This window comes from Scyliorhinus torazame, chromosome 1 (assembly GCF_047496885.1).
Source record: "Scyliorhinus torazame isolate Kashiwa2021f chromosome 1, sScyTor2.1, whole genome shotgun sequence".
Lineage (NCBI taxonomy): Eukaryota > Metazoa > Chordata > Chondrichthyes > Carcharhiniformes > Scyliorhinidae > Scyliorhinus > Scyliorhinus torazame.
In genome coordinates, this window is record NC_092707.1 from 333,186,531 (window position 1) to 333,595,257 (window position 408,727).

A 408,727-nucleotide genomic window follows, 5' to 3' on the forward strand; every position below is an offset into this window, starting at 1 on the left:
CACTCGGCCCATCGAGTCTGCTCCGCCATTCAGTCATGGCTGATATTTTTCTCATCCCCATTCTCCTGCCTTCTCCCCATAACCCCTGATCCCCTTATTAATCAAGAACCTATCTATCTCTGTCTTAAAGACACTCAGTGATTTGGCCTCCACAGCCTTCTGCGGCAAAGAGTTCCACAGATTCAGCACCCTCTGGCTGAAGAAATTCCACCTCCTCTCTGTTTTAAAGGAATGTCCCTTTAGTCTGCCATTGTGTCCTCATCTCTGTTTTAAAGGATCGTCCCTTTAGTCTGCCATTGTGTCCTCTGCTTCTAGTTTTTCCTGTAGGTGGAAACATCCTCTCCACATCCACTCTATCCAGGCCTTGCAGTATCCTGTAACTTTCAATAAGATCCCCCCCCCTCCCCTCATCCTTCTGGAAATCTAAATAAATCACATCCACTGGTTCTCCTTTGTCTAACTTCCTTGTTACAGATTTGTCAGACATAACCTCCCCTTGACGAAGCCATGCTAACTCAGTCCTAATTTATCATGCACTTCCAAGTACTCCGTGATCTCATCTTCAATAATGGACTCTAAAATCTTTGAAGTCAGGCTAATAATCTGTTTTTCCTAAATATCTAGTTGTAATTATTTTTTTCTATTTTCTTTTTCAAATTTATCAGATTCCCAATCAGGTCACAGCTTTACTGTGATGTCGCTTCAGTTTTTCCCCCCCAATATTTAAAAAGGTCTGTATATCCCTTATCTTCCCAGGATGCTCTCTGGATCTCTCCCTGCAGGTTAACAGTTACAAAGCCAGAAGAAAGGAAACAAAACAAAAAGGGAAAAAGCACCTCCTCCCACTCTGCACTGAATTACCACACTGCTCCAAATTACCAAATTTCAATCCTTACTTGGACTCACTCACTCAGGCTGTTTCTACTTCACGTGTGCAAAGCTTACTTAGTGTGCGCTTTATGCCTCTTTTTTGGAACCCAGGTAATCTTAAATGACTGACACTAGTTAAGCTTCAAACTGAAGAATGCAATTTACACCTTTGCCTCTAATCAGGCTAGTGAGAACCTATTGTGATGTTGAAAACATTTAAATCAGGCCATCAAAGAGCTAGGTGGGAAGGGGGAGGAGTGTTTGTGTGTGTGTGTGGGGGGGGGGGGGGAGAGCTGTCAGAGTGGGGACATCGGGGTAGGTGGGGGAGGAATATTATTGCAGCTCTGATGGAAGCCATGTTGGGGCCTTGGAGCTCACCCTCTTAGGCCACACCCACTAAACCACAGCAAGAGAAATAAATTGTGCATGCAGATTTCATGGGGACCGTGAGCTGATCCCAGGGCTGACCTACCAGAGCCTTTCATAGTTGCCAAGGAGGAGGAGAAATTTGCAATCCCAATTACTGGTTGCGTTGCGACCCACACTTTGGGATCCCTGGCTTTGGCTGTCAGTTCATTGTCATGATGCAATAAAAGAAATGATTCAGGATAACATTGTAAGAGCCGCCACAGGAGAGATGCATTCATGCAATGCAGTGAATACCAATTGTAGACAATGGAAACCCTATTAGTTTGATGTCCAGGTCAATACTCTATTCAATGGCTTAAGCTGATGCGATGTGAATGGATGTGATGCCACCAGGAATGGCTCTCAGGCTGATTGTCTGACTTGGTTGGTCACAGTCACAATTTGAGTTGTTCCTCATGACCACTTGCTCCACAAGTGGAATATTGCATCCACAGGGTGGTTGAGGATTGTCCAGTTTTTCTACAAAAGTTTGAAACGTGGGACTTCACCACTCGGGTTGCGGTTGATGTTTGCAGTCAGCCAGGAGGTGTGCCATCGAGAGGTGAGGCTGTCGTCATTTGTCAGAGTGTGCAGAGAAGATATCAGAAAGTGTGGATAAACGTATCAGGAAAGGATTGACAGACTGAGTCTCTGTTCTCATGAAAAAAGGCTGAGGGGTGACCTAAATTATGAAGGGTATAGATGAAGTGGATTTTGAGAGTGCTAAATCACACCAAGTCCTGTTCCCTTATCACCCATGTTCTTGCTCCCCTACATTGACTCCTGGTCAAGCGATGTCTTGATTTAAAATTCTCATTGTTTTCAAATCATTTCAGAGCGTTGTAACTCCTATCTCTGTAGTCTCCTCCAGCCCCACTGCGCTCCAGTAATTCTGGCCTCTTGCACATTACCAATGCTCTAGCATTGATGGCCTTGTCTTAAGTTGCCTCAGCCCCAACCTCTGGAATTCCCTCAATACCTTTTGTTGTTTTCTTAAATGATTAAATGCTTGGTCATGGAGGTGATCGTACCTAGCATCTCCTTGGGCTGGAGTCAACACTCTCTTGCCAGTGGGTTTGAAGATGGGAGAGGGGTGGAATGTTATATCCAGTGGTTCACTTGCCCACCATTGATCTGACTGCCCTTCCCCCAGTCCAATTGCACCAGGGGTGTAGACTGGGGCAGGGGAAGAGATGTCAGCCAGCCAGCCTGCCAGCAGGCCAATTGAGGCGATGAAATGGCAACTCAATTCTGTGATTTAAATGGCAGCAGGAGAGACCTATGCCAAGCAGCCAGCTTGGCAGGTTTCCATATGTGGAATGATGGGGATGAGATCCCTCTTTAATAGGCTCCCCAGCCCCCACTGACATCACATCCTCACCCCCTCCCCCACCATGTTCTTGCCCCACTTGAAGAATAAACTTCTTCACCCAAAGTTACTGCAGGAAGTGGTTGAAGAAAATTGTAATTTGTATCAGTGCATTTAAGAGGAAGCTAGACGAGGAGCATTAGGGTGATGAATTTAAGGGGAGGAAAAATGGGAGAAACCTCCAGCGGAGTTTAAGCACCAACATCGATTGGCTGAACGGAATGGTCGGTTTCTGTGATGTACATCCCATGTGATCCAATGATTTTTCAGTTCTGTGCAAATCCTGGATTAATGAAGTATATTGGCTTTCCCCCATTCCATCAACATGTGTTCAATTGCCAGAAAGGCATTATAAGTCGCTTTGAAGTATTGAAGACTTTCCTAACTTTTTGCACTGCAAGTAAGGAACTATCCTCAATCCAGGTGCTTTGAAATGTGAAAGCTGGTTTATTAGGACACATTTTATTAATGGCATTGATATTAAATATTGCATTTTTAAATTGGGCTTTATTCATTACCTTGACCTCCACAAATATTTTGTAGGATAAATCCCTTGAAGTTCAAAAATTAAATATATTTTAAGACTTGTTGCCATAGCAACTATGCAGTTTTTTTCTGCAGTTTTATTTTTTTCTGCAGTTTTATTTGAGGAATTTTAGAAATAAGGATCTATTTGCCTCATGGTTATTTTGTACAACGATGACCATGTGTAAAATATAAGCATTTCAATCTAGTCCCAGCATGATCATAGGCCTTTTTCAATGCGTTCACAGCACATTAAGGAGTTAAAAGCTAAGGCTACCCCAGCCTAAAATCAATACAAAGTTTGGCCCTGGTAGTGTCTGTGGCCTGGACACTGCTTGGGGACCGAAATGATGTCTGAGCACACGTGCTCACTCTGCCGTGAATTGCCCTGGACTACAGATTACATGTAACAAACGTCTGCCAGAGCAGGCAGAACCTGCTGTCAGTCAGCAATGCTGATTTGAGGACTCCCGGGTGCGGCGATGACCAGCTAAGTCGCACGTTTCGGCAGCTCCCGGTGGAACGGACTTTTGGGCTCTTAATAAGAGCCCCAACGGCAATTTTAACGGCTAAAAGTACTGTGCGGTAAACCAGAAGGGAATCCCCCCTGGATATGGATGGAAAAAGGAGAGGAAAGTGGCCGGATTGCGGTGGATCCTTTAGAGCAGTGGCAAGGAAGGCAAGCAAAAACCAAGATGGCGTCAGAAAGTGGCAGTTTAATATGGGGCCCTGAACAACACGAGTTTTTGAAACGCTGCGTGGAAGAGCTTAAAAAGGAGATGAAGAAGGAGCTGTTGGCCCCGATATTACAGGCGATTGAAGGGCTAAAAGATGAACAAAAGACCCAGGAGCGGGAGCTTCGGGTCGTGAAGGCAAAGGCTGCCGAGAACGAGGACGATATACAGGGCCTGGTGGTGAAGTCGGAGATGCACGAGGCACACCATAAACGATGTGTGGAAAGGCTGGAGGTGCTGGAGAATAATGCGAGGAGGAAGAATTTAAGGATTCTTGGTCTTCCTGAAGGGGCGGACGTCAGGGCATATGTGAGCACGATGCTGCACTCGTTAATGGGAGCGGAGGCCCCCACGGGTCCGTTGGAGGTGGAGGGAGCACACCGAGTGATGGCGCGAGGACCGAGAGCAGGAGAAATTCCCAGAGCCATAGTGGTGAGATTCCTCCGTTTTAAGGACAGAGAGATGGTCCTCAGATGGGCAAAGAAAACTCGGAGCAGTAGGTGGGAGAACGCGGTGATCCGCGTATATCAAGACTGGAGTGCGGAGGTGGCGAGAAGGAGGGCGGGCTTTAATCGGGCCAAGGCGGTGCTTCATAAAAAGATTAAATTTGGAATGCTGCAGCCGGCAAGACTGTGGGTCACATATCAAGGGAAGCACCACTACTTTGAAATGGCGGATGAGGCGTGGACATTTATTGTTGAAGAGAAATTGGAATAAGCGGGTTATTAAAAAAGAACGTTTGAGACAAAGTGGTGGGGCGAATATGGGGGGCGAAGAGGGGGGAAAAAGGGGGGAGAGATGATTTTTATGTTGTTAATCCTGCGACCCGGTAACTTTTCTCTCTTCCACAGGTTGTGGGGGAGGGAGGAAGGGAGGTGGAGGAGCTGGGGGCGTTGGCCATTGGGGGCGGGGCCAAAAGGGAAGCGCGGGTTTTGTTCCCGCGCTATGATAATTATGGCGGGAATAGGGAAGCAGGAAGGAGGGGGCGTTGCACGGTGCGAGCCGAGGTCACGGGGGGAAGCCGAGGTCGGCCAGAGTTTGCTGACTTCTGGGAGCAACATGGGGGGTGTAACTACGCTAGTGGGGGATCTAGCGGGGGTGGTGGGAGGGGGGATTTACTGGGTTGCTGCTGCTGGAGAGAAGGGGGAGCTGGTATGGGGTGGGCTGGGCGGGGCGGGAGGGCACCGCCTGGGGGGGACACAGCTGCGTGGGAACCGGGTGAGGAGCTGGATAAAAGGGGATGGCTAATCGACAAGGGGGGGGGGGGGGGGGGGTGGTAAAGAGCCCCCCAACCCGGCTGATCACGTGGAATGTGAGAGGGCTGAACGGGCCGATAAAGAGGGCACGGGTACTTGCACACCTTAAGAAACTTAAGGCAGATGTGGTTATGTTACAGGAGACGCATTTGAAACTGATAGACCAGGTTAGACTACGCAAAGGATGGGTGGGGCAGGTGTTTCATTCGGGGCTAGATGCGAAAAACAGGGGGGTGGCTATACTAGTGGGGAAGCGGGTAATGTTTGAGGCAAAGACCATAGTGGCGGATAGAGGGGGCAGATACGTGATGGTGAGTGGCAAATTACAGGGGGAGGCGGTGGTCTTGGTGAACGTTTATGCCCCGAACTGGGATGATGCCAACTTTATGAGGCGCATGTTAGGACGTATCCCGGACCTAGAGGTGGGGAAGTTGGTAATGGGTGGAGATTTTAACACGGTGCTGGAACCAGGGCTGGACAGATCGAGGTCCAGGACTGGAAGGAGGCTGGCAGCAGCCAAGGTGCTTAAAGACTTTATGGAGCAGATGGGAGGAGTAGACCCATGGAGATTTAGCAGACCTAGGAGCAAGGAGTTTTCGTTTTTCTCCTATGTCCACAAAGTTTATTCGCGAATAGACTTTTTTGTTTTGGGAAGGGCGTTAATCCTGAAGGTGAGGGGGACGGAGTATACGGCGATAGCTATTTCGGATCACGCTCCACACTGGGTGGACTTGGAGATAGGGGAGGAAAAAGAATGGCGTCCACCCTGGAGAATGGACATGGGACTAATGGCGAATGAGGGTGTGTGTCTAAGGGTGAGGGGGTGTATTGAAAAGTACTTGGAACTTAATGATAATGGGGAGGTCCAGGTGGGAGTGGTCTGGGAGGCGCTGAAGGCAGTGGTTAGAGGGGAGCTGATATCAATCAGGGCACATAAAGGAAAGCAGGAGAGTAGGGAACGGGAGCGGTTGCTGCCAGAACTTCTGAGGGTGGACAGGCAGTATGCGGAGGCACCGGAGGAGGGACTGTACAGGGAAAGGCAAAGGTTACACGTAGAATTTGATTTGCTGACAACGGGTACTGCAGAGGCACAGTGGAGGAAGGCACAGGGTGTACAGTACGAATATGGGGAGAAGGCGAGCAGGTTGCTGGCCCACCAATTGAGGAAAAGGGGAGCAGCGAGGGAAATAGGGGGAGTGAGGGATGAGGAGGGAGAGATGGAGCGGGGAGCGGAGAGAGTGAATGGAGTGTTCAAGGCATTCTATGAAAGATTATATGAAGCTCAGCCCCCGGATGGGAAAGAGAGAATGATGTGTTTTCTGGACCAGCTGGAATTTCCTAAGGTGGAGGAGCAGGAGAGGGTGGGACTGGGAGCACAGATCGAAATGGAGGAAGTAGTGAAAGGAATTAGGAGCATGCAGGCGGGGAAGGCTCCGGGACCGGATGGATTCCCAGTTGAATTTTACAGGAAATATGTGGACTTGCTCGCCCCGCTACTGATGAGAATCATTAATGAGGCGAGGGAAAGGGGACAGCTGCCCCCGACTATGTCAGAGGCAACGATATCGCTTCTCCTAAAGAAGGAAAAAGACCCGCTGCAATGCGGGTCCTATAGGCCTATTTCCCTCCTGAACGTAGACGCTAAAATTCTGGCCAAGGTAATGGCAATGAGGATAGAGGATTGTGTCCCGGGGGTGGTCCATGAGGACCAAACTGGGTTTGTGAAGGGGAGACAGCTGAATACGAATATACGGAGGCTGCTAGGGGTAATGATGATGCCCCCACCAGAGGGCGAAGCGGAGATAGTGGTGGCGATGGATGCCGAGAAAGCATTTGATAGAGTGGAGTGGGATTATTTGTGGGAGGTGTTGAGGAGATTTGGCTTTGGAGATGAGTATATTAGATGGGTACAGCTGCTGTATAGGGCCCCGATGGCGAGCGTGGTCACGAATGGACGGGGTCTGCGTATTTTCGGCTCCATAGAGGGACGAGGCAGGGATGTCCTCTGCCCCCATTATTGTTTGCACTGGCGATAGAGCCCCTGGCAATAGCATTGAGGGGTTCCAGGAAGTGGAGGGGAGTACTCAGGGGAGGAGAAGAACACCGGGTATCTCTGTATGCGGACGATTTGTTGTTGTATGTGGCGGACCCGGCGGAGGGGATGCCAGAGATAATGCGGATACTTGGGGAGTTTGGAGAATTTTCAGGATATAAACTGAACATGGGGAAAAGTGAGTTGTTTGTGGTGCATCCAGGGGAGCAGAGCAGAGAAATAGAGGACTTACCGCTGAGGAAGGTAACAAGGGACTTTCGCTACTTGGGGATCCAGATAGCCAAGAATTGGGGTACATTACATAGGTTAAATTTAACGCGGTTGGTGGAACAGATGGAGGAGGACTTCAAGAGATGGGACATGGTATCCCTGTCACTGACAGGGAGGGTGCAGGCGGTTAAAATGGTGGTCCTCCCGACATTCCTCTTTGTGTTTCAGTGCCTCCCGGTGGTGATCACGAAGGCTTTTTTCAAAAGGATTGAGAAGAGTATCATGAGTTTTGTGTGGGCCGGGAAGACCCTGAGAGTGAGGAAGGGATTTTTGCAGCATAGTAGGGATGGGGGGGGCTGGCACTACCGAGCCTAAGTGAGTATTACTGGGCCGCCAATATCTCAATGGTATGTAAGTGGATGGGAGAAGAGGAGGGAGCGGCGTGGAAGAGATTGGAGATGGCGTCCTGCAGGGGGACTAGCTTACAAGCTATGGTGACGGCGCCGTTGCCGTTCTCACCGAAGAAATACACCACAAGCCCGGTGGTGGTGGCTACTCTGAAAATTTGGGGGCAGTGGAGACGGCATAGGGGAAAGATGGGAGCCTCGGTGTGGTCCCCGATAAGAAATAACCATAGGTTTGCTCCGGGGAGAATGGATGGGGGATTTGGAACATGGCAAAGAGCAGGAGTAACACAATTGAGAGATCTGTTTGTAGATGGGACGTTTGCAAGTCTGGGAGCGCTGACCGAAAAATATGGGTTGCCCCAGGGGAATGCATTCCGGTATATGCAACTGAGGGCTTTTGCGAGGCAACAGGTGAGGGAATTCCCGCAGCTCCCGACGCAGGAGGTGCAGGACAGAGTGATCTCAAAGACATGGGTGGGGGACGGTAAGGTATCAGACATATATAGGGAAATGAGGGACGAGGGGGAGATTATGGTAGATGAGCTAAAAGGGAAATGGGAAGAGCTGGGGGAGGAGATTGAGGAGGGGCTGTGGGCTGATGCCCTAAGTAGGGTAAACACATCGTCCTCGTGTGCCAGGCTAAGCCTGATACAATTTAAGATGTTACACAGGGCGCATATGACTGGAGCACGGCTCAGTAAATTTTTTGGAGTAGAGGATAGGTGTGCGAGATGCTCGAGAAGCCCAGCGAATCACACCCACATGTTCTGGTCATGTCCGGCACTACAGGGGTTTTGGGTGGGGGTGACAAAGGTGCTTTCGAAGGTGGTGGGGGTCCAGGTCGAACCAAGCTGGGGGTTGGCTATATTCGGGGTTGCAGAAGAGCCGGGAGTGCAGGAGGTGAAAGAGGCTGATGTTTTGGCCTTTGCGTCCCTAGTAGCCCGGCGCAGGATACTGTTGATGTGGAAGGAAGCCAAGCCCCCGGGTGTGGAGACCTGGATAAATGACATGGCAGGGTTTATAAAGCTGGAACGGATTAAGTTCGTCCTAAGGGGATCGGCTCAAGGGTTTACCAGGCGGTGGCAACCGTTCGTCGAATACCTCACAGAAAGATAGAGGGAATGGAAAAGAAGAAGACAGCAGCAGCAACCCGGGGGGGGGGGGGGGGGGGGGGGGGAGGAACCAGAAGGACTCTCAGGGATGTTAGTGTATAAGTATAATATGTATAGGTTGTTGTTATAGGTAATTGTATACTGGACTGCTGAATTGTATTTTTGGAGGGTATTTATTTGGGACAAGGCAGTTGCCATTTAGTTTTGTTTTTTAATTTTGATGTTGTTTATATATTATTTATTTCTTGTTTAAAAAACTGGCCATTGTTATTTATATTGTTATATTACTGTGTAAAAGATACACAATGTACTGTTATGGTTGGCCAAAAATTTTGAATAAAATATATATTTTTTTAAAAAGCAATGCTGATTTGACACCAGTGATGATATTTTGAAGCTCAATGCTCCAGCTGACACCCACACTCAATCTCACACAGCTGAATATGTTACACAGCAGTTGGGGCCCCATCCCTCCACTAGTGCTGTTCAAAGGGATCATTAACAAGTTATTTACTGGTTGATTTTCTTCTGGTTGGTGGCAGGATTCTACAGGTGTTTAGTCTTTAAACAACTTGTGGAAGTTGTTTAAAAGTTGTAAAGGTTTATAGGGAGTGGTATGGCAGCTGCAGAAGGATTCTTTGCTGATTTCAAGGCTTCTGCACAAGTCATTTGCTGCCAGACATGGATGCACTAGTTAGCACTCCCTTTGGAATACAGATGACATTTAGTGGAAGAAATGGCAGATTACGTTAGTGGAGCTCTGGGCCTTGCAGGCCAGTCTTTGGATGACATCACCTTTGCATGGGTGTTGGCAGACAACTAATGCTAGACATGGATTGGCAGTTTTGGGAAGATGAATGCTGTCACGCTGAGAGAGGACAGCAGGTTTGTGCTCCATGGGTGTGAGTTCTCAAATCAACCAGGGAGCAGGCTATTTAGTGGGAAAGTTAATTATTTGCCTCATTGTAAAGGATCCTTGAGGCAAGAGTGATGGTAACATGATGTAATTTCACATTCAATTTGAGGCTGAGAAACTTGGGACTGGAACAAGTTTTTTTAAATGCTGTCAAGTCTCCTGGAGCTGATGGACTGCATCCTAGGGCCTTACAATAACTCGTTGCAGAGATAGTAGATACATTGATTATAATCTTCCAAAATTCCTGAGAATTTGGCAAGACCCCTTTAGATTGCAAAACCACAAATGTAGAATTACTACTCATGAAAGGAGGGTGAATTAAACCAGGGAACTATAGGCCAGTTAACCTAACATCTGTCATTGAGAAAATGCTGGAATCCATGTTGAAGGAAGCAGTAGCAATACTCTTAGAAAATGATAATGAAACCATATTGACTTTGCCTGCTTGTATGTAAGAAATCGGGCTGGTTTCTCTGTCCGGCCTACCAGATTTCTGGTTCAGCATGCCAGTGGGATTTTCCGTTTCACCAGCTGGTCAATGGGGTTTCCCATTGTGAGGCAGCCCCACGCAGTCAGGAAACCCCTGGGCTACCGGCAAAATGGAGCATCCCAATGGAAGCGAATCCAACCCATCGTGTTTAACAAATTTATTAGAGCTCTTTGAGGATGTAAGAAACAGGGTGGATAAAGGGGAACCAGTAGATATAATATACTTGGATTTCTAAAAGGCACTTGATCAGGTGCCACATAAAAGATAAAAGCTCATGGCAATGTAGGTAATATATTAGCATGATTAGAGGATTAGTTAACAGAAAACCGAGTCTGGAAATATTGGGTCATTTTCAGGTTGGAATGCTGCGCCCCCCCCAACTATTTACAATATATATTAATGACATGAATGAAGGGACCAAATATCTTGTGGCTAAATTGGATGACGCTATAAACATAGGTGGGAAAGCTGGTTGTGAGGCGAACAAAAAGAGTCTAAATGGATATGGCTAAGTTAAGTGAGCGGACACACGCTTAGCAGATGGCATTTAATGTGGCAAACTGGGGTTCACCACTCAGGTGGGAAGATGGCAAGGGACTGCAGAATTCTGCTGTAGAGGAATCTGGATATCTTTGTACATGAATTGCAGAAAATGAAGATGCATACAGTAAGTAATTAGGAAAGCAAATGGAATGTTTCGTCTTTATTGCAAGAGGGATAGAGTATAAAAGTAGGAAACCGTGCTACAATGCTACAGGGCATTGGTGACACTGCACCCAGAGTACTTTCAAGTTTTGGTCTCCCTGATTAAGGAAGGATATTTGGTACTTGCATTGGAAGCAGTTCAAATAAAATTCCCTTGGCTAATTCCTGGCATGATGGGGTTGTCTTATAAGGACATACTGAGCAGGTTGTGCCTATATTCATTGGAGTTTAAAAGGAGGATAGGTGATCTTATTGAAACATAAAAGATTCTGAGGGGGCTTAACAGGGTAAATACTCTGAGAATATTTCCCTTCACGGGGGAATCCAGAACTTTAATAATATGGGATCTCATATTTTTATATGCAAATGTTGATTGACGAGGAAGTTAAAAGTTATCTGGGACAGGCAGGAAAGAGTTACGGCCACAATCAGAGCAGCCATAATCATATTGAATGGTGGAGCAGGCTTGTTAGGCTGAATGGCCATTTCCTGCTCCTTTTTTGTGAACTTCTTTCTGCATTATATTGAGGTCCTTGGGAATTGACTCCTGGCATCGATCTCCACAGTTATCTGCTTGCAATGTCTGGAGTGTGTCCAGGACCCCTGTGGATACAGATCTTTCCTATATCTACCTCCACCATGACCTCCAGTACAATACATGAAAATCTTAGAGCCCAATTTCTACAATGTTGTGTCATTTTTTACAGTGTGTGTTTCACAGCACCCCAGCTCCAGCAACAATGCACATACCCTTTAACAGGGGCAGGACAATTTTGAGAGCATTCCCTGTAGATTCCCTACAATACAGAAGGAGACCATTCAGCCCATCGAGTCTGCACCGACCCTCCAAAAGAGCACCTTATCGAGGCCCACGCCCCCGTTATCCCCGTGATACTTTATCTAAGGGGCAATTTAGCATAGCCAATCCACCTAACCTGTACAACCTTGGACTGTGGGGAGGAAACTAGAGCACCCGGAAGAAATCCATGGAGACACAGGGAAAACATGCAAATTCCACACAGTCATCCAAAGTCAGAATCGAACCCGGATCCCTGGCACTGTAAGGCCACAGTGCTAACCACTGTACCGCCTTATGATGATTTTGGACCCCGTGTTGATTGTGCTGTTCATTGACTGCATCTATTAGCACTGGTTGCATGCAGACATCCTGCTAATTTGAAGGCGGCATGATGGTTGCATGCTACATTTCAAACAATGAGCATAGTCGAATCGCACATTATAACAGTAGCAGCCATGTGTACCATTGATAAGATGCATTGCAGGAATTCATTCAGGCTCCTTAGGCAGCACTTTCCAAACCCATGACCACTACCATCAAGAAGGATAAGGGTATCAGACCCGTCGGAACACCACCACCACCAGGAAGCTCCCCTCCAAGCCACTCACCACCCTGTCTTGGTAATATAATCGCTGTTTCTACACTGTCGCAGGGTCAATACCCTGAAACTCCCACCAACAGCATTGTGGGTGTACTTACATGACACGGACTTCAAGAATGCAGCTCACCACCACCTTCTCAAGGTCAACCAGGGATGGGCAATACATGATTGCCGAACCAGCAACGCCCACATACCGTAAATTAATTTTATGGGGTGCCACTCAATTTAACCTTCAAAATAATTCCTAATCGGGACATTTTTCTGGGTCCATGTCCAGGTGGTTGAGATCTGGTTGTAGCAAATAACAGGAATTAGTGTTGGTCAAGCACACACCAGTAAGGGAACCAGCCCAGTTCTTAATTTTAATCCCATAAAATTGGTTGGGTTTGTTGTACAAACATGCACTTTGCTGTCTGATTCACTGATACTTGCAGCATCCAGCAATCTAGCATACAGAAAATCTTCCCTAATGTACGATTGTTTTGAATGTGGAGCATAAATGTCAGCATGGACTACTTCAGCCCAATTGGCCTGATATTCTTCTCTAGACTTTATGCAATTCCATCTAATATGTCTGACTGGTAGCTTCAATTACTCAAATCCCCACCACCTAATCCAGTGATGGGCAACCTAGACTAGTGAGTGGGCCGCATGAGGGGCCCTCCCACATCTGTGGGCAATTTTAAAATCTGGCTTCTTCACTAACTATGACCCCATGATTAAGATTAAATACATTTAGTACATGTAGGAACTTCATAGAGTTATAGAAAATGCTTAATTTTTTGCATATTAATAGAACTATCAAAGTCAAATTATAAAAACAAAATAAATATTTACACTTTGGATGCCGGAGGAGCACCTGGCTCTCAGTCAATGTTGTGTGCAATCAGCACGTACCTGACTTCACTTGCCCTTGCTTTACGTGTGTCTCACTTCAGTCATACCGGTAGGAAAAAAAAAACACGCAGGCAGAAATCAGCGGAATGTGGCAACCCTGTGCGTGGGCAACAGTCAACAAAACACCGCACCCAGAACTCAGATGGGCTGAATGTGGTCCCTGGGCCACATTCTGATCTAATATTTAGGAAAAATGTATTATTAGCTAGTACTGGTCAACACAGAAAAAACAACTAGAATTTACAGTGCAGAAGGAGGCCATTCGGCCCATCGAGTCTGCACTGGCTCTTGGAAAGAGCACCCTACCCAAGGTCAACACCTCCACCCTATCCCCATAACCCAGTAACCCCAGCCAACACGAAGGGCAATTTTGGACACTAAGGGCAATTTATCATGGCCAATCCACCTAACCGGCACATCTTTGGACTGTGGGAGGAAACCGGAGCACCCGGAGGAAACCCACGCACACACGGGGAGGATGTGCAGACTCCGCACAGACAGTGACCCAAGCCGGAATCGAACCTGGGACCGTGGAGCTGTGAAGCAATTGTGCTATCCACAATGCTACCGTGGTTCCAGTGAATCTGACGCTAACTGAGGAAATAAGAGCATTTGGATTTTAACGAAAGACTCAGGGCAGGATCTACTGGTCGTGTTGTATCTCAAAAGCAGCGGGGTGCAACACGACTGGTAGGGGCCGGGAGATCCCAATTCCGGGATCTGCCCGGCTCGCTATGCCTCACGAGATCTAACACAATCGTGCGAGACGTCGCAATGTGAATCCCGTCCTGACAAATCTGCATATTAGAGTGAGACAGCTAGTCTCACTCTTAATATGTGTTCCTGGGATCTAACCAAGGCGTGGGATCTAACTCCAGGGATGGTCTCCACAAGTGGGAACCAGACGGATCGGCACTCGTGGGGTGTCTCCCCGGAGAATGGAGGCCCACAGATACAAACTAATAGCAATGAAATTGCTGAAGATGTAGATCTGCACGTTGATCTCATTTCTACCCTAACCACCCAAACAGATACAAAACCACAAGTTATCAAGAAGCTAAAAGAGCCTGCCAATGGTGTTAATTCCATGGTAGGTGTAAAACAAAAAAATGGTGATGCTCGTATAGGCATGGGTCCCAAAGATCTGAACAAAAAAGTGTACATATTGTAAAACAGACATTACAGAAAGCAATGGACTGCCAATCTGATCCATATCTCGCAAAATCATGTTACAAAGCATTACCATTGTCACATGGTAGATCTCCAGCAGAGTTACTCATGATGCGTACCACACTTCCATACTTGGCAAAGGAGGAGAATGCAATATTACGGCAGGAAATGCAAAACATTAAAGCAAAACAAAAGCAGTTCTATGACAGGGTATCTAGAATTTTACCACCTCTGAGTAGTGATGACATTGTGAGAGTAGAAGATTCAGGCAATTGGTCGAGAAAAGCCATTGTACCTGAATAAGTAGCACCTCGTTCCTACAATGTACAGACAGAGGAAGGGTTGGTTTTAAGAAAAGTTGTCGCATGCTCTTGAAAACCAGAGAAGACTTTCACAAAATGTGATGGATGACAAATCTATGTCAGAATCAACGTCAGCCGCAGTGTCAGATAGTTCTGCAGTTCGTGAGCATGAGAATGTCATGGAAAACATTGAATCTACAAGTTCTGAGCAGCAAGGTCAAACTTTGAGAAGATCAACCAGAGTCAGCAGAAAACCTGATAGACGCAAGTTGTAGACTTGTACTATTTGTACATACTATACTTGCTGTTCTTGTGTATATATATTATATATATATATATATATATATCTTTGGTAAACCAATTTTTTTTTAAATAAGAAAAAAATGTAATACTGTTAGACTCACAGGCTGATGATATCACATGTAAATATACTGATGATAACGTATTAATTTATTCCTTCAAAGGAAAGGGAATGTAGTTATATCATGGTTGTGTTGAAATTCACCGACTGACCACAGGAGTTTCATTAGTATATAAGTGAATGTTAAGAGTCAGGTGACTTCAGACTGATAAGGGAGCTGCGAGAGGTTGCTTGTGCATGGTCATACTATTATTCAGCTGTTGTTTGTACATATTTGACCCACAGTTAATGTTAATACATAGTTTATAGTTCTAGCTACAAGTGTTCTTGTAATATACATCAGGCCATCCAACAAGAACATTACAATATTTACATGTCATTCGTGTTCCCCATCACATGATCCCTCTCACTGATTATTCGTACCTCTCCAACTTAACGTCGGCAAGGTTTACAACAGCTATTTAAAGGCACAAATCACACAAGGAGATCCCCCAGGAGTGCAAAGGTAAGTATGGCCCCTGGGGGAAGGAGGGAGAGGGACGTACCTGAGCAGTATCCTGGCGCTGCCTGTGGTAAAGTTTGTCACTGCCATCGTGTGCCAGGGGGTGGGCAACCCATGGGACGGTTTCCTCTTATGTGTGTGGGGGAGGGCCAATGCCAGTGAGGAGGGAGACTGCACCCGAGACTGTGGTGCTGGGGAGAAGGGGGAGACTGCCTCCGAGGCCGAGGTGCTGGGGGCAGGGGAAGGTGCCACAATGTTAGCGTTGGGTGGAGGTGCCCTGATGTTGAGGGGTGGGGGCACTGCTGGTGCTGTGGTGGGGAGGGGATCCCCGATGCTTGTGCCTGGGGGAGGAGGGGGAGGGGAGAGAGTGGGGCTAGGGGCCATTTACTTTTTGGGCAGACTGGGTACCCTTTAAAGATGGTGCCCCAGGCGACAAGATGGTGCAGTGGTTAGCACTGCTGCCTCATGGCGGGGAGGACCCGGGTTCAATCCCGACCCTGGGTCACTGTCCGTGTGGAGTTTGCACATTCTCCCTGTGTCTTTGTGTGTCTCACCCTCACAACCCAAAAGATGTGCAGGGTAGGTGAATTGGCCACGCTAAACTGCCCCTTAATTGGAAAAAAGATGCTGCCCTGATCTCCCTGGCTGTCTGTATTAGGCCCCACCCTACCCGTCTGATGGTTTAACCCCACCCACTCATTTTTTCTCTCCGAATGTCTGTAACAAAAGCTCGGCTGTGCAGCTGGAGAGCTGCACGCTGGTTTTCGATCAAAACCTGACACACTGAAAAAATATGGGAAAATCCTGCCCTGTGGAACCAAATAAGATTCAATTAATTAAATCACCTCAGGTGGGATTCCCTATAATGTAACTTGAAGTTTGTCTTTATTCACCTGAACGATGGTGTGAGGTTTTGTCTTGGTCCAAAGACACTCATGTGCAAAGTCCTAACAGAATAAGTTTTAAACACAGAAAAAAAAACCCTCTATTATCTTGCAATGCCATAGCTTTATAAATAAATAAATAATTAGTGTTGGTGATACATCAGTGTCTGGTCTGCTCTCTGACAAGTAAGAGTAATGTTGCACTTTGTTCTATTGCACTGTAGTTCTGTTATTGTCTGATATGGGTTGGTCAATAAATTATAGGCTACAGACTGGAAGCTGTCAACACAATTTCTGATGCTTGGGGGTTATTGTTCTTGCTTTTCTACATTACCTCAAAGCAAGATAGGCAACAGTGGGATTTTTGGAAAAAAAATGCTTTATTGCGTATATGAATGATAGACAATTATCTTTTACAAAACGTTCAGTACATTCATGAATAAGGAAAAATTGTCGCTGAAAAGCATATACAAAATAATTATTTACACAAGACAGAGAAAGGAACAAATAATAAATTTGTTCTGACCAGGCATGTGAAGCAATGCTGAATGGTATCAGTATCCACAGAAAGACAGGCAGCAAGGTCAAACGCAAAATACTGTCATGTAGTATCACAGTTTTATACCCGAAAACTGGAAAAGAAAGCTTATACACTGTACATACACCTGATGTAATAAGCATGCATGGTTAAGTTTTAAGCAGAGGAAAATTTTAACAGAACATTTTAAACCAATGTTTTTAAACAGACTATTTCATTCATTGTAGCTAAAACCATTACTGTTCTGTTATAAGTCAAATAAGGTGTGGACTTAAACTTGCTGTTACAAAATTAGACTTTTCCCCAGACATATAAACACTAAAGGGTACAAGCCCTTTCACTGAGTTAGTATAACACATATTTGTAGGCTTTTTTTTTGTTGTTTCTTAAGGCTTTTTAAAAATGAGATGCAGAGCAGTGGTTTTCAACAAGTACAAATACCAATTGAATCCAGTAACAGCACATTGATGCCAAAAATATATAATGGCAGATATTGAACTACCAAACTGTCCAGTTTGAATCTGGGGAACCCATAAGAAATAAGCAATAATCTTTTTATTAGAAAGGCACTTGCATGTTGGCATAAGAGGTCACAAATGCATTACAAAATAATTGTTTATTGTATGCTTTTGAACTTTAATATTTTAAAACACAATTTTTCAATAGAAACAGGGAACCAGTAGCTTTATCAGATATCAATCATACCGCATTGTTTGGTGTCCAAATAAATGTGCATCTCATGGTTTCATTAGTTATGAGTGAGATTGAATGTGTAATCAACTGAATTTGGCAATTCTACTTTTTGTTAAAGATAGGGACCAACATGTTTAACACAGAATCAATGCTTGCTCTCTTTAACCGTGGTTTATGTAACTATTGACATGTATCTAAGAATATTATGAATTGTTTTCTACATGCAGCATATTTTTATTCATTAATTGGCCTCCTAATAAATCAAAACATGTGGAGCACAGGATTAGAAAATGAAATGAGTAAAGTTATTAGATACAGCCAAGAGAGCAGAGTGATGAAAATCATCGGTCAATGTTTAAGTGAAATAAGTTTGGGCAGTTTCAAAACAATTTTCTGGCGGACTCAAATATCCAGCAAAAAGACCGCTTTCCATTTTTACACACAGAAAAGAATTTCTTGGTACATTAAAGCTAACACATAAACAAGGTGAGGCATAATTACAAGAAGCCAAAGACATTTCAGCAAGACGTTCACCACTTCTTTCCCATAGCTTTGTTCTTGCTTCATGGCAAAGCAGCAAAGTTGTTGCCGTGGCTTTAAGAGAAATTTACTCACAACTAATGAGTAATTAGGAATCACTAATGGTGATTGAATGTTGGTCTTGCATGGCATCCTTTTTTACAAGTTGCTTTAAAGAAAACTAATTCCACAGTTTCTTTGTTGTAGGTATCCTGACATTTTGGCAATTGTACATGGCTAACTGTGAAGAACATGGTTTCCAATTGGGCTCATGTAACCTTGAATATGATTGGCTGGTTAAAGTTCTAGCCAACTATCTGAATGCACAATTGGAAAGGATTCTGTTTGCACCTCAAGTCTACAGTGATAAATGCATTTATATATATATAATATATATATATATATATATATATATATATATATATATTTTAAAAAACTTATATGGCACCTTTAACATAATAATAAAAAGTCCTAAGGCGCATTGTAGAGGCATACAAAACAATGTGTACATTCAAAAGCATTTTAACAAAAAAAAAAAAGGGTTGTGGTACTTGATTACTGAACAGATATTAAATCAGGAATCAGAACAACGTTAAAAATTGGTCAACAACCAACCATTCAGCATTTCCAAACATCAAATACAATGTCGTGATAGGCATTGCAATTTCAGATAGGTCAATCATTTGGCAATCAATATAGAACATTGTTCAACAGCACATTTGTTACCCAACAGTTCATACTTTAGCAATATTGAAAAGCCAAACAAATACTGTGAGACAATACAGATATTAGCATATTAAAAACTCAGATTGGACTTTTATCGCAACCTGTTAAATTATATAAATACACAAATTAAGATCAGTCAACAGTATTAGTCAGTGGAAGGAGCTTGCAAAGTCAAGGAAGTTTTAAACAAGGGTTTTATTAACTCCGAGAAGTGTGAAGTTATCAACGTTATTATTTACTTTTCATTGAACTGTTGACTGCTGTGAGCATCTAAACCAGCCAAAGGTCTGCCTTTTCCCCTCATTTTGGTCTCCCACCATACAGCATAGTCGGTGATATCGTCAGGCTGGGAAGCAGTCTTGCAGATTTGTTTATATCTGTTGATTACTGGCAACTAATGCACAATTTGTGCTGATATAAAACAACTCTGCAGAGAGCTCCAGCCCTGGATTTCCTTGGGGATTCTGTCCATTTCCTGTCATTACTCCAGTGAGGCACCATTGCAATTGGCAGTTTCCAAAGCAAGCCTTGTAAGGGGCGGAATCTTACAAGACAAATTATCAGTGAGCTGAGTCTGTACCAGGCCTCCTAATGCATGGTAATTTTGGCTCAATCGGGACCCTAAATATTTGCAGAAGTTAGTGCACTAAGTGTCTGATGGCAGAGGCTTTTCGATGAATGAAAGTGATCACCACTATTGGCATACAGGGCAGCGAAAGATTTTTCAACAATCTGCTTACACAGAACGTAAAGTGGTCAATAGCTGGATGAGGAGTTGAGGGGGGGGGGGGTGGAAAGCAGGGCTGGATAGACTATCCCTTCCCTATGGCAGGCACCAGAGATGTGTTCCTAGTGGTACTGGTGCCCACCTAGAAGTTATTCATGAAGGACCGCCTTCTCAACCTTGCCCCTTGCCGGAGGTGTGGTGATCCTTAGGTTAAATCACCACCAGTCAGCTCTCCCCCTCACAGGGGAAAGCAGCCTATGGTCATCAGGGACTATGACAACATTACTTTTTACTTTACCCCATACAAATTAGGAGTCTTCCTGCTGAACCAACAAATCCAGGCAGAGACAGAGTTGAAAGGTATCAGTGTAACTTCCAGCATGGTAACCAAATGAATTTCAGAGCCTAAATGTTTATGTCTATTGGGTTTACAGCACACTTGACTAAAAACTAAAAAGCATGGTCCAGACTTGTAACTTGATTAATGTCTGACTACAGCTTTGCTGAAACCTAATGTTTAATTCACCAGTGAACGGATTATAAAGCCTACACTTTTCGTCAGCTTTTTGTACTTGATCATTTTTGCATCCAGTGACATTGTTTGTACAGTTTTGGTCTCCATATTTAAGCAAACACATAATTGCAATAGAAGCAATTAAGAGAAGGTTCACGTGACTGATTCCTGGGATCCTGGGGTTATCTTATGAGGAAAAGGTTGGGCAGGTTGGTCCTGACTATCTGAATTTAGGAGACCCAGTTTGGGGTGGGGCGTGTAGGGAAAGGGTTGGACCCAGTGTGTGTGTGTGTGGGGGGGGGGGGGGGGGAAAGAGAAGGGGCAGGGGGAGTTGGTCTGGGAGGGAGGGTGATGGATCCAGAGAGGGGGGCAGTCCATGATGGTCTCAGTCGGGGAATAAGGGAGCTCCGTCCGGAAGGAGGTTCAGCTTGGGAGGGAAATCGGATTGGGTCACACAGGGATTTTGGGCGGGGGGGGGCGGTGCAGAAATGCAGGTCAGGGTTCAGATTAAATTGGGGAGGGGGTCGATTCGGGTGGTTGATCCCCTGGGGCTTGCATTTGGCCGGAGTGTCCTGTGCAAATCTGGGTACTTAAGTAGTCACTCGGGAGTTAGAAGTGTTTTTCATCCAACTCTTTCAGAGTAACGACAATGGTAAAACTGTCAGAACCATCCAAAGTTAGCGATTTAAATCACTTGGTTTACAGCCCAGCGCAATTGTCCAGAGGAAGTCAGGTCTTCTGGGTAATTGCCAGGTAAACCCTTATGTGGGAACTTCTGAGAGGAATTCCCCAGTGCATCATTGGGGTACTCCCTAAATGATGCACTGGGGAACCCGGAAGTTATGGACCGATGTTTCCAATTGTGGGAGAGATTAGATTAGGGGGCACAGTTTAAAATTAAGAGGCCTCCTGTTTAAGACAGAGATGAGAAGAATGTTTTTCTCAGAGGGTTATGAGTCTAATAGACTTATGCAGAGAGTGTTGGAGGTAGGTTCATTAAATATTTTTAAGGCAGAGGTAGATAGATTCTTGACTAATAAGGGAGTCCCAAGATTATCGTGGGTAGCTGGAACGTGGAGCTGAGGCCACAATCAGATAAGCCAAGACCTTATTGAATGGCGGAGCAGGCTTGAGGGGCTGAATGGTCTACTCCTGCTCCTAATTTGTATGTTGGTATCAGTTTTTTGTTGCTTTTGCCCATGGGCTATGTAATAGGCAGCTTTTTAATTCACATAACAATTAAACAAAAATATTTACTTAAGTCATCTGCCATCTATAGCGTTCATTTCTGTTTACTAAGAAAGTTCTGAATAAATATGGATTAATAAGTTTTATTTGGATCGCACCGACTATTTCCAGTTCATGAATCAGTTAAATAAAAGTTATTCCCACAACTGATCAAACTATAACAAGCTCAGAATAAAACCAATCCATTTGAAACAATCAATTAAAAGGAGACCCATCACTCTGTAAAGTTCCTTGCTTTGTGTCCCCACTATCCCATACCAGCCTCCCCGATCAGGCGCCGGAATGTGGCAACGAGGAGCTTTTCACAGTAACTTCATTTAAAGCCTACTTGTGACAATAAGCGATTTATTTCTTTTTTTTCATCATGGTTTAAAATAGCAAACACCAGGATATCATTTGCATGTTAAAATGTCTTAACTTGTGTCTGATAGTCATGCTGGAATAATGCACAGCCATCTACATGGTAAGCAAAGCTGGTGATCCATTCCATAAACAGGAAGACATGAATATCTGGTCACTCATACCACAGAGTCCACAAAGAAGCACATGAAGAGTTACTTTGACCTGTCTGCCTGGCTTTACTCAATCTCCCATCCTCTGCTAATGCCATCTTTATTATCCTCGAAGGCTGGTGCCATTCTTTTCCCACTGACATAAAAATTAAATAAAAATATATCTATTCTAGGAATCTTTTGACTTGAGAAGTGAGATGCTTCAGTACATTTTTCTAAATCGATCTTGGAACACTTATTTTATTGATGTGCAAGAAATAATTTGCATAATTACTGTTTGTGAAAGAGCAGATGAAACGTTTACTAAAGAGGTACAACATAGGTGGAAAAAGCAAGCAATTTACATATTCCCCAGACAATTTAAAAATATCTACCCGGAGATTAAAATAACTTGTAATATTTGTAGGGGTGACCACGTTAAAAATTAAGACAAAGACCAATTTTGAAATGGAACTTAACCTGCAGCTATATAAACATCTTTTTTTCAGCAGTAATCAGAGTTGTGTCGTTGACGCAAAAAGAACAATTCAAACCTAAAAAGGAGAACAATGACAAATGTTCTTCCAACATCTTACACTTGGCACTCTTTCTTTGCATAAAGATAATGGCTCATAAATAAAATTGAACATTTAATGTCATCTCTTAATATAGTTTTCAGAAATGTGTGGTAACTTAAATTATTTAACTGGACAAATAGAAAAAATAAATTAAAATGACACTTTACTGCTCCATTTTGAAGGGCATGTTTTGCTCATTTACATTGGCGCCGACTAAAATTCTATTCATATACAACTTGCTCTAACTTACACTGTCAATCAGATAGAATTATTGAAGAGAGAAATACAGCAATAATGAAGGACCAGCAACATATTTCCAAATCAGGATGGTGTGTGAATTGGAGGGGAACTTGCAAAGTTCCATTGCAACTTAGATTGGCAGTGTTTCCATTCATCTGTTGCCCCTATTCTATAAGGGTAGAGGTTGTGGGTTTGGAAGGTGCTTGGCAAGTTGCTGCATGTATGTATATCCCTTGTGTATGGTACACATCGCTGCCATTGTGCGCCGGTAGTGGATGGTATGAAAATGTAATGCAGTTGATGGTGTGCCAATTAAGTCTGCTTTATCGTGGATGGTGTCAAGCTTCTTGAGCATCTACACTCATCCAGGCACGTGCCGAAAATTCCATCACACCCACGACTTGTGCGTCGTAGATAGTGAATAGGCTTTGGAGAGTCTGGGGATTAGTTACTCACTCACTGCAGTATTTACAGTCTCAGAGCTTAGTTTAGTTTAGTTTTTTGTAGTTTTTAAAAATAAATTTAGAGTACCCACTTACTTTTTCCAATGAAGGGGCAATTTAGTGTGGCCAATCCAACTAACCTGCACATCTTTGTGTTGTGGGGGTGAGACCCACAGGGAGACTGTGCAAACTCAACACAGACAATGACCCGGGGTCAGGATTGAACATGGGTCCTCAATGTCGTCGGCAGCAGTGCTAACCACTGCACCACCATGCCGGCAAACCAGTCTCAGAGCTACAGTATTTAAATAGCTCATCCAATTAAACTGCTGGTCAACGATAATCCCCTGGATATTAATGATGGGGTATTCAGTGATCATAACGCTGTTGAACATCAAAGGGAGATGCTAGATTCACTTGTTGGCCATGGTCATTTCCTGCCAAATTTCTAGGGTGCAAATTCTACTCGCAACTTACAAGTCCAAGCCTGAAAATTGTTCAGGTCTTGCTGCATGCAGGCATAGACTGCTTAAATAACTGCGGGATCACGAATGGTACAGAACACTGTGCAATCAGGGAACAATGCACTTTTGACCTATTGTTGGAGGGAAGGTGATTGATGAAACAGCTGAAGATGGTTGGGTCTGGCTCATTATGCTGAACTGCTAAGTATTTCCAAAATTTTCTGTAGTCAGCAAAGAGTTGCCAGTTACTCGATTCTTAAAGCCTGTGTAGCACACCATTTAACATGAATTCTGCTGCTTGGAGGTGGCATAAGACTACAAATCAGTTTAGGTAGAAATACAAAACTAATTAAACACAATAGCCTAGCATCCTGGTCATAGAATAAAAATACTGCACTCAAAATTAGGGGACCAAACCATTATTGCCAGTTTCAACTGAATCTATAGACAAAAAAATATATCTTTTTAGGATCAAACTGTTTTTTCTTTAAAGTTATTTTTCTGTTCTTGCAGTATCATGAGACCTCACACTACTGGGAAAATAGTAACGTGGCTCGAGGCCGCTATTCTGGTTTGGTATGTGAATGCACCCTTGAATGACCCTAATTTTTCTCCACTCCTGTAAGAGTACTCCAACATTCCTATTAATAGACAAGGTTAAAATTGGTAACTCACTGGAGATTCACAGGAATAAACCTATGCCATCCTATTTAGAATTTTTTAATCTTATATTGTTATATCAATCAATATCAGTGTTTCTAATGCTTTGCTTCACATCTCTGTGGCTTCAGGTTCCTCTCTGGGTCTCTGGACAATTAATACCTCAGGTAGAGCAAAACCCGTCAATGTCTTTCCTGGCAAGGAATCAAAATGTCAATTACTGTACTGGAAACGATTGCCAACAATAATCGTGCTCTAAGCATCCTCCAGGATTAATTTGCCAATTCAGTCATTGAAAGTCCTAGTCTCAGATTTGGACAAGTTAACAGAGTTTCACCTCTTGCCCCTGATAGCAATGTGCACGGTCTCTACTGAGTGGCTGACCTAGATGATTATAAAGCTAAATAGTATGAGCCAAATATTTCTCACCTGATTACCTCTCAATACACAAACACTTCTCTTCCTCAGCTACATATCTCATTCCCACAAATCACCCCCAAGCTGCTGAATGTCTAACTCTCTAAGCATTCCCAACATATTGTGATACGGAAGATTCTGGCATCCTTAAAAACATTGAAGTGACATTTCACTTCAATCAATGTTAATACTGTGCTGAGGGAGTCACCGTCAGATGTCGCAACCCGTGTCCTCAATTGTTCTACTCAGTGTCTTGCTGTTTATGGGAAAATATATCTCTCTTCCAATTCTGTCAATAATCACCCGTGAAACCGCTAGAATACTCGAGAATATCCATACAGCTTCTATTCGTTCACAACAAAGTCTGATGTGAGTCTTTCTGGATATAAAATTGTCCTGTACTCATACAAACTATACTAGTGGTATATGACTGTATCCAAGAGGTCTGAAATCATGCTGAGAAGCACAAAGTCTCAAGGAGAACAGATGGTCAAAAAGATAAAGGTATCGGTTGTCGTTAGTTTAATTATTTAATATAAAAATGATGTGTACAGACCATCAAGTGCGTTTTTATCGTCTATTTTTAACAGCGTAATAATTAGCTCATCTTTGCTGATATGACCATCCAGGCCAGACTTCTTCAGTTACACAAAAAACATTCTAATCATCATTAGATGTTTATGAACTCATTGGATCACCTGCAAATTGCTATCAAATGGATCAGTCCCCCTGATACCTTTTGGTCTTCTAATGATGAGAATGAAGGCAATGATAACAAATTTTGTGCTCAAGACGTAATAGAGCTGCATTTCCAACATATTTTTAGCTCATGGCTGTTAGTCTTCTTTACAAATCTGCAAGATTGGACAGTGCTCCATTTTGTTTAGCTGAAAAACATAATTCTGGCACATTACTGTGCCATCAAAAGCACAGCAAGTGCAAAAGAACACCCACCATTCACTCATGCTAAGTGTGCGTGCAGAATGTTCTCTTTCTTGCCACTATGCACAAGTCCTTCAGAATTCTATGGAAGGATTCAACAGCAGCCTTTAAAGCCAACAAGACTCACAGCAGTGTAAAGGGCATAGTTCCAAAAATCAAAGCATCACTCGACAAATTGCTCGCTGTACTGAGCTACACTCTTGTGAAAAAGCTAGCTCCATTTCCACTGCTAAAAAGGTGGTTCAAATACCAAGTTTACGAATTCACATCTAAATCAACCGAGAGTTCTTCAGGAACTGAATGAGGACCTGGTAGACAAACTTGTATTGGGCTATTGTCTGGACCATTAACATCCGCTGTTGTCGGAGAAATCCCAGCATAACCGGCACTTCCAGCTTCTGAAACAGAACAGTGAAGATACGTCAATACACAAATTATACAATGGACTTTTCATACAATCTAGTGTGTGAAAACAAAATCTAAAAAAACTAAAATGCTTTGATGTAATACTCTACAATATGTTTTCCAAGAAGTCCCATTAATCCATATTATGTGACTACTCCTAAGTTGAAAAGCAATTTGATTCTCTCTTGCCTGATTGAAGCTCCCCTCTCTGATTTCAAGGCCGAACTCTGACATTGGATATTTAGCACCGATGTTCAGAAATAATGGTTTCAATCAAATATTTCAAATCAAATGTTTAATTATTTAAAATAAATTCTGGGGACACAGTGGTGAATAAGGTCACTTTTACAACTTATTTACAAATGTTCCTATCAAGTGACTCAGATGGTTCAGGTGTTCTCAATTCAAGAGGATGGTTTGAGCCATGAATATTACCAGTCTGCATGCACCTCAAAATCTGCAGCCAATCTGATTGATATAATAGAAAGCAATACTGTACTCCAGGAAGGCTGTGGAGGGAAGACCAGGATCATAAACTGAGCTCGAAGGCATGAGGAGTTTTCGCTAAACTTCAAAATACCCGCTACAACAGGGGCTTCAGAGGAATTAAAACCTTGCTTTGAGCCATTGATAAATAGCCCTTATTAGTGTCAGAAGTAGGCTTACATTACACTGTAATGAAATTACTATGAAAATCCCCATGTCGTCTGTTCAGGTACACTGAGGGAGAATTCAGAATGTCCAATTCACCTAACAAGCACATCTTTGTGGGAGGAAACCGGAGCACCCGAAGGAAACCCACGCAGACACGGGGAGACCGTGCAGACTCCGCTCAAACAGTGACCCAAGCTGGGAATTGAACCCGGGTCTCTATCGTTGAGAAGCAACAGTGCTAACCACTGTGCTACTGTGCCACCAGGGAAAATGAAATGAGGAGGAGGAAAGTACTCAGCACCACATCTTTACTGCCTGCTTATATCATGAAGCCAGAAAAATGAAAGCCCCATAGAAATGTTCTCAGGCGCATTCACAGTGACTCAACAGCCACTTTTGAAAAAGTTTACCTTTTTCTGGTGGAGAGTCATGTCACCTGTTTAAACACAGCAACTGATGACCATCTTCACCCACCTTCTCCAGTTGGCTTCACTAAATATGCATTTGTTATTTTATGCTGGGTTTTTGGCTTTAGCCCCATCCTCACAAGGGTCTGACAACAATGACAATTCTGGAATACTCTTTCCCAGAGTGCAATGGAGGCTGGGTCATTGACTCTATTCAAGGCACAGTTAGACAGAGTTTTGATGGAGAATGGAGTCAAGGGGGATGCAGACAGGAAAGTGCAGTTGAGGCCACAGCCAGGCCGGTCATGATCTTAATGAATGGCAGAGCATGTTTGAAGGGCTAAATGGCCTACTCCTGCTCCGAAGACGATACTCTTATGATAAAGCTACAGACTGAAAGCTGTCTAACTTGCGGTGCGATGATCCTTTGTAGGAGCTATGGATTTAAAAGACGGATTACAAAGTTATTTAAAGATCTGAATGTCTCCAATTTCAGTCATTTGTCCCTGATTTTCTAAGTTACTGGTTAGTTGGTTCAGAAGCTGAGAAAGGTGTACTGGAACGATAAACACCAGAATAAACAAATAGCTTCATCCAAACATGTCTGTTGCTAGTCCTTAATCCAAATTGCCCATAATGACCCAATAGCTTTGATAACAAATGGAGCTGAAACAATTATTTCAATATTAGGTAATTATTTTAATATTAATGCCACACCATTGTGACAATGCTTTGGTAGCACAGGAAACTGATATGCAAGATATGTTGAAAGTGGACTTCCGGTGGCGGCTATGAGGGAGTAAGTCACACATTTGGTGGCTCCCACTCTGGCCGGACTTTTGGACCTTTTCCCCCGACATTTTCGTGGTTTTGAGTTTTGGCTTTGAAGGCGCAGACGATTAGGCTCTGGATCCACACAGTGGTGCATGAAACGGAGAACCCCAAGGGGCCGTAAAGGAGGAAATAAAAGGATAAGCAAGGGCTGGGTGGAGGTGGCAGCTGAAGACAACATGGCTGATGTTCGGACCCCTGCTGCGACGGTCCAGCCATCGACGGAGGAGCTGATGCAGGTCATCCAGGAGGGCTTTGCCAGACAGAAACGGGACTGTCTTGACCCGATAAAGGAGTCAATCTATCGGCTGGAGAGCAGGCTGGATGCCCAGGATCGGACGATTCAGAAGTTGGAGAGAATGCTGGCAGTCCAGGAGGAGCACCAAATGGTGGTCGAACTAGAGGTGGGGATGTTTTTTTTTTTTATAAATATATTTTATTGAAATTTTTTTCCCCAAACAACAATTTTTCCCCTCTTACAAAGCAAACGCAACAATAAAAATACAGAAATTTTTAACAATACACAAGTAACAAAACCCCATTATCTTTTGACCTAAACTAAACTAAAACCCCCACCCCCCCTCCCCCCCCACTTCCCCCTGGGTTGCTGCTGCTGGTCATCTGTCTTCCTTCTAACGTTCCCCTAGGTAGTCGAGAAATGGCTGCCACCGCCTGGTGAACCCTTGAGCCGATCCTTTCAGGGCAAACTTTATCTGCTCCAGTTTAATGAACCCCGCCATATCGTTTACCCAGGCCTCCAGTCCGGGGGGTTTCGCCTCCTTCCACATGAGTAGGATCCTGCGCCGGGCTACTAGGGACGCAAAGGCCACAACGTCAGCCTCTTTCGCCTCCTGCACTCCCGGCTCTTCCGCAACTCCAAATAGAGCTAACCCCCAGCCTGGTTTGACCCGGGCCTTCACCACCTGCGAAATCACTCCCGTCACTCCCTTCCAATACCCTTCCAGTGCCGGGCACGCCCAAAACATCTGTGCATGGTTTGCCGGGCTCCCGCCACACCTCCCACATTTGTCCTCCACTCCAAAGAACCTGCTCAATCTTGCTCCCGTTATGTGTGCTCTATGTAGCACCTTAAATTGAATCAGGCTAAGCCTGGCGCATGAGGAAGAGGAATTTACCCTGCTTAGGGCATCAGCCCACATACCCTCCTCTATCTCCTCCCCTAGTTCTTCTTCCCACTTTCCTTTTAGTTCACCCACCGACTCCTCCCCTTCTTCCCTCATCTCTCGGTAAATCTCTGACACCTTGCCCTCTCCGACCCACACCCCTGAAAGCACCCTGTCCTGTATCCCCTGTGTCGGGAGCAACGGAAATTCCCTCACCTGTTGTCTAGTAAACGCCCTCACCTGCATATATCTCAAGAAATTTCCCCGGGGCAACTTATACTTTTCCTCCAATACTCCCAAGCTCGCAAAAGTCCCATCTATAAATAAATCTCCCACCCTCCTAATTCCCAACTGGTACCAGCTCTGAAATCCTCCATCCATTCTTCCTGGGGCGAACCTATGGTTGTTCCTGATTGGGGACCCCACCAGGGCTCCCCGCACCCCTCTCTGTCGCCTCCACTGTCCCAAGATATTCAATGTTGCCACCACCACCGGGTTCGTGGTAAACTTTTTAGGTGAGAACGGTAGCGGCGCCGTCACCAGTGCCTCTAAACTCGTCCCTTTACAGGACTTTCTCTCCAATCTTTTCCACGCCGCTCCCTCACCCTCCATCATCCATTTACGTATCATTACTATTGGGCCGCCAATGTGGCAATCGTCCAAGTTCGGTAATGCCAATCCTCCTCTGTTCCTACTACGCTGAAGGAACCCCCTCCTTACTCTCGGAACTTTCCCTGCCCACACGAAGCTCGTGATGCTCCTGTCTATTTTATTAAAAAAGGTCTTGGTGATTAGTATAGGGAGACATTGAAATACAAATAAGAACCTCGGGAGGACCATCATCTTAATTGCTTGCACCCTGCCCGCCAGCGATAAAGGCTGCATGTCCCACCTCTTAAAGTCCTCCTCCATTTGTTCTACCAGCCGTGTCAGATTAAGTCTGTGCAAGGTTCCCCAGCTCCTAGCGATCTGAATCCCCAGGTATCGGAAGTTTCTTTCCACTTTCCTTTGAGGCAAGCCTTCTATCTCTCTACTCTGGTCCCCTGGAAGTATCACAAATAATTCACTCTTCCCCATGTTTAGCCTATACCCCGAGAAATCCCCGAACCCCCTCAAAATTCGCATAACCTCTATCATCCCCCCCGCTGGGTCCGACATGTATAACAATAGGTCATCCGCGTATAACGAGACTCGGTGTTCTTCTCCCCCTCTAATCACCCCTCTCCATTTCCTGGAGTCTCTCAACGCCATGGCCAGAGGCTCAATTGCCAACACGAACAACAATGGAGACAGCGGGCATCCCTGTCTTGTTCCCCTATATAGTCGGAAATACTCCGATCTATGTCGACCTGTAACTACGCTTGCCGTTGGAGCCCCATAAAGAAGTCTAACCCAGCTAATAAACCAGTTCCCAAACCCAAACCTCCTTAACACTTCCCATAAATACTCCCACTCCACCCTATCAAATGCCTTCTCTGCGTCCATTGCCGCCACTATCTCTGCCTCCCCCTCCACTGAGGGCATCATTATCACCCCTAATAGTCGTCGCACGTTAACATTCAGTTGTCTCCCTTTTACGAACCCTGTCTGGTCTTCGTGCACCACCCCAGGGACACAGCCCTCTATCCTCGATGCCAGTACCTTTGCCAACAATTTGGCATCCACGTTCAATAATGAAATGGGTCTATAGGACCCGCACTGCAACGGATCTTTATCCCTCTTCAAAATTAACGATATCGTCGCCTCCGACATCGTCGGGGGTAGAGTCCCCCCTTCCCTGGCCTCATTGAACGTCCTCACCATCAACGGGGCCAACAAGTCCACATATTTTCTGTAATATTCCACCGGGAACCCGTCTGGTCCCGGGGCCTTCCCTGCTTCCCAGTCCCTTAATAACCTCGTCCACCCCAATCGGTGCCCCCAGGCCTACCACCTCCTGCTCCTCCACTTTCGGGAACCTCAATTGGTCCAGGAACTGCCGCATCCCCTCCTCTCCCTCTGGGGGTTGAGACCTATACAGTTCCTCATAGAAGGTCTTGAACACCTCATTTATCTTTCCTGCCCTTCGCACCGTGTCTCCCCTTTCGTCTCTAATTCCTCCTATCTCCCTCGCTGCTGCCCTCTTTCGCAATTGATGAGCCAACAGGCGACTAGCCTTTTCCCCATATTCATACCTCCTCCCCTGTACCTTCCTCCACAGTGCCTCCGCCTTTCTGGTGGTCAGAAGGTCAAACTCCGTCTGGAGTCGTCTCCTGTCCCTGTACAATTCCTCCTCCGGGGTCTCTGCAAATTCCCTATCCACCCTTAAAATCTCCCCCAGTAATCTTTCCCTTTCCTTGGCCTCTGTTTTCCTTTTGTGGGCCCCAATGGAGATCAGCTCTCCTCCGACCACCACTTTTAGTGCTTCCCATACCACTCCCACAGGGACCTCGCCGTCGTCATTGACCTCCAGGTATCTCTCAATACACCCCCGCACTCTTGCACACACTCCCTCATCCGCCATCAGTCCCACATCTAATCGCCAGAGTGTTCTCTGCTCCCTTTCCTCTCCTAATTCCAGGTCCACCCAATGTGGGGCATGATCCGAAACCGCTATGGCTGAGTACTCAGCTTCTTCCACCCTAGAGATCAACGACCTTCCCAAAACAAAAAAATCTATCCGGGAGTACACTTTATGGACATGGGAGAAGAAGGAAAACTCCCTAGCCCTAGGTCTAAGAAATTGCCATGGATCCACTCCCCCCATTTGGTCCATAAACCCCTTAAGTACCTTGGCCGCTGCCGGCCTTCTTCCGGTCCTTGAGCTGGATCTATCTAGCCCCGGGTCCAGCACCGTATTAAAGTCCCCTCCTAAATCAAGTTTCCTACCTCCAGGTCCGGTATATGCCCCAGCATCCGTCTCATAAATCCCGCATCGTCCCAGTTTGGGGCATACACATTAACCAACACGATCTCCATTCCCTCCAGCCTGCCACTCACCATTACATATCTACCTTCGCTATCTGCTACGATGTTCTTTGCTTCAAATGCTACCCGTTTCCCCACCAAAATGGCCACCCCTCTATTCTTTGCGTCCAGTCCTGAGTGGAATACCTGTCCCACCCATCCTTTCCTTAACCTAACTTGATCCGCCACCTTTAGGTGCGTCTCTTGGAGCATAACCACGTCTGCCCTTAGTCCTTTCAAATGCGCGAGCACTCGAGCCCTTTGTATCGGTCTGTTCAGGCCTCACGTTCCACGTGATCAGCCTCACTAGGGGGCTACCTGCCCCCCTCCCGTGTCGACTAGCCATTACCTTCTCTAGGCCAGTCCCATATCCCGCCTCCGCGCCCCCGCTCGCTCCCCCAGCGTCGCACACCATCCCCGCCCACCCACTCTTTAGCCATTTCCTTTTGGATTTCCGCAGCAGCAACCCAGTTGTGTCCCCCCCCCCCCCCCCCCCCCCCGCGAGATCTCTTTCTAGCATGATTGCTCCCCCCATATTACTTCCGTAAGTCAGCTGACTTCAACTGACCCCGGCTACTCCTGCTCACTCCTCGACCCCCCCGTGTGGGGAACTCCCATCCGCCTTGCGCCTGTCTTCCCGCCTTATTCTTTCTGGCGCGGGAACATCCCTTTACCTGACCCGCCTCTTATGGCGCAGCTCCCTTTCCCCTCCCCCTCTCCTTCCCCATTCTCCAACTATGTCCCGTCTTTCCCTCCTCACGGGCGCCCACATTTCCCCAATGTCTCCCCCCTTCCCAATTTACTTCTCAATTAACTTCAACCATAACATTAACAATAACATTTCCTGCAGCATCAGTCCCTCAGTTCCGATCCAATTTCTCTTCTTTGATGAAGGTCCATGCTTCCTCCGCCGTCTCGAAATACTGGTGTCTCTCCTGATACGTGACCCATAGTCTTGCCGGCTGCAGCATCCCGAACTTCACCTTCCTTTTAGGCAACACCTCTTTGGCTCGGTTGAAGCTCGCCCTCCTTCTCGCCACCTCCACACTCCAATCCTGGTATACCCGTACCACTGCATTCTCCCATCTGCTACTCCGCACCTTTTTAGCCCATCTCAGGACCTCTTCTCTATCCTTAAGGCGGTAAAATCGCACGATTATCGCCCTGGGTGGTTCTCCCGCTTTTGGTCTTCTCGCCGGAATCCGATTTGCCCACTCCACCTCCAAGGGGCCCGTAGGGGCCTCAGCACCAACATGAGTGAGCTCAGCATCGTACTTGCGTACGCTCCACAGTCCACTCCTTCCACACCCTCAGGGAGACCCAGTATCCGAAGGTTTTTCCTTCGCGCTCCGTTTTCTAGGGCCTCGATCCTTTCAGTACACTTTTTATGAAGTGCCTCGTGCGTCTGTGTCTTAACCGCCAGGCCCAGGATCTCGTCCTCAATATCTGTCACCTGCTCCACCACACGGAGCTCTGTCTCCTGGGTCTTTATGTCTCCTTGAGCCCCTCAATTGCCTGTAGCATCGGGGTCAGCACCTCCCTCTTCAGCAGCTCCACGCACCGTCTCACAATTTCATCCTGCTCAGGCCCCCATGTCGCCTGCGCTTTCTCCGCCGCCATCTTGTACTTCTCTCTTTCTGACCCTTTGGTCGACGATTCCTCGCGCTGCAGCCGCCGCTTTTTTCCTCCTTCGTTTGGGGGGGGACTCCCTTCTCACACACCCCACACCGGGTTGCGTCGTCAAACAATTCCCCGTTGGGGCTCTTAAAAGAGCCCGAAGGTCCGTCGGAGCTGGAGCCGCCGAAACGTGTGGCTAGCTAGGCATCACCGCAACCGGAAGTCTAGAGGTGGGGCTGTTGAAGAATCAGCAAAAGAGGAGAAGGTGGAGGATCTGGAGAACAGAGCGTGCCGGCAGAGCTTCAGAATTGTCGGTCTCCCTGAAGGGGCTGATGCTGGCGCGTTTGTGGTGAGTATGTTCCAGAAGCTACTTGGGGAGGGGGCTTTTCCACAAACGTTGGAGGTGGACAGGGCGTACAGGGCGATGGCGAGGCAGCCACGGCTGGGGGACCTCCCAGGGGTGATGGTGGTCCGGTTCCACAGATTTTTGGATAAGGAGTGTGATCTCCAGTGGGCTACGCGTACTAGGAGCTGCAAATGGGACAATAGCATATTGCGTGTCTATCAGGACCTGAGTGTGGAGGTGGCCAGAAGGAGGGCAGGCTTCAAGCAAGTGAAGGGGATCCTGTTTAAGAAGAAGGCGAAATTTGTGCTGCTTTACCCGGCACGTCTGTGGGTTACGCACGAGGACCAGCACCATTATTTCGAGTCGCCCGAAGACGCAATGGACTTTGCCAAGAAGGAAGGGCTGGTGCTGAACTGTGAACTTTTTATTTGAAGTTGTAACTTTTCCGAGTGATGTTTATACATTTTGATTGTCATTTTTCTTCTGCTTTTAAGTTTGGGTGAAGATGGGGAAGTAAAAGTTATTCGGTTTCTATGGGTTTTCGGTGTTTTGGTGGGGCTGGCTGGTGGGGGCTTTTTACTTTTTTATTACTTTGATTTGCACTATTGGGGGGGTTCTTTGTCGGTTTTTCGTTTTGGGTTGTCTCCTATGATAATTGGGTGAATGTTCGGTCTTGGTTTGAGGAGGGAAGTGGTTTTGATGAGCGGGGTGGAGGGGAGTAGGGAACAATAGATGGGAGACTTCTTGGCACCGGAGGCAAGGGTCACCAGGCTAGCTGGGTGAGGCGGGCCGATGGGCTGCCAAGAGACGGGCCGATGGAGGCGCGATGCATGGGCTGGGGGCAGGCCCAGGAAAGGGGATGGCTGATCGGTAGAGTGGGGGGGGCGTGGTGCCCCCCAACTAGGCTGATCACCTGGAATGTTAGAGGGCTGAATGGGCTGGTCAAGAGGGCACGTGTGTTCGCGCACCTGAGAGCTCTGAAGGCGGACGTGGTGATGTTGCAGGAGACACTCCTGAAAGTGGCGGATCAAGTCAGGCTAAGGAAGGGTTGGGTCAGTCAGGTCTTTCATTTGGGGCTGGACACTAAGGCTAGAGGGGTGGCGATTTTAATCAATAAGCAGGTGCAATTCCAGGTGGGCAGTATAGTCCCAGACCGGGGGGGGGGGGGGGGGGGGGGGCCATTATGTCATAGTGAGCGGCTAGCTGGAGGGGAGGAAGGTAGTCTTGGTTAACGTATACGCGCCAAACTGGGACGATGTAGAATTCATAAAGAGGGTACTGGGGAGGATACAAGTTGGTTATGGGAGGGGATTTTAACACGGTCATCGACCCCAGCCTGGACCGGTCGTGTTCGAAAACGGGGAGGGTGCCAGCAATGGCAAAGGAACTGAGAGGGTTCATGGAGCGGATGGGGGGGGGGGGGGGGTCAACCCATGAAGGTTTAGGCAGCCAACAGGGAGGGAGTTTTCTTTTTATTCGCATGTGCAGAAGGTTTACTCCTGGATTGATTTTGTCATTCTGAGCAGGGATTTGCTGGCGGGGTGGTGGATTCGGGGTACTCGGCTATCACTATTTTGGATCATGCCCCACACTGGGTGGAACTCCAGGTCAGTGAGGAGAGCTTCCAGCGGACGCAATGGAGGTTGGACCTGGGCTTGTTGGCAGGCGAGGCGGTGTGCGACAGGTTGAGGAAGTGCATGCAGAACTGCCTGCAGGTCAATGACACGGGGGAAGTCTCAGCAGCGGTGGTCTGGGAGGCGTTAGAGGCAGTGGTGAGAGGGAGCTGATTTCGATCCGGGCTCAAAGGGACAGGACGGATAGTACAGAGACGGACCGACTGGCTGAGGAGATCCCACAGATAGAGAGGAGGTATGTGGCGACCCCGGGGGTGGAGCTGTTAAGGGAACGTCGGAGGCTGCAGGCTGAGTTCGGGGTGTTGTCCACAGGCAAGGCAGTGGAGCAGCTTAAAAAGGCGAGGGGGGCATTTTATGAACATGGGGAGAAGGCCAGCAGAATGCTGACACAGCAGCTTAGTAAGAGGGAGGCGGCCAGGGAAATAGAAAAGGTGGTCGATGAGGATGGGAATTTGGTTGGGGACTTGGCTGGGCTAACAGGGCGTTCAGGGACTTTTACAGCAAACTCTATCGCTCGGAACCCCCCACAGGGCGCGAGGGGATGTTGCGCTTTTTGGACGGACTGACCTTCCCAAGGGTAGGTAGGGAGCTGGTGGATGGGCTGGGGGCCACGATCAGGGCCAAAGAAATAGCTGAGGGCTTGAAGGCAATGCAGCTGGGTAAGGCCCCGATGTAATCCGGTGTAATTCTACAAAAAAATTCTCAGGGATATTACGGCCGTTGTTGGTCAAGGTTTTCAATGAAGTGAGGGATAGAGCCCCCCGACGATGTCATAGGACACTATTTCATTAATATTGAAGCGGGACAAGAACCCGGAGCTATGCAGGTCATATAGGCCGATCTCCCTGCTTAATGTGGATGCCAAGTTGCTGGCCAAAGTTTTGGCCTCCAGGATTGAAGATTGTGTGCCGGATGTGATAATGGAGGATCAAACCGGGTTTGTGAAGGGCAGGCAGTTGGTGGCCAATATAAGAAGGCTGCTCAACGTGATTATGATACCCCCGGAGAGGAGGGAGGTTAAGGTAGTTGTGGCAATGGATGCGGAAAAGGCGTTCGACCGGGTGGAGTGGGACTATTTATGGGAGGTGCTGGGACAGTTTGGGTTCGGTAGGGGCTTTATTGACTGGGTTAAGCTGTTGTACCAGGCCACGGAGGCTAGTGCAAGGACAAATAGGATGACCTCGGACTATTTTAGACTGCACCGGGGAACAAGTCAGGGATGCCCCCTGTCCCCACTGCTGTTTGCATTGGCTATAAAGCCGCTGGCAATTGCTCGGAGAGCTTCAAGGGGCTGGAAGGGGCTGGTTCGAGGGGGGGTGGAACATAGGGTCTCGCTGTATGCGGACGACCTGCTCTTATATGTAGCAGATCCAGGGGCAGGGATGGGTGAGATCATGGCGACGTTGGGGGAATTTGGCCGGTTTTCGGGATGTAAACTGAACATGACAAAGAGCGAGATGTTTGTAGTCCAGGCAAGAGGTCAGGAGGGTTGGCTGGGGGAGCTACCGTTTAGGTAAGTGAGGGACAGTTTTAGGTACCTAGGAACACAAATGGCGTGTGACTGGGGCCGGTTACACAAGCTGAACTTGTCCCGGTTGATCGAGCAGATGAGGGGGGAATTTCAGAGATGGGATGCGCTACAGCTGTCGCTGGCTGGGAGGGTGCAGACAGACGTTAAGATGACGGTCCTACCGAGATTTGTATTTGTATTCCAATGCCTCCCAATGTTCATCCCACAGTACTTTTTTTAAGAGGGTTACTAAATCATCCTGGGCTTTGTGTGGGTGGGTAAGTCCCCGCGGGTGAACAAGGTGATGCTTGAGAGGAATCGCCAAACTCTGCCAAACTTCAGTAATTACTACTGGGCAGCCAATATTGCTATGATAAGGAAGTGGGTGGTGAGGGCAGGGTCGGTTTGGGAGCAGATGGAGGCAGCTTCATGTAGGGGCACCAGCTTGGGGGCGTTGATAACGGCACTTCCGCCGTTCCCAATGGCGAGATATTCCACCAGTCCCATGGTGGTGGCGGCCTTGAGGATCTGGGGTCAGTGGAGGAGGTATGTTGGAGCAGTGGGAGCATCGGTTTGGTCCCCAATATGTGACACCCACCGGTTTGCCCCAGGGAGCCTGGATGGGGGGTTTCGAGTATGGCGAAGGGCGTGAATTGAGAGGATGGGGGACCTGTTCCTGGAAGGAAGTCCCGAGCTTGAGGGTGCTGGAGGAGAAGCTTGGGTTGGCAAGAGGGAACGACTTCAGATATTTATAGTTGCGGGACCTTCTGCGCAGGCAGGTATCATCCTTCCCACTCCTGCCACTAAGGGGGATCCAGGATAGGGTAGTGTCTAGGGGATGGGTGGGAGACGGGAGCATCTCGGACATCTACAAAGAACTAATGGGGGCGGAGGAGACGCAGACCGAGGAGCTGAAGCGTAAGTGGGAGGAGGAGCTTGGTGGTGAGATGGAGGATGCCTTATGGGTGGACGCATTGAGCAGAGTCAACGCGACCGCTACATGCGCAAGGCTCAGCTTGATCCAATTCAAGGTGGTCCACCGGGCCCACATGACAGTGCCCCAGACGAGTAGATTCTTTGGGGTGGAGGACAGGTGTGTAAATGTGCGGGAGGACCAGCGGACCATGTTCACATGTTCTGGGCGTGTCCAAAACTTTGGTGATATTGGCAGGGGTTTGCGGACGTTATGTCCAGAATATTGAAAACAAGAGTGGCAATGAGTCCACAGGTGGCGATTTTTGGGGTGTCGGAAGATCCAGGAGGAGAAAGAGGCAGATGTTCTGGCCTTTGCCTCCCTGGTAGACAGATATTATTAGCTTGGAGGGACTCAAAGCCCCCGAAGTCGGAGGCCTGGCTAACGGACATGGCGAGCTTTCTCGGCCTGGAGAAGATTCGCCTTGAGAGGGTCAGTGTTAGGGTTCGCCCGGAGGTGGCAATCATTCATCGACTTCTTTGCGGAGAATTCATCGTCAGCAGGGGGGTGGAGGGGGGGGGGCTAGGGTCGGTCAGAATAGGGGGTTAAGTTGGCGGGTCTTGGAGGGCCGGGTGTCGGTGTTTGCACTATGTTTATTGTTCTTTGTACACTGTTTTTATACTGTTGTTTGTAATGCCAAAAATTACCTCATTAAAATTGTTTGTTAAAAAAAAAGATATGTTGAAAGCGGAGAGATTTTCTTATTCGTTCATGGGGCATGAGCAACACCAGCGAGGCCAGTGTCATAATATGCACCCATGCACGTCATGAGGTAAAAGCAGGCAGTGACAGACACCCAGGTGAGCTAATCAACATAAGAACTAGGAGCAGGAGTAGGCCATCTGGCCCCTCGAGCCTGCTCCGCCATTCAATGAGATCATGGCTGATCTTTTGTGGACTCAGCTCCACTTTCCGGCCCGAACACCATAACCCTTAATCCCTTTATTCTTCAAGAAACTATCTATCTTTATCTTAAAAACATTTAATGAAGGAGCCTCAACTGCTTCACTGGGCAAGGAATTCCATAGATTCACAACCCTTTGGGTGAAGAAGTTCCTCCTAAACTCAGTCCTAAATCTACTTTCCCTTATTTTGATGCTATGCCCCCTAGTTCTGCTTTCACCCGCCAGTGGAAACAACCTGCCTGCATCTATCCTATCTATTCCCTTCACAATTTTATATGTTCCTATAAGATTCCCCCTCATCCTTCCAAATTCCAACGAGTGCAGTCCCAGTCTACTCAACCTCTCCTCGTAATCCAACCCCTTCAACTCTGGGATTAACCAAGTGAATCTCCTCTGCACACCCTCCAGCGCCAGTATGTCCTTTCTCAGGTAAGGAGACCAAAACTGAACACAATACTCCAGGTATGGCCTCACTAACACCTTATACAATTGCAGCATAACCTCCCTAGTCTTAAACTCCATCCCTCTAGCAATGAAGGACAAAATTCCATTTGCCTTCTTAATCACCTGTTGCACCTGTAAACCAATGTTTTGCGACTCATGCACTAGCACACCCAGGTCTCTCTGCACAGCAGCATGTTTTAATATTTTATCATTTAAATAATAATCCCTTTTGCTGTTATTCCTACCAAAATGTATAACCTCACATTTGTCAACATTGTATTCCATCTGCCTGACCCTAGCCCATTCACTTAACCTATCCAAATCCCTCTGCAGACTTCCGGTATCCTCTGCACTTTTTGCTTTACCACTCATCTTCGTGTCGTCTGCAAACTTGGACACATTGCCCTTGGTCCCCAACTCCAAATCATCTGTGTAAATTGTGAACAATTATGGGCCCAACACTGATCCCTGAGGGACACCACTAGCTACTGATTGCCAACCAGAGAAACACCCATTAATCCCCATTCTTTGCTTTCTATGAATTAACCAATCCTCTATCCATGCTACTACTTTCCCCTTAATGCCATGCATCTTTATCTTATGCAGCAACCTTTTGTGTGGCACTTTGTCGAAGGCTTTCTGGCAATCCAGATATACCACATCCATTGGCTCCCCATTATCTACCGCTCTGGTAATGTCCTCAAAAAATTCCACGAAATTAGTTAGGCACGACCTGCCCTTTATGAACCCATGCTGCGTCTGCCCAATGGGACAATTTCCATCCAGATGCCCCGCTATTTCTTCCTTGATGGTAGATTCCAGCATCTTCCCGACTAACATACAGAACAGAACACGACCAATCACCAGACAGAACACCAGAGGGGGCTACCAACGATAAAACACACGAGGCATCAGCACTCTGCCTCTTTCCACTGGTGACAACTGTAGTGACAGTCAGGGTGTACAAATCATTCAACATCTTCTACACGTGGATCAGAGCTAGCCTGGTCTAGATAGTTAAGGTTAGTTTACTTAGAGTAGTAGAGAGTCAACCCACAGGCAGCTGTGTGCTTCGTTACTGAAGTTCAATAAATCTTATTGAACCAACGCCTACGTTTGGTGTATGCTTGATCATTTCACTGCATCGTGTTGCAGTCCATGTTACCCCAGGGTGAATAACACGACATGATACCAGGAGTGGCTACTGCTTCTAAGTAATTTAACTTTGAAAATTCACTGATGACTAGCAACTGCCTTCCAGCGGCATGGAAAAGATCCAGGCACCTCCACACCTCCGGATTCCCAGGAACCTTGGCGTCAACTGGCGGGTCTTCAAGCAGAAATTCAGTCTATACCTTGAGGCCTCGGGCCTTAAAAGTGCGTCCGATGCCCGAAAAATCGCGCTGCTTCTGTCGACTGCGGGGGACCAGGCCATCCAAATCTTCAATTCGCTCACTTTTGCCGACGGTGAGGACAAGACCAAGTTCCAGACCGCCTTAGCCAAATTCGACAGTCACTGTGAGGTCGAGACGAACGAAGGCTTTGAGCGTTATGTCTTCCAGCATCGCCGTCAGAGCAAGGAAGAGCTTTTCCAGTCTTTTCTCACTTATCTTCGCATTCTAGTGCAATCCTGCAACTACGGTGACACCGCTGACTCCCTCATCAGGGATCAGATCGTGTTTGGCGTCTACTCCGATGCCCTGCGGGAGCAGCTCCTAAAAATAAAAAAAACTACCCTGCCAGTGGCCATCAAGATGTGCAAAGTCCACGAACAGGCGAAAAGTCGCTATTCCCACCTTAAGTCGGCAGAGCAGGACCAACTTGCCTCCCACGAAGCTGAGAGTGTACAGGCCATCGCCCGAATGCGGAGCCTGAGCATCGATGAAGGCGGCCATTTCACGCACTTTTTCAGGGGTCCCACGCATGCGCACCACGGTCGGGAGAACGAAGCGGCCCAAGAGTACACTGTACGGGTGCGAGCGGTGGCTGACCGCACTGCACATGTGCGACAACGCACAGAGTGTCATGACGTCGACGTGATGACGTGCCCCAACTGTGGCACCGCCCATTTAAAGTGGCAATGCCCTGCAAGAGGCAGGCGATGTCTCAACTGCAAGAAGCTTGGCCATTATGCGGCTTTGTGCAGGTCTGCACCTCCAATAGGGGGCCAGCGATTCCAGTTCCAACGCAGACGTGTTCAAAGTGTGCAGCAAGGGCTGCTGGATTTGGGACCTGATCCCGTCACGGATCCAGAGGACGACTACCCGGAGTCCCCATATCAAATGGGCATCATCACCATGCATGACAAGGCCTCCTCGCATTCAGCAACGCACACACCCATCCTCAACGTGGATTATGCGGACGGGTGGCGTGCCACAGTACAAGTCAACGATTGTAGCATCCGGTTCAAGCTGGACACCGGTGCTTCGGCCAATCTAATATCCCAAGCAGATCTTGCTCGTATCCAAAGGCAGCCAACAATTCTTCTGCCGGCCTGCCAGTTGCTCGACTACAATGGAAACGCCATCACTGCGTTAGGATCCTGTCACCTGCATGTATCCAACAAGGCCATTAAGGCCACTTTGTGGTTTGAGATCGTCAAGCCCAGCAAGGCTTCTCTGCTTGGTGCCCATACATGCAAGCTACTCCATCTCGTCCAGCGTGTACATGCCATGTCCTCTGCCAACAGCTCTCTTCAGGCCGACATTGAGGAGCTACTATTGCCATACCCGGATGTGTTCAGTGGGATGGGTACGCTGCCCTACCACTATAAAATTCTGCGCAGGCCTGATGCCTGTTATCCATGCGCCACGCCGGGTGCCGGCGCCCCTAAAAGACTGTCTAAAGGCGCAGCTGCAGGAGCTCCAAGATCAGGGTATAATATCCAAGGTGACGGAACCAACTGACCGGGTCAGCTCGATGGTCTGTGTCAAGACGCCCTCTGGAGAACTGCGCATTTGTATCGATCCCAAGGGTCTGAACCGCAACATTATGAGGGAACACTACCCGATCCCGAAGCGGGAGGAGCTGACGAGTGAGATGGCACATGCCAAATTCTTTACAAAGCTGGATGCATCACGTGGCATCTGGCAGATACAACTGGAAGAGTCCAGCAGGAAGCTCTGCACATTTAATACACCCTTTGGAAGATATTGCTACAACCGCATGCCGTTTGGTATTGTTCCGGCCTCCAAAATCTTTCAGCGAATAATGAAGCAAATGCGAGAGGGCATTGACAGTGTGCGGGTTTATGTTGACGACGTCATCATATGGTCCACGACCCCGGAGGAACATATTTCTCGTCTGCAACAAGTCTTTAGACGCATACATGCCAACGGCCTGAAATTAAATAAAACCAAATGCTCCTTTGGCATGTCGTCAATTAAGTTTCTGGCTGATCAGATCTCCCAGCAGGGCATACAACCAGACTCGGACAATGTCAAGGCCATCAACACAATGAAGACCCCAGAGAACAAGAAGGCGGTCCTCCGCTTCCTGGGGATGGTAAATGTTTTGGGGAAGTTCATTCCCAACCTCGCGTCACACACCACGGCCCTCAGGCACCTGGTGAAGAAGTCCACCACGTTCCAATGGCTACCCATACATCAAGCAGAGTGGCTTGAGTTGAAAGCGAAGCTAACCACCGCTCCTGTTCTACTTTTGTTTTGACCCAGCGACAGACTAAAATCTCCACAGGCGGCAGCCAGGACGGCATTGGGGCGGTGCTCCTCCAGAAGGATGACACCCCGTCCTGGGCTCCAGTGGCATACGCATCAAGAGCCATGACACCCACTGAGCAACGATATGCTCAAATAGAGAAAGAATGCCTGGGCCTTCTCACTGGCATCGTGAAATTCCACGATTATGTCTATGGTCTCCCGACCTTTACAGTAGAGATGGACCACAGACCCCTAGTGCACATTATACACAAGGACTTAAATGACATGACACCCAGGCTCCAGCACATTCTCCTTCGACTCCGCAGGTATGATTTTGAACTGGTTTATAACCTGGAAAGGAGCTAATCATCGCGGATACCCTGTCGCGTGCCATCACCTCGCCATGTGAGCAGGTAGACTTCATACACGACATTGAGGCACAGGTGTCAGCACCCTCCCGACATCCGACGAACGCCTAGTCATCATTCGAGAAGAGACCACCAAGGACCCTCTTCTGCAGCGGGTCATACATCACCTCACGAATGGCTGGCAGAAAGGGCAATGCCCCCAATATCATAATGTAAAGGATGACCTAACTGTTGTCGAGGGGATCCTCCTGAAATTGGATTGCATCGTCATTCCGCGCAGCCTCCAGAGCTTGGTGCTCACACAGATACACAAGGAACACCTCGTTATTGAGCAGTGAAGGCGCATGGCCCAGCAGGCTGTCTATTGGCCTGGCATCAATGAGGACATATCAAACATGGTTCTCAATTGCACGACCTGCCAGCGCAGCGCTTCCAACCTGCTCAGCCCAAAAAAACGCTCCAGCAGCACGAGATCGTGACCTCTCCGTGGTCTAAGGTCGGCGTTGACCTTTTTCACGCCAATGGGCGTGACTACGTCCTGATAATGGATTACTTCTCCAGTTACCCTGAGGTAGTGAAACTGTCAGACCTAACATCCAGGACTGTCAGAAAGGCCTGCAAGGAGGCATTTGCCAGGCATAGAATCCCGCTCACGGTTATGAGCGACAACGGTCCCTGTTTCTATAGTCAAGAATGGTCCAACTTCACAAAGCAATACCACTTCCAGCACATCACCTCGAGCCCGCATTACCCGCAATCTAATGGGAAGGTCGAAAAAGGGGTCCATATCTTGAAGCAGATGTTCTGTAAGGCTGCGGACTCAGCTTCAGAAATTAATCTTGCTCTTCTGGCATACAGGGCAACCCCTCCGTCCAACGGTATGTCTCCGCCACAACTCCTTATGAATCGTAACCTGCGGACGACTGTTCCGGCCATTCATGTACCTGACCTGGATCACCTTCCAGTGCTGCAAAAGATGCAGCAGATCAGAACCCGGCAAAAGATAACATATGATGCTCATGCTACTGATCTGCCCGTGCTCTCTCCGAAGGACGCTGTCCGCATCAAGTTGCCTGGTGGAGGCTGGTCAGCTCCAGCTGTCGTTGTTCGACAGGCTGCTCCCAGGTCATTTGTGGTTCACATGCTGATGGATCTATTGTCAGGCGCAACAGAAGGGCACTACGCAAACTTGCCTGCCCATCACCGGATCTCACGTTCCCAGATGTCGTTCTGCCTTATCTGGACACCTCGCTCCACGAGGCCACCAATCTGGCTGCATGCCATCTTGTCAAGACACCATCATCCGCGGCTCCATCTCTCAGGCGGTCCACAAGAATCCGACGACAGCCCCAACGACTGGACTTATAAATAGTTCCTTTGTATATATACTGTCATGTTTCTGCATGCCAGACACCTTACATGTACATATCCATTCACTCACCAATTGCTGGATATAGTTACTTTTGTAAATATGTCGTATGTGCTCTAAGCAACTGACAATTTTTTTTAAAAAGGGAGGATGTCATAATATGCACCCATGCACATCATGAGGTAAAAGCAGGCAGTGACAGACATCCAGGTGAGCCAATCAACATGTAGCACAGAACACGACCAATCACCAGACAGAACACCAGAGGGGGGCTACCAACGATAAAACACACGAGGCATCAGCACTCTGCCTCTTTCCACTGGTGACAACTGTAGTGACAGTCAGGGTGTACAAATCATTCAACATCTTCTACACGTGGATCAGAGCTAGCCTGGTCTAGATAGTTAAGGTTAGTTTACTTAGAGTAGTAGAGAGTCAACCCACAGGCAGCTGTGTGCTTCGTTACTGAAGTTCAATAAATCTTATTGAACCAACGCCTACGTTTGGTGTATGCTTGATCATTTCACTGCATCGTGTTGCAGTCCATGTTACCCCAGGGTGAATAACACGACAGCCAGTATTTACTGCCTGGCCGTAACTGATCTTCAGAAGGAGCACTCATTGAAATACTAACTTTAAAATTCAATGAATACTTGTGTTCATCAGAAAAGAACATCAGCGCTCAGGAATGTGGGCAAACAAAATAACTAATAAAACAGCACAAATTGCCAAGGCCAGCAAGAAACAAGATTGTTTGACATTCTTCGCTCCTCCGGTCTTCAGGCTATTTCAGTTTGGCGGCTGTTTAATTATAAATAGAAGCCGATAACATAATGCTCATTGGACAGATAATTGGGGACTGCCGTTTTAAATTTGGTGAAGACCTTTGCAGTTTCCATCTGACAAACTGAACTTCCAGCTAACGCACCATGGATTAAAAGTCCATTTTTTTTAAAAACAGGTTATGGTGCACTCACCTCGTTATGCTCCAAGCAACCGACCATGACTTCTGTTAGAATCACCACCCCTGTTCTTCCAGCTCCTGCGCTACAATGCACAACTATCGGTGGGTTGCAGCTCTTGGTGGAGTCCAGCATGCTGTTGGTGTGACGACGAACTGACTGAATTTCTTCTAGATAAGCTGAGGAATTCAATAGAAAATATGGGTGATAATAAAACAAACTAGGAGCTGGTGGTTGCAGCATCTTTCTTGCTCACAGTCAGCATGGCTAAACGTATCATCCTAGCAGGATGAGCAAGCTGGTCGCGATTTAGATTCCAAAACGCTGAATATGATTTCATTAGCTTCTTTCCCTGTCTAAACCCCATCCCTGAACCACCCTCCTCCCAACCCCTTTAAAGAGCTATCTTTCCAGTAACTGAAAGGAGCTTGTGAAGGCAAAGGATTAGTGTCTATTACTGGCAGAAAGCTCTTGTCCTTAGTAATAGAATTCAATAAAATAAGGATGAGCTCAGATAGTTGTAATCCAACAGTTATTTTCATCCTAACAAATTGATCCTGCCATGAAAAAGGAAACACTTTTAAAAAGAAACACTTCTACTCTGGTTAGGATATATATTTTTTAATTCTATTGTTATAAATACTTCATGGTTCATATTCATATTATAGAGGTAATTTTGAGCCCTGGGATGATTAAAGTTAATTGTAGAAAATGGTAAAAATGCAACTGAAGGAGCTTGACGATAATTACACTTAAAAGGTCGGGGCCATGTTAACTTCGAGGGTTAACAGCTAGAAAGATACAATTGTAAAACAGCAGAGGGCTTGCTTAGCTGAAGTGCTGCTTGCAAAGAAATGCATCCCACAGAGGGGGCAACTTTGTCCCCGTTAGCCGTCATTCCCGTTGGCGCGATTGCATTTTCCGATTTTCCAGGCCCCTCACCAATGGTGGAAAGAGACAAACGCCACAGAAGGCCAGGGACCTCATTTTAATACATTCTAATATCATTAACGAGCGTTCACACTGGGAATTCACCCCACCTCACTGAATATTCATCAGTCACCAGCGGGGCAATTTGCAACAGCTACATGAAAATGTGAACCTGGCGACCTCACCTCTGAAGGGGATATTGGAGGGGAGCGCTCAGGCCACCATTACCATTTAGGGTGGCAGTCGCAGAGGAGGCAGTGAAGAGGATGCCAGAGGTCCGGGTAAGTTCAACTGGGGGGGGGGGTTTACTATCTGACTTTTTGGGGGTGGGGTCGCTCGCAGGCCTTAGCAGCCCTTCATGCCTATGAGCCTCTAGGTGCAAAGGGACACAGCAGCTGGTTTGCAGGCAGCACTTCCCGTATCCTCCTTGCTGGGATTGTCCTTCCAGATTAGCAGCTGGAAAGTGGATGGGAGGAAGTTAATCCACAGGGTCAGCCATAGGGGTGACCGTGAGGTTCTTGGGTGTGGTCCCATCAGAGACTAAGCAGAATGGACGGAGTCATTGACTCTGAAAAGAGGGGTTTTCCAGCCTCATGAGGTCTGAAGACGAATGCAATGAGAATCAACCCCCACACTCAGGTGAAGCCAGAGGGCAGCAGCTGTATGGAAGTTCAAGTCCACTAGTTATGGAGGCCAAGCTGTCATGGATTAGTGCCTGCGTGGCTGGCTGTTCAAGTTGGAAGGCCCATTTAATCCACAATCCATGAGAGCTGGGGGAATGAGGGTGCGCTCTAAGGATAAAGTTGACATACTAATTTGTAGCCTTCTCACGCATCATGTGTACCTCACCTGCCAGAAGGGGAGCTGATTGCCTAATTAGTTCCCTGACCCTTCCTTGATGAGTCAATTGTGCCAATTCAATCAATATTGCAATGCATAAGTGTGCCACTGATTGGCACACAACTTTTAACCCTTTGGAAGCCCCCCTCAGTTCATTTCATTTTGTTTACTTAGTTATTTGTGTTGAACAAAACAGTTGGAGGCCTAGACCCCAAGGATTGAACTCCAAGGCTCATATTCCCGTCTATATAACAGAGAGGTGCCACAGATGTGGTCACCAATGCATGGCATTATGGTGAGATGAATAAAAGCTTTTTGTCATTGATTCTATGTATGGCTGCGATTGATTAACAATTTTTTGAAGATGTAATATCTTCAAAAACTAGAATAGTTTTCTTTTCAGAGTAGCTTTTCAAATCCTTTTTGCTTGTTGTGTCAGTTTCATGAGCATTTCAAAGACTTGCCAAAGGCTCAATGGTTCTGCACATAGTGGATTCTGGAAGTGGATGTGAAGGATGCATGGGGGGTATTGAAGGAACATGGAAGATACTGAGGCATGGAAGATATGAGGGGGCATGGAGGATGGGTGGGTGTTATTGACAAGAGTCTGAGGGTGGTATGGAGGCATAACACTCATGATTACAATTGGGCCCATGTCCCAGTAAACAGGGCTGGTCTTCTAAGCCTGTCAGTCTTGCCATACCCCCACATCTGTTGCCACCTTGGGCCGACCTCTAGAGGCAGTGAGCCTGATTATATCCACCTTCCTGGAATGAAAATTGGAGGCCAGGACCTCCTTAATAGAGATGTGTTTGTGGAGTCAGGAACATTCCGCGACAAAAATCCAGTCCAATATGTCTGCAGGGAAGGTGAAACTAATAGGATGATGCACATGAAACTTGCAGAGAAGAAAAATAAATTCAGCAGTCATACAAGATGATTATAAGGAAGAGAAGAGTAATCAACAGAATACTTTAGCTTTGGGTTGCAGTCATTACTTTTCCTTAACAAGTGGGTGACACAGGCGAGGGCAGTATTTATTGGCCACTTTCAGTTATCCTAAGACATTGTCGTTTAGTTTGTAAATACTCCCTTGTACTATGATCTGAAAATAGACTTTGAAAACCACAAATGAAGCATCAAAATGTACCTAATAACATGTATCCATTTCTACTGCTGGTTTAAATGCACTGTACAATTAGACAAGCAGTAATGCCACTCGCAATTAAAACCACCTGTTTCACATTCTTGGCACAGAATTGCACCAAACCATCTTTCCTCACTGCATGGCCTCTAATTTTAAAACATTTTAATGCAGCTTTTCAATTATGTAATTCCCATATAAAAGGAATTGCCATTTTTAAAACAACTGGTGGTCTATCATTTTAAGCATATTCTTTGAAAAGTCATTGTGGCAGTACACGCAACACACTGGAATGAAGCCGAGTGAGAATCCTCAGCGATAAAGTATCAGCTTCAGCTGCTTTACTCTGGAGCTTTGTGGAGTCCTGACTCCAGAGTGACACCAATTTGAGCCAGCACCAAGCAAAGCTGCTACGCACCGTGGATGCAGTCAAAATAAGTGCAGCCTTTGACTTCGCAGGTTCTCGAATTACCATCTAAAAACCATGAACTTCACAGGGCGCTTAACAAGAGGTACACAAAATTAGAAGGATCAACCTATCCCTGTACAGCAAGAGATTGTAACTCAGTATAACCTGGCTGCATCTTGAATTTTAAAGCATGGGTGTTGCAAGTCTTTTTTTGTCTTTGTAACCACAGAGGTGCTTAGTATAGAGCTTAAAGGGCTACATATACAGTTTAGAACCATGTTCCTATTAATTAACATGCATCTTGTATACTTTAGCTCAGTGGTCTCAGAATTCTGATTTTGACTTTATCCACCAATAAGATAACTCTAATACCACCCTGTTCCAAAGGTCATGCCATATAAAACGTAAGTGGCTAACCAGCAATAAGCAATATAAAAGTCAAAGGGCATTGTGACAGCTTCATGGATCAGATTACCATCTGCATGTGTTCTTGGCCACAGTTTAACACTGCTGCTTTATAGGAAACAATGGTGTTTAATGTATGAATGCTTCACACTAGCCTTGATTCAAGGCTTTTATTTAAAAAAATAATTGATTGTAATGATAAAATCTATCTTTCATTCGGATTGGCACATTGTGCAAAATATTATGATGGGTACCATGGTACTTACATAAAAAACCCTGAACATCCTCTGGACAGCCATGGTCTGGCCAGTCTGTGTATTGCAAGTGCCACACGGTTCTCTCCTGTCCAGACAAAAGATGCTTGACCTTTAAACCCGTAGTTGCATAGCAACCAGAATCTGTGCGGAATTTGGTTGTCACCTTAAACTTTCCATAAGTTGCCGAACTGTGCTTCGAGCCCAGTTTGGGCCAGTATCGATGGGTCTTTGGTTTTCCTCCCTCCTACATGATAAAGAATAAATTCATGAATGTTTGAAAGGTATAATTGATGATAATTAACTTCAAGCATGGTTCTCACACATGTCACAAATCAATAGCCATGTAGGAAGAATAAATTAATGGGAATATTAATTGGTAGAATTATGGAGGAATCATTGAAGGTACGAGCATAAAGTGGTAGGAAATCCTTTCAATGTATTGTTCACACTCACATTTCTTCACAAGTTTTATCAGTTACGTCTTTCATTCAGGAAATCAGAGTTCTTTATACATTGACTTATTTGAACTACCTGGTTTGCATGACACTTTTCCTCTTACTAAACAATTACAGGAAAATTATATGTATCAGCCTTCAAAAATTTGGTTTCCTATGGTGGTTTTACTTTTTAAATGCCACAGCGGTGTTATCATGTTATTCATTGGAGGAATGAGCTCATGAGACATGCTGAATGATAAGTAGAAGCAAAACAATGTGGCAATATAGGTGGCCTGTATGATGAATCTTACAAATAAAATTTAAAAACCAACAGAAGAGCAGCTTCAGCATTGAGATGTGTCATTAACACACCAAAATACATCATTTTACCATCTGTTTCCTGCTTTTTCAGAACTCGTATGGTGTTGTTATTGGCCATGTGCATTTGTGGAGAATTTAACGTGGTTCGGATTAATGGAGATTTTAACAGGAAGAGAACCTAATTCTAATCAGTCCATTGTTGTTACAATCTTCATAATTTCCCCCCGAGTCTTCTCTACAAAATTTCATGGCCAAAAGCAACATTCTATGATAAAGGATACTATGCAGGTCCTGGCTTAAAACTACAGTTACGCACTGAGTGGATCAGGTTTCGGAATGTTGCATTATGTCATTGAATCAGGGCGGCATGTGGCGCAGCGGTTAGCACTGGGACTGTGGCGCTGAGAACCGGGGTTCGAATCCCAGCCCTGGATCACTGTCTATGTGGAGTTTGCACATTCTCCCCATGTCTGCGTGGATTTCACCCCCACAACCCGAAAGATGTGCAGGTTAGGTGGATGGGCCACGCTAAATTGCCCCTTAATTGAAAAAAATAATTGGCTACTCTGAATTTTTTTTTTTAAATTATGTCATAGAATCATAGAATTTACAGTGCAGAAGGAGGCCATTCGTCCCATGTCCTTTGGGCTCAAGTTATTTTGGACCCTATGATGGTATGTACCTTTATTCACATGTGTTCCTGAGTAGAAGTACAGAAGAGAGGTACCATCATTATCTAATTTACCTCAACCTTATACTGGAGATTAGTTTTGAATCTGGCTTGTTTTCCCCTTTCTTTTTAAGTACTTTGAGCAGGTTATTTTCACATGTTCACATGGGCTTAATCATCTCAGTTTTGGTGACTTCTTTCCCCAAAATAAAATAATTTTCTTTATCTTAATCCTGAATTTGAACAAAGATAATGGAATGCCATTGAGAGGGGAATTGATTACAAAAGTAGCGAGGTTATGCTTCAGTTGTACAGGGCACACGTGAGACCACATTTAGAGTATTGTGAACAGTACTAGTCTCCTTATCGAAGGAAATATATAATGCGCTAGAAACAGTTCAGAGAAGGTTTACGAGACTAATATCAGGAATGAAAGGGTTGTCTTATGAGAACACAAGAAATAGAATAGGCCACCAGGCCCTTCAAGCCTGCTCCGCTATTTAATATGATCATGGCTGATCTATGCTGGCCTCAATTCCTTTTCTGCGCCCTTTCCCCATAGCTCTCTATTCCTTGATCAATAAAATATTTATCCACCTCCACTTGAAATACTTCTAATTATCCAACCACTCCAGGGCAGAGAATTCCAGAGATTCGCCATGCTCTGCGAGAAGAAATTTATTCGCACCTCAGTTTTAAACAATCGGCCCTTTGTCTTGTAGCTATGTCCCCTTGTTCGAGACTCTCCGATAAGTGAAAACATCTCACCATCTACCCTGTCAAGACCCCTTAGGATCTTAATGTTGGCATAAGGTCACCCCTCTCTCTTCTAAACTCAAAGGAATACAATTTGGACAACCTTCTCACCTCAGAAATTCGCCTGGTGAATCTTCTTTTGGCTACCTCCAATGTTACTATATCCTTTTTGAGGAAAGGGGAGCAAAACTGTACGTAATAGTCCAGGTGAGGCCTCACCAACATCCTGTACAATTGCAACAAAACCTCCCTATTTTTAAACTCCAACCCCTTTGCAATAAAGGCCAAAATGCCATTTTTGCCTTCTTTACTATTTGTTGGACCTGCCTGCTAGCTTTTTATGATTCATGCACTAGAACACCTGGATCCGTCTGAACTTCACTCACCTGCAGTCTTTCTCCATTTAGATAATAATCTACTTTTTGATTCCACCTACTGAAGTGCATGGCCTCACGCTGTCCCACATCAAACTCCATTTGCCAGGTTTTCACCCAGTCACCCAACCTGTCTATATCCCGTTGCAGAATATATCCCATTGGACATCTTACATTCTGTTCCTTCCTCCAGGTCATTAATGTAAATAGTGAACAATTGTGGGCCAAGAACTGATCCCTGCGGTACTCCACTAGTTACATCTTTCCACTCTGAAAAGGACCCATTTATTCCAACTCTCCCAGTCAGTTTTCAATCCATGCTAATACAATTCCCCAATTCCATGGACTTTCAATTTATGTACCAGCCTATTTTGTGGCACCTTGTCAAATGCCTTTTGGAACTCTAAATACATTACGTCTACAGGTTCCCCTCTGTCTAATCTCCCTGTTACATCCTCAAAGAAATTGAACAAATTTGTCAAACATGATTTATCTTTCATAAAACCATGTTGACTAGGTTTGATTATGTTCAGCTTTCCTAAATGATTAGCTATTTCATCTTTGATTCCAGCATCTTGCCAATAATAGATATCAAACTAACTGGCATACAGTTCCCTGCCTTCCGCCTTTCTCCCATTTTGAACAAATGAGTCACATTGGCAGTTCTCCAATCTTCTGGTACCCTTCCAGATTTTGGCGAGTTACGAAATATTTCAACCAATGCGTCCTCTATCTCTGCTGCCACTTCCATTAAAACCCTAGTGTGCAGTTCATGCGTCCTGGCGACTTGTCCACCTTTAGCTCCTTGAGTTTCACTAGTGCTCTATTCCTTGTGATTCGGATTTTTGAAAGTTCTACCATGTTATTTGAAACCAGGCATTTGATATCTTGGGGCTATTTGCAATGTCTTCCATGGTGAAGACTGATGCAAAATATGTATTTAGCATATCTGCCATTTCTTTGTTTGCTGTTATTAATTTGCCAGCCTCATTCAGTAGAGATCCCACATTTACCTTAGCTGCCGGTTTCCTATTTATATATATATATATATATATATATATATATATATGTAGGAACTCTTACTGTTTGTCTTTATACTGCATGCAAGTTTCCTTAAAATTAAAAAAAACCCTATCTATCTCTGTCTTAAGGACACTCAGTGATTTGGCCTCCACAGCCTTCTGCGGCAAAGAGTTCCACAGATTCACCACCCTCTGGCTGAAAACATTCCTCCTCATCTCTGTTTTAAAGGATCGTCCCTTTAGTCTGAAATTGTGTCCTCTGCTTCTAGTTTTTCACACAAGTGGAAACATCCTCTCCACATCCACTCTATCCAGGCCACGCAGTATCCTGTAAGCTTCAATAAGATCCCCCCTCATCCTTCTAAACTCCAACGAGTACAGACCCAGAGTCTTCAACCGTTCATCATACGACAAGCTCTTCATTCCAGGGATCATTCTTGTGAACCTCCTCTGGACTCTTTCCAAGGCCAGCACATCCTTCCTTAGATACGGGGCCCAAAACTCACAACACTCCAAATGGGGTCTGACCAGAGCCTTATATAGCCTCAGAAATACATCCCTGGTCTTGTATTATAGCCCTCTCGACATGAATGCTAACATTGCATTTGCCTTCCTAACTGCCGACTGAACCTGCACGTTAACCTTAAGAGAATCGTGAACAAGGACACCCAAGTCCCTTTGTGATTCTGATTTCCTAAGCATCTTCCCATTTAGAAAATAGTCTATGCCTCCATTTCTCCTTCCAAAGTGCATAATCTCACATTTTTCCACATTGTATTCCATCTGCCACTTTTTTGCTCAGTCTCCTAGCCTGTCCAAGTCCGCCTGTTTCCTCAATACTACCTGCCCCTCTACAGATCTTTGCATCATCTGCAAACTTAGCAACAGTGCCTTAAGTTCCTTCCTCCAAATAATTAATGTATATTGTGAATAATTTGTAGTCCCAGCACCGACACCTGTGGCTCACCACTAGTCACCATTTGCCATCCTGAAAAAGACCCCTTTATCCCCACTCTCTACCTTCTGCCAGTCAGCCAATCGTCTATCATGCCAGGGTCTTATCCTTAACACCATGGGCTCTTAGCTTATATAACAGTCTCCTATGCGGCACCTTGTCAAAGGCCTTCTGAAAATTTAAATAAATCACGTCCACTGGTTCTCCTTTGTCTAACTTCCTTGTTATTTCCTCAAAGAACTCTAACAGATTTGTCAGACATGACCTCTCCTTGATGAAGCCATGCTGACTCAGTCCTATTTTATCATGCACTTCCAAGTACTTCGCGATCTCATCTTTAATAATGGACTCTAAAATCTTACCAATGACCGAAGTCAGGCTAACCGGCCTATAATTCCCCGTCTTCTGCCTCCCTCCCTTCTTAAACAGTGGTGTTACATTAGCCACCTTCCAGTCCTCTGGGACCCTTCCTGCCTCCAGTGATTCCTGAAAGATCATCATTAATGCCTCCACAATATCCTCAGCTATCTCTTTTAGAACCCTGGGTTGTAGTCCATCCAGTCCAGGTGATTTATCCGCCTTCAGACCTTTCCGTTTCCCCAGAAACCTCTCCTTAGTAATGGTCACTGCACTCACCTCAGCCCCCTGGTTCTCCTGGAGCTCTGGCATCCCACTGGTGTCTTCCACCGTGAAGACTGATGCAAAGTAACTATTCAGTTCATCTGCCATTTCTTTGTTTCCTATTATTACTTCTCCAGCCACATTTTCCAGTGGTCCAATGTCTATTACCTTTTATATATTGAAAAAAAACTCTTCCCATCTTCCTTTATATTACTAGCTAGCTTGCACTCATACTTCATCTTGTCCCCCTTATTGCTTTTTTAGTTGTCCTCTGCTCGCTTTTAAAGGCTTCCCAATCCTCTGGCTTCCCACTAAATCTCGCCACTTTGTATGCCTTTTCTTTAGCTTTTATGTTGCTCTTGACTTCCCTCATCAGCCATGGATGCCTTGTCCTCCCCTTAGCATGTTTCCTCCTCCTTGGGATGAATTTCTGTTGTGCCTCCCGAATAACCCCCCAAAACTCCTGCCATTGCTATTCCATTGTCTTCCCTGCTAGGTTCCTTTTCCAATCAACTCAACAGGCAATGGAAGCAGAATCATGAATGCTTAAGGCAAGCTAGATAGATTCTTGATTAAAAAGGGGTGAAAGGTTATTGGGAGTAGGCAGGAATGTGGGGGTGAGGCGCAAACAGATCAGCCATGATCTTATTGAATGGCGGAGCAGGCTCGAGGGGCTGAGTGGCCTACTCCTGCTCCTAATTTGTATGTTCATATGACAGCAGCAGTGTGATACCAGGCCATATGGTCCCAGTAGAAGTTTGATATTGCACCACTCCTGTGGCCACAAAAAGTTCTGCAGTCCATCCGATCCATTAGTTATCTTAATTATGTGAGATAAGGAATTCATTTCCTGTACTCGAGATAATGCAACAAGAAATTCATGCTTGTGAACCAAGGAAAATTCAAACCATTATGTGTTTACATCCATCAACAGGAAGTACACTGGTGTTAACAGCAGAAATGAGTAACAGTCTCCTGTACAGAGTTACATAGAACATAGAACAATACAGCGCAGTACAGGCCCTTCGGCCCACGATGTTGCACCGAAACAAAAGCCATCTAACCTACACTATGCCATTATCATCCATATGTTTATCCAATAAACTTTTAAATGCCCTCAATGTTGGCGAGTTCACTACTGTAGCAGGTAGGGCATTCCACGGCCTCACTACTCTTTGCGTAAAGAACCTACCTCTGACCTCTGTCCTATATCTATTACCCCTCAGTTTAAAGTTATGTCCCCTCGTGCCAGCCATATCCATCCGCGGGAGAAGGCTCTCACTGTCCACCCTATCCAACCCCCTGATCATTTTGTATGCCTCTATTAAGTCTCCTCTTAACCTTCTTCTCTCCAACGAAAACAACCTCAAGTCCGTCAGCCTTTCCTCATAAGATTTTCCCTCCATACCAGGCAACATCCTGGTAAATCTCCTCTGCACCCGCTCCAAAGCCTCCACGTCCTTCCTATAATGCGGTGACCAGAACTGTACGCAATACTCCAAATGCGGCCAGACCAGAGTTCTGTACAGCTGCAACATGACCTCCCGACTCCGGAACTCAATCCCTCTACCAATAAAGGCCAACACTCCATAGGCCTTCTTCACAACCCTATCAACCTGGGTGGCAACTTTCAGGGATCTATGTACATGGACACCTAGATCCCTCTGCTCAGCCACACTTTCAAGAACTTTACCATTAGCCAAATATTCCGCATTCCTGTTATTCCTTCCAAAGTGAATCACCTCACACTTCTCTACATTAAACTCCATTTGCCACCTCTCAGCCCAGCTCTGCAGCTTCTCTCTTATGTTGAAACATCACAAAGTTTAATTCAGTATAAAAATGAGAACACTCACCTCTTCTGCTGTAACCATGACAATAACATTCACTCCTTGCTCCCACACCATCTGCCAGAAGTCATGGCAAGTATGTGGCAGGGGTCCCTGTGTGGCAATATAATGCCAGTCCTCTCCAGCAACTGTAACCTGCCAATTGGATGCAACATCGTAAGTGAACAGACGGCATTAATAAGTGCTCGGCATTATGTGCTTCAAAGATATCACCTCATTTCAACCGTAAAAAACTCAAGTTTTAAAAGTCTTGTTAGCACATCGGTTCATTGGATCCACGTGCAGAAGTTAGTTCCGGCTGAATAAATAAATGTTCTCAAGTTTGTTGGCTGCACTGGTCCTTTGTGTGGATCGAGTTTTGGTCATTAAGTCCTCTTCTAGCAACTGTAACCTTAGCATAAAGTTTCGGCAATTGTGCTCAGAAAGGTCACATGGTGAACGATATTGAAACATAACACTGATGCAAGAAGCAGTGGTTCTTGTGACGCTGGCATTGAGCCATGTTGTTGGCTGTGGGACAGCGGGTCTTGCTCTGCATCTCACATCCAAATGGACAGAGTAGGCAGAATTTAGTGTTGTCAACGAGTTGGCCTGCCCACCACCTGGGATGGGGGTCATTAAAATCCACTCTATTTCTGTTGTAACGGATTAGTTTTGTCAAGCTGGTGTAACACTGCAGTATAACAATTCCCTGTTTAAAGTGGGAAATAATCTGGATTTATTCAACATTAAGTATTAATATAGCAGACATTTAAAATGAAGCAAAATCTGCTTTTGCAATATCAATTTCTCAAGCAGCACATCACACATTGCCAGTCACTTTGTGCTAGAGGGATATCACAATATCCATTGATGCGGTGTACTTACAGGGTGCCATGCATATATATGTGGCAAAGTCTGCCATGCTGCAATGCTGGCTTGACATAGTATAAACACAAACAACTCTGTTTTTACCAAAAGGTACAGGAGAGATTTTGGGTGCTTAGTAGTAAAGACTGATGCACATTCTTGACTGAAGCCATTCCTGTGTGAGTAGTTTCTTAACTAAAAACAGCAGCTGACGTTCCACTTCAAGCATTACAGGTCAAACAGCATAAACCAATCTACAAATTGAATGAAGTTGAGAACACGAGGAAAGGTTTTTGATTTACTCTGCATGTTCTATTTGTCAACTGTCAGTGTGGCAAACATGAAATTAAGACTTTTCAGTGGCAATATGAGCCACTGCACCCCTCTTGAACAAAGGGCGCGATCTAACCAAATTGGAACAGAGTCCCGTGTCGAGCGCATTTAGCTGGGTGTTTCCCCGGCGCTCGCATCACCGAGAAAGAGCACGCTATCGAACAGGACTCTGTTGCAATCCAAGGCATCAGCAGGAACACCCCACCAAGGCTGCACTTAGTCACATTTCATGCACTGAGGAGCTCCGCTTGTCAGAACTCCTCAGTGCCGAAGGAGATCGGGACACCAGGGTGCCAGTGCCAAGGTGCCCAGGTGGCACCAGCAGTGCCAGGGGGCTACCCTGCCTGGAGGCAAACCAATAGAGAGTAAACACTTCCGCACATATAGAGAAGATGAGGGAAGCAGGAACACCCTGTTGTCTGTTGTGCTTGGGGTCATCAAAATTCATTTGACAAACCACATCCTCTCTGATTTCAGGTCACAGATCTACCCCTGGAGAATGTGGCCATTCCAAAAGGCTAAGATTTTTAAAGTTTACTTTTAAAGAGATATCTCTAATAGTGAAGGCATTTATCATTGTTGAAGAATCAAAACTTTTGCCAGAAATAAAAACCTCAAGGGAGTACTCAACACAAAAAAAACAGCCTGAGGGAATGTAATTCCAATCAATCCATAAAATAAAACAATAAGAAAACATTATTGGAGCTGCCCGACTATTTAACAGAGCATTATGCATTCAGGATGCATAAGCAAAAGAGTCTCTGTTGAAACTTAAAAGACCCTAACGCATAAAATTTGGAAACCATTCTCAGTATGAGGTAGTGAGATAATGATGATTTATATAATCATAGAATTTATAGTGCAGAAGGAGGCCATTCGCCCCATCAAGTCTGCACCAGCTCTTGGAAAGAGTACCCTACTTAAGCCCACGCCTCCACCCATTTCCACGTAGCCCAGTAACCCAACCTAACCTTTTGGACACCAAGGGGCAATTTAGCATAGCCAATCTACCTGGCCTACACATCTTTGGACTGTGGGACGAAACCGGAGCACCCGGAGGAAACCCACGCAGACATGGGGAGAAAGTGCAAACTCCACACAGACAGCAACCGAGGCCGGAATTGAACCCAGGACCCTGGAGCTGTTAGGCAGCTGTGCTGACCACTGTGCCACCCTACTTTAACTCTACCTTAAAACAATTTAATAAGTGTGATTATTAAATATCATACTATACGCCACTTCAAAATTATTTTCAAAAACTTGCTCGAGTTGCAATGGGGTAAACATCTGAAAATATCCTGCCCAACTTGAGGCTTTTGTGTGATCTGAATATATGGGAGCTCTCATGTAATATTTATAATAATGTATGAAATCATACAATGGAACAGCTAATAATTGGCAAAGTTTTAATGTGGGAAAGAATTCTCACCTTAATGTGAGAGGCATTGACATAGCCAGTGTTGTTTTCTTTGGTTGGCACAAGCTCCACCCTGTTCTCCTCATATGGAACTACATCCCTGAAACGATTCCGCTCCGCATTTTCTGGAAGAGTCGCTGTGGTGAAAACGCCATCGACCATCTTCTTTGGGATCTGCTCATATTCTGTAAACACCATATCTTCTTCCAGTTTTCTTTCCAGCATCTTACACTGAATTTTCAGGGAAATGAAGGTGATATTATTAGTTTAATTCAGTGTCTTGGAATAAAATAACAATTGCATAAACTGCAGTCTATTTGGTATTAACTGACATCATGGGGAGGTAATAGAATAGAGACAGTGATATTAGAAGCTGCAAGGTTGGTTCTACACACCTTCCGAGGTAATTTGGCACAGCACAGTGCTATTCATTGGGAAAAGCTGTGATACTATGTGAAAGTTGCTGCCGTTTACTTTTCATTGCTCTCATATTATTCGATTAGATTTGGGTTTTTTTGATGAGGACATTTTCCTGTTGGTGTTGTCCTTGGTTATATTTTCTATCTTGCCTTCATTTTTTAGGTGCACTATGGAACACCAAAGTGGGTTACAATGCTGACTTTAATCATGTCCATTTTGACATCCATTAACTTCAGTAAGGATGGGGCCATGGATTGTGCAGATGGGCGGCCTCGCTAATTTACATTATATATTCTATTCACTACAAATGATGCAAATGTAAGTTTAAAAAAGTACTTTTGACACAAATTCATAACAAAGCATTCATATTTGTATTGTTGAAACGTTAAAGGATTTGGGGGGTGAATCAGCAGTGTGAAATGGGTTCCTATCTAATCAGCAGCTGACCTTTTTACCAAGCCTGATACCTTTCCACTGACGTTCACAGAGCATAGAGCAATCTGTTTATGGAGACCCATTTCATGGTCTCACTGTTGCTTTTATTTGCTTTAAAATTAAAATTCTTCACTATTTTCCAAGCTGATGGGATATGGAAACTGGTGCAGCCTTTAACAGGCTGCTGACTCACACTGCTGGGTAGGCAGGCGGATTTCAGCCCTCCGTGTCTGACTCTGGTGGAAAAATACAAAGACCCACCAGATGGTGCCAGGAGACACATTTATCAGTTCACAAACCAATGTTTCACTCCAGTTTTCCATTAATATTGAAAACCAATAACTGAAACTGGCGGATACCAAGTATTCATTGATATGGTTTGCTTACACTCACACTTTAATGTCTTACTTCATTCTACCAAGTACATTGCTCAAACCCTTAAATAACCCTTTTCAAATCTGTTATTTTTAATTCCTTTCATGAATCACAATGCAAAATAAAGAAAGGTAAGCCGGTCCTCTGTTGCTTATTCTTCAATGCAATGTCCAGTGTAATAAATTTGAATAATGGGTTGCTTTATTTTTTGTTGCACAGTAAGAAGTCTTACCACACAGGTTTGTTTCGAATCACTAGCTTTCGGAGCACAGCTCTTTACTCAGGTGAAAAAAAATATTTTTTGTTGTAACATCTCATTTGATATTATTGCCTGTCAGAGAGTTAGGGTCTGATCTAACCAAATGAGTACAGAGTCCCATAGCGATCGCTTTAGCCGCATGTTACCCAGGGCTTGCAACGCTGAGAAACAGAATGGTATCTAACATGACTCCGGTTAAATACGGAGCCTCAGCGGGGAACGTGTGGCCAGGCTGCACTTAGTCCCGTTTCCTGCACTGAGGAGCCGTGTTCGTCAGAACTCCTCAGTGCAGGGAGAGAACAGGATGCCATTTTTAAATGGCATCCCGATCTCGCGAGCACTGACGTGTCCCCTGAAGCCCCCAAAAGCCCAAGTCATCTATAAGGGGTCCTTGGCCCCAGTCACACCCCACCTCATGTGCACATAGTAGTCCTGGGCCAGATCCATGTCAGTAAAAAAGTGCTAGCTTGGCACTATGGTAGTGCCAGCCTGGTAGCACCCCTACCAGCTGGCAGTGCCACCTGGACACCTTGGAAATGACAGTTTGGCAATCAGGTGGCACTGCCAATGTGCCAGGCTGGCACCTGCAGAGTCATGGTGCCATCCAGCCCAGTGAACAAGCACCAAGAGGCCTCCGATCCCCAGGGAGAACCCTACAAATGCCATTCAAACTGATCCCCATTTGTGGGGATCAATACTGAATGGCACTCGCCCAAGGTCTCTGAGGCAAAGGGATAGATACCGATGCCTCAGTTACCTCAGTGAACTGCATATTAGAGTGAGACTAGGATGGGAATAGAGGGATGTGGACCCCGGAAGTGCAGAAGATTTTAGTTTAGACGGGCAGCATGGTTGGCACAGGCTTGGAGGGCCGAAGGGCCTGTTCCTGTGCTGTACTTTTCTTTGTTCTTTGTCTCGCTCTAATATGCAGATTTGCCAAAACATGAACCCACCCATTCTGGGTGGGTTTCACATCTCGACATCTCGCAAGATCTCATTAGATCTCACGAGGCATAGCGAGCCGGGTAGATCCTGGGAGCGAGGTCTCCCAGCATCTACCAGTCAAGTTGCGTTACAGTGTGCTGACATTCAGGTGCAATATAGCTGGTAGATCCAGCCCGTAAAAGCTTAAGGGCAACACAAAAGGATGGGATTATTCAATATAACATCTGTAAAGAGTGGTAATGCGAGAATACCACTCTTTACAATAACACAGATGCACACAATGATGTTTGATGGTGTCCACTAGGCAAAGAATGAATGTCTTGAGTTTTGTAACTTTACTTATAGCTATAACTTGTTCCTTATACATACATCAGTGCTTAGTCCAGCAACAGAAGTATATTAATAATTTATGCATCTTCCAAGTATAAATAAGTTGATCAAATGCAACACCAGGCATCAAACTATTGAAATCTTTTAATACTTTGCTCACCGTTGAAGCTCTGCCAAATCATTCACTATCAATTTGCATTCTGAATAAAAATATACATAAAGGGCAGCATGGTGGCACAGTGGTTAGCACTGCTGCCTCAAGGCACTGCGGGCCCGGGTTCGATCCTAGCCCTGGGTCACTGTCCATGTGGAATTTGCACATTCTCCCCATGTCTGTGTGGGTCTCATCCCCACAACCCAAAAAAGATGTGCAGGTTAGGTGAATTGGCCACGCTAAATTGCCCCTTAATTGGGTACTCTAATTAAAATATATATATACATCTTTATTAATTATCTATAGTGATATGAACTAAACATATGACAAGGGGCCATGGGCTTAGAACTGACCACATATCCTAAAAATGGCCAAGTTGAAAGCAAGTTATCTGGTCAGACATTAACATTTAAACAATAAATTCAATTAACTGTGAATTTTTCCAGATGGAAGCACATGCACTGCCTACCAATAAGTTATCATTTTGATAAGATTGATGTGTGATATGCCAATGAAGTACAACAAAGTGTACAACACTGTTAAATATTTATTATCCAAGCACAGAATTGGTCAACATTTCACAACAAAATACATCGCTAGCCACATTCTCCCAGTATCTGCGTGGGTCTCACCCCCACAGCCCAAAGATGTGCAGGGTAGGTGGTTTGGCCATGCTAAATTGCCCCTGAATTGGAAAAAAATAATTGGGGACTCTTTAAAAATTCAGTATCCGCAACCAACCCCCCCCCCCCCCACCCCCCCCCCCCCCCCCCCCACCCCCCCACCCCATGCAATCATCCAATTCTACAGCTCTGAAGATCCGTGCTTTCACGGTTATTTTACATTACATTTTTTCAATTACAAGTATTCATATCTGATCTGATCAACATGGAGATAAAATAAGTAGCAATGGTGGTTGCCAAAGTTAGAAGAAAAGAGGATCCCCTCACATCATTCCATCCTGTCTCCGGTGTTCAACAAATCCAAAGATCTTCAAAGCTCTATTGCCACAGTCCTGTTTGCCCCAGCTGAAGAGAAATCCTACTTGTCCTGGAGTAGCTGTAGTTCATTGTCACATGACAAACAAGCACAAGGAAGTGCCTACTTCATGTTAATTGTATCGTCTATAGCCACAGAGCTGAACCTGGTCTGTGAAATTCCTCAGTTATCCTGATACAATACTGCCATAAAATCTGCTAGCACAAACCATCTACTGTAATAACCTGCATGTGATACATCCAATTAAGGATGGTTGTTTCCCTGTGCTCATTGTGAGTACAAGTTCCCCCACCCCTTGTGCGGTGGAGCAGCTTACTAGCACTGGGATAAAAGGTCAGCCAGTGTGAGGTGACTAGAAAGGAGGGCACGGTAAGTTGTAGTCGGGCCTCATGAATATAAAGTGTTAATAAATGTCTCTACCACTTGCCTTGGACTCCCTGTGCCTTTATTACATCTGCATTATTTCTGCCAGGGATACAAGGGTTGCAGAAGTTGCACCTCAAAGTACTACATTAATCTCACAATTTTCTTTTACCTGTGGAGCTCTTCCCAATAATATTTCTTGTATGTATAAGTTTGCTGGTAGAGTGAGCCTTCACTTGCTAAATCAGGCTTGAACATCAGTTGCTTCAGGTCCCTACCTCAGCCCTTTTGCCATTGAAAGTCTCACCCATGCCTCGTCACCTCCAGACTCGACTATTCCACTGTTCCTGGTTGGCCCCCCCCCATTCTACACCATGTATAAACATCAACTCAACCAAACATTATGCTGCCTATAACCTATAGAGTCAATGTTAAACACCCTTTCCCTACAGTGAACAGTTGAGTGAAGAATGAGAAAATGAAATGACGCTAAGCAGAGCATCACCAACTTCTGATGGAAAGAGGGCAACGTGGACTTCATCTACCTCTGAACCGCACTCAGCCAGACCTCCAGTTCCACACGAGAGACTCTTTCGGCTGGTGGCTCAGCCATCCTGAAACCTGTCACAGTACATCAGGCAGCACATTCCACACTTTCAGTGGAAGTCAATGAGTGGAGCCCATATAACTGCTCCCTGAACAGTTGGGTCTACTCAAGGCTAGAGTGCTAAACCTGTCTTTGTTTAAACACCTCCAGGTAAATTCAAATTATGGGTAATTAGAACTAAAATTGCAAGCTGAAACAGTCTTTCAAATAGGAGTGTCGTGTTAGAACAGCATCTATTTAGCACCCGTTTTGATCTTTTCACCAAAATAACATCCTGTTGTCATTCATCTATACACAAAATAACAGGATAAGGGGCGGGCTTCTCCGCAATCGGCGCGATGTCCGCCGACCGGCGCCAAAAACGGCGCAAATCAGTCTGGCATCGCGCCGCCCCAAAGGTGCGGAATTCTCCGCATCTTGGGGGGCCGAGCCCTCACCTTGAGGGGCTAGGCCCACGCCGGACTGATTTCCGCCCCGCCAGCTGGCGGGAAAGGCCTTTGGTGCCCCGCCAGCTGGCGCGGAAATGACTTTGCCGTGCGGCGCATGCGCGGGAGTGTCAGCGGCCGCTCACGGCATCCCCACGCATGCGCAGTGGAGGGGGTCTCTTCCGCCTCCGCCATAGTGGAGACCATGGCGAAGGCGGAAGGAAAAGAGTGCCCCCACAGCAATGGCCCGCCCGCGGATCGGTGGGCCCCGATCGCGGGCCAGGCCACCGTGGGGGCACCCCCCGGGGCCAGATCGCCCCGCGCCCCCCCCCCCAGGACCCTGGAGCCCACCCGCGCCGCCTTGTCCCGCCATTCGAAAGGTGGTTCAATCCACGCCGGCTGGCGTGGGTTGACAGCGGCAGGACTTCGGCCCATCACGGACCGGAGAATCGCCGAGGGATTTCCGCCGACTGGCGCGGCGCGATTCCCGCCCCCGCCGACTCTCCGATGGCGGAGGATTCGGGACACGGTGGGGGCGGGATTCACTCCGGCCCCCGGCGATTCTCCGACCCGGTGGGGGGTCGGAGAATCGTGCCCAAGATGTAGATCACATTATATGTGGTTCCAAAACTAATGGCCCTCTATTTTAGGTAACTGGTGAGCCTATCTTTTATAGGTGTGAGGAGTTTTGCCAGTAATTAACTTTGTACAGGCCAAATACTTTGAGACAACATGGCTGGGATTCTCCAAAATCCTGGCTAATTGTTGTCGCCAGCGTAAACACCAGAGTGTTTCACGCCGGCGTAAATGGGCCTCTTGGCCCAATGCTTCAGTGGCCCACAGGGGGCCAGCACATAACGCCATGTTACGCGGCCCTGCACTGCCGGCATGGGTCCTCACATGCACGTGCCGGCCGTCTCCTCGCCGGCGCTGCACAACATGGCATAGCGACACAACGGGCCCGCGCAGAGGAAGATAGAACCCCCCCAGATCACGCGCGCCCGCCGATCGGTAACCCCCGATCGCGGGCCTGGCCATCGTGGTGGCGCCCCCCCACCCCAAGAGTCTGATCCCCCTGCTCCCCCACCAGGACGGCCACCGCAGCCGCAGGTCCGAGCTCCTGTTGGGTGGTACCATATGTGAACCACGCCTGTGGAACTCGGCCGGTCGACTGCGGAGAATCGCCGTGGGGGCCTCATTCAAAGGCCCCCGACCAGTGCCTCGTCAACTGCGCGCGCGCACGACTGCCAGAGAATTGCGTCCCGGCGTGGCGGGAATTTTCAGCGTCAACGGCGATTCTCCGACCTGGGCTCGAAGGATCCCGGCCTACATTGTTCAAATCTAGAGTAGGAATTCTTCTTTTGCCCATCATGGTCAGGTATGAATACACCTCCTTTAGGCCATGCTTGCACCAGAGTTGCAAAAATTTCTGAAGTAGCTAAATCTTGAACCATTTCATCTCCCTCTTTCCCCAATATACCGAGAGCAGACCTTGGCAGAAAAGAATGAGCTGAATTTTATCAGTCCTTTGTTGAGGAGTTGGGAAACAGGAGGCCTGTACCTATGGCAGCGAAGGGTGGGGGTGGGGGGAGGGGCGAATTCTTTCCAATGCCATGGTGTATTATCAGCAGCAGGAATATCAGCAGTGCTGCTGCCCATCGGGTAGCCAATTGAGTCATGTAAATGCCCACTTAAGCACCAGTTCTCACACCCACCAGCATTTCACCCATAACGTCAGGCCTGCCACCACTAGAACACGATCGCAACCGCACTCCTCACTCTCATTGGGGCCTGCTTCCTGGCCCCACTTGACGGAAACAAACTGAACTAGTTAACTGGACTTCAAAGATGCCTCTCCTTTTCATCTTGCATCGCCAGTAGCCACAGCTAGTAGTGGTGCTGCAGACGAGCTGTTGGCCTATTGATTGGGCCAATATCACTGGAAGGCAGGTGCCATCGCCAGTTGGACGTCAATCCTGGTGCCAGCCTGTGAATTGGCCACCCATTGGCAAAAATCCTGCCCCCAGGGCCTGCCGCAAGCCAGCACAGGATTCCCTCTTTCCGTGATGCCAGTGGGGCTCCCCAAAATCAAATTCATCTTGATCAGTGTAAAACTGGGAAAAGGAGAACGCAGATAATGGGTTAACACGCATCTTGTGCCCAAGAACGTTCATTTGTGTTACATCTTTGCTTATACGGAACTATCAGCAATTCACACATTTTTTTGCTGTATTCCATTTGGAAGCAAGCAGCGCACAGCAGACAGAGTTTAGCTCAGGTGCAGTTGCTAACTATTTTCCACCAGCACTTGGTCTATAGTAAAAATACTTCATATTTTTAAAGTCGCATTGTGTCTGAACAAGCCTGGACTAATTTTACTTGCAGATCAAATGGTACAGGGAGAGAAGACATAGCAATTACTTTCATTAATAGATAATAATAATAATAATAATTGCTTATTGTCACAAGTAGGCTTCAATGAAGTTACTGTGAAAAGCCCTTAGTCGCCACATTCTAGCGCCTGTTCGGGGAGTCCGGTACGGGAATTGAACCCGCGCTGCTGGCATTGTTCTGCATTGCAAGCCAGCTATTTAGCCCACTATGCTAAACCAACACGTAGATATATCTTTTTGAGCAAAGGACCCCGGCTGTTACAGATCTGAAACACTGCCTAAAAAGGAATTGAAAGAAAAACATGTTTTGAAGTACTTGAGTTGGCTTTGGCATGACATGTCTCTCATACCAACACTTATCCAAAAGATAATTTTTTAAAAAAAAGTAATTTGTTCAAGGCTACAAAATACTCCTTCGGACCAAGCTTTCAATTGCCAATGTTTTCATAAGGATTCAAAATAAATAAAGATAAAATAGAATGCCAGCCATTCGATGCACAATACATTTGGCATTTGTTACCTAGTAAGTGTCCATTATTCAAAATGATATCCAAAGTAACTACAATTCAAACCCATGTTCTGTAATATTTTTGGACATGTCATCTATTTTTGCAGAAACAAAGGATTTACAAGATATGAACAATGCAACTACCGTAAACGTTAGCTGTATCATGGGGTTAGTGGTTTGGAAAAAGGGAGAAGGATAGAAAATACAAACTTGCAACACTAGTTGGATCTCTTTGGCCCTTTAGCCTAATACACCCCTCTGAAGAAACAGGTCTACCAGTGATTCAAACTCTACAGCTGGGAAATTGAAACTTCAGGCAGAAAAGGGCTTAACAGCAGTTTTCTTAAAGAACTTGCGCTTTAATAGAACCCACAAATGTAATAAAATACCCCAAAGCACTTCACGCAGGCAAACAAATAAACGAATGTCAAGCAGTGTAGGCAAAGTGCGATCTAGGGAGTAACCGAAGTAGTAGCATACAAGAAGGCTTTTGAAAAATTGGAGAGAGGTTGCAATAGGAGTGGGTCAGATATAGGTTCCAATGGGTGGGTCCAGTGATGGCTAAAAGCACTACTAGAAAGCACAGGAGGCGGCTATTTGGCCATCATGTCTGCACCGACCCTCTGAAAGAGCTGCCTACTTAGGCCCCGCCATACCCCGCAACCACACCTAACCTGCACACGAAGGGGCAATTTATCAAGGCTATTCCACCTAACCTGCACTTCTTTGTACTGTGGGAGGAAACCAGAGCACCCGGAGGAAACCCACAAAGACATGGGGAGACGTGCAAAGTTCACATGCAAACTCAGCACAGTCACCCAAGGCCGGAATTGAACCTAGCATCATGAGGCAGCAGTGCTAACTTCTGTGCAACCATGTCGCCCAATGGTACAGAGAAGCTGGGGAGGCACTAAGGAGACAAGAATCAGAAGAGTTAAAGGAAGATGCTGGAACATACAACTGGAGTTAGGGAGGAATATATAAATTAGACCAAAGATTTTGAAACTAATGTCTTGGGAGGATGAATAGTTAATGAAGGTTAGTGAGGGCACAGATGATTGGGCAGTAGGGCTTAATATAGGATAGGAGGCAGGTAGCAAAATGTTAAATGAATTACAATTAATAAATGGTGCAAATTAGGAGTTTGGTAAGAAAAACACCCAAGTAACCAAACCTTGTGGCGACAAATGCACAGCGTAAGTCTTTCGGTGTCAATAGCATTCATACAAAATGGATTTAGGTTATGTTTTGGAGGTGAAAGTAGGATGTCTTGATAGCTTGAAGGTGGACCTTGAAGCTGAACTTCGAAGGAAACAGCATAATAAAATTGTACATTAGCAGACTCATTTTAAGTGATGTGGAGATGCCGGCGTTGGACTGGGGTGAGCACAGTAAGAAGTCTTACAACACCAGATTAAAGTCCAACAGGTCTGTTTCAAACACTAGCTTTCGGAGCATTGCTCCTTCCTTAGGTGAATGAAGAGATTAGCAGGGAGAGATAGATATAGTACAGCTGGGGGTTAATGGCTGGAATCTTCCCAAAAATGCACAAGAGTGTTGGTTCAGGCGAGAAAACCAGAGGCAGCTTTTCTCGCTGCATTGAGCAGCACTGTGTGAATCCTGCCTCCCCTTTGAAATTGCAGTCTGCTGGAGGGGCGGAGCCTAAGAAAGCCAGAAATGCCAAGAATACCGAAATTGGGTTGCCTTTTTATAAGGGCACCCTAATCTCGGATTTAAATAAAAAGCACCCCTCCCACGGATACTGAACAGTCTTCCCTCCCACCCCACAGAGAACTTCCACCCCCCCTTCCACAGATGTCGAGATCCTCACACGCAAAAGGGCAATCCAACCCACATGGATAAGGGGAACACCCACCCAAAACACAGAAAGACAATCACCCCCCTCTCCCCACTGGATAAGAGAAGCCCCTGCAGTGAAGCTCCCAAAAGACCCGCTGCAGTGCCAGGGGGCAGTGCCAGGCAGAAATGCCCAGACATGTCCCTTACCATCCAGGGGCTACACTTACCTGTTTGTTCATCTCACTGGTTTGCGTTTTGAAAGCGAGTAATGATTTGCGCCGGCGTGGGCTGGATGGGTAGTTATGATGATGCGGAGGTAGCAGCTTCAAATCCACTAATGTAAGGTATATTTATGTAAATCAGGCTCCTGCCCTTCCTCTGAATCTGATTACGCCATTGGCGGGGGACGAGGAAAATCGTATTCTGAGATCTCGCCAGTGCAAATCCTGTTTTTGGCATCTCGCAATATTTAGCGGCCATTACGGGATTTGCGCCCACGGTAAATGGGGCTGTTAAAACGCGGCCATGTGCACTGTAGACCTTTGTCACTGGCACACCGTTCCCGATGGTGGAACCCGAAGTGGGTGCCACTCCTGCTCTCATTCATTTGCCCGCTTACCGCATGATTACGATTAAAATTTACAGTGCTGGAGAGCACAGGAAATAGATGCAATTCCATGGTGGGCGATGCTTTTCAGTGGTGAATCCCGCTGTCAGTCAACAATGTGCTGCTACAGGTCAGCTATAATGAGCCCCCTGACTAAACAGGGAGGTTCTGCATCATGGCCAACACTCCCCTGTTCAACTCCATTGCCATTAACATGAGACTTATAGAGAGTATAAATGTTTTTTTTCAAATTTAAATTGTAAATAATTCACATTACTTTGGTTTCACTTTGTTCATGTGTGCATCATTGTTATTTGTTGAGACTAGCTTTATCAGAGGGCTAACTGCACTAGCACACCTCTTGGTTGGCACACATTGATAGTTACAGGGGAGTTCAAAACATTTCCTTTGTTTCCTGGAATTAATTACCTTTTTAAAAAAAAAATCAACATTGATCAACCCGAGGTTTGGACTTTAATGTCCTGTCTATCCCAAATCCCTTTGCTCATCCATAGCACCCAGCCTACTTACATTTGGGGCAAAATAAGTTTTGCTTTCAGTTGAAGTATTGCAAAGTAAAATTTTTCAATCTATTTAGGGATTTTATTTTTGCTGACAGTCAGTGTGCCTCATGCTGTTACTGTTCATAGATCATAGAATTTACAGTGCAGAAGGAGGCCATTTGGCCCATCGAGTCTGCACCGGCTCTTGGAAAGAGCACCCTACCCAAGGTCCACACCTCCACCCTATCCCCATAACCCAATAACCCCACCCAACGCTAAGGACAATTTTGGACACTATGGGCAATTTAGCATGGCCAATCCACCTAACCTGCACATCTTTGGATTGTGGGAGGAAACCGGAGCACCCGGATGACACCCACGCACACACGGGGAGAATGTGCAGACTCCGCACAGACGGTGACCCAAGCCGGGAATCGAACCTGGGACCCTGGAGCTGTGAAGCAATTGTGCTATCCACAATGCTACTGTGCTGCACTGGTACTGCTGATGATCTTGTACTGAAGGATTGATGGTTGACTGACAACCATCTAAATGTTTATCAAGTGACAAGCGAGTTGATTCCGAGGAGCATAATTCATTTGAATGATTGGATGTTATCATTTCTACCTCTGTCTTGAGAAATATGTAAATAATGTCCACTCCTGAGTACATGAATTATCAAATATTTTGAACCAGGGGACATAAATAATGTGGCAAAGTGGAAGGTGTGTACTCTACACATTGGAGATTTCTTTAACTGCTTGATATATTGCTTACCCTTTCATCCATTGGGACCTTTGAAGTGTCATCTTGGCTGTCCTCGAGCACAGGAATCCTGGCCATCGATAGGCCATTAAGTGCTGCCCACTTCAGTGGCCCTATCTTTTGGGCTTCTGCTGCTGCTAGTTTCTGCTTTTCTAAATTCTTGGGGTAGAGGAAAGACACTCACATCACTGGGTCTGATATTCAAAGGGAAACACATTCCTGAGGTTTTACTTTCTAACCAGAATCATTAAAACTAGCATTCTTTTGAATACACAGTTTTGTAAAATACTGCTCAACTACAAACTTTAGCTTACTTTCTCAGGAAATAAATACAACAGTATTAGGAACAATGTAGATTTCAGAGTTAGCTAGTGGTTTGGTTTATCTGGATTAAAACAAATAATTGACCTAAATCATTTATGGGAGCATTGAAATACCTATGAGCAATTCAGCGGCCTCGTCGTGCCTGACTTGGTGTCGGAACGAGACCGATGAATCTTGCAAGAAGCCTGAATCTGGAATCGAAATGCTCAAAAAGTCTTGAGAGATTCAGCGGAATCTCGTGAGGCTTCGCCATCTGGATTGCGCTCTCTGGGCGTGATCCAGACTGCATATTTAAATTAACTCATTTAAATGTGTTCACCGAATTCACCTGGGGCCCAGGATTTACCAGCCTCCCCAGCGATGCCTCACTCAGGCGCTATAGACATAGTCATGAACCAGTCGCGATGGCACCTTGGGCCGCCCTGCTGGGGAACTGAGGCCCCTAGGTGGTCAGGCACTGGGCTGGGTGGCACCCAGCCACTCCCTTATCACCTGAGCACCTTGGCACTGTCACGCAGGCATCCTTACATTGCCACCCTGCTGTCAGGTTGGCACTGACAGGAGTTAGTCCAGGAGTGGAACTTGTCCTTAAGAGTTAAGTTGGGTGAAGTACGGGCGTCCAGAGACTGCTGAGGCGGTCGAAAGATCAGGGCTGCCTTTAAAAATGGTGCTGCAGGCACCGAGAATCGCCCCGCTAAGTGTGTTGTTTAGTGGGCTTTAAATTGAATCCACTGAATCGCACCCTATGAATATAAAAGAATGGAAGGCAAAGGAACGTTTTAATATTGGTTGGATTCAAACTCAAGAACACAACCATCCTCAAACAAGAAGTGGATTTTATTCCAATTTCTTTTAGGCTATGTCATTTTCAGGTGGGTTTGGCTGTGTCGGTGAGTTCCACACTGCTATCTAACCCTACTGAGTCACTTTATTGGGCCTTGTGGAGCCCCGCCTAGCCCACACTAAGAATTTTTCCTATCAGTGGGGAGCTGAATCCGCTGGCCAGACCGGCTCCTTAGAGATCAGGCTATCATTTTGGAAGGGTGCCCCAATCGCTAAGCGAGCGCGAGGGTCCCCCACACCCAAATCCACAGGCAATGTCAACGCCCCCCCCCCCCCCCCCCCATGGGCATTACCCCATAACCCCCAAATGAGGACACCCTGCTATGGGGTCAATGAAGCCCGCCTCTTTTCAGGCCTGCCCATCCATCCAAAGGCCCCTTAATACCTACCCTTCACCCCCCCCACCACCACCACCCCCCCCCCCCCCCACCCTTCATAACCCCCCACACCACTCCTTTCATGTGCATGGCCCCCTTCAGGACTTGACCCTTGGCAGTGGCACCCAGGCACTGCCACCCTGACAGTGCTCCTGCTAGCCTGTGCCAAGGTTCCGGGGGAGAACCAAGGTACCACCCTGCCCTGTCCCTGACCACTCAGCGGCCTCCAATGGCCTAGGAGATTCCCCAATCCCCCACCGCTGCCGTTCCGCCTGCTCCACATTTGTGTGAAGCAGTGCTAAGCAGCACCCGGCTAGAGTTTCCTTGAGGAGGCTGATAGATGCCAGGAGGCGGTTAGATCCAGTGGCTGCATAGTTAAGTGGGTTCGTTGTGGGTGGGACCCAGATCGCAATATCTCACGAGATCTAATCAGATCTCGCAAGATGTTGCAGCCGTTGGGGATCCCAGGCAAGGCCTCTCCCGGCATTTACTGTCCGAGTCACGATCCGATTTCAGCGGGACATGGCCGGTGGATCACGTCCTCTGTTTCGCTTCTGGTAAAGTCCAACACATTAATTATTTCTGTGAATAGAGATTTTAATCAAATATCTCTACATATATCAAAAAAATTGTAATTGTTAACTACCTAGGCTATTCAATATAGATACAAGTCAACGATTCTTTTACCCTTTGTTAATCAAATGTAAATTTTATATTCTATCAATTTTCGAAGCCATCTTTTTTCTAGTTGTGTAAATATATATTGGTGATACAAAAAAAAAAAAATGAGAATTACCCTTAACATGATTTCCCTTTCCACAATGCTGTCTTCAGTGGAGAACAGTTCAGATACAGGTCTTTCTTTGACTGGTTCCTTTTTAACACGCTCTTTCACACTGGTGAGATCAGGCTCTGAAATCGATGGCCCAAGTGAGGACCCATTAAGTGTCATTTGTTCATTTCGTGAGAAGGCATCTAGTTCAGGACCCGGCAGTTTGGTTCTGACAATAGACTCTGACATTCTTGCTTGTTCTTGTCTTAATGCTCCATTGCTTATGCTCTTTTTGTTTCCTGGATATTCAGGAGGGGGTTTGTTTGGTATTTTTGCCAATGCTGCCTGCAGCTGGGCTCTATAGTCCATATTGTTATTAAATGTTGGTATTTGAACATCATAGTCAGGGGTCTCCTCTTCATCTTCGCTTTCACTGCTGTGAATTAGCATTGTGGCATCTGACAACGTCTTCTTGTGATGATATGAAGGTTGCTGTCGAACCTCATGGACCTGCTCCTCTTGGCGCCGTTGATCGCGCATGGTGTTCCTACGTTGGGGGACTGAAGCACTTAACGTTTTCAGTGCCATGGCCTCCATGCCACGTACCATGCTGCTGATTACCTCTAGGCTATGACGTTTGTTAACAGCTGCATGATGCTTGGCTGTTGTGAGGGGCTCACTGACCTCCTGCAAAGACTGGTGCACTACAGGTGAACTGTCCTCTTGGAATGTCTTCACAAAGAGTTGGACCCTCCGACTGACTAAATCAGGGCTGCTGCCACTGACATACTTGTGGCGATGACTGGCAAGATCTGGTGTACTAGTGGCAGGCCGAGGACGTGGATATGGAGGGGGTGGTCTACAAAAGTGATTCCTCAACATATGGGTAGTACTGTAATTTTGAGTACCCTGTAATTGCATATTGGCAAGTTCTGGTGTGCTCACTGTGTGTGAGATTGCACTATTTGCTGTTCGGGTAGGTGCAGGATGGCTGGCATTTTGCTGGGCAGAAGTGGCGACTGGTTTGTTGTAACTGTGCTTTGACCCATAACGAGAGGGATATTGGGATCGGTCCCTGATCTCTGGCTGACTGTAAACCATTGGTTCCGGCTGGTTGTATGCATGAGTGTTTCCAATATTAAGATTTCTCAATGACTGGCTTTGACAATCTATATGAATGATGCCTCGCTTCATTTGCCTCATTACAGTCTCATAGTCAGGTGTAGGCCTATATGAGGGCACAATGATAGCGCTGTGCCTGTGGCTGGGGATGTAATCTGCACGCATGATGTCACTTCCAGGGATGCTGAGATTAGAGGACACCGGAGAGGCCTGGATGAAGTTTTGTGAATGATTCAATGAGTTCATGCTGGAAGCACTATACACACTGCCATTTGGCACAGTTCCATTCATGTAATTATACTCCATTGGACATCTGTCCAAGCTAGACTGAGATCTGCAATAGAACCCTTCCTCATTGCCATGGTAAATACTATCTGTATAAAACAAGGAATGGGCAATTAAAATGATGATTAAAAGAGAGTAATTTAAAACTTTACAGAGTTGACATCTCAATCTGCATTGAAATGGCGAGGTTTATATGCTCAAAATATTCACCGATTTCTGCTAGAAATAACGTATGGGATGACTTGTGCCTGTACAGATGGTGTGAAGAAAGCACAGTCTCAACATACTCTATGCCAAATGAATTTGCTCAATGCATTTGTTGTATAATCCCATTGAATCAATAGTATACGTTTAGAACTCAGATAAATGAATACAAAACTCCCACCAGCAGCCACTGCCATAATGAACAAGGAGACCAGCCTTTCCCATTCACCCAATTGAATCCAGAGAGAATTTGTTCCTCCCTCTTCCACCTTTTCTCCTCCAACTGTTTGAATTTATTGTACATTGGACAATGACTCACAAACATGATGACCATTGCTGTGATTATTTTGGGAGCAAGTCTTGGTAGGTCATTCATTTGCGAGGGTATCATAACAGACTTCATTTGGGTCATGACCCGCCATCCACATAAGCATTCTTGCAGCAGAAATGCTGCCACTAAATATACCATAAACAAAATAAGAGAAATACCTTGTGAGGTGCTTGTTTCAGTATAATGCTCTCCATACTGAATGTGCATTGGTGGCATTATAAATGGCTGTTGCCTTGGCTAAAATCAAAGAATAAGAATTGTATGAATATGAGAAGCAGCACTACTTGAATTCAAGTAAATTAGTACAGCTATTAGTTTCATACTGCAACATCTCTTTCAGGAGCGACTCCAAATATTGCAAGTATTTACCACCGCTTTTGAAGATTAAGTCTATTATATAATCACAATTTCAGAGGGTTCTTTAACCTGCCTCTCTTTTTCATCTTGACCAGATGCCATTAATGCTTCATATTTCGTTGACATGTTGCTCGTGTAGTTCAATAAATTATTAGGCAGGTTTCTTTATTCTTCAAGCACACAAAACAAATAGTCTGCTTAAGCGGATGCATGGAACTGACCAGAAACTGAGAGATTTGTAGGTTATTTACTCCAATGTTGCTGATTTCAGGAGCATTTGTTGTAAGCAGGCAAATTGATTTGAATTGTCACGTGGTAAATTCCTCAGGAGATTCTTTCACTCCATCACCATAATTTTGGCAGAAACCCCATTCACTTTTCGAAGTGTAGTTTCCATCATACATCTACCAAAGTTACAGTGGTGGAATGGGAGAAGCTACAAGGAAATTCTGGCTTTTATATTTAAGATAGGCATCCTTCTTAAAATGAAAAATTGGTCAACCCAATGGCATATTTTGATGGGACTGCAGTTATAGATTTTATCATGGTGAATTATACCTGTAAAAGCTTTTCTGTGTGTAAGTGTTCACAGCAGATGCACTATTCTAAAGCAGTGACCCAATAATAGTTTCATAAAGAGTTATATCCTTACTGAGTATACAGCAACTTTAAAATTTGTACAGCTGGGACTAAATGTTGACATTTCCTAAATAATATCATAGAAACACTGTCAACACAGTAAATGACTGCGGTCTATCACTATCTCAAATCAATTGGTGATGGACACAAAATGAACCAGTCAGTCACCACATCCGGAGGATTCATTTGGACAGGTGCTGAACTGTTATGCTATTAATACCAAAAACTATATTAATACTGGCTAGGTTGATGAATTAACACCAATACTTGTTTGAAAATTGAATGCCACCGTTGTTCTTTGGTTATGATAAGACCAGCTGTTAAAATTCAAAGATGCATCTTTAAATGTTATCCAGTCATACGCCATTGGTGGAAATTTCCAGTAATGCATATCACCACAAACTTTTAAAACCAGAATTCATTTTTGTGAATAATCTCGAGCGGATTGTGACACAAGAATAGAAGATGCAAAAACTCATCTTGTTAAAAGTCTTTGCAGAATTTCTTTGGTGGTTCATTCGGTAAAGACTGCATTTCATTCAGTCAAACAAACCAGGAGCTCCTACATCAGGAGTCCCAATGCCAATTCATACCCACTCATGCTTATTGAAGCCAGTGGCAGGACCATGGTTCAGCCAACTTATTTGTTTATTAATGGTGAATTGCAGACATCAGCCACAGTCCAAGAGGCAACTCAATAGCTTTGGAAGGTACCAAGAGCAGACGGCCAAGAGTCCATGGGAGGTGGGGTGGTGTTAGTATTTGGACGTGGGGGTGGGAGGAAAAGGAGGTAGGAGCCCAAATTAGAGGGAAGCAGGCATTGGCTCAAGAATTTATCACGGAGCCTGGATTGAGTAAGAAATAAGGAACTATCTAGAGGCAGCCTCGGTTCAGCTGCCAGGTGCCCGAGACCGTGGATTGCACGGTGCATGCTGAAGCTAATCACAAGTGGATTTTGCAAAGTGGGGCCTCGGGCAGATATGATAATCAGCCCCTCTCCTCTTCACTTGCACATTCATAGGGCCTGTTTCAGGCACGGACCTTGGACTCCAATGCAGCTATGCCAGGCAGCACACCTCCAGTGTGGAATGAGCACATGCAGTCACCTCCCAATATTAGACTCCTGGTTGACGGTTTTATGCCGGTAAAACAAACGCGAGATCCAATTTCTAGGCCTTATGATATATTGACTTAATTGATCTCAGCTGAAGTGGCAGCCATAAGGATACAACAATTGGCTTCAGCAGCCCCTGGGTAAGCAAGGGCAAAAACAGCCACTGTCCATGCTCCTGACTTTCTACCCAGTTACTTGGGCTACAAAGTACATGTTTATGGACTTGAGCGAGAATAGGATCGCCCTGACCTGTGATGCCATTGTCAATCCTGCCAGCCCTTATTCAGACACTGGGAAAAAAGACTGCTAGGGCGGGTTACCAGGACCAGAATTCTCCAGCCGTTCGCCCCAGCAGGATTTTCTAGTCCTGCCGACAGTGCACTCCCTGTTGCAGGTTTCCTGGCAGCATGGGGTGGCTTCAATAGGAATTCCCACTGCAGCGGTGCAAGCAGAGAATTGCGCCACCAGCGAATGGCGCACCGCCTCCCGACATCGAGAAACCCGCAGCTGGGAGGCCGGAGAATCCCGCCCCTGAAGACACTCTGTATTCCGAGAACCATATCCCAGAAATATTTTGCTCCTTTTTTCCCTCAACTTTTGCATTCAGGAGTGGAAAATGGATAAAAGGGTGGGATGGGGGCGATCAATATCAGAAAATATTAGCTGAAACTGCAGTTACACAAATAAAAGTACAAATCAAGTGTCCTAAACAAGTTTCGACTCTATCGCTTCAAGCAATTATAGCAAATAATGTGCCATATTTCAACAAATCATGGTAATCACTGCACCAATTTTAAATCTATTTCACTTCTGAGTGACACAAAAATCATTGATGGAATAGATCCTGTCTGTTATAGTGAACTATATTCACAATGGGTCAGGAGGCAAACCAGCTGCAACATAAAGCAATTTGAGAGACAGCCTTTTAATATAGTAAAAGGAAAAACATTTCTGAACACATTTGGAAAGTATTTATGTTCAGAGAAAAAGAAAAAAAAGTCAATACAACTTGATGACATCAAGACTAAAGTGATGACTAAAAATAAGAATTATCTACAGGATTGTTATTCACAGAAAAGGGTTGATAAAATAAGATGTAATTTAGAAGGTTATTGCAATTGCCAATGTAAATAAGTCCCTGTTTTTATTAATTACTGCTATCCAATGCCACATATAGCACTGGTGACAAGAAGCATACCAAAGATGATCTGCTCCATGTGGGTCGTCTCCTGATTGGCGTCGGGGAACATGTCTGTGTTTGTCTGTGAGAGAATACAGCAAAACGTTAGTAATTCAAGAATGTGACTTGAATAATCCTCCTGTTTGAGGAGCCCACTGCTCTATTAACTTACAAACACATGCTTCATAGATTGCAAACCCTCCAGGGAAAGAAGGCACTTCTTCACACACACATGTTCCTGCGTCCAAAATACGTGGAAGCGCTTGCAGAAGGTAGCTTTGCTATGTAACAGTTAAAACGAGTTTTCAAAATTTATCCACAAGCTGTGAGCATCAGTGGTAGTTATTGTCCATCCCTAGTTACACCACTGAGTGGCTTGCTAGACTATTTCAGAGGGTAGTTGAGAGTCAATCACATTGCTGTGGGCCCAGAATCGCACACTGGCCAGACGGCTAAGGATGGCAGATTTCCTTCCTTAAAAAGCGCATTGGTGAACTAGGTGGGTTTTTATGACATTCGAGTAGTTTCACAAACACCATTCCTGAAATTAGTTTTTTTTAAATTCCAGATTTGTTTAATCAATTGAATTTAAATTTTCCAGCTGTCTTTGTAAGCATCTGAACTCATGGCTCCGGTTCATTAGAGCAGGCCTCTGGATTAGTGGCCTAGTAACTTAATCGCTATACTACTGTACCCTTGTAGTAAAGTATATTAAGTATACCCTTTAGACATTAATGTTCCAATGTCCTTCCTCAACCAACTTGTGCAGAGTACCGTTGTATTGGTGAAAACACTTCTTTTTTAAGCAACAAAATAGCCACTATGGACAAATAATTGTTCCTATCCTACAGATCCTTTCCTTCAAACATCTTGAAAGATTAATGGGGAATTGCTTTAACAGGTCACGGCAAATGTTATAAATGAGATCAAACAGCTTTAAAAATACCAAAAATGTGTTGTTATCAAGTTCCAGGATAGGCTATTTGAGTAAGCTGCACTAAAAGCCCTAAAAGCTTTCATTCAAGGATTTTACAAAAATGATTAAGTTACAATCCATATGACCCAAGCAACCCTGCAAGTGCCACTGGGTAACCTTGTACCAAAACCAAGGCATTGAACCATTATCACTCATCGATAAAAGAGGAATGCAAAAAATTAATGCACTGAGCTAGAATCAGGGAAGTTTAGTGCAATAGGGACTGCTTGGAATCTCAAAATGTATGTTTATATGATGTAGGACCAGTTAATCCTCCCCTTGCTTCAGTGCTCTAAAATGCTGAGGGTGCTGACTGAATCCAGAATCTGAAGCTCCAATTTTAACCAAAGCTGCCCCGAAAGAGGAAATAGATTTAGATTGGGCACCAGATTTACAGCCCACCTGACTTTACACTACATTTGGTTGGAATCTAGCGCTCTTCTGGCTTTTTAGGCTCTCACTTACTAATATATATTGTATACATCAATCCAAGAAAAAAGCTCTGAAATAAAAACATGCTTTTAGTGGTGTTAAGCCTGAACACAAGGAACGGTTAAATGAAGGGGATGTTAGGAATGTGAAAGGAATGCTTACATGTAGGCAGAGAGAGTGGGAAATTTCTTCTCATCATCATATTGAATATTAGAACCAGAACTGAAAGCAAGAATACTTTCTGATTAAATGTGTCCTTATGTGGGTTCTTTCTCAGTAACCAAAAATAATTAAGATATAGGCGTGGAAAGGATATAACAGCAATGAATCGAGTGACAGGTGCATGCAAACATACAAATCCTGGCTTGTGATATCAGGCTCAAACATAAAATCCATGCTAGTCAGCTGGAATAGATATCTAAATCATCTGTCCAATGAAAATGATTGGTTGAAGAATTAAATTCACAGGTAACATATAGACGTTTTAACAATGTGTGAGATATTCATAGAAGTCTTCATCATCAGGGTAGAGGCTACTGGCTTGATTACTATCCTTGTGGTGGGTAGCAGGATCGGGAAAATTACCAGCTCGGCCGACCCCTGGGGAAAATACCCTCAAATGGAGAAAGTGCCCTCAAAGATGTTTTTTTCCCTTTCCGGTGGGGAGGCGCCACGGATGCAGGCTGCTGACCCTGGGAACCGTTTGGATGCAGCCACAGGGGCTGCCAGGTGCAGAGGCAGGCTGATTAAAAGACTCACTCTGCTTTGGGACTTAGTCCCAGTTAGAGTGAAGAGAGACTCTTCAGCCCTCATCCCTCCCACACTACCAATCGCAGCTCATGCTCTCCCCAATGGCCGCTCATGAGCTCCATGCCAAGGTATGCCATCCCACCTACTCCTCTGGTCTTTCCTGCCCCCATGTCAAGATATGCCACTTCCATGTCCACTCACTCACTTAACACTGTACAGAGCCAATGAATCCAATAGTGACAATCCCATGTGTAAAAAAAAAAAGAGTTTTAATAAATCATTAATACTTTCCACTTCCTTAAAAAAGCTCCTTTTTGCTACAGGCCAAAATAAGAATCAATCAACAAGACCATTTAAAGTATCAATTGCAGAAACTGCAAGCACTTGAACCCTCTAACTTGTGTATACATTGGGCAATTTGCAACATAAATCAAAAGGCCAGAGCTGTCAATCAAGTTTAATTTTCCCTGTGGCTCTGGTTTTTCGGTACTAATGGATATTGAGGCTCTCAGACAGTACTGAGATGCCTCAGCTCCAGGGAAAATGATGATTGATTGACAGCTCTGGCTCTCTGATCTGTGCTATCACTTATGCAATGCTTATTTAAACAAGGCAGAGGTTTCAAGTGCTGCTATTTCTACTATTGATACTTTAAAGAGTCGGAATGATCGACACTTTCATTTGCCTACAATAAAAAGGAGCTTGTTTTTTTATGTGGAAAATTATCAATGAATGATGTTTTTAAAAAGATTTTTTCAACCAATCCCTTGTCACTATTGGATTTATCAGTTCTATACAGTACACATTTGGTGAATGGGCATGCAAGTGCCATACCTTGGCATGGGAAGCATGAGGGACCATTAGGGATTGATGGAGCACAAATTTTGGCATAGGGGGCATGAGAAAGGCTTTTTGAATTTACCATCTAAAAGGTCCCCTCATGCAAATTACGGTTCACGGCACTACATGAGGTGCCATGAACCATTACTTTTTGTAAAGCTAGCCTAGATCCACTAAAATTGCAGAGAACTAGGAGATCCCCATCTCCGCAATGGAGCCAACCAGGTCGGGAGTGCAGGGTACGGGCTCGCAATCCAAACCAGCCCCTCAAAAGGCACTGTTGAAAATCGAAAGCCCAGGAATGGGATTGGGAATTCATGAATCTGGTCCCACTCATCATTCTTAAGGTCTGCAGAAACCACCCACCAAATTGGCAAAAATCCAGCTCTATCTGTCAGCTCGTTCCTTGACCATGCACCCCTAACTCAAACCCCTGACCTAATCTAGTTTCTTACTCATCTCCTCTCATCCCCTCTCCCAGGTCATTCTATCTGTGACACCCACCTCTTATTTCCTTGGCCGACATTGTCTCCTAGTTTATCAAAGCCTGAAAATTAAAATTCCAATCCTCGCCCTTCCCTATCTCTGTAACTTCCTTCAGCCCCTACAAATATTCCCCCTTGTTCCTCTAACTTTGGCCTCATGTGCTTCTTTCACCCTCCCTTTGCCCAACCATTGTGATTCCTTCCTAAACTACTGCGCCTTCACTTCTCTTAAAACCCCACCACTTAGAACTTTCTTTACCTTGGCATCCACTTTTTGTGAAATGCTCTTGAATGTTCTTTCCATATTACAAAGAGGTATTTACACACATGTATCAACTCAAATGGTAAATAGGTTATTGAGATTCCAACATATATGAGCTACTGAGCCATATTGTGGAAAGGAGCTAAATATCGAAATATCATGGATACAAGAACTGGCTCACAAGTGCTTTTGCAATCAAATTACTTTGCTCAGCTTGGCCATGTCATGCTGCTCTAAGGTACTAATATGAAGTGCAGGGGTGCAGGACAATTATCAGCTCAAAATTCCGGACTTAACAAAATCAGTAGAGAAATCTCCATCAAGTTTTCAAAGTAACTTTTTTTTCCAAAATATTTTTATTCTCCTTTTTCACATTTTCTCCCGCATTTACACCCATCAACAATAAACAATAATCAGCAAGATATGTCAATCCCCATAACAATAACAACGATCCCATAATAAATAGTGCCCATGATTTGTAGAACCCCTCCGAGCTTCCCCTCAATTCGAACTTAACCTTCTCAAGGGTCAAGTATTCCAACAGGTCCCCCCGCCATGCCAGGGCACTGGCTGGAGAGGCTGCTCTCCATCCCAGCAGGATCCGCCTTTGGGCGATCAACGAGGCAAAGGCTATGACATCTGCCTCCGCACCCGTTTCCAACCCTGGCTCGTCCGACACCCCAAATATGGCCTCCCGGGGACCCGGGTCCAGTTTCACACGCACCACCTTTGAAATTATCCTAAACACCTCCTTCCAGTACTCCCCTAGCTTTGGACAGGACCAAAACATATGAACCTGATTAGCGCCCCCCCCCCCCCCCCCCGCAACGTTCACACACATCCTCTACTCCTTCAAAAAATCGGCTCATCCTCGCCCTCATGAGGTGCGCTCTATATACCACCTTCAGCTGTATCAGCCCCAACCTCGCACATGAGGTGGAGGCATTCACTCTCCGGAGCACCTCACACCAGACCCCCTCCTCTATAACCTCTCCCAGCTCTTCCTCCCACTTTGCTTTGATCCCTTCCAGTGGTGCCTTATCCTCTTCCAAAATAGCTCTGTACACAGCTGACACTGCCCCCTTCTCTTTCAAAGTATCTCTTGATATTGTGTTTCCTGAGGCATACTTCTCAACTGTCATATTTTAATCAGGATGCCAAATCCAAAACATTCCTTCTGTGAAAAATAGCAGTTCAGTACAAGGTATCCAGGCTTGCAAAATCAATTGATGTTTTTTCCCTTTATCAGAGAAGCTACGGAGAGGAAATGTATTCCTGCAACAAGTGCCAAGACAAATTAAATTCTTTGATCAGATTGCAGATTCAATTCCGTCGGGGAAAGGAAGGGCCGTTTCGCCTCTCAGTCTGCCAAGTTCCAGAATGTCACGTTGCAGCTAATTTTCCCCAAAAGTATTTATTATTTCAAGAATAACAGTCAAAATCCACAGAATGTACAACAAAGTAGGTAAATTGTTATCTGCTTTAACAGTTGAACTATTAAATAAGTGCACGAATCCTGATCAATAAGAGTGGTTAATATGTAATTTGCCAAAATTAACCTAGTGCTTGGTCTCTAAAATGCAAGTCCATGCATTTCAATAATAACTTAACATCTGTTGTGTCACTTATTTGAGATACAGCTTGGCTGTTATAATTTTTTAATAATCCTGTTTCCTTCAGTTTACTGTACTCAAAAACACAGAACCAAATTTTCACCTCCACATGGTGATGGGTGGCCTCAAAATTTCAGTTTGCCTTCACTATCTCACCTGAGGGTGGGATCGGGGCTGGAAGATTACCCACCAATGGATGGTGGGCAGCCAATCTATTGTCAGACTTTGCCTGAAACTTTCAGTTGGCTGCAGACTCCAAAGGCTTCAGGGACCATGCAATCCAGTTGAAGGTGGCCTGGCCTTCCAGTCACAGCCTGGGAGTGGCGAGAGCTCCAAGTCAGATTTTAAGTCTCTTCATGCCAGCCTGGCCACAGCTATTCCTCCCCCACAATGGTGGCCCAGCTGTTGAAGCTATTTTTTAAATCAAAAAGAACCAGCTTAATCAAAGCACAGGGCGAAATCGCTGGCTTTGAAAGCAGACCAAGGCAGGCCAGCAGTACGGTTCAATTCCCATAACAGCCTCCCCGAACAGGCGCCGGAATGTGGCGTCTAGGGGCTTTTCATTTGAAGCCTACTTGTGACAATAAGCGATTTTCATTCATTTCATTTCAAAAGGTGCATGATGGGATCATCAAGAAGGAGGTGCTGTCTCTCTCTCATACACGAATTGCGGGCTCTGGCTTCTTCCAGGCTGGAGGGCCAATAGCCGGCCCCCCAGCTTCGAGAGCCTGCCCACTGTCATAATATACACCAGTATATCATGGTGCAGATACACACACACTGATGGACACACAGTGGGACCAATCAACACACACAACACCGCAGCCAATCACCAGTTAGAGCACACGCACTATAAAGAAAGACAGGGGGCATCAGAGTTCCCGCTCATTCGAGCTGCAGCTTCCTAGTAGGACAGAGCTCACAGCCTGCAGCACAGATCTTCACCATGTGCTGAATGCATCGACTGGTTAGGACAAGGCATAGGTCTTTAGTTCAATATAATATTGCCACCACTCCGCATCGCCGGTAACCTAGGGGCCAACTGGAAGATATTCAAACAACGCTTCCAGCTCTCCCTTGAGGCCACAGATTGGGAGGATGCCTCGGATACCAGGAAGATTGCTCTCTTCCTGTCCACGGCCGGGGACCATGCCATCCACATTTTCAATTCTCTCACCTTTGCTGATGATGAAGATAAAACAAAGTTTATGACGGTCCTCCTCAAGTTTGACATTCACTGCAGCGTAGAGGTGAATGAAAGTTTTGAGCGCTATGTGTTCCAACAGCGTTTGCACGGTAAGGATGAATCTTTCCAGTCCTTTCTCACTCACCTCCGCATCTTTGCACAGTCCTGGAGCTACGGGCCCACCCCGACTCCATAATACGCGACCAGATTGTTTTCAGTGTTCAGTCGGACCCCCTACGACAGCAGCTCCTCAAGTTAAAGCAGCTCACCCTAACGACCGCCATCAAGACCTGCGTGCTAAACGAAAACGCCACGAGTCGGTATTCCCACATCCAAGCGGGTGAAACGGCGCGGCAAGGTCCCTACGAGGCGGAACGGGTCCAAGCAATCGAGCAACTCCAGGGCCTCAGCACTGGATGAGGACGGCCATTTTGCGTGCTTTTCGCGGACTCCCGCGCTTGTGCGCACCTAACGAGGGGACGGCGACTTCGACAAACGTAATGCTCAGGCGCGCACCACGTACGACCTCACTGTGCATGCGCGGTGGCGCAGCGAACGTAATGAAGCTACGACGTGCGGCAACTGTGGCTCCGCCCATTTAAATGGGCAATGCCCTGCCAAATCCCGACGATGCCTGAGATGTGGCAAATTTGGCCACTATGCTGCCTTATGCCAAGCAGCTCAGCCTGCCAACTCATATTGCTTCAGCCAGCCTCGCAGGAATGTCCGGGCCGTTCAACCCACGGTCACCGAGTCCGATGCGGACCTATCACACAACATTGACACCAAGGACCCGAAGGCGCCGCTTCGAGTCGGTATTGTGACAAAAAACAGGGTGTCCCCGAATCAAAGACACCAGCCGCTGTCGGTATACAGCATCGATCCAGACGATGAGTGGTGTGCCACCCTGACGGTCAACCGGTCCCAAATACGATTCCGCCTGGACACTGGTGCTTCCGCCAATCTCATTGCGCGATCTGACTTCCAAAGCCTTAGTGTCAAACCAGCCATCCTTCCATCAGCCTGCCAGCTATTGGATTACAATGGCAATGTCATTGCTGCCAGCGGCTCAAGCCAACTTGAAGTGACGCACAGGTCACGCAAAGCCATTCTTCCTTTTGAAATAGTGGGCTCCTCGAAAGCCTCCCTGCTTGGCACACAGGCATGCAAGCTGTTGAACCTAGTTCAGAGAGTTCACTCTCTCTCTCCTGCTGACGCGTCTGCCTTTCAGGACACTGATCTCAGGGCGCAGCTCGACGTCATCATCAACCAGCACCACGACATCTTCGAGGGCATGGGCACGCTCCCGTACACCTACAAGATTTTATTCAAACCGAATGCCATGCCTGTGGTGCATGCACCTCGCAGGGTCCCAGCACCCCTTAAGGACCGCCTCAAGCAGCAGCTGCAGGACCTCCAGGACAAAGGAGTGATTTCCAGAGTCACGGAACCGACCGACTGGGTCAGTTCCATGGTATTTGTAAAAAAGCCTTCCGGCGAATTGAGAATTTGCATTGATCCCAAGGATCTAAATCGCAATATCATGAGGGAGCATTATCCAATTCCCAAGCGCGAAGAGCTCACATGTGAGATGGCTCGCGCCAAGCTCGTCACCAAACTCGATGCCTCAAAAGGATTCTGGCAAATCCAGCTCGACAAATCCAGCAGGAAACTGTGCACATTTAATACCCACTTTGGCAGGTATTGTTACAACAGGATGCCGTTTGGCATCATATCTCCATCAGAAGTGTTCCATAGGATTATGGAACAAATGATGGAAGGCATTGAAGGTGTTCGTGTCTATGTCGACGACATAATCATTTGGTCCACCACCCCGCAGGAGCATGTCAGTCGCCTCCAGCGCATATTCAAACGCATACGTGAGCATGGCCTCCGCCTCAACAGGACCAAATGCTCTTTTGGTCAGACGGAACTCAAGTTCCTCGGGGACCACATCTCCCAGTTGGGTGTGCAGCCGGATGCGGACAAGGTAGCTGCTATAACAGCTATGAAAATGCCAGAGGACAAGAAGGCAGTCCTCCGATTTCTGGGCATGGTCACTTTTTCAGGGAAGTTCATCCCTAACCCGGCATTAATGAAGATATAGCCAACACAGTGCTCAACTGCCCCACTTGTCAGCGCTTCCAGCCGGCCCAACCACGTGAGACCCTGCAGCCCCATGAGTTGGTCACGTCACCATCGACCTGTTCCACCCGTTGGGTAGAGACTATGTCCTGATCGTGGACTACTTTGCAAATTACTCGGAGATGATACAGTTGCACGATATCACCTCGTCTGCAGTCATTCGCGCCTGTAAGGAAACCTTTGCTCGACACGGCATCCCACTCAAGGTTATGTCGGACAATGGCCCCTGCTTCGCCAGCCAGGAATGGTCCAACTTTTCCAGGCGGTACAATTCTGCCCATGTGACATCCAGTCCCCTGTACCCCCAATCCAACGGCAAAGCGGAGAAGGAAGTACATATAGTCAAACGGCTCCTCTGCAAGGCTGCCGATGCTGGGTCCAATTTCTACCTCGCCTTGCTGGCCTATCACTCCGCCCCACTGTCCACTGGACTGTCGCCAGCCCAGTTGCTCATGGGTCGTACCCTGAGGATGACAGTGCCGTCCATTAATGTCCCAGACCTCAACCACGTTCCGGTCCTTCGCCGGATGCAGCTGTCTCGTGCACAGCACAAGGCGGCTCATGACTCCCGTGCTGCTGATCTCCCTGCTCTGGCTCCAGATGACAACGTCCGCATCCATCTTCCGGATGATGGCTGGTCTGCAACTGCTGTTGTCCTTCGGCAGGTAGCCCCCCGCTCGTTCCTGGTTAGTCTACCGGATGGCTCTATTCTGCGCCGCAATCGACGCGCCCTTCGTCTCGTTCCACACTCGCTACGTGATCCTCCACTGTCGCCTCACCCTCCTGCTGACCCTGCCATGGACTATGCAGAGATCCCTGTCACTCTGCATCCCCCTGACTCTGATGCAGTCCAGCCCGCTCCTGAACTGGCGGCTCCCAACCCACCCTTGAGGCGGTCAACCAGAATTTGTCGCCCACCTCAGAGACTTAATTTATGAACTTTGAGGACTTATAGACTTTCTGAATTGTTTTGTTGCTTTGTTTGATCGTTTACCTGGTTTGTATATAGTGTTCATCTCGTTATTCTTGTTGCATACTGCTTCTCTGCACCAGGCACCTTCCCATGTAAATAGCTTAGTTCTCATGTACATAGTCCTGTAAATATGTCTTTCACGCCCAACACGTTGTTAGGAACATTTTATAAAAGAATGTCATGTCATAATATACACCAGTATATCATGGTGCAGATACACACACTGATGGACACACAGTGGGACCAATCAACACACACAACACCGCAGCCAATCACCAGTTAGAGCACACGCATTATAAAGACAGGGGGCATCGGAGTTCCCGCTCATTCGAGCTGCAGTTTCCTCGTAGGACAGAGCTCACAGCCTGCAGCACAGATCTTAACCATGTGCTGAGTGCATCGACTGGTTAGGACAAGGCATAGGTCTTCACTTCAATCTAATATCGTGTTAACCCACAGTGAAAGTATGTTAAACAGTTTCTGACTTAATAAAATAGTGTTGCATGATTTTAAGTGTTGTGGCCTGTATGTGTTCCGCGGATCCAGAGCGCCCAACATAACACCCACCATTTTCATTGGTCAGCGAGTCTGGCCTTCAGCTACTAATTGGCCAATTCAGTGTAAATCATTGCCAGGTGACTGCTTCCTACACAAGCCATTTCCCAACCCCAAATCCTGCCCCAGGATATCCCACTTAGCTGTACCTCCGAATCCACCAGTCAATTATGAGGAAGGTATATAACTCAGGAAATTTTGAAACCCTTCCAGTATTCTTTACATTATCATCTAATTGCTTTAATCCAGACCACCCCATCTTTCTATGGCTATATTTTTTAGGGCATAATAATAGTTCTCGTTGAGGTCATGGAAAAGGCAGTCAAGTTCAATCCTGGTGGCAGCAAGGAACTTAAAAGTTGGATCGAGAGATTCTTCTGAATCAAGGATACGGTTTGATTTTCGCAAAAACAATGGTCGTAATCACAGATATTGCATAGCTACTCCGATATGCACCCCCGGGGGGGGGGGGGGGGGGGGGGGGGGTGAACCAGACACCAGCAGCACCTACATGAGCCCGTGTGCTATTTTACAGCCTCTACCCTGACCTTATTTAATAAACACATTTCAGAACCCTATAAACTACCAGCATTTGAGATGGTCTGGAAATTTCTAACCTTCAGAGTTCAGTTAGCTTACATTTTAAAAATGTAGGGCTGAATTCTCCACCGTCGGGATTCTCCGTTTTGCCGGCCGACCGGGGGTTTCCCAATGGCATGGGGCTGCCCCACAATGGGAAACCCCATTGACCAGCTGGCGAAACAAAGAATCCCGACGACGTGCTGAACCAAAAATCTGGGGGCTGGATTCTCTGCACCCCCATGCCAAAATCACGTTCGGCAACGGGTGGAGAATCCGTTTTCGTGCACGAAATCAGGACTGGCGCTGGTTTCGCTATTCGCTGCCCCCCCCCCCCGAAAATTGGCATACTCCGCCGAGTATCCACCACCTCAGGCCATTGCCTGAGGCCCGCCACGCTATTCTCCGCCCCCAACCGGCCGAATTCCTGACGGCGTGGTTCTAACATGGTCCTGCCGTTCGGGAACTTCACATGGCGGCTGTGGACTCTGTCCGGGAGTGCCACAGTCGGGGGAGGGCCGATTGGAGGGCAGGGGGGCTTCACTCGGGACTGGGGGTTATATGCGGGGGAGGTCTGGGGCGGGCGAGCGGCCGATGCGGGGCACTATTTCGGCAGTCCAGGTCCGCAGGCCAAGTCCGCCATGGAGCACGGCGCTGTCGCTGGAGGCCGCCACCGTGCGCATGCACGGCCTCTGACCCGGAAGTGCAGGGAGCCGTATCGGCAGCTAGAGGTGCGAACTCTATGTCAGCTGCCTGCCAGCCCCCTGCAAGACGGTGAATCTGTGGCCTTTTGACACCAGTTTTCCTGTAATTCCCTGAAACTCACAGTTCTGCCTCAAAACACATGGGGCTGGATTCTCCATTACTGAGGCTAATTGCCAATGCCAACGGAGGATCTGTGGTGTTTCACAACGGGAAAGTCAGCGCAAAACCTACACCGATTCCACTACTGGTGAAGGGCTAGCACCAACACTGCGTGAAACACTCACGGAACCCGCGGAAAATCGTTGGGGAATCGCCGGATCCGTGCTGCTCATGCGCAGGGCTGACTAGCTGCAACCACGCATACATCTACACCCCCCATACATGCACTGATTGCACCGGCAACCCCACCCCTGGCACAAGTCACCCCCACAACCAGTGGCACAGACCTTCGATGAGTATGGCGGTGCTGGACACTGTTCGCATACCGTCTCTCTCTCTCTCTGTAACCACCATGTCGGGCTCACGACCGCTGAGACCACACTTGGCCCGCGCCATCGGGTACTTGGCCCATCGGAGGCAGAGCATCATGGGTGGGCCCGCTAATGACATTCCAACAGGGTTGCGACTGCGAGCTGCGCGTGTCTCGATGATGCTGATTTGGAGGGGGTGGAACATCGGCAGGCGCCGTTTTGACGCCTGGTCGCGTGATTTCGGCGTCAGGAGCCATTCTCCACCCAATTCCCGTTCCCGATTTCATCGTCAGGCAATGGAGAATCCCGCCCATGATTCCTGAAATCAGACATTTTTGCAACAGCATTCCCCGTCCAGTTTCAGCATGTTGCTGAATTGCTCAAATACTGCCCAGGTCTTGTAACAAATAGAGAATAAATTCTTCCCTTAGTAGCTCCTCAATTCTGCTTATTCAAAAATATCCACGGACCAACACGAGGCCCTCTTACACAAGTAAAGAGCCTGGATATGAACATACGAACAAGAAAGGGGAGTACGCCACTTGGTAGAGTATGCCAGTAGAGTGTGCTCACCATTTATTAAGATCATGGCTGATCTGTTAACAACCTCAAATCTGCATCCTTCCTACCACCTACCCACCAGTAACCTATCACCCCCTTGCATAGCACAAATCTATCCACTTCTGGTAGTACTTTGTTACAGATTTTTTTTTTAAATTACATAATTCAACAACTCAAATTTGTGTGAAGTAATGAAAATTTGAAAGACAATAGTAAAACATAACAAGTGGGGCAATGTATTTTTTTTGAAAGAAAAGCAATATGAAAATATCCTTTGTTGGTGAGTGCAAAATAACATGTTTTACAATTTGGAATTACAATCAGGCACAATGTGAACACAAATATATCTTTCTTAACCATACTCAGAAATAGAGTAGGTAAACCCAGGGACCCGCGTTCAATTCCGGCCTTGGGTGACTGCCTGTGTGGTGTCTGCACTGTCTCCTCGTGTCTGCGTCGGTATCCTCCGCTGCTCCAGTTTCCTGCCACAGTCCAAAGATGAGCGGGTTAGGTGGATTGGTCGTAATCAATTGCCTCTTCATGAATAGGGATGTGCAGGTTAGGTTGCGGGGCTAGGGCGGGGTGGACAGGAGCAGGCCTGGGTGGAGCGTGCTTTTGGAGGGCCGGTGCAGACTCAATGGGCCGAATGGCCTCCTTCTGCACTGTAGGCTGAGAGGAAAATGTAAAAAATCCTCCTTGGTTTTTCTGACATCTTTTCCAGAGAACAGCCTGGCTAAAAGCAATTCCACCTTCAAGACAAATAATTTGTGGGTAGTTTTGGTGCATATGGAATAAAGTGCTTAAAATACTCACTCTGTGCAGATTTTATTCTGTTTATAAAACTTGTGTCTTGCTGTGAATAACCGTGAAATGTATTTTGCCATTTCGATATCGTCCTAAGGAAGAGTAAAACAAAATCACATGTACATATACTGTATAATACCTGTAAAAATAGATTTCATAACTGAAATGAACATTAGTACTTTTATATCATTAAGTTTTTGTGCATATATCACTAAAGATCACTGTAAAAATCGCAGTGAGCTGTTGGCAGAGTGGTTTTGCACACTCTTAAGTGTTGCATTTTTCCTAAAACTGAGAAAACAGCAGGTTTTACAATCTACTACCAAACATCTGTCCATAGAACAACTTCTCTCCCCCTCTCTCAGCAGGGGTTTTGGCCAACCAACCTTTAAAGGACTTCCTGGATAGACTTGGGAATCCACAGTTTCCCTGACTCCCTGCTGTGTACCATTGATCCCAAATACAGTCAGAAAAGGGATAGTGGTACCTATTCAGTGGGGGAGGCGGAATGGAAAGGGCTATAGGAATCTTGCTGCTGACCATGCTGGCTGGAGAGGACATCAAAGTGGCCACCTCTGCCTCTCTTCTGCCCCAGAGCTGCATGGACAGTGCCAGCAGTTAATTCAGAGCAATCTTAGAAAGTTTAAATAAAACCTTTTGTTGCATCTCTGCTCCCTCTTTTATGCCTCCCCGTCCTCTTTCTGGCAATGTTGACAGAATTTCCTTGCTGGCAATGGCAAATACCTTACTATGTGGCAGAGATCCTGTTGAGTATCTGTCCTGCATCACAATGAGATCCGATGCACGCACATTGATACTTGACTCCGGAAAGTGGATGGGGTTCATGGCAAACTGAAGCTGATGGGTGCAACTGCCCTGGAAGGAAATTTCAGCCCTCAAGGTGCTATAACACCTGTCTGTGGAGTCGCACATTCTCCCTGTGTATGCGTGGGGTTCCTCCGGGTGCTCTGGTTTCCTCCCACAGTCCAAAGATGTGCAGATTAGGTGGATTGACCGTGCTAAATTGCCCCTTAGTGTCCAGGGATGCGCAGGTTAGGTTGGGGGGGGGGGCAGGTGAATGGACCTCGGAAGAGTGTTTGGAGGATCAGTACAGACTCGATGGGCCGAATGGTATCCTTCTGCACTGTAGGGATTCTATGGGATTCTAAGAACACAGCTCAGAGAAGACTCGGTACACAATTCTCCACAGGGCAGGCGTTTTGGTCCAAGGTATGCACAAATAACTGTTGAAAACTATGGCGGGAATGCGCAAGATAGAGCCTGTGCTAATGGATACCTGGGCTCTGTATAACCAGTAAAAAAGCATATGGGATTCTTGACTTTATAAACAGGTATAGAATACAGAGCACGGATGCTACTGCTAAGCTTTTATGAATCACTGGTTAGACACCAGCTGGAGTAGTGTGTCCAGTTCTGGACATCACGTTTTAGGGAGGATGCCAAGACCCAAGAGAGAATGCAGAGGAGGTTTTGCTTTTCACTGAGCACTGACCTTGGTTCTCCTCTTAACACATCCCTCTATCTTACCTTAATGCCATTATCAGCACCTTCATTAGTCCTTAATGTTACCATTAGCACTCCCTTTCTCGTGTTCATGACATCTTTATAAATTTCCCCTTAGCCCCGACCTATCACTAATCTTTAATTTTTCTCCACCTTCTTCACCCTCCCCCCTACCATATAATCCTTCACATGCATACCCCCCCCTTCAGCTCCGATGAAGAGTCATATGGATTCAAAATGTTAACTTTGCTTCTCTCTACACGATAATGCCGGACCTGTTGAGTTTATCCAGCATTTCTTTTTCATTGCAGAGGAGGCTTATTTGAATGATACCAGGGATGTCGAGAAACTAGAGAAATTGGGTTTGTTTCCCAAAATGCGGAGAAAAGAGGATGTTTAACGGTAGTGTTGAAAATCATGAAGGGTTGTGATGCAGTAAATAAAGAGAAACTATTTTCAGTGTCAGGAGGACACAGATTTAAGGTAATTGGCCAAAGAACTTGAGCCGTGGCCAAGAGAATGTTTTACACAGTGAGGTGTCATTATTTGGAATACGGCTTAGAGAAGAATGGTGCAAGCAGATTCAATAATAGCATAATACTTGAAGGAGAAATGTTGCAAGACCATGCAGGAAGGACAGGGAATTCTGATTAATTGGATCGCTCTTTTTAACAGCTGGCCCAGACACTCCAGACGAACTGACCATCTAAATGCTATCATTCTTTGAGGTTACACATTTCAAAGGTGTTTTGAAATTAGCTGTGGAGAGTTGCTGCAGTTGCTTTTTATAGATGGCAGACACTGTTGTTAAGTTGCAAGGCGGTGGAGAGAATGACTATTTAAGGAATGTCAGTTATGCAGGTTGCTTTGAGCTGTATGGTTTTCAAGCTTCTTGAGGATTGTCGAAGCTGCGCTCATCCAAGAAGGTGCAGACTGTTCCTTTGCACACTTGACATATGCTTTGTATATGGTGGAAAGGCTTTGGGGATTAAGGAGGCGAGTTACTTGTCTCAAAATACCTAACCTCCGACTTGCTCTTGAAGTCAGGACATTTTTGTCGCTGAGTTTCTGGTCAATGTTATCAATGCGGGGGGAGGGTTGTTGTTGTTGATGGTGGCGGATTCAGCGCTTGGAATGCTGGTGAACATCAAGGGGAGATGGTTAGATTCTCACTGATGGTCATGACCTGGCCCTTTTGGCACAAAGGTTATTTGCCAATTACTAGTCCAGGCCTGACGGTTCTCCAGGTCTTGCTGCATGCAGGTACAGGGTGCTTCTGTATCTGAAGAGTTGCAAATGTAATGGAAAACTGTACAATCATCAGGAAACATCCCAGCTGTGACTGGCATTCTTTAGCAAATAAATTAATCAAGTTAATCAAACACAATTTGCTTATTTGGCTATCAATTATTAACCAACAATTTCCAAGCTAGCAGAAATTTTGCTTTTGACTATTTTAAAATTCTCTTCACAATCAACATTAGACTGAGTGGCCTTTTAATTGCCGTGTTTATTCCTCTGCACTTACAGAAGAGTGATTAACATTTGTAGTCCTCTATTCCCGAGAAGGATTGCGATTTCCACCCTTACTTTCTTTCTTTTTTTAAAAAAAAATATTTTATTGAAAATTTTTTCCCTGAACAACATTTTTCCCGCTTACAAAACAAACGAAACGATAACAATAACAAAACAGAAATTTTTAACTTTTTAACAATAATAATAATAATACACAAGTAACAAAACCTCATTCTCAATTGACCTATATTCAACTAAACCTCCTTCCCCCCCTCTCCCCCCCCCCCCCCCCCCCCCCCCAGGGTTGCTGCTGCTGGTCATCTGTCTTCCCTCTTAACGTTCCCCTAGGAGGTAGTCGAGAAATGGCTGCCACCGCCTGGTGAACCCTTGAGCCGATCCTCTCAGGGCAAACTTTATCTGCTCCAGTTTAATGAACCCCGCCATATCGTTTACCCAGGGCTCCAGTCCGGGGGGTTTTGCCTCCTTCCACATGAGTAGGATCCTGCGCCGGGCTATGAGGGACGCAAAGGCCACGACATCGGCCTCTTTCGCCTCCTGCACTCCCGGCTCTTCCGCAACTCCAAATATAGCTAACCCCCAGCTAGGTTTGGCCCGGGCATTCACCACCTGCGAGATCACTCCCGTCATTCCCTTCCAAAATGCTTCCAGTGCCGGGCACGCCCAAAACATATGTGCGTGGTTTGCCGGGCTCCCGCCACACCTCCCACATCTGTTCTCCACTCCAAAAAACCTGCTCAATCTTGCCTCCGTTATGTGTGCTCTATGTAGCACCTTAAATTGAATCAGGCTAAGCCTGGCGCATGAGGAAGAGGAGTTTACCCTGCTTAGGGCATCAGCCCACATACCCTCCTCTATCTCCTCCCCTAATTCTTCTTCCCACTTTCCTTTTAGTTCGCCCACCGACTCCTCCCCCTCTTCCCTCATCTCTCTGTAAATCTCTGACACCTTGCCCTCGCCGACCCACACCCCTGAAAGCACCCTGTCCTGTATCCCCTGTGTCGGGAGCCGCGGAAATTCCCTCACCTGTTGTCTAGTAAACGCCCTCACCTGCATATATCTCAAGAAATTTCCCCGGGGTAACTTATACTTTTCCTCCAATGCTCCCAAACTCGCAAAAGTCCCATCTATGAATAAATCTCCCACCTTCCTAATTCCCAACTGGTACCAACTCTGAAATCCTCCATTCATTCTTCCTGGGGCGAACCTATGGTTGTTCCTGATAGGGCATCCCACCAGGGCTCCCCGCACCCCTCTCTGTCGCCTCCACTGTCCCCATATGTTCAGTGTTGCCGCCACCACCGGGTTCGTGGTGTACTTTTTAGGCGAGAGCGGTAGCGGTGCAGTCACCAGAGCCTCTAGACTCGTCCCTTTACAGGACCTTCTCTCCAGCCTTTTCCACGCCGCTCCCTCACCGTCCATCATCCATCTACGTATCATTGCCACATTGGCGGCCCAATAATAATCTCCCAAGTTCGGTAGTGCCAGTCCTCCTCTGTCCCTACTGCGCTGAAGGAACCCTCTCCTTACTCTCGGAACTTTCCCTGCCCACACAAAGCTCGTAATGCTCCTGTCTATTTTATTAAAAAAGGTCCTGGTGATTAAAATAGGGAGACATTGGAATACAAATAAGAACCTCGGGAGGACCATCATCTTAATTGCTTGCACCCTGCCCGCCAGCGATAAAGGCTGCATGTCCCACCTCTTAAAGTCCTCCTCCATTTGTTCTACCAGCCGTGTCAGATTAAGTCTGTGCAAGGTTCCCCAGCTCCTAGCGATCTGAATCCCCAGGTATCGGAAGTTTCTTTCCACTTTCCTCAGCGGTAAGCCTTCTATCTCTCTACTCTGGTCCCCTGGATGTATCACAAATAATTCACTCTTCCCCATGTTTAACCTATACCCCGAGAAATTCCCCGAACCTCCTCAGAATTCGCATAACCTCTATCATCCCCCCCGCTGGGTCCGACACGTATAACAATAGGTCATCCGCGTATAGAGACACGGTGTTCTTCTCCCCCTCTAGTCACCCCTCTCCATTTCCTGGAGTCTCTCAACGCCATGGCCAGAGGTTCGATTGCCAATGCAAACAACAATGGAGACAGCGGCCATCCCTGTCTTGTTCCCCTATATAATCGGAAATATTCCGATCTATGTCGACCTGTAACTACGCTTGCCGTTGGTGCCCCATAAAGTAGCCTGACCCAGCGAATAAACCCGTTCCCAAACCCAAACCTCCTTAACACGTCCCATAAATACTCCCACTCCACCCTATCAAATGCCTTCTCTGCGTCCATTGCCGCCACTATCTCTGCCTCCCCCTCCACTGAGGGCATCATTATCACCCCTAATAGTCGTCGCACGTTAACATTCAGTTGTCTCCCTTTTACGAACCCAGTCTGGTCTTCGTGCACCACCCCCGGGACACAGTCCTCTATCCTCGATGCCAGCACCTTTGCCAGCAATTTGGCGTCCACGTTCAATAGTGAAATAGGTATATAGGACCCGCACTGCAACGGATCTTTGTCCCTCTTCAAAATTAGCGATATCGTCGCCTCCGACATCGTCGGGGGGGAGAGTCATGGCCTCATTGAACGTCCTCGCCAACAACGGGGCCAACAAGTCCACATATTTTCTGTAGTATTCCACCGGGAACCCGTCCGGCCCCGGGGCCTTCCCTGCTTCCCAGTCCCTTAATAACCTCATCCACCTCAATCGGTGCCCCCAGGCCTTCCACCTCCTGCTCCTCCACTTTCGGGAACCTCAATTGGTCCAGGAACTGCCGCATCCCCTCCTCTCCCTCTGGGGGCTGAGACCTATACAGTTCCTCATAAAAGGTCTTAAACACCTCGTTTATCTTTCCTGCCCTTCGCTCAGTGTCTCCCCTTTCATCTCTAATTCCTCCTATCTCCCTCGCTGCTGCCCTCTTTCACAGTTGGTGCGCCAACAGGCGACTAGCCTTTTCCCCATATTCATACCTCCTCCCCTGTGCCTTCCTCCACAGTACCTCCGCCTTTCTGGTGGTCAGAAGGTCAAACTCGGTCTGGAGTCGTCTCCTCTCCCTGTACAGCTCCTCCTCCGGGGTCTCTGCAAATTCCCTGTCCACCCTTAAAATCTCCCCCAGTAGTCTATCCCTTTCCTTGGCCTCTGTTTTCCTTTTGTAGGCCCCAATAGTAATCAGCTCTCCTCTGACCACCGCTTTTAGTGCTTCCCAGACCATTCCCACAGGGACCTCGCCGTCGTCATTGACCTCCAGGTATCTCTCAATACACCCCCTCACTCTTGCACACACTCCCTCATCCGCCATCAGTCCCACATCTAATCGCCAGAGTGTTCTCTGCTCCCTGTCCTCTCCTACTTCCAGGTCCACCCAATGTGGGGCATGGTCCGAAACCGCTATGGCTGAGTATTCAGCTTCTTCCACCCTAGAGATCAACGACCTTCCTAAAACAAAAAAATCTATCCGGGAGTACACTTTATGGACATGGGAGAAGAAGGAATACTCCCTAGCCCTGGGTCTAAGAAATCGCCATGGATCCACTCCCCCCATTTGGTCCATAAACCCCTTAAGTACCTTGGCCGCTGCCGGCCTTCTTCCGGTCCTTGAGCTGGATCTATCGAGCCCCGGGTCCAGCACCGTGTTGAAGTCCCCTCCTAAAATCAAATTTCCTGCCTCCAGGTCCGGAATACGCCCCAGCATCCGTCTCATAAATCCCGCATCGTCCCAGTTTGGGGCATACACGTTAACCAACACGACCTCCATTCCCTCCAGCCTGCCACTCACCATTACATATCTACCTCCGCTATCTGCTACGATGTTCTTTGCTTCAAATGCTACCCGTTTCCCCACCAAAATGGCCACCCCTCTGTTCTTTGCGTCCAGTCCTGAGTGGAACACCTGTCCCACCCATCCTTTCCTTAGCCTAACTTGGTCCGCCACCTTTAGGTGCGTCTCTTGGAGCATAGCCACGTCTGCCCTTAGTCCTTTCAAATGTGCGAGCGCTCGGGCCCTTTTTAATCGGTCCATTCAGGCCTCTCACGTTCCACGTGATCAGCCTCACTGGGGGGCTACCTGCCCCCCTCCCGTGTCGACTAGCCATTACCTTCTCTAGGCCAGTCCCATATCCCGCCTCCGCGCTCCCGCTCGCTCCCCCAGCGTCGCACTCCGCTCCCGACCACCCACTCTTTAGCCATTTCCTTTTGGATTTCCGCAGCAGCAACCCAGTTGTCCCCTTTCCCCCCCCCCCCGCCCCCCGCTAGATCCCTATCTAGCTTGATTGCTCCCCCCATATCACTTCCGTAAGTCAGCTGACTTCAACTGACCCCGGCTACTCCTGCTCACTCCTCGACCCCCCCGTGTGGGGAACTCCCATCCGCCTTGCGCCTGTTTTCCCGCCTTATTCTTTCTGGCGCGGGAACATCCCTTTACTTAACCCGCCTCTTATGGCGCAGCTCCCTTTCCCCTCCCCCTCCCCTTCCCTATTCTTCGACTATGTCCCGCCTTTCCCCCCTCACCGGCGCCCACATTTCCCCAGTGTCCCCCCCCTTCCCTGTTTACTTCTCGATTCACTTTCACCATAACATTAACAAAAACAATAACAATAACAATACCCTGCAGCATCAGTCCCTCAGTTCCGGTCCAGTTTCTCTTCATTGATGAAGGACCATGCTTCCTCTGCCGTCTAAAAATAATAGTGTCTCTCCTGATACGTGACCCATAGTCTTGCCGGCTGCAGCATCCCAAACTTCACCTTCCTTTTGTGCAAAACCTCTTTGGCTCGGTTAAAGCTCGTCCTCCTTCTCGCCACCTCCGCACTCCAGTCCTGGTATATCCTTACCACAGCACTCTCCCATCTGCTACTCCGCGCCTTTTTAGCCCATCTCAGGACCTCTTCTCTGTCCTTAAGGCAGTAGAATCGCACGATTATCGCCCTCGGTGGTTCTCCCGCTTTTGGTCTTCTCGCCGGGATCCGATTTGCCCATTCCACCTCCATGGGGCCCGCAGGGGCCTCAGCACCCATCAGTGAGCTCAGCATCTTACTTGCGTACGCTCCACAGTCCACTCCTTCCACGCCCTCAGCTAGACCTAGTATCCCAAGGTTCTTCCTTCGCGCTCCATTTTCAAGGGCCTCAATCCTGTCAGCACACTTTTTATGAAGTGCCTCATGCGTCTGAGTCTTAACCGCCAGGCCCAGGACCTCGTCCTCAATACCTGATACCTTCTGCCCCATCACGCGAAGCTCAGTCTCCTGGGTCTTTAAAGTCTCTTTAAGCCCCTCAATTGCCTGTAACATCGGGGTCATTACCTCCTTCTTCAGCAGATCCACGCACCGTCTCACAACCTCGTCCTGCTCAGGCCCCCATGTCACCTGCGATCCCTCCGCCACCATTTTGTTCCACTCCCTCTGACCTTCTGGTTGCAGATTCTTCGGGCTGAAGCCGCCGCCACCGGTTTTTCCTCCGTCGTTCGGGGGGGGACTCCCTTCCCACGCACCTCCCACCAGGTTTTTTGGCCGGCAAAGTCCCCGTTGGGGCTCTTAAAAGAGCCCGAAGGTCCGTCGGAGCTGGAGCCGCCGAAACGTGCGGCTAGCTCATCTTTGCCGCAACCGGAAGTCCCCCCACCCTTACTTTCTTCAGCAATCAAGGACATGTCCCATCTGGACCAGGTGACATTTCTACTTTGCAGTAGTGCCAACCTTTTTAAGTACTTTCTCTCTTTATCTTTAACCAATCCAATTTCTCTACTTTCTCCTCTTCTACTATGCCAATGATGGCTCAGTGCAAAGTACTCATTTGGTATAAATAAACACATAAAATGCTGGAAACTCTCAGCAGGTCTGGCAGCATTTGTGGAGAGAAATAGAGCTAACGTATCGAGTCTTCTTTGGAACACTGCAACTAAGGTGCAATGTTGGCGGAGGGAGTGAGCATTTAAGGTGGTTGATGGGAGTTCTGAAGAGTGACACTGGACTCAAAATGTTAACTCAGTTTCTCTTTTCACAAATGCTACAAGACCTGCTGAGTTTTTCCAGGTCTTTCCGTTTATTATTTTATATCCCCAACATTCGTATTATTTTGCTTTTTATTTTGGTATTCATTTACTATGTCCACATGCACGGCATGGATGAAGAAGGGGACATTCAGATTTGTACAGTTCAACTCAGTAGCACTTTTGCGACTGAGTCCTGGGAAACGTTAATAAGGATGGAGATGATTGAGCAGATTTTCTGAAGTAATGCTCTAAACCCTGATAAGCTCAATAAGTTCAAAGAAAGGTTTTGCCTTAGGTTTCAGAAGGAGGTGGCGGCATGGCGATGCGGTGGTTAGCACTGCTCCCTCATGGCGCTGAGGATCCGGGTTCAATCCCCAGCCCGGGTCACTGTCCATCTGGAGTTTGCACATTCCCCCCCCCCAGGTTTGCGTGGGTCACACCCCCACAACCCAAAGATGTGCAGGCTAGATGGATTGGCCACACTAAATTGCCCCTTAATTGAAAAAAATTGGGTACTCTAAATTTATCTCAAAAAAAAATTTTCAGAAGAAGGAGAAATTTGAAGAGTGATGAAGTTTGTAGAGAGAGGTAATGTCAATTGATTATTAGTGTATGCTTAAATTTAATTAAGAGGTGAATTTAATAGTTGATATTATGGTTTCTGTTAATATCTGCATAAGTACAATCCAACAGAGAAATCAATCATTGCAGTTGGGAAAAGTGCAAAAAATGCACGAAGCAAGGGCAAGAAGATCGCCAAATATTCACTGAGGTATATTGTAGACAATTTGTTGAAGATATAGCACAGAGACCATCTCCAATATACCACTGAGGGTAAAAGAACAATTTCCAAATAACTGTTAAATTACTACAAAGCCAAAGAGGTTTGTAGTGCCAGCCCCACAATACTTACTGTGTGAAATGGAACAGTTTCTTCTTTGCTTATTAGCTCCACGTTAATTGAAGATCTATTGTGCGTAATATTTCCAATTTCGTTCCATCTGTAGGTTGAAAGGTACCTTGTATTATTGATCATGTTTAGATTTTATTCTTTCGAGTCACAGTTTGTCAGCTCTGTAAATACTTGGGTTGACAAACCAAGGAAAACATTCACACAAATGTGTTGAGTGATCCATCGTAATGAAGTGATGGATTCCCTCCTGGGGCAAGGAAGAACCAAAAACTATGACTTAATCTGAAAATCAATTGATTTGTGGGGTGTGCGGGAGGGGCCACTGTACATAGGAGTGTGACTCAGTGTGGGCTGTTCTTGCATATACTTTTCAGTTTTCAGGAAGAATTAATGATAATTCACTCACCCTACTTCCAGAGTAAGGAGCGACATTGTACTGGGATATCAAGAAAATGGAAGCAATAATGTCTTTAGGAAGGAGGACATTGAAGGGTGCAAAAGGTCTAATATCACTTCAGAACTCAATAAATTAATACAGATAATCAATCGTCTTGGTCCAATGCAGTTTAGTTGCTTACCTGTATGTTATGGTCGGTCGTCCATTCCTGTGCTTTACGAATATTCCCATAAAAGAAATGCCAATAAGAGCGTCATTTCCAAGATTATCCTGTTAAAGGGGATAAAGAGCTCATTTACAAGGAGAAACTTACAGAACACCCTGGGCATAAGTATTGACTAAGTTACTTTAGCATGCCTCCCAAGACGGCACGGTAGCACAGTTGCTTCATCGCTCCAGGATCCCAGGTTTGATTCCCTGCTTCGGTCACTGTCTGTGTCCGTGGAGTCTGTACAGTCTCCCTGTGTCTGCCTGGGTTTCCTCCGGGTGCTCCTGTTTCCTCCCACAGTCCAAAGATGTGCAGGTTAGGTGGATTGGCCATGCTAAATTACCCTTAGTGTCCAAAAAGGGTAGGTGGGGTTACTGGGATAGGGTGGAGGTCTGGGCTTAGGTAGGGTGCTCTTTCCAAGGGCTGGTGCAGAATCGATGGGGCGAATGGCCTCCTTCTGCACTGTAAATTCTATGAAATCTATGAAAGGCTGCCATTAACTGTCTTTATCCAATCATTTGTTTACTAAAATCAATATATATGTTACTAATTTAGGTAAGCCTTAGATATTCTCTTGGGTACAATATTCCTAGTCCCACCTGTAAGCGGCCTGTCTGTCTTATATTTAGGAGTCTGCTCTGACTGCAAACCAACCCTATGATTTTGCAACAATGTCTCCCACTTCATTACATCATTGTGATCAGAATTGGATTTTCTAGTCTTTTGCATGTGCCCCTACCTGTATCATTCCAATTTTTCTAGGAGTGGACTGAGAAAACACAATATTATGAAATCGGGGTGGATTCTCCAGCCTCCCAGCCATGTGTTTCTCGGCAGCGGGAGGCGGCGCGCCATGTTGATTGTGAGGGTTGCACAGCTAGTGGGGGTAGGTAGTCTTGGACTTTGCTTGTGGGACCTGGTGGAATGTATGCCATGACCCCAATTTGTAGTTATTAATGAAGCTCTTACGAGAAGCTGGCCTCCACCTCAACTCCAGCCAAAACCAATGGTGGGAGAATGGGGAATCAGCAAAACCAGGCGAGAAATCCCCTCCATTTGACTGTTGCATTCCTGCCGATCAGGCAGAATTAAATTCCCCTTAAAGATTCCATCACACCACTACCCCTCAGCAGCCCATTCCAACCCATCTTCCACTTTCCTTCCTCAAGGTATGGCTGAAGAATCAGTTAGCATTTTACAACACATTCTCTACCTTCTCTTTTTTTTTTTTTTGAGGGGGTGACCAAGAAGGTAGATGAGGGCAGTGCAGTAGACGTTGTCTACATGGACTTTAGCAAAGCCTTTGACAAGGTACCGCATGGTAGGTTGTTGCAGAAGGTTAAAGCTCACGGGATCCAGGGTGAGGTTGCCAATTGGATTCAAAATTGGCTGGACGACAGAAGGCGGTTGTAGAGGGTTGTTTTTCAAACTGGAGGCCTGTGACCAGTGGTGTGCCTCAGGGATCGGTGCTGGGTCCACTGTTATTTGTGATTTATATTAATGATTTGGATGAGAATTTAAGAGGCATAGTTAGTAAGTTTGCAGATGACACCAAGATTGGTGGCACAGTGGATAGTGAAGAAGGTTATCTAGGATTGCAACGGGATCTTGATCAATTAGGCCAGTGGGCCGACGAATGGCAGATGGAGTTTAATTTAGGTAAATGTGAGGTGATGCATTTTGGCAGATCGAATCAGGCCAGGACCTACTCAGTTAATGGTATGGCGTTGGGGAGAGTTATAGAACAAAGAGATCTAGGAGTATAGGTTCATAGCTCCTTGAAGGTGGAGTCGCAGGTGGACAGGGTGGTGAAGAAGGCATTCGGCATGCTTGGTTTCATTGGTCAGAACATTGAATACAGGAGTTGGGACGTCTTGTTGAAGTTGTACAAGACATTGGTACGGCCACACTTGGAATACTGTGTGCAGTTCTGGTCACCCTATTATAGAAAGGATATTATTAAACTGGAAAGAGTGCAGAAAAGATTTACTAGGATGTTGCCGGGACTTGATGGTTTGAGTTATAAGGAGAGGCTGGAGCGTAGGAGGCTTAGGGGTGATCTTATAGAGGTCTATAAAATAATGAGGGGCATAGATAAGGTAGATAGTCAACATCTTTTCCCAAAAGTAGGGGAGTCTAAAACTAGAGGGCATAGGTTTAAGGTGAGAGGGGAGAGATTCAGAAGGGCCCAGAGGGGCAATTTCTTCACTCAGAGGGTAGTGAGTGTCTGGAATGGGCTGCCAGAGGTAGTAGTAGAGGCGGGTACAATTGTGTCTTTTAAAAAGCATTTAGATAGTTACATGGGTAAGATGGGTATAGAGGGTTATGGGCCAAGTGCGGGCAACTGGGACTAGCTTAATGGTAAAAACTGGGCGGCATGGACTGGTTGGGACAAAGGGCCTGTTTCCATGCTGTAAACTTCTATGATTCTATGATTCTCGGTACCAGAAAAGGGGTTTAGAAAGTGCGTCAGGGAGCAGTGCACTTGTTGAGGCACAGAGCAAAAGTGAGGAAGAGAGTTGAGGCCGTAACACGAGGAGGAAGGTTAAAAATATCAATAGATAAATTTGGGCAGGGCGGTTGAGCAAATGAAAGTGGACTTCCGCAGGTGGGACATGCTCCCGTTGTCATTGGCGGGGAGGGTACAGACTGTGAAGATGACAGTCCTCCTGAGATTGCCATTCGTGTTTCAACATCTTCCAATTTTTATCCCCAAGGCATTTTTCAGGAAGATGAATGCGGTCATCTCAGGTTGTCACCGATCTGTGACAATCACCGGTTCGCCCCCGGGGGGCTGGACGGGGGCTTTAGGAGGTGACAGCGGCAGGGATTGAGAGATTTGGTGATCTCTTCATTGAAGAGGGTTTTCCGCTAAGGATCTGGGACCAGTGGAGACGGCACCGGGGTGCAATGGGAGCATCGGTGTGGTCCCCAATCAGGGGTAACCACCGGTTTGTCTCGGGGAAGATGGACGGGGGGGTTCCAGAGCTGGCATCGGGCGGGGATTGGAAGAATGGAGGACCTGTTCATCGACGGGACGTTTGCGAGCCTAGGGGCACTGGAGGAGAAGTTCGAGTTACCCCCGGGAAATGCCTTTAGATATATGCAGGTGAGGGCTTTTGTGAGGCGACAGGTGAGGGAATTCCCGTTGCTCCCGGCACAAGAAGTTCAAGATAGAGTGATCTCGGGTGTATGGGTCGGGGAGGGCAAGGTGTTGGAAATACACCAGGAGTTGAAAGAGGGGGAAGCGCTGGTAGAAGAGTTGAAGGGTAAATGGGAGGAGGAGTTAGGGGAGGAGATCGAGGAAGGTCTTTGGGCTGATGCCCTAGGTAGGGTTAATTCCTCCTCCTCGTGTGCCAGGCTCAGCCTGATACAGTTGAAGGTGGTCCACAGAGCGCACTTGACGGGGGCGAGGTTGAGTAGGTTCTTTGGGGTAGAGGACAGATTTGGAAGGTGCTCAGGGAGCCCGGCGAACCATGTCCATATGTTTTGGTCATGCCAGGCACTGGAGGGGTTCTGGAGAGGAGTGGCGGGAGCAATATCTCAGGTGGTGAAAGTCCGGGTCAAGCCAAGCTTGGGGCTAGCAATATTTGGAGTAGTGGACGAACCGGGCGTGCAGGAGGCGAAAGAGGCCGGCATTCTGGCCTTTGCGTCCCTAGTAGCCCGGCGAAGGATCTTGCTAATGTGGAAGGAGGCGAAGCCCCCCAGCCTGGAGGCCTGGATAAATGATATGGCTGGGTTCATAAAGTTGGAGAGGATTAAGTTCGCCTTGAGAGGGTCTGCGCAGGGGTTCTACAGGCGGTGGCAACCGTTCCTAGACTATCTCGCGGAGCGTTAGAGGAAGGTCGGTCAGCAGCAGCAGCAGCAGCAACCTGGGGGCGGGGTCGTCCTGGGAGGGGGTGGGGGGGGGGGGGGGGGGACTGCCTGGGAGAGTGGATGAGCAAGAGATAACATGAAGGGTTGGGGAAACTGGCACGTACGGATGAGGGCCAGTGTACAAAGCTGTGTAAATATATCATTTTGCCATGTATATATCTTGCTCTGCGTGATTTCTCGTTTTTTTTTGTTACGGTGGGGGGGGGGGGGGGGGGGGGCGGCGGTTATTGTTTGTAAGGGAGAAAAATTATGTTAAAAAACTTTAATAAATATTTTTTTTTTAAAAAGAAGAGGGTTTTCCGAGTCTGGAGAGATTAGAGGAGGAGTTTCTGTTACCGGGTGGGAATGGATTTCGGTACCTGCAGGTACGGGGCTTTGTCCAGTGGCAGGTTCCAAGCTTCCCTCGCCTCCCTCTGAGGGGACTGCAGGATAAGGTGATGTCAAACACATTGGTTGGGGAGGGGAGGGTCTCGGAAATATTTGAGGAATTGATGGAGTGGGGAGGGGTTCCAATCGGGAAGGTGAAGAGGAAGAGTTGGGATGGGAGTTGGAAGTCGGACTATGGGAAAAGGCCTTGTGGAGAGTCAATTTATCCTCGCCGTGTGCCAGGCTTAGCCTGATCCAGTTCAAGGTAGTCATAGGGCTCATATGACTATGGCCCGGATGAGTAAGTTTTTTGAGGAGGTGGAGGACAGGTATGGGTGGTGTGGGGAAGCCTGGCGAATCACATACACACGTTTTGGGTGTGTCCGAAGTGGAGGGGATACTGGCAGGGATTTGTGTACGTCATCTCAGAGGTCCTGGAAGGGAGGGTTACTCTGAGTCCGGGGCCCCAGGAGGGGAGAGAGGCCGACGTTTTGGCCTTTGCCTCCCTGGTGGCCCAGAGATGGATTTTGCTGGGATGGAGGGACTCAGAGCCTCCAAAGTCATGGATGTGGGTCAGTGACACGGCAGGGTGTCTCAGGCTGGAGAAGATTAAGTTCGCCTTGAGAGGTTCAATTCAGGGGTTTGCTCGGAGGTGGCAGCCGTTCATTGACTTCTTTAAGGAAAACTGACCATCAGCAGGAGGGGGAGGGAGGTGTGGTGGGGAGAAAAAGGGAGGCATGGTATTGCAGAATAAGGATAGGGAATCTAAAATAAGGACAGTCAGGAGGTAGGGCGGGGTGGAAGTTGGGTATGTTATTGTGATGTTGTTGCGTGTGTCAGTCCGCTCTGCTGTTTAGAATGTTTAAATGTTAAAATTATAAATGCTTCAATAAAATGTTTTCTTAAAAAACAGATATCAATAGATGCTAATCATGAGATGTCATCCCTCAACCGAGGATCCCGATTTTCAAAGAAGGATGCTTTCAGAAGAATAAGCGTAGGCATTGGGGTTTGCATCTTCTGACACAATGCAGCAGATAATAGTTTGACCATAACGCACACATACTGTACCCTGATAAGAGTGCTTTATGGCATTCTAGTCTTTTGGCAATAGTGAAGAGCCCCATTTCAGAAACCATCAGTGCTTCATCCATTGACACTTAAAACCTCTCTCATTGGGACTGTCAAAGATGCCAAATTGAAAAAGACTTTTCTTCCAACCTCAAAGTGATTGGGATTGAGTTGTTGATAGCATCACAAGTGGTTTCATGATCTTTTAGCAGATCAGTGTCTTTGGTAGCCAGTACTTAGTGCTAGAGTTATGATGGTGATGAATCTCTCGCTTTGAGATTTGGACCACCTCAGTCCTACAGATAGACACAAGCCTCATGCATTTCTGCCACTCGGGTACCATTTGGAGCACAAGATTACATCTAAGAAGGACAATATCATAGCGAAAGCGATTACAAAAATCTTCAGGTTGCATTGAGTGGCGTTCAGTCATTGTTCTTTCCAAGCTTTGAGAGCTGCATGATCTGTGGCTATGATGTGAGTTGCCGGCGTTGGACTCGGATGGGCATAGTAAGAAATTTTACACCACCAGGTTAAAGTCCAACAGGTTTGTTTGGAATCACTAGTTTTCGGAGCGCAGCTCCTTCATCAGGTGATCTGTGGTTCACAGAGAAGGTTCTATCGGTGATTGTATGTTAGTGGGGAGATGAGAAAATGTATGCATGATACTCAATCATACAGTGGGCAGATTTGGTAGTTAAATAGAAATCTTCTGCACCATTTGAAATGAAATGAAATGAAAAGAAAATCGCTTAATTGTCACAAGTAGGCTTCAAATGAAGTTACTGTGAAAAGCCCCTAGTCGCCACATTCCGGCGCCTGTTCGGGGAGGCTGTTACGGGAATTGAACCGTGCTGCTGGCCTGCCTTGGTCTGCTTTCAAAGCCAGCGATTTAGCCCTGTGCTAAACCCCATTTAGTACTAACATGGCTTGAAGCCAGAAAAGGGGTTGCAATCTCTTCAATCTGCTGTACCTGTTTCTCAGGCAAACATGAGTAAGAGCATCTCTGCTTGTATCCTCCAGTGTAGAGATACCAGAACTTGATGTCATGCATCTCTGTTACAGTTTAAACAGCCAGGCCTCCCTTAATTGCCCCTTACCCTACTCTTTTAAGAGGTAGCTGCCAGGGGGAATTCCCACTAGGTAGCCAACTACAGCCTGTCTTAAGGGAGGAGGCAGAAAGACAGTTGGTAAGGTAATGAGGATCCAAAATAAAATTCTAAAGTTGGTAATGAAATGAGAAGCAAAAAATATCTCAAGTAGGTACTAATAATAACCTTTTATTGTCACAAGTATGAATTTACTGTGAAAAGGCCCCCGTCGCCACATTCCGGCGCCTGTTCGGGTAAGCTGGTACGGGAATTGAACCCGCGCTGCTGCCCTTGTTCTGCATCACAAACCAGCTGTCTAGCCCACTGAGCTAAACCAGCCCGGCTAGAGAAATAAAAAGTCTAAAAGCTATAAGCCTTCTGTGCCCGGCTCTTTATATTTGCTTCCATTTTTTCCCCCTAGCATCTAGCTGCCCTGGATGCCTGTTGTATGTGGCATGATAAAAGTTGAACTTAACTGAGGCAGTAATGACTGACCAGCACATCACTATGCCCTTATTGCTTCAAATACATTGTTCATTTCAGAATGAATAATACCAGTGTCCAAAAGAAATTACGGCAGAAAATCCGCCATGCTCTAAAGTTCGGGAAAATCAGTGTAATAAAGGGTTCTGGTATAATCCAGGCTATTGTAAGTAACCACACCCAACCTAATAAACAAGTGCAGCATTTGAAATCGCAGACAGTGGCCAGAACTTTCCGGCATTCACGTCGGTGGGATCTTCCTGTCCTACCAATGGTGCACCCCCGCCATGGGTTTCCAATGGCGAGAGGTGTAACCAACGGGAAACCCTGACGACAATGGCGGGATCAGAAGTTCCCACCGTTGGCCAATGGCGGGGCGTCTCTGCGTGTTTGCCTAGAAAATCCCACCCAGTGTTTATTATTCACTTTCTTTTTTAACAAAATACTGATTAGAACAACGGACTCCTGGGGAGGAGAAAAGGACCTAAAAGACCATAAGACTAAGCGCAGAAGTAGGTCATTCGGCCTGCGGAATCTGCTCCGCCATTCAATGAGATCATGACTGACCTGATGTGATAATCTTCAACTCCACATTCCCACCTTACCCCAAAGCCTGTTACATTTTTCAATATTAGTAGCCACAAAATAAGTTGAACCATAATGCTAAATATCCTGAAACAACCTTGTAGTACAAGGTCATCAAGTGCCTGCCCATGATTCTTCAACTCATGTGACTGGTTCAAAAAATATATATTTTGAGGCTGTTGTGAGTTTATAATTTGACTTCTGACTTTTGTTTCCGTTATCACACTGAAAAAAATAAGTATTAGGTAGGTTGGCTGGGGGTTGAGACTAAGCGTGATGGATTGCTGGAATTCCTGCAACCTGAAAAATAATATAGTGGATCACAGGGGGTTCTCTAAAGGTTTACATGTGAAAATTGTCAGCATTGTCCCCTTTGCAGCAGTGAGGTCACATCATAATGCACCCACATCAGTCTTTCGTGTAAAAAAAAAATCATCACCTCATTTAAATTATAATTCTGCTTTGTTTAAAAACAACCTGCATTCAGGCACATCAGTCCCACTACAATGTTGAATGAAAATCTAAAATATCTGAAAAGATATCTTTCAAACTTAAGGTATCATTTCTAATATACCTTGGCAGGAAAGCTTTCTTGTCCAAAGCCTTCAAGCTGTTCCACCTCTTTTATATACAGTAACTCAGCTTCTGCAGGTGGCATCCCACTGGGTAGAGAGAAGAAAAATCATACACTCGCACTGCTTAAAAGTAACATTTCCCCATCCAAATGCAACACCGCATGCATTTCTTTGTTATTCATTGAAGGGATGTGGGTGTCACTGGCTGGGCCAACATTTATTGCCCATCCCTAATTGCCCTTGAACTGAGTGGCTTGCGAGGCCAGTTAAGAGTCAACCATATTGCCCTGGATCTGGAGTCACATGGAGCCAAGACCAGATAAAGGTGGCTAATTTCCTTCCTTGAAGGACATTAGTGTCCGAAGTGGGTTATTACGACAGTTGACAATGGTTTCATGGCCGTCATCGGACTTTTAATTCCAGATTTTTATTGGATTAAAATTTTACCTATTCAAGATAGGATTCAATCCCGGATACCCAGGGCATTTCCTCTAGTCTCTGGATTACTAGTCCAGTGACAACATCACTACGTCATCACCTCCTTATAAGTGACATAATTCCTATAAAGCAAATGCTGCGGTGGAACCCAATTAGGTTAATCGTGGAGAAGCTCAAATCCATAAATTCTCTGGCAAGCCGCCAAGGCATGCTCTCCCACGTCCTAGGTTTGATGCTATTTGGGAAAAGGATTGCAGACTTCTCTGTCAACCAATCGCTCTCAGACACGGAATGGGAAGGGGGAAATGGGAAAAAGCAGGAAAAACAAAATCGGAATTCAGTTAGAAGAACAAACCATTGGCAGAACAAATGTGATTAACATTTGGGCACAGATACAGAAAAGAACAAACTTGCCATTATGCAGCATGTCATTGTGTCTTTTAGGACATACCAAAGTGCTTCAAATTCCATGCATTATTTTTGAGTTGCAGTCACTATGGTTATTGGGGCAATGTGCCAGCTGACCTACACACAGCAATGTCCCATTAACAGCAACTGAGGTGCTTGACCAGTTATTTTATTTTGGGCGGTATTGATTGAGGGAGCGATGTTAGATAAAGCTTTGGAAAAATGGGAACTTTCGGTGGCAGCCATTGAGGGGTAGGTTGCACATTTGATAGCTCCCACCTATAACGGACTTTTGGACCTTTTTCCTCAGTTTTTTCGGATTTTATGGGATAAAGCAGCGAAGAGTGAGACAATAAGGAGAAACCCCCCTCAAGTGTATGGAGAATTGGACCAGAAGTGGCTGTGTGAGACAACAAATATCCTATAAGGGGGACGCAAGCAGAGCTGGTAACACGGGACAGCATGGCGGAGGGCAAGGGCCGTGGGGAGACGGCATAGTGGTCGACGGAGCAGCTGGTGAAGTTTTTCGAGGATTGCTTCGCCAAACTGAAGAAGGACACACTGGGCCCGATTAAGGCTTCGATTGATCAAGTGGTTCAGAATCAGGAAACCCACGGAAGAACGATCCAGGGGGTCGAACAAAAGTGGTCAGAGGATGAGGAGTATATATCCGTGCTGGAAAGCAAGGTGGGATGATGAACGACCGCCAGAAAAGAATGCAGGAGAAGCTGGAGGACCTGGAGAATACGTCCAGGAGGCAGAATCTCAGAATTGTTGGCCTCCCTGAAGGCAGTGAGGGATCGGATGCGAGGGCCTATGTGACAGATATGTTGGAGAAGTTGATGGGGGCTGGGGTGTTCCCTCGGCCTTTGGAATTGGACAGAGCGCACAGAGCCCTCACGAGGAAGCCCAGAGCGAACGAACCACCGAGGGCCATGGTGGTACGTTTTCACCGTTTCATGGACAAGGAACACGTTTTGCGGTGGGCCAAGAAAGAATGGAGCAGCAAGTGGGAGAACTGTGAGTTGCGCATTTATCAGGACCTGGGAGCGGATTTGGCCAAGAGGCGAGCTGGGTTCAATCGGGCAAAAACGACCCTCTTTAAGAAGGGGATGAAGTTCGGGATGCTGTACCCAGCCCGCCTGTGGGTCACACATGAGGAACGGGACTTCTACTTTGAAACCCCAGACGAAGTGTGGACCTTTATTAAAGAAATGAAGCTGGAGGCGAATTAAAAGACACTTAAGCCTTGGAGAAGTACTGTGGCAGCAATTTGTGGTGCTGGATTGTAAAAATTTAAGTAACTATATGTGAAATAATGGGCCGTGTGGACGGTTAAAGGTTGATCTGTCTAGTAGGGAGCTTGTTAGGGGGGGGCGGGGGGGGGGGGGCTTTGAATTTAGTTCTGCTTTTTGGGTGACTATTTTTCTAAAGTGATTGTTTCTTCACTGTTTTTTTTCAGGTGTTTGTTTGCTGGGGAATGTGATGCTTTCAAAATGTTTATTCATGTGGGGGGGGGGAAAGAGAGGAGAGTACAATAGGGAGACAGACTGCTTGGTGCCAGGGGCAGGAGCTATCGAGTCAGCATGGGTCAGCTGATTCTCGGAAGCGCAGTGGGGGGTGGACAGGTGTTAAGCTGGAGCTTGACTTGGGGGATTGGGTTTTTAGAGTTGTCGCTAGGGGGGAGGAGGGAGGGGGGGGAGCTGCTTTGTTGACAGGGGAGGAACCGTTACTGGGGGACAAATGGGAGGTCGGGAACGGCGACAGCCCGAGTGGGGACTCGAGGAAGAACGGCGAGCTCGAGGCTGGCCTGAAAAGATGATGGCTAGTCGGCAGGGGGGGGGGGGGGGGGGTTGGAAGCCCCCCATCCAGGCTGATCACATGGAAAGTGAGAGGACTGAATGGGCCAGTCAAGAGGGCTCGCGTGTTCGAGCATTTGAGGGAACTGAAGGTAGACATTTCAGTGCCTTCCCATCTTCATCCCTAAGGACTTTTTCAAGCGGGTGAATAAGATTATTTAGGGCTTTGTGTGGGCACGTAAAACGCCGCGAGGGAAGAAAGTGTTGCTGGAGCGCAGTTGGGGGGAGGGGGGGTTGGCGCTGCCGAACTTCTGCAATTACTACTGGGCGGCTAATATAGCCATGATTAGGAAGTGGGTAGTGGGGGAGGGGTCGGCATGGGAGCAGACGGAGGCGGTGTCATGTAAAGACACCAGTCTGAGAGCATTGGTAACAGCACCTCTGCCGTTTTCGCCGGCCCGATACTCCACAAGTCCGGTGGTAGTGGCGGCTCTGAGGATCTGGTACAGTGGAGGAGTGGAGGAGATATAAGAGAGGGAGTGGAGGGAGCTTCGATTTGGACCCCGATTTATAACAACCACAGGTTTGTACTGGGTAGGCTAGATGGCGGGTTCCGGAGTTGGCTGAGGGCAGGAATTGGAAGAATGGGGGATCTATTTATAGACGGAAGCTTTCCCAGCTTGAAAGCTTTGGAGGATAAATTTGAATTGCCAACAGGGAACGGTTTTAGGTATTTGCAGGTGCGAGACTCCCTGAGAAAACAGGTGCCGGCCTTTCCTCTGCTGCCGCCATGGGGGGTACAGGATAGAGTAGTTTCCAGTACCTGGGTGGGAGAGGGGATGGTGTTGGATATTTACCAGGAGCTTTTGAAGGCGGAGGAGCCTAAGGGCAAGTGGGAGGACGAGCTAGGAGGAGAGATAGAGACGGGTCTATGGGTGAATGCCCTTAGCAGGGTTAATACCTTCTCATCATGCGCCAGGCTTAGCCTGATACAATTTAAGGTAGTCCACCAGGCACACATGACAGTGGCTACCTAGGATGAGCAAGTTTTTCGGGGTTGAGGATAGGTGTGCGAGGTGCGCGGGAAGCCCAGCAAATCATGTCCACATGTTTTGGGCATGCCCGAAGCTTAGAGGGTTTTGACAGGATTTTGCTGAGGCAACGTCCACGGAGCTAAAAACATGGGTGCTGCCGAGTCAGGAGGTAGCGATCTTTGGAGTGTCGGAACATCCGGGATTTAAGAGGGCGAAAGAGGCCGATGTCCTGGCCTTTGCCACCCTGGTAGCCCGGAGGCGGATCTTATTAATGTGGAGCGACTCGAAGCCCCCGAGTGTAGTGACCTGGGTTAGTGAGATGGCTGGGTTTCTCTATCTTGAGAAGATAACGTTTGCCTTAAGACGGTCAATGTTGGGGTTCTCTCGGAGGTGGGAGCCGTTCGTCGACTTTCTCGGGGGAAATTAAAATGTCGGCAGATACAGTTTTCCGGGGGGCGGTGGCAGGGAGGATGGTAGGGGGCTTCCTTCCCAGACCACCCGTGTCCACCTTCCTTCCCAGACCACCTGCGTCAATCGGAGGCACCCCACCATGCCTCCATAGTTTTTCATCAGAGTTCATCCTGCCCCCTTGCCCACTCCAACATGCACCTCCCTCACCCCCACCCCTACCCACCCCCTGCTCCTCTCATCAGTGTCTGATAGCCTAGCCATGGCATGATCCTGGACAGCTGGGTTTGAAGATGGCTTTTTTTTCATGGTTCCTCTTTCTCCCGGGTTTCCTACAATACCAGCAGTGGCCACTTGTCCTGATGTGGCACTGGGATTCTGGCCCGATTAGCCAGCAGCTCTATCAGTTGGAACCTCCTCCTGGAGATGGACAGAAATCCCACGTCACACTAATTATAGGGCCGTCGCCCAAAAAATTAAAGCGGGACAAGTTAGCCAAGTGTAGTTGCACCCCCCCCCCCCCTCTCCCTGACATTTATGCGAGGGCTCAGCATATGATTACAATTCCAGACCAGACCCCAATAGTGACTAGGATACTGACCAAAACCCCAATATTTTAGTTTATTTGTAAGACTGTGCGGAAAGATTGATTCGCTCCAGGAGTGATTGCATGAAGAGATAGGGATTTGGTATTTTTAAAACAAAACTTTATTGTGAATATTAAACTCTTTAACTTTGCACCCAAACGAACAGCTTACAATTACCCTTTAAACACTATTACTCAATTTCCAATGAAATAACAATTACCCCTTAACCACTACTACTCAATTTCCCATTAAACAACAAGAAAAGAAACATACAGCTCTCAATCTATCATAAAATTAATACATGTGTCACAAAACATATTTGGTTTCTGTTAGAGTCCCTCAGACTCTGTCTGAATATTTTCAAAAAGCTGGTTCATCTGGCTTGTTTGAGCTTCTTCCTTGTCCTCAGACAAGACTGCACTGCTTTAAATATTATTGCTCTTTTTATAACTATCCTACTGTGAGAGAATTGTGGACTAAGTATCAGACAGATCAGACTTCACCTTTCTCTGAGGTTTTCTCCAAAAAGCTCTATAAATCTCTTTCAAAATGTCTCTCTGCATCCCTTGGCTCGTCCCACAAATGACTTAATCTCCCTAAAACTGAAAAACAAATGGACTCTGCAGACTGAAACTATATTAACTCCCCAGGGACATTTCCCAGTCAAACCACAGTGCATTAACCCAGACTAAAAAAAACACATTCCTTTGGTCAATTTTACCTTCTGGCTCCTAAAATCTCTCAGGCCATTACAAAACAAAATAATTTTTAAAAAGATGACGACAGGCAGACACTCTATAATCCCAGGCTTTTAACCGTTAAATTGTCCCAATATTTAGTAGCCAATATTCCTAAAATCCTCCACTCATCACAATACAATCCAACCCATGGAGTTGACACACTAAGCAACATAAAGAGGACCAAACATTTCAATTGACTACACTCAAACTCCTTGTATGCTCCATAATTCACCACTTACACTTAAGCACAACAAAACTTTCAAAATTCTAACCCAGTAGATGGTGCCACAATCTAGGCTTATGGGTCTGTAAAATGCTGAGGACAGTTGGAGGAGCTGTCTCAGTCACATAGAAGGCATGTGTTATAATTTGGATTGTGTACATGGAACTATGGAGGTCAGAATAGTGGGGGTCCTTCCTATAAATTGGGATCTCGATGAGAAAAAACAATTTAGATTGTGCCACCTCATTCAATATGATGTGTCGGTGGCCCATGATACGGGTGTGATACCAACCATCCAGGTATATTTGCTGTATATGAGCATTTGGGTGAGCCAGCTGACACATCGGAGGCCAGCTTAGCTGGACTATTGTTAACTTGAGAGACCATCTGCTCTATGAGGTAAAGCCAGAATGTGCTCCCGTATTTCAGTCAGAGTTCTACTACACTGGAGGCCTTACTTACCTGTAGGCCTGGTGTTGCATTGCTACCTTGTGTGTCATTTCTTCCAGCATCCGTTCATCTTGAGCCCAGTCCTATAATCAGATCACAAAAACTACAATTAGCTGGCAAATTTGAATGATGGTTTCTAAAACTATAAATCATCCACCAATCAATCACTACACCTTTATTATCCTAACAGAAATTTGCTGTGGGTAAAATTACTGCACCAACATCATAATTGAAGAATAGAATAAAGAGAGGGGAAAATAGAGAGAGTGTTAGAGCCTTAAATCTTCCTTCCAAGGGCAGAAATCGAGAGGTTTCAAAGCTGGTTTGGGCGTGATTTTATTAGGCGCAAATTCACGGTTCCCAATGCCTATGCCGAGTGAGGATTCATGCTGCAAAAACAATTCTGTACACAATAAACCCATTAGTTCCTCTACACTGCGGGCGGGGGTGGAAACTAAATCATCTAACATTTCCACCTGATTCTTATTCTGGGAGTCTTATTAGATAAGGCACTGCACAAATACAACTCGTCGTTGTGTGCTCTATTGGAAACTCGGGCAGGATTGTATCTGAATTTAACTGAGATTTCTGCCACTGTTCGCCCACACTTCAGCTTCTCTCTCTGCAACTCTTACCACCTCCACAGTGCTTAACAATCCCACAAAACAAAGTATTTCTGTTGTGAAAAAATTAGTTCTGCAATTAAGCGTTATTTATCTATAGATATAATATAATCACACACACATACACTATGGGCTGGATTCTCCATCCCTGAGGCTAAGTGCCGACCCCAATGGAGGATCCATGGTGTTTCACGATGGGAAAATCGGCGCAAAACCCTCACCGATTCCGCTAACACCAACGGAATGCGCAGAAACGGTTGGAGAATCGCCGGGTCCCAGCTGCACATGTGCAGGTCTGACAAGCTGCAGCAACGCGTACGCCAACACCCCCCCCCCCCCCCCCCCCACACACTTACACCGATTGCACCGGAAAAGATGCCCCCAGCCATGCTGGACCGCGTACTCACCCACCCCAACCTCACAGCCCACCTCCTGGCCATCCCCCACCACTCCCCCAGCCCTGGCAGAAGCCCCCCAGCCAGCAACACAGGTCTCGGCCGAGTGTGGCGGCGCTGGACACGGTCTCTCCGCAACCGGCACACCAGGCTCACAACCGCTGCGACCACACGTGGCTTGTGCCATCAGGAACTCGGCCCATCGGAGGCGGAGCATCGCAGGTGGGCCTGCTAATGACATTCCAATGGGGTTGCAATTACTCGCGGCACGATGACGCTGATTTGGAGGGGCGGAGCATCGCAACCGCCGTCAAACTGCCACCTGCCCTGATTTCGGCATTGGGAGCCATTCTCTGCCTAATCGCCATTCCAGATTTTGGGGTCAGGCAACGGAGAATCCTGCCCTATATAAGTATATGTGTGCCAAGCAACTTTTCTCAATTCTCATATAAAAACCTAATTTCACATGAGTTGCTTCCCCAATTAAAGGCACTTTCAAAAACGTTTAAAAATATGTTACAAATTCTGATACTGAATTAACATTTCACATTCTGGTTATAACTTTTACCAAATAGAAATATTAAATTCTTCCGAATAAAGCTCCTCTGTACACCAGGCTGTCACCTTGGGGCAGAGGCAGCTCTATGTGAGATGATTGATGCTCACACAGCGACACCTTCACTTTCCTCACTCCAGCTGATTGGTCTGGTGCTGGTGCTGATCTCCAGCCAGCTGAACTTGTGTCAATATCTTTAACAATATTAAATGCCTTTTCATATTGCCCAGGCTCCTGAATCATTATCAGAATGTAGTATACCTAGATAGGCAAACTCATGTCGACAAACGTAAACTTCCTTCCGAGTAGTAAGCAGTTAATTTATTGGTACAAGTTGTATGGAGATCCCCATTTGAGAACCCCAGCTTCAGGGCTGCCCACGCACAAGGAACTGTATGTTGATTAAAAACAGCACCTTCTGGATATCGGGGAAGTAAGTAGGAGAATAATTTTTTTAAAATGCATTATCGAAGGGGAGGCACAGTGGTTAGCACTGCTGCCCCAGAGCTCCAGAGACCTGGGTTAAATTCCGACCTCGGGTGACTGTGAAGTTTGCACCTTCTCCCCATGTCTGCGAGGGTTTCCTCTGGGTGCTCCGGTTTCCTCCCACAGTCAAAGATGTGGAGGTTAGGTGGATTGACCATGCTAAGTTGCCTCTTAGTGTCCAAAGGTTAAGTGGGGTTACGGGAATAGGACAGGGGATTGGGCCTAGGTATGGGGATCTTTTGGTGGGTCGGGTGCAGACTCGGTAGGCCGAATGGTCTCCTTTTGCACTGTAAGCATTCTATGATCCTACTCAAATGCCGAATCAATATCAAATATTATCCATTGTTTCCCTGTAGCACAGCTACAGTAACAAATGTGTGACAACAGATTAGGAACTGAAGCAGAAACTAATACCATACTTCATCCTTCTAATATAAAAGAATGATGATAAAGTAATAAGCTGAATTGATACACGGAACAAAACCAAACAAGTGCTCAATCTCCATCAAACTGCTTTCTGCATCAGGGACGACACTGCTTCAGTGCGAATAAGTTTGTGACAAATAGGGGCTGGTTTAGCACAGGGCTAAAGAGCTGGCTTTTAAAGCAGACCAAGGCAGGCCAGCAGCACGGTTCAATTCCCCGACCAGCCTCCCCGAACAGGTGCCGGAATGTGGCGACTAGGGACTTTTCACAGTAACTTAATTTGAAGCCTACTTGTGACAATAAGCGATTTTCAATTCATTTTCATTTCATTTTTTTCAAATAGTGGTCTGGATTCTCCATCCGTGGGATCCTCCGCTTCACCAGCAGCGCACTCACGCCCACGGATATCCCCAAGGCATGTAGGTGCCCACAATGGGAAACCCCACTGGCTGGCTGCCAGGACGGAGGATCCTGCTGCCGGTGGGGGTGCGCCACACCAGAAAACAGGTGCGGCGGGTCGGAGAATCCCACCCATTGTCTTTTGATATTTTATTCTGTTAAACCATCGTAAAAAGGCCTCTGCTGCATGAAGCTAGTTCTGTAACACAATGAACTCTCATATTCTCACCTTCATAACCTTTACATGACAGTGGTTCATGGATTTAAGTCACAACTAACAGTTAACTATGGTACTGAATTGGAACTGCTAGCTTTCCTCAAAGGCATAGAACATCAATGGAAAGCTCACGATTCAGCTTTATAAATAACTTTGGAATTCTCCTCCAAAATTTAAATACAGGCAGTACTTGAAGCTGAATTTGGTCTGCTGGTAGATGTGAGGAAAATTACCTAATGAACTAATCTGAGACGTGGCTTCGGGTTGTTTAGATCAAGTGCACCTGCAAAGTCAAAAAGATTTTCTCAAAAAAAAAAGCCCTGAAAGGTATTGAGTGTGTTTGATCTTCACACACAAAAATAGCTTCAAATGAGCAGTCCTGCCTTGGCATGGAAATCAGAAACAAAAGAAAGCGCCCTACAGGTGTGGGGCTGCCTGCAGGCATAATGTGTTGCTTTGTCTCATCATTTCCAATCAAGTTCTTGCATATTTCACTGACAGAAACAAGTATCAAAAGAGAGGATTTCGGGTGTGAGGGTTGGGGAAATCAGCTGCACGGTTTGTGAGCTTTTGCTGGCCTACGAGAAACTTTTGCAGGCTTCCCACAGAGATTTTGGCTGATTGCAATTAAAGCACTGTTGCATCTCTTCAAGCACAAGATGATCAGCAGCTTTTAATCTAATATTGAAGTTATAGTACTTGGGGAATGAATTAATGTGACTGAAAGTTGATAAATCCACTAGACCTGACAGCTTTCATCCTAGGATTTACGAGGTAGCTTTATACATAGTGGATGCATTCATTTTGATCTTCCAGAATTCCATAGATTTAAATTAGTCCCTCTATGTTGTAAGGTAGTAAAAATAACACTGATAATCAAGGGTCCAATTTTGCCATCCTGACAAGAGACAAACTTGGGGTGGGGGTGGCTCCTGGAAATCCAAAATTCCTTCCTCATTCCCTCCATTTTCACTTGCACAGGAAATGTGGCGGGTTGTGTTTTGTGTGCATGCAAAGTGATGCGGTGCTGCCATATTGCGGCCCCCCTCTATTTTGTATTTGATTGATATTCAGTGAAGCAGATGGGCTACTGAAGCCTGTGTGGACCACATCAGGTCAATGGGGTAATGAATCATGGAGGAAGCGGACTCTGGAATCAGGAACCTTTTGACAGATAAGTTTAAAAGCTGTTGCCAACTTGACATGCCCTAAATTATCATGCAGCATCTAATTAAGTATGTTTTAAATGCTATGATTGATGACATGGCCATGTTCTTAAAATATAACGGCCATTAAATTAACTAACGTTGTGAAGATATTCAAATGTATTAAAAGTACTTTTTGTTCAAACAGTAAACAGCTCTTCTGTATTCAACCGTATTTGACATTCAAATCTTAATGTGTCAATTGGACCCTGGGCTTTGATCTTTACATTCATTGACGGATTAGCCATATAATGCGCCTTTGAACTGATGGAACAGATGATCGAGTTCTTCGATTGATAGCTCAGCTACCTGTTCAGCCTTTGAAGCAGATAACTAGCCATTATTCCATGAACGCGGAGAAAGCTTTTGATCGGGTGGAGTGGCGGTACTTGTTCGAAGTTTTGGGAAGGTTTGGGCCGAGATTTGTGGCATGGGTGCAGTTGCTGTATGTGGTGCCAAGAGCGAGAGTGAGGATGAATGATATGAGCTCACAAAGCTTTGACTTACACAGGGGTACGAGGCAGGGGTGCCCGCTGTCGCTGCTGCTGTTTGTGCTGGCCATAGAGCCAATGGCAATGGCTCTTAGGGGGTCGGCAGAGTGGCAGGGGATAATGAGGGACAGAGGGAGCATTGCGTGTCGCTCTTTGCCGATGACCTCTTGTTTCGGATCCGTTGGAGAGTATGGGAAGGATTATGGGCCTGTTGGGGAGGTTTGGAGGGTTCTCGGGATAGAAGCTGAATGTAGGGAAAAGCAAGGTATTCCCGGTGAATGAGCTGGCACAGCGGGCTAACTTATGGGGGATGCCATTTATGGTAGCGAGGGACAGGTTTAGGTACTTGCGGATTCAGGTAGCAAGGGAATGGACGGGGCTCCATAAGTGGAACTTAACAAAGCTGATGGAGGAGGCCAGGGATGATCTTAAGAGGTTGGATACACTGCACTTAACATTGGCAGGGAGGGTCCAAGTAGTGAAAATGAATATTCTGCCGATGTTCTGGTTTATCTTTCAGGCTCTCCCGATCTTTATATCAAAGGCCTTTTTTCGGAAACACAATCATCTCTGACTTTGTATGGGCGGGGAAGGTGCCGAGGTTGGGGAAGACCCTGCTACAGAGGCAGAGGCAGCAGGGGGGGGTTGGCATTGCCAAACTTGCTTCATTATTATTGGGCGGTGAATGTGGACAAGGTGTGGCGGTGGAGGGAAGGAGAAGGGGTAGAGTGGGTTAGGGTGGAGGAGGAATCTTGTAAGGGGTCTAGGTTGAGGGCTATGGTGACGGCAACATTGCCAATGGTTCTGAGTAGGTATTCAGGGAGCCCAGTGGTGCAGTCCACGGTGAAGATATGGAATCAGCTGAGGAGGCATTTTAAGGTGGAAGGGATGTCGGTGCTAACGTCGCTGTGCGAGAATCATGGGTTTGAGATAGGGGGGATGGATAGTGTACACAGGAGGTGGAGGGAAGTGGGGCTGGTCAAGGTGATGGATTTGTATTTGGAGGAAGGGATCGCCAATCTGGAGGAGCTAAGGGAGAGGGTAGAGCTGCCGAGGGGTAGTGAGTTTAGGTATCCACAAATTAGGGACTTTGCACGAAAGGTCTAGAAGGGTACATTTAGAGATGCGTACGCCTCTTCAGAGCTCATAAAACAGTCACTCAAACTGTACTGTTGACAGCTATATAAACAACCCAATTCAGCTGAATGCATTAGTGGGTCTTGGAGCTCAGCCAAACATTCATAATGAGATCTGCACAAAAGGGTCAAGAACAGAGCTTGATACATTAAAGCTTTTGAAGTAGTGTAACGGCTGGTTATCGTTTTTTTAAAACGCATTTTATTAAAACTTGTATCAAAGTAGGTGACAGCAAATAAACACCCTGGGAATCATTCCTCCCAACAATCAACTATGCAGTTTGTACAGATTTTTCTCCTTTTTCACCCCATCACCCCCCCCCCCCCCCCCCAAAATCCCCCTGCGACAAACAGCTCCTCAACCACGGTCACAAACATTCCCCAGCTTTTCTCAAACTCCCCTGCTGAGCCCCTTAACTTGGCGTTTTCGCAGTGTAGGTTGCTGGGGGCCCACTTCCAGAGGCCCGCCAGCGATCCTCCGCTTCCAAGCGCCCGGGTTTCCGACGGCGTGGTTCTAACCACCTATCGCCGCTCAGGAACCTCGCATGGCGGCTGCGGACTCAGTGGGGGGGGCGAGGGGATCGGACACCAGGGGGCCCCTTACAGGTTGCAGGGGGACAGATCGGGCCGGTCAGATCTTCAGGCGTGCGGCCGATCAGGGGGGGGTCTACATCTTGCAGCTGCCTCTGCGGTCTGAGACCGCCATGGCGCTTGGCGCTGCCGCTGGAGGCCGGAACTGTGCGCATGCGCAGACTCGAAACCAGAAATGCAGGGGCCCGTATCAATAGCTAAAGCTGTGTGAATTACTCTGGGTCCCTGCTAGCCCCCTGCAAGACATTGAATTGGCTCAAACTTTCTTCCGGAATCTTTGGAGTGAAACTCCAGCGTTTTGACGCCAGCACGGGGACATAGCCCCATTTTGGGAGAATCCAGCCCAAGGTCATTTGAAGAAGATATTGAATGGCTCTTTGTTCATTAATAGTTTTATGACCATTTCGAAGACGTATATGGCTCATTAGTTCTGGCATAGTTGATGATGGGTTAATGGCCATGGGAGGTTTGGAGAAGGTATGGTGGTGGCGAAGTGGTGGAGAGTGAAGCCGAGGAAAACTTGGCTTTGGGAAAGGAGGGAGAATGGAAATGGGGAACAACAGGCCAAGTCGCCCGACATCAGTCATAGGCCAAATGCTAAGAATTTATTATGAGGGATGTAGCAACAAGGAAATTATAATCTGACTGGTCAGAGATAAAATGAAATAATGAAAGGGAAATAGTGTTTGCCAGGGCTGTTAGAATTTTTTCAAGATTGTAACTACCAGGCTAGACAGAAGGAAACCAGTGGACATATTTGGATTTTCAAAAAGCATTTGGTAAGAGAGGAGATACTGACTTAGCTTTGCTAGTTACAACAATCAGATGGGGGTGCGAGTTGGTGCCTAGTAGAGGAGATGAATCCTGCAGCCATCAATGATTTCAAGAGATTCATCCTGGCATGGCCAGGGGGAAGAAGAATCACATTGGAACCGGCTTGACCGCAGGTGGATTGAAAGAACTCAGAAAGCGGCTGGAGACAATCACTTGCAGTTACTACATGACAAAACGGAAACCCATTGGAAGCTGGGAGCAACGGAAGACTGTTTGCTAAAAGGACTGTAATTCCATGGGGAATGTGATGGGTGAGAAGTATAAACGGGTAGAATATGGGGGATCAGCCAGGAGTCCATTGCCATAGTCGAAACAAGAACTAGCAGGGGAATGAATGACAGCTTCAGCTGCCTGACCAGTGATGCCCACATCCCACAAATAAATAAAAAGGATAAGCTGAGGAAGGCACAAAATAGGGAAGGTCACGGAGATAGAAATAGGCAGTTTTAGCAATGGCCCAAATGTGTGTTTGGAAACTCATCTCGTGGTCAAATGTGACGCCAAGGCTGCATACAAGGTAGCACGATAGCACAGCGGTTAGCACAGTTGCTTCACAGCTCCAGGGTCCCAGGTTCGATTCCCATCTTGGGTCACTGTCTGTGTGGAGTCTGCACGTTCTCCCCGTGTGTGCGTGGGTTTCCTCCGGGTGCTCCGGTTTCCTCCCACAGTCCAAAGATGTGCAGGTTAGGTGGATTGGCCATGCTAAATTGTCCTTCATGTCCAAAAAGGTTAGATGGGGTTACTGGGATACGGGGATAGGTTGGAGATGTGGGCCTAGATAGGGTGATCTTTCCATGGGCAGAATGGTTTCTTTCTGCACTGTAAATTCTACGATCTATACAGTCTGGTTTAGTCTCGAGGTTTGTCACAGAGAGAGATGGAGTGGGTGTTGGGAACAACAGTTTCAGTCCTTCCAATATTTAATTGGGGGACATTTCTGCTCCTCCAATACTGCATAATTAATGTTAATTTATTAGTCGTGGAGAAGTCGAGAGAGATGGTGATGAGATGGAGTTAGATGGCGTGTTTCTGAAAATAAATGCTGTGCTTTTGGATGATGTCGCTGGACAGCTGAGAAATAGGAGGGGGCTGAGATAGATAGTTGGGGGAATAATAGTGATAATGATGTGGGAGCAGGAAGAGTGGCCATCTCAATACAATTATATAGCTAAGAGTAGAGCCAGACGAGAGCAGTCCCACCCAACTGAACAACAGTGGAGAGGCGCTGGAGGAGGGTGATGTGGTCAACTATGTAAATGGTTGCACGCTGGTCAAGGAGGATGAGGGGAGCAGCATGAAGTAGTGGCCGCATCTTGGGTGGCTTCTACCCAGGCTCCCGTACTTGGCTTATCCGGCCCATCGCAATCATTTTTTAAAAAACATAAGTGAAATTGACCAGAAAGTGTGCAATGTCAAAATTTACATTGAAGAGGGGCAGAGGGGTGAAATTACAAACATCGAGCCCGAGCAACGAGGCATCAATGCTAATGCAGGAGGCGGGCATGTCCATCACCCTCGACATAATGGCAGGGGTGGTAGCCAGAGAATTAATGAACTTTGGTGCACAAATGGATAAGCGCTTCAGGAATTGAAGGTTTATTTAAAGCCATGGTGGAGGAAACTTTAAACCTAATAAGGGAGCAACAGAGCAAAATAATTAATGTGGCAGGTGCGCATGCGGAGAAACTGAAAAATGTGGAGGAGGCCTTATCCCAGCATGAAGGCAGACCCTGTCCTTGGATGGCGATCGTCAGAGACAGGAACAAGGGCTTAAAGCGAAGCTGGATGATTTCAAAAATAGCTCCAGGCACATGATTCCTGAGGCTGGTGGGTCTACCCGAGGTAGTCAAGGGCGCAAAGCTGACCGAATACTTTGCTGCAAAGTTTTCCCAATAGGTGAGTGGCAATGAGGCATTTGCTGCGCTGGAGTTCAACAGGACACACTGGGCCTTATGAGCAACCTCGAGCGGTGATCATTCAGTTTCATAGTTTTCAGAGAAAGGAGCAGGTCCTGAAATGGGCCAAGAAAGTCCGGAACATCAACTGGGACGGCCGGCAACATGGTAAGGATTTACTACGACATTAGTGCAGATCTGGCGAAACAACGGGCGGCCTTTAATAAGGTGAAGACAGTCTTGTTTAATCGAAGAGTGTGATTTGGGGTTGTGTACCCAGCGATATTAAGGGTCACATTTGATTCTTATGATTTCTGTTTTGAAACACCCAAGCAGGCGGAGGACTTTATCAAAGATCCTGGTCTGGACACGGCTTGAAGGATGCAGGCGGGCAGTTGGTCATTTGGGATGTTGATATTTTACTGTTTTTATTGTTCACGCTCATGTTATTAAGGTATGCTCTGGTTCGGAGGTGGCCAGGATGTCGGGTATATATCAGCAGATGATTGGGGAGGGGACAGGCTCTGTTGAGAGTATGAAGGCAAAGTGGACGGAGGAGCTGGGTCTGCTCTTGGAGGAAGAGGTTTGGAGTGAGGCGCTGAGGAGAGTGAACTTGACTTTGTCCTGTGCAAGGCTAAGTCTCATTCAGCTGAAAGTGGTTTTCCGAGCACAACTTACAAAGGCTAGAATGAGTCGTTTTTTTGTGGGGGTGGAGGATAGATGCGATCGGTGTCTGGGAGGGCTCGGCACATCATGCGCACATGATCTTCTCGTGCTCAAAGCTCGCGGACTTCTGGAGGTCCTTTTTTGAGACTATGTCGACAATCCTGAACATTGGGTTGGAGCCTGCCCATTTGTGGCGAAATTTAGGGTTTTGGTTGTGCCGGAACTCCGGATGGGGGGCGTGGCAGAATCCTGGTCTTTGCCTCACTGGTGGCAAGGAGGCGGACCCTCATGTCCTGGAGGTCGATTACACGGCCAAGTGCCTCAGCATGGCTGGGTGACTTGATGGGAGTTTTAACACCTCGAGAAGGTTAACTTTACCGTGAGAGGGTCAGTAGAATGGTTTTACCGCAGTTGGCAGCCATTTATGTTGTACTTGAAAGAGCTGGTCACTGTCAGCTGTTATGGGGGATGGGGGGGAGCAGTACTTAGTAGCTAAATTTTACTGTTGTAAAGGAATTGGGAGGTGGGGGAGGGGACTTTTATTGTTTAATTGTTATTGTCTTTTTGTAGGTTTTGCATTAAAATTGTTTAACACTTTTAAGAAAAATATTTCCAAAAAAAAGGATGAGGAGGTGCAGTTTACCATTGTCACAGTCACATAATGGGCGGGATTCTCCGAGCCCCCAGTCGCGTGTTTCTCGGCAGTGTGCCATTCGCTGGCGGCGGGATTCTCTCTACCCACCGCTTGTCAATGGCATTTCCTATTGAAGCCACCCCACGCCATCGGGAAACCTGCGGGCAGGGGTGCCCTGCCAACAGGAAAAGGGAATAGCAATGCTCGGAGAATTCCAGCAAATATGTCTATAGGATATTGTTTACCACTTCCACCCTCCTCACAGCCCTCTTTCAGCCACTTAACTATTTGCAACCCTGGTCTCATATTTGTCCCAACCACATATCTAGGACTTCACTAAGATCACTTAATTCCACCTCCATCACATCAGCCTACTCCTCCCTACCCCAGCTAATCTGCTGGTGAAAACCTCATTCATGCTTCTAGTACTTCAAGACTTGACTATTAAATATAATGAAGGGAGGGCAGCACGGTGGCGCAGTGGGTTAGCCCTGCAGCCTCATGGCACTGAGGTCCCAGGTTCGATCCGGGCTCTGGGTCACTGTCCGTGTGGAGTTTGCACATTCTCCCCGTGTTTGCGTGGTTTCGCCCCCACAATCCAAAGATGTGCAGGCTAGGTGGATTGGCCTTGCTAAATCGCCCCTGAATTGGAAAAAATGAATTGAGTACTCTAAATTTATAAAAAGAAAACTATAATGATGGGGAGGCAGCACAGTGGCGCAGTGGTTAGCACTGCTGCCTCACGCCGCTGAGGTCCCAGGTTCAATCCCGGCTCTGGGTCACCATCCGTGTGGAGTTTGCACATTCTCCCCGTGTTTCACTTGGGTTTCGGCCCCACAACCCAAAGATGTGCAGGGTAGGTGGATTGAACACGCTAAATTGCCCCTTAATTTGAAATAATGAGTTGGGTACACTAATTTTTTTTTTTAAACTATAATGATGCGGCTATAATTCTGACAAAAGTTTAGGGTTGCTAGCATATCAGGATTACCCTGGAGCAAGGTCTTTTGGAATTAAAAATTAATCTCCTGGACAGTGCAGCAAGCCTCCCAGCAGAATGCTTTTTTCCCCCCCAGATCCTGCGAGAACCTTTCATTTACGAGTCATAACAATACTGATAATGGGGATAAAAAGACTGTTTGACTGGGCAAAGTGGTTGGAGATCACGTGATGAAACTCTTGGAGAATGTCCAATCAGAAGTGAGTCTTTATGGGCCCATATTGCATGGTCCAATTTTATAAGCATTCAGGAAAGGTTACAAACTGTAGACTTAAAAATATTTTTGTTACAGAATCCAGAATTTTTGAGCTATACAATCTGCCACCAATCTCTTTCAAATGACTTATCATTTCACTTACCATTGGGAACAAAACATATTCTCTGAGGAAATCCTGGGACTCATACTGTCCATAATCTCCAAAATCAGCTGCGAAGAAAGAGAACAGGTTGGCCATAATTATTCTCATTGAATTAAACCTTAAAACATAGCACAACCAAGTTATGGTGTACGTAGGCACAACTAATAAAACATTGTAAATATTAAAAAGGATTTGAAAGTGCAAGCCATTTTGTCATAGACAATGGTAAGCTTTGACCTAACTGTCCCTGGGCTCAGGAAAATTAACAATTTAAAAAGTCAGTAGGGATCACAATTCAGTTTCTCTCTAAACCGCATGTGTGTAGATGTCTTACTCATTTAAGAATAGTAAGAAGTCTTACAACACCAGGTTAAAGTCCAACAGGTTTGTTTCGATATCACTAGCTTTGCTCCAAAAGCTAGTGATATCGAAACAAACCCGTTGGACTTTAACCTGGTGTTGTAAGACTTCTTACTGTGCTCACCCCAGTCCAACGCCGGCATCTCCACATCACATTTAAGAATGACCAGTGTAAGGTGCTAAAGTGCAACCCTGGATTTTCAGCACTTGGACTCCAAACTGGCACCCTGGTGAGCATGTTTGGGGTTAGCTGTGCCAGACAGCATTCTGGTTAGAGCATTAGCATGTGTGAAGGGAGCGTCTGCCAGAAATATGCAGAGTAGGGTAATTGTGATGACAATCAGCATGTAAGGCTGATTTGGCGCCAGTACAATAAATTTGAAGTTAATGCTCTGGCTAACACACTATCTTAACCTCACACTGTCAGCAGCAGGAACGCATTCCAATCTGCACTAGTTAAAAAGATCTAGAACTGCTTTAATTTGAGTTGCTGATTGTGCTCTTGCAGAAGTGTCTGATGGTTTTCACAGTCAATTTTCTGTTTTCGGTTTGCAGGGAGTGGTGTGGGATATGCTACAGGACTTTATTCCGATGTCAAGAGTTCTGCATAAACTATTTGCTTCCAGACTTGGGTGCAGTGGTATGCTTTTATATTGTTGAAGTAGTATGCATCTCCCTTGGGGCAGCATGACAGTGAAAATGAGTAAGGGCGACACAGAACCACGACAAGCTGCTGGACGGAGGAGGAGGAGAAGGGGAGACAGTGGCAAAGATTTCTCAGCAGGACGCCACAAGTCCAAGGTATTCAGGGAGCAATTGTCCTACCTGAACCCTTATTAGGAATAATGAGCTGTATTCTCCAATTCTGAGGTTATGTCCTCAAGCCGGCTTGGGAACTATGGTGTTTTATGACTGAAAATTCAGCGTAAAACGGCCACCGATCCTCCGTTTGCCTGGGGGCTAGCAGCAACGCAACATGGCGCCGGTTGTTCGCGGACCCGGCCTGCAAAATAGTACCGCCCCTTGGGTCGGCCCGCGCACCCTGGACCACACCCCAACAGTGACCCCAGCTCTGACAAAGTCCCCCCTGCCCGCGGATCAGGCCTCCCCCGATTGTGGCAGCGCTGGACTGAGTCCGCAGCCGCCACGCCAAATTCCTGAAAGATGATAGCACACGCGACCGCGCCGTCGGGAACTCGGCCGGTTGGGGGCGGAGTATCGGGAGGTGCCTGAGGCCGTCGGTACGGCATGCGGCGTACTCACAGAGTACGCCGCTACGGATGGGGCGGAGCATCGTGAAAGTGGCACCACCCCCGATTTGGTCAGAATCAGCCATTCTCCGGTGGATCGCCAAATGCGTTTTCGGCGTCGGCGACCGGAGAATCCCGCCCAGGGTATTAAATGGCTCTGCTTCACTAAAGGTGTCTACACTGAAACTTGTCACTTGCCGCAGCCACTGCCTCAGAGCAGGGTTAAAATGGCACTGTCAGTGGCTGTGAAGGTAACGATGGCCATGAACCTTTGAGTCCGGCTCCTTCCAGGTTATAGCTGATGACACTTTTTTTTAAATAATTTATTTAATGGGATGTGGGTTGTCACTGGCTAGGCCAGCATTTATTGCTGTTCCCCAAGTGCCTTTGAGAATGTGGTGGTGAGCTGTCCTCTTGAACCGCAGCAACTCGGGTTTCATAAGAGAGGTCAAGGGGACTCTATATTCTAAGACAGCTGAATATATTTCATTTGTTATTGCCAGAATGCAGCAAGGGGAGTGAGCACATGGTTTTCTGCAGGTTGAAAGCTTCTGCAAAGGATGGCTACTGGACTATATTTTGACCATGTGGCTCGAGATAGGGGTGTACACATATGGGCAGCATGCATGGAATGAAAGCCATGCTGCCAGATAAAATTTAATAAAGCAGACCAATAGTTATGAACTACCAGCTTTTAAACTAATGCTTCTGTTGGATGGACTGTTTGTGTCTTAAGATCCACAGTGGTTTCCTGTATGCTGCACTACTATTCTTTGTCACCAGCTGAGGAGGAAAAGGAGGAAATGGAGAACAAGGAATGGAGGAAGAAGGAAGCAGAGGAAGACGGTGGCGAGGATGCAAGCATCCAAAACACCTCTTTCTGGCTGGACTGGGCTATCTATGATTGACTTAGAGTGAAATGCCAGTAAACACTACCGCAGCTCTGCGTTCCCAGTCTCACACCCTCCTTTCTCTCTATCACTGCATCCAACGAGCCATAAAACAAAGGTAAACCCATCACAAAATAAACAGTCCAAACCAAACATATAAATCACACCATGATGTTTTTATGCAATATGGCAATTGATCGCCCACGTGCATCCCCATAATGCCCGTCTTCGCGGTGTCTTTTTCTGCTCTAGTGCAGTGACTGCAGCATGGCTGGTGCAAGGATGTGGACTTTCAGTGGCGGAGACTGCAGATGAGGTCTTGGAGGATGACCAGAGCAGCTCTGGACCCAGAAAACTTGTCTTCAGACTGCACCATTGCAGCAGCAGAGTGGGCTAGCTGATAGACAATAGAAACAGTATTGGTAGTGCGACAGTGATGGGAGGATGAGGACACCAAGTTTGCACCCACCCCACCCCCAACCCCGGTTGCAGCCTCAGTTTACCGATCCGTTGGGGACTGGATTGATGATCTGCTGTTGCATCAATGGTATCAGCTGCTGTAATGCAGCAGAAAATGACTTATTTTAGACAAGCTGAGCTTCCATAGCAGAAGCCTAACTTTACATGACTGCCATCTGAGCTTTCACAGCAACACCCAGATTTTGATGGTTTATGGCAGCGTTGCACTGAAAGCTGAGGCATTGGACCGCAGCTAGTCTGCAAGTGGTCTAATGGGGTTGGTCACCACGTTTCACACTGGAAAGGATGAACCAGAAGCTCTGTGCAAAGCCCTGCACCAAATTGCTTCTAGACTCTACTATGTACCTTGACACTGACCATCGGGTTTTGGGCATAGGCTGGACCGAGTATTACCTTGTGTATACGCAACAAACTTCTTCTGTGACCAGTCCTATCAAACACCGCACCTGCGTCCCCTGCAGCAACATTTGCATGTGACCTTGCCCTCCAACAAACTGGCACTCATGCAACCCTTGTTCCCTGCCCTACCTGAAGGCCATTCATACCAGTGTCGCACCATGTGAAGGTCCTGGCCCTACGTCATCCTCGAAAGCATGGGCAATATTAATGTCTGAGTGATGGCTGAAAGTGTAAGGAATGATAGTGCTTCTTCGCCATTCCCTTCTTCCACCATTGCCTGGCTAGGTTGCAGTCAAATATGTCCGCGTGGCTGAGAGCTCAGACATCTGTTTGAATAAGAAAACACCTGCTTTCCATGGAAACATTGTTTGATTGACAGCTCAGGATCTCTGACCTCTGCCAATTTCACAATGGTTAGTGATGCAAGTCATGTGGATTCAAGTGCCTGTGGCTTTTGATTTTTGAAACTTCAAAGGGCCTGGATGATTGACACTTCTATTAGCTTTCAGCCCCAACCTTTACTTAACTGAGAAATTTATCAATGGAGTACATTTTATCAAAGCTGTTTTTTTACACATTCCATTTCACATTGTGGTGTTCATTACTTCTAAAACGTGTACAGTGGTCAATTGGTATGTTTATACATCCCACATTACACTGTGATGTTCAATGCTTCCGGTACAGTGAGTCAATGTGCATGCAAGTGCCAAAGGTCAACCTAGGTATGAGGGGACATGGAGGTGGATGGAAGGGCAGAGCCTGCTATAGGCGGCATGAGATAACATGCATGGAGAGTGTTTGCTGGTTGCAGGGGGTGTGAGGGGTAAGGGCTAGAGGGGCTTTGTGTTACTTTTTCCACTGGGCTAAAGCTCCAAGATGCTGAGGCAGGGCTTTTAAACAGCCCACCCTTGCACCTAACAGCCACTGTGGCTGCTTCTGCACTTCCTTCTGGGCCTGGCTGCAGCCTGCACCCAGTCTCTTGCAATGAAGATCTTGCCTTGGCGGTCACTTTCTTCTAAGGTGAGTGGGCCAAGCTGCGAATTTACCCCGACTTCCCTATCCGCGTCAAGGATGAAAATCCTGGCCTCTATGACTGGGAAATTTCTGAGCAGGAAAATGGGGAGGAAAGTCTCTTGATGAATTTCCCCAACTTTCATCATAATATTATAAATAACAAAAAGTTGTATGTTTTCAATGAACAGCAAAGTGTATAAAAATGAATCAATAAAACACACCTTATACTAATGTACAAAGAAACCAGTAAATGCTAGAAATTCTGAAACTGAAAAAAATTGGAAAGTCTATAGGAAGCTAAATAATACTTGTAAAGTGAAAAAGCAGGTTCATGTTCTGCATTTCATTGTGTTTTATTGATTCATTTTTATACATCTTGCAGTTCATTGAAAACATACAACTTTGTGTTATTTATGATATTATGATGAAAGTTGGGGCAATTCATCAAGAGACTTTCCTCCCCTTATTCTGCATTTGTCACTTTATCAGGGCCCAATTGTAGAAGTTCAATTTTAGCATGGGTTATTGATACTGCAAACTAACGCTGCCCAATATGCCAGGCACGAGGTAACACATGGTTAACTGGAAATGCAAATATGACAAATTGCATTTTTGCCTAACAAATGAAAAATGAGTAATACACATGGTCATGAGGCATATGATATCCATAATTGTATTTGCACAGCCTGTGCACTGTGTTTTTGTGTATTTGTCAACGAGTGGCAAGATGAGCATTGTGCGAGCCATATTTCCTGTTTATTGGTGGTCTGCTAAAATGCTGTGCAAGACAATTGAAAACACACCATGGAAATACCTGCAACACCGATTAGAATGGGGCGCAGTCACCGGGATCAGCTCAGCCAATTGGAATAATCATGCTAGGCAGCAGTGGAAAGCAAATCCTGCTGATAATGAGCAAAAATCAAGGCAAAGGATTTCAGCACATGCAACTGCATTCTATATGAAGGAACACGAAGCTGGTGTGGTTCATGCAAGTCAACATGCTTAGCACTCGCTCTGATTAAGTCAAAGTACTGCTCACAACTGCTGGACAAAAACGTAGAAGCTTGATTAAGATGTACTGTGCCTCATAAATTCATGTTAGAATTCCAAACTTTGGTGCAAAAGACTGCAACGGTTTGCACTGAATGTTGGTAGATGTTTGTAAAGTAATTATATGCCCGAAGTACATTTACCCACCTTAAGTTGTCTTCTATTAAGATTTGTGCTTTCTACCAAGGTTAATGCACATGGCGAAAATGCTGTCATTTTCCAGCAGCTTGTCCATCAACTTTATACGACAACACTGTTGTAAACTTTAAATGTTTAAACATATTGAAGCTAAAACTGGTTTATTACTGCTCGCCAACATTACAACTTAACACATCTCCAAATCAATCCTGTAAAATAGTCTCATATAAACCATCTTAACAAATACAGCTCTTGTTCCACAACCAATAAACCAAATCCTTAAATTCTGAGACTTAACACAGCTGCAGTACACATTCCTGAGTCTGTTCACACCTATATAACAGCTTCACACTTGTAAGTGCCAGGAATCCCTTTCACTGCAATTGGATCTCATGCCACAAAATGTAGGGTACTTATAAATACAAAAGGTTCAACTTCTTTGCTGTGATCAAGATAAAAATATGCAAATGTATAAACACTGTTCTGCTTATTCACATGCCCCATCTCATGAGCTTGGAATAACAAGTCGTTGCTTTAGCCGAATGTAATTCCAATTTGTTTCTCGTCAATGGTAACCCCCTCCCTGGATGGTGATAGTGAGTAAAGTTGGTATGTCATGGGATGATGGTTATATTACTTCTTGTTGAAAATGTTCATTGCCTAGCATGTGTGGCACAAATGTTACTTGTCCCCACTTGGCGTCCCAGGTCAGGTCCAACAAGACATGGACTGCTTCAGTATCTGAGGAGTCACAAATGGTGCTGAACAGTGTGCAATCATCAGCGAACGTTCCCACTTCTGACCTTATGATCGAAAAAGTCATTGATGAAGCATCTACCCTGAGGAACTCCTGCAGTGAACCTTGAGGAACTCCTGCAGTGATGTCCTGTGCTGCGATGGCGGAACACCAACAAACACAACTATTTTCTTTTTGTGCTATGTATGACTCCAACCAGCGAAGATTTTCCCCCTGATTCCCATTGACTCCAGTTTAGCTAATGCCACTCAGTCAAATGCTGCCTTGATGTCAATCACTCTCACCTCAACTCTGGAATTCAACAGTTTGGTCCATGTTTGAACCAAGGCTGCAGAGGTTTGGAGCTGAGTGACCCTGGCGGAACCCAAACTGAGCAGGTCATCGCTAAGCAAGTGCTGTTTGATATCACGGTCAATGACTCCTTCCATCACCTTACAGTAGATTGATGGGGTGGCAATGGGGTGGCAATTGGCTGAGTTGGATTTGTACTGCATTTCTTTTGTGTGCAAAGCCTATCTGGGCAATTTTCCACATTGTTGGGTAGAGGTCAGTGTTGGTGGTCTACTGGAACAGCTTGGCTAGAGGCATGGAAAGTTGGGAGCACAAATCTTCAGGACTAATGCCGGAATATTGTCAGGGTCCATAGCCTTTGCAGTATTTACAGCCATTTATTGATATCACGTGCAGTGAATCGTATTGGCTGAAGACAGACATCTGTGATGCTGGGGACCTCGGAGGAGACCGAGATGTATCATCCACTCGGCATTTCTAGCTGAATATTGTTGCGAATGCTTCATCCTTATCTTTTGCACTGATGTGCTGGGCTCTTCCATCATTGAGGATGGGGATATTTATGGAGACTCCTCCTCCAGTGAGTTGTTTAATTGTCCACTATCATTCACAGCTGGACGTGGCAGGACTGCAAGAGCTTGGTTCTGATCTATTTGTTGTGGAATCGCTTAGCTGTCTATTACTTGCTGCTTATGCTAATTGGCATGTAATTAGTCCTGTGTTGCGTCACCAAGTAGACATCTTTTTTTTAAGGAATGCCTGGTATTGCTCCTGGCATGCCCTCCTGCACTCTTCACTGAACCAAGGTTGATTTACTGGCTTGGTGGTAATGGTAGAGAGGGGATATTCTGGACCTATAGGTTACTGATTTTGGTTGAGTTCAATTGTGCTGCTGCTGATAACCCACAGCGCTTCCTTGATGCCCAGTCTTGAGTTACTAGATCTGTTCGAAATCTAGGACAATCACCGCAGGTCTGATAGCATCTGTGGAGAGAAGGGAGCTAACGTTTCGAATCTGGATGACTCTTTATCAAAGTTCCGACCTGCTGCGATTGTCTAGGATTTTTTGTTTTGTTTCAGGCATCCACAGAAATTTGCTTTTATCTTTTGTTTGAAATCTATCCCTCCCATTAAGCATTGTATTAGTGCCACACAACACCATGCAGGGTATCTTCAATGTGAAGACAGGACTTCCACCTCCACAACGACTGTGTGGTGATCCCTACAACTAACAAGGTCATAGACATACGCATCTGTGGCAGGCCAACTGGTGAGGAGGAGGTCAAGTATGTTTTTCCTGCGGCAGCACGGAGGCACAGTGGTTAGCACTGCTGCCTCACGGCGCCAAATCACAGAGCAGTGTTGCTTCCATTTTCCAGTTGCTGACAAGCAAGACACGAGGACTGTGAAGATGAATGGTTTTCCTAAAAATAAGAGATGGCCAGAGACTCAAATAGTTAGTTTACCTATTCGATAGCATCTTACAACAGAATCTGTTGGAGAGAGCTGCTCAGGGGAGCCCGGGGAAAGACAGAGCAGTGCTAGTGTTAGCTCTGTACAGAACTCCAGGGCCTCTGGTTAACAGCCTGCAAAGAAGAAACTTGACTCGAGAACAAAGCAGCATAAAGATGATTTCTTGAGTTATGGTTTTGTCAATTGTGCCAATGCAAGTAAGGTTGCCAAGCCCATGTGTGTTGTGTGCAGGGAAGTACTGGCAAATGAGAGGAGAAGTTTCAGGTTTTGAAAGAGAAACGGTGGGTGAAACATTCCTTTTGAGGTTGAGACACCAGAGTCCGTTATTAACTTAAGAGCTGGCTCCAAGTTATACTGGTGTAGCTGACCTGTAATGCAACATTAAAAACATGCCAAAAGCCCATGTGGCTCACAGCATTTTGGTGTAGCATCTCCCAGGAGTATCCAGTGCTGAGTAAAACATGCATTTTGCCCTTCACGACAACCTACATGTGTGAGGTTGGATTTTCCGTTTTCGGAAAAATTAAGATGGCACAAAGGAACAGGCCAAGTCCGAACTTTATATGCGCATTGCCCTCTCCTCCTTTGAACCTGATTAAAGTGAGATTGTGAGGACCAAGCAAACGTGGCGTCTGTCGAGAAGGTCGGTCGACGCGGATCCTAAAGGTTGGCTGGTTGGCAAAAGTGGGTCCCGAGAAAAGAGTTTGAAAAAAACACAGGGGTGGGGTGGACACAGGGGTGGGGACCCCACCCTAAGCATATACTCCAGCCTATGCAGTTAGTAATATCCTGTTACTGGTTATGTGCCCAGGGATTGATCTCATACAAATAAATGGGAACAGAAAAATTGATTGGGTATATAATGACGAGCACTAAATTCTACACATTGTGTCAGTTCCAGCTTTTATAAGGGAGCACGTACTATTCTACTGGCTGATCATCACCTCAATTTCAGAGACGATGCAGCTGAATCATAAGAGGATTCAGCGGCTACATTCCAAGACATTCAAGTCAAATTTATGTTGCTGCATGTGTAAAATCTAGGGTAAAAACAAGGGCAATAGCTTCTGAGAGCAGAACAAACTTAAGGACAAAGATTCTGCAATTATACCCTTACCTTGCACAGCTAAACCAGCTAGCCTGATGCCTTGCTCCAATGTACAAGGAAGCCGTCCATCGAGCACATCTTTCTTTACTTGAAGGTAATACTGATACCTGAAATGAGTACAGAACAGCATTGTCAAGTGGTTCTGATCCATCTGATTTAAGAAATTGAATAAGTACATTTTTCTAAATACGAATAACCCAAGAATGTGTACATTGCCCTGGACAAAAATTAATTGTATAGACTAACAGGTCAGTAATAAAAAGGCAAAGTGACAGCAAAGAATGAACTGTTAGTATTTAAGACTTTCCCTGTGGTTCAGTGCAAGGAAATGGAACCACAAAGATACTTTCGATCTCAGAGTTATTCTGCGAAACGGGCCTCATCTTGTTTGCCAGTACAATTGGCCAGTGCCACTGGACTTGGAAAGGAGGGCAAAGAAAAGCTCCTGAACTCTTCAGACGTTGTAGGAACATATATGTGTTATATAAATGGATGGCAAGGGGAAGATGTGGCTCAGAGTTAACGTTCAACCTCATTCCATGCAACTAAATGGTATTTCTTAATGAAAAACCTCATCTGTGGAGCGGGAAACCGAGTTAACATTGAGTCCAATATGGTTCTTCTTCAGAACTGAAGGGGGTAGAAATGAGATGGATTGTATGCCATTGATAAAGGGGAAGGATCAGGTGGATCAAAGGGGATGGTCAGGGGCAAGTTAGAGGGTGGGGAGACTAAATGACACAGTTGCCATGGAACAAAAGGCAAATAGAGTACTTATTGCAGTAATAAAGAAACAAGACATAGGTCCAGAGCAGGTGTTAATAGCAGAATAAAGGTCAGCTCTGTCTGAAAGCAATTACATGGGAACAAGGCACAGACTGGCACATGGGTGAGGAGGAGAAATCAAAATGTAGGACAGGTTTCATGGTCTGAAGTTGTTGAACTGAATGTTGAGTCCAGGAGGCTGAAGAGCGCCTTTCACAAAGCGGAGTTTCCCCACACTTTTGGTTTTTATTGGAGATCTCCAGAAGTTGCAGTAGTGATTGTATTCCCTGTCTGGTCTAATGCCTGAGGAACTGTCACTTGGTTGAGATAGCAGATAATTACTCGTCTCACCACTGGTCTTCTGAAGAATATGGCATAAAATGGAAGAAACACTAAGGAAAAAGGTGTAAGTGGTGCTTTTGGAACATTAATGTAAAATGGTCATTGCCCAAGCTGAATAAACAAATGGGACCCAGCTGTCAATAAATATTTACTAGTAAATAGATCTTAAAACAAGAGCAAAGAAGACATTTTTTTCCAAGAGGTGATGTAAATATCTGAAGTATAACCGTAGGTCAAGTTTTACAGTGAGACCATTTGCACACATATGTGGATGTTGACAGTTGCTTGCCTAGGCCATGCATTGTGCCACCACTTTGCTACAACATGTTTACCACGTTGTAGCTGAACAATACCTCTGCTGTGCTTACATAGATTGTTGTCACAAAGAGTTACCCTACATACTACAATCTGCCACTGCTGCATTAACTTTTCCAACAATAACTGTATAAATGCTGCTAAGTCGCAGAATTGTCAGTCCATGTGATGCAAACACAAGACTGCTTTTCACTTTCTGAAATCAATGTCGTGATTATGCAGGTTCAGTTTCTTCGCAGTTAATGAAAATACTCTTTTGCAGTTTGTAGTCAACCTTGAACTGTATTGTCAGTACAATCAGAAATTAATGGAAAATAAACAGTTTGTCCTCTCATGTTAACCTTACAACAGGATATTTATTATATTACAGCTGGAAATGTCATGCATCAGTCCCCAATTTATTATAAAAAAGTTAAACAAAACATCATGACCTCATCCTGTCCAAAGCCACTGTGGAAGAGATTGTTTTTTAAGGGGGTGTTTTCATTTGTGAGGAAATGCAGTAAGGTAAAGAGGTTTCGGGAAAAAGTTACAGAATGTGGGGTCAGAATGCCTGAAGACACTTCCACTGATGCCAAGAGTGGGGGACTCACTGCAAAGCAGATTTGTAAGAACGGAACATGCAAGCAGGAAGGGCTGAGAAGTAAAGAATGGCATGGCAATGCAGTGCGTTGAGGATGCGAATGAGGGGTTTGAATCACAATGTGTTAATAGACATTGCAAAGGATAACTCGGAAATGACCAGTTTTCTGCGGCAGGGATGAAAATATGAGTTTCAGTGTACTTTGCTTCTAGATCATTTAGCTACAAAACTGCTTTTGAAATGAAATGAAAATTGCTTATTGTCACAAGTAGGCTTCAAATGAAGTTAGTGTGAAAAGCCCCTAGTCGCCACATTACTCACACTTTCAAAAGCAATTCGGTGACTAAAGGAGACAACTTCCAAGAAGTAACAAAGGGTGTAAGTCAGCATACACAAAGCAGCTGTTCGCATAGAGTTTAATGTCGACAATTCTGTTGTGAAGATATATTATGGTTTGGAATTTCTCACAATTCAAATGGGTATTTTTGAGGAGTTATTTATTCACTACTGAACAAACATTGTATCATTGAACCTTCGGATCTTACAGAAAGAGACTTGTGCACCTCCATTGTTGGACCTTTTTTCGACTAGTAAACAGAGCATTTCTTACATTTTTCAGATTGAATAGCAATTTGACCTTTCGACAAAGTCAAGCAAACAACCCTTTCACCAGAATTGGAGGCTGGTCTGTTAAAATGAAATGCTCAGATATAGGAGGCTCATTTAAGGATGCATTTTTAATTTACACATCCTGAACATAATCATTTCTTTGCGACTGTACACTGCAACAATTAGAGGACAATGGAAATGTCAACATGGAGAGGAACACTCCAGAATTAAAGTCCACAATTACGAGGGTGCAGCAGGATCAGCTGAATGAAAGCAAAACACTGTGGATGTTAGAAATCTAAACTAAAAACTAAAAATGTTGGAAGCACTCAGCACCTGTGGAGAGAAATAAGAGTTAACATTTCAAGTTGAGATGGCATTTCATCAGGATTGGCTGATCTGAATAATCATATTTTTGATGTTTATTTAATTCCCATTCTTTTACGGGATGTGGGCATTGCTAGCTAGGACGGAATTTCTGTTGCCCGTCCTGAATTGTCCTGGGAAAATGGTGGTGAGCTGCCTTCTTGAACTGAAGCAGTCCATGTGGTACAGGTGTACCCACAGTGCTGTGAAGGAGACAGGGCCAGGAGTTTGGACCCAGCAATCAAATTCCAAATTCACATAATTAATTACATTATTCACATGATAATTACAGATAAGGAAGCCATTAGTCCCATCTTGGGTCATCCATCCAATGTAAATTGATAATCCCCTCCTTGAGGCAACTGTTTAAATAATCTGAGGTTTTCACTTCAATTGTTCCACCTAGAGTTTATTCCATGTATGAAGAACTACTGGACATTAGGCCCAAATTTGTGTTTTATCAGTTTGAATAAATGCTTCATTATCCTTCTTTCTGATGTAAGTAATTTTCTGGTTCAACTTTTTCCATGCTGTTTACCATCCTAAATGCCTCCATAAAATCATCTCTCAGTCACCTGCTTTCTCTGCTGACAGGCAAATTTTCCCACTTTTCTTCTCATCCTAAGACATTAGGAATCAGACTTGAGGTTCTCTGGACTGTCTCCAGTCTAAGAATGTCTATTTCTTGCCTTGAAGACCAGAGCTGAATGGTATAATTAGAGGATTAGCCAGTTTGAAAATCATCTACTCTGATGAGTATCTTTGTTTTGCTTACAGACTTCAATATTATATTTGCTTTATTGATTGCTGCTCTGTGGCAATTTTGAGGGTTGAGTCTAAGACGCCTAGATCATTTTTTAAGATCACCATTCATGGAGCACTTATGCCTTAGGTATGACACAGCTCCATTTCCTTGTTTATTCATTGAATCCTCTGAGAAATGTGACATTTGTACCTAATTATAGTTTAGTGTATAAATTATTGATAATCTCAACTGGTTCCTTCAAACAGCAATACTCCCCAAATAAAAAGGAAGTCTATGAACCGGGCGTTGCTATCATTGGCAAAGTGACAGTGTTTGTCATTGACCTTGAAGAAAGGTGCCCACAAGATCTAGCAATCTTCGGGTGTGAAATTCACCTTTCCCAATGTCAACTTTGTTCCAATGGGATCTTCAATGTCCAGAAAAAGTGATATCATCAAGCACAGCATGGCACGATATAGACGGCGCGATGGCACAGTGGTCAGCACTGCTTCTTCACAGCACCAGGGATCCGGTTCAATTCCAGCCGATGGTCTGTGTGGAGCTTTCACATTCTCAGTGTCTGCTTCGGTTCCCTCCCGGTGCTCCGGTTTCCTCCCATAGTCCAAAGATGTGCAGGCTAGATGGATTGGCCATTCTAAAATTGGCCCTTAATGTCCAAAAGGTTAGGATGGGTTACTGAATTATGGGGATAGGGTGGGGGCATGGGCCTAGGTAGGGTGCTCTTTCAGAGGATCAGTGCAGACTCGATAGGCCGAATAGCCTCCTTCTACACAGCTCTGATTCTATGATTCTAAGTTAAGTAGCTAATCATGTTGAAGAATTCTGAGAGATTAAACGTGGAAGCACTGAATTCACTTTTAAATCATTTTACAAACAAGGTAAACATTGGGATATATACATGATATTAAGATATAAGCCAACGTATACACTTAAAAATAATTTTTTGCATTTAAAAAATCTACAGACGTTTTTAAAAATCAGAATGGAGGAATTTGACATTCCTCAAATATAAAATTAGTTTTCAGGGCCAGAGAGGTTGTTGAGCAGTAATTATGACTTAGTGCGCCATTAAAATCCCAGTTGCACCTGTTTCAACAACATGTAACTTTTTCCATGGTTTTTGCAGCGAGACAAACAACATAGAAAGTTAAAGTTCTTGTCAAATCAAGTGATTTCTAAGATTTCCATCCACAAGCACCCCAAGGAATCACTTCTGGATTTCTAAGATTTTACTGCACAGGTGTGTATGCCATAAAGTTGCTGGGAGTTCCACAGAGTAAGATGGCAAACATTGACAATTTTGCCACCAACAAAGAACAAAGAAAAAAACAAAGAAAATTACAGCACAGGAACAGGCCCTTCGGCCCTCCAAGCCTGCGCCAGCCATGCTGCCCGTCTAAACTAAAATCTTCTACACTTCCAGGGTCTGTATCCCTCTATTCCTATCCTATTCATGTATTTGTCAAGATGTCTCTTAAACGTCACAATCGTCCCTGCTTCCACTGCCTCCTCTGGCAGTGAGTTCCAGGCACCCAATACCCCCTGTGTAAAAAACCTGCCTCGTACATCTCCTCTAAACCTTGCCCCTTGCACCTTAAACCAATGCCCTCTAGTAATTGACCCCTTTACCCTTGGAAAAAGTCTCTGACTATCCACTCTGTCTATGCCCCTCATAATTTTGTAGACCTCTATCAGGTCGTTCCAGTGAGAACAAACTGAGTTTATTCAACATTTCCTCATAGCTAATGCCCTCCTCCACATCAGGCAACATCCTGGTAAATGTCTTCTCTAAAGCCTCCATATCCTTCTGGTAGTGTGGCGACCAGAATTGAACACTATACTCCAAGTGTGGCCTAAGTAAGGTTCTAGACAGCATTATAACTACAAAATCTGGGCCTATAAACTTAGCAAGGATAATTCCTTTAAACACAAAGTTAGAAAGACCTCATAAAAGTGGGAAGGAGCCGTCACAACATACTGAATGTAAAGTATTCAAAAAGTACACAAGACATTCCTCAAACAAAGCTCTGCTGTTTTAGCTGCTAATCAAAAACCTGGTTTAAGGACGATGTCCTTGGTTAATGTTTACATACATGACTGACAGGGTTCTGATAACATGCCTGAACAAAGCTGTAATTACTCAGCTCTCAACCTCCTCCTCATATGGCAAACAGAGGGGGTGAGGTCCATAGCTGGGAGGCTTCTCCGCTCTTACACTGCAGGATAACATGCTTTTCAGCTTTCATTAGTCTACTGATAGCAGCTCTTTAACTTAACAACTTTATAGTCACATTAAACTGTTTATTGGATATAAATAAACCTTCAAAAGAACGCAACCATTTAAGTTACTTTTGCACAAGTACTTCCTTCAATTATATGACTTTCTTTTTTAAGTTTGAGTGAGAAGCTGCAATAAAGTACTTTTTTAAAAGTTATAATGCTGTATGTTAGAGAAGGAAAAACAGAAGTTGCATCGTTGGCTTACACATGCTTATCTCTAAGTGACTGGATCAGAGCAGTAATAATTAGGAGCACTGGCAAGAGGTATGGGGGAGCAGGTTAGCTTGCAATAACAAGATCTGGCATGCATTGTAGCACTCAGATCAGAATCCAGAAGAAAGATAGCCGGTGATCCTACTGTTGTCAGTGGTAGTCACCTGGAGAGGGAGTCAACTGAAAGGAAATTTCTATACTCTACAAGAAATGCAAACATGCTTACTAAAGAAAGTGAACATAGCATATTGGTCATTCTACCTAAAGAAGCTACTTTCTTCTCCAATCACCTTCGGGTGGAGGAAGGTAAAGGCGGCACTTCAAAACACTCCTCTGTTATGACTGTCCACTACTGGTAGCATGTTATGTTCGTTGTATTGTTTTCCAAGACAGCAAAAGTCATAATGTTGACAAAGAACATAAAGTTATATGTTTAAATCAAAACTAGTTTATTTATACTACTTAAATCGGTTTGCACACTCTACTGAGTAACAGTTAACAAAACAGTATTGAATCTATGATACAGTAATTAATTATCTCTCTAATATATAACCTACACTAACTCAACTTCACACTATCCTTCTACATCAACTTCTCCAACAGCTTCTCCCAGAATGCCAGAGATGCAGCCTTTTGTAAGACTACTCAGTGATGCCTTCTAGTGTTGATATACATGAACATCATCTTGTTAATCCTTTACTCTCCTTATCGATTATACATATCATTACATCCTCTACAACCATCTTACCCTTCACTATATCATACAGTGCCATATACATTCAAGGTAAACAGTCGATATTTTCTATTATTCTAGGTAATGCTGCCCTGCTCAGCAGGATTGCCATGTAAAAATAAACATTAAATGCCAATTCAAGGCATTGATTCTATAAACATTCGAAATAGATTACATTTTGGTCTTATAGTTTATAATGCCTTCAAGAGCAATGGTAAAATGGCAGCACTGTGACAATTGGTTATCCAATATTCTCTATTAAATTTGACTTGACACCATGGTTTTAACCAGGACAGAATAGAATATATATTACATAGTGGGGCCCAATTGTTTTTTCAGTGAGGCCCAATTTTAACTAAGGAAATTAGTTTTGAGTGAGTTAAAATTTGCATTCCTCATGTTAAGAAGCTTCCTCCTGGGAGTGTAAATTCATAATGTGTCCTCTTGTATTATTTTCCTGTCCAAACTATGTATGGCAGAGCATTCCCTCCCCCACACTGCCTTCTAGTGCTTTGAATGATTATGGCATCAATATTAATTTCACTAACTGAAATTGGCAATGCTAATTTGGAGAATATAATGGACAGAGGAGCTCAAAATATGACCCTACATATCATGAAAATGTATCTCTTATTATTATTCTATTGCTGGGTGCCAATTCTTATATCTTAAAGTTGAGAAGTTTTCAAAACGAAATTTGGGAAAACTCAATTTGCTTTAAATGCTTTTGATACGTCATAATTTAGCCAATGTGGAGAAGGGAATATTGAGCCACACACATTTTGGACAGGAAATTAATACAAGAAGAAAGTTTATGAACTTATGCTCCCAACAGGAAGCTTCCGGACGCCAGGAAAGCACACTTGGAAGTTTCATTTCCTGCCCTCTAACCCAAGCTATTCCATCCATTAAAAAGCATTTTCACGGCAAAGTACTGTACCAAGACTGAAGTAGTGCTGTCTTAAAATTTCTTTCTAACCCGCTTCAGGATCCTTAGTGTCTGGGTTGGCTTTCAACATCTTTTGTGTTGTTCAACTATGTTCTGGGCAGGTAGAGAGGGCAATGTCACTGCTTCTTTGCTCTGGTACACCTGGCTAATCAACATTCCGTCCATTTGTTTTTGATGTCCACTCTCAGCCCTTCCCGAGTCCAGTTTGCATGCATCAAAAAGTGTTGCTTTCTGCTGCCTTTGGCCCTCTCTCAAGATTATTCCAGAATGTCTTGCAACATGTGGAGGGGTGGCACTGTAGCACAGTGGTCAGCACTACCACCTCATGGGGCCGAGGCCCTGGGTTCGATCCCGGCCCCAGGTCACTGTCAGTCTGGAGTTTGCAATCTCCCAGTATTTGAATGGGTCTGTCATGAGAATGTCGCTTTAAGAAATGTTTGGCTGCTCATATTACTACACGGATGTCAGAGTGTGGGTAGAGCTGGGCTGTGTCAGCTTTTTACTTTCGTTTTAGGCTGTTTGCTGCAGGGTGTGTTTTCGTTTCGTTTTCAGAGCTGGATAGCTGCAGTCACAGCCAGAAGGTGTATTAGAGTCTCTCTCTGTAATCGAAAGACTGTAAATCGATCCTGGTGATTTCAAACTAATAACATTAGTGACTTTAACCTGATGTGCTTCTGGTAAAAGATGTTTTAAGTCTTATGGATGTTAAAAGGAAAGCTTACGGATTACTTAGTGTTGTATTCTTTGGGGGTTGTATTTAAATTAATGGTTGCTAAGGTGTTCACTGTATGTTTTAAAAAGGTGAACTTGAGTTCATAGAATAAACATTGTTTTGCTTTAAAGAATATCTTCCATTTCTGCTGTACCACAACTATAGAGTGGGCCGTGTGCTCCCCATACCACAATCTAGTAAAAGTAGTGGGTCAGGTGAACTCCATGATGCGCTTTGGGGTTCTCTAAACCCTGGCCCATAACAAATTGGGGGCTCATCCGGGATAAAAGTCTATCTATTGGATTGGCTTTGTGACTTAAAGACAGTGAGGGGTGAGCATATTACCGGTGCTTTTCAGGTGTGGCATTTTAGTTTAAGTAGGGAGTGTTTTGTGGACAATGGCTATTTCAGAGGCTCTGAAGTTTTTGGGGGTGGCGACGGTCACACTCAGTACCTTACGGACAGAGACTAAAAGCAGACTGTAAGATTTGGCAAAAACATTGCAGTTAACATTACCTGACAAAATGCGAAAAGATGACGTAATTGTGGCGGTGGCTAAGCATTTAAAGTTGCCTGAGATACAGTTTGACTCACTGGAAATGGCAAAAATTCAGTTACAAATTAAACAAATGAAACATGAGAAAGAATTAAAGCAGCTTGAATACCAAAGAGAGAGAGGAAAAAGAGAGAGAAGAAAGGAAAACCGAAAGAATAGCCCTAGCAGAACAAAAAGAGAAAGGGAGATACAGATCAGGGAAAAAGATAAAGAGAGAGAGTTTCAATTTCAGAAAATGGCCATGAAACATGACAGTCAGTTAAAATTGGTAGACATAAAGGGAAACGTACAGTTGGTTGATGGTGATGAGGATAGTGAGAAAGAGCGTCAAAGTCGAAGGCTTGGTGGGAATCTATTTAAATATGTCCAAACATTGCCAAGGTTTGACGAGAAGGAGGTAGAAGCTATTTTCATTCATTTGAGAAGGTGGCTAAACAAATGAAATGACCACAGGACATGTGTGTATTACTGATTCAAACAAAGCTGGTAGGTAGGGCTGGTGAAGTGTTTGCATCATTACTGGAGGAGGTATTTGAGAAGTATGAGGAGGTGAAAAAATCCATCTTCGGTGCATATGAACTCGTGCCTGAAGCCTACAGACAAAAGTTTAGAAATTTAAGGAAAGAATTTTGTCAAACATACATGGAGTTTGAAAGGATCAAACAGAGTAATTTTGATAGGTGGATAAGGGCTTTGAAAATAGACCAAACGTATGAAGCTCTCAGAGAAATTATACTTTTGGAGGAGTTTAAAAATTCAATTCCTGATGTACGGAGAATTCATGTGGAAGAGCAGAGGGTTAAAACTGCGAGATTAGCAGCAGAAATGGCAGAAGATTATGAATTAGTTCATAAATCAAAGCTTGGTTTCGGACATCAGTTTCAGCCTGTGAGGGATAGAAACTGGGGACATGAGAAATACTCAAGTGGTAAAGGTGATCTGATGGGAGATAACAAGGAGAGTGTACCTCAGATTAAAAAATAAATCCAGGAGGGTGGAAAAGAAATGAAAATTTTCAAATGTTTTCACTGTAATAAACAAAGCCATGTAAAGTCAGTGTTAGTGGTTGAAGAAAAGCACTGGGAAGGCTGATGTGGTAAAACAGGATAAGACAGTGGGGTTTGTGAAAGTGGTAAAGGAAAGCCCAAGTGAAGCGAAGGAGGTGCAAAAGATTGTACAGCCTGATCAAGAGGTGATTGATAAGAAGGTGTCTGATCGCTTTAAAGAATTTACTTGTGTGGGTAAAGTTTGGTCGTGTATCAGGAGGAGCAGGTAAAGAAGTCACAATTTTAAGAGATACGGGAGCTAGTCAATCTTTTATAGTAAGAGATGAGGAGTTACGTAGTTTGGGAAGAATGTTGCCAGAAAAGGTGGTAATATGTGGAATTCAGGGTGAGAGGGGGAGTGTTCAATTATATAAGGTAAGGTTGGAACATCCAGTGAAGAGTGGTGAAGTGGAAGTAGGAGTAATAGAGAAACTATCTTGTCCAGGAATAGTTTATCTTGGGTAATGGTATAGCTGGATCGCAGGTGGGAGTGATGCCTACTGTGGTTGATAAGCCAGTGGAAAATCAGACAACTGAAATGTTGAAGGACGAATATCCTGGGATTTTTCCGGATTGTGTAGTAACAAGGTCGCAAAGTCACAGGTTAAGACAAGAGGAGAAATCAAAGAGTGAAGGTGACGTTGAAGTGCAATTATCAGAAACGATTTTTGATCAGATGGTTGAAAAAGAACAAGAACAGGTGGAGGATGACGTGGATATTTTTAGCTCAGGAAAATTGGCGGAGTTACAACAAAAAGATGTAGAAATAAAATGGATGTATCAGAAAGCATACACGGAAGAGGAATCTGCGTGTATACCAGAGTGTTATTACCGTAAACGTGATGTTTTGATGAGAAAATGGAGACCTTTACATATGCAGGCGGATGAAAAGTGGGCAGAGGTTCATCAAGTAGTATTGCCAGTAGGGTATAGAAAGGTGGTTTTTGCGAGTTGCACATGAGGTACCAGTGGGAGGTCATTTGGGAATAAGGAAAACTCAAGCTAAAATCCCAAAACATTTTTATTGGCCTGGACTACATAAAAATGTAGTTACATTTTGTCAATCATGTCACACATGTCAAGTGATAGGGAAACCTCAAGAAGTGATAAAACCAGTGCCCTTAATACCCATTCCAGCATTTGAGGAACCTTTTACAAGGGTCCTAATTGATTGCGTAGGGCCAGTACCTAAAACAAAAAGTGGGAATCAATATCTTTTGACTATAATGGATGTGTCTACTAGATTTCCAGAGGCCATTCCAGCATGTAATATTACAGCTAAAAAGATTGTGATGGAGTTACTTAAATTCTTTACTAGATATGGACTACCCATAGAAATACAATCGGATCAAGGTTCAAATTTTACCTCAAAGCTATTCAAAGAAGTTATGGATAGCTTAGGAATAAAACAATTTGAATGAACTGCGTCCCATCCAGAATCGCAGGGAGCGTTAGAAAGGTGGCATCAGACATTAAAGACAATGTTGAGGGCTTATTATCAAGATTATCCAGAGGATTGGGATAAAGGAATTCCATTCGTACTGTTTGCAATTAGGGATGCACCTAATGAATCAACCAAATTTAGTCCTTTTGAACTCATTTTTGGTCATGAGGTAAGAGGACCACTTAAATTGATTAAGGAAAAATTGGTGAGTGAGAAATCAGAACTTACATTCTTGGATAACGTGTTAAATTTTAGGGAACGATTAAATAGAGCAGGTGAATTGGCTAGACAACATTTAAAAGTTGCACAAATCGTGATGAAACGGGTAGCGGACAAGAACTCCAAAGTTCGTAGTTTTGCCAGTGGAGATAAAGTTTTAGTGTTGTTACCAGTGATAGGTGAACCTTTAAAAGCAAGGTTTTGTGGACCTTATCAGATTGAAAGTAAATTAAGTGAGGTGAATTATATGGTTAAAAACACCAGATAGAAGGAAGACTCACCGAGTGTGTCATGTGAATATGTGTAAAAGGTACTTTGAAAGGAAAGGAGAGATAAAGGAGGAGGTTTTAATGATTCTAACTCAAAGTGACAAACCAAATCCAGATGACTGTGAATTTGACATACCTCAAATTAAATTGGAAAACGAAGATGTTCTTAAAAATTGGGATAAATTGTTGAGTTACCTTCCGGAGGAAAAACGGATTGACCTGAAAGAGTTATTTATATCACATGGGCAAGTTTGTAGAGATAAATTGGAAAGTACTAAAATGGCTATAGATGATGTAGATGTGGGAAATGCTGTTCCAATCAAACAACATCCATACAGACTTAACGCTTTAAAATTGGCACAGGTTAACAAAGAGATTGAGAGTATGCTTACAAATGGCATAATTGAAGTGGGTTGCAGCCAATGGAGCTCACCCATAGTGATGGTACCTAAACCAGAAGGTACCCAACGGTTGTGTGTGGACTATAGAAAGGTTAATGCAGTTACAAGAACGGACTCTTATCGTATCCCACGTTTGGAGAATTGCATTAAGAAAGTGGGACAATCAGCTTTATTTCCAAACTAGATTTACTTAAAGGTTACTGGCAGGTACCTTTATCCGAAAGGGCGAAGGAGATTTCAGCTTTTGTAACTCCAGATCGTATATACCAATTCAAAGTTATGCCATTTAGCATGAAAAACGCCCCAGCCACATTTCAACGGTTAACTAACAAAGTTGTTTCAGGATTACCCAATTGTGCGGTATACATCAACGATCTGGTAATTTTCAGCCAGACACGGAAAGAACATTTGAAACATCTGATGGAGTTATTTGATCGACTTCAGGAGGCGGGTTTGGTGATAAACCTAGCCAAAAGTGAATTTGGAAAAGCCAAGTCACTTTCCTTGGCCATACAATGGACAGGGTCGAATGATCACACTGGATGTGAAACCAACAGTTATTGAGCAGTATCCGGTACCCTCGACACGACGGGAAATAATGCGATTTCTTGGCATGAGTGGACTTGATCGAACATTGGTGAAAAATATTTGGAGCATGGTTGCTCCACTGATGGACTTGCTGAAGAAACGTCAAAAATTTCAGTGGACAGCGGAGTTTCAACATGCATTTGACTGCCTGAAAGCTGTGATAACCAATGGTCCTGTGTTGGAGAATTACAAGGGACTCTGTGATCAGAGTGAACTAAAGTATCTGACTTTAAAGAGAAAGGCCGAGGCGTAGAGAAATGGACGGATTGTGCAGAGACCTTCTTGTTCAAAGAGACGGTCAATCGAGAAGGATTCCAGTTGGAGGAAAATCAAAAAATGGACTATATTGTTGTACTTGTTTGCGTGTGTTGTTTTTTGAAATGAAAAGTATATTTACTGTGTGCATTTCTTAAAGGATAGTGAAAAGGTGAAAAATGAAACCATCTTTAAGTTGATGGGGTTTTTTTTCTTGGGGGGAGGCATCATGAATGTCGCTTTAAGAAATGTTTGGCTGCTCATATTACTGCAGTGATATCAGAGTGTGGGTGGAGCTGGGCTGTCTGTCAGCTTTTTACTTTGGTTTTAGGCTGTTTGCTGCAAGGCGTGTTTTAGTTTCATTTTCAGAGCTGGATAGCTGCAGTCACAGCCAGAAGATGTACTAGAGTCTCTCTCTGTAATCTAAAGACTGTAAATCGATCCTGGTGATTTAATACTAATAACAGTAGTGACTTTAACCTGATGTGCTCCTGGTAAAAGGTGTTTTAAGTCTTATGGATGTTAAAAGGAAGGCTTACGGATTACTTGGTGTTGTATTCTTTGGGGATTGTATTTGAATTAATGGTTGCTAAGATGTTCATTGTATGTTTTAAAAAGGTTGACTTGAGTTCATAGAATAAACATTGTTTTGCTTTAAAAAATACTTTTCCATTTCTGCTGTACCATACCTGTAGAATGGGCCGTGTGCTCCCCATACCACATCTATTAAATGTTGTGGGTCAGGTGAACTCCATACACTTTGGGGTTCTCTAAACCCTGGCCCATAACAGGTCTCACCTCACAACCCAAAGATGTGCAGTGTAGGTGAATTGGCCATACTAAATTGCCCCTGAATTGGAATGTTGTTTTTTTAAAAAGTGAGGCAAACCCCATTAAAAAAAAATTGTAACTTGTGGAGTTTTGTACTTGGCGGAAAATCAGAATGTGGGCTTACGCGTGAACACATGGGTTTTGTACTGGTTCAGAATTGACACCCAACAATAAAAAATGAAATGATGAATTCTTCATGGCGTGTAGAGTAATTTTCAGCTCCCCTACCCACACTATTCCACAAGCACAACACAAGGGCCTATAGGGGAACATATGACAACGATGGACATTAAAAGGCCAGCTGGTCTATTGAGATGTCCCCACACATTCCTGATGCCATAAGTAACCCCCACTCACAAACGGTTTGATATCTGTAAATTATTCACTAAATTATACAATAAAAGGAGCCCAGTACATTGACCATAATTTAGATAACTTTGTATTCTGCCTACTATGAAATTTTGTATGCTGTTGTCTCTGCCCTAGCTGGGAACTGGTCAGCACTCTTTTGCAGATATTGTAGCCAGTTAAAATGGCTAACTCCCGATTAGAATGGCCAAATCCTGATTTAAAATGGCAAACGGAAGAGGCTGATGGGAAAATCAATCAACAGGACTCAAGCAGGCAGCTGCAGGCAAAACTGTATATTCGCCTCTGGGGAGGCCAGACAGAATCGATACCTGCAGCCATCAACATAACAACACACCTGCCATCTGAATATAAATTAGCAATCCCCGGGAACAATGTGCAACAAATTAGACACACAAAGCCAACCCAGACTTTTTGGCGCCAGCAGGAGCCTACACAAAGAGAGGTGAACAACCACCCCAAAACCTTCCATCGATCAAGGAATCGCTCCAGCATTGGAGAATATCGAACCAAGTGATTGGGACGAAGTCCAATCACTTGGAACCAGGTACAGGGTCCGCCCCGAAAGGCGGGAAGCCCCTGGGGACTATAAGAATAGAGTCCAAGTTCAAATCGATCCTTCTTCTCCTCTCCGCACCCTTCGCGGCCCTTCTGCTGACCTTCTGCAATAGCCGCTAGAATCGGAAGTCTTACTCCAACGCTCGCTACGAGATAGGCACTCCTGGCTATCGACCTGTACCAGCTTTGAATCCCGCAGGCTCAGAACCCATACGAAAGGCCATTGGTTTCCCTGACCTGGGGGACCATTTCCAAAGTTAAGTATTGGCCTGTTAGTTGTAGGAAGTAGCTTAGAAGTAGAATTAATGTACAAGTACTGATTACTGTATATAATAAATGTGCATTGATTTAACTCTTGCGAAGCGGTGTGTTGGATTACTGAGCATTACTCGGACTTGAACCACGTGGCGGTATCAGAAAGATACCTGGCGACTCAAGAGCAAAGGTGATAGAACAAGAGCAATTAAACTAAGGCTAAAACGAGCAACAATATGGTGTGACATTTGGAGGATTTTAGGAATAATGACTTCTAAATATTGGGACGTGAAGAATTAAAAGCCTGGGGGTATTGTGTATGTTGGCTGCAACGGCCATATGTTTAAAAAGGATTGTGTTTTGTTTCAGGTCCCTGGGGAAATAATGTGATTTTGCAGCTTGCAGAGATAATTTGTTTTTTAGCTTGGGGAAATGAGATAATTGCTGGGTGGAACCCAGAAAGGCAGGGAGGCAGTGAGTTTGGAGAAGCTTTGAGAACAAAAAAAGCAGAGTTCTGATCTGCCTGACTCCGAGCCCACAATTCTTCAAGTAGGTAGTTCAAAGAAAAGAGTAATATTTTAAAGCAGAGCAGTCTTGTCTGAAGACAAGGAAGAGGCAGAAACAACCCAGTTGAAGCAACTATTGAAAATATTCAGCCAGAGTCTGTAGGGGTTCCATCGGAGCAAAATCTGTTTTATAAAGCAAGTATTACTCTATGCTGTGTTAATTTTAAAATGGATTCAGAGCTGTATGTTTCTTTGTTTAATGGGAAATTGTTTAGTTGTTTTAAGGGGCAATTGTAAACTGTTGTTTTCTGGTGTGACGTTAAAAGTTTAATATTGCATTTATAATGAAGTTTTGTTTTAAAAATACCAAAGCCCTATTTTTTCATGCGATCACTCCTGGAGAGAATCATTCTTTTTATACAGCCTTAAAATAAAATAAATTAAATAAACTTGAGAACGGTTTGTGGAGGGAATTGACGATGAAGTATGGGCTTTCGGGGCCGAACTCGTTCATGTACTTCCAGATAAGGAATTTTGTATGAGGGGCCATCCCTACATTTCCTGTGGCACCACCGATGTCTCTGACGGAGAGGATCCTTTCACTAGCAGGGTCGGAGGAGGGTAACATATCCAGCATTTACCCAGTGAATGAGGTGAAGGCAAAGTGGGAGCAGGAGTTGGGACCTACAGTAGATGATGAGACGTGGAGCGAAGCCCTTTGTAGGGTGAACGCCACATCTTCTTGTGTGCGGCTTGGTCTGATCCAGCTTAAGGCGGCGCATAGAGCGCATCTGACCCAACCTAACACGAATGGCTTCTTTCCGGACGTAGAGTACATGTGTGAGCGGTGTTCTGCGTCCTTGCTTTAGTTTGTTGATTGCCTGGAGGCAAGTTCTGCTGGTGTGGATGTCCTCTAACCACCCAGCGCCTCGGTATAGTTGGGTGACCTAATAAAATTCTTTTACCTGGAGAAAGTCAAGTACAGAGTAAAGGGGTTCTACCAGAGATGGCAGCCATTCATTGCCTACTTTATGGAATAAGTCACCACAAGTTGCTAGGGGTGGTGGGCGCGGGAGGGGAGCGGTTTGGGTTTTGTTATTTTTTTCCTCTCCTCTTTGTGGGTGAGGTGTGTACGGTTGGTACATTTAAGTTATGTTGGTTTTGTGTAATCTGTTTAGTTATAAAATTTATTGTAAATGGAAAATCTATAAGAAAAATATACATTTTTAAAAGAGCAGAAGACTCGACTGACCACAATGTCAGAAAGAAACCAGGGTGGCAGCAGCGCAAGGTTCCTTTTTGCCCTACACATTTTCAGATATGTCTGTGGAGGCCCTTTTGATAGAAATGTGGACTAGAAGAATGATCACTGGAGACTGATGACAAGGAAACTCATAATATACGTTTGGACAGTATAGAGGGAGCTGAGAGCAGTATAATCTCCACTGCCTGAAGAACTGCTGAAGTGTAGTAGCAGCATCACAGTGGTTGGCACTGCTGCCTCACAGCGTCAGGGACCAGGTTTGATTCCGCCCTTGGGTCACTGTCTGTGTGGAGTTTGTACATTCTGCCAATGTCTGCGTGGGTCTCCTCCAGGTGCTCCGGTTTCTTCCCACAGTCCGAAGATGTGCGGGTTAGGTGGATTGGCCGTTATGAATTGCCCCTTGATGTCCAGGGATGTGCTGGTTGGGCTATGGGGTTACAGAAATGGGGAGAGTGGAGTGTTCTTTCGAGGGGCTAGTGCAGACATGATGGGCCAAATGGCCTCCTGTACTGTAGGGATTCCATGATTCTATGAAAGCACTAACGTGTGTGAGGATTTTGGAACAGAAGAGGACAAGAGTGACATTCCTCTACGAAGGATTGAAAAATGACTGTTTCCAACGAAGTGGCTTGGGTCCCAGGATTCTAGACTTCAGAAGGAACAATGATAAGGGCTCCATCAGTATCATGGCGATAGTGGCAAAGAGCTTCCATGCATAGGATTGAGAATATAGGCTCAGAGGAGAAATCAACCAGTTACATCTGCAGCACAAAGTCTATCATTTGCTGATAAGCCTGGAGGTGTCAACAGCCTGGAGAATGTTGCAGGATCAAGAAACCAGAAGTAGCCTCGATAGTGGTAACTTAGAGTGGCAGAGCAACATTAGTTGCTTTGAATGGGACGCGTTCACAATATAGCCATGACTGGTACTTGAAAGCCTGTGCCCAGCACCAGCAAACTGTCACGCATGATCACAGATTTTGCTCCAGAGTGCATGCTTCCCTTTCTTATGGCCCCTTTCGATTCCTATGCAGAACTGAGCTTAAACATTTGTTTGCCAGCCCTTGCTGATGCAGAAGCAGGTTCCCATCGGGGTCAGTTGCTTAACTTAATAACAAGCCTCCTCAAGTTTGAAAGCTCCAAAAGAACATTTCAGCCACCTCCCAATTAATCTCATCTCACTCACAGAGTACATTGTAGCAGTAGTGGACTAACATCTTACAGAAGTAGTTTATCAGACACAAAAAGGGAGACATAGCTAGGTCGTGATTTTGCTATTGTGAACAATTTTGATGGTACCTTTTGTCTAATAATTTCATGCATAGCAAACACAGGTTAACCACACAGACCACAATTTATTTTTGTGTATGCTCATTAACTTTTTGGATCTTGGTGTAAGTAGCAGGAATATTCTGTATTAAGAAGGGAAATGATTGCAATCTTTGACAGTAAAGAGCTTTATTTGATGTGTCAATTTTATTCACAGACATCACTGGCCAATAAACTGTTGCCTTCCTAGGGCAGCACAGTGGCGCAGTGGGCTAGCACTGCTGTCTCAAGGTCCCCGGTTCGATCCCTGCTCTGGGTCACTGTCCATGTGGAGTTTGCACATTCTCCCCGTGTTTGCGTGGGTTTAGTCCCCACACCCAAAGATGTGCAGGCTAGGTGGATTGGCCACGCTAAATTGCTCCTTAATTGGAAAAAATGAATTGGGTACACTGGTTGTTTTTTAAAAACTGTTGCCTTCCTTCCATAAATGCTGGCTTTTTTATTCCATGCCCACTTTGTAGTACAGAACTTGAACCAAAAAGCTTCCACCTTCTGAAAGGAATAAGTCTTTCTCTCCTTTCCAATTATATACAAGAGCGCAACAAGTTACAGTGATCCTGCAAACTCTAGCAATGTTGTCATTCATCGCAAGAGGCTTGGAATATAAAAGCAGGGATGTACTTCTGAAGCTTCATAAAGCATTAGTTAGGCCCCATTTAGAATTCTGTGAGCAATTTTGGGCCCCACACCTCAGGAAGGACATACTGGCACTGGAGCGGGTCCAGCGGAGATTCACACGGATGATCCCAGGAATGGTAGGCCTAACATACGATGAACGTCTGAGGATCCTGGGATTATATTCATTGGAGTTTAGGAGATTGAGGGGAGATCTAATAGAAACTTACAAGATAATGAATGGCTTAGATAGGGTGGATGTAGGGAAGTTGTTTCCATTAACAGGGGAGACTAGGACCCAGGGGCACAGCCTTAGAAGAAAAGGGAGTCACTTTAGAACAGAGATGAGGAGAAATTTCTTCAGCCAGAGAGTGGTGGGTCTGTGGAATTCATTGCCACAGAGGGCGGTGGAGGCCGGGACGTTGAGTGTCTTTCAGACAGAAGTTGATAAATTCTTGATTTCTCAAGGAATTAAGGGCTATGGAGAGAGAGGGTAAATGGAGTTGAAATCAGCCATGATTGAATGGTGGAGTGGACTCGATGGGCCGAATGGCCTTACTTCCACTCCTATGTCTTATGGTCTTATTGTCTAGCTGCACTGTATCACAAGAGCTCCAGCGGATATGTCCAACCCCTTGGAACAAACCTTCAGGCAGCCCAACAATCCCCTCCATCATACTTCTTATAGTCGCATGGTTCTTCTTGTACCTGTTCCCCCACGCTGTCAACAAAAGACTTCCTGGAATCTTGAACTATTATTTTTTTTTTAAAAATATATTTTATTCCAAACACAATCAACAAATCTTAGAGTCAACAAAAGATAAAACTAAATTCCGAACAGTTTGCCATTTTTCCCTTTTCCTCCCCTGAATCAACACAACACCCCCCCCCCCCCCCCCGCGATAAACAAATCCTTGAAGAAAGACAGAAACAGCCTACATCTTACATGAAATCCCTCTTCTGACACTTTTTTTTTTAAAATATGTTTTATTAAAAAAAAATTCCCAAACAACAATTTTTCCCCTCTTACAAAGCAAACGCAACAATAACAATACAGACATTTTTAACAATACACAAGTAACAAAACCTCTTTATCTTTGACCTAAACTAAACTAACCCCCCCCCCCCTCCCCCCGGGTTGCTGCTGCTGGTCATCTGTCTTCCCTCTAACGTTCCCCTAGGTAGTCGAGAAATGGCTGCCACCGCCTGGTGAACCCTTGGGCCGATCCTCTCAGGGCAAACTTTATCTGCTCCAGTTTAATGAACCCCGCCATATCATTTACCCAGGCCTCCAGTCCGGGGGGTTTCGCCTCCTTCCACATGAGTAGGATCCTGCGCCGGGCTACTAGGGACGCAAAGGCCACAACGTCGGCCTCTTTCGCCTCCTGCATTCCCGGCTCTTCCGCAACTCCAAATAGAGCTAACCCCCAGCCTGGTTTGACCTGGGCCTTCACCACCCGCGAAATCACTCCCGTCACTCCCTTCCAATACCCTTCCAGTGCCGGGCACGCCCAAAACATATGTGCGTGGTTTGCCGGGCTCCCACCACACCTCCCACATTTGTCCTCCACTCCAAAGAACCCGCTCAATCTTGCTCCCGTTATGTGTGCTCTATGTAGCACCTTAAATTGAATCAGGCTAAGCCTGGCGCATGAGGAAGAGGAATTTACCCTGCTTAGGGCATCAGCCCACATACCCTTCTCTATCTCCTCCCCTAGTTCTTCTTCCCACTTTCCTTTTAGTTCGCCCACTGACTCCTCCCCCTCTTCCCTCAACTCTCGGTAAATCTCTGACACCTTGCCCTCTCCGACCCACACCCCTGAAAGCACCCTGTCCTGTATCCCCTGTGTCGGGAGCAACGGAAATTCCCTCACCTGTTGTCTAGTAAACGCCCTCACCTGCATATATCTCAAGAAATTTCCCCGGGGCAACTTATACTTTTCCTCCAATGCTCCCAAGCTCGCAAAAGTCCCATCTATAAATAAATCTCCCACCCTCCTAATTCCCAACTGGTACCAGCTCTGAAATCCTCCATCCATTCTTCCTGGGGCAAACCTATGGTTGTTCCTGATTGGGGACCCCACCAGGGCTCCCCGCACCCCTCTCTGTCGCCTCCACTGTCCCCAGATATTCAATGTTGCCACCACCACCGGGTTCGTGGTAAACTTTTCAGGTGAGATCGGTAGCGGCGCCGTCACCAGCGCCTCTAAACTCGTCCCTTTACAGGACTTTCTCTCCAGTCTTTTCCACGCCGCTCCCTCACCCTCCATCAACCATTTACGTATCATTGCCACATTGGCGGTCCAATGGAGATCAGCTCTCCTCTGATCACCGCTTTTAGTGCTTCCCATACCACTCCCACAGGGACCTCGCCGTCGTCATTGACCTCCAGGTATCTCTCAATACACCCCCGCACTCTTGCACACACTCCCTCATCCGCCATCAGTCCCACATCTAATCGCCAGAGTGTTCTCTGCTCCCTTTCCTCTCCTAATTCCAGGTCCACCCAATGTGGGGCATGATCCGAAACCGCTATGGCAGAGTATTCAGCTTCTTCCACCCTAGAGATCAACGACCTTCCCAAAACAAAAAAATCTATCCGGGAGTACACTTTATGGACATGGAGAAGAAGGAAAACTCCCTAGCCCTAGGTCTAAGAAATCGCCATGGATCCACTCCCCCCATTTGGTCCATAAACCCCTTAAGTACCTTGGCCGCTGCCGGCCTTCTTCCGGTCCTTGAGCTGGATCTATCTAGCCCCGGGTCCAGCACCGTATTAAAGTCCCCTCCTAAAATCAAGTTTCCTACCTCCAGGTCCGGTATACGCCCCAGCATCCGTCTCATAAATCCCGCATCTTCCCAGTTTGGGGCATACACATTAACCAACACGACCTCCATTCCCTCCAGCCTGCCACTCACCATTACATATCTACCTCCGCTATCTGCTACGATGTACTTTGCTTCAAATGCTACCCGTTTCCCCACCAAAATGGCCACCCCTCTATTCTTTGCGTCCAGTCCTGAGTGGAACACCTGTCCCACCCATCCTTTCCTTAACCTAACTTGGTCCGCCACCTTTAGGTGAGTCTCTTGGAGCATAACCACGTCTGCCCTTAGTCCTTTCAAATGCGCGAGCACTCGGGCCCTTTTTATCGGTCCGTTCAGGCCTCTCACGTTCCACGTGATCAGCTTCACTAGGGGGCTACCTGCCCCCCTCCCGTGTCGACTAGCCATTACCTTCTCTAGGCCAGTCCCATATCCCGCCTCCGCGCTCACGCTCGCTCCCCCAGCGTCGCACGCCATCCCCGCCCACCCACTCTTTAGCCATTTCCTTTTGGATTTCCGCAGCAGCAACCCAGTTGTCCGTCCCCCCCCCCCCCCGCTAGATCTCTTTCTAGCATGATTGCTCCCCCCATATTACTTCCGTAAGTCAGCTGACTTCAACTGACCCCGGCTACTCCTGCTCACTCCTCGACCCCCCCATGTGGGGAACTCCCATCCGCCTTGCGCCTGTCTTCCCGCCTTATTCTTTCTGGCGCGGGAACATCCCTTTACCTGACCCGCCTCTTATGGCGCAGCTCCCTTTCCCCTCCCCCTCCCCTTCCCCATTCTCCAACTATGTCCCGTCTTTCCCCCCTCACCGGCGCCCACATTTCCCCAATGTCTCCCCCCTTCCCAATTTACTTCTCAATTAACTTCAACCATAACATTAACAATAACATTTCCTGCAGCATCAGTCCCTCAGTTCCGATCCAATTTCTCTTCTTTGATGAATGCTTCCTCCGCCGTCTCGAAATAATGGTGTCTCTCCTGATACGTGACCCATAGTCTTGCCGGCTGCAGCATCCCGAACTTCACCTTCCTTTTATGCAACACCTCTTTGGCTCGGTTGAAGCTCGCCCTCCTTCTCGCCACCTCCGCACTCCAATCCTGGTATACCCGTACCACTGCATTCTCCCATCTGCTACTCCGCACCTTTTTAGCCCATCTCAGGACCTCTTCTCTATCTTTAAGGCGGTAAAATCGCACGATTATCGCCCTGGGTGGTTCTCCCGCTTTTGGTCTTCTCGCCGGAATCCGATTTGCCCTCTCCACCTCCAAGGGGCCCGTAGGGGCCTCAGCACCCATCAGTGAGCTCAGCATCGTACTTGCGTACACTCCACAGTCCACTCCTTCCACACCCTCAGGGAGACCCAGTATCCGAAGGTTCTTCCTTCGCGCTCCATTTTCTAGGGCCGCGATCCTTTCAGTACACTTTTTATTAAGTGCCTCGTGCGTCTGTGTCTTAACCGCCAGGCCCAGGATCTCGTCCTCAATATCTGTCACCTTCTGCTCCACCACGCGGAGCTCTGTCTCCTGGGTCTTTAGTGTCTCCTTGAGCCCCTCAATTGCCTGTAGCAACGGGGTCAGCACCTCCCTCTTCAGCAGCTCCACGCACCGTCTCACAATTTCATCCTGCTCAGGCCCCCATGTCGCCTGCGCTTTCTCCACCGCCATCTTGTACTTCTCTCTTTCTGACCCTTTGGTCGACGATTCCTCACGCTGCAGCCGCCGCCGCCGGTTTTTTCCTCCTTCGTTTGGGGGGGACTCCCTTCTCACACACCCCACACCGGGTTGCGTCGTCGAAAAATTCCCCGTTGGGGCTCTTAAAAGAGCCCGAAGGTCCGTCGGAGCTGGAGCCGCCGAAACGTGCAGCTAGCTAGGCATCACCGCAACCGGAAGTCCCTTCAGTGGCCTTGATGAGATCTTTTCACAGTTGTTCCCTCTGCTGCTAGAATTCACCTTTGATACAGGCCCTCAGGTCAGCTTGCAGCTTTAAGCTTGCCCTTCCCCCGCCTGCATGCTGGAAGGGGCCCTGTTTATGCTGCAGTTGCAGCCAAATCTTTTACTGTTTCTGCCGTGTCTGGCACCCAAGGGACATACCCTTCCTGGGGGACACTGTCGGGGGAATATTGCAGCCTTCTTCCCACACCGGGAAATGTCAAACAAATGCAGTGGGGGCCCTGCAAAAGAGCCCAAAAGTCCGTTCCAAGCAGGAGCTACCGAATATGCGACCTAGCTCTGCATAGACGCACCCGGAAGTCCCTCTTCTGACACTCTTAAGAATAAATTTAATTTTCTCCAATTGTAAGAACTCCGCCATATCCCCGAACCATGCCGACACCTTTGGTGGCACCGCGACCTCCACGCCAATAGAACTTGCCGGGTGTTCAGAGTGCCAAAGGCCAAGACATCGGCCTCCCTCCCTCCTGTAGCTTTGGCAGTTCTGAAACTCCGAAGGGCACTGCCAATGGACACGGCGCTTCCCTCACCCCCATAATCTCCAACAGCGTCTCAAAGATCAAGGTCCAGAGTCCCCTTGGCTTCAGGCAAGACCAAAACATATTTCCTGGCTGGATCACTGTCTGTGCGGAGTCTGCATGTTCTCCCCGTGTGCGCGTGAGTTTCCTCCGGGGGCTCCGGTTTCCTCCCACAGTCCAAAGATGTGCAGGTTAGGTGGATTGGCCTTGCTAAATTGCCCTTAGTGTCGAAAATTGCCCTTAGTGTTTAACCAACAGTAGGTTATGGGGATGTGGGGATAACTGGGTTATGGGGATAGGATGATGTGGGCTTGGGTAGGGTGCTCTTTCCAAGAACCGGTGCAGACTCGATGGGCCGAATGGCCTCCTTCTGCACTGTAAATTTTATATGGACATGATTCCCAGGCCCCCTTGTACACCTCATATTTGTCCTCAACTTGCTCATGTAGGGTCATATGGACCCTATACATCACCTTAAATTATATCAGGCTCATCCTGGCATCGGACGATGTCAAACACATCGGTGCATAATTTCCTTCGGCTCGCCTCACCCCCCCCACCCCCCCCCTCTTTGCGCACAAAGTCCTGAAATCCTGCATGTACCTGAAATCACTCCCCCTCAGCAGCTGGCACTTCTCCTGCAACTCTTCCAGCCTCGCAAACCTCCCTTCCACGAACAGATCCTTTACGTGCTCTACCCCCTAGGCGAACTCCTGCACGTCGTGACTGTCTCTGTTTGTATGAACCTATGAATCCCACGTACTGGGGCCAGTACAGACATTCCCCCCAATCCAAAGTGCTGCCTCAGCTGGTTCTATACCTTGAGGGATGATACCACGACAAGGCAATTGGTGTACCTAAGCGGGGAGAACGGGAGAGGGGCCGTTAACAGGGCCCACAAGCATGCCCTCACACAGGAGGCCTCCTCCACCTATACCCATTCCGACCACCGCACCCCTCACCACTGTCACATCTTCTCCACATTTGCCACTCAATAATAATATAGCAGGTTTGGGAGCACCAAAGCCGCCTCCTCCCCTCCCCCTGCACCCGCTGTCCTCTCTGCAAAAAAGCCCTCCGAATCCTGGGCACCTTGCCTGCCTATATAAATTCCGAGATTAACTTATTTACCCTCTGAAAGAATGCCTTCAGAAGGAATATCGGAAGGGACTGGAAAACAAATAAAACCCACGGGAGAATATTCATCTTTATGGTCTGCACCCTCCCCCTAGCAATAGAGCATCCCACCTCTTCAGATCCCCTTTTAGCCCCTTCCACCAACCTGGCCAAATTCCAACTATGCGTCACGGCCCAGTCATGGGCCACTTGAATTCTCAAATACCGAAATGTTGTTTTGGCCAGCTTGAATGACAGGACTCCCAAGTTAGCATTCCTCCCCTGGGCATTCTTTGGGAATACCTCACTCTGCCACATTCAATTTATACCCAGAAATGGTGCCAAACATCCCTAATAGGTCCATCATTTTCTCCATACACTCCAGGAGGTTCGAGACATGTAACAACACATCCCCCCACCAACTCCCAATCCCCTCCTTCCTCTCCCCATAGCACCATCCCTCCTACCTAACCACTCCCCCCCCCCCCCCCAAACTCTCTGGTTACCTGCTGCAGCCCCCTCCCCCACACTGCTTATGTTTATTAGCATCCCTGCTAGCATGGCAACTCCCACCTGGAGATTTACATACAGAACACCACCCAGAATGTCAACCCACCCCTCCCCCCCCCCTCTCTGCCGCCCCACCATCTCCATTCAGAAAGCCCCCACCCAGGTCCCCTGCCTGAATACCCACCCTCCCCCTCTCCAGCAGGAGGGGAAAACCCCGGACTCTGAACCATCACCCCCTCGACCATAACAAAAGGCCAACATATGTAAAAACAGAACATTTACAACATTTGTGCATACATATTAAAACCAAAAACTTCCCATCATTAGCCCTCCTACAGCCCATGCTCCTTGACAAAGTAATTCGCCTCCTCTGGCATTTGTCCTTGAAAGACACCCAGAGTTTGGCCGGGTACAACATCCCGAACTGAACCTTGCTCCGAAAGAGTGCCGCCTTGACCCTGTTAACACCCGCCCACCGCTTGGCTGGGTCATAGATCATAGAACTTACAGTGCAGAAGGAGGCCAATCGGCCCATCATATCTGCACCGGCCCTTGGAAAGAGCACCCTATTTAAGCCCACACCTCCACCCTATCTCCGTAACCCCACCTAACCATTTGGACACTAACGGGCAATTTAGCATGGCCAATCCACCTAACCTGCACATCTTTGGACTGTGGGAGGAAACCGGAGCACCCGGGAGCGCACGTAGACATGGGGGGAAAGTGCAAACTCCACACAGACAGTCACTCAAGGATGGAATTGAACCCGGGTCCCTGGAGCTGTGAGGCAGCAGTGCTAGCCACTGTGCTGCCATTCCGCTCTCTATGGTCTGGTAGATCCGAATCCGCTGACCCGCCATCTCAGAATCCTCACCTTTTCTTGAAACTTACACATCCGTACGATTACCGCAACTCCCTTGCTCTCAGCCTCTGTCGCAGCAACTGGTGGGCCCAATCCACCTCCGGGGGTTCTTCGAAGACCCCCACCTCGACCAGCTTTGTGAACATCCTCGACACAGTCTGTGGCACTCCTTCCCTCCACCAGTCCCACGATTCTTACGTTCTGCCGCCTAGACTGATTCTCCTTGATCGTCCACCTTCACCACTTTGCAGATCTCTCCCAGCATCCTCACCTCTTGCCTCCAATTACATGATCCGGTCGCTGTGGTCAGATACCACGCTTTCTATCTCACAGATCGTCACACGTTGCAACTCCAAACGTTTCTCTACCCGTTACAAAGTCCCACGAAGAGCGGCTACTGCTCCCTCAATTGCCTTGGACAAGTCCCCTTGCATCTCTTGCCGATGGTGTCGAAATCCCCCCTTGATGAACTCCATCAACTGCTCCACAGGCAGTGGGCAATGATGACGCTCCTGACTCCGCCGTGCTCTCAGTTACTGCACCACATGGATTCTCCAGCTCTTGAGCCAAGGCTTTACTAGACTTTTGCTTGATGTAAAAAGAGCAAAATAATTGGAGGGAGTTGGTTTACAAAGCGCCCATTAACCGGGTAGAAAGGGCCAAAACCTAAGCCTCCAAGCAGGAACCACCTTCTGTGTGACCGATCAGCTCATGGCCACCACCGAAAGTCATCTTGAACTATTATTGTGATCAGCGGGAGATGGCCGTGTTGACTAATCAACCATTCTGATGCATGACTTTGAGCATTGGGGGCTAGTATGGTGGACTGATTCTGGCGGGAATTCCTTGGCCTATTTTTTTGCAGAGCTGAACAAAAACAGCAACAACCCTCTAGAATGTTCAACACACAGGCAAAGTCCGACCAACTCTCAACTGTACTGAACAAAATGGCCATTTCAATGCAATACCACCTTAGTGATGCCAGAATTCAACATACTGTCTGACTGTCACAGTATTAATCAGGGTAAGTTTGGACTAGAAATCGGGGCGGAGAGGGGTTGGAGGGATGAGTCATGTCCAGGAGTTTAAAAGCAACAAGGTGGATTCTTGATGAGTCTCAAGAGGACAGCTAATTTTTCTGGATAACGCCAATACAAACGTAAGCCGGTGTTTTTTTATGGTGGTAGGCCCATTTTATTTCATTTACTACCCTTAATGGCCAGAAAATGTAAACCCCCAACTGCTGAAAATTCAGTGGAGAATCCAGCCCATTAAATGGTTCTTCTTATGGTTCAAGAAGCAAGGACTGTATTCTCCGCCCTGCCGCGCCACATTTCTGTCTCGACCCGCCGGCGGGATTCTCCGTTACAGTGGCCAGTCAATGTGGTTTCCCATTGTGGAGCAACCCCACGCCGTCGGGAAACTTCCGGGCGCCGGCAAAATGGAGAATCCCGCCGGCGGGGAACCCCACTTCAAAAGTTTACCTTAACTTGTAACAGGCACTTCCAAGATAGATTATTTTTCACTGCAGAGGAAGCTCAGTTACTGTACCAAATAACATGAAAAATAAAAAAATTGGGAGGTGGGGGATCATTCCCCCAAACCTCCAGGAAATATACTTTGTATCCTCAGTTCTCACAGTCACCTCCCTCGGAAACGTTTACGTTTTCCACTGTGAAAAACATTTTTGTTTTTCACTGTAATGCAGTTGATGGATGAATTTTGGTACGCGTACAATTAAGTCAAAGTAAGTTCATGTCCCGCTCCATTCACTGTGTCAGTACTTGCTTTTGCATGCCATAAATATGCCTTTGGGTTTGGGATTTCAACTTCAAATAATACCAAAGTTAATTTTAAGGTGCAGCAAACACTTTTTTAAAAAACATATCATTTTTTTTTCTGCTCATTCGTGGGTTGTGGTGTTGTTGACAAGGCCACCCACCATTTATTGCCCAAACCCACTTGCCCTTGAGAAGACGAGATGCCTTCTAAAATCGCTGCAGTCCATGTAGATTATAGTATTTGGTAGCAATTTTGTTACAACTGAGTAACTTGCTAGATTACTTCGGAGAGCAGCTAAGAGTCAACCCACACAGCTGTAGGTCAGGAGTTGCAGATAGATCAGACTAATAAGGGCGCTAGGTTTCCTTCCCTGATATTAGTGCCCCAATTGGGTTTTTATGAAAATCAGTTATTTCATGTTCACTGTCATTGATATTGCCTTTTTATTCCAGATTCTCTGAAGTAAATTTAAATTCTCCAACTGCTCTGTTGGAATTCAAACCTAGGCCCCTGGATTATTAACCCAGGCCTGTGGGTTACTAGTCCACTATACAAACATTTCCATGAAATATGATCTCCAAAATACTAGTTAAAAATCTTGGAATTCCATGTAATAAAAGTAGAATTGAACTCGATCAGCCACCTGTAAAGCCGTGACCTTGGTCATTGGCCTGTGTTCATGTTTATTTTTTGAACTTTTCTTTTGGGAAAGTCACTAGCTTGTTTCTGTAGGCATTATGCCAGCTTCTTTGAAGCTGTTTTTCAGCCTTTACGAATTTTCCATGCACATTCTTACTGACGTACTGGTGATTCTGGGGATAACTGGTAAAGCCCCTTTCGGCAAAGACATTTTAGCTCCTATTAATAAATAATTATAATTAACACGACAATGTAGTTACTGTGAAAATCCCCTAGTCGCCACACTCCGGCGCCTGTTCGGGTACACAGAGGGAGAATTCAGAATGGTGGGTTTTGCCCCCACAACCCAAAGATGTGCAGGGTAAGTGGATTGACCACGCTAAATTGCCCCTTAATTGGAAAAAATAAATTGGGCACTCTTAAATTTATGGAGAAAAAAAATTCAGAATGTCCAATTCCACTAATAAGCACACCTATCGGGACCTCGTGGGAGGAAACCGGAGCACCCGGAGGAAACCCACGCAGACACAGGGAGAACGTGCAGACTCCACACAGACAGAGACCCAAAGCGGGAATCGAACCTGGGACCCTGGAGCTGTGAAACAACAGTGCTAACCACTGTGCTACCGCGCCACTTTGATCAGCTGAAATGCCCAAGGTCCATACACGCTTCAGCTCCTGCAGCATCAGCACCTTGAAAAATAGAAAATGGAGACATCTATCATGGTGGGCGCCTTCTTAAATTAGAATAATGATGAGGCTTTCTTCACAACGTGGCCAGCAGTGATAATCACGCTACATATGCCTTACGCCAGATTGGGACACTGAACTGAAAATAAACTATACATAATGCAAGTATAAATTCTTTAGTGTTTGGTACTTAAGTGTTTCGTATATTTTTCAAATTATACTTGAAAATATCTGACCTCCAGATCGTCGGGAACCAGACGAGATGTGCCCATGGACGGTGTTGATGTGCTGACCTATGTGGGAATTGCCTGGGAAGTATCAACGTTCGATGGGCCATTCCTCTACTTCCCACGATCCTCTGCAAATGGCTCCAGTTTGGAGATAGAATTGGAGACGTTGGACAGTTCCACAGTTATTAACCGAATAGTTACCCAGGAAATGTTAGACAGATTAAAACCTAGTGTAATATCTGGTTAACTACAAAACAGATGCCACAACCAGCCCTTCATTCCACCAACCATCCAAATACTTCCCGACCACCTGAATACCTCCCAATCTGACCACCCTCCTGATCAGACACTTATCCCCTTCACCCATTTACCCCACTTATCCTACCCAACTCACTTACTTCACTCACTCGGCCATTCACCCACCCACTAACTTTCAAACTGGACATTTAAACATACCATAAAACAGCTAGTGAACAAAGAACAAAGAAAATTACAGCACAGGAATAGGCCCTCCGGCCCTCCCAGCCTGCGCCAATCCAGATCCTTTAACTAAACCTGTTGTCTATTTTCCAAGGATCTACTTCCCTCTGTTCCCCGCCCGTTCATATATCTGTCTAGATGCATCTTGAATGATGCTATCGGCCCGCCTCTACCACCTCTGCTGGCAAAGCGTTCCAGGCATCCACCACCCTCTGCGTAAAAAACTTTCCACACACATCTCCCTTAAACTTTCCCCCTCTCACCTTGAAATCGTGACCCCTTGTAATTGACACCCCCACTCTTGGAAAAAGCTTCTTGCTATCCACCCTGTCCATACCTCTCATAATTTTGTAGACCTCAATCAGGTCCCCCCTCAACCTCCGTCTTTCCAATGAAAACAATCCTAATCTACTCAACCTTTCTTCATAGCTAGCACGCTCCATACCAGGCAACATCCTGGTGAACCTCCTCTGCAGCCTCTCTAAAGCATCCATATCCTTCTGGTAATGTGGCGACCAGAACTGCACGCAATATTCCAAATGTGGCCTAACCAAAGTCCTATACAACTGTAACATGACCTGCCGACTCTTGTACTCAATACCCTGTCCGATGAAGGCAAGCATGCTGTACGCCTTCTTGACCACTCTATCGACCTGCGTTGCCACCTTCAGGGTACAATGGACCTGAACTCCCAGATCTCTCTGTACATCAATTTTCCCCAGGACTCTTCCATTGACCGCATAGTCCGCTCTTGAATTAGATCTTCCAAAATGCATCACCTCGCATTTGCCTGGATTGAACTCCATCTGCATTTCTCTGCCCAACTCTCCAATCTATCTGTATTTTGCTGTATTCTCTGACAGTCCTCCTCGCTATCTGCAACTCCACCAATCTTAGTATCATCTGCAAACTTGCTAATCAGACCACCTATACCTTCGTCCAGATCATTTATGTATATCACAAACAACAGTGGTCTGAGCAAGGATCCCTGTGGAACACCACTAGTCACCTTCCTCCATTTTGAGACACTCCCTTCCACCACTACTCTGTCTCCTGTTGTCCAGCCAGTTCTTTATCCATCTAGCTAGTACACCCTGAACCCCATATGACTTCACTTTTTCCATCAACCTGCCGTGGAAAACTTTATCAAACGCCTTACTGAAGTCCATGTATATGACATCTACAGCCCTTCCCTCATCAATTATCTTTGTCACTTCCTCAAAGAATTCTATTAGGTTTGTAAGACATGACCTTCCCTGCACAAAACCATGCTGCCTATCACTGATAAGTCTATTTTCTTCCAAATGTGAATAGATCCTATCCCTCAGTAAGGGGCTGGTTTAGCACACAGGGCTAAATCGCTGGCTTTGAAAGCAGACCAAGGCAGGCCAGCAGCATGGTTCAATTCCCGTACCAGCCTCCCCGAACAGGCGCCGGAATGTGGCGACTAGGGTCTTTTCACAGTAACTTCATTTCAAGCCTACTTGTGACAATAAGCGATTTTCATTTCATTTTCATTTCAGTATCTTCTCCAACAGTTTGCCTACCACTGACGTCAAGCTCACAGTTCTATAATTCCCTGGATTATCCCTGCTACCCTTCTTAAACAAAGGGACAACATTAGTAATTCTCCAGTCCTCCGGGACCTCACCCGTGCTCAAGAATGCTGCAAAGATATCTGTTAAGGCCCCAGCTATTTCGTCCCTCGCTTCCCTCAGTAACCTGGGATAGATTCCATCCGGACCTGGGGACTTGTCCACCTTAATGCCTTTTAGAATACCCAAAACTTCCCCCGTCCTTATGCTGACTTCACCTAGAGTATTTAAACATCCATCCCTCGCCTCAACATCCGTCATTTCCCTCTCCTTGGTGAATACCGACGCAAAGTACTCATTAAGAATCTCACCCATTTCCTCTGACTCCACGCATAAATTCCCTCTTTTGTCTTTGAGTGGGCCAATTCTTTCGCTAGTTACCCTCTTGCTCCTTATATATGAATAAAAGGCTTTGGGATCTTCCTTAACCCTGTTAGCCAAAGGTATTTCATGAACCCTTTTAGCCCTCTTTATTGCATGTTTGAGATTTGTCCTACTTTCCCGATATTCCTCCAAAGCTTCGTCAGTTTTAAGTGGCCTAGATCTTATGTATGTTTTCTTTTTCATCTTAGCTAGTCTCACAATTCCACCCGTCATCCATGGTTCCCTAATCTTGCCATTTTCTATCCCTCATTTTCACAGGGACACGTCTGTCCTGCACTCTAATCAACCTCTCCTTAAAAGACTCCCACATTTCAATTGTGGATTTACCCTTAAACAGCTGCTCCCAATCCACATTCCCTAGCTCCTGCTGAATTTTGTTATACTTGGCCTTTCCCCAATTTAGCACTCTTCCTTTAGGACCACTCTAGTCTTTGTCCATGAGTATTCTAAAACTTACGGAATTGTGATCGCTGTTCCCAAAGTAATCACCGACTGAAACTCCAACCACCTGGCCGGGATCATTCCCTAATACCAGGTCCAGTATGGCCCCTTCCCGAGTTGGACTATTTACATACTGCTCTAAAAAACTCTCCTGGATGCTCCTTACAAATTCTGCTCCATCTACACCTCCAACACTACACGAGTCCCATTCAATGATGGGGAAGTTAAAATCTCCCATCACGACCACCCTATTGCTCCTACATTTTTCTATAATCTGTCTACATATTTGTACCTCTACTTCACGCTCGCTTTTGGGAGGCCTGTAGTAAAGTCCCAACAATGTTACTGCACCCTTCCTATTTCTTATCTCTACACATATTGCCTCAGTGCTCGAATCCTCCATCGTGCCCTCCTTAATCACAGCTGTGATATAATCTCTGACCAGTAACGCAACTCCTCCACCCCTTTTACCTCCCTCTCTATCCCTCCTGAAGCATCTATACCTTGGGATATTTAGTTGCCAGTCTTGCCCTTCGCTCAACCAAGTCTCAGTAATACCAATAACATCATATTCCCAGGTACTAATCCAAGCCCTAAATTCATCTGCCTTACCTGCTATTAAAACAAATGCACCTGGAGTCTCGTTTTCGACCACAGAAACGCCTGTCTACTCCCCTTACGATTGAATCCCCTATGACTATTGCCCTGCCAGTCTTTACCACCCTTCTGTGTAGCAGAGCCAGCCACGGTGCCATGAGCCTGGCTACTACTGCCTTCCCCTGGTGAGTCATCTCCCCCAACAGTATCCAAAACGGTATACCTGGAGGGACACCTGCACTGCCTTCCTGCTCTTTCTCTGCCTTTTGGTCACACAGTGCCATTAGAAACGGGTGTGTCTTCTGCAATAATCCTCCTCACAGGTCTCTGCGCTCGGAGTTCTTCAGGATGCTGTGTCGGAAGTTGGATCCTTTCAAATATAACCAGGTAAGTGGGGCACTGTACTGACGTGGGTGGCATGGTGGCACAGTGGTTATCACTGCTGCCTCACACTCCAGGGTCCCATCTTCAACTCTGGCCTCGAGTGACTGTCTTTCTCCCAGTGTCTGCGTGGGTTTCCTCCCAGTGCTCCGGTTTCCTCCCTGTGGCAGTCTGTGTGAAGGTAATACGGTACCTGGTAATGCTGGAACACCATTGGTAGATATTGTATGCTTCCTATTAGTCAAGCTGTATGGTTGCTCCGCCCTGCTAGGCGGGTATAAGAGCCCGTGCCGCCCCCGCAGCCTTCATTCTGTACCTGAGCTGCTGGGAGAATCATCTAGCTTATTAAAGCCTTCAGTTGGACTACAACCTCGCTTTAGTGGTCATTGATCGTGCATCACTCCCACAGTCCAAAGATTTGCAGGTTAGGCGGATTGGCCATGTTAAGTTGCCCCTTACTGTCCAGAAGGTTAGGCCGGGTTACTGGGTTTGTGGGGATAGGGTGGAGGTGTGTGCTTAAGTAGGCTGCTCTTTCCAAGGGCCGGTGAAGGCCGAATGGGCCGAATGGCCTCCTTCTGGACTGTAAATTCTATGATTCAAATTAGTGTCAGAAGCAACAGTTCTAACCCGGATAAGACGATTTGGAGCAGTATTCTTGAGAATGTTCCTTTAGAAATATACTATGATGGTAACAATGTGAGTAGCATGAAAGCTGAACAGATTTTTCTCTAATGAAAACTTTGAATCAGCAGAGTGTAACAAGTTATATGAGCTTCTTGTTTAATGGATTAGGCCATCTTGCTCGCTTAGCATGATTCAGAGTGTTCACTGGCAAAGTATTTTAACCTCCAATTCTAGAGACCAAAGAAATGTGAAAACAAAGTAGCCCTTTCTCTGACAGAAACCCTCGACCATGTGTTTCTGCACACCTGTCTCTCCCTCACTCCAGTGCAAGTTAGTACTAGTGTCAGACCCTTGCTGAGGCCTGTCCAAAACACAGCATTCCTTCCACAAAGGGAGCCCTAGAGATTCTATCTTCACTTCCCCATCAGTCATTCTAAATAAATGAACCTCTTGTACTCAAACACAGAACATCTGCTGCCGTCTCACTTAAGTTTCTAACGGATGAAGGGGAACGGTGGGGAGGGGGGGTGGATGTGGTGAAGATTTTTTTTAAAAAAACATGCAAGAGATCCACATAAAATTAAAAGGATTGCTTTTCCTTAAACTATCCCAATTGTAATGCAGTCCCTGCATACTTCTGAGTGCCAGCAGTAGCACATTCTGTGGGATAGGTTAACCTTAACCTGATGCTTTTTTGTGTTAACTTTTGAGTAAGATCAACTTGCACAACATACATGTTATTAACAACTACAACATAGCGAGATTTTCCTGCCCCATCTACCACTGGGATCTTCCAGTCCCGCCGAAAGGCAATGGACCTTTTGTTGGCGTGCCACATCCCTGCGGCATGTGCCGTTATGGCTGAAAAATCCAGGTCATAGGCCAAAATGTTCCGGCCATTGCCGCCGGTGGGATCTTCCGGTCCCATGGTGGCGATCCCCTACCATGGCTTCCCCAACGGCAGAGGATGTAAGCAACAAGAAAACCCATTGAAAGTGGCGGAACTGGAAGATCGCGCAGCCGGCCAATGGCGGGTCACTGCCGCAAAGCATGCCGCAGGGAACGCGAAATATTGACAATGTTGCGTGTACTGAGAAAAAAGAGCAATATTCCGTTTCGCTCACAAACTGAACTTTAAATCAGAACAACACACCTATTGCCAAACCTATGGGTTGCACTCTGCTACAGCAAGGACCGATAAATACTCTGAGTAATTGGCTGGAACTTTATCACGAAAAAAATTCTACTAGCCAAAACACAACATGTTTTCAGCAATAATTTCAACACTAACCTCAACAGTAGTAGCAAGAACAATGCTCTTCTGATCAACACTGTACATGCAATGCCAAACTAGTCCAAATATTTAGATATGTATATACAAACTCCTGGCAGAATGAGACAAAAATACATAGTTTCATCTGCTTACATAATATTTTGAAACCGATCCCTTCAACCAACATACTTTCATCTGCTTAGCTCACAAGAAAGCGGCAGCTGTTTTTAATTAATATAATGTGCAAAATCCCTATTCCTGTACATTCATTAGTTTGGTATGCTGAAGAGGGGGAGACAAAGGACTGGGTGTTGTCATGAGTGTCAAGGCCCGACGTTGGGACAATTTCCTGGTCCCAACATCACATGTTTCATTAACATGTCTGTTCGTTTTAATTTTATGGGTGCAGACTTTCACATTATCCATCCAATTCAGGACAGTGGGCAGGCTGTGAAAGCAAGAAGGCCAAAGTGCCTTAAGGGAAGAACAGCAGCGGCCCTAATATGAAGACTGTGGTCTGTGGATCTGGATGCAGCAGGAGAGGGCAATACAAGATGGAGGTGCAATAATGATGTTGAGACTGGCAGACAATCCCTCTGGCCTGGTACTACCCAGCGATCTAAGAGCAAGTATGGTGCATCCATTTGCAAGGATCGCTAATTTGGTTGTTCAAAGTTCAAATTATGGGGGGAAAATTTGCGGGCCCATTCGATGCGGGTGAAAAACCTGTTACGGCTGCTAACTCTCGCAAGAGGGCCATAACGGGATTTGCGCCGGTGAGAATTCAGAACATAATGTTTCCGGGCCCTCCTGCTGACGTAATCAGGTTCATGTCCTCAGAGGTAAGTGTAACCCCCAGATGGTGAAGGACATGGCTGGGCAGTGGCCCAACATACAGATGGCAGTGCAAACCTGGCAGTACCAACCTGGCAGTCAGTGCTAGGTTGGCGGGGTCTCCAGGGAACCCCATGTTGGGGCGGTTCCCACTATGTGGGGATACCAGCAATTCGGTAAAAGGAGGAGCACTGAAGCCCCGATGCCGGCAATGGTGGGGGAGGTGTATCGCTTTACTTTGGGACCTTTTTAAAGGGCACCCCAATCTCTGTAGAGTCGGACTTATCGGCTCTTGGCCCCTCCTCGCCAGAATGGCGGCACAAAACACACACCCTGCTTCTTTTTGACAAAAATGTCAGAAGATTTGGAGAGAAGACCTGGCTATTTCTCTGGGGAGAAAACATGCTGGTTTTCAGTCAGAATCTGACACTTTGCCAGTTTTGGGGACGATTCTGCCCTATATTAATCTCATTGTGCTCCGACCTCTCACTCACCTCTCATCTTCTGTGTGCCTTTGACCAAATAGAGCTGATTTGAGAAATGCCATCAAATTTATTACATCAATAATTACCATAACTATCTGCTGGTGCCAGGTGCTTTGTATTATTGCTGAGTTCCCACTTCTGGGAAAGGTGCAAAGAGGCAGGATCACAACAGGGAGCTGGCCCGAGGCTCTTTGTTCTAAGTTTCCCAATCACCCCTTCTCCAGAACTGTCTCCACAAGACTAGGAAAATTCTGCCCAAAGAGTCAAACTGTCCCCAACATTATAGAGTCACTAATCAGAAATCACCTCAGAATTTGGTATGACACTAGGATGGATTCTGATCTGCAGCATGACATTTGCAAAGCGTTTTGTACTTTCATCTTTCCATTGGGGCATGATGACAAATTAACCCAAATGGGGAACAGGGCTTGGGTGCTTGCGGGAGTTAAAACACCGAAATGTGGTTGGGGTCCTGACACCAGGTCACCCTCTTCAAGGTTTGAAGGAGATTGGGGAACCTCTATTCAAATGTTGTGTAAAGAACTTAAAACATTCAAATAACTCATTTACTTCTATTTCAATCAAGTATTCTGGTTTAACAGCCAACAGATTGATTTCCTGTCAGCAACTTATCTAGGGTTGCCAAGGCAGATGCACAGTGGCAGCGCTACTTCAAATGAAACTGGCAGGTTGGGAAGCCTTTGTTCAATTAAACTGAAGAGCTGCAGCCACAGCCAGCTGAGAGACTGCTGCTCACAGTATTCCTTCTGTTTTCTCTGCTTGGCAGGCCATTGCCGACTTCTTGGTGAAAGCCCCTTCACTGGTTCTGCACTTCAGCTGCACTTCTCTGCTGTCAGCCTTCGGCATGGCTCAGGACCAGTTAATGCAGCTCTACCTTCCTCTGATGAAGGGAAAAAGGAGCAGCAACACTGACAGCTTCAGAAGCAGCAAGAGCAACACCAGCAGCGAGCCAGCTGCCTTCCACTCAGTCACAGGCCACTCCACTACGGATGGACAGTAAGATCCAGCCCTTGGGAGGCGAGGTCCCAAATATGGGATCTCCAGGCAGAGTATCAGCCCTCTCAACATGTCTCAGCATCAGTGTCTCAGGAGACATAGATTTTCACGCAGTCCTTTGCCAACATCTGCAGCCTCATGGAATCAGGAGGCTTTCTTCCCAGTGGGCCAAGTGGGTACACATTGCCAGTGCCTGTCACAGGAGGGACACATGCACTCCTCCGACCACCCATTTGCCCCCACTCAAGGTCCATTTCTCCTGCGAGGAGGGAAAGCAGAGAATTATGAGCATTAGTAATGACTTATATGGATAGAAGGATATGGATAGAAGGGAAGGTTTCCCCCCCCCATAAATATTGAATAATGCAACCAAGGTACTACTTTACCATTACATTTCCTAAACTCTGCTACAATAGCTTTGAGGGGAAGGGAAGCGTTCTGTGTAGAATTTAAATCTCAAATAGACAATGGGCCATAACTTCCTGGGAGTTGCAATCAGAATCGGATTCCCAATCTGTCCCCACTTACCTGCCTGTCTCTCCTGAACTTCCCGAGTCAGGCCGGGCGAGAGCCAGGCAGTGCAGTTTTCACCAAGGCACAGCATTGAAGTCTAAGAGTCAGAGAAAAGGAGGACACATACCCTTTTTTTCTACTGCAGTAGCTGCCATAAAGCAGCTAAGTTTAAAAGTCCGATTGAAAATGACAGGTAAGTGGATAGGATTTGGGGGGTAGGGGGTCGGGTCAGCGGGAGTATACCCCCCCAAAATCAGATATTTGGGATCCCGGAAGTCAGGACCCAATATTTACGAGGAGCATTAAAAGTGAAAGAAGCATGTTTAACACTTCTTTTCCCCTGAAATTAGTAAATGTAGTCTATTTAGGATTTAAATACTGCTCTCATATTTATACATTCTTTAATAGCACCCTTATTGTACTTCTGGACAGGATACAAAAAATGTTTCTCATTTGATACATGATCATCCTCCCCTTATCCTTACATTGCAATGATTATTTTATTCCTATGACAGTTAGTTGGCAGGATCTCCATTTGGGAGACTATGGGCTGGATTCTCCGTTCCTGAGAATAAGTGTTGATGCCGGAGCAGGATTCATGGACTTTCACGACAGCAAAACTGGCGCAGAATCTGGACCGATTCAGCGATTGTGGAGGGCTAGCACTGCGCCACGTGGAACATAATTATAATAATAATCTTTATTGTCACAAGTAGGCTTACATTAACACTGTAATCAAGTTACTGTGAAAAGCCCCTCGGCTCCGCATTCCAGCGCCTGTTCAGGTACACAGAGGGAGAATTCAGAATGTCCATTTGCCAAACTGCATGTCTTTCTGGACTTGTGGGAGGAAACCGGAGCACCCGGAGGAAACCCACACAGACACGGAGAACGTGCAGACTTCACACAGACAGTGACCCAAGCTGGAATCGAACCTGGGCCCCTGGAGCTGTGAAGCAACAGTGCTACCGTGTAATTCCATGGAAAAGCGGTGCCAGATTCACCGGGTCCGTGATTGACACTCGGGAAACTGACAAGCTGCAACCGCAAATACAATCCCCACACACACTCAGCCCAGCCAAAAAGGTGGCACTGGTTGTGCTGGAGCGTGCCCATCCCACTGATGGGTCGGCTGGGGCCAGAGGGTACCTAGTAGAGTGCCCTGGGGGGAACACCTATACGACCCGTGAACCTAAGTTCACAGTGGGCTGGCAGTGGCATGTGGAGCTGCATGGCCGCATTTCCGGCTGCGGCAATGGTGTGTCCATCCACCCCAACCCCACAGCCCACCTTCTGGCAACTCCCTCTACTCCCCCCGGCCCTGGCATAAGCCCCCGGCCAGCTGTACAACTGTCAGCAAACTATGGTGAAGCTGGACACTTTCCGTACCCCCTCTCTCTCCCACAGTAGCCACGACACCGGTTTCACGATTTTCAAAAGCACAGGTGAACCGCGCCGTCGGAAACTCGGCCCATTGGAGGCGGAAAATCGTGGAGGACCCGGAAAATACTGGGTCGGCCCGCTAATGATATCTAAACGGTTTTTACTGTACGTGCGTTCTGGAATGCATTGACAAAGCTGTCACGGTGACGGAGAATTTCGATTTGGCTTCAAATTGGCTCCCGCTGCGATTTTAGTGTCGGAACCTATTCTCCGCCCAATCGCGTTTTCCGATTTTGGCATCAGCCAATGGAGAATCCTGCCCTATGTTTCTCCCACCAGAGATGAATGGCCTCTGATTTGCGCTCGCGTTGGAAGTGGGAATCCAGAGGCTATTCACTGTCCGTTGCCATGCAAATTTAAACACGGTGAGTTAGCAAGGGGTTTCCTTGCGAATCCCGCTATCAGGACTCCATTTTGAGTGGACAGCCCAATAGAGAGGTCTGGCATCTGGCCCCCTGTCCTCCACAATGCAATTCTCCCTCCCCCACCACCACAGTATGTGCTGGGTTACCACCCCACAGTATAATGGTAACACGACCTTCTCCCCGACCAGACATCCCTATAAGACGGATGCCCACCAGAAACCCCACCCCAATTTAGACCCCCACCAGTGGCCCCCAAATACAGAGACCCCACATAAGAGTCATCCCTATCAGAAACCCTGCCTGGAAGCTAGAGAGCAGTCCAGATGGAGACAGTGATAAAAGTATCACTGCTGTGCCCCTACACATGCACCTGCAGAGAAAGCAACAGCTGTCAATTCCTAGAAACCAAAAAATCACTTATTTGATCTGCAAGGTTTTCATTCTCATCAATGGGACTTTACTTGCATGAGGCTATGACTGACAGCTTGCCCACAGCCAGCTGTCTATATTGCTTTCCCTTCATACTTGAATTGATCTCAAGTACCCTGCTGTGTAACTAACCGCAATGTTTAGAAACATCCAGCTATGATTGACAGCTCTTGGATCACACCAAAGACAGTTTAGTGCTCTCACTTACTCTTTTTCTTTGCAGAAAACACTCCCAAGGGGCAGCACTTCTGCCTCACGGCGCCGAGGAACCAGATTTGATTCTGGCACCGGGTCACTGTATGCAAAGATTACTTTGGTGGAGGATGAGGACAACATGAAATTGAACACTCGGTTAAGAGTCCTGAGTTGTAATAATAATAATCTTTATTAGTGTCACAAGTAGGCTTACATTGACACTGCAATAAATTTACTGTGAAAATCGCCTAGTCGCCACACGATGGCACCTGTTCGGGTACACGGAGGGAGAATTCATAATGTCCAATTCAGCTAACAAGCACGTCTTTCGGAACTTGTGGGGGGAAACCGGAGCACCCGGAGGAAACCCACGCAGACACGTGAAGAATGTGCAGACTCCGCACAGACAGTGACCCAAGTTTTAAATCGAACTCAGGTCCCTGGCGCTGTGAAGCAACAGTGCTAACCACTGTGCTACCGTGCTGCCCATCGGTGCCATGCCTCATGGGTGGGTACATTTTACTTTTACCTGCTACAAACATAAGAAATATCTCCATCACTCAATAGAATCATGGCTACTCAACTCCACCTTCCCACCCAATCGCCATATCCCTTGATTGCAGCCCAGTCCCAAATGGTCAACCCCTTGTCGCAAGTCTGTGATCTTTCGTTCGAGACCACAGCCAGAATAATCAGGCTCCTAGAACCAATCTAGTGTCCCTTTGTTGTAACCCCACCAAGGCAAGTATATCCTCCTTTGATAAGGAGATTAAAGCTATACACAGTACTCCAGATGCAATCTCACAAAGTCCTTTATCTATATGGAGAATAATGAATATTTCTTAAAATGATAACCAATGCTCATTCACTTTGATATATTTAGATTTAATTTCCCAATCTACCATAGCTAAGTCACCGTTCTTATCGACATAATTTGTTCTGTCCAAAATCAAGATTGTAGTTTGATATTTGATCACATCATTCTTAAACTTAATATGAAAATACATGTTATGACCACTCGTCCTTCGAGAATCCTTTACCATGAAATCTCTAAATAACTCAGTCACATATAGACCTAAAGTAGTTTGTTACCTAGTTGGTTTTGCAACATATTGTTCTAGAAATTTGTCTCAAATGCATTTGATGAACCTCTCCTCCAAACTACATTTGTAAAAAGAACTGCAATTATAATGAGACAAGCAAAATTATATCACTTTTAAAGAGATGATATTTAAAAATAGGTATTTATCACTGATGCAATGTATTAATAATCCAACATGTTGCACCCCAGAGTGCGAAGGCATGAATTTGTGTGCTGAGCTCTCCTGTTTATGAGGTTCTAATCTTGGTGATGCTGTTTCAGCAAAAGGAAATGGACAGTATAAATTAGATCCATCAGCATTAAAGTATCATCGTGAATAGACAAGTAAGAGAGCAGAAATGTGGCAACGCAAAAATGTTGGCAGGTATCGGAGGAACTTCTGGCATTCGGGCAGAAGGAAATTTAACCCAAGCCAATAAAATTTAGGATATTTGGGGGTGAGGGTAGAACAAAGGGATAAAAATCTAATTTGTCCATTCCACTGCCCATATCTGGAGAAGGAAGGGCAGAAGTCAGCCTCCTCCCGATTGAGAATAATAGGATAAAATAGTTCCCTTGACATATGCAAGGAAAGAGAAACTGGTTTCAAATAGTCACTATTTAGATTAGATAGTGGAAAGGCATTATCCAATAAACTCTTCTTGCAAGAACTAGTAATAACCAGCTTTAGCAGTGGTCTTGAATACTACAGAACTGGAAATATCTTCAAAGTTTGCATGATGGTTTTGTAGATTTTACTGTAGACAGTCTGAACCAGACTTCTAACATTCAAATATGGAAACGTGTCATTTAGTAAGATGACTGTGGTGGATTATCAGTGACAGACTATTCAAATGAGGAACGATAGCCAATCCAGATTTCATCTCATGACCATGTCATCAGCTCCACTTGGCCGGTAGTATTCAAGAAACATACTTTTAACGGTTTTCATCCGATTACCCCAAAACCATGACTGGCTATCTCTGCACAGACACTTTCCTAGTCTGTATGGCTCACTTATTCAATGAATAAACTCAATGAGTCTATTTTAATAAAAAAGCTTTCTGCGTCATTCCTCTCACCAAAATTATTGAATTATTCCCTGTCAAAGAACTCTTTAAACCACTCAAATTAGTTTATGTTAAGGCCACCATCGGCTCACATAAAGGCCGACATCCAACGGCCACGATGTGCCGGAAAAGCAGCTCACCGCAGCACTGCGTGGCCGATAAAGCCGAGAGACCCCGCTCCCAGGATCTACCCGGCTCAATCCAATATGACCTCGCGTGACGTTGCAATAGGAATCCTGCCCATTGTGGACAGGATCACTCTTTGGCAGAGTTAGCCTCACTCGACTGTGCAGATTCTCTAGATACCAGAGGCTTTTGGATTCATCCCCTTCGCCTCATAGATCTGAGATGAACGCTGTTCAGCACAGGTCCCCACTAACGGGGACCAGAAGGAACGGTACTCCTGTGAGTCTCCCAGGGGATGAGGCCCCCAGCTGCATGCCCTTTGGGCAGGGTGGCGCCCTGGCACTGCTGGTGCCCCTAGGAACTCTGGCAGTGCTGGCTTGGCACCCTTGGAGAGTATGCCATGGTGCCAAGTTGGCACTGTGAAGATGCCAAGCTGACATTTTGTACGTGTGCACGATTGGGCCATGGTTGTCCGGTGTGGGTGTTCGGGGGGGTGGGCAGGGAGAGGGCAAGGGCCCTCCCATTGTGCATTTGGGCTGGGGGAGGGGGGATCATTTCAGGGGCCTTGGAGATCACCAGTCTCTTGCTACACTGGGGATTTCCGCCGAGCGGAGCTCCTCACTGTACAAAATGGGGCTATGTGCGGCCTCGGTCACGTGTTCCCCACTGAGGCCCCTTCTACAAAGCGAGTCACGTTGAACAGCAGTGTGTTTCTCAGCACTGGTTCAATGCGCTCGCTAGGGGACACTTCCTTTACATATTATACATTAATAAATATAACAGACTAATAACAAAATGTAGTAGGCCTACGACTACAACCAAAGAATCATAGAATCCCTAGAGTGCAGAAGGAGGCCATTTGGCCCATCGAGTCTACACCGACCCTCCAAAAGACCACCCTACCTAGGCCAACTCCCCCACCCTATCCCCATAACTGCACCTATCCTACACATCTTTAGACACTATGGGGCATTTTTTATTATGGTCAATCATCTAAATTGCGCATCTTTGGATTGTGGGAGGAAACCAGAGCACCCGGAGGAAACTCACACAGACACTGGGAGAAAGTGCAAACTCCACACAGACAGTGAACCAAGGCCGGAATTGAGCCTGGGTCACTGGCGCTGTGAAGCAGCAATGATAACCACTGTGCTACCATGAGATAAGATTTCTTCTAACTACTTGATCAATGGTCCTTGAGCCCTTTACAGTGCTGTCCAATAGAAATTGCTGATTAGACATGTGTGGCCATATCAATTTAGCTGCATGCACTAATTATAGTAGAAACTGTCATACATACACTCATGCAATGAGCCATATCTAGATTTCCAATTAGCCACTTGATGGTCACGGATGACGTATGGAACCACACGGATCTAACTGACAAATAACTAAAATGAATTTGAAATGAAAATGAAATGAAAATCGCTTGTCACAAGTAAGCTTCAAATGAAGCGTATTATTATAACCATACAACAATATTATAATCATCCTATTTAATCATATATTCTGGTGGAACAATCACATTGTTAATTGATTGGCTGGGAACAGGAGAATTGAACATTATTTGCCACAGATGAAAATCTGGTAGTCAGGTGGATATTAATAATCCACTAGACCAAACAGGTCTTCCCCAAGCGATGCTCATCATAAATCAGAATTTCTCCACCAAGCAATACTACCCAGTAGATGAATTAGTTATTAATTTGGTGATCACGTGTGGGACTTCTGCAAAATGGTAATTGCAATTACCAATTTAGCAGATGTAAATAATTTAATGTGAAGTGATTCAGAAAATGGTGATGATACATACAAGTGTCAACATTTGGGGCCATTTTCAGATTTAGGCCCTATCTAAAAACGATAGGAGGTATAGGTGCCAAACTCTACTTTTGCTGAGCATTCTTGTTCCTTTGGTTCAACCAAATTCTCTTCAATTGTATTTTGAATAGCCACCTCAAAGGCCATTGGTTAAACTTTTAAATGCTTCATGCAATTGGGCATAATCAAGCCATATCCTATGGGAGAGATGGGCCTGCTGGCTGCACATTTACAAGCCACCTCAAAAATGACATTAGAGGTGCCTTGGACATCAACAGGACAGCCAACCCCAATCCCACCCAATTGTTAAATTCCACTCACCTATTTGTCTGGTGAAAATTGTGTGTCAGCAGTTGGAAATCACCCCCATGGCAAGGCAGAATTTACAGTGCAGAAGGAGGCCATTCGGCCCATCGAATCTGCACCGGCTCTTGGAAAGAGCACCCTTCCTAACCGCACACCTCCACCCTATCCCCATAACCCAGTTACCCCACCCAACACTAAGGGCAGTTTTGGACACTAAGGGCAATTTAGCATGGCCAGTCCACCTAAACTGCACATCTTTGGACTGGAGCTGTGAAGCAATTGTGCTAATCACTATGCTACCGTGCTGCCCACTAACAAATTAATAACACAGCTGTATATTCAGAACACGGTAGCACAGTGGTTAGCACAGCTCCAAGTTCCCAGGTTCGATTCCCGGCTTGGGTCACAGTCTGTGTGGAGTCTGCATGTTCTCCCCGTGTCTGCGTGAGTTTCTTCCGGGTGCTCCGGTTTCCTCCCACAGTCCAAAGATGTGCAGGTTAGGTGGATTGGCCATGCTAAATTGCCCTTAGGTTAGGTGGGGTTACTGGGTTATGGAGATGGGTGGAGGTGTTGGCTTAAGTGGATGCTCTTTCCAAGAGCCGGTGCAGACTCAATGGGCTGAATGGCCTCCTTCTGCACTGTAAATTCTATGATTCTATGAGTATAACGCATTCTTTTCACTTTTATGAAAAGTACAAAATGAGTAACAACCATGGGGGACGGCATAGCAAAAAGAGTAAATGCCAACATCAACAGCATTGCCGTCAACACTACCTAATTCTGGCGGACTTGCCAACCAAGGAGACAATTCTCCTACGGCCTAATTGAAGAATAAACTTACGAAGCGATTAAAAACCTGAAGAAAAGAATAGTGTTTCAATAGATTGATGCACTGGAATAAGTAGTTATCTCAGGACTTTAGCTGAAGGTGCAGAATAACATTCAGCTAGTTCTAGTGAAGATTGTTTGAGGCTCATAAAAGTGAGATGGGGGGATTAATAGGGATATGTTGGAATAGAGTTTCCAGATGATTAGGCTGGTTTATATAGTGCAGTTCTTCCAAAATCAGTGCAAAAAACACTATATAAATGCAAGTTGAATTTCTAAATAAAGTCTATTAAAATTTGAAGTTTATTCCTCATCTCCTGTCAATTATAAAGATGCTGGTGCTTAGTGTGGCACCAGTAGGATTATAAATACCCTGATGAAACTCTGCTGTAAAGACTCACAGATTGTCTCTCCCATGCCTGTGACTTGTTCTCCCTTTCTACAGGAATCAAGAAAACCACGGTTTTGTGTCAGGTGTCACATTTCTGCCCTTCGTCACTCAGCACCCTGCTGGAAGTGACCAGAAAGTTCTGCTACATTGGGTCCACGATGACAGACAATCTGTCTCTTGACGTAGACTTGATACACATGTAGAGGTAGCAGCTACCACCTTTGGCTGACTCTTGAAAATTTAATGGAATAACATCAGGCTGACTCTCAGGACCAAGATGTGGTTTGGGAGGCGTGTGCTGTATGACTGTGAAACATGGACGACTTTACTACTATTAACACCTTTCATCTGCACAGTTTGTGATGCATTCTGGTCATCCCATGGAAAGAAAAAGGGCACGGGTTTTCCACCCTGTTGCACCCTGCCAGGTGCATAGGGGGAAGAGGCCGAAAATAGGCTTCGTGCCATGCTCCGAGCTGCGCGCGAGTCACCTGACCCGCGGCGCCCGGCACAATCCTGGTCACGTCCCATAGTCATATTTAAATGATACATTAGGCTCATCTAAATATGCGCAGTTGGTTTGAGGCCGCTTCTCCTGGCTCCCGCGAGTCACTTGCCGCACTGGTGAGGCCTCACCTAGGCACCGATTAGTACTGGTCTCTGCTTATCATGGCCACTTCGGGCGTCTGAGGCCATTGGAGCCCTCGGCTGGTCGGGCAAAGGGCAGGGCCCTGGCATTCCCCTTGGCAGTGCCAACCTGGCAAGGGGCAGGGCCTGAGGGGGGCTCACGCTAACTTTTATTGATGGAGGGGGGGGTCGGGGAGGTTGCCCTTCGGGGGTAGAGGATGTGCCCCTTATCTGCCGGGGGGACGACTGTCTGTGGATGGGGAGTGTGAGGGACCCTCAATCTCACTTTCAGGCCAGGGCACCCTTACACAAGGGTTCCCCGATTTCGGAGCAGCCGGTCTGGCCAGTGAATTTAGTTCCCCACTGCAGAAAAAACTTCTAATTGCAGAATTTGCCAGTGTGGGTGAATACAGGTCTGGATCTCACCCCAAAAGCCAGAAGGAAATGCCCAGTCAAACCTGCCCAAAATACACTTCGGGCACGATCCAACGGCCACGCTGCACTGGAAAAGCAGCTCTCCGCAGTGCGGCGTGGCCATTGAAAGCCAGGAGACCCCGCTCCCGATATTTACCCGCTCATCACGCCTCGCGAGATCCAATGCGAGGTCACAAGATGTTGCGATGTAAATCCTGCCCACAATGGGCGTGATCACTTTTTACAAATCTGCATATTAGAATGAGGCAGTAAGCCTCACTCAAATGTGCAGATTCCCGAGATAACGGAGGCTTTGGGATTCAACCCCTTACCCTAATGTGCAGATTCCAGAGATACCGGAGCCTTTCGGATTCAACCCCTTACCCTAATGTGCAGATTCCCGAGATACCAGAGGCTTTCGGATTCAACCCCTTCGCTTTGGACCAGACAGAATGGCACTCATGGGGGTCTCTCAGGGGATCAGAAGCCTGCTGCTGCATGCCCTTGGGCAGGGTAGTGCCCTTGCACTGCTCTTGCTACCTGGGTACCCTGGCAGTGCCAGCCTGGCACCTTAGAAGTGCCACCTGGGTGCCAGCCTGGCTCTGCCATGGTGCCCAGGTGGCACTGCTAGCTGACATGGGCACTGCCAAGGTGTCAAACTGGCATTTTCTGCACGCCACAATCGAGCTGGGGATTTCCGGGGGCCTCAAAGATTGTGACGCCATTTAGAAATGGCATCCCAATCTCGCGTTGTACTGGCCAGCTCCAGCGAGCGGAGCTCTGTGCAGCCGCGGTGGTCACGCATTCCCTGTTCAGGTCACGTTCGGGTCACTATTCAATGCGAGTCGCGTCGAGTAGCGCTGGGAAACACGTGTCTAAACGCGCTCGTTATGGTACTATGTTCCCCGTTAGTGAATTGCACCCAAAATCATAAAGGTCTTCTGAAAGGCAAATCTTCCAAGTATATTGGTATCAATCAGAGGTAACTTGCTGACTGGCACATGTTCAAAGCATTGAAGAATGATGAATACCCAAGGATTTTCTGTATGGCGAAGTAGCCAGAGCCAGAAAATCAGTAGGGCACCCAAACCTCCACTAAGGATGATTGCAAGCACCGCATGAGCATTCTAAACATTGACTTTTGCACACAGAAGGAAATGACAACATCACCTATGGGCTCAAATGCAGTACTGGGACAATCCGTGGCAAAGGCAGCTTGACATCAGGCACCAGCACTAAAAAGAACAACCCTCAGTGGCACCTGATAAACCATTTCACATGAGGAATTGGATGTCAAAGCATAAATGCTGCTACCTACAATGAATCCTAATGTATGTATGACTGACGGTCTCCACAAACCAATGCAGCTACCAACAATGAATCACAATTTATGTATGACTGATGGTCTTAAACAATCTCGATTTAACATTTTGAGATGGGCATTTCAGAGATTAATTATTTGTGCAGTTCTGAAAATTAGAATGGGTGGAAAAGTATCTTCTGTTCCTCCCACAGGCACAACTGAATGTTAGTTTCTTCAGAAGGAGCGTAATGAATGTATTAGAAAGTGAAGAGTGCGTGGTTTTAAGTTAAGGCTCCATGTTTTGAGAAAATTGAAAATTAGGAATGTGTTCCCGACAGGAGTGAAACAGATTACAATTGGACTTGGGAGCACCTCTTTTAAAATATGTTGTGATGTTATTAAATCCCAGCTCCATGAATGAGAGGGCGGAATGGATCACTGCACTCGCCACAAGATGTGCAGACTGCTTCTGAACCTCCCTCCTGATATTTTCTTTCCTTTACTGATTTTTTCCCTTGCAGGTTCTTTAATAATAATAATTTGTATTATTGTCACAAGTAGGCGCACATTAACACTGCAATGACGTTACTGTGAAAATCCCCTCGTCGCCACACTCCGGCGCCTTTTTGGGTACACAGAGGGAGAATTCAGAAATGTCCAATTCACCGAACAAGCACGTCTTTCAGGACTTGTGGGAGGAAACCGGAGCACCCGGAGGAAATCCATACAGACACTGTGAGAACATGCAGACTCCGCACAGATAGTGACCCAAGCCAGGAATCTAACCTGGGACCCTGGCGCTGTGAAGCAACAGTGCTACCCACTATGCTACCGTGCAACACCGTATTGTGGATCAGAGTAAAGCAGCAATTATATTGGTATGACCAAAGCAAAATAGTGCAGATACTGGAAAGCTCAAACAATCGCAGAAAATGCCGGAAGTGCTCAGTGGTCAGGGAGCAACTGTGGTGAGAGAAAGGAAAAGAGTGACGCTGTACTCTGATGCCATTGTAAAATGTAAAGCCGGTCGGCCAACTGCATTGTTCATGTTAAGCCAGGAGGATGTGAAAAAGGGTAGAGATTTTTATATTGTGTGCATGTGAGGCAGTGTTACAATGGTATAATTATAAAGATTTTATGCTTAATTGTCTCAAAATTTATTAATATAATTGTTTTTTTTCTTGAGCATTTGTGGCCAGTACCCCATGCAATTTTCGTATCCAAATGTGACCCTCTGACCAAAAGGTTTACCCATCCCTACATGTTTATCATCTGCATTGCAAATAGCTAATAAACCAAATCAAAATTTAACTGCCCATATATATTCAAACATTTCCACAAACATGTCCAACAAACTAGTTCCACTCCAGTTGGATTTTCCTGCTTTAGTATCTGGGTGCTCTGGTTTCCTCCCACAGTACAAACATGTGCAGGTCAGGTGGACTGGCCATGCTAAATTGCCCTTTAGTGTCCAAAAGGATAGGTGGGGTTACTGGGTTACGGGGATAGGGTGGAGGCATGGACTTAAGTAGGGTGCTCTTTCCAAGGGCCGATGCAGACTCGATGGGCTGAATGGCCTCCTTCAGCACTGTAACTTCTATGATTCTATGAACATTATTTGATAATACAATTTGACATCTGCAGAAGTACTGAATGTGTTAACTCAGTGGAAATGTGGAGAAGAGATAAGACTAGAGCAGTAACAACTCATAACCCAAGAATTTCACATACCGCTCTGCTAAACTTAATGCCAAATTCTCCCAAGATTTTCAACCACATAAGGGCCTCCACACAAATGCTTCTTTTAAACTCTTGCACAGCACTCATGATTGTGTTGACATCCAGCTATAGCTTTTAAGTTTACAGTCTGGCAGCAGGAGAAATTCTTGAGATGTTTAGCTATCTTTAAATGGAGTCCTTCTTGGTTTTCCCTCATCATACAAAGAACAGTGTATTGGATAAGAGGGCCTAGAGAAAGGACTAAGAAAGAACAGAAGTAATTTTGTTTCTTACGAAGCAGCTCAGACTATGTCTATAATGCTTTTGCCTACAATGCTTTTGCGTCGGTCATACAATTTTGTGTAAACTTCGTTGCCAGTAAAAGTTAACTTGTTAGGGCAACACGGTAGCCTTGTGGATAGCACAATTGCTTCACAGCTCCAGGGTCCCAGGTTCGATTCCGGCTTGGGTCACTGTCTGTGCGGAGTCTGCACATCCTCCCCGTGTGTGCGTGGGTTTCCTCCGGGTGCTCCGGTTTCCTCCCACAGTCCAAAGATGTGCGGGTTAGGTGGATTGGCCATGATAAATTGCCCTTAGTGTTCAAAATTGCCCTTAGTGTTGGGTGGGGTTACTGGGTTATGGGGATAGGGTGGAGGTGTTGACCTTGGGTATGGTGCTCTTTCCAGGAGCCGATGCAGACTCGATGGGCCGAATGGCCTCCTTCTGCACTGTAAATTCTATCTAAACTGTAATTTTTGTATGGATATGCATACAACTTTCCAATCAAAACGTATCTCACATCACTACTATGAAAAGTAAGAGAATTTACAGGCATCACTAGTGAAAAGGAGATTTTGTATTCAACATGCATAGCTGGCTAACTGCAGACATGGGCACGATTTTTTTTTTAAAAAGTCCAGTTTTGGGCACATACAGTGGGGTATTTCTCGACGCTGCAGGTCCCACAATCTAATTGGTCTCTGCTGGGGGGTTTTGGCCTCTGCGGGTAATGCCCCACTAAGGCCGCACTTAACCCATTTTGTGCACTGGGGAGCTCAGCTCGCCAATGCAGGAAGTTGGCTTGCGGATCAAGACGCCATTTTTAAATGGTGCCCCGATCTTTCAATCCCCCTTGGCAATCCTCCGCATCCCCACCAAGGCCTCCGGAACCCTCACCAGTGCCCCAACTTATCTCTGGCGGGGTCCTTGAGCCCCCCCCCCCTTCACCCCACTTCTTAAGGGCAGGACACCCCCAAGCCCTATCCCTGGTATAGTCATCCTGGCACTGCCAGCCTGGAACCCTGGTAGTGTCCTTGCCAGCCTGGCAGTGCCAGGGAATTCCAATGGCCTGGGAGAATCCCCCAGGTGCTGTTATGCCTGGTCCATGTTTGTGCGGACCAGTGCTAAACAACACCATGGCAAGGTCTCCCAGGCAAGGGGAGAATTCGGTGTATGGCTAATTTAAATGAGATCTTGCAACACGTGATGATCTGGATCCAGATCCATCACGTCTTGCAAGATCTCGTTCGATCTCGTGAGGCATTCCAGGCATCGCAAAACTCACAAGATTAAAAGTCCTCATCGCGTAACGAAGTAGGGGCACATCAAGGCCATTAAATTGCGCCCATGATAAATGTGACAGAGTTCAGGTAAAGTTCACAATCTTCAAAACTCATTTTTTGGCTACACCCTTTAATTAATCGATGGGCTGATTTACCCAAAAGGGCATTCAATGCCTTGACCTTTAATTCGAGCTGGCATTGAACGTCAAGTTGTCCTTCCACCACAGTTAGCTGAACAGAAAGCTGGAAGCGCCATCTACATTAAAGGCTGAATAAGAGATTGTTAATCTCTGGGTGGAAATTTCCCAAATTTCTCTCCAGAATAAGCTCGTCCGACTAACCCAGGGTCAAGGGGTTTCAATCAGAAGTACTTTTGAGTTTAGAAGAATTTACATTCTCAGTGGGAATAACTTTGGTCCACCCACCAGCAAATTTCCCCTCCACCCACATTATAATGTCATGTATGGAAGGTTCACCTCAGGAAAAGAATTAAAAAGGAATAGTCTGAGAGGATCAGGAAACATGGTTCATTCATTCCAGATATGGTTGGCTTTTTAATTGAGTGTGCTTTCCACAACACATTAATTATCTTGAATTAATGGTAATTGCAAGATGTGAAGAATAATGCGGACTAGGATTAATTATCAATAAAGTTCCATGGAATGTATTACTTTAGTAGAAAAGTACACAGTTGTGAATTAGTGTAGCCTTCCTGTTGTAGAATCCATCCTCGAGTGCTGCATTACACACTCCAGCGGAGCAGAAATCCACTGTGTCTTGTGGGCGGAATTCAAAATAGGCACGAAAAATATACAATGCTTGCACTCCTGCCTGAAAATAATTATTCTGGGTTCATCAGAATTCTGCCTTTATACCTCCAAAACTGAAACATGTTAACTGTTCTGATGCCTCCAGGCATTGTTGTGCTTCTTCGTACATGCACCCTTTAGTCAATCGGTAGCACGGTAACTAGATGCAAGTTGGTGACTACAGGAGAGCAAGATTAAGACCATACTTCCTTTTGTTTTCAGCTGAAAAAACAGGTCCTCTTGTTTCGGAATTCAGAATTCCTGTAGATTAGAAATTTTACTCAACTGTTGCTTTTGAACAATTAAAAAATGTACAATATTTAACTATTTTTTCTGGAGCTGGTTGAAAACAGTTTTCGTTGGAAGCAAATTCCCTTTTGAAATATTTTCTACCACGGTTAATAATCTAGAACTGGCAAGGGACACACTTGAGATTGGAAGGACATAGTGGGAAGGAATGATTATGGTACGTTTAAATGCTATGTTGGAGGAGAGAATGTACATTCCATGTAAAATATTCCTGCACGTAAGAGAGATTAAAAATTGCTTCTTGGGTCTCTTTGCCAAGGGGACATATCCGGACTTGTGCCCATAGAAAGGCTGTCTCTTGGAACATGGTTATTCTGGTCCTCCTAACTGGATGAAATGCTTTGCAAATTAATTTTGAGGGTGTTGACAACTGTATAACCTATTAAAATCTGCATCTCCTTTAAAGATTGGAGAAATTAACTCATTGTATTGAAGTAACATTTTTAAAGGAAACCATTTTCTTCAACGGACGTAAGTTAATGTTGGAGAATGGAATATCTTCAGTTTAAAGCCACCAGTGTCAGCAGAATGCAGGTTAATGCAAAGCTCCATCTGCTCTCGCCACACTGTGCCTCATTCTCAGAGCAGCACCCATCACTGGCATAGCGTGACATTTTTCTGTTTTCCATCAGTCAGCAGCACAGTTCTCTTGGGCTTCCCGTATGGAAAGCACTGTATTCATAGAATCCCTACAGTGTATAAAGAGACCATTCAGCCCATCAAGTCTGCACCGACCTTCCAAGAGTAGCCCATCCAGGCCCAATTCCCCATCCCATCCTTGGGGCAATTTAACATGGCCAATTCACCTAACCTGCACATCTTTGGACTGTGGGAGGAAACCGGACCACCCGGAGGAATCCCACGCAGACACAGGGAGAATGTGCAAACCCCACACAAACACACGGTCGGAATCAAACCCGGGTTGCTTGGGCTGTGAGACAGCAACGTTTACCACTGTGTCACCCTTTATTTATTATTTATTTAGCAAATGCAAATCCCTGAAGAGAACTGATAGCCTCCTCATTTGCTCAGCATAGCGTGATCAGTACCCAATTAGACTACAGAGGGGACATGTCTTAGTAATATGCAGCATAGATTGTTTCCTTCCACATGTGCATAAGAAGTTTGCACTGGCCTGTCCTGAACCTGTTTAGCAGGGGCACTCTCATTATGGTGGTTAAGAGTCTTCCAATTTACAGATGGCATGATTAAGTTGTGGACACACAACGCAACTTCCCTTTCCCACTGAAACTTTGAGTCGATGGCTAAGTTTAGATAGGAGCATGTGGATGTCCTGGATGAGTCTGTACCTCTTGGTGATTGCCTACTATAATAATAATAGTAATCTTTGTTCATGTCATAAGTAGGCTTACATTAACACTGCAATAAAGTTACTGTGAAAATCCCCTAGTCGCCACACTAGCGCCTGTTCGAGTACACCGAGGGAGAATTCAGAATGTCCAATTCATCCAACAGTGACGTCTTTCGGGACTTGCAGGAGGAAACTGGAGCATCCGGAGGAAACCCACGCAGACACAGGGAGAACATGCAGACTCTGCACAGACAGTGACCCAAGCCAGGAATCGAACTCGGGTCCCTGGCGCTGTGAAGCAACAGTGTAAACCACTGTGCTACCGTGCTGCACAATGTCTATGGTCTCTGACCTGTTGGGCAACCTCAGTTCTTCCTCTTAATCTTCCCCCTCAAGATGATGGAATATGACAAAAAAGGTCCATCTTTTCCGCGAAACAAAGCTGCCAGATTCCAAAATTAAAGGCAGCAACCCTCGCACAATGCTTCAGCTTTCTGCTGGCTTTGAATTTGATGAAGTTACAGATCTAATAATTTAATCAGAAATACTTCTCAGAATTTTGCCAAAATGGCCACTTTACAGCACTTCCATTTTCCTACCCTCACTAGCAACATTATTTCTTTATTGCACATTGCTTTTGATAGGAAACAGTGTTTCAGATCAGACACTCATAACATTACTATTCACACACTCAAGAATTGTTTACAGCAGGACACCAATGTCAGGAGGAAGGGTAAAATGCAAGGCCTCTCCACCAGATTTACCTCAATTTACTGCCCCACCCTCCAAGTGTCTGAAGGAAAACCCAACACAATCTGCCTGAGTTGCAATGATTCAGCAAAGCATAGGCATATGATGACTAATACATGAATGCAGCATTGCAATAATTAGCAGCCAAGTGAACTGGCTCACAAACCAAAACGACGTTCTGGTAGCGGTCTCTACACTAACTTTGGAAAGAATCTGTTTTAAGCTAAAAACGTTAACCTTTTGACACGAGAGACACAAAAGGAACATTGTGGGTCTTTCATTGAAAGACACTGCAGACCGTGTTCTGATAAGGTTTTCTTTCCATGAAAACCTCTTTCGAAGTTATTGAACAACGGACATTCAATTCAGCTGTACAATTCAATAAACAGTCAAACTTTTTTTTTTATTCAGAACAAATTGCATTGTTCTGATGAGAACCATTTATGAACTTTTTGAATTTACTGTTTCTACATACCTCCATCAGACATCCCAAAATATATTTTGGAAAGCTTTGATAGAACGGAAACTTTTAAGTAAATTTGTCTGTGGTATTGTAAAATCTCCCATCTATAGTCTGAAAATGTCCTGGATACTGAAACACTGGGATGGTATAACTATGTGTAAAATGAGGACAGTCCAGAAACAGTCAGTGAAACAAGCAGTGTGACTTTAATAAAGCCACTAAGTATCCTGCCAGAAACCTAGCTGTTTTATGACTCATTGCTCTAGGGACCAGTTTAATTTGAAACTCCTGACCAACTTCCAAATAATCGTTAGGTTTGATGGTATGGTTAAGCTTGAAACTCGCATTATGTTAATACCACTCTGGCATTCTCATTGCAGAATCCAGTTTAGATTTGGGGTGGTAAAAGGACATTATAATCATTTCTTGTTCCAAATGGGAAGTGGGGAAACAATCTATCCAGCAGGAAACCTGGTTGTGTCTGAAAATGAAACCAATTGGGATGCTTTTCTACGTTAATGCTGTGATACAAATTTAAATTGTTGTTGGCGCTGTTGGGTCCCAATTAGGAAAACCCATTAGGATTTCATGCTCAAACAAATATCCAGAGGAAACTGGCTGACTGTTCATAGATGGTCCCACATGGCAGCTGAGAGAAAAGTCTTCTTCTGCAGGAGAATCACAGGTTGCAAGGCAGTGTGTGTTTACCAGAATCATTTTCATTCCACTTGCTCTGATTCTGTAGCTTCTCCCAAGGTTAGGGGAATTGGAGGAAGGAAAAATAAATGCCTCCAGAAGAGGGGGAAACTTTCCAGCTTTTCTACAGCCCCTGAGCAGAAATACAAAATCACAATGATGTCTATCCAGAGGATAATCTGAACCACACTTGAAGGGCTTTACCTGCCAATTATGGCACTACCCATAGACAACTTGGCTCCATGGTCACACGCCTGCATTCTTAGTCAGCAGATGAATGGGTTCAAGCCCAACTTCAGCATTTCAATACATAATGGACCTAGTTTTATCCACTGATGTTGAAACATAAGAACATAAGAACTAGGAACAGGAGTAGGCCATCTGGCCCCTCGAGCCTGCTCCACCATTTAATGAGATCATGGCTGATCTTTGTGGACTCAGCTCCACTCTCCGGCCCGTACACCACCGCAGCGAAACGGAGGTTGTTTCTCCATTTTGGTTCAAACATCCCAGGCAGTCAACTGGAGCAATTAATACTGCCTTAGTTCAAACTTTCAAACCAAACATGAAGTCACTGAAACAAGTAAAAGAGGTCTTGGTTTAAAGTTGGATATCAAATGCTCCCGTGGCATGTTGGAGTGAAGAGCAGGGAGCTCTCCCTGTGTCCCTGCAACATTCCCCCTTCATCGAATATCAGCAAAAACTGATTAAACTATCATCCATCTCATTACTGTATTGGGAGATGTTGCTTTCCACAAGATAGCTGCTTTCTTTACCAATACAATAGTCAGTGTATGTCAATTAATTTATCCATGACCTGTTTTGACGCATTTAAATGGACTATTTAACTGCAAGTCGTTCTCTTCTTTTATCACATCTGTTTCGATTTTCCTACTGAAGTTGGGATGGTTTCTAGGGCACCTTCCTGCAGTGGAACCATGAGGATAATAAGGAGCATGGCAGCGACACTCACTGCAAGATGGCAGGTAGAGGAAATGATTAGAAATCTATTCAAAGTTTCCTATAAATCTAGTGGGGGCACCAAAAGGAGCAGTGACTTTCCTAAGGATTCAATATGCAAGTGCCTCAAGTGAAGGAGGCGCCACCTATAGCACGCTGGATAGAAACTGGGACTACTCCTGAATAATCCTACTCATGTTGATGAATTTCACAAGGGAATAACATCCATAATGATATTCTCAGAACATGATCAATGCATGGTTCATCTCCAGCTCTGTGCAGAGAATACTGGAAGAATAAGTGAAACGTTGCCATGCATGGTCTCATCATGAAAAAAATAACTGTAAAAGATAAGAACTACCAGATTGAAATAAATAAAGTTAAAAGAATGGCCAGAATTTACTAGTTCCCTGGAGAAAAGCTGGGAGGCAGGAGGTCCTGTAAATTGCTGGTGGGAGAGGGGGGTGGATTGGCTGTCATTTTTCCGTTGCCATGGAATATTTCAAGCAGGAATGGTAGCAGTGCAGTTGTCTGCCAACAGAGGTGGATGGCCAATTAATTCAATAAGTGGAAAACTAGCTGCACTTTAAGCCCCACCGGCACGTTACCTGCATTGACAGGGTTCCTAGCTGTGTGGTCATACCAGGCAGCAATGGCCATCTCCACAGCATTGATATCCCTACTGAATGCAACTCCCAATTACTGGGGCTTGCCTACCTAGTGCTAAAACATTTTTTTTAAATCTCACAGTCCCTTTAAGAGCATATTATCATGCAGGTGCCCTGTCAAAGAACAAAGAACAAAGAAAAGTACAGCACAGGAACAGGCCCTTCGGCCCTCCAAGCCCGTGTCGACCATGCTGCCAGTCTGAACCAAAATCTTCTGCACTTCCGGGGTCAGTATCCCTCTATTCCCATCCTATTCATGTATTTGTCAAGATGTCCCTTAAACGTCACTATTGTCCCTGCTTCCACCACCTCCTCCGGCAGCGAGTTCCAGGCACCCACTACCCTCTCTAGCCTCCTTCAGTATTCTGGGGTAGATCCCATCAGGCCCTGGGGACTTATCTTCCTTAAATATTTTTCAATATTTTGTCTTTTTGGATCTCAATGTGACCCAGGCTATCTACAAACCCGTCTCCAGACTCGACATCCACCAATTCATTCTCTTTGGTGAATACTGATGCAATGTATTCATTTAGTACCTTGCCCATTTCCTCTGGCTCCACACATAGATTCCCTCGCCTGTCCCACCCTTTCCCTGGCTACCCTCTTGCTTTTTATGTACGTGTAAAAAGCCTTGGGATTTTCCTTAACCCTATTTACCAATGACTTTTCGTGACCCCTTTTAGCCCGCCTGACTCCTTGCTTAAGTTCCTTCCTACTTTCCTTATATTCCACACAGGCTTAGTCTGTTCTCAGCCTTCTAGCCCTGACAAATGCCTCCTTTTTCTTTTTGACGAGGCCTACAATGTCTCTCGCTATCTAATGTTCCCGAAATTTGACGTATTTATCCATCTTCTGCACAGGAACATGCCGGTCCCGAATTCCTTTCAAATGACATTTAAAAGCCTCCCACATGTCAGATGTTGATTTACTCTCAAACATCCGCCCCCAATCTAGGTTCTTCAGTTCCTGCCTAATATTGTTATAATTAGCCTTCCCCCAATTTAGCACATTCTCCCTAGGACCACTCTTATCCTTCTCCACCAGCACTTTAAAACTTACTGAATTGTGGTTACGGTTCCCGAAATGCTCCCCTACTGAAACTTCTACCACATGGCCGGGCTCATTCCCCAATACCAGATCCCGTATAGCCCCTTCCCTAGTTGGACTATCTACATATTGTTTTAAGAAGCCCTCCTGGATGTTCCTTACAAACTCTGCCCCATCCAAGCCCCGAGCACTAAGTGAGTCCCAGTCAATATTGAGGAAGTTAACGTCTCCCATCACAACAACCCTGTTGCTTTTACTCCTTTCCAAAATCTGTCTACCTATCTGCTCCTCTATCTCCCGCTGGCTGTTGGGTGGCCTGTAGTAAACCCCCAACATTGTGACTGCACCCTTCTTATTCCTGATCTCTACCATATAGCCTCGCCGCCCTCTGAGGTGTCCTCCTGCAGTACAGCTGTGATAGTCTCCCTAACCAGTAGCGCAACTCCTCCACCCCTTTTACATCCCCCTCTATCCCGCCTGAAACATCGAAATTCTGGAACGTTTAGCTGCCAATCCTGTCCTTCCCTGAACTAGGTCTCTATAATGGCAACAACATCATAGTTCCAAGTACTAATCCAAGCTCTAAGTTCATCTGCCTTACTTCTTATACTTCTTGCATTAAAACATATGCACTTCAGGCCACCAGTCCCGCTGTTTTCAGCAGCATCTTCCTGTCTGCTCTTCCTCAGAGCCATACTGGCCTTATTCCCTAGTTCTCCCTCAGTTTTTTCACCTTCTGACCTATTGCTCCCGTACCCACCCCCCTGCTATAGTTTAAACCCTCCCGTAGCAAACCTCGTGGCCAGGATATTTATGCCTCTCCAGTTTAGATGCAACCCGTCCTTCTTATACAGGTCACACCTCCCCGGAAGAGCTCCCAGTGGTCTAGATAACGGAAACCCTCCCTCCTACACCAGCTGTTTAGCCACATGTTTAGCTACTTTATCTTCCTATATCTAGCCTCACTGGCACGTGGCACAGGGAGTAATCCCGAGATTACAACCCTAGAGGTCCTGTCTTTTAACTTTCTGCCTAGCTCCCTGAACTCCTGCTGCAGGACCTCATCCCCTTCCTGCCAATGTCGTTAGTACCAATATGTACAATGACCTCTGCCTTTTTGCCCTCCCCCTTCAGGATGCCCGCTATCCGTTCGGAGACATCCTGGACCCTGGCACCAGTGAGGCAACAAACCATCCTGGAGTCTCTTTCACGTCCACAGAAGCACCTATCTGTGCCCCTGACTATAGAGTCCCCTATGACTATTGCTCTTCTACACTTTGACCCTCCCTGCTGAACATTAGAGCCAGCCGTGGTGCCACTGCTTTGGCTGTTGCTGTTTTACCCTGATAAGCTATTCTCCCCAACAGTATCCAAAGTGGTATACCTGTTCGAGAGGGGGACAACCACAGGGGATTCCTGCACTGGCTGCCTGCCCCTTCTGGTGGTCACCCATCTCTCTGCCTGCACCTTGGGTGTGACCATATCTCTATAACTCCTATCTATGACACTTTCTGCCACCTGCATGCTCCTAAGTGCATCGTATTGCTGCTCCAACCGAACCACGCGGTCTGTGAGGAGCTGACACTGGTTACACTTACTGCAGATGTAGTCAACCGGAACGCTGGAAGCGTCACAGATCTGCCACATCTCGCAGTTGGAGCACTGCACCCCGCTGCGTGACATTTAAGCACTAGTTAACTGTCCTACTCCCTGCAGCCTCAGCTGCGACCATCTTTATCATGGCATTGCAGAGGCTGAAGATATGCCAGCCTTATGATCGGGCCTCAGCTTGGAGAGGCAAGGATAGCAGCCCTGTCGCAAAACTTTAATTGGCTGCTACTGGTATATTTGGCCCAGGGGAGTCCTGCTGTCCACCTGGATGGGCTTGAGATTCACCATTGGTCCCGGAAACTTGATTCTCGTAAACTTCCAGTCACTATAACACAATAGCTATAAATGAACCTGTAATGTCGATGGAATATGTCTCAAACTTCAAAGTCCAATCGTGAGATTCAGAATCAGTCCTAATCTCCTTGCTGGCCTATTAAGGAGTCTGCAGACAACTGTCACATCAAAATGTTAAAACATTCCACTCAAATCAGCACTTCTGATCAGTGACACAGAACAGTAGTCTGTATCTGAAGAATTACCCAAGGCTAGTTCAAAATCAAATCTCGTGTTCATTATTTTGGGCTTTTAAGTGAGTTTCCTCTCATTATTCTGCCTGCTAAAGACATTAAATTAAATCACTATGACAAGTGCCTTAGGTACTAACTTTAAAGGCAGTCAGGGTTGGTAATTAAAATATAAGCAGTGACGGGATTGCATTTCATTATAATGAAGAGTTCAGCTGGCAAGTGATTTAAGTTAGTCATGCCAATCACTGCAATCTTAAAACTCATGGAGCACTTTTAAGACTAGACTACAAGCTAATTTTTAGTGGCATTGCAGAAGGTCCCAGAAGAGGAGTGACAAACTATCAGGAAAAACCGAGCTATCCAGGGATCCTTTCTTCAGAAAATAGAAGGCTGAGGAACAACCTCATGGATGTCTAAAATTGTGGCAGGATCTGGGAGGGTAAACACAGCAAAGTGTTGCGCCAATAGGGAAGTCCAAAACTAGGAGCCCTAAATAAAAGATAGTCACTCAAGTCCAATAAGAAATTTAGAAGAAACCTCTTTATTCAGCGGGTGATTAAAATATAGAATTTGCTACCTTATGGTGTAGGTGAGACAGATATTATCAAAGTACTCAAGGAAAGTTAAATGAAACACGTGGGGAAAAGGAATTGGAAGTTATGACCCATGATCCAAAAGGCTCGGTGAAGTAAAGTGGAAGGAGGCTTATATGAACCATAAACATTGGCAGCTGGGCCAAAAGGTCGATTTCAATGTTGTAAATGCCAGATAATCTACGTAGCCTAATGGAATTTAACAAATTATCGAAATTACATGCAGGCACTTGAATTTCTAGTGAATCTGTAAAAACATTACGCATATACACATAAAATGTTTTAAAATTAGAATTGGTGTCCTGCTTTTCAGCAACACGTTTGAAATGCCTCTACACTAGCGGTTTTAATGCGGTGTTAGATGAAAAGAGGCAGCAATAGCAATGGGTAAATACACCATAGATGCGCAAGAATTATGCACCCAAGTGCTTTTTGTCACATACATCACAAATAGAAACATCACAAACTTAACCTAATTTCCTCGACACCTTCACCCATTACCTTACCCCCTCCTTGCATTCAATAACAACCTTCACCTTTCTCTTCAGGTCACACCTTTGTCCTCTCTTTTCCTAACCCCCTTGGCTGCATAATACCCATTCTTTCTTGTCCAACACCTGTGTGCAACAGTACTATAAAAATAGATACAGGTGATAGTTGAAATGTACGGCAAATTATTCAACATTAAAAAACAAGAGAGAAAAATAGTTACCCATTCAGATGAGACCCTGCAGCAGAACTGCTAAAAGATTCTGATCCAAAATGGCAATCATTTGCTTTTACAGGCTACAAGCATTTGCACGTTAATATTTCAGACTTTCTGCTTTCACCATTTTCCTTTTACCGCAACAATTGCATATGTGTGCCAAGTGAAAAGGAGATCAGAGTTCTCCTTCTGAAGCCTATTTTCATGACAATTTACTGGACAGTTAAAGAGAAAATGCTTGTTGGCTTTCTGTACCTTGTGACCTCTTGCTGTAGTTTGGATACACAGGGTACGTAGAACATCACTCCAAAGAAAAGAAGAGGCTCATTCGCAAATTTGTCCAGTTGTTTTTTCAGAGCTTTTTCTAGTTCCACCCATCGTCCCTGTTGAGTCTTGCTCAGGAACCAAAGTCCAAAATAACATGTCTGGTGGAAGAAACGAGGCAGAGTTATTTGACAGACAAGTACATTCTCATATTCCTACAGCTGCAAGTATCAATAAACAGGAAATTAAAACTTCACAGCATACATTTTACTTCTGATAAAGCAAAGTCATTAGTGAATGGAACAGGAATACTGTAATTTGAATTAAATATGCAACAACACAAGAGGGCAAATTTGTTGCTGAAAAAAAATCTTTGGATCATTAAAGGGATTTTGAATTAAGAGTAGATTGCATTCAAGATTCCCTTTGCAATCCAAGAAACAGAATGATTTCCAAGAAACTGAATGATTTCCAAGAAACAGAATGATTTCCAATGCGTGAGTACTATGGGATTAATTATTTCTGCAATGTTATTCAAACATCAGCAACACTAGAACTTCCTTCAGAAGTGTATAACTCTCAAAATTCTACACAGTATTACACAAAAATATCTCAGTTATCTCATTTTATTGAATTGTTGAGCAGAATGTCAAAAGAAACTTTTGTGGCATTCCTGTAACATTCTTTTGCATTTTCATATACTTTATAACCATATCCACATTGTGCCAAGTCTTGATAAGATTTTGGCTGAGAAGTGAATTAATATTCAGCGTGACCTGGAGAACTTGTGTGACTTTATTAACTTGTAGCGGGAGCAGCTTTCTATCCCCAAGTTACCCTGACATTGTAAAAATGACAGAGTCATATTCAACAATATTTCAGGTTTTTTTAAAAGATGGATTTACTAATTGCACTGGTGCAATGATACCTGAGCATCAAATGACAGGTTAATCAAAAGTTTTCCTTCTCTTTGCACAGTAAAGAAAATCCAGTGATTAACTTTCAATTTACTGTAAGTACATCCAGCCTGAATTTGCAGTTCCAGTTCTAGAGAACAATGACCTGCATGGATAAGATACAAATTAGAAGCTGTTGCAGAGATTAACTAGAATTCAAAAACAGCAGTAATCGTTAAAAAAAACCCTGCCTTGTTTTGATAGAGATTTCAATAGAGACACCACCAAAATAGCCATGGTTAAGGTCAGAGAAATTTTTAAAAATCAAAGCGCGGAATTTTCCTTTTTTCTGCGGAATGCCAGCTGAGGAGAGAAAACCAACGTACAACCCGTCAGCTGCTCAGCCGGCTTTTCCCGCCACATTGTGCGGCACTCTGGCAGACGTGGCTCACTTCATCACATTGGCGGGTGGGAAAAAGCCGGCAGTGCCGGGATCCCAATATCAGGTTGCCCTTTTTAAAGGGTGCCCGATCTCTGATACAAAATGAAGAACTCCCCCTCCTGACATACACGGAGACCCCCCCCCCTTCATACAGATAAGGGGGACCCCACAATGGACCTCCGTAAAGGTCCTGCCAAGGCATGTCCCCCTTCCCCCTGGGGGGATATACTTACCTCTGTGCCTCCGATGACTTCCCTTCGACTAGTTCACCTTTTACAAAACCTGCTGTAAATCTCGCCAATGTGACGTCACACTAGCAAAGGGGGGGGGGGAATTCCTTTTTATCTATTTTTAAAACTAAATTTAGAGTACCCAATTCATTTTTTTCCAATTAAGGGGCAATTTAGCGTGGCTAATCCACCCACTCTGCACATCTTTGGGTTGTGGGGGCAAAACCCACGCAAACACGGGGAGAATGTGCAAACTCCACACGGACAGTGACCCAGAACCGGGATCGAACCTGGGACCTCGGCGCCATGAGCTAACCCACTGCGCCACCGTGCTGCCCAAGGGGAGGAATTCCTAACATGGGGGGGAAAATATGGCAGGGAAGCTTTTTAATGAGGTGTTAATTTATTAAACTTAGGTTCTCAACCATCCTGGGTGGGAACTTTGTTACGTTACTGCCGAGCGGCGGGGAAAAGCAGAAAAGGAGAACATGCCGGCGATATTCTCGTTTTCTGACTCTCGTGATATTTTAGGCCCATGTTTGCGCTTTTGGCGAACACAGGCACAAAATTGCAGCCACGAAATTGATGAATAAACTAACTATACAAAAGCTACTATTTTAAACTGAGCAATAAAATCAGGTTTGAAATTAAAGCCCAAGACACAAGCTCCCATGAGTCATTTTAACTTTGTAATAAAACCTTTCAGCAAGTAGTGAAAATGCTGATTTAACTGTCCAAAATTAATAAACCAATATCACTGCCTACTTGTATTTTTTTTAAATAAACGGAACAAATACAAAAAATTGCAATTGTACAGCACCACTAAACAAAGAAACAAAACCCAAACGTATTTCACAAGAGCGTAATCAGACAAAGATGTTCACTAAGTGAAAGGTGGGCAACCACAGGCTTGGTCAAAGAGATGACCAAGTAAAGTTTTCATCTCTCCAAAAGACAGACTGGGTTAACACTAAATGAGCTGAAGAAAAGTTCTAGTCATAAATGGATTTATTCTCCAGGAAGATGAAACAGAGCAACAGGTATGATTAGAATTACTTGATTCAATGGCTACAACTTACATTCCTCTAAAAAGTAAAGTAAAGTAAAGAATATGCACTGCGACCCTCCCCAACCAGTGGGTCATCTTACTTAATTTAAATATAACACTTCCTCTACATTCTATCCTGCAGTCCTAACACAGAACACTTCCACTTCACAGCTCAATGTGCAGCTTTTCTGAGAAACAAATACTTTAAAAGCGTCTTTAACCCAAAGCATATTTTAACCCGATTTATATTTAAGCGTTTTTAAAGGCCATGCATCCTGAGACCGGTCATTATTGGTCAGGCCTTTTAGCCTGGATAGACATGCTTGGATAACAGTGTGTGTGTGAATAAGGCAGTGGTTCCAGATCTGCAGAACCACGGAAGTGTTGGATGGTTGCCCTCGACTGGATCATTGCCTATGGTAGAGATTCAGTCTTGGGCCTCCCCACGTTCTGGATGGATGTGATGAGATGCTCCTGACTGAGGATGACTGAGTCAAATAGCTCTTTTAGAATGGGTCCTAAGATTTCCACAAATCTAGTTGTAGACATTTCAGACTGGCCTATATTTTGCTGGGCTTCAATTCCACAATTTATCAATATTTAAAATATGCCCTCATTACAAGGTTTCTTAAAGGAGACTGGGGTATCCCAGTCACTCTGCTTAATGAAAGGCCTGTCATCACTTGGCACCTTTAATCACACTCCAGTATATCCCAGTAATGTTTTTTCCTCCTTACAGGAATGAGCTATGCAAGAATATAGGCACATAAAAACTACTTTTATATTGGAAGTTAGTGTTACCACCTCCTGGTGGTCAGACATAATGCCATTAACGTCAAGTCAAAGGTAAACACAACACAACCACAGAAGTAAATCTTCTGAAGCTAAAAAATGGTGATGCAAAATATCTAAATAGTTTTGTAAAAAACAAACTATCTGCGCACATATCAAGTCTACATGACTCAACCTCCTGTTGTCACTTCTTTGTGCCAACGTTTTCTCATTATATATCCCTAAATCAGATTTAACATGGCTCTTCATATTGTTGCCAAACTTTCCCACTGTTATGTCCCTGCAGCTCGTCTCCTCTCCAGTCACCAAGTGGTGGCGCTGTCGGGGCTGTGTTCTGTATTTGGCTGCTGAATCTGTAGCTCCCCTGCTTTTCTTCTGCATTTGTCTGTGCTCCTGCTCGGCCAAAATCCAAAATCAGTCCACTTGAAACAAAGCTGCTTTTATTTTAATGATCTGCTTTTCCTGATACAGGAAGGGAAGAACATGAGCGAGTGTTACCAGAAATTGCAGAGAAAGAAACAAAAAGACCAGCATAAATCCAATCTTTAAAAAAAACATTCCTGTCTTTTTTTTCTCTGGGGGAAGGAGAGCAGCCCCACAGAATTGTTACAGCACAGGAGGATATTGTGTCTGCACTTGCTCTCCAAATGAGCATTATGACTTAGTGCCATTCTCCTGCCTTTTCCCAATACCCTTACATGGTGTTTCTATTCAAATAATCATCTAATGCCCTATTGATAGCCTCAATTGAACCTGCCTTCACCACACTTCCAGGGAGTGCATTCTGTCGTGTTGTTCACCCTGGGGTAACACGGACTACACACGATTCAGTTGACTGAACAAGTATACACCAAACGTGGGCATTGGTTCAATATTAGATTTATTGAACTTCAGTAATGAAGCACACAGCTGCCTGTGGGTTGACTCTCTACTACTCTAAGTAAACTAACATTAACTATCTAGACCAGGCTAGCTCTGATCCAAGTGTAGAGGGTGTTGAATGATTTGTACACCCCGACTGTCACTACAGTTGTCACTAGTGGAAAGAGGCAGAGTGCTGATGCCTCGTGTGTTTTATATTTGGAAGCTCCCCTCTGGTGTCCTCTCTTGTGATTGGTCGTGTTCTGTTCTGTACATTGATTGGCTCATCTGGGTGTCTGTCACTGCCTGCTTTTACCTCATGATGTGCATGGGTGCATATTATGACACATTCATGACCCAAACCACTCGCTTTTTTCTCATATCACATTTGCTTTTTGTGCAAATCGCTTCAAATGTATGCCCCCTCCTTCTTGATCCTTTCCAAGTGGGAACAGATTCCCCCATCTACTCTATCCAGCCCCGTCATGATTTTGAGCATCTCTATCAAATCTCCACTTAGCCACCTTCTCTCCAAGGAGAATAGTCCCAACCTCTCCAATCTATCCTCATAACCAAAGTTTCTCATCCCTGGGACCATTCTGTAAAACCTCAATGCAAGCATATCTTTCCTTCAATATGGTGACCAAAACGGAGCACAGTATTCTAGATGTGGTTTCACCACGGCATAACTAAGTTTTACACTCAAATGCTATTTCACCATTACAAATTACATACCAGAATATGATGATGAGCAAGGAGCTAATAGGGGTGAGGAACATAAAGGAGCAAATATAAGCAAAGGAGAAAGGTAAAGTACAAGAGAAACTGAAAGGACTTAAACTCCAACAGCCTCGCAGGACCTGATGGTCTAATACGTGCGAGGGCTCTCAAAGAGGTTGCTGCAGAAATAATGGATGCACTGGTTTTGCAAAATTCCCTAGATCCTAGAATGGTCCTAGCGGATTGGAAGTTAGCAAATGTAACAGTTACTCGAGAAAGGAGGAAGAGAGAAAAGCCAGTCTGGCATCAGTTATCACGAAATGCTGTAATCCATTATAAAAGGACTTTTCAAATGCACACTTTGTCTGATCATGCAATGATTTCCAACGTCAACATGGTTTTATGAAATGGAAATCATGTTTGACAAATTTATTAAAGTTATTGTACATGCAACTATCAAAGTAGATAAAGGGGAACCTGTAGATGTATTATACTTGGATTTCCAAAAGGCATTCATGAAGATGTCACACAGAAGGCTAATATGCAAGACAAGGGCTCATGAAGTGGAGGTAATTTATTAGCTTGGATAAAGGATTATTTAACGGACAGAAAGCAAACAGTAGGGATTATCAGGCCATGTTCAATTTGTTAGGCTGCGACTACTGGAGTCCCACAAAGGTCAGTGCTTGGGCCTCAGCTATTTACAATCCACATTAATGACTTAGACGGGAGACCAAAACTGCTATATATAGGTTGCCTGACAATACAAAGCTAGATGAGATGTACGTTGTGGGGAGGGCATAAAAAGGCTGCAACGACTAAATTCCCTTCGTGTCCAAAAGGTGGGGTTACTGGGTTACGGAGATAGGGTGGAGGCGTGGGCTTAAGTTGGGTGCTCTTTCCAAGGGCCAGTGCAGACTCGATAGGCTGAATGGCCTCCTTTCTGCACTGTAAATTCTATGATTCTATGAAAAGCAGATAGAGTTCCTTAAGTTCTTCATCTTTATTAGTCCCTTGCTCATCCTCTTATTCTGGCATGCAATTTTAAGTGGCGAACTACAATTTGTGGTTTGTAAAAGTTAATTCATTTCTTTGAAGCTAATTTAAGATGTTTGTTTTAATCTGGGAACTTCTATCTGCAATAAAATAATAGCCTTGTGAAGCAGATTCTGACCCTAAATTGTTAACTTTTCTATTCCCTCCACAGATGCTGTCTGGCCTTCTATGTATTTTGAACATCAGAATGTTTCCGTTTCCGACCTTCACCATCTGTACCATTTTTCTTTTTAGCCTTTAACTGGAGTTGGTGAATTATAGTCTATAATTCATTGCATAGTTCTTTTGTGCCAGGTTGGGGGAGGCAGGGTCCCTCAAAAAGGAATGCAATTGAACTCATGTAATGGGCAACCTCTATTACAAATTACTTACCGCTTACAAAGACAGAAAATACTGGACCATCTCAGCAGAAAAGGGAGCTAACGTTTCAAGTCTGGATGAGTCTTTGTCAAAGCATATAGACTCAAAATGTTAGCTCCGTTCTCTCTCCACAGATGCTGTCAGACCTGCTGAGGCTGCCCAGTATTTTCTGTTTTTGTTGCAGATTCCAGCATCAGCTGCAATTTGCTTTTTACTTGCTGCTTATTTGCTTTTTTGGGAAGAGGAACTGGGACTGGTACACTTTGCTCATCCAATCTTTAGCAGACCTTTTCTAATAGGCAACAGTACCTATCAGATAGATTGCATTCAAAACCGAGCCCTGCTCCTCCAGTGAGAGATTGGTGAACCGCTATGGTGAAAATTTAAAGAAAAATTGAATTAGGCCCTTTGAACGCTCCTATTATTCTAGGCTCAGCCTCCCTTTAAAGATATCCCCAACTTTGAGATAGACCAGCTCAGTGTTGTAACAAAGTGTTATTATTACTGGTGTTGTAACTTCCTATCCTCCACCACCCCTCCCTGGTTTACCCAGCTCTCCCTCACTGGTCCAAAAACCAGCCCTGCTTCTTTGCAGACAATGTTTCTCTTTCAGCTGCCAGTTCTTCCCACCCATTTCCTGTTGCCACCTCCTCAGGCCTCTGGTAGAAAAATTAGCATCATTGCTCTTTCATCAGCCTTCCCACTTATTTTGGCCACACTCAAATAGAAATGCTGTCTCGAAAAGCCAATGACCCTACTTCTTCTGGACATCTTGCCCAGTGAAAATCAGACTAAATAGTTAGAAATAACCATGTTAAAATATCAGTTTTACAGTCAGTTGTCTCACACAAACAACGAGACAAAATAAAATTAGCTCAGGATAAGTGAGTCATTGGAAACCTGGCGAATTCATTTTATGAGGCATTACAAATCCACTTCAAGACACTGGAAATTACTTTCGTCAAAATCTACTATTAGGCTTAGTAAATCTCCTGGTGGACCACATTTACCTAACGTGGAAATAAAGCCAATCAGGAGTCTGGCAAAGCCAATTAATGAGTATACACATTTTTCCACTCAGCCAACATTTTATCTGCACCCATGCAAGATCAGTTTTAAAAAAAATAAGTTTAATGGATCATGTGATAATCAACTCCTGAATGCCGAAAAACATTTTCCTTCTGGTCAAATACCAGAGATCAGGGCAGCACAGTGGCGCAGTGGTTAGCATTGCTGCCTCATGGCGCCAAGCTCCCAGGTTCGATCCTAGCTCTGTCCATGTAGAGTTTGCACATTCTCCCCGTGTCTGCGTGGGTCTCACCTCCACAACCCGAAGGTGTGTAGGGTAGGTGGATTGGCCATGCTAAATTGCCTCTTATTTGGAAAAATGAACTCTAAATTTATATTTTTTTTAAAAAGAAAACAAAAACGATGTGGCGTTCGGAATGGGGAGATTTCGTCCTCCACGCTCTGGGAAGCCTGAAGGTGGTGGTCGGGGTGGAGGGGTAATATATAAGGTCCACAGGGATAAGGTTGGGAGGGTGGAAAGGCAGACGTTGGTTAATGCTATCTTGGAAGTGGACCAGCGGTATTTGGCAGCCCTGAAAAAAAGAGCTGTTAGCCGAGAAGAAGGTTGCGGGTGGAGTTCGACCTGGTATCGATTGGGAAGACGGTGAGCCAATTGTGTCAATCGCGGGTGTGTTCTAGGAATATGGGGAGAAGGCTAGCCGTCTGTTAGCTCACCAGTTGAGATGACAGGTGGCTGGCTACACGAGAGATGGCTCAGGTCAGAGATGAGGGGGAGAGGGCTGGTGAAGGCTCCAAATAAAACCCATGGAGCATTTGAGGCAATGGGTACTCTAAATTTATTTTTAAAATATCACAAATCAGAGCTGGACAGACTGGTGGAGGCTTCGATGCAGCGCAAGTGTACTTTTTCATTAGGTAGTAAGTGCAGGCAAGAAGTTGGCTGTGCGAAAAAAGTCAGGGGCTACCGTCATTTTTTGCCAGAGTGCTGGTAGAACATAATTTCCTTCAGATACAAATGGTATCATCAGATTAGGGGCATCAGTCAGCCTACCTTGACTTTGCTTTCCTCATTCTGAGTAAAGCTAACATAATGCCACAGGACATGATTGTGAGCAAAATGTTGTCGGATTCAAAATGTTACTTTCTGTGATTTATTAAGAGATACATTAAAATATTTCTTACTCACTCTCAAGGAATTCTTAATTTAATCTTCCTCCATTATCCAAATGCATCAGCAGGTAGCAAAGTCATGCCCTTCTGATTTCTTTTCATAGAATGCAGATTATCAGCCTGAGATTGTTTTTAATTGGGGCAAGAACAGTTGAAAGCAGCAAATGTCTTTATACTTAAAAGGGTGAAGTATTTTATGTCATGCTCGGCCAATTTTCAGCTGGATGTAAATAGACACTAAAGCCCACCTATGTACAGTCAACTACACTCCTGTTGTTTAGCGGCTAATGCTTGGGCTACATTTTAACGTGTGATTTAAGTATTTCATCAATGACCACCAGTCTTTTACATGAATCGATGTTTACATCTCCACAATATCTTCTTTTTTTCTCACTCCTAGGGTCCGATCTACCCGACTGGGAACAGAGTCCCATAGAGCGCGATTAGCCGGGTGTTCCTGGTGCTCGCTGCACCGAGAAACTCCATGCTATCGAACGGCCATTCTGGTAGATTAGGGGCATCAGCGAGGAACATGCAAACAAGACTGCACTGAGTAATTCTGGCCAGCAGCAGTGCCACCTGAGTACCCTGGCAGTGCCAAGCTGCACCACAAGGGTGCCAGTGTGCCAGACTGGCAGTGGCGGGGTGCCACCCTGCCTAGCAGGCAAGCACCTGGGGTGCCTATGATCCCCTGGGAGACCCTCACAAGTGCTGCTCCGTCTGATCCACGTTTGTGGAGACCAACACTGATTGGTGCTCATCCAAGGTCTCCACGTCAAGAGGGTTAAATCCACGCCCTGGGTAGATCTCGGGGTTTGCATGAAAGTGATCCCGTGCACAATAGGCGGGATTCACATTGCAAAGTCTCATAAGATCACATTAGGTATTGCAAGGTGTGGCGAGCCAGGAAGATCCCCAGACGAGAGATCACGCAACATCTAGCGGCCGCACCGCGCTGCTTTTCTGGCACCACACGATAGGTTAGTCTCGCGCCTAATCTTTATTTTTTTTCTTACTTTGGCTCCATAGTAGTTATATATTTTCTTATTCTTGACATATGTATTCTCCCAGCTCAACTATTGCTGCTTGAAAACCTGAAACTCTGACAAAGTTCTAATGTTTCCTTCTAACTCCTGCATTCAATATTCCCATTTTTAACTACAGCTGTTATTCATTTCTCACCCTCGTGTTTGTTTTCTTACAGAGCCAATCCAGTTTTTTCTCCCCCAAACGTATTTTTCAAATATTACTCAACCCCTGAATTACTCAGGTGTGTCACGTCATGCCGCTTGTTTAATGTTCAGTTTTAGATGGGGAGAGATTTTCTCCAATTAATTATGGAGAAAGTGGAAGCTACAAACCCTGGGCGGGATCCACTGCTTCACCGGCCGAGCACGCACAGTTGTGGATTTCTCGACTGCGAGGGGATGGCCACAATGGGAAACCCCATGTCCGGCTGTCGGGACGGAGGATCCCGCTGCCTGCGGGGGCGTCCTGTGCCAGAAAATGGGTCTGGCGGGACAGAGAATCCGCCCCTATTCCCTAACATCTGACTCCAATGCTCTAATGGCTGATCTCCAATCTTCCATAAATATGAAGACTAATTTAAAACTGCTTCTGTGTCCTCGCTTTCTCCAAGTCCCATTCACCGCTGGACCTCTGCAATGCCTCGATGTAAAAATTTGGATTCTTGTGTTCAAATTTCACCCCCCTCAATCTACATCTCTGCCCTTTGTGTACATCGCTCTACCATTGGCTGCTGTGCTTTCCCAGCTGCCGACCCTACCCTTTAGAATTCTCTCTGCAAACATCTGCACCACATCCTCCTCCTATAAATCTCTCCTTAAAGTCTACCTCTTAAACCAAGCTTTTTTGTCACCTCACTTAATGTCTGCTGATACTCCTGTGATGTCTCCAGAGACATTTTGTGCCACTAAAGGTACAATATAAATGCAAGTTGCTCTGTCAATTTTAGCCCAATTTCAATTGTTTTACTTTCAACTGCCAAGCATTTGTTTCCTCTCCATTGCTGGGCTGGGTTTCTCTCTGGGAGTGGGAAACAGAGGTGAGGGCTGTTTCCCTAGGGTAAACTCTCATTGGGATTTTTGAAGGGGTGCCCAGTCAATTGGCATGCAGACAGATTTTCTTTCCAATTAAGGATGGTGGGTAGGCTCCCAAAGCTGGAGGGCCAATCCAGAGAAGCAGCAGGATTTAATGGAAGATAAGTAATTGAGGGGGTGTGTCAAAACGGCAAAATGGATAGAGGGTATAGAGGAATACAGCACAAGGAAGTGCTGAGGGGGTTTTGCCGAAGATTGGTATCATGACCGGTACGGGCTAGGGCAGCATGGTGGCGCAGTGGGTTAGCCCTGCTGCCTCATGGCGCCAAGGTCCCAGGTTCGATCCTGGCTCTGGATCACTGTATGTGTGGAGTTTATACATTCTCCCCGTGTTTCGTTGGGTTCGCCCCCACAACCCAAAAATGTGCAGGCTAGGTGGATTGGCCACGCTAAATTGCCCCTTAATTGGAATAAATTAATTGGGTACTCTAAATTTTAAAAAATAATAATTTTAAATGCCCAGTACAGGCTTGGAGGGCCAAAGGGCCTGTTCCTGTGCTGTATTGTTCTTTGTAAAATGGAGGCAGTCTCTCTCCACCATTTAAAAAATGTTAATTGATAATAAATCCAGCAGCCAAGTCATCACTGTGGCATTGGGGCGAGTTGGCGCTCCATTAAGTGCTTCTAGGCTTGCTTGAATCTCTGGCCCTATCACCAGCCTGCTGCGGCACCTAAAACTGGCAACAACCGGTTCAGGGGCTGGAAAGCCGGCTAGAACATTCTAGTTGACCTCCTTTAATTGGCCGCAATTAGCCCTGTTGTTCTCAATTCTCGCTCTGCAGAAATGACCTGAAGGTGAGATGGGGCTAGGAAACCAGCATGCCGAGCAGTAGAGTTTATTTTCGACCCAAGCGGTGATGAAAAATCCATCCTTACTGTTTGATTTTAAGAACTCCCTCTTATTTTAAATCACTTTTCTTCTGCTTGGTTTCCTCCTACTCCTGCCTTTTTAAAAAGGAAAACAAGACATGCTTTTATTTTCTGCTTTTTTGTAAGGACAGGATGTCCCTAAGCACTTCACAGCCAATTAAAAAGTTTTGAAGAGGAATCACTATTGTGATATAGAAAACACGGTTGCCAATTTGGACACAGCAAATTTATAGGAACAGAAATTTGATTGTGACCAGATAGTCTGTTTTTTGTAATGCTGACTGAAGGATAAATAATGGCAAGGACACCAGGGATAACAACCCTGCAACAGAGCCACTGGAATCTTTCCATTCACTTTAGAAGGCTGACAGACTCTCAAGCTGAAGTCTCCTCTGAAAGAAAAGGCCTCCAACAGTGCAGTACTCAGTGCTGCATTAGAGTCAACTTTAACTTTTGTGCTCAACTGGTGGGGTGGAATTTAATACAGGTATTGGAGTCTTGCCCACCAGCTGGAGAGTTGGTGAGAACCCCACGTCATCTCTTTACATGAAGACCCTCTGCATTAAGTGCTAATCAGGCACTTAACTGGGCCTTCTCTGAAATTAAGGATCCCAGGAGTTGAAGTCCAACTCACAAAGAGCTGCTGGCCAGAGGCTGATAGCTCTTCATTGCTCAACAGTGCCACCAGGGAATAAATGGCTGCTGTTGGTAATGCAAGTCACCTGCCTGCTGCTGGGTGAATACCAGTAGCAGGGGGAGGAGTTCCTTAAGTGGGCATTAATTGCCCATTTAAGGACCTCAACTGGAGGCGGGGTGTGAAGACCCACAAGCCTCCCTGCCCCAGACTTAATCGGGAAGGAGGGGATTCCCCACCCTATCACCTTCCTGCCAGATTAAATTCTACCTCCCCAACCCCACCACGAAGGACAGCATCAATTTCGACCCCTGAAGTGGGACTTGAATCCGTAACATTCTAACTCAGAGGCAAGACTGCCCCCAACTGAGCCACAGCTGAAACCTGGCATGGTGTCAAACCTTCCCAGATCCCCACACCATTGTTATAACTATATGTGATTTTTAAACTTCTCTCACAAAAAAATTGCTCACCATTCTCTTCAGCGTAATGGCCAAAACTCCATCTTTCACACTTTAGTCTCATTCCAGTATCTTCTTTGCAGAGAACTTGCTAGAGCAAAAATTTCTGTTTGCTGCCAAATCCTCTCAACATTTCGGCTCAATGACCCCGTCCAGTCGCCATAACCCATTTCCTCCGCTCAGTACCATCACCTTCTCCAGAGTTCAATTGTTTCCACTCTTCATGTTTCCTACCTCAACACACAAACATTATTTTCCAACTTAGCCTTGTGAAGTCCAATTTCACACAAACAACGGGCCTCCTGCTGCGTGTTCACGACAGGAGAGGGGGGCACACTGTTTGCTGGTGTGGGATTCTCTGCTCCCACCGCTATCAATGGGACTTCCCATTGAAGCCACCACATGCTGCCAGGAAAACTGTGGGCGGGGCTGTGCTGCCAGAGAGTCCTACCACCAGCGAACAGCTGGATAATTCTGTGTACTAAACATGTTTCTGTCCTTTCACTCCATCGCAATTTTTTATCAATGGTTTATTTCCTTTATTTTTCCCAAAATGCACCATGTTACATGTATCAACAAGTGAATTGTTTTTCCTATATAACTGCCTACTCCTCTGTCAGGCCTTCACACAATCTCCCATATCCTTCCTCAGTTTGTCATGTTCAGCAATTTGGTCTCCTCAGCAAATGTTAATGCTATTCTCTCTAAGCCCAGGTAAAAATCATTCATGGGCGAGCTAATTTCTTGCGACAATACTGACAGGTAGTCCAAGGTCTGCAGCCTGACTGGAAGATCTAAACTCAAGATACAGCAGTGTTTCAACTTAACTTGCATAAAGTCAACGCTTAGGTGCCCTAGTCAGGGTAGTGCCTCAAATGAACAGTCAATGCTGCAGTCAATTAAAGGAAACGGCTTGTAAATCTCGGGATCCTGCCCGTGGGCAGAGGCCAGACTATCAAGATCACTTTGAAGTGTGACATTTGAAGTGTGACGGATGCCGACTACATGTGAAATATAAGATATAGAGGACAGGGATGGCCCAACACAGATCCCCCACGCCATGAACTACCAATTGGAGAAAGAACCATTAAGTCCTACTCTCCAGCAATCCACCTATACCATCTGCTACTTTAACACGATGTTCTTGAAAGGAAGATTACAATTACTAGTCCTTTTCAAGACCACCAGCCACCTCTGACAGCCTACTTTTGAAGTTTAGTCACAGTTATAATGTGGGAAGCACGGCATCCAATTTGCATTCAGCAAACATCCACAAACAGCACTGTGATAATTGTGATGTTAACTGAGAAATAAAGACTTTTTGCAACACTAAAGGTACGATATAAATGCAAGTTACTTTTTCAATTTTAACCCAATTTCAACTGTTTTACTTTCAACTGCCAAGCATTTTTTCCTCTCTTAGGCTTTTAAATGATATTACTATCCCCTCTACCGTAAAACCAGTGTCCCCTTATATTCACAAGATCCATCTGTCTTACTCACAAAACTACTCACAAGATCCATCTGTCTTACTCACAAAACAAAGGCAGACCTCTTCATTCACCTGAGGAAGGAGCAGCGCTCCGAAAGCTAGTGACATCGAAACAAACCTGTTGGACTTTAACCTGGTGTTGTAAGACTTCGTACTGTGCTCACAAAACTAAGTGACAGATGGGGTTCATTCTCAAGCCACATTATGCCAGGAGTAAATCCCGTTCTTTTGGGAGAATAGAGCGAGAGGGCTGAAAGGGATCTGCGCTGGGCGCCAAGTACATAATGCTGCTGGCCCACTCCAGCTGACATGATGTAGTTCATGACATTGTTGGGCATGAGTCAGATTAGCATTTTAAAATGAGCATTTACACGTCCAAAGTTGGCTTTAAGCCAAATTCTCCCAGCTCCTGCTATTCTCCCACCCGCCAGCTCAACGTAAAGCCAACGCGAATCACTATTGGTATCCATCACCGGAGATCAGAAGTGATGATCACACAGGGGGCTCTGAGGGGTCGCGGACATGGCAGGGCAGCCGATGGTGGTGTGGGGTAGGGGGCGTGCTCTGAAGCCTGATGCCAGGGACAAGGTGGGAAAGTCCTTTATTGTCACTTGAGATTGGGTAGCCCTTTAAAAATAGCGCCTCATCTGTGAAGTCAGGCTTGATGCCGTGTTTAGGCCCCGCCCTTCTCAGTGTCAGTGCAAAACTCGCTCCTCTCCAAAAGAATTTCAAGTGTGGGTCGATTGCGACCTTGATCACGTCAACCCACCTGCTGCATTCCCCGTAAGAGACCACAATTTGAATTTTGGGGGGTAAATTGCGCACAGTGCACCTTAGTTCTGTATATTTTCAAACTCATCAGCAGAAATTGTGCTTTAATCACTCCCAAGATGGTCACCACCCCCATCCCACCCCCCTCCCCCCCCCTCTCTCTCTCTCTCCATCGTGGCGACAACAGGGTCTTTTTTTCTCCATTGCTCTCCTCATTCTACCCATGTTACTGTGTGTAATTTTCTGTGATTGCTCTTTTCTCCTAGCCTACCGCTGTGCCTCGCTATCTGTAACAGACATCACTTCTCCCTCGTCTCTGTTACTCCCCTTCTTTGGCTGTGCTGATTGAAGCATTCCTCGCACTGCACACTCGGTCCTAACACCAGTTAAAGTGGCATTGCAGTCCGAACTGCAGCCTGACCTTTTTGAAATTCTTGGTCTATGATTCTAAAGAATGGTGTTTTGGGTGAGGCACCGGGGTGAGAAAGCATAGGAAGAACCAAAAGAAGAAAATAACATTCATTTAAAAGTGAATCAGGAGACACTTTTAGCAATATTTTAACATAAAAGATGGCAGTCCATAAGACGTCGACCTACACGTAAAGCAGTTGTGTAACAACTATATTTTGAAATTGCTGAGACACTGTCAGCACTGCAGAGGATGTCACACAGACAGCATCACTATAGCAACAATTTAAGCAGCTGTAAACACCCACAAGCATTGTGCTGTCCCTCCTTCCCCAAAATGATCTTCAGCAATACATGTTTTAAATGAAATAGATCACGTTTGAACTGCCCAATTTTCTTCAAAGCAGAGGTTTCAACCCTTACGAAAGAGGTTTCTGGTATTGGTTCAAAGAGCAATTTTGGAGTTATATTTTTATTACAATGACAGTTGTTCAATGCATTGACGTGGAGGTCAACTTCAGACAGGAATGTGGTGATGATAGGTTGTCTACACTGAAAGAACCTGTGCAATCTCTGCCCATGATGCAGCAAAGCTTTCAAACGATTAATTAGTAGCATTTCAGACTGGCTGTTTACATCTTCTCAAGGGAAGCTGAATTAGTTGCACGTTGCGACTTGTATCTGTTGGACAGCATTGTGTGGAGTGCGAAGGTACAGCAAATACACACTTCAAACATGTTGGAAGCAGGATTAGGTAAGCAATTAGCTTTGGTTCACAAAAGGACCATAAGCGTCCCTCTCCATTGGGCAAGGCAAGGAGGCAGGCCTCCATGAACTATCACAGCCAATATGGGGATTGAACCTGTGCTATTGACGTCATTCTCATCACATACGAGCCATCCAGCTCACTGATTGCACAGCATTTTGTGGTGATAATTAACCAAAGCTTCTCTCTCTCTCTATGTGGTAAAGTGGCATTTGGCCTATGGGACCAAGCTTAAAATTAACCATTCAAATAAACCTTTGGAGACGCTCAGGATTGGAAGCGTCCTGAAAAGCAGATCAGCAATTAACAATCTATTGGTCAGTGCCAGTTAATTCACTGGCACACTGATGAATCAAGGCGGCAAAAAGAGACAAGAGGAAAGATGCTCAAAACATCTTCCAGCTTTAACACCTACTGCAAAATATGTAAAGCTTACTTTCTCTGAAAAGATGTCATCACTACTCTATCACCAAATGAAATGGGTGACATGCAGAGACCTACCTTGCAGAGGCAAGTCTTTTTTTAAAACATCCCAGCAATGATCTGCTGTTAATACCTACATTTTCATTTCCCTTTCCATAACAGTGAATTGACTTATTAACAATTGAAAACATGTTATTGAAAACACAGCAAATAAAAAATCTTGCAGGTCCAGTGCTAAGTACCAATAACATAATTATGGAGTCCTATCATATGTGTTTCACAACTTAATGAGGTTGCAATTAAAACACAGTGCTTTAGGGCATGATCTAATGGCTGCGTTGCACCCGACCCAGGAAGTGGCCAATAAATTACCCAGCTCGTGTGCAAAACGACTGACATATTCCCGGCCCTGGTTTGTCCTTCTCAGGCGGTTGCATTCTCCAGAGAAGTTACAAAGCATGGTATCCCATGTGCAGGGTAGACTTGGTGGAGCGACTGATCTTTCTTAGCCCATCATTTTTTCATAACTTTGCAGGAGTACGATCATTATATGTCACACTTCACCATAAGCACAGTCAGGAGGTGAGGCATTTTTCATAATCAAATCCAGTCTCCTGTGAGCTACAACCAGCTACTTTAAATGTACCATGAATCACAGAATCGCAGAATAATACAGGGCAGAACAGGTCCTTTGGCCCATCAAGTCTGCACAGATGCATGAAAACCACCTGACTCGTCTACCTAATCCCATTTGCCAGCCCATAGCCTTGAATGTTATGACATGCCAAGTGCTCATCTAGGTACTTTTTAAAGGATGCGAGGCAACCTGCCTCTACCACTCTGCCAGGCAATAGGAGAACATGCCATGGAGCTAACTGATAACTTCCATTTACGGTCTGGAGCACTGAGATTGTGTGGGATGCTCGCCATACATATCTGTCCTCTCGAAAAGGCAGCAAATACCACAATGTATCACAGTTGCATTCAGACCAGAATGAATTGCCATGAAGCTAAAACAACTGCAACAGTTTTGGGTGAAACAATATTTTATAAACTTCCTCCTGCACTGTCATATGCCAAATGATACAAAGTTGGGTGAGAGGTTGGGCCGTGAGGAGGCTGCAGAGATGCTTCAGTGGGATGTGGACAGGCTGAGTAAGTGGGCACAAGCATGGCAGATGCTGTATAATATGGATAAATGTGAGGTTATCCACTTTGGTAGCAAAAGTAGGAAGGCAGATTATTATTTGCATGGGTGTAATTTGAGAGAGGTGGATATTCAGGGAGATCTTGGTGTCCTCGTGCACCAGTTACTGAGTGACTGAAAGTAAGCATGCAGGTACAGCTTACAGTAAAGAAGGCAAATGGTATGTTGGCCTTCATAGCGAGAGGATTTGAGTATAAGAATAGAGATGTTTTACTGCAATTTTCTAGGATATTGGCGAGGCCACACCTGGAGTTGGGTGCGCAGATTTGGCATCCTTATCTGAGGAAGGATATTCTTGCTATGGAGTTAGTGCAGTGAAGTTTTACCAGGCTGATTGCTGGGATGGCAGGACTGTCATATGGGGAGAGACTAAGTCGGTTAGGATTATATTCATTGGAGCTTAGAAGAGTGGGAGGGGATCTCATAGAAACGTACAAAATTCTAACAAGATTAGGCAGGGTAGATTCAGAAAGAATGTTCCCGATGGTGGGGGAGTCCAAGTCTAGGAGTCATAGTTTGAGGATAAGGGGTAAACCTTTCAAGACTGAGGTGAGGAGAAATTTCTTCACCCAGAGAGTGGTGAATCTGTGGAATTCGCTACCACAGAAAATAGCTGAGGCCAAAATGTATGTCATTTCAAGAAGGAGTTAGATACAGCTCTTGGGGCTAAAGGGACCAAGGGATATGGGGGGGAGGGGGGGGGGGGGGGGGGGAAAGAGGCTGGATCAGGGTATTGAACTTGATGATCAGCCATTCATTATCATGAACGCTGGAGCAGATTCGAATGGCCTCCTCCTGCTTCTATTTTCTATGTTTGTATCTATGTATGACATGATTCCTATGTTGACTCCATGAAGTTAAACTTCGCAAGCTAAAGACGAGAAAAATATTTCAGCATTTATCCAAATCTGGAAGAGTGGGCTGTCAATCAGTGAAGATTACTGTGGCAAGAATGTCTCGACAAGCAAATGTTTCTGCCTGGTCTAAATTTCTATTAATGCTTCGGCCGGACAGATATATAGTTCTGACATAGAATAAAGCTTATTTTATCTTTTTTTTAAAATATATTTTATTAAAGTTTTCAAACACAATTTTTCCTCTTTACAAATCAACAAAAACGGTAACACGATAACTAATAGATAACATTGTTTAAATAAAGTAGTGAACTAACAAAGTAACACGAAATAGTGCTCCCCCCCCGCCCCTCCACCCCATCTAGAACAAAAACAATTTACCCACCCCCCTCCTTTCCTCCCTCCCCCCCCCCTTCACCCCATCTAGAACAAAAACAATTTACCCCCCCCCCCAACGCCCTCTCTTTCTGGGCTGCTGCTGCTGGCTATCTATTTTCCCCCTAACGTTCCGCTAGATAGTCGAGGAGCGGTTGCCACCGCCTGGAGAACCCCTGAGCCGATCCTCTCAGCGCAAACTTCATCCGTTCCAGTTTTATGAACCCTGCCATATCGTTTATCCAAGACTCCATGCCGGGGGGCTTCACTTCCTTCCACATAAGTAAAATCCTTCGCCGGGCTACCAGGGACACAAAGGCCACAATATCGGCCTCTTTCGCCTCCTGCACTCCCGGCTCATCCGCTACCCCAAATATAGCTAACCCCCAGCTTGGCGTGACCCGGACCTTCACCACCTTAGAGATCACTCTTGCCACTCCCCTCCAGTACTCCTCCAATGCTGGACACGACCAAAACATATGTGTGTGGTTCGCCGGGCTTCCCCCGCACCTCCCGCACCTGTCCTCCACTCCGAAGAACCTGCTCAACCTAGCTCCCGTTGTGTGTGCTCTATGTAGCACCTTAAATTGGATCAGGCTAAGCCTGGCACACGAGGAAGAGGAATTTACCCTACTTAGGGCATCAGCCCACAAACCCTCCTCAATCTCCTCCCCGAGCTCTTCTTCCCATTTTCCTCTTCTACCAGCTCCTCCCCCTCTTCTCTCATCTCCCGGTATATTTCGGACACTTTGCCCCTGCCCCCCCCCCCCCCCAAAATCATTCTATCCTGGATCCCGTGTGTCGGGAGCAGCGGAAATTCCCTCACCTGTTGTCTCGTGAATGCCCTCACCTGCATATATCTAAACATATTCCCCGGAGGCAGCTCATACTTTTCCTCTAGCGCTCCCAAGCTCGCAAACGTCCCATCTATAAATAAGTCGCCCACTCTCCTAATTCCTGCCCGGTGCCAGCTCTGGGACCCTCCATCCAGCCTTCCTGGGACAAACCTATGGTTGTTCCTGATCGGGGACCACACCGAGGCTCCCAATACACCCTTCTGTCGCCTCCATTGCCCCCAGATACTTAATGTTGCCGCCATCACTGGGTTCATGGTATACCTTTTCGGGGAGAGCGGTAGTGGCGCCGTCACCAGCGCTTTTAAGCTTGTTCCTTTACCTTATTTTATCTTAACTAACATATATATCACCCAATCTGCAATTTGTCTCACATCACCAGGTCTCAACCATGGGAAAGGAAAAGAACAAAAGTCAGCTATACCACATGGTATGAAATACAGAAATGTTATCTTTTGACACAGGATAAAAACACACAAAAAAGTTGCTATGTGCTGGTGAGTAAACTGTTCCTTTTTTAAAGGCACAGTCGAGCTCTATTAGAAAGTCAGTCATAAGTTACATGGATGAAGGAAATTCCCTTTCATATTATCAGCATCCATGCTATATTGACAGAATCACTGCAGTCATCTTTCTTTCAAGGTAAATCATGCTCCTTTTGATAAACATCACAGAAAATTCATCAAACACCTAAAGTAGGTTAGAGATCAAAGTTTTTAAGGCAGCAACTTGCCAAATCACTTACATGAATGTTTTCCGACCATTCTTGGCTACTCTCCCATCCGAATATTTGCTTTTATGATGAAAGTTACTCTTGTATCCATACTATCGCCTTTGGTCAGAATGGTAGGGGCATTGTTGCCAATCTCTTCCCCAGAGAGAGCACTGATGTTCCTCACTCATCAAGCCGCTTAGCAAAGATAGATGAGCAGCTCCCTCTACTAAAGATGACCAAGTTGGGAATGGAAGTCTTGACAATGCAAGTGTTTTTTAAACACATTGGGTACGAATTAACCAAAACGTTTCGAAGTGTAGCAGCGAGCGGGAACTGCCGCAAGCTTCCCAACGCTCCGACCGGTGCGATCGTCACCACTATAAAACATTGCTTGCTCCATTTAACGAGGTCCCATGGACTTCATGCCGCAAATGATGGTCCCACTGGCTGATTCGACGGGACTGCACTCGCCAGCCCCCTGCTAGCAAGTGAGAGCAGCACTTAAAACACGCCTGCACAGCCAACGCCACACAACTCGCAGCCATGCTGTCGAGACAGCCAGTCCCATGATTCAGGGATGCCGACCTGTGCAGATTGTCAGGCGAGGTAGAGGCCAGATGAGGTACGCTGTTCCTCAGAGAGTCCTAGAAGGTCAGCCACAGGGCAGCCAGTGCCGCCTGGGAGGAAGGGGAAGTGGCAGCAACTTCGGGGAGCATCAGCAGGAGGACTGGCACCCAGTGCCGTGAGAAGATCAACGACCTCCATCAGACCGCACAGGTGGGTTGGCACCAGACCCCTGCTCCCGGCCCCTCTATCCTGAGAATGCACCTGGCACCGCCCCCACCCAGTACTGCTCTGTGCTCCAGCCCACCTATGTCCAGCAGTGTCACCCACGCCACCCACCCCCATACCCCTCCCATTCCCCCTACGTCCCATCTCCGCCCCCCCCCCCCCCCCGCCCCCGCCCCCGCCACGCCCCACCCCACAATGAATGACGCATGTGGTTCACGATGCCCCCTCAGGTGCAGCCGGCCCAGACAGGTGGCGGGATGCTGGACAACCAGAGTCCTCACCCCTATGAGGAACGGGTGCTGGAATTCACTGGGGTAGCAGAGGAAAGACCTATCACCGAAGTAGAGGTTGGTGTTTGGGGCATAGGTGAGGATCCACCCAGTTGAGCTGTCACACATGAGTTGTTAATGCCATGCAGACTGACCCATCCCTCCCACTGATCATGTGTCCATTCCCCCACAGAACCCTCATCCAACGGTGCCAGCCCATGGGAAAAGTCCTCTTCATACTTTCTTCCCGTTCACAGCTTCCCTCTCCCAAACCCCTTGCTCCCTCCTGCTCGCCACTTCCCACTCTCACCCCTTCCTGCTCGCCACTTCCCACTCCCTCCCCTTCCAGCTCGTCGTTTCCTGTTCGCCACTTCCCACTCTCACCCCTTCCAGCTCGTCGTTTCCTGTTCGCCACTTCCCACTCTCACCCCTTCCTGCTCGCCACTTCCCACTCCCACCCCTTCCAGCTCGTTGTTTCCTGTTCGCCACTTCCCACTCCCTCCCCTTCCAGCTCGTCGTTTCCTGTTCGCCACTTCCCACTCCCTCCCCTTCCAGCTCGTCGTTTCCTGTTCGCCACTTCCCACTCTCACCCCTTCCAGCTCGTCGTTTCCTGCTCGCCACTTCCCACTCTCACCCCTTCCTGCTCGTTGTTTCCTGCTCGCCACTTCCCACTCCCACCCCTTCCAGCTCGTCGTTTCCTGTTCGCCACTTACCACTTCCATCCCTTCCTGCTCGTCGTTTCCTGTTCGCCACTTCACACTTCCATCCCTTCCTCTCTTAGTTTCCCTCTCCCTCCCCACTCATTCTCCTGGCCATTTTTCACTCGCTCCTCCCACTTGCCTCTTCCTTCTCCCTCCCCCTCAATCTCTCCTGCTTGTCACGGCCCACTCCTGAATGCTGGGTATTTATGTGTGGCAATTGATGGATTGATGAGTTTCCCCAAGAAGTGACATACCACACAGAAAGGTGGGATTTTCCACGCCTGACACTGGTGGGCACCATCGTGGGCAGAATGGAAAATTTAGAGTGCCATTGACTTTTAATGGCATTGGTTCAAAGAGCAATTTTGGAGTTATATTATGATGACAGTTGTTCAATACATTGATGTAGAAGTCAACTTCAGACAGGAATGTGGTGATGATAGAGAACCCACTGGTTCAACCTTCGAATGATTCACATTCTTATATACTTAAATAGAGTGGACGTTCAGAGACTATTTCCTCGGATGGATGTAACTGTTACAAGGGGGCATAACTATAAGATACAGGGTGGGAGATTTAGGAGGGATGTCCGAGGTAGGTTCTTTATTCAGAGAGTGGTTAGGGTGTGGAATGGACTGCCTGTTGTGATAGTGGAGTTCAACACTTTAGGAACTTTCAAGCGGTTATTGGATAGGCACATGGAGCACACCAGAATGACAGGGAGTGGGACAGCTTGATCTTGGTTTCGGACAATGCTCGGCACATCGAGGGCCGAAGGGCCTGTTCTGTGCTGTACTGTTCTATTCTATATACCTGGTGTAAACCTGACCAACGTGACTTCACAGCAGCAAGGTACAAGTATTCAGTAAGGGTGGGAATCATGGGCGGAATTCTCTGATAACGGGGCTATGTCCCCAAGCCTGCGAGAAAACGGGTGTGAATCACTCTGGACTTTCATGGAGAAGGTCCAGAGTGATTTTCCGTTTTGAAGGGGGCTAGCAGGGCCCCGGATTAGTCCTCGCTGCTCTGGCTGCCGATATGGGGCCCTGCACTTCCGGCCGTGGGTCCGCGCATGCTTGCGGTGGCCACCTGTGCCGGCAGCCCCACACAACATGGCGGACCCACACAGCGGACCGGCCCCGACATTATAGCCCCCCCCCCCCCCCCCCCCCCCGCCCCCGGATGACGAATCCCCCTGCCCCCCACCAGGGCGGCCGAAGAATGGGTCCGCAGCCGCCATGCGAGCACCCGCCGGGTGGAACCATGAATGAATCACGGCGGCAGGAATTCGGCGGAGAATCGCCATGGGGGCCTCTTTCAATGGCCCCTGACCGGCGCCGCATCGACCGCACAATCCCGGCTCCCGGCGATTCTCCGGTCCCCGGCCCCATTCTCCGCCCCCACGCCGAGCGCTATTTTGCCACCGAGGCTCGGAGAATCACCCCAGTGTGCCTGGAAAGCCCTCTAATAAGATTGAAATTTATTAAAATATATGGAAATGGGGTTCCCACGTTACGTCACCAGGGAAGGGTCGCGAAATAAGGAAATTATATCTTGCCACCGAAAATCTAGTTTCCGGACACTTGCTAGATTTTGGGCCCACATCGCCAGTTGCGCTCACGTCAAATGCAGATGTAAAATCCCGCCATGTATTTATAGCAGAGCTGCTTTGACAACGACAATGGGCCCTATTTTCATCTCTTTCTCTACTGCCTGAAGGCAAGCCAACAGCAAATAGTTCAAATGCCACAAGATGGAATCTGAGGAGGGAAATAACCGCTAACCAGAATGATTGCTACAATTTAATCATTGCAAAAAAGACCATGGCCGGGATTCTCCCCTACCCAGCGGGGCGGGGGGTCCCGGCGGGATGGAGTGGCGGGAACCACTCCGGCGTCGGGCCACCCCAAAGGTGCAGATTTCTCTACACCTTTAGGGGCCAAGCCCTCACCGTGAGGGGCTAGGCCCACGCCGGAGTGGTTTCCGCTCCACCGGCTGGCGTGGAAGGTCTTTGGCGCCACGCCAGCCTGGGCCGAAAGGGCTTCGCCGGCCGGCAGACGTCCGCGCATGCGCGGGAGCATCAGCTGATGTGCTCTCGGCGCATGCGCGGGGGGGGGGGGGATCTCTTCCGTGTCGGCCATGGTGAAGGCTATGGCCGAGGCGGAGGGAAAAGAGTGCCCCCACGTCACAGGCCCGCCCGCGGATCGGTGGCCCCGATCGTGGGCCTGGCCACCTTGGGGACACCCCCTGGGGCCAGATCGCCCCACGCCCCCCCCCAGGACCCAGGAGCCCCGCCCGCGCCGCCAGTCCTGCCGGTAAGGTAGGTGGTTTGATTCACGCCGGCAGGACCGGCATTACAGGAGCGGGACTTCGGCCCATCGCCGACAGGCGCAGCGCGATTCCCGCCCCCGCCAAATAGTGGCCGGCGGGGGACGGATTCACGCCAGCCCCCGGCGATTCTCCGACCCGGCAGGGGGGGTCGGAGAGACCCGGCAGGGGGGGTCGGAGAATCCCGCCCCATTATTTAGACACTGGATAGCTCATTCAGCTAAGTATTTAAAGGCCCATGGCAAGAATCAGTGTTTGCTCAATAAATAAGAAAGTGGTGAAGAAAAATTTCAGCAACTCCTTTGGGGAACATATAGATGTTTATAGGCTGAAAATAGATCCTGACATAGATGCAATTTTACACGCTACTTAAGTTATCTTTTGGCAATCGCTGTGAATGAATCACTGAGTTTATAATTGCATATCTCCCAATTCTAATCTTTCATAACCAGTCGGCAACCACATGGAGGGCACAATTTAATGGAAAAGTTTCTTAGTATGGTAACAAGCGGTAACTGCCACGAGTATCCTGACACTCGGACAAGCGAGGCCGTCACCGCTATAAAACGTTAATTGGTCCACTTAACAAGGCCCCACGGACTCCACGCCACAAATGACTGTCCCGCCGGCTGATTCTCCAGGACCGCGCGCTCACCAACCCCCCACTAACAAAGGAGAGCAGCACTAAAATGTCTGCTGCACAGCCAACCCCACACAGCTCGCAGTCATGCCTCTGAGAAGACCAGCCCCACAATTCGGAGATGGCGATCTGGACAGATTACTGGACGCGGTCTAGGCCAGACGGGATGCCCTGGGCGGGATACTCCCAGCTCTGGGCCGGGCCGGAGAATCCCCGCGAACGGGCCACGCCGCCTCGCGATTCTCTCCAGAGCGGAGAATCGGAGTCATTGTCGCCGGCGGGGTTGGTGAGGCGCCGGTCGCGGGCTACTCTCCGTGGCCGGCCCGCCAATTCTCCGGCCCGGATGGGCCGAGGAGCTGTAAGAAAAGAGAACCAAGTGCCGCCGGCGCCGTTCTAACCTGCTCTGAGCCGGCGGGACCTCGGCGTTGAAGGGTCGGGTGACGGCCTGTGGGGGGGAGCCTCCGATGTGGCCTGGCCCATGATCGGGGCCCACCGATCGGCGGGCCGGCCCCTGAAGTCCTGCGCCATTTTGCGTCAGGGCTAGCGCGTTGAAGGAGGCCACTGCGCATGCGCGCGCTGGCGCAACTGCGCATGCCCGGATCCCGCGGCGCACAGGCTGGCCTCCTGTACGGGCCAGAATTTGTCCTGGGAGCGGCCCGACGGCGTTTACGACGGCGTGGACACTCTGCCGCGGGATTGGAGAATCCCACCCCCTATTCGCCAGAGGGTCTCAGAGGGTCAGCCACAGAGCAGCCAGTGCCACCTGGGAAGTCACCTCGGGGAGCTTCACCAGGAAGTTGGGCACCCAGTGCCGCAAGAAGACTTCTACCAGACTTCAACCCACGGGTGGGTTGGCACCGGAGCCCTGACACTCCCCCATGGGAATGCACCTGGCATCGCCATGTCGAGCACGTTCCATGCTCTGGCCCACCCATGTTCAGGAATTCCCCCAAGCAGATACCCCCAAACCCCCATACTCCCTATCTCACCCCCCATATGGTCCATCCCCCTAACCGCCCCCCAGCCCCAGGGCCTCTCTGCCCCCATGATTAATGATGCGTGCGACTAATGATGCCTCCTCTGTGTCCCCGCAGGAAATGTTAACCCACAACAGAAGGGAGAGGGCTCAGGCAAGTAGCGGGGTTCGGGACATCAGAGTCTTCACTTCCTACAAGGAATGGGCCCTGGATGTCGTGGGATGGCCAAGGCCATATCTGTCACCAACATAAGAGGTCAGCGTATGATGAAGAGGTAAAGGTCCACCAGCCCCCACCCAGATGAAGGTTACACGAGTTGTTAATGCAATGCAGAATGACCCCTCCCTCCTTCTGACCACATGTCCATTCTCCCGCAGAGGATTCTCATCCAATAGTGCCGGTCCACCTGCGGTGGTCCCCCCACTGCCTCTGGAGAGCTTCGGAGAAGAGCTCCGAATGTGCCACTGTTGATGTGTTACTGCCGTCATCTCCACACTCCGCCAGTGCAGAGATACACAACTCGGTGGGAAACATTAGTGGACAGGCGTCTGGGGCACTTTCTGGCGAGCACCACACAGTTGCTGATACACATCAGGTAGGCAGGAACATCCAGGCGAGACAGCAGTTGGAGATCTGCTGGATCCCAGGACTCAAATGGGTTCCAGTCAACTGCTGAGCCTCTGGACCAGGTTTACCCAGAGCTGATGTAGCCGATAGCCTGCGGCCGGGACATTCAGAGGGGAATGTCAGCGACACTCCAGCAGGTCCATTGCCGATTGGAGGAGATCCAGGAGGTTACGGGTGCAGGAGGTGGCGCCGGCAATGCGTGACACCGAGGACAACATTGCTAGGGTGGCGACAACAGTGGAGAGCCTGCTGCACAATGTCGGCAGCACGAGTGGAGGTGTACAAGGCATAGCTCAGTCGGTGTTGACCATGTCTGAGCGCCTCAACAGCGTGTTCCAGTCACTGGACCCTGTACCAGGCAGACCTTGATGAGGTGCAGCGGGGCATTGCTGAGGCCCTCCAGAGTATGTCCCAGTCACTAGGGGAGGTCTCCCAGTCCCATGTGGGCATAGCCGAGGCACTGCGGGACATGTCCCAGTCTCAGGTGGACATTGTTGCAGTGCTCCAGGGCATGTCCCAGTCACTGAGGAGCATCGGCAAGGGTGTCAACACTGTGCCACAGACATTTGGGAGCCGCCAGGGCTGGCAGAGCAAGATGACGGAGGGGCTGCCGGGGCTCTATCCAGCTGCAGCTCAGTCCCCTATCCAGCTGCAGCTCAGTCCCGAGGTAAACCCCAGGGCCCTATGGGCACCAACCGGGAGGACGGGACATTGTGTGCCAGCCCAGAGCCATCCAATGGATTGGCAACAGTGGCCACGCAGCCACCCATTTCTCCGAGAGCCACCCCAGTGACAACCAGAAGGTCTTCAAGTCAGCACCCGGAACAGGGTGGCATAGCAGGGCATGTGCCACCGGAAAGTGCACTGGGGTCCTCCGGCTGCAGAGCCCCTATAGGACTCCCACAAAGGGCATCAAAGGCCACGGGACGCGATAGGCAGCAGCCTGTCTCCACCTCTGATGTGCATCCTAGGGACACACCTAGATGCAGCGACAGAGTACGGAAGAGTTGGGGACAAGTGTAAATTATTAAAAATCGTTGACCTCGACCAAGATAACGCCTCTGGCGCATTCATCCACATTCTGGGCCGAGGGCCAGTCCCATGCCCCACCTTCCCACAGGTCCTGGATGCCACCTCCCCCTCCTCCCTGTTCCCTTCCTTGGTGTACACACCCACCCTCTGGTCACCGAAATGTCTCTGTTGCTGGGCCCAACCCCTGGCAGTTCAGAATTTGACTGCTGCGTCTGTGGTGTTGCCTCCCACAGTGTTCAGACAGTGTCCGGGCATCACGCTCTCTTGGAATGCTGGCAATCACCACCACATGCTACACGGCACACCAATGCACGGGGATCCACCTGGGTTGTGTGAAGTGCCCACTTAACTACGATTGCCAATTCCCGATCAGCAATAGCCTTCAGCCACTGGCCAGAGGCCTACGCAGCGAGTGGGAGTTATGTGTGGAATTATGGGTGTTCGGTGTGGCAAGTTGTTGGGGTTGCCCCTGGGACGGGTCCACAAGGTCCAGGTGTTGGCATGGTGGACCCGCAGGCGCTGAGACACCCATCTCCCACCCCCACTCCCCAGCTCAGCTAGCCCATTGTCGGCCACCCCTTGCTCCTCAACACCCCGCCCCACCAATGGCGGCCCACCCCTGACTGAAGCTGGCCCCCCCTGGTGGCTCCTCCACACCCCTCCGAGCACCAGGGCAGCAACCCCAGTGCCCCTGGGCTCATTGCAAAGATGGCTACTGACCTCCTCGGGTCCCCACAGCGGCACTTCCACCAGCTAAGGAGTATTAATCAACTGCAGCATGACCACTTGCTGGGGAGGCCGTTAGACCACCTGTGGGGGGTGGGGGCCGTGTTAGATAGTGAGTTGCCCCGTTAATTGTATGCCGATTGAGCTTAAATGTTGGTTTCTCACCATGCTACGGCGAGAACCTGATTTCGGCAACGGGAGTGGGCCGGTTAGTTCACAAACAGATCGGCATCCAGCGCGGTTCTCGATTTTGGCCTCTCCCATGATTTAAAGGCCTCGCAACGCTCTCGCTTATGCACAATGTGGCCATTAAATCGTGCCCGGAGTGTCTGGCTATCACTGTCCACCATTAGCAAATGATGAGTGAACTCAATTAAAGCTAGCTCACCAATTTCAAAGTCCACATTTTTAAATTGACAAAATTACGAGGTTACGGGTGCAGGAGGTGGCGCCGGCAATGCGTGACACAGAGGACAATATTGCTAGGGTGGCGACAACAGTGGAGAGCCTGCTGCACAATGTCGGATGTTCCTGCCTACCTGATGTGTATCAAAATCAAAATCTCAAAGTATTAATCTCATCATACGGTTCAAATGATACAAGTTCATCCTGCTGCTTATGACGATTATTTGACACCATTGATTGTGTGACAATTACTATTAGGTACCTGGGGTATTCTGTTCAGTTGCTGGGGTGTGGGAAGAAGGGAAGCAGAAGTTGGAAATGGGAGTTTTATTGAAACTTTTCACGTGTTAAACAGATGCTGTCATCATGATCCAATGGGATCATAAACAGTTCTCGATGAAAATACAGGAAACTCCCACCATTCTTGGGATTTACAAGGCTACTTCTATACATATAAAAAAAACTCACCAAACTATTTATATTCATGCTGTATACAGCATCGCAACTTGAACGTAATTGATTTTTTTTCCCTGTTGTGCAAAACAAAAAAATGCTACCCAAACTAAAGCAAATAATATCGACATCAGGTGGCTTGTAACCTTGGCGCTAATAAGTGCTGGCAGTAAAAGATCTTTGGAACTTGTAGTGAATTTAACTCCATGGATAATGCCCATGAGCCAACACATTAAAGAGAAAGGCTGGTGTTTAGCATTTAACGCTACTTAAAAGATACAGGTAGAAACATATGAGCATACATTAAACAAAAAGAGCTGCAGCTGATAAGAAGATAAGAAACAGGACGTGGTATGGGACTACTGTGTAACAGAGCTTAGCATACAATTACTAACCATATTTGTTGCGTCATGGATGATAGAAAGCGAACAAGCTGAACCATGACCTTTTTTATCTAGTAATTCTTACGTTCCATTTATAACAATGAGGCCCTGCGGCTGGAGGTGTTTAATATTAAAAGATGAAATTTCCAGTGTGTTGTGCAAAAAAAAAATGCTACCCAAACTAAAGCAAATAACATCAACATTCCAGTGTGCTTTTGCCCCACAGATACATGTAACCCGTGAATACAGGTGGGCGTGGTTTGATTAAAGGAAATATTTGGTTTAAATGAGCAATCAAATTCAGGCGCAAATGTGTCATACATCTAATTAAATTTTACTCCATTTTTTCCTTGATCGATGATCCGTGACCATCCACGCCTGAACACATCTCAGTTCAATAAGATAGTTTCATCCCATGCGTGGAGTTGTACATGTGAATGTCCTCCAACAGTGCGGGTTCAACGAGAAAGTGGAATTAACTCCAGAATTTTAGACACAACAAAAAACAAACTCATTTTCCTGGTGTTACAAATAAGTTCTCACCAAGAGCTGCACTGTATTTTGTATTTCTTTTAGTGTTTAGTTATGGCTTCCGTATGAATCAAATTTAAATAAAACAAGCTTCCATGTACGTGAAGGATGGCTGGATGACGTCAAACTTTTCTAATTTAGAAAAGAAACATATGGTGCGACCTAAAAGCTTTCCTCCGGCTTCAGTTGTTTATGCTGAAAATTATGTGCCAGTGTGTGCTACGATGATTGGCAGGCAATTTAAGAGTAAACTGACATTGACAAAATAGAGACTCGAGTAGCATAATTTCAGGTGTATTTTTCCCCAATAACTTCCCCACAGGAAATTTCATCGTGAAGGTTAGCTATCAGTTTGACTTTCTCTTTTAGCAGTCTGCTAAAAAAGCTGGATCGAGCATATCATGCATAGACAAATGCATCCTACGATTGCAACAGGAAAAAGAAAAGAAACTGCTCCTCTGACTTGCTTACCCTTCCCCGTCCCCTGCTGCTCTCCAGCTGTCCTTACCCTTCCCCATCCTCTGTTGCTCACCAGCTGTGCTTACTGGTCACTAGCCTTCACTGATCCGTGGGCCAAATTACTGATCCCCAATTCTCACTGCTCACCAGTGTCTTTTACTGGGTACCCTGTCTCACTGCTCCACTAGTGTCATTTACAGGGCCCTGGCTCCCAGCTCTGGTTGCTGCCCCTCGACGTTTCTGGGCCCTTGGTGATGATGGGTGGTGCAGGCAAGGAATGGCTTGCGAGGGTCGGAACAGCATGGGGAGAGGGGTAGGGCAGGTCAGCTTGGCAGGGAATGGCATGGGTGGGAGGGAAAAGCCTGGGAACGTGGAAGGTATGATGGGGATGGAATTAATATGGGCGCATGGGGCATGGTGGCACAGTGGTTAGCATTGTTGCTTCACAGCGCCAGGTTCCCAGGTTCGATTCCCGGCTTGGGTCACGATCTGTGCGGAGTCTGCATGGTCTCCCAGTGTCTGCGTGTGTTTCCTCCGGGTGCTCCGGTTTCTTCCCACAAATCCTGAAATACGTGCTGTTCGGGGAATTGGACATTTTGAATTCTCCCTCTGTGTACCCGAACAGGCGCCCGAGTGTGGGGACTAGGGGACAGTAACTTCATTGCAGTGTTAATGTAAGCCTACTTGTGACAATAATAAAGATTAGATGAGATATGGGAAGAAGGGATGGGATTTTCAGTAGTGCTATTGCACTAAAGATACTAATTTCATCACAAATATTTTGCAAGTCATGTTAGTTAAACATTAAATCAGACAGCAACTTCCATACCCACACAATCATAGTTAAACGCAGACCTGAGGAATTTGCTGTCTGATTTGCCCTGTTTCCCATGAAACTGTACAACACTGACAATGTTTCTTTGACTCAGATGATCATGGATTCAATCCATTCTTGGACTTGAGCAGATATGGACACTTTAGTGTAAGGTGGGGGTGGGGGTGGGGAATGCCGCTTTGTCAGAAGTTTCACCTTTCAAATCACATATTAAACCAAGACTTTGCCTCACTGCTCACTTGGATGTAAAACCCACCATGGCATAATTCAATAGAAGAAGGAAATCTCCCTCTTTGCTGGCTACCATTCTTCCCTGAATTAACACCACTACAATTAAATTAGTGGATTACTTATTCTTTTATTCTTTGTGGTGTACACAAATTGGCTGCTGCATTCGCCGACAAAACAGTGATACACTCCAGAAAGTAACTCAATATATGTGAAATGCTTTCCTATGTCTCGAGGCCATGACGGAGCAGTAAAACAGATGCAAGTTATTTATTTCTCAGCACCAAAGATGAGATCCAAGTTCCACTGCTGAAACATTGTTATATTAAATGAGCTAGGGTATCATTAGTAGGAGACAATTTAATTGCAGGTTTAAAGCAACCTATTAGTTGCATTTGTTCCCTCCCATCTTTTCCTGAAGCTACAGAATTCAACAGATTCTAGCAACCCCCACTGCTCCCCACCCACCACTATACCCAATAGCTATTCTGCATCTATTAAATGGAGTAGCTGGAGCCCATTCCATCTCTGTGGGCATCACAGCCAAATCAACCCCGACATCCACATCGGCCCTTGCCAGCATGTACCATTCACTAGTGGTCATTGGGATCTTGTTGGATTTGCTCCTTTCCTTTGTTACTGTACTGCAACCAGGCAGCAGGCAGCTAACTCAGCACAACCAGGACTTAATTATGGGCATTTCCTAATCGGGTACAGGCCCCGCACATGCAGTGCACTTACCAACTGATATGCTCAATCAATGAACCACTGGGGAATCCACTGACTAAACTTTGACGAGTGATGGGATATTCCACCCACCCAGCCTCAGCAGAGACCCGCCGATGTCTGCAGCATTTTGAGTGCCTCGCCCGTCCCGCCACTGGGGATCCCGTGGCGGGGTCACCATTGGCAGGATCGGAAGATCCCGAGGAGTTTAGAAAAATACTAGATGCACGCTGAGAAAAGCAACAGCAAAGAATTCTCCCAGCATGCAAAGGATCATAATCATGCATAAGCCAAACTGATTGCATATACTAATTCTATTAGGGGGGTGGGGGTGGGGGTGGGGGTGGGGGCGGGGGGGGGGGGGGGGGGGGGGGGAGAGAGAGAGGAGAAGAGTAGATCCAACACATTGGAATAAAAACTAGAAAGTAAAAGGTAATGGCTTGTGTTTGATGGTAAAAATCACAGTGAGATTATTGGCACTCGTTGTTGTTAAAGTGTAAATCAGACAACACCTTCTGGCAGCCACATATGCATAACTAAATGCACAGAAATTGGGCAGTTGCTATCTTGAGTTTCCTTGCTTCTCCAAAAGCTTTTCTACACTGGTAACTCAAAGAGAGACTTGGCACTGAATCAGTGTGAAATTGCAGTATTTACCCACTAAACTTGCCAGAAAAGTTACGACTTATCCATTCCAGCCATAAGTAAATTTCTAACAGCATACGAAGACTTTGTTTCTGCCAAACAATCTCCCCAGCACCGAAACATTTATACTTTTGGAGCCTCACAACCACAAAATTGGTTCCTGAAAACTACATTGCAAGTCGAAACATCATAAGTTGGAACTGATTATCCCATACGAACAATGTTATAAATGGGGGATTGGTTCTTGAACCAAGGCTGGAAATCACCCATGGGCACCCAGCGGTGTTAACAGCTCTCAACTCTTGCCCTGTCAAGTCGCTGAAGCCTGCACGCCTCAGCACAAGTTTCTCGGTTCGTGTGGGAGCTTTAATGAAACGATCGAGCACCGTCAGTTGCCTGTTTAACATTGAACATCTGCAAAGCTGAGCACATATTAAATATAACGTAAGTGTATAAATGCATTATAATCGCAACAGTTGTACCACGTAATTCAACAGAATGAACCATTCACTTCTAACCTAATAACGACAGTTCAACCTGTCCAGTCACACAGATGGACAGCACAGATCGTCAGTGCGTGCATATTAACGTGTTGGCATGGCATTGTAAAGTTGAAACTGATGTTGTAAAGCCGAAATAGGGTGTCAAAAATCATGAAGTCGAGGACTGACTGTACCATTTCAATTATTGCTGGAGATTTTAAAAGTTCATAAATTTAAGGAAACTTTCTTTGAAAAAACCCTCACAGTTCCATCTCTTTATTTCATAGCTTCATAGTCCTAACTGCATGCATCTGTAAGGATTCACCAATCTGACTTGATCAGGAGTCACAAGTTGCTTGTCCTGTTTGTACAGGTACCAGATTCAAAATGGTGTCAAAATGGCTTTTAATTCACAGCAGGTTCCAGTCAAAAACAAAGCCCATAGAAAGTCTGAGCAAGTGTGATAACGAATGGCTGACATAATTTGTTTGCTCGGTTGGTTAATAGTGGTACTACTGAGCCACTCTTGGTGATAGGCATTGAAGGCTCCCACCCAAAGTACATTCTGTGCCCTTGTCACCCTCCGTACTTCTTCCAATTGCTGTTCAACATGCAGGAATACTGATTCAGGAGTTGCGGAGGAGAGTGGGGGGAAATGGCTGTAAGGGGAGTGGTCGGGGGAAGTGGCGATAAGGAGTAGGAGGTTTCCTTACCCATGTTCATGGGGTCCACAGTCGATTTTGTGTACTCCCAGGGCAACTCCCTCCTGACTGTATTCCATTGTCTAGCCACCTCAGGTGGGTCTGTCCTGCCATTGGGACCAGACATTCCCAGGGACAGTGATGGTGATGACTGGGACAATGTCTGTATGGTATGATTCCAGGAGTATGACTATGGTTTGTGGCTTGACTCGTCTGTGAGATAGCTCTCCCAATGTTGGCACAAGCTCCGGAGTCGACAGGGTCGGTTTTGCAGTTTTCAATCAATGCCATTTGGTCTGTTCGGTTCCATTCCTTTTACACTTCGTAGCAGTTGGATACAACAGTGTGATTTGCTGGCACATTTCAGAGGACGTTTAAGAATCAGCCACATTGCTGTGGGTCTGGAATCATATGTAGGCCAGACTAAGCAAGGCAACAGATTTCCTTCACTATAAGTGAAAGAGATGGGTTTTTACGACAATCACCATTAATAATAATAATCTTTATTGTCATAAATAGGCTTACATTAACACTGCAATGAAGTTACTGTGAAAAGCCCCTAGCCGCCACATTCTGGCACCTGTTCAGGTACACAGAGGGAAAATTCAGAATGTCCAAATTACCTAACAGCACGTCTTTCAGGACTTGTGGGAGGAAACCAGAGCACCCGGAGGAAACCCACACAGACACGGGGAGAATGTGCAGACTCCGCACAGTGACCCAAGCCGGGAATTGAACCTGGGACCCTGGCGCTGTGAAGCAACAGTGCGAACCACTGTGCTACAGAAATGATTTACATTCCAGATTTAGTTATTGAATTTCAATTTCACTAGCTGCCAAGGTGGGATCTGCACCCATTTCACTAGGCTATTAGCATCTGTTATAAACCACAAGAAATCGATTTTCTACAAAATGTGGTTTATGTATAAAATTTCAAAAAGTCATCTTCACTACAGTACATAATATTTCCACCAAAGTAGCAATATGAATGTAGCAATGATAATATCACTCATTGCCAATTGGCATCTTTAATACTTGCATCATTGTAATGACATTAAATCCCGACACCATAGTTAGCGATGTTGCATTAGGCAGATTGAATTGAAGTTGTCGAGCCCCAGAAAATCTCTCTTTAAGAGTGATTTTATGTCTATGATAACCCTCAATAGACAATGGAATGGTGACCACAGAGATGTAAAAAGACAGCTTTAAGAAAAGGAAATCATTATCACTCTCAAGCCACTGAACAGTTGCAAAATATTACAACCTGGTGATAGTTTAACAGTTTTTGCGCAGTAGACATCAATGTTGATACTACGCACTTGTGGTGAATGCACAAGATACTGAATATGCACAATTGCTCATTGCATAAAGTAAACGCTCCTGATTAGAGGGAAAACATAAATAAAAACATGCAATGAGATTGATTTCTTAAAAACTATTCAAGAAGATTAGACTAGAACGTTTAGGCATGGCAATGTAAACAGGAAATCTTATATGTTCTGCGACGCGGCAGGGGGTGAGAGATAACATGGTCAAGGGCGAAGAAAGGGGCCATCTGGGATGGGCTACGTACAGAGTGGAATTAAAGGGGCAGGTGTTAAGTGGGGAAGACGACGGACGGTAGAGAGGATTGAAGGCTCAAGCCTCCGGTAAGGTTGGTAACGTGGAACATCCAGGGACTGAATGGGCCGGTTAAAAGGTCGCGGGTGTTCGCGCACCTCAGGAACTTGAAAGCGGGGGGTTGTCTTTTTGCAGGAGACACACCTCCGTGTGAAGGACCAGGTTAGGTTAAGGAAGGGGTGGGTCGGGCAGGTTTTTCACTCGGGGTTTGATTTGAAATCGAGGGATGCGGCGATTTTAATGAGCAAAAAAATGGTATTCGTGAGTGCGAAGGAGGTGAGGGATCCAGGAGGGAGATATGTGATTGTGTGTGGGGTATTGGAAGGGGCACCGGTAGTGTTGGTAAATGTGTATGCCCCAAATTGGGATGATGTGGGTTTTATGAGGGGATTACTGGCAGCAATCCCGGATTTGGCCACATACCAGTCGATCATGGGAGGAGATTTTAACTGTGTCCTGGAGCCGAGGGTGGATGGATCGAGCCCCAGGTCGATGGATAGGGTACGAATGGCTGGGGGGGGGGGGGGGGGGTTTAATGGAGAGAATGGGCATGGTGGATCCATGGCGCTTTCAGAACCATGGGGGAGGGAGTCTTCCTTCTTTTCACACGTCTATAAGGTGTATTCGAGGATTGATTACTTTGTACTGAGTCGTGAGATTTTGGTTGGGGTGGAGGGGGCAGAGTATGCAGGGATAGTTATCTCGGACCATGCACCCCACTGGCTGGATATTCGGTTCAGTACGGGACGAGAGCAGAAACCGGGGTGGAGGTTTGACTCAGGGTTGTTGGCGGATGGAGGTTTTTGTGATAAGGTGCGGTTGGCGATTAGAGATTATGTGGCGTTCAATCAGAATGGGGAGGTGTCGGCGGGCATTTTTTGGGAAGCACTGAAAGCAGTGGTCCGGGGAGAAATTATCTCATTTACGGTTCATGCGAATAAGGAAAGGAGGGCGGAACATGACCGTCTAGTGAGCGAGATAGTGGAGGTGGACAGGGAATATTCTAGGGTGCCCACCGTGGAGGGATTGGCGAGAAGGAAAAAGTTGCAGGGGCAATTTGACAGGCTGACAACGGGGAGGGCGGTAGAGCAACTGCGTAGGGCAAGAGGGGTGCAGTACGAGTATGGGGAGAAGGCGAGCCGCATGCTGGCGCACCAGCTGCGGAGACAGGTTGCGTCCAGGGAAATATTGAAGATCCGGACTGGGGCTGGGGATGTGGTGTCAGAGCCAGGGAAGATAAATGACGCATTTAGAAAGTATTACCAGGGACTTTATGAGGCAGACCCAGGAGGAGAGGCGGGGACATGTGGTGGTTTCTGGACGAGCTGGAATTTCCCCAGGTGGAGCAAGCAAAGAGGCAGGCGTTGGAGGAGCCCCTGGGGCTGAGGAAGGTGCTGGATAGTATCAGGGGTATGAAGTCGGGGAAGGCTCCTGGGCCGGATGGGTACCCGGCAGTATTTTATAAGGAATTTGCGGCAGACCTGGCACCACATCTGATGGGAGTGTTTAATGAAGCACTGGAGAAGGGGGAGTTGCCGGAGACGATGAAGCAGGCAGTATTCACACTAATCCCCAAAAAAGGAAGGATCCGGTGGAATGTGGGTCGTATAGACCCATATCACTACTGAACACGGATGTGAAAGTATTGGCTAAATTGTTGGCAGGGAGGATGGAGGATTGTGTCCCAGGAGTGGTTGCAGAAGATCAAACAGGCTTCGTGAAGGGCAGGCAGCGCGCGACTAATATAAGACGGCTGTTGAATGTGGTGATGAATCCGTCGAGAGCTCTGGTACCGGAGGTGGTGGTGTCCATGGACGCGGAGAAAGCATTTGATCGGGTGGAGTGGCAGTACTTGTTCGAAGTTTTGGGAAGGTTTGGATTTGGGCTGAGATTTGTGGCATGGGTGCAGTTGCTGTATGTGGCGCCAAGAGCGAGAGTGAGGACGAATGATATGAGCTCACGAAGCTTTGACTTACACAGGGGTACAAGGCAAGGGTGCCCGCTATCGCCGCTGCTGTTTGCGCTGGCCATAGAGCCATTGGCGATGGCTCTCAGGAGGTCGGCAGGGGACAGAGGGAGCATTGGGTGTCGCTCTATGCCAATGACCTCTTGCTGTATGTTTTGGATCCGTTGGAAAGTATGGGAAGGATTATGGGCCTGTTGGGGAGGTTTGGAGGGTTCTCGGGATACAGGCTGATTGTAGGGAAAAGCGAGGTATTCCCTGTGAATTTGCTGGCACAGCGGGCTAATTTAGGGGCGATGCCATTTACGGTAGCGAGGGATAGGTTTAGGTACTTGGGGATTCAGGTAGCGAGGGAATGGACGGGGCTCCATAAGTGGAACTTAACGAAGCTGGTGGAGGAGGCCAGGGGGGGATCTTAAGAGGTGGGATACACTGCACTTAACGTTGGCGGGGAGGGTCCAAGTGGTGAAAATGAATATTCTGCCGAGGTTCTTGTTTATCTTTCAGGCTCTCCTGGTCTTTATACCAAAGCTTTTTTTCGGAAAGTGGACACAATCATCTCTGACTTTGTATGGGCGGGGAAGGAGCCAAGGGTGGGGAGGACCCTGATACAGAGGCAGAGGTAGCAGGGGGAGTTGGCGTTACCAAACTTGCTTCATTATCATTGGGCAGCGAATGTGGACATGGTGCGGCGGTGGACAGAAGGAGAAGGGGTAGAGTGGGTCAGGATGGAGGAGGAATCTTGTAAGGGGTCTAGTTTGAGGGTTATGGTGACAGCAGCATTGCCAATGACTCCGAGTAGGTATTCAGGGAGCCCAGTGGTGCAGTCCACGGTGAAGATATGGAATCAGCTGAGGAGGCATTTTAGGGTGGAAGGGATGTCGGTGCTAACGCCGCTGTGCGAGAATCATGGGTTTGAGCCGGAGGTGTTGGATAGTGTATACAGAAAGTGGAGGGAAGTGGGGCTGGTCAAGCTGAGGGATTTGTATTTGGAGGAAGGGTTCGTCAGTCTGGAGGAGCTAAGGGAGAGGGTAGAGCTGCCGAGGGGTAGTGAGTTCAGGTAGCTACAGGTTAGGGACTTTGCACGATTGCCGGGATATACCCTGCTGGAGCGACTGCTGCTTCCGGATGTGGAAGGGGAGGGAAGAATTGGGGATATATACAAGTGGCTGGGGGAGCAGGGAGACGAGCGGGTGGTGAAGATTAGGGAGAAATGGGAAGCGAAGTTGGGAATGGAGATCAATTGGGGAGTATGGAGTGAGGCACTGCAAAGGGTAAACGGGACCTCCTCTTGTGCAAGGATGAGCCTGATACAGTTTAAGGTGGTGTACAGGGTGCATATTACTCGGGCGAGAATGAGTGAGTTCTTTCAGGGGGTAGCAGATGAGTGTGAGAGGTGTGGGCGGGGGCCAGCGAATCATACGCTCATGGTTTGGGGTTGTGAAAAATTGGGAAGATTCTGGGCGGAAGGTTTCACGGTCTTAGCCAGGATAGTGGAGGAGGGAGTGGACCCGGACCCTTTGGTGGTGATATTTGGGGTTTCAGAGAAGCCGGAGCTCATGGAGAGGAGGAAGGCCGATGTTTGGCCTTCGCCTCTCTGATTGCACAGCGACAAATTTTGCTGGAGTGGTGGTCGGCATTGCCACCGGGGGTAGCAGCATGGTTGGGTGACCTGTATGACTTCCTGCGGTTAGAGAAGATAAAGTATAAGTTAAGGGGCTCAGCAGGGGAGTTTGAGAAAAGGTGGGGAATGTTTGTGACCGTGTTTGAGGAGCTGTTCATCGTGGGGGGTGGGGTGAAAAAGGAGAAAAATCTGTACAAACTGTATAGTTGATTGTTAGGAAGAATGTTTCCCGGGGTGTTTATTTGCTGTAACCTACTTTGATACAAGTTTGAATAAAATGCATTTTTTTAAAAAGAAAGAAAATCTTATATGTTGATATGAAAATCAACACAAACCAAAAGTCAAACATATAGAGCATTGATGTGGAGATGCCGGCGTTGGACTGGGGTGGGCACAGTAAGATGTCTTACAACACCAAGTTAAAGTCCAACAGCTTTGTTTGGAATCACTAGCTTTGGACAGCTCCTTCAACAGGTGAGTCATAGAAAGCATCAGTAGCGAGCTGTGAGAAAAGCCCTATTCAAGGTTTGCCAGCATTGCTGATTTAGTATAGAAAATTAGCTTTTTAAGTTGGAACAATATTTGCATTTATGCTCTCACCATTTGTGGTTTTAAATCCCCCAGTATTTTACCCTGCCCTCCATGCCAAAACTGCAACGGTAAGTCACGAACAACATCTTGCATAGCAAAGAATGTAGCTCGCTGATGCTTCGCAGCCTCTCCACTGTCTACAACGTAGACAACAACTTGTATTCATAGAGCATCTTTGATCCATTAATGTAATAAACTGTCCTAAGACACTTCACAGAAGACCCACCTAAGATGTTAGGACGACGGACCAAAGGCTTGTAAAAGATGTGTGCTTTAAAGAGTGTAGTGAAGCAGGGAAGCAAGGTAGAGAGCTGGAAAGAATTAGGGAGGAGGTTCCAAAGATTAAGGCCGGGTGGCCACCAATAAGGCACTTTGAGATGGTTCTTTACAAGTGAGAGCAAGATGGAATTGAGAGTTTTTGCCGTTCAATGTGAAATAGTTTAACAACCTTGCTTTCAGAAAGAATACAATTGTCCTCGAAAATGGTAGTAAATTAGCATCCAGCACAAATCTAGCAAATCAGCAGTAATTTCATAATTTGACAACATGAAACCTGCTAACCTGGGAATTTTTCGATAATGCAAAGCAAACAAAATCATTCCTGCATGGAAAAGTGAATAAAAAAGCAGATGCGAGTGTATAAATATTATAACGCACTCTGATACTTACCTGGAGTTTGCGTGTTACAGTTCAGGAACAATTCCCGGCAAGCCACGCGATTCCTGCACATGCACCAGCTGGGAGTGGCCGCACATGAGCAGTTGGTGCCTTTAACCGTGTTTGGGTTGGGAACCAGAATCTCCTGCGCATGCGCCAGCCAAGAAGTGGCTCTGCACACATACACAGGAGAAAAGAAGTGAAAGGGTGCAAACCTGCAGGTCAGGTGACCTGGAACTGGAGCGCCATTAGAGAGATGTCCCCATAATAATAATCTTTATTGTCACAAGTAGACATACATTAACACTGCAATGAAGTTACTGTGAAAAGCATATACAAAATACAAAAAGTACAAAACATTCCGGCGCCTGTTCGCGTACACAGAGGGAGCATTCAGAATGTTCAAATTTTTTTTTTTTTATAAATATATTTTATTCAAGTTTTTTGGCCAAATATAACAATACATAGTGTTTCTTTTACACAACAATAAAGCAATATCAATAACCGTGGCCAGTTTTAAACAAATAAATAAGTAATATATAAACAAAAACAAAAAAACAAAACTAAATGGCAACTGCCTTGTCCAAAATAAATACTCTCCAAAAATACAATCCAATATACAATTACATATACCAAATACCTATACATATACAATAACATCCCGGAGAGTCCGTCGGATTCCTCCCCCCCGCCCCCTGGGTTGCTGCTGTTGTCTACTTCTTTTCCATTCCCTCTAACTTTCTGTGAGGTAGTCGACGAACAGTTGCCACGGCCTGGTGAACCCCTGAGCCGAACCCCTTAACACAAACTTAATCCGTTCTAACTTTATAAACCCTGCCATATCGTTTATCCAGGTCTCCACACCCGGGGGTTTGGCTTCCTTCCACATTAACAATATCCTGCGCCGGGCTACAAGGGACGCAAAGGCCAACACGTCAGCCTCTCTCGCCTCCTGCACTCCCGGCTCTTCTGCAACCCCAAATATAGCCAACCCCCAGCTTGGTTCAACCCGGACCCCCACCACCTTCGAAAGCACCCTTGCCACCCCCACCCAGAACCCCTGTAGTGCCGGGCATGACCAGAACATGTGGGTGTGATTCGCTGGGCCTCTCGAGCATCTCGCACACCTATCCTCTACCCAAAAAAATTTACTAAGCCGTGCTCCAGTCATATGCGCCCTGTGTAGCACCTTAAATTGTATCAGGCTTAGCCTGGCACACGAGGACGATGAGTTTACCCTACGTAGGGCATCAGCCCACAGCCCCTCCTCAATCTCCTCCCCCAGTTCTTCTTCCCATTTCCCTTTCAGCTCATCTACCATGATCTCCCCCTCGTCCCTCATCTCCCTGTATATGTCCGCCACCTTACCGTCCCCCACCCATGTCTCTGAGATCACTCTATCCTGCACTTCCTGCGTCGGGAGCTGCGGGAATTCCCTCACCTGTTGCCTCGCAAAAGCCCTCAATTGCATATACCGAAATGCATTCCCTTGGGGCAACCCATATTTCTCAGTCAGCGCTCCCAGACTCGCAAACGTCCCACCTACAAATAGATCTCTTAGTTGTACTACCTCAGCTCTTTGACATGCTCCAAATCCCCCATCCATTCTCCCCGGAACGAACCTATGATTGTTTCTTATCGGGGACCGCACCGAAGCTCCCGTCCCTCCCCTATGCCGTCTCCACTGCCCCCAAATTTTCAATGTAGCCACCACCACCGGGCTGGTGGTGTATTTCTTTGGTGAGAACGGCAACGGCGCCGTCACCATTGCTTGCAGGCTAGTCCCCCTGCAGGACGCCCTCTCCAATCTCTTCCACGCCGCTCCCTCCCCTTCTCCCATCCACTTATACACCATTGAAACATTGGCGGCCCAGTAGTACTCACTTAGGCTCGGTAGTGCCCCCCCCCCCCCCCCCCCCCCTCCCCCCCCCCCCCCCTGTCCCTACTACGCTGCAAGAATCCCCGCCTCACTCTCGGGGTCTTCCCAGCCCACACAAAACTCATAATGCTCTTCTCAATTCTTTTGAAAAAAGCCTTCGTGATCACCCCCGGGAGGCACTGGAACACAAAAAGGAATCTCGGGAGGACCACCATTTTAACCGCCTGCACCCTACCTGCCAATGACAGGGACACCATGTCCCATCTCTTGAAATCCTCCTCCATCTGTTCCACCAACCGTGTTAAATGGAGCCTATGTAATGTACCCCAATTCTTGGCTATCTGGATCCCCAGGTACCGGAAGTCCCTTGTTACCTTCCTCAACGGTAAATCCTCTATCTCTCTGCTCTGCTCCCCCGGATGCACCACAAATAACTCACTTTTCCCCATGTTCAGTTTATACCCTGAAAAATCCCCTAACTCCCCAAGTATCCGCATTATCTCTGGCATCCCCTCCGCCGGGTCCGCCACATATAGCAACAAATCATCCGCATACAGAGATACCCGGTGTTCTTCTCCCCCCCCCCCTAAGTACTCCCCTCCACTTCCTGGAACCCCTCAGTGCTATGGCCAGGGGTTCAATCGCCAATGCAAACAATAACGGGGACAGAGGACATCCTTGCCTCGTCCCTCGATGGAGCCGAAAATAGTCAGACCCCCGTCCATTCGTGACCACGCTCGCCATCGGGGCCCTATACAGCAACTGTACCCACCTGATATACCCGTCCCCAAAGCCAAATCTCCTCAACACCTCCCACAAATAATCCCACTCCACTCTATCAAATGCTTTCTCGGCATCCATCGCCACCACTATCTCCGCTTCCCCCTCTGGTGGGGGCATCATCGTTACCCCTAGCAGCCTCCGTATATTCGTATTTAGCGGTCTCCCCTTCACAAACCCAGTTTGGTCCTCATGGACCACCCCGGGACACAATCCTCTATCCTCATTGCCATTACCTTGGCCAGAATCTTAGCATCCACATTCAGGAGGGAAATGGGCCTGTATGACCCGCATTGCAGCGGGTCTTTTTCCTTCTTTAGGAGGAGCAACATCGTTGCCTCTGACATAGTCGGGGGCAGCTGCCCCCTTTCCCTCGCCTCATTAAAGGTTCTCATCAGTAGCGGGGCCAGCAAGTCCAAATATTTCTTATAGAATTCAACTGGGAATCCGTCTGGTCCCGGGGCCTTCCCCGCCTGCATGCTCCCAATCCCTTTCACTACTTCCTCCGTCTCAATCTGTGCTCCCAGCCCCACTCTCTCCTGCTCCTCCACCTTAGGAAATTCCAGCTGATCCAGAAAGCACATCATTCTCTCCTTCCCGTCCGGGGGCTGCGCTTCATATAATCTTTCATAAAATGCCTTGAACACTCCATTCACTCTCTCCGCTCCCCGCTCCATCTCTCCCTCCTCATCTCTCACCCCCCCTATCTCCCGCGCTGCTCCCCTTTTCCTCAGTTGGTGGGCCAACAACCTACTCGCCTTCTCCCCATATTCGTACTGTACACCCTGTGCCTTCCTCCATTGTGCCTCTGCATTACCCGTAGTCAACAAGTCAAATTCTACATGTAGCCTTTGCCTTTCCCTGTACAGTCCCTCCTCCGGTGCCTCCGCGTATTGTCTGTCCACCCTCAGAAGTTCTTTCAACAACCGCTCCCTTTCCCTACCCTCCTGCTTTCCTTTATGTGCCCTAATAGATATCAGCTCCCCTCTAACCACTGCCTTCAGTGCCTCCCAGACCACTCCCACCTGTACCTCCCCATTATCATTAAGTTCCAAGTACCTTTCAATACACCCCCTCACCCTTAAACACCCCCCCTCATCTGCCAATAATCCCATGTCCATTCTCCAGGGTGGAAGCTGTTGTTTTTCCTCCCCTATCTCCAGGTCCACCCAGTGTGGAGCATGATCCGAGATGGCTATAGCCGTGTACTCCGTCCCCGTCACCTTTGGGATCAGTGCCCTTCCCAAAACAAAAAAACTATTCGTGAAAATACTTTGCGTGCATAGGAGAAAAACGAAAACTCCTTACTCCTAGGTCTACTAAATCTCCAGGGATCTACTCCTCCCATCTGCTCCATAAAATCCTTAAGCACCCTAGCTGCAGCCGGCCTCCTTCCGGTCCTGGACCTCAATCTGTCCAGCCCTGGGTCCAGCACCGTATTAAAGTCTCCACCCATTGCCAACTTCCCCACTTCTAGGTCCGGGATTTGTCCTAACATACGCCTCATAAAATTGGCATCATCCCAGTTCGGGGCATACACGTTCACTAATACCACCGCCTCCCCTTGCAGTTTGCCACTCACCATCACGTATCTGCCCCCACTATCCGCCACTATAGTCTTTGCCTCAAACATTACCCGCTTCCCCACTAGTATGGCCACCCCCCTGTTTTTTGCATCTAGCCCCAAATGAAACACCTGCCCCACCCATCCTTTGCGTAGTCTGACCTGGTCTATCAGCTTCAGATGCGTCTCCTGAAGCATAACCACGTCTGCCTTAAGTTTCTTTAGGTGTGCGAGTACTCGTGCCCTCTTTATCGGCCCGTTCAGCCCTCTCACATTCCACGTGATCAACCGGGTTGGGGGGCTCTTTACCCACCCCCCCACCCCCCTTGACGACTAGCCATTTCCTTTTTCAATCCAGCTCCTCACCCGGTTCCCACGTAGCTGTATCCCCCCCAGGCGGCGCCCCCCCGCCCCAACCCCCCCCCTCCCATACCAGCTCCCCCTTCTCCCCAACAGCAGCAACCCAGTTAACCCCCCCCCCCAGATCCCAAGGTAGCGTAATTGCACCCCCCATGTTGCTCCCAGAAGTCAGCAAACTCTGGCCGACCTCGGCTTCCCCCCGTGACCTCGGCTCACACTGTGCAAGGGCCCCTCCTGCCTGCTTCCCTGTTCCCGCCATTATTACCATAGCGCGGGAACCAAGCCCGCGCTTCCCTTTTGGCCCCGCCCCCAATGGCCGGCGCCCTCAGCTCCTCATCCTCCCTCACCCCCTCCCCCACGACATGGGGAAGAGAGAGAAGTTACAGGGTCGCAGGTTTAACAATCTGGGAAGTCCTCTCTTCCCCCTTTTCCCCCCTTCATCCCACAAATTCACCCCCCCACTTTTGTCCCAAACGTTCTTTTTCTGGCCCGCTCACTCCAGCTTCTCCTCGACAATAAATGTCCACGCCTCATCTGCCGTTTCGAAGTAGTGGTGTTTCCCTAGATGTGTGACCCACAGTCTTGCCGGTTGCAGCATTCCGAATTTGACCTTCCTTTTATGCAACAGCGCCTTGGCCCGATTAAAGCATGCCCTCCTTCTCGCCACCTCCGCACTCCAATCTTGATATACGCGGATCACCGCATTCTCCCACCTACTGCTCCGAGTTTTCTTTGCCCATCTGAGGACCACCTCTCTGTCCTTATATCGGAGAAACCTCACCACTATTGCTCGAGGAATTTCTCCAGCCCTCGGTCTTCGCGCCATAACCCGATAGGCTCCCTCCACCTCCAGCGGACCCATCGGGGCCTCCGATCCCATTAACGAGTGCAGCATCGTGCTCACATATGCCCCGACGTCCGCCCCTTCGGGAAGACCAAGAATCCTTAGGTTCTTCCTCCTCGCATTATTCTCCAGCACCTCCAGCCTTTCCACACATCTTTTGTGTTGTGCCTCGTGGATCTCCGTTTTCACCACCAGGCCCTGTATGTCGTCCTCATTCTCAGCAGCCTTTGCCTTCACGACCCGAAGCTCCTGTTCCTGGGTCTTTTGCTCCTCCTTTAGCCCCTCAATCGCTTGTAATATCGGGGCCAACAGCTCCTTCTTCATCCCCTTTTTGGGTTCATCTACGCAACACCGCAGGAACTCTTGTTGGTCAGGGCCCCAGATTAAACTGCCTCCTTCCGACGCCATCTTGCTTTGTGCCTGCCTTCCTGGCCGCTGCTCTAGAGGATCCACCGCAATCCGGCTACTTTCCTCTCTTTTTTCCATCCGTGTCCAGGGCAGATTCCCTTCTGGATTACCGCACAGTGTTATTTGCCGTTAAAATTGCCGATGGGGCTCCTATAAAGAGCCCAAAAGTCCGTTCCACCGGGAGCTGCCGAAACGTGCGACTCAGCTGGTCATCGCCTCACCCGGAACCAGAATGTCCAAATTACCTAACAGCACATCTTTCGGGACTTGTGGGAGGAAACCGTAGCACCCGGAGGAAACCCACGCAGACACGGGGAGAACGTGCAGACTGTGCACAGACAGTGACCCAAGCCAGGAATCGAACCTGTGACCCTGGAGCTGTGAAGCAACAGTGCTAACCACTGTGCTACCATGCTCACCAAGGGGAAGAACATGGGGAGTGGGCAAGGGAGAAGGCCCCAAACCAATACCAAGATCAGGTGAGTGGAATAGAAATAGGTCCCAGAAGAAGGTTCCAGGCAGGGTCAAAGGCAGGGATTAGAAGTAGGTCTCACGGAATCAATAAACAATGGGAGCAGAGATAAAGGCTCCAAGTTAAAGGAAGAGCTTGGGTAACAGACTTTCAGCAAAGTGAACTCGAGATAAGCCCATAAGATTGGAGAGCACAGTCGAAGTTCAGTGACTCTGTGCTACAGGCCATAAGAGGGAACAGTATTGTAGCAGTATTGTTCTGCGTGGTATGGACAAAGATCTGAGACTGTGCTTGGAAGGTGAAACTTGAGGGTACTCGGAGATCCAGAGGAAAGGACGCTCAGAAGATGAGATTGAAATGCTGGAGGTACATCCTGATTGAAGCCATCAATGGAACGACATTTTGGAGAGCATTCCCAGGTGGGTTTTTCAAATGCGGAGAGCAGAAACCTTTGCGAGAAAGACTGTGTTTCAATGAGACTGGTTGACTCACGTGTGACAAGCATCTAGGTGGATTGTTGAGAAATCCCCAGAATTTGCTTTGGTCACATCTGGCATTTAATTTGGAGTGTGGCATGTCTGACCACAGTTTGTGAATTGGTTTACATGTACCACATATTTACCCTGAATATTAAGAGTTTAAGATAGATATTGTAAACTGTTTTATCTTTCTTAATTTGTACGTCCGTGTGAAGATATAGCTGGGGTGAAGGAATAGTGAATATATGAATCATATTCTTTTATTTGTATTGAGATTTTTCTAAAACCATTTTGTCTGGTGCAATATAATTCATGTTTTTTGATTCATAAATGCTTTATTCAGTGCATTAAAAATTCATCAGCAGACTCATGTGAATTTGTTCAGCAATTGTTTTGGAAACCATGAAAGAAAAAAGTTAGGACCCATCAAGCCAGGTATAACTCTGAGATTCGACTTGTCCAGTAGAAATATCAGCTGGGATGGTAACAATATCAAGACTTCTAATGATCAGATTCACTCGGCATCGCTCTCTCCCAACTCTTTCACTCAATTATCACTTGGCATCGGTCTCTCCCAACTCTTTCATTCAAATATTTACAACCTTAAAAAGCGAATTCTCTTCTTGCAAATATATCAATATTGAGAAATGACTGCGCTATCGTCTTTCCAGAACAACCCTATGTACATTGCGATACACTACATACGATAGACATTTAGCTCACATTTAATCAGGATAAACATCTGGGCAGGATTCTCCGATCCCAAGTGTTGACGCCGTCGTAAACAACGTCGCGTTTCACGATGGCGTCAACAGGCCCCCAGGAGCAGCGATTCTGAGCCCCTCAGTAGGCCAACACGGCACTGGAGCGACCCACGCCGTTCCAGCTCCCGATACCAGCGTCAAATGGACACAGCGGGTCTGCGCATGCGCGCAGCGACCGGCGTGACTGCACGCATGCGCGGTGGCTTCCTTGTCTGCGGCAGCCCCGACGCAACATGGCGTAGGGCTACAGGGGCCGATGCGGAGCAAAAGAGGCCGAGAGGCCCACCGATCAGTAGGCCCCAAGGGTCAGGCCACAGCGGAGGCCCCCCCTGGGGTCGGACCCCGCCTCCCCCCCCAACAGGCCTCCCCGGAAGGATGCATGCCGAGGTCCCGCTGGGTAAGACCACACGTGGATGCCGTTGGTGGGACTCGGATTGTTTTTGCAGCCACTCGGCCCATCCCGGGTGGAGAACGCTGGGGGGCGGGGGGGGGGGGGGCTGCTCCGGCACCCTGCCGGTGCCAATGGCACCGATTCTCCACTCTCCGGAGAATCGGCGGACCGGCGCCGGGGCGGCGTCGCGGCGCCTGGCCCGGCGATTCTCCGGCCCGGCGTGGGCCGAGAGAATCCCGCCCTTGATCTGTAATTCCGAGATTTTCGTTCACTTGTTGAAAACAAAGTCGAGTCCTACTTTACTATTTAAGAGATCACATTAGGTTTGCATACCTCACGCAGCTCCAGCCGCTGAGCCACGGCCTCCAGGCATTCCTGTCCTGTGCTCTCCACCGACAGAGTGCACTCGATGACATTGTTATCCAGCAATCGGATGCGTGTCACAAAGCAGTTCTTGCTCAGAACGTTGTACCGTCTGGTCCTCCTCAGTTTCAGTCTGAAAGGCATGGCTCACTAGCCTTGAAAGCAACCTCTTTCAGAACTGAATCCTTCAAGCAGTTTGCTTGTTGTCTTACAACGCCTTTTTCTGCTGAGGGTGAAACCAGCTATCCTTTTCCTGGTGACATTTAAGTACTTGAGACTTCCTATGAACAATGAGATTGAAATTAGTTAGAAATATTTTTGAAAGAAACACCTGGTGAGTTTGTATCAATGTTTTGAACATAAAATTAAGGCTCGAGGCACTAGTAGGCTTATCTTAATAGAGAGCAGTTAGATACTTGCAATGGAAATGTGTAATTCTTTGCATGCAAAAAGTAACATTTTTCCTAAATTCATTTACTCGTAAATATCACCCTTTGATGTTTTCAGAAAAGGTCATCAATTTCTGAGGGTCTGTTGTTTAAGCATTTTTTGAACCATGTGTTTGTAGTTAGTGATGTAAAGCCAAAAACTGGTTTAATGAGATGTCACAGCATTTTAGCACTTTCAAGATCTTTTTGTCTCACCCCAACCTCTCTCATAATTTAGTACAAATTGTCACTATCAATCAGGGAAATCATTAAAGGACAGCCTTTGAGAGAAATAAAAATGTCACCAATATTGTAGTTCGCGTCATGGAGTCATACAGTAAAGAGGCCCTTCAGCCCATCGACTCTGCACCAACAGAGCTACCCCTAAATCTACTCTAATCTCTCTTTCCAGCACTTGGCCCATACCCTTGAATGTTATGAAATTTCAAGTGCTCATCCATGTACATTATAAAGGTTGTGGGGTTTCCAGCCTCTACTGCCCTCTCAGGCAGCACATTCCAGACTCCCACCACCCTATGGGTGAAAATTATTTTTCACACATCCCCTCAGAACCTCCTGCTCCTTATGTTAAATTATGCCCCTTTGGTACTGTCCCTTCAACTAAGGGAGCAGCTGCTTCATACCCACCCTGTCCATACTCCTCAATCTTATATACTCGATCAGTTCCCCCCTCAGCCTTCTCTGCTCTAAAGAAAACAACCCAAGTATATCCAGCCTCTCTTTATAGCTCAAATGCTCCATCCCAGGCAACCTCCTGGTGAATCTCCATTGCACCCTCTCCAAGTGCAATCACATCCTTCCTATAGTGAGGCCACCAAAACTGCACACACTACTCCAGCTGTGGCCTAGTTTTCTAAAGCCCCAACATAACATCGCTGCTCTTGAGTACCCAGTTATTATTTTCCAATTAAGAAGCAATTTAGTGTGGCCAATCCACCGGCTAGGCACATCTTTAGGTTGTGGGGGTGAAACCCACACAGACACAGGGAGAATGTGCAAACTCCACATGGACAGTGACCCAGGGCTGGGATTGAACCTGGGTCCTCAGCGCCGTAGGCAGCAGTGCTAACCACTGTATCACCCTGCTCTTATAATCTATGCCATGACCGATAAAGGCTAATGTCCTGTATGCCTTCTTAATTACTGTGTTTTAAACTGTCCTGCCGCCTTCAGGGACCTCTGGACAAGCACCCCAAAATTCCGCTGTTCCTCTGAGCTTCCTAGTGTCCTGCCAGTCATTGAGAACTCCCTTGTCTTGTTACGCCTTCCATAGTGCATCACCTTGCACTTTTCAGGGTTCAATTCCATCTGCCACTGATTTGCCCATCTGACCAACCCATCTACATCTTCCTGCTACCCAAGAACTTCATCCTCACTATTAACCACCCTGCCAATCTTTTGGACCTAACACTGATCCCTGTGGTACGTCACTGGACACCAGCCTCCAGTCACACAAAGACCACCAACCCTCGTCTCCTATCATTAAGCCAGTTTTGGATCCAATTTGCCAAGTTACCCTGGATCCCTTGTGCTTTTACCCTGGATCCCATGTGCCTTCTTTATTAGTATCCCATGTGGGACCTTGTCAAAGGCTCTGCTGAAATCCATCTAAACAATATAAACTGCACCACCCTCATCTACATACCTGATCACCTCCTTGAAAAATTCAATCAAATTCGTTCGGCACTTTAAAATGTTGGGGGCTGATTATACGAAGCTCGGCCCCCGGATGGGAAGGAGAGAATGATGTGCTTCCTGGACCGGCTGGAATTTCCTAAGGTGGAGGAGCAGGAGAGGGTGGGACTGGGAGCACAGATCGAGATAGAGGAAGTAGTGAAAGGAATTAGGAGTATGCAGGCGGGGAAGGCTCCGGGACCGGATGGATTTCCAGTCGAATTTTATAGGAAATATGTGGACTTGCTTGCCCCGATACTGATGAGAACCTTTAATGAGGCGAAGGAAAGGGGACAGCTGCCCCAGACTATGTCGGAGGCAACGATAACGCTTCTCCTAAAGAAGGAAAAAGACCCGCTGCAATGCGGGTCCTATAGACCTATTTCCCTCCTAAATGTAGACGCTAAGATTCTGGCCAAGGTAATGGCAATGAGGATAGAGGATTGTGTCCCGGGGGTAGTCCATGAGGACCAAACTGGGTTTGTGAAGGGGAGACAGCTGAAAACGAATATACGGAGGCTGCTAGGGGTAATGATGATGCCCTCACCAGAGGGGGAAGCGGAGATAGTGGTGGCGATGGACACCGAGAAAGCATTTGATAGAGTGGAGTGGGATTATTTGTGGGAGGTGTTGAGGAGATTTGGCTTTGGAGATGAGTATATTAGATGGGTACAGCTGCTGTATGGGGCCCCGATGGCGAGCGTGGTCATGAATGGACGGGGGTCTGCGTATTTTCGGCTCCATAGAGGGACGAGGCAGGGATGTCCTCTGTCCCCATTATTGTTTGCACTGGCGATTGAGCCCCTGGCAATAGCATTGAGGGGTTCCAGGAAGTGGAGGGGAGTACTCAGGGGAGGAGAGGAACACCGGGTATCTCTTTACGCGGACGATTTATTGGTGTATGTGGCGGACCCGGCGGAGGGGATGCCAGAGATAATGCGGATACTTGGGGAGTTTGGAGAATTTTCAGGATATAAGCTGAACATGGGGAAAAGTGAGTTGTTTGTGGTGCATCCAGGGGAACAGAGCAGAGAAATAGAGGACTTACCGCTGAGAAAGGTAACAAGGGACTTTCGCTACTTGGGGATCCAGATAGCCAAGAATTGGGGTACATTGCATAGATTAAACTTAACGCGGTTGGTGGAACAGATGGAGGAGGACTTCAAGAGATGGGACATGGTATCCCTGTCACTGGCAGGGAGGGTACAAGCGGTTAAAATGGTGGTCCTCCCGAGATTCCTCTTTGTGTTTCAGTGCCTCCCGGTGGTGATCACGAAGGCTTTTTTCAAAAGGATTGAGAAGAGTATCATGAGTTTTGTGTGGGCCGGGAAGACCCCGAGAGTGAGGAAGGGATTTTTGCAGCATAGTAGGGATAGGGGGGGGCTGGCGCTACCGAGCCTGAGTGAGTACTACTGGGCCGCCAACATCTCAATGGTATGTAAGTGGATGGGAGAAGAGGAGGGAGCGGCGTGGAAGAGATTGGAGAAGGCGTCCTGTAGGGGGACTTGCCTACAAGCCATGGTGACGGCGCCGTTGCCACCGAAGAAATACACCACAAGCCCGGTGGTGGTGGCTACTCTGAAAATTTGGGGGCAATGGAGACGGCATAGGGGAAAGACGGGAGCCTCGGTGTGGTCCCCGATAAGAAATAATCATAGGTTTGCTCCGGGGAGAATGGATGGGGGATTTGGAACATGGCAAAGAGCAGGAGTAACACAATTGAGAGATCTGTTTGTAGATGGAACGTTTGCAAGTCTGGGAGCACTGGCCGAAAAATATGGGTTACCCCAAGGGAATGCATTCCGGTATATGCAACTGAGGGCTTTTGCGAGGCAACAGGTGAGGGAATTCCCGCAGCTCCCGACGCAGGAGGTGCAGGACAGAGTGATCGCAAAGACATGGGTGGGGGACGGTAAGGTATCAGACATATATAGGGAAATGAGGGACGAGGGGGAGATTATGGTAGATGATCTGAAAGGGAAATGGGAAGAAGAGCTGGGGGAGGAGATTGAGGAGGGGCTGTGGGCTGATGCCCTAAGTAGGGTAAACTCATCGTCCTCATGTGCCAGGCTAAGCCTGATACAATTTAAGGTGTTACACAGGGCGCATATGACTGGAGCACGGCTCAGTAAATTTTTTGGAGTAGAGGATAGGTGTGCGAGATGCTCGAGAAGCCCAGCGAATCACACCCACATGTTCTGGTCATGTCCGGCACTACAGGGATTTTGGGTGGGGGTGACAATGGTGCTTTCGAAGGTGGTGGGGGTCCAGGTCGAACCAAGCAGGGGGTTGGCTATATTTGGGGTTGCAGAAGAGCCGGGAGTGCAGGAGGCGAAAGAGGCTGATATTTTGGCCCTTGCGTCCCTAGTAGCCCGGCGCAGGATACTGTTGATGTGGAAGGAAGCCAAGCCCCCGGGTGTGGAGACCTGGATAAATGACATGGCAGGGTTTATAAAGCTGGAACGGATTAAGTTCGTCCTAAAGGGACCGGCTCAAGGGTTCACCAGGCGGTGGCAACCGTTCGTCGAATACCTCACAGAAAGATAGAGGGAATGGAAAAGAAGAAGACAGCAGCAGCAACGCGGGGGGGGGGGAGGAACCATAGGGATTCTCAGGGATGTTAATATATAAGTATAATATGTATAGGTTGTTGTTATAGATAATTGTATATTGGACTGTTAAAACATATTTTTGGAGAATATTTATCTGGGACAAGGCAGTTAGTTTTGTTTTTGTTTATATATTATTTATTTCTTGTTTATAAAACTGGCCATTGTTATTTATATTGTGATATTACTGTGTAAAGGATACACAATGTACTGTGATGGTTGGCCAAAAATTTTCAATTAAATATTTTTTTTAAATAAAAAAAATGTTGGGGGCTGTTTGGGGGTTGGTGGGAGGAAGGGATTGTTGACAGTGTATTTGTTATTGTTGATTGTTTGTTGGTGGGTTTAAATTTGGATGAAAATGTGAAACAGAATTTATTTTTAAAAAATCGTTAGGTATGACATCGCTCTGACAAAATCAAGCTTACTATTCCTGATCAAACCTGGCCTCTCCCTATCCCTGATCAAACCTGGCCTCTCCCTATCCCTGATCAAACTTGGCCTCTCCCTATCCCTGATCAAACCTGGCCTCTTCCTATCCCTGATCAAACCTGGCCTCTCCCTATCCCTGATCAAACCTGGCCTCTCCCTATCCCTGATCAAACCTGGCCTCTTCCTATCCCTGATCAAACCTGGCCTCTCCCTATCCCTGATCAAACCTGGCCTCTTCCTATCCCTGATCAAACCTGGCCTCTCCCTATCCCTGATCAAACCTGGCCTCTCCCTATCCCTGATCAAACCTGGCCTCTCCCTATCCCTGATCAAACCTGGCCTCTCCCTATCCCTGATCAAACCTGGCCTCTCCCTATCCCTGATCAAACCTGGCCTCTCTCAGTAGAGATTAATTATCATCTCCTTCAGAATTTTCACCAAACGTTCCCTACCACTGATGAGAGACTCACTGGTCTGTAATTCCCTGGTTTATCTCGACCACCCTTCTTGAAAAGTGGAACCACATTAGCTGTATGTACATTATTGAGGAGACAGTTAAGACACAACCTTGGCACAGAACAAAAAGATTTGCAATACCCTCCCTATACAGGTTCAATATTGATATTAATACTGGGGGTGACATTTTTGCGCTGTTCATGCGCAAAATACTCCAGTCCGGCCGACGGCACACGGAAATCCCGTAGACAACAGCAGGTCCAGAAAATCCCGCTGGCAGGCCGCCTTCGCTACCGAAAAACACGCGGTGGGTTGGTCAGTAAATCTCTCCCGTTAACTCATTAAAACCCACCCAATTCCACAAGGTTAAAAATCAGACCCCAGGTGTAGAACCAACAACTTTCACTTTGAATATAACCAAAACAAATAATTATCTTTATTATTGTCACAAGTAGGCTTACATTAACACGGCAATGAAGTTACTGTGAAAATCCCCTAGTCGCCACACTCCGGCACATGTTCGGGTACACTGAGGGAGAATTCAGAATGTCCAAATTACCTAATAGCCCGTCTTTCGGGACTTGTGGAAGGAAACCAGAGCACCCGGTGGAAACCCATGCAGACACAGGGAGAACGTGCAGAATCCACACAGACAGTGACCCAAGCTGGGAATCGAACCTGGGACCCTGACGCTGTGAAGCAACAGTGCTAACCACTGTGCTACCGTGCCACCGCATCAACGGCATTTCACAAAGCTATAAATCACTTTAGATTCTGAGACAATTTTGCAATCCTTTGATAATGTACTTTTGCGTAATCTATTCAACACAGGCTAGTAACTTAGTAAATGATTTGCCATAAATTTGTTTCCACATGTAAAACTTTAATTGCTATTCAATAATGATCTGATACTGGCTGATTTACTCGAGATTGAATTGGCTAGTCCTTGCCAAGAGATGGATAGGAGCATGAAAACAAACAAACAATAAATTCTTTGCCTTCTTTTGGCCTCACAAATGAGCACCAGTCCTCTAGAAGATCAAGAAAAGCACCGCACTTATCAATGGCAGAGCAAAAGTGAGGGTATGACTAGAGAGAAGGACCGGTAAATATGTGACAACAACAGTGAAAATCTGCTCACTATTCAACATGCAGGAAGATTTCTGGTCAGTCTTCCCATAAACCACTTTAAGAACGGAATGAAAGAAACATTCCATTTAAGTTGGCAGAATATTGAAGGACCAGTCACTTAGTTTCTAGTCTGGAGATTTTCATTTGATCAGCGTTCATTGTTGTGCACTTAACAAACATTAAATGCAGGCGATTACAGTCGAAGCAGGTTTCGCACAGACAAAAAAAAACGGTTTGGAAACAACGCTATTTGCTCAGAACATCTTTGTTCATGGTTTAGTGATGAGTTTTTCTTTTAAATTTATTGAAAACTGAAAATATATTTTTCTACGGTCCATAATAAAAGAGGCGATATTACTGATAATTGGTGGATGGCAATATCTATGTATCGTTTTACTAAAGCATCCCTAACTACAATTGAGATTGTGGGACAAGTCAAGTCAGTAATAGACTTACTGCCTTCAAATTCTGCACAAAGGGACAAGCAGGCCTGTTACATTTTTGTTTTCACAGCTTTCCCTGGCTGCATCACTGCAGTGTTGAACGAGGCACATTTAAAACATTTGTGTCATTGCAAACTGAGGGCAAAAAAAGCTTGACGAAATATTATGTGATGCTGCCAATTGTTTCTACAACTACAACTAGTGGCAAACTTGTAACTATCCATGATTTACCCTAATGTTAAACAGTTCAAATATATCCTTATCCAGATAGATTCCACAATGGGTAGAATCTATATGCTGCTAGTTGTTTTTCAACATTTTTACAGAAGACAGTAAAGAAAATTATACCGGGCGGCATGTGGCGCAGTGGTTAGCACTGGGATTGCAGCGCTGTGGGCCCAGGTTCGAATCCCGGCCCTGGGTCACTGTCCGTGTGGAGTTTGCACATTCTCCCCATGTTTGCGTGGGTTTCACCACCACAACCCAAAGGTATGCTGGTTAGGTGGATTGGCCATGCTAAATTGCCCCTTAATTGGGAAAAAAAATAATTGGTGCCACTAAATTATTTTTTTTTTTTTAAATTATACCCATACCATTTCTGAATGTTTTAACTGTGATTATATCACTTTTGTAAAGTAATTCTGGGTTTATTAAAGTAGCAGTATGACTCCGGAACCAGGCGCTAATCAGATTTGTGAACACACTGAAACCAGATTATGCACGACGGTCTCCTGAAGAACATACCAATAGTTTCTTTATCCATTCATGGGATGTGAACAATACAGACAAGGCCAGCATTTATTGCTCATGCCTACTTGCCCTTGAGTAGGTGGTGGTGAGCCAGGCTCTTGAATTGCTGCAGTCCATCTGGAGCAGATGCATGCTCACTGCTGTTAGTTCGGGAGTTCTCCAAGAACATTTAGAAAGAACAATTATATATTTGCAAATCAAGATGTTGTGATGACTTGCTGTTCCTGTGCACCAATTTTGTCCTTGTTCATTTAGGTAGTAGAGATTGCAGGTTTTGAAGATGTTTCTCAAAAACAGTGTTGATGTGTTGTTGCAGTGCACCTTGTACGTGGTACACATTGCAGCCACCTTGTGCTGGTGGTGTAGGGGTGAATTTTGATGGTAGTGGGTGGAATGTCAATCAGGCAGGTTGCTTTGTCTTGCGTGGTGTTGAGCTTCTGGAGTGTTGTTGGAGTAACGCACTATTTCATCATAATAATAATATAATAATAACAATCTTTATTATGTTCACGAGACTGGAATTAGAGGAGTGCAGATAAAGGGGTTTATAGGGCACGAGGAGATTACAGATATAGGGAGGGGCCAGGCCAAGAAAGGATTTGAAAGCAAAGATGAAAATTATAGAAATCGAGGCATTGCTGAACCTGGAGCTAGTGTATGTCATGGAGCACAGGGGTGATGGGTGAATGGATGCTGAATGAGTTTTGGATTACCTCAATGTTTAATGAGGTAGAATGTGGAAGGCCGGCCAGGAGCATGTTAAAGTCATCAACTCTGGAGGTAACACGGGCATGGATGAGGGTTTCAGTAGATGAGCTACAACTAGTGAAATTGGGGGATGCTATGAAGGTGGAAGCAGGTAGTCTTTGTGATGGCACAGACATGTGGTTGAAAGTTAAGCTTGGGGTCAAATATGTCACAGTTTGCAAACAGCCTAGTTCAGCCTCAGACAGTTGTTAGAGAGAGGGATGAAGTTAGTGTTGAGGAAACCATGGGCAGGATTCTCCGCCGGCAGGATGCTCCGTTTTGCCACCTCCGGAGGTTTCCCGACAGCATGGGGCTGCCCCACAATGGGAAATCTCATTGACCGACCAACGTAACGAAGCATCCCGCCAAGTGGTGAGGCAGAAATGTGGCGCGGCGGGGTGGAGCGTCCCGCTAATAATTTTCTTGGGGACCAAAGACAAAGGGCACGATTCTCCCAAACAATGTCTACGTTAATTTGTTTCTGATTTTTCAGGGAGTTCTGGCGAGTCCCCACCGCTACTCAATGACATTTAGTCACTTTGATGGGCCCTGGGGTGTTTCTCACCAGTTTAGCCCACGCTTAGAATTTTGTTCTAGCACAGGGGAGCTGAACTCAGAGATCGGGCCGCCATTTTGAAAGGGTGCTCCGATCTCTCAGTGAGCTTGTGGGGTTCTCACCCATGGGCAATGTCACCCCCCCCACACACATGGACACTACCAATACCTCCCCCCCCCCCCCGCTTTGGGGTCCCTCCTCTTCAGGCTCCCAAGCCCTCTTTCGGCACTCCCTCCCTTCCAGGACCACCACTCATCACCCCCAACCACCCAGAGGCCCCTACTTACCTGCCCTGCACCTCCCCACCATTCAAACTCCCCACTCCACCCTCATTCCATGGCCGCCTTCACCCCATGGCCCTGGACAGTGCCACCCTGGCACTCAACACCCTTGCACTGGCACCCAGGCAGTGTTCCTGCCAGGGTGGCAATGCCAAGTGTCAAGTTGTCCGAGTTCCAGTGGGGAGGGCCAGGGAGACATCCTGCACTTATCCTGACCACCCAGGGGTCTCAGATGACCTCTGAGATCCCCTGGGTGATGTTCCGCCTGTTCCACGTTTATGTGGACCAGCACTGATCGGCGCCCGGCTGCAGCCTCCCTGGAGAGGTCGGAGAATCGCCGGAGGCTGGTGGGTCCCACGTAGGTAGGTTGTAAGTAGGTTTATGACCTACTTCCACAAGCGGCGTTTGGTCACGCCCATTTGGGGTGGAGTACGCCCATTTGGGCCGGAGTTCCAACATCTTGCGGGTCTTCAATAAATTTCACGAGGCGCGGAGGCTGTTGGGAGGCTTGCTGGGGGGCTCTCCCGGGATTCTCCGGCCACATTGGGCTCTCATTCGAGAGCACGCGGCCAGATTATTGTGCCCAAAAGTGTCAATATTTAATTGGAGTAAATTTCAGAACTGGATGTTGGATTAACAGTCTGATAACATTTTGAAGCAAAGGAGGGGTTGGGATGCATGATGGTGAGGTAAAGCTGACTTTTGTCAGTGGATACTAGTGTATTTTGAACGATGTTGCCAAGGGACTCTATGTAGATGGAAATAGGAGGGGGGGCCAAGGATTGATCCTCAGAGTGGTAGGGGGACACGTTAATGGTAAGAGAAACCACGGATGACAATTTTCTGGTTACAAGTGCATAGAAAAGAATGGAACAAGGCAAGTGCAGTACCACTCCACTGGACAACTGTGGAAAGTGTTTGAAGGAGGATGGTGTGATCGAGTGCCCCAAAGTGTGCACAAAGGCTGAGACGGGGTAGTTTGCCTTTGTCACAGTCACACGAGGTGTTATTTGTATCTTTGAAAAGAGCTGTTTTGGTACAGTGGCAGGGAAATAATCTGATTGAAAGAATTCAAACACAGGAGTTCCAGGAAAAATAAGCATGAATTTGGGAAGAGACAGCATGTTTAAAGACTTTGGGGAGGAAATTGCAGGAGAGTTGGAGATGAGGTGGGAGGATTTGCAAGGTGGTGGGGAGGGGGTGTCACAGGTTGTTTGCTTGAGGAGTCGGATGATGATGACAGACTTTGAAAGGAACACAACCTGGAGAGAGAACTGTTTACAATGTCAGCCAACATAGGGGCCATGAGACATGTGCCTTGAAGATGTTGGAAAGACTCTGGGGAGTTAAGTGAAGAGTTCTTTTTAGAAAGCCCAGTCTTGGATCGGCTCGAAGTCACAACATTCATCTGACTTGTCAGTTAAGTTTCAGGTCAATGGTAACCCCCGGAATGATGATGGTGGGGGAATTCAATGATGGTAATGCCATTGAAAGTTAAGACAAGATGGTTAGATTCTCTCTTGTTGGAGATAGTCATTGACTGGCACTTGTGTGGCTTGAATGTTACTCATCACTTAACAGTCCAAATCAGATTGTTCTTCAAGTCTTGCTGAATTTAATTGCAGACTGCTTCAATATCTGAGGAGTAACTTAACGAAAATCCCCACTTCTGACCTTATGATGGAGAGAAGATCATTGGTGAAGCAGCTGAAGATGGTGCGCTTCAGACACCACCAATGATCTCCTACAAGATGTCCTGGCACTGAGATGATTCATCAACAACAACCACAGCTATCATCCTTGGAGTGAGTTATGACTCCAACCAGTGGAAACATTTTCCCCCGACTGGTTCCCTTTGACTTCAATTTTACAAGGTCTCCTTGATGCTACTCTTACTTCACCTATGAATTCAGTTCTTTTGGCAATGTTTGAACAAAAGCTGTATCAAGGTCTTTAGCCTAGAGCCTAAAATGAGCATCGGTGAGCAAGTTATTAATGTGCAAGTGCTACTTAATTGGACTGTCTGATCCATTTGATCTGGCAGGTTAATTGTGCGATTGCTTAGCCCTGTCTGTAGCATGCTGCTTTTGATGTTTAAAATGCACGTGGTTCAGCCTTGTTATCTCATCAGGTTGCACCACATTTTTAGTTATGTCTGGTGCGGTTGAGTCAGAGAGTTGGCCCTCTAACTTGATGGAAGTAGTAGAGTGATACGTATGCCAGGCCAGGAGGTTACAGGTTGCAGTTGAATATATTTCTGCTGCTGATGGTCCACAGCACCTCATAAATGCACCATTTTGTGCTGCTAGATCTGTTCCAAGTCTATCCCACTGATAGTGTCATACAACACAATGGAGCGGTCCTCAGGTGTGAAGATGGAACTCATCTGGTCCCAGGCCACTGGTCAGACTATGAAATCTACTTTCCAGAGTGCATTTTAAGCCCTTCCTATCCTCTGCACTTCTTTCAACTTCAACATAGAAGAAGAAGAATTCATCAGTCGCGGGAAGGTTCCCTTGCTGATGTTGTGCAATTTTCTACGCTTGAGAGTCAATGTTGAGGACACCCATCAAACTACCACTTCAGCACCACCTCCATCGGATCAATTCTGCTGGCAGGGAGCTCATACCCAGTGAACATGCTGGAGGGGTCCAGGACATTGACAACTCTCCCAATGTTGGCACAAGATCCCAGACTTTACTGAGGAGGACTTTGCAAGGTGAACTGGGCTCAGTGTGTGTCATTGCCTTGCGCAGTGCTTAGATCCATATCAGACAGCCGTTCAGGCTTCTTATGTTTTAGCTGTTTGGAAAAAACTCAGATTTTACCATCTGTGCTTTGCACCCAAGAGTCTCACGTTAGCAGTTTTGTATAAAAACATCTATTTATATTTTAATACGTTAAAGTAAGAGAGAATTTTGAGGAATCTAACTTCATGGAGAACAACTTGGTAACAGATGAAAACAATTTTAAGATATTAGACACAACCTGAAACTGCCAAGTCCATTTCAAACTGCAAAAACTGTTTGACCAGACAACAAGAAATTAACCTAACCTCAGGCTATGTTTACTTCCAGCAATTAAATTTACTAAAAAGGCCATCAGAGACACTGCTTCAGACTCGTAGCATTGTGCATTACATAAATCTTCATATGCAGCACTACCCAAGATGCCAGCTACATTTAAAGATATGTCAATCAACACATTTTGGCACACTTCCTGTTTCACATTTCAGTGTCACAATTTTATGTTGTGGAGATGCCGGTGTTGGACTGGGGTGAGCACAGTAAGAAGTCTTACAACACCAGGTTAAAGTCCAACAGGTTTGTTTCGATGTCACTAGCTTTCGGAGCGCTGCTCCTTCCTCAGGTGAATGAAGAGGTATGTTCCAGAAACATATATATAGACAGATTCAAAGGTGCCAGACAATGCTTGGAATGCGAGCATTCCAAGTCGGAATTCCAGTCGGGGAACACTTCAGCAGTCAAGGGCATTCAGCCTCTGATCTCCGGGTAAGCGTTCTCCAAGGCGGCCTTCAGGACCCGCGACAACGCAGAATCACCGAGCAGAAGCTTATAGCCAAGTTCCGCACACATGAGTGCGGCCTCAACCGGGACCTGGGATTCATGTCGCATTACATTCATCCCCCACCATCTGGCCTGCAAAATCCTACCAACTGTCCTGGCTTGACACAATTCACACCTCTTTAACCTGGGGTTACCCCATCTCTGGATCTGTAAAGATTTAATCACCTGCTAATGCTCGCATTCCAAGCATTGTCTGGCATCTTTGAATTTGTCTCTGTGTGTTTCTGGAACATACCTCTTCATTCACCTGAGGAAGGAGCAGCGCTCCGAAAGCTAGTGACATCGAAACAAACCTGTTGGACTTTAACCTGGTGTTGTAAGACTTCTTACAATTTTGTGTGTAATCTTTGCAGTGATTATCTTTCACAAAGCAGCAACAAATCACAGCCGGAGATGCAGGTAGTACATCAAGTAGTAAAGAACGAAAACTCACAAAATTTAAAACAAATGCAAAATGGCAGTCAGCAGGTGAACTAACCTTTACAAAAAATGTGTTGCAAATATTTCCCCCCCCCAGCTTTGCTCCCTCCAGACTGTCATAATATATACCAGTATATCATGGTGCAGACACACACTGATGGACACACAGTGGGACCAATCAACATACACACCGCAGCCAATCACCAGTGAGAGCACACGCACTATAAAGACAGGGGACATCAGAGTTTCCGCTCATTTGAGTAGCAGCTAGCTAGGAGCACAGAGCTCACAACCTGCAACACAGACATTCACCATGTGCTGAGTGCATCAACTGGCAAGGACAAGGCAAAGGTCTTTAGTTAAAGCTGGTATCGTATTTACCCACAGTTCAAGTATGTTTAAACAGTTAACCTTTTAATAAAATAGTGTTGCACTACTTCAAGTGTTGGTGACCTGTACGTGATCCAGAACACCCAACACATCATGCAACCACTCCTGGTACCATGGTGTGTTGGGTGTTCTGCCCGAAAAGCTGTTGGGTGTTCTGCCCGAAAAGCTGCATGGCCAGTAGACGTCTCTTCCGGATCTACCTAGCTCAGCACGCCTCACAAGATAACGATGTGAATCCCACCCATTGTGGGCACAATCACTTTCTGGCAAATCTGCATATTAGGGTGAAACAGCAAGTGTCACTCTCGTATGCATTCCCGAGATCTAACCAAGGCGTGGGATCGAACCCCCTCGCCTTGGGGGACCACGAGCAAGTGCCGTTCAGTGCTGGTCTCCACAAACAGGGACCAGATGGAACTGCACTTGTGGGGGTCTCCCAGAGGATCGGAGGAGAATCCCCTTATAGGCAAGCTAGCTGCGATCTACACAAATGGCCATTCAATAGTGCGATATGTCTCGGCACTCCAAGCACTGGGAAACACCCGGCTAATCGCACGGGCTATGGAACTCCAATGGGATTCCGTTTCCATTCGGGTAGATCGCGCCCCTAGTTTTGGGCTGAGATTCTTCTCATTTCTCGATGCAAAGAGTTACAACTACACCTGCCCAATATGAGCACATGCACTATACTCAATGTTCCAGGGTGTATTGGTAAAATTGTGTAAGGCCACTTGTGCAATAACTTTGAAGCATATCTTTATTTGGGCTAGGTTTGGAATCTATGCATTTGTCAACAACTAGAAAACTCTACCTTCATTATTTCAACCATCCCATAAAGCATTACAATTTTTCCAGCAAAACTTATGACAGCAAATCCTTAACTCAATAATGTTATCATTTCTCCAAGGAACAAATTCCCCTCCTCCCTCCCCAAAATGTCAGTAACTTGATTGAATATACATACTTTAACAAAAAATGCATAGCCAACCCCAAGGAACACCGCAAAATGCTACCATTTCAAAAGGTTCTTGTTAATAGAATGCTCATTAGTTGACATGTAACTCATTACTGTTCATTCCAACAAGAGCTCTAATAAGCATCGGTACACATTATATGATATAACCAACACATTTAACTAAGGCAGCACGGTAGCATTGTGGATAGCACAATTGCTTCACAGCTCCAGGGTCCCAGGTTCGATTCCGGCTTGGGTCACTGTCTGTGCGGAGTATGCACATCCTCCCAGTGTGTGCGTGGGTTTTCTCCGGGTGCTCCGGCTTCCTCCCACAGCCCAAAGAGGTGCAGGTTAGGTGGATTGTCCATGATAAATTGCCCATAGTGTCCAAAATTGCCCTTAGTGTTGGGTGGGGTCAATGGGTTATGGGGATAGGGTGGAGGTGTTGTCCTTGGGTAGGATGCTCTTTCCAAGAGCGGGTGCAGACTCGACGGGCTGAATGGCCTCCTTCGGCACTGTAAATTCTATATAATTCTATGATGTGACAAATATCAAGATGCATTTTGCAGAGTTGCTCCAGAATTCAAATCAGTACGGCAAGAAAAGATTTTTTCATTCAATGCCAGGAAAACATATTTTGTTTGTCTAAGATTTGTTCAAATATGAGGCAAGGTTTGGTTTTTACATGCCCAGAACAGGTTTTCTTTTTCATTGCCGTTGGCAGATTGAACTAGGAATTCCAAACTTGGAACCAAGCATTTTGCAACGCATTATGCAAAACTGTGTTATCAACTGATCAGGGCTGAAGCTCCACAAACACAAGCGCCTGCATTTACTGTAAATACTTAATGGAGAAATGGGACCTGTCAAATGAAATATGGATAGGGAAGAGAGGGTGACACTGGGTGGATACCAATCATACTCTTCAAAGAGATGGCAAAGAGATAAATATTTAGCCGTTCTATTTTCCTCATCATTGACTTGGAGAGATGCACAGAATCTCATGTCACATCTCCCCTGAGATTTCAACTTTGAGTGGACGGACGGATGAGGTGAATTCTCCCAGAACATGAGTGTGTCCAGAACCAGGGGTCACAGTCTGAGGATTCAGGGTAAACCATTACGGACAGATATAAGGAGACATTTCTTCACCCAAAGAGTGGTGAGCCTGTGGAATTCATTACCGCAGGGAGTAGTTGATGCTAAAACATTGAATATATTCAAGAGCGGCTAGATATAGCACTTGGGGAGAATGGGATCAATGGTTATGGGGAGAAAGCAGGATTAGGCTATTGAGTTGGATGATCAGCCATGATCGTGATAAATGACGGAGCAGGCTCGAAGCGCCGCATGATCTCCTCCTGCTCCTATCTTCTATGTATCAACGTGAAGTCCAGGCAACTATTTGAGTAAGCTTGACAGGATTCTGGGGTACCGCAGGGTTCAGTGCTGGGGCTCCAGCTACTCACAATATACATTAATGATTTGGACAAAGGAATTGCATGCAATATCTCCAAATTTGCAGATGACACTAAGCTGGGTAGCAGTGTGTGTTGTAAGGAAGATGCAAAGAGGCTGCAGGGTGACTTGGTCAGGCTGGCTGAGTGGGCAAATACTTGGCAAATGCAATGTAATGTGGGTAAATGTGAGGTTATTGGTGGCAAAAACAGAAAGGCAGATTATCTGAATGGTGACATTTTAGGAAAAGGGGAAGTGCAACAAGACCTGGGTGTCATGATGGAACAGTCACTGAAGGTTGACATGCAGGTACAGCAGCTGGTGAGGAAAGCTAATGGCACGCTGGCCTTCATAGCGAGAGAATCTGAGTATAGGAGTAGGGTTGTCTTGCTGCAATTATACAGGGCTTTGCGAGGCCACACCTGGAATATTGTGTGCAGTTTTAGTCTCCTAGTTTGAGGAAGGGCATTCTTGCTAATGAGGGTGTCCAGCAAAGTTTCACTAGACTAATTCCTGGGATGGCAGGACTGACATGACAGGATCGATGGGCTTGTATTCACTGGTGATTAGAAGAATGAGACGGGATCTCATAGAAACATGATCCTGATGGGATTGGACAGGTTCCAGGTTCCGTGTGGAGTTTGCACATTCTCCCTGTGTTTGTGTGGGTCTCGCCTCCACAACTCAAAGATGTGCACGGTAGGTTGATTGGCCATGCTTAATTGCCCCCTAATTGAAAAAAAATAATTGGGTACTCCAAAAAAATCTCGAGAAGGGGCTAGGATGGTTAGATGCGGGAAGCATGTTCCCGATGTTGGGGTCATACAGTACTAGGGGTCACAGCCTGAGAATAAGGGATATACCATTCAGGACTGAGATTAGGAAGAACTTTTTCTCTCTCAGAGTTGTGAACTTGTGGAATTCTCCACCACAGAAAGCTGTTGGTGCCAGTTTGTTGGATATATCCAAGAGGGAACTGAACGTGACCCTTGTGGCTAAAAGGATGAAGGGGTATGGAGAGAAAGTGGCAGTGGGATACTGAATTTGCATGATCAGCCATGATCATGTTAAATGGTGGTGCAGGCTCGAAGGGCCGAATGGCCTACTCCTGCACCTGTTTTCAATGATTCTATGTTAAACAGGCCAGAGGCTTGGACTAATAATCTGGAAAATATGAACAAGTTCCAACGTGGCAGTTTTAGAATTGCATTCAGTTAAAAAAATTGTGGAATTAAAAAGCTACAGTAAAAGCCGTCAGATTATTGGGAAAACCCAGTTAACTAATGTCCTTTCAGAGAAGAAACCTAACACACGTACCCAGTTTGGATTATCTATGACTTCAGTCCCACGACAATGCCCTCTCGTGACATCGCAAGAATTCAAAGTTAACCCAGCAAATTGGGCATTAGATTTATCAAGGGGCAGAACTATGAACATCAAATTCTTACTGTTTCAACATGATTCACGGAAGAGCAATACAGAGGGTGCCATGAAATGTTGCTGTTGTGTAAATAATGATCTGAATACCTGCACTAACCATTTCTTGAAATATCTGTGCTGTACAGTTGATGCACCATTACTGTACGGCAGGCATTAAATGCAAATTCAGAGCCAATGCATCTTTAAAATGATAGTATCCCTACAGTGCAGGAGGCTATTCGGCCCATCGAGTCTGCACCGACCCTTGGACACTAAGGGCAATTTAGCATGGCCAATACACGTAACCTGCACATCTTTCGACTGTGGGAGGAAACCGGAGCACCCGGAGGAAACCCACGCAGACATGGGGAGAACGTTCAAACTCCACACAGTCACCCAAGGCTGGAATTAAACCCGGGTCCTGGCACTGAGGCAGCAGTGCTAACCACTGTGCAATCGTGCCGCCCTTAAAAAATAGCAAGCTCCACAGCATCAAAAAGGAATATTCAACATGGTATCTGCTATAATTCACATCAACTTCTATAAACAAATGTATAGATTTGACTGGAATCTGTAAGTTATTTTAGGACTTATTGCCATACAGTTTATCGTGAATCGTTTTGACTAACACAAGGAAGATGCCCTACCACTTTGACAAAGGTTTTACATTTTAGCAAGACTTTGGGACAGTGAGTATATGTAACGTGCACAACATATATGATTCCCTCTATTTGAAATAGGCCTTTTTGTTACAGTACTCAAATTCCTATCAGTTGCACAAAGCGTTTGTGTCGTTACTTCAAAAGAAATTCTGTTCATATACGAAGCATAAATCAGAGGTAAAATGGGTGCCATGCCAAATAAATCAACAATTTAGTTCATGCACTTGGACCTCACATGATGTAGCAGATCAGAAATGCTAGAACCTGATGCCAAGACAGAGACCTGTAGCAAACAATATCAATACCTTTGTGGGGTGTGGACTGGCAATCCCTTGTCTAGTGAACGACTGCCTGAGCAATGCAATTATGTTATTCCACAGCAGGAACCTCCTCAGCAAGCTTCAGCACGGCTGGTTCCTTGAAACCCGAGCAGTGGTGTGCAGTGCTTTAGCCAGAAAGAGGCCGTCTAACCAACCAATGCCAGTGCCTCGCTTTTTTTCCTTGGCCAACTGCAGTTTACCCTCAGCTTGTGACTGCATTTCTTTGCAAGGAACAGTTTCTCTTTCCTAGGGGGGGAAACACAATTCAGCTTCAGATATCATGTCTGTTCTTGTTATTCCTTCTGTGAATGGAATGTTGCTCTGGATACAGTCCAGCATTCCACTTAAGGCAAAACAAACAGAACAGCCACGGAAGGTAATGTGTAATCCTGAACCAGACAATTTAGAAAGGCAACCTGCGAGACCAAATGTAAACAGTCGGAGCAATATTTGGGCTGCGTGCTTTTTTCATTCGCGTGACACCGTAACGAGCATGAACACCATTTGTCAGATACTCTAGTCATCTGGAGGAAGAGCAGTTTCTGGAGGTTCAGCAAGATGGAAGGCATTTCAAGTTCCTATCCTTCCCAATATATTTCATAAGTTACATTCTCCAAGTGTTATCCCACTCCAAAATGAACATTCCTCACACATTTGTCCTCCCAGAACTACGACTCCCCTGCCTAGACACTGAATCACTACCACGGCATGGCACTTGACAATTATAGTAACAAATAAAAATACAATATTACCCCCTCTCTCTTCTTCATCATATCAACAGGTAATGAAACCTATTTCATGTCATAGGTTAAGCACCAACAATGCAATTGATTTCCCTGCCACACTACATCTTTCAAATTAGGTGTCACTAAAGCCCTGTCAATGATGATTTCATGGAAAACATTTTCGAAGGAATGGGACAAAACACAAGGCATGACCTTTTTGGAAAAAGGGAATGCAAAGAATAATTGCTGAAAAGTTAGACATGCTTTTTGTGTTGCTCTCATCAGGACAGATGCAAGAATGCCGAATTTCAAAGGAAACAATTTATATTGTGTGAGAAAAGAGGTGCTGATTGATTGGCAAACTGGCTCTGGCTAATTGAGACGTTGCCACATTGTGAGGGTACAGTCCCCAATGCTTTGTTCATGCAAAAGAGGTGCAATGTCTGGCCATATTCCTTTTGCCTGCAGAGTACAGTTCAAGTGAGCTATATTGTCATAAAATCTTAAATTGTTGTTAGTGTAATTCTGAGCGCACTTAGAATTGTTCAGCAAATGCAGAAGTGTAATTGTGGAATCAGATCGGTGACCGGGGGGGGATTTTTCCGGCCATGTTGCACTCGCCGTAAATCCCATTATGTCGTGAAAATACTGGGAGAGCCCTGAAACAGGGTTTGCGCCAGGCGCCAAACAGTTCACGATCTTCCCAGCCCCTCCCAGCAAAGTCAATCAGGTTCATGCCCAGCGAGGGCATGAACCTGATTACCATGCATTTATACAGATTGTAATCTGCAAAATCGGTTTGATGCCAACTCTTCTAGGAACATGCTATTTTCCCACCCGTTGGCGTGACATGGTGCCGGCGTGATGTGGCTCCGGCAGTAGTCACTACTGGGCTCCACAAATGGAGACCAGATGTGATGACCACGCTGAGGGGCCCAGAGGCGTTTGTAGCCCCCAGGTGGTCGGGGACATGGCAGGGCAGTGCCCGGGCATTGCCAGGCACTACCAAGGGAGAGCTTGACCGGGTCAGGTTATTTGGCACCCCATAGCGGATTGTCATTCACTTGGGGAGGAGCCGATGCCGGCGAGGTTGGGGTTAGGTCACCCTGATGCTTGCGTGGTGTGTGTGTGGGGGGCGGGGGAGGGGGGGGGGGGGAAGGAGAGGTTGCCCTCTGTAGTCAAGTGGTGGGGGTTTTCCCCTCATCTGTGGGAGGCTTCAATGTCCATGGTGGGGGTTAGGAAGGGGGCCTGTCACTTAACTTTGAGATCAGGTTGCCATTTAAAAAAGGGCTTCAGGCAGTGAACTCTCTCCTGCACCTTCACCCCATTTTTATTTCTGTAAATTTAATTTCATTTCTTCCATCGATCTGTTTTTCGGCTCGCCATTGTTTCCCCCCTCCCACCCCACCCAGACCATCTGTCCCTTGTTCCTAGTTGCCCTTGGACACACTGCTTACCTTTGTTCGACCATTTAACATTCTAATCTCTTTATGTGGCAGGATCAGTACCCTGCTTAGTCTTAATCACCCCCATTTACATTCCCTATGTCTTTCTGTCCACAACTGATTTGTCAATCTCCACCTATCACTGGCCCCCTATTCAGCCCCACTGTCCTGTTGCCCCCCCCCCCCCACCCCCTCCGCCACGCAACAACATAAATTTGGCCCCATTTTCAGTTCTCTCCAGCTTTGATAAAAAGTCATCCAGGCTCAAAACGTTTAGCTTCCTTCTCTCTCCACAGATCCTGTCAGACCTGCTGAGATTTTCTACTTTTGTGTTATATTATTATGGTCATTACTCTGCCTACAGAGAACAGCTGAAGGGACATGCTGTTTGGTTTGATCTGATCTACCAGTCATAGGGATGTACGGTCCTACATACCCGTCATCGCACCAGCACAGAAATTCATATACCAAATTACTCACTTACATAATACAGAACATGTTTTGGCTTGATGGCAGCTTCCTGGTAAAGGAAAACACCGCTTGTGTTGCCACTGCTTAATAACAGCGTGAAACAGCAAGCTTCACCTGTTGTGGAGTTACTTCACCCTTCCAGGGTCATTGAGGTAAACTGGACACTTTTCAGGTCTGAAAAAGGTGGCCTTAGATTCATTTGTGAATATGCGCGATACACTGAGCAAGGATCTGAATGGGGTAGCCATTATCCTGCAGGATAGCTCTGATGCACCCCTATTTCGGCATAAAGCTTACAGTGTGCAAATGGCTCAGGCCCTATTTAAGATATTGCCAATAAGGCCAATCCGTAGGGTGTGGAGCAGTAGGAATCATAGAATCTATGGCACGGAGACAGGCCCTTCAGTTCAAACTGGTCCATTGCAACCAAAAAGCCCATTTAAGCTAACCCCATTTACCTGCATTTGGCCGCTAAATCTTTCCTATCCATGTATCTGTCCAAATGCCTTTTAAATGTTGCCAATGTCCCTGCCTCAACCACTTCCTCCGGCAGCTCATTCCACATATGTATATCTTTTGTGTAAAAAAAGTTGCTCCTCAGGTTCCCATTAATTCTTTCCCCTCTTAACTTAAACCTATGCCCTCTAGTTCTCAATTCCCCAACCCTGGGAAAAAGACTGAGTGCGTTCACCCTATCCATGCCTCTCATGATCTTAGACACTTCTATAAGTTCGCCCCTTAGTGTCCTACGCTCCAAAGAAAAAAGTCCCAGCCTGTCCAATCTCTCCCTATAACTCAGTCCCTTGAGTCCTGGCAGCATCCTTGTAAATCTCTTCTGCACTCTCTCCAGTTTAATAGCACCTTTCCTATAGCAAGGCCACTAAAACTGAACACCATACACCAGGTGCGGACTGTACACTTGCAACATAACTTCCCAACTTCTACACTCCATGTCCTGACTGATGAAGGCCAGCATGCCAAAAGCCTTCTTCACTGCCCTGTGACCCCACCTTTAGAGAGCCTTGCACCTGAACTCCAAGTTCCCTCTGTTCCACGATACTCCCTAAACTCCTACCATTCACTGTGAAAGTCCTACCTTGATTTAACTTTCCAAAATGCAGCACCTCACTTATCTGTATTGAACTCCATTTGCCATTTCTTGGCCCACTTCCCCAGCTGATCAAGATCCTCCTGCAATTTTTGCTAACCTTCCTCACCGTCTACAATACCACCTATTTTAGTGTCATCTGCAAACTTAGTGATCATGCCTTGTGCATTCTCATCCAAATCGTTGATATAGATAACAAACAGCAATGGGCCCAGGACTGGTCCCTGATGCACACCACTAGTCACAGGCCTCCAGTCTGACGAGCATTCTTCCATCATTACCCTCTGCTTCCTACCAGCTAGCCAATTGTATATCCAATTTGCCAGCTCTCCCTGGATTACATGTGATCTAACCTCCAGAACAGTCTACCATGTGGAACTTTAACAAAGGCCTTACTGAAGTTCATATAGATTACGTCTACTGACCTGCCCTCATCAACCTTCCTGGTCACTCCCTCAAAGAACTTTAACAAATTTGGACGGCATGATGTCTCATGCACAAAGCCATGCTGCCTACTCCTAATCAAACCCAGTCTTTCCAAATGCCAGTATATATTTTCACTCAGAATCCTCTCTGGTAACTTATCGACCACAGATGTAAAGCTTACCAATGCAAATATTGACAAGCGTAGGTAGGCTTCCAGTAGACAGTGGTAGAGGACACATTAGCATATTTCTCAACTAGCACGTCAAGTAAACGGAGCTTCTCAGACTGCTCCATTTCAAAGGTGAGTTTAAGCATGGGAAATAGAGTTCATGATGATGTGTAGGGAAATTCATACATACAGCTGCAGATTCAAATATAGCAAATGTATCATCTGTGCACAAGAAATATGCAAAGGGGTAGGACGTTTTATGGAAGCCAACGAAAAGAGTAGTGAGAGCTGGCCCTACCGGAGAACCCATCCATTTGGGCATACATAGTATCATTAAAGCTGAATTCAATGGACTTCCAGTGATGGCTATGAAGGAGCAAGTCGCACATTTGGTGGCTCCCGCTCTGGTCGGACTTTTGGACCTTTCCCCCGTTTTTCTACCGGACTTGAATTGTAAAACGGATGTTAGTGGCAATTGTTTACTAAATTCCCACTTCGGTGCATGGAGGGAAGGACTAGAAGTGTTAGTAAGGGCAGAAACAAAAAGATAGAAAAGGCTTGGGCTGTAGCTGCAACAGAAGACAGCATGGCAGAGGTTCGGACCTCTGGCTTGTCGACCCAGCAGTCTATGGAGCAGCTGTGCAAGTCATTCAGGAAGGCTTTGCTACGCAGAAATGCGACTGCTTGGACCCGATAAAAGAGTCGATTGAGCGGTTGGAGCATAGATTGGACGCCCAGGATCGGGCGATCCAGAAGGTGGAGAAGGCGTTGGCTGAGCAGGAGGAACATCAGACTGCAGTGGAGCTGGAGGTGGGGATGCTGAGGGACCAGCAGAAGAAGCTCCTAGAGAAGATGGAGGACCTAGAAAATAGGTCTCGCCGGCAGAACGCAAGAATCGTCGGGCTCCCGGAGGGGTCCGAAGGAACGGATGCTGGGGCATACATCGCAGGCATGTTTGTGAAGCTGCTGGGGGATGGGACATTCTCCCGGCCCTTGGAGGTGGATAGGGCTCACAGAGCACTGGCGAGGAAGCCGCGAATGGGAGACCCCCGAGGGCAATGGCGGTGAGATTCCACAGGTTCTCGGATAAGGAGCGCATTCTACAGTGGGCCAAGCAGACACGGAACTGTAAATGGGACAATAGCATCCTGCGGGTTTACCAGGACCGGAGTGTAGAGGTGGCCAGGAGGAGAGCAGGCTTCAACCAGATCAGGTCGATCTTTTTTAAGAAAAAGGTGAAGTTTGGACTGTTATACCCAGCCCGTCTCTGGGTCACGCATGAGAATCAGCACTTCTACTTCGAGTCGCCCGAGGACGCGTTGGACTTTGCGAAAAAGGGCTGGTGGTGGACTGAGAACTTTTGAACTTGGCTGCAACATTCATGTTTTTGTTTTTTCTTTTTGTTTCTCTGCTTTTGTAAAAAGTTTCCCGTTTTGCGTTTCATGGAAGATGTTTGTGATGCCGTTTGCATTGATTTGGAACCAGTGGTAGAGCTGAGTGAGTTAAGGTTTTCATTTGCACTGTTGTGGGATGGAGGGGTGCTTGTTTTGATCTTGGTGTTTTTCTGTTGGGCAATTGTGTGGGGATTGTTTGATGTTGGCGTTTGTTTGTATGAGGGGGGGGGGGGAACAATAGGTAGGAGACTATCTGGTGCCGGGGATGGGGGCCACCAAGCTAGCTGGGCGAGCTGGCTCTCGGAAGCGCAGTGGGGGGGGGGGGGTGCATATGTTTGGTTTAGTAAAGGGGTTGGGTTACAGGGTGTTGTTACTAGGGAGGGTTGGGGGGGGGGGGTGAATGTTCTGCTGATGAGGGAGGGACTTGGGCTGAGGGACGGAGAGGAGGTTGGGGGCGGGGGCTGCCTGGGGATGGACCGGTGGAGGAGCGGAACACGGGCTGGAGGCAGGCCTAAAAAAGGGGATGGCTGATCGGTGGAGGGGCAAAGAGCTCCCCCAACTAGGCTGATCACCTGGAATGTCTGAGGGTTAAATGGGCCGGTCAAAAGGGCACGTGTGTTCGCGCATCTTAGGGGATTGAAGACGGACGTGGTAATGTTGCAGGAGACGCACCTTAGAGTTACGGACCAGGTTTGACTGAGGAAAGGCTGGGTCAGTCAGGTCTTTCACTTGGGACTAGATTCAAAGACTAGAGGGGTCGCGATACAAAGAACAAAGAACAAAGAAATGTACAGCACAGGAACAGGCCCTTCGGCCCTCCAAGCCCGTGCCGACCATACTGCCCGACTAAACTACAATCTTCTACACTTCCTGGGTCCGTATCCTTCTATTCCCATCCTATTCATATATTTGTCAAGATGCCCCTTAAATGTCCCTATCGTCCCTGCCTCCACTACCTCCTCCGGTAGTGAGTTCCAGGCACCCACTACCCTCTGCGTAAAAAACTTGCCTCGTACATCTACTCTAAACTTTGCCCCTCTCACCTTAAACCTATGCCCCCTAGTAATTGACCCCTCTACCCTGGGGAAAAGCCTCTGACTATCCACTCTGTCTATGCCCCTCATAATTTTGTATACCTCTATCAGGTCGCCCCTCAACCTCCTTCGTTCCAGTGAGAACAAACCGAGTTTATTCAATCGCTCCTCATAGCTTATGCCCTCCATACCAGGCAACATTCTGGTAAATCTCTTCTGCACCCTCTCTAAAGCCTCCACATCCTTCTGGTAGTGTGGCGACCAGAATTGAACACTATACTCCAAGTGTGGCCTAACTAAGGTTCTATACAGCTGCAACATGACTTGCCAATTCTTATACTCAATGCCCCGGCCAATGAAGGCAAGCATGCCGTATGCCTTCTTGACTACCTTCTCCACCTGTGTAGCCCCTTTCAGTGATCTGTGGACCTGTACTCCTAGATCTCTTTGACTTTCAATACTCTTGAGGGTTCTACCATTCACTGTATATTCCCTACCTGCATTAGCCCTTCCAAAATGCATTACCTCACATTTGTCCAGGTTAAACTCCATCTGCCATCTCTCCGCCCAAGTCTCCAGACAATCTAAATCCTGCTGTATCCTCAGACAGTCCTCATCGCTATCCGCAATTCCACCAACCTTTGTGTCGTCTGCAAACTTACTAATCAGACCAGTTACATTTTCCTCCAAATCATTTATATATACTACAAAGAGCAAAGGTCCCAGCACTGATCCCTGTGGAACACCACTGGTCACAGCCCTCCAATTAGAAAAGCATCCCTCCATTGCTACCCTCTGCCTTCTATGGCCTAGCCAGTTCTGTATCCACCTTGCCAGTTCACCCCTGATCCCGTGTGACTTCACCTTTTGTACTAGTCTACCATGAGGGACCTTGTCAAAGGCCTTACTGAAGTCCATATAGACAACATCTACTGCCCTACCTGCATCAATCATCTTAGTGACCTCCTCGAAAAACTCTATCAAGTTAGTGAGACACGACCTCCCCTTCACAAAACCGTGCTGCCTCTCACTAATACGTCCATTTGCTTCCAAATGGGAGTAGATCCTGTCTCGAAGAATTCTCTCCAGTAATTTCCCTACCACTGAAGTAAGGCTCACCGGCCTGTAGTTCCCGGGATTATCCCTGCCACCCTTCTTAAACAGAGGAACAACATTGGCTATTCTCCAGTCCTCCGGGACATCCCCTGAAGACAGCGAGGATCCAAAGATTTCTGTCAAGGCCTCAGCAATTTCCTCTCCAGCCTCCTTCAGTATTCTGGGGTAGATCCCATCCGGCCCTGGGGACTTATCTACCTTAATATTTTTTAAGACACCCAACACCTCGTCTTTTTGGATCACAATGTGACCCAGGCTATCTACACCCCCTTCTCCAGACTCAACATCTACCAATTCCTTCTCTTTGGTGAATACTGATGCAAAGTATTCATTTAGTACCTCGCCCATTTCCTCTGGCTCCACACATAGATTCCCTTGCCTATCCTTCAGTGGGCCAACCCTTTCCCTGGCTACCCTCTTGCTTTTTATGTAAGTGTAAAAAGCCTTGGGATTTTCCTTAACCCTATTTGCCAATGACTTTTCATGACCCCTTCTAGCCCTCCTGACTCCCTGCTTAAGTTCCTTCCTACTTTCCTTATATGCCACACAGGCTTCGTCTGTTCCCAGCCTTTTAGCCCTGACAAATGCCTCCTTTTTCTTTTTGACGAGGCCTACAATATCATTCGTCATCCAAGGTTCCCGAAAATTGCCGTATTTGTCTTTCTTCCTCACAGGAACATGCCTGTCCTGTATTCCTATCAACTGACACTTGAAAGCCTCCCACATGTCAGATGTTGATTTGCCCTCAAACATCCGCCCCCAATCTATGCTCTTCAGTTCCCGCCTAATATTGTTATAATTAGCCTTCCCCCAATTTAGCACATTCATCCTCGGACCACTCTTATCCTTGTCCACCAGTACTTTAAAACTTACTGAATTGTGGTCACTGTTACCGAAATGCTCCCCTACTGAAACATCTACCACCTGGCCGGGCTCATTCCCCAATACCAGGTCCAGTACCGCCTCTTCCCTAGTTGGACTGTTTACATATTGTTTTAAGAAGCCCTCCTGGATGCTCCTTACAAACTCTGCCCCGTCTAAGCCTCTGGCACTAAGTGAGTCCCAGTCAATATTGGGGAAGTTGAAGTCTCCCATCACCACAACCCTGTTGTTTTTACTCTTTTCCAAAATCTGTCTACCTATCTGCTCCTCTATCTCCCGCTGGCTGTTGGGAGGCCTGTAGTATACCCCCAACATTGTGACTGCACCCTTCTTATTCCTGATCTCTACCCATATAGCCTCACTGCCCTCTGAGGTGTCCTCTCGCTGTATAGCTGTGATACTCTCCTGAACAAGTAGCGCAACTCCGCCTCCCCTTTTACATCCCCCTCTATCCCGCCTGAAACATCTAAATCCTGGAACGTTTAGCTGCCAATCCTGCCCTTCCCTCAACCAGGTCTCTGTAATGGCAACAACATCATAGTTCCAAGTAGTAATCCAAGCTCTAAGTTCATCTGCCTTACCCGTAATGCTCCTTGCATTAAAACATATGCACTTCAGGCCACCAGACCCGCTGTGTTCAGCAACTTCTCCCCGTCTGCTCTGCCTCAGAGCCACACTGTCCATATTCCCTAGTTCTCCCTCAACGCTCTCACCTTCTGACCTATTGCTCCCGTGCCTGATCAATAAGTGGGTGGTGTTTGAGGCGGGTAGAATAGTCTCGGACGTGGGAGGTCGGTACATTATGGTCAGTGGGAAGCTAGAGGGGGTGCAGGTGGTATTAGTAAATGTGTATGCACCAAATTGGGATGATGTGGAGTTTATAAAGAGGATGCTGGGGAAGATACCGGACCTGGACTCGCACAGGTTGGTCATGGGAGGGGACTTCAACACAGTTATGGACCCTGGCTTGGACCGGTCAAGCTCGAAAACGGGCAGGGTGCCAGCAATGACAAAGGAACTAAGAGGGTTCATGGCGATGATGGGGGGGTGGATCCATGGAGATTTGGGCAGCCGAGGGTGAAGGAGTTCTCCTTCTACTCACACGTGCATAAAGTGTATTCCCAGATTGATTTCTTTATTTTGAGCAAGGCCTTGCTGGCTGGGGTGGTGGACACGGGTTACTCCGTGATCACAATCTCAGACCATGCTCCGCACTGGGTTGACCTGCAGGTTAGTAAAGACACTAACCAGCGCCTGCACTGGAGGTTGGATGTGGGATTTTTGGCGGATGAAGAGGTGTGCGAGCGGCTGAAGAAATGTATTCAGAGCTACCTGCAGGTCAATGCCACGGGGGAAATTTCAGCAGCGGTGGTGTGGGAAGCACTGAAGGTGGTGGTCAGGGAGGAGCTGATCTCGATCTGGGCCCATAGGGAGAAGGTAGACAGGGCAGAGACGGACCGACTGATAAAGGAGTTACTACAGATTGAAAGGAGTTATGCGGAGATCCCAGAGGCAGGGCTTTTAAGGGAACGGTGGAGGTTACAGGCGGAGTTTAGCTTGCTGACCACAGGGAGGGCGGTGGAGCAGCTAAGAAAGGCAAGGGGGGTGATCTATGAACGTGGAGAGAAGGCCAGCAGAATGCTTGTACAGTAGCTTAGGAAGAGGGAGGCAGCTAGGGAGATAGGGAAAGTAAAGGACGGAGATGGGAACCTGGTTGGTGATTCAGTAGGGGTGAATAAGGCGTTTAGGGATTTCTACAGCAGGCTGTGTCGTGTTGGGTGTTCCGATACACAAACGAACCAACACGGTTGTAGATGGTACAACTCTGTTTTATTCTTCTGTACAATAATAACTATTAACTTCTGGCTGTGGACCCAGCCCTAGCACTATCTTAGTGAGGCACTCAGCACATGGTGTATGTCTGAGTGGCACGCTGTGATCTCTATGCTCTGAGCTATCTCCTGGTAGAATGAGCGGGAACTGTGGTGTTCCCTGTTTTATAGTGCGTGTGCTCTCACTGGTGATTGGCTGTGATGTTGTGTGTGTGTTGATTGGTCCATCTACCTGTCCATCAGTGTGTGTGTGTGTGATTGCACCATGATATGTTAATATGGATATCATGACAGGCTGTACAGATCGGAACCCCCCCTACGGGGCCGGAGGGGATGAGGCACTTCTTGGAGGGGCTGAATTTCCCAAAGGTGGACGGGGAGCGGGTAGAAGGACTGGGGGCCCCAATCAGGCTGGAGGAGATAGTGGAGGGCTTGAAGGCCATGCAGGCGGGTAAGGCCCTGGATCCGGACGGGTACCCAGTGCAGTTTTATAAAAAGTTCTCGGGGATATTGGGGCCGGTGTTGTTGAGGATGTTCAATGAGGCAAGGGAAAGAGGGGTGTTGCCCCCGACGATGTCACAGGCAACGATTTCGCTGATTCTCAAGCGGGACAAGAACCCAGAGCTGTGTGGGTCCAACAGGCCGATCTCCCTGTTGAATGTAGATGCCAAGTTGCTGGACAATATCTTGTCCTCCAGGATCGAGGATTGTGTTCCGGACGTTATTGGGGAGGACCAGACGGGGTTTGTTGAGGGCAGGCAGTTGGTGGCCAATGTAAGAAGGCTGTTAAATGTGATCGTGATGCCCGCGGAAGGTCGGGAGCTGGAGGTCGTGATCGCAATGGATGCAGAAAAGTCTTTTGATCGGGTAGAATGGGACTGTGGGAGATACTGGGATGGTTTGGATTCGGGCGGGGCTTTATTGATTGGGTCAGGTTACTGTGTCAGGCTCCTGTGGCATGTGTACAGACAAATAGGACAACATCGGACTATTTTAGACTAGAGTGGGGACGAGACAGGGATGCCCCCTCTCCCCACTGTAGTTTGCGCTGGCTATAGAGCCGTTGGCAATTGCTCTGAGAGTCTTGAAGGGTTGGAGACGACTGGTCCGGTGGGGGGGGAGCACAGGTTTTCGCTCTATGCGGATGGCCTGCTTCTGTACGTTTCAGACCCAATAGAGGGGATGGAAGATATGAGGGCTCTAGGGCAGTGTTCTTCAAACTCGGGGGAGCGACCTACGGGTGTCGGGAGGGTCGCGGAGCCGTTGCCCGCGGCGCTCTCGATCGCGCAAATCCCCGCGCAGCAGCCGGCTTTTCATAACGTCGGCTGCAAGCGGCCGTTAAAATGACAGTGAACATGTTAAAAACATTTGGCCGCATTGCGCATGCACGTCCGATCATTGGCGTGCATGTGCAGTGCGGTTGCTATTTTTTTTTAATGGTCTCAGCTTAATCGCTCACTTGTGCATGCACAATTTATCATTTCACTTCATTGTTCCTTGATTACCTGGAGTAATTTTAAAAGGTGAAATGAAGTAAGTAGTTAATGTGTGTAATGTTCCTGTCTCCATCTATATGAGAATAAAAGGAATGCAAATCATGATTAGTCATACTCATTCTTGCATTACCTTTTTCACAATGGTATTTCCATGCTCATCTGTGTACTTTTCCTTTGTAACCGTTTTTTATTCACTTATTTTATTCATTTAATTTTTTTTTTCATTTATTTTATTTATTTATTTTTTTACATGTTCGGGGGGGGGGGGGGTTTATTTAATAAAATTTTACAGAAGAAATGCAGAACTTTGGACAGATGGAGACTGCATACTTTCCGACAGCGGAAGGCTTCACCTTCATCCAACAGGTTCCATTGGAGGAGCGTGTACGAGGGCCAAAGGCACCCAAAACCATTTCCTCCATTTTTATCAGCAGCAAACAAGGTAAGAGAAAATGGCGGGTCGCTCAGGTCGGCCGGCGTGGGTCATGAAGGTCAGCCGGCGTGGGTCGAGAAGGTCGGCCGGGTTGGTTCCCGAAGGTCGGCCGGGTTGGGTCCCGAAGGTTGGCCGGTTGGTAAAAATGGGTCCCTGGAAAAAAAGTTTGAAGAAAACTGCTCTAGGGGAATTTGGCCGGTTGTCGGGGTATAAGCTTAATATGGGAAAGAGTGAGATGTTTGTGGTCCAGGCGAGGGGACAGGAGAAGCGACTGGGAGAGCTGCCGTTTAGGTTAGTAAAGGGAAGCTTTAGGTACCTAGGCATCCAAGTGGCGCGGGAATGGGATCGGCTGCATAAATTGAATCTGGCCCGGCTGGTGGACCAAATGAAGGACGATTTTCGGAAATGGGACGCGCTTCCGTTGTCTCTGGCTGGGAGGGTGCAAACAGTGAAGGTGACGGTCCTCCCGAGATTCCTATTTGTATTTCAGTGTCTCCCCATCTTTATTCCGCGGTCCTTTTTTAAGCGTCAACAGAGTGATCACGGGCTTCGTCTGGGCTGGCAGGACCCCACGAGTAAGGAAGGTAATGCTTGAGCGGAGTCGGGGAGAGGGTGGGCTGGCGCTGCCAAGTTTTAGCAACTATTACTGGGCGGCCAATATAGCCATGATCAGGAAGTGGGTGGTAGGGGAGGGGTCGGCATGGGTGCATATGGATGCAGCTTCATGTAAGGGCACCAGTTTGCGGGCGTTGGTAACTGCGCCTCTGCCGTTCCTGCCGGCACGGTACTCCACCAGTCCAGTGGTGGTGACGGCCCTGAGAGTTTGGGGCCAGTGGAGGTGGTATGTGGGAGCATCGGTCTGGGCCCCAATCTGTGATACTCACCTGTTTGCCCCAGGAAGTATGGACGGGGGATTCCGGTTATGGCAGAGAGCAGGAATTGAGAGGATGGGGGATATGTTCTTGGAGGGGAACTTTCCGAGTATGAGGGCATTGGAGGAAAAGTTTGGGTTGGCGAGGGGAAACAAATTCAGGTATCTGCAGGCGCGGGACTTCCTTCGTAAACAGGTGTCAACCTACCCGCTCCTACCACTAAGAGGGATTCAGGACAGGGTAGTTTTCAGAGGGTGGGTAGGATAAGGGAGCATCTCGGACATTTATAAGGAGCTTATGGGGTTGGAGGAGACGCAGACCGAGGGGCTGAAGCGCAAGTGGGAGGAGGAGCTGGGACGTGAGGTAGAGGATGGTCTATGGGCAGACGCATGGAGTAGAGTCAATACGTCTGCAACATGTGGCAGGCTCAGCCTGATACAATTTAAGGTTGTTCACCAGGCTCACATGACAGTGGCCCGGATGAGCAGATTCTTTGGGGTAGAGGACAGGTGCACAAAATGCGCGGGAGGACCAGCAAACCATGTCCACATGTTTTGGACATGTCCAAAGCTGAGGGGATTTTGGCAGGGGTTTGCGGACGTCATGTCCACGGTGTTAAAAACAAGGGTGGCGCTGAGTCCAGAGGTGGCGATTTTCGGGGTGTCAGAAGACCCGGGAATCCAGGAGGCGAAAAAGGCAGATGTTCTGGCCTTTGCTTCCCTGGTAGCCCGGAGACGGATATTATCAGCATGAAGGGACTCAAAGCCCCCGAAGTCGGAGACATGGCTATTGGACATGGCTAGCTTTCTCGGTTTAGAGGAAAATCAAGTTCGCCTTGAGAGGGTCACTGTTAGGGTTCACCCGGAGGTGGCAACCGTTTGTCGACTTCTTTAATCATCAGCAGATGGGGGGGGGGGGGGGGGGGGTACTTTAGATTAGAGTAGGGGGTCAATAAGGGTGGGACCGTACCAGAGGTAAATGGCTGTTGCACTATGTTTATGGTTTCATGTATATTGTTTATTTTGTTGTTGTCACTGTACCAAAAATACCTCAATAAAACGTTTAGTTTAAAAAAAGCTGAATTCAACTGTGCGAGTTGCAAAGTACAGAAATTTAATGAATGCAGATTCAGAATATGGTGGCGTGTGAAGATTGCCATGGTATAATGAAGTGCATCAAATTTGTGAACAGGTTTCACGCTGCTACCATGCAGTAGTAACACAAGTGATGTTTTATACTAACAAGATGCTGCTGTCAAACTAAAAAGACATTCTGCCTGCAACATAAATGAGTAATGAGCTAATGAGGTACCTGCGATGCCAGGTACATAGGCTGTACACCCCAACAACTGGCAGATCATTTCAAACAGCATGTCCCTTCTGCTGCTTGCAATAAGCAGAGTACAGTCTATACTCAGAACATAATGTTGCTTATGTGGTTCCGCAAATAGGCAGAATTTGCTGAACAATCCCGAACGTGCGAAGAATTACTTTAGCAGCCAATGTATAATTATCAGTAAGGCTCCCAATGCAGCTCACCTACACTTGCTGGAAACTACATATATTTACATGCAGGGATCGGTCTACCTGAAATGAAAATGCAGACAAAAATGATTTGTCCAGACATTGCATCATTTTTGGATAAACAAAAATATGGGAGACAATGGCTCCCTGAAGTTGCCATGGCAACATCTCAACCAATCAGAATCAACATACCAACCAATTAGCGCCCTTTTTTAATGAAGCATAAATTATTGTTCCCTTTGAAATTTGACATTCTTTCATCTGTCCTGATGAGTGCAAGACGAAAAACTTTGCTAGCATGTCTAATTTTTCAATAATACTCAAAGAACAATTCCTCTATGGAATGCAACCAAGCAAATCAATACAGGTAGTATAACTTTCAAGTTAAAATCCGCCATGTTAATAGGATCCTGAAAAAAAAGGTTTCCAATTATTTTCCTCTCCTCTTGAAGAAACTGACTCCACTTCCAAGATAATTCGAGAAACAACAGTTTACCCATGAGTAATTTATTCACAACTCACCCACTTACTCTATAATTTCCATCCTTCTGTGTAAGCTCTCTTTTACTGAATCAGAGTCTGGGGAGTGTTTTGGAATTTTTAGTACTGAGCTGAGTTTAGGATGATGTGTTCTGTGCTAAATACCCCAAACACCAATTCCACTGTACAATCTCTGTTTGCTCCAGTTTGGCCAGTATTTACATGTCAAGGCAAAATATAGGCTTGACTAAGGCTCCAAGTTCAGAGTTCCTGAATCTGAACCAGAGTCCAAAGGCAAAGCGAGAGAGATTGGTCCCATTAAATATGTGGCATTGATGAACAAGCCTGCGTGTGTTTTTTGTAAACCCGAGGGATTTGGCAGGAGTTACAGGGTAAATATTAGTAGGTTACAGTATTACAAGTTACAGGTAGAACATTGTAGTGTTGCACCTATTGCTATCAGTTACATTTGACGATCCTCAAGTTGTTTTGTTACTGTCAGGGAAATGTGAGCGCTACCAATCTTACTATTAGTTAGCAGTTGAATTTTGGTGGGTAATTATTAATTTTATTTGTTCATCAGAATATGGACATTGCCAGGGCGGCACGGTGATGCAGTGGTTAGCACTGCTGCCTATGGCGCCAAGGACCCGGGTTTGATCCCGGCGTGGAGTTTGCACATTCTCCAGTTTCTGCATGGGTTTCACCCCCACAACCCAAAGATGAGCAGGGTAGGTGGATTGGCCATGCTAAATTGTCCCTTAATTGGGAAGAAATTATTGGGTAGTCTAAATTTATTTTTATAAAAACCAAAAAAGTGAATATGGGCATTGCTGAAAATGCCGATAATTATGACCCATCCCGAACCACCTTCTTCAAACTGCTGCTGATTGTGCAGTGTAGCTACACCCAATGTAAAGGAGTTCAGGATTTTGATTCAGTAACATTGAAAGAACGGTATGTTCCAAGTCACAATGGTGTGCGGCCTGGAGGGAAATATGGTGTCCCCAAACACACGCTGCCCTTATTCTTCACAGTGCTAGAGGTTGCAGGTTCAGAGGCTACTATTTAAAAAATGCTTCATAGATTCAAAGTTCCTCTCATCTCTGGTTCTGCCCTGAGAATTCATCCATCATTTTGCCTGCTTCTTGGAGTTTCTCACACAAGAGATAATAGTGCAAAACCACAAGCAAAAGTATTCAACCATAAAATATTTTCATAGATATTCATAGAATTTACAGTCCATTCAGCCCATCGAATCTGCAGCGGCCCTTGGAAAGCCCACACTTCCAACCTATCCCAGTAACCCCACCTACCTTTTTGGACACCAAGGGAATTTAGCATAGCAAATCCACCTAACCTGCACATCTTTGGACTGTAGGAGGAAACCGGAGCACCCGGAGGAAACCCACGCAGACACGGGGAGAACGTGCAGACACCGCACAGACAGTGACCCAAGCCGGGAATCGAACCTGGGACCCTGGAGCTGAGGGGAGTGGAAGGAACTCCATGGTACGTTTATACCTTCTCATGGCTCAATAGAGGTGATATAGACACAGGACAGCCACTTGACCATACTTCTGTTACATGGATGATGAAAATAGGAGGTGGCAAAAAAAATGTTACCACTTTAAACAACACTGACAAAGCTTCACAACTGATCATACCACACTCAGGAAAAAATAATGAAAGGGTTCTACTTTTACAGCTATCCCTTGCAAAACACCACACATTCATGTCATTTCAACAGACTCACATAACTCGAAGTCGATCAATGGCTCACGCGGCAGGGACACTTCAAGTTAAATAATACTTTCCTAAATAAAGGCACCACATACGTTTCCGTGTCATTCATTAGTTAGCACAGACTGCAATTACGGCTCAGTTTTAATGCTAGCAAAATTCAGACGCAGTCACAATATCAGGGCAATGAAATCTGATGGTGATACATAACCACTTAACTGCAGCCAGCTAATGAAACAAATCTTTAGGAAAATCATATCACAATGTATTTTGATACATTTAAAATTTGGGAAGATTTGCATTTCTTATCACCTCTTCCACACCTGGATTCCTGTGAATGTAATAGACATCATTGTCAATTGTTTATGGCACTGAGCATACCGCATAGAACACAGAACATAGAACGATACAGCGCAGTACAGGCCCTTCGGCCCACGATGTTGCACCGAAACAAAAAGCCATCTAACCTACACTATGCCATTATCATCCATATGCTTATCCAATAAACTTTTAAAAGGCCTCAATGTTGGCGGGTTCACTACTGTTGCAGGTAGGGCATTCCACGGCCTCACCACTCTTTGCGTAAAGAACCTACCTCTGACCTCTGTCCTATATCTATTACCCCTCAGTTTAAAGCTATGTCCCCTCGTGCTAGCCATTTCCATCCGCGGGAGAAGACTCTCACTGTCCACCCTATCTAACCCCCTGATCCTTTTGTATGCCTCCATTAAGTCTCCTCTTAACCTTCTTCTCTCCAACGAAAACAACCTCAAGTCCATCAGCCTTTCCTCATAAGATTTTCCCTCCATACCAGGCAACATCCTTGTAAATCTCCTCTGCACCCGCTCCAAAGCTCCCACGTCCTTCCTATAATGCGGTGACCAGAACTGTACGCAATACTCCAAATGCGGCCGTACAGCTGCAACATGACCTCATGACTCCGGAACTCAATCCCACTACCAATAAAGGCCAACATTCCATAGGCCTTCTTCACAACCCTATCAACCTGGGTGGCAACTTTCAGGGATCTATGTACATGGACACCTAGATCCCTCTGCTCATCCACACTTTCAAGAACTTTACCATTAGCCAAATATTCCGCATTCCTGTTATTCCTTCCAAAGTGAATCACCTCACACTTCTCTACATTAAACTCCATTTGCCACCTCTCAGCCCAGCTCTGCAGCTTATCTATGTCCCTCTGTAACCTGCTACATCCCTCCACACTGTCGACAACACCACTGAAACCAAATAGCTGCAGATGCTAATGAGTCATTATCAGACTATTTAATCACTTTACATTACCATCAGATTAGCCTTTGCATTTCACTGTGTTATTCTGGTATAGATATTTATGACACATGACTTTGGGAATAGTTAAGAATAGGGTAATGCAAGAAACCAAAAGAGCGGCACAGTGGTTAGCACTGCTGCCTCACAGCTCCTGGGTCCCAGGTTCAATTCCAGCCTCGGGTGACTATCTGTGTGGAGTTTGCACTTTCTCCTCGTGTTTGCAGGGGTTTCCTCCGGGTGTTCCAGTTTCATCTCTCAGTCCAAAGATGTGCAGGGTAGGTGGTTTGGCCATGCTAAATTGCCCTTAGTGTGCAAAAAGGTGACCTGGGGTTATTGAGTTATGGGGATAGGGTGGAGGTGTGGGCTTAAGTAGGGTGCTCTTTCCAAGGGCTGGTGCAGATTCGATGGGCCAAATGGCCTCCTTCTGCACTGTAAATTCTATGATTCTATGAGCCTAGTTTATAAATAAACTAGCAATCTTTTTAAGTTCCTAATCCCTGCAAAGGTCAAGCATGGCACACCCTATTAACATTAAAAGTGAGTGCTAACCTGCGCAAAATTGAATATGAACTTTTTAAAACAATGCACATTTAAAAAGGACATTCCTCCAGAACTCGTGATTTCTATGTGTCAGTCGAGGTTCCATTGGCTCAAGAATGATGCTGTAACTGAACAGAGAATCTGGCATAATTTCACACTGGAATTACGCTTTTTACCATATCGGAGTTATTACTCTATGCACAAGTCCTCTTGGTTTGAAACTCAGTGACAGGGAACCTTAAACATTATTCGGATGACAACAGTAACGATCAGATTGCACAGAATAACTAAAGTTATTAATATAGGTGACCCACTCTGGAACAGTTTTGGGAAAGAAGTGCAGAAGCGACGCGAGGAAAAAGCTTTTTCGCCGAGAGAGTGGCCAGAGTCTGGAACAAATTCCCTGAAAGGGTGGTGGAAATGGTTCAATCAAGGTATTCAAAGGGGTATTGGATTGCTATCTGAAAATAAATAATGTGGAAAGATACAGGGATAAGACAGGTGAGTGGAATTAGGTAGAATGCTCTTTGAAAGAGTCATTGCAAACTCGATGGGCCGAATGGCCTCCTTCTGCACTGTAAAGATGCTGTGGCAAAGGAAGAATTTCAAACAAAAAGCGCATTTTCTCATGAGGCGGGCATTAGATCTTATTGGGCCTCACAATTATTATCATCATCATGAGATATATAGAGCCTGGTCCTATAATCTACAGTCAGTATATGCCAACCATGCTTATTTAAAGGGATTGTTAAATGAAGACAAAAAGATAAGACTTAGGATAAGACTTAAAGCATAACAAACCAAGAGAAACAAAATGTAAACAGATAAAAACTATTTTACCAGCAAACACGGTTACAAAAAATCATCAACCCAACTATAAGAGGTCACTTTGCTTATCCATTAACAGTTTCTTCATGCTAATGTTCTTCTAAATGGATTTCTACCCGTTATCTGGGGCCAAATATTTCAAAAATTGCACAGATTGCTGGACCAGGTGAGAAAAGCAGTGTTAAACTCGCTGGTTTCACAGCTGCCTTTCCTAGCCAGATCAAACAGCCCTGTATGCAATTTCAAAGTGCTGGCAAGGATTAATAAGCAGGCAAGAGTGCTATACTCACGAGCAAAGCAGGGATTTTGAAATCGGGACACCATTTTTAAAAGATTTCAAAGTAAAGGTAAAGGCCTCCAACCCAACCCGTCCCCCCAGACATCTGGACCCCCAGCAGACAAGGGGAACATCCCCAACCCTCCAACAAGAGGTCCAATCTCCACCCGCCCCACCCCGCCCCCCTGCCCCCCAAATGGTCAGGTCACTTCATTCCCCCCACAATGTAGGCATCAAGGTGGCCTAACCACTCTTCCCCCCCCCCCTCCCGGAATTGGGGCAACCTCCCCATTCAAAGTCTCCACTAAAGTCATGCAGGCACAACCCACTCCCTCCAGTAGCTCCCCCCCCCCCCCCTCAACGGGGTTCCCTAGAGATCCCCCCCCTGGCCCTACCCCCGGTTCTGCCAACCTGACATTGTCTGGTCATGTCCCATGTTTCTCCCCTGGCATTTCCTGGAGTTTAGAAGGTGGAAGATAGATTTGGTAGGTCAGATACAGATAAAATATTTCCTCTGGTAGAAGAAGGCAGAAGAAGGGGAACAATCTTAAAATTAAGCTACCCCATTTAGGAATGAAATCAGGAATCACTTTTTAACACAAAGGATAGTATAAATCTGAAAGTAACTTCTCCCCAGGAGACTATACATGCTGAGTCTATTGAATTTTCAAGACTGCAATCGATATACTTTTGTTAGGTAAGGATATCAAAGGACATGGACCAAAGAGAGATAAATAGATTCAATGTTCAAACAGGCTCAAGGCCTGATCCTGTTCCACTCCATATTATTGGCTGTTCTTCAATTACGTGGACAGGCATATGTGATGCAAAGACTTTACAAATTGCCATAAATGATCAGTTCAGAAGGTTCAGTTCAGAAGGCAAATCTCTTCTGAATAAGGATATAATAAAAAGCTGAGCTAAATCAGTCTAGGGAGTGCACTGCTTTGATTCCTGTGCTATTCTAATTTGGCTGATTTAATTCAGCCAGGGTTTGTGGGTTCACGCGGGAAGGTATGAAAAATTACCCAGTAGGATTATCAATCCCGATTATTACTTCTTGAAGCTTGATGGAATTACAAAATAGGTATGCCAAACTTGGCTGTACCCTGTCTCCTCCCGTTATCTTCTCAAATGATCTGATGCCATTCAGTAAAGACCATGGGCGGGATTCTCCGACCCCCCCGCCGGGCCGGAGAATCGCCAGGGGGCGGCGTGAATCCCGCCCCGACGCCGGATGCCGAATTCTCCGGCGTCGTTTTTATTGGCAGGGGCAGGAATCGGATGCGCCAGTCAGGGGCCGTTGGCAGCGGCAATTCTCCGCTCCGCGATAGGCCGAGTGGCCGCCCATTTTCGGCCTGTCCCGCCGGCGTAAATTACACAAGGTTTGTACCTGAGGGACCCTGGCTCTGCGGACGGCCTGCGGAATCCTCGGGGGGGGGGGGGGGGGGGGGGAGAGATCTGGCCCCAGGGAGGCCCCCATGTTGGCCTGGCCCGCGATCAGGGCCTGTGCCGTGTGGGCACTTTTTCCCTCTGCGCTGGCCGCTGTAAAGCTCCTCCATGGCTGGCGCGGAGAAGAAACCCCTGCACATGTGCAGGAAACACGGCAGCGGTTCTGGGAACACGCTGGCACTCCTGCGCATGCTCCAACTCGCGCCGGCCGGCGGACGCCCTTCGGCGCGGTGCCAATCACTCCAGCGTCGGCCTAGCCCCCGAAGGTGCGGAGGATTCCACACCTTCCGGGCGGGCCAACGCTGGAGTGGTTCACGCCACTCTTTGGCGCCGGTACGGCCTGCCCGCCGGATCCCGGAGAATCCCGGCCCAGATCCCAACAAAAGAAGTGAAGAAAATTGTAAGATGAAAATGAAGACTTAAGAACCAAGTAGGAAAAAAGAAATGTAGGAAAACCGTTGTTGAAATAATTCACCACATTGGGAGAATAATTTTAGATCATTGCGTGTTTGTTATGAGCAGATCAAAGAACACTTTTTAAAGAACTATAACATGAAGCCTTTTAAGCAAATAAAGACTAAAATTATTTGTCTCAAACTTGATTTAAAAGACTGGCTAGAATTCTCCGATTGTTGCAATTCACCTTTCCTGTCAGCAGCGCAATCCCGCCAGCGGGTTTCCCGCCAGGGTGGGATGGTTGCAATGGGAATCCCATTGACAAACGGCGGGAAGAAAGAATCCCGCCGACAGAGAACGGAACACAGGTGAGAAACACGCGACTGGGGGACCGGAGAATCCAGCCCATATTATTTAAACAACACAATATATACTGGGGTGAAAGTGAAAATGACAGGGCCACAAAACAGGCAGTAGTCTGCTCGATGTTCAGTCGGTTCCATTGACGTTGATACAAAAGAATAACGGGTATGTTGTATGATGGTCCTTAATTGCAGTTCTGCAGACTGTGTGTTTTGGCCCACGTTCAATTTCACCCCATTCTCTTCTGATTGCAATCGGTTTTCAGCTCGGTCTTCTGGATCTAATTTTCACAGGACATTGCAGTCCTTTTTACTGGATAAAACATCATTGCTGAGCCCAACTACCACCCTGATGGCTGCCCTACCTCAATTCACTGCTGAGAGCTGCGATAACTGCTTTAAGGCGCGATCTCAGGATGATGTTCCACCTTAGAGAGCTTCTGAGCTATGGGGTGGTAGTGCCTGCAGCACCAGTGGGAGTGCTTGCCACTGCTGGGACTCAGGCAGTCCCAACACATCAGAGCGCCCAGGTAATTCTGGGGTCTATATAAAGGGGTTGGGGGCTGGGTTCAGGAACGCACGAGGGAGGTTTAAAGGAAGGTCAAATTACTTTTGGAGAGATGCCTCTGATGAACCATGGGCGCGCAAGGAAGACCCCGCCATGACCCACCCCCACTCTCACCCAACATTAGCCCATGCAGCTAAAGCTACTGGGCTTCCCATATGACTTGACCTTCCCAAGCACCTCAACAGGTCCAAGGGAGGTGCAGCCCAGCCGAAGCCTCCTGTAAAATTTCAGACTGGTCTAGGATGGGTGGGAATCCACCTGCTGGATTTGGTGTATTCAACCACCATCAAACTCACCGGCTGGGGAGCATAACATCCAGCCTCTAATTGATAGAAAGGAATATTCAGTGAGAAACTGTCAAGTTTCCTTTTGAACCACAAGAACGATTTAAATGAAAGACAGCAACACAATGAAAATCAGGTTGAAATTAAGCTAAGTACTAAAAGAGTTCACCAGTATGTACTTTTGAAAGTTTTAGGTTTTTATAATAATTGAAAAAATGATTCAAACGTGTTGAGATTTAGGCATGCCATTTTGCCTCCCGTCCATGACAAAACATTAATCAGATTGAAGCAATCAGGATTCATTAAAAGCCAGAGATGTAACTGGTTCAAAAACTGTTGAAATCGATCCATTTGTTTGTTTTCTCGTACCCTTTTTAAAAATAAATTTAGAGTACCCAATTCATTTTTTCCAATTAAGGGGCAATTTAGCGTGGCCAATCCACCTACCCTGCACATCTTTGGGTTGTGGGGGTGAAACCCACGCAAACACGGGGAGAAGTGCAAACTCCACACGGACAGTGACCCAGAGCTGGGATCGCACATGGGACCTCAGCGGCGTGAGGCAGCAGTGCTAACACTGCACCACCGTGCTGCCCATTTTCACGTACCCATAACGGGGCCAGTGACATTGTCCTACCTCTTTTCTGGCGTTGGTCAAGCCTTCACCTGTCCATGTGTCAATGTTATCCACTCATCAGACCTTGCCACAGCCTACGACACCCCACCCTCTTGGAATTTATCATCTTTGTTTTCCTTTCATTCTTTTAAAATCATTTTCCTTAAATTTGGTGTCTTGCGCTTGTTTCCCGGTCTTTCCTTCTTTGGATCAATGTTCATATTTTCATGTGCTTCTCTGCTACATAATTGCATATTTTGCAGCAGTGGCTGTCAGTACCATTTTTGAAAAGGAACTTGGAGTGGGGCAGGATTTTGACTGGGAGTATTTCACACAAAGTAACAAATGTGTACATACCAGCTGACAATAAGGTGTTACATGCATCTGTGTCAACCAGTCATAGGCATCAGCATGTCTAAAAATCTTTTAAGTCTAAAAGCATCAATTTGAGGCTGAAAAAAAATTTGTTCGGTCACTAATGTGGATTGCGCCCCCCCCCCCCCCCCTCCAAACTGACTAAGTGTGGGGAAGATCGCTACAGGAATTCGCACCTATTTTCTCACCTGAAATGACACCTCAAATGTTTTGGGAGAATTCCACCCTATATGTATTCTGAAGAAATCGATGTTAATAAAGTGATTTGTTAATTTGGAATTATACAATATTGGGATTATCGACAAAAACATTCTAAATTGTTTCAGTTTATTAACTGTCGAGTCCAAAAGAGGAATCTCTGGGAAATATGAACACAAAATTTCCACAGGAAACTTGTGCTAAATGTAAACCACACTGAACTACTGAGGCACTTTATTACAAAAATATGGAAAACTTGAGTCCCATTTCTTAACTTGGGAAAGAGCCAATTTAAAACAAAACAAGGCCATGCTGCATTATCCTCCCACATATTCTTCCTCAACAAATATTGTTCTCTCTCTCCTCAGGTGTACCACCCAAACTCAAGGTCACAACAGCATTCCTTGCATTGACAGGCTCCATTTTGCTCCCCAATGCAGTAAATGCCCTCTGGCTGCTACTTTTACAAGCTGCATCCTCAATTTCCCCCATATTGTATCTGCAGACAACTGAAGGCAGACAGGGAGACTTGCACTTACATTTATGGGGCGGGATTCTCCCCTACCCGGTGGGGCGGGGGGTCCCGGCGTGCTGGAGTGGCGGGAACCACTCCGACATCGGGCCGCCCCAAAGGTTTAGGGGCCAAACCCTCACCTTGAGGGGCTAGGCCTGCGCTGGAGCGGTTTCCGCTCCACCGGCTGGCGGGAAAGGCCTTTGGCACCACGCCAGCCGGGGCCGAAAGGTCTTCGCCGGGCGATGTGGGTCCGCGCATGAGCAGGAGCGTCAGCGGCAGCTGACGTCATCCCCGCGCATGCGCAGGGGAGGGGGTCTCTTCTGCCTCCGCCATAGTGAAGACCATGGCGAAGGCGGAAGAAAAAGAGTGCCCCCACGGCACAGGCTCGCCCGCGGATCAGTGGGCCCCGATCGCGCGCCAGGCCACCGTGGGGACACCCCCCGGGGCCAGATCGCCCCGCGCCCCCCCACCCCCAGTACCCCGGAGCCCGCCCGCGCCGCCTTGTCCCGCCGTTCAAAAGGTGGTTTAATCCACGCTGGCGGGACAGGATTCCAGTAGCGGGACTTCGGCCCATCCCGGGCCGGAGAATCAGCGGTGGTGGGCCCGCCAACCGGCGCGGCGCGATTCCTGCCCCCGCCGACCGGCACGCCATGATTCTCGCCCCGCCGAATCTCTGGTGGCGGAGACTTCGGGACACGGCGGCGGTCGGAGAATCCCGCCCATGTTGTTTATGATGGCCGGATGTCTCAAAGCACTTTATAGCCAACAAAGTACTTTTAGAGGACAGTCACTGTTGTGACAAAGAAAAAGTAGCGGCCAAACATTGCACACTGCCAACTCCCACAGACATCAACGTGGTGACGATCAGATAATCTGTTTTTGTAGCGTTGATTTTGGGGCAAATATTGGCTGGGACACCAGGGTAACATGCCTATTCTTAGAAATAGTGCGGTGGGAAAGTTTACATCCATATGCATACAATTATTCTGGTTGACACCAGTACTTAAAGTGCTGCACCTCCTCCTTTTGGACAGAGCACATCTGATATAAAAATATATTACACATGTACCCTTTGTAGTCACTGGATTTTCAGAAATAAATAGTGTACATTATTTAGTATTTTAGTTCAAATGATTAATCAGGACCAAAGGTGGTAATGCAAGATAATGGACAAACACTGCTAGGTCGATGGACTGCTGAATCAACTGTCCACTGACTTTCTCATGCCAAAAATAATGGTGGCGATCAGGGAAGGAACATAATATTTTAAAAAGCTATTCTTGATCATATGAGGTTTGAGAACATTCTGAATTTCATACGAACATGTGACTTAGGAGTAGGAGTTGGCCATTTGGCTTAGTGAACCTGCTCCTCTCAATCTTCTCAACTCCAATTAATACAGGCCATCAGCCTGTCCAACCTTTTCTCCATCCCAGGTATCGCTTGAATTAACCTTCCTTTGAACTGCTTCTAATGCATTTATATCCTTTCCCAAACAGGCAGAACAAAATTACAGTGTTCTAGATGTGGGGCGTGATTCTCCCAAAATATTTCTAAGTTAATTTGTGGTTGGTTTTGCAGGGAGCTTCCTGTCGGCTCTGCCGGCAAGTTCCCCACCGCTATTCAATGGCATTTAGTCACATTTTTGAGCCCTGGGGAGATGCTCACCAGTTTAGGCCACACTTCGAATTTTATTTAGCGCTAGGGAGCTGAACTCAAGAGATCGGGCCGCCATTTTAAAAGGGTGCCCCGATCTCTAAGTGAGCTTGTGGCTCCCCCACATCCCCCACCCATGGGCAATGTCACCCCTCATGGACACGACCCCACACGTGAGGATATCCCACTATGGGGTCCCTGGGGGTCCCCTCTCTTGAGCCCCCCCCCCCAAACCCCCTTATAGCAACCCGCTCCCTTCTAGGACCCCCACCCAAACTCCCAGAGACCCCAAATTACCTGCCTGCACGCCCCCACCTTTCAAAACCGCCCTCCACCCTCATTTCATGGGAATGTCACCCTTGTCCTTGGCAGTGCCATCCTGGCACCTGGGCACCCTTGCACTGCTACCCAGGCAATGCTCCTGCTGGCTTGGCAGTGCCAAGGTGCAAGCTGGGCAGTGCCAAGTTGCCCACGTTCCAGGGAGCCAGCATGCACTTATTCTGACCAGTGGCCAGGGAGACCCCCCCCCCCCCCGCCGCCGGGTGACATTTTGCCTGGTCCACACAAGCATGGACCAGCACATCAGCATCCGGCTGCAGCCTCCCCGGGGAGGCCAAAGAATCGAGGGAGGCCGCTAGATCCCGTGCAGGTAGGTCGAAAGTAGGTTTACAATCGACTTCTGCGGGCATCATTCGGGACGGCGTTCCGACTCTGACATCTCACGGGACCTTGGAGAATCCTGGGAGGCGGGGAGCCAGTCGCGAGGTTTGCTGCATGCCTTTCCATGTGTTCTCCAGCAGTCGGAGCATTGTGCCCACTGTCTCACCAGGGCCCTATACAACTGTAGCAAAACGTTCCATTTTCCTCGAAGTAAACAACAACATTCAATTTGTCTTCCTATAATAACAGAACGTAGAAGATACAGTGCAGAAGGAGGCCATTCGGCCCATCGAGTCTGCACCGACCCACTTAAGCCCTCACTTCCACCCTATCCCGGTAACCCAATAACCCCTCCTAACCTTTTTGGATACTAAGGGCAATTTATAGAACATAGAACAGTACAGCACAGTACAGGCCCTTCAGCCCACGATGTTGTGTCGACCATTTATCCTAATCTAAGATCAACCTAACCTACACCCCTTCAATTTACTGCTGTCCATGTGCTTGTCTATGGTCGATTAAATGTCCCTAATGACTGACTCCACCACCTCTGCTGGCAGTGCATTCCACACACCCACCACTCTCTGTGTAAAGAACCTACCTCTGACAGCTCCCCTGGGCGCGATTCTTTGAAATGGAGACAAAGTCCCAACGCGGAGTGAAAACCGGAGTGTTTCACCCCAGCATCGGAGCCCGCTCCCAGCCTCCTATTCTCCTGCCCCCAGGGGGCTATGAGCGGCGTTGCGTATTTTACGCACGCTGGGCCTTGGCGCCACGTAAAAAGCGGCGCCGCGTCAATGACGCAGTCGACGTTGTGTAAATGAAGTCACCCGCGCATGCGCGGTTGTGATCCTCCCCGAGGCCGCCCCGCAAGAAGATGGCGGATGGATCTTGCGGGGCGGCGGAGGAAAGGAGGCCCTCCTTTCGAGAGGCCAGCCCGCCAATCGGTGGGCACCGATTGTGGGCCAGGCCCCATCGGAGGGCACCCCCGATGCAGGAACCCCCCTCCCCCTCACAGGCCGCACCCCCAGCGTTCCCGCGCAATTCCCACCGGCAGCGATCAAGTGTGGACCAGGCGCCGGCAGGAACCTGTCGTGTTGGGGCACCCGCTCGGCCCATCCGGGGCGGAGAATCGCCGCTCGCCTTCTGCAAACGGCGATTCTCCGAGCGGCCAGGCGTGATTCTCGCGGCGCTGGTTTGGGGGGGGGGGAGATGGGAGAATCGCGTGCGGGTGTCGGGGTGGCATGGCGGGACTCGCGCATCGCCCCGGCGATTCTCCTACCCGGCGTGGGGGGGGGGGGGGGGAAGAGAGAATTCCGTCCCCTATACCTTCCTCCAATCATCTTAAAATTATGTCCCCTCGTGACAGCCATTTCCACCCTGGGGAAATGTCTCTTGCTATCCCCTCTATCCATGCCTCTCATCACCTTTAGTATGGCTAATTTAGCATGGCCAATCCACCCAACCTGCATGTCTTTGGACTGTGGGAGGAAACCGGCGCACCCGGAGGAAACCCACGCAGACACGGGGAGAAAGTGCAGACTCCGCACAGACAGTGACCCAGCAGGGACTCGAACCTGGGACCCTGGCGTTGTGAAGCCACAGTGCTAGCCACTTGTGCTACCGTGCTGCAATAATCTTTATTTATTGGACAAAGAACAACTAAGAATACAGCACAGGAACAGGCTCTTTGGCCCTCCAAGCGGCGAGCTCGATTCAGGCGTAAAAGTGGATTCTCCGCCTCCGCGCCAAATGCGATTTCGGCGCAGAGCTGCGGAGAATCCAGCCCACGTCTTTCGGGACTTGTGGGAGGAAACCGGAGTGCCCGGGGGAAACCCATGCAGATACGGGGAGAACAGACAAAGACCAAAGCCAGGAATCGAACCCGAGACCCTGGTGCTGTGAAGCAACAGTGCTAGCCACTGTGCTGTATCTGCACTAACATTTCAAGATTCATGTACCAAGACACCCAACCTCTCTATGCTGCAGAGTTCTGCAACCTTTCTCGCTATTTCAATATTATGTTGCTTTTCTATTCGTCCTGCTAAAATGGGCAAGTTCACATTTTCCCACATGATATTCCATCGGCCATATTTTTGCCCACTCACTGAATATATCCATGAGCCTTTACAGACTCCTTGGGAGAAATTCTCCGGCCTCCCAGCCACGCATTCTCATCAGCGGGAGGGGGCGTGCTGTTCTCGCCAGCAGGAGGGGGCAGGTTTCGGGGGGGGGGGGGGAAATAGACCACAGAATCCCGCTTCCAGAGAACAGCCGGAAAATTCTGTTCCTTCTGTCCACTTCTCAATTTACTTTCCTATCCATCTTTGAGTCATCAGCAAATTTAGCAACCATTCATTTGGGCCATTGATACTAATTGTAAATAGTTGAGACCCCAGCACTAATCCCTCTACCACTCCACTCATCGCATCTTGCCAACCTTAAAAATGTCCAAGGTGGACATTTATCCCTCTTGTTAGCTAGCTAATCCTATATCCATGCTAATATGTTATGCCCTCACCATGAGCTATAATTGTGCATAGCAACCTTTGATATTGGACCTTATCAAATGCCTTCTGGAAATGTAGGGCAGTATACAACAGAAATGAAATAGATTGTGAGGTAAGTGTGGGGGGGCCTCCAAGGACCCCCTCATAGGTGATTTGAGGTTTTTGTGTTTGGAAGGGGGGGGGGGGGGGGAAAGAGATCGGGACTCCATTTAAAAATGCCATTTCGATCTCTTCCAGCACCGAGGAGCTCTGCTATGTGCAGCCTGGGGGTGGTCATTATCCCACCCCGAACAACTGATTTTTACATCGTACCTATTTGCACCAAAAGTTGCTCTGTGATTAACTGCACAACAGTAATGAATCCTGCTGCTAACTATGCTACTCTGCTCAATGTAAAACATAGATTTGTATAGGTTAACAAAACAAAAGAGACCATTTCACTCTTTCTATCAACACCAGCTCTGTGCTAGTGTGATCACAAACAAATCACTTTGTCCTGTTCTCGCCCCGTGGCATTGTATCTATTTCTGCTTTAACGATTTCGTAAATTTTCCTTCTAAAGACTCAACCGTCTCATTGTTGAAAGAGCTCCCTGGTCCAATAGTGCTCAGCAGAAAATAATTTCTCCTAATCGGTCGCCCAAATTTACAATGACCATTTTAAAATGGATGACGCCCCTCATCTGACTCTCTACCCAGAGAAAATGGTCTTGCCTGATTTTTTCTCTTGAACGTGGCCATAATTTTATCAACCTGTATTTTAAAATATATATATATTTTTTAGCCTATTCTGCTTCACTGAAAATTGTTCAAAAACAAAGCTCAAGATTTTCCTGTTCCATTCCTGGCATCATTCTGCTGAATGTGTGCTGTGCACTCTACTACAACAACAACAAAAATAATGGGATATTAAAAACTGAACATGGCATTCAAACTGTACAGGAACCAGTATTTTGCATAAATTCAGAATTGATTTTTAAAAAAAGATTCAAGTACTCTCTGTTTCTATTTCCAAAAGTCGACGTCCTCCTGGCCATTTTTTAATGACTTTACTCACCAGGACTCGCATTTCAAGGAATAAGGTTGCAGGTCACTTTTCCAGTCATGCAAAGCAGCAATTTTAACTCTGGTGTCAAATCCTATCCAACACCTCAGCATGCTGAAGGCAAATGTTCTGCCACATCTGCAAAAAGCCATCCCACGGCAGTTGATGTTAGATGTTTTAGTTGCTGTGATATGAAGAGTCTAAAGTTCTGTTCCTTTTTCACAAACACACATTTATTTTCTTCCAACAGCCTTTGCACAAAACTCTCACTATACATCACCTGACAGAGGCCACCTGAAGCCCCTTTACATATCAGTGTCAATTAATGGATACTTAACATAAATGAGACAACTAATTGCAATGTCTCTTAACCCATTACTTAACAGTCTCCCGTTCCTTGGAGAGAGAAAAAATTAGGTGAAAACAAAATTTCAAGAAACTCAAAAACACACACATGATTTGCCCCCCTTTTTTTTTTATTTGGACGAGGAAGAAAAAAAAGTCACAGAAACAAGCACCCTTCCTTAACAATATCCAAAAGTTTCTGTGAACTCGCCCCTCTTTTTGTAAACAGTCTGACAGTTGATAGCTCCTGTCGACCCATTTAATTTTTGTTATTTCCCCTCTGTCCAACATCTGCTTCAAACTTGCGATGTCTATCCGTAACCTCTTTTATTGACACTTTTTGTAGAGTGCCCATTTTCCCACAGGGATTTATTGTCAATCTGACAGTCAATAGGTATATTACCCAAATCCCCTAATCCCAAAATTTCTGTCAATATCATACTTATATAAAAGGCCATATCCACCGCCTCTACAAGGCTTAACGTCTCAGCAGCCAAAGTGCTTTTTACCACTCTCCTTATTTTCTTTGTTTTCCACACAAGCGGGCAACATTTACCATTGTTCCCCAAAAGGAAAATTACAAAACCTCCTGCGCTTGAAACCCCATCACATAAATTTGCATAGGACGCATCACTATAAACTATGAGTTTCAAGTGCCTACGGTCACTTAAAACCGGGAACTTCAAAACACACTCCTGCATTTTTAGTTTGGCCAACACTTTATTTGCTCTTATTATGTCTTCCACTTTGGGATCATTCATTTTTGTACTCAACTCTAAGACATCAAAACTCACGTCCGGTCTAGTCTGTCTACCTAACCAGTTCAGTTGCCCAATTAAACTTCGCAGTTGCTCTTTTTCTATCTTTGAACCATTGCGTCTTTTTGTGAAACTCGGCCACGACTAATTGCTGACGTAAAGTTACCCCTAACTCAGTCTGTCCAATTTCCAGTCCAATATATTTAAATGCACCGGAAGCCTGACTTCCAACCCTGAATTCTTTCCTCAAACCAGAGATTACAATAGCTTCAAAATCACTAATCCCACCCCACAAAAAAGCATCGACATGCATCATAAAAATGCCAGAAAGATTTCCTTTATAGTGCCAGTAAAACATTGCAGGATCTGCTTTCAACTGGCAACAGCCTAACTTTAACAAAACTGACCTTACCGAAAAATACCAGACTCTAGATGCATCATTTAATCCATATACACATTTGTTCAACTTCCAGAGTACCCCTTCTGTGGTTAGCTGCTTGAGGAGGATGGAGAAAAATGTCTCTCTGGATCTGATGCCCCTGCAAAAAAGCAGCTTTTATATCTATAGATTTGCATTCCCATGCCTTTGTAGCTAATAGAGCCAAGAAGATCTTTAAAATAACCTTTCCTGCTGTAGGTGAATCTACCCTTAAATCCTGATCTTCTAAGTTTTCTTCAAATCCCCTTGCCACAAGCTTGGCCTTTGCCTTATAAGTTCCATCCAGAAGAACCTTTTCCGTGCAAATCCATCTGTGGGATAGAGCTCTTTGTCCCCTATCTGGTACTTCCGTGTATACCCCAAATTCACTCCAACCATGCAATTCTTGCTGTTTAGCTTCTTTGATAACTTTTTCATCTAATTTATTTGAAGCCACCAAAATCTCACGTGCATGTGGGCTTCTACTCCTATTAGTATTCGTAGTCTTACTCATGTTCCGAGATCTTGATAAACTACGTCCCCTATCCTGCCTGGTATCTCGTTCTGTACTGCTACTGCTTGATCTTTCCCTTCTGCTGTGGGATGTCCTTTCAATAGTTCTCGATCATTTTCTGCGGACCTGTTCACTATCCGATGTACTATCTGAACCGGCACTGCGTTTCTGTGCCCTCCATTTTTGAACTTTGTTTTCCCAATCCATTGTCTTGACTCCTTCCCCTGAAGGCTGTACATTTAACCAATGTTTATACTTTACAGTGGCCTTCCCTGCTCTAGTAATAACAGTTGCATCCTTCCATTGACTAGACCGTTCAGGCAAGTATGTCACTTTTGAACCAACTTTTGGCAGTTGCCCTTTCGGAAAAATGGCCTGTTCTAATTCATCAGAAGTGTTGTATTCCTCCACATAAACCCTGTCTATATCAGTTAATTGGTCCTCATAGTTCTGTAACACATGTGTACCAGATGACTCTGGTTCCTCGTCATGTCTGTCTGCTCTGTCTAAGTTTGAAAATTTGTAATCTGTACCCATTATCCTTGATGAATGTACCCTAACAGTTTGATTACCATGTTGCAAAATAATTGTTTTGCCACCTATGCCTATGATCTTCCTTGGGCCTTTCCATTCATTAGAATTGTCTCTCTTATAGTATACCATTCCTCCTTGCTGAAAAACAGCATCTGATGGCCGTACGTTATGTCTTAAAGCTCTGCGAATTCTTTCAGAGACTTCTGCTTCCAAAAAAGCTTTTCTACTGCAATGTAATGCATTTAAATGTTCAGCAAAACCAGAGCTAATTGTAGTCCCCTCCCAAGTTGGAGGCTGGTCATCCAAAATGGACGGAATTTTAGGATTTCTACCAAACACTAATTGATAAGGACTATAGCCCCCAACCATCTGCAATGAATTCTTTTGCATGTACTGCCCATGCTAATATTAGGCTGAATAACAATGCCATGGCCCCAGCACATCGCCGCAATTCCAACTCAATGATTAAACAGGTACGGTAAAAAGTAAAGTCCCAGACAACAAACAAAGAACAAAGAACAAAGAAATGTACAGCACAGGAACAGGCCCTTCGGCCCTCCAAGCCCGTGCCGACCATGCTGCCCGACTAAACTACAATCTTCTACACTTCCTGGGTCCGTATCCCTCTATTCCCATCCTATTCATATATTTGTCAAGATGCCCCTTAAATGTCACTATCGTCCCTGCTTCCACTACCTCCTCCGGTAGTGAGTTCCAGGCACCCACTACCCTCTTGCGTAAAAAAATTTGCCTCGTACATCTACTCTAAACCTTGCCCCTCTCACCTTAAACCTATGCCCCCTAGTAATTGACCCCACGACCCTGGGGAAAAGCCTCTGACTATCCACTCTGTCTATGCCCCTCATAATTTTGTATACCTCTATCAGGTCTCCCCTCAACCTCCTTCGTTCCAGTGAGAACAAACCGAGTTTATTCAACCGCTCCTCATAGCTAATGCCCTCCATACCAGGCAACATTCTGGTAAATCTCTTCTGCACCCTCTCTAAAGCCTCCACATCCTTCTGGTAGTGTGGCGACCAGAATTGAACACTATACTCCCAAGTGTGGCCCAACTAAGGTTCTATACAGCTGCAACATGACTTGCCTATTCTTATACTCAATGCCCCGGCCAATGAAGGCAAGCATGCCGTATGCCTTCTTGACTACCTTCTCCACCTGTGTTGCCCCTTTCAATGACCTGTGGACCTGTACTCCTAGATCTCTCTGACTTTCAATACTCTTGAGGGTTCTACAATTCACTGTATATTCCCTACCTGCATTAGACCTTCCAAAATGCATTACCTCACATTTGTCCGGATTAAACTCCATCTGCCATCTCTCTGCCCAAGTCTCCAAACAATCTAAATCCTGCTGTATCCTCTGACAGTCCTCATCGCTATCCGCAATTCCACCAACCTTTGTGTCGTCTGCAAACTTACTAATCAGACCAGTTACATTTTCCTCCAAATCGTTTATATATACTACAAAGAGCAAAGGTCCCAGCACTGATCCCTGTGGAACACCACTGGTCACAGCCCTCCAATTAGAAAAGCATCCTTCCATTGCTACTCTCTGCCTTCTATGACCTAGCTAGTTCTGTATCCACCTTGCCAGCTCACCCCTGATCCCGTGTGACTTCACCTTTTGTACTAGTCTACCATGAGGGACCTTGTCAAAGGCCTTACTGAAGTCCATATAGACAACATCCACTGCCCTACCTGCATCAATCATCTTAGTGACCTCCTCGAAAAACTCTATCAAGTTAGTGAGACACGACCTCCCCTTCACAAAACCATGCTGCCTCTCACTAATACGTCCATTTGCTTCCAAATGGGAGTAGATCCTGTCTCGAAGAATTCTCTCCAGTAATTTCCCTACCACTGAAGTAAGGCTCACTGGCCTGTAGTTCCCTGGATTATCCTTGCTACCCTTCTTAAACAGAGGAACAACATTGACTATTCTCCAGTCCTCCGGGACATCCCCTGAAGACAGTGAGGATCCAAAGATTTCTGTCAAGGCCTCAGCAATTTCCTCTCCAGCCTCCTTCAGTATTCTGGGGTAGATCCCATCAGGCCCTGGGGACTTATCTACCTTAATATTTTTTAAGACACCCAACACCTCGTCTTTTTGGATCTCAATGTGACCCAGGCTATCTACACACCCTTCTCCAGATTCAACATCTCCCAATTTCTTCTCTTTGGTGAATACTGATGCAAAGCATTCATTTAGTACCTCGCCCATTTCCTCTGGCTCCACACATAGATTCTCTTGCCTATCCTTCAGTGGGCCAACCCTTTCCCTGGCTACCCTCTTGCTTTTTATGTACGTGTAAAAAGCCTTGGGAATTTCCTTAACCCTATTTGCCAATGACTTTTCGTGACCCCTTCTAGCCCTCCTTACTCCTTGCTTAAGTTCCTTCCTACTTTCCTTATATTCCACGCAGGCTTAGTCTGTTCCCAGCCTTTTAGCCCTGACAAATGCCTCCTTTTTCTTTTTGGCGAGGCCTACAATATCTCTCGTTATCCAAGGTTCCCGAAAATTGCCGTATTTATCCTTCTTCCTCACAGGAACATGCCGGTCCTGAATTCCTTTCAACTGACACTTGAAAGCCTCCCACATGTCAGATGTTGATTTGCCCTTAAACATCGCCCCCAATCTATGTTCTTCAGTTCCCGCCTAATATTGTTATAATTAGCCTTCCCCCAATTTAGCACATTCATCCTAGGACCACTCTTATCCTTGTCCACCAGTACTTTAAAACTTACTGAATTGTGGTCACTGTTACCGAAATGCTCCCCTACTGAAACATCTACCACCTGGCCCGGCTCATTCCCCAATACCAGGTCCAGTACCGCCCCTTCCCTAGTTGGACTGTCTACATATTGTTTTAAGAAGCCCTCCTGGATGCTCCTTACAAACTCCGCCCCGTCTAAGCCCCTGGCACTAAGTGAGTCCCAGTCAATATTGTGGAAGTTGAAGTCTCCCATCAGCACAACCCTGTTGTTTTTACTCTTTTCCAAAATCTATCTACCTATCTGCTCCTCTATCTCCCGCTGGCTGTTGGGAGGCCTGTAGTAAACCCCCAACATTGTGACTGCACCCTTCTTATTCCTGATCTCTACCCATATAGCCTCACTGGCCTCTGAGGTGTCCTCCCGCAGTACAGCTGTGATATTCTCCCGAACCAGTAGCGCAACTCCGCCTCCCCTTTTACATCCCCCTCTATCCCGCCTGAAACATCTAAATCCTGGAACGTTTAGCTGCCAATCTTGCCCTTCCCTCAACCAGGTCTCTGTAATGGCAACAACATCATAGTTCCAAGTACTAATCCAAGCTCTAAGTTCATCTGCCTTACCCGTAATACTTCTTGCATTAAAACATATGCACTTCAGGCCACCAGACCCGCTGTGTTCAGCAACCTCTCCCTGTCTGCTCTGCCTCAGAGCCCCACTGTCCCTATTCCCTAGTTCTCCCTCAATGCTCTCACCTTCTGACCTATTGCTCCCGTGCCCACCTCCCTGCCGTGCCCACGACCATAGGCTGCTTTCCCCCTTTGAGGGGGAGAGCTGATTGGTGGTGGGTTAACCAGAGGATCACCACACCTCAGGCGAGGAGCAAGGTTGAGAAGGCGGACCTTCATGAATAACCTCGTTATGATTACAAAATAGCACAGGTCAGTCTATACGACACTGGTCACTAACTTGGAGCACTCGTTCCTACTTTAACTCTTATCAAGTTCTCATATGTCCCTGTATTTTCTTTTTCCCCCCACTCCTTACCTCCTGTCATGAACCAAATACTAGCCCAGTTCCTGCAAAACAATGCGTGCCTCTTGCATTTTAGCTGCCATTGGAATGATCTGAATAATAGGCTTATACCAGGATCATCCCAATTAACAGCTTTCAAGTGTATCTATTATTATCCTAACAGGTGTTCTGCAATGTGTGTGGCTGGATACATTAATGGTTTTTACAAGCCTCAGCAAATCCTACCAAGTTACCTGCTGCAATTAGTACAGGTTTCAAGAAAGCCAAGAACTTATTTAAACTTGCATTGCACATAAAAGAGTACATTTACATTGTGGGAGTGGCACAAACCTGCAAATGGAAATGCTACCTCCTTAGGCAACCAGTCTGTGGAAAGCATGTGCAAAATGGGTCTCCCCCCCCCCCCCAAACCAGACAATAATTTTTATTTACCATGTATAAGTTGAATTATGGAGACAAATTTTTCAGGAAAATCGTTACGGGTCAATTGTTACAACCAGGTGAGAAGGGGTGAACTGCCTCCCCTCACGGTTGGTCACAACAAAGGTTTAGTTTCTTTTTTTTTACAAGGATATACCTTTTCCAAATCAGAATGTATTCAACTATTTAAGATGTGATCAATAAGGAGCCAATCAAATAAGATTTCCTGAGTCAAAGGGGAAAATTTATTAACCACTAAAACCAGGAAAAATAATTAAAACGTGACATCAAGAATTAATCTCTCATGCAGTCATTGCCCTGCGCATATACACAGTCACATGCGCGCATAGCAGAAATAAGGGAGTTAGAGTCCAATTTAAGAAAAGGTAAAAGAATGAAGCATAGATTTTAAACATTGGGGTGGATTTAAATTAGCTGGTTTGTTGGACGTGGTCAGATGTAGAAGATGATGCAATTCCGAGCATTCAGTTCACTGTCTTCTCGAACCAAGTGACACACTTATTCCAATAGAGAGAGGGAGAGAGAGCAACCCTCAGCTTGTTTCCTCGGCTGAAGACTTTTTGGACACTTTCTTGTCAGTTGCAATCTCGGTCTAGTGGCTAGCAACCTTGATTTGAAATACTGGTGTAATTTCCAAGCGGTTTTGGATGAGTCTGGCAGCCATTGTTTCAATATCCTGTACTTTGCATTTTTCATATCTCTTCCTTAGACAGCTATGAATTTCAATGGGTGCCTAGATCACGGAGATGTCTCTCTCTTCACACTCCAACGGGTGACTTGTTGGCCTCTAATTTCACCTTTGAACGTGGCCTTGCATTTTTAAGCAGTTTGTTCCGTCTCAGCTCAAACTGCCAGTTCCAATCAGTTACACGTTGACAAATCTGGGGCTGGATTCTCCATTTTGGAAACTAAGTCCCATGCCAGCGTGAAAACAGAGGTCTTTTACGCCAGGAAATCTGGCATCAAAAGGCCACCGATACCCGGTTTTGCTGGGGGGTAGCAGGGAGGCAGCGTAGAGCACACAGCACTAGCTACTGATACGGCCCCTAGCATTTCCGGTTCAGAGGCCACGTATGTGCACGGAGGCGGCCTGTATTCAATGAAATTTAGGAGAATGAAAGAGGATCTAATTGAAACGTAGGGCGCGATCTAACCATAAGTGTCATTTCAGGCAGGTTTGACTGGGAGTTTCTCCCTGGCTATGTCAGCGGGTTCCCCACCGCTATCTAACCATACTTAGTCACTTTTTTGGGCCCTGAAGAGTTTCGCTCCGGGCTAGCACACACTTGGAGCCAGCATCACTTGCTGGCCAGACTAGCACCTCAGAGATCGGGCCACCATTTTGAAATAGTGCCCCGATCTCGAATAAGGCTTGAGGCCCCCACAACCCCCCACCCATGGGCAATGTCACCCCCACACACATGGGCAGTCCCCCACATCACACAGCGAGAGGGCACCCCGCTATGGGGTTGCTGAGGGCCCCCCTTTTCAGGTCTTCCCACACCCTCTTTCAGACCCCCCCCCCCACCTTCTATGACGCCCACCCTCTTGGCAGTGCCACCCCGAAATTGCCAACCTGGCAGTGCCATCCAGTTAGATCCAGCGTCAGCATGATTAAGTGGGTTCTTGAACCCAATTAGCCATGCAAGACAGGGTCCCACCCATTGTGGGTGGGATCCTGATCACGACGTCTCGCGAGATCGAATTAGATATCACGAGGCACGGGCAGCACGGTGGTGCAGTGGTTAGCACTGCTGCCTCACGGTGCCGGGGTCCCAGGTTCGATCCCGGCTCTGAGTCACTGTCCGTGTGGAGTTTGCACATTCTCCCCGTGTCTGCGTGGGTTTCGCCCCCACAACCCAAAAGGTAGGTGGACTGGCCACGCTAAATTGCCCCTTAATTAGAAAAAATTGGGTACTCTAATATTTATTTGAAAAAAAGATGATATCACAAGGCACAACGGCTGTCGGGAAGCCTGGGGGAGGCTTCTCCCAGTTTCTACCATCCGCATTGCGCCCCAAATTCGGCAGGTCACGGCTGGTAGATCATGCACATATAAAATTCTGACAAGACTGGACAGATTGGATGCACGGATGTTGTTTCCTCTGAATGGATGGTCTAGAACAAGGGATCACAGGCTCAAGATAGGGGGTAGGCCATCTAGGACAGAGATGCGGAGAAAAGTCTTCACAGAGAGTGGTGAACATGTGGAATTCTCTACCACAGAAGGCTGTGGAGGCCAAGGCCCTGAATATATTTAAGACGGAAACAGATCGATTTCTAAACTCTAAAGATGTCATGGGGTATGGGGAGAGCGTGGGCGTACGGTGTTCAGATTGAGGATCAGCCGTGATCACAGTAAATGGTGGAGCAGGCCGAAAGAACCGACTGGCTTACCCCTGCTCCTATTTTCTATGTTTCTATAGACTATTGTTTAATGCTGCAGTACATTCTACAGCTGTGACAGAAGGTCATGCACCTCAAAATCTGGGTGAATAACTGGTCAATGTACATGTGCTGTTCAGTTTCTCTGAGCTTATTGTTCTTTCCGAGCTATAAATATGCTACTCTACGCACATTCCTTCCACTTGCCCACTTGCGGAAATCAAGAACCAACAGTCTCAAGTTTAACTCATTCTTTCCCAGGACCTCAGAACTGTGGAACATTTAGCCCCCTCAGTCTTCCCTTTCTCCTCTAATTTAAAGGGATTTAAAACCAACTAGAGTAATTTCCTGATTCATAAAATTCACAATGCAGAAAGAGGCCATTTGGCCCAACGAGTCTGCACTGGCCCTTGGAAAGAGCACCCTACTATTCTTTTCAATCTTGGTGATAACCAGCGATATGGTTATTACCTTTTCTTCAGATTTCTCAATGAAATAAATTCATTGGAGTATTAAGTACCCTTGTGCCACAGAACATTTCCTAAACCAGTTGCGATTTGATTTTAGACCTCTGCCAATATTATGATTGGTTTAAGCAGAGTGAAAGCAATCAAGACTATAATCCTGGCCGCAGTTTAGAAATGCTGACATACTCTGTATAAAAAGAGTTAAGTAAATACCTTTGTTGGTTTGCAGAAACTAACTCGGAAATCACAGCATTGCTCATTTTTAGTAGATTTTAATTTTATCATAAGTAATACAAATAATTTCAGAGCAACAGCCACAATTGTAGGGATGAGTGAACAGTTTGGGTCTGGCCTGCAAGTCTTTTGAAGGTCTTTCTTTGATGTTGTTGGCCCTCCTTTTAACGGCGTGCACTAACTTCACTGAGACACCACCATTTTTGGTTTCCAAAGAAAACCATTGAAAACATCAAAAGGGAAAACATCAAAAGAATAACACCCTTGAAGGAGCAATGTACCTTGCAATGTACCTTGGGGCCTTAAGGGAAGATGAAGATTGCCAATTTGAATTGGTTGATATATATTCTTAAAAATTGCAATTTACACTGTAAATCGCGCCACGCCGCCCCGACGCCAGCACGCGATTCTCTGCAGTGTGGGGAATCAGTGCCAGTGTGGTTGGCACGGCGCCGGTCGCGGGCTGCTCTACGCGGCCGGCCCACTGATTCTCTGGCCCAGGTGGGCTGAGCAGCCGTAGGAAAAGAGCCGAATCCCGAAGGTGCCGTTCTAACCTGCTCTGGGCCGGCGGGGCCTCGGCGTGTAAGGGTCGGGTGGCGGCCTGTGGGGGGGGTGGGGGGGAAAGAGTCCGACGCCGGGGGGCCCTCTGATGTGGCCTGGCCTGCAATCGGGACCCACCGATCGGTGGGCCGGCCTCTGTGGCTGGGGGCCTCCTTTCCTACGCGCCGGCCCTTGTAGCCCTGCGCCATGTTGTGCCGGAGCCGGCGCGTTGAAGGAGGCCATTGTGCATGTGCGCGTTTGTGCCGGCGCCACTGCGCATGTCCTCGTTGGCACCGGCGCAACTGCGCATGCACGGATCCCGCGGCGCCCATTTCGCGCCGGGATCTGCAGCTGGAACGGCGCGAACCGCTCCAGTGCCATGCTGGCCCCCCTGTAGGTGCCAGAATTAGACGTGGGAGCGGCCCGTTCACGCCGTCGTAGAACGCGACGGCGTTTGCGACGGCGTGGACACTCTGCCGTGGGATTGGAGAATCCCGCTCCATGCCAGAGGTCAATGGACCTTTACATGGTCCGCATCCCACCTGTGGCGATCGTGCGGCAAGCGGGGCAGAAGAATCCAGCCCCATGGATTTTCAATGCAATTCAAGGAAAGATCGAGATAACCATCCATCGACTATACAATGTTCGATCTTGTCTGCTCTTCCTTTACTTCAAAACCTTTATACCAATGTAGGGACTGCAGAATTAAAGATACTCAGTTCTAAACTATTTTTGTAGCGACGGCCAAAAAGTCTAAATAAATTCCTATTTTTCAAGTGACTATAGTAATTCCTGATGGCTACCAAACTATGCCTGCTTTTTAAAGCTGTATTCATGCCTGCTTTCTAATGTTGTATTCAGGACATTGATATAAAAGCAGTTTTGTCAACCTAGTAATTTTAGCATTTTACATCTGAAAATTAAAATCATAAATGCTGCACATGAAGAGGGAAAGCAACACCTTGGCCGGGATTCTCCAATCCCGCGGCCAAGTTCTGACGCCACGTGAAAAGCGGGGTGAACCACACGGGCGTCAACGGTCCTCAATTGTCCGGCATGCTCTCCTTCCTAGGGGGCTAGGTCGGTGCTGGCGTGGTCCCCGCAGCTCCAGCCAGCGCGCTCCAGCCGGCGGGAGTTCGCGAATGCGCATGACGGCCGGCGTGATTCCACGCATTTGCGTGTTCCCATCTCTGCGCTGGGCCCTGGGCAATATGGCGGAGCCCTACAGGGGCCCGGCGTGGAGGAATATAGGCCCCCACGGAATCAGCCCACCTGCTGATCGGTAGGCCCCGATTGCAGGCCAGGCCACCGTGGTCGGATCCCCCTGGCCCCCACCAGGACGGCTCCCGCACACAGAACTTCCAGGTCCCGCCATGTGGGACCATACGTGACCCACGCCAGCGGGTCTTGGTAGAACTCGGCAGCCATTCGGCCCATCAGGACCCGGAGAATCGCCGGGGGGGGGATCGCTTTCAACAGCCCCGACCGGCGCAGCGGCGATCCCACGGGCGCCCGAGAATCGGCGCCGGAGAATCGGCGAGCCGGCATCGGGGCCGGCGGAATCCTTGCCCTGGTGTCTGCATTTTCCATAAATGGTGAAGTTTTAATGCCATTAATGCAAGATTATCAAAGAGAGTTAAATGCTGTCAATTTCCAGCTGACCACTTCAAAAATCACATGGAGATGATTGGAAAGCACTTAATTCTGTTTGAAGTGGTCCAGGACCGGTCAATCAAAGCTTGATGATTGGCGCACTTCACAGTTACCCAACTGTGAAGGGAGATGAATGGAACAATGCTGACAGCTGTGTGTATGTGGAAGCTGTCAATCACATTCTATTAAAATCAAGAACAAAGAAAAATGAATGAATGACTTGTAGCTCAAGGATCCGAGGGGGTTTAAACACAGCTGACTTGTTTTTTCTTTCCAGGAATTGCCAGGTGCTGCTTCCGGTGTCTGAGTGAGCAGGCGTATTGCCCATGTGAGTATTAATGCAGTAATTATTTTCACTGCCTCTGTCTGGGCTGCTCTCTAGTTTCCAGACAGGGGTCTCTCTTCTGATGGGCTTCCCGAGAGGGTCTCTCTTCTAGGGGACCTTCCTGAGAGGGGTCACTTTTTGGAGGGGGGGGGGGGGGGGTCTTCCTGACAGAGGTCTTTTCTGGAGGGAGGGCTTCCTTTTATTGGGAAGGGGCACTTTCTAACAGGAGTCCCTTTCTTTGGAGGGGGGTCTCGTTATTTAGGGGGTCTTTGTGGGGGGGGGGGGGGAGGGGGGGGGGCTGAGTTGTTCTGGAGGGGGTGGGGGGTTGAATTGAGATGCGGGGGTGGCGGTGGCCAGCCGTGGGACCTCACTATTGGGCCACAAAGAGGCAGTCCTAGGAAAATAATTGTGAATTGCTTCCTCATTCGTGCTCCCGGTGCAATTCAGCTCCGGCGGGAGAACACAGTAATTCGCAGAATGTTAATAATCCATCACAAATGCTATAGCATGGCAAAATGCATCGTGTTGTGACTTGAAGAGTACTCCAGATGCCTGGGTTACTCATTCAGCGAATGAGTGTTCAAATCCCAACACAGTACGTGTTTAAAATAACAGAAAGAAGGAAAAAGCTGAAGAAATTGTTGGATTGTCACAAAAACCCAATTGACTCATTAAATGTCCTCTAGAGAAAGGAACCTTACCCTGCCTGACATATTTGTGACCCCAGTGCCATAGCATTGTACCCCTGAAATGGCAGAGCATACCAAGGCCATTTGGGATGGGCTTTGCATGTTAGATATTTCCACATCCAAGGAATATGTTTTTAGAAATTGCACACTTGCAATACCAGACAGAAAGAAATTCTGTTCTTGAGCACCCTGCCAGGAATGGTTCAGAAAAAAAAAAAAGGCTGCTTTGATGAGTCCAAAAACACATCAGCCTGGCTACCCTGGCTTGCCAGATGCCTGAACCAGAAGATTGAAAGGAAAGGGAAAATATTGTTTTTTAAAAAAGCAAATGGATTCACATTTTATTGTTTAACAGCCACATTCACAAACAGATGATCATAATTTAATTCAGAATTAGTTACGCAAAATCTAGGCACAGCATTTGGAGAGAAGAAAATACTGGGTAATCTCAGCACAACTGAAAAATAATGACCACCTGTGGGCTATGAATGAGAGGTGCTTGTATGCTTTAAACATGAAAGGTCATTCTGGATAGAACACAGTTACAATGGACCACAACACTAGTCAACTGTAGGTGAAGGAGGGCCGAACTTACAACCTCAGTAAGGAAGAACAGTCTTCTTTGATGTGACAGAGCTGTCTTTCATTGCGCTAGACACCCATTTCAAACAGCACTCATCTGTCAACTTCTCTTTATTTCCTTTCTTTTTTCTAACATATTGTGGTTTGAAAATTGGACAAAGTATCTTTTATCAGACATTTTTACAGCAGAGATTTACACCGGACTACATTTTGTGTTCCCAGCCCCTCACCCACCTAATGTTTGGCCTATCGATTCCTGGAGCCTTCGTAAATTCTGCAAACCATTTCCCTGTGGACAAAATACCTTGGTTACATACGGTCCTATTTACTGAGTAGACACATAAAAACTAAAGTCGCCATAGTCCCAGATGACCAGAGGCTGCTTTCCCCTTTGAGGGGAGAGAGCTCACTGGTGGTGATTTAACCTGAAGATCACCACACCTCAGGCAAGGGACGAGGTTGAGAAGGCGGGCCTTCACAAATAACCTCAAAAATCATCAATAGACAAATAAGTGCACAGTGGTATACAATCGTCTGAGCTTGATCCTGAAAGTGTTCAACATCAACATTGGACCCCATGAAGTTTCATGGCTTGGCAAGCAAAGTCAAGAAACCACCTGGTGATCTTATCTACTGTTTAGCTGTGTTCCATTTATTGGAAGCATTGTGGAAATTAGGATGAATAGGGGAATGAATCAGGGACTTCAACGTCCACCATCAAGAGTGGTGTACCAGCTCTAATGAAATTAGCCCAAGCCTTAAAGCTCCAAGCCTGCTGGACTGGACTGGATCTGTAACAGGTTGAGTAGGAACCAACACAAGAGAATGCCTACTTTTAAAAAAATTCTCTTCCTTTTTCACATTTTCTCCCAAATTTACACCCACCATCACAATAATCAGTAACAAATATGTCAATCCCCATATCAATAACAATGACCCCACCCTCCCACCAAATCCCAAACATTAGCCCGCATGTTCACACAAACAAATGACAAAACGGAATTAGGGATCACCCATAGTTGCCATTAACACACACAGCCCCCCTTCCCCCAACCCTCCCACTGACACGCCCCAACTAATGTTCGATGTTATCCAGTTCTTGAAAGTGCAAAATGAATAATGCCCATGAATTGTAGAACCCCTCCATCCTTCCCCTCAATTCAAACTTAACCTTCTCAATAGTCAAGAATTCCAACAGGTCCCTCCGCCACGCCAGGGCACAGGGTGGAGAGGTTGCTCTCCAAGCTATCAGGATCCGCCTTCGGGCGGTCAACAAGGCGGAGGCTACAACATCTGCCTCCGCACCCGTTTCCAACCCTGGCTGGTCCGACACCTCGAATATGGCCTCCAGGGGGCCCGGGTCCAGTTTCACGTGCACCATTTTAGAAATTACCCTAAAAACCTCCTTCCAGTAATCCTCCAGCTTTGGACAGGACCAAGACATATGAACATGATTAGCGGGGCCCCCGCCGCAACGTTCACAAACATCTTCTACTCCTTCAAAGAATCGGCTCATCCTCGCCCTCGTGAGGTGTGCTCTGTATACCACCTTCAGCTGTATCAGCCCCAACCTCGCGCACGAGGTGGAGGCATTCACTCTCCAGAGCACCTCACACCAGAACCCCTATTCCATATCCTCTCCCAACTCTTCCTCCCACTTTGCTTTGATCCCTTCCAGTGGTGCCTTCTCCTCTTCCAAAATAACTCCGTAAACCGCTGACACAACCCCCTTCCCCAGTCCCCCGGTCGTCAGCACCTCCTCCAGCAATGTGGAGGCCGGCTCCTCCGGGAAGTTCTGTATCCCCTTTCTGGCAAAATCTCAAACCTGCATGTATCTAACCATTTCCCCCTGCTCCAGCCCATACTTCGCTTCCAGCTCCTTCAATCCTGCAAACCGGCCCCTCAGAAACAAATCTTTTAGTATCTTAATCCCTTTCTCCTCCCATTTCCGAAAATTTCTATCCCACCTCCCTGGCTCAAATCGGAGGTTCCCCCGAATCAGAATTTTCCTTGACTCTGCCCCCAACACGAGGTGTTGGCGAAACTGCCTCCAAATTCTCAATGAAGCTATTATTACCGGACTCCCTGAGTATTTCCCCGGTGCTATCGGGAGCGGCACTGTTGCTAGTGCTTTCAATCCTGACCCCCTGCACAAATTCTCCTCCATTCTGACCCACTGGGAATCAACCCCTCTGACCCAGCTCCGCACCTTCTCCACATTCGCCGCCCAGTAGTAATACATCAGGTTCGGAAGACCCAAACCCCCTGCCTGCCTTCCCCTCTGTAGCAGCACCTTTCTTACTCTGGCCACCTTCCCTCCCCATATGAACGAAGTAATCCTTCCCTCAATCTCTTTGAAAAAAGCCTTTGGCACGAAAATCGTCAGGCATTGAAAAATAAACAGATATCGCGGCAGCACGTTCATTTTAACCACCTGTACCCGACCTGCCAGTGACAGAGGGAGACCATCCCACTGTGCCAGATCTGCGGAGCCCCCCCTCCCACTCCCGGGCAACCTGCACCCCCAGGTACCTAAAGTGAGTCCCTGCCCTACGGAATGGCAGCCCCCCCAACCCTGCCCCCACCCCCGGCCGAGACACCACAAAATACTCACTCTTGTCCAGGTTCAGCTTGTACCCAGAGAAAGACCCAAACACTCTAAGCAGCTCCAATATTCCCCCTATCAACACACTCGGTCCCGACACGTATAACAGCAAGTCATCGGCATATAAGGACACCCTATGCTCTATCACCCCCCGCACTATTCCTTTCCATACCCCCAAACTTCTTAATGCGATGGCCAACAGCTCAATCGCGAGTGCAAACAGCAGGGGGGACATAGGACATCCTGCCTATTCCCACGGTGGAGAGAAAAGTATCTCGAGCTGATGTTGTTTCTGCGGACACTCGCCCTCGGCTCCTTATATAGCAGCTTGACCCAGTTCACAAATCCTGGTCCAATCCCAAACCGCTCCAGAACTGCCATCAAGTACCCCCATTCTACCCAGTCGAACGCCTTCTCAGCGTCCAATGCCACAACCACCTCTGTTTCCTTCCCCTCTGCCGGTGCCATAACGACGTTCAATACCCTTCTAATGTTTGAAAAGAGCTGCCTCCCTCTCACGAACCCCGTCTGATCGTCACCTATCACCTTCGGGAGGCACTCCCCCAGCCTACCCGCCAGTACCTTCGCCAATACTTTTGCGTCCACATTCAGAAGTGATATGGGCCGATACGACCCACACTCCGTCGGATCCTTGTCTTTTTTTAGCAACAGGGAAATTGATGCCTGCCCCAATGTTTGTGGCAACACCCCCTTCCCTATCGCCTCTTCAAACATCCCCGCCATCAGGGGTGCCAGCTTATCCTTGAATTTGTTATAATATTCCACTGGAAACCCATCCGGCCCTGCCACCTTCCCCGACTGCATCCTCCCAATCGCATCCTTTATCTCCTACTCCACTATCGCTCCTTCTAATGTAGCCCTGTCCCCCTCCCCTAGCCTCGGGTACTCCAACCCATCTAAAAATTCCTGCATCTCACGGTCTCTCCAGGCGGCTCTGACCTGTACAACCTCTCATGAAATTCCTCAAAAAACTTGTTAATCAGATCCGGAGCTATCCCTCACCTGAACAACTTCCCTTACCGCTGCCTCCTTCCGAAGCTGACCTGCTAACATATCCCGCCCCGCTTTATCTCCGTGTTAGTTAGCTGCACCCCTTGCTCGTCTCACCTTGCTCGCACCGCCTTCCTGGTAGGTAGTCGGTCAAAGCTCGCCTGCAGTTCCTTCCTCTTTTCCAGCTTCGCTGGGTCCCCATCTTCTGCGTAACTCTTATCTACCCCCAACATCTCATCTACTACCCTCTGCCGCTCCAACCTCTCCTCTTTGTCCACCCTGGCCTTAAACGAAATCACCTCACCCCTCATCACTGCCTTTAGAGCCTCCCAGTCAACTGCCTTCGACACCTCACCCGTACAGTTAAAACCTACATATTCCTCAATTACGTCACAGAACCCTTGGTACAAGAGAATGCCTACTTGACCTCATCCTCATAATTTTCTTACTTGGAGACTCTTTTGTCTACAATAACATGAGCAGCTGTGATAACATTCCAAAATGTATTTTGCATCATGTTATCAGTAATAACTTTAAACAAGGTACAAGAACCATCCACCACCACATAAATGAAAGTACAGCCACAGAAAAGGTCTACAAGAATATTGCATGATACAAATAAATGTTAAAAATTGATCATGTACAGGGAATTTCTGGATGTCAAACTTAAACAAAGTTAAGACAATGCCAAATTAAGACACTAGAAACTGTAGCTTCTTGTTCATGCCCGTGATGATTGGGAGATGATAGGAAATTGGATTGACGATGTAATAGACAATTTAGGGATTTACAGCCTGACGGTAAAACTGCTAGCACTGGGTCAGAGGTATATGCCCTCACCTGGCCTGAGTTAATTTGTGCCATTCAGACATAAAGTCGTTAATGGGAATAAACAGGACACCCCTGTTCAGCTGGGGTGATTCACTCAAGATCCATTGGCCTCCGGTACATTCAGCCATTAGCCCATTATGGAGTCTGATGACCTCTTTTGTCTGTATGTTGGAGATTAGTTGCATATTCATATCATGGCCCTGTTCTTCTGTATCAGCGGGAGTGGGTAATCAAAAGTCCAGATAGCGATGATACCTTTGTCTGGACATATATGGACAGAACCACCTTTGAGTGGCTGGGCAGAGCTAAAGGGTTACAAGAATACTGTTTGAACAGTTGGGGGCAGAGAATTTGGAGAACAATCAGGAGAGGTCATGATAAAACTGCCACAGAGACAGGCTTTCGGACAGGGTCTGAAAGAGCGTCACCACCAGCAGGAAGCTGTTCTGTAATGCAAGTATCATTTTTGCCTGTCTGTGTAAGTGGAGTTGAGGGCTGTATGTTAATTTTATGCGCTGTTTAATGGTAAATTGTGGGTTAGAGATACATGCAAGCTATTTTTGTCAGGTTCGCAGTTTAGAAGTTTAAATATTGTTTTTCTTTTGTTAAAATAAGGTTTTGTTTGTAAATAAATAACCAAGCCATATTTCTCATGCTATCACTCCTGAAGAGAATTGGTCTTTCACAGAGTCCTAAAGAAAAGGTTGCAGTTCTGATCTAGTATCTTAGCCGCTGTTGGGATCTGGCCTAGTGTCTGTAACAATGCCAGGAGATCACAGTGTCAACCATGATATCTTAATTTACACTGAAATTATCTTCTCTGCTCTCTCCAATAATCCCACTTGTTTGATGGTCACACCAGAGTGAACCAACCCTTTGTTGGGTTAGCTAACCTCAGCAGGGACACTACGAATTTGATTCAAATTGATATGGGGAAAGGAGGAAAAGATGAAGAAATCCATCATCATTTTAAACTGCCAATCAACGGCTCCAGTTTGCATGTGTTGTCATCAGGGGAGGACCGATTTGGACTTGGCTGTTACCTTTCACAGTGAATAGTCTGTCAATGCTCTCCTCTAGAATCACACATGAAGAACGGCCATTTGGGCACCATTGACTGCCTAGAGTGCTTGAGGAGCTACACACACGCACATGAACCAATGCCTGCAGGTGATGAAAGCAAAGAGTTGAATGTATTCTGGCACAGTAACTCCAAATGTCTTTATTCCTTGGTCATATGACATTTAACTGTTCAAACGTCAGAGTCAGAGACGTAACAGTAGTTTGCGCATATATCCATCATGCGTATTCTATTTAATGAATTGGCAATGCAGCCAGCACTTATGCTAACATTTATGTTTGCGTTACTCTGGTTTGTGAGACAGTCCCATCACAAAAGGAAATACCAAAAACCCTTATAAATAAAATTAGTCTCTGATTTCAGTATACCAGGCAGCCTCCTAAAACTAAATATCATTTATGCTGGCAAGCAATTGAATAGTGAGGTGTTAATCTAATCCATTTGTAGATACAAGGAGCACTCTTGGCTTTTCGGTATGTTTGATGGGGATCTGTAAGAAGAGTTCAGCTGCTATACTGTGCATTGTTTTTGTCCTACACTCCTGGCTACTGCATAGATAAACAATTTTTTTTTTTTTTTTTTTTTATAAATTGGTTTTGCAGCCATTGTAGTAGGCACTAGTCTCCTAGAGGCAGGTCACACACAGCATCTGGGATCAATTCCAAAATAAATTAAGGCTATCTGCTGTGAAAATGGAGCTTTCAAGAAAATAGTTCCTCCCAGCTTCAGGTTCAGTGAACCCAACGAGCTGGTCGTCACTGAATGTACTCGACTCGTGTTGTAATCTGGCACTAGCACATCACAACACTCAATACAAAAGCAGCTCAACAGGAAAAGGGTTTGGGAGCATGGAAAAAAAGATAATTTTGTTTTTTTAGGAAACACCATACTCTATAAACACCAATGACCAAATGTAAATATTTAATAGAGTACATTATGATTTCAGTATTCTAGAATTGTTGAATACCAGTAAATAAATGATCCCAATGTTACATGTAGAGGAATGAAGGGAAAAGCAAGGACCAGAGGCAAGATTCAATCTGGGGAGGATGGCACGGTGGCGCAGTGGTTAGCATTTCTGCCTCACGACGCCGAGGACCTGGGTTCGATCCCAGCGGAGTTTGCACATTCTCCCCGTGTTTGCGTGGGTCTCACCCCACAACCCAAAGATGTGCAGAGTAGGTGGATTGGCCACTCTAAATTGCCCCTTAATTGGAACAAAAATGAATTGGGTACTTCAGGGGGAGCAGAAGCAGCGAGTCTGGAATAGTGACACTGGCCGGGAGGTTTGTTAGTGTCACACGGGAGGGTTTAAACTAGTATGGCAGGGGGGTCAGTAGGTCAGAAGGTGAAAAAATTGAGGGAGAACTAGGGAATAGGGCCAGTATGGCTCTGAGGAAGAGCAGACAGGGAGATGTTGCTGAAAACAGTGGGACTGGTGGCCTGAAGTGCATATGTTTTAATGCAAGAAGTATAACAGGTAAGGCAGATGAACTTAGAGCTTGGATTAGTACTTGGAACTATGATGTTGTTGCCATTACAGAGACCTAGTTGAGGGAAGGACAGGATTGGCAGCTAAACGTTCCAGGATTTAGATGTTTCAGGCGGGATAGAGGGGGATGTAAAAGGGGTGGAGGGGTTGCGCTACTGGTTAGGGAGAATATCACAGCTGTACTGCGGGAGGACACCTCCAAGGGCAGCGAGGCTATATGGGTAGAGATCAGGAATAAGAAGGGTGCAGTCACAATGTTGGGGGTTTACTACAGGCCACCCAACAGCCAGCGGGAGATAGAGGAGCAGATAGGTAGACAGATTTTGGAAAGGAGTAAAAGCAACAGGGTTGTTGTGATGGGAGACGTTAACTTCCTCAATATTGACTGGGACTCACTCAGTGCTAGGGGCTTGGACGGGGCAGAGTTTGTAAGGAGCTGCCAGGAGGGCTTCTTAAAACAATATGTAGATAGTCCAACTAGGGAATGGGCTATACTGGACCTGGTCTTTGGGAATGAGCCTGGCCAGGTGGCAGAAGTTTCAGTAGGGGAGCATTTCGGGAACAGTGACCACAATGCAGTAAGTTTTAAAATGCTGGTGGACAAGGATAAGAGTGGTCCAAGGGTGAATGTGCTAAATTGGGGGAAGGCTAATTATAACAATATTAGGCAGGAACTGAAGAACCTAGATTGGGGGTGGATGTTTGAGGGTAAATCAACATCTGACATGTGGGAGGCTTTTAAATGTCAGTTGAAAGGAATTCAGGACCGGCATGTTCCTGTGCGGAAGAAGGATAAATACGGCAGATTTTGGGAACCTTGGACAACGAGGGCTTCGAAAAACAATATGTAGATAGTCCAACTAGGGAATGGGCTATACTGGACCTGGTATTTGGGAATGAGCCCGGCCAGGTGGCACAAGTTTCAGTAGGGGAGCATTTCAGGAACAGTGACCACAATGCAGTAAGTTTTAAAATGATAAGGACAAGGAGAAGAGTGGTCCTAGGGTGAATGTGCTAAATTGGGGGAAGGCTAATTATAACAATATTAGGCAAGAACTGAAGAACCTAGATTTCGTCAAAAAGAAAAAGGAGGCATTTGTCAGGGCTACGGCAAATTTCGGGAACCTTGGACAACGAGAGCAATTGTAGGCCTCGTCAAAAAGAAAAAGGAGGCATTTGTCAGGGCTAGAAGGCTGGGAACAGACGAAGCCTGTGTGGAATATAAGGAAAGTAGGAAGGAACTTAAGCAAAGAGTCAGGAAGGCCAAAAGGGGTCACGAAAAGTCATTGGCAAAGAGGGTTAAGGAAAATCCCAAGGCTTTTTACATGTACAGAAAAAGCAAGAGGGTAGCCAGTGAAAGGTGGGCCCACTGAAGGACAGGCGAGGGAATCTATGTGTGGAGCCAGAGGAAATGGGCGAGGTACTAAATGAATACTTTGCATCAGTATTCACCAAAGTGAAGGAATTGGTGGATGTTGAGGCAGGAGAAGTTGTGTGTAGATAGCCTGGGTCACATTGAGATCCAAAAAGACGAGGTGTTAGGAGTCTTAAAAAATATTAAGGTAGATAATGCCCAGGGCCTGATGAGATCAGAATACTGAAGGAGGCTAGAGAGGAAATTGCTGAGACCTTGACAGAAATCTTTGGATCCTCACTGTCTTCAGGTGATGTCCCGGAAGACTGGAGAATAGCCAATGTTGTTCCTTTGTTTAAGAAGGGTAGAAAGGATAATCCAGGGAACTACAGGCCGGTGAGCCTTACGTCAGTGGTAGGGAAATTACTGGAGAGAATGCTTCGAGACAGGATCTACGCCCATTTGGAAGCAAATGGACGTCAGAGGCAGCATGGTTTTGTGAAGGGGAGATCGTGTCTCACTAACTTGATAGAGTTTTTCGAGGAGGTCACAAAGATGATTGATGCAGGTAGGGCAGAGGATGTTGTCTATATGGACTTCAGCAAGGCCTTTGACAAGGTCCCTCATGGCAGACTGGTACAAAAGGTGAAGTCACACGGGATCAGGGGTGAGCTGGCAAGATGGATACAGAACTGGCTAGGTCATAGAAGGCAGAGAGTAACAATGGAAGGGTGCTTTTCTGATTGGAGGGCTGTGACCAGTGGTGTTCCGCAGGGATCAGTGCTGGGACCTTTGCTGTTCGTGGTATACGTAAATGATTTGGAGGAAAATGTAACTGGTCTGATTAGTAAGTTTGCAGACGACACAAAGGTTGGTGGAATTGCGGATAGCGATGAGGACTGTCAGAGGATACAGCAGGATTTAGATCGTTTGGAGACTTGGGCGGAGAGATGGCAGATGGAGTTTAATCCGGACAAATGTGAGGTAATGCATTTTGGAAGGTCTAATGCAGGTAGGGAATATACAGTGAATGGTAGAACCCTCAAGGGTATTGATAGTCAGAATGATCTCGGTGTACAGGTCCACAGGTCAGTGAAAGGGTCAAAACAGGTGGAGAAGGTAGTCAAGAAGGCATATGGCATGCTTGCCTTCATTGGCCGGGGCATTGAGTATAAGAATTGGCAAGTCATGTTGCAGCTGTATAGAACCTTAGTTGGGCCACACTTGGGAGTATAGTGTTCAATTCTGGTCCACACACTACCAGAAGGATGTGGAGGCTTTAGAGAGGGTGCAGAAGAGATTTACCAGGATGTTGCCTGGTATGGAGGGCATTAGCTCTGAGGAGAGGTTGAATAAACTTGGTTTGTTCTCACTGGAACGAAGGAGGTTGAGGGGAGACCTGATCGAGGTATACAAAATTATGAGGGGCATAGACAGAGTGGATAGTCAGAGGCTTTTCCCCGGGGTAGAGGGGTCAATTACTAGGGGGCATAGGTTTAAGGTGCGAGGGGCAAGGTTTAGAGTAGATGTACGAGGCAAGTTTTTTTACACAGAAGGTAGTGGGTGCCTGGAACTCGTTACCGGAGGAGATGGTGGAAGCAGGGACAATAGTGACATTTAAGGGACATCTTGACAAATACATGAATAGGATGGGAATAGAGGGATACGGACCCCGGAAGTGGAGAAGATTTTACTTTAGACGGGCAGCATGATCGGCACAGGCTTAGAGGGTCGAAGGGCCTGTTCCTGTGCTGTAATTTTCTTTGTTCTTTGTGACAAGAGCTAATCAGCAGGGAAACCCAAAGCTGGCAGGATGCAGTGCAAGGCTGGAGAGAAAGGAAACAGTGGCCTGGCTATTGGTGGGGGCAGGTTTTGGGGGGCGGGGGTGTGGGGAGGAAAGAACAAAAGTAGTTCAATGCCAACAATTTGGAGGCAAGAGCTTGGAAGCATTCAGTAATCGGTCGATCTTATTTTTTTTTGCAGGATACATAAGACAGCCAGTTAAAAGGAGGAATAAAAGAAGTCTGTCACCCACAACATTTCTTAGTCAGGCCCATGCCATAAACTAAGAGTAAATGGTGTGAGAGCTCAGAGAACAGTACAGATTTCACTCTTAATGCACATGAATATTTCAGTGCACATTCCCCACTAAGTACTCTCCTCACACAGATTATGTTTTGTTCATATAGATGTTTTCCCTCATGAAATAAACTTACAGATGACAATTATTGAGCTATGCTGATGCATGAAACCTTTCTTCACACGATATTTATCATATTTTACGACATGTAAAATAGAGGTTACAGGGAGGGATAGAATACAGCTTCCTATTATTTCAGGTGAAAGCATGCTGGCAAGATGAATTACAGTGTGAAAGACTACTGGAAGCCAGTCAGGAATTGCTGGCTGATGAATCAACAAAAATAAAACCATTAGAATCTAGTACATCAAAATAATTTGGCAAACCTGTACCCAGATAGGAGGCAGAAAAAAAATGCAGGGGCGCTTTCTGGTTGATTCAAGCCTACTCATGACTTCGACAGCTAAGCACAGGGCAGCACGGTGGCACAGTGGTTAGCACTGCTGCCTCATGGCGCCGAGGGCCCAGGTTCGATCCTGGCTCTGGGTCACTGTCCGTCTGGAATTTGCACATTCTCCCCGTGTTTGCTTGGGTTTCGCCCCCACAACCCAAAGATGTACAGGCTACGTGGATTGGCCACACTAAATTGCCCCTCAATTGGAAAAAATGAATTGGGTACACTAAATTTATTAAAAAAGAAAATATAGAACATAAGATGTGAAAGCAAATTGTAAAACTTGCAGACCTGACCATTCAGAGTCAATCAGGATGAGGTCTAATTGCTGCAGACACAATTTCAGGTTTAAAAATTGGGACATTGAAAATTTAAACTGGCAGTACAGCCAAGAGATGATACTCCAGTAGATGAAAAAGCCAGTCACCATTCTTCTAGTGGAACAGTGAACAAATGCACTGCATGGTGAAGTATGAACTGTGTCCTCAGGTTCAATCCCTGATCGGTTAGCTGATGTTAACCAAGTTCTAAAATGTAATTGGCCTCAATGTCCATCGGCTTGGTGGGGGCGGGGAGAAATCACCCGGGTTCTTGTCCTGAGGAGTCCTACATAATATTTACTATGTCTGCAGATCAAAAGGAATTCATCTGTAATTAAGTATTTGGAAAATATGGAAGCATGCTATCCTTTCTTCTTTTGAGACTTAGAATGTAGCAAAAAGCTCTTGTGGCAATTGAGCTATCAAATGGGTGCTGGCATTTTTCTCTGCGAGTCATCTAATCTCGTTCCATTATCCTACTTACTTTTCCCAAGCAGCTATCTAACACAATTTTGGAAGTGCTCTATTTGAATGAAGTTGTGGTAGAGAAACCTACACAATAACCACTTTAAATGCAAAGAATCTTGCATAACTACCTCCTTCATACCTTTTGTGATCAATATAAAATTTGCATCCGGTTGCCCATCCACCTCACTACCCAATGGGGACAATTTCTCAACACCCACACCGGGCAACTACGACCCGATAGCGCACGTGCAAAAAAAAAAATGCCAGCTTGGCAGTATCAACCTGGCATCTTGGCAGTACCCCTGCCAGTTGGCAGTGTCACCTGAGCACCTTGGTAATGCCAGGAAGCACTGCCAGGGTGCCAGGCTGGCACTGCCAGGGCATCTAGCTGGCACCAGTACCAGGACACCACCTTGTCCAAAGGGAATGCCGTTGGTGGCCTCCGATCCCCTTGGAGACCTCCAGACTCCCGTCTGGTTCCCATTTGTGGGGACCAGTACCAAAACAACATTCGCCCGAGGACCCCGAGGTGAAGGGATTAAGCCCAAAGTCTCAGGTACGTCGGAAATCTGCACATTAAGGTAAGGCGAACTGCCTCATTCTAATATGCAGATTTTCTACAAAGTGATCCCGCCCATTGTGGCCGGGATTCTCCTTGCAACATCTCGCAAGATTGCGTTGAATCTTGCGAGGCGTTATGAGCCGGGTAGATCCTTGGAGCGGGTTCTCCCGGCTTTCACCGGCCACGCTGCGCCGTGGCAAGGTGTTCTTCCCGCGCAGCATTGCCGGAGGATCGCGCCCATAATCCCGGTCTCTGGGCCGCACGGTGGCACAGTGAGGCACTGCTGCCTTGCAGCGCCGGGGATCCAGGTTCAATCCCGGCCCCGGGTCACTGTCCGTGTGGAGTTTGCACATTCTTCCTGGGGGTCCCATCCCCACAACCCAATGATGTGCAGGGTAGGTGGATTGGTCATGTTAAATTGCCCCTTAACTGGAACAAAATTTTAAAAATAAATAAACACAAAATCTTTGCCTCCGTCCTGTTTTGTGTGGGGGATTTTCTGCTTTAAAACTGGCTTGCTTCTTTATCCCTTCATCTTGCGTAATGATGGACAATATGTAGCCATTCACATCTCATCTAGACATGACCATTTGTTTCTTGACATATTACCTCTCTTTGGCTTGCCGTTGACGCAGATATTAACTGTTTCTCTCCACAGACGCTGCCTGACCTGCTGAGTATTTCTAGCATTTCATGATTTCAGATTTCCAGCAATTGCCATATTTTTATTTTGTGTTGTGTGAAGGAATAGAAGGATATTGTTGACAGACATAGATTAAAGGGGTGGGAGGAGGCTCACGTGGGTTATAGACAGCTGCATAGACCGGATAGTCTGAAAGCTGTTTCTGTGCTGAATGATACAATTCCACTGCCGATACACTACTTTTTTTTTTTTTAATTTAAGGTACCCAATTCACTTTTACCAATTAAGGGGCAATTTAGCGTGACCAATCCACCTAGCTTGCACATCTTTGTGTTGTGGGGGCAAAACCCACGCAAACACGGGGAGAATGTACAAACTCCACAGCCGATGCACTACTTCACCACTTCCTCTTACTTCCGAAATGACATTTCTCTTCATTGAACTGTAATTACCAACCACCTGTCCATCCCCCTAGACTACCCTTCCTGCATTTTTCCACCTTTGTTGCACTGCCATATGCCCTGAAAGTTGGCGTCATCAGTACATTTTGATATGGTTCTTCAACTCTTGTCTAGATTACTGCATACTTAAATATTTTACCAGCAAATTAGAATAGATCCAACTTAACATTTCTGTGGAACATCACTCACCAAAGTTTTTTTTACCTCCACCTTTTTCTTCCTTTTCCAACAATCTTTTTGTTCACGTGGTCACGTTTACTTTACTCCCATATTTAATTATTTTTGCAAAGTTCTTGTGTGCGGTAGCTTATCAAATGTGTTTTAAAAAGCCATATTCAACAACCAATGTATTTCTTTTATCAACCCTCTCTTGCTTCTTCAAATAATTCTATTTGGTTGGTCACACATTGTCTGCTTTTTAGAAATCAGTGTTGATTGACCCCAAGTACTTAGTAATCACACTCAAAACAGTTTTAGTGACAAACTGAAGCAAGGCTAATGGCTCGAGCTATCTCAATCTCCTTTTTTATCCATTATGTTGGAAAATGTGAGAATGTGGCAGAGAATGACTGGTTTATCTATTATGTTGGAAAATATTAGTATGTATGTGTGAGTGAGTGAGAGAGAATGTGGCTGAGGATGAGTGGTTTCACCATGATGACGATGATCATGGTTGAAGAGTCTGCCAATAGTTGCCACTCCGCCTTAATCATAAAGATTGGCCTAAGTTATCTTGGGGGAATTTGACAGTTTTTCAGGGTATAAATTGAACATGGGTTAGAGCGACATGTTTGTGATCCAGGCAAGAGGGCAGGAGAAGAGACTAGGAGAGCTGCCGCTCAGAATGGTAGGGAAGAGCTTTTGATATCTGGGAATCCAGGTGGTCCGGAAATGGGAGGTACTACACAAGTTAAACCTATCCCGGTTGGTCGGTCAAATGGAAGGGGGCTTTAAGAGATGGGATATGCTCCCGCTATCACTGGCGGGGAGGGTACAGACCATGAAGATGACGGTTCTCCCCAGATTTCTATTTGTCTTTCAGTGCCTCCCCATCTTCATCCCCAAGGCCTTTTTCAAGCGGGTGAATAAGATTATTTCGGGCTTTGTGTGGACGAGTAAAACCCCGCCAGTGAAGAAAGTGTAGCTAGAGCGAAGTCAGGGGGAGGGTGGATTGGCGCTGCCATTCTGCAATTACTACTGGGCGGCTAATATAGCCATGATTCGGAAGGGAGTAGTGGGGGAAAGGTCGGCAAGGGAGGATGGAGGCGGCGTCATGTAAAGACACCAGTCTGGGAGCATTGGTAATGGCACTTTTGCCGTTCTCGCCGGCCCGATACTCCACAAGTCCGGTGGTATTGGCGGCTCTGAAGATCTGAGGGCAATGGAAGAGATATGAGAGTGGAGGGAGCATCGACTTGGACCCCGATTTATAACAACCACAGGTTTGTACCAGGTAGGCTAGATGGCGGGTTCCGGAGTTGGCAAAGGGCGGGAATTAGAAAGATGGGGGATCAGTTTAGAGATGGGAGCTTTCCCAGCTTGAAAGCTTTGGAGGATAAATTTAAATTGCCACCAGGGAATGGTTCAAGGTATTTGCAGGTGCACGACTTCCTGAGAAAACAGGTGCCGGCCTTTCTGCTGCTGCCACCATGGGGGATACAGGATAGAGTAGTTTCCATTACCTGGATGGGAGAGAGGAAGGTTTCAGGTATTTACCAGGAGCTTTCGGAGGCGGAGGAGCTGAAGGGCAAGTGGGAGGACGAGCTAGGTGGAGAGATAGAGGCGTGTCTATGGGTGGATGCCCTAAGCAGCATTAATACCTCCTCATCGTGCGCCAGGCTTAGCCTGATAAAATTTAAGGTAGTCCACCGGGCACACATGACAGTGCGTAGGAAGAGCAAGTTTTTCAGGGTAGAGGATAGGTGTGCGAGGTGCGCGGGAAGCCCAGCAAATCATGTTCACATGTTTTGGGCATGCCCGAAGCTTAGAGGGTCCTGGCAGGGTTTTGCTAAGGCAATGTCCACGGTGCTAAAAGCACGGGTGGTGCTGAGTCCGGAGGTAGCAATCTTTGGAGTGTCGGAAGATCCAGGCGTTCAGGGGGCGAAAGTGGCCGACGTTCTGGCCTTTGTCTCCCGGGTAGCCCAGAGACGGATCTTATTAATGTTGAGGGACTCAAAGCCCCCAGGTGTAGAGACCTGGGTTAGTGACATGGCTGGGTTTCTCAGTCTCGAGAAAATAAAATTTGCCTTAAGAGGGTAAATGTTAGGGTTCTCCCGGAGGTGGCAGCCGTTTGTCGACTTTCTCAGGGAAACTTAAAATGTCAGCAGATGCAGTATTCCGGGGGGGGGGGGGGGGGGGGGGGGGGGGGTGTTGTTGTTTGGTTGAGGTGTGTGAAGATTGGGCTGTGGGGGGGGAAATGTTCATTTTCCCATGTGAATGTTATTGTTTTTGTTAATGTTATAAAAAATTTCAAATCCCTCAATAAAAATATCATTAAAAAAAGATTGGCGACTTCCGGTGGCTTGGGCGAGCAGGGCGGGCGCAACAACAAGGGCTCCCGCCGGTGGCCACGATTCGCGGCGATTTCAGGGAAATCCCCGAGTCCTCACGCACTCCCCGACTATCGTCAGCCTTGGGGGCCGTCGCGAGCAGCCAGCAGGGCCGGTTTAAAAACCGGCGAAGAACCCCGCGCGGGTGTCGGGCGGCGGGGGCTGAGGCGCTGGGCCCGGCGCGGCAGGTTAGAGCAGCGGGGTCGGAGCTACGAGGAGGCTGAGGCGGCAGGCCCGAGGCCAGGGCACCATGTAGGGAGGGTGCTCCACGTCGGATGGCTCCCACCTAGGAAGAAGAAAGAAGGTTGAAGCCTGGTCCCAGGGGAGCTCTGGGTGAATGCAGAGGAAAAAGAAAGAAGGTTTAAGCAAGTTTGGTGAAAGTTTTTTTTTTCCTCTCCCCCCTTTTTTTTTTCCAAAAAAAGAATGTCAGATTGATGAAGGACAGGAGGGTGAAGGGGGAGAAAAGAAAGAAGATAAAAAATAATAAGCCGCTAAAGGATGCGAAGAGCAGCGTCGAAGAAAGGAGGAAAAGCGGGTTCGCCGCCGAAGGAGAAGACGAGCAAAAGTGTTGACAGGATGGTGGAAGCCGAATTGCAAGGCGGGGCCGCACTATTTATGGTGGAGAAGATGACCGAGGTGATGGCGGTGGAGCTGGAAAAATAGTTTGTGAGGCACATGGAGGCCTCGAGGAAAGAGACGGCGGTCGTGTTGAGGTCATTGGTGGAGGAAGCAATCGGCCCGATGAGGGTGGAGGTGGCAACGGCATCGACCGAGGTGAGAGAGCAGGGCGAGAAGATAAAGGCGGTGGAGGAGGCCGTGACATGACACAGCGACCAGGTCACCTCGATGGGGGACGAGCTGCGGAGGGTGGTGGAGGTTAACAGAGGACTCCGAGCAAAGCTGGAAGACTTGGAAAACCGCTCAAGACGGCACAATTTGAGAATTGTGGGCTTGCCCGAAGGGACAGAGGGCCCAAGGCCAACGCAATACTTCGCTAAGAAGTTGGCGGAGCTGATGGGGGAGGGCGAGAGCCCCACCCTGTACAAGCTAGACCGAGCTCATCGGTCATTAAGGCCGAAGCCCAAAGTGAACGAGCCGCCAAGGGCAGGAATTATCTGCTTCCATAGGTTTTGCATGAAGGAGAAGGTATTAAGCTGGGCGAAGCAGGAGCGTGAGGTGCTGTGGGATGGTACTGCGGTTCGGATCTACCAGGACCTGATGGTGGAGTTGGCAAAAAGACGAGCGGCTTTTGGGCGAGTGAAGGCGGCTTTGTACAAGGGGGTGCAATTTGGTGTGGTGTACCCAGCGAAGTTAAGAGTAACATATAACGCCAAAGACTTTTATTTTGAGACAGCGGAGGCGGCTGAGGCGTTTGTGAGGGCAGAAGGCTTGGGACAGACGTGAAGAGCGGAACTGGAAGAGAGACTGTGGACTGTGTTTGAGCGGCTGGAAAATGTCCAAATGTTACAACTTTCTTTTCACTGATTTGTATTGAAATTTACTTCTCTTTGCATTGTTACAAAGTTCAACTTAATGGTGTTCTGTGTTGTTACGGTTAAATGTTATGTTAGTGAATTGTAGGGGTTGGATTGTTGGGTTTGTTTTGGAGTTTCTTTCTCTGGGACTGGGTGGAAGGGGGCGAGAGGTCTTGGCAGGGGGAGCCACCCACGCTAGCTAACTAAAGTCAGTTAGTGAACGGGGGTGAGGTGAGAGGAGGGCTGCGGACGTTGGAGCCTGGATAGCAGGCTTCAATGGGCCTACGAGGCGAGCAAGAGGGGGCGGAAGGGATGGATGTTGGGGGATGTTTTTGTGGGGGGGGGTTCTTGGGAGGGGGGGGGGTGGAGAAGGGGTTCGATGTTAACAATGGACAGGGACGGGTCAGGCTTATGGGGCAGGGCCCGGGGGTATGGTATTGGTGGAAAAGAAAGGTGGGGGGTGGGGGGTGAGAGACCCCCAGTAAGGATAATCACGTGGAATGCGAGAGGGTTAGGAGGTCCGGTCAAGAGATCAAGGGTGCTTGCACATCTTAAAAGTTTGAAAGCCGATGTAGCAATGCTGCAGGAGATTCACTTGAGGGTAAAGGACCAGGTGAGTCTTAAAAAGGGCTGGGTTAGCAAAGTGTTTCACTCCGTATTTGATGGAAGGGCTCGAGGGGTAGCGGTGTTGGTCAGCAGAAAGGTACGCTTCCAGATGGAGAAGGTGGTGGCAGATCAGGGGGGTAGATATGTGATTGTGGCAGAGGTGCTGGAGGGGAGATTAGTGGCGCTGTTAAGTGTATACGGTCCCAATTCGGACGTTGTGGGATTCGCGAGGAAGGTGTTTGGGGCTATTCCCGACTTGGACACGCATGAGCTGATTGTGGGGGGGGACTGGAACTTGGTGCAGGAGCCAAGGTTGGACAGATCACGGCCGCGCTCGCTGGTCCCATCTGGGGGGGGGGGGGGGGGGGGGGGGGGGGGGGGGGCGAAGGCGCTGGCTGGGCTAATGGTGGAAATGGGAGGGGTGGACCCTTGGAGGTTCCTGCACCCAAGGGAATGGGAGTATTCGATTTTCTCAGCGGTCCATAAGGTATACTCGCGGATCGACATTTTTGTGGTGGGGAAGGCTTTGCTGGCTGGAGTCAAGGGGTCGGAATACTCTGCAATTGCAGTGTCAGATCACGCTCCACATTGGGTGGATATGGTGCTGGAGAAGGGGGCAGCGCAGAGACCGGGGTGGAAACTGGATGTGGGGCTTTTGGGGAACCAAGTGTTCTGTGAGAAAATTGAAAAGGTAATTAAGGAGTATGTAGGTTTCAATTGTACGGGTGAGGTGTCGAAGGCAGTCATCTCGGAGGCTCTAAAGGCGGTGGTGAGGGGGGGAGGAAATTTTGTTTAAGGCCAGGGTGGACAAAGAGGAGAGGTTGGAGCGGCAGAGGGTAATAGATGAGATGTTGGAGGTAGATAGGAGGTATGCAGAGGATGGGGACCCGGCGAAGCAGGAAAAGAGGAAGGAACTACAGGCGAGCTTCAACAGACTGTCCACCAGGAAGGCGGTGCGCCAACTGAAACTAGCAAGGGGTGCAGTTTATGAACATGGAGATAAGGCAGGTCAGCTCCGGAGGGAGGCAGCAGCAAGGGAAATTCTTCAGGTGAAGGATAGGGCAGGGAAGTTGGTGGTGGCTCCAGTGCTGATTAACAAGGTTTGTGACGAGTTTTATGAGAGGTTGTACAAGTCAGAGCCACCCAGGGGAGACCGTGAGATGCAGGAATGTCTAGATGGGTTGGAGCACCCGAGGCTAGGGGAGGGGGGCAGGCTACATTAGAAGGAGCGATAATGGAGCAGGAGATAAAGGATGCGATTGGGAGGATGCAGTCGGGGAAGGTGGCAGGGCCGGATGGGTTTCCGGTGGAATATTATAAAAAAATTTGAGGATAGGTTGGCACCCCTGATGGTGGGGATGTTTGAGGAGGCGATAGGGAAGGGGGTGTTGCCGCAATCCTTGGGACAGGCATCAATTTCACTGTTGCTAAAAAAAGATAAGGATCCGACGGAGTGTGGGTCGTATCGGCCCATATCACTTCTGAATGTGGACGCAAAAGTGTTGCCGAAGGTACTGGCGGGTAGGCTGGAGGAGTGCCTTCCGAAGGTGATAGGGGGGGGTCAGACGGGGTTCGTGAAAGGGAGGCAGCTGTTTTCGAACATTAGGAGGGTTTTGAACGTTGTTATGGCACCGGCGGAAGGGAAGGAAACAGAGGTAGTTGTGGCATTGGACGCCGAGAAGGCGTTTGATCGGGTAGAATGGGGGTACCTGATGGCAGTGCTGGAGCAGTTTGGGATTGGACAAAGGTTTGTGAACTGAGTAAAGCTATTTTATAAGGAGCCGAAGGCGAGTGTCCGCACAAATAATATCAGTTCGAGATACTTTTCTCTCCACCATGGGACTAGGCAGGGATGACCTGTATCCCCCCTGCTGTTTGCACTCGCGATTGAGCCGCTGGCCATCGCATAGAGATGTTCGGGAGCATGGAAAGGAATAGTGCGGGGGGGGATAGAGCATAGGGTGTCCTTATATGCCGATGACTTGCTGCTCTATGTGTCGGAACAGAGTGCGTCGATAGGAGGAATATTGGAGCTGCTGTGGTCTTTCTCAGGGTACAAGCTGAACCTGGACAAGAGTGAGTATTTTGTGGTGTCTCGGCCGGGGGTGGGGGCAGGGGAGGGCGAGGCTGCCATTCCGAAGAGCAGGGACTCATTTTAGGTATCTAGGGGTGCAGGTTGCCCGGGAGTGGGGGAGGCTTCGCAGGTACAACATCACTAGTTTGGTGGGGAGAGTGAAAGCTGATCTGGCAAGGTGGGATGGCCTTCCTCTGTCACTGGCAGGTCGGGTACAGGCGGTTAAAATGAATGCGTTGCCACGATTCCTGTTTATTTTTCAATGCCTACCGATTTTCCTGCCAAAGTCTTTTTTCAGGGAGATTGAGGGAAGGATTACCTCATTCATATGGGGAGGGAAGGTGGCCAGAGTGAGAAAGGTGCTGCTACAGAGGGGAAGGCAGGCAGGGGGTTTGGGTCTCCCAGTTGTACTACTACTGGGCGGCGAATATGGAGAAGGTGCAGAGCTGGGTCAGAGGGGTTGATTCCCAGTGGGTCAGAATGGAGGCGAGTTTGTGCAGGGGGTCGGGGCTGAAGGAACTAGCAACAGCGCCGCTCCCGATAGCTCCGGGGAAATATTCAGGGAGTCCGGTAATAATAGCTTCATTGAAAATTTGGAGGCAGTTTCGCCAACACTTCGGGTTGGGTTTAGGGTCAAGGGAAATGCCGATTCGGGGGAACCACAGATTTGAGCCAGGGGGGTGGGATGGAAGTTTTCGGAAATGGGAAGAGAAGCGGATTAAGACGTTAAGGGATTTGTTTCTTCGGGGTCGGTTTGCAGGATTGAGGGAGCTGTAAGCGAAGTATGGGCTAGAGCAGGGAGAAGTGTTTAGGTACATGCAGGTTCGGGATTTTGCCAGGAAGGAGATACAGAGTTTCCCAGAGGAATCGGCCTCCACATTGCTGGAAGAGGTGTTGACGACAAGGGGACTGGAGAAGGGGGCAGTGTCAGCGGTGTACGGAGCTATTTTGGAAGAGGATAAGGCACCACTGGAAGGGATCAAAGCAAAGTGGGAGGAAGAGCTGGGAGAGGTTATAAAGGAGGGGGTCTGGTGTGAGGTGCTCTGTAGAGTGAATGCCACCACCTCATGTGCAAGGTTGGGGTTGATACAGCTGAAGGTGGTATATAGAGCGCATCTCACGAGGGCGAGGATGAGCCGATTTTTTGAAGGAGTAGAGGATGTGTGTGAGCATGGCGGGGGGGAGGGCCCGCTAATCACGTTCATCTGTTTTGGTCCTGTCCAAAGCTAGGGGGGTACTGGAAGGAGGTGTTTAGGGTAATTTCCAAGGTGGTGCCTGTGAAACTGGACCCGGGTCCCCAGGAGGCCATATTCGGGGTATCGGACATGCCAGGGTTGGAAACGGGAAATAGGGCGCAGGCAACTAGGGCCATTATTTTTTTAGGGTTTTTTTTTTTTTTTTTTAAATGAAATTTTTTTTTTAAAGATTTCCCAATGATTTTTTTCCAATTAAGGGGCAATTTAGTGTGGCCAATCCACCTACTCTGCACATATTTGGGTTGTGGGGGCGGAACCCACGCAGACACGGGGAGAATGTGCAAACTCCACACGGACAGTGACCCAGAGCTGGGATCGAACCTGGGACCTCGGCACCGTGAGGCTGCAATGCTAATCACTGCGCCACTGTGCTGTCCTGATTCATTGAAAGTCTTGACTAACTAGCCCCCAAATTTTTAAATAAAATTCCACGGGGAATCAGTCAGGTCCCGGCGCCTTACCCGATTGCATTGCCCCCAATCCATCTATCACTTTACCGAGCCCAATTGGGCCCACCCCCCCACCAAAGACTTCCATCAGCTCCTCATCTACCTTCGGGAACTCTAGCCTCTCCAGGAATTGGTTCATTCCCTCCTCCCCCGCAAAGGGTTCCGATTCATACAAACGGCTATAGAATTCACGGAACAAGTTATTAACCGCCCCCGGTCCCTCACTACATTCCCCCTCACATCCTTAAATTTTCCCCATCTCTCTCGCCGCCTCCTGCTTCCTCAGTTGATGTGCCAACATCCTGCTAGCTTTCTCCCCATGTTCGTACATTGCTCCTTTTACCCTCCTCAGGTGTCCCTCCGCCTTTTTTGTGGAAAGGAGCCCAAAATCCATTTGAAGTCTCTGACGCTCCTTCAGGAGCTCCTCATTCGGAGACTCCGCACACCTCCTATCCACACCCAAGATTTCTCCTACTAGCCTGTCGAGCTCCGCCCGTTCAACCCTCTCCCTATGGGGCCGAATCAAAATATATTCCCCTTGGATGACCACTTTCAATGCCTCCCACACCACCCCAGCTGCGGTCTCCCCTGTGTCGTGGGTTTTTATATACCCCCGAATGGCCTCCCTCACATATCTTGTCGTCTGCTAACAGCCCTGCATCTCGCCTCCATTGTGGGTGCTAAGAATTTCCCGCGTTCACCTGTAGGTCTAGCCAATGTGGCGCATGGTCCGATACTATGATTGCTGAATACTCTGTGTCCACCACCCCTGCTAACAATGTTTTGCCCAATATTTTTTTATTTTTAAATCGATCCTGGAGTACACCTTGTACACATGAGAGTAGAATGAATATTCCTTGCTCCTTGGCTTCTCAAATCTCCACGGATAAACACCTCCCATGTGCTCCATGAACCCCCGCAGCTCTTTTGCCATTGCTGATACTTTCCCCGACGTGGAACTCGACCGGTCCATCCTAGGATCCAAGTCAGTATTAAAATCACCCCCCGTAATCAACGGTGTGAGTCGAGGTCCAGGAGTTTTCCCAGCATCTTCCTAACAAACACAACGTCATCCCAGTTTGGGGCATATATATTTACCAGCACCACTGCCATTCCCTCCAGTTTCCCACTCACCATAATAAATCTGCCTCCTGGGTCTGTCTCCATTTTCTCCACCTCAAACGCCACCCTTTTGTTAATCAGGATGGCCACCCCCCTTGTTTTAAAGTCCAATCCTGTCCAGCCCATCCCTTTTTCAGTCTAAATTGATCTCCCAGCTTCAAGTGTGTCTCCTATAACATGACCGTGTCCGCCTTTAACTGTCTCAAGTGTGCGAACACATAGGTTCTCTTGACCTGCCCATTCAGGCCACAAACATTCCATGTAGCCAGTCTGGTCGGGGGAGGGTGGGTCTCTTGCCCCCCTCCCCTATCGATCAGCCATGACCTCTCCTAGGCCAGCCCTTAGCCCATGGCCCGCACCTCCCCAGATCTGTCCCTCAGCAGCAACCACCATCTAGTCTCCATCTCCTGCCTCCTGGAAGTCCCCTAATCGTCAGCAGTACCCCCCCACCCCACTAACGGGTACAATTAAAAGGGGGCTGCAGGAACACCTCGCAGGTACATGTGCACAAATTGTTGAAGGTGGCAGGGCATGTTGAGAAAGTGGTTAAAAAGAGCACAGGAGATGCAGGGCTCTATAAACAGAGGTATAGAATACAGAAGCTAGCAAGTTACTCGAACCTTTGTCTATCATCACCACTGAAGAGTAGCGTCCCCAATTCTGGGCACCACTCTTTAGGAAGGATGTGAAGGTTTCAGAAAAGGTGCAGTAAAGATTTATGAGACAGTTTCCAGGGATGAGTGAATTCAGTTACAAGGATAGATTGGCAAAGCTTGGTTTTTCTCCTCAAAGATGAAAAGATTAAGAGCAGATTTGATACAAGAGTTCAAAATCATGGGGAGTCTAGACAGAGTCAGGGCAGAAATATCCCCATTGGTGGAAGGGTCAAAGATTTAAAGCGAAAAACCAACATGAGGAAAAATATTTTCACAGTGTGTGGTTACAATCAAGAACGTAATGCCTTATTGGATGCTGGAGGCAGGTACAATCATAGCCTTCAAAGGGAATTGGGTAGGTAGTACCTGAAGGGAAAAAAATTTCAAGGCTAGGAGAAAAGGGTGAGGGATTAGAGGCAGCTAAATTGATGTTGTAAAGAGCTGGCACAGGTTCAAAGGGCTAAATGGCTTCCTTCTGTGCTGTAACAATTCTATAATTTTAATACTGAAAGGTCACTGCCCAGTATCACTTCCCCCTGTCCACCATAGTGGATGATTTGGTGGCATCCGGAGAGTTACAGGAATGATTCTTGGCTTAAAGAAACTCTGCTACTCAGATTGACTCATGGATCATTGTCTATTTACTTTAGAGCTGTGCAGACTTGGAGGTGATCTGATAAAGTCTATCAAATAATTAAAGGTTGGAGAGCATCCCTATTGATAGATTATTCTAATTTATTAGATTGGATAGGATCAGGTTAAACGAGTTTAAACAATGCAAGAGTAGAACAGGCAGGATAGTAGGTGATCTTTCTTTTCCAAGTGAATGGAGAGCATTTGGAATACATTGCCAATTGGTGCAGTCAATACCTTCAAAAAGAGAGAGCACTGTATTGGCTCCTGACCGAGGCAGAAAGCACATCACACAGAAGGCAAGTTTCTTTATAGCTAATATCTGGCCCAAGTGATCTACTGGACTGGTGGTTTCATTGTCAAATTCCTTTCCAACCTCTTCAGACAGAGTTTTTTTTCCCATTATTGGCCTCGACCTTTTCCTGTGTTTTTGCCTTTCTGTAGAGATTACACGGCTGAGAGTGTGGGCAGGAGGTTGTGGGGCAGGGATGAAGAATTTAGCCAGGATGATCCATACATCATGGTGTGGGCAGGCTTGATGTGCCAGTTGATCTTTGCCTTCAAGTCATTTTTGTAGGTTTGAGAAATATTTGATGATTTTGGTGATGAGATTTGGCTCGATTAAAATGCTCTCCAGAGTTTAGTGATCAGCTGGTGTTCTCCAAGTAAACTCACACAAAGAACTAACATCTGAACAAGGTGCTGGAAGATATGGAGTTATGCCTCACCGATGATCACTGCACTTAGGAATAAGGGGTTAAAGTACAAGGCTCATCTTTGACACCCCAACTTTTCCAACCAGTGTTGTGCTGACAAATGTTGATACCAGTGTAGAACATGTACTGTTATGGCATGGCGCCTACACAATACGGTACTTCACCAGAAGCCCTACCCCTAGGAAGCTAAACAAAAACTTGCAGAACTAGCCCGATTTTAGAAAATAGACTGCAATAGATTTGGAAACAGACTCATTCTTTAAGCATAAGAGAAACATGAGGCTTGTCGCCATGTTAAACTGATCGGTACTAGCATTTTGTTCTACTCAAATAGTCACCTGATTTCCAAACACACACTGCTTATTTTCACTCTTGACCAAAATTCTTGGTTTTAAATCCTTTGAATCAAAACAGATGATGCATATTCAGCCTCTTTCCAAAGGTTTCTACACAGACATGTCTTCATAGTTTTTTAATGATGGGATATATACTGCCAACAATCAAAACATGGCTGCTTAAATGAAGCTACTTAAACCGTCCATATGAAGTAGCTAAAAGCAATCTGTGAGTAAACTTAAAAATGGCCACATTCACACAAGTTGAATATGAACAGCAATCAAGAAGTTTACTGCATTTGGATTTTATGTATATTTTATGCATAAAGCAATGCAGTACAGGCCATGATTGGCATCTAGACATTTATTCCACAAAGGTTATTGTTAGTATGTTCACCATATGATCCAGTTTAAGCGACAGGATAAGGGTCAATAGTCTGGGCACTACATTTATTTGTCACAACCTGCTGGGCAAGAGAATTTTCCCAGCCTAGGGTTTAGGAAACCCTGCATTATAACTACTTTAACTATGTCTTTAATTGGTGATGTCTAGCCAGTTACATAAACCAGACATGGGTTTGATTTTGATTTGTTTCACTTGGTAAATCATGCCTAACCACACAATATAGCTATTCAGTCTCCAAATGCATTATACAATTCTTAAAACACACAGATAAGACAGCCCCTGTGATTCCCTGCAGATTAGTATTGTGCAGAAGCAGCACATTAATAATATTAATGTGCTAAGCAGTGCAACTCATTCTTCCATCTCTGTCAACAGGGAATAGCCTGCTACCAAGTGAAGTTGCACTTGCTGCAATTTTTGTATGCACAAACATTATACTTTAAGACAGCAAAAATCTTAATTCTGACTCTGCAGTCCAGATATAGAAGCACACAGCACTTTTCCTTGATTGCTAAATAGGAGTGCTATCTCCTTTAAAAGTATAGTTTGGAGCAACAGGGTGCAATTCCCCCGTTTTGAGTCCAAGTGCTCCCACCAGCGGTGAATCCGGGCTGTTTCCCGCTGATGCTGGGAGTAATGCTGATGTGCCATTCAATGGCAATACAAAATTTATTTTCACAGGATTGGGTTTTACGTTGGACTCGAGAGGAGAGAGGCCTACACTCGCTTACAGGTCTTGCTGCTCGAGATTGGCGCACGCATTAATGTTGCAGCCCCATTAATTGGTGGAAATGGCTCCTCCCCTCCCAAATCTCTAGCAAGGATGCCCCCAAACGAGTGATTCCCCGTTATAGGCTCGCCAAAGGCTCCCCCCCCCGCCCATGTCAGTCCTCTCCCTTCAGGCCCCACCCCTTGACAGTGCCAATCTAGCATCTTGCACTCCAAGGGGTGGCAGGGGTGTGAGTACCCTCCCTGCACTTGCCACCAGGGTGCAGAGGGAAGTTCTTTAGGGAAGGTGAGAGTCGGATGGGGGGGGGGGGGGGGGGGGGGGCTTGGACTGGGCTGGAGGGGCTCAGGTTGTGGGTCTGTCCCAGGATGGGGGTCTCCTGACTGGTCTTCCCATGAGTAGCTTTGAAAATCATATACTGTCTTTCAGCATGTCAAGTGTCCGTTTAAAGTGATATGTTGGAATATCCGAGCATAGGAGATTCCAAGAAGAACGTGAAAAGTATTCCCTCTGCAGCCTTACAACCTTTAAACTCTCTCCCAGGGGCAGCACGGTGGCACAGTGGTTAGCATTGTTGCCTCACGGCGCCGAGGTCCCAGGTTAGATCCCAGCTCTGCCGCCACACCTGGGGGGCGATTCTCCGAGCCCTGCGCCTGGCCGGAGAATGGCCGCAATCGCGCCACGGCACCCTGCCGCGCGATTCTCCGAGGTGCGGAGAATCGGCGCCATTTGCGCCGCCGCGTTTGGCACGGCACTGGCCATGGGCCGCTGGAATCAGCAGGGCCGCCGATTCTCCGGCCCGGATGGGGCGAGTGGCCGTCCCGATACAACAGAGTCCCGCTGCCGCCGTTCACCCCTGTTCGCTGCCGCCGGGAATTCTGCAGGAACGCTCAGGAGTGGAGGGCGGGGGGGGGGGGCTCCGATGGGGTCTGGCCCGCGATTGGGGCCCACCAATTGGCGGGCCAGCGTCTCCCCCTCCGGGCCTACTTTCCGGCGCGGCCGGCCCCTGAACACCGACCCCATTATGGGTCTGGGCCGGCGCACCTAAGAAGTTCCCCGCGCATGTGCAGGATGGCGCGGCCCAACTGGCCCAACGGCGTGAACCGCTCCAGTGCCGTGTTGGCCCCCTGTGGGGGCGAGAATAGGTCGTGCCCGGGCCCTGTTCATGCTGTCGTGAAACGCGACGGCGTTCACGACGATGCAAACACTTGGCCTCCATGTCGGAGATTCGCCCCCCTGGTCTGTTACCATCTACAAGGACAATTGCAGCAGATGCATGGAAACCCCACCATCTACAAGTTCCTCACCAAGTCACTCACCGTCCTGACTTAGAAATATGCCACCAAAAGTCCAAGAGAATCACCTCATTTTCTTCAAATCATCCCTTGGATTCTCTTGCATCCAAAAGAGACGACACATTGGTCTTTGCTTTAACCGCTTATCTGAAAAACAGCACCTCCAATGGTGCAGCACTTCCTGAAATGCTAGTTTAGATTATGAACTCAAGTCTCTAGAGTTGGGCTTAAAGCCACAACATGCTTAATTGGGGGTGAAAGTAGTACTATTCAGCCAAAGGTAACACTATTGGGGGGGTGACCGGATTGTCCAGCTGTTCTCGTCAGCAGGATCTTCCGGGTCCGCTGTTAGCACACCCTTGCCGCAGATTTCTTTTTCTTTTTTAAAAATATATTTATTAAAGTTTTTTAACACAATTTTTCTCCCTTACAAACAATAACCCCCCCCCCCGTAACAAAAAAAACAAAACGAGAAATCGCGCAGAGCAAGATATATACATGGCAAAATGATATATTTACACAGCTTTGTACACTGGCCCTCACCCGTACGTGCCAGTTTCCCCAACCCTTCATGTTATCTCTTGCTCATCCACCCTCCCAGGCAGTCCCCCCTTTCCCCCCCCCCGCTCCCCCCTCCTCCCAGGACATCCCCTCCATCTCCCCCCCCCCCCCCCCCCCCCCCCCAAGGTTGCAGCTGCTGCTGACCGACCTTCCTCTAACGCTCCGCGAGATAGTCTAGAAACGGTTGCCATCGCCTGTACAACCCCTGCACAGACCCTCTCAAGGCAAACTTAATCCTCTCCAACTTTATGAACCCCAGCCATATCATTTATCCAGGCCTCCAGGCTGGCGGGCTTCGCCTCCTTCCACATTAGCAAGATTCTTCGCCGGGCTACTAGGGACGCAAAGGCCAGAATGCCGGCCTCTTTCGCCTCCTGCACTCCCGGTTCGTCCACTACTCCAAATATTGCTAGCCCCCAGCTTGGCTTGACCCGGACTTTCACCACCTGAGATATTGCTCCTGCCACGCCTCTCCAGAACCCCTCCAGTGCCGGGCATGACCAAAACATATGGACATGGTTCGCCGGGCTCCCTGAGCACCTTCCACATCTGTCCTCTACCCCAAAGAACCTACTCAACCTCGCCCCCGTCAAGTGCGCTCTGTGGACCACCTTAAATTGTATCAGGCTGAGCCTGGCACACGAGGAGGAGGAATTAACCCTACCTGGGGCATCAGCCCACAGACCTTCCTCGATCTCCTCCCCCAGCTCCTCCTCCCATTTACCCTTCAACTTTTCTACCAGCGCTTCCCCCTCTTCTTTCAACTCCTGGTGTATTTCCGACACCTTGCCCTCCCCGACCCATACACCCGAGATCACCCTATCTTGAACTTCTTGTGCCGGGAGCAACGGGAATTCCCTCACCTGTCGCCTCACAAAAGCCCTCACCTGCATATATCTAAAGGCATTTCCCGGAGGTAACTCGAACTTCTCCTCCAGTGCCCCTAGGCTCGCAAACGTCCCGTTAATGAACAAGTTCCCCCATTCTTCCAATCCCCGCCCGAAGCCAGCTCTGGAACCCTCCGTCCATCTTCCCCGGGACAAACCAGTGGTTACCCCTGATCGGGGACTACACTGATGCTCCCATTGCACCCCGGTGCCGTCTCCACTGGCCCCAGATCCTTAGCGTTGCCGCCACCACCGGGCTCGTGGTATACTTTGTTGGCGAGAGCGGCAGCGGTGCCGTCACCAACGCCCCCAGGCTCGTTCCTTTACAGGACGCCATCTCCATCCTCTTCCATGCCGCCCCCTCTCCCTCCATAACCCACTTGCGGATCATCGCCACATTTGCTGCCCAGTAGTAGCTCCCCAGGTTTGGCAGCGCCAACCCTCCTCGGTCCCTACTGCGTTCCAGGAGCCCTCTCCTTACTCTCGGGGTCTTATTCGCCCACACAAACCGCATAATACTCCTGCCTACTCCCTTAAAAAAGGCCTTAGTGATCACGATGGGAAGGCACTGAAACACAAACAGAAACCTCGGAAGGACCACCATTTTGACCGACTGCACTCTACCCGCCAGCGAGAGCGGTAACATGTCCCATCTTTTGAAATCCTCCTCCATTTGCTCCACCAACCTCGTCAGATTCAGTTTATGTAGGGTCCCCCAACTCCTGGCTATCTGGATCCCCAGATACCGAAAGCTCCCCTCCGCCCTCCTCAGCGGTAGGTCCCCTATCCCCTCTTTCTTGGTCCCCCGCCTGTAATACAAAGAGCTCACTCTTCCCTACATTGAGCTTATAGCCCGAAAACTCCCCAAACTCCCTTAGAGTCTGCATGACCTCCACCATCCCCTCCATTGGATCCGCCAGGTACAGCAACAGGTCATCCGCATATAGCGACACCCGATGCCTTGCCGCAGATTTCCTGACGTCCTATTGACAGCGGCGGGACCAGAAGATCCTGCAACCGGCCAACGCTGAGCCGCCACTCATTGCCGAGAAACAGGCCGCGGGGAGGCCAGAGAATCCATCCATATCATATCGCCGCACTCTCACTTCAATATGGGCAAGCGTTTGCCAAAAATCAACCTGCAAAAAAACAAAACACTGGAAATCAAAAGCACAATAGCTTTTGCTGGTAGCCAAGAGACCTCCATCTGCAGAAGAATGGCTTAGCTCTTTAAAGTGGTCACACTGATCCCACACAAGCTCCATAAATTCAATCCCGCTTTCCCCAGGAATGCGGAATGGATTGTTGCCTCCATTTTATATTTTTTGTGATTTTTGTCCTTGCTGTTAGCCGCACTCGAGCAGAGATTCAACAAGCCAAAGGGTTGATGATGAAATGACTGTCAATCAGAATTGCATCTTGTGTCTACCAGATTTTGATTCGGGGTGCACTACCATCTGCTTCCCTTACACAAGTTATTACTGTTCTGTAGCAAGAGGGGAACAACCTTATTGAACTGCAGAACCAAGCCCCACCTCCTTGAGCTTTCACATATTGTCTGAATCACGACAAAATACAGATGTTACCAGAATATCTTAATCATTGTACCAATCAGTTCAGAATCCACTTTCATGAGACTTTTTTTTTTTAAATAGGTTGAAAGATCAACATACTGTACACCACTAAGAAACAGTAAGAAGTCTTACAACACCAGGTTAAAGTCCAACAGGTTTGTTTCGAATCACTAGCATTTGGAGCGCAGCTCCTTCCTCAGGTGAATGACGAGGTGGGTTCCAGAAACATTTATATAGACAAAGCCAAAGATGTAATATGATACTTTGAATGAGAGTCTTTGCAGGTAATTAAGTCTACAGGTCCAGACGGAGCAACTGGAGAGAGTGATAATGACAGGTTAACGAGATGTGAATTGTTTCAAGAGAGTTGGTAGGATCTTCAGGTAAGCGTTCTCCAAGGCAGCCTTCAGGACGTGCGATAACGCAGAATCGCCGAGCAGAAACTTATAGCCAAGTTCCGCACACATTGGGCAGTACGGTAGCACAAGTGGATAGCACTGAGGCTTCATAGCGCCAGGGTCCAAGGTTTGATTCCCCGCTGGGTCACTGTCTGTGAGGCGTCTGCACGTTCTCCCCGGGTTTCACCGGGTGCTTTGGTTTCCTCCCACAGTCCAAAAACATGCAGGTTAGGTGGATTGGCCATTATAAATTGCCCTTAGTGTCCAAAACGGTTAGGAGGGGTTATTAGGTTACGGGGATAGGGCGGAAGTGAGGACTTAAAGTGGGTCGGTGCAGACTCGATAGGCCGAACGGCCTCCGAACGGCCTCCTTCTGCACTATATGTTCTATATAAATGTTTCTGGAACCCACCTCTTCATTCACCAGAGGAAGGAGCAGTGCTCCGAAAGCTAGTGATTAGAAACAAACCTGTTGGATTTTAACCTGGTGTTGTAAGACTTCTTACTGTGCTCACCCCAGTCCAACGCCGGCATCGCCACATCATGACCACTAAGAAAGAGTGAGAAACAGTATCAAGTGCTGAGATGCAACCACTCACGTTTAGAGCCCGTAGAATGTATCAAACAAAAGCTTATCGCTTTGTCAAAGGCATGAGCCTCCATAAATCCTACAGGCTGTTCAACAACAACTTGAATTTGTGTTGTGCCTCTGAAAAGTTTGATTATGGCTTTCTCGGACTTGTATTCTACTGTTTTTACTATGTAGTAGAATATGCTTATTGATTTTGCTGATTTTCTGCTCGACTTTGTTTAGATCCAAGGAAGCGGCAGTTACAATATTGCTATGAAACTGAAATCCTAAACAAAGGCTTTGGCATGGAACAAGATTGGTAGTTCAGAAGCTATTTCTTTCCAATGACAGATGCCAAAATTATAACTGATTTCAAGGAAATATGGCTGGATTCTTCCGCCCCGCCCGCCGCAAGGTCGCCACAGGCGAGATGCGGACAATGGAAATGTTTTCAATTAGACTTTCATATTCTAGAATGAGAAACAGGTTAGGAGACCAGGCTCTTGACAGAATTTGTAGTTATAGTCCTGGGCCTGTTTTTACACATGGAAAGCCTTAGGTAGATTTTAATCCCATTAATGTCTCTGGTGAAAGGCTAACTGGGAATCCTGCATTTTGTTACAACGGCCTGGGCGAGTGTGCGGAGTCCCAACATAAGCGAATTAACCAATAATTTGTGTATTTTCCTGAGATCTTTAACTCTTTTTTTAAAAAAAATTATAAATTTAGTGTACCCAATTAATTGGTGATTTTAAAACCAGCCAGCAGGATAGGGATTAAATGAAACAGACAACGATTTTAGCTATTTAAAGACGTACTGTTGCAATGAAGATCTTAATTTGGCCACAAATGTTTTGTGAATCTCCACAAGTTTGTCATTGATGATTTTATCTGAAGTGTGTGTAGCTTTTCATGCAGCTAAAAGCACTCCATAGAGGAAAACAGGATATTATTTCTGTGACCACTATAGTATGTTAATATAATGTTGCTTATAACTTGTACACTTAAAAAGAAAGAAAACGGTTTCTAAACGCTTCAGCTGGTTTAAATAAGAATGCTATTACTGCACCCATATGCAATCTGAACTTAAAAGCTTGACAAGAAATGAGCACAGTAACCAATCTGAGCAGTGTTATAAAGAAACTCTTTTTGGGATCCCATCAGGAACCCATTTTCGAAGCAAAAAAATGAATCCATTACATTTTTTTTTTTAATACCCTTGGAGAAAATGGCCAAGACTAGCATAGTAAAGCAATCTTGCCAGGCAATACTTACTGTTCCTTTGAACTATTTAATGTGACAAATGAAAAACAAGGAGCAAGGGCAGATATGTCAGGTCATGAACTGCTGATGTAATTTAAAGTACCTCCCAGCTATGCTTTTAGAAGATGAAATACTGTAACTTGAAGATACCAATGAAATGGATATTGATCTGGTTTTTAAAATAACCGTAGCGTAACAAAGTGTTAGAGTTGAGTATACTAAATAACGAGAAAGAAACAGCTGTGAAGGAGTCAAGGAAAGTGAGAAAAATAGGGAATAAAACAGAGGAATGACCAAGAGGAAAATTAGCCAAATACTTACATGTTTTAGGGAAGTTTGCACTGTGCTGTTAAAAGGTCAGTTTCATAGTTATGACACAGACGAGATCATCTGTCAGACATACATTAACCCAAAACAATCTGTCCTATAAAGTTTGGACACTACCTTTTTCCTCATAAATCACAAAAAAAGACAAGACGTAGTAATTTGGTAAATTCAAATGGTTAAAATTGTCCAATAATAGTGCACGGTCATTAATCCGACTTCTTTCACCTGTCCCAATGTCTCCTTCTTTGACTTGGTGTCAATTTTTGTACACTTATGCTCCCGTGAAGCAATTTAGGACTTCCACCGTGCTAAAGATTCAAGCTGTAATTGTTGTTCCACATCACTACTCGGCTATGTAAATAATGCCATGCATGCACCACTCAGTCGTGGTTTGAAATAGTCCTGTGCAATAGTTGAGTCAGCTGTAGTTCATCCCTAACATGCGATAAGAGTATTTTCTCAAACAGCTTGCCACCCGTCACGAAACTGAAATGCTGTAAATAGTCTCTCACGCAAGTATATATATCAAAATGCACCTTCGTGGAAATGCTGCGAATCTATCGTCTAAACATAGGCAATTACAAAGTGCAGCCCAACCCTCATTTTTGATGTTGGTAAGGTAAGACATAGAGCCATTACGGTTTACTACTTCAAGCTAACTGTGCATGCATGCAGCTACATAAACCTATCTCAGGTCACAATAATCTGTCAATTTTCAGGAATAAACAGAGGGTGGAATTTTGAGCTCACATTAGCAGTCAGCGTATGGTGAATCCGGAGTGTGTTGGGACGCACGATTCTTGCCAGCGAGATCCCATTTGGCGATTTTCCATGTTTGTCCCCGGTAATGTAATGCGATTCCCTCACAAGATGATATGCTCACAAACCTTCGCGGGGCCTTCCTTGTTGCTGGCTGTAGGTCTCCCAGGGGCCTGGTGCCTCCAGGGGCCTGGTGCCTGATGTGCAGTTAGCACTTCTCAGGTCCCTTGCCGTGGTTAAAGAGATCTTCCCTCGGAGGGCGTGCACAGGGGACGCAGTGAGGTCCCTGGATGGGGTCCAGTGAGAAGCCAGGCTGCGTGGGTGTGTGGGAGACTCTGACATGGGGTGGTGTCTGACACCATGAGGACAAACAGAGCCTCACACAGGGAGGATTAGCCCCCATCCTCAGGGCACTAAGTGTGTGGATGTGAAATGCCATTGGTCATGAAGGCCAAGCTATCAGGGGTGTCATCATGTGTGGGCAGCTGCTCAAATTTGGAGGCTTGTTTGATCCGCAACACATGAAAGCTGGGGGAAGAAAGTGGAAATCGAAGAATGAAGCTGAAGGGAATTACAGTCTTAACATGAATCAGGTGATCCTCGCCCGTCACAGGGGAAGCCAGTTCTCTAAACAGATCCTTCACCCTTCCTTTACGGGTATCCCCTGGAGGACCGGGACCTTGACGGCCTCGTGGGGGGGTGGGGAGGGGGTGACCCTTGGGACCCATCCCGGCCGATCTTCGGGACCCATTATTTTACCTTAAATTGAATGCGGCAGGTGTGCCTGCTTGGTCCACATGATTTCAAGAAAATGTTGAACTTGCCATGCTTAATCTTCAAATGCCTCTGAAAGTTTTGAGGGTTTTTAAACTTGCATTTGCCAGACCTTCCATGCACATAACACTTTGCATCCTGATTTGCACTGGCACATTTACCAAAGCCATACCTCAAAAAATCTTCCATCGTACTGCTTTGTTCCCGATTTCAGTTTCTGCTCAATGGGTTGTTCCCAGGCCCTGGAGCTCTGTATACAGCTCACACCAGCACTGCATCATCCTGCCATGGATTCTCCTGAGCAGCTCTCTCCAGCAGATTCAGTTGAGATCTTGGCCTGCTCGTGTCTCTGGCCCTCTCTTCCTTATTACAAAATGACTAATCTTCAGTTCTTCACAGTCCTGTTGCTTGCTTGCTGGCAGCTACAAAATGGAGGAATCTCTCCTCCGTGATTTCATGCCCAAAGTATATGTGTGTAGTTAAGATAATGGGGGGGGGGGGGGGTAAAGGTATTGCATCATAATCCAATTTTTTCATCTTTAATTTTTAAAAATTCTTGTCGTTAAAATTAATTAGCGATCCTGTCACTCCGTTACTCTACGTTTTATATTTTAAAATGTTACGGTCTTTTGAGCCAGGGTTCCATTTTGGGAGCTTCCTGGCTAGTTATAATATTAACTGGGATCGTAACATACTATAAAGACATTCTTTGCACTTTTCTATAATCCTCCAATTTTCCTGGTCCCTTAGAAGCCCTGCTAAACTGTTAAATTTGCTGATTGTTGTTTTACAGACTTCCAAACTCCATGAACCAGGAGGTGCAGAGAAATAATATTTCTAATCTTTAAAATGGGCATCTGTGCTCAGCTCAGTAATTTTTCCATTTCTTGGCTGGTCTACATTTTTTGACTTGTGACAGTAAAGGGGAAAAAATAATCACCACATTTTCTGGGCACATTAGTTGGAAGTTTAAACTTATGACATTGGTGACGCAAGTAGAAAGATTGGAGGCAGTAATAATGGCTAGGTCTTATTTCTAGAACCAAGTTAATGGAGCTGCCTTACTGTACAAAACAAGGGGTATGCCAAAATTCCAATGTCTGGCTCTGTATTCAGCATAAAGATACAAGTCTGCTTAGCATTCATTAGAATTCCACAGCTTAAGAAAGTTTTTTTTTGGTGCTGAACATGGTTTGATTAAACAGTTTACTCCGTTTACAATTCAAGTCTAAAACAAAAGCAGTATGCTCTGAATAAGCAGTATTAAACATTGCAAAAGCAGTCCTTGGTGTTTTAATATATGCAAGAATGCAAAAATTTGCATTCACTTTTACACGGAGTTGAAGAGTAATCATTTAAGAATTCTACTTGACATGTTACTGATCAGGAGGCATAAAACTGAATGCAAAGCAAAACAAAAGCAAGCATTCAGAAAGTGACTTTTGTGAAAACTTGGGAGATCAGAAGGGGTGAAATAAAGCCTTATGTTAGCACAGTTTGTGTTAAAATCTGAACAGTCAGTTTGAAGGACAAAAAGAAAGCTTATATTGTTCTTATGCTATGCTTAAGTGTAGAAAAGGCCTTTGGCAGGGAATGACGTGGGAAGTGGGGGGGGGGGGGGGGGGCACTGCAACATTTTAAATGGTTTAATTCAAGGGGCTAAGCCGAAAGCAGAGAGCTTGATCTTTTGTCTTTACTGAAAGCTGCTACAATTTACCTCAGTATCCCATGGGAATGGGAGCTGGAGGAAGAGAATTAGTGTTCCAGGCAAAATTTAATGACCTCTCCCAAAAGGAGTTTGGTGATGGGGCATTTAAATCAGGTGTGAAGGTGGCAGTTGCGGACCCTGTCCCCATCCAACCTTCACCCCAGTTAAGTCAGTGATGGGAAGGCCTGTGGATGATCTTCAACCTGGCCACCAAATGAGGCCTTGAAATGGGCACTTAATGCCCACTTAAGAGCCCCATTCTGCCAGCGGTTGGCAGGGTCCCTCTTTCAAAGGCAGATCAGTGATCCAGCATCAGTAAGGGAGGGCTCACTGAGAGCCATCGCATTGCCCTTGCTGTCAACTCCCCTCCCAGTGACACCTACCCTGCCATCATTCACCCGAGGCTTGATACAGTGATAACCCTTGGGTGGGTGTTGTCCCAGCAGAAGCCAACACCTTCCCAATGACAAGTTGATCCATCGAGCGTCCTGCCTTTGACTATATTACAGTAGCACAGTGGGTAGCACTGTTGCTTCACAGCACCAGGTTCCCAGGTTCGATTCCCGGCTTGGGTCACTGTCTGTGTGGTGTCTGCACGTTCTCCCAGTGTCTGCGTGGGTTTCCTCTGGGTGTTCCGATTTCCTCCCACAAGTCCCAAAAGACGTGCTGTTAGGTGAATTGGACATTCTGAATTCTCCCTGTGTAGCTGAACAGGCGCCGGAATGTGGCGACTATGGGCTTTTCACAGTAACTTCATTGTGTTAATGTAAGCCTACTTGTGACAATAATAAAGATTATTGTTATTCCAGCTTCAAAGTTCATATGAGAACCAGCCTCCTAGATACTAGACTGAAATCTCGCAACCTGCTGTGAACACTTTGCTTTACAAGACCCTCACTTCAACTATCAATCATCGAATCCATTCAAGAAATCACAGGCCTGCCATGTGGGAGACCAGAAATCATAAAACAGGGACTGAAGTAACTGGAATCCATAAAAGTGCACGATCTTTATCGGTATCCAAACTTTCTGTTTGTGTGTGTGCGTGGACGCGTGAGACCGAGTGAGTGATGCTGTGTCGATTCGGGGTAAGTGTTTGAGAATAAATAGGCTTGTTTTTTAAAACACTCAAAGGCTTGCAGCTAAATTATTTAATTGGGATACACACTCCAAAACTGTAGACATGCCTTTTTTCCAGGCAGAACATACTGATGACAGGCAGTAAGAGAGCAAATAATTCTACCTGTAACACATGCAAGCATGTTACAAGGTATGTTTTTTTAAAACAAAGTTAACTCAGTATAGCCAACAAATGATTTGCAAAAATGAAATGGTGGACAGAATTTTACTGTCCCCCCCCCACCAGTGGGTTTGCAGCTAGAGGGGCCTTCAAAATTATCTGCATTGCCTTATTTTACCTGGAGCGGGCAAGACCTACGGCGGCCCACCACCGCCACCTCAAATATGGCCCTTATGTGACCAATTAATGGCCACTTAAGAGCAGCTTTCTGCCTGGCCTAAATTTTGAGGATGGCGGAGCAGCTCAGAAACAAGGGGGAAGCCCAGAAGGTTGCCTTGCTCGGGCAGGAAACAGGAGCTTCCTCCCTCAAGGACCCTCTCTCCACACTGGGGGGAGTGGGGGGTGGCAGTGCAGGGTGCCCGAAGGTCTAGCAATTTCTCTCGCTCCCTCCCCCACCCCCCACTCCAGCCTCTCCATGAAGACTCCGCAACTGGATCCTCGACTTTCTGACCCACAGACCACAATCAGCAAGAATAAACAACAACACTCCTCCACCATAGTCCTCAATACCGGGGCCTCGCAAGGCTACGTGCTTAGCTCCCTACTATACTCCTTATACACACACAGGACTGCGTGACAAAATTTGATTCCAACTCCATCTCCATGTTTGCTGACGACACGACAAGTCGGATCTCGAACAACGATGAGTCAGAATACAGGAGGGAAATAGAGAAAATAGTGGAGTAGTGCAGCAACAACAATCTATTCCTCAATGCCAGCAAAACTAAAGAGCTGGTCATTGATGTCACGAAGCAAAGTACTGGACACACCCTTGTCTGCATCAACAGGGCCAATGCGGAGATGGTTGACAGCTTCAAATTCCTAGGGGTGCACATCACCAAAAATCTGTCCTGGTCCACCCATGTCGACGCTACAACCAAGAAAGCACAACAGTGCCTATACTTCCTCAGGAAATTTGGCATGTCCACACTGACTCTTACCAACCTTTACAGATGCACCACAGTATATGGCTGCATCACAGCCTGGTATGGCAACTGCTCGGCCCAAAGCTGCAACAAACTTCAGAGAGTCGTGAACAGAGCCTAGTCCATCACACGAACCTGCCTCCCATCCATTGGCTCCATCTACACCTCCCACTGCCTTGGGAAAGCAGGCAGCATAATCAAAGACCCCTCTCACCCGGCTTACTCTCACTTCTAACCTCTTCCATCGGGCTGGAGATACAAAAGTCTGAGAATATGCATGAACAGATTTAAAAACAGCTTCTTCCCCGCTGTTACCAGACTCCTAAGCGACTCTCTTATGGACTGGCCTGATTAATACTACACTCCAGTATGCTTCACCCGATGCCTGTGTCTATATATTTACATTGTGTACCTGGTGTTGCCCTATTATGTATTTCTTTTTATTTTATTTTATTTTCATGCACTAAATGATCTATTTGAGCTGCTTGCAGAAAAACACTTTTCACTGCACCGCGGTACACGTGACAATAAACAAATCCAATCCAATCCAATGCTCAACCCCACCTACTGTGTTCCGTGAAACACCCCTCGTCACCAGATATTTAGAGGGAGAGTTTGAAATCTAGAGGTGAGAGCAACTACCCAACAGCCAACAAGCTTGGAACTTGCTCAGGAATTCAAGAATTCTTTCAAGAGCCAGAGTACTGGTTAAAGGAAACTGCTGTAAAAATCACTAAAAAATGTTTTTGCCTATTACAGAAGGTGCACTTGAAAAGCAAGGAAGAGTTTCACAGGAAAATCCATAATGGGCATCTCAGAGCTATGCACTCCGCATCCAGAAAAAAAGTTGAACAAAAAGGTGAAATGTTTTTGTTTAAGTCTTACAACACCAGGTTAAAGTCCAACAGGTTTGTTTCGATGTCACTAGCTTTCGGAGCGCTGCTCCTTCCTCGGGTGAATGAAGAGGTCTACACATATATAGACAAATTCAAAGATGCCAAACAATGCTTGGAATGCGAGCATTAGCAGGTGATTAAATCTTTACAGATCCAGAGATGGGGTAACCCCAGGTTAAAGAGGTGTGAATTGTACCAAGCCAGGACAGTTGGTAGGATTTCGCAGGCCAGATGGTGGGGGATGAATGTAATGCGACATGAATCCCTGGTCCCGGTTGAGGCCGCACTCATGTGTGCGGAACTTGGCTATAAGTTTCTGCTCGGCGATTCTGCGTTGTCGCGGGTCCTGAAGGCCGCCTTGGAGAACGCTTACCCGGAGATCAGAGGCTGCATGCCCTTGACTGCTGAAGTGTTCCCCGACTGGAAGGGAACATTCCTGCCTGGTGATTGTTGCGCGATGTCCGTTCATTCGTTGTCGCAGCGTCTGCATGGTCTCGCCAATGTACCACGCTTCGGGACATCCTTTCCTGCAGCGTATGAGGTAGACAACGTTGGCCGAGTCGCACGAGTATGTACCGCGTACCTGGTGGGTGGTGTTCTCACGTGTAATAGTGGTATCCATGTCGATGATCTGGCACGTCTTGCAGAGATTGCCATGACAGGGTTGTGTGGTGTTGTGGTCACTGTTCTGAAGACTGGGTAGTTTGCTGCAAACAATGGTTCGTTTGAGGTTGCGCGGTTGTTTGAAGGCAAGTAGTGGGGGTGTGGGGATGACCTTGGCAAGATGTTCATCGTCATCAATGACGTGTTGAAGGCTGTGAAGAAGATGACGTAGTTTCTCCGCTCCGGGGAAGTACTGGACGACGAAGGGTATTCCGTCGGTTGTGTCCCATGTTTGTCTTCTGAGGAGGTCGGTCCGGTTTTTCGCTGTGGCGCGTTGGAACTGTCGATCGATGAGTCGAGTGCCATATCCCGTTCGTACGAGGGCATCTTTCAACGTCTGTAGATGTCTGTTACGCTCCTCCTCGTCTGAGCAGATCCTGTGTATACGGAGCGCTTGTCCATAGGGGATGGCTTCTTTAATGTGTTTAGGGTGGAAGCTGGAGAAGTGGAGCATCAAACTTATAGCCAAGTTCCGCACACATGAGTGCGGCCTCAACCGGGACCTGGGATTCATGTCGCATTACATTCATCCCCCACCATCTGGCCTGCGAAATCCTACCAACTGTCCTGGCTTGGTACAATTCACACCTCTTTAACCTGGGGTTACCCCATCTCTGGATCTGTAAAGATTTAATCACCTGCTAATGCTCGCATTCCAGGCATTGTTTGGCATCTTTGAATTTGTCTATATATGTGTTTCTGGAACAGACCTCTTCATTCACCTGAGGAAGGAGCAGCGCTCCGAAAGCTAGTGACATCGAAACAAACATGTTGGACTTTAACCTGGTGTTGTAAGACTTCTTAATGTGCTCACCCCAGTCCAACGCCGGCATCTCCACATCATGTTTTTGTTTAACAAAGGGCTGTTGTTAATGGTGACCAGAGAGATCAAAGATATGGGGCTTTGCATTTCTCAAGCATGGACTGCAATCCATATGCTAATACAATCAAATTAAGATCCAGGTAAGGGTGCTCAATGGATTCTACATTCGTAGGGATGCTCATTCAAAAATGTCAGTGTGTGTGTGACATAAAACACACCAAAAAGGACAACACTAAATCCTTGACAGGTTAAAAGATCTCAAAACATCAGATCCAGCTTTTCCCCAGTTTGGTTGAGATGCTTTGTCATTTCTCCAGATGAGATAGGCGAAGAAGGTATTGACCGAATGAATACAGAGAAAGTAAGAAAGAAGTGTGAAAGACAGAGATGGTGGAGAGGGAAAAAGAGAGAGAGGCAGACAGCTAGAATGAGAGAGCAAGGAAAAGAGATCAAAACACGAGTGAAAGAAATTAGAAATCAAGAGCAAATATGACATAGAGAAATGGCATGACACAGAACATCCATGTTTAAAGTTAGCTTTAAACAAAACATATCAAAAGCTTTGGCAAAACGTCATTCAGACACGAAACGTTAGCTCCCTTCTCTCTCCACAGATGCTATCAGACCTGCTGAGATTGTCCAGTAACATCTTGTTTTTGTTCCACCTTTTATTTGCTGTATCAAAAGTCACACTGGTGAGCTAAAATGGCATACTTTAAATAGTAGATAAGTTCTTGAAAGGTTATTGGGTAGGGGGGGAATGCGAAGCTGAGGTTAGTCAGATCAGCCATGATCTTATTAAGTGGCGGAGCTGGCTTGGGGTGCTGAGTGACCTATTCCTGGTCCTAATTCAGATGTAAATTACAGTCAGAATATCAATGAATAGTATTAAAAATTCTTGGCTCTTTGTCATTATTCAAATTTGTTTATACCTCTTGAGCTTTTGTTGGGCACCTTGTCCTAGAGGTAGTGGCTAGATAGCGGTTTCAATTTTATAAACAGTGACCATACTCAATAAACAAGCAAAGAGATGACCAGCTGGGTCAGTGTTAGGTCCATCAATGCACAAGGTGAAAAGTATGCAAATGCCACCTTTCAAAGTATTAAGAATTCTGCAGCAGACTAAAGATTAAAATGCCACTATCAATCAAAAGTAACTAGATTAAGCACCAGTTTAAAATAAAGAGGGATTGAAAATCCCCAATGGACAAAACTCAACCTAGGAAGCACAGCAAACCTTTTAGGGACTCTGACACGACAAACATTTTCAACGTGTGGTATTCTTCCCATGATACCGACTCAAGACCTTGATTCCATTACACTGCTGGTAAACATCATCTTTCCAGCCATAAATGTTTTAAAATATTTTGATTATTCTCTCCAAATTTTAGACGTAGAAATCAGACCAACAAGAGTCCACATGTAGTATTAAATTTCAACCTCACTGACTCCCTGAATTTCACCACACTTGAGAGAATGTTAATTACTCGTTTTATGTTTCAAGCAATGTTTATTTTAATCCACTTAGTAAAGCTAAGCACTGCAAACTATAATTATTATTGGACACGAAATGCTGATTAATAACAAATGTAGGTCTTCCAAAAAAAGAGCAAAACTAGCCTTGCCATTCTTTTCAGTAAATATCAACTAAGTACCTAAAAGACAAGTATGGGGTAAAAGAATCAGATGGTGCATGAGCACTTTTGAGGAAAGCCCAACCGAGCTGTAAATTGCACAAGACAAGCATCCACCTTGTTCTCATGCATGTTACATAACTGCTATCTCAAAAACAATCTGCACACAAAAGAATGATCAAAGCAGTATGACATTATTAAAGTGGTGGCCCAAAAATAGCAACTCGGAACTTAGAATTCATACCTTTGCACCGTGTTCACAGTCAGTCTAATGCCAGATTGGAAGGTCAAAGTTCAGAAGTTTTGAAATTCATACATACAGATCACAAAACATCAAGCATTATAAATAACAACAAAATACTTGAAAATAAACAACCCCATCTCAAAGTTAAATTCTGGTTACTGATACATATTTTTATTTAAAATAAAAATATGTAAACTGCTTACACTAATAAAGTTACAGATAATATACTTGCATGTTTTTTCCACCACAAATATCCCCACTGGAGATGTACACAGTAAAGGTTTTTAAATTTATATAAACACATGCAAATTAAATGAAGATGATTTGGGTCCTTTGGCATAACCATTTTCAACCACAAACATGATTACTGGCCGATCTATATAATGAAAACTGCTTTTAACATGAGGAGCTTAAAAAGGAGGTGCTGGCGCCAATGCTGTTGGCGATCGAGGGGCTGAAGGAAACCCAGAAGGCCCAGGCGGTAGAGCTCCGAGAAGTGAAGAATAAAACTAACGAGAACGAGGCCGAGAGACTCGAGGTCCTGGAGAACAGGTCGAGGAGGAAGAATCTCCGGATTCTGGGCCTCCCCGAAGGAGTGGAGGGGGCTGATGCCGGGGCGTATGTGAGCACGATGCTCCATTCGCTGATGGGTGCGGAGGCCTCTCCGAGCCCCCTGGAGCTAGAAGGGGCTCACCGGGTCCTGGCGAGGAGACCCAAGGCTGGCGAGCCGCCAAGGGCAATAGTGGCGAGGTTCCATCGCTTCGTGGACAGAGAGAGTGTCCTGAGATGGGCCAAGAAGGAGCGGAGCAGCAGATGGGAGAATGCGGTGATCCGAGTCTACCAGGACTGGAGCGCGGAGGTGGCAAAGAGGAGAGCTGGCTTCAACCGTGCCAAGGCGGTGCTGCATAAAAAAAGGGTGAGATTCGGAATGCTGCAGCCAGCCCGACTGTGGGTCACTTATCAGGACCGACACCACTATTTCGAGACGCCAGAAGAGGCTTGGCCTTTATCCAAATGGAAAAATTGGGCTCGAACTGAGGGACTGTGGATGTGGGGGAGATGTTGACTGTATACAGGGTTGTAAATATGGGTAAAGATGTTTCACGGGTGGGACGATGGATGGGAATGGGGGAAGAGTTCTTGATGGGGAGACAGTGAGGAATGTGGACGTCAGTGCTGGAGGGACGTGAGACTCGGGGATGGGGGAATTGGGAGAAGGCCGCAACAGGAGCTGCACCACAGGGGGCGGGGCTGACTCAGCAAAGCGCGGGCTTTTTCCCGTGTTAGGGAGGGGGGGGGGAAATGGAGGAGCGCAAGGAGGAGAAGGGATTTCCACACCGGGGGGGGGGGGTTCAGCAGGAGTCAGCTGACTTACGGAAGTATTATGGGGGAGCAAAAGAGCTAGTTTCGGATCTAGCGGGGAGGGGGGGGGGGGGGAAGAGAAGAGGGGGGGACAATAGGGTTGCTGCTGCATTGGCCGAGGGGGAACTGAAAATGGAAGAGGTGGTTGGGGCGGGGGTTCCCTGGGGGACTGGAGGGTGCGGGAGACGTGGGCACGGGACTGGCCTAAGATAGGAAATGGCTATTAGCCCCCCAATCCGGCTGATCACGTGGAATGTGAGAGGCCTAAATGGGCCGGTTAAGAGGGCCCAAGTGTTCGCGTACTTAAAGGGACTGAAGGCAGACGTGGTCATGCTTCAGGAGACACATCTGAAGGTGGCAGATCAGGTCAGGTTAAGGAAGGAATGGGTAGGACAGGTGTTCCATTCGGGGCTGGATGCGAAGAATAGAGGGGTGGCAATACTGGTGGGGAAGCGGGTGTCGTTTGAGGCCAAGAACATAGTAGCGGACAATGGAGGCCGATACGTGATGGTGAGCGGGAGGTTGCAGGGGACAGGGGCGGTATTGGTAAATGTATACGCCCCGAATTGGGACGATGCTGGATTCATGAAACAGATGTTGGGGCGTATTCCGGACTTGGAGGTAGGAAGCTTGATAATGGGTGGGGACTTCAACACGGTGTTGGACCCAGCACTGGATCGCTCCAGATCTAGGAACGGAAAGAGGCCGGCTGTGGCCAAGGTGCTGAGGGGGTTTATGGATCAGATGGGGGGAGTAGATCCGTGGAGATTTGCCAGGCCTTTGTCCAGAGAATTTTCTTTTTTCTCCCATGTAGACAAGGCCTACTCCCGGATAGATTTTTTTGTTCTGGGCAGGGCATTGATCCCGAAAGTGGAGGGAACGGCGTATTCGGCCATAGCCATTTCAGACCACACCCCGCACTGGGTGGAACTAGAGCTGGGGGAGGAGAGGGACCAACGCCCATTGTGGCGGTTGGATGTGGGACTGCTGGCAGACGAGGACGTGTGCGGGAAGGTGCATCAAAAGGTATCTGGAGGCCAACGACAATGGGGAGGTGCAGGTGGGAGTAGTATGGGAGGCGTTGAAGGCGGTGGTCAGGAGAGAGTTAATCTCCATCAGGGCTCACAGGGAGAAGAGAGAGGGCAGGGTAAGGGAGAGGTTAGTGGGGGAGATCTTAAGAGTGAACAGGAGATATGCAGAGGTCCCTGATAAGGGACTACTCAGGGAGAGACAAAGTCTCCAGACGGAGTTCGACCTATTGACCACAGGAAAGGCGGAGGCACAGTGGAGGAAGGCACAGGGGGCGATGTAGGAGTATGAGGAGAAGGCGAGCCGGATGCTGGCACATCAGCTCCGTAAGAGGATGGTAGCGAGGGAAATAGGTGGAGTCAAGGATGGAAAGGGAACTATGGTGCGGAGTGCGGTGAAAGTGAATGAGGCATTCAAGGCCTTCTACGAGGAGCTGTATAGGTCCCCGGCCCCAGGGGGAAAAGAGGGGATGCGATGATTCTTGGACCAACTGAGGTTCCCGAGGGTAGAGGAGCAGGAGGTGGCTGGTTTGGGGGTGCCAATTGGGGTGGAGGAGCTGGTTAAAGGACTGGGGAGCATGCAGGCAGGGAAGGCCCCGGGACCGGATGCGTATCCAGTGGAGTTCTACAGGAAGTATGTAGACCTGTTAGCCCCGTTGCTGGTAAGGACCTTCAATGAGGCAAGCCCTGCCCCGACAATGTCGGAGACGACGATCTCTTTGATCCTGAAGCGGGATAAGGACCCACTGCAATGCGGGTCGTATAGGCCGATCTCGCTCCTCAATGTAGATGCTAAGTTGCTGGCAAAAATGTTGGCTACGAGGATTGAGGACTGTGTCCCGGGGGTGATTCACGAGGACCAGACGAGATTTGTAAAGGGCAGGCAGCGAAATACCAATGTGCGGAGGCTCCTAAACGTGATAATGATGCCATCGGTGGAGGGAGAGGTGGAGATAGTGGCAGCTATGGACGCAGAAAAGGCCTTTGACCGAGTAGAGTGGGGGTATCGCTGGGAAGTGCTGCAGAGGTTTGGGTTTGGGGAGGGGTTTATCAGTTGGGTTAAGCTCCTATATAGAGCCCCGGTGGCGAGTGTGGTTACGAATCGGCGGAGGTCGGAGTATTTTCGGCTGTATCGAGGGACGAGGCAGGGGTGCCCCATGTCCCCCCAGTTGTTTGCATTAGCAATTGAATCTTTGGCCATGGCATTAAGGGAGTCCAGGAAATGGAGGGGGTGGTTCGAGGGGGAGATGAGCATCGAGTGTCGCTGTACGCAGACTACCTGTTGCTGTATGTGGCGGACCCAGTGGAGGGGATGGTGGAGGTCATGCAGATCTTCAGGGAGTTTGGGGACTTCTCGGGCTACAAGCTCAATGTAGGGAAGAGTGAGCTCTTTGTGGTGCATCCGGGGGATCAGGGAAGAGGGATAGACGACCTACCGCTGAGGAGGGCGGATAGGAGCTTTCGATATTTGGGGATTCAGGTAGCTAGGAGCTGGGGGGCCCTGCACAAACTTAACTTGACGAGGCTGGTGGAGCAGATGGAGGAGGACTTTAAACGGTGGGACATGTTGCCACTCTTGCTCGCGGGCAGGGTACAGTCGATTAAAATGGTGGTCCTTCCAAGGTTTCTTTTTGTATTTCAATGCCTTCCAATTGTGATCACCAAGGCTTTTTTAAAAAGAGGGTAGGCAGGAGCATTATGGGCTTTGTGTGGGCGAGTAAGACCCCGAGGGTAAGGAGGGCATTCCTGGAGCGTAGTAGGGATAGAGGAGGGCTGGCGTTGCCGAATCTGGGTGGCTACTATTGGGCAGCCAGGGTGGCGATGATCCGTAAGTGGGTGATGGAGGGAGAGGGGGCGGCATGGAAGAGGTTGGAGATGGCGTCCTGCAAAGGAACGAGCCTGGGGGCGCTGGTGACGGCAACGCTGCCGCTCTCGCCAATAAGGTACACCACGAGCCCGGTGGTGGCGGCAACGCTAAAGATCTGGGGGCAGTGGAGACGGCACAGGGGTGCGATGGGAGCCTCGGTGTGGTCCCCGATCAGAGACAACCATCGGTTTGTCCAAGGAAGGATGGACGGGGGGTTTCAGAGCTGGCATTGGGCAGGGATTAGAAGAATGGGGGACCTGTTCATCGATGGGACGTTTGCGAGCTTAGGGGCGCTGGAGGAGAAGTTTGGACTACCCCCGGGAAATGCTTTCAGGTACATGCAAGTGAGGGCGTTTGTGAGGCGGCAGGTGAGGGAATTCCCGCTGCTCCCGGCGCAGGGGATTCAAGACAGGGTGATTTCAGGCGTATGGGTCGGAGAGGGCAAGGTGTCGGCGATATACCAGGAGATGAAAGAAGAGGGGGAGGCTTTGGTAGAGGAGCTGAAGGGTAAATGGGAAGAGGAGCTGGGGGAGGAGATTGAGGAGGGTCTGTGGGCTGATGCCCCAAGTAGGGTTAATTCCTCTTCCTCGTGTGCCTGGCTTAGCCTGATACAATTTAAGGTTGTTCACAGAGCGCATATGACGGGGGCGAGGCTGAGCAGGTTCTTTGGGGTGGAGGACAGATATGGGAGGTGCTCAGGAAGCCCGGTGAACCATGCCCATATGTTCTGGTCGTGCCCGGCACTGGATGGGTTCTGGAGGGGAGTTGCGAGAACAATATCTAAGGTGGTGAAAGTCCAGGTCAAGCCAAGTTGGGGGTTAGCATTATTTGGAGCACAGGAGGTGAAAGAGGCCAGCATTCTGGCCTTTGCGTCCTTGGAAGCCTGGCGGAGGATCTTGTTAGTGTGGAAAGATGCAAAGCCCCCAGTGTGGAAGCCTGGATAAATGACATGGGAGGGTTTATCAAATTGGAGAGGATAAGGTTTGCCTTCAGAGGGTCTGCGCAGGGGTTCTACAGGCGGTGGCAACCGTTCCTAGACTATCTCGCAGAGCGTTAGATGAAGTTCGGTCAGCAGCAGCAGCAACCCAGGGGGGGGAAGGGGAAGGGTTTTTTTCTGGGGGGCATCTGAGCAAGAAAATACATAAATGATCCGGAAAACTGATATGTACAGGAGGAATCCAATGTACAAAGTTCTGTATCATATTGACTTGCCTTATTTATGTCTTGCTATGCGAGCTTTCTTTTCTTTTTGTTACGGGGGGGTGGGGGGGGTTTGCATGGTTGAAAATTTTGTTAAAACATTCTTAATAAACATATTTTTTAAAAAAAAATACTGATTCACACAAAGCTGGTAGGTAGGGCGAGTGAAGTGTTTGCATCGCTACCCGAGGAGGTATCGGAGACATATGTGGAGGTAAAAAAAATCCATCTTATGTGCTTATGAACTAGTGCCTGAAGCTTACAGACAAAGGTTTAGAAATTTAGGAAAATAATTTGGTCAAACACACATGGAGTTTGAAAGGATCAAACAGAGTAATTTTGATAGGTGGATAAGGGCTTTGAAAATAGACCAAACATAAGAAGCTCTCAGAGAAATTATACTTTTGGAGGAGTTTAAAAATTCAATTCCTGATGTAGTGAGAATTCATGTGGAAGAGCAGAGGGTTAAAACTGCAAGATTGGCAGCAGAAATAGCAGATGATTATGAATTAGTTCATAAATCAAAGCTTGGTTTCCGACATCAGTTTCAGCCTGTGAAGGATAGAAACTGGGGACATGAGAAATACTCAAGTGGTAAAAGTAAAGGTGATCTGATGGGAGATAATAAGGAGAGTGTACCTCAGATTAAAAAAGAAATCCAGGAGGGTGGAAAAGAAATGAAATGTTTTCACTGTAATAAACTGGGCTATGTAAAGTCACAGTGTTGGTGGTTGATGAAAAGCACTGGGAAGGCTGATGTGGTAAAACAGGATAAAACAGTTGGTTTTGTTAAAGTGGTAAAGGAAAGCCCAAATGAAGCGAAGGAGGTGCAAAAGGTTGTACAGCCTGATCAAGAGGTGATTGATAAGAAGGTGCCTGATCTCTTTAAAGAATTTACTTGTGTGGGTAAAGTTTAGTCGTGTATCAGGAAGAGCAGGTAAAGAAGTCACAATTTTAAGAGATACAGGAGATAGTCAATCTTTAATGGTAAGAGATGAGGAGCTAAGTAGTTTGGGAAGAATGTTGCCAGAAAAGGTGGTAAAATGTGGAATTCAGGGTGAGAGGAGTAGTGTTCAATTATATAAGGTAAGGTTGGAAAGTCCAGTGAAGAGTGGTGAAGTGGTAGTAGGAGTAATAGAGAAACTATCTTGTCCAGGAATAGTTTATCTTGGGTAATGATATAGCTGGATCGCAGGTGGGAGTGATGCCTACTGTGGTTGATAAGCCAGTGGAAAATCAGACAACTGAATTGTTGAAGGACGAATATCCTGGGATTTGTCCAGATTGTGTAGTGACAAGGTCACAAAGTCACAGGTTAAAACAAGAGGAGAAATCAAAGAGTGAAGATGCGTTGAAGTGCAATTATCAGAAACGATTTTTGATCAGATGGTTGAAAAAGAACAAGAACAGGTGGAGGATGAGGCGGATATTTTTAGTTCAAGGAAATTGGCGGAGTTACAACAGAAAGATATAGAAATAAAATGGATGTATCAGAAAGCATACAAGAAGAGGAATCTGAAAATGGAGACCTTTACATATGCAGGCGGATAAAAAGTGGGCAGAAGTTCATCAAGCAGTATTGCCGGTAGGGTATAGAAAGGAGGTGTTGCGAGTTGCACCTGAGGTACCAGTGGGAGGTCATTTGGGAATAAGGAAAACTCAAGCTAAAATCCAGAAACATTTTTATTGGCCTGGACTACATAAAGATGTAGTTAAATTTTGTCAATCATGTCACACATGTCAAGTGATAGGGAAACCTCAAGCAGTGATAAAACCAGCGCCCTTAATACCCATTCCAGCATTTGAGGAACCTTTTACAAGGGTCCTAATTGATTGCGTAGGACCGCTTCCTAAAACAAAAAGTGGGAATCAATATCTTTTGACTACAATGGATGTGTCTACTAGGTTTCCAGAGGCCATTCCAGTACGTAATATTGCAGCTAAAAAGATTGTGGTGGAGTTACTTAAATTCTTTACTAGATATGGACTACCCACAGAAATACAAACGGATCAAGGATCAAATTTTACCTCGAGGTTATTCAAAGAAGTTATGGATAGCTAGGAATAAAACAATTTAAATCAACTGCGTACCATCCAGAATCGCAGGGAGCGTTAGAAAGGTGGCATCAGACATTAAAGACAATGTTGAGGGCTTATTGGCACGATTATCCAGAGGATTGGGATAAAGGAATTCCATTCGTACTGTTTGCAATTAGGGATACACCTAATGAGTCAACCAAATTTAGTTCTTTTGAACTAATTTTTGGTTACGTAAGAGGACCATTTAAATTGATTAAGGAAAAATTGGTGAGTGTCAAATTTTAGGGAACGATTAAATAGAGCAGGTGAATTGGCTAGACAACATTTAAAAGTTGCACAAAATGTGATGAAACGGGTAGCGGACAAGAAATCCAAAGTTCCTAGTTTTGCCAGTGGAGATAAAGCTTTAGTGTTGTTACCAATGGCAGGTGAACCTGTAAAAGCAAGGCTTTGTGGACCTTATCAGATTGAAAGGAAATTAAGTGAGGTGAATTATGTGGTAAATACACAGGATAGAAGGAAAACTCATCGAGTGTGTCATGTGAATATGCTTAAAAGATACTTTGAGACTTCCGGTTGCTGCTATGCCGACTTCTGGTTGCGGCTATGATGAGGTAGGTCGCACGTTCGGCAACTCCCGCCGGGAACGGACTTTTGGGCTCTTCAGAGGGGCCCCAACGGCAATTGTTCGACGGCTTCCAGTGTGGGAAGGTGACAGCAAAGTTCTTCCGACACTATATGGATTGGACCAGGAGTGGAGCGGTTAAAAAAGTGATCCTGGTGCAGCAGAAAATGCGAGGGAGGAAAAGCAAGATGGCGGGGGGTGGAGACCAAGCAGTGTGGGCGCAGTGGTCGCAGGAGCAGCAGGAGTTTCTTAAACGCTGCTTTGCGGAGCTGAGGACAGAAATGCTGGCGCCAATGAAGGCGGCGATTGAGAAGCTTGTGGAGACCCAGAAGGCCCAAGGGGCGGCGATCCGGGAGGTGCGGCAAAAAGCTTCGGAGAACGAGGACGAGATCTTGGGCCTGGCGGTGAAGGTGGAGGCGCACGAGGCGCTGCACAAGAGGTGGGCGGAAAAATTTGAGGACCTGGAGAATAGGTCGAGGAGGAAGAATCTTCGGATTCTGGGTCTCCCTGAAGGGGTGGAGGGGCCCAATGCCGGGGCATATATGAGCACGCTGCTCAATTCGCTGATGGGTGCCGCAGCTTTCCCGAGGCCCCAGGAGCTGGATGGGGCTCATCGGGTCCTGGCAAGGAGACCCAAATCCAACGAGCCGCCAAGGGCTGTAGTGGTGAGGTTCCACCGCTTTATGGTCAGAGAGTGTGTCCTGAGATGGGCCAAAAAAGAGCGGAGCAGCAGGTGGGAGAACACGGAGATCCGAATTGATCAGGACTGGAGTGCGGAGGTGGCTAAGAGGGCTGGTTTTAACCGGGCTAAGGCGGTGCTCCATCGGAAGGGGGTGAAGTTCGGGATGCTGCAGCCAGCGCGATTGTGAGTCATGTTCCAAGATCGGCACCACTATTTTGAAACGCCTGATGAGGCATGGAACTTTATCCAGACTGAAAAGTAGGACTCAAACTGAGGGTTTGTCGTGGGAGGATGTTTACTGTATTTACTGCGTTTGGGGAATGTTCTTTTTGTTTTGGTGCTGGGTGGGAATGGGTGAATGGATTTGATGTGGGGCCTGGGGGAGAGTGTGGGCGTCGGTGTTGGAGGGGCAGGGCCCCGCGGAGGAAGAGGGGGGCTGGAGGCCCGGGGATGGGGAGTTGGGGGTAAGGCTGGGCCAGCTCAGGAAAGCGCGGGCTTTTTCCCGCGTTAGGGAAGGATGGGGGCGGGGCCGCGGGGTGGGGGGAGAAGGGGCGCACACCGACTGCCATGGAGTGGGGGGATTCTCACACTGGGGGGTTGATGGAATGGCGGGAGAGGCCGGGGTCAGCAGGAGTCAGCTGACTTACGGGAGTGTCATGGGGGGAGCAAAATGGCTAGATGAGGATCTAGCGGAGGGGTGGGGGGGGACTGGGTTGCTGCTGCATTGGCCAAAGTGGAGCTGGAAGTAGGAGAGGTAGTCGGGGCGGGGGTCCGCCGCCTGGGTGACTGGAGGGTGCGGGAGGCGCGGGCACGTGGCTGGCCTCGAAATGGAGATGGCTAGGCGGCGGGGGGTGGGGGAATAGCCTCCCGATCCGGCTGATGACTTGGAATGTGAGGGGCCTGAACGGGCCGGTCAAGAGGGCCCGCGTGTTCACGCACTTAAAGGGACTGAAGGCAGACGTGGTTATGCCCCAGGAGACATATCTGAAGGTGGCAGATTAGGTTAGGCCGAGAAAGGGATGGGTAGGGAAGGTCTTTCATTCAGGGCAGGATGCGAAGAACAGAGGGGTTGCAATACTGGTGGGGAAGCGGGTGTCGTTCGAGGCACTGAATGTTGTAGCGGATAATGGAGGTCGATACGTGATGGTGAGTGGTAGGTTGCAGGGGGTGCGGGTGGTGCTGGTGAACGTATATGCCCCGAATTGGGATGATGCCGGATTTATGAAACGCATGCTGGGTCGGATTCCGGATCTGGAGGTAGGCATCTTGATAATGGGGGGGCTACTTAGGGAGCGACGGAACCTCCAGACGGAATTCGACCCGATGACCACGGGGAAAGCAGAGGCACAGTGGAGGAAAGCGCAGGGGGCGGCGTATGAGTATGGGGAGAAGGCGAGTCGGATGCTGGCACATCAGCTTCGTAAGAGGGAGGCAGCGAGGGAGATTGGTGGAGTTAAGGATAGAGGGGGGAATACGGTGCGGAGCGTGGTGAGAATAAACAAGGTATTTTGGGACTTCTATGGGGATCTGTACAGGTCGGAGCCCCCCGCGGGGGAGGAGGGGATGCGACGATTCCTAGATCAACTGAGGTTCCCGAGGGTGGAGGAGGAGGAGGTGGCTGGTTTGAGGACGCCGGTTGGGCTGGAGGAGCTGGTTAAAGGATTGGGGAGCATGCAGGCGGGGAGGCCCCGGTGCCGGATGGGTTCCCGGTTGAATTTTACAGGAAATACATGGACCAGCTGGGTCCGTTGCTAGTGAGGACATTTAATAAGGCGAGGGAGGGGGGGACCTTGCCCCCGACAATGTCCAGGACGCTGATCTCTTTGATCTTGAAGCGGGACAAGGATCCATTGCAATGTGGATCGTATAGACCGATCTCGCTCCTCAATGTTGACGCTAAGTTGCTGGCGAAGGTGCTGGCTAGGAGAATTGAGGACTGTGTCCCGGGGGTGATTCATGAGGACCAGACGGGATTTGTGAAGGGTAGGCAGCTAAATACAAATGTGCGGAGGCTCCTCAATGTGATTATGATGCCCTCGGTGGAGGGGGAAGCGGAGGTAGTGGCAGCTATGGACGCGGAGAAGTCCTTTGATCGAGTGGAGTGTGAGTATCTTTGGGAAGTGTTGCGGAGGTTTGGGTTCGGGGAGGGGTTCATCAGTTGGGTCAGGCTGCTATATAGAGCCCCGGTGGAGAGTGTGGCTATGAACCGGCGGAGGTCGGAGTACTTTCGGCTGTACCGGGCGACGAGGCAGGAGTGCCCCTTATCCCCCTTGTTGTTTGCACTGGCAATTGAGCCGCTGGCCATGGCACTGAGGGAGTCCAGGAGATTGGTCCGGGGGGGGGGGGGGGGGGAAGAACAGGAATACAGGAATACCGGGTGTCATTGTATGCCAATGACCTGTTGTTGTATGTTGCAGATCCAGTGGAGGGGATGGCGGAGGTCATGCGGATCCTTAGGGAGTTTGGGGACTTTTTCGGGGTATAAACTCAACGTAGGGATGAGTGAGCTTTTTGTGGTGCATTCAGGGGACCAGGGAAGGGGGATAGACGAGCTACCGCTGAAGAGGGCGGAAAGGAGCTTTTGGTACCTAGGGATCCAAGTAGCTAGGAGTTGGGGGGCCCTGCACAAGCTCAATTTGACACGGTTGGTGGAGCAGATGGAGGAGGATTTTAAAAGATGGGATATGCTGCCACTCTCACTAGCGGGTAGGGTGCAGTCGGTCAAAATCATGGTCCTCCCATGATTTCTCTTTGTGTTCCAGTGCCTTCCCATTTTGATCCCAAAGGCCTTTTTCAAACGGGTAAGCAGGAGCATCATGGGATTTGTGTGGGAGAATAAGACCCCGAGGGTGAAGAGTGTGATTCTGGAGCGTAGCAGGGACAGGGGGGGGCTGGCGCTGCCGAATTTGTGTGGCTATTATTGGGCAGCCAATGTGGCGATGATCCGTAAGTGGGTAATGGAGGGAGAGGAGGTGGCGTGGAAGAGGCTAGAGATGGCGTCCTGTGTGGGCACGAGCCTGAGGGCGCTGGTGATGGCACCGCTGCCGCTCTCGCTGACAATGTACACCACGAGACCGGTGGTGGCGGCGACGCTGAAGATCTGGGGGCAATGGAGGCGACACGGGGCAAGGTGGGAGCCTCGGTTTGGTCCCTGATTCGGGAGAATCATGGGTTTGTCCCGGGAAGGATGGATGGGGGGGGTTTCGGAGCGGGCATCGGGCAGGGATTAGAAGAATGGGGGACCTGTTCTGCGATGGGATGTTTGCGAGCCTAGTGGCGCTGGAGGAGAAGTTTGGGATACCCCCGGGAAACCCTTTCAGGTACATGAAAGTGAGGGCGTTTGTGAGGTGGCAGGTAAGGGTATTCACACTGCTTCCGGCACATGGGATTCAGGGCAGGGTGATTTCGGGTGTATGGGTTGGAGAAGGCAAGGTTTCGGCGATTTACCAGGAGCTGGAGGAAGAGGAGGCCGCCTCGGTGGAGGAGTTAAAGGGCAAGTGGGAGGAGGAGCTTGGGGAGGAGATAGATGAGGGTCTGTGGGCTGATGCCCTGAGTAGGGTTAATTCTTCCTCCTCTTGCGCCAGGCTCAGCCTAATACAGTTCAAAGTTACTCACAGAGCGCATATGACAGGGGCGAGGTTGAGTAGGTTCTTTGGGGTGGAGGACAGATGTGGGAGGTGCTCGGGGAGCCCGGCAAGTCACGTCCATATGTTCTGGTCGTGCCCGGCGCTGGATGGGTTTTGCGTGGACTATGTCCAAGGTGGTGAGCGCCCAGGTCAAGCCGAGCTGGGGATTAGCATTGTTTGGGGTATCGGACGAGCCGGGAGTGCAGGAGGCGAAAGAGGCCGGTATTCTGGCCTTTGCGTCCCTGGTAGGCCGACGGAGGATTTTGCTACTATGGAAAGATGCGAAGCCCCCTAGTGTGGAAGCTTGGATCAATGACATGGCAGGGTTCATCAAGCTGGAGAGGGTAAAGTTTGCCTTGCGAGGGTCTGTGCAAGGGTTCCTCAGGCAGTAGCAACCGTTCCTAGACTATCCCGCGGAGCGTTAGGAGGAGGTCAGCAGCAGCCCAAGGGCGGGGAGGTTTTTTTCCCCTATTTGTGTTTTTAAATGTTATATGGGGGGTTATTGTATACGGGGGAAATCCAATCTATAATTTCTGCTTGTGATCGTTTTTTTTTCTTCTTGTTGGGGGGTTGTTTTGTTGAAAATTTGTTGAAAAACTTGAATAAATATATATTTTTTAAAAAGATACTTTGAAAGGGAAGGAGAGAAAACGGAGGAGGTTTTAATGATTCTAACTCAAAGTGACGAACCAAATCCATACCTCAAATTAAATTGGAAAACAAGGATGTTTTGGGATAAATTGTTGAGTTACCTTCCAGAGAAATAATGGACTGACCTGAAAGAGTTATTGTTATCACATGGGCATGTTTGTGGAGATAAACTGGAAGTACTAAAATAGCTATATATGTAGATGTGGGAAATGCTGTTCCAATCAAACAACATCCATACAGACTTAACCCTTTAAAATTGGCACAGGTTAACAAAGAGATTGAGAGTATGCTTAAAAATGGCATAATTGAAGTGGGTTGCAGCCAATGGAGCTCACCCATAGTGATGGTACCTAAACCAGATGGTACCCAACGGTTGTGTGTGGACTATAGAAAGGTAATGCAGTTACAAGAACAGACTCTTATCCTATCCCACGTTTGGAGGATCGCATTGAGAAAGTGGGGCAATCAGTTTTTATTTCCAAACTGGATTTACTTAAAAGGTTACTGGCAAGTACCTTTATCCGAAAGGGCGAAGGAGATTTCAGCTTTTGTGACTCCAGATGGTTATATACCAATTCAAAGATGTGTCATTTGGCATGAAAAACGCCCCAGGCACATTTCAACGGTTAACTAACAGTCGTTTCAGGATTACCCAATTGTGCGGTATACATCGACGATCTGGAAATTTTCAGCCAGACATAGAAAGTACATTATAAACATCTGGTGGAGTTATTCAATCGACTTCAGGAGGCGGGTTTGGTGATAAACGTAGCCAAACGTGAATTTGGAAAAGCCCAAGTCACTTTCCTTGGCCATACAATTGGACAGGGTCGAATGGTCCCACGGGATATGAGAACAAAAAAGTTATTAGGGAATTTCCGATACCCTCTGCACTACGGAAAATAATGCGATTTCTTGGCATGAGTGGATTTTACTGCAAATTTGTACCGAATTTCAGCAGTGTGGTCGCTCCACTGACGGACTTGCTCAAGAAGTGTAACAAATTCCAGTGGACAGCAGAGTGTCAACAGGCATTTGACGGCCTGAAAGCTGTGTTAACCACTGCTCCTGTGTTAGCCATCCCAAATTATACAAAACCTTTCAAAGTGGTGGTTGATGCGATTGATGCGGGTGTAGGTGTGGTGCTTCTACAAGACGACGACGAAGGGCTAGAGCGGCCTATTGGTTATTTTTCAAAGAAACTGAATTCTTACCAGAAAAAGCATTCAACGATTGAGAAGGAGACGTTGAGTTTGGTGCTTGCTTTGCAATATTTTCACATTTATATGACCAGCAATCAGTCAGACACCATTAATATATACTGATCATAATCCGTTGACGTTTTTGGAGCGATTCCGGAATAATAATGCAAGGCTGTTTCACTGGAGTTTATTATTACAGCCATTTCATTTAAAAATAGTACATGTGGCAGGACGAGAAAACGTGGTAGCCGATGCTTTGTCACGAATGTGATAAACAAAAGCAATTTTAGTTGGAGGAAGAAAAACGAGAAAAGAAAATGGACTATATTATTATACCTGTTTGCATGTGTTGTTTTTTGAAACGAGAAAGTATATTTACTGTGTGCATTTCTTAAAGGATAGTGAAAAATGAAACCATCTTGAAGTTGATGGTTTGTTTGTTTTCTTGGGGGGGGGGGGGGGGAGGTGTCATGTGAGAGTACCTTTAAGAAATGGGTGTTTACTACTGCAGTGATGTCAGAGAGTGGGTGGAGCTGGGCTGTCTGTTTTCAGAGTTGGATAAGATATTCACTGTTTGTTTTAAAAAGGTTAACTTGAGTTCATAGGATAAACATGGTTTTGCTTTAAAAAATATTTTTCCATTTCTGCTCTACCACACCTGTACAGTGGGCCGTGTGCTCCCCATTCCACAATCTAGTAAACGTTGTGGGTTAGGTGAACTCCATGATACACTTTGGGGTTCTCTAAACCAGTTCTCTAACCTTGGCCCATAACACCCCCCTTATCCTCAAAAGCAAGTGAAAATACATTCTGGACCTTCATCCTATTAAACACCCTTCATAATTTCAAGACTGCAATCAGCCCGCCTCTTAGTCTTCCCTTTTCCATAGAAGAGCCTCAGCCTCTTTAATCTGTCCTGATAGTTCCACCTCGAGTACACTTTCTTACGATAGCACAAGGGAGGCATGGTAGCACAGTGGTTAGCAGTGTTTGCTTCACAGTGCCAGGGTCCCAGGTTCGATTCTCGGCTTGGGTCACTGTTTGTGCGAAGTCTGTGGTGTTTCCTCCGGGTACTCAAGTTTTCTCCCACAAGTCCTGAAAGTCGTGCTTGTTAGGTGAGTTGAACTTACTGAATTGTCCCTCTGTATATCCAAACAGGTGCCAGAGTGTGGCGACTAGGGGCATTTCACAGTAACTTCATTGCTGGTTTAGCACATTGGGCTAAATAGCGGCTTGTAATGCAGAACAAGGACAGCAGCGCGGGTTCAATTCCCGTACCGGCCTCCCCGAACAGGCGCCGGAATGTGGCGACTAGGGGCTTTTCACAGTAACTTCATTGAAGCCTACTTGTGACAATAAGCAATTATTATCATATTATTATTATTATTCAGGATGAAGGTAGATTTCTCGCTTTTCTTCCCCAGTGGATACTTGCTCAACTATCCCTTCTGCACATAAGAACCAAGACAATGATTAGCAATATGCTATTCAAAATTAGATAAGGACATCCCAATGCATCCCAAGTTCAACACAGGCATACTTTCGAACAGCCATAGGATTCACAAGCCTGCTGGATGTTTGCTCTACATTATATCTACTGACACCAGTAGTTGATGAGCTAACTTAACATAAACCTATATTTTCTTGATCTGAATGGGTCAGTTTTACACTAGGCAGTGCATTTGCCAGTTGAGCTACAAGTTGGGAAAGCCGATGACAAAATTTCACACGATCAGGTTTTTTTCCTGAAAATAAATGCACTTTTGTTTGCAGCCTACTAAAGAGCAAATAGCACCAACTGAGAAAAAACAATTGGAAACTACTGCATGTAGGTAAAATCCTACTCAAAACATAATTAATCGAAATCCTTAAGACCATAAATGTGTTCATTGTTCTCGAGTGAAAGTTCACATCTTTTTAGCATAAAAAATACTTTTCATTGAGACTTCCGGGTGCGGCGATGACCAGCTGAGTCGCACGTTTCGGCAGCTCCCGGTGAAACGGACTTTTGGGCTCTTGATAGGAGCCCCAACGGCAATTTTGACGGCTAAAAACACTGTGCGGTAAACCAGAAGGGAATCCCCCCTGGATACGGATGAAAAAAGGAGGAGAAAGTGGCCGGATTGCAGTGGATCCTTTAGAACAGCGGCAAGGAAGGCAAGCAAAAACCAAGATGGCGTCGGAAGGTGGCAGTTTAACATGGGGCCCTGAACAACAACAGCTCTTGAAATGCTGTGTGGAAGAGCTCAAAAAGGAAATGAAGAAAGAGCTGTTGGCCCCGATACTACAGGCGATCGAAGGGCTAAAGGAGGAACAAAAGACCCAGGAGCGGGAGCTTCGGGTCGTGAAGGCAAAGGCAGCCGAGAATGAGGACGACATACAGGGCCTGGTGGTGAAGACAGAGACACATGAGGCACATCAGAAATGATGTGTGGAAAGGTTGGAGGCACTGGAGAACAACGCAAGGAGGAACAACCTGAGGATTCTTGGTCTTCCTGAAGGTGCGGAGGGAGCGGACGTCGGGGCATATGTGAGCACGATGCTGCACTCGTTAATGGGAGCGGAGGCCCCGGCGGGTCCGTTGGAGGTGGAGGGAGCATACCGAGTGATGGCGCGAGGACTGAGAGCAGGAGAAATTCCCAGAGCCATAGTGGTGTCATTCCTCCGTTTTAAGGATAGAGAAATGGTCCTTAGATGGGCAAAGAAAACTCGGAGCAGTAAATGGGAGAATGCGGTGATCCGCGTTTATCAAGACTGGAGTGCGGAGGTGGCGAGGAGGGCGAGCTTTAATCGGGCCAAGGCGGTACTTCATAAAAAGAAGATAAAATTTGGAATGCTGCAACCGGCAAGACTGTGGGTCACATATCGAGGGAGGCACCACTACTTTGAGACGGCGGATGAAGCGTGGACTTTTATTGTGGAAGAAAAACTGGAATGAGCGGGTTATTAAAAAGGACGTTTGAACAAAGTGGTGGGGCGAATGTGGGGGTTAAAAAGGGGGGAAAGAGGAGTTTTATGTACTAATCCTGCGATGTGGTAACTTTTCTCTCTTCCACAGGTGGTGATGGGGGGAGGAGGGGAGGTGGAGGAGATGGGGCGTTGGCCATTGGGGGCGGGGCCAAGGGAGCAGCGCGGGCTTGGTTCCCGCGCTATGATAATCATGGCGGGAATAGAGAAGCAGGAAGGAGGGGGCGTCGCATGGTGCGAGCCGAGGTCACGGGGGGAAGCCGAGGTCGGCCAGAGTTTGCTGACTTCTGGGAGCAACATGGGGGGAGTAATTACGCTAGCGGGGGATCTAGCGGGGGGGGGGGTGGGAGGGGGGAATTACTGGGTTGCTGCTGCTGGGGAGAGGGGGGAGCTGGTATGGGAGGGGATGGGCGGGGGTGCACCGCCTGGGGAGATACAGCTGCGTGGGAACCGGGTGAGGAGCTGGAAAAAGGGGATGGCTAATCGACAAGGGGGGGGGGGGGGGGGGTAGGAAGCCCCCCAACCCGGCTGATCACGTGGAACTTGAGAGGGCTGAACGGGCCGATAAAGAGGGCACGGGTACTCGCACACCTTAAGAAACTTAAGGCAGATGTGGTTATGTTACAGGAAACGCACCTGAAACTGATAGACCAGGTTAGGCTACGCAAAGGATGGGTGGGGCAGGTGTTCCATTCGGGGCTAGATGCGAAAAACAGGGGGATGGCTATATTAGTGGGGAAGCGGGTAATGTTCGAGGCAAAGACTATAGTGGCGGATAACGGGGGCAGATACGTGATGGTGAGTGGCAAACTACAGGGGGAGACGGTGGTTTTGGTAAATGTATATGCCCCGAACTGGGATGATGCCAATTTTATGAGGCGGATGCTAGGACACATTCCGGACCTAGAGATGGGAAAGCTGATAATGGGGGGAGATTTTAATACGGTGTTGGAACCAGGGCTGGATAGGTCGAAGTCCAGGACTGGAAGGAGGCCGGCAGCAGCCAAGGTACTTAAAGATTTTATGGAGCAGATGGGAGGTGTAGACCCGTGGAGATTTAGCAGACCTAGGAGTAAGGAGTTCTCGTTTTTCTCCTATGTCCATAAAGTCGACTCGCGAATAGACTTTTTTGTGCTGGGAAGGGCGTTGATCCCGAAGGTGAGGGGAACGGAGTATACGGCTATAGCCATTTCGGATCACGCTCCACACTGGGTAGACTTGGAGATAGGGGAGGAAACAGGAGGGCGCCCACCCTGGAGAATGGACATGGGACTAATGGCAGATGAGGGGGTGTGTCTAAGGGTGAGGGGGTGCATTGAAAAGTACTTGGAACTCAATGATAATGGGGAGGTCCAGGTGGGAGTGGTCTGGGAGGCGTTGAAGGCGGTGGTTAGAGGGGAGCTGATATCAATAAGGGCACATAAAGGGAAGCAGGAGAGTAAGGAACGGGAGCGGTTGCTGCAAGAACTTTTGAGGGTGGACAGACAATATGCGGAAGCACCAGAGGAGGGACTGTACAGGGAAAGGCAAAGGCTACATGTAGAATTTGACTTGCTGACTACGGGCACTGCAGAGGCACAATGGAGGAAGGCACAGGGTGTACAGTACGAATATGGGGAGAAGGCGAGCAGGTTGCTGGCACACCAATTGAGGAAAAAGGGAGCAGCGAGGGAAATAGGGGGAGTGAGGGATGAGGAAGGAGAGATGGAGCGGGGAGCGGAGAGAGTGAATGGAGTGTTCAAGACATTTTATAAAAAATTATATGAAGCGCAACCCCCGGATGGGAGGGAGAGAATGATGGGCTTTTTGGATCGGCTGGAATTTCCCAAGGTGGAAGAGCAGGAAAGGGTGGGACTGGGAGCACAGATCAAGGTAGAAGAAGTGGTGAAAGGAATTAGGAGCATGCAGGCGGGAAAGGCCCCGGGACCGGATGGATTCCCAGTCAAATTCTATAGAAAATATGTGGACTTGCTCACCCCGGTATTGACGAGGACCTTTAATGAGGCAAAGGAAAGGGGACAACTGCCCCCGACTATGTCTGAAGCAACGATATCGCTTCTCTTAAAGAAGGAAAAGGACCCGCATACCTATTTCCCTCCTAAATGTAGATGCCAAGATCCTGGCCAAGGTAATGGTAATGAGAATAGAGGAATGTGTCCCGGGGGTGGTCCACGAGGACCAAACTGGGTTTGTGAAGGGGAGACAGCTGAACACGAATATACGGAGGCTGTTAGGGGTAATGATGATGGCCCCACCAGAGGGGGAAACGGAGATAGTAATGGCGATGGATGCCGAGAAAGCATTTGATAGAGTGGAGTGGGATTATTTGTGGGAGGTGTTGAGGAGATTTGGTTTTGGAGGGGGTATGTTAGATGGGTGCAGCTGTTGTATAGGGCCCCGATGGCGAGCGTGGTCACGAATGGACGGGGATCTGCATATTTTCGGCTCCATAGAGGGACAAGGCAGGGATGCCCTCTGTCCCCATTATTGTTTGCAATGGCGATTGAGCCCCTGGCGATAACGTTGAGGGGTTCCAAGAAGTGGAGGGGAGTACTTAGAGGAGGAGAAGAACACTGGGTATCTTTGTATGCGGACGATTTGCTACTATACGTGGCAGACCCGGCGGAGGGGATGCCAGAAATAATGCGGATGCTTGGGGAGTTTGGGGATTTTTCAGGGTATAAATTGAACATGGTAAAAAGTGAGTTGTTTGTGGTGCATCCAGGGGAGCAGAGTAGAGAAATAGAGGACCGACCGTTGAGGAAGGTAACAAGGGACTTTCGTTACCTGGGGATCCAGATAGCCAAGAATTGGGGCACATTGCATAGGTTAAATTTAACGCGGTTGGTGGAACAAATGGAGGAGGATTTCAAGAGATGGGATATGGTATCCCTGTCACTGGCAGGGAGGGTACAGGCGGTTAAGATGGTGGTCCTCCCGAGATTCCTCTTTGTGTTTCAGTGCCTCCCGGTGGTGATCACAAAGGCTTTTTTTTTTTAAAAAGGATTGAAAAGAGCATCATGGGTTTTGTGTGGGCCGGGAAGACCCCGAGAGTGAGGAAGGGATTCTTACAGCGTAGCAGGAATGGGGGGGGGCTGGCGCTACCGAGCCTGAGTGAGTACTACTGGGCCGCCAACATCTCAATGGTATGTAAGTGGATGGGAGAAGAGGAGGGAGCGGCGTGGAAGAGATTAGAGAGGGCGTCCTGTAGGGGGACTAGCCTACAGGCTATGGGGACAGCCCCATTGCCGTTCTCACCGAGGAACTACACCACAAGCCCGGTGGTGGTGGCTACACTGAAGATTTGGGGACAGTGGAGACGGCATAGGGGAAAGACTGGAGCCTTGGGGGGGTCCCCGATAAGAAACAACCATAGGTTTGCCCCGGGGGGAATGGATGGGGGATATGGAATGTGGCAAAGAGCAGGAATAACGCAACTGAAAGATCTGTTTGTGGATGGGAAGTTCGCGAGTCTGGGCGCGCTGACCAAGAAATAGGGGTTGCCTCAAGGGAATGCATTCAGGTATATGCAACTGAGGGCTTTTGCGAGGCAACACATGAGGGAATTCCCGCAGTTCCCGACACAAGAGGTGCAGGACAGAGTGATCTCAAAGACATGGGTGGGGGATGATAAGGTGTCAGATATATATAGGGAAATGAGGGACGAAGGGGAGACTATGGTAGAAGAACTAAAAGGGAAATGGGAAGAGGAGCTGGGGGAGGAGATCGAGGAGGGGCTGTGGGCAGATGCCCTAAGCAGGGTAAACTCGTCGTCCTCGTGTGCCAGGCTAAGCCTGATTCAGTTTAAGGTATTACACAGGGCGCATATGACTGGAGCACGGCTCAGTAAATTTTTTGGGGTGGAGGATAGGTGTGCGAGGTGCTCGAGAAGCCCAGCGAATCATACCCATATGTTTTGGTCATGCCCGGCACTACAGGGGTTTTGGATGGGGGTGACAAAGGTGCTTTCAAAAGTAGTGGGGGTCCGGGTCGAACCAAGCTGGGGGTTGGCTATATTTGGGGTTGCACAAGAGCCGGGAGTGCAGGAGGCGAGAGAGGCCGATGTTTTGGCCTTTGCGTCCCTAGTAGCCCGGCGCAGGATATTGTTAATGTGGAAAGAAGCCAAGCCCCCGGGGGTGGAGACCTGGATAAATGACATGGCAGGGTTTATAAAGCTAGAGCGGATTAAGTTCGTTCTAAGGGGGTCGGCTCAAGGGTTCACCAGACGGTGGCAACCGTTCGTCGAATACCTCACAGAAAGATAGATGGAATGGAAAAAAGAAGGCAGCAACAGCAGCCCAGGATCGGGGGGGGGGGAACCAGAAGGACTCTCAGGGTTGTTAATATATACTGTATAATATGTATAGGTCGTTGCTACAAATAATTATATATTGGACTGTTAAATTATATTTTTGGAGTGTGTTACTTGTGATAAGGCAGTTGCCAATTAGGGTTAGTTTTCATTTTTGTTATTTATTATTTATTCATTTTCTGTTTATAAAATAGGTCATTGTTATTTGTGTTGTTATAATATTGTGTAAAGGATGCACAATGTACTGTGTTGGTTGACCAAAAATTTTCAATAAAATATTTATTAAAAAAAAATACTTTTCATTGAAGTAACTTAAATCAATTAGGAACATTATTGAAGTTCTTGGCTTTTAGCATTCAGATCAATAGACTCTTTTGAGAAACAAATGTTGATGTCTTTCAAATGACCTGTATAATTTATAAAGCAACATTGTCAAAGATCAAAGATCTTATCTAATTTCCCCATGTAAATTCTTGAGTTTCAAAGTCATGTTTAATGATGAAAGTAGAAGAGCAGCAGTCATTTGTGATGTCACGACTATTTTCAACTTTGTCTGTGTGAGAGATCTCCTACAAAATATTCATATACTCTTAAAGATCCCCGGTCCCAACTTCCAAATGACAGTCCCAGCAATCCAAAACCACGTGATCAATGTTTTTGCAGGCCTCCAAAGACCAGTTTGAAAAACAATGCCTTAAAGGGAAATCATTTGTCACCAATTAATGGGAGTTTCTATGCCCCACGCGGCTTTTAGAGTTTCCAAATTGTAATAATAACACAATTAAGTAGGACTCTCCCAACAAAATTCAACTCCACGCAATCCCCACCCCGACCCTTTATTCATCGCTCATTTGCCCAGACATACGTTACTTGAGCCACAAGATAAGAATCAACAATGGGGATTTTACACCAAACAAAGTGGTCCAGATGTTGACCAGCAAACAAGAACGGTCCAAGGCTTGAACTCAAGACCTTTGTATGGCACAGTGCCACATCACAAAGTCCATCAATTCATCAAACCAGCAAAGGAAACCAGATTCTTTTAAAAGAAAACTACTTGTTGGATCATCTGGACACAATGTCATACATGGAAACCTCATCACGTTTAAGCAGCGAAGCTAAGCTACTGAAAAATATCTGATGCAGAATGAGAATGCAGGTTCACTCTCAAATGGACACCAAATTTACTTATGTCCAGAGAGATTAGATACAAGATTGGCAGAACACAGGCTTAAAGATAGACCAGGTACGTAGAAGAGGGGAACTGAAGTTTAATATCATGCATCTTGTAAGAATCAGTGAGTGTACAAGCGTCCCATTGTTTACCCATGGAAGGCCATCCTACCCATTAGGATACTGACTTGCAAGGTCATCTGCAGCCAAATGGCATGAATTCCAGCCTTTGTATCATCTGGATAAGCAGGTCAAGGCACCAATGTCCCAGCATGTTATGGATCGTCCTCATTCAGGGTACCAAGATACAGAGTCTGTCACAGATCAGAAGTCTGAACTTCTACGGAACAGGCACGTCACCTTAGAGCCACTGCCCAGAAAGTTAGTGGTCGAGGTCGCAACTACGTCAAAATTGAAGATTAGATTAGATTGGATACGTAGATGAAGGCAAGAGGTTGAAGGAATATATAAACACGGTGGGCAAATGTGATTGAGAGTTATGTGCTTGTCTGTGATAAAAATGCTGACATGGAGTGGCTGGGAGAATTTGGCATTGCTATGTAGTAACATTTATTATTTCTTTTAATTTAAAGTGCCCAATTTGTTTTTCCAATTAAGGGGCAATTTAGCGCGGCCAATCCACCCACCCTGCACATCATTGGGCTGTGGGGGTGAGACCCACGCAGACATGAGGAAAATGTGCAAACTCCACACAGAGAATGATCCGGGGCCGGGATCGAACCTGGGTCCTCGGCGCTGTGAGGCAGCAGTGCTAATCACTGGGCCACATGCCGCCCCTTACAACATTTATTATTTATCCTGGTCTGCAAAGTAGTTATTAAAAAGTGTAACAAATTAAATCATTCAACCATCGATACATTATGGGCTTGATCCAATGGCCATGCTGCGCCCGGAAAGCAGCTCACCATGGTACTGCATGGCCAATCAAAGCCAGGAGAGTCTGCTCCCGGGATCTCCCGAACTCACAATGCCTCGCGAGATCCCACTCCTGACATCCCTCTTTGACTTAATTATCTGGGTTGGTTTTTTTTTTTTTTAAATTTAGTGTACCTAATTCATTTATTTTTCCAATTCAAGGGCAATTTAGCGTGGCCAATCCACCTAGCCTGCTCATTTTTGGCTTGTGGGGGTGAAACCCACACAAACACGGGGAGAATGTGCAATCTCCACACGGACAGTGACCCAGAGCTAGGATCGAACCTGGGACCTCGGCGCCATGAGGCTGCAGGGCTAACCCCACTGTGCCACCGTGCTGCCCTACTTAATGATCTGTTGAGCTACTCGCAGGAAAATACTTTTCACTGTACCTTGGTACACGTGACAAGAAACAAAATCCAACAATCCAGATCCAACATGATCTTGCGATTGGATTTGTTTATTGTCACGTGTACCGAGGTACAGTGAAAAGTATTTTTCTGCGAGCAGCTCAACAGATCATTAAGTACATGAGAAGAAAAGGGAATAAAAGAAAATACATAATAGGGCAACACAACATATACAATGTAACTACATAAGCACTGGCATCGGATGAAGCATACAGGGTGTAGTGTTAATGAAATCAGTCCATAAGAGGGTCATTTAGCAGTCTGACGACAGTGGGGAAGAAGCTGTTTTTGAGTCTGTTCGTGCGTGTTCTCAGACTTCTGTATCTCCTGCCCGATGGAAGAAGTTGGAAGAGTGAGTAAGCCGGGTGGAAGGGATCTTTGATTATACTGCCCGCTTTCCCCAGGCAGCGGGAGGTGTAGATGGAGTCAATGGATGGGAGGAAGGTTTGTGTGATGGACTGGGCGGTGTTCACGACTCTCTGAAGTTTCTTGCAGTCCTGGGACGAGCAGTTGCCATACCAGGCTGTGATGCAGCTAGATAGGAGGCTTTCTATGGTGCATCTGTAAAAGTTGGTAAGAGTCAATGTGGACATGCCGAATTTCCTTAGTTTCCTGAGGAAGTATAGGCGCTGTTGTGCTTTCTTGGTGGTAGCGTCAACGTGGGTGGACCAGGACAGATTTTTGGAGATGTGCACCCCTAGGAATTTGAAACTGCTAACCATCTCCACCTCGGCCCCGTTGATGCTGACAGGGGTGTTACGATGTAAATCTCGCCCATTGTGGGTGGGATACTTTTTTTGCCAAATCTGCCTATTACAGCAAAATAGCTAGTCTCTCTGTAATGTGCAGATTCCCAAGGTACCTGAGGTTTTGGAATTCACCCCCTTCACCACGGAGACCTTGGGCGAGTGCAGTTCAGCAAACAGGTGCAGCATGTCAGAATCCATGAGGAAAGGCATCATCACCCTCATCTAAAAGTTGAAGGGAGAAAGGGAAGAAATTCGAAATTGGCGACCCATTTCACTGTTGAATGTGGATTATAAAACTCTAGCCAAGGTCATCGCCAATCGGGTAAAGTCTGCTCTGGAGTCGGTGATCCACCCTGACCAGACCTGTGCTGTACCCGGCAGGAAGATCTCTGATAGCCTCGCGCTACGCAGGGATATGATCGCCTACGTGCAGGAAGGGAGGGTGGACACCTGCCTCATCAGCCTTGATCAGGAGAAGGCCTTTGACAGAATATCGCACACCTACTTGATGGATGTGCTCTCCAAAATGGGGTTTGGGGAGGGAATTCGTAATTGGATCCAACTGCTCTACACAAACATCTGTAGCGCAGTCTCAATCAATGGGTGGGAATCAGAAAAGTTCCAGATCAAATCTGGAGTCAGACAGGGCTGCCCCTTCTCCTCTCCCCTGTTTGTGTGCTGCATAGAACACTTCGCCGAGTCCATCAGGAAGGATCCGGATATAAGAGGAGTGACAATCCCAAGCAGTGGAGACGCTCAAATCAAGGCCTCCCTGTACATGGACGACGTTGCCGTCTTCTGCTCAGAGCCTGTGTCGGTACGCAGGCTCTTGAACGCCTGCGACCAGTTTGAACTGGCCTCGGGAGGCAAGGTAAACCGCGGCAAGAGTGAGGCCATGTTCTTTGGTAACTGGGCTAACCGGTCCTTTGTCCCCTTCACCGTCAGGACAGATTACCTGGAGGTGCTGGGGATGTGGTTCGGAGCGGCTGGGGCGTGCACCAAAAACTGTGAGGAGCGTATCACCACGGTAAGACAGAAACTGGGCATGTGGGAGCAACGCTCCCTCTCCATTGCGGGCAAAACCCTGGTCATCAGGTGTGAGGTACCCTCGGTGTTACTGTACATGGTGCAGGTCTGGCCCATTACCCGACCCTACGACGCAGCAGTCACCTGGGCCATCTTTAAGTTCATCTGGAGATCCAAGATGGACCGTGTCCGAAGGGACACCATGTACAAATCTCTGGATAAGGGAGGGAGAAACGTACCCAACGTCTCCCTCATCCCGAGGGCCACTTTTGTGTGCAGCTGCATCAAGCTGTGCGTGGACCCCCGGTGCACAAACCCCACGTGTCACTACATACTGAGGTTTTACCTGTCCCCGGTGTTACGAAGGATGGGTCTGGCTTCATTGCCGCGGAACGCTCCAAGTAGTTGGACCGTGCCATATCACTTGTCCCTCGTGGAAAAATTTATTCAGAAAAACACCTTTGACCACAAGGCAATGAAGTAGTGGTCTGCACGTAATGTCCTAGAGGCCCTTAGGGGAAAGGAGACTGTGGAGGACGTTGGATGGTTCCCTGAGCAGACTGTCAGAATCATCTGGCAGAACGCCTCATCACCAAAACTATCAAACAAGCACCAAGACCTAGCTTGGCTGGTGGTGTGAAGGGCCCTCCCCGTCAGATCCTTCATGTATACCCGAAGGCTCAGCGCTGTCGCACGCTGCCCTCGGAGTGGCTGCGAGATAGATGAGATGGTCGCCCACCTCCTTGTGGAATGTGCCTTTGCAAACAAGGTCTGGAGAGAGATGCAGTGGTATTTGGCAAGGTTCATCCCGAGCAGCTCTGTGACACAGGACTCCGTGCTCTACGGACTGTTTCCAGAGACACACGCCGAGACAAACATCAACTGCTGCTGGAGGGTCATCAACTCGGTGAAAGACGCTCTTTGGTCTGTCCGAAACTTGCTGATCTTCCAGTGCAAAGAATTGTCCTCGACCAAGTGTTGCAGACTGGCACATTCCAAGGGCCAGGACTACGTGCTGAGGGACGCACTCAAGCTTGGGTCAGCTGCCGCCAAGGCGCAATGGAGAAAGGCCACTGTGTAAAATCTTCCAGCAAATGTACACCGAGGGGCTGGTAACCGCGTAAAACCCCTCGGTCTGCGGCATTAACACGCCAATATATAAAAGTATTGAAAGAAACATGACCATGTAAATATTTAAGAAAGAATTGTAACGTAAATAGGGAAACGTGTGGAATGTCATCCCAATTGAATGCAAGAAAGTCAAGTGAACATGTAACTTGAGGAAATGTACAGTCAAAACAATTTGAAATGTTCTGTAATGTTTATTAGAGATTTTATGAATAAAGCATATTTTTGGAAAAAAAGAAAACGGGCCAGATGGAACGGCACTTGTGGGGATCTTCCAGGAGATTGGAGGCCTCCAGCTGCATGTCATTGGTTGGGTGTTGCCCTGACACTGCTGGTACCAGCCTGTCACCACCACCTGGGTGCCAGTCTGGCAATGCCAAGGTGCCCAGCTGGCTCTGCCAGCTGACATGGGCACTGCCAGGTTGATGGTGCCAAGCTGGCATTTTTTGTGTGGGGAAACAGGCCGGGGGGGGGGGGGGGGGGGGGGGGGGGGGCAAACGGGGCTATGTACGGCATTGGCTGCATGTTCCCCACTGAGGCCTCTAATACAACGTGACTAACACGTGGCTGAACGCGCTAGCTATGGGACTTTGTTCCCAATTAGTTAAATCGCACCCTGAATATTTCAATCGCTGTACTACACACATCCTATACTTCTAAAGTTGTGCCGTAGTTGTTTAATCGAGCTCAACCTTACTTTTTAAACTACAATGTCAAATCATAGAAATCAGATTAACTATCTAATGTGTGATGAGGCTAAAGCGTACCAATCTCTTAATATTACTGTTGATAATATTGTACTGAGCATACAGTGAAATGGATGTTTCTCATGTGGAATGTGGCTCTTCACATATAGCAAGGTCATGATCCAGCAAGCCAGCTTTTGTCACCAAACTGCTCTGAAAGTAGTCTGCCTGAAATAGTACTCATCAAAAATGGATTCACCCATCCACAGAGACTTATTTATTTTTATGTCTCCTTCATTAGTTGATCGTTGCCCATCCCTAATTGCCCTTGAGAAGGTGGTGGTGAGTCAGCTTCTTGAATTGCTGCAGCCCATTTGGTGTCGGTATACCCACAGTTATGTTAGGGAGGATGTTCCAGGATTTTTAAGTCAGCGACAGTGAAAGAACGACAATGTAGTTTCAAGTCAGGATAGTGTGGGGCTTGGAGGGGAACTGGAGGATGGTGGTGTTCCCAAGTGTCTACTTTCCTTGACCATCTAGGTGGTAGAGGTTGCACGTTTGGAAGGTACTGTCAAAGGTGCCTTGGTTAGTTGCTGCAGTGAAATTTGTAGATATTGGCAGCAGTGTGCACTATGCATCAATGGTCTAGCATGTGGATGTTGAAGCTTGTGGATGGGGCGCTAATCAAATGTCTTGTTTTGCCCTGGATCGTGTTGAGCTTCGAGTGTTGTTGGGAATTGCGATCATCCAACTAAAACTATATACAATCCCAGCTTTGAGTCCGTTTGTCAGATTTCCTTTTATGCTCTATAACAAACATTTCCTATTTGAATCAACAGAAGTCGCAGACTTTGAAGACGATAACGCAGCTCTCAAGATATATTCCATTTAAAAATAAATATTCCATGAGAAGGATGCAGCAAGTATGGCTAACCAAGGAGATTAGGGATCATGTCAAATTGAAATAAAAAGACATACAATTCTGCAAATGTTAGTTTTAGCCCAGAAAATTGGGAATCTTTTGGACACCAATAAGGCAGAACTAAAAAAAATTAATGAAGGAGGAAATTGGACTTTGAGAGAAAACTAGCAAGAAATACAAAAACAGTAAAATCTTCTACAGTACAAGTATACAAAAAAGGAGCAAGTGACCAAAATGAGTGAGTGTTGGTTACTTGGGGTGGGACTGGGGGATTAATAATGGGAAAATAAGTAATTAGCAGAGACTTTGAGAAGTATTTTGTATCGGTTTTCACAGTGGTATACCTGGTTTTCACAGTGGAGGATACAAAAAGCATCCTAATAATTGTAAACAAAAATCAAGAGGCAAATGCGAGGGAGGAACTGAAAACTAAATCACTAAGAAAACGAATGGGACGAAAGCCTGACAAATCCTCTGGTCCTGAAAATAATAATCTTTATTACGGCCACAAGTAGGCTTACAATGACACTTCAATAAAGTTACTGTGAAAATCCCCTAGTCGCAACACACCGCCACCTGTTCGTGTATACATAATGGTCAATTCATCTAACAAGCACGTCTTTCGGGACTTGTGGGAGGAAACCGGAGCACCCGGAGACAGCCCACACAGACACGAGGAGAACGTGCACAGACAGTGACTCAACCGGAAATTGAACTCGGGACCCTGTGTAGCAACAGTGCGAACAATTGTGCTACTGTGCCTGGCCTGCATGTTAGAGTCTAAAAAGTGACTGCTTTGGTTGTAAACTTCCAGAAATTTTGGAACAGTCATAGCAGATTCGAAATATGGAATGGTCCCAGCGAATTGGAAAACTACAAAAGGCAACACCTCCAGGAAAGAAAAGAACCATAGGCCACTTAGTCCAGCATCTAGAATTGGGAAAATCCTAAAATCTAATTCTAAGGAGGTAGTAGCAGGGCATTTAGAAAATCAGAATACAGACATGGTCAACAGTTTTAAGAAAGGGAAATCTCATTGAACCAATTTTCCGAGAGTACTTTGAGGGTCTAACAAGCAGAGTGAATAAAAGGGAACAAGCAGATGTAGGGAATTTCCACCCCCATTCGGCACGGCATAAATTTTGTTATGGCCGGAAACTCTCAAAGTGAGAGGGCCATAATAGGATGTGACAGGGAGATCTTAGAATGAGATCCTCCACACCTCCCACTGGCATTGTAACCTGGCTTATGCCCAGTGAAGGCATGAACCCGATTACCATTAATTTAAATACATTTTAATATTCAAAATTGGCTTCTCTCAAAATCTTCCAGCAACAGCAGATGTTCCCACTTGCCGGCATGATGCAAGGCCGGTGGGAATTACTACAGGTCTCCCAGGCATGACTGCCACGCCAGGAAGCTTGGAGGGCAGTGTAGCCTCCAGGTGGTCAGGGATATGGCAGCTGCCTCTTGGCAGTGCAAGGTTGGTACTGCCCAGCAATGCAAGGTTAGGCCTGCCCAGGGACAGGACCTGAAGGCGACACCATAGCTGGGATTCACTTCACTTCAGGGGCCGGGGGTGTGGAGGGATGCTTGTTAGATCGGTGATCAGAAGGTGAGGGGGCAGGGCGAGGGGGGGAGGGGGGGGGGGGGGAGTGGCGGCAGCGGCTGCCAGTGTTGATGGGGGAGGGGGTCTTTAACCAAGATTTGATATCAGGGCGTTTTGTGGAGCTGGGCTGACCTGCGCCTTCCCCTCAGAAATGACGGTGCAAATTGCACCCTTCCTTAAAAAATGGCAAGTGTGAGAGCATCTCAACGAAAACCGGCCTGAAACATGCCAGTTTTCAGTTAGAACCTGACACAATTCCACCCATAGTGTATTTTCATTTCCAAAAGATACTGCACACAATAGAAGCTGATGGTGTTGGGGATGATAGCTTGGATAAATGATTGACTAAGGAACAGTAAATAGAGGGCAGTATTTTCCCACCAGCCCGCCACGTATTTTTTGATGGCGGAGGCAGCCCGCCAGAGGGATTTACCAGTCCTGCCGTTGTCAACGGGATTTCCCATTGTCAGTACTCCTCGTCACCGGGAAACCCGTGCGCTGACATGGGACCAGAATTTCCCGCAGGCGTGAACTGCTGGTAAATCCCACCTCGAGAGTCAGGATAAATTTCAGAATGGCAAACTGTAACGAGTAAAGTGTCACAGGGATCAGTGCTGGGGCCTCAACTATTTATGATCGATATTAATGACTAAGATTAAGGTATATATGTGGCCAAATTTGCTGATGGTACAATAGGTAGCAAATTGTAACGAGGATATAAAGTCTGCAAAGAGATATAAAGGTTAAGTATAATTTGGGAAAATGTGAGGTTACCTTCTCTAACAAAAAAAAAAAAAGAGTAGAAAAGCAGAATATTAGTTAAATGGGAAGAGATGTGTGCTGCAATGCAGCGGGATCGGAGTCTCCTTGTACATGAATCACAAAAATTTAGCATGCAGTTACAGAAGGAAATTACAAAAGAAAATGGAATGTTGATCTTTATTGCCAAGGAGAGGGAGTATAAACGTAGGGAAGAGTTGCTACAACCATAATAATAATTACTTAATATTAGTGTCACAAGTGGGCTTACGTTAACACTGCAATGAAGCTACTGTGAAAATCCCCAGTTGCCACACTACAGCGCCTGTTCGGGTACACAGAGGGAGAATTCAAAATGTGCAATTCACCTCACAAAACACATCTTTCAGGACTTGTGGGAGAAAACCAAAGCACCCGGAGGAAACCCACGCAGACACAGGGAGAACATGCAGACTCCACACAGACAGTGAGCCAAGGGGAATCGAACCCAGGTCCTTGGTGCCGTGAAGCAACAGTGCTAACCACCGTCTATCGTGCCTCCCATATAGAGTATTGGTGAGACCACATCTAAAGTAGTGTGTTCAGTTTTGCACTCCTTACCCAAGGAAGGATATGCCTGCAATGCAGTTTAGATTAAGTTCACTAGGCCGATTCCTGTAAATGAAGCGTTTGTCTTAAAGAGTGGGTGGACCTAGAGGTGAACTTATTGAAACATATAACATGAGGGGGCTTGACAGGGTGGAAGTTGAGAGGATGCTTCCCCTCGTGGGTGAATCTCGAACTGGGGGCACAGTTTAAAAATAAGGGGACTTCCATTTAGGATGGAGATGAGGAGGAATTTCTTCTCTCAGAAGATTATTAGTCTTTAGAATTTTCTCCCATAGAGAGCAGTACAGGCTGGGTCATTGAATATATTCAAGGTTCAGTTAGATAAATTGGAGTGTGATGGGGGTTGCGGGGAATGGTCAAGGATTATGGGTACGGACGGCAGGCAGGAGAGTGGAGTCAAGATTAAAAGCAGATCAGTCAAATGATCTGACTGATTTGCGAAGCAGACTCGATGGGCCAAATAGCCTACCCGTGCTTATGAGCTTAATAGTCATTACCAAAACATTCTGGGAACTGCAGTTCATTCCAGAAGTTTTGAAGACTAAGTCATGTGCGGTAGATAACGGGGAGCCAATGGATGTGGTATATCTAGATTTCCAGAAAGCCTTTGACAAGGTGCCACACAAAAGGTTGCTGCATAAGATAAAGATGCATGGCATTAACGGGAAAGTAGTAGCATGGATAGAGGATTGGTTAATTCATAGAAAGCAAAGAGTGGGGATTAATGGGTGTTTCTCTGGTTGGCAATCAATGGCTAGTGGTGTCCCTCAGAGATCAGTGTTGGGCCCACAACTGTTCACAATTTACACAGATGATTTGGAGTTGGGGACCAAGGGCAATGTGTCCAAGTTTGCAGACGACAAGCAAAAAGTGCAGAGGATACTGGAAGTCTGCAGAGGGATTTGGATCGGCTAAGTGAATGGGCTACGGTCTGGCAGATGGAATACAATGTTGACAAATGTGAGGTTATCCATTTTGGTAAGAATAACAGCAAAAGGGATTATTTAAATGATAAAATATTAAAACATGCTGCTGTGCAGAGAGACCTGGGTGTGCTAGTGCATGAGTCGCAAAAAGTTGGTTTACAGGTGCAACAGGTGATTAAGAAGGCAAATGGAATTTTGTCCTTCATTGCTAGAGGGATGGAGTTTAAGATTAGGGAGGTTATGCTGCAATTGTATAAGGTGTTAGTGAGGCCACACCTGGAGTATTGTGTTCAGTTTTGGTCTCTTTACTGGAGAAAGGACGTACTGGCGCTGGAGGGTGTGCAGAGGAGATTCACTAGGTTAATCCCAGAGTTGAAGGGGTTGGATTACAAGGAGAGGTTGAGTGGGCTGGGACTGTACTCGTTGGAATTTGGAAGAATGGGGGGGGGATCTTATAGAAACATATAAAATTATGAAGGGAATAGATAGGATAGATGCGGGCAAGTTGTTTCCACTGGCGGGTGAAGGCAGAACTAGGGGGCATAGCCTCAAAATAAGGGAAGTAGATTTAGGACTGAGTTTAGGAGGGTTGTGAATCTATGGAATTCCTTGCCCAGTGCAGCAGTTGAGGCTCCTTCATTAAATGTTTTTAAGCTAAAGATAGATAGTTTTTTGAAGAATAAAGGGATTAAGGGTTATGGTGTTCGGGCCGGAAAATGGAGCTGAGTCCACAAAAGATCAGCCATGATCTCATTGAATGGTGGAGCAGGCTCGAGGGGCCAGGTGGCCTACTCCTGCTCCTAGTTCTTATGTAACTGACTATAGATATTGGGGCCTTTGACACAAATATTGTACTTTCATTTTGTTGCAATCAAATATTTAAGTATCAAATGGAGATTGAGATTTGAGTTGCACCTATGTAGATACACTATCGTAGGAACCTCGATTATTCCCTCCAACTGAAGGTGGATAATAAAAATTCAGATTGACCAAGATTATCCAAATTACAGTACTGACTGTTGTTGTGGATTCTGAGTGTGCTGATTCTTTCTATCTCAGATCTCACCAGCAGCACTCTCCTCCACATAGTTGTCCTTCAAAAAGAGAATATCAACTTGCACAAAAAACAACTAAAATGGTCCAAGAGAGAACAATTAAAAATAGTTACTTCAATTTTCTGGAAAAATAGTTACTTCAATGCCAACGTTTCGATACAGATAAGAGTACTAAAACCAGCATAGGCCCACCCCTAGAACAGTGCAAGACTTCCAACTTCAAAATCAATTAAGAAAGAGCCTTATTAAAGGCATCCTTGTGCTGATGAACAAAGCAAATGTTGAATGTAGCATCAGCTGGTTACTGTACCTGTTAAAACAAGCAGGCGGTATATTAATTTCAAATCAGCAATTTGCTGAGATCGACACTGCAGAGTTTGCCAACAGAAAGAGAGCGTACTGCCTTTCATTATTATAGAAGAACAGTGGTTGGCTTCAGGAAGCATTCTTGGACCATTTCTCTTGTTTGTGATGGGTCTGCCATTTTGAAGTTGCATGGGTGTTTAAGAGACCAGTGGATCAGGTGATTGATCAGCTATTCCATAACCTGGTAATATTGCTCACAGAAGCAAGAACAAAACCACAAACTCCCACTAGTCCCTCATTATGCTTTTAAACTGTCTCACTAATAATTGAGAATGAACACTGTAAATTTTATAATTCATATCCAAGCCCATATTTGCTGTAGCCATTTAAAAAAAATTATAGTTTCAACTGACTCCCAATTTAGTACTTATATCATAGAGCCCCAAAAGTGCAGAAGCCATTCAGCCCATTGAGTCTGCACCGACCCCACAAAAGAGCACTCCACCTACGTCAGGTTCGCTCCCCTGTCCACCCCACCCTATCCCCGCAACCTAACCTGCACATCCCTGGACACTAAGGGGCAATTTATCATGACCAATCCACCTAACCAGCACATCTTTGGACTGTCGGAGGAAACCGGAGCATCCGGAGGAAACCTATGCAGGCAGGGGGAGAACATACAAACTCCACATAGACAATCACCCAAGGATAGAATTGAACCCAGGTCCCTGGGATTACCTATTCTATTTCTGAGCATGGTTATTAAGAAAGACATATTTCTGGGCAGCACAGTGGCGCTGAGGACCCGGGTTCGAATCCCGGCCCTGGGTCACTGTCCGTGTGGAGTTTGCACATTCTCCCCGTGTCTGCGTGGGTTTCACTTTCACCACCACAACCCAAAGATGTGCAGGTTAGGTGGATTGGCCAGGCTAAATTGCCCCTTAAATTGGGGGAAAAAAATACAATTGGGTACTCTAAATATTTTTTAAAAGACATATTTCTGCTCTATTCTGTTCACATTGCCCCGGAATGTAATTCCAAATTGTAAAACATGTTATTTTTCATACTCACAAACAACAACTTACTATAGTGAAACGCTAACATTTTGTTTTGAAATTAATACATTAAAGTTAATTTTTAGTCGGGATTACAACAAACAAAACGTGCAATTATTATGATTTTGTGAAAGACTGAATTAAATGGTTTGTGATTCCAAATGGCTAAACGTGGGATTTATTTTCGTGCAATTAAAAGCAGCAAAAGTTTGCCAAAGAAGTGCTGCTGAAACAAACTGCTCGTCAACATAGCCAAATGTATCCCAAGGAAAACAAACAATTTTCAGAGCCATAAGATATAGGCCCTGAGCAATCAATCAACATCACAGAAAGTCCGACCCTGAGCAGGCAAGAGCACCAAACCAGCTAAAGCTGCCCTTTAAAGAGAGGGGACAAAAAAAGATCTTCCTTGCTCTTGTGCTTCAGTGCGAATCTTCTGGCTGCCATGCTCATCATTCCCCTGGAACAAGCCCATGCCTGTAATGCACATTTACAGTTTGGGAACAGTCTTGAGCCAGGGCTAGATCTCTGCACAATTTCACAGCATTGCCAATTTAAACACTGCAACCCATGTTAATTCTATTGGCACATCACCTGAGGAACACCGTGTGTTGTTGTATGCCGATGACCTGTTGTTGTATGTTGCGGATCCAGTGGAGGGGATGGCGGAGGTCATGCGGATCCTTAGGGAGTTTGGGGACTTTTTCGGGGTATAAACTCAACGTAGGGAAGAGTGAGCTTTTTGTGGTGCATTCAGGGGACCAGGGAAGGGGGATAGACGAGCTACCGTTGAAGAGGGCGGAAAGGAGCTTTTGGTACCTAGGGATCCAAGTAGCTGGGAGCTGGGGGGCCCTGCACAAGCTCAATTTGACACGGTTGGTGGAGCAGATGGAGGAGGATTTTAAAAGATGGGATATGCTGCCACTCTCACTAGCGGGTAGGGTGCAGTCGGTCAAAATGACAGTCCTCCCAAGGTTTCTCTTTGTGTTCCAGTGCCTTCCCATTTTGATCCCCAAGGCCTTTTTTAAACAGGTAAGCAGGAGCATCATGGGATTTGTGTGGGCGAATAAGACCCCGAGGGTGAAGAGTGTGTTTCTGGAGCGTAGCAGGGACAGTAGGGGGCTGGCGCTGCCGAATTTGTGTGGCTATTATTGGGCTGCCAATGTGGTGATGATCCGTAAGTGGGTAATGGAGGGAGAGGGGGCGGCGTGGAGAGATGGCGGCCCGTGTGGGCACAAGCCTGAGGGTGCAGGTGATGGCACCGCTGCCGCTCTCGCCGACAAGGTACACCACGAGTCTAGTGGTGGCGGCAACGCTGAAGATCTGGGGGCAATGGAGGCGACACGGGGCAAGGTGGGAGCCTCGGTTTGGTCTACGATTCGGGAGAATCATCGGTTTGTCCCAGGAAGGATGGATGAGGGGGAGGGGGGGGGGGGGGGTGCGGGCGGGTTCGGAGCTGGCATCGGGCAGGAATTAGAAGAATGGGGGACCTGTTCATCGATGGAATGTTTGCGAGCCTAGGGGCGCTGGAGGAGAAGTCTGGGCTACCCCAGGAAACACTTTCAGATGCATGCAAGTGAGGGCGTTTGTGAGGTGGCAGGTGAGGGAATTCCCGCTGCTTCCGGCACGTGGTATTAAGGACAGGGTGATTTCGGGTGTATGGGTTGGAGAAGGCAAGGTTTCGGCGATTTACCAGGAGCTGAAGGAAGAGGAGGCGGCCTCGGTGGAGGAGTTAAAGAGCAAGTGGGAGGAGGAGCTTGGGGAGGAGATAGATGAGGGTCTGTGGGCTGATGCCCTGAGTAGGGTTAATTCTTCTTCCTCTTGCGCCAGGCTCAGCCTAATACAGTTCAAAGTTACTCACAGAGTGCATGGAGGACAGATGTGGGAGGTGCTCGGGGAGCGTGGCAAATCACGTCCATATGTTCTGGTTGTGCCCGGCGCTGGATGGGTTTTGGAGGGGTGTTGCGAGGACTATGTCCAAGGTGGTGAGCGCCCGGGTCAAGCCGAGCTGGGGATTAGCATTGTCTGGGGTATCGGACGAGCCGGGAGTGCAGGAGGCGAAAGAGGCCGGTATTCTGGCCTTTGCGTCCCTGGTAGCCCGGCGGAGGATTTTGCTACTATGGAAAGATGCGACGCCCCCTAGTATGGAAGCTTGGATCAATGACATGGCAGGGTTCATCAAGCTGGAGAGGATAAAGTTTGCCTTGCGAGGGTCTGTACAAGGGTTCTCCAGGCGGTGGCAACTGTTCCTAGACTATCTCGTGGAGCGTTAGGAGGAGGTCAGCAGCAGCAGCCCTGGGGCAGGGGGGGGGGGGGGGGGGGGTTTCTTCTGGGGTGGCGTTTGGGTGAAGGTGGGTTTTTTCTCCCTATTTTGTGCTTTTAAATGTTATATGGGGGGTTATTGTATATGGGGGAAATCCAATGTATAATTTCTGATTGTTGTGTTTTTGCTTCTTTTTTCTTGTTGGGGGGGGGGGGGGGTTTGTTGAAAATTTGAATAAATATATATATTTTTTAAACCCCCGCGGGTGAAGAAAATGTTGTTGGAGGGGGGGCCTAACATAGCCATGATTAGGAAGTGGGTAATGGGGGAGGGGTCAGCATGGGAGCGGCATCATGTAAAGGCACCAGTCTGGGAGCATTGGTAACGGCACCTCTGCCGTTCTCGCCGGCCCGATACTCCACAAGTCCGGTGGTAGTGGCGGCACTGAGGATCTGGGGGCAATGGAGGAGGTATAAGGAGGTGGAGGGTGCGTCGGTCTGGATCCCGATTTGTAACAACCACAGGTTTGTACCGGGCAGGCTGGATAGCGGGTTCCAGAGCTGGCAGAGGGCAGGAATTAGAAGGATGGGGGATCTGATATTCGATGGAAGTTTTCCCAGCTTGAAGGCGCTGGAGGATAAATTTAAACTGCCGCTAGGGAATGATTTTAGATATTTGCAAGTGCGAGACTTCCTGAGGAAACAGGTGTCAGCCTTTCCGCTGCTGCCGCCATGAGGGATACAGGATAGAGTAGTTTCCAGTACCTGGGTGGGGGAGGGGAAAGTGTCGGATGTCTACCAGGAGCTGTTGGAGGCGGAGGTAACCCCGGTGGAGGAGCTTAAGGGCAAGTGGGAGGACGAGCTAGGAGGAGAGTTAGCAGCTTGTCTATGGGCGGATGCCCTAAGCAGGGTCAATTCCTCCTCATCATGTGCCAGGCTTAGCCTAATACAATTTAAGGTGGTCCATTGGGCACACATGACGGCGGCGAGTATGAGCAGGTTTTTCAGGGTAGAAGATAGATCTGCGAGGTGCGTGGGAACCCCAGCAAACCATGTCCACATGTTCTGGGCATGCATGAAGCTCAGAGGGTTTTGGCAGGGGTTTGCAAAGGCAATGTCCACAGTGCTAGAAACACGGGTGGTGCCGAGTCCAGAGGTAGCGATCTTTGGAGTGTCAGAAGATCCGGTAGTTCAGGGAGTGAAAGAGGCCGACGTCCTGGCCTTTGCTTCCCTGGCAGCCCGGAGACGGATCCTTTTAATGTGGAGGGACCCGAAGCCCCCATAGAGACCTGGGTTAGTGACATGGCTGGGTTTTTCAGTCTTGAGAAAATAAAGTTTGCCTTAAGAGGGTCAATGTTGAGGTTCTCAGGAGGTGGCAACCGTTCGTCGGCTTTCTCGGGGAAAATTAAAATGTCGGCAGAAGCAGCATTCTGAAGTGAGGGGCGGGCGGATAGGTGTCAGATTGGTTGAGGTATGTGAAGATTGGGTTGGGTGGGGAAATGTTTATTTTACCATGTTAATGTTATTGTTTTTGTTATTGTTATAAAAATTTTGCAAATACCTTAATAAAAGTTTTTTTTTAAAAAGAAAGGCAAAGACTAACACCATTCTGCACTAAATTGTTCATCAGAATACTTAAATTGACTTTTGTTAGGGCTACGAAGAATCCAGCATGAGTTTTAACGATACAAAGAAATAACATTTATTTACAGTAACATATATATACACACACACAAACAGCAGCAGCTTCGCTTGCTGCTCACTCCTTCCTGCTGGTTCCAAACTGGCCAGCTTTATTTATACAGGGAGTCAGCTAATGATTTCTCCGTCCCCCTCATTGGAGAAGCTCATACTCCCACAGGATTGTGGGATTGTCATTAGTCCCCAGCCAATGGTAAACAGGCAGGTTATAACATCCCTCCCCCCCCAAAGTCCAAGGAATCCACCGAAGACCCTGGCGAAGGAGGGCGTCGGACTAGTTTTGCCACAGGCCGGACACCATTTGCACGAGGCGCTGGATCGGGCGGTGTGTAACGCGACGGAGACCAGCTCTTCCGCGATGAACGGCATAAAGGTTGTACATCCAAGATGGCGCCGGAGCGAGGCGACTTTCTGCGAGTTCTCACAAACAGATCCACTTTTTACTTAACTTATACTCGTTCTAATCTTTTAAAAATTAATTCTAAACCTAACATTATTACTAACCTCTCTCTTCTATCTTCTCTTGTAGGCTTGAACATCCTCAGAGGCCTTTGAAGACCTTTTGACCCGACCCGACCTGACCTCTGCGACCTGGAAGAAGATCGGGCCCAAACCGGAAGTGGAACCCCGACCTCGATTTGGAGCCGACCTGGACCTCGGAGCACCAAACCCGGCCTAACTACCGACACCAGCCCCCAGATCGCCTTGCCCAGTCCCCGGAGCTCCCGACCCGACCCCCGACAGCAAGACCCGGCCCAACGCGACCCCCAGAGACCCGACCTACCTGGTGATGGAAGAAAGAAAAATCCACGTGGAGGCTCGACCGGGCCTACTTCAAAATCCGACCCAGGAGCGCCCAGGAAGGGAACAGACCACGGGACCCAGCCCAACCTGCCTCAGGAAGCCCCTGCCCACGACCCAGGACCCCCAAAACGGCGGAGACCCCGCGCGAGGACCCGAACGTGCTGCAAGGTATTCCCGCGGCCGCAGAACGCCAGGACCCATCCAGATCGCAAACATGCCCCCCTAGCATCTCCTCTACCTCAACCAGCGCCCGGGACCCTGCCAGACGCGACCCCAGATACGTAAACAGCGCCCTGGTCCCTGCCAGTGCCCTGGACTCCGCCAGACGCAATCACCTACCTTCCACAAGAGCGGACATCAGCCATCGGATCCCAGGATCATCCAGCAGCAGCCGCCGACCGAGGAAGCGAGGGAAACGCGGCGGTCTGCAGGTTAGACTGCGGTTTCAAGATCCCTCTCCCCAGCATACTCCTGGCAAACGTCCAAGCGATCGAAAACAAGCTGGATGAACTTAACGCCAGACTTACCTCTCAGAGGGAAGTAAGAGACTGCTGTGTGCTCTGTTTCACAGCGACATGGCTCACCCCTGCCTCACCGGACTGTGCCATACAACCTGAAGGCTTCTCAATTCACCGGGCGGACCGCACGGCATCATCAGGCAAAGCGAAGGGTGGAGGGGTTTGCCTCCTCATCAACTCCTCCTGGTGCTTGGATGTAGCGACTCTGGCGACCTACTGCTCCCCAGACCTGGAATACCTGACCGTGAAGTGCCGCCCATATTATCTTCCACGTGAGTTCACTTCAGCCATTATCACAGCGGTCTACATCCCACCCCAGGCAGTAGTGAGGAAGGCGCTGGACGAAGTATACACAGTAATAAACAACTACGAAACAGAACACCTGGAGGCCTTGTTCATCGTGGCCGGAGACTTCAACAAGGCCAACCTCAAGAGTGTACTGCCAAAATTCCACCAGCACATCTCCTGTCCCACCAGGGGCGACAACACTCTTGACCACTGCTACTCAAAAATCAAGGGCGCCTACCGTTCCATCCCCCGACCGCACTTTGGGAAATCAGACCATAAGACGGTGCTCCTACTCCCGGCATACAAGCAGAAACTCAAGCGGGAGAATCCAGCTAAGGTTGTGCAGTGCTGGTCCGAGGAGACAGAAGAGCTCTTACGTGACTGCTTAAGAGACAGTGGACTGGTCCATATTTAAGAACTCAGCAACCAACTTAAATGAGTATGCCACCACCGTCACAGACGTCATCAGCAAATGTGTGGACGACTGCATGCCAAAGAAAGCAGTACGTGCGTTCCCCAACCGGAAACCATGGTTCAATCGCGAGATTGACTCCCTACTGAAGGACAGATCTGAGGCGTTCAAGGCAGACGACCCTGACCTATACAAGAAATCCAGGTACGACCTCCGCAAAGCCATCCGGAATGCCAAGAGAGAATATCAAACCAAGCTAGTCACAGACAGACTCTCGGCGGTTGTGGCAAGGACTAAACAACATAACGGGCTACAAAGCGAAGCCGAACAGTATCTCTGGCAGCAGCGCACCCCTCCCCGATGAACTCAATGCATTCTATGCTCGGTTCGAGCTGGTAACCAACAATCCGCTAGCGAGTGCCCCAGCAGCCCATAATTCACCCATACCCACCATCACAGTTTCCGAAGTCAGATTGGCCTTCCTGAAAGTGAACCCTCAGAAGGCGACAGGCCCAGACGGGATCCCTGGTCGTGCACTCAGAGCCTGCGCGGACAAGCTGGCAGAGGTATTCACGGACATCTTTAACCTGTCCCTACTCCACTCCGAGGTCCCCGCCTGCTTCAAGAAGACCACCATCATACCAGTACCAAAGAAGAACCAGGCAACGTGCCTCAATGACTACCGACCAGTGGCCCTGACTTCAGTCGTAATGAAGTGCTTCGAGAGGTTGATCATGAAGCGCATCACCTCCATACTCCCAGAACGCCTTGATCCACTGCAATTCGCATACCGCTGCAACCGGTCCACATCAGACACCATTTCCCTGGCCCTACACTCATTCCTAGAGCATCTCGCAAACAAGGGCTCCTACATTAGATTCTTATTTATTGACTACAGCTCCGCCTTCAACACCATAATCCCAGCCAAGCTCATATCAAAGCTCCAAAACCTAGGACTTGGCTCCCCACTCTGCAACTGGATCCTCGATTTTCTGACCAACAGACCACAATCAGTAAGAATGAACAACACCTCCTCCACAATAGTCCTCAACACCGGATCCCCGCAAGGCTGCGTACTTAGCCCCCTGTACACACACGACTGCGTGGCAAAACTTGGTTCCAACTCCATCTACAAGTTTGCTGACGATACGACCATAGTGGGCCGGATCTCGAATAACGATGAGTCCGAATACAGGAGGGAGATAGAGAACCTAGTGGAGTGGTGTAGCGACAACAATCTCTCCCTCAATGCCAGCAAAACTAAAGAGCTGGTAATTGACTTCAGGAAGCAAAGTACTGTACACACCCCTGTCAGCATCAACGGGGCCGAGGTGGAGATGGTTAGCAGTTTCAAATTACTAGGGGTGCACATCTCCAAAAATCTGTCCTGGTCCACCCACGTCGACGCCACCACCAAGAAAGCACAACAGCGCCTATACTTCCTCAGGAAACTAAGGAAATTCGGCATGTCCACACTGACTCTTACCAACTTTTACAGATGCACCATAGAAAGCATCCTATCTGGCTGCATCACAGCCTGGTATGGCAACTGCTCAGCCCAGGACCGCAAGAAACTTCAGAGAGTCGTGAACACCGCCCAGTCCATCACACGAACCTGCTACCCATCCATTGACTCCATCTACACCTCCCGCTGCCTGGGGAAAGCGGGCAGTATAATCAAAGATCCCTCCCACCCAGCTTACTCACTCTTCCAACTTCTTCCATCGGGCAGGAGATACAGAAGTCTGAGAACACGCACGAACAGACTCAAAAACAGCTTCTTCCCCACTGTCACCAGACTCCTAAATGACCCTCTTATAGACTGACCTCATTAACACTACACCCTGTATGCTTCATCCGATGCCAGTGCTTTTGTAGTTACATTGTATATGTTGTGTTGCCCTATTATGTATTTTCTTTTATTCCCTTTTCTTCTCATGTACTTAATGATCTGTTGAGCTGCTCGCAGAAAAATACTTTTCACTGTACCTCGGTACACGTGACAATAAACAAATCCAATCCAATCCAATCCATCCACGGCCCGTGGGCCCGAGGATTCCCCCTCTGATGCGTCCTGTGTCTCCATCTCGGAGTCAGAGTCTGCTGCCTCCATCATCTCGGCGTCTCTAGGTCCACGCGGTTCTGTAAAGACCTGTGCAGGCTTTGAGTGAGGCACCAGAGGAAGATTGTGAGGACTACTTTCCATTGTCTCTGGTCTCTGTGGCTGTAGAAATGAGCTCCGGGGGAGGGAAATCTTTGGAAGGGAGAGTCTTTTGGACCGAACGTGGTCTACATGTTTGCACTGGCGACTACCCTGGGCTTGCACCTGGTAAGATATAGGGCCCGTTTGGCGAAAGATTACGCCAGGGCACATTGGGCACCACCAGCAAAATTCCGAACGAACAATGGGTCACCGGGCGCAAACTGCCGAATCGGCCGATGCCGAGAAAAACCATGTCCCTGCCTTTCTTGTGTGCAGCGTACTTTTCCAATGTCCCAGAAAACCATGCTAAGGCGGGTGCGAAGTCTCCGGCCCATTCGGAGTTCTGTGGGAGCTACCCCAGCCACCGCATGGGGGGTGGTGCTACATGAAAACAAATAGTGAGCTAGTCTCGTGTCCATTGACCCGGAAGACTTGCTTCTTTAGGCCTTGTTTGAATGTCTGCACTGCGCGCTCCGCCAACCCATTTGAAGCCGGGTGCTAAGGGGCAGTGCGGATGTGGCGTATGCCGTTCATCTTCATGAACCTCGCAAACTCCTCACTTGTGAATGGAGTGCTGTTATCCGTGGCCAGCACCTCGGGGAGGCCATGCGTACTAAAAGACAAACGCAGCTTCTCAATTGTTGCGCAGGACGTTGTGCCTAGCATCTTATGCACCTCTAGCCATTTATACTGGTCGTCGATTAATAAATGGAACATGGATCCTTGAAAAGGGTAGGCGAAATCCACATGCAAGCGTGCCCAAGGCCGCCCTGGCCATTCCCAGTGATGTAGGGGCGCGGCCGGCGGAAGTTTCTGATGCTCCTGGCAAATGGAGCAGTTTTGGGCCACCTTCTCAATGTCGGTGTCGAGGCCTGGCCACCAGACATAACTCCGAGCCAACATTTTCATTTTGGTCACACCTGGATGCCCATTGGCAAGTCTCTTAGTATAAGCCTGTCCTTTTTCTGGGACAATCACACGCATCCCCCACAAGAGGATGCCGTTTTTCACGCTGAATTCTGAGAGCTTGGAGGAAAATGCCCGCAACTCGCCTGGGAGCGGTCTATGCTGCCCATCATACAGGACTATGTGCCGAACCTTTGACAGGACAGGTTCCGTCTGGGTCCACTCACAGATCTGTGATGCCATGACAGGCAAGGTGTCCATAAAATTTAGGATTGCAACCACCTCACCGGTAGTGCGGGTCGACATGGGGCCGGTCGATTAAGGCAATCGGCTCAGTGCGTCGGCATTCGCTATCTGCGTTCCTAGTTTGTGCTCCAGGGAATACTCGTATGCAGCAAGCAACAAAGCCCAGCGCTGGATCCGTGCGGAAGCAATGGGCGGTATTGGCTTATCCTCTCTGAAAAGTCCCAGCAGAGGCTTATGATCAGTCACGATAGTGAAGTGGCGGCCATACACGTGCTGATGGAAACGTTTCACTGCAAAGACCACTGCCAGGCCCTCCTTCTCGATCTGCGCGTACTTTTTTTCCGCTGCAGTCAATGTGCGGGAGGCGAAAGCTATCGGCCGCTCGGCCCCGTTCTCCATCTTGTGGGACAGGATGGCCCCAATACCATACAGGGATGCATCACATGTGACCAGCAAAGGCTTTGCAGGATCATAGTGGGTTAGTAACCCAGACGACAATTGTTGTTTTACCCGCCGGAAAGCGGTTTCTTGCGGCTGACCCCAAACCCAGGTGTGATTTTTCTTCAGCAGAAGGTGCAACGGGGCCAGCGTAGTTGCCAGATTGGGGAGGAACTCCCGTAATAGTTTACGAGGCAGAGAAAAGAACGAAGGTGCGAAGTGTCAGTCAGGGCGGGGGCCTATTGAATCATGCGCACCTGCTCTGCGACGGGGTGCAAACCCAGGTAGACTACCTCCTTCACCTGAAAGATGCACTTTGTGCGACGTAAACGGACTCCAGCCTCCGAAATGCATCTGAGGACAGCCTCCAGATTTTCCAACTGTTCCTGCTCCGACGTCCCAGTGATCAAAAGGTCATCCAAGTAGACAGCGACATGCGGTAAACCTCTCAAAATGCCCTCCATAAAGGGCAAACGTGTATATTCATGCAGGCCCCGGTGTGTATTAATCGTTACATATGGTCGGGAGGCAGGGTCCAGCTCCAACTGTAGGTAGGCATGACTCATATCTAATTTTGTGAACGAGAGTCCGCCTGCAAGCTTCACGTAGAAATCCTCTATGCGAGGCATTGGATATCAGTCGATTCGGGAAGCCGTATTCACTGCAAGTTTATAGTCACCGCACAAACGAACTGTGGCATCTGGCTTCAGTAAGGTACAATTGGTGCTGCCCAGTCAGTGAAACGGACGGGCCTGATAATACCCAAAGTCTCCAAACGAGTGAGCTCCCCTTCTACCTTCTCGAGCAAGGCATAAGGCACCGGGCACACCCGGAAATAGCGCGGCATGGCTCCTGGTTCGACTTGGATATGGGCTACGGCCCCTTTTATCTTCCCCAAACCGGGCTGGAATACATCTGGGTATCGTCCTAGCACCTTCGTCAACCCTCCAGAAACTGTTTGGAGGATGTGCTGCCACTGCAACTGCAAATGGCACAACCAGTCCCGACCCAACAGGCTGGGCCCATGGCCGCGCACCACGATAAGTGGGAAACGCCCGACCTGACATCCATAAACAACAGGGGTCATCGTAGTTCCTGCAATGTCCAATAGTTCCCCCGTGTAGGTGGCCAACCTGGCCTGTGTGTCGGTTAATGTAAGGGTCAGTATACCCTGCTTGATATGGTTGAATGTCCTCTGGGCGATCACGGAGACCGCTGCGCCAGTGTCCAACTCCATCTCAAGCGGGTGACCATTGACCTGTACTGTCACCTTAATGGGGGCCACAGGGGGAGCTGCCACACAATGCAGCTGCAGGCAGTCGTCCTCCGTCTCCACGTCCTCAGGAGTAGTCGCCGCAGGTTCATCAACATGGAAAGTACGGCCCCTGGGCTGGTCCCAGTTTTGGGCGGAACGACGGTGCCTCTGGCACCCCCAGGACCGGCGTCCACGACGGGGTCGGCGTCTCAAGTCTGACACGGACATGGCTCCTCATCCATTGGTTCTGGAGAAGGCTCCCTTTGGGGAGGAATGTCCAACGGCCCCTGGCATCGATCCGGACGTCCCCTCGCCCAAGGTACCGCAGGAGTGCGGGAGGTTGTTTTCAGACAGAAGGGGTTGCGCCCCAAGGCATGCACCTCCATTCCCTGTAGCTCCTGCACTCCTCGTTCTGCGCTCTCTTGGGACAATGCTATTTGAATGGCCTGTTGAAAAGTCAATGTTGGCTCAGCTAACAACTTTCTCTGGGTGGCTGCATTGTTAGTACCGCAAACCAAACGGTCGAGTAACATTTCTGACAAGGTCTCACCATAGTCACAGTACTCCGCAATCCTGCGTAGCCTGGATAGAAAGTCGGCAAGGGATTCTCCTGGGGTCCTCTCAGCGGTATTAAACCAGTAACGTTGGACTATCATGGACGGGGTTGGGTTAAAATGTTGCCCCACTAAATTCACAAGTTCATCAAACGTTTTGGTATCTGGTGCAGCTGGGTATGCAAGGCTCCTAATCACCCCAAACGTATGCGGGCCGCAGGCAGTGAGCAATATGACCACCTGGCGCTCGTTTTCAGTGATATTGTTTACCCGGAAATAGTAACGCATCCGTTGTGCGTACTGGTTCCAGCTTTCCAGCGCAGCATCAAAAACATCCAAATGGCCGTACAGAGGCATGGTGTAATAGAAAACAAGTTCCAACCTGTATCCAACAAAAATCCAGGGAGGTGGCTTCAGCAGTGTAGACAGCTATTCTTAACCCTCGTCGCCAGTTTTGTGAGGGCTACGAAGAATCCAGCACGAGTTTTAAGGATACAAAGAAATAACATTTATTACAATAACATATATATACACAACAGCAGCAGCAACTTCGCTTGCTGCTCACTCCTTCCTGCTGGTTCCAAACTGGCCAGCGTTATTTATACAGGGAGTCTGCTTATGATTTCTCCCCTCCCCCTCATTGGGGAAGCTCATACTCCCACAGGATTGTGGGATTGTCATTAATCCCCAGCCAATGGTAAGCAGGCAGGTTATAACATTGACCATATTTCAAATGAGCAGGTGGCATAGTCTAGCAATTACACATCAATCTGACACTTGATTTTAGAAGAGTTGGTAGGCCGTGCCTCCACCTCAATATTTCAGTTATGCAGCCTTTTTTCACCAACAATGAATCTACACTGGCAGCATTTCCTTTCAAGCAGCAAAAATAAAAATATTGGAAATGCAAAGCTAAACTTCTGCAAAAGTACTTTTTATATCTTTAAGGTAATAAAATGGCCCAAGGCTCTTCATAGAAGCATTAAAAAACAAAATTTGACATCCAGACACATAAATGGATATTGAGGCAGATGACCAAAAACTTGGCCAAGAGGTAAATTTTTAAAATCATCTGAAAGGACGGGAGAGGTAGCGAGATGAACAGGTTTTAGGGTTGGAATCCCAGAGTTTAGGGCCTTTTCAGCTGAAGGCATAGCCTTCAAGAAAAGGCCAGAAATAGAGAAGCGCAGATATGAGGATTGAGCGGTTGGTGGTCAAAAGGCCAGAAAGAGAGAAGCGCAGATATCTCTTGAGGATTGAGCGGTTGGTGGTCACAGGGGTGGGAGAGGTGAGGAGTTCCATTTCAACACTGGTTCATCTCCATTCTATCTAGTCATTTTCACATGATTGCTTGTGGACATTTGCTGGGTTCAAATTCCCTACCAGAGTTCTTACATTACAACTATAACAGCACTTCAAAAATACTTTGCTGACTACAAAACTCTTTTGGATGAAAAGTACTAATATAAATAAAATGTCTTTCTTTTGTTGTTTCTGGGGTTGAAGTGTAAATGGATCTCAAAACAGTATTCACACATTCTAAATACAAGCTACATTTAAATAAATACGATTCAAATTATGATTATGCACAGATCTTAGCAAGATCTGGCTTCATTGTAGGAACAGAATTTCTGACAAGGACTGCAGTGATTTACAAAGGAAGCCCACTAACACCTTATCAGGACATCCAGGAGTCAGAATAAATGTAGGCTGGCTAACATCACCTGAACCCCATGACTAAGATTTAGCATTTTTATCATGTCTACATGATCTCAGAACATCCCTAAATGCTCTGTATTGTAATGTAGGAAATGCAACAGTCAATTTGCAGACAATGTTTTCTTTGAATATTGTCATTGGGACATCTGCTAGACAGAATAAATGGAGCATCAGTCTATATCTCATCAGAAGGATATCACATGTACAATACTTTTTTTTTAAACATGCATTTGTTAAGATGTGGGTGCCGCTGGATAACATTTGTTATCCATTCCCAATTGCCCTTGAGAAGGTGGTAGGGGTAGTGAGTCACCTTGTTAAGCCCTTGATGTCCATGTGTTGTTGGTAAAGCCACTGCGCTGATAGAGAAGGTGTTCCAGGATTTTGACCCAGCAATGACAAAGGAACAGCAATATAGCTCCATGGTAGGATGATGTGTGACTTGGGAGGAGAACTTGTAGGTGGTATGATCCCATGAGTCTGCTGCTCTTGTTCTTTTAGGTGGTGGCACTTATGGAATTGGAAGGTATTATCTCAGTGTTAGCCTAGATTGTGTTCAGGCCTCTGAAATAGAGAATGAACCCATCCAACTCAGAGGCAAGAGTGCTACCACTGAGCACATGTTGACACCCACGTCCTGGGTCCCAAGTCAGAGATGCACTGACTAGGCATGTGCTGACTAGACTTAATAACATCCCAGGCAGGCTGAGTGGAGACTCGCATCTAGGTGGTCTCTAATGCCTATTGGTGGCTGGGAACAGGTTTTGCATATATCCTCAGTTGCAAGCATGAGATTAGGTAGGTGAAAATAATTTAAATGAAAATCTGAAAAGGAGAACCGTATCCAAATATACTCATCAATTAGTTTTAAAATACTTTCATTGAACTTTTATTTTAAAACACAAGTAAATTATGCTTTTCATGACCAATAGACACCACTAAATGCTTTATAGCCAATGGAGTTCCTTTGAAGTGTAGTCACTATTGTAATGTAGCCAACTATGATTTGTATCTCTTCGATTTTACAAGAAAGCCAAGACATTGTGTTGTGGTTTTGAACAGCAAACAGTAAAACAAAAATTATCAAAACATAAGATCATCAAACACTACAGCAAACACAATCTGATTTACACTACAGGTTTCTTAAAGAGGCAAAGTTATCACAAGCACTTCTGTAAGAAAACAAATAATAAGATTGTCCATTATCTTTTTGTTTCAGTCCAAGCTCCAAATTGTTTTTCATAATAAAAGAGTTACCATCTTGCAAGCCATGATCCACTACTGGACCTTCTTTGAAGATGTAACCCAAGGTTAATTTAGTCTGGTGTTTACATCACAAATTTCCCCTGAATTTGAACTCAGGCCTGCCCACAGGTCACATGTTTCAAATTGCATGTCCATTACAGTTAATTACTACATAAAGTGGATCAGGGGACAAGTGGGAATTCAGGCCAGATTGCAGATACTATAGTGACTGAATGTGCTGAATGTTTCAGACTTTTAAAATTTTTAACCCGTTTAAAAAGGCATGTTAAATATAAAATTATAGCGACAGAACTACAAATGTGAAATTATAGCTCGCGGTTTCATTCAAAATCTGTCAGAATATTTATAAAGTGTTAAAATGACATTGTAAAACTGCAAGTTTTGTGACAAGATGCATTCACTCTAAGTGCTAGCTCAAAGTCAGCACTATCCTTTGTTTCCAATACTTCCAGCAGGAAAACAAATCATTTGCAACGGCACAGAAGCCAACTTTGAACAAAAGGCTTTCGTTTTATGAAACAATCCAATCTCTGAATTCAGGCGATAGATTCAAACACCCTATCCCTATTTCGTGGTTTGGACAATCATATCTGAACACCTCGGAACAATTCCTTGTAATTAGGTAATCATTGTCCTGCACAAAAGGGTCATCACCTTGATCTCTCGGTTCAGTTTAAAATTTAAAAGAAAATCAGCTTGGTAACATCTGCAATTTAAGGAAAAAAATGTTTTAAACTTATTTTCTGGTAAAAGTGGCGCTTCAGAAGACACAGCATGTTCACATTTGCTCCGGTAACTGGATTGACCATCGAAACGCGCGACGGTCTCTTTAAATACGGCAACAAAGCCCGGGCTTAAGTTAGCTTTTTTTTGCACGCGGGCCATCGATTCTAGTCTTGGCATTTTGAAGAGTTAAATATAAATGTGTTAAAGTAAAAGGCTGCAGTATCTTGGCTTTGCAACCGCCTCTCTCCTTCTTCCTTCCTTCCTTTCTTCCCTTCTCTAGGAAGGCTGAAAAGGAGCTGCCGAATTAAGTGCTGGTAGTTGTGAAGCAGACAGCCTCCCTTTAAGAGGCATGTCTGACTTGCTCTTTCAACCCTCTCAAGGACGAGTGGAAATCTTGGATCAAATACTTTTCTCCCTCTGGTATATCTCCACCCCCCCCACCCCCCAAAAAAAAAACCCTCCAGCCCCCAATACCACCACCTACCAGCCCCCAACACATTCAAACAGACAGACAAGCTCTTGGAGCGAACAATCTCGTGTCCCCACCACTTACCTGTTACATGTCTAGATTGCGTCTGGTTAGTAGTCCATAAGCACAGCAGCTCGCTCCCCTCCAAAAACTTTCCAAATGCGTTTCTTTTGGTTTGAAGAAAAAAAAAGTTTCCCACAAGTGGAGATTGGCACGGTAATCCCGTTCTGGATAAAGGGTCCGACACTCGTGTGCACGCCACACAAAAAAAGCGTTTGAAGTTACACGGAGGGAGAGAAAGCCTTACCTCATCCGCTCAAGAACTACTTTTGTTTGGTTAAACTTTCTTTCCCCACCAACAAAATCCTCCTTTTTTCCCCCAAACCTTTTTTTTCCTCTCTCTCCCCTCCCCCCCAGGTTGTTGCTTGCTTGTTTGTTGTGCTGGCTGGCTCCAAACAGCTGCCAGCGGTCTGAGAGCCTGCCCTGTGATCGCCAAGTTTGCTTTTTCTATCCTTCTGCTGCTCCCCCCCACCCACACACACACCCCCCTCTCTCCCTTCCCTTGTAGCCGAGACTATTTTCGATGAAATAACATGGTCAGAGTTTGTGGATTTGAAAAAAAAAGATCTGCGCCTCGTGACATCAGAAATGTGGAATGTGAGGAATGTGAACTGATGAAGGGCTGAGAGATGTCGTTTGCTCCTTAATGGTCACACAGCGAAAACACACCCCAGCCAACGTCGATTTAAAGCTGTACCGCAGGCGCTGCTTTAACCGTGCAGTGATTATGATGACTCCCCCCGCCAAACCCTACACAATATTTTAAGAGGGTGGGAGGATTAATATGAAAGTGTGCCTTTTCCTGCTTCTCCGGATCAGCGTCAGAATCAACCTTCGGAGTACTTTGGGCACCTCTAAAATAATGTATTCTGAAAGCCATGCATTTTCTTTCTTAGGAATTGCATGTCGTTCGTCAATCGGATTGTTGTGCTGTGGGGAGACGCTGTCGAGCGATGACACTAACTCCTGCAGAGCAAGCTCACGGGTGACACCGTGTGGGCTTTAAAGGCTTCACCGAGTTGATGTGTTTTTTAAAAACGATTTGCGTTGATATAGCGCCTTTTAGGATGTTCCCAACCCGCTCTACACTCAAGGGACCATTTATTACACCATTTTTTATTTCATTTGTTTTTGGCCCCAACTCTCGTGACCCCAAAATATAAAACCTGCAATGTTTCTATTCACCCTTAATTTCTCGACCTTTTATTTCTGTTTGAATACCTATTTTACACCCCCTTGCTCCACTCTACGTAG

At 46.8% G+C, this 408,727-nt stretch overlaps 1 protein-coding gene across 4 annotated transcripts; it reads right to left on the reverse strand.

Annotated features, from left to right (window-relative positions):
* Positions 1-16,932: 16,932 nt before the first annotated feature.
* LOC140425095 (tyrosine-protein phosphatase non-receptor type 14-like) lies at positions 16,933-407,938 on the reverse strand. 4 transcript variants are annotated; one of them, XM_072508997.1, is made up of 20 exons: positions 407,498-407,938; positions 269,378-269,638; positions 250,624-250,934; positions 201,389-201,558; positions 138,121-138,218; positions 128,899-128,966; positions 116,998-117,068; positions 110,898-110,985; positions 102,825-102,913; positions 102,247-102,334; positions 92,297-92,379; positions 78,970-79,033; positions 75,820-75,898; positions 73,744-75,215; positions 71,416-71,562; positions 59,528-59,746; positions 56,923-57,051; positions 49,920-50,154; positions 45,941-46,104; positions 16,933-26,169 (listed from the first exon to the last, which is right to left on the reverse strand). In XM_072508997.1, exons 3-20 carry the CDS (start codon positions 250,795-250,797, stop codon positions 26,041-26,043), a joined length of 3,567 nt encoding a protein of 1,188 aa, XP_072365098.1. In that variant the 5' UTR covers positions 250,798-250,934; positions 269,378-269,638; positions 407,498-407,938; the 3' UTR covers positions 16,933-26,040. The 4 variants fall into 4 exon arrangements, with proteins under 4 accessions (XP_072365098.1, XP_072365106.1, XP_072365115.1 ...); XM_072509005.1 differs by lacking the exon at positions 269,378-269,638 and adding an exon at positions 314,001-314,055; XM_072509014.1 differs by lacking the exon at positions 269,378-269,638 and adding an exon at positions 403,616-403,696.
* Between the last annotated feature and the right edge of the window lie 789 nt (positions 407,939-408,727).

Excerpts from the sequence above, each read along its gene's own strand:
- LOC140425095 (XM_072508993.1), bottom strand. The coding sequence starts at position 250,797 with ATGCCTTTCAGACTGAAACTGAGGAGGACCAGACGGTACAACGTTCTG. Across the intron at positions 110,986-116,997 it reads ATGCAACACCAGGCCTACAG|TGGGATGCCACCTGCAGAAG; the intron begins GTAAGTAAGGCC and ends CTCTCTACCCAG. Across the intron at positions 92,380-102,246 it reads AAACTGTTCCATTTCACACA|GACGATATCGAAATGGCAAA; the intron begins GTAAGTATTGTG and ends ACTCTTCCTTAG.